The sequence below is a fragment of the Syngnathus typhle genome, linkage group LG3 (genome assembly GCF_033458585.1).
Source record: "Syngnathus typhle isolate RoL2023-S1 ecotype Sweden linkage group LG3, RoL_Styp_1.0, whole genome shotgun sequence".
Classification (NCBI taxonomy): Eukaryota; Metazoa; Chordata; class Actinopteri; order Syngnathiformes; family Syngnathidae; genus Syngnathus; species Syngnathus typhle.
Window position 1 is genome coordinate 7,463,682 of NC_083740.1, and position 500,621 is coordinate 7,964,302.

The window sequence follows — 500,621 nt, forward strand, 5'->3', positions numbered from 1 at the left end:
AGAATGTGCTCCAGACATCCCACAATGAGGGTCACCGTGTTCTGCAGATGACTTTTTCACTCATCTTTTCAGACTCGATATGAAAAGTGACACAATTAGCCGTTGAGATCAACACACAAGAATGTTGTGGAGTTAATGTTGAACTGCTGCTATTGACTTTAAGATGGCATACTATACTGAAAAGATGTGTTTTTTTTCCTACAGGGTTATCATTATTCCATGAAGAGCTGATGAATCACAATTACTGGTTGTCTGTATATATCTGTATACGCTGTGGCAGCAGTGAAAATTGTGAGATGGCTGTCGGCCTTTCATTTCAAGTTGGTAAATGATTTAACTAGCATGGACGAGCAAAGAGTAGTACAAACTTATATTTTATGTACGGCAGCAAACTATCAGTTTCTTTTCTAATGTCTACCCAGTACATCACATTGAAGCTAGATGTGCTGCACAGTTGTTATTGTCCTAGAATCCCCCCAAAAATGGAATTGAGCGATTGAGGGATTTAGTTAGCAACTGAAATTTCTTTCTTTTCACAGCTATAAATTATATGCTTACTCATTCACCACAGAGTACAGTAATTCATGTTAAAAGTTGTCTAAAGTGGAATTTTGGGCTTGCCATCAGACAGCTTTGATATTTAAGATAAATACAGAAAAATTAAAACACATTAACTTCAGTGAGATAAGTGTACCTGCATATGGTGTACAAAAAAAATAAGGTGTTGTTGTTAATTTCCAGTGAGAAATTAAATCTGGTAACGGGGTTTGTAAACAAGAGCAATGTCCAGAAAGCATGAATTTCTACTGTGACAGATGGAAAGAAAGTCATTCCAAAGCAAGTCCTCCAGGCTGTCAAAACAGTATACTTAAGCCTTAAAGGCTTTTCTTGCACTCCTTTCACAGATCAAGGACATGTAACATGTTTGACTGAACAAATTGCCGGTTGGGGGCAAGACCAGAAAAAAATGTTAAAAAATTGAATTGAAAATTCTCTCCTTCACTATCGTTCTATCGGTCTTTATCTGGGAATAAGGATAATAAATTAATCTATGAATAATATGAATACCGGGCGTACTGTTTCCTGAAAAAACTTTTACTCTTTTACTGTGCAAAGTTTTACATATAGTTTTTATTCTAAACTTTGTGAATCATTTCAGCGAAGGGTGCCCTTTTTTGTGCATGAGCACCAGCCCTGCAAAATATCTGTTTACCTGCTTGCAATTACTATTTAACAATGTGAAATAGAATTTTGTTTACGCTGCTAAACCTTCTATTGCTTTTTGTAATGTGATCCTTCACAGCCTCTTTGTTTATATCTCACCGCATAATCGTGTCAAAAGCAGTGAGTCCCAATCGAAGAACAGAAAAATACAGTGAGTGCATGCTGTTTATTGAAGATACCATTCAATGTTTTTTTACTGACGTTCAGCTACAAAACATTTCCAGAAACTAATTCTAATTTAGTCTGAGTCACACTGGACTGCTTAATAGCTATCAATGTGACATATGGAGTTCTAATTCACCTGAACTAAATGGGCAAAAGTCTTGGGACACACCTCAAGTACTTTCAACCTGTTTAATGTTGACCCACCGACGGTTTCACAAAAGTTATCACTATAGCAGTATGGATGATGGCTTGCAACAACTAAGACAATGCTTCTGTATCTGACTTTTAATATTGAGAGAGCTAAGTATCGTCCTATCATAGTAGAAAAAAATAAAATGGCGCTTGCTTCAGGTTCTTGCACAGACTCTGACTCAGTCTCAGTAGAAAGAAATAGAAACTAAATGCTGCTATAAAAGCACAACAAAGTGGAGAAAAAAAGAAAATAAATTTGATATTCCCGACTGTGCCCAGACTGGCCGTTTGAGAAATGACCACTGGTTTCACAATTCATGGATAGAGCATGTGTTTTTTGTCTTCACCAAAACTGTGTGCTTATGTTTTTTTTGTAGCGCTGCCAAACCTGCTGTGCTGAACGTATCATCAAGGTAGAAGAAGCAGCTATAAAACCCAACCAAAGAATAGTGCTGATGGACAAAATAAAATGTGAAAAAACATGCTTTTCTTTGTAAGCTCTATTTGAGTCAGCAAGGACCAGCGTGGGAGATAAATTGGGGTCATGAAAGAAAAGAGAATGTTGCAATTTGTTCCGTTACCAAGGTTACCTGAGGATTCTGAGCGATATGATGTGACTTCTCTCTCGTGGCTACCCTTTTGCCATCAGAAATGTTTGCAGCCCTTACCTTTTTTTGTGAATAATCAATTAGTAGCTAGCAAGTCCGTTTTATTGTAAATTTAATTGGTCTTTACATTTTGTTTTGTCCAATAAAAACAAGGAAAATGTCAGACAGTTTTTCAAAAATCAAACCTGCGCTTTGGGTAGTTAATGAACATTCAGAGGTGGGAACTTTACCAAATTTTGTCAGTCTGTCCTCTATCCTTCATCTGTATTAAGTGAGTCTAAACACACAAATATTGCAGCAGTCCAGTGGACTAGTAGTAAATTTAAAAAAAAAGAGAGAGAAACAAAGAGAGGTCACCAACTATGTTTTAAGCACAGCCTGCATTATGGGAAGCATGTGGCAGCGACACTAGGTTAAAATATGCTTTTCCATTTTTCTATCTTGTCATAAAAGCAGCGGGTTGTAAGATCGAGCACCGAGAGGCACATCCAGAGGAGTACTCTAAAGGCATAGAAAATGATAAGAGATTTGAGGCACTAGCAGGTCTCACATCACGTAAAAGGGAGACATTAACATAGATAGACGTGTTTTCAAAGCCAGCGTACCACACAGGGGCAAAAAAATAACGAACTCTACCAAGAATTATCTCCACTCAAACTACATCAGGATGATATCTATATAATCTTGAGAGGACAAAATAAAAAGTACTGGTAAAGTAATCCGAACCAATTAGAACCAACTCTGCCATGCAATCTGTGCACCATTGCAAACCACAACCAGCCATTTGTTTTTTAGACTGCTCTTCACAATGACAAGCGGCCTATGGGTTTCATACAAACAGTTTATAGATAAAACAAAGATGTATTCTCTGCAACTGGTCTTCATGAGAGATTGTCTCTCACCCAATGCACCAAGGTCAATTGGGTCTGTCAAGGATACCCGCTTTTCAAAAGAATGGATTGCTTTACAAGTGCTGGTTTTATACATTTTGATTTGTTATCTGCAACCAAGAGTCATCTGGACAAGGTGAGATCTGAAGAATATTTTGTCATCAATCAAAAATATAGATATAATTTCGATAATTGTACAGTGGTATTTTATAGACTGCTAATCTAGTCCCGAAAAATGATCACTGAGCATGTGTCGTATTCTGGAATATATTTCTATGAGGGGTGATAAAATAATAGAAATAATGGTACTATAATCATAAAATCCACATTAATTGACAGTAAAGTAACAAAAGAACAATTTTACCATCATGTGAGTTAATTAGAATGGCATTGGTTGTATTGAAGCTGCAGAAACATTCTGCTCATGAACAGTGTTTTATTTTATTCAACACCGTCTTTTTTTCTTGGTCAAATCAGACCTTTATTCACTCATCAATGCCTTTATTAAATGTTCAAGTTATGTTTATGAAGAAAAATCCTAGGCAGTTAGTCTGTTTCACATTCTGCGCACTGCCTTCACATAAAAGTTGTTGCTGTTGCTTAACATTTAAATAACCTTTACAAGATGTAATAGTTTAGTGCTGACTTTCCCCAAAAGTGCCATTGTAAAGTGGTAATGAAATTGCATCAAAATATAAAGTGAAATGTATCTTATCCTGGCCGGGAGCAATTGCCATGCTTTCATTATCCTCAGCACTGTGCATTATAGCATGTCAACGATTGAAAATGATCACTTTAAATTAAAAACAGAATGACTTATCAAGTCATGTCATTCATTTAATTCCGCGTGACAGACGCAGTGACCAATAGAATTCTAATTAAGATCTCTCAGTGTATGAGAAGAAAGTTTGTTTCAAACTTTCCAGTCTTGGTTTGTTATTCATTTTCAAAAGTAAATACCTCAGCTTGTGCTTTGGCTCAGTCACAAAGCTTTTAAAGAGTAGATGAGAATGCGGTGTGATATTTGTGTCAGGTGGGTGAGTTGCAGCAAGACCACCCACTGTAGTACAATCAGCTACCGAGTCAAGAGCGCAGCAGTCATTAGAAATGCTGTTTATTATTCATGTGAACTCACAGCATCTTCTCCAACACACATTGAATTGCAAACATGTCTGGCCACTAGATGCTTGGCATGAACTCTGATCTAAGGTGGCGCTGAGAGTTCATTTTACATTCACACTGGGACTCAAAGCATCATCCAGGAACACTTACTGTAGGATTAAATTATCATTTGGGCCTCCGTATGCACATTCGCTTAACAGGATTTGCATCGATAATACATTAGGGACTATAGATGACAAACGTGCTTCTGTTCCACTTAAGCCAACTTTAAGAAAATGTGGCTTAAGACCGTAAACCTTGTCCTGTGAGATCCAATTAAGTTTGCTTACGTCACATCCTCTTCGTGATGCAAGTTAACAATGTTGATCCACCAAAACACATTTGTTTGCATTATACAACATGTACTGCAATGTCTTGGGGTGGATGCTAAAACTATCTGAACGCTGGAAATTCCATTAGCAAATTAAATGTGAAGTGCTGCTTTGAATGTTTTATGATCATAATCATTTATAGTCACTGGTATAGTAAAAAAAAGACTTACAAAAAACTGTCCTGCGAATGACTGGCGGCCAGTTCAAAAACAAATAGTGTGAAATGAAAGTTGAAACCTGGTCAATAACTAATGAGTGACAATGAGCTGGTTAAGTCTCAACATATATGATATCGAGAAGGTGGTTCATACAGAATTTGGCGAGACTTTGATGGAAAATTCCAAATTGTACCTCCTCGCACAGCTCCTCTCACCTGACAGCATTTTAATTTAAAAGGTCTATTGTTATAGAGTGGGGCATCTGACATTTATACGTGCATATGAATATGGTCTCAATACAACCAAGAGCATTAAATCTGATCCAAGCAAGCTTCAATCACAGGAGAGCAAGCTGCAATATTCTCCACAGGATTAGGCTGCTTTTAAATTGGCTGCAGAGAACAAGATGAACTGTTCACCAGCAAAGTAAAATAAGCCAGTGGCTGGAGAACAAGCGAGAGAGACGAGTGTCTAATTAGCTTTGTTAGGGTGAGGGGGGGGGGGAGGGTTGTCCCATGTTTAACTCGAGAATGATGGCTCGGTTCTGTGAAATTAGTAAACCTTTAGGATATTATCCATTAGGTGGTAATTAAATTTACTATGAAACTTTTAATCAGCTAAATAAATTACTTTTCTCAATTAGCGTTGCTTGATTCTTCTTTGGAGAAAATGTTGTAATCATTTCTGCCTTACCTTGTTATTATGAATAGGATGGCAGCCCGATTTTATGTCATTTAGTTGAAAACCATTCTAGCTCGTTAAAATGAAGAAGAAGAATAGGAGGAACTAGCTCTTTTGCAAATTTTTGGCCACTTCTTTCATTTGGGTTCATGGCGAGGACTGTGTGAGATTATGTTTAATTCTTGGCCCGGGAAATGGTTCCATTGTAATGGCAAGAGCAAGACCCAAAAAAATAATCTTATTCAAGAATTGGTTAACATGCTACATTATGGTTCATGAGGAACGTAACAGGATTTTTGGATTCTGGGATGAAGGTAAAATACCAGCAAGAAATGTCATTTATTAAGTTTTTTTCTATTTTTATATGCTAATATAACCTATATATTATTTTCCTATATATAATCTATGAATCTATATACAATATATATATTTTTTCTGCTATCATAATCGTTCACTGGGAAGTTTGATACATTTGTATATCTTTTAAAAAAATAAAGGGAGATGGGGCATTTTATTTGCTTCCTCTTGTCCAACCAAGATAAATAAATAAACCGAACTGAAATGAACTGCAAATAAATTGTTTTATCTAAGTCTATCTAAGTCTACGCCACCCCAGGAGTGGAAGTCAGTTTGGTGTTTTTTACATAATCCTAAAATAATTCGAAACATCTTGCATTCAAGGTTTTGCGCTTGGCAAAGGGTAAATTGGAACTTTCTCGTTACAGCAACGGCAAGACAAATATGTTGTTTTGACCAAAAACTGAAAACATTTTTAACAAGATACTATTCAGACATAGCATTTGTACTTTTGAATTGTTACATCTTGTTCTAAGTCTCTCCTACCCAAAAATTCTGTCGATATCTGTAGAACTGCCAAGAAAACATGGAGGCAAATAAAAGATCACTTGAAAGTGTGCTTGACGAAGGATGCCACTGGATTTTCTGTTTCAAAAGTTCCTGCACATTAAGTTGTATCTATTCGAACATGAAAAAATATTTGTATGCAGCTTAGCCAAGCTCCAATGAACAAGTAAAAAGTTAATTATTGGCATGCTTGAAAGGCTGCAAACACTTTTTATTAGGTGACAGCGGCGTTAACACATTATGACTTGATGTCTGCTTTTTTCATTCAGTGAGTTGCCTGCAGTAAATTTAGAGCGCATATAAATCCATCTACACTATTATAGTTGCAGGAATTGAGGTCAGAGTGCCAAAATATTTATCAACAGAAACAAAAGGACTGGGTAGTCACTGCCCAAAAAGCTGCAAGGTGGACCTAGCGGTTATCTGTAAAGATGTCAGTAGGATCGCCTGCTTCCCAAGCTTATGTTTTATCACCATCAGCATCTATAAGAATAAGCTACATTATCTCTTGTTTAAAGTGTGCATCACTTAAGTCAGGACACTCCAGTAATTTAGCATGTTTGCCTTCCAAATGCAGTGACTGCTTGAAACTAAAAGGTCCTCTTTGATTTACTTGAAAGTGTCTTTGACCGTGGAAGGGAAGAAGAATCACTCATCAAAAGACCTAACATTGAGTCCTGTAACAGAAAGGCTTGGCACATCTGCTGCATAAAATATGGTATGCATCTCAAGCACTTTGCCATTGTAGATTCCTAAAACAAAAGAAGAGTGAGCCCAGGGCCGCCCTCACTCTTTATCACCTGGTGCCACATGCGGGCAGAGATGAAGGTTGAATGTCTTATCACAGACACACCATTAAGTCCCTCAGCTTCGTGTGGAAATGTGTTGAGCAATGTTTCCAGCCTCTGTGATCTCAGCAGAGGTGATTGATTCTATGATGTGCTAACCAACAACAACCTTGATAAATATTTCTCTGTGGACAGGGAACCTTTCAGGGAGTGCGTCCTTTGTTAAAGGGACAGTGTTACATCATGAATTAAATGTGGCAGCAAAGCAGTTTCGATAATGTTCTTTTTGAAAATATTCATTTCAATTTTAGGAGCCAGAATATACATCATGTTGTTCTTTAGGCCGATAAATCGTTGAGTTTGAAGAGTTGAATCGGTGAAGAGTTTGCATGGTTGGAGGAGGATCCCTATGCCACATGCACAGATCTGTACACTAATTGATAAGTGTAGCTTTGATACTTGTTGATTCAAATACAAAACTACTGATCCTAGCTTTTTGGGACCTGACATACACATACACTTTTCCCTCTTGGAACTCAACGAATAGCCACCCCATAGTCTTCATGGCAAGCTCTTTATCATTCGTTCATATAAACGAGACAGGATTCAAGCAATCAATCAATTCATCATAATAGCTTTAATGCTATTACGTTTTACCAGGCAACGAGATGTCCTCAAAAGAGGCTACTGCTAATTTTAGCCAGAATCAAAGTGGAGGTTGTTATTGTAAGAGCACAGACGTAATAAGTGCAAAGTGTTTTCACACAAAGTATGAATAGATGGATGGTAGCATTTGGGTTTTCTTTTCATTTAATTTGAATCTTGTGAATTCATGCTTACATTCGTAACTTGCAAAACTAGAATTGGTTTGCGTCAAGTTGCAATATTTTCACTCATTGCTCAAGCTGAAGCTGAATGAAGAGTTCTGATGAGTTTGAAACGTTCTCCTACATGGTGGTAGTAATAATCACTAATTAAGCCATGAGGGGGAAAATAACTTTGAACATTATCTGTTTTTTAAACATAAAAGTTTGTGCAGTTTGCCATGAGGAAATGCACATATAGAGGCACTTGATCAGTCAGCAAGACTCCTTATAAAGTCTGCCAGTAACTCCCTTTAGGCACAAGCTATCTCGCTTCCAAATGTTTGGCCAACGCAGTTCAATGAAAGCAAAGTTTAATTTTGGATAACACTAATCTAATGCTCGTATCTACAGAACATACAACAATGTTTTACTATCTGCATCTTTAGCTGCAGCTATACTGCTCTTCTTTTATTACTGATAAAAGGTCAAGGTTTGACAAAGACAAAAAAAAAAAAAAAACACCTTCATAGGTCTATTAACCATTCCGCACCTTGTCCTTCAGATTTCACCGTCTTGGTGAGCAGACTAATCAATAGTTTTCATCCCCTTGGCAAAGTATGGTCACATTTCTATTGTAACAAGATTTGAAGACAAAATGGTGCAAGTCTGTAAAACCCACAAACCGCTTCAACTGAGATGGATTTTTCACCCAGTCAAGGTGTTAAGCGTTGTGTGCAGATATTTACTCATTCACAAATCATGTTGACATTCCTACAAAGTCTTCACAGCTGATGGTCCTCCTGTTAACCTGTCATACAGTACCGTAATGATGTTTGCGCTATATGATTTATGTGGTTGTTAGTATTATGACTAAGAAAGCATTTAAAAATATATACATTTCAATATATACTTTGTTTTGTAGAAACATTATTTGCATAAATGTTTCCATTGTTATTTACATCCCAATGCATTCTGGGTAGTGACATGACGAAAATGTCAAATCCATAAAATTACAAAGATTTATGGGTGCTGTGAGCCAATCTGGAGCAACGTTGCCACAGGATGGCCATTTTGAGACAGGGCTGGTCGAACACAACCAATGGAGCACGGATTTTTAAACTGTTTGTGTTGTCAGGTAAACGTCAGAGATGTAATTATTGACACAACTACGACGCTTTTTTCTTTTTGAAAAACGAAAAGCAATTTAAACATTCAGTCTGAATCATAGCCATTTTTCTAAGGTTTATAATAAACCAATCCATTTTTTAATCCGTTTAGAAATCCACAAAGTACAAATACTTAACTGAATAAATCATCCAACTTACCGCAGTGCACCGGAGCAGTCCTTTGTTCAAAAATGGCCAAGCAGTGGCGACTGAAGTTTTATGTTGTTCTTTCCTCCATTGCATGATCGGTGTCCAGTGATCTGGGGTCATCCGTAGCTGCAACTCCAGAAGAAAAAGCATGGTTCAGGTGTTGTACACCTCCTGTCTTTCACGTCTTTTAGCTCAGTTTCCACTTACCCCTCGTGGGCGTTAAGGTTCCTTCTGAAGAAATATGGTAGGCACTGTATTTGGTTTTAACCATAGTTTTTAGCAGGATACATCGGAGAGCTGTCTCATGAGCAGAAGGCAATTAAAGGCCTCGAATGCATCTTGGCTAAAATAATGAGAGCACAACAGCCACAGGCCCTGGTCGGGGTTCCTTTTAAATGAAATGAAAGAGTAAAAACTTACAAGATACATAGGAGAAAAAAATGATTACATCACAATAAACTCAATATTTCACAGTGACTTTGGAAGCTGTACTTAAAAGGTGGGTTTAGTTCATTCATTCATCCATCCATCCATTCATATTTCCTATGTCCTGGTTGTTTGACAACAGACCACAGCTTCAGATTCTTCTGACAAAGTAAACCATAATTCAATATTCATGATTCATCAAACATAACAGCAGCAGCCGTTTATTGCAATTTTGCAATTACCTGTTGAGAATCTTGAAGGCACACACTCTCGACATACTCGTATGTGAATGCGACAGGAAGAAATACTCCCTTTGCTGAGAGTTTTAATTTCCATTGAAAATCTGGATTTAAATAAATGTGTTGAACCTTTAAACAATATCCTCCATGTTGCAGGTATCTCATGATACAGTGCGCGAGACAAATATTTGCTCTAGAGATAACAGCCAGGAGTTCAAGTCCCGCACCTTACTGGTTTGGAATTAATTTTTCATTTGTGTATGAATGTAGAATTTAGTGGACACATAGATTACTCATCTGTAACCCTAGCGCAACCACTAAAGCCCTGTATGTCAACAACACAGCAATTTATAAATTGCACTAGAAATATCCAGCAAGTGCTGGAGATATTCATGAGGCAAATGCATCATTCAAAACATCCACTTTATACTGGAACTAACACACCACTTTAAATCATTCGGAAGTTGGGCTTAAACTGGAAGGAAAAAAAAATACTAGAGGAAAAAAACAACAGATTGTCGTGTCTCTGCTTTCATCATAGTGACGCATTGGCAAGTTCATTTAATTTCATGTTTGGTAAACTCTCAAGTGAGTGGAAGAGATGACCTTGGATGCATACGTAACTGATGGCTCGAAAACACTTTAAAAGCGACTGACTCAATGCTTCCGTGATCTCCTCCACCCCATTCTAACATTTTCTCTTCTTTCATGCAAATGTAGGGAACGATTTGAAATGAGTTACCATGGAGATAATTACAGCAGTCTCTGCTAGAGGGAAAAATATAAACTTGCCTCCAAAGCTCATTGATAGACTACAAGCATTGAAGATGCAATGAGCAAAAGAAAAAAAAAACATGTCTTTTTATGGAGGTTCTCTAAGGCTACGACTATCAAAAACTATAAATAAATAAATAAATAAATAAAAAAAAGTCTATCCTTGGAATGAACTTCCAGTTAAATAAATCATCATGGTTTTGTTTGTGGTCTTTGGAAGAAAAGCACAAAGTCATGCCCTTAAGTCCTTTCAGGGCATGACAAATCTCTTGAAAATGTCATTTAACATGGACTGCTGCATTGTAACTGATCCATGAGTGATGGTTAACTGTGGCCATACCAAATTGTAATAATAATTCTAATAATAATAATAATAATGCACAGTAAATGGATCATGTTATGAAATTAATTTGAAATTTAAAACAGTTTGCAGGGGTGTTAGTAGAAGGTCTTTAGGTGGGTTGAGACAGGAAATAAAATACATATAACAGGCTAATTTCTGTATCAATAAGATTCATGATCCTTACATCATTTTGGTACATCTTTTTATTATTGTTATTATTTTGGAGAATGATATTTTAGATAGTTTTATGTTGTCTTGGGAACTGTTTTAAACTGTGCATAATATGTATTCTTTAAAAAAGGAAATGCAGCACAATACAATTTGTAACAATAAAAATTAACACAAATTATATCAGTAGTATAGTGAACATCTGGTTAAATAGACTCACATCCCATAGTTTGGAGCAAACACCGGGGTCATGTTTCAGTCTACCTGGTAAATCTAAATTCAATATTTATCCTCCTGTAAATCCTCCTTGTTTGCTGCTTTGGCTCAGAGTTGCAGTGTTTGGTGGTTGTTGTTTTTTTCCTGAAAACATCTGCCATTTTTGGCAGAAACCACATTGAGGGCAACAACAAAACAATGGACTGCAGGCATGAACCGTACAAAACGCGGAGGGGGAACACTGGGTCAGCAGATCATTTTCTAAAGGTTCATAATATGGAACCACATCCATTAATTTTATACAATTAAATTAGTGAGATATTGCACTTGTTTTTTTTTTATGAAGTGCATGTGCAAGCAGACTCAGCTACAGCACCAATAAGCGCTAAATATGACTCATTTAATTTAAGAAAGAATTGCCAATCATAAAATGTTACTCAACAGAGGTTTCCCTCGAATTAACCGCACTGATTTGAAACTTGTAAGGGAGATGGAGTAAACATGACGTTATAGCACCGTCAGCAGGGTGCTCTCAAAGGCCTTGGGTGAAATGTGCACCGACTAAAAGGATTCACTCCCACAACAAGAAGCCAGTGTATTAAAAAAAAAAATAATAATAATAAAAATAAAAGATAAAGTTGAAGGGTTTTTCATCAGAATGGCTCATGGTTCCCTAGTGGGCCGGGATGTTTAGTTTATCTCTTAATTTGAAAAATTAATGTGCTGTATAATGCGCCTCGTGTTTGACGGTATCTACAACAGCTGACGAGCTAAAGAGAATTCATACCGCAAAATATACCTCGGTTGGATTAGGACACACTGCTGACAACCCCAAAGAGGGGAATCTTGATGAGGAGTCTAGCAAAAGCTGGCGGATGTGATAACTGTGCATGGGAGCTTTACATCTACTGCAAATAGAGACGCGTGTAAACACATCTCTGTAGCTACAGAGAAGAAAAATGCACTGTCACTCCATAGGATCAATATTGAAATAGAGGATATAATCCCGGATTACTACTGCTAAATTTACATGGCACAAGATTTGAAAAGGCATTAAGATTGAAGAGCACAACTCGATAAAGGATAATACGAGGAACAAGAAACAGAATACATATGAGAGTCTATGGCAGGGGTGTGCAGAGACCTTTGGAGAGCCATTAAGTTCCAATTGAAATGGAACTTTATATATTTATTTATCTACCGCTTATTTGAGTCACTTTAAATGTCTTAATTGTTGAACATTAGCTCTGTTGACCATAATTATTCTGTGCCCTACATCCGAACACCTGCTGCTCCTGACCAGTTTTATTATTTTTAGGATATAAATATTTTTGGAGCAAAACCATCTAGCCATGCTTTCATGTGGACTCTTTCAATTTCATCACATTTTGCCATTTTGAACATGAATGAGTAATGTCAAAGTGAAGTCATATTGGTATGCCCAAATTTGATCCATCTCACTGGTCTGCTTTGAGAAACGAGAAATGATCAAGAATAATATTCAACCACTAATATATATATCCAACATTTCATATCTTAATCCAGAAATGATGTACGATATATTAATAGTTACAGTAGCCTATATGTATTTCAACATTTAAAACCCCATGATATTGATTAGCAAAGCATTTTAAAGAACAAATATATTTGTTCAACCTCTGAATATCCCAGTGGTATATATATATTTATTTATTTAACAAAATAGCATTAATAGAATAAAAGAGCTAATTAAATCATTAATTAGTCTGAGTCTCTGTTGTAGACATTACAAGGACTCCATTTGTTTCTCTGCAATCTCATGAAAATTCATTGCTAAATTGCCTCAGTACTTCTTTTAACACGACTTGTTAGAAAGCAGTGATGGAAAACAATGCAAATTATTGCATTCACTGGAGATTTTACAGAACAACACCACATAGTGGGCAACATGTTCCTCCTCTATTTATTTCATCAAGAAATATGCTAATGATTGGAGTCAACATATCAATTCCATTGATATTTGGTGTATCTTATCATCATACAGGATACAAAATCGGGGTTTTTAAGAAGAAACCAATCCCACAGAAGATTGAGAGCAAAAAAGAAGCCTATACATCGCCTTCACTGTCCTCATTCTTGCCCTCAATTCCCAAAGCAATCTCAAGTCAGTGGTTCTATTAAAACAACACAGCCTCATGCAAATTGCTACTGTCAAGCCTCTTGGTTTTATTTCTTGTCCTGAAAACAGCTCGATGCTTTAATGGAGACCGCGTCGTGCAAACTTTGCACCATCAGGTAAGATCAATGATATCTATAAAACAATTTGACAATGGTCGCTGGCCCACATCCATGTAAAATGAGTATGAGGTGACACTGAATGGATGAACACTTAATTGAGAGTGAGTGCAAACAAAGCATGTAATTACAGCCAAGGACAACAAATCTAAGATCACCTATGCAGCTTTTCAGTCGACGTGTTGCCGCCGGAAATTCATTATCCTAATTGGCAGGTGAAAGCATACGCTTTGGTTTGCTATTGCAGCTAGCAACTGTTAATGACCCCACCACACACATCAAATTAGCTGCTACTCATCCATGAACCTGCAGCTGAAAAAAAACACTTTTCTTAACCTTACATATATCTTGTCAATTTAACTGAAAACCTTTTAGCGCTGCATGACTCACTTACCGGTTGCCATCTTGTCATCTCAGCACATCACAACTCATCCTATTCATTAGGTCTTTGCATATATGCATGTTCCTCTCAACATTAACACCTGTCATTTGTGGAGCTTTGTTAGTTAACGCCATTACTGATGAGTAAAGATAGCAAAATGAAGCTTTAAATTTGCTTCATTAACCAGTTGGCAAGTTAGGGTGATTTGAGTCCAATGTTCAAGCAATACAACTGGTTCATGAAGCATCTTGAAGCTTTATTTTCCCACCAGTATTGATCAGAAAGAACATAATAATAATGATCTTGTCAAATACATTTGAAATGTTACATGTTGCAGCTTTTCATTATCAATCCCTTTGTTTGCATTATACACATTTACTTTACACTTTGTTCGATACAGTATCAGTGTGATATTGACACCTGGTATCGGTACTCACCCATCATTATAATGTAGAGAATGAAAGTCAATGTCAGGGCTCATTGTGTGCGTTCAATGGAACCCCTAACATTGAAACTATTGCACAATTCTAAATACCGTTTTACATTGTAGCAGTAATTTTGTCATTAACAAGCCAATATTATGTCAATCCCCACTATTCCGATGTTAGCTGACTGAAAGTTCATTTGACGTAAATATGCCGCAACATTCCAAGGTTTTTGTTTGCTATTAAATCCTGCAAAGTTGTATTAAACCATGTTTAAAGCAGCTTAACACCACCAAAGGTTAATATATGCTCTTTACAATACACAGTGGGAACCATTCCTCGCAGCCTCTCAACTTAAAAGTGAGAACTTCCAAGCTTCTATACAAAAACAGCAGGCCTGGAGCTCCAGTGTCAGTCATTATGTTAATTTGCTGTGGCAGATTAAAAAGGAAGCAAAAGAAACACATTGTAAACAGTTTCACACTGCATACACAGGCTAATCTGCCCTGGTGACGATAAATACAAAATATGGTGAAGATTGTTTGATACAAGGCATTGTATGCTACATTACATTTTTTTCATTCATTTGAAGACATTTGGTACGAGACAAACAGCAGTAACCTTATCTTACCTCTGTTTTCTCCACTTTGTTTAATTTAATGCCTATGTATAGTAATGATGATGTAGTTATCCTATAAACTAGCTCTGTGGATTTCTTCATTTTTCTTAATTAAGAGATAAACAGCGCTATTTGCAGTTTAGGTACATGCTTTTTTCCCTCATTACAATAGTAATGACATTTCAATAACACTGAAAAGTGATTAAGTCACACGTTCCCATGACAAAATGTATTTGGTGTTTAAACGGGCAACCTACGAAATTCAGCGTGGACTTAACATTGCTGTATCGGTTGAAAAACAAGTGTTATTCTAACATTCTAATCTAGAATATCATATATAATAACAAATTTGATAAAATTATTTTATTTACGGCAGTGTCAATCCAAAACTAAAGGTAATGTCTTTGTTCTGTGTTTTGAAGGGTGGTGCCCTTGAATGAGATGCGTGAACTTGGAAGGTTGCAATGGCTCACTCCCCCGCGCACGCACACACATTGAAGTGTTCTACCCCATTACGTTCTCACTAAAATTGGGTGATGTTTGCAGGCGGAATGTTAGCAAATCCTTAGTGACAATAGGCAAGATAACAGGGGAAAGACTTTCTGTAAAGGAGACTACTTTTACATAACTTCCTGACAATGTCAGTGTACTTTGCAGGACTTAAAAAAGTGCATGATGAATCTCAGATAATAAAGACTTTGCATTTGGTGGTTTCTTCCTCAATAATCTGGGTCACTTGTCATTTGATAATGGTCAAAATTTGTGAAATATAAGTTAAGAACAATTCCCCTAAATCTCAAACTGCAAAAAATCAATTTAGAGTTTAAGATTTTGAATTGACGTGTGAAAAGGCAGTAGAAGACTGTAGCATTAATTTTTCACATAAAAACAATGACGCAGCATGATGATGAGAACTAGATCTTATTCAGATGGGCAGCCATTTACAAATGATGGATACACTTCTTACAATAACAGATAAGGTCAACCTAAAGTTACAATGGCAGTCTTATCTCAGCTTTTAACATTAAGAGGATCAAGGTCAAATCTGCAAAGCTTTGACATGGTGTATAATGGACCTCTTTTAAATACCAGCAAGATACTTTATATCTTTCATTGTGTGCATGTTCCACAGAATTACAATATAAACACAGAATATGTGCTTATGGTGGCTAAGATAATCAGGGCTAGAGAATGGGGGCATATGCACATCCAGAATCAGGTTGTTCATCTTGGAAGTCACACGTCTGCTCAAACTGCTCACAGCATCTTCCTCTTCTCAAACTCCTAAAGACAGAGGAAGGAGAAAAGCAACAGAGAATAAAGTCAGACAGACAGACAGACAGACAGACAGAAGGGAATTATTTATTTGTGTTGATATCTTATAGCTCTTTTGAAAAGAGAGAAACTGGCTGTGACAGCAGGAGAGAGTCTGTTTCTATTTTCCCTAGAGTGGACCACACACGCATGGCGGTTCACGACCAAGTCGCTGCAGTCTATGAAAAGTATTGATTGATTGGAACAGCTCGCACCGCCGATAATCTGATGGACTTGCGCCTACGATTGGTTTGTTTACAAAATCAGACCATGTGACTTTTTTTCTTTAAACAAATATTTTAGAGATCTTGCACAAAAAGTAGACTAGTAGAAGATGCCCTTCCCTTGGAAACCTCTATTCCATGGGATCTGGGGCGTTAACTTAATGCAAATGCCATTTATCAGGTCCACAAAACACACAAGGACTGGCCCATTCCAATAAGGCTTAGAGATACCTAAAGGTATACTGCCACCCTGAGGAGGCATTGGGTGAACGTTTTCAAAGCCTTCAAAGCCTTTAAAGCCTCTTGTTGTTCTGGGAATGGGCAAATGAATTAAGAAACCTTTTGGTGGGTCAACATGGGAGTTGGGCAAGCAGCTGCTTTAACAGGGAGTCAGCAGGGCCAAGTCATTTGGGATGAGGCTATTCAGGAAATAACTGTATAATGGCATGAAAAAGGGGGAATGAGAGAAAAGTAAGAGATGGTTGTAATGCACAGACGCTTTCAAGGCGTATATCCACAGTGTGGGTGGCGGCTTTGACAGGAGAGCGGCACCTGACAAGTAAAGGTGTCAAAAATTGAGGGAATGGCGGATGCCACTCAAAAAGTGCCGCCAGACAATGCTTTTTATTGAAACAGCAACAAGAACAAGAAAACATGTCAGGAAATAAGTGGAACACATTTAAAGGAGAGCAACGGCGAGCTGGACCGACTGCGCCAGAAAGTGTGACGGCATCAGACTGAATTCCGTAAAGCGAAAATTGAATTGAGCAGGAACCCGTGTAGGAGTTTGTAAACAAAAGTTAAGAAGGTTGTAATTATTCTTGCATGTTAATGAAGTCGTCAGATGAACAACTTTCCAGATATCACCTTCCTGCACCAGAGGCATTACTAATTCCAGCGGCTATCACAGTAAATATTGCATATTTGAATTAGTTTCAAACCGTGACATCCCCAAACAGCTTGGGAAATATGCAAGTGACGTGTATAAATGTGGAGTTTTAGGCAAACGTCTAAATTACTGCTACTCCTGCACAAATTGAAATCTCACATGTAAACCTTTAATTAAATTTTGATTGAAGTCATGTATTTTTTTTTCTTGATGCTTTCATGAAAGTAGAGTGTGCAATAAAAAACGATGTTACACAAATCCATAATTTAAAGCTACACTATTCATGGTATGAAAGTTGCATTGAGGAATACGATCCTGCGGTCTTGAATATTAACAGAGACGTATGAAGGATGTGAATGGAGGTGGAGGGGGCAAAATGTGCAAGCACATTGCATATTTTTCACAATTACACTCAATGATTATGAATTAAACTAAGAGGAGGGGGTGCGTGTAAGTCAATATTCCCATTCAGAAGAGCCAGCAGTGGTAATGAAAGTACAAGATGACGAATGAGTAATACATGCATTCCACTTTTTATATAACCTTTTAACGATTCTGTTGAGATGTGCTGAAATAAAGACTCAGTAGTCTTAACTCACCCACTGTCAAACGTGCATATATTAGATTCTAAACTACTTTATGGCAGATTAAAAGTGCCAGCTCATACCGTCCACTATTAGATGATACTGTATATAGTCTGAGTCCCAAGTACTTGTAATGAAGAGAATTTTTGCATAATTTGGGTGCATCAATCTTTTGAGTTTTTTTTTTTTTTTTTTTAACTGTATTGGTCACCTTACTAAGATAACGGCCAAAGTCATTGGTAACATTTGTTTTACCTAAATCATCTCATTATACTCACTACTTTACATCCTTAGTTGAACAGATATACAATTCTACCCTTGAAATTAAATTAAAGGTGACACACGTAAATATAACCGCTACCCACAAGACCAGCTATGTCTCCTTTAATTACTTTTGAATGAATTTAAAGATGCACCCAAATGTGTGAGTCCTCTGACAAAAAGGAGAACTTCATGAGTATGTACCTAACAGGATTTAATTGCTCATGTAGTCCATGATGCTGGACTCACCTTGAACATAGTGCTGCCCAGCTGGGCGGGGGACATGCTGACGACAACTCCAGCCGACTGCAGGGCAGCGATTTTCTCTTTGGCGCCTCCTTTTCCGCCAGCGATGATAGCACCGGCGTGACCCATCCTACGCCCGGGAGGGGCAGTAAGCCCAGCGATGAAGGACACCACGGGCTTGGCGTTCGCACCCTGGAAACATCAGCCAAGTGAGAATTAAGGAAAACAAAAAGAGGTGAAAAGCGGATAGTCATCCCCTTTCCAAGTGCGAGGCCTTTTAGAAAAGCATCCTAATGGCGTACTCATAGGCAAGACAGAAAGAAATATAGGAGAGGGAGTGTGCATAAATCACGGCAATTCGTTTTCTGCACCTGCATTTTATTTATGCATTACAAATTAAACAACCCATGTCCTCTCATTACAGAGCCCTGGCGATAAGAGTCATATGCAAGCAGCCGTCTCTGTCTCAGCCTGTATTATTAAAACAAAGGGTCAATCAAGCAGTTTAATTGCATGGGTTGGTGGATGACCAGATAGGGCCCAAGGCGCCTGCCATCTCAAATCATCTCATTTCGGCGATGCTAATTAGTCATGCAGCCACTGATTAGCTCAGCGCCCGTCTGTCTACACTGTTTGCTCCTTGATGGATATGGCGCTCAACAGTTTAGATCATTTCCAAGGTGAGGAGCGCTAATATTTCATCCGTCACAATAACATCATAACTGGGAAGAGGGACAGAATACTAATATAGGGCTTCAAATTATCCTTAAAACAGAAATACAAATACGGAAATAAATTAATTAATTAAAATAAATTTGTAGGTCATATTTTGTATTTAATATTGAAAAGGTGGGGGCAACAATATAGACATAGAATTGATAAACACCAGATATCTCAATATTACATTATCAACACAATAAAAGGAAAACTAAACATTTTTTCAGAAAAATGAAAACATTGCAATACAAAAGGATGTGGAAAATTAGGGCAGATTAGAGTTTACTGTAACTCATTGACAAAAAAAATACATTATACTGCAGCTCTGTATTAGAGGGGCAATTAAGTCCAAAAGGTTCTTTATGTTCTAAGTGTCCCTACCAGTCAAAATATGGTATTCTGAATAATGTTGCGTTTGTGAAACATAAATTAGGCCATGGGCAGCCATTTTGCCTTTAAGTCCCACATGCTGTCGACTGAAAATGTCAGCAGTGTCAAAGGGCTCAGGCAATGACCATCGTGGCTCGCCTGTTTTCATCATGTGATGTGGGCAAGCTCTGATTTAGATCCTGTGTTTGTATCCAAAATACCACCAAATAATGTACGATGACTTGGTTTTTCTTTGCAATTAAATCCGCCCAATGTGTAGAATCTGCACTGGGCCTTCTCTTTCACACTCATGTTTGTCTTTATATGTCCCCTGCTGGGTATGTACAGTAGAGTATGTGGCCATCTTTTTTGCTCCCTCCCTCAAATGTCCATCATTGCTTGGCTTTAGTTGCAGATCCCCGGCAAACATAAGATGGCTTTTGCAACTAGCTGGCCTTTGTGGTACATTTTAGGACAAGGCTGAAAATAATATATGCGGCTGCCCGAGTTGTACGTGCAGTTGAGAGTGGAAAGAAAATTTTTAACGTTGCTTTTGCAATAAATATCTATGTTCTTATCGAGATAAGAATATTGTTCAGCTGTAGTATCAGAGTACAACTGCATCATTAGAGGCTCCTCCGGTTGTAATTCTTCCTACTTTTTTCTAGACATTCAAATTTGAACCATTTGTTTCGAGGATTGAGGCGGAGAGGAAGTACTACAATACATCGTCTAATGAACATGATGACACACAGATGGCAAATAATTCATGAATAGTCGGGAGTGAGAATATGGTGCATAGAGGCGAGCATCTTGTCACAAAAGACAAGGCTTGCATTTTCTGCCAAAGCCCATTGTGAACACGTATTTTATGTATGTCATGATTTATTTTCTCTATTAATGTGCCATCCCAGACACCAAGAGGTCATTCCTTTGGAAAGGAGTGGCATAGCAACAATACTGAAGTCAGCAAATCAGTTTAGCAGGGTGGTTTATTCAATAAACAAGATTAAAAAGTCAGGCTAATACCACAAATGTGACCTGATGAAATACTGACATGGTTGCATCCACATTGGGAGTCTGGCATTGAACTAGCTCAGCTCACATTACTATGCTGTGTTGTTTCCCCAAAATAACAAAAGGGTTTATGTAAGCTTGAGGGAGACAAGCTGGGCTAAAATTCATGAAGCTGAAATGGGATGGAAGAAGTATTACAAAATCTTCATGGAAGCTTGGACAAAAGATACTCAAGCAAATTATCCTGCGATTATCCTGTGTAAGACCTTATTTCTGGATTCAGGAATCCCACAAAACCAAAAGCAATGCTTAGCAGAACTTCGATACAAGTGACTTTTAATACCATATTATGATGGCAATCACGGCGGAAATTGATACCCAGTGAACCTTGAAATAAGCCCTGCATTATAAAATCTGACAGAACCAAGAGGGGGTTACAAGGTTTTCTTGGATTTTACACAATTACGGTAGTAACAGATTACCTCTGTCTCCAGCCATTCAAAACCGACGTAGTGTAACAAACCTTTGCTCCACCCAACGTGATACAAAACTATGAGTCACTAATATTGATAATTTGGTACATCATACAGTCTGCATTCTGTGGTGCTGGAGCAGAATTCTGAGATTTAAATGCTCTAAAAAATATTTTGTAATTCATCCTAAGAATATAAGCATTGTGAAAAATGAGTTCTAGATACACTTTGTTTGCTGTCAAGAGAAATTAGAAGTTATCTAAGTTGGTTATAAAAATGCTGTATTTTATTATTTACAGCATTACAAATAATATATTGGTTCATCTATTTAGGTCTGTGATTTGCAGTGACTGTAGACTAATTAAATGCTCATGAAGCATAACTTGGACATTTGTGGTGATAGTAGATGACTCATTAATTACGATGGGAGATGACGTTATCTTTAGTAGACGATGCCATTCGATGAGGAAGTCGAGGAGTGTCGCTTCCTATCTCCAAATTACTTCTACCTCCTAGCGACTCTGGCGATTCGAGATGATAAAATGAGCTCCGACACGCACGACCATATTGACTTCAATAAACACTGCACCGTGTGACATCCTAAATTGTGAGGTACAACACTTTCTCTGTCGTGTTCTACCTATTCGGCTTTCAGAGCAGGCCATGTTACCTAGTCTCTTTCTTGCTTCATTTGAACTGTGCCACACTGTCAACACTTTGGGTGACGGGGCTGTGGTGGTTGCTGTTTGCGCTTATTTGTAGAAAGCGAGCGAGAGAGAAGTTATTCTCCTGAGACGCTTGCAGGAGATTTGCATGCATTAGAGTTACTGAGGGTAAATCAAATCAATTTCTCAGCTTCAGCGCACCATAAACACACAAAGGGAAGACAGAAACAAAACACGCACACGAGGTAAGTAGCAAAAGTGCAGGTCTTGCCTGGATTGAAAAATGTTAATTACGGTTTCTTGCCGCACAAGCGAATCATCTCGCTGCATTGTATCGTCACAAAGGACGTGTTGCTCGCCAAGACGGTAGATTTACGGAACACGCCCCATGAGTAGAACGCTCATCCGTCATTCTTCATCATGCTAAACGCAAACTTTGCAGAGAAAAAGAGGGAGGCCTGAAGCAGTGATCAAGAAGAAAGACTCCCAGAGATTATTTTGTCTTCTTGAGTCAGGCTGTACTGAAATATTTGAAGATACCATATATCGAGACACTGAAAGGAGGGTTGGAGAGAGTTAAGTAAATAAGTAGGTGTTCCTTACCGAGTTGTGTTGTTTAAGATAGTCTGCTGCATTCTCCTCTGCGTTGCCTCCAATCTCCCCAATTAAGATAATGCCCTCTGTCTTGGGATCCTGCAGGAACACCTCCAGGCAATCTATGAAGTTTGTACCGTTGAACGGATCCCCGCCAATACCTTTGCAGGAGACAAAGCAAATGTGTGTTGTCTACCCACGACACTCTCAGGAGCATCCACGTGAATATTTGAGGACCACATAACAGCGCAGCCTGAGAAGGGAATGCAAATCAGGCGAAGCCAACTTTAAGCCTCTTACAGTCTGATCATCACAGCAGCGGCGGGCTCTTTCATGGCTCCTCATTGGGGATTTGTGAAAACAATTCAGCGCAACCGGAATTGCTTCTGGTGAGCAAACGAAATATTAATAGATGGATTTACTTTGGGAGTGATTTTTATGTATTCTACATCTCGAGTGTATTTCTTTATTCTGCTTCATCAGCCGGTGCCCTGACTCTTACGTTTAACAACTTCCCAAAGTAATGAGACCTCCTTACCTTTTGCACATGACAGTACTTTTCATTTCATTTCAATTTGGACAGAAGATGACAAACTCTAAAAAGGTTCCCTATATTGCACTTGGATTTCATAACATTTGCGCCACTGTTGCGTGGTTACTGTCTACAAGAACAAGAACCAATCAATAGGTTCTTTGACATATCACTGACGGAATCATCCGCCCTTTTCAGAGCTCAATGTTGAAAGTTGAAGACTTGGACTGGGTGCTTATCAAGTAGGGCAAACACTTTCAGCAAGACAACAATCTGAAATGCGGGGGCTCACTTGCATACTAATGAACTACAAAGGGATATGAAAAGAGAAACCCTGTAAGCAAACCCTGTAGTCCTCATAAATCCAAATCCATCCATTTTCCGTACCGCTTGTCCCCACGGCGGTCGCGGGCGTGCGGGAGGCTATCGCAGCAATTGGTTGCAAAAACAGATATTCAACTGCAGGTTTCCAGTGGCTCAGAGAAAAGTTAACAGGACTTTTGTTTTAATTTGTTCCACCACACTTTATCTTTAATGTTTCCTTTTGCCTCGAAAAAGATTGCCACGGACATTAGAGACATAAAGCACTTTCTAAATTCTATGTCCACTGCAAGATTACACCTTCAGAAGCCCTGCTTTCAGAGGCCAACATGAACAAAGATCTGTGGAACATTAAAAAATAAAATACCCACACATTTTAATAAGTTATGAATAATAATCAAAGAGAAACACATTCACAGCAAAACAGATGACGGTAATATTAGACATTGCACCAACGGTAATTTGCTGCAGCCCCGCAGGTCACAGTCGGACTTTAAAAGACTCTGTCGCAGTCCCCCCAATAAACCACTTTAATAAACTCTACGGCATTAAACTCCGTTGCAGCGGCGGCTTTTATGAAGTCAGACTGGAGGACACGCTATCATTAAAATGTCAAAATCTTAATGAACCCAAGTTGCTTTTGTGTTATTTTGGGGGTCAGACTTGACCTCCGTTATTGGTTGGGAGATAAATTGGCCAGGAGTTTGTTTGTGTGAAATAACAAATGTTCTTAATAGTTGTGTTGTCAAGAAGTGACCGCGCTTGCCATTATGAACAATTGACACTGACACACTCAAACGATCTACGAAATATTCAGAGCGCGCAAACATTAAAAACTGTCTCCTCAATGTGACAATATGGAATGGTTCATGACTGACTTAGTAATAATTAATTCCACAGCAGAGTGGGGTAATTTGGAAAAACACATCAGCATATTTCATCTTCGTGTAGACAGCAGAGTATTAAAAGAATATTTTGTTGCATAAATGATGGCCTTTTGGTTAAACATTAATGCAGCGTGGCAAACAACACTGAGCTTACCGATGCAGAGGGATTGGCCAAGGCCAACCTGTGTAGTTTGGTGCACGGCCTCATATGTCAGAGTGCCTGATCTAGAAACAATACCTGATAAAAAGGACAAAGATGTTAGGATGTTAAGAGGTTGTTTTCTGGGGGGGAGTGGGGCAGATGAATCATCAACAGAATCAACTTTGGTAATTATAGCCGATTAAGTATGAAACAGATATCTGATTAGGGTTGAATTTTAATGCAGGGATGGGTTCAATAACATTGGATTTCATTAGACTTGAATCAATTCGACTGTGGAAAACTCACCGATCCTTCCTTTTTTGTGAATGTGGCCAGGCATGATTCCTATCTTGCACTCTCCAGGCTAAAAATAAACAGTTGAAATCACAAACATTTGAAAGAAAAACAGAACAAAAGACCAAACACGCAGTTTTCGCTCAACCTTTTGGAGTGTCAAAGTCACTCCCTCGTGTAGCCCAAATCATGAAAGATTCGGCAAAGCATCCAATTAGGTGGTCTCTGTTGAGTTTGCACTGCATAAATCCATGCAAATAATCTACAAACTCTTTTGTGTTTCTTTTCATCCGGCAATGTATTTCATTTCGAGACTGTGTATGTGTGCATTCAGCCTTGTGAACAGTAACATAGAAAAGCCAATACCGTACATGTTCACGTGCTTACATTAATGACCCCCGGGCAGTTGGGCCCGATGAGGCGAGTGGTGCTCTGGCGCAGGAGTCTGTGTTTCACTTTCACCATGTCCTGTTGGGGGATGCCCTCAGTGATGCACACCACCAGGGGAATCTCAGCATCAATGGCCTCGATGATGGCAGCTGCAGCAAATGGAGGGGGCACATATATCACGGTGGCATCAGCTCCTGTGCCTTCCTTTGCCTGAGGTAAGAAATAAAAGTGGATTCAAATTGGCAACTGTGAAACTGTTAAACACTGCCATCTAATGTCTATTTTGAAAAATGAGTGCAAACGCGTATGTACAACACATGAACAAATTCACCTCCTTGACGGAGTTGAAGACAGGCAGGTTAAGATGAGTTTTGCCTCCCTTGCCAGGAGACACACCTCCGACTAACTGCGATCCATAGTCAAGAGACTGTTGACTGTGAAATGTCCCCTAGGTGAGACAGAGATAGAAAAGTCTGTGTGTGAATGAGTGTGAGATGAGGATAACTCACTGCAGGGAAATCAAGAGACAACATTTGTCATCCGGTATCATTTGGCAACTTTCACCAGGGCTACGTTAAAGGATACAAAACAGAGAATCAAAAAATGTTTTATGGCAGACATGATGGTACAAATGCTCAATAAGAAAGAAATAAAACTGCCTCAGCAGAAAAATAATGACATGGGTGCAGCCTTAAGCACTTCCTTGAATGGAAGGAAAGAATGATGGCAAAATGTACGAAATATAAAATGATTCACTTTCTGTTGTTATGATATCATCATCATCATCGGCGGTCACTCGTAGTCGAGTATGACGGTCCTCCTTCTTGGTCTTTGTGGGTCTTCAGGTGGTTGAAGAGGCCGATCCTGGACCCAATAACTCTGGTGCAGTGTGGACAGGGGAATGTAATGGTGGTGGGTTTGGGTTGGGCCTGCTTGGTGGGGGCTCTCTCCTTTCTGCGTCTGCGTTTGTCTTGAGCGGCATGGTGGAGGTCAACGTTATATTGTGCGGCGCCGTCACGGACAAGGATTCTCCACGTCGTCCTGTCTGCGGCCTTGTCTTCCCAAGTTTTAAGGTCTATGTGACACTTCTTCAGGTTTGCTTTTATGTTGTCCTTGAACCTCTTCTTCTGACCTCCCGGGGCCCGCTTTCCTTCAGCGAGCTGGGAATAAAGAACTTGTTTTGGGAGGCGAGAGTCAGGCATGCGGATTACATGGCCAATCCATCTCAGTTGGTTTTGGGCAATGGTGGCAGTGATGGTAGGCAAGCCAGCCTCCTCCAGGACGCTGGTGTTGGTGCGTCGGTCCTTCCAGCTGATCCTGAGGATTTTCCGGAGGCATCTCTGATGGTAGGTCTCCAGTGCCCTTAAGTGCCTGCTGTATGTGGTCCAGGCTTCTGACCCATACAGAAGGGTGGGGAGGACCACAGCTTTGTAGACCAGGATTTTGGTCTTTGCTTGGAGGTCACGATTCTCAAAGACTCGCTTCCGTAGCCTTGAGAAAGCCCCACTGGCACAGCTGAGGCGATGGTCAATTTCATCATCAATGGTGGCTTTCGATGACAGGAGGCTGCCAAGATAGGGGAAGTGGTCAACCTTTTCCAGTCGGATGTTATCAATAGAGATGTTTGGGGGGCGGACAAGCAAACTGCAGTTTGGTAGTGGTTGGTGGAGGATTTGGGTCTTTTTTATATTAATGGCCAGACCAAGCTGTTTGTATGCCTTCGTGAAGGCAGACAGAATACTCTGTAGGTCTACTTCTGACAGGGCCACAAGGGCATTGTCGTCCGCATACTGCAGCTCCATGATGGATATGGTGGTGGTTTGACCTTTAGCCCTGAGTCGGTTGATGTTGAGGAGTTGGCCGTCAGTTCACCGATCCTTCCTGCACTGTTATGATATACACTGTACATGAGCTTGGCTTTATGGTCTAAACCGAATTCCATTCCACAAAAAATATATATATTTTCAGCTTTCTATCTTTTAGAGAAAAAAAAACAAAAACAAATGAGCCTTTTTGTTTGTTAGTCACCATGCTGGTACTTGCAGCCCAGTCATCCGGAAAAAAGTGGGTAGCTTCAAACAAAAGGTCCCGAGTTGCTCAACACATTAAGGTGTGAATACCATAAAATAAAAGATGGACTTCTGAACTTTTGTCTCATTGTCTTCTTTTGATCTGAAGTCCAAATGTCTTTTACAAATAAAACTTGACTGGTTTTAATTGTGAAAATAAACATTAGAGGCTGCCCAATCACTTTTGAGATTTATTTTCCCGCCATTGTTAATTAGTTTGTCAAAGCAGACGAAACTGATTTTCAGCTCAACAAATCCCATCAATTAATTGCATGTTAATTAGCAAAGGGGATGCTGAGACAACGTAATGTGGCAAAGGGTCAGAGTGTGTAAGAGGATAAGTGAATGATTTTCGAGTACAGATTACAATTTACAACTGTTATTGAGAGGAATTAGAAACAATGAATTAGCAGTTCCATTCGAATGTAATACACCCCTCCTCTCTGCTAGCGTTGCTGTTTTTTTTCCCTTGCCATCATTATTACTGCAAATGAGACAATAAAATTGAAGAATGGCTTGCTTATCAAGCCAGAAGACAAAATGTATTCTCAATACCCCTGGCTTCATTTCTCATCCTTTTCTAATTACCTGAAGTGTTCACTGGAACCGTTTTATTATGTTGAGGGCAAAATGGTGGGGGGATAAATGGCATGTGGCCAAGCACAAAGGGGGATGTAAATCGGCAAAGATTCATGTTTCTGGGCTGTCATAAACATTTGTCAAGCTCTGTTATTCTCCTTGAGCACACATGTCCAGTATATCAATTGAGTTTTGTCCTAGATGTTTTTTATAGATTGGACCAAGGACTTGGACACTTGTGTCCTGCTTGGTAGCACATGTTCAATTTGGGGAGAAAAGGTGGAGGTTATCTAAAGCAAAAAAAAAAAAAGTTCAAGACAACTAGCTGTCAATTAAGCTCATTTCCAATGCACTGCAAAAGTTTAACTGGTTGAAAGTTGTTGTTTTCCCTCCACAGGAAATTACTAAAGAGATTATACTGACCTGAAATGCAGAGAGAACAGAAATGTACCATTTTATAGGTATTGCTGGAATAAGTGTGATTTAATAAATTGATCATGAGCATTATGTGCAAAGATTCTATTGCATGTTTAAGAAGATATTTGCTTAAAAATGTTCATTAGAACAAGTTATTGATATTTCATTTTACTACTGTACATTCAAAAGAGTTGCACTAAGTTCCATAAGCACAGCAATCATTAAAGATAAAGAACTGGTCAAATATAACAATGAGTAGTGCAAACACTGTTTGGATGGTAAAAACATTTGAAAAAGAAAACAAACCTGCTTTCCTGTGAAACCTTGACAGATGACCTTAGTGTTCTTTGTGATGTAGAGGTTCTGTCTGGATCCTGTATAGCAGTGCCTGACGCCACTTTGCTGCACTGAACCGAGGCAAAAGAAAAATCAAATTGCAATAGGTCATTTGTAATTTGCAACAACTTCACTGATTATTTTCAAAGCAAAAATTACCAATGTCTGCATATGTAAACAAGGACGATGTTGTGCGAGTGTGTCATGAGAGGATATTTGTAATATAAGGTGGGCTAACATCAGAGTCATGGAAACAATCCAACCGTTACTGACATTTGAGGCAGTCAGACGTGTAAAACCAGCAATCACGAGTGAACTTTGCTCTATTGCACCTCAGACACCCAACTTGTCATTGACAATGTGCAAAGTACAGTGTGCAAAGTACAGTTTGCAAACTCGAAAAGGTAATGAGGGCGTGATTGTAGCGGTCACAAATTCCGCAGGCTTCCAAAACTGATTGAATCAAAAAGCAATTGCATCCGCTTTAAGATCAGATGTGCTACACAGGTCACAGTTGAAAATCGAACCTGGCCTGTGAATTCACAACTGCAGCATAAAAGAGCTAGTTGGCGTCCAGTGGCCTTTACACTCAATTCAAGAAGCTAACTTGCCTGCTACCATGCTAACTGTCAGATCACTATGCGCCCCTGTAGCAAAAGTAAAATAGAACACCAAACTGAAAGATCTAAGACACAACACCCCAAACAGAGTTCTGCAGCAATAACAAAAACAATCTGAGGAATGCATAATGCTTAATACTTACAAAGCAGCCTGCCAAATAACCTGCAGTGGGACATTTTCGGTCATTCGCCAATGACACCAGAGGCTTAGGACCCAAAGCACGGATATTAGGTGCCCAGAAATATCCCAGTTTTAAATTACAATAAGTCGATTGATGTGAATAAATACCTTTGTTCTTGGGTTTATGTCTAAATTTATATATAAATGCTTAAGCATTATACTTGCACGGGCTTTGGGGTATTTTTCTGGGACTCCTTATGGACTAAGACGGCATCACATAAACAAACAAAATATATATTCAGGCATAGAATCGGGTTCTTCGTAGAGCTGGTGCACTGTGGATATTGTAGTGTTACATGACAAGCGACAATAATTAAGCTCTCATACTGGAGGTCGCGAATTGGGCTTGGCATCTTGTCACGCCACGCGTGGACAAGGCGCTGTAAAGCATAATGGGCAGCTTCATATTTTGGGTAAATAAGATTGCATAAGGGGTCCGCACGGCCAACACTACCACATATGTTGTTCTGTTTTGAAGTTAAAATTTCCGATGTTCATGGAGTAATCTTTTTGCACCGCCCTCAAACTCATATCCAATAAAAATCCACCAACTCCTCTGATGATGATTGGTTGCGCGAATCGTTCAAGGCATATTCTCGACGACCTTTACGTTCGTTTTCGCTTCCCACAAATATTGTAGCACAATAATTACGTACGGGTAAGTGATTCTACTGAGAAAATAACGCACAGTCATAAACGAAACCTGACTATTCAAGTCAAACTCGAAATCTGCTGCACTAAGAATTCCAAGATGGTTTTAGAAACTATTTCCAGGATAATAAAAGTTCAGCTCCCAGCATACCTGAAGAAGCTTCCTCTTCCGGAGACGATCGGCGGATTTGTAAGGTTGACAGGTGAATAAGCAATTGCTCCTGCTTGATGACTTTTTGACACTTTATAGCTCCAAGCACCTAACTGTTACTGTACATATAAACAAGTCTAACGAGTCGGTCACTGTAAATTACAATGTCAGTTTACAAGCCGACCAAATACTGGAGCACCGTGAAAGCCCCAAAAGTGTTACATACAACTTGGATTGTTCAATTCAATAGTAGTTTGCATTTGTAGAACGTACGGATGGATTGTGTGATGCGTTATGTATGCACATTGCATAATTTGCGTTACTTGCATTATTTTTAAGCACCCATAGTTGTTGTGCATTTTGGTGGCGGTTCGTTCATTCATTTACTCTACTGTAGATTGTAGAATGGTCACTCCCATCATTTCCATGCTCGGTGTGGTATTTGAATTGCTAGGTTTTTATACACAATGCAAAACAGGCGCAACCATCACGCTGGGAATGCAGGTCAGAGGAAGACAATTTCGATTGTAGGGCATTAAGAGCAGTGGACGCAATTGTTCCTTTGAAATTTTTCGTTTCGTATAGCAAAGAACACTAAAGTAAAGAAACTATTCTCTTGGGTGAATTCTCAACCCCCCAAAAAACATACTGTTCCAGAGTCTACATTTGTCAATGTCACTTTGACAAGTAACTGTCATCTGATTACTCCACTAAATAAAGTCATTTGTTAATTTGTTGTTTTTGCAAAAAATGCATGTTTAGAGTAACTCAGTTATTGCAATGTAGAAAAACAACAGTAATGGTTTGTGGAATCAACTTAAGACTTGAATGTATATCAATTGTGTACATCCCTGTGTCCGTAGTGTCCGAATGGCTGCGGTTGCTGCCTCTGCTGGGCATCTTGGCACTACTAGGCTACATGACCATTCGGCCCTTCTTTCCCAAGAAGAAGACGCAGAGAGACTCTCTGATCAACCTGAAGATTCAAAAGGAAAACCCCAAAGTGGTCAATGAAATAGACATTGAAGACCTTTACAGTGCAAATGTGTGCTACTGTCGCTGTTGGCGTTCCAAAACTGTAAGTCAATGTTGCAATCTTGTCAGGAAGTATCTCTACTTTTTTTTTTAATCATTTTAAATTAAATGTGTCATCATAGTAGTAACTGACAGTGCAGTAGGTTCTCAGCTCCCACTCAGTGATACTTTGTATGGACGTGAATGTTTTTCTGTCTCTGGTTGGATGTCTACAGTATATGTATCTAGGTTTTTAAGTGGCTGGGACGCTTGCTAATGACATGAATGCATTTCCTCTTTCTAGTTTCCTGTTTGTGACAAGTCACACTTAAAGCACAACGAGCTGACCGGGGACAACGTGGGACCACTTATACTCAAGAAGAAAATCCTATAATAGAGATTCCCCTCTCCTCCACTACTTGCATCGTTCATTTACACTCTGTAATTGTTTTGTTTTTATTTCCACGTACAGGTGAAAATGTAGTGTCTTGCAGTCATCATTTGAAGTCGTCCCTATGTGTTGACAAAGAAACGATAAGTTTTTCTGTTGTTTCAGCAGCTCGATATTGGTGAATTGGATTTTCAAAAAAAAAAAGTTTGGGACTCTTAACTTGTTTGAATGTATGACTGTGTGCATGTAGGTTACGCCTCTGTTTGTGCCCCACGATTGGCTAGTGACCAGTTTTGGGTGTAGCTCCTTTTTCTCCCTAAAACAGTTGGAATTTACTCCAGTACGCCCACATCCTTTGTGAGGAGACCAGTTCAGAAAATGGATAGATGGACAATATAACATACTCAAGCACAAGTTAATACATAATGTGTATTTCTTGCAACTTTTCTGATGCGCCCGGTGATTTTACCCAATCATTTCAAACCGATGCACAGTCGAGTTGTATCAGCATTGCTGTCGAATATTACGTATAAAGTCTTATTGAGGCTCATGTGAGTGACCGAAACGTTTTCAACCTGTTTTTTTTTCTTGCACTGCACAACAAAACAATGACTGTAAATACTTTACTTCCCTCTGGAGTAATTCCACCTGCCATTATTTTTGCAAATATTTTTATATATTCTCATGTATACGGAGCATGGCTATGTATTTGTACAGTAATGTTCTATGCTTAATGTTAGTATGTTAATACAGTACCAGTCAAAGGTTCGGACACACTTTCTACTGAATGAGAAAGTTTGTCAAAACTTTGTTAATGTTCATCTGTAAGGTCACTTGTTGGCCAACAATACTGATCAATGGTGCATAATAATTCATTGTAAAACTGAACAACGTAGCAAGAGATTCACCTTGGGAAAACATATTTATTTCATTATGTTCCATAAAAAACTAATTCTGAATTCCATATATAATTAATAAATATTCTAATACTGCACACAAAGTATCACACAATATAAATAAATGTAACCTCTTTAAATGCCTTAAATTACAATGCATACTTTTTTTAAGAAATGAAAGGAACAAAACATGATAAAAATAACTAATAAAAGCTGATTTTGTGATTATGATTCAGCCTCAATTTCAAAGCAAAGAGAAATATTTGAATTATTGTATACACATTTTGGTACCAAATGATACTTAATATTTAAGTGTAAAACAAACATGTTTTAAAAAATATACTAATTCACAATTTAGTAACTGCATTGGCGGCTTGTAATCATTAGTATTACTGTGAGCCAGATTCCCTTATTTTAACAAATAGGAACAACCGCAATCATTACAAAATGGAAAACATTCATAAAACTATTTCATTCAATTATTATGAACATTTTGACTCTCGTACGCTGCGTGACCATTCAAATGCTCAGATGTGGATCATTTGTTTGTGGCCTGGAAATCACCAGTGCCGATTAATAAATGTCATTCACGCGTGTGCTCCAGCTGAAGAGAGAACAGCAGGAGCTGTCCGGAGACAGCAAAACAAAAGCAAGCCACTCGGTGGCTAAAGGAGAGCTGACATAACCAACATGTCATTCCGGTTATTTAGTTTCAAATTAAAACTTGACTCGAATGTTCCATAAACAATTCAATACAGAAATAGATGTTAACATTGAGGAGTTCCCTAATAATGGACAATCTGATAGTGTTTCAGCAGTTGCAGACAAAATGCCCTCAAATTAAAACATTTTTGATTCAACATCCCATTGCTTGCATTGAGACTGAAGATGTCAGAGAGTACTTTCATACGTGACCGGCGTGTCATTGTCCTCATCGCCACCTGCCCCAGTGCCTGGAGAAGATACAGAGGCAGCACAGGCGTCGGTTGCAAACATTTTATTATGCCCTGACTACTTCTTCCCAAAGTGGGCTCCAGAAAACATCATGTGCTCTGTGAATTGTGTGTTTGTGTACTGAACAGGCAATGTTTTATGTAACACTTTTAACGTTTCAAAATTGTATTTGCCTACACATCACTGTACACTACACTATTCGATTTTCTGCATGAGGATTCACCTGTTCAGACTTTTTTTTTTTAACCTATCGTGTAGTCAGTAGGCAGGCCGACTTTTCCGATGGAATATTAGAGGAGTTATTGCGGGATTTATTTACTGGCTGATTGGTCTATTAAGGAAGGATAGCCAAGCTACATTCCTGTGACATCTACTCACTACTTCACAACTAGGAAGCATCTAAGCTGGGTTTAGTTGATACATTTCCAGATACGTTACCTACCTAAGAAAAAAGCTGATAAATTTGGTTTGACTCGCTCACCACAGGGTGAAATCTTTGGTTTCTGCAGCAGGCATGGTCCACACAGGCCTATGATAAGGGCTCCGACTGGCGCGGTGAGAAGGATGGAAAGCACAGCCACAGTGAGTACGTCCATGCCGTACTTCTGCATCTGCTTGTCCTGCCTTGTCCTGGCCATGTCCAAAGCTGTCGAGCCAATGGCTGCCTGGTGATTTGAAAATCATTTCAGCGTCATGTAACAACCAAGTCTGAATGAATGTTTTTTTTTTTCCCCCAAAGAGACAATACCTGCACTGTGGCTTTGGGCATCCAAGCCAGGGCAATGAAGAGCTTTTCTCGAATGTTAAAGCCGGCGAACAACACGCAAACGTAGGTGAAAAGTAGACGAACCAGCAGTGCAATGACCAGAGAAGCAATACCCAGACCTGCCCAAGAAATGACATACGACATTGTCAAATAACTTTCGATAACAGCTACCTCATTAACATAATGTAGTCAAATTGTACAGCTTTCAAGATCAATTGTCAAGCTTTACCAGCACATCAAAATTAGTACCGTATTTTCCGGCCTATAAGGCGCACCGGACTATAAGGCGCACCTTCAATGAATGGCCCATTTTAAAACTTTATCCTTATATAAGGCGCACCGGACTATAAGGCGCACCATTAATGCATCATGTCAGATTTCTAATCATTCTCCATTTTATCTTTTTTATTTCAACTTCAGACGGAACAAATTACTTTATAATCATAAAATAATGATCCATAGTCTTTTTGAGTCATGATTCATAGTCTTCTGCGGGCCACTTATGATTGATTTCATGACACAATACTTCGGGCCAGTTTGAATTTAGGAATTTGGTCCATATATAAGGCGCACCGGACTATAAGGCGCACTGTTGGTTTTTGAGAAAATTTTAGTTTTTTAGGTGCGCCTTATAGGGCGGAAAATACGGTAATAAATATAATCACATACAAAGAAATTATTATTATTTGTAGGTGATTCTTTAGGTGCGCTCACCAACTGTTTGTGCCTCCAACTCCGACACTCTAATCTCTGCTCCGATTAATCCAAAGAGAAGTGGCTGAAAAACGTCCCATGCCCAGCCCACCACTTCCTCCACGCGTGCCTGAACAGACACACAGAACTCGCCTCTGACATGCATGCAGCTGAGAGGGAAAAACTTTACTGGATAGCCCCTAATGAGTGTCCGTAAAAGGCTAAAAGCTTTAAACAAAGTTACCTTTTCTGAACCCCATCCGAGACCAGCAAGAAATGCCAACACTAGAGTGCAGAGGCCACCAGAACCAGGAAATCCAGCAACACCGCTGCCAAACACAGCAAAGACAGACAGGCCGAGCACCAGGAAGGATCGCTTCATCACCAAGTGTTTCTGCAAGGACAAATCACGGCCAGTGAATACATAGTTTTAAGGTTCGTTGGAGTGTTTCCAAAATTGCACAACACTGATGATTGTAGTTGATCCTATCAGCATGTTTTGAAAAAGGACAAATAGTAGGAAAGTAAAAGGAGGGAAACATGCATTAAATTTGATGGTTAGAATCATGTGTTTTATTGCCTCCCTATGTCCTCGTTTTCAAGCCTTTAATTAAAACTGAATTTTCAAGACTCAAGCACCAGTGGGGAGCTGTGCTCAGAAGCTCGGTCTTTGCAAGCCCTCAGCAACAGCCTTGGGTCAATACCATGTGGTTGAACCTTTAGACTCAACAATGGAGAGTGACCTACTAAGTGCAAGATGCTTAACGTCTACCTGGTCGAGACTGGGAAAGTACTGGATGAGGAAACCAAGAAGGATCCCAGCAAGCAAGCCACCGCCCACCTCCAGCACACCTCTCAAGATGTTGTACCATGTGGAACCTATAAGAAGGAGCAAGAATTCCACAAAAACAAAGATTATATTTTGGCAGAAAAATAGGTTGTTTTTATGTGTTTTAAGAATGATCAATTCTACTTTGGCAGTAAAGTATTAAAAACGGACAGTAAAAACTAATCCTATCAAAAAGAAATGTTATAAATATTGAAAAATTATTTAAATACCTTCACAGAGAATTTCAGTGTCCATTGCTTGTACTGTCAAAACGTTCTACATCAGTACAGAGGACTCCTTGCTGACTTTCATACATTCACGCAAATATTTTGTCTTAATTATACAAACTCTCCTGTAAGATTGGAAAGTTCTTATTTGTGACAGCTTGAAAATTCTACCTTTCAAAAGAATTGCAAGCACAACTGGGATATATTTACTATGTTTCTCAGTGGTGACCTGAGCTACATTAAAAGTTTGTAGCGTCCTTCACTCCCTTACCTGTAGCAAAAGCAACACCCAAGCATGTCGTGAATCCTGTTATGGCGAGAATGTCGTCAAAGCTGCCCGCTGCCATCAACAGAGTGGGGATGCCCTGCTCCACGCCGTAACCGTCCTTCTGCAGAAGCAACATGGAGGGCACCACCACTGCTGGCGACACAGCACCAAGCACAAAGCTGCAAAGGGATGACCCCATTGAATGGATGCATACATTATATCAGATTGAGTAGTTACAGACAGAGAGGGGGAATAAGTTTACCCAAGGATGAAGCCCCACACCCACGGTAAGCCCATGAGGAAGTGGGAGACCAGAGCTATAGTGCAGGTCTCAATAATGCACGGCCCCACTGCCACACGTAAACACACAGACTTGAGCTTCCTCAGAGCCTGGGGAAAAACACATTCCAAAGAGTTTTTTTTTAAGAATGACAAAAATTCATTATGATGATCAATGAGAAATCTATACCAGTACATTGAATATAGAATACTGGAGTAAAACATGAACAGTTTTTTTTCTGTATCTCTGAATCCTAATCAGTGTTACAATACTAAAATAATACAATTGCTTACCGAGGGATCCAAACCCAGACCGGCTCTGGCCAGGATGACCGCCAGCGCAATGTTCCTGAGAGAGGCGGACCACCTGAAGTTAATGTACACACCGTCTGTTATTATTGGGATATTTCTCAGCATGAAACCCATAAGCAGCATACCTGCAAAAAGAAAGAGATATTGTTGATCATTTGATCTTCCCACGGTGTTCAAGTTTTGTTTCAGTGTCAGATGGGACACATTCTCATTGAATTAAAAAAGTTTTGATTCTACTTAAAATTTGGACAAATAAGTAGGAACTATTACTTTACAATACCATACTGGAAAAAACAGAACTGGAGAATCATTGATTACCAAAATATATTCAACCAGTCGATTTCAAATCTGTTTATGCCATACAGTAGGTGCAATTGCTATAAAGTAAACCCAGCTTTGCAAAGCATCAGAAAACAAGATGAGACCGATTTACTTTTTGTTTTAAGGATGTTTGATGTCCTACCAAGAAGTGGAGGTAAAGGTGGAAGCCTAGGCAGGCGGATCAGAGCCACCAGTTTGCCACCAATGACCGCGCAGATGAAAAGCACCGTAATGCCAAACAGGTTACCACCTGGAAGACATTCATCCTCTGTGACGGACCACACCACTCCGAAGAGCACCGCAGCCAAGAGGACTGGGGAAAACACAAAACAATAAAGTTATGAACAATAAGAAATATTAGCCGTTATCCTTGACATGGGTGGGGCTAAAGGGATCCTCTTACATTTTGTAATGACAGAGGCCACAAGGCCTCTTGGAGGACAAGGGCAAAATCTGTGAAGCAAGGGGCAGCAAACAAGTGGTGGTTCTGTGTTGGTACCAGCATCCACCACAGGGGTACGAGGAAGAAAATAGGTGGTTTCCTCTGTGACATTTGGACTGGAACAACGTCGTACCACTACCTGGATCTGGTTCACATTAAGATGCTAGGAAGAGAGACACAAACGATAGATAGAACAAAGCTGATATTTTATTGAAGAAAATAGTAGCTCAATGATTTTTAACACATTGATTGTAAATGTCTAATTAGACTATCAAAATGCTTTTCTACATAGTACACAAGGCTCTCCTCTATCAAAGTTTCTATCACATGTTGCAAAAACACAAGCAGAAGAATAAGATGAGCACATTAGTGCTAACTCAATTAATTATCATTTGTTTATTGAATTACATATTGCAGTTAAGGATAAAGAATAAAAGTTGAGAATACCTCCACATGGTTTCCTGACGGCAATGGGATTCTGTCAAGAAGTGGACTTGGAGTGGGACTTGGTGCAGGACTTGGTGCGGGACTGGGTGCAGGACTTGGTGCGGGACTGGGTACGAGATTAGGCTCCGGAGTGGCAGGTTTGGACCGGGTGTCCATGGTAATCATCTCCAGAATATCTGCTCCACTCTTCTGTCAAAGAACATTCAACTGAGGGGTGGAGTTGCTGGCCATAGATGGGGCAGTTCCAGTAACTTGTATGTCTCCACCTCTGTCTTGGATTCCAACAACACAAAACATAACAAATCAATGTCTACTACTGGGCACCTTTTTGCATTTCTAAGTCTGATTTTAGCACTACTGGTAAATGAAAATATATATTTTTAAAAACACGTGCAGCAGAATGAGAATCCGCCCTCAAGCATCACATACTACAATGTTTTGTCAACCACTAGCTGATGGCACAGGCAACAGCATTTGGTTAATCCAATATTGTCAACAGACCACACTAATCGATGCTTACATGCTTGGCCATATGGCGCGACTAGCAGTGGAAGAACTAGGTGAACGTGGATGTTCCTTCCAAAGTGTGTTGGAACTCTTGTTTCTCGTTCCATCCAGCCTATGCTAGCAGCTAGCTAACTTTGTAAATTTCATGAATGGGTTACAACTACTACGTCATCGACATGGGCGTAGTAATTTCGCACAATTTGCGTGAATCCACGCCTCCTGGTTTACAATGTGCTTCGATCCTTGATGCCTTCGCTTTGTAATCGCTATAATAACACTTGTCTGTAACAGTACAGTCTTACAGCAGTACTGTCGTCATGATTTTAGTAACCTTAACAACGAATTAGCTGTTCACGAAACATTGAAGTATCGAGCAGGCTATTTGTGTATAATAACCGCATTGGGCTATACGAGCGCAGATTAAAAAATGAATGCACGATTAAAGCATATTTTTTAGCAAAATATCTGACTCTTGAAATCGGTACACTGTCCGATAATGGATGCTGACATTGAACAGAGATTCACCAAATGTTCCTAGATTATTATGAACGATTAAATGTGGAAGAAAACACTTACCTCACAGCGCAAACATTGTCAAAGCTTGAAAACTGGCATTGGCAGCCTTTCGAGCAGATTGGCCGGTAGGGAAATGGTAATAAAAGGGATTAGTGATGTCCAGTGTGTCTACTGTGTGGCGTTAGTGTAAGGTTGGGTGGGGGAGGTGAAATGCACACAGTTCGTACACAACATGTTGTTTGATTGTTATTATATTTTAATATTATACATCACATTTATACACACTGGACCATATTTTCGTGCCCGGCACAAGTCTTGCGCAAAGATCAGTCGAAATGGGTTGTTTTAATTGGGTTTATTCATCAGTCATTTGTCAAGGCACAGGTACAAATATTTCCCCACAGAATCAATCATTATAATCAAAATGGGATAACATAATTAATCCACCAATCTTCACAAAGCATCCCATCATTATAAGAGCAGCTTGCTTAATGCTCCTCAAAGTCTCCAACCTCCATCGATGATTTGCTCTGTGCCGGTCACATAGGCCGACTGTGGAGGAGCAAGCACGCACACATCATGGTGATAAAGTTTCTCAAACTGGCCCTGAACTTTTTTTTTTAATTACAAAGCAGTTTCAAGTCACCTACCAGGGCTGCAAACATCCATTTTAAACTCACCTCATCTGAGGCCAGGTAGACACACAGGTATGCCACCTCTTCGGCTGTGCACATCCTGCCTGTTTTCTGCCGTGCCATGAAATCCTTATAAGCCTATAAGGGGTTGACAGCATGTATCCACATCAGAATATTACCAAGACTACAAAAATAAATAAATACAACTAGAACCTTTTCTGGGTCAGGTTGAGCTTGGATCCGACCCCTCAGTGATGGAGTGTCAACAGTACCTGATGAAAAATTTAGCTCACAGAGCTTCAAAAAGCACATTTTCTCCCTGATTACTAATTCTATTTGCATATGATATAGAACTGAACGATTCTGAGAAATTACATCACTTTAATTAGACACGCTGTGAAAGCCTTATTCATGCAACAGACAAAAAGTACACCCAAAAACTTCACAGTGACACTCTGTATTACAGTACCTTTGCAATGTCCACTATAAATGGTATTACTATAGCCTAGGAACTGTCACAGGACACAGTGACATGTATTTTGTGTGATTTACTGAATGTTCTTGACTTACCAGGACAAACACAATTACAGCGAATGCCTTGCTCAATGAAATCGGCGGCTATGGATTTGGTGAGGCCAATCACGGCCGCCTTGGAGGTGCTATACACACATCGGTTGACCACACCTGTGTTAAGGAAACATATGTCACACGCTTGCTCGCCAGCCCGCAAAGCTGCTGTCAAGCATAAGAGGATTAACATGGTCATACAACAGTGCCTAATGTTCCTTTAAATAAGCATTTGAGACACAAGCGGATCTCAAAACTGCTTCACCTTTTATGCTTGATGCAACGGAAGCCATGTTTATGATGTTTCCAGACTTTTTCGCCAACATCTGCAATGATGAAATCAAACTTTATAATTAATGGAAATTAGAAATGGTTCGGTGTTGGTAGATTTTAATAGGAATCGAAAGTCCATTTCCAATTTCACTTTGCTCTATTAATACGGATTAGTGATTGACCAAACACTGCCCATCATTAAACAGGCTCAGAGTAAAGCTTATCTCAGCGGACAAAGGGGGGCTGCTAGGAGGGCAACTAAATAAATAAGCATATGTCAGCTGCAATGGAACAGGATCAAGTGGATTAGGCATTTAGTGAAGAGGGCAAGGGTCACCTTTGGCAAGAAAGCTCTAGACATTAGGTACATGCTCCGGACGTTCACATCCATGGTAAAATCCCAGTCGGCCTCTTCACAGTCCAAGATGGAGCCATGGTGCACAAACCTAAATTGACAACACATACATTTAAAAAAATAATAATAATAAAAATACTGTCTATATTCTAAGTATTAGATTTAAAAAAAAAAAAAGATTTACCCATTAAAAACTCATAACATAAAATGCTATATAAAAAAATATCCATCTGTCCAAATGATCTCCTTGCATCTTATACATCTTACTGTGCTTCTCACGTGACAGCATGACCTTTGCTAAGGAGATTTAGCAAAGGTTAAGGAAAGGTTAAACCTTGAGGTGGGAGATAGATACATAAGTAGACCAGGATGTTGGGTGCACAAACAAAGCCACAGTTATTTAGTGTCAATGAATTGACTCAAGATTGTCCTAAAGGTGTAAATTTGTATGTGCTGAGGATCATCGCCACTGGTCAAAATTGAAGAAGACTTAAAAAATCTTATGGCATAACTTGTTGATAGAATGACTTCACTCTTACATTCTTTATAAGCGCTACACTTAGACTTACATCATTTCACAAGTTGAGAAGGCAAGGGGGAAATATTAGAAACAAAACAGCTCATGCTACAATGTAGAGCAGTTTTACACAGCATACAACCTTGAACATAGATTTTCTGATAGTGTTCCTCATTCAAATATATTACTAAAGATGTTTTGTTTCCTTTTTGGGAAACTACAAAATAATGTTACTGTTGTTAGAAAAATATATATTACCCTGCGACATTGAACAGGACATCTATGTGTTCATGTTCCTTGGCCAGGGCCTCCACTTGGTCTTTCTTGGTCACATCCACCACCTTGGTCTTAATTCCTGCTCAGGAAGAGAAAATGCAGAAAAATTAATTAGCTCATAAAAAGTTTTTACAACCCAATAATTGCAATAATGATGTATGAATGATGAACTAACTATATATCCAAATCCTCAGTATGGATTACCACTACTGCTGAAATTGCAACACAGTACTTTATCAGCAGGTGGCGATATTAGCCAGTTCCTACCTTGAAGCCCATCCAGTTCCTTGAGCTTCTCCTCATTTATATCAGTTGCTGTGACTTGAGCACCCTCCTTTGCAAAGGCCTGGCAATTTCAAACAAATCCGTTACAATAGCTAAATAAAGGAAAAATATTGAAAATCAAAATATTCCGAATTGCATGTTTTCACAAGAGACAGAAGAGCGTTGAAAATGTCTCAACCTCCCTTTCGGAACGATATCAAGGCAGAGTGATTATTGAAATTCTTTGGCTGAGTTTCTAAATTCAGTGTGTCATTCACAGCAGCAGAGAGCCTTCTTGTATCAAAGCATCTTTCAAAGATGTAATTTTCAACAGATCCCTAATATGACCAATCAACATTTAATCATTTCACACAAAATACTGACTACTAATACTAGTATCGCAATAGAATTGACCGATTTTGATAAGAACAATTTCAAACTTTCCTCATGTGACGTGAAGAGACATCTACACGATCATAAGAGCACACATATTTAGTGCAAATGATACTTTCTTACAGCACTGCCATGTAATAAAACAGATGTCAGAAACAAAAATGGTTATTGTTATATCATAATAGCTTGATGTAATGTTGGGAAATATGTAAGCCACTTGCAGTTCAGTTATTTGTACAAACAAATCCACTGTTATTGCACAGACGTTTCATCATGCAAAATGGTTTACTTAATATGCCACATAATGGGACAACATTTATTTGTTGCTTGCACACAATTGCAATATGCGAGTCAAGTCAAGAAACAGTGATGACTGGCATACAGCAGCCTATTCAATAAACATTCTACACTGATAATGTGGAACATATCAGTGGGAAATACTTAATAAATCTCATTACTATTGCAGCAGCACGTCCAATCCCCTGCGCAGCGGCTGACAACACAATCACTTTCCCATCCAAGCGGCCCATGGCGCACTGATTCCAGCTGCTATATGAAAACAAGAGCACAGAACAACTCACAATAAATTTGTTTTTCTCTAAAAGGTACGAACGCAGACTGCTGAATTAATAAATAAAATGGAACCTGGAAATCCTTCTGAAGTGGCATAATGTAAGGCTACTGCTGAATTTCTAACTTCAGCTAAGCGAGGATTTTCTTTTTGGGGGGGGGGCTTTTCTGCGATGCAACAACAAAATGGTACCAGTCGAAGGGAAAATGTGTGATGGCAAGGCTTTAGCTTTATTTATATAGTGTACATCATACACAATGGAACTCAAGGCAGTTATAATGACCATGAATAACAAAGGATGGAATTTATTGTGACCCAAGAGGACAATAGCACAGTATGTTCTGCTGTTGCAAAACAAATTGCCCCTCAGGGGGATAATAAAGTTTCTGAAGTCTGAAGTGTATAAGGGAAAAATGACTAAGTCAAAAAAAAAAAAAAAAAATCACTGAGGCAACAGCAAATTCAGTTTTGTTTACGGTGCCATGGCAACACAATGCAGTTCAAATGCACTAAGGTTTGCTGGAGTTAATGTACTATATTATAGTATGGTGTAGTCCAATTGAGTGAATCTGAGCAAACCATGCAGATTTCATTTTTGCTCCGTTATTTAGTGTTCTCTCAGTATTAGGCGTTCAAATCCATATATGAATAAATGTACATGTGATTTGTTTGTCACCAAGACACAGTGAGTCAGAACTGCACGTTTAAAGTATGCAGTAAATTTATAGTGGTCAAACAAGGTATTCACTAGGTTGTGCACGTATGAATATAACACTACTTATATATATATATATATAAAGTAATTTGCATTGGATGTGACATGAAAACTTGCGTCCATTGACTCTACAGCCAACAAGACATTAAAGTGCAAAGTGCAGACCGGATGACATTCTGTGCTGCACGGCAATATACTTTCCTGCAAGCGCTAATATCAGTGTTATTTCCTCTTCACTGCAAAAAACTGTCAAATTAAACATACACAAAACATTAAACAACTTGAATGATGCAACATGATCGCACTTGTGGCAGTTCGTAACTTAAAATGGGCACATTGAGAGGAACGTATTTGCAAGGTTTACTAACATTTAAATCAAAGGTGGCCAACTTGGACACCAACTTTAGAAGTTATGGAGGTGAAAACTAACCTTGTCTGGTCCAACGATTTTGCAGCCGCTCGGTAGACACGTGATCCAGTTATAGCTTGCTGCTATTGGCCATTAACCCGGAAGTACTCCCACTGTCTGTACTGTACTGTACTGTACTGTCATCTAAAAAAAAAAGGAGCGTTAAATCTGTCTGTCTATCTATCTGTCTGTCTGTCTGTCTGTCTGTCTGTCTGTTTCTAGCGATCCATTTTCTGTAGTGTTTGTCATTATTACCGTATTGGCCTGAATATAAGACGACCCTGATTATAAGACGACCCCCTCTTTTTCAAGACTCAAGTTTGAAAAAAATACATACGAACTGCAAACGGCTATCAGTTTCATATTGTGTCTTTTAAGTCATATCTTACTGAGCAGTGAATATTTGCAAATGTTTTGAGTTTTGTAAGCATTTATAAAAGGTTGCAAACATGTTTGCAAATGCTTTTACGTGTCAATTTTTCTTGTCGCATTGTTTGCTAAAATTGGCAACCAAGCATTCGTAAAAGGTCTTAAGACATGGCTTTGTTATTTACCAACGCTGGACCATATGATCAAATTCATAAAGTGCAGCTCAGGAGAGTTTGAATCATTTCTCAAGGGGAAAAAATCAACAACACTGCAAAAGCCATTGCTGATGATCACGATGCTCACCAATCACTTTAGAGTTAGGAGTGTCAAATCTGACCTGAACAAGTCGGTCCAATGTGTTATGCATGAGCTATTTGCCCATTTGCAGTGACCAGCCCAGTAGCTTGTATTCGATTGAGTGAGAGACGGAGTCAAGTCACCTCATGATTGTCACAATATCACAGATGAGTCTCTGAGGAGCCTTTGTGCTGCACCTCTCTCTGTGAAAAACACTACAATCAGCAAAGCACAATAGAGGTAACGCTGAATTAATAACATTTTGGCAGTGAACAATAGCATACTTTGAAGTGTTTTATACTTCAATGGAAATCATTTGTCAGCTATGTGTTTGGGTGTGATGGATCGGTCTCCCATCTGATTTATTTTCAGTTTGCAATACAGTATGGCATTTTCCTTTTTGAAAGCAAAACATTAGAGAAGCTCAAGAGACTATGTGCATACAAAATATGAATAATTTAGCTTTCTGAACACAGAAAATGTAGCCTGCAGGTTCACCAGATTGTCAATTGCTTGTCACTTCCAGCAGCAGACAGTGTACAGCTTACAGTGGCAGGTAAAGTTCCAATTGTGTTCTAAGGTCAGCTTGCCCTGGCTTAACGAACTTCCTCATTTAAGACGTTTATGTTTATATTGCATTAGGTTGAGTGCACTGTGTTGATACCTTTGTTTAGATGGGAATGCTTTAATCTACTTCAAAGAGGTGCCCAAGTTAATGTATCAAGAAAAGGACCAAGTGGTGGTGGCTGTCGACTGCTTGACATGCACTACATCGGTCTCACCACCAACCCCCCAGATTTTCAAACTGAATATGTAACAACTTTGCAAGTCAATAAATATTAACTTAGTGTTTATTCTATCAAAAACTGTAATATCCATCCACTAATTATTCGAACCAAGAGGAAACTCAACAAAAACAAAAGTACTATAAGGCATTGACAGAATTTCTTGCAGATGGAGCAGTTTCCATGCAAGGCAGAAGACGTGATGCAATCGATTGAAATGCGTAATACAATTGTGGGCAGAATGGACAGTGGAAGAGAGACAGCCACATGTCAGTCATGGAACAAATGGAAAATAAATAAGAAATAAAATCAATGCTTCACCCTGTTGGGGAATGTTAGATTAATACTTTTATTTAACATGGCCTTGGAATGTTCCTCGTGATGTGATAGTGGTGTGTATGCACATCATATGTAACTTATTTTTTTGTCAAACATAATCAATCATGTGTGAGAACTGTGCTTCCTTTCTGCTGCATAGCTTTGTAATAAATTCACAAAAACATTTTGGGTGTCTTACACTTTATTTCCTTTTTTTGCTATCTATGACTGCAATAATGGATGTACAAAGATCAAATGTAGAATGTTGAAAAAATATGATTTTGGAGAAAGTCACATTTGGATGTAATGAACACAATAAAATGTATTCACACTGTCTGAATAACAACAACAATAAAACACTGTTAAATGGGATTACGTATCATTATTATGATTTAGTCTTGAATTTAAAAACTAATTTTAAAAAGCAATAGTGAAGGTTGAGCTTGTTGCAAATTTTTCAAATGCCATGATTTTTTTGCAGAATCCACAATCCACAAAACAACCTCCAAGATAAGGATAAAGATTTACCACAGAAAATCACACAGTATACATTAACGTTCATACAAAACATAGCAAATGACACCTTTTTGTAAAAATAACAGATATTTGACATACAGTAAATACACTAAACATTTTACTTCACATTCCGGTGCCTATACTTTCAAGAAGTCTCTAAACATTCAAAATTCTTTTTAAAGGGCTTGACAACAGTTAAAACTTTTTTTTTAAAACTCCCGTTAAAGTATATATTAAATGGCTTGACAAACCAAGAACAATAAATAACCTTTTATTTCTTGCATTACTGGTATTTTTTTCTTCCCTTTCTTTAACATGAAACGGTGTAAACACTGAGCAAAATGTGTAACAGATTGCATGGCACAGTTTTGATGTAAACCCTCAAAATGAAAATGTTAGAATTGCATCACAGGATACACACAGCACAGTAGACTAATATTTGTGTCAAGTTCACATTGTACTGCACATTTTTTTAAATGAAAACACTGCAACTGAAAAACTCACTTGCTCTATTTCTTTTCTTCTTGTGAGTCAAGATGGAATTCTGCTGAGAAGCACAAATAGTTTCACACAATAAATGAAGTTCACAGTTAATAGGGCTGGAAAACAAACTTTGACATACTTACAGTATTTACAATCGCCATGGTACGTACACTACCGTTCAAAAGTTTGGGGTCACAAAATTGTTTGGGTGACCCCAAACTTTTGAACGGTAGTGTATATATTTATTTAGATAATTATTTATAGATTATATATATAATTATCTGTGTAAAAAATCTTATAATATATATGTATACTTATATTCATAGATTATATATAATCTTATACAAATATAAAATATAATTTATAAAATTTAATTCATAATATTTTATTATAATAATATTTACACTACCGTTCAAAAGTTTGGGGTCACCCAGACAATTTTGTGACCCCAAACTTTTGAACGGTAGTGTATATTGTATAATTCAACCTGCTGAGAATACACTGTCAGTCAAGCATGCGTAAAGTTTTAATTGTGTAAACTTAAGCAAATAATTGGAACCACAGGGCTGAGACGTTCTTCCAAAATAACAGCACAATTAACACTTTGATGTTAATCGAGACGTTTCCAAAACAACACAATAAAGACTGATGTTAATTAGCGCTCAAGGTTTTTGCCGAGCAAGAGTTCACTGTTGCAGGAGACACTCAATTTGATAAAAGCGAAACTTTATGCAGTAATTGTGCAGTGTTTGATCTAAGAATTGTGCACATCATTAAAATGTAAGATGCAAACAATTTTGATTGTATTTATATTGTATCATGCAAATGTGTAAAAATTGCCACATGCCTCTTTCTTCATGTAACTGTTGATGCGTGACAGGAAAAATACTGTAATTTCTTGAGAATAACATACTAAAACTTTTACAAGAAAAAAAAAAATGAAGTTTACCACTACCTAGGGACCGTGGAAAAGAAGGTGTACTTTTCCTTCCACTAAATGGTGCCACCGCGAAGGGACCTTCGAGCGTACATACAACATAAAACACAAAATTCCAATCCAAATAAAATATTTTTTTGGGCATAAATACCATCAAATCAGGGGAGTGCAATTTTTGAGGGGCAATTTTGGGGGCTGTATAATACACTCGAATAAAAAAGAATACAAGTGCATTGTATTCTCAAGAAATTAAATTCACACTCAAAAAAATTGCTCAGCTTGAGGAGTCGGGATCCCACCATTTTGTGTTTTCATGCTTCCAGTGCTGGAAGCGGCAGGCGTGTGGCGTGACGTGACGTAGCTTCTCTTCCTGGAGGACAGGGACCACTTTCTTACGGAGCCGCAGCCATCACCATCGGCATGGTCGTAAGCCACAACCATGCTGGTGTCCATTCTGGAGAGCGTGTACATGCTGCTCTGCCGCATCGGGTGTTGCCGGGTCGAGCGAAGTTCCAACTCATCGCAGCTGGATACCTTGATAAAAGGGCACCAGCGAAAGGCCCGCTTGAAGCCAGCACGAAACCTGAAGTGGCATTGTAGAGGAGACAGAGCACAAGAACTGTCACAAGGAGGGAGATTGATCAGAGAGCATGGAGAAAATGACAGCGCCAAGATAAATCAAACTTCATGTGTGGCCGTTATATATGAAAATGTATTCTGCGGTCAATGACTATTGAGCGGGGCTGTGGCAAGATTTAAACTGAGATGCATTAGAGGCTTTGATTGTTTTATTGTGTCCCCTGAATAGGTTTGTTTATGTATTGATTTTTTTAATGTAAACACTTAAACATCATGATTGCGGTGAGCAGAGTCAATGTAAGACAAATCCAAGTAGGAACTTTAGGTCACATCCCATCGGTAGTCCATTAAGTTTCCAACCAGTCAGTCTTAAGAGTTAATCAGGCGTGTTTCAATTTTTTAGTTTTAATTGTGTCTACGAGATATTAAGAAATTCAGGACACCTCCTAAATGGCCCTGTAATGCCACACAAAGTTATATTTCATTGTATATTGCTTTGTAAAACATTGCACTTTTATTCATAGAGACATATTTTTTAAAGATCGGTAAATTCATTTGCTAAAACACATCGTCGATATCTGTATGTAAATTCATATTAATTTATACATCAAGACAAACACACCATCACATCTGTGGTGCAAATTACAGTACAGTACAGTACTGTATATGCATATATTAGGTATATATCTATATTTTATATATATACAATATATATTATATATTATTTTCAGACTACATCTGTCACCATAATAAAACCTTGAGATTCAATGAGACACGTTTTATCCACTTTTGCAGTGACGTTTCATATCTCAGAATGAATTTCAAGGACCTTTGTGCAAAAAACTAAAAAGAATCTGGCATGTTTACGATTCTTAAGTAAATATCTTCCGACATGAATGACAGTATGTATAAAAGGAAAAAGATGAATCATTGGCTTTGGCAGTAGTCTACGCTCTGCTGAGTGCCCTTCTATTTTCCAAGTCAATGCACCCAGACAATCGAAGTAGATATAATAGACTTAGGACTAGATTAAAACCCATAACATATTTATCTTCAAATGACATACGAAACCATACATAACATAATATTTTCGTGAAGCATGCAGTTTTTGCAGTATGTAACAGAATGCAGATGTTGTGGACAACAAGCTTACAGCTTGTACTTTGTCATACATTTCAATATACAAGTCGGTGACAGTTTTATAAGCTTTAGAATCCCGCGACACAATTGTTATAAATCTCCCAAAAGAAGACGGAACTACATTTTTGGTCTGTGTACAAAACTCTTATATAGAAAACAAAACAAATAATAAATCCCTCTGTACATGAATGTTTTGAAAATGTAGCTTTGCACTTTAACTCACCTGCTGTTCAGGCAGCAGTATATAATGGGATTGTACATAGTGGAGCTCATGGCCAGCCACAGCACAGACAGATAAACTTGCTGGATGGACTTCCACTTGATCAAATGCTTGTTGAGACCCGTTGCAATGAAGTAGATGTGATAAGGCAGCCAGCAGAGGGCAAAGGTCACCAAGACGATGATCATCATCTTCACCACCTGGTTTAAAAAAAAAAAAAAAGGTGGCAGATGAATGATATCCACAGGACAATTCACAGGTGTTGCAAGCACAGAAAAATCCATCCTGTAGTGTGAAACTAAACTAGAATGTTTGTTTTTTTGGAAGGATGGAGGGAAGAAGCTGGAGTAAAATGGAGGAATCCCATTGAATTGTAACTCTCACTTTGCTAAATAAAAACACTACTGTTTATACTCAACTCATTTTGTGTTTAGCATCACTACAACCTGCTGTTCTACAATCCATGCTGGATGCAGATCACCTCCCCTGATCTATGTATTAACAAGGCCATGTTTTCTGCTCCAACCTTCAATCACGGGGCCACTGTTCTGACACTTACTTTCAACAAGCCACTTTTGTGGATCGCAACTGGTAAAACAATCTTTGTGATTAACGTGGGCCTGCTCAGAAGCTAGCAACGGGAAACAAAACAGACACCACTGTGTCCCTCCTGAAATGTAAACCCGTGCAAAAACGTGTGCAGAAACTAACACACTGGCTGTTTTGACAAATGTTCATAGCATGAAATAAACTGTGAAGGATCAACAGCTCAAAAGAAGTCAGAAACTTTGTGAGAAAAATAGTGAAGACTTAAGAGTGATACAAAGGATACATTTGTCAAACGCTATTGAGAACTATTTCTTCTTTTCATTCCAAAGTGATGATACTCAAGCAGATACTGCTGAAAAAAAAAATCGCCCCACTCATTGCAACCCAGATAACTTGCCTATTAATATTATTCAAGTCATTTAATTCTCATGACATTGAATCGATCACAATGGGGCTGTTCTGGTTGTCTAAGAAGATGTTCCGCCTCTCATCTGGGCAGGCTTTAGCAGTTCATGGTTGACTGTGCACAATTAGTCTGGATAGCTCCCATCTTGTATTAGTGCTATTAGATGGTGCTAAAGTTGCTTATAGTGTTTTTGAAACCTCTGTCACTACCTGAAATAGTAGGTAATGTTAATTTCAAGTCAATATATGCAGTTGAAATACAGCATGTGAAACACTTGCAGTCATGAGCTAAGCTTCTTCAACTTTAATCATGTGCTTACTATTTTTCCCCCTTCAAGTTAGCACAGTAACTCCATATTTATGTTTTTTCCCACTCGCTCAAAATGTCTGTATAGTTGGATACACATAATTGTGCCCAATTTGAGCATTTTCCCTTTCTTATAATAAAGGAAGGCCAAATTGTCTAGTACTATCTGTAAAGATTATCCTGACCAATGTCTTTGTTGTGTGGTGTCCGTCATAGTTTATTTATTGTTAAAATATCAACAAATTTGTATATGTGTACCCCACTTAATACATCACATGACCAAAAGTCCCCATGTAATCTGTACTATGAGGTATGTCAAGGTTGGAAAATATATGGCCACATATTGACACATCCTAATCAAAGATACCCTCATCCGTGCAGTGGAAATAGTCTCATTTATTCAACAATCTAATAATTAATTCAACCTGTCAGTCAGCACAGAACATTATGAAAGGAGGGGAAAAAAATTGGTAATTGAAGGAGTTTCATTTCATTTTATTCAGTCTTGTTATATTATAATTCGGTACAATTGAGCACCATCTATTATGGTTTATGGAAATTAATAATTACCATACAAAATGTAAAAATCTATCTTTAGGACAGCATTTTTCTCATTCCCATGCCAGCAAAAATGTGCTGTCTTATCTGTCTATAATATTAATCCGAATGGTGCACCACTTTGTGGGACATTAAAATAATCACATATTTGTTTTTTAATTTATTATATATTCAGGTCTTATACAACCCAGTGGTGATTCATGATGTAAGACCAATGATCACATGAAGGTGGAACTTCATTTTGTTTGTTTGTCAGTACATACGCCACTGACTTGTTTCACCTTTAAAAAAGTAATGACAAAGCAAACAAACAAATAAACAAACAAACAAACAAAAAAAGCTAACAAAATTCCTGAATCTCAAACATTTTACATTTGGTCACCTTGCCATCAAGCGTGTCTTTTCACACACTGAAACATTGTATCTTTGTTATTTGTCCTTCAAATGTACATTGCGTGATGCACTACATGTTATACCAAGGGGCAATCAGCATTGTACATTGTCGCTGAGATAAAAATGATTGCAATAAAAATGACACACCATTCCAACAGACAATATCTTACGATGCCCTATATACTGTTGATCGCATCTACATTGAAATGAGCTGAGGGGGACGCATATTACAACGATACTGATTTGCTTTGCTTTGTTGAATAAAACTAATGAATCTCAAAGGCTAATGAGCTTTTTAATGCAGAAAAAGGATCCCGAGTTACAATGTAATTGACCAAAACAGTCTCGGGGTTTTCTCCAGCGCTAGATTTATGTTTGTTCATTATACCAATAAATGACCACCCATTAATTTGCTCACAGTCAAAATGAGTCCCGCCATCTACAGTCTATTTGCGGTGCGATACGGCAAGGAGAGACCGTTATAATGAGGCCTAAGTAGGCGGAGACAAACTGGGATAGTAGGAATAAAAGAGAATTTTTTTTTACATCATCCATAACATTTTAAAGTGTTGTACCGGCTCAATACGCAGATTTGAGTTGGGCTTAATGGTTGTATAAACTGCAGGTCAGGGTTATTCCTACATTTGTTTTTTACATCTTTTTGCACCTTTGTCCCCCTACTTGTACCTTCCTGTAAATCGAGCTGTTGTTACATGCAGTTTCTCACACGTGAGATTAATAAAGTTCCTCTTATCTTATCTTATCTTTCCTCTTTTTCCTCTTCAAGATTGAACAGGGCCTAGTTGACATTGTTGATCTTCTACGTCATTCCAATTGTATCTATTTATAGTCTAGACAGCCTTTGAACAAATATACCTCAAGTCCAGAGCATCCTTGTTAGTGCTTTACTGCTTGTAATTCTCAAGTGATTGTTCCTCCAGAGCTCTTCTGTTTGGTAACCAACAGAGGCTGGACAAGACAGTTGAGGTCAAATTTGGCATGGTCCTGGTTCCTGCTTGGAGTAAATACTGCTGTTTATTTTATTTATTTTTTTAAGAACACTGTTTATGACCAGGGGTTAGAGAGCTATCGCAAGCAAGACCACTGGTTGATTTGATGTGAATTCCAAATCAGTTTATGTCCTACTGAGACTGAGCAGAACAGAATGTGGTTGTAATTCACCCAGAGCTCATATGCATGAAAGACGAGTGAAACCATTCCCGTCCAATGCTCGAATTGAAATTTTACAATGACACTTCAGAAAAAATATTCCATTTGCAAAGGTTTAGCAAAGAAATTGTTTTTCTGTATGCCACCACAGCAGAGTAAATGTTAATGGAAAATGAAAATGATCGCCATGATAGAATAAAAAACATGCTGTGTGTAATTGACACAAAATCCTTGATGCATGTTCATCAACAACAACACACACAAAAACCTAGAAAGAATTTATGCTGTGGAACACAAAAGGCTCTATGTTCAAAGCACATCTGCGCCATGGGGCAAATTCTAGCAGATCCAGATGTTTGCATCAGCTCAAGGTAAGCCTTTTCTACTTACTGGTCTCCGCAAATTACCAACATTGAGTCTAACCTGACCAGGTCCAATTTTTGTGGGATTTCCACCTATTTTGTCCATATTTCTAATGGCATATTTATCATGAATTTGGTTGAAAAGTCTGTGGTCCAATGTGCCTCCCCAGTAGCACTGATGTAAAAAAATGCTGGCTCACTTCAGCATTTAAATGGCCCATTCCGGGTTTAAGGCAAAAGAATCACACCAGCGACGAGTGAGACAAACAATCAAGTGGACCACCGACTGACCCTTAAATTGCACAAAACGATTGCCCCACTCCCATAAATGCTCAGGGGGTGGAGACCATCGTCGCCACCGTCCAACACACCGACAACTCACAATCAAACTCTACCCAAGGAAATTGACCAAGTTGTCCTCTTACGCGCATACTCAAACATCCCAAGGGCAAAGATCCGTGCTGTGTTGCCAAGAACTAGCAGTCCTCGTCTGAAAGTGCTATGGCAGACTTATAACATCATTAGTGCTGAACTCTGGGTTGACATTTGAAATACCAACCCCTGGGCATAGGCTGAAAATAGAGTACTTGTTGTGTTAGGTCGATCTGTCAGTAAAGATGATGAGAAATCACAATAAGCAATGAATCCATGACCCGCCGCCTCACTGACCTGCTCAAGAAGTGTGTGATTAAGGCAAAATGCAGGAACTCTATTTTTATAGACGTCACTGAAACATTCTGCCACGATACGTTCCTCCATCTACCTCATCTAAGTGACCTTTGCTTCCGTAATCATCTTGTCAACTGTAGTGAGTGGCTTACAGATGTGATTGCCTTGGGTAAAATGATTAGCTCTCTGCACAATATAGCACAAATCCGTGGAATAGGTTCCTGCCAGGTTGTGCGAGAATGGAAAAATGTGTAAAGTGTGATTACTGACAATGTGCAATGACTGCGAGAAACGTAATGAAGTAAATTTAACATGGGGAATGTTGAAAGTGTCAGTGGGCGACACAAACCAGTTTCACTTCTTTTACCTTTTTAATAGGAATACTGAACTTCAAAATCAAAAAAGTGTAGAAGAAGCAATACTAATGATATAGTGGGGAAAAATTGGCGTGGGAACTTAAGTTGACTTAGATTTTAAGTAAGATGAATGAATGACTACAAGTAAGTTTACGTTTGGATTTAGATAGCCTTACTGAATGACTACAAGTTGCTTTACAGTACTTAGGTTTCAATTAAGATTAGTGAATGACTGCTGGTATGTTTACTCTAATATTTTAACCCAGATTAAATCAAATGGGTTTTCATTTGAACAGTGATTTTAGGGCAGACATTATTGGCGTCAGAACACAACCGACATGGGGTGGGGAAATTCGGTCACTGACATGAAAATAATGTGTCAATCAACCTGGATCAGAAAAATCTTTAGGATTATTGTAATGATTAATGTATTTTCTATAATTGATAAAAACTACCTTTAAGGACCTTTAAGGGTTTTATCCAACCACTTCTGGTATTTTACAATCAGTGCTCTTTTTAGCTTTTTTTTTTATGACCTGCAAGCTGCAGTCAGAGTTGGTTACAAAAGCAAAAGTGAGCAGCCCTGGGCAAGACTCAAGCATAACAAAAGCAGCTGACCTAAAGCAAATATATACCTGACTTTTGGCCAAAACAAAGCACGACACACACCACAAAACGCGCTGCTCAACATCAAGTTGAAAATGCCCACTCAGTGACCTGCACTGAAATCTCGAGTAGTGTTCTTGAAAACCAACATTGCAGCTGAACTATTGGTTTGCTATATATAATAATACGTGAATTTCTTCACTGTTTTGTTGCAGAAACGATTTGTGGTATATGTGATTAATCCTATCAAATCTCTTTTGACAGACTGTCTAAGAGGATTATGGACTACATGTTACACAATCTAACACTGCACAGGTTTCCCAGGTTTTGCTTGACACACGTATGTATGTACGTCTGTCTGTCTGTCCCTACGTATGCACATATGCATGTATAAGGCAAGCAAAAATCATTTTAGAAATTTGTGAGAAGATTAAAATCAGTAACTTTAAGAGGAATACAAGTGAATCGAGTCCCATGCCATCCATCTATTTCCAACACCGCTTATCTAATTCAGGGTCAGTGGGGATTTCCCGTGTGACTTTGGGCGAAAAGCAGAACTGGTCACCAGCCAGTCACAGGTCGCATTTAGAGATAAACAACCATTCGCACCCACATCTACATTGCCACTGAGTGGGAAGCAATCCCACACTGCTCACACACAAAGCAGGTGAGTTTATCCCTACACCATCAGCGACCCGACATTACAATGCAATATTATATAATATTTTGAGAGTCAGGTTTTCTAAACAATCCATGCATCCTTCAATGTTCTATCGTCTACCCTGTCCAGGGTCATGGGTGAGCTGGAGACTGGCTACGACACCAGCCAAACTCACATTTACAACTATGTAAGTAGTCATCAGGTTTAAAAGCGACAAAATGAATCCTATAGTGAGTCTTCATGTTCTTTCTGTAGGTTTTATGAGGGTAGTTCAGCTTCCTCCCATTTTCCGGAAACCTGCAAGTCAGGTTAATTGAAAACTCTGTCTTGTCTACAGGTTAGGATTTGAACGGGAATGATTGTTCATTCTATACAATACAATGTGAGCCCTGTGATTGCTGTCAAGTGGTGCAGGAGCTATTCCGCCGGTCTCTCTTGAGATAAGCTTCAGGTAACTCAATAGATAGAAGTGGCGTCGTAATTACCCCAACCGCTAAAAAAGTCACGCTTGTAAATTGAAGGTAGAGCCCAGGAGAAAATCAATTAGTGGCCACTTTGAAGATAGAAAGTTCCATAATACCTTTTGTGTTAAAATGTCATTGCTGCCTTAATATTTTAATTATGTTTTCTCTTTGCTTCAACACCAGGTTGTCAATCAGGAGATTTAAAATCAGTTATCTAAATACACATTGACGTGGCCCAAAGCTGACATCTCGTCGGAGTCTTCCCTCATGAGAAGATCAATATTTTACAAATTAACAAATTCAGTCAACAACAGAGGATTAAATTGATGCTCCGGGGGGGTGTATGATCCAAATCATGTGAATTGTCCCTGATTGCTACAGATTTATCCAAAATCTGAGTGGGAACAAAATGTAACAAATGGCAAACGTGCAAACGACCTTTTATGTAGAAAAACCTGCAGATGGCAGGATACAATTTTAAAAACGACTTACTAGCGCAATGAACTCCGTGACATTTTGACGTTTTGACATTTAAATTCTGATCCAGTTGAGTGATTAAGAGGTTGCTATTAGGAGTCCCGACAGACTGGTCGGCTTTACTTCTCCACAGTGGCTCTTAAGAGTGTGTTATCGCCTATTCTCTGTTCACACATTTTTGGCTTGAGGAGGAGCTGCTTGCTGCGAGCAAGTGTGTGCACTGAATAAAATAAGTCCACTAACTTAATTGATTTAAATTGTCTTCTCTTTTTGAATGCACGGCTTTGGGAAGTGTTGGCGACACAGTTGAGGGCAACAAATCCAAGATGGTGAGGAATTTTAAACACGCAAGTTGAAGTTGAAGGATTTTTCCACTGCACACAAAGATTAAAGATAGATTCTGTAATTACCTGGAAAATGCCCATCATGCAGGTTTTCCTATTTTGTTAAACTGTGCAAATGTTACGTTCTGATTAAATTGTGTGTATGAGCTGTCTATTATTGGCGAATACATTATTCTAAATCAGTCCCTCTTTCAGTTTATTTCTTTTCGTTTTGGGAGGTGAAATATCGTACACATCATCACATTAGTGTCGACTTAAAAAAAAACTTGTTGCTTTATAGTTGAATGCTACAGAGATTGGAAGGAAGGAAGCGCAACATGTGTTCCAATTTTGCATTTATGCCAATTGCTTTTTCTGCCTTCACAAGCTTGAGCATCTCAGATAATAAGAAACTAATTGTAAAGATTAAATCATCACTCATTTCCAGATGTTGTCATCCTAGTGAGTCATGATGTAAATCGGAATATATGAATTATAATACGTACTGTGCATTTCCCTTCAAGCATGCCTACCTTTCTTTTAGCTCGCAGTTGTCCGTGGTAGTTGTCGGATGAATCTCCGGGAATCTCCCCTCCCCACAGAGTGACTCCCACAATAGAGTAGGTAATGCCCATTACCACCAAAGGCAACACATAGACCAGCAGAGTCACTATGATGTGGAACCTTCAGCGACATTTTTAAGATAAAAAAAAAAACAGTATATTAACTTCTGACATTAACATCTGCATGTGTTAATAGTTAGTGGAAGAAGAAAAGACATCTTACGTCTTTAGAAAACGGACTGACTTTCTAAATGAATGTTTTCATTTTAATGTCTCTGAATAAAAGACTGCTCACATGACAGGGTCGTCTTTCATGCGAGGCCACGCGACATAGCACAAGGTCCTATGAGGCAGAACTCGAATTTTGGAGAAGTAGCAGAGGGGAAAGGCCAGAACCACGGCAAGACTCCAGATGCAGGCGATGACTCCAGTGGTGACCTTGGCTGACAGGCGAGGCTTCAGTGGGTGGATAATGGCCATGTACCTATGGGGTCAAGGGTCACAAGCTTTATTAACTAATTAATGCAGATCGTTTTCTCATAAAACTGTTTTTGTACATACATGTCCTATAGAAAACCATGCAGATGGGAAGTTTTGCATTCCGGTCATCGATTTACGAGAGGTCAATGAAGTGTAACCTCAGGTAGGGCAGGATGCCATCAGTCAGTTTCACTTCATCTGAAGGTGCTTGATGCCAGGGCCTCCAATCCAAATCAATCTTTTCAAACCAAACCAGTCCAAGCATGCCTTTACGGGCCCTTCTATGTAGCCACAGGGTCAGGCAAAATGTAATGAATGTTCCCAGTGACACCGGGGTCCCGGTCAGTAGAGTGCTTCGCTCACTTGAACTCAATGGAGGAATTGAAAGTTCATTTCACACTCACTGACGGGGTGAGTCTGAGTGTACGTCTACTCCTATATGTGCCATTTCATTCCCTGGCAACTAGTCCCAAAATTAGTCGCAAAGTTATCAGAGGTCCAGTTCACCGTGACCTTGAACAAGATAGGAAATTGAGTTCAAAAAATAGATGGATTAATGGATGGATGGACAGATGCTCATTGAGAATAACATTAAAACACAAAAAGATTGAAATATACTCACAAGATCTTCTGAAGCGGTGGAATATAGTAATACCAAAATACATCCCAGAGGCGGATTACAGACCTTAGTCATCTTGAAATCTCACCCTGACATCTTCACGTGCTCGAAGCGACAGAGGGTGCTTTTGGAAACCATCCCGTTGGAAAGCTTGTCACTACATCGTGACAATTCATAAGCACTTTATCATCGCCTGGTGTTTAACTAGCAGCACTTAACGTTGCCAGGAAAAAGTATCTGCGTGCATGCTAAATGGCAAGCTGTCAGTCCCATGACTGGAGAGGGAAGATGATTAGCTGGCAGTCAACCTTGTTTTACAACATCAGAGACATTTTTTCATACATAAGGTCAAGGATATACTAGACACCATTATCAACAGCTATCTTTATGCCTTTCACTCTTGGTTTCTTTTGATTACGAATGAATGTGATTACATTCAGTTTTAAAAATGTGCTTTTGAAAACGTTGGGGACCCCGTTTTCTCAATGCGTTTTAGTCACTCTGCCATTTTCTGTGAAATTTCACCGGGACAAACACAAGCTGTTTCTATTGACTAGATTTACCTTATCAAATATTGTTAGAAGTTCTTTCGTCTGAAAAACACTTGCCAACCACAAAGTGAAAGGCAGGACAAATTTATATCGGGTGATGAACTGTGGCCTTGTGGCATTTGAAGGGAGCATGGAACGAGGTAGAAAAATAAGCATAACCCGAGGTTACATCCGCATCACACAGGTCACGTCGGTGTTCTTTTTCTTTCTTTTTTTATTTTATTGATGGAATCAGAAGGACACAAAGACCATAAAAATGGAAGTTACAGAAACCTTAAGTGAGCTTGCCTGTTGGAAACAGATTGTTCCCCTCTATGTGAGAGGACAATGCCTCACGCCATATCCCAATAGTGACGCACACACACACAAGGATGACGACGATACTGCCATGACAAACGACGCTCCTGTGATGAGCGTAAACCCGATCTGATAATGATCACCGCATTACCTGAAGTCACATGGGCAGAAGACAGACAGATAATAATTCATGAATTGCTTGATTGATTCTTAAGGATTATATTCATTGTGTGCAACTGATAGCAAAATGAATTATACTTCTGGCCAACAACTACAGCTAAGGTGTTGTTGATTCAGTCTAATCTTCTTTGTGAGCTAAATAAATACCATCAGCTACGGGAAGTTGAACGACAATTAGTGGACCTTCATCAGGGCAACCACTGTGCGCAATGTCATGAAACAGAATATTTTATTAGTCCCCAAAATAAATGACCGCTGTATTTTGTATTTCCATCCATCCATCCATCCATCAATCCATCCATCCATCCATCCATCCATCCATCCATCCATCCATCCATCCATCCATCCATCCATCCATCCATCCATCCATCCAGCCATTATTGGCACAGTTTATCCACACCTCAATCTCATTTGTCCTGGAGAGGTGAGATTCGCATTGAACTGTTGGCCAGCCAATCACAGGGCACATGCAGACAAACCACAATTTACACCTACAGATAATTTAGATTAACCAGTCGTGCCCGATTTTGGAAAGTGGTAGCAAAATGGAATACTCGTGTTAGTCATGGAAATTCAGTAAAATGCCAATTTCTACATACACAGTCAGTGGCAACTTTGAATTGTGCCAGCAAAATGTAAAAATACCTGTGATGGACGGCTTCTTGTGGTGAATGAGGAGGCGGTCAGTCACACTTGAAACTGCCTGCCCTTCGTAAATATAGACGATCTAGCACTGTGGGCTAACATAGGCTGCAGTAGGCAAGAGCAACCCCACCCCATCAGTCAGTGGACTGCACACATGTAAGCATGAGAACAAATTGTGCAACACATGGAGCAGATGCCCTCCAAACATTCATGCAATTTGATTTCTTCTTTTAAGCTCAAGATTCCATTATATGCCTCTCCTGATGAAAAGCGGCACAGCCAAGAGAAAGAATGAGCAAAGATATCGAGAATTCACGCTGAGATTGAATTTGGAACAATATGCCCCCTCTCCCCTCTTTTGAGACACTCATTTTGGAGCTTTTAGTGTTCATATGCGGTTGGAGAACAGAATTCCTTCACTGTGGCATGGATGCTGAAATCCCTGACAGTACGCTGCCATAAAACTGGGTAAACATGCACAACTAAATGAGTATAGGAGGGCTCCAAACTCAATTCTACCATTAAACGCAATTGAGAGACGTTGCAGTTATTCTGGTTGTGGAACTGCAAAGTATATTATAGCCTACAAGGAAAGGTTTTTTTTTTTTTTATACTGAATATCTAATATGAAAATGAGAAATGTTGGGAAGAGCTCTCAGCATGATGAAGGGCTTTAAAAACAACCCAATTCGGATATTTTGCAATCATTCATCTACCAAAAAGGGGCAAACTATTAGAAACACCTGTAAGATGCAAATATGCAATCCCCAAATACACCAGTGGACATACTATTAATAGCTTCCATATATATTGTATATACACATCTTACATCTGTGCATGTTTGTTGGATCTCTTTTGATGGATATGAGCAATAGCCACAATCAATTGGGGATGTATAACGAATCAGGAACCCACCTATCAACGGCGATTGCAGTCATCGAGTAAATGCTGGCGAACACCGACGTTACCGGAAAGAAGTTGTGGAATTTGCAGTAAGCCTCCCCGAAGTACCAGTCCCCGTGCGTCGCGTAGACGAAGTTGATCAAAGTATTGAAGGCAGCCATGGAGGCGTCGGAGAAGGCCAAGTTGAGCAGAAAGTAGTTGGTCACTGTTCTCATGCGCTTGTGCGCCAAAATGATCCAAATGACGATGAGATTGCCAAACACGGCCACGGCCAGCACCGAGCTGTAGGCGACGGACCAGAGGGCGACGCGCCATGGAGGCTGCACAAACTGGTTTGTGTAGTTTGAGGTTAGGTTCGATCCATTATGCGAAGCTGCCATTCTTGTCCCACTTTCTTAAAGGAAAAAAAAGAACGGAAAAAAAAGCGGATGATGGAGCTACCAAGACAGACGCACAACGAAAGACTTAGGCGCCACAGTGCGCAACCAGACCACATCCATAATAAAACATTGTCCTCCCATTTGAATGCTGTCTGCCGGTTAATTTCTTGTCAAAACGTGGTCGGTCCGGATGTGTAAGTGTGCGTAAATGCCTGTTGAATGAGGCTGTGAGAGCAGCGCGGTGGCATACGCTTGACGCGCCGTGCGCACTCGCTGACGCACGAATAAAGCTGGCACACAAACTGGAGGAGGTTGATCGACGCTTAAGGTCGCTGTTTGAAACTTTATGAATAACAGGTGCAAGACGGGCTGTGCGTTATCACTGTGCGATGTGACACCGTTATTATGTTTTCATCCCACCTAATCTCCTGTGGGAGCAGAGATGTGCAGGAAATTGAAATATTCCGGCTGTATGTGTGTGCGTGTGTATATAGCTTCATCAGATACATCATATGGATCGGTAAGAAACTTGCCCATTCATTTTTAGAAGGCTGGTCATGTCCGCAAACACCCTATATATTTTTTTTGTACACAAACGACCCCACCCACCAGCACCACCAACAAATTACCGTTCTCATGCACGCGTTATAATAAATCAGAAGCGTGGGGAAAATCATTTTCCAAAGTTGCCATGTGAGAAACCGTAACTTTTTTGATGGCCATGTAGAATATGTCCATTCCAATTGGCTATTTGCCAAAGTGTCATTTATTGTTTTTAAGCATTATTCTGTACCTAGTGTTCATGGGACTTGGCCAAATTAACCATTACAGACGCAAGTAAGTCTTCCAGCAGCAATTTAGAGAAGCGCTAATGAGGGAGTAAATCTGTGTATTTCCTACAAAGTCTACATGTATCAATTTGCTAATAAACAATCCTGGTTACATTGTGTGTGTTGTGGTAATGTAAATAAAATAAATAAAATGTACTTATTGAAAATTGTAGTTTGACTGTCTCAGTATTTATGAGAATAATTCCAGCATTTCAGGGTAGTCTGAAGCATAGATCCTTGTATGCAGACTAGAATCAAACAGAATATAAATGCTCCATACAAACACCTTCACCAGAATAAAAATGCCAAATCCGATTTCATTTGGATTCACGTGGTTGGTACATTGCTTTTGATAGGGCCGGTCCTAGCCAATGTGGTGCCCTAGGCAAGCTTTTATTTTGCGCATGGATGATTTTCATTCGCTTAGAGGAGAAGCTGAATTTTGAACAATGACTACAGTAATATTAATAATAGTAAAGCATACAAAGAGTAAAACACAATTCACAGGCGTCTCTGAACAGTAATTGATTTTATCTAGCCCGTGCTGGTGTCCTTGAACTAGATGGATGAGAACCTACAGAGACAAATTGCCAATGCATCACAGTTTTTGAAATTCTTTGTAAGTAAAAAAAAAAAAATCCGTCATTCCCTTTCATAAAGGTAAAAGGCTGAAGATGTCAACCGTGCTGATTTGTGGGCTGAACAACTGGTGAATCACAACACTTTGTGCAAAAGAGTAGAATTATGCTCTGATGCCAAAGCTTGCTGGGCAACACTTTTGTTTGACTCAGCTGGCGATCTGAGGGGGAAAACAGCAGGCAGCAAATACATACGTCACCAACATGACCAAGAGCCATCAAAAATTGCTGCACAAAGTGTACAACCAACAGCATACCAACCGTTACTTGCACTCAAAAAGACAAATCGAGCATTGAGCGCCCACACTTAAAATTTAGGATGTCACATGCTGTGTACTAGTTATTTCCACGACCTCCATTGCACATTAATTCAGTTGGGGTGGGTCATTTGCATTCTAATGACTACATTTACATGCAGTCAATATTTAGCTTAAATCAAAACCAAATCATCTTCATAGAAAAAGTAGTCCAATCACTTCATCCATCAATTAAAACCCTCACCGAAAAAATGGAAACAGTTGCTAGAGAACAATGACGATTTGAGATTTATCCAACCAAAGTTGTGCATGACAATTTCTCCAGCATGAAATTGAATAGATCTTTTTTTGTTTTGGATGTTCGAAATAAAGATATCAATCAATCAATCAATGAGATAACCGAGAAAGAAAAATCAAGGACGTCATTAAGCGTACCTCAAATTCAGTAGTCAGTTTAGGAAAAAACATGGGCTACGTTTTAATGAGCAATACTCCCTCCCAATCAATAATACATACAGAAAAATACTATCAGCAACCATACTCCACTTTCTAATACGACAACATATGTGCAAAATTGTATCATAAGTCATGATATTTTGCCCATTTGATTAGAAAATAATTCACCCTGAACCACTCAACATCGATATATAGAATATCGGCAACCTCAATCAATAAAAAAAACTTGATTTACAAGACACTGGAGCCAGCAAATATTAATGACAATCCAAATGCCCATCAAATCATCCATTATTCAAAGAGCTTCTCCCTAGGAGGGTCGCCGGCATGATTTAATCTAACTAGTAATTGCAAACAGCATTATTGAACTCAGACCATTCCATTACAGACGCAATAACTTGACAGAAGCTGATACAAAGAAGACTCAAAACAAACCAACGGTGGCAAACAGACACTTGCTTGCAATGCATAATACATTGAAAGGATGATTACTTTACTTTGAGCCGCCAACCTGTCTACTCTTTTTGGAATTCAAACACTCTCCACCTGTTACGATTCTGGATGTGTGGAGGGCCAAATTGCAGAGAGTGAAGACAGATAAAATGCTTTGCAAGAATAACAGGAATGAAACACGTGATGCTTTAAAAATTCGATATGTTAAAAATACTTTGTGAGTATTAAAATAAGTTTGAATTATTTACCCCATGGGTGTATTGTGGAACCGGCTGTTCACGGGCTGTGCTTCCATGTTTCCCCGAGTACATAGAATGGCTTGATTGCCATCAGGTAATTATAGTTGTTTTCTCATTGAAATGTCACCACATACACCGCTGAATGAAATGGCAGAGCCGGGAGCTGTGGAACACTCATCAGCTATTTTCCCAGAAGCTTTTATGACGTCCTTCACAGCTCAGGGAACAATTGTCTTTGATGATTGCAAATGTACTAATGTCAGTGACTGATTACCCAACCAAAGAGAAATACCTTTCAATTATCTGCCAATTAGTCAGAACAGTGGACATTAACATAGGAAAATGATGTTCCTATTAAGGAGTAAAGGCATTTGGAAAGAGTTCAGTTCTTTGACTTCAGAGTGCAGTGGGAGGTTTTTATACTAAGACAAGATGTGTTTGTTTGAGGTGAAACTTAAATGAAAGACCACTTTGCAGGAGCAGGAAAGCGTCAGAAGGAACATTTAATTAAACAGATCATTTCATCGTTTAACCCGATGGTCAATGCATTTCCACTGATGTTTTATATTGTGGCGCCAGAAGAGCCATCATTTTCTATTTCTGGAGTTACAGATTGTAAGCAATGTCCAAATGAACAATCAGTTTGTTGCCACCACAAAGTGTTACGATTCAGGCTGGTGGAGTGGCGACAGAGTCATGAGAACGCAAGTGCAAGGCGAAAGGTGCCTGTGGAATATTAATTTAACAGCAAAAAGCCAAACCAGAGCACTGCACATGATCAAAACTGAAATGCTAAGAACATGAAACCCATTACATATGTGACTGACTTTCAACACTGACCAGACCCCCAAGGGAACAGAAAAGGGAACTAAACACACACAAAGTAATGATCAACGAGTGAGGTGCATGAGCCGAAGGAGCTGAGAAGGAAGAAAGGGATACATGAAACCAAAGAACAAACACATTGTGCCAAAAAATCCATTGGACACAACAGGAGAAATCCTTTGTACAAGTGTGACACCATCGCCATTGACTTGAAACAAAAACATAGATCACAACAACAAGTTCTGCTTGCCAATCTTGCAGCCCATTTGAATTACCACTATAAAGAAAGTTTGCCCCTTACCAGCCACAACAACAAAAACTTGTTGTTATTCTTGTGTTACCTCACTGTCTTGATAATTGAACTGTCCTGCAGGTCATTTTAATTTTGCAGATGGATGATTTGGAAGAGATAGCTGCGTTGGCCAAGAATCTCCCTTGCAAATTGCCTCTTGATTATATCTTAAGCCGAATTGCATGTTGCTTATCTAGTATTCAAATTTAACTACTGTTGCTAATGTGATGACAAGCACATCTTTGTTGGGATATGCTGTTGCCTGCTCTTACGCACATCGTATTGTCATGGCAACAGAATGTTTTAAAATGACCCATTCTGGATATATCATTTATAGCAGCTGGAGTTTGCCGCACGCTCCAGCAATTTGTCTTCAAGCCGCGCCATTAACAGTGACTTGTGAATCTTGCAAGCCATCATGGATGTGCTTTTTCAAACCATTAACAGAGAAAAGAGGACTTTTGAGCGTGCCAATCCAGAAAATGTGTGATTCGGGTTGAAGTGCTGCCGCTGATTCGTACGACATTGATTGCTTACGGTCAATGAGCTTGTTTTAGTTTTGTATTTATATCATTTCCTTGCAGCAGATTCTTTGCTTTAATAATAATACTTGCCATGTGTGAAATTGCTTATCTGTTATTGTTGTTCAGCTGACAACACGGGAAGAAATGCGATCAATGCCAATACATCAAATTCAATGATATTTCGACTGCAGTTAATTTGTAATATGGATGTAGTGATATTATCAATATTGTGGTATCTTGGTTTCAAAATTTTATGCATTAATGCTGTGGGAACCCACGATATCAGTCACTTTTTAAACATTCTTATTTGTCATGCATGTTTAAGAAGAGGCCAATTACTGTAAAAAAAAACATCCAAAACACTGAATGTTTTATCTTATTTACATTTTGATCTTCTTGTTTCTTTAACACCACTGTTGAGGCTGCTCCTTCTTTTACAATAAGTGTCACGACATAGTCCCAGAAAAAGCTAAACGCATGAACAGAATTAATCTTTGCTGGAATAGTTTTCCTTCAAAACTTTTGGTTACATTCCCAATGCACTCATCTTGCGCTCTCAGAATTATTTTTGTTGTTGTCACATTAATACATTTGGATGTAGCCTAGCAGGATTTGGTTGTTGGAATTGAACTAGATTGATCCTGTTTCTCTTCAACAAAGTAGACGTACTGCACAGTAAAAACTCACGGTCGCAAACACACACACACACACACGCACACACGCAACAGAGCGTATCCTACCCTAACAAGGAGTGGATGGTGCAGCTTTAATTTTCTTTTCGGAACAAAATAGCATTTGCTTACAGGTATGAATGCTGTGCCATTCTAATGGAATGTTACCAAAACGTGTACTTTAAATATGTCAGCCTAGTCTGATTTGCTCTTATTTCCTGATTATGTAATAATAGAGCCGGCATTCTTATATTAGCACTCCACATAATATTAGTGAGCAGGCTATTCTGCCAATCATTCAATATGCTTTTTTTTTTTAAACATACAGTTTTTACCTGTGGGGTTGTTATTATTATTATTATGATTTCTTTATTTTTATATCCAAAATGAATAAAAGTTTGAAAATGAATAAAATTTTGGCCTGGTGAAAAATCTGATATTTGAACGTAAACATATAAACACTACATACATAAACTGCGATCAAAATATGGCTCTTTCTCGTTTTGTTAGAGCCCTTTAGAGCTAGAAAGAGCAAATGCCATATAAACAATCATAAGAAGCTGCAATACATCCTTTTTTTTGTTCTTGTAAACAACCTATATGCCACTTTTGATGATTGTTGTTTTGTTAATAGTGCAACCGAGGCAAATCCCCTCGGGCAATGAATTCCCAAGCGTTACCTCTTCTGGGAAATCAGCAGCTAATGTCCCAGGATAAATGGCATGTACTCTATCACGCCACGTTTCCTGCTCTGCCAGAATATTCTCATAGGCTTCTTACAATTTAGTTCATGACAACATAGAGTACGTGACGTGAATGTTACCACGAAGCAGGGCATGTTGAACATTCATGGAATGTATGAACGTTTAGTCAAAGGACGGCAGCTGTTAATGGGAAAGGGCAGGAGACTTGTTCTCCGTACTCTTTCTGCTAATAATTTCATACACAGCCGCAATTTCTATACAGTACTGTATTTCCTCAAGTTGTGACTGGGCGCAATTATTTACATAACTCCAGAAAGTGTCTAGTAGGGGTAAGGCGCTAGAAAGGAGGCCTCGAGCGGGGAGGTCTCGGTTATGCTTTCTTAAAGAGACAATGAAAACACACAAGAGTGCTTGTTGATTCGTTAGGATGTGATGAAATAATGTGGCCTTACACAACTGCAAGGGCTGATACAGTACAAATCATAACCATTGTAGTAACTGTCTTTTGGAGCATGTTTGCGTCATTGTGAGAGTGAACACAATGGCTGTTTCCTTCCCGACTGATCAAATCCCCAGGAAATTTAGCACAGGTGAGATGTGCGGTCTGCATGGCGTACAGTGCATGCAAAGTACCTTCTTAAGGAACTGTAAGAGCTCCACTTGAGGATGTTGCAGTTGGCCTCTGCTGCAAAGCCCCCAGGCAGCCCCCCCATTGTAGCAAGTGTCTACAGTATGAACTGACATACTCATTACTAATTATAATTGTATGGTGGTTTAGTTATTACAGTTTTTCTCTCTGAGGGAAATCTATTTTCAGGATTTCAAATGGACGACAAGACCCGTTAATTAAGTCCCATCATTTATTTTCATACGTTTATTACTTTTGCGTTTGAGTTGATTTTATAATACATCAGAATTGATCCATTATATGTGGTATTGGAAGGAGAAATTGATATTTCAAGATTTCATCAGACAAAGTTCGTTTGTCATTTATAAATATACCAAAGTAAACAAACAAGAAGTCTTCTTTTGGTGTTTGATTAAATCAAACTTTATGTCTTATTGTGCTAAGGATTTCTTTTAGTTTTTGGTTGAAGTTTCCAAACATAACACAGCTATAAACAAAACAATATTATCATATTCTATATATTTCTGTGTTGTATGTGAGTTGAAACTGAAACATGAGGGACAACATTTTATACCTTACAGCATCACATGAAGACCCGCTATGAGGACCTGTGGTATACCAAATGATGACAATGATTTAAAAAAGCCATCCAGGAAAGAGTAGCTCTTATTTAAGATAATCACCAAGGCTAGTATATTTACGGGTGTGCTTGATAATGTCATTAATAACGATTAATGCGGCTAACTTGTTTCCCTGCAGATCTATATAGCTCCTTTATCCTTCAACCCAACGTTTGAGGTTTCCCATTAAAGTATGATTCTCTTTCGCGTCCAGCTCAGCAACATTGATTTTTTTCTTTTCTTCATTAAATCAGTGGTGTGTTTAGTATGCACATTTGTTAATGGTCAGTGAATAAAAATGCATTTTACCGAAACACCCCAACCAACACAATTTATTTGGTTTAACAACATGGGACATGAGTAATGGTGCAAAACAATTGTGCTATATTGTTTTAATACAAGTGCTCCACTGTGGAGTTAAAACATGTTGTTTATCTTCAAATAGCATTTTCTAAATGAGAATGATAGTACACTGTCATGTACAAAGGAGAAGAGTGTCATTGTTGTCTTGTTTTGTACCTGCAAAACCCAATTTAGCGGGTTAGAATAAAAATTGAAAATAAAAGGTTAGAATTATCTTCACTATGATTAATACCACCGTGTGTTGCAACTAAGAGGAATACAAATCTGTCTTTGGTATTCCTTTTTTCATTTAAGTGCTCGTCTATGACAGTGGCTAAAATAACACTTTGCATTTGAAGGGGAAGCCTAGAAACAATCACAACCCCAAAAGGCGAAACTATGTCTCATTTACATACTCCCTTAAATGCTCTATTGTTTTAATACAACATCTTAATTGAACACCTGCCCGCCACTATCTTTTGATGAATGGACATAGCCTGTTACAAAGTAGGACAAATGACTAGAATTAAAAAGATGGCACAAAGTTGCTCTGCGTGAAGCCACCAGATTAAAAGTTGTACTCATTCAGTTCTTGCCAGCTCTAAATTGCTTCAATTTTATTTCTTCTTGACTTTGTCCATCATTTGATTAGAGTTTGTGGAGAGAAGTGTTGATGGCATTTATAGTCATTAAAGCCCAGGGACAAACACAAAAGATGGTCGATAATCACACAAGGTTGTGTCACGACTTGTTGACATCCTTCAGGTTTCTCCTCAGAGAGTATTGTTGGTATGATTGTTTTTTGCTGTGACTTTTTGATTTAATGTCCATATAAAGTCCATGGTTGTCCAGTTGTCCGCAGCAAACTCTTCCCACTCATAGGTTAATAAATTCTTCATTCAGTAGCACATTTGTTGTTTTCGCAATACTATAATGACCATTTAAAAAACACTGTAAACCAATGAGGAATTCTCTCTGTTTTATTGAATTAAATTGTGTACACCCGTAGGCATTATACTGTATGCGGTTTCCATGGTAACGTCAGCATGTTCAGTTATTCTTTGTTGTTACATCTGATTACACAGAATATGCTTGCGTTCAAGGCTCTTTTCACAAAGAAAATTGTTTTGCGTTTATTTTTTTCTTCTTTGTGCTCTCTTCACGTCTTTGCCTTTTTATTCCTCATCCTTTGCTTCGGCCTTCTCTACCTCTTCTTTCTCATCTTCCCTTTTCTCTTTGTCTACTTCACCCACTCCACCTTTATCTTCAGTTTTCTCCTCGTCCACTTGAACTTCCTCTTTTTTCACATCCTCCTCCACCTCATCATCATCTTCTATCTCTTCTCCTGTCAGAAGCTCCAGGTCTTTGATACGATGCCATAGAGTCTTATCAGTGTTCTTGTATTTCTCCAGAATCTTCTTCAGTCTCATCTGCATCACATCCATGGTACCGTATAACCTGTTGACTTTCTCTTCCAGCTCCTTGGCCTCCGGCTTGATGTTAGCGGGATCTAAGTCAATCAGGCCATCTTTCATTAGGATCTGTCGGCCCTTCTCCTCCAGCATGCCTTTAGCATCCGGGTACTCCACCAGCGACTCCATGAGGTCATCCTTGGACAGACAGAAGAGGTCTGAGTAGCCGATGCTGCGAATGTTGGCTGTCCGCCTGTTGCCTGCTTTGCTGCCTTTGATATTAAGGATACTGATCTCACCAAAATAGCTACCGCTTCCCAGCACCACAAACTGAGTAACGCCATCGTCGGCAACCACTGCGAGCTTTCCGTCTTTGATAATATACATCTCACGACCAATATCGCCCTTCTTGCAGATGTAGTCGCCAGGGCTGAACACCTGAGGCCGGAGCTTGAGCACCAGCTCGATCAGCAAGCCAGCCTCACAGTCAGCAAATATGCGAACTTTCTTGAGCGTGTCCATGTGAACTTGGATGGCGATTTCAGCTTTCAACTTATCTGGAAGATACCGCAATACCTCGCGTTCATCCTGTGCCTTGCCATTGTTCCACAGGTAGTCGAACCATTTAATGACACGCAATTCCAGCTCCTTGCTGACCTTTCGGACCTGTAATTGACAGAATTACAGTTATAATCTAATGGCGGTACATTATAATCAATCTTACAGGGAAAACAAATAACAGTAGATTTTCTACCTGCATGTATTGTTTAATGTTGTCGATTCGAGCTTGAAACTGGGCTTGGGCGGCGTTCATGTTGGAGATCATGGTTGCAATATTTCCCACAATTGTGGCAAAGATGAGAACCCCAACTAAAAAGTCCACTACATGGAAGATAAACTCCGAATCGAGGGCTGGTGGTGGCGTTTCTCCGATTGTGGTCAGGGTTAATGTGGACCAGTAGAGGCTGAAGGCATACTTCCTCATGGGCTGGCCAAACTCAGGCTCATCCGGATCATCAAGAGCTGGGTAAACCCATTCATCTGACCCAAAACCAATCGACTTGGAGAATGAGAAGTAGAAGCAGGCGTTCCAGTGGATAATGATGAGGATGTACATGATCAAGTTTGAAATGCGGAAGATGTTGGGGTAGTTGGTTTTAGTCTCCGTCTTTGTGAAGAATTCCATCATGCGACCAATCCTTAGAAGCTTATTAACGCGAATCTCTGGGTAGTCCAGACCCAAATAGAAATACAGAACATCAGTGGGCAACATGGAGATGACATCCAGCCGAAACTGGAAGCTGTCGACGTAGCGATCGCGGAGCAGCTTCTCATCTTTGATCATCAAGCCTTGCTCAAGGTAACCTGCAAAGGTACAAAGTCGATCAATGAAGGATATTTGGGTTGTTCACTAGTAAACATTAACATGCACCACTCATGCGCCCAAATTACCGCTATTCAAATTTAAAAAAAAAAAAAAAAAACTTGAGATGGAAAATGTGACTGCTTAGTGTTCATTAGAGCGCAGATATGCCACACAGCTATAACTTTCCTTGCAGTGGAAATATACGTATGCTTTATCAATATCTTTTCACTCGTGTTTCCATCAACTCTTATGACTCTTTTGTTTCTTGAGTTTGTGCACTTGAAGAAAAATTGCTTTGTTTGATTCTGTAGCCAGAAGATTGATGTTGTGTGTGGTTATTGTATTATTCATATAACTAAACCCTCTCATTGCAAGTCTAAATCGACACACGTCAAATTCCCTCCATGCTGCGTGGGAAGAGAAGGAAATACATAGACGTGATCTATCAAATGTACTTTTGAGAACAAATATGTTGTAGATTTAAGTAAACAGCGGCAGATAAAAAATACACAATTAAATATAAGAAAGTTTTGACATCTTGGCTTTAGTTCCCTTTTAAAAACATCATCCATGTTAGATCACCTGTTCTCGTCCTGACAAGCATATCAGCCAGATAGATGAGGTCTGAGGTGTAGTCCAATAAAACCCAATAAAGGATGTAGTTGTGCTGCAGCTCCTCGAAGCACGCCCTGTTTACAGGTCAACACCACCAGAAACACAGCTGACAGATAGTTGTGCACATTCTTTCAATTAATATCCCATTACCAGCTCTTCATTACTGTGGAACCTTTGAGATAAAACAGTTGTGGAGGAATGGCTCCTATTATAAAAAAGATAAAGTTCCCCGTAGGAATAAAACAGCTCCCAGGTATAATAAATTACAACACAATCACTGACCCAACCTATACTGTTACCTTTTTTTAAACTCTACTGACTGAGAGTGAAGCTGTGACGTTGTCACAAGGAGCTACTTCTAGCTTAGGCGTTTTCAGAAATAGACATTCAATCAATCGGTTACTAGGTAGTATAGTTTCATACTTGATGACTGGGCGGGCTTTCCAGAGACCCACAAATATTTTCCCCCTAAAAAGTATACGTCCCCTTTATTGGCAAATATAAAATCCATCTGTGTAATTAAAAAAATCCACAAAAACATTCAAATGAAGACATTTTGCGATTGATTAGATTTGACATGAAATAATACAGTGCCATTGTGCCATGGTAATGTTTGGTGATGAATTTATGACACCCAATTTACATTTACAAAATGTGTTTAATAAAAGCTCTGAGCCAGCATGCGATTAAAAATGTTGGGAAAGTAGTCACCTAGCGATAATCATGGTCCAGTTGTACATGACTGGCAATGTTACGATGAAAAGCCAGTTGTAATAAATATTTCCAGCAGGGTTAATGACAAATATTTCTTTGGGCCTGTTAGAGAAGAACAAGAAGAAAAAGTAGAAGAGAGGACAGAATAACTTGAATAATTAATTGTCCATTTTGTCACTTCTGATGGAACCATCCATCTTACTTACTTGTCTACATCCTTTTCTTTTTCCTTTTCATTTGGTCCTTGTTCTTGTTTTTCCTTCTTTCTGTGTAGTAGAATAAAAATGAACAGAGTCAGCAGTTTACATGAAATGTAATCACTTTTTTCCAACTTGACTGCATGGATTATGTAAAGTATTATTTAGTCTTTAGAGGAATTTAAAAGTGAACAAGATTTGAACTAATATCTTCCTGACTCCAGAACTGTACTTACTCAGCATTGTTATTACTGTTGTTCATGTTGAGCAGGCAATTAGGGAAATGCTGTGGTGCAATCCTGCAGAAAATATAATTATTATTATTATTATTATAATTATTATTATATATTGCAAAAGGTCAATAAGTAAACTCAAATTAAAAAAAAAAAAAAAAATCTTTACTTTTTATCTTCCAACAAAGTTATACTTAAAGGTCTGCTCACATTTTGAGCCCCGCTGTTCAACTGAGCGCATCATGAGAGCCTTGTCTTTTCCATCAACCTGCAATATGAAAACAAATAGAAGAAAATCCTTTTTTGACAGATCTTGAGAAAAATATATTTTGACCTACCTTGGCCTCCATTTTGTTATCTGCGAGAACCACTGATGCGCATCGAACTGCGCAAGCAGGTTTTCCGAAGTTAAATGGACAAAATATCAAAATGTAGTTACACGCAACATTGACACATAACAAGCATTGGGACCAAATTAAGAGTGTCACACAGACTTAGTGACCCTGATAAGGATTAGAAGGATTAAAGCTGACTGAGAGGAGGGGAGCCAAAGTCCACCTTGTAGCCCCCATGCAGTGATAGATACCTTCATAAAGTGGAAACCCAAAGTACTGAAACCCATTTAGTGATAAAGCTTCTATTTTTCTCCTACTATTTTTTCTGTTCTGATGTTCCAAACATTTTGTCACTAACACTCCCCCCACACACACATGCTTCTGCTCTGTCAGCACTCTCAGCCATATCAACTCTGATCCGATTAGATGCTGCCGGCTAGAGGAGGTTTGTTTTCAGGTAGACCTTCATCCCCCGGTAAATAAAGCGTGGTGATGGAAATCCGAACCTCTGGCAGAGCAGAGCTTTTTTTTCACTTTTTTTATCCTCTCAGGGCAACAGCGTTCTCTTGGCTGAGTCGTTCTCCCTGTAGGCTCAGATAGGACACCTTTTCCCTTCAAGTTCTCAGCATCGATAATTAAACAAGGCATGATGCTGTGACTACTGCTTTTCAATCCCACATTTTCACAAACTATTGCTATATTCTTTGACTTTATAAAAATTCATGGGTAAACTTAATGGTCATGCAGGAAGTTAATACTTGCTCAGCTCTTGGGTCTTTGGTAGCTATAGTTTCTGACTTGTTATGAATATAAAAAGTGTTTGTAACTCATGATAGTCAGTCATACTTAACATTGTGGGCAACAACTAAAATTATGTGGTGGGCCTTAACTATATGTTTACTTCTGGAAGGAAGATGGAGTTTCTACAGAGAAGCCACACAAGCACAGGGGAATATGTAAACTTCACACTTGGATAAGATTCGAAGGCTTAAGGCATCTTGTAACTGCTCGGCATGCGCTGCCATTACAATAGCCCATTTTTCTAATTTCTCAATACATAATGCATGAAGCTTAATGATTAAAAGGAGCTGGTTATCTATAATCAGGTCTAATTATGTACTGATATGGATTGGCATTAACCTTGTCACATGCTTTTCTCCTTTGTCTTCTCTTTGTGTTCTCACAGGGCCAGTCTGAGTGAAATCTATAGAAACTTCAGTTTATGGTATTTGACTTTTATTGAATACGTAGTATGTGGTAAGACTGATGAGTTGCACTCAGTATAATAACTTCTCCACAATGTCAACATTGACCCACAAATTTTCTTCCCTCTATATTCATGCCATTCCACCTTTCTGAACATTATTAGCTGCTAGAAATCTGCAGGGCAGAATTACACTACAGCACTGTCGGCCTCCGCTGCTGGTGGAGCTGCAGCTTCTGCTGCAACTTCTCCAACTGTCGCTTCGGAGGGGGCATCCACAGCTGCCTGCGTATCAACTGCTGCAATTTCTGCGGCGGCATCAACCGCTGCTGGAACATGAGCAGGAGCTGCGGGGTTTGCTGCGGGCGCTTCTGCTGCCTCCTCGGCCTCTTCGGTGTCCTCGGCCTCTTCTGCCTCCTCAGAGTTCGAAGGGGCGGCAGCTTTTGAGGCAGGGTTTGTATCCTGTAATCCAGATAATTGAGAATATTCTAACACCTTTGGACAATTTAGAGTTTTCGACATTCATGTTTTTGGAATGTAGAAGGAACGTGGTTCAACCCACACAAGAACATACAAATCTCACACAGGAAGGCCAGAGCTTAGATTTGAACATCTAACTTCAGAACTGTGACACTGAATGTGAAGCATTGTCTTTAGTGTTTCTCTTTTGCACCAAGAAGAGGAAGTGCACACAGTGGTGATAATTTGATATTCTAAATGTCAAGCTTGCATGTCACCTCCTCTTCCTCTGATACATCGCCAACCGGCTGAGCCGCTGCAACAGCAGGCGGAGGAGGACTGGCAGTGGCCGTATGAACTGGTGCACTATCCACCTGCTGAAGAACCCTCCGTCAATGAGTTTTTGCATTTTGAATAAAAGAAAAGTTGCAATAATTGCAATGAGATATACCTTGGGTGCTGCCTCAGCTGGCTCAGCCTGGACAAAATAGTATTTGTATTAATCCACACCCAAATAATTAGTATTATCCTAGCAGAAGCATTATTCTAAACTTGTTTATAGATTATAGTTACAGAGCAATTAACTACAACTGTACTTGCTCATAATGTGGATTTTATTCATTCGACTATAGAGGGGAGCAGTTGTCTATTTGGAATGTCGAATATTTTTTTTCCACACTTGATGAAGTTGAAGACAGTAAAACTAATCTGAAGGCTCATAGATAATTAGAACAAAAACAACAACACTATATAGTGACCACAGACACAAGTTAAACACAAATAATAGGTCCGCCTGTTTTGGTTAGCATTGATGTTCAAGGCTAAGGAGTTAACTATTTAACTATTTGCCAACGCCCATGCCTTGGAACAACAACAAACCTTACGTAACCATCCCAACGGAAACCCTCGAGAGATAAATGGTGTTGAATTGAGGTTACCCAAAGAAGCCTTTTGAATTAATGGTGAAGCATAAGCATCAAGCAAGATGAGTTAATTTGCCTCAATCCCCCTTTTACGGATTTGGTAGTTTGGGGTCTTACTGGTGGAGCTTCACCAGCAGCTACTACTCCAGGAGTCTCGGATGCAGGAAGGAAAGGGTTTGCCACCATCCCCTGAAAAGAAAAACACAAATGGGCGAGTATTTTTTTTTTATCTTCTTTTGAATTCAAATAAACTGATCCCTTCTAACCTGCTGCTGGTACAGCCTGTACATCTCCATCAGCCTCAGGGCCTCATTGGCATGCGCCGCGATCTCCTGGAGAAATACAAGACATCTCCATACTCGCTAGTGCAATAGATACAATTACAAGGGCCATTTCCTACATCAATCAGCCCATGAAGTTCAATGGCCTGACCTACAAATATACAACATGATATTTTGTATGACAGAAAGCACAGCGATTAAACCCATTTACCTCGTTGTTTTCACTCTCCTGAACCTACAGGAGGAGAAGATTGGCAAATTTATGATATATATGTACACGCACACACACACACACACACACACACACACACACACACACACGTATATATACACACGCACACATAGGTGTTGGAGACAGACTTACAGGAGCAGTCGAGCAAGCGACAAACAGGCACATCATGATGACAGCTCGCTCCATTTGGACTGCAGATAAGAAATATAATACTCTTGGTTTTGTTGAAAAAAAAGTCACGTATTTAAAATCTCACCTTCTACCTGGAGTGGAGAATGTGAAGATGATATGGTGATATGTCGCTGGAGGGGTGGAAAGTTTCTGCTGTCTCACATGGAGACCGTTTATATACAGTACCTGTACGTGCTACCATAGCCAATCAAGTCCCACCGTGCGCAAAGAAGAATGTGTTTGAAGACATAGATATGCTTCAAATATCAAAAGAAGAAGTGCATGGGGTCAAGGCTCTTCTTATCTTTAATTACATACTATGTAAGGAGCACTCACGCACACGTCTTTTTCACTGACATAATAATTACGAATGCACAGTAATTAGATCAACTGTTACAAATGGGTAAGAGAAGATGTTTTGGTTGAGATTGTGCATCTCTAGGTGGGCAAGTGGGACAGAGAGTTTGCAGGATATGACTGCACACACTTCCAGGTTTCATGGGCTGGTGTTGGAAAGCCTGTCATGACTTCAGGGAATGAAGCCTGTTCCCTTAAAAATGTGAGAGCTCCTGTTGTGACAAGCATTTGTCCCTGGGGGGGGGAGCATCACATTGAAACTATCATTTTGCCATTCTTGGTATCTGTTTTTAGATTTGCATTCCATAGCGTCAGTGTGTGTCATTATGATGAACGGTAGCTCTGCCTCCCAAAGTGGCTGCACATATAAGCGGTTTTCCAAGTAGGCCAGGGTGACAACAAGTGTCATTAATTCCCTCTATGGTGATTGTACTTGAATACTTTTTTGCCCTAAATATTTTTTGGGAGATAAATCCCAGTCAAGTTTCTTGGTATGTCCATGCAACCAGGTAAATTGCACAGAGGGGATGGCAATCAATCAAAAGTGACATTATACTAGCCATATCTCTAAAAACAAAGACCGACCCAGTAATAATTTGAGTTTTTAAATTAGTTTTAGCACATTTCGGACCAAAAAATGGTGTCCAGTGTCCATTTTGAACCAGAAATTTTAGTGTACCCATTTTGGGCAATTAGTTATTAACAGATTGTTCCAAAATGGATTAATACGATTGTAAATGCTAGTCTCTCTATGCTACACTCTTCAGAGGAAATGACGGTAGTTATCCTGCTAACTGGCCTACTTTTGGTGCGTGGTACACCTACGCTTTTTTTCATGTGGAAAGGCCACCAATAAAAGGTCTCGTGTGCCTCAATTTACGCACCAGACCATCTTTAGTAAATGATAAAGGAAATACTTTTTCCTCTCTTCCGCTCTCTCTCAAATGGGAATTGGGCTGAGATAAAATTGCCACAGTACGCTTTGTCCCATAGTTATCCTGCATTGGAGAGCCGGAACGGAGGTAAGTAGACTTCCAATGTGTAAGGATAAGAAAAAAAATCAATAAAGCCATAAGAAGCATGGAGGTTTGGAGGGGTCAATGGAAACATGCAAGTTTGCTTTCTACCTCTGCTTTACTGTGTGTGAATTTAGGTGGAACAGTGAAGATCTTAGTGACAAAGAATTTGGTTTCCCACATTCTCCACATTAACGTACTTCAAGCACTTGAGGAAGGTTGTCATGGTTACAATCATAATTGGAAATAGAAGTAAAAAAGTGGTCTATAAATGAGTGGTCTCCACTAAAAGTAGCCTAATTGAAATGATAAAGTGCAACGGGTTCATTTTTTACTTTGACAGTTCTGCCGGCCATCAGCATAGTCCAAAAAAAGTGGATTACACTATATGCCCCAGTGTCCAGCACAGGTTGACCTCTCTCTAATTAGTTTTTCACCTAAATGGGGTGAAAACATATCATTAACGCTGATTCATTTCTGTGACTCTTTCTTTTTGTTGCACTAATTGTGTAGTTGGCATCTGTCGTCTAGCAAATGAGACAAGGATTGGAAGACAGACTAAAGAAACAAACAACAAAACGAATTAATTCACATAATGCAGGAGTGCTGCTTGAACATCAATGAGTGAAGACCACTTTAAAGTGTGTTGTAAAACATACAGATGCAGCTGAGGCAATGGTGGCTAGACAAAGACCCAATGGCAATGAGTCCCAATGCTACAGATGTCACCTTCACCAAAATACAAACACTTAAATACAACAAAATAAAAGAACCTTTTGGATGACTCAAGAATAAATAAGCATTTGTCACTCGTAAGTAATGACAATGACGCAAAATATCATGTCTTTTGAGGGACACGTAAAAAACAGCAAAGGGAGGACATCTGGATCTAGGCTTTACTTAATTTAAAGTTTGGTAGCACACTATTCTTGATTAAACTACCTTAATTATTGCAATTTTTATGGTGCTTGGCAATTGAATTTCCGCTAGGGGGTTTAAATATAACAAAGAAAGGCAAATGAGGAGGGGGATTATTATTATTATTATTATTAATATAATTATTATTATTATTATTGTCTAACCCTAAAATTGGCAGAAGCCAAAAGCAGTATTTCATTCTTTTTATTATGTTTAAATGTGGCAGACAGTTTCTGATGAGCCAATCATCATGATTTTTATTTGTTGTTTATGAGCCATCGTTTTTTCACCAAATAAGTGCTTGACGGTTACCTAAAATTGAACACATAAGCTCTGAAATACGTTTCAATTTGCAGCCATTCAAGTGGTTTTCAAGTCCATTAAATTTAGGAGATATACATTTTTAATATTGTAATTGTTGAACTATGCCAATTAAATGAGAGAGATCATATGTTTACAATTGCTCATTGTGAGGCAAAACTTATCCTATTTGAAAGAAAACAGCAACATGAGCAATGGGCACAAATGTGTATTTTTATGTCAACTGTTTATTATTGACACAACAATTATGGTGAACCTGCATGAAGCAACTTCAATGGAGTTTTAGTCCATACAATACGTCAGGGGTGTCCAACTCAATTTTTTCGCGGGCCGCATTGTAGTCATAGCTTCTTTCGGAGGGCCATTATGACTGTCAACCCAAATAAATGTTTGAGCACCTCACATTATATACAGTAAAGGCTACAAAACAAACTGACAAATAACAAAATTAGACGAGTAAAAACTGGTCAAATGTTTAAAAAATATATATTATTAAAAGTGAAGACAATTTGCAATTCTATTAATGACACACGAATTTGATGCATCATTTGTCTTTGTGGGCCACATAAAATGATGTGGCGGGCCGTGTCTGGCCGCTGGGCCATGAGTTTGACACCTGTGCAATACGTGGTGCAGCATGACTATCAAAAGCAAACGGGAATGGTGATAATGATGCCCTCTACTGTGGTGTGTCACCTTTGGTGTGCTTGCTATGCTCTCCCACCTGAGATGCATTCAATACAGACATCATGTGTGCATGTACAGTAAAAGACAAGAATAATAAATTCAATCTTTTTATGGTGGCTCACAAACAGTGTGCCCCTGTGTGGGGTGGCGTGGTCTTTGTTCTCTAATCCCTGGTCTCTGTTTTCTTGCCTAGGATAATTCAGCCCTGCAGTCTGGCTTACATACTGAACAGCTCCTGCGGGCAGGTAGGCAGACATTTGCATGGTTTGAGCCACCATCTGGAGCATAGATGCATTTGGAGCCAAGTGAGGATGAAAAATACACCATCACGGATTTCACTGAGCTGATTGAGTGAGCATGCAGAGAGAGAAAAAAAACAAATCTCACTTTGAGTTCCTCTCAATTGAGAGTGTCTGAGAGCGAGGGCTGCTTTATAAAGAAGTGACTAAATATAAACAAATCATATGAAATCATACACTATATCAAATGACAAGATCATTTTACAACACAAGGTTACAATTGGAGCATGAACACAATACGGTGATGCTGCAGAGCCAAAGATTCATGAAATACGTATGTACTTTTTTTTCTTACTTTGTTTCTACCCATTGATGCTAACTTGTCTGACATGCAACGTGTGATTAAAAAGTTTCTCTTGGCATCACCTGAGGGGTTGAGGGTGGACTTCCCAGTGGATGCAAAAAGTCCAAACGCCCTTGTTAATTGCTTTTTTTTCTTTTCTTTTCTTTTCTTTTTTTTTTTTTTATAAAACAGTACATCAATCTCAAATGTTTTCCCCTCAGTTAATAAAACCACATTTCTTCCCAATCTTTTGGAGAAAAGGAAGTAAAAATAAACAAATAAAGTCATGTGGTTGCACAAACGTGAGTTAGCTTGCAAATAATAATAATAACAATAATAGCGACTCCCTCGGGATGCACAACAGTGGTTTATATTAAAAATAAGATGATTAGTGTCTGTGAGCTGTTCTTGAATGTTGAAATTGTAAACAGAACTAGAACATGATGGTTTGAGTTACTGGCCTGACAACTTTACTGCAAAATAAATCAGGATTATAAGCATCATTGTGAGAAGCTGAGGAAACAATAACGATTAGTTCTCTCTGGATCGATGCTTGCTTTCAAGGGACGACTTCTTGGAGCACGTAAATTTAATAAAAGTAAAGGCAGGCGCATTTTGCATTGCTCATAGAGTGAAACAACCAATCAGGTATGACAAGACAAATTGCCGCTTATGTCTCCATTGGTGAAGCGATGATGTGAAAAATCCACTAAATAGCCCCATCTGCTTGTTTTCGACCATGATACGTCCGCAGTTCAATAGACATCACATCAGCACCTGTGAGTGAAGTTGATGTGTCATTGTCTCTCTACTGGTGTCAAAATATGCGAGCAGTCACTCGCTGGATGGGATGAAATGGCAAACTGTGCCCATCTCAGAGAATACTGTTAAACAAACTGCGACAGTGGTGTGTGCTTACTGTGATGTGATTTTCTCTTTGTATAATGTCTGTTTGTGTGTGTTTTGTGCACACTGAGCAGGGCTTTTATCTCTCCAAATGCTGCAATAAAAAAAATAATAATTCTTGTGCCTAGATAACCAAAATTCAATGTTGTAGAGCGAATATATAATTGATGTAAGACTTGGGGGCTAGTGTCAGTAGTAATGGAAAAATATCACTCAATATTAAAAACGCAAAAATGTTCTCTATGATGGACTCAAGCACTACAGCGAACAAAGACTGATGTTTCAAAGTTTGAACAGCAGTTAAGGGACTTTTGGAAAAAACACGACGACCATCAACCTCAGCTGCCTAAAGCACACTGCAGTGATGTCATTTTGACATGTAGAGTCTTGACTTCAGACTAGTACATCTCTTTGCACTTTTATTTATGAGATAGACTCTTCTTTCACCACTCCATATAAATGCCGTCAAACTTTGCTGTGGCTAAATGTCGTGCATGGTTTGCACGTGATGCTGAGTCATGATAAATGGAATGCGGAGTGCAGAGATGGGTGAAGCAACGATTATGCTGTTTAAAGGACCAGGTATGATTCAGAACCCATGTTGATCTTGTGCTTTTGTTCTCATGTTAAATATGGCACCATATTTACACCCTATGCAAACTATATTATTCAAACAGATTCTGCCCAGTTACAATAGACACAGCATTAGGTACCTCTTCATAATGACTAAGATTGCTGCATCAGAAATTATGTGTTAATGATTGACTGGGACCTTTTGGACAACTCCAAGCTAGAAGATATTAGAAACAGCTCTCTGGCCAATGACGAGTCCCCATTTTGTTAACATGGACAACAGTGATGGCATTTAAGAAGAAAACGACATTAGAACGACATATTAATCTATCAAGTCCCCAAACTCACTGTAGCGTGTGTAAAGCCATTACTGGCTAATTTATAAACCCACATACAAATATAAAAGCAAGCGCCAATAAAGAGTGAATTTCATATTACTTAATTGTGAAGGCAACATTTCACCAAGCAATTAAAATAATATTATAAAATGACTATCACTCCGTGTCGTTTGGAATATTCCAAAAGAATGTGTCGTTTGTTGTCTTCTCATGGGCCAGCGATGCTCTGTGGGGTCTGCAAAACCAATACTCGTAAAAGACCATTTTATTGCCATCTATGACCAGAATGGCAGCCTTAACTCATGTCTGTGAGACTCATTGCATTCAGACTCGCTGCTGCTTTGGTGATGACACCGCTGTGAGAGCATTTTATCAGCGACATTTAGAGTCAAACAACAAAAACGTTAGAGAAAAAGAAGGAATTCTGGACTCACGCTAACAGACGGATGGATCAAGCAAAGGAACAAAAGAAGAAACTTCATCTTGGCTCTTGAAACTTTCATTGACACTACCAGAGCTACCAAAAACTATTATAGCTATTCTAATAAAGATCTATTCTAAAAGGAGTTTGAAAAGTTTATAAAAAAAAGAATAACTTGTAACTGATTAGATTCAACCTTGAAGTAAGACCTTTGTTGGAGATCCCTGAGCTTTTTAATAGCTTCAAGTGGGTTGACGTTGAAAACAGGTTAAGAATACGTACACTCGACATTTTATCAGACATGAGGTTGGCTCAGCGGAAAAAAAAAAAAAAAAAGGCGAGATGCGATTTCATTCGCCTTTGGAATTCCACTTAAGAAAGACACACAGATTTGTGACATATTTTAAACCAAATATGGAGTTAATTACCATTTGGCTACAATACAAGTTTAGGGTCACTAAGTAGTAAGTCATTTAAAGGTTTCTTGTACGGTGTACAAAATTTGACCCTGGAATATAAATATTTTTATTACCATTATATCCAGTTAGCAACATATCATAATATCTGAAAAAAATTTAGGTTGATGGAATTTGTCCAATCTTTGAGAAAAAGATGAGGTAAAAAATGTAAACCCATTTCACAGTGAAGTTTTGGATTTTTCTGTGTGTTTGACAGTACTCTGTCTATTTATAACATTTCCAGACGTGCATTTGGTAATGGACTCAAATGATCACAATTTGGGCATTTGGAGGAGAGCATGATAATTTCTTTTCCATTAAGGAATTTATATTCCATCCAGGTGTTTGATGTAGAGCTTTCTGGCGAGCCACCTGGGAGAATCAAGCACAAGCTGTTCATTTCTAGTTTGTCTTGTTGCTATAAAACATGACGATTAACTTTGATTATCTACAGTCATGGTCCAGAGATAATACTGGCCGTTTCTTTTATGACACTGGAAATCCCAAACTTTGCAAAGACATCTGTCTTGGTTACAGTTTTTGTGTTTATGAGGAAAAAAACAACCATTTTTGTGTCCTTTGACACATGAGGCTCCATTTTTCCTTTTTGTTTACATTTCTCTTAATTCTCAGCTATAGAATACAAGAATGAATCGATAGCTTGCGTCTGCCTGCGTTTGTTGCCCTAGGTAATAATATTTCTCTAGATGCTAAATGAAACAAGTATGTACGAGTATCGAGCCTTTGGGATGAAAATACAGATGTTACGTTGGAGCCTGAATCATGCGACCTCTTTGGTTTTGTTTTTCTCCGTGAATAAAACCTTTTTGTCAGGTTGTTATGACATGACCATGAATCATTAAATTTTGCAATTTTTTTCTGAAGTCATCAGCTTTTTCTACTTTGTGGGCATGTGTATGTGTTCATACAAAGAGGTTTGGAGATGAAGACATGTACATGTTGGCCTTTATTCATATAAAAATGCAAAGTTAGTATGATGTTTTTTGATTGAGGGAATAGACTTTGGAGAAATTACTTTTTAATTGTTTATGTACAAATCGTTACATCTCTGCGATATTTTTCCAGTTATCCAGTAAAAAACTAAAAAAGGCAATGTAAATATTTTCTTACCTGCCTATTTCTAAGAAAAAATGTAAGCGAGCCATCCAAGGTTTTGCAGGATTATGGCATCACAAATCCGCTGATTTACATAAAGATGCCCAACACGTCAAGTTTCTCCTCACACGACCGAGCAGCTGTGGCCTGTGATTTTGTTAAAAGTGAATAAACTGTGTTGTTGCTCGCATATCACATGCCCAAGCTCTGCCCCCTGGTCACCATGGAAACAAAAGAGTGATTTCAACCGGTATGACAAGTGACTGTTAAATGTACTGAAATCCTCAATCCTTTGTGCATATTGACAAAACATTGTCATATTTTATTCAGACATCTGGGAACTGTTTTAAATTGTGAAAAATGTGCATCATATTAGCTTAGGAAAGTTAGCATTAAGTGTTAACTGGGCTTGAAAAGAAAATCATCTTGTAGGACTGTCTTCATCTTTATGTATTTGTTCCTTATTATTTGAAGTCGCTCACTCTTAAATATACCCTCGATCACAATATGATATTATGGTATACAATGTTTTTCATTTGAGCACATGAAGGTGGTGTCATTGGAAAGAAGTGATGAAAGGACACATTGTTTTCATTCTGAAGAGCAGCCGCTGAAAAGCCAGATTGGGCCGACAAGTGCTACAGGTGAGAACAAAGCCAGCATTGTATCAACAAATGCTGCATTATTATTTCGGAATATCTCACAAGTGGATACATAGAATTATGTGTTGTTTCTCTGCAGATATTTTGTGTGTGTGTGTGCACGTGTATCTTGAGAACACAGCTCACAGATGGGCTCTAACTGCAGTTTTATTTGGACGTTGAGATCTCAACATGAACCAAAATGTATCCCTCTTCAATTTCAATGAGGTAAGTCCATTTTGGGAAAAGGTGTGCTCTCCCAATAACACATGGATGATGTTCCCCATGGCATCAGTTCATATTGTTTACAACAGTAACACAATAGATTAGTGCACAAGGCATCTGGATTCAATGAGTGCTATGTGCCTGCCTCTAAAAATGATTGAAAACTTCCTGCAAGTCATCATGCTAAGTGAGCACTCTTTACTAATTCGTTTAGTATTTTAAGCTCTCGCTGTATAGAGTGTCGTAAATTTCTTTAAATGTATTTATGTCTGTAATTATGTGCTGCTGTTTTACAGAGCAGCCAAGCCTTTTCTGATGTGGGGAAAAAAAACAGGAAAATTTCTTTTTTGGGCTTCCTTTGATAGCACAAGACGAAGGTGATTTTTTGTTTGCTGATTCCTTGTCTAGTGGAGTATAGCTGTATGTTATTCCCATTCTGATTAAAATAGTTTTTTTTTTTTTTTTTAAGTATTCCTGTGCATATTTTTTTGCCAAATGATTTACTGAGTATGTGAGCTTACTTTCTCACGGAAATGGTCGCAACAAAACCTCGTAACATTTAAGAATGGTGGAGCAATTTGGACACGCTCTACTTAAGAGCATAATTTTGACACAGAAACAGGAAAAAGTGCTGCTCTTTCTTATGTCGGGAGAAAATGTTTTATCATGGAAGCAGTAATGAAGCTTTGATTGGAACAAATGACTGATACACACCATTCCAACTATTAGGACATTGCACTTAGATAATCCACTTTTCAATTCCAAGGACAATTACTTACCCCAATGATGTCATTCACCCACAATACAGTACATTACAGTACAATACGGGTGTCAAAGTCCTCGAGGGTTAAATTATGAAAAAATACAATTGCACAGTAGATTTTTCTGTGGTGTTTTTTATATGAACTTTAAAAATGTCCCTTTTTCAAACATGGTAGAAGATTAGTAACAAAGACACCTTTGGTAAAGAATATTTTTGGATGCTTTCTTGAGACGTAGATGGACATTTGCTTGCTTTTTGTCATTTGTACAAAACACAATTCAAGGAGCCAGTACGCTGCGTTTCTGTCAATGAGATCCAGAAATTGTTTAATCCAGTCTTTACATGATTTCATTGAGCAAAGATACTATTTTCTTGTCCGTTTAGAAATTGGATTCTGCTGAATTTGTTGACATTTTTCGCCCCCATAAATGTTCAAAAATTACTTTAGCAATCATATTGTGAGGCTAACATTTTCGTATTAGTCATCATCACAATGACTCACAAAGCATATTGTATTGAGAAAACGTAGAATGCTTCCTTTTGAGAGGAGTCATCTTTTCCTCAGTGCCCTGGAGCTTTCTTGCTTTTCATCTTCTGCCCTCATAGTCATCCTCGTGGCGAGTGATTGCATCCTCCTTTGGCGAGCTGCTATCCCCCACTGACTCCTGATTTTTAGTGTCCGCCTTCCCGCTACCAGCGAATACTGAGATCTCCATGTGTCCAGCAATTCACCTGTGGGCCTTCCCCAGCATGGGCTGCTGCAACCAGTTGCTTTGGCCCATCAGGTCCTGTTTGGCCCACTTGAGAGGTTCCATCCTGCTGGGGAATTCTACCAGAAAGTTTGTGCTGCCATCCTCTAAGTTGGGTCAATATTTGCGCAATATGGTTGTCACTGATTCCTGGAGCTGGTCTATTTCTGTTAAGATATGTCTCAGCACGTCCTGAGGACAAAGCAGATTCCAGCATTACCAAGACATTCTTTATCAATGCAGCAGCAGATGAAGAGCTGATTGCCTGTCTCTGCTTATATGAAGCGGGGTCACCATCGCAAACTTTTGCCATCGTGTTTTAGGTTTGCATGTTACTGCAATCAACTGGACACTGCTTAGAATTTTTAGGATTGATTCTGATGGCATTGCAGCCTCTTGAGACTTGAGCCACAAACAAAACCTGCAATTACCGCATTAATTTTTGATGTATGTACATGAGTCAATGTGGATTCACCAACATGATGTACCAACACAACGTGTGTTCCATTCAGCTTTTAATGATTGCAAAAATAAACAGCTTCTAAGGTAAGTTGCATAGTTGACAGAAATAATTTTCCATTCTTAGTGACACTGCAAAATCTATTCAATGACAATTACAGTAATTAAGAAGCCTACCATGTAATACATTGTCCACTAACAAAATACATGTAAAACAGAATAGAATGAAATGAAGAAAATAAAGGATGTTTTTCTCATAGGTAATAAGATGCTAGGTCATTACATACATAAAAAGTAAAGAAAGTAGCGACTGCTCTTTGCAGCGAAAAACAGATGTTGGAATTTGTGCTCATTTTGGTCTGTTCATACTTGTGAAGCTGGCGTGAGGGACTGCTTTGCAAAAAATATTCTGCAGTAAAGCTTAGTCATGCTAGAACAGAAAATGGTCTTCCCCACAGTTGAAAGCCTAGATTTGTTATTTCTTATAGATTATTTTAAATGAGTAAGACACAATATTAGTTAGAGGAAAGTTAAAAGGTCCAGCCCAACCCCTGATTAATCGATTACTGGGGTAAAATGCGTGCCATGCTCAAACAGTTGTATTTTGGAGCATCTGCCAACTTGTATCCATTAGTGAGCCACAAAGTGAACTTAGAAGAGAAGGTTGACATCAATGTCATCTGTGGAAAGACAAAATTATTGGCATTTGAAATTAACAAAAAATATGGATCAAGTCCTAAGCAGCCAATAAATCAATTACTTAGTGTGTAGCAAGCGCTCTCTCAATAATTTCATTAAAGTTTTTTTTTTTTTTTCTCTCTTCTCAAAGACCTTCTTTACTCGTTTCAAATTGGCATGTGTTGTGTGATCTTACTATTCTTGATGCCAAAACAAGAAGTCCACTCAGTAAGTGAGACCTGCTTGTCCTTGTCGGCATCACACTCTTGAAAGAAGCGAGAGGTGCAGTGCTCCATAGGTACCAGAGGGACTCTGAGCGGGGCCAGTTCTGAGTGGGACAAGATTCTGTACAAGAGAGACCGTTAAATATGTTCACAGTATGTAATCTCATTTTTGTGCTTTCCTTTGTTGAAGGGAATAAATGTTGATCATATACAGTAGTTCCTTAAAACGTATACCTGTCAGAGGGGTGTTGGTCCAGTTGAGCAAATTGCCAGTGCACTGGGTAAATGTACATGTTGTAGTTTTTCTCAAAGTCTTGAACCAATAGTTCGACCGAGTGATTACCAGCATGAAGACGTCGCTCGTTCTCATAGATTTTCTTCACCTACGTATGAAAAAGACCAAACAACTTCACATCTGTGTTTTATATATTGTTGTTTGTTTTTGCTATTGTGGTTTATGATGAAATATATGTTAAGTTCAGAGAACTAGAAGGATAGAAATTGCAGCAATGAAAGTTTTTGAAATAAAACAAAAAGTTAAACGCGCTTTGAATCGTTGCTTGGAAGTGAGGTAGCCGGGGGACACGTAGTCATGTTCATAAAGCTGCAGCAGCACATTTTTCAGCCAGTCCCTCATTCGCAACGGGAACTGGACCAGCTCTGTGTCTTCACATGGAGGTATCACTAAGCAAGACAAAAAAGAAAAAAAAAAGGTCATCCATCCATAAGTTTGATGTAAAATATTGACACTCTCTCACATTTGCATGGTCCTGTGTAGTCCAGATGAAGCCTGTGTCCCTTCTTAGTGCCTTCCAGCTTGCATTTAGTGGCGAAGAGTTCACACGAAGTGTTGTACGTCTTATTGTCCGTACCGCAAACCTTCAGAAATTAAATCACAATGAGCGATATAGACTGTTTATCTTGTCTGCTTCACAGTCCAGTTTACTTGTATTAAATAATGTGGTTGGACAAAAAACACAAATTGTGTGTTTCATACTTACATGATCAAACTCATTCAAACTAGAAGGACACTGAGAGGGTTCCTGACAGACACAATTTGGCTTTTTATCTTCATCAAGTATGCACATTTTTCCACGCTTGCAGCGGAAATTATCGCATAGATCTGAAACAAACAAAAAAAACATTAATTGCACTTGACTCAATGATGTCATTCAATGCTTTAATTCAGTGTCGATTGCTGAAAATCCAGTGAGCTATTACTCAAAAGCACCACTGTGCCATACCATCGCCTCTCAAGCTTGTACAGTGACTAAATTCAACCTGATGTGCCCGCATTCAGCTCTTAAGCTGCTAGAGCTGTGTTTTGCTTGCAATCATGAAGCAAGAATGGCTGCTAATGCTGAAGTTTTAGTTAAATGCGCCCGTCAGCAGATTGCGAGACTGTTGGTTTAGTGATTGGGTCAATGTAGACTGTAGAGAATGCCGCTGTTTTGGCAGAAACCAACCAGGAGGGGCTTCTGGGGCAGGAGCGGACCTGGCACTCGGGTAGAGATCCACCTTGGCCCTTATCTGCACTGGGTTCACACCTACTAAAGAGCCCTGTAGGATGAAATATGGGGAAATATTCAAATGTTTGCAAACATAGAGGGGTTTGTGAATCTTTACTCTACTTCTATTGCAACTAAACCACATTTAGTCACATTTTTACTTTAGGAGCTCCTCGATGGACACGTAATTACTTTTTGCGCCACTTGAGGGCAGCAATACTACCCTTCCAGAAATAATCATAAAAAAAACACTAGATGCCAGTATCACCCTACAAACATCTTTCTGTCTTCAAAAGGTGATTTTTTAAAATTGTGGTTAAAGCTTTTTACATTAAGTAGCTCCTAAAAACACTTAGCTTTCCAAATACCACCATGATGACTGAATTACAGTGAAGTAGTAGGCCTATGTGTTCGTTTCAAATTAGATGCATTTCGAGTGTATGCAATGATATTGTAAGCCACAATAACATAATGTAAATGTTGAACATTAAGGCTGTACTGAAATATGAGAGTGAAATCCCCTATTTGCGAAGACCAGATGGCCCATAAATTGAGAAAAGTCACAAATTGAAATGGAGAATTTCTCCATCATGAGTTTTCTGCGAAAAATGATTATCCGTTCCACCACGACCATTAACACAGTTGTAAGTATTTCAAAACTAGTAGTACTTGTACTACACCATCGAGAATTCTTGGTATAAAATAATGTTTATGAATGTTACAGAATAAATTAATTCACTTTTTAAAAAAGTCAGTTTTTGAATTTTCCACATGAAAGCTTCATCGAAATGATTGTGTTCAGCTTTGGAGGTTCCTCCATGTGTGCCATACCCATTGTCCTGCTCTTCTCCTTTTTGCCTTCTGAACTGTGTTGAGATTGTGAGTCTCATGAGGAGTCTCTTGGCTCTGTTCATGTTCATCTTGATTTTCCTCCCTTTGTGGTGAGTGCTTCCTTGTTCTTTGGTTCTTCTTTGGTCTGCTTGTTTTTTCACTGGCATCATCTCTACTCTCAACATTACTTTTCTCCTCATTCTTTCCAGCCATCTGCGTCTCCGAGTCTTTTGCCTTGTCTTGGATTTGAACCTGACTTGACGATACTTGAGATTCTGTTACATCGTCATCTATGACTCCAGCATATTTATCCTCTTTGATATCGGATTTAGAAACAGACGTTATTTCTCCTGTGTGGTCTTCCACTTTGGCTAGAGATGGCATAATTGCGCTATCACCAGCATAGTCAAGATTTGATATTATCTTGGACTCTGAGCTGCCTTCAGATTCTTCCAAAGAAGCAACATTGTCTTCTCCTAAAGATTCTTCGTCATTTTTCTTGCTTTGCATCTCCACTTCAGAGTCTTGGCTTTTTTTCATTAACATTTCACCACCTTCCCCAGTCTCATTTTTAACCCGCTCATCTTCCATCATTGCCAATTTCTCCTCTTGCACTTCTGTTTGTCTGAACTCCTTTTCATCTGGACCTGTGGTCACTTCTTTATCCATCTCTGTTTTTTCTGCTTCATCCTCTTCCTTGTTGAGAAGGTCCACCAGTTCCTCCTCACTCAAGAGGACCGCCTCACTTTTTGTCATCTCAGAGTGGCTGCTCTTTTTCTCGGCGGCAGAGTCATCTTCTGCGCTCGCTTCTCCTTCTTCCTGTTCGTGGTTGCCCTCTTCAACAGCCACTAAAGTGGGTAAGACTGGTGCCTCGTTGGCCTCCTCAATGGCAATGTCCTTATTTGAGCAAGACCAAAATAAATAAAATAATTTAGATTATATTCGGAAAAGGAAAATCATTAAAAGAGTACTTTACCTTTTCCTTGGCCTTGTGCGAAGTCCTATGTTTTCCATGACGATTATTTTCTACCTGTATAAAATTACAAATGTTAATAGTTCTGTATATTGTATATTGTGTATTTAAAAACTTCATTCAATTGTCTGCAAAATTACTTTCCTACTCACAGATAAAGGGAATACTGCAGCCACAAGGCAAATAAGTACTATGCAGGCCCTCATGCCTAAAACAATATAACAAAACAAACAAGAAAATACAAATTATATTTCCATCAATCACTATGGACAAAATGACAATGAAATGTTTTAAATGACAATTATTAGCAACAAACCACATAGACAGATTTCAAAACCGTCAAATACTTTTCATTCCACATATTTGATTTAATTTGTGTGCAAAGCCGTCCCCCATCATCATGGTAGCGGGCCTCACTTTTAAAGCTAAAGTAAACATGAAGTGACTACCAGACTGGAAAAAAGTAGACTAAGTCCACAGTCGTTTTTTGTTGTTGTTGCAGAGCAGAAGCAAAGCAGACATTAGCGGGTCTGTTCCCTGGGAACCAAGGGACTCTGGATTGGTCCAGTTAACCCATGCAGTTAAAGTCAATGCATGGCTACAATGTGTGCAAATATTGTATAAGAATTATTTTATTTGGTACTTTCATATATATAGATAGAGAAATTCACTTTTCTTCATACTTTTGTAATGCTTGCAATACAAGTTGTGTGGACACACTTTGTCATTTATCGTTTTGGCAACTGCGTTCAAAATGTTGATTAGTCCAAAAAAAATTAACTTCTTTTTCTTTAAACTTGGTCATACACGTTTCATCCTATTCATTCTTTAGACATGTAAAAAATACTTATGAAATGAGCTGTTGGTGTTGGTATATATTTGTGTTCATGGGCTGTTGTTGAATTGTTTATTTTTTTTAATTTAATGTTAAATTTTTAAGAAGGGTGGGAGGAGGTATATTTTACCAATATTGTTAGCCGTGGGCGGTCAAGAATTAAAAAAATAATAATAATTTGCAAAAATAACACACTTATGGGGACTAAACAATATTGTAGTATAAATCTGTGAAAAAAATATTTAATTGACCAAACTTTGACATAAGCGTTTTTAGTACGCCAGCAAAATGTAAAGTTATTTATTTTACTAATATTCTTTAGTATATTGTATTATTAAAGAAATAAATTATTTAATTAAATCTCAAATATATATGTAAAATAGTTTTTGCAAATTAGCCGGGTAAATTATTAGTATATACAAAATCATTTAAATTGGAAAATGAATACTGTAAATGTGCTTATTTGACCAATTTCATTGAGAAATTGTTTTATTGACTAAACAAATATTAGAAGCCTGTCGATAACGTAAAAAAATCAGCAAAATGGATTAAAAAAAAATGGTCCATAGCCGACCCCTGGCCTATTCCTTGCCAACCCCGAGTCTAGACAGTGTATTTTAAGCTTTCATTTGTGGCATTATTTAGTTGAGGGAATTTCTCAACCTAATTAACTCTGGTAATAAATGTCAATTCTTCAAGCCGCAATTACTGTAAAGTGTCTGCCTGCTAGAACATCTGCCACATTGATATATGGGTAAAATAAATGGTGTGAACTATGTACTGGTTTCGGTGGCTTCATTATATAACTAGTCCACACTTGAGTAATTCTCAGACACTGAATACCTTAACATGCACGTTTTCACAATTTTTGTCTAGACAACTGACTTGTAGTTTATATATAGCAGTAGTCATTACCTCGACACAGAAATCCCAAAGTATCTGAGTATAATAATCAACGCTCAACTTTGGCTATGAGAGGCACAAGCACACCAGCAAGACCTACAATAAATGTGTATTAATTAAAGAACATATTAATTCACAAATTAGCAATCAGAGTATAAAACATCAGTACGTGATGAAATAATACCTGAGATAAGTTGCTGGAAGAACGAGAATCCTGCACAAGCGCATTAGTGTATGTGCCTCTGCTCAACCTGGGAAAAGTCCTTTTGTATTCCACACGAGGATCAAACTCTACAAACACTACACACACACACACACACACACACACAATGGGTCAGTCACGCCAACATTTTGACAAATGGGTTGGGGTCCAGTGGCCCTCAGCTTGGCGCCAGTGGATCACAGGGCACAGATCTGTGAACATCATTCAAACTCTCGTTAAAACCAACTCTAGAATGGAGCTGGAATTCAAATCCAGACACATCTCAACTGGGAGAAGCAGACAAGGTGTCAACACAAGGCCAGCAATAAGTAAGTCAATCCACGCTGAATTTTCGAGACATGGCAGCAGGCCGAATGTTTGTTTCAATTCTAGTTTCCCAATTGCTCTTAAAAACTGAGTTTTGGTCTTTCAGTGTGACAATTCCATGTGCTAGCCTCTGTGGATGTTCTCGGCTTCCACATTCCAAACACATGAAAGTTCATTTCCGGCCAGTTCCTTTGACCAAGGTGCTGACACAAGGTCTGGATTTGGTTCCCCAGACAGTACTCAGTCGGCCACAGTTCTCTATGAATGGCTTCAAAGCAGAGAACACATTTTATTGGACATTCTAAGTACCATAAGCACAAAATGATACATATGCATGAAACCTGTCCAAGGAAGAAAAGCATGTTCCTCCTTTTATTTTGCCGTACTCACTCAGAAATGTTTGCCTCTTGGATCGCCCTAAAACATGAAATTCACCATTCTGTTAAAATGTTCACAAACAATATGGGCTTCAGTTGACATTTATCAAGTATCTTTAGTCATATATTTATAATTTATCAAATTTATTCTTTTGTTACCCACCACAGTGTCACGGAATTAGTCGAGCAGGGCGAACAAACGCAGCTTAGACCAGGGTTTATTGAGGGAAAAGGTAGTTGGAAGGGAGGATGAGGGGAACAAACCAACAGAACCGGCAAACGAACATAACTTAACGACATGACAAAACAATTACTGGACTAACCGGCCGACAGAAACAGACAGACAAACAAAGATGTGGGACGGAGACAGCAAACAAAAACGATCCGACAGGAAGTCACACGCAGACACGACTTAAATACGAGAAAGGTAACGAGAGGAAGGTGACTGTGATTAATACATGGATTGTGAGTAGACACAGGAAGGGAGGGGCGAGTACACAGAAACCATGACAACCTACGCATAATAAAACAACCGAGGACGAGTCGCGACACACAGATTGCTTAAAATCTTAAAATCAGTTCAAGTTCCTAAAATTTGGCCGTCACTGAAAATATTACCCCCTACTTTCTGGGTCAATTTGAGGTCCTTGAGGTTCAGATTCAATCTTTCTGCATAATCATGGCTCAAGAAAAGGGCACCACCAACCACGGCTTCAAAACGCCAAACAGGATGCGGTTGGGTCAAACAAAATGACATAAAAAGACCATTTTGGGGTCAAGCGAGGGCCCCCATGAAAGATCACACCTGATGTGACATTGATGCAGGAATTCAAGAGCCTGGATGTCATCATTCTCTTCACCTCACTCAAAAACGCATAACGTTGGTCACTGGACAGAACACAAACAGTCTCATGTCAAACAAGTGCAGGTTGTGAAACCCATGATAAATGGACCCTATTTAGACCTTGTTTACACATGATTGAAAATAGATGTTGGCAAAATTATCTTGATATGGCCGCTTGTTAGCGTGTCTGTCGACAGTTCGAAGGTCGAATCACAGCTCCAGACTTCCTGTGTGGAGTTTGTATGTTCTCTCTGTGCTTGCAGATGCTCAGTATTTATTCTAACTTCTCAATCAATGCAACAGTCTTTTATCCATATTGCATATTAGGATCAAGTGTTTTTCTTTTGCTGTTTAGAGTGCTGGCATTCATTATTCATATGATTTGTCTGCCTAATGCATTGAACCAACAGGTGATCGAAGAAGTCAAGTCCGTGGCAAATGTTCACTCGCCTCAAGTTATTTCCCTTGCGTAAATTCACAAATATATAAACTGACTGCCAAGGTCATCGCGTCACTCAACTTCATAGAACCACACGGGGAACACACAGACATAGTAAACCGCATGTCTGCGTGCCACAACAAGCATCAATCAACCTCGCCTCACTCCGCCCTTTTCTAAAGCAGGACACCGAGTGGCGGCTGTGGTTTGCAAAGCGCTCCAGACTTTTGTGAACATCCCCAACCTAATTACATGTTTCTTGTTCATAGCCAAACTCCAAGGAGGTTAAACAAGGAATTCTTTCGTTTTATTTAAAGCCAGACCATATATGGACAGCCGGGAAACTTTTACAAGCCTCAAGCAGGAAACGTTCACCTCTTTATTTCAGTAGCCGACATATCTTACTTCCACAGACCAATCCCATAGCTCCAAAAACAGGCTACGGTTATATCATGACAAACTATTTCTTATTTACAATGGGTTACATAATTAAATTATGATTTGGGCTCATGTTTAAAGAATAATGGTTAAAAAAAAAACTGAGATATAATACAGAATATTTTTTATGTGTTCCTGATGTCGAATTATCCTATAGCCCCAAATCTCATTTACTAATGTTTTTTGAGGAGAAAATAGTGAACAATTGAAAATTATGACCAAAAATGGAAACTAATGGTTCACTCATAATTAAGTGAATTGATTTGTTTTTTTCTTGTCTCATTTCTTTTCTTTAACAAAGCAATAATACGTGTTTTTCGTATGCAATACTCATTCAATACAATTTTCAAAAGGATATCAATATATTGAAATATTCAATGGCTGCAGCACTAATATTCATTGTTCCTGTAATTGCTTATGCAAATTAAGTCATAATGATGGTTAATTAACCATACTATAATAATCTGATGAGATCTGCAGGCTGGAATGTTGGGGGCAGATAAAGTTAAAGTACAATACACAATGATGTCGTAGAGACAAGGTAATACTGCAGCACGAAAATTAGACAAAAATAATTATAAAGGAATTAGACTGTCTACTGGACTCAATTATCATGGACAGACAGCAGTTTTGGTTCAAGTGGTGATGTAAGTCAACAGGAAACAAGTATTACCTCATCTAAGGAACTCTTCCGCTCTGAGTGGGAGAGTTTTTTTTTTTTTTTAACCACAAAGGGGCGAACACAAACCTTATAGTAATTATGACAAGGGAGGGGGCTGTGTAACTTAAAATTCAGTTTGCATCTATCCATCCGTTCGTCCGTCCATCCATCCATTCATCCATCCATCCGTCCATCTTCTACAGCGCACGTGTCAACCTCAAGGCCCGGGGGCCAGATACGGCCCGTCACATCATTTTATGTGGCCCGCAAAGACAACTCAAATTCATGTGACATTACTAAAATTGCAAATTGTCTTCACTTTTAAAAATAATATTTTTTTAATATATTTGAACAATTTTTAATAGTCTGATTTGAGAAAGATTTTGTTTTGTAGCTTAGACTATATATAATATGAAGCGTTCATGCATTTATTTGGGTTGACAATCATCGTGGCCCTCCAAAGGAAACTATGACTACAATGCGGCCCGCGACAAAAATAAATTTGACACCCCAGTTCTACAGTATCTAAAGTATCTGTATGTCTGTCTGTGGAACAATTTTTTGGTTTACACATCTGGACTTGTCAAGTCCCTTCATACTTTATGACACTTGGTTTGAAGTGTAAGAACTTTTTTTTTGGTTTCAAGGAAAATCTATGTGTGCGTGCATGTGAGTGTGTGTGCGTTTGTGGTGTCTGTTTTGTGGTTTGTGTGTGTAATCAGCACCGTCCCGCCAAAATGTGTTTTGAGCTTGATTGCTGACACAAATACATCTTGGCGTGTCCATAGAGGAGAAATCCGGAAGGAAGTGATGTAACAAAAGCATAATTTGGTTTGCATATATAGAGTAGCTCGGGGTTTCCTGCAGTACGTCCCAACTACAAGCTTGCCACTCACGCTTCTCCTGCTCGCTGTCACATATAAACTGAAGCTCTGACAGCTTTTCATCAAAGATTCTCCATTAAGCTTTGATTACTTCTACTCAGGTAATATTGAATATATTTACTTTGTGTCTTTTCAGTAAGTTAAATGTGTTTGCCTTTTTCTTTACACAGAATATGTAATGTCTTTTTAGCTATTTGCATGCAAACATCTGCTTTTAATTTGAGTTATCGCTAACAATGATTGTAAAAATGATGATTATGCTCACATCTGAACTATTTTGTCTCTCTGTATGAGTATGATCTAGCTTTATAGTAACGTGAAATACATGTGTTTTACAGAATGAAGGTCATCGGACTAGTAATTTGCCTTATCGGGGCTATATTTGCCAAACCTGTGAGTATATACAAGTACAATGATTACTTACAGTTTTACAATTATTGGCTATCATTGAACTAAAATGTTCTTTCTATGTGATGCTATACAGCTTTTAAAAAATCACATACAGTGAAAACAAATGTCATTTTCTTTTTTCTTTTGGACAGATTTCATTTAATGGCGTCACAGAGTCAAGTGAATCAAGTGAATCAGTGAGTGTTTTTTTTTTGTCTTTTCTTTTAATTCATTCCACACTGGAAACCCAGCACATCATTAAACTAATGGTGCAGTTATTATATCGTCTGCACTTCGAACTCTTCGTCTGCAGCTTATAGCAACAAATATTCAAAGAATGCACCAGCGTAATGATGTTGATGTTGATGTTGAAAAGTATCATTAAATGTCCCTCCCTGTTTATTCCTTTTAGTCTCAAACTGGTGGTTCACATGTTCCACAATCCATTCAACATTCCACTTACCCTCAGCAGGTAATTTACCTCACTTAAATATGATTTTATGTCATTTGCAAATCTTTGAGATTTGTTTTCTCTTATTGGGGGCGCTTTGAATAACAAAACCAAAAAATGTGCATTGTATGGGTCCCTCAGAAGAACACAGCAGTTATTATGTTGATGTTCAAAAATACCATTAAAGGTCTCCTGTTTTCTGTGTTCATTTCTCCCAGTCTCTGGATAATCCACAATCCCATCAACCTTCCCCCTACCAGAACCACCAGCAGGTATTTTACTCGACAAGTGACTAAATTATGATTTTCTGTTGCTAAAGGCATCATATTGAGATATTCTATTTTCTGTGGGTTTTAGAGCTCTGAAGAAAATCAGCAACATCAGGTGAGCGTTTTTGCCCATAGTTGACAGTGATGAACTTTTAAATTGTCGAAGAATATCATTAAATGTCCCTGTTAATTTCTTTCAGTCTCAAGCTGGAGGCTCATATGATCAACAGTCTTATCAGCAGTACTTATACCAATACTACCAGCAGGTAATGTACTGAATATAACTATGTTTTTTTGCATTGAAGGCACAATTTTGAGATGTTCCTCTAGCTTTTTTAATCAAAAGAACATGCCCAATAATGGAGATGGTTCAGAGTATTATTGAATGCCTCTCTGTTCATTTCTCTCAGGCTCAGAGTGAAGGTTCTTATGATCCACAATCCTATCAGTATTTTATGCAACAGTACCAACGGGTAATTTACTCTATATATGACTTAATGTAGTAAAGGCATAATTCCAAGATGTATTCTTTTCACTTGCTCTTTTGGAGTTTTGAAAAATTACCCTCACATTTTTTTTGCATTGGGGACTTTTTAAGCCTACAGACTACGCAAAACTTAAATGACATGGGGCATGGAAAATGGATGGATGCAGCTGACTCTGCGAGTGTGCATGCAAGCCACATGGTGGCACACTGAAATTAAGCTACTGGTGAAAAGAAATAGCTAAAGGCTTCTTTTTTTTGCTTCTTTTTTTTCTCAGAGTTTGAATCCAGCTTCTGTGAGTTCTGACAACCAAGTCGTAAGTCAGTCAGCGCAGCACGCAGCTGACATCAGCGACACCACCAGCAAGGACGGGGACACAGTCAGCATCGCTGGCGACGCGGCTGACACTGTTGACAGTGATGAGAGCAGCAGTAGCGAAAGCAATGAAGCCAGTGACGAGACTGACAGCAGTGACAGCGCCAGCAATGAATCCAATCAGAGCGTCCACGATTCAAAAAAAGATAGCACCGAGAGCAGTGAGGCCACCAGCAGTGACAGCAATGAAACCACCAAAAGTGACAATGATGGACCAAGTCAACCTGACAACAAAAGTTATACCATCAAGAGCCCACTGAAAGTTATTTACAGCAGTGAGAGCAACGATGAGGAACCTGGTCAGACCTTAACGGGTAATAACGGAACAAGCAGCGAGAGCAGCGAGAGCAGCGAGAGCAGTGAAAGCAGCGACAACATTAGTAGCGAAAGCAGTGAAAGCAACAGCAGCGAGAGTGCCAGTGATGAAAGCATCGAATCCGCCGAGGATAGCCCCAGCCCCAGAAGTGAAAGCCATCAGACAGTTAAGGTCAGTGAAGTAAGCTATGCCGTCAAGACCTCATTGGTAAGCGATGTGATTGACAGTAGTGAGAGCACCAGTCAAGAAACCATTCAGACCAAGGATATTACGAGTAATGACAACAACAAGAATGTGACTAGCGACATCAGTGATAGCAGCGAGTCCAATGAGAGCGCCAGTAATGGATCAAGTCAGACCAGTGACAAAAATTATACCATCAAGAGCTCATTGGTAAGTGAAGTTATTTACAAACGCGGGGGTATCATTGAGGAACTTGGTCAGACCGACAACGGGCCTAATGGACCCAGCAGTGAGGCCAGAAACGACACCAGTAGTGAAAGCAGTGAAGCAAGTCAGGAAAGCACTGAGACGGACAGCAGCGAAAGTGCTAGTGATGAAAGCACTGAGTCCATTAGTAGCTCTGACAGCAGTGACAGCAGCAGTGAAAGCAGCAGTGATGAGACCAGCATGACCAGTAACAGCACCAGTACTGATAGCAATCAAAGTGTGGCTAGTGACGTCAGGGAAACTAGTAAGGCCAGTGACAGCAGCGAGTCTACTGAGAGCACCAGCAATGGGTCAAGTCTAACCGATGACAAAAGTTACGCCGTCAAAGCCCCTTTGGTTCGTGGAGTTATTTACAAAAATGGAATCAATGGTGGGGAAGCTGGTCAGATCAGCAAGGGCAGTGATGAGACCAGTAGTGAAAGCAGTGATGACAGTACAAGTAATGAAAGCAAGGAGGCAGATAAGAGTAAAAACGCCAGTAATGTTCCTAGTAGTGAAACCAGTGATGCAGTCAAGATCAGTAAGGTCAACTATGATGTCAAGCCCTCGCTGGTAAGTGTGAATGACAGCAGTGAGAGCACCAGTGAAGAAACCACTCAGACCAGCATTACCAGTGATGTAAAAAATGACATCAGTGAATCCAGTGACACTAGCAGTCATGAAAGCAGTGAGTCCAGTGAAATCATCATTAGTAAGAACAGTAATGCCAGAGACATCATTGGGCATGAAAGCAGTGAATCCAGTGAGACCACCAGTCCGGAAAGCACCACTAAGGACAAGGAATCCACTAGTGATGAGAGCAGTGAGTCCAGTGATACTAGCAGTCATGAAAGCAGTGAATCCAGTGGAACCTCAAAGGCCAGCGACATCACCGGGCATAAAAGCAGCGAATCCACAGAGAGCAAAAGTCAGGAAAGTGGTGAATCCAGTGACACCAGTAGTCAGGAAAGCAGTGAAACCAGCAAGGACAGTGACAGCAGTGAAACTAGTAAGGCCAAAGACGACAGTCATGAAAGCAATGAGGTCCACCAAAGCAAAGCCACAGACTGTAATGATGGGGACGAAAGCTGTGAAAGTGAGGAGTATTTTTTCCAGGACATTGGCGACGATGCTCACTACTCAGTGGACAATCTCTTGGTGCCGGATGAAGACGTCATGGAGTTACAGCTGCGAAGAAGATGACCTCACATAAAGCAAGTCTCCCAAATCAACTGCAAGACTGTTGAAGATGCTGTTTGGTGGTGACAAGTGGAACATAAGCTATTTTTTCTACTCCTGAATCTTGATATTGGCATCATAATGTTATCATGTGTGTTTACTGAAATAATGTTTTGCTCCTCTCTTCACCTGGTGTCTCTACAGTTTACTGCATTTTGTAATTGTCTTATAAAAATAAATCTTTAATTTTTATTTACCTGTGTCATCCTTACAACAACGTGCAGCAGTTAACTAGTAAACTATGCCTCCACCTAAACAATGCATATTCCTGAATGCCGTTCCCCGGCATACAACACATGTAAAAAATAGACGTAACAAAAACTGCGCCCGAACCGTGGTGCCCGGCTGGTTTATCTGGTTCGAGCATGGTGCTAACGCCGTCAAAATCGCGTTCTTTTGCATTGTCTGGAATGGATTATTCCTTCGCGTCATCGGTCATAAATGTATACAAAGTAAAATTACGCGCAGAGGTTACCGTGGCCGGTTAGCTCAGTTGGTTAGAGCGTGGTGCTAATAACGCCAAGGTCGCGGGTTCGATCCCCGTACGGGCCATGTAGTCTTTTGCGTATTAGATTCTTTTTTTACTCGGTCAATGGTAATTGTTGTTACACATCAAGACTATAGCGGCCGGTTAGCTCAGTTGGTTAGAGCGTGGTGCTAATAACGCCAAGGTCGCGGGTTCGATCCCCGTACGGGCCAATTAGTCCTTTGCCGAGTATCGATTGCTTTTTAGGAATCGGTCAATGGTAATGACTATAGAAACCAATGTTACACATCAGCGATGCAGCGGCCGGTTAGCTCAGTTGGTTAGAGCGTGGTGCTAATAACGCCAAGGTCGCGGGTTCGACCCCCGTACGGGCCACTTAAACTTTTGGATTACTTTGTAAATTTTCCATCATAATTAAATGGATTTTGTACAGCTATTACATCATAACTGGAGTCCATTTCCAGGGGTATTTGGAGTCCAAATACAAGAATGCTGCCACTGTTTGGACACATTGAATATACTTTTATCTAGGGGTCACCAACTCCGGTCCCCTACACTAATCTACTCATTTTACTCCGCTTCGGTCACTACTAAAATAAATTGTTTTGCAATTACTAAAATAAATTCACAAGTATAGTTTCACACATTTTTTTGCACTAAAACTATTAACACAAAAAATATTACTTTAAAGTATTATCTAATATTTTTATGATGTTGCTCAGTAGGTTACTTATAGGAGCACATCCAAATTTGGAACTACTAAGTGTTGACGTTAACATTATTCAGTATATATTGAGTAATGTTAACAGTCACCATTATCTCCAAAAGACAAATACAAACAGTAACAATGACAAAAGTATTTCCTTTAATCTACATTGAATGTTTTACTAAGCAATTGAAAAGCCATTTAATGAGTGGGAAAAGAAGCAAGGTATGTAGACCGTTGTGTCATGATGCTTAAATCCACGAGAAGAGCATCTCATATTGCATCTACCTATTGTCCATATCACTCATCCTCACGAGACACAGGTAAGATGGTATCCATCATCTCAGTTGACTTTGGGCAAAAGGCGGGGTACACCCTGGACTGGTCGCGAGCTAATTACAGATGTCCCACAACGAATTTATGAACATGTAAGGTATTATCACGGACTCTCTGCAGGGAAATGAGACCTGAGATGCTGTTTCAGAGCTGGTATAGTGGCAAGTTCTTTGCGACACTTGTGGCAACGTAGAGGTAGTTTTAACAATTCGCTGGTGCCTTCTTTAACTGTTACCTTTCCATCCGTTTCAAGCATATGGATGACATCTGCAGAGAAATCACAACAAAGAGCACAAAGTAATCAATTTTAGAAAAAAAAAATCATTTATAATTGTCCTGATGCTTGGGATGTCCGAAACAGTAACTTTGGTTCCTGTAGCCTTCCATGAACGGAGACTGATTTGTAATTTTTCAAAATAAGACGTGCCAACATTGGCTTCTGTTTTGGAAAACAATGAGAGACATTTTCTGACATGTTTTGAACTAAACTGAGTCACAATTAATCAATTAGGTACATTTTCCGCACTGTCAATTGAAAATAATGTGCGGTTTTTTTAAGGATACATTGAAACATCTTTTTATATCCATTTGATCCAATAATAAAACAATTGACAGATTAATTGATTTTTAAAAAATAATCCTTAGTTGCAAGCCTGCTATGACCAATATATTGATTTCACCTTGAGATTCAATAAAGTAGGCTGTTGTGAACGAGTTCCAGTGCTTTTTGTTCTTTAAGCAAGGAGAATCAAAGTCTTGGCTGATCACGTGGAGGTGCACATGACTGCGGGAGGAAAAAGACAACATTTGACAAAAATGTATGTGTGTGAAAAAAAATTATAACAAGGTATACCAAAATTAAAATTGGTATTTTCATGGATTGGCAACAGAACTGGCTGTGGCTTGCACAGGTAAAATCCTAAAACTTATTTTCAGCATGTGTGAAAGAAAGCTTGTAATTTACAACATCATCACACTGCAACTGCGATTCAAATTTTGAATGGCTGTAAAACTAGTTGCCGACAAATCAGCCACTTATGAAAACAAACAGTTCAGTTGGGTTGGGCCACATTGATCATTGTGCAGTGAGCCCTTACTCAACAACTATCACTATAAGATCCAGTTACCTCATACTTGGGATGGCATGGTAGCCACAGCGAAAGTCCAAGGAACTAGCATGTGGGCACTGTTGAATCATTTGCTCGGCTACTTTCTGCATGTGCTTAACCAGGTTGGAGTGCTCATTGCGCAACGCCTTCAGGCTGGGAATGGATAGCCATGGAAGAACCAGCCAATGGTAACGTGCCTTGGGGTATTTGTCTTTGATTACAACTACTTGATCATCCTTGTACACCTACAAGAAAAAAATATGTATGATAACCATAAAACCATAGCTGTGATTTACTTACGAGCATATCTTTTTAAGAACCTGCATTTTGGAGTCTTGCATTGAAGCCTTCAGCCCTTGGCTCTAATGTCCCACGCTTTCCTGTAATAGATTACTTTTTACTTATGATTTTGGCTGCAGCTTGATGTTGCTCCCCAATGAATTACATGGTGCATTGTCCACTGGAATAAATAAAGGCCACACCTCCAATGGGTGTTTTTATCTATCTGTTTATCTACCACAACACAGCACATCACATTTGTAAAGCTTCAGGAGTTTAAAATGAAAGTTCTGCCGTATGCAGCATAGCACAAAAAATATTTCAAGAGTGAACAAGAAAGAGTTAAGGAATAGAATTTAAGATCTTATGTCAGGACAAGATTCCATCTCACTGTGGAGGCATAAGTACAATGAAAATTTGTTACGTTAATTCTGTAAAACACAAAGACCCTCCCCGAAAGAACAAACACTGACCCTAATGTATGTCCAAAAGTGGCGACTTCATGAGAAAACATGGTAACTAATCCATTACAAGATTTCATTTATTGTAAGTAACTGTTTGTCACAAGGTCATTGGGATATGTCAAAAATGGTAGCACTAGGCAATTGAAACAAAATTATTGTTAAAAAGTCCCGAAGAAAAGTTCATATATTAGCACAACATTTTCAGTTGTAAATGTCTTACATTGATCTTGCTTGAGTCTTCTGCTTGGCCAGCCCCAAGCAGTTCGGATTTTTTGGCTGATTTTCTACTGGGAGCCTCTGGACAGCCTTCTTGATCCATAGAAGACACTTTAAGTGGTCTCTTACAACTACCAGGATCTTCCTTGAATTGTATTGTATATGGGTACAACTCATTCACAATGTGGAGTAACTGGCCAGGCTTCATTTTGACCTCCTTCCCTTGACCAACCACCACAGAGTCGATGGAGGTGTGGTTTGCACCCAGCTATAGTATCAAATTGAGAAAGCAAATCAGTAATCATCTTTAAAATTAAATAATCAAAAAAAATCTTTTTCTCTTACCTGTTTAACGTGGACAAAACCTTTGTTGCAGTTAGCCTTCAACTCGACTGGTTTGAAAAGGATTGTTTGGGTAAAGTTGTAAATTAATCAATTTAGGATCATTGCATTTTAAAAGAACCTGAGAAAATAACTTAGATAAAGTTAGTAGGCTACCACAGTATTATATTGAGTATAATTTGAGTCATGCAGATAAAGGCACATTGAAAGTATGCAAAACAGAGCTGTAACATTTAAGAATACGAAACAAGACCTAGAGATTAAATCATTAGTAACAAACTGAAATTACATGAAATCTAATCTATCTGTCATAGTACAGTTTACCTTGTTCTCTGGAGCATTTTTTGTCTTTAATAGTAGTTTCTGGCCCACGACCCAGGACAACTGGCTGAAGGTGAGGCAAGAAAATAGGTTTATGCGTTTCCTCTTGACTAACAAGCCAGCAAATTGGCATTTTAGCATTTTATGTCGACTGAAAATATAAATAAGAGTCAGATTAACAACCCGCCCACGGTTGCTTTGTTGATTGCTATCGGCGCCTCGTGATGACGTCGACGCGGTGCCGCCTGCTCCGTGACAGAGAAAATTCTGGAATTTCAAGTCTTCGCTTGACTTTTCGGCGGCGTCAACGTGTTGCTTACAAAAAGGTTTGAACGCGTTGTTGCGAATGTGCGAATGGATATTAGTGTATGAATTCCGTTTAATGGGTCAATATAATAAATGAAACCATCGCATTTTAAACTAGCATTAGCTAGCGTTAGCAACAAGCAACAAGGCTCTCGAAAGCAGGGCCGGAGAAACGAAACCTTTTTAACACATGGGCAATGCTTTGCAATTACAAGTTGCTTCTATTTCATAGCCATTTCAAATTATTTGTTCACATTTTAGTCTGTGTATGTCTCTTTAAATGTATCTTAAAGTAAGCATGATTTTTTTTTTTACACGTGATAATGATGAAAGAGGGCAAATTCGTTTTAGTTGAGCGTGTTGTGTCATTTTCGTTTTGTAATGTAATCATAGACATAACAACCCGTGACAGTCACCACATGGTCCGACAAAAACATCAAACTTTGCGTTTCGTTATAATTGCTAAGTTGTTGGGTATAAATGTCAAATATTTCTGATTCGGCCACTCCCTTGAAGAACTAGGTGGCATCACGTGTTTCCATGCCCCTAAAAGATAATCTATTGATTCACTTGCAAATTACACAGACATAAAAGTCCAGTGTTGTATTGAAATAGTAAACGAGTTTTCATGATCTCCCTTTTCAAAGGCTATCATCTCAAGGAAAACATGTTGAAGGAGTGGGTTTCGATGATCCCTAAATATGAGTATTTCAATAGTATTTTCATGATGTCCCTTTTCAAAGGTTATCTTCTCAAGGGAAACATGGTGAAGGAAACGGGTTTCTATGATACGTTGGGGGTGAAACCCCATGCAACTCCCGATGAACTGAAAAGGGCCTATCGCAAACTTGCTTTGAAGTATCATCCTGACAAGAATCCCACAGAAGGAGAGAGGGTAATAAAAAGTGTTGAAATTGTGACCATTTGTATCTGTCATGTTTTAATGAGAGTTTTTGAATTATTTGTAGTTCAAGCAAATCTCACAGGCATATGAGGTGTTGTCAGATGCCAAGAAAAGAGAGATTTATGACCGGGGAGGAGAAGAGGCCATCAAAGAAGGAGGAGGTGGCGGTGGAGGAGGAAGCTTCGCCTCACCGATGGACATATTTGACTTGTTTTTTGGAGGCGTGAGGCGGATGCACAGAGAGAGAAAAGGTACGTATACACGTCACTTGATTTTCTATAAGCTGTATTGGTATTTCTTTTATTGACAAACTACAGGGTGTTAGGCAAGTCTGTTTCTCTTTGAGTTCCCTTATATCAGGGATGTCAAAGTCAAATTCACCAAGGGCCAAACAAGCTCTTTTTCAGGGACACAAAACCCATTGCATGTATGGTACATCTGTCTGGTGGCTGCTTTGAAAATGTTATCTGAAATCTGTGTTGAACACAAAACATCTTGATATGAGCTGTTATAAAGTGACACTCTGAATAGTATTGCATATATAAATTTCTATTTTTTTCCTCCCATGGCAGGGAAGAACATAGTGCACCAGATTTCAATAACACTGGAAGATCTTTATAATGGAGCCACAAGAAAACTTTCTGTCCAGAAAAATGCTCTATGTGAGAGATGTGAAGGTATGTCTAAAGATTCAAAACTATGGTAAATGGAGTGCATTGTTTTTCTTTTAGAGCTTTACATCATTTGTTGCCCAAATGGCTTCATGGAGCCTCACAAAAACTCATCCACACACACATTGACATATCAGCATCACATACCAGCGGTGTCTGAGCTTCTTCATTGTAGAATTTTACCAAACTTCGATTGGTCTTTTCTGACTGTATTTCTTGGATAAGCAAGACTAGGTCCTTTATCCTCTACTCAACTGAAAGCTAACAAAGCCTTGTGACATCATTTGTTTTTAATCTAGGTGATAAGGAAACATTCCAGTCGATTCTTTACTTTTTGATGTAATACCAGAGAATGTCTGAAAAAGAGACCTGATTTAAAAATACATGCAGAGAATGTCTGAAAAAGAGACCTAATTTAATATATATATTCATATATATATATATGAATATATATATATATATATATATATATAAGCCATATTGAAAGTTGAAATACCACCAACATTAAGATATTTTGGACTAATCAGAAGCCTAATGAAAGAGCTTCATAGAAAAGCACAGCAAAAGCAATCTAACGCATGTTATACATATTTTACGACAAAGACATTTTCCACCAATGTCTCAATGCCAGACTTCGATTCATCTTGGACAAAAGGCCAGAATATTTGAAAACCAGATAAAAATGGACTTTTTGTGTGAACAAGACCTTTGTTATTGTGAACAACTGCCATAGCCCAGAAATTGAACTCTGACAGCTTGTGAAATATTCCATCGACAGGTCGTGGCAGTCGTAAAGGGGCAGCCCAGATGTGCATGTCGTGCCATGGTACGGGCATGCAGGTTCGAGTACACCAACTAGTGCCGGGTATGGTACAGCAGGTGTCCACAGTGTGTCACGGCTGTCAGGGCCAAGGTCAGCGAATCAGTCAGAAGGACCGCTGCAAAGCGTGCGGTGGTCGGAAGATGCTGCGACAGAAGAAGATTCTGGAAGTCCACATTGACAAGGGTAAGAACGAAGGAAGATCCAACCATAATGTCGAATTGTCAATGAAGGATCAAGCTAACCCTTACATTGTACAGGGATGAAAGACGGCCAGAAGATCATGTTTCACGGGGAGGGAGACCAGGAGCCAGGTCTTGAGCCAGGTGACATCATCATTGTACTGGACCTGCAAGAACATCCCCGTTTCACAAGGTACCATTTTCACCTCTAAATGTTAGTTGTTTACACTGTGCGTAGGTTTGTAGGCTAGGAGTTTATCACATTCTCTATGGGCTGGATAAGTACACCACATTTGCACAGTGATATTCTCCCCGGGCGGCACGGTGATGCCAATTTTGCAATGCACTTCCAGGAGAGGAGAGAATTTGACCATGTCGATGGAGTTGCAACTGGTAGAAGCTTTGTGTGGGTTCCAGAAGCCTGTCCAGACACTTGACAATCGAACCCTCCTCATCACGTCCCATCCAGGTCACAAGCACACTGTGTCAACTTCTTGCAAAAAGGTCCCGACTAAAACCAGTTAATAGATGCAAGACTGTCTTTTGACCCACAGGGGAACTGATCAAACCCGGGGACACCAAGTGCGTCTCCAATGAGGGGATGCCAATGTATCGCCGGCCATTTGAAAAGGGCAAACTCATTATTCACTTTTCTGTAAGCGAGCCACGTTTACGCATACATGCAACCCATGTCACACATTGTCTCACAAGCTTGATGTTTCAGTTAACCCAAATTCCCTTCCTCTAGGTGGTGTTCCCCAAAGCCAACTTCCTCCCAAAGAACAGACTGAAGGAGCTCGAGCGCTACCTTCCGGTGAAGGTGGACGCAGAGCAGCCGGAGAGTATGGACGATGACCTCTACATCTACGCCGACCTTGAGGACTGTGACCTTGAGAGCCGCAAACGGCACAGGCATCAGCACTACTACATGGATGAAGATGACTATGCCAGCACCGGAGGTGTTCAGTGCCAGACGTCTTAAACATCCACTTTGCATTCCAAAACCTTCATCTTCTAAAGTTAAGCGCCTTTTTAAAAAAAAAAAAAAAAAATCTCATGCACTTTTTTTGGAGGGGGGGGGTGGGGTTTAACTTTTCTCAGTTGTCAAACTGAACCACAAAACTGTGTTTGTCGTCATTATTTTTGAAACTCTGAAGGACTTAATTAGTGTTGCTGCTGTAATGACACTAAGAAAATGAAATAAGTCCTCTTTTTGTCCCGATAACAGTTTTTTTTATGCGGGGCGTGGCATTCTGCTACAATGCCAATATAATACAGAATAACCTTTTATAGTATTACTGAATCACTTGCTGTTGTAAACATTTTTTCAATGACCTGTTCAATCCAATGTGTGTGTGTTAAAATAGAGTGTGCATGCTCACTTTTATTACATGTATGCTATTTTTTAAACATTTCTTAATTTTAAAAATGTGACTGACAAAGCTAAGCAGCTAAACAATGCTTGAAATGTTTCAGTTGAAAGTCTAATATTTAACTTGGGTTCAACAATTAATTCCCTACTGCCATAGTAAGTGTGGTCTTTGTTTTGCTTTTGTACCTGTCATGAAAGGAGACAAGTCGGCAAAAAAAAAAAAAAAATCCTAAATGAGCCAAACGGTTACGGTAGTGTTTAAGATTCAGAAACTTTGTAGGAACCGCAATTTATTTGGTTCTTACTTCAATGTTTACTTGGATACACCACTTAAAGCATTAGCATGTTAAAAATGTTAGGCAATGACATCTGGAAATATAAATGACATGTTTTAATCAACAGAAAGAGTTTAAGGCCTGCAAGTCATTCATTTTGTCTCATGTCATGGTGGTTGTCAAACTGGTTGTTGACTGTAAATGCCATGTTGGTAGGTGGCTCTGCAGCTGTGTTAATCTTACCTCAATAAATGATTGTCTTAAGAAATCTTGAAATTGTTTGATACACTAAGGTGCATCCATTCTCAACAAAATGCATATTTAGAAGCAAATATGTGTTTTTAATGTCCGACATATTTTTAAGGACTACCTAATTATTTATGTATCTGACCTACCCAATTTACAAAAGCATATAAATATGCTGACAGTCCAATTGAAATTCTAAACAGTTGTAAAACACATAGCTGCAATTAGAGAAAATATATTTCGCATACTCTTGAAGTCTAGCAGCTTGCAAAACCAATTGCAGCCAAGACAAAACAGCTTTAATTTAGCAAGAGCCAGATTGATAAAAGTGAATCCTCAAAGAAGTTGTCCACAGTATTCTCGTTTTTTTGTGTGAATTCTCAAATGTCGCGAGATTTCAGCGTGCAGGCAAGCGTCCAGCTTCTCGACACTGACAACAATCCATCCATTTGAAAACATTTTGAAGTCTTGAACGAAACTTCATTCCACAGCCCTACAACATCCTGATGAGTGCATCTTAAAAGCTGGTAGGTACTTTGCAGTACTCAATACTCGGGCAAAGAATAGGCTCAAGAGCGTTTATAATTCCAATATTAATCCGCAAATGTATAAACATAAATATATCATTAACTTCAAAGCAAGGTACAAGTAAGGAATGAGTCACATATTTCCAAAATTTTAACGTAATGGCAGCTGGTGTAGTTGCTTTTGAGAATATTCGTGAATATCAACATTTCAGGAAAATAAATAACAAATGTTTCAAAGACAGTAAAGCACCGTACGTAAATTGTTTACAACAGTGTCTAACCGATAGATGGCGCCAAAGCTACTGTGAAAGACAATGCACGCCTGCATGTGTTAATGGGACCCAAGAAAAAAAGCAATTATCCATATAAACACGAACAACTATAAGGAAGATTTTGGGAATTTTACTGATTCGCATTTCTGACAGTGGCAAGCAGAGATACATACGTTTATATTTACAATAGGAGATGACTGCCAGTACCATAGGAAAGAAATACAGTATGATTTGCACCTTTACATTACTGAGAGTTGTTTGTACTACAGAAGAGTAATACGTGACGTCACGTTAATTGTACGTACTGTACGATATTCATACAACGTGCGTCACTGGAGCTTCACGGAGACTTTAGTGTTGTTGTCATGCAAATGCTAAAATAGCTCGATTTGAGTAATAATTAGCACTGAGGTAGCATGCAGAAACAGACAATACTGAAAAAAACCAGATACAAAAACATTTACAAAAGTGCATTAGAAACAAGAAGTTACATATAATGCATTATTATACTCCTGATACTGTTTGTTTACGGCCAAACAAAGAACCGACATTGTTTTGTAAAAGTATTGTCACAGCAATTCACCATCATGCATTTTCATATCTAAATACAAAATAGATGAAAATGAGTGAGTTTACACTGTGCTGGCAAAATTGAAACCATGAGGAAGTAGGCACTAGTATTAAGGACCTACTTTGATTGATACAACCGTTAAATGTAAATACATGAATACATCATCTGTTTAGAAAAGAAGTCATCTGATCACTGTAGTAAAAAGAGTTCTCACAGAAATGCTGCATCCGTTTTCATGGTTTTGGTGTCAGATGAGCTTGGCAACCTACATCCACAATATTTCTCTTTTAGCTATGTCCGTTTTTCTTCTCTCACCTGCAGGGATGCTTTTTTTTTCTCTCTCAACTCATACAGGTGCCAATCAAGTTTCATTTAATGTGATATTGGTTATCTAGGGTTTAATTGTTGTCAATCCTTGCAAGCCCATGAAAAACCCCGTTCGACAAGGGTATTATTGTTTTAATGCTGAGAATATATGATCGCCTGAAGATCATAACTGCAGCTCCTGGGCCATATTTACATCTTCACAAGATTGCTACATATGTTAACCAGCACTATAATCCTAAAATATTATATTCCTTCCATTTTTATTTTACTTTTTTTCCATCCACCTGTCCATCTTAGGTACGCTGTGATGTTGAGGCAAAAGGACCAGTCAGTCCCAAGGTGAGCCCACTCCAGCATCAGCTATTCTACTTTAGTAGTATATCTGTCTGTCACAATGATTTGCTGTATGGTCTGATGCATAAAAGCACCTTTAGTAGACTCATTGTGATTAGTTGTTCGTCTGGTTTGTGTCGTGTCTCGATTCAGTATTCGTTGCACGTTGGGATGCAAACATCACGTGTGAGATTCTCCGTATCATCCAAGACCCTGAGTCATCAGTCTAAGGCTTCCACAGCCTCAGGAGGCCGTCCACGCTGTAAGTAGCAATCAGATTCTCATGTGGGTGGTGAGTGATGCCAATTACATCTTTCTCATGGACCTGCAGTGGGCACAAAAGCACATTCTCCTCTAGCCATATTTATTTTTCTGGTTAAGTCGTCCCAAATTCTTGCATAACGCTGGCAACCTGAATTTAAGTAAATTATAATGCTCATACATGTTCCCTGCGGGCTTTTGATAATGAACGAGTATTCTGCGCAGGGCCTACCGTCAGAGTTTTCTCCAGTCTTGCTGTCGCGTAGTTGAAGCAGTAGAGCACCAAGTCCTCTCCTACGCAGTAAATCCACTCACCTCGCGGGGACACTGCGCTGCACACAAACTTTGCTCCCGACTTTCTATCTGCACTAAACGTCTTGACAGTCTGAGAAGGAACCAAGCAAAGAAACTCATAATACCCTCCATGAAAAAAAAAAAAAAAAAAAAGACAAGTTTTGACTGAGACCAAAATGTTTATTACGTTGTGATCCCTCTTACCTGACCCTGCGTGTTCATGACAACAACCGTGCTGGAATGGTTGCAAACCACAAAGAGCTGTGGATTTTGGGGAAGAGTGATCACGTTGTTCACAGGGACATCCGAAGCCCGCGACAGAGACTTAAACGTGTGGATGCATTCACAAGTTTTGCTGTTCCAAATCTAAAATACACACACACAATAGTAATCATCCATTAAATAAAACAATCATCATTTTTTTTGCATTTATTTGTCTCTTTAAGTTATCCAATAATAATTGTGCAGTGTTTTTAATAAAAGCTTTCCATTCACGCAGCTTAGTGACTGGAATCGAGTTTTTTTAAATGGTGAAACTGCATGACACTGATTGCGTTATGCGTTCAAAAACTGCAAGGTGGCATCGTGTCTCATCTGATCGCCCACTGTACCTTAACAGTACCGTCCGATGATGCGCTGATGATATGAAATCCATCCTGTGTGAAAGATGCATCATTCACAAACGACAGATGTCCATTTAACTCCTTCAGTGTTTGGCCCGAACGCAGCTCATGGATCCTGAGCAAGACATAATAAGTAAACATGAATTATCTTCATCTCAAGAAGACATTTAGTTTTTTTTAAGAATGGACAAAATATGTTGCTGAGCTGGGAGTTTTGTTTAAATTTTTCAGTGCCAAGGGTCTGTGGAAAAAAAAAAGCGCCTGTCAATTCACTGCATTCAGTCTAGGTTTAAAGAAATGTGTGACTCATGGTGGAGCACGTGTTGTTCCTGAGCACATGGAGTCTCGACTGCCCCCACGCAAATTTATGTGCTGGCGACAGGGGAACGGCTCAGCCTACACACCCCTGGAGACAGAAATAGAAATATCCAACTTCTTCATTGTGATAGAGTTTGTTGTTGAGTGTGTGTGTGTTTTATTAAAACTGTCAGTAGAAAAATGCTCATCACTTGGTTGCCAACAATTAGCAAAGATGGTATTTGTGAATTTATGGAGAATTCCCTTTGTAAATAATCCCAGTCCAATTTGTATTTTGTTGTTAGGAAATAGCTTAAGAAACACACCTGATGGTGCGGTCAAAAGATGCACTGAGGATTTGGTTGCTGTCCTTGGAGAAACTCAGACAGGTCACACCTTGGTTGTGCGCATGCTCAAACCTGCGCAGGCACAGGCCACTCTGGATCTTCCACACCTTGCGCACAAAGACATACGCAGAAGGGTTTCATAAAATAAGTCCATAAAATAATAAGGAACCTTCTGCCTCTGTGGCGTTGATTTATTTTGACAGTGCGATACATATCTAGCAATGATACACAACAAATCAGTGATTCCCAACAGTTTCGCCATGAGAGATTATCATTATTGACACGGAAAATTATTACTACTTTTATTATTACGATTACAATACTTGATCGATGGCTGTACCTTTATTTTTCCATTCTGAGCGCCGGTGGCGAGTAGATCTGAATCCTGGCTGAAGCACACACACAACACTGCATCGTCCATCATCATAAAACTGTCTTGGGCCTGGTACTTTAAATCCTAAATCGAATACACGTAGAAAAGAGGATAGATTGTGTGAATGTCCTTCATAGACAAATAGATCAGCTGACCTCTAGTGCCACTTATGGCGTTTACCTTGCTTATGTTGCCAGTGTGAAAGTTCCACACTTCAATGAATCCATCCACCGAGCCAGAGATTAAGTATTTGCCATCAGGAGAGAAACGGGCACATTCCACATGTGACCGACGTCCAAACTGCACAACAAATCAACAAGCTTTCCAGATTTTCTATTATTATTATTATTATTATCAATACATACAGTGTTGTTTACCTTAATGTGGCGGTACAGTTGGGTTGGAAAAGTTTCTTTCTCTGCATATATGTCCTTTTTGCATGGGCTCTCGATGGTCATTTCAGGTGAGAGGCTCTCTGGTGAGTTCAGTCTCAACGACTCAAAAAAACAAAACAAATTTACATTATTGCTTCATCCAGAAAGTTCTCCCAAAAGTCGATTATGCTTAACTTTATGTGTGTGTATTCGCAATGTGTGTTCAATAATGATTTTGGATACTTACCCCGACTTGTTCCAGGAGCCCCATGAGGCGTGATGGCGGCACCACACTGACCTCCCTCACCAGCTCTTCTGCAATGGCCCTGCGCCGCTTCTCCTTGCTGCTACCTTTTATGTATCCCTGCAAAAGGAAGGAAGAGCAAGGTGTCCCTCTACCAAAATACCTGTGAGCTGTTTCACTGCGCTGCAGCAACCTGGATTGGACTCACCTCACGCGGGTCAAAATAGGAGAGTGTGAGCAGGTGTTCCAGGTGGCTGTACCTCTCGGGCTGGGTCTGCTTCAACATGATCATCGGGTCGGTTTGTCTGAGGAGTGAACGAGCAGCGCCCACCTCCCTCATCTCAATCAGCTCCATTACCACCTGTTGGAGTGAATTTAACAGGAAATTATACTGCACATTCAAAATGTACATTTTTAAAATTACTCGTTTCAAAATGACCCAAATTGAGTAAGAACAGCTCAGTATCCTTTTGTGAGCAAATAACCACAATCATATAAACATCATGCAATTAATTGGTCTAGGGTACAATGTCTATAAAAACTAAGCCACAATGAAATTTACCACTGTAAACCCAATATTTCGACATTCTTTCACCGAGTTAAAGAGTGAAGAGGTGATTTTAAATTTCTTCTTGTTTTGGAGAAAAATCAAAAGTCACCTGTTCATAAAGGTCAATTAGTGTGTTGTCAGGCAATTTGAGGGATTCAATTGCGAGCAAGACTGAGTCCCAGTGGCCTTTTTGGATGTCTGCGATGAAGCTGTCGATACTCTCCACGGTGTTGAGCGAGACTGTTGTCTCTTCCTGTAACGTGGTCAAGGTCCTGTAGAGGTTGTTCTCCTTCAGGTATTGCATTATAAGGCGAATGACACTACAGAGAGAAGGAAGAACTTGAGAAATCCATTGTTTGTGTTAAGTTTTGGGCCACATATTTTTGTCGTCTTAATATTTGTATGATGAATTGCACAAAGAGAGGAATGATAATAATTCAACACGTGGATCACATGTTGCCACCGAGTGGTGCTGATGTTCTTCTCTTAAGCCAACTGTGCTCATTAAACCTTTTTTAACACATTGTAAGAAAATCCGCTAAAACGCTTTTCCCCAAAGGAAGCAAATGTAATTATGGACCATCAAAAGCTTACAGGCTGGCGCTTTACGTCAACAGGCGCATGCATATGAAACCTTGTCTCCTCGCATCATAATCATTCTGCACGTATAATTACAGCACCAAATGAGGACTTTGGCATTCATCAAAAAGAATAAGTAGCTGCATTTCAAACTGAATAGTAAAAATAATATTGCAAATTTCAACGCATTTTAAAAAAGATCCAACGTGCAATTATCAAGGTGCCCTAATCGGCGAATGAGTTAAATGTATTCAATTAATTAATTAAAATGATTTCTTACTCCGAGGGCTCCATCTCCATAGCCATGCTGACGTTATCTTCTGCAGATGCTGCAACAGACTGAAGTGCGTGGTGACTGCGCGCTCGTCAAAGCCACGTGCAGCTGCTCCATCGAGGCCCCGCCCACTGCACGTGTTACTCGTGCGTGTCGTTCGGCTTGCAACAACAGTCTCGACCCCCCATCCCCGACACCCCCCACCCCCAAATGCTATACAAAAGACCGAGAGGCTGCACCCCGCCCTCCTCCCTGACGCATACCGACACATTCCGGCCAAGCACGTTTCGATGATGCTGCCCCATCAACATCCAGCATCAGCACCACGCGGGAACATCCCACGTGTTTTAAAGCGTACACGGGGCCCAATGTCGCGTTTCGGGCGTAAGGATTCAACCAACACTTTGTAGAGCAACTAGACGGTCTTTATTTGCGTCTCATATCTTCTAAACTCGCAGCCATTCCACCTCACCGGAACACCCCCAACCCCCTCTTCCTGTTTGGCCCTTCAGAATAAAACAGCAGTACAAACACTTAACACCACATCCCCCTTTCTTTGCAAACATGAAGACGTACTAATTTTGCATGAAGGAAAAACTTTTTCTTTTCTTATAACACCACTCTTAAACATTTCCTTTTTCTTTTCATGTAACACCACTCTTAAACATTTCCTTTTTCTTTTCATACATACATGCTTATAAATCCAGTTTTTGTGGCCTTGTGACAACACGGCCAAACCTTGTTCTGACAGGACTTGTTGCCTTTGGAGTTTGGACAGGGGACTCACTTATGTTTGGTGTTGGTAAGGTATCCTCTGTTGGACTGATAGGTGTACTTGGGATTGCCATCTTTGGTGTAGTTTCCGGCATTGGCAGTAGATGATGTCTATTTCTCCTGATGGCTCCGGAAGGACCTTCAACCAGGTAAGAGCGGGGTGCTGAGTGAGAAGAAATGACAGTCCCTTCACTCTTAGTGTCCGTGATCCATACCGGTTGTCCTGGTGACAGTTGAGGAAGATCTCTCACACGATGTCGCCTGTTGTACCCCTCACTGTATTTCAACTTCATCTCTCCTTCCCTTGACGCCACAAAGCCCTTGTTCGGTAGACTGGGAACAAGTAACGAAGGGAGCTGGGGCACTGGAGTGCGAAGTCTTCTTCCCATTAGAAGTTGAGCTGGGCTATATCCATTAGCCAAAGGGGTCGCTCTGTAAGCTAAAAGTGCAAGATACGGGTCTTTTGCCTTCTTGAGTAGTCCTTTAACAGTTTGGACATGACGCTCAGCCTCACCATTGCTCTGTGCAAACCTTGGACTGCTGGTTACATGTCTGAAACCGCAGGCTGCAGCAAAATCTTTGAACTGTTGGCTAGAGAACTGAGGTCCGTTGTCACTGTAGAAGAATTCCGGAATACCATGTCTGGAAAAAATTGACTTTAGGTGTACTATAACGTCTTCTGATCTAGTGGGTGTCAGTTTAGCTATCTCCACGAATCTGGAATAGTAGTCCACCAGAAGTACGTAGTTGCTGTTGTTGAGTGTAAAAAGATCTGCACCTACTTTTTGCCATGGTCTCTCTGGAAGCTCGCTGGGCATTAAAGGCTCCACTGGATTGACACGTTCTTTAATGCACGTGGTGCAGTTTTTCACAAGCTCATTTATTTGGCTACTCAAACCAGGCCACCACACTGCCTCTTTCGCTCTCTGTCTGCATCTTGACATGCCCTGATGTCCCTCATGGAGAGCTACCAGGACTTTGTCGCGCATAGTGGTAGGAATAACAAGTCTGGTGCCTTTCAATAACAGTTCGTCATGGACTGTTAATGTGTCTCTGTGTGGCCAATAAGCTTTGATTGGACCTATGAGACGGCTGTAGTCTGGCCAGCCTCTCTGGCAAAATGACATGAGTTCCGAACATACACTGTCATTTTTTTGCTCTTCTTTTAATTGTGTGATATATGTCGAGCTAGCAGGTAGGTTTTTGACTATTTCGTTCACATAGATGTTTGTATCATTTAGTAGTTCCTCCGTAGCTTTAGAGTCTGTCTCTTGATTGACAGGTGCGCGTGACAGTGTATCCGCAGTGAGAAGTGCTTTTCCTGGGGTGTGTGAGATAGAGTAACTGTACCTCATGAGCCGTAGTCTGAACCGTTGAATCCTGGGTGGAAGTTCTGTTAGTGCTTGTTGTCCCAACAGGCTGACAAGTGGCTTGTGGTCAGTCTCTAGGGAAAAATGTCTCCCGATGAGAAAGTCTTTGAATCTTTCGCATCCCCACGTTAATCCAAGCGCTTCTTTTTCCACCTGTGCATATCTCTGCTCAGTCTCTGTTAAGGAACGTGAAGCATATGCTACTGGTCTCCACTCCTCACTCTCCTTCTGGAATAGGACTGCTCCAAGTCCATAAGACGAGGCATCTGCCGACATTTTCAAGTCCTTGTTTGGGTCATAGAGCGTGAGAACGGGAGTGGATGCCAGCTCGTTTTTCAACTGATCAAAAGCGTTCTGCTGCGCATGGCTCCAAACCCACTGGTTTTTCTTTGACAGCAGGTCTCTCAGGGGCTTGTCTTTTTCAGCCAGACCAGAGATAAACTTTCCTAACTGGTTAACCATTCCAAGAAAGCTGCGCACTTCACTGACATTTGACGGCTCCTTCATTGCTATCACAGCTCTTATTTTGTCCGGGTCTGGTCTGACTCCCTCAGCAGACAAAATGTGTCCCAGGAACTTCACCTGTTGCGTGCTCAGTTCACACTTGTCCATGTTTAGCGTGACACCGGCCGCTTGAAGTTTGTTTAGCACTGTGTGAAGTCTGGCGTTGTGTTCTGGTTGGTCCTTCCCCCAGATGAGGATGTCATCCATGTGACAAACCACGCCAGGCAGCCCATTGAGAATCATTGACATTCTCCGCTGAAAATGCTCCGGGGCTGAGGCAATTCCAAACGGAAGTCTGTTAAAATGGAAGCGTCCGAATGGGGTAATGAATGTTGTGTAGTGTGCTGACTCTGGTGCCAATGGAACCTGCCAGAAGCCTCTGTTTGCATCGAGCTTGCTGAAGACTTTTGCTCCAGTCAGGGATCCAAGTGTCTGTTCAACTGAAGGCAGGATGTACTTTTCTCTGCACACTGCTTCGTTGAGGTGGGTGAGATCGACACATATGCGCACTGAGTCACTCTTAGTAGGCACTGGGACCATACCTGAGCACCATTCAGTTGGCTCTTCAACTCTGCTGATCACCCCTATTGACTCCATTCTTTCCAGTTCCTCTTTAACTTTTCCCAACAAAGGAATGGGAACGCGTCTTGGTGTGGAAAGGGAAAAAGGCACAGCATCAGGTTTCAACTTTATAGTATAAGGTTGCTGCATTAAACCCAACCCTTGACATAACTTAGGGTAGTTCTCATTCAACATTTTAATGTCTATGCTATCTGCTCTAGACACAAGGTTTAGTTTGACACTTGCTGGCCTACTTAACAGCGCCATGTGTAAGTCTCTGATAACATACACATTTTCCTGAATCTTTTGTTCACCTTTACACAGTGTTTCTTTGCACATACCTAAAACATTGAGTGGAGTGCCACCTGGTCCAATCAATGGTCTATCTGGTTTACACAGCTCTGTTTCATTTTGGTTTATACAAAAGTACATCTGGGCTGGGATAACAGAAACATCAGCTCCAGTGTCTATTTTAAACCTGACTTTGTGGTTTCTGATGGTTATGTCTGCATACCAAGGATCTGAACCTGCATGTACTGAACCAAGGAATATAGGTGTCTCGTTACATTTCTCTGTTTCAATCATATGTACATTTTTAACAGATTTGCATACTTTACTGTAATGTCCTCTTTTACCGCATGTATGACAGGTTACATCTTTCGCTGGGCACTGTCCTTTGCCATGTGCTGGGCTTCTACCACATCTGTAGCACTGACTCTCATTTGGTGATTTAGCCATTTTGTGTTTTGGTAGACTTGGGGCTTTGTACGTAGAATGCTTTTCTCTCTTGTATTTCACTGACACTGCATCTAGGTCCGCTTTCTTTTCCCCTCTTATATCGGTTTGCTGCCTCTTGATGACTTCTGACTGCCGGGCTTGGTTCACGGCTTTTTCCAGCGTCAAATCTTTGTCCATTTGGAGTCTCTCAGCTAAACTGGTGTCTCTCAGTCCCACGACGAGACGATCTCTTATTAACTCATCGTGCAAGGCTCCGTAGTTACAGTTTTCGGCCAACGCGTACAGGGCAGTGACAAATGAGTCTACAGTCTCATTAACTTGCTGTACTCTTTGGTTAAATCTAGCCCTCTCGTAAATTATGTTTTTTCTGGGCACAAAATATATGTCTAAAGTGTCTCTTACTGCTTGGTACTGATGCCTCTGCGCGTCCGATAAAGCTTGACCTCGAAGTATGTCGTCTGCTTCGTCCCCCATGCAGTAGATGAGCGTGTTCACTTGATTAGCTTCCGAACTCAGGTGCAGGTTGCTAGCAAGTCGGAATCTTTCAAACCTCCGTATCCACTTCTCCCATTGCTGTGGCCTTGAAAAATCAAATGCTTCAGGAGGCTGAATGGTGAATGTGGCATTCGGGGGCGGATTAGCCTGTTGCTGGTGCGGTGGAGTCGCCACGTTAGCTCCTGCGTTACCCTCCGACATCTTTCTGCGTGTGGCGAGGGCTACTTTTTCTTCCAGCACGACCTACTCTCAATCCCCGGCGAGTAAGCTCTTACAGTTGATCCCACTTCTGACACCATGTCGCGTTTCGGGCGTAAGGATTCAACCAACACTTTGTAGAGCAACTAGACGGTCTTTATTTGCGTCTCATATCTTCTAAACTCGCAGCCATTCCACCTCACCGGAACACCCCCAACCCCCTCTTCCTGTTTGGCCCTTCAGAATAAAACAGCAGTACAAACACTTAACACCACACCCAAAACATACATCTCTAAACAAAATGAATTCCTTAAATCTGAATGGATTCTTAGGTATGTATGCAGCGTACCCGAAATGCACTTTTCCATAGGCAATACTTATGTATGCATGTGATTTATTTTCCTTTTTAATCAATTAGGGGAAACAAGGCAGCACAGTGAAATAGTGGTTAGTACATCTGCCTCGAAGTTCTGGGGTTCAGTGTTTGAATCTGATGACAGATTTAAAATGAAATGATAGAAATTTGCAAAAGTGTCCAAAAACCACCGTTTTTATGTTGTCTTCGTGGTGTTCGTTAAGATTTATGTATGTATCTCGTTTAGGAGGCATTGCAACTGTTTACGCTCACCAGTCCTGCCAATCAACAATTTTATTCTATCGAAATCTACGATTTGTTGCATTGATTTAGCTGTTTTCCTTCAGATTGGTCATCTAAATTGTGTGTAAAATATCTGTCCACCATTTAAACCACACATTATTTTTCTTTAACTTATCTACAATGAAAGCGTACGTAAAATGACATCGTACCTATTAAAAAATATTTATCAACAAATATGGCCTTTGAACGCTAAAGTCTGTTCACTTTGACTGTCAATCGCGTTTATATGCAGGGTATTCTAACAGCGCAAATCGTGTGTTCATCTCGCGAGATCTACAACTTAACGAGACCCAAGTTGGCGTTAATTGGTCAGTCGCCGAAACGTGACGACAAAGTTTTCCCATAATTGGTGTTTAGGGGGAGGAAGTGGCTATTTCCGTTTGGCTAAATCTTTAAAACCCTAACGTCCTGTCATGTTCTTATGTTGTTCCTTCTGTGCTTTTAGGTAGCCAACATGTCGGTAGACAAACAGGTGAGCTCAATTCACTTTATTAACCCTTCGTTTGCTGCATGAAACATTTTCACTGGTATCCCGTTTAGGACCACGCTTTGCTTCGGATAGCTTCACTGCAGCACACGTTGACATTGTCGTGTAATGTCTTGTTCGTACGCCGCAGACCGCTGCTGCTCGAGTGGCCCAGCTGCCCCTGGTACGCTCTGCCTACGCCAGGCTGTCGGTGTTGTACACGGATACAAAAAGCAGCGACGCCAGACTGAAACGTGTTTGTGAGGGCCTGGAGAGCAGCGTGACCGTGTTGGGTTCGACGGCTATTCGCCGAGTGTCACCAGTCATCTCTAAGCTGAAACCGCAAGGTGTGTGAATCAAAAGAAAATGTTTTTTTTTTTCTCTCAACAAAAGAACAAAGTAAATCAAACGTTAAATAAATAAAATACGGACATAAACAAAGAAAACACAAACTGACTCATTTGCAAACGTACGTAGAAGAAAATAGAATTCAGCGTTATTGGAAGCAAATTTCAACAGCTCGTTTAATGGCCAAGACAACATCATTCAAAGCAATTCTGTTAGCTGCTAAATTTGTCTGATTTGGTTTATAGTGAGTCATAGGTTATTGTCGGTCTGGTTTAGTCCGTTTACATCTGGAGGAGAAATTAGAGATCTAGGCAAGTGGTTGATGCCCTCCTGCTGTCTATTTTCATAGTTTCCTTTGCCAATGATGTTGCTTGCAAAAGTCTGGATTGGTTAGAGGCAACCTTCCCTGTGCTGCACACACCCACTGACCAGGTTAGGCATTCAATATTTCTTTTTGATGAGATCTCTGATGAGCATTTGAACTAATACTGTCTTATTTACCCCCCTCTCCCCCCCCATTTAGAATTTGTTAAAATAACTGCCCTTCTTTGATGTTTGTGTCCCAGCTTGTGGATGATGTTAGGGGTAAGGTGCTGGAGGTCCAGGATGCGGTGACCATTGTGGCACATGGAACTGTGGACTGTGTGCAGCATGCAGTGTCAGGTATCATGGTGAGGGTGCAGCAATCAGATGAGACGCTGGTGGGAAGAGCTGTCACTGCGTCCAGCATGGGACTGACTTCTGCACTGAATGTATCTGAAGCTCTGGTGAATCGTATGCTACCACCGCCAGCGGAAGATAAAAGTAGGTGGCTGAGTGGGTAGGAATGAAAATATACTCTATTGGGGCTTGATACTAAACAGAAATGTCCTTTATGCTGAGTTTATAGAAGAAGAGGTCGTCTTAGTTGAAGGTTCTAATGCAGCTGCGTACGAGAGGAAGTACTCGGTGCGGCTGATGACACTTTCCATCACGCTGTGCAGGAGAACTATCCAGCTGGCCGGAGCCAAGATGCATTCTGCTCAGGTCTTTACTTTGGATTACCATCAAAAAATGTACAGGGTTTTATGGAGGCAACAGTGAATCAAACATTCTCCACAAACACAATAATGCTGTTGTATTGTAGTTGCGTAGAATAGCACTGCACTTTATGCACACATCACTCTATTTGCTATTTGTACTTATGAACAACTCAATTGGATTAGCATATAAATATGGTGTCCACAAAATGTCAAAAAAGCATGTTTCTTCTCCTAAGGAGAGAACTACCATATTTTCTTTAATTTGCAGATCATGGAGGCTCTTTCCACATCTTCAGGTCAGCGTCGTATCCTGCAGTCAAGCTGGCTGGCCCTGACGTGGAGTTTGGAGCAGCTCCCATTTAATCTACAGCAACAGATTGTGTCAGCATTCTTTTACTTCACAGAAATGTACAACTTAAGAGTCACCCAACAGAGCGGCTCCAACCAAGATAGTGTGCGCAACAGTGCAGCCGCACCACCAGAGGCAAGTCTAACTCCACTTAGGGGCAGCAGGAATAGTCTGCAGCCAAATTCTAACTGGCGAGCGAGGAGACCCGCCAGCATGTCTGTGATTGAGAGCCGACTGAGCTCATCAGGAAAAGAAGTGGGCATTGTTGACTGATTTCACTGAGTGGTTGGTGTACAAGTTTATGTAAATAAAGGCAATTTAAAATTGAGCAACTTAAGTTGTTTTCAAGAGTGGCAAAAAAAAAAACACTTTGACTTGCACTTGACAAAATCATTTTATAAGTTTGGTAGCCTCAACACTGGTGTTAATTAGGTTTATTAATGTAAGTCGAGAGCGGCCTCGCAAGTCACCCACACCAACAGATTCGGAACTGCTAAACCAGGGTTGTAAAACTCTAGATTCTATAGATTTCTTCTGAGGGCCATTTTGACCTGCAGGCCAGATCTTGACACCCCTGTGCCAAACCTAAATCCACAAACCCCTTTTAGAGCATTTCTGTGTCATGTAGTTTAAAGTATGTACTGTATTTTCCACATCATAAGGCACTTTGGGTTAAAAGAAGGTGCACCTTATTAAATGGCGTTCCTCTGGGGTTTTGATAAAATTAAAGGCTTTAAAGTGTGCCTTATGGTGTGGAAAATACAGTATTCAACAATTGAAATTATGCTCTGAAACAGTTGCCTTTAGACCAAACATTACTTTATTTGACTTTGAGTTCACTTTTGGCTAGACTCTGATTTGGATGTTGATGCCCTGAGAGAAGAAAGGCGGCGCCTCTTGGCGATCTGTTCCTGGCGCTTCTCTTTGGCCTCCTGGTGAGAAGAAAACAAGTCAATTAAAAGTTTCACAATATAGTTGGAACTTTTATACAGCATCAAAATGTGAAGCACTAAAACGGCTCCATCACAAGACAACTGTGCCAAAATGACATGTTTGCATACTGCATGTCTGAATATGAATGACTGGTTGTAAAAAGTATTTAATCACACTATTCTTATTGGTTATAATTAAAAGGCAAATAAGGTTGAAAAGAGAGCAGTTTAGTGAGTGATCCATTCTCTCCAACCGACCAGAAATGCCAAGTTTGGCCTGAGTGCCTAATGGGAGTAATGCATGAATATTTGAGTTTCAAAGAGATGAGGCATGCCCTGACGATTACCTTCATCCTCTTAGCCAGAAGCTTGGCATACTCTGATGCCTCCTCCTTGTTCTTCTGGGTGCGCTTCCTCTTAAGGGCAATGCGGCGGCGTTTGTGCTGCAACACACGAGGGGTCACTAGTCTCTGGATCCTGGGAGCCTTTGATCTTGGCTTCTTGCCTGAAAAGACAAGGTCAACTGCCACTGAGAATGCATGCACAGGAAAAGACGGACAACAGTCCATTCACACCAAAATCTCCACAAGGGTAAATTTCAGATTTTTCTGGAAATCAGTTGAAAATGGCTTGCTTGCTTGCTTGGAATATAAAATATTAAGGGCTCAATAAGCATGCTGCTTTTGGGATTTCCTGAAAAGTAATGCTTGGGGACACATGAGGATTCTGCATTCCATTAGTGATTTTACAACAGCTAAAGGAGGGGGGGGGGGGGGGGACCCTGCATAAGCAGTCACTTATCTCACACTATCATGCAGCAATAGCATTGTGCGGAATTAGATCACTTCACCACTAATTCAAATGTGTGCCTCTTATTGTCTCACTGAATGATCACAGCACAATTTACTGGCAACATTAAGAGACTGACCTTCTTTAGTCAGGGGTCTCCTCACAACATATTGTCTGACATCATCCTCCTTGGCCAGGTTGAAGAGCTTGCGGATCTTGCTGGCCCTTTTGGGACCAAGGCGACGGGGAACGGTGCTGTCGGTCAGCCCGGGGATGTCCTTCTCGCCTGTGGGGAGGACATAAAAAGGTCTCTTCAAGGTGAGCCGCGGTATTCAAGAATAAACAGTTCTCCATTTAGGATGAAGCACAGTCAAAGCTTTGACTAACATTTGTTAATGTGAGCGGACTGCAGTTTTAAACCAGCCATTGTTTGAGCTGGTCGTATTCTCTACAGTCCTCTACAGTTCCTTTGGCACACACTATCCCTCCTCAATGACTGGAGTAGTCAAAAAGGACCAACTGGTGTGCCACGAGAATCCCTCCAAAGAGCTTCCGTAATTTGACATTTACTTGACGAGCAGCACATTTTCCTCTATTTGACATTAATCAGTACAGAAAACAATTCTCCATAAAATAATCAGTTCAGATATTTTAACAACAATACATCATTCCAAACTTCCAACTTAACCGTTCAGTGCGTTCCGACTGTGCACTGGAATGAGGCACACTCCTTTCAACATTACCTTTCTTGACAATGACCAAGTTGAGAACACTGAGGTTAGCATCAACGATGCAGCCGCGGACAGACTTGCGTTTGCGCTCGCCAGTCCTGCGGGGACGGTAGCAAGAGTGGCCCTTGCTGAGCAGCAGGCGCACACGGCCTTGAGTCAGCACGCCCTGCTTCATTGGGAAGCCCTGCTTGTCATTGCCTCCGCTGATGCGCACCACATAACCCTGAGAATAAGGAAAGATGGGGTGGTAATGAAGTCATGAAGCAACCTCTGATGCATACAACATTATCAGTAAACTTTCACCAATCTTCAAAATAAACTCAAGATAAGTTTAATAGACAATGCAATGGGAGAGAACTGCAGTTTCAACCAGCCACTGCATAGGTCTGGCCGCATCTGGTGAGTTCTCTACGGCTTCTTTGGCTACACACTGTTTTACCTAAATGACTACTGGTCAGTCAGAAAGTAATCGCGGTGAGCCACATTTACAGTAACGACACACCTTTCCAATATTACAACGTACCTTCCACTCATCTCCAAGGGGGTCAGCAGCCACCTCGGTGGCCATGCGCTTCTCATAGAAGGTACGCAGTTTGCGTTCATCATCCACCTCGATAAGCTTTTGGCAGCCAGTGGCGGGGAACGAGATGTTGAGCTGCAAGACAACAGTGCATTAGTGGCCATTGACATCAAGCAAGACTTGACGAGTGCGCACGTCAGATTGTACTAGCTAAGATTCCAATATTAAGTCCTGTATTAATACTTCTGTGCCACTCAGCTAAGATGTGGATCTAAAATGTTCGATGAGGAAAGCTCCTGTAGCTGGCTAGTAATGGGCCCTTCCATTACTAACTTCACAGCAAGTAATTAAGGTGAAGTTGGCCGTACCTGAAAATACACTACCAGCAGCAATTTTAGCGTTTAACAGGGTTTAGCAACAGCCTAGAATTAGGACGGATAAATAGTGCGAATACGTCAAAGTGATCTCGAGTAGGTGCACATTTCTATTTGTGACTAGCCATGTTCCACACTACTCGACAACCCACAGTGCTAGCTGGCGCTACAATCAAAACGCATCCTCAGCGACGAGCCTATTATTGCTACAGTTTTTAGGACCACTTGTTTTCATATTAAGACTTCTTTACATTTACGGTATTATTTTGGGAAAATTTGTTTTACACAAAAGTATACGCTAGAATAAACGTTGTACCTTCATTTTGCAAACCGGCCCAACGACGGTCCGCCACGAAAAAGAGACCGGATATCCGCTCCAAGATCTCACATAGCGCTGAGATATTCTCGCGATATCTCACGTAAAATATTGTCATGCTGAACAACGCGACAAAATGAAGAACGTTAAAAATATGTTTTATGAATAAATATGCAGTGCATGCATATGGTCGAAAACAAGTCAAATGAATTCAATTTAATATTTGACGATTCAACCAGGCTCAATTCAACGTCGCCAAAGGTTAATTGTTCATTGGTATGCTAGGCCAAGACAGTTCCTCTCACGGTCACCAGCGTCCGTCTTTTGATAAATTCAAGCCTTGGTGTTAGACATTTGACAGTAAAGCAACATGAGGCATATATTATCAATCTGCAGTGTATTTGCACAGTTACCATGAATGATATTTGTATAGATCTGTATTTATATTCATTTTATTACTATATATATATATATATATATATATATATATATATATATATATATATATATATATATATATATATATATATATATATACACAATATAGTACGAACGATATAGAATGGTAATTTAGTTAGATGACGATGAGTTGATCTCCTGACAGACTGATTACTACTGATTGTAGGGAGTAGATAAATACGTTTTTGCTTCCAAAAAACAACTACTTGTTTGAACAGGACTGCACTCTCTAACCGAGAGCAAGTAATCTTTGTCCCCATACACAGTAAGTGTCAACGCGATGACGTCGAATGTTACGTTGTTACTTAGTCAAGTCACTGCACAGACGATAGAGATAAGGCAGTCTAGAAAAAAAATCGCATGTAATGTGCATGTGCTCGCCACGTACATAAATTTACTGGAGACCCAAGACGAGACATAACGGATTCATCTCGCGTGTTTTGTTTATGCGCGGCGGGACGACAACACTGTTGTCTCTGCCTTGAGCGCAACTAGTCCAGACATGAGTAACGTTGATCTGATTTTCTGGGACCACTTGCAGGCTGGCAGCTCAGATGTGGATTGGTGTGAAGGCAATTACCTTATTTATCCAGGCATCGCAGAGTTTTACAACACGGTCAGTGTGCGGTTTTTTTTTTTTTTTTGGTGTGTGTGTTTTTTTGTTTTGCATATTAACGCAGATCGGCTTTCCATCAACAGCTGTCACGTTTCTAGTTGAGTTTTTCTTTGTATTGAACTACCGCTTTTGGGACTTGATGTTTACCGTTTCGGCTGCAGCATCAAGTTACACATGTTAGTATAGAGGCCCTGCACGCTGGAAAACATCTGCCTGTGTGTTTCTTTTTTTCATGAGTTTCCCTTTGTTTGTCATTTCAGATCAGCAACATTTTGTTTTTTGTTTTGCCGCCCATATTAATGTGCTTATTTCGCCAATATGCCACACATTTCAACAGTGGGATATACCTCATTTGGACCCTCCTGGTCGTGGTGGGTAAGTTGGCTTGAGTGACATGATCTTTTACTGTGTGATAATGACCCATTTTCTGTGTCAGCATTTAGTCACCTCAGCAAAATAACATTTTTTATAATATGCATTTAAATGTGCAGTTTACATTGAAGCTTAAATTCATGACAGAAGATGACACGATAAGCAGATTAAACAAGTCAGGTTGCAATGGAGTTTCAGCAAATAAGAACAGTTTATCCTGAGTGAAAGGAAATTGTGTTGAAAGTTAAAGGTAGATATATAAGGAATTTAATGTATACGAGTAAACCCAAAATTATAAAGTTCTTAATACCGGTGTGAAAAGAAGTTAAAGATGCATAACAAACACATTGCTACTGTCTACTTGCTGCTGAAAGAGGAAGTCAACTCCATAATTTCTTTACAATTCTTTAAAACAATATATTCTGTGCAGTTAAACACAGTATTGTGATTAGTATTGCATTTGTGGAATATGAATCGCTGGCTATTATGCCACTTGCTGTCAATAAAAATGACATCACAGTGCAAATGGCTCAGCTTGGGTGAGCCATTTGCTCATTCCCTGAGCCCATAAGACCCTATCTCACTTAAAAAGTCAAGTGTTTTTGAAGGCGGTGAATGCATTCAAGCTCACAAATGTTTTTAATTCATTGCAACGAAAATTTGAGCATGTTCAGGACAAAAAGAAATACTGAAACGTTTGACGAACAGTTTAAGAACATTTGCGACCTTGAACAAACCCTGACAGACTGACCCCGAGTGTGCATTTTGCTATTTTTGCCAACATCCGCAGTTGATCGCCAGTGGGATAGGACTTAAAGCACTTTGATGTCATTAGCATTTGACAGCAAGTGACCCCTGAGATGGATTAAAAAAAAAAAAACGGCTGGATATTTCTGCTTAATTCAGACTCCATAGATGCAATATAAATCTGTATTCTATTTACAGTCCAGTGGCTGTGCATACAAGTCTCAAGAAAATGTTTGGCGTGACTTCTTTAAGAATATACCAAGCAACCTGTCAACAGACAGAATACCAATCACTATACCAATCAATAACGCACAAAAAAACAAGCTAAGGACAATGTTGGTGCTTACTTAGCCCTTTTTGTACTGAGTAGCCAGGACAGAGACATATGCACATTGGTCACGTTGTACTAGGAAAAAGTTACATAATAGTTCTATGGTCATGATATTATAGTCTCATTAGCTGCAGCTTTAAGCTATCTTCAATCATTCAACTCTATGTAATATAATCACAAGGATTAATCATTGGTTGGAAGAAGACTGGTCTGATTCCATTAGATTTCGCTCAATAGTCTTTAGTCTTAAATGGTGCCTCTCTGCATGTAACAACGTTCAAGAGGAATACAGTGCCTTGTTCCCTCAGTGTTGATTTTAACCGACAGTAACCCCCTCCTTCCATTCTGAGGTCAGTGTGGATTCCAGGGCGGGTTTTTATCTGAAATGGATTGTGTGCCAAGAATATTATATTTTTAATTATTTCCTTTGTGGAATTCATAAAGTGAATCGATATTGGTATATACTTTTGTCAAAAATAATTATTTTAAATACAATCTTTTTTTGTTCTGATCTTGACACATCAGATGGTCCGCATCTCAACTCTTATTTTAGGAAGAGACAATAGGGACTGTTTGGAAAAGTGGTGTCTTCTAATATACATCACATCCAATCTTTTTAGCACAGTTTGTTATTCTAATGAGAGTGTTTCTTTTTATACTTCCCACTGTAGGTATTGGATCGACATACTTTCACGCTACCCTCAGCTTCCTGGGCCAAATGCTGGATGAGTTGGCCATTTTGTGGGTGCTCATGTGTGCCATAGCCATGTGGTTCCCCAAAAGATACTTACCCAGGATGTTCAGGAGAGATCGGTATGGCCATCAGAATAGTTGATTCATAAACTAACTTTAGAACATTTAAACTGATATTAAAATCTGTTGTTACTCCTCGGTATCTGAGACCTGTTTTTTCTTGTGGACCATTTTTCTATTTAGACAGACTGAATTTCAGGTCTTAAATTAGTATTAAGCAGCAACCGGATTATGGCTTATGCTTGCCATTCTGTCACAAGACATATCCATTGCTGTCAAACCTTCAGTTTAATAATAGGTTGGCCTAAGATAGCTGACACCAGTAAAAGCTGGATCACATGTCCTTACTTCTCTTTCCATTGTCACACAGCCATTGTGGTTGCTGTTATTGCCCATGCAGATCTATTTTATAGACTGTCACTTTACTGTAAAAAGATTTTGAGGTACCCAACAGCCCTTAACAGTGATTTTGTCATGACAAAAAGCTTTTTTATCTAAGTTTGATTTGCTCTTTGCTCTAGGTCGAGGTTCAAAGTGGTTATCGCCATCCTGTCAGGAATCACTACCGGCTTGGCTTTTGTTAAACCAGTTGTGAACTCCTTGTCGCTCATGACTCTGGGCATCCCATGCACGGTGCTGCTTATCACCGAGCTTAAAAGGTCAGTTGTCCACTGGGATTTGTAACACTTGTGCTAAATGCATCTGAAGTCATGATTGATAAAGGCTCTACTTGCTCTTGACACTTTCCTAATGGCAGGAACAGATACTTTGTAGGATACATTTGTTGCTGTTCTTTATCGCTGGAGACTGAAGTATTCTCCACCACAATCGATTGCAGGGAGTCCATTTTCTTACTGCCCCAAGTCTCCTCTCAAATTGTCTCCTGTATTTTTATTGGTGTTGATAGGCAACCAGCAAATAGAGCTGTGTCAAACTAAGCTAAGGAAAATATTTGAGATAAAAAAAGCAGGATTACTGCCCTAGGGATCCCATGGGCGGTAATAACCAAGAACGATGTCATAAATATTACTGGGACAACTCAAGCACTGCTTGCCATCGCGTTTATAGAGCAGTGAGTACGGAAGGTTAACCAAAGGTCATGGAAGTGTTTCAAACTAAAATGAATTGCGAGGTTATGAGCTGGTGTTTTGTTTAATCAGATTTGCTTATTACAAATCCAATGAAATGTCCCAAAGAGCCTCTTAATGCAATAATGAGTGGGTGTGATAACTAAATGCTTTGACGGTGGTGTGAATTCCTAGCCTGCCAAAACAAGATGATAAAAACAAATACAGAACACAAGTGATGGCAAAAATACATCTTTTGAAACAGTCCGACTGTGCAGGACAAGCGAGTCCCAGTTTGATTAGAATCGAGGATTTTCTGGCAGTTTGTCATGGCCACTCTTGGGAAGCCTGAACAGAGATCATGCAGGGCTGTTCCTAGCGCAGCCACTGTGGAAAAGTCTCTTGAGTAAGGAACCTTTCTTCATGAGACCCAAGTTGGTAGGTCATTGACTGCTGTCACACTGTGATTGACTGAGCTGTCCAGGGAGAGTTTAATGTGGACGTGTTCGTTTACACACCCTCAACTCTCTTCAGACCGTACATTGACTTTACCAACCTTTGGTCTTGCGTGTATATCACAATGTTAGTATTGTTTGTCTATGAATAGGGTTTTTGACATTTTTTATATCCTCTGTCCACAAAATTTCCCTGTTACGTAAATTTCATGTCAACTAGGATAAAAAAGAAAAAAGAAAAAAACTCTTGGCTCATTAAAATGAGACCATCAGTTTGTAACTTGTAAACACTTGAACGGCAGCAGATACAACACATTTCCGCCGATGGCTGTTTTTCTTTGTGTATGTGGGTGGGTGTGTTTACTGTATGTTTGTGTACTGACAAGGGGCAAATGTCATCTTGCAGATAGCAGTACATTCACTCACCCCCATTTGACCTTCTGTACTTGTATTGTCGAGTGACCTGTTCTAAAGTCATTACAGAGGGGTATGATGTGAAAGAATGTTTCTGAAAACACATAACAAGCCAGGTTGCAGCCTTTCCCTCTGACTCTGCAATTTGGAGTTGTTTCCTTTTACTGTCGGACTCACTCACCATGACTACTCTTCCGACACCAAGTCTTCTATTGTTCAACGTGATAATAATTCTTGACATTATCTTTGGTGCCAGTCATTCACGGAGGCGGCTTGTTTTTGTTGGGTGAGAATTCCTCCTGCCCTATTCTGACTTTGGCCTTTGTTAAGTACGTGATATGTTGTTGTTTGTTTGCCTTTTACAGTGCGACTAAGTTCCCCTCATTTGCGTCACATCCACCAGGAATTGATGTAAATAACATTCCATTCCACCATGAAATGACTAATCGTAAGGGCAATAACCTGAATCAGAGGTTAATTAATCCAACAAAAAATAAAAATGACCTATGAAAAAAGGACTTTGGCATAGATATAGATCGTTGTGTCTCTGAATGAGATACCCTTAAGGGGGAAGTAAAGAGAAAAAATATCATATAAGATATATATTTGACCAAGTATGTGTGCGTATACATATGTATGTGTAATTCTGCATTTTTGGATTATAAATTAGGCAGGGAAAAATCTCAAGGGGTCTCCATCTTGCCTTGTACTCTCCACTTGCCCTTTGATTGGTGAAATTCATTATCCCTCGAAATAATCGAATTTAACACGGTTGTTGTTGCGTTGAGTACTGAGAAATAAATACGTCCCATGACTTTATGGAGATGAAAGTAATGCAAATAGCTTACTGCAATTTGGGTGTGAAAGCAATCCTCACGAATAATAATAATAATGAAGTTTTTGCTTCTCTGTGTTGTCAGTACAGCATTCTTTCATGACGTCTCCTTGTCACTTCCCATTTTTCCTCCCTCCAGATTTTCATTAAGCCTCCACCCAAGATAGACATGCCAGCCTTTTCACCACTTATCTCTACCTCCAACTGTCACACGTTCATGAATTTCACCAGCAGCCCCCTCCTCAAAACAAGTCCTGGTGCTGCTTCTTATCTTGCATGCTTCTGTCGTAGCTGATAGTCGCTGTATTAGGGACTTACTACTGAGAACTAATGGATCTGGCACATTTGCTCTGTTGGAAGGAAGTGCTTGTAGCGGTTGACATGTCCTAAAAGCCACGCTAGATGCTGCTGACTGGCTTTTGGCAGACGCTATCCGATGTGACATAACGGAAGACATTTCCCTTTGGGAGGAAGTATCACAACCCAGCTAATCTACAGTATTTCCTTTTGCCCGAGAGTAGCCTCTCCTATCTGCCAAAACTCTTCAACTAGTAGACTAATTCATAATTAACGTAAGAACATTACTGAAGTGTCCCTTCATGCTCTCATTATCAAAATGTTGCATCATTTTTTAGTGTGGCGCACCCGATATATTCCTCAGAATTTTGAATTACATTTAAAATCAAGATTCATTGGCATGTTTGTGCATACAGTAAATCTTTGTGCATCTCAGCCTACTTGGATAAAAAAAAAAGGAAGACATTCACAAAATACACAGTACAAAGTTAAAAAATACATGACCAGTTATAGATTGCCAGTTAGTGAATAAAGCACAATACATAGGCAGGTGTCAACTTTGAAATCCAAATAATCTAAATGGTTTGAATAGAAGAAAAAGGAACATGCATTGTTACTTAAAGGAAAACAAATTATACATAATTGTTTTCATAACTTTAAATAGGTATGCTTCAATTAACTTGCTCTAATGCACAGGTGTCAAACTCAAGGCCCGGGGGCCAGATACGGCCCACCACATCATTTTATGTGGCCCGCGAAGACAAATTGTGCATCAAATTCGCGTCATGATTTGAAAACGAGTTATTTGTCAGTTTGTTTTGTAGCTTTTACTGTATATAATATGAGGTGCTCATACATTTATTTGGGTTGACAGTCATAATGGCCCTCCAAAAGAAGCTATGACTACAATGCAGCCCGCGAAGAAAATGAGTTTGACATCCCTGCTCTAATGCAAGTGAGACGCCTCATCTCATGTCATGTTTGGCCAATGGCTATTACAAATTTGGATGCCATGGCAACTAAGAAGATCCCATGGTGGCCACCAATTTGAGTCCCTAGTGTAAAAAAGTGTGAATTGCAAAGTAAATGTGACCCCACCAAGGTAGTATGGATTTGAATTTTCTTCATCATTGAATTACATTTATCAATTAATGTGCAGATCTATGTATCTGGCACATTTGTACATACTAGTACTTATTTGAGGCTAACACCATTAGTTTTAGCGAATTTGTGAGTCCAACAAAACTCAATGACCAAACCAAATTCAGGAGGCTGGAAAAAGTGTGAGAATGACCTTGGCAAATTAGTAATGACATTAAGAGCAAGATATTGTGATATAACACCACAAAACAATGACCCGTCAAGAACCTAATGAAACCAGGAAATTGGTTGAACCAATTCACTTCATTTTAAAGAAGTAGTAAAAAACTTTGTCTCAACATTTTTTGGTGGGAGTGTCACCTCAATGTTAATTTCTCCTCAAAGCGAAGCTTGTCAGTGAGCATGAGTGCGTCACAGTGACTGCCATTCAGCCAGCAGCGGGCTTATGAGTGTATGCAATGTGCATGCTTAAGGACATAACTAAGAATAGTTTTGTATGAACAGCATTGTGGATTAGTCTCAGGGTCACTGACTTGGTGCAAGGACACATATGTATATACAGAGAACTAGATCAGAGGATCTAGTATGCTCTCGTCTAAATATGAAAATATAAAATATATATATTTTTAAATTTCTTTAGAAGAGAGCTGTTCATTTGTAGTTTAACACTCAAGAATGGACAGTATAAATGGAGCAGTTAACACAGCTGGGAGGTCTGAGAACCATCTGGGAGATTTGTCAAGCGGGAACACAAAGCTCAGTGTTGTCCGAAACACACCACCCATGTCTGTATGCTTGGAAAATTGTGAGGCCAGATGATTCAAAAGAGATTGTTTACAAAAAGATTGCTTTTAAAAATCAGCAACTCACTTGGGGGCAATAACCTAACAAGCCATATAGATTCTGCAGAAACACTGAGTCAATGTTGTTTTTTTTGTCGCAGGTGTGAAAACCCACGCGTGTTCAAGCTGGGTCTGATCTCAGGGATCTGGTGGGCTCTAGCTCTGCTCTGCTGGCTCAGCGACAGGATTTTCTGTGAAATGTGGTCATCTGTCAACTTTCCCTATCTGCACTGTTTTTGGTAAGTTCACATAACAGCACACAAGAAACCAAAACAACTATATGAGTTTGGGAGTTGCAGTTATAAGTATTTCTTGCAGCTTTGAAATGCATGATGTATTCTGTCATCATTTGTTAATTCTAAAATATTTGATTTACGCACAAAAACAGCAATTCTATGCGTAGCATATCCACATTGTCTGTTTGTAACTAGGGACTAGGTTGATTGCGTAGAAATAATTTTGGTTTGTGTATGCAAGCAGCAGCACAGTGTAGTTTTGTGTACATCATTTACTTACATACACACACACACACACACACACAATCACAAAGGTCAAATAGTCATGAAAATTGTAGTTTGCTTTACTTCATTGCACAATAATTACTCGACAAGTACAAATGTATTTAGAAAAAAAACTAATACTAAACCTCATCAAACATGAACTATACCGAAGCATTTGCGAAAAATGAAAACTAACAGAATTACTATAGAAACGAATTAAAACTGACTGATTTAAAAATAAAAGTCGAAACTACAGCAAAAAAAATCATGAAAAATCCAAAATTTTTATAAACCCTGCAATAGTTGTCTGTCTCTGTGCCTCAGCTCTGAGATGATCAGTTTGAGGTTGCTTTGTTCCCATAGCTACCCAGCTGTAACCCTAAATGGAATAAGATATAGATTTTTATATTTGATTATTTTATATTATTTTCTCTATTTTCTTGTAGTTGTCTGTGTTCTATTCACAATTGTCACTCTTGCAGGCACATCCTCATTTGTCTGGCTTCCTACTTGGGTTGCGTCTGCTTCGCCTACTTTGACGTTGCTAGCGAGGCCCCGGAGCGAGGTCCAGTCATTATGTTTTGGCCTAATGAAAAATGGGCCTTCATTGGCGTTCCCTACGTTTCATTCCTCTTTGTCCACAAGAAATCAGCTATCAAGGTGACGTAAGGTGATCCACGACTGCCCAGCTGGTTGCACTTTAACATTTCTCACCAGGCCGTGTCCCGAAAAGATTCATCGCCGGGACCAGTTGCCTCCATAAAGTATTTTGGATTGGATCACAGAAGTGGTATTTATTACCTGCAGTTTATTCTGAAGCACAGTCAAAAGAACAAACGTGCCACAAACAACGTAACTTGGGGACATTTCTGATGGCTTCCTACGATGAGCGTTTCAAACGTGCCATGGAGCTTGCCAGGAAGAGCATGTGATATGATATTATTATGTATGATGCATTTTCCGCTTTATTAAATGTGTTGCACATGGTGTGGTAACTCAAAATATGTTTAGGATTTGGTATTGCCTTGACAAACTCCCTGCATCTAATCGGTGCATTCCGGCCGTTAGGAAACCAGCATTGGTGACAAGAATGCTCTGGATACACCAACTGTGATTATTACATCATAGAAAACCAGCTGCTCAGAGTTCACTGCAACTCCTCCACTGATGTCTTTATTACCAGCATGATAATGTGGTTGACTGGAATCATACTCTTGTACTTTATTAACCAATGATGTCTTTGTATGTTAATGAATGAAGAGCCATAATAACCAAAATGTAAAAAAAAAAAAAGTGAATGTTGACATCAAAATGGATTGGATTTGGGAATGGACAAACAGAAAATCACTATCATAACATTTCAGGTCAAGCATCAGTATTTCATTGTAATTGTTAAGCTGTAGGTAACTTTCAAAATGCTTTTGTTACTGTTTTATATTATATTTGAAGTGTGTTTGTTTTTTTATTTAACAGCAGAAATCTCAACTCGTGTCTCATTTTCTGGAGTTTATTTATTCAGTCCAGATACACAATGTTTGACTATAAGCTAAGAAAATGTATGAGAATTGCCCGCAAAGCCTAAATCATACTGGATAGTGTGTTGCCGAAGAAAACCAAAGTGTAAAACTCTCTTGTAAACAGGGTACAGCATATAATTGTTTGCTGTGTTGGTATTTATTTTCACTTAAGGGAAGCAGAGTTGTCTTATTTCCCCTAAGTCACAAACGGATTTATTTATTAAATTACAGTTCATAAAAAATTTACATATTTTTTATGTCCAGTTTTTTTGCCAAAAATCATCTGTGTTGAATTTGAAAAGGGAACCGTGGGTGCTAAAAAAGCTTATGCTAAAAAGAAACAAATGCTTCACCTCAATTGATTGTATTCCATGTGAGAAAACTCACATGCGCACATGAGTGGTCAAATGAAGGTTTTCCACAGAAACTGTAGTTTTGACATTACGGTGATATTTAAACCCCCAAATAATTCAAATGACAGCATATTTACTATGAATGGTTTTGATATTGCATGTATACATTTGTATTGCCAAATACTATATTTTTATTGTATCCTCCAGAAATACAGTATTGCCAATGTGAACAATGTCTCATTGTGAAGCTGAAGAATACATGATTGTGTAGTTTTCAATGAACACAAAGCAGTAAATGGTGTATTTTCACTTATGTTGATCTTTTTTCTTCCCCCATTGTAACGCAGACCGCAGCACAGAATTATTTATTTTCATAATTTATGCTGTTTTGTAAACAAAGATTTGTAATAGGTTATGGTATTGGTACTTTATTATATGCAATAAATGGAGCCAATGATGACTATCACATCCTTTGCTTGGAGTTTAATCCATTTGTCGTTGAATAATACTTTTTGACCACTATGAGGCAGAGTTTTTCCACTTAATAAACCCAGACAAGGGATTGTTTCCTAGTGCCATTTTCTCGTCTGGATACAGGTACAGTATTGTTGTAATTAAAAAGATTTTTTAAAAAGACAATTTAGGTGACTCAATTCAAGCTGCATTAAAATACCATGAAAAATGAAATGTGAAAGCCGTTCAACATATTGCACATCATCTTTTTTTAATTTATTTATTGCATACATTTTGATTAATGGAGATACAATATATCTGAATGTGAATACTTTTATAATTCTATACTCCCTGAGTCAATTAATTATCCATGGAAAATTAATCGGAGACCCAGTTTAGGAAGTCCCGCCCCCTGCGAGCATTATGAGGCTTCATTTGTTTTCGCGTGCGTCAATCAAACAGCCATGTCACGATTGTAGCTCAAATAGAAAACCAGCAATTTTAATCTGCTCGAATTCTGTGGATTTATCTTGCAGTCAACCTTTAGGATAGTCGCGTATTTAGCAAAGTGATAAGTGTAAAGCAACGGACGTGTGAACGCTCCTCTGCGTGCGTTTCGTCATCGTGTAACGGGATGCTGTTTCGAACTAGACGCTGGTACAGTGTAAGGCAACGTTAAACCAAAATAATCGGGTGTTTTGTCAAGCGACTGATTTGTTTTTGCCGGAGAAACATCGATGTGATATTAAGAGAGGGCGGCGGGGACAAAGCATTCAAAATGATGTCAGGAAAGCATTTCAAGGCTCAGGAAGTGAGCTGCTGCATCAAGTATTTCATTTTTGGATTCAACATCATATTCTGGGTAAGTACTTCCCTTGCAGAAATTGTCTTCGAGGCCTGCAACAACATTCCTCGGGTTACATGTGCAGTCTGCCATTAATGGAATATTTCAATGACGTGAGATTCGTTTACCAGCCGCCTCTGGATAATCGTTCAAACAAAGCGTGCTGCTTGGATGTACTTGCTGCCTTCATCAGGCATCGAGTGGCTTTTTTGTTTTCGTGGACTGCTGTGATAGCTACACGGCCACCGCTTCTGTTTACATCCACCCACCAGAAGGTTTTAAGGGTACTTCCATGTTTGTGCGATGGTCTTCTTATTCTCATTAATTGACGCTCATCATGCTCCAGGACAATTAGGAGTGCTTGTTTCATTAAAGGGAATTCTGATTTCATCGTAGCTACTGGACTGCCCAAAAGCATCCTATCGAGGTTTAGTGTTAAGGGGACAATAACAGAGTTCAATCAAGCTTTTTAGAAAAGTGCACTTCTAAAAAGCAAGAACACAAATCCAGACTCGACCTTCTGCGTTTTGGGTAATGGGCTTGCTTTGTCATAAGTGTGTATGTGATGTCTTTGGAATGGAATTTTGAAGATTAAACATGCATCATCAAAGATCAAAGGAACATTGCAGATGAAGGTATGAGTCAAGTGTAAAGGTGGGTTTTGGCAGACAGGTAGGCTCTGTGTTGGGTGAGTGTGAGCTGTGATCGATAGCAGCTCCTGAATGATTGTGTATTCTGTTACTACTTGTGGGAATAAAGCAACTGAAGAGCATCGTCTACTTTGCCATCATTTAAATACAAACAAGGGCGTTATAATTATTCTTCTCTGTAAAGACTTTCATTTTTGAGGAACTAAAAGTCATTTGTAAACTCACCAAATTTTTCACAAACCTCTGGCTTGGCGAAAAATGTTGACATTATAATGTCTCCGTACACAAGTGCAAAGAAAAAAGGTCTGTAGCGCCCCCTTGTCCCGGTGCGTTTGACCGATGGCTACAAAACTGGGGCACCCTCAGATGTACAAAAAATACATTTGTAGCTATACCCTAACATGTACAGGAAGTGAGTTATGAGTATTTGAAAGTATAATTTTGGCCAATTTTTGCACTCTTACAGGGGTCATACTTTTGCTCCCTCCTTGTGGACATTTGACCCGATTGCCTTTGAACTTGGGCTGTACCATCTCAACAACTGGGACAACAGGGAAACACTAAATTGTTTTTTTGACATACTATATATACAACAGGGCCAGGGTATCCCAGTACCTATCACGGAAGAATAATGTTTTGTTTTTTCTTATCTCTCTTCCCAATCCAGTTACTCGGTATTGCATTCCTTGGCATCGGATTGTGGGCATGGAGTGAGAAGGTTGGTTTCCATGGATTACCCTCACATACTGTACACAGATTCAGTCTCATTGCTTAGTTGTGGCCTAAGGCCACCTAAAAACTTTTCTTATTATTGGTCTTCAGTCACTCTTTCATGCGTTATAATTTTATAAACTCAGTACAATAAGTGATGTTAGATTAGATTAATCCGTTAGATGATTTAATTTCAGTTATTTTTTTTCCCACAGATTTATTTAAAAAAATGTTCATTTTACAGCACAAAACAAAGATAATGATGTTGAAACGTTCCAGAAAAATTGTCCCAAAAACATTTTTGTCTGTTTTTGTTCCTGTAAAGTTAAACAAAGACCAAAGGATTGTAAAATAGCCAAATGTTCTTCCTTTAATTCGTACTATCTTTATTGTTGTAAGCATTAAAGGGTCAAAAAGAGGTTATTTTCTTCATTGTATAGTTTTTAAATCAGTCGATCAATTCATTAGTTATCTTTATGCCAAATAACTCCTTCTCACGATTGCTTTTATTTCCACACCAGGGTGTTCTAGCCAACATTTCATCCATCACAGACCTGGGGGGCTTCGATCCAGTGTGGCTCTTCTTGGTGGTTGGAGGAGTTATGTTCATTCTGGGATTTGCGGGTTGCATTGGAGCACTGCGAGAAAATTCTTTCCTGCTGAAATTTGTAGGTGTCTTCATCAAACTAATCGTGGCCAACGTTTGCTTGTCATTTTACACTAGCTCTGATTGTGATTGTTCAGTTCTCGGTGTTCCTGGGTATCATCTTCTTCCTGGAGCTGACGACGGGAATTCTCGCCTTCGTCTTCAAAGACTGGATAAAGGACCAGCTAAACTTTTTCATCAACAATAACATTCGGGCCTACAGGGATGATATTGATCTTCAGAACCTTATCGACTTCACCCAAGAATTTGTGAGCTTTAGAGTTTGTTTTGAATCCAATTCGTTTTTGCTTATCTGAACTGAAAATATGTTGCCCATTTGTCTTGTCGCAGTGGGAGTGTTGCGGTGCTTTTGGAGCTGACGACTGGAATCTGAACATCTACTTCAACTGCACTAATTCAAACCCGAGTCGAGAGAAATGTGGTGTGCCGTTTTCTTGCTGCACCAAAGACCCGGCGGTATGTATGTCTTGCCCGCTCAGTGTCTTTCTCCTTCCCACGCAGTTCCTGGCCATTCAGTGGAAAATAATCATGCAGCTGTACAGTCTTGCATAGGTCAAGGTCTGGCATGCAGAAATATTTCGACTGCTTGTAAACTACTTGTCGGGGGAAATTGAAAAGCTCCTCCCTGTTACAGATAGTTTGGTTATCTGCGTCCTCCAGAAGTTGGCTGCCGTTAACTATTCAGGCTGGCGTCCAACAGGACATCCAGGCCTCTCTATGTTTAGTCGTTTTGCTCTGTCAGGGCAGTTTGAATGGAATTTTCAAGGCATTTTCTTATGTGCTGCTGAGGGGGCCTTCAATTTCTGAACATACTGTGGCAGTACTTAAGCAGAACAAATTTGGCAACCATTGCTTTAAAAAAGAAATCATGGTTTTTACTTTTTGATGGGATTCATTTTCTTCTCCGGCTTGGTATTGTTGTTTTTCTGATTTATTTTTTATATTTCAGATGTGTAATAATGCAATATTCGCCCCAGCCTGTTTATTTTTTTAACAAGCAGACGCAAATATACTTTACTCTTAAACTGGTAGTTCATGAAACTTCTTTTTCTTCTTAGGAGGACGTCATCAACACTCAATGTGGATACGATATCCGAGAAAAACGTGTGAGTATCTCGGAGAAAGATCTTTAATTTCTCCGAAAAAAAAAAAAAGGTTCTGCTTACTGACATGAAAGCAGTATCAACTTAATTTGTGAACGCTGTTTCCCTTGGTTTGCTACTGATGTATGAGGTCATTCGGTTCTCCACCCATGAAACAATATCGTTCTTTCAGTAAATTTCTGTTCACTCCTCGAAATCTAGCAGCTGTGTCGCCATCAGTACCGATGTGGTATTACTCATGCTGCAGCAATGCGGTGGGATTTGAAACCCCTCCCCCATCATTAGTTTTGGCCTCACTCCCTCACTTGGATCACAATGTGAGGAAAGGCTGAGGTTTTCTTCCTTTATTTATTTGTTCTAACTTTAAATGTGAGGAAAAATCAAGCAGCTTTAAGCAGTCCTGAGAGGGAAACAGTATGCTAAATACACTGTGTGAGTAATTTAGTGACAATATTGCAACAAGCTTTCATTTGGAAAAGCTTCAGAAAGCCAAAGCTTCCACCGCAATGCCAAGTGTACATCAGAGAAACTGCAAAGCACACCGTGACCTGAATGTAAATGTAAACAGACAGTAAAGTGGTGTGTTTGCTGTGGCTCACTGGACATTTCAGGACTCAGAACAGAGGACATTCATCTACATTAAAGGGTGCGTCCCACAGTTTGAGAAGTGGCTTCAAGACAACCTGACAGTGGTGGCAGGCATATTTATTGGGATTGCATTGTTACAGGTGAGAATCAATGAGGCACTTTTTGGGGGGTGGAAAATGGTAACAAATTTTGATATGTTGTGTGCTTTTTTTTTTGAAGATATTTGGCATCTGTCTAGCACAGAATCTAGTGAGTGACATTGAAGCAGTAAGAGAAAGTTGGTACGTTTCTTTATTCTTTCTATCAAAACATGACATCACTGGGGATGTCATGAAAATGTGTCTCATTGTTCAGTATACTTATTACACACAAGAGCATAGAGTATGCTAGCATTTCCTTGTTTACTTTTAAATCCAGTAAAGGATGGAAGCTGAGGGTGTGGTCTTGTGCTTCCTTCCAGAAAATTGACAAATCAAAATACTGTCATGTCAGACTAAAGGAGAAAAGGCATTGGACTACTTGATGTCACACTAATAACACTAAAATGTAACCGTTCTAGTTTGTTGTATTTTGGGTGGGGCTGTACACAAGTACTTTTTTCTCAATGTATTTTGTAACTCATCTAAATCTGCTTCGTATTGTGCAGTTTGTTCACCTAAGGATGCCATATAATCTCCAGAGGCAAGAAGGATGTACCAGGTAAGCCTTGGGCCCGCCTAACACTGAGCAACACGGGTATGCATCTAATTTTTATGAGTAGCTGACAGTGATTTTTGTTGTGATTCAAAATTCGGTCTGCAGATAAATGGCTTTGCAACATTCAGGGAGAAAGAGCAATAAAAAATGCCATGTCTTAAACAGCCACCCGACCCCCCCCCCCGCCCACAATTCAATTTAAAAACACAATACAGTTCATAGGTGGTGCCTCACAATGCTTTATTTCTCCCCTCAGACTCTTCAGACTGTACACCAGCAATGAGACACTTCAATCAACTTTAATGTACAAAATGAAGAGACTAATTTCCGTGTAAATAGTACATGTAGAGTCAGTTTGTGGACCTATTTCTGGATGATGCACAACCTCTGAAATGTATTCGTTGCCTAGTACATTGCATCAAGCAGTTCAATGCAGTGGGCGTCCATTCTGTTGGTGAAGTACAGTCATTTTTAAAAGAAAAAAACTTCTCGAAGGGAAGCAGCAGAGAAGGCTGCCATGTTGCATTCTCAGAAAAAGTACTTTGTATTGGGAGAGGACTCAACGTTTTTTAATGCTTCTTGTATAAAGTTAAGTCTATTCTGAGCAAACACTGCATGCCTTTAGTCTACTGGTGGGGCATTGGTTCGCCTATCCGTAGTGCTTTTTAAGTATTAGAAAATATTTGCGAAATTAGTGGCTAGTTCATTTGTGCAATTGGCGGGTTAGCACTTTGTGAAATGATCAATGGGAATTCGAAGTCGCCAAGACTTGCGTAACTTGAGATTTAGTTATGGCGTCACCTTATCAGACTGTGACATTCAGCACCTCGTAGTCCTGAGATGGATAGTTTAAGCAGGTGTATATATAGAAGGGCAAGGTTTTACTATTTTCAACTTGTTTGAAACATCCATCTTGAAGAAACAACAATTTGTCATCGTCAAAAGTCTATCTTAAGCACTTTAATCCTCTTGGAGAAATAACAAGGCTTATTGGGCAAATCAAGCTACTATACTCTTTTAATTCTTCGTTCAATGGGGGACCAGTGGACCACCATAGGGGCACTTTTTTGTCATTTTGCAGCAATGTCTGCCGCTCTATTGTCAGTCAGCCAGTGGCGTCATTCATATATAATTTCTCTGTTCGCCCTCGCTATTTATTTGTTCTTTTAAATGTGTTTTTGTTTGTGGTCTAATGTGTCTGATAAGGGAAAAAATGTCCATTGGTTTTACTGTATGGGTTTTCATGGAAAATTGGGATTTTCTTTAAGGCTTGTGTTGTGTTATGTTGTGTAATCTGCTTATATTTGCACTTGAGAAAATAATTTAACGCTTACACGCAAATAGCATTTAAAAGTAAGGCACACACACACACCACCAGCAGCATTATTTAAAAACTGCAAGAGGCTTTTCAGGGTTTTGCGTTCACATCCTGATTTTTGTTGTTTTCAAATCACCAAAAACTTAAAATGATTGTTAATGTTGATTGATCACACACTTTCTCACCACTCAGTGCCAAATATGTAAATTCTGCATATTCCTGGTTATAAGTTAATATAGTCTTTCCTGAATTTTGTTCTGTATTCTTTCTTGTGAATAACTGGGTTGTGGCAAGATGTACATACATCTGAATAAATGTGGGTCTTTCTATTACTTCTGTATGCGCTCTTCCCTTTCATATCACAAATGCTCATTAATGCCCAATTTCAAATTCAAATTGTGCGTGAACACTGCAGAGCTGAAACTGAACGAAAAATGACGTGGCCAGTGGTGAAGAGGCTTTGAGCAGCCTAATACTGACATCTAGTGGTTGAAATTATTACACCCTACAAATAATTAGTATGAAATGTAACGTCAAACAATGGATAGCAAATGTCAGAGACTTGAACAAAGGCAATTGCACAAACCTTGCTTGAATTATCATCAAATAAATCAGTAACTAATGCGAAATCATGGATAATGTGTCCATAAATGTCTTTACGCAAATATGAAAGTTAGTTCTGCTATCTAGCAGTTAAAAATATATATATTTTTTCATATTCAAGGAAAAACTAATAATTTTCGTGGGTTAAAATGGTGACTAATATTTTGCAATAAAGTACTGTCACTTAAACTGAGGTGACTAATTTTACTCTCATAATCCGAGTCATCAAAAAATAATCTGAAAACCACAACGTTATGAGGTAAAAAGTCACATTGCCATGTCACCAAAGCACAGACGAATAACACTTCTACAACACGCCACAAGAGATAATTTGTTATTTAGATACACACGTTTGATAAGAATTGCTTTGTCTTGTAAACCACTCGTGACCTTTGGTCAGATGACAGAGCATAACTTTTAGGATTTTGTTTTTAGCAATTTAATTTTATTAACCATATATTTGAATAATTTGGTCCATTTTATGAGGTATGTTTAATTTAATTAATTAAAATACTGGTTAAACAACTACTGAACTACTTCATTGTTTTTGTGTTACAAACATATTTCACCCTTGTAATAATTCAGACTTGCACCCTGAAGGCAGAATAAGTTATGTATCTAAAAAAAAAAAAAAGTCCTTTGTATTACTTTCATTATACTATCCAGTCTTTTTTGTGACCGTTCGTTCGTTCATCATCCCATTGTACAAAAGTAGTGTCATAGGTCATGATATATTTCCTGAACCTTACGTGTACTAGATAACACGCATTGTAATACACCTTCTCTTCCTGCCAAAACAGAAGTCTTTATGTATTTCTGACGCAGTCAGCTTTCTACAATAACATAATAGTAATGTAATGCAGTACATTACTATTATTTATTGTTCACCAGTATTTGCATGATGTCATGAATCCTAAAAAAAAATCTGTGTTTAAAGTAACTTGTGTACGCTGTTATGGTTTATGATTTCAGTTTGCATAAATGCTGTGTGGTATGGCACATTCATTTTGGTCATTTACTTTAACAGAACAAGCTGTAGACTTGAAAAAAAATACACATTATGACATTTGACCAAATAGCAGTTAAAATGATTGCTGATTTAGAAGGTCCAGTCACAATTGTTTTCTTCAGTTCAGCATAACTCTGAACTCGCTAAGTGTTATAGGAAATGGATGGATCGAATTGAGAATCCTGTGTGAACTGTTCGTTCGGTGTATACAAAGTAATTAAGATTAATTGCGCCCTCACTCCCCACGCATCCATCAATGCATGTTGATGACCTCCCCCGTGATTTTGTGTTTATGTATCTTGTTTCAACACTTAAGCACGAACATAATCCTTTGCTAAATTCCCAAGCAACTTTTAATAAACTTTGCCATAAAACTGATGGCCATCTTAACTTTCTAAAGAGCTGTAATTTGAGTCAGCGGCTGGTTTCACTCAGCAGAGACCTCCTACCATTTTGCAGCAACAAAGTCACAATTGTTCCCCTGAGAAGGAAATAAGGAGCCCAACATGAGGACGTGTCCCCACATCTACTAGGTGAATGGATTCATTCATTATTATTTTTTTAATGTAAAGAGAACAATATTGCTTTCTTTATTTTCCAAACGTAAGGTTGATGATAATCAATCAGATAATGCCATTTCATTGATTGAGCAAATGATCACCTGGCCAGACGATCAACCACTGGTTCCTGAAAAGGGGGTCTTGGCTACACCAATCAATAGCACAAGTTCCTGTCAAATCTGTGCTCATCAGGTTAATGATTTGCTCGTTATCTCGTATACTTAGTACTTGAGCGTGGAGTTTGGAGTCTGCCCTCCCCTCTGATAAAACATAATAGGACAAGCTTTGACTTTCTTTACCTCTTTTTGGCCCTGTAGTGCCAACCCGCACACACAGACACTTTTGTGTGTCAGTTTCATCCATTTGGCTGCAGAGAGAACACACAATGTTAACTGTTGCCGTGTTCTTGCTTTGCGCAGCCTCCTGTGTCGCAACGCCAAATGCCACTGGTGAGTCCTCTGCTTTGTATTTCTGCTCTGCTCTGTTTTTATTTGCTAAAGGCTGATATTTCATTCTACAAACTGTCTTTTGTTTTATTTGACCCTATGTCACTCCCAATGTCATCTCAGTAGAGATGCTTGCTGCAAATAAAAAAATGTGTCTCAGTTTTGTAATGACATCAGAATAGTCTCGATTAGGTGATCTCGCTAGACCCTCCAATTACTTGGAGCTTTGATTTGTTGGAATCAGTACGTGGTGATGAAATCATATAGTGACACGTCAGTTCATCCTCGCTCATTACCGGACTCCTATCTGACAAAGAGCTTGTCATTCATAACGCAGAGGAGTTAATGTTATCTTCTATCAGGGTGAACACACCCGGTTAATGGCCACTGATTGAATCAGCTCAGCAGTGGCTCAAGACTTAAGTTGTGGGAAAGTGAAACAAATTTGTGAAAGGAAAGTTGCCTTGTGCTTTGCTGAGTTGTTATTTTGTGAGGAAGTTTTGTGACACAGGAAGAAAAGTTAAAGCATTCTTTGATTGGACCATCATTCATTTATTACATGAACTGACTGCATTGGATGTTCATAAGTCGTGGTGATTGTGTTTCTTCAGGTGGTGCTGTAGGACCCCAGCTGAATAACAACCAGCTGTACAAATTCAGCTACACCACCGAGGTCCTGTTGAACAGGGCTAAGGGGTCAAAAGTGGGCGGGGCCGGTTACAAGATCTCCAGTGATGTGGATGTCAATCTGGTGTGGAGAGATCCAAGCAACAAGGATGAGCAATTGATCCAGCTGAAGGTAACTTGGTAGTCTGTTCATATGAAACCTCAATATGCACAAACTCAATTTTCACCTGATTCCACATTTGTATGCTAGATCTCCAACGTGCGAGCGGACCCGTTGTCCCATCGATCGGAGAAGAAAAATGTCCTCCATGGAACCACCGTTGAAAGTCTAATGGGCAAAACCAAATTGGCAGCCCTGACAAAGCCTTTCTTTGTGCACTTGAGAAATGGAAAGGTAAAATCACGTCACATTAACATATTTGTAGACAGCATTTGTGCGTGAAAACTGGCTATCCTGATTTTTAAGCTGATTTTTATATTCGTTTTTCATGGTGGGTGTTTCAGCGTATCAAGGACGTTACCTTACCGATTCGTTGTGACGGGAGTGTGCATTGGACATCTAAATCACTGCAGAAATTAATATATTGAATGCATTATTTTTATAATCTTTAATAAATATTTTTAAAATCATCCCACTGGCTGTGGCACAGCTATGACACATTTCCGTGCCCACTTGATCTCCTTTATATCATCTTGGATGATGCACTGAACAAAGTGGGTGTCAACTGCCACAAGATTTGTTTCATCACCGCTTTAATTTTGGGGTTGTGGATTACGGTTTGGAAGAATGGGATTAAAAAAACTGAGCGCCGTTCTGCCCGTGGAGGTTATTTATGGATATTTAAGGGGCCAAGAACACACACACACAGCAAAAGACACAAGCTGATCTATTTCTGGTGGTCCTATCTGATGTTGTGGTGAATGCCAAATAAATGACATGCTTATAGGGGACACTGTAGGATGATGTCATTTGCTTAGCATGTTGAGAACTTGGAGCCTAAGCAGAAAACACGATATTAATATAATATACAATACAGTGCTCATTATGAATGAGTGCAAACCCTTTGAAAAGTAAGATTTACTTCAAATTTGCTGTCACACATGAACACTTTTCTAAAAATTGATATTTATATATTTGTGGGATTTTTTTTATTCAAGTAAAATATCGATTCTGATAGGCAATTTGAGATTTCCTAATAAACCCGTTGAGGTGAACTTTATTCTGTAAAATATAAATATGAATTCCCAAGTATGTTTGGCTTCAGCTCTAGACTTCAAATAATGCGATGCAAATAGTTGCTGATATCATGAGTGTGCAAAGGAATGCTGACACCGCCATGAAAGTGAATATGAGCTGTAGCTCGATCACCCTGTTGCTAAATCTGCAGGTTAAACTAACATTCATTTTTCAAAATCAAATAATTCCCCTTTCTTTCCGTTCTGCAGGTTAAAGCGTTCTATTCCTACTGGGCGGAGCCAGGCCTCATCAAAAACCTCAAACGAGGGGTGTCCAGTTTACTGCAACTGCAGCTCAATACAGGAAAGGTTATTGAGGTAAAGGTTATCATCAAACATGATATTTGATTAGATGTGATTTTAATAAATTAATAGGAGTAATTATGTGGAAACAGAATGATGTGTCTGGAAGGTGCACAGTTACATACAAGGTGGAAAACAACCAAGTGACAAGGACAAAGTTGCTGGAGTCATGTAAAACTGCAGAGACTGGATTCACCACACACAGCCAGGTCAGTTAGGCGGCAACCATCTGCCCCAGGATTGATTCTCCTGAACTGTTGCGGTCCGTGTCTCTCCCTCAGGTTATGGGTGTGACCCGAAAATCTAGCTCCGTCACGGTGTTCACCCTTGAGGATGGATTTATCCGCTCAGCCGTGGCTGAAGAAAATCACTGGATGATTGTCAACGCCCACCGATCTTCGGCTGCCAAAGTTGTGTCCAGGTAAAGAGTTTTTGGATAATCCATCATTAAAGCATGCAGATATTAAATTCTCTTTTGGCTTAACAGGCAAAGCTTCACACTAGTAGGGACAGAAGCTGGACCCCTAGAGACCGCTGGAAAAGATGCGGCCGCGGTTGTCAAGTCCATCGATGCCAAGATAGCAGCTGTTGGCATCAAAGCGGAGAAGCTCAAAGCTCAGTGCAAGACTTGTCCATCAGTCAGTGATTCTATTTTTAAATCACGCACTCTTCTACTTTGCTCCAATTGTTCAACTGATAGATATTTTGATGATTTTATTCAATTCGCTCATTAACTAACGTTGTCTTGCTCTTCTCAGCTCTTTGAACAGTGGCAGGTTCTACAAAAGAAACTGGAGCCGGGAACTTTATCCAAGGCCACGGCCCCTCGCAGCTTCCTGGCGCTTATTCAGAGCATCAGGAAGTCAAGCAAAGATGATATCCTCAAAGTGCTAAAGAGTTCCAGCAAGACCACTCTGTACGTAGCTGTTAATCCCCTCAAACTTTCATTTAGCTTTTCAGAGCAGAATATTTGCAGTTGACTATTCAGTCGCTTTAACCGTTTGTTTTTGTCAACTTATTAATTGTAGTCCTCAGTTGGTGGATGCTGTCACTTCCTCCCAAACGACAGCATCTTTGGATGCCATGCTTGAATTCCTCAACTTCACGGATGCCAAAGGTATGGTTCTGCAGGAGAGGTTCCTTTATGCCTGTGGATTCGCTTCACATCCTAATGAGAGGATGCTACAGACGCTGCTGGTGAGTGGGTGGGTGGGGTGGGGAAGAAACACCTTTGAAACACACCTGAAACTAAACTTTGTTGTACTGATGCCGGTGTTCTCACGCAGGACATTTCTAAAGGAAAGATTGCCAGCCCTGATATCAAGGAGTCCGTGGTGATTATTATGGGAGCCCTGGTCCACAAACTGTGTCAGAAAGGAGGATGTAACTTACCGGTGAGCTGCAAGGAAAAGTCTAGAAACTAAAGCAGTTAGTCTGTACAGAACCTGTTTATGATGAGATTTACTAGTCCTTCCATTCAGCTGATGATCTTCAAATTCTCAGACAGTCGTTGAGGTCAAGAAGATGATTCTGGAGGGGCCAGACAGCACTCAAGAAGAGTCCCAGGTCCAGATGTTTCTTCTGGCTCTAAAAAACTCTCTACTCCCTGAGGCCATTCCCATCTTTAGCAAATACACAGAGTCAGAAGTGGGTGCATACAGCACCATCGCACTCACCAGCCTGCAGAGATATGACATCGGCCTCATAACTGATGAGGTGAATGACCAGCTCAAACTGAGACCTGAGTCTGTATAAAATAAAAAAAAGACTCCACTATTCACAAAGAGCAAAAAACTGCGAGTATTTGACACTCACCAAAACATTTCTAGTTGCGTGCAGTATATTAATATTAAACACCTTATTATCATTGCAAAATCATCTCACAATGTTCCCCTTAAAAAATTACATCTATCATTTCAGGTCAAAAAGACAGTGAACAGAATTTACCACCAGAATCGCCGGATTTATGAGAAAAACGTGCGCGCTGCCGCTGCGGATGTCATCCTCAGTAGCAAGCCTTCGTACATGGAGATCAAGAATCTCCTATTGTCCATCGGACACCTGCCACACGAGATGAACAAATACATGTTGTCTAAGGTCCAGGACATCCTCCGCTTCCACATGCCTGCCAGGTGAGCAGCAAAACAATTAAGATGAAATGTTGCTCGGTGCAGATAAGTAATGTGGAACAAATGTATGTCCAATTATGATTTTCTTCAGCAATGTTTTGAGGGAAGTTATGCGGGATATGATTTCACACAACTATGACCGATTTTCAAAAGTCGGGTCATCATCTGCATTCTCGGGATTCATGGCACGTAAGTGGTCAACTTTATAAGGATTCATAACTTTTCTTATGACAGGATGTATGAAGGAAGTTCTACCTTTGTTAGATTTCTTTCTTCACATTCCTGCAAAATTACTTCTAAGATGGCTGACATGCTTTGCTTCCCATAGAATCTGCGGATGTCACCTCCACATACAGTTTGGACATTTTGTACTCCGGCTCTGGAATCCTGAGAAGAAGCAACATGAATATTTATGGTGCTAGTAAAGGAGCAGTGCTACATGGACTACAGGTTTGAAGAGTTTGAAGAATTTTGCTCAAAGTAAAACGTTGGGTTTGGCGATCAAAGTGGTTCATCTCTGCTGTGGTCCAGGTTGCGATTGAGGCGCAGGGTTTGGAGTCCCTTATCGCCGCCACGCCAGATGAGGGCGAGGGAAACTTGGAGTCATTCGCCGGGATGTCGGCTCTGCTGTTTGATGTCCAGCTAAGACCTGTCACCTTCTTCAAGGGTTATAGCGACCTCATGTCCAAAATGTTCTCCATGACTGGGGAACCAATGAATGTGGTGAAAGGTCTCATTCTGCTGACTGATCATTCTGAGGTATGCAAATAATTGGTCAGTGTAAGCTCAACGTTCAAATTATTTTATGGACCAAGAGCTGTTTGTTTCTAGAATTCTAGAATTAAATATGGACATCTTCATGTCAAGGCACATCAATGGCCATAATTACTACTTTGCTTATTGTCTTTCTTCATTCACAGGTCATTCAGTTGCAGTCAGGTCTGAAGGCAAGTGCAGAGTTCCAAGGAGGGTTAGCTATCGACATCTCTGGTGGCATGGAGATCAGTTTGTGGTACAGAGAGTCCAAAACCAGCGTAAATAACAGGTAAACTCCAGAAAGCACACAACGAAAGAGTCCAAAGTCAAAGTCATGCCTTTACATAACATACTGTAAATAGGTCCCAACCTTGCATATATTACATAATCTGCAGTATGTTTGTTAACAACCGTATGTACAAGTGTGATGGAACGCCTCTGGAGACCTCCACGGCAATTCTTAGAAAAATAACCTTTATGGTTGTTTCAGAAGTTCCAGCCATGTCACGGCACCTCAAATAGACACGTGTTGATGTTGGAATCATGTGAACTTTAAACGCTCTATAAGTGTTGTCTGATTCACTTGTTCCACTCCACATGTTGGAAGCCGTCCAGTATTGTGCTTCACACCTATCTCGCTTTGAGGGGTCGCATAAAACCTGACGTCAGTCCTGTCTGGCTCGCTATTTTAGAACATAGTACACGACAGCGGGCGCAGCTATCGGATGTCTTTGGTGGGATTCGGTGGTGTGTGGTGCTGGGCCCAATGACTATATTTTAACGAACCTATTAGTTGCATAAGTCGAGGGTTATTTATGATGCATTTACTGTAAGTGGCTGTGTAAAATATCAAACCGTGCAGTATGTCAGTGTGGGTGCTTCGAAAAAGAACAGTGGAAGCAGAGGGAAGTTTGTCTTCAGGTGCTAGTTTCAGTTCAATAGCCGAGCTCCTCAAAAGCAAAAGGAGTTTAAACCTGCGTGTGCAAGGGAATGGCAGAGGCAGGTGAATGGATCAACATAAGTGCCTCTTTCACCCTGATAATAGACTGACGGCCTATCTATAGACACAGAACAAACCACACACTTGCAACTTTGCCGGGCATGCCCCCATGGCCAAAGTTACAGACAGGTGGATTTTTCAATGGAGTCTTATGCATGTTGTTGCATGTAAGTTGCATAGAAGGGGAGAGAGATGACGCAAGAGGAGACGCGCACACGTCACGGGCAGCCATTTTGTTCATCAATCGTGGTGTGTTTTCTCTGTGCCACTCACCGTTGCAATGAAATCAAACACTGAACGAGACAAGGATTCACCAGACAGATGAATCCTGAACTACTGAGCGGTCAAGACAGTGCAAGCAGCTCGTGCCTTTAACTCAGTGACTTAGATTAGCAGGATTTGAAATTGCATTTATTCAAATAGCAGCCAAAAATAAATCTCAAAACGTCAAAGTGCAATTTCCAGTGGAAGTCAAGTCACAAAATGTCTTTACAATTATATTTCCTATACACCCTCAATTAGTCTAACCATAAGCCTTCCTCTGTGGTGCTTTGCAGGGGAGCATTAGTGGTCTCTGGTAATGTTACAGTAGACATGGACTTCATGAGTGCCGGTTTGGAGGTCAGCTTTGAAACAGAGGCCTCCCTCGACTTCATCACAACTGTCCAGTTCTCTGAGTATCCTTTCCTGGTGTGCATGCAGATGGACAAAAGCACCTTTCCAGTCAGGTACGAGACAATCCCCAATTAATGAACTCTATACCCCCTCGGAAAAGAGACCTAACATCCCAATTCTTACTACTTTTCAGCGAGCACGTAAAGAAATACGAGAGCCTGTCGTCAGGGAAAAGCGTAGTGTCACAAAAGAGCAAGAAGCTGCTTATCCCCGGCTCCGAATTCCCGCTCCACCAGGAAAACTCAAACATGTGCAAGAAGGTTTTTCAGTCCAGCTAGTAGAGGAGAAAGCAGTAACTCCCAGGAGAAAACTTGCATGTTTGGGGCCTTTTATATTTCTCCTCTGTGAGGCTTGGGTGCATTTCATCAAATATGTGTCGCATCACACCTCAGCATCATGCCGCGAAACACCTAAAGAGACAAACGTGGTGAATGTGTTTTTTGCGTATGCAATGTTTACATTCCTGTGAGTGAGTATTTAAATAATCTGATGTTTTGTTTGCAACTGGAACTTCTTTTGTTGTCATGTTATGGGCTTTATTTGAAAATATATTTATGTCGGGCACGTAACAATACAGTTTAAAAAGGGGTTGCAAATGTAATTTTTAGATCAATTCCCTTAAAAATCTTATTTTGGTAAATGTCTTTACTAAGAAGGGGCAACTTGTATCACCCTTTCACATTTAGATATAGTACGAACACGTTCACCGAAATATCACATTATTCACCATTAAGGTGTTTTACACGGTACATGCATGATCTGGGGTTTAAAAAAGTCTTTTAAATGTCTTTGTATAATTGTTTTGTAATTTTTTCTTTCAAGCTAAAACGACCTTCTTTGGAGATCACTTTCGGATCGGATGGGTAAAAGCATACACTGGCAACTCCATTTCTGTTGACATACTGCATATTTAGATTTGGAAAAAATTAATACAAATAAAAACACTCTACATGTTCTTACGTACTGTACCTCCATACTATTTGTACATCTTCAATTCAAAGTTAGACTCTTAGAAACTCCCCCCGTCTTTATTTTCTTGGTAGTACATTTAAAAAAAAAAAAAAAAAAGGTCATGACACATAAGTTTGTCCAGGTGAGGAAATATTTTTTTGCATTCTCACTGACATCAGAGTTTCAGTTGGCATCCAAAACCAACAGCTGGGCCTTGTTGCAGATTCTTTCAAAAGTACAGAGAGCAGCTGGGGGCAAAGCAGTGTCTGCCAGTCTCGTTGCTGCCATGGCCACCAAGTAAACACAGCCGCAAACGCTCAGGTTAAACTTAAGCCTCAGTCGGGTGATGTTTCAGTGTCACCACAAAGCTAAATTTGCATGCTGGCAAGACAGCACATGTGCTCTTTTGCCACTGCCATAAATCTGTATGATTGCATTTAACACTCAATATTATTCTTTTTTTATTCTTTCAAACATTCAATCACGTAAACACAGGCGTGTAAACGCAGATGAGGAACCAAGGACATGCATATATTAAAAACTTAATATTTGCTATTCTGTTGGTATTTTGAAAAGGGAATAAATAGTACCAGTATGTATGTAAAATTACGACACATTTCTTTCATTATATTTTATGGTCCTTTGATGCTTTTGCTTAAACTTTTTCCCTTGTTTTCCCAAATTTTTCAAATGTAGAATATCATCAAAATGTATTTGATATTAAAGGGACGATGGATAAAATGTTTTGTTCATTCATTTATAAATAAATAAATGAATAAATAACATAAAATTACAAACATAAAACATAAATAAAATTCTACACATTGACCCTATTCAATTAAATCTACTTTTAAACTTTTTTTTTTTTTTTTTTTTTACATAGACTTATTGTGCTCATTTTATTAAACTTATTGTAACAATTATGTAGTACAAACCGGCAACATCTAAATGCAAGTCAATTCTGGAATATTTTCAGTATTTTGTTCCTGTAAAAAATATTTATTAGCTCACCTTCTCTGTGGGGAAAGGTTAAACGTGAACATACACGTTATTGCTAAAACCCATGCAAATAATGCAAACACCAATAGCTTGCATTTTCAACTGTTCAACTTGAGAATGTTTTATTCATGTAACTCTGCCATTTTAGGGGAAAATAACCTCTGCAGTCGTTTGAATGTTGAACAGATCTAATCCAAGTGCATTAAGTACAATAATATTCATTCATACAAATTATACAACAGACAAAAGATGCACATGTAGGTATGATGGCCTTTATATTCATATCATAAATACAACAGTTTCCATTTAGAAGCATTCTTATCAGAGTCTAAATGATATACATATATTTAGTGTTTTACAATAAATAATCAAATAATAAACATTGGAGCCTCTTTTGCACAACTTGGCATTAAAAGGATACAAAGCAAAATGTTAGGGATATGCAATCATTTTCTTCCACATAGTATATCTTTAAAAGGGTTTTTATAAATGCTGTGTAGTTATCAATACAATTTGCACTAGTCCCGAATTAGAGATTCCACAAAGACAGATGGATTCAAAAATAGACGTTATGTGCAACCATGCATTTCAAAATTCATCCAGTCAAGTTGCAATGAAGCACAAATTAGCCATTCTGCGCAAACATCAAACATTCATCCAAATTACACACTCGTGCAAACTCTGAGATAAGGGCAATTTAAATAAATTTGTGTGTTTTACACAAAGAAGGCAAATAGACTGACCAGCAGATTCAATTACCTTTAATACAGTAGGTTGGTAACCTGCTAAAACAACCGTCTGGACAGGGTGGTTTTGATCATTTCTAATGGCTCATTGCATAGTCAAAATGTATTCCCAGAGTGTTTATGATTGAATTCATCCTAAATGTCATCCAATGACAAACATTTGATGGGTGTTAGGGATTGTTTGTACAAGTTGGCGAGAATAGTGTTTGGTATAAAAGCACACTAACAGGCCTGTTCTCACTAGAATGTTGTAGGACTACAAAAAGGTCATTCATTGTAAACATGCATGTTGAGCCTGTTCTTTGTAGGCACTGGCGGAGCTTGCGGGGGCAATGGCTCCCCCCTGAATTATGCATGGCCCCCTCCAAGGTGCCAGGCCAGAAGATTGACTTTTGAGTATCTTTTAGATTTTTCTGTGAAGCTGAAGAAGTTTTCTAGTTTGTAAAAAAAAAAAAAAAAAAGATGGCAGCTGAAATAGGCTCCAGCTCACTGATGCTCAATTGAATAAAAAATATTCACGTCAAGTCATTTTTGACAGTTTCCGACTTAATTCTCAGGAGAACACTAGCATGTTGTGTTAGCTGGCTCTTGTTCACAGTGAAGTAACATGACTCTCCTTTGTATGCTTGCAGAATGCTTATACCCCCTGCATGTGAAGCACACGCACACACACGCGCGCACACACATGCATGCAGCAGACACATTGACTCCAACCTCATTACACCCAAAAGTGTAAAAATAAATAAGCACAAATAGAGGAAGTCATCCCCTAAAAATCAAACAGGAGTCCCGGCTCCGCTTCGGCACACTTGGTGTGCTTTGTTCTCCTTGTGTCATTTAAGGTGCAAGCTTTCTTCCCTAATAAAACACAGCTGACTCATTCCGTACATTTCATTCCAGTGCTACAGTAGCTGGTGTAAACAGCATTGCGGCAGTCATGATACAGAGGATGCATGTACTTCAAGTACAACATGAGATTTCAACTTGTAAATAATTGACTATTCTCAACACTACATTCTTGTGACACAATGCACAAGCTGACTAAACTTGTAATGACTTGAAGGATGTCTTGAAGAACAGGTGCTGACTGGGCTTGAATGAAGGCGGATTTCTCCACGGAGATGTCTACAAATGAAAAGTAAGAAACCTTTAGTTTAATAACGATACTTGCGTACTCTATCGGTTCAAGATCAGGTGAATTTATTTTCCTCCATGTATTACAGATGACGAATGATGCCAAATTTCCATCTATTTCTGAGCGCCTTATAATTGAGGTAGCACCAAGCGTTCACTTTGAATGTGACAAGTGCCGTATTTCACTATACTGCAGGGATTCAAAACAGTTTATGCATTTTCTGTAAGAGTTAAGGGAGTACACTGCTCTCCACTTCCATCCGCCCGTTTCGGACTGGGCAGAGGGGGAGGGGGGCTATAAAAATTTGACCCTCGTTCCAGCCCGGCGGACTCGCTTCTACGGTGGAGCGAGTAGCAGCATCTGATCTCTTCCAGCAGCTGTCCTCTCCCTGCATCAGCACAACAAATACTTTACATTGACCTGACCTTTTCCTCCTGCTACACTCTCCCAGCCATGCCCCCTTCACACTCACTCACTCAATGATGCACACACACACACACACACGCACACACGCACACTCACACACACACTGTGCCACTTTACCCCTTTACTAAAGTCCAGACTGAGGAATCTTGCAAACTCACGCAGTTGTATTCTTATTCTGACACCTTAGTTGACAATAGACTGGAACAGATTACAAGTGTGAAAGAGTCAACCCTTTTAATTTTTTTAATGATCCTATTTATGGACTATACAGTTTTGGCTTTGCTATTTTATACTGAAACCATTTTCTACAGCATTTATTTTGGAATTATAACCCGGTAAAATATGGTGGCACATTTAGCCTGATTACACCAAAATTATAAAACCAATTTCTGCAAAACTTTGTTGAGGGTTGGTGACAAGGAGTAAAAAGATTGGATACAATAGGAATACTCAAATCATTCGATATGTGGGAGTCAGTAAGATTCTACGTTCCTGCATTTTTATCTAACACTCAACATCAAGCATGCAAACAAACGCTCACTATCCAAATAGTCCGACAGTGCCGTCATGCATATAACGGGGAACTTAAGCGGTGCGGTTGAAAATGCGACCAAGCCCGGCGACAGTTCCGAGGGCTCACGTTACCTGTCAAGAAGCTCCCGTATGTCTAATAACGCTGACATGCTACAGCTGAGCTAAAATTTTATGTGGTCACGAAGGCCTTTAAACAACCGAATACACACCGCTTGACCTCAAACTCCTTAACCTCACGAATAAAACAAGTCTAACATCGTTCTGACAAAACAAGGCCATTTATAAAATGATATCACTATAGCGCTAATGGTGGTCGGGCTCACTTGAGTGGGACTTGAAAGAATGCATCATATTGTCTTGCTTTGATCACTTGTTGGCAATCAGATGTCGCCGACCGGGACCTACCGCCCGCACCTCAGCGCATGCTCCCTGAGTCTGGCTCAAGCTGTAAGGACAGCTGCACGCCACAGTCAGGACCGGCCCGACTCAGCCGTCATGCCCACCCAGCCGGCGCCATCCGGGTCATACCGCCCACGTCTCAACATGTGCTGCCTGAGTAAGGCTTTCAGAGCCTTCAGGGCTGCACTAATGTGGCAGAAGTAAGGAACACGTCTTGATTCCAAGACTGACTTCCAACAAGTCAGACAAGAGATCAGAGCAACAAAGAACATACATTAAACCCTAACTCAATTCAAATTAATTTAGAAAACTATGGCAGAGTATCGAATGTGACTGAATGTGCGAACTTACGTGTGCGATGAGGGGTCTTCTTGGTCATCTGTGCTCCACCACAAAGCTCATCGTTGTTCCGTCGAAAGAAGGCGGGGCGATGATTCTTGGACCTTGTTGCGTTGTGATGCTGATAATCGGCTTCCTGTCCGAGCTGACCGCGCCTCCTATGAGCGAAGGGGGCTTCACGTGTTCCGGCGGGGCCTCGGCCGTGGCGCTGTAGTAGGGGCTCTCTGCCGACGGAACGTTCACTTCCTGCTTTGCACTTGTGCTGTTTTTCAACTTTTCTCTGTCTTCAGAGTGACCGGGCGACGGTGTCAGCAAGGCCTGAGCTTGCAGAGTTGGCGAGGGGATGAATCCCGGGTAAATCATGTAGGTGGGTGCGAACGCCCCCGGGCTCAGGGCCAGGGGCGGCATCGGGAGGGGCACAGGGGTGACGGGGGCGATGGGTGGCACGGGTGAATGCGGCACGTCCACATACTGGCCTGTTTCTGGGTCAAAAAGTCGCTTTGTGGAGGTCTGGATTGGCGTGTCCACTAGGTAATAAAGTCCCGTGGTGGGGTCAAGGAGCATTTTGCGCTGAAGGCCCGCCTCTCCGCTCGAAGGTGGAGGTGACAGAGTGGCAAAAGGGGGTGAGAAACATAACACTTGCTGTGTCTGCTGGCTTGCTGCAGGCTGGTGGTAGATAGATGAAGCAGGGCACTCAGCCATTAATAATCTTTTCTCTTCGGGTGTCTTGACGTCAACTTGTTGGCTGATGCTCGGCTTCATCTCCGTGTAAACTGTCTCCTTGTTGGCCACTTTGAGCTCATTGCCATGTGTCAGGCCCGGTATGGTTAAATAGTTCTCTGAATCGCTTTGTGGGACGCTGGGAATAGTGGGGCTGATTTGGAACTTTCTCTGTTCTACCTGTGAATGTTTGCCAGGTTTGATTTTCACGGAAAAAGGCATAGCTGGCATCTTGGAGCTTTTCTGTAGACTTTGTAGCCCAGGGCTCGCAAGCGAGCTAATACTGACGTGAGCTTTGTTGTTCTTGGCGACACGAAGGACACTTTTGTTGCTGAAGGTTTGGCAATGCGTTGACTCGTCACCACGAGGAACATGTATGACGTTCTCCGCACCTTCTTCGTTCCTTTCTGACGCTGCCGTGGTTTCTTCTTCTGCTCCTTGCTCCTCACGGGAGATGAGCGAAAGCACGTGACTGCCCGTGATTGGCTGCTGAGGTTGAGTTTTGCGTTTCCATTCGTTTCGGTCAAAAACATAAAGTTGCTCCATTGTTTTGACAGCAGCTTTGAGTTTCTCCAGTGCGGCCTGTTTGGGAATTCGAGGCTCGAATCGCTTGTCGGCCACCTCGCCTCCAAACTTCTCCTGCCTTTGTTTTAATAGTTTGTCAGCTTCCGACTGGTCAAGATTTGGTGGCTTTGTTACAACAAGTGGGACTTTGCTGGTGGCACACTGTGGCGGCGTGTCTGCTTCTGTTTCTTTTGGTGATTTATTTGTTTTTACTGAGTGGCATTTAATGACAATGGGAGAAGGCGACACCTGTTTTACTGGCTCCTTTTTGGCCTTCTCTTCAGGTTTTTCAGTAGGTTCAACCGCACTTTTACTGTCACTATTATCCAAAGAAACACAGCGATATGAACTTTTCACCAGTTTTCGCACATCTCGGACACGGTAGATTGGCGTTTGAAACTTGCACTTGGTGTCTCGGACGTCTCGAACTGTAAAATTTGGGATCTTATCCGAAGCAGACAAAATATGACATTTGGCATCGCCCCCTGCCCGAAATGTGTTGATGGAACTTATTTTAGGCGTTAACAAACTGGCAATATTCAGGGCCCCTCCTTTATTTTCCTTCACGCTTCTCAGACATATTTTGATTTCAGGTGTTTTTCCGCCTTTGTCGCTTTCTTCTTTACTAGCTGTGTTTGCTGTCTTGAGCATCGTGTCACATTCGGAACGTTCCTTGTCTTTGGGGAAACGCTGGCAGCTCGGCATGAAAAGGAGTTTTGTTAGCATGTTGCTTCTGTCCGATTCCTCCTTGGCGTCCTTGGCGGCTGCCGAGAGCTCAGCCTCCTTCAGGGCTTCGTCGTCCTTCCAGGAATTAAACGCACTGCTTTGACTGTGACTGAGGCCTGTTTTAGTTACCTTTTTTCCTGAATCCTCGACGGCATCGCTGCTCCTCTGCTCTTCTGCCAGCTCACAAGAACTCGGCCTGCTGCCCTGATCATCTCCAGAATTAGTGTAACCTGAGCCTGATTCAGAGCTTTGCCTTTGAAAGCCCCTCCTGCCATTCCACCCGTCCAGAAAGCAAGGGGAGAGCGCAGAGTGTGCGGCCGAGAGCTCGCCTCTCTCCATCATACGCTCCTGCTCAAACTGCATCTTTTTGGAGATGACATTTTTAAGCAGGCTTGATGCAAAGATGGCTCTCTTATGTGTGTTGCCTGTGCTGTCTGTGTGGTGATACTGCATTTCACAGCCTGACCTAGCCAACACTGCTCCACGCACCTCTCCGGACCTGCTCTTGGTACTTTTGGGTCGCCTGGTGGCCGCTTGTGCGTCTAAGTTGCACTGGACATTCAACGTGACCCCTCGCTGATCTTTCATCGCTGCACCTTTGCAGAAAGACTCTTCCTGATGAAATGTTAGTTTCTTATTACCCGGGGGGTCTCCTTGACTCTGCACCGTCTCATTCATTTCTAATGTAGCGCTGGAGGTCTTGTGCGCAATGACACTGTGCTCTCCCCCCCGCGGCACGTGTCCATAATTCCAATAAGCAGACCACTTGTTTAAATCATATTCCGACATGGACGACTCGCTCGAAGTGCTCAAATTTATCGTGTCAAAATAAGGACACGCCAAGCTTCGGAATGACCTGGCGGTTAAATTACGCACCTCCTTATCGGCGTCATCCAGCTCGCTGATGGAGCTGGAGGCGCCACTGGAATATTCATTAATGTCCTTCCGTCTTAGTTTGGTTGCAAGGTGCTGACGGCCCGGAGCGGGTATGAAATACTTGGCTCTGTTATCTCCCAGAGGTCCAGCGCTCACGAAAGAAAAGTGGCTCCTGTCTCCAAAGAGCTTGGCGCCCTCATCCGTAATGCCGACGACAGGCTCCTCGCTGGACGTTTTGATTGATAGGTGGATTTTGTCCCCGACGACATGGTTTTTGCACGCACTTTCATTCGAGCTGGCGCATTTCTCCGAGTCGCAAAGATCGCTGTCGTCCTCCTCTATGCTTGCACCGAGTGTGGCAACCTGACCCCTGCCCTCCAAGATCAGAGTCCCGGTTCGGGTGTCGTCGCTTTCAAACGAGGCGTAATCCACGAAGGAGTACACAACGTTGTCGTCCTCAAAGTCCCAGCTGGCACCACGGCCGAGGTCGTAATCAACGTCGTGGTCGAGTTCGGTCAACTGGATTTCATGCGTGGTAATATAGTGAGACTCGTCCTTAAGCGTGTCCGTGCCGCTGTGGTCGGACAGAACTGCACTGGCACCGTCGTCCGACTCGGTTCGGCTGTTCAGGTACTCGTCTCCCTCGCTGCAGTCACTCGGGTCCACTTCCACCTGGAGCTGCGTCTCATCTTCAGAGTCCTCCTCGTAGGAAAGTTCGGCAGGAGTTTTCAAAGTTGGATCAACACTGCTGCACATGTCCGCAGAGTCCACAGAGGCCTGTCCACGCAGCCCCTGCCTCGAACCGTCACTTTTGACAGACAGCTGGCTCCCCTCGCCGGTGAACGTTACTTTCACAGTCTTGGCGCCTTCTGGTCTCATGTCCAAATCCACGTAGTTGGACTCATTTTTATTCTCAAAATGTCCCCCAGCGTCCTTAGACTTGTCCCCGGGGAGCAGCGTCCTAAAAGATTCATCTCGGTAAGTGAGAATTTCCTCCGCTGCTTCCATGAGGTCTGCGATGTTGACCCAACACAGGACGGAAAATTCTGCCGGCTGCCAGAATGTGGGCACAGAGAGCCGCGAGTGAGATTGTGGGGAGGGGAGAGGGTAATGGGGGAGAGGGTGGGACCATTGGGGGAGGACCACCATCATATCACAGCTTTTTAACGTTACCCTCAAGGTTATTCATTCGTTTCTTTTTATGGAGTTAGTTTTTTAAACTGTACATTCAGCACCCCTAAGAGATGAACAGCTCCTCAATATACCTTTCATCATTCTTGATATTTTTAAAGCAAGAGGTGACAAAAGTAGTTCTTCTACCCCTTTGCACTTCTTGCCTTCAAAACCTTTTGGAAAATAACTTCTGCTCTGTATTGAAAACATAAACACGATGGAGCAATCCGCACATTCATAGCAGTGTAAACAGGTTTTAAAAGGCAATTGTTTGCTTTTAAATGAGTGCATTAAATCCGTTGCTAATCAAACGAGAAAAAAAGTAACGTAGTGTCTTAGCATTGGCTGATTGATGAGATGTCACAGTAAAACTGAATAATAACACAAGAGTCAACCACCACATATGGATCGAAAGATGAATTGAAAAACAAGAAAATGTAGTAATCATAACAGTTTAGTAGTCTAGCTAGAAACTATGTAGAAGCAGAGTGCATGCAGTGTGAGCTATTAAAGGTTCCTCCGTGCATGCCCATATGTGAGCAAGTACAGGTTGAAGCGGGCTCCGCGGAGAACATTCACAGTTGTAGCTATTTGAAATGAAGACTGGTGCAAATCGATTTCTTAGAAAGGATACATTAAAACAGCAGGTGGTCAATCGCAAGCACCATCTATCATCGTCTGAGATGTTTTTTTGCAAACATTAGATGCTGATTTGTACCAGGGTCACGGCCCAGAATCGATTTGCAACGTGTACCTGGGGTAAAAATAGTGGCCTGAAAAGCAAAGCAGCAAATCTCCCGGTGTGAACAAGCATGGCAGATGTGCAGAGCTGACAAGTGTTTGTCACACAGCTGTCTGTCTACTCAAAGAGCTGACAAATGTCTTCCAGAAGGTGACAAACCCTCAGGGATGAGCCATGCTAGGACACTTTAACTCCTAATTCTCTTTAACCCCTCTGTTTTTGCTAGCAACACTTATGAAAGGTGTAATTTCACTTCTCTAAACCTGACAGAAAAGGGGCGGAAATTCAAACTGCTATTCTATGAATGTCCGCCCTTTTGTTTCTGATCCTAACGTAATTGTTTCTGCTGCTCTTGCTCATGAACACAAGATGTTTGAGAACATTAAACACTTGTGCAGCACTCACTGACAGCATACTTGTCTAAGTTGCACCCGCCCCTGACGCCCAAGGGTCAAAAGAAGATTCGTGAGAAGTTTGCCCAACCAACTGAATGTGAAAATTGAGAAAACGTGAATATTATCAAGCAACCAAATATGCCAGTTTTTATTAGGGAAACTGGAGCTGGGTGGATAACAATTAACTGGATTGCATAGACATTTTAAGATATGGTTTGAAAATGTCTTGGACAAGAGCTTGATTTTTGCACTCGCCACAAAAAAAAAAACATCCCTCAGTAAAACACTGCCATTCCTTGAGTTGTATTTATTTATTGTATGTTGGTTCCTCTATCTTTGTGTTGAAAAAATCCCGGCTCAGCAGCTTTGCTATAGTCAGCATTCAAGACGAGACGACCACAAAGATAACACATAATGAATATGAGTAGAATATTCTATGAACAACTAATTTAGATACTGCAATCAAAGTATCCTGTCCATGTAAATATATGCATGTCTAATGTTCATTTTCCATGGCTGAGGGGCAATGGGGTCACTTTCATAACGTGCGCAGGTATTTGAGACATGAACAAAATTTAACATCTGTGGTGTCAGGGGTCACAAGCGGCAGTCGTCTCTGCGTGAGTGTGAAAGACAAATAATTCGACCGAGCAGGTGTTGTTAGCCTCTGACGCAAAACATGTTTGAAATGTCTGTCAGTTTCCACGTATCATCCAAAGCTATTTGACAACAACATAGCATATAGCAAAAGTCTTGGTTTCAGTTTGCACGTGCCCACATTTTGTGAAGGCCAGCACGCAGAGGCTAAAAACAGCAATGATTGATGCAGAGCTGTGATGAATTATGCCAGCCATGGCAGACATGTACGATTGCTTCCACTTGGCGATGAAGATTCAGTTTCATCATCCTCATCAACTTCTTGTCCTTCCGCAAATTTGCTACCTTGTTAGGATCTGCTGTGATCTATTAGCCCCCCTCAAAACAAGATGCATGTGTTTTGCATTGAAGCATCTCATTTCAGTAGATTAATATTAGGCTTGATTTTTTTTTTTCTGGCGGACTGGGCTACCACAGATCAGCAAATAAAATAAAATAAGTGGTGGTGAGCTGATTTTTGAATTAGGGCTGTTGGAAAAGGAAACCATATAAAACAGGCATGATAGAGGACCTCCCTTTGACAGGTACAAATGACCTGCCCCCTCTCAGTTTTAGAGAAATAAAATGCCCCTTAGGCATATCAAAATATTTTATAGTCATATTGCTATATTGTATAATAGGACGAATTGGATTTTTATTTTATTTTTTAAAAAGAGTACGTTTGAGCCAATTTGCATGTTCAAAAATGAGCAACTGGCTGCATCAACAATGTTGTTCTTGAGAGGGCGCAGCCGCGTGTCAGTCGGTGTCAGGGCAGGAGCGTCCTCGACTGCTGCATTCTGGATGTCGCCCCGACGGCTGGTAGAGCAAAACACGCTCATTTTCTACCTTCTTATTACAACGACGGGAGAGACAAAGTGACGTCCACAATGCTCCGTCTTCTGGTCTTCTTATTTGCGCTGCTGTGTATTTGCAGCGCCAACAAATGGAGAAAGAATTTTAAATGTCCTTCAGGATGTTCGTGCACGAAAGAGACTATCATGTGTGTCGGCACCTCGCATGTCCCGCGATCAGTCCCGAGTGACATCAACTCGCTGTAAGTAGCATCTCTCAGCACTATTCACGTAAACAGTATTAAAAATATTAAACGTAATTAAGCATAACATTTAAAAAAAAACATGTAATGAAATTCTTCATGCCCTTGGTTACATTGCAAAAAAATAAATTATAATAATTAAATTTACTCGAGTTCCGGTCATGGGTTCTGCTGCTAGAGGTCCAAATGTCCTAATGTGAGTTTTTTTATTTTTATTTTATATCACCAGGAGCATCGTAAACGGCTCCATTGCAGAAATCCCAGAGGGGATGTTTTCACTCATGCCTTCTCTGCAGCTATTGTAAGTGTAATTCTGAAATGACACTATTGAGCTACATTTGCATATACATTCGAACCATTGTTGTGCAATTCAATGATCCCATACAAAAGCTGTACAGCAAATCCATTAAAGGTAAAAGCTCAGTTTTTAAATTTTCACTGTGCACTGCATTACTGATAAAAAAAAAACATGACCTAAATAGACAAAATTCAACAAAAGTATAAGTGTACTCATTCCGACAAAAAGCAAAAAAAACATGATCTTATTCAGAGCTGAATTTACGAGGATTAGAGCATAGTCAATAATTGTGCAGTGTTCCCATTTTTTCTCCTTCTCTTCTGTTTTACAGGCTTCTAAATGCAAACTCTTTGACCACAATTAAAGATGATGCTTTCTATGGTCTTCCAAATCTGGAATATTTGTAAGTAATTAAAGCAGTGTTCAAAAAAGTGAATCATTTTGTTTCTAGTCTGCGTATTTATGCATCCCTATTTGTTTAACAGGTTCATTGAAGGGAATAAGATTGAAACTATCACCAAAAATGCCTTCCGTGGTCTGCGAGATCTAACTCATCTGTAAGACAAGTTACTCCGCATTTGTATCCAACCAATTAAATCACAGCCATCTAAATTACAACCATGAGTTTTAATTTTTGCTGATGTTCTCTCTTTGGGGTTTATGTTTAGATCCCTTGCCAATAACAAAATGAAATTCCTGCCAAGAGACCTGTTTTTTGACTTGGATTCATTGCTGGAACTGTGAGTAAGCACTTTGTGTATGCAGTGTGTGTGTGTGTGTGTGTGCGCGTGTGCGTGTGTGTCTTACTGCATTTCTACTTCAGCTGAGTCAGACTGCACTTTGTGTGGCGCAGCATTACTGTTACCCAAATGAATGTTAAACGCATATATCACGTCCAGTTTTTTACTGCACTTATAGCTTAATGTGTTTATTCCCCCGTGTGTGACGGTAGAGATCTACGAGGCAACGCCTTCCAGTGCAACTGTGAGAACAAGTGGCTGATGACGTGGCTAAAAAACACAAACGCCACAGTGTCCGACATCTTCTGTGCAGGTCCCACTGACATGAAGGGCAAGCGTCTCAATGACCTTCCCATTGCACAAGACCAGTGCATGTCTACAGGTAAACAGAAATGAAGCCAAAGCAATAACGGAACTGTCCCTCTATAATACAGAGGACACCGTGTGTGGAAAGAAAGAGAAGGAAATAATCAATGAAAATATTGAATAATTTAGCATGACCTTACCCTGTGGAGGTCATTATACCCCAGAATCCACATTTGACGTGTACATTTTTGGAGTGTAAAATTTGCTGTACATGATCAATTAATTGAAGAACTTTTTCACCTAATAAGCAAATAAGTAATTATCTGCACTTGTACGTGTTTTGTGTCTTCATCCCTCTGCAGACTTTGTACGTCGCCAGTCAATTCCGATTCAGTCCATGTCAGCGGACATCTTCTCCGTTAAGGAGGACATCTATGTGGCCATGGCTGCGCCCAACTCAAACAGCTGCGTGGTCATGGAGTGGGATCACATCGAAATGAATTTCCGAAAATTTGACAACATCACAGGTTGGAATGTACCCAGTTCACACAAGGATATGTCTGTGATGTATCGTCTCAATTTACTTTGTGTGGTCATTTCTGGGCATGTTTAGATCATGGAAAGCTGCTGTATGAATGGCCCGGTGATGTTTCATGACACACGAATGTGCCGCAGCACAGTGGTTAGGAATTATGCTCTGTTGTACTGCTGCTGACAGATCGTTTCTCTTTCCAGGTAAGTCTGTCGTTGGGTGCGCGTCAATCCTCGTCGACGAGCACGTCATGATTATCGTCACGCAGCTCTTCGGGGGCTCTCACCTTTACAAGTTTGATGATCAGCAGAACAAGTTCACCATGTTTCAATCCATTGAGGTCCTCAATATCTCCAAACCAAATGACATTGAGGTCTTCCGCATGGATGAAGAGTGGTACTTTGTAATCGTAGACAGCTCCAAAGCAGGCTTGTCTACTCTTTACAAGTGGACTGACCAACCAGATCAGAACCAAACCGGGTTCTATACTTATCAGTTCCTGCATGAATGGTTCCGTGATACAGATGCCGAGTATGTCGAAATGGAAGGAAAGTCCTACCTCATTTTAGCCAGCCGTTCTCAATCGCCTGTCGTCTATTTGTGGAACAAGAGCACCTTAAAGTTCATGCTTCACAGTGAATTCCCAAATGCGGAGGACGTGGTGGCGGTCAAAGCTTTCCGAGTGGAAAATGAATTGTATTTGGCTATGACCTGCTTCATTGGTGACTCCAAAATACTCAAATGGACCAGTAAGCAGTTCACAGAGATGCAGGCCCTTCCTTCTCGTGGGGCGATGGTTCTCCAGCCGTTCTCCTTCACGGACAGACACTACCTTGCTTTAGGCAGCGATTACTCCTTCACTCAAATCTACCTCTGGGACAGTGAGACCAAAACCTTCCAGAAGTTCAAGGACATCTATGTGCAGTCTCCACGGTCCTTTACTGCAGTCACCACTGACCGCAGGAATTTCATCTTCTCTTCAAGCTTTAAGGGCAAGTCAATGGTCTTTGAGCATATTGTGATAGATTTAAGCTTATAAGTCAAAATACCCACATTGTGTCTCAATCTGATAGTATATGTGAGACGAGAATACTCCATTAGAATTCCTGCACTAATGCAGGTTTCCAGAAGAATTCCGAAGTAAGAAAATGAACTTTTTCCGGAAATGGTTCAGTCGAGTTGGCTCCTTGCATCAGTGCCAATGCAATACGATAAAGTGCTCTGCATACATGCACTGTATGGCTATGCTCATTGTACAGTAATAGCTATAGATTTATGCTTTTAATGTAATTTTGTTGTACACAATTTTGCCAAAAATGAAAGACATTGATAAGAAATATTTGCACTCTGACAGATTATTTGGCTGTGTTGCAATTGTGTACTATGCTAGTATATGTATTTGTCCAGTAACTCTGGTGACATGATGTGCATGGTCCTCTTACTCTCCCTTGGATTAGTGGGGCTGTCTATATAAGGTGCTCAACACAAATATACATTGACTTATGCAAAATGCAAAACACAAGTCTAAGCTGTTATTGAAATGCTTCTTGTGGTGCCTCTTCCATATTTTTTCATTGCAAAATGCAGGACAGTAAATTGTTTGTTTTAGACAACCTCTTCACTTGACCAATAGAGGTGTGTACCTTGATGATTATAGTATCTGATGAATGTACTAGTAATGCTAATAATATGCATTTCATGAAAATCAAATCCTTTATTCGTGCATTAATAAACAAATGATGACCACAATTCACTTTGGGTATTTCTTGTTCCTCTTTAAATGTGCAATTATATCAACATTGCAAACATAAAGCTATTTTTCCCTGAACGTTTCAAATTGATACGACGTATCATAATCTGAAAATAAGAAATGTAACAAAAATGAAATATTTTACAATATATTTACAATTTTACTATATTACAATTGATCAATAAACATTTTCTATAAGAGACTATATAAATCATGTTACACTCAGAACGCTTGAAAATAAAAGATACGATTTTTCCAAGTGACCATAAATGCGTCATGACGCGACATTGACGTCCAAAGATCTTCGGTAATGCAAGAGATAACGTTTAGGTATGTCTTTAGCGAAATTTAGGTACACTCATGTCCAGTATAAAATCATCAAGTGTCATCTAGAAATTATTACAACTCACAACAAACGAAACAAATTTACTTGATTCATTAATTGAGGTTTATTTGGGTTAACATAACGGGGATGATCAACATTGGCCATATTTTAAAACCACGTGACTTAAAAGAAACCGTGCGATTGGCTCAAAGTGACACGTGTTCCAGGCTAACCCGAGCCACCAAGATTTTTTTTGAAAGGATTTAGCTGCTATAGCAGGGAACGGCAAAAAATGCGCTATTGCCACTGTTTACAAGAACATCTCTGATGACTCCTGCTAATTTGTGTCCAGCTCATCGGCGTTGATTATCCAAAAATGTAGCTGGAAGTATTTTGAGCAGAAAGGACACGTTTATTTCTGTCATATTTTGACGTCAGTAAGGTTTTTCTTGCACGTCACAGGGAGATGGATCTGTCAAGGAGGAGTGACGGCGACTGGCAGGGAATGATAAACGAGGTAAAAACAAAACCTGTGTGCTAAAAACCGAGCACTGGCTTGACCTCTCGAATCGCACGTCCTGACACCTAATAATAGTGCTATTTGTTACTAATGCCGCTTAAATGGTTTAGCTTGAAGCAGAGCTCTCTTTGCCTGCAGGGCACGATCACAAGGAAGTGATTTTTGCTGCAACTGCACAGTGTAAAAACACAAGTCTACATTAATTGTTTATTTATTTTTAGAAGATTGATTATCACGAAATATGGGTGCAATTGTGTTTGTTTGTTTGTTTGCTTGTTTGTTTGTTTTGGAGTGATGAAATGAGCAAATCATGTACTACAGAGGAACCCCATTGCTGTTTGTAGAAATCCTTACACGGGGTTCCTGGGTTCAAACAAGATATGCAATAGCTTGCTTTCCCAGAAAATACGAAATTGAACATCATCCACCCAGGCATTTCCTACAGTAGATAATATGGGGTCACAGGTGAGCTGGCCTCTGGCGGGCTAATAGTGGGATACAGCCTACACTGGTTGCCAGCCAATCGCAGCGCACTGAAAAAATATCTAAAATAACACTCCCATTCTTCAATGAACCTATCATGCATTTTCCTGGCATCATTGGCCCTCCAAAATGACTTTTTAGGAGACCCCCTAAAATGCATGTATGGTCAACCCTCAATCGCGATTACAAGTTTTATCGAAAATGGATGGATGAGACTGATCGGGTTAGAAAAAGTGATATATTCATGTCATATTTTATAACATTAATTTTCCTTGCATCTGAAAATGTCCTTTGTACTGACCAATATCTATTCCCTTCCCAGTTCCTAATTTGTAAGCGGAAGCTGGAGAGCAAGAAGGAAGCTCTGCTTATCCTTTCCAAAGAGCTGGATACATGCCAGCAGGAGAGGGATCAGTACAAGCTGATGGCCAACCAGCTTCGTGAGCGGCACCAAGGACTGAAAAAGAAATACAGGGAGCTCATTGTAAGATGTTTGCAGGCATTGTTGTGAAGACACACAAATTATTTTGCTGTAACGCATTGCATTCTATTAATTCCTTAAAAACAGGATGGAGATCTTTCTTTGCCTCCCGAAAAACGGCACCAAGTAAGTTTTCAAAGCCAGATATTACACTGTCACAATCCCATTATGAATTTGATTGCTCAGATCTGATGAATTTCATTTGCCGGCCTATGATGACCTTGTTCATTTAAAGACTTTTGATTTCCTTCTACCTTGGGTCCCATCCAAGAAAACTGATTTTCAACATTATTATGTTTGGTTCATAGTGTGCAGGCTAGCATGGGACCAATTTCACCTTAATGCCCCATTCAAAATGAAACTGCGATTGACAATCGACCTTCACCCTTTGAGTTGCATCGGGATAGGTGCCAGCGTCCTGAACAGAATTAACAGTATAGAAAGTGGAAGGATGTACAATCTATCAGTTTACTGCTCTAATTTGATCAATTGTATCAAAGGGTCACAAGAATGACTTACACTAAAGCTTATGGCAATTTCCACAGGTGAATTTAGCTCAGTTATTGAGGGACTCAAGAGAAAAAAGCAACCGTCTCTCTGATGAGGTGAAGGAGCTGAAGCAACGACTGGCCGAAGCTCAGGGAGACAACAAGGTCTGTGACATTACTCAATTTCCATGGATGGGACATTTGTACAGCAAATAGATCACATTGAACATCTGTAATTCCAATTTTTATCAAATGTGTATTTACCAAAATTACATCCGTATAATGCACCTCAATTTTGCACCCTGCTTCCTGGCATCCTGGCAAATCAACAACTAATAATGCCCAGGAAGTAAAAATAGATCATTAAAAAACAATCATTTATTAAAAGGTGGGAACGTGAATAAATGTTTGTGATCATCTTCAGATGGCTTTATTGTCTTCCAGCTCCTACGTATGACTATCACCAAACAACGGCTGGGAGACGACGAGGTAGGCGCTCGCCATTTCCCAGCGCATGAACGTGAGGACTTGGTCAAACAGTTGGAAAGAGCCAGAGAGCAGGTGAACATGACTGACCACTCGCGTTTTACCAACCCAGATGACCTCTGACTACATGGAGCTGTGTGCGTGTGTTCGTATTGGGGTGGTTGTAGAACGAATTGCTGGAGCACAGCACAAAGTCTCTCAGCGACGAGCTTCAGGACGTCCGAGCGGAGCGCGACGTGTTTCAGCAGAAGGCTCATCGCCTCAATGTGGAGATGAACCACATCGTTGGAAATGATGACATTCGGATTTTGGATATCGACGCTCTCTGCATGGAGAATAGGTTTGTTGGCGTGAAGAACTTAAAACAACAAAAGAAGTGTGGAAGAGTTCTTGAACATTTCTTAACATGTTTGGACTATTTCAGGTATTTGCATGATCGGCTCTGTCAGCTTACGGAGGAGGTCACCTTGCTCAAGACAAATCTGGGCAAGTACAAGGTACATGGATTTCACACATTATATTAGCTGCAACGTATTTTTTACCCACTGACTAAAATACTAAAATGTAAATTACACTACACGACTGTAGGGAGAGACAAAGAGTTAAAAAATGGTGAATTTTGTTTTTAATACCGTGTTTAAACTCATTTCAGAGTGCACTGGGATCCAGGAAGAATGTCAGAGTCTGCGGAAAGCCGAACAGCAGTGCACTCACTGGGGTGCTCTCAGCCAAACAAGGTGTCATCTCATTCGCAGCACACTCTCATCTCACCCTGACTTGAATTTTCCGTCTGTCACATGCATTTGTGTGATGGAAAGTTTGACGACTGTATCTGGGTGTGTATGCAGTGAAGGAGCTGCTGTCTGACGAAAGCGGGTGCACGCTGCCCGTCACCGCCCAGTCCATTTCGGACCTCAAGTCCCTGGCCACCGCTCTCCTGGAAACCATCCACGAGAAGAACATGTTGATTCAGCACCAGCGACAAATTAATAAGTGCTGACTGTTATTTGTCTTTCTCTGCTTCACCAGCATGTTTCTTACTGGGTCCATTATCTCCAGGGTTCTTGGAACTCGAGTTGCAGAACTGGAGAAGAAACTCAAAACATTGGAGACGTCCGGATTGTGGAGTCTGCCGGGTAGGCAAACGTGATCAGTGAGCGACATTTGTCTATACAGTCATAATATTTAGGAATCCTCAAGCCAACTTTTTTTCAGATCAATACCAGTAAGAGTACTTAATTCTTTAGTCACCTATACAGATGCCAATAATACTAGTACTTTTTGATACATAAAAATCCTCAACCTAAAAATGACCTAACAGTTCAAATATATCATTTCTTTGGCAGTTTCTCTTCCCATTTTCTCCATAACATCGCAAGTATCAATACCTTGAAATAAGGAAGTTATCGGCATCAAAACTGATATGCAGTGTCAGTATTTGGCATCCCTAATAATAGTTTAGAAATCCCCTCTATCTCTATGCCTTGATTGCAAAGCCCAAAACTTTTCCTCTCACTTGATGTGCTTGAAAAATAATAAAATGGTTGAAGCACTTCTAATCAGCATGCAAATGATTCTTTCCTCTGCTTTTTGTGTTTTGTCCCAAAGGCCTTACTTACCATATCTCAGTGGGCATATGCGGAAGTATGATTTTCCTCTCTTTTTTTTTCTGTTACTGTGAAACTATATCAAGATAATTAACACTATTTTCCTTCATAATAGAGGGAAAAGACAGCTGCAACACTCAGCCACCAGACACATCAGGTTTGCAATAGGAGCATTTTTCCCCCCCTTGTCTCATCATACTATCATACATTGTATGCGTGTTTTCACAGGGGAGTCAGAGCAATGTTCATCAGGACATCCAATACAAGCGAGTGAAACGCCAGCAGAACCTCCCAAATCGTCCCACTCGTCTTGCCCTCCATCTGAAGAGGAGCCGTTTAATCCTCCGACGAGAATCTTGCCAAACAGCCATGAGCTATGTGAAGGTCAACAATCCAAAGATGACAAGAGTGCAGGTGATGTTTTCCCCCCTCCAATAGATGTGAATACACCCTTTCTGTCAAACACCTCTGAGCGACCAACTGTCACATCCAACCTCACGAGAGAAAATAAAGATGAAGTGGGAGCAGAGAACGTTGAAACGGAATGTATCATAATAGAGGAACATCTCCATAATCCACCAACCTTTGAAAAAGAGCAGGAAATTCAGCAAGAACAAGATTTTTTTATTGGGACAGATAATATGGCATGTCCTGTTTGATACTGTCTACTTTCAAAGATATCCAAAAAACATTTCTTCCACATTAGCACTGTACATTCCAGAAGACTTCTAGAGGCTGCTACTTAATCTGCATTTTACAGGTTTTAACTCAATTGTGCTTAAAAAGCAGTGTTGTGTTGAACATTTTAGACAACTGAATACATTAGACTACCAAGCAAGCTAACAGGATATTCATTATTTCAGTGAAGTGTTATGAATGTATCTGTAGGGTGAACCACCAAAATGTGACAAATAGCCTCTAGGAAAGTATTCGTTCAATATGAATTACTTGTAGAACCAATGAAACTATCAGTTCTACTCAGAAAGCACTCCATCAAGGATCTAACAGTTACATAACATTTGAACAAGACAAATGAGAATGCCTTTTCCCCATAAGCCCAGTCTGGATCAGATGTAATTGTAATCAGATTAATATGATTTTTTTTTTTTCTTCATTGTGAAGGATGAATTTGGTGAAATGGATTTTCAATGTAATTGGAAAAGTATCCTTGGAGGACAGAAATTACTGAAAACAAGTCAAATAGTTGCAGCAGCTGTTTATTTATTCACAAGGTACACAAGCTACAGAGTGAAACAAATTGCGAACACACCATTTAAAGGCTGTGTGTAAGGGACACCAACGGCACTGTGGATGAACAGTTACGACAACTGCCTCAGGAGAGGCACGGTTACATATTCCGATTATAAGCACTGGTCATTGTGTAATGAAAGAACAAAAATGTATTAGTAAATAATTTCTTCAAAATAAACTACTTTTCATATGTTTGCACAGCAAAAAAAAAAAAAAAATATCTGTGTCTATCAGGCATATTGAGCGTAGGCAATGATTTAGGCTTGATATATTTAAGATCTGCAAGCGCATGTAGAATATATGTATGGCAAGTGTGGTATTAAATTTTCTGCAGGCGCCTAGTCATCGACCTGGAGTATGTATTCCAGGGATTGGGGGTGGAAATCCCAATAACACAGCAACCGAGCCTGCGTCCTGAATTTCCATGAAGCAGACTGCCAGCATTCCCCCCAAGGCCCAGGTCATCCTGGTGCTCGTGAATCACGACTGCTCTTCCAAGCACAGACAGATGACCAAATAGCATGGCCTCAGATTCAAATGCTGCGTTGATTTTGCCTTGTTGAGGCACAAAGTTTCCAAAATCTCCTGGGTGGTTGGGGTGATTGACACCTTCAGGGTTGTAGTGGCCTCCAGTGGAATCGCACCCCTGCTGCAGGTCTCCATACTGATGAATGTGCACCGCCCTGGGCTCTGGCCCACTCCCTGTGGGGAATCCATTGAAGCGGAGAATCACTCGGAGCTTCCCATGAGGATAATCTTGCTTGAAGAGCACTTGGCCATAGACTTTGGGCAAACCCTCAGCTAACGTGGAGCTTGGTCTCACTTTACAGGTGGCATACAGAGCCCCATTGTTTTGCCAGACCTCTGGTGGTGCCCAGGTGCTGGTGGAGGCTGAGGCACTCTGACAGATATACAGCACCAAAAGAAGGGACGCCACCATTATTGACTTTGGCCTGTAAGATGAAAAGATCTTCCATTACAATTCAAATGCTCAATTTCAACAAAATTGGTACATACATAGTTAACAGCTTAAATAGAAAGTCCTTACTTTAATAGTATTTAAGGTTCAAACTGACAAAAAAACAATCATTTTTATTTTGATTACAGCAACACATTCCAAAAAGCTCCAGCAGAGGCCTTTTAACCACTGCATCATCACCATGCCATTGCGCAACAATAAGTTTGGTAAATGATATAATTGTAAAGTTCCTCCCATTCTATGTCCTTCAGTTGCTTAACAGTCCGATTGGTGTTTGTAAAGCCTTACTGTTAACTAGTGACAATATTATTCTCTTGTTTAATAGGTAAACGTTGACATTGTTGTGGGCATCTTGGGAAAACATGCAACAGCTGGACAAGTGAACTAATGAAAACTGGTCTTATGCAGAATTCAATAAACTAAATAAGTTACACGAATCAAAGTGCGGCACAGGTTTATAGGACTGCCAAAGTTGGCAAGTAGGAAGTTTTAGCGTTTTCAGCATGCACAAACCATTTCAGTCGTACTTTTTGAGTCAGCTTGGTTAAATAAAGAAATATACTCACCAGTGTTGATGCATTGTTACTACAAACTGCAGAATCAAAGAACGTTTGAGCAACAGATTATTTTTCGTGTTGTAAGAGAATCAGGGACTTGAGGTCCGAGATCGACTGGGCACCCGCGTTCGTCAGACAACAGCTTCTTCACTGCACGTACCAGGGGTGGGCAATTGCAGTCCTCGACGAATGGTAACGGTAACGGTGTCCGGCATGTTTTATAGGTCTCCCTGCTGCAACACACGTGAAAATAATCAAAATTGTTATCTATTTTTGCTTATTGTCTGACCGTTTGAATTAGGTGTGTTACAACAGAGCGACATATAAAACACGCAAGACACGGGCCTTCGAGGACTTACACAGTCGTCAAAAGTTCCGTTACACAAAGGTATGTAACATTCAGAAAATTTAAGTTAAGGTGAGACGAGAGTGTGCCGTGAATGAGATCATACCTTGTTTGATTGAGTTGTTAGGCTTCCTGCAGACTGGCATTCCTTTTAAATTGCAGTGCACTCTGAAATGAGTTTTTTTATACAATACGTATTACAAGCAATTAAAAAAAAAAAAAAATCCCCATTTTGTTTTTAACTCTTCGTCTCCCCCTACAGTTGTGAAGTATAATTTACATTTTCGTATTTTAGTCAGTGGGTAAAAAAACAACAACTTTATTATGAGAAATAAAAGAAGAAACAATGAGATTGCAGATACCGTTCTAGATAATAGTGAATTAAAGCCAGATCAAAATGATGTGGTTGTGGGTTTCAACAGATTTTTTGCTGATTTAATACACTAGAAAAATACGGCGTAAAAGAGTGAATTGTATTTTTTGGGGGGTATTTTTTATTGAGGCACATGTTAGTGAGTTATTTTATTTCTATGTGGTTGTTCGAGTTTTTTGCTTCTTTGTTTCTTTATTCCTATGACTTAAATATAAGCATAAATAAGAGCACAAAAATACTGCAATCAATCACAAATGTGGACTATACTATTCGCTTGTGACTATTAACTTGGGAATGTACTGCTGTCGTCAAATTCAAAATAATATAATACTTAGGGGATTTCTTTTTATCAGTTTGAGCCTTGAACATCTGTCAAGTCAATCAAATTATTTTATTTTTATTTACGCTGTACAGTATGTATCAACCTCATTGGAATTGAGCATTTATAGTATAATGGCTGTTTTCCTTTCTTTCAGGCTAAAGTGTAGAGTGGGGGCATTGCTTCTGTTTGTGCTGTCCACCTGTCAGTGTGAACCAGACCACGACAGACAACGACCAGACGTCGGGCAAAACAATAGCATTCGTATGCAACCTGTGAAATGAGCCCAAACTTACCGCTGGTTAAGGGTTTGCCCCAAATCTATGGCCGACTGCTCTTTAGGCAGGATAATGCTAATGGAACGATGAGAGTCCTTCTCTGCTTTAATGGATTCCCCACAGGGAGCGGGCCAGAGCCCAGGGCGTTGCACATTCATCAGTACGGAAACCTGATGGACGAGTGCGGTTTAACTGGCAATCACTTCAACCCTGAAGATGTCGCTCACTCCAACCACCTGGGAGATTTGGCAAACTTTGTGCCTCAGCAAGGTGAAATCAGAGCAGTGTTTGAATCTGAGGTCACGCTATTTGGTCATCTGTCGGTGCTTGGAAGAGCAGTCTCGATTCACTAGGGGCGGGATGACCTTGGCCTTGGGGGGGGGGGGGGGGGGGGATGATGGCAGTCTGCTTAATGGAAATGCAGGAGTTGTACTCGGCTGCTGCGTTATTGGGGTTACCTCCCCCGATTTGTGGAGGACACACATTACGCACATACGGGGAATTTAATGCTACATTTTTGCTGATAGCCATACATGTAGTCAACATGCGCTTGCTGATCTTAAATATCATAACAATCATACAAATTTGCACAGGCTGATTAGCCTGATACACTGATTTTTCCTGCTTTGCTTAGAAAATGTGTGGAAAGTGTTTTGAAGAAATTTATAATAATTAATGATACATTTTACAGTTAGTTCTTTCATTACAAACAAACACAAGGACCAGTACGTAGTCCAAATGCAGTCTTTAAATGATGAACTATTTTTTGTTGTTGTTGTTGTTAATCAATGAATGCTCATAAATGACAGACATATACTTGGCTTCAGATGACACTAATGTGAATGAATAAATTACACCGCTGATGCAACTATTTGAATTGTTTGGACTTTAGAATGGTGATTTCTGTTCAAATGTTATGCAACTGTTGAATTCTGGGTGGAGTGGTGTCTACGTACAATTGAAAGAGTTTTGTTTTACTTCTACAGGGAGTCTATAAATTAAAAATGTTTCTTCATAGAGTCTATTGATATTTTCCACATTTTGGCGCTGGCCCGAACAGATAGATTCATAACAATTCACTGAAACAATGTGTCTTTATGAAAATACTGTAAGCTTGTACTGTAAGGCATGTTTAAGTTTGTTTATGCTTAAGTGTTCCTAATAATGTATGTTCCTTGTGGATTAAAAGAAACGACAATAAAATAATCAAAAATCATTACAACAAGAGTAATATGCGCTTTTATTACAGCGGGGAGATTTAATGTTTGTAAATTGGCATTTCGGACCCGAAGTTGCGAAATAGAAACATTCTTACTCCCGACCACCTAGCGGCGGTAATGCAACTACGACGCTTCTGAACAGAATACAAACAAGGAAGAACCCAATGAGGAAACACCGTTGCATTAAACCGGGTGAAGTAGTGGCCGCCGTTATTGATTTGTAAAAGGTACGCCGTTTTCTCACAAAGATGTCCAAAAGACATCGTTTGGATTTGGGTGATGACTATTCCAGCAAGAAGAGATCCGAAGGGTAGGTGTGACGCTAAACGAACGCGTCCATTGAAACATTTTAGGCGCTCGTGGGTTGTTGCGAGTTGGCTCGAAGCCTACGTTGTGATTTAATGGGAATAGAGATAAATAGCTAACCTTAGCGGTCTGTGCTGGTGGTGGTGACTCGGCGACATGCTGGTTAGGTCATCTTTATTGCGCCCAAGGTGATACGTGAACGTTTTGGAGTGTTTTGCATTAGCTCGCATCACGATACGAGTTTGAGGCACGTGTATGAAGTTAGCGGGATGCTAGCAGCCATACCTGCTAGCTAAGCTAACTAGCTAGCACGCTAGCCCAAGCGGAAAACGAGAGCATTTTGTTAAATTACGTCTTTAAAGCCGTTCATCCCATGGTCTACGTATATCAAAATTGTATAAATCACGCCCCGTTAAATATCTTTAATACAGTATCTTGTCAGGTAGTGTATTCAAAATATAATCCCTGTATTCCCCAACACAATTTAATGTTGGCTCAACTTTCATTGGAAAAAGGTCAGTTTACCGGTTAAATTTGTATTACATATAATAACATATAATTTCAGAGGTTTAAATTTCGGGCTCTAAACCAAAGTTTTCGAATTTTTTTGTCTTCTTCACTAAAATCCGATTCCACTCATTAGTAGAAAAGCAAGTGACCTTAGTCAACAACAGGTTATAGTTTATTTTAATAATTCTCGTGTTCTAGGTTTTTGTTTCTCTTCAGAAACAAGTTTTGAAACAGTAGTAATCGACCCAACGCCATTTCGAAGTATATTTAAACATCAGCAGACAATATGACTAATTTAACATTGCATTTAATTGACTCTGACAGGCGTGACAGAGACTCAGATCGAGACCGTGGGGATCATTCCAGAGACAGGGACAGAGACCGGGATCGTGACCGTGACAGAGACCGGGACCGTGAGAGAGATGTGAAGTCTTCAAGTGCACCACCTAAAAGCACACCGCCCATCATCACCATGCCTCAGCTGAAGCAGATGGCCATGCAGCAGCAGATCAATCCATTCACCAATCTGCCGCACACGCCTCGCTATTATGAGATCCTTAAGAAAAGGTTACAGCTTCCCGTTTGGGAATACAAGGAAAACTTCAGTGACATCATCACACGCCATCAGAGCTTTGTTCTTGTTGGAGAGACTGGCTCCGGCAAGACAACACAGGTGAGAAAACCCACATACAAAAATGTAATCCAACTGAAATTGCAATGGAATTCATGGGGATTTTGCTTTTACCTGTAGATTCCTCAGTGGTGTGTGGACATTATAAGGAGCATTCCTGGTCCGAAGAGGGCTGTCGCTTGTACTCAACCAAGGCGAGTGGCAGCCATGAGCGTGGCCCAAAGAGTGGCAGACGAAATGGACGTGATGCTTGGACAGGAAGTGGGCTACTCCATCCGATTTGAAGACTGCAGTTCTGCCAAAACAATTCTAAAGTAAGTCGCTGGCTCCATTCAATTATTTTCAACACAACACATATCCACCTGTCTGATTCCATCTCCTTTTTGTTTAGGTACATGACAGATGGTATGTTGCTAAGAGAGGCGATGAATGACCCTCTTCTGGAGAGATACGGTGTGATTATACTGGATGAGGCCCACGAACGAACACTAGCCACTGATATTCTGATGGGAGTGCTGAAGGAGGTGGTGCGTCAGCGAGCAGATCTGAAGGTTTGTATGTCCTTGCATATTTGGAACTTGAGGAGCCACTCACTTAAACTAATGTCCAATCCCGATGTTGTTTGCCATCACAGTTGGCGTGGAGCGATATGAAAGTTTTGTTTCAAAGTTAGCGTGAAAGAAGCAGCCAAATTAAATTTTCTTGCAAGACCCCCATGAAATATACTTACATGTGCAGAACCTTTTCAATCAGAGTTCATTTCTGTTTTCTAGTCTTCTGAGGCTCTTACCGATTGCATTAAAAAAAAGACTAAGTCAAAGTAAATGAGCAATTTTTTTTATATTCAAGAAAATTTGCAGGGGAAATATTTGCTATAAAAAAAGCGCATCAAGGATGTTCTCTTTTTGCTCAGGTGATAGTTATGAGTGCTACTCTGGATGCAGGGAAGTTCCAAGTGTACTTTGACAGTTGCCCCCTGTTGACGATTCCCGGCCGCACGCACCCGGTAGAGATCTTCTACACGCCTGAGCCGGAGCGAGACTACCTCGAGGCTGCCATTCGCACAGTCATCCAGATTCACATGTGCGAGGAAGAGGAGGGCGATTGTCTTCTCTTCCTCACTGGTCAAGAGGTGAGAGCATGCGTGACATTTAAACTCAAACATGTCATTGTCCTTAAAACCTCTTTCAACTGTACAGTCAATATCTCAGGAAGAATTCTTTGTAAGTATTGAAATTTACCGCCATTCAATAAAAGTCGAAAGAGTTACCTGTTGAAGATGACACCTAATGAGAGGGAACAGGAAAATATGATAGTCATGAAGAGATGTTTGACACACAGTTTTGTTCGATATCCAAATTATACCACTTGAATGGCATTCGACTTAGATTTCACCAGTGTTGTCAGTTTCTTTAATGCCCTTTAAAATAAATGTTTTCCTCTGTAGGAAATTGATGAAGCGTGCAAACGAATCAAGCGTGAGGTTGATGACCTCGGGCCTGAAGTTGGGGACATCAAAATTATTCCACTGTATTCCACATTACCACCACAGCAGCAGCAGAGGATCTTTGAGCCGCCACCCCCACGGAAACCCAATGGTGCTATAGGAAGAAAGGTATATTGGTTTAATAATTCAAGTTTGAGCTAAGGCTAGGTGCAAAGTGCATTCTCACTGATGTGGACTGCTCACACTATGTCGACGTACAAAAGCTACACATGAAGCTACAATATTGCACACATACCAGCAGCAATAGAAATTGGTGGTTTATAATTATACACCAAGTATTCTTTTCTCAAGTGCAGTGTGACTCCCTCACTTGCCAATTAACTTGAGCTAATTTTAAATTTAACTTTAAAACAAAAACTTGCCAGAAAAAAAATACTTCACAGCTTGTTCATCAATTCATATTGATTTAACCGTTTGTTTGTTTGTTTGTTTGTTTGTTTGTTTGTTTGTTTGTTTTAGGTTGTGGTATCGACAAATATTGCTGAAACCTCTCTAACGATTGACGGCGTAGTCTTTGTCATCGATCCTGGCTTTGCCAAACAGAAGGTGGGTTGTGCAGCAGAACTTAATGTGGAGCAGCCCAAATTTGTTTGAGATGGGCAAATCTCACTTGAATGTTATACACAGTATATTGGATATAATGTGATTACAAATTTGCCTGCAGGTGTACAACCCTCGTATCCGAGTGGAGTCGCTGCTTGTCACAGCCATCAGTAAGGCTTCTGCCCAGCAGAGGGCAGGACGAGCTGGCAGAACCCGTCCAGGGAAATGTTTCCGCCTTTATACAGAAAAAGCCTACAAAACAGAGATGCAGGTGACAGGCTAAAATGCTGTTCTTCCTTTTCAATAGCTCCTCTAAAGCTTATACTGATCATGCTTTCCTTTTCAGGATAACACGTATCCAGAAATCCTGCGTTCAAATTTGGGGTCTGTGGTGCTGCAACTCAAAAAGTTGGGCATCGACGACCTCGTGCACTTTGACTTCATGGATCCACCAGGTGAGACTGTGAGGTGGAAGGTGTCTCATCCCTGATTGTGTTGTCATACCTCTTTGACCTCCTTGCAGCTCCTGAGACACTGATGAGAGCCCTGGAGCTACTCAATTACTTGGCGGCTCTCAATGATGACGGTGACCTGACTGAGCTGGGTTCCATGATGGCAGAGTTCCCCCTCGACCCCCAGCTGGCTAAGATGGTCATCGCAAGTTGCGAGTTCAACTGCTCCAATGAGATCCTCTCCATCACCGCTATGTTGTCAGGTAATGGCCAGGACTGGGCCCGCTCAGAGTCCCTGATGAATCCACATCAATTCACATGGGTTCAAGGGGTCTCAATACTTGAGCAGAGAAGAACTGTTAATCCAAAAATAAAATACAAAATTAAGTTGAAGCGTGCTGTTTTTCGTTTGAGCATCAAGTAATAGAAATTCCAAGGCAACTCAGAATAAATGAATGCGTCTATTAAGGGTGGAATATGTTGAATATGTCGTATACTCAGACGTCACAGGCCAGCGCTTGGATTTCACGTCTGAAAATCGATGGTTCTGCTGTATCATTCTTGTGTACTACGGCACTATTGGTGTGCGTCATTTCAGCTTTCAAACTATTCGAACTTCCCCCACAAAAAAGTCCCAAATGTCTTTGAGAGGCTAAAGGATGGAAATGTCAATTGATGCATTTTAATAGTAACTAAACAGTTTCAGATCCTTGTGATGAGAAAATGTAAATGTCTTGTGAATTTTACACAGTGCGGAGAAGTGTTAACAAACTTGCCAAATTTAAATGAATAGTATATTGAATCAGACTTAGAAAAATCAAGACCTTCACTTGGCGATCAGGCGCTGTGGCCATGTTAGCTGAACCCTTCGCATGTGCACAAATTGTTTGATCCGCAAAAATGTATCCACTTAAAACTCGCCGGTGACTCGAAAACTCCTATGCAATGACTAGAAGCGCAAGAAAAGTTTTGCTTTCCAGATGTGCTTTAATGAACTTCCCCCAACCATCTCTGAGCTAAGGCTGCAGAACCCCCCACCCCCCTCGATAGAGCTTGTGGTTGTGCCACTCCCAGCTGTCACCGCTTAGGCTTTTCTCTATCGTGTTGTGAATTTTTGACTCATCCCTGTGGGCGGCTTTGTTGGGGCCCATACCAACCTTGTTTAGTCCCACAGTGTTTTGTTCGCCCCACGGAGGCTAAGAAGGCCGCCGACGAGTCCAAGATGAGGTTCGCCCACATCGACGGCGACCACTTGACACTGCTCAATGTCTACCACGCCTTCAAGCAAAGTGAGTGTCAGTCACTAAGCTGGTCCCAAACACAAGGCGTTGCGCATGCCTGTCACTGTCAATGACCTTTTTGTCCTCCTCTTCAGACCATGAGGCGAACCAGTGGTGCTATGACAACTTTGTCAACTACCGCTCGTTGATGTCAGCCGACAACGTGCGGCAGCAGCTGTCCAGGATCATGGATCGCTTCAATCTGCCCCGCCGGAGCACAGAGTTCACCAGTCGAGACTACTACATCAATATCCGCAGAGCGCTCTGCACCGGCTTCTTCATGCAGGTTGGTAATGGCGGTGCGCAACGTGGTGGTCAACGTTCGGACCGTCAGCCTTTTTCCCCAGCTCCAACAAATACTAGCTTCATTAAGTGTTTGTTTTCAAACCAAATCCACCAAACCATTTGGACTGGGACTCACTTCTGAAGTTTATTTTCTTAAATGTAGTGAATTCAGCCTGGATACTGTTTGGCTCAATTGACCGAATTCTACAATACATTGACTTGCTTTCTGTCTGTGCTGCAGGTGGCTCATCTGGAACGAACCGGTCATTACCTCACAGTCAAAGACAACCAAGTGGTCCAACTGCACCCATCAACAGTCTTGGACCACAAACCCGAATGGGTGCTCTACAACGAATTTGTCCTCACCACCAAGAACTACATTCGCACTTGCACAGACATTAAACCAGAGTGGTGAGCCAAATCAATTGATAGGGTCATGGTCGTCCGTCGGTTCAAGTGTGGTTTCTCATGCTGTCTCTTGTGTTTCAGGCTGGTCAAGATTGCCCCCCAGTACTACGAAATGAGTAACTTCCCACAATGTGAAGCTAAACGACAGCTGGAGCGAATCGTTGCCAAGCTAGAGAGCAAAGAGTATTCCCAGTACTAAACGTTAACCAATAACTGTCCTGAAAAAATGACAGCATACCATATAGTTTTAGATCTTTCTGTATCATCGTATCTTAAAACTGTTGACTCTTTAGCATTTGGATTTTTTTTTATATATATATTTTCTTTGTTAGCTTTCAGTTGTCTCCCACATTGTCCATTCTTCAACTGTAATGGCAGAAAGAAATATCAGCAAGCATTGGATCACTATAAATATTTTCAAAAGAAGCATTGTTTTGATGTAGGAAATTGTTGACTGCTGGCTTTGTTTCTTTATTAAAGGAGCTTTGACTTACTACACCTTGATGCTTTAAATACTAATGTGAATGTCATGACAGAAATGCACTTGATGTGTTACACATCAACTTCATTCTAAAGCATTCGTTTACCAGTTGAATCCACAAAAGATCAAGTTACCTGATAAAAGCTGCAAGGCTTCATGAGTGAGAATGTGTGAGAGAAACAGGATGACAAAGGTAGTGGTCCAACTTTACAAGCTATGATGAAATTCTTATCAGGTAACATTACAGGGAGAACCAAAGTTTGGGCTTATTTTTTCCCCTTCAACATCCTCAATTGTCTCTGGCAGGCAGTGGCCGCGTGTCTCTGACAGCTGCGATGCCAGGATTGCTGCCAGGACAGCTGAGGAGAACAAGACGAGTTGGGGCAGGTCCTTCCAGACGTCATCCAGTAAAAGGATCAGAGGAGCGAGGGCCACACCAATTCGGGCCATAGATGAGTTGAAGCCCATCCCGTTTTGTCTTGAACATAAAAAATACAGCACAGATCGTTTAGTATTGTGACTGGCACTGTGTGTAACTTTTAGATGCAGAAACAAAGGCAGTATAGAAACTTACAACCTGCTGATGAAAAAAGTAAGGTATGTAAGCGCACCTGACAACTGTGGGAAACAATTCAGAAGAGTAGAGCACTATGGTACAAAATGATGCTGAAGAAAAGCCTTTTCCTACGACTGCCACCATTGTTCTCAGGGTTGACATATCTAAGGGAATGTCACGGGAATCATTAAATATGACAACATCTTGATCAATCCTTGGAAATGCCATGACACCAACCTTTTGGTATCAAAATGTTGATTCCGAGAGTGACAGCAAGCATGGTCAACATTCCCAACAGCGTACGCTTCCGTCCAATCCTGTCCAGTAAGAAGAAACTGGACAATTTGCCCGGCACTTCCACTGATGAGTAGAGCAACTGAGTGAGGTAGACATTAAGGCCAAAGCCGCTGATATTGAAGGTGATGCCGTAGAATGCAATCGCTATGGTGAACCTAGGAACGACAAAGTGCGCTGTAACATTGGGTAACCCAAACCCACAATTGGATGTGGAGGAAAACAAAATTGTGCGCAGACCAAAGAGAACCAGTGCACAAGGACAGTCTTCTCATTTTAGGTGTTCTCATCAAGTCCAAGTAGGAATACACTCGACTTTTCTTCTCTGTCACCACGATGGAGGACAGAGTCTGGAAACAGTCAAAGGAATAATCTTGATGACTTTTGAAAATTAGAACATTACCATCATTATGAGAATAATGCGAGCCTCAGGTTGAAGTCCATGGCACAACGCCTCAGTGCCGTTTATTTTGGCACATTTGACGAGACACAAATGAGCTTCCTCCAGCTTTCCGTTGGCAATGAGCCATCGAGCCGACTCAGGCATCCACCTGGATGTCAAAGGCAAAAAATACTGCATTTAGTTTTGAGGGCCCGAAGATTGAAAATTGACTTCCTATGATTTGTATGCAAGTACTTTGATTTCTGGAACAATTGCTCACAGCTGCAGTGTGAAAATAAATTTTTCATTTGATACGACGTCCCGTGGTCTGCAAAAGTTGAATCAAGGAAATTGGACAGACTTTAGGATTAAAGGTTAACATCTTCAACCACCCAAAACACTCCAGTGTTCTTGATTGGACTTTTGCACACAACCATAATCTGGATGAATAAGTATTTACACGGTCACTAGGTCCACAATGTCTCATTTACTAAATAACAGAGGGGTTGTGCAAAACAACCCAGGTTTGTAGAGGATCAGACCTATTTGGACAGTTGATTTGAATGTTTTGCACAAAAAGTGGGGAAAAATTTAAAAAAAGAGAGAAAAAAGAAATTCTCCAAAAATATTTAAAGAAATCTGATGCATATACATACATTGTATAATTTGGTCTATTTTGTTATACCTCCATGTAAAGAGACCCAGGAGGACGGGCAAAGTGACGGCAACAGTCAACCACCTCCAGTCGTTCACAAGGTAAGCAATGGGTACAAAGCAAATGCTCCCAAAGGCCCAGGAAAGACTGTCAAGAATTCCAACCGTCTTTCTGTGCTCTATGTCCACCCACTCCACACCTGGTTGAAGAATACAAGGGCACACACACATGTAGGATGGATAAATGAAGCAACTCCTCAAATAATGGTTGAGTTGAACATAAAATGTCATCTGATGATCTAAAATGACTGTACAGAGAACCAAAGAGACGATGACTATGCCAGTCATGCAAAAGCCGGTCAGGAATCTCAGCACTGCAAACATCAGGAAGGATGTGGCGAAAGCACTGGCGAGACCAAACAGCATTCCAGAGAGATAAGATGTCAGCAGCATGATCCTCCGACCGAACCTGAGCAGGAGGACCAAGGAAGTCAACACATGGCAATCAAGAGGTCAGCTAACCCTTCCTGTACATTTATTGGTCAAAGTCAAATGATTCCTCGTGGTGCGGATGGAGGGTTGGACTTTGTACAAGCACCATTTATTGGCAGTCTGGACACACCTGCTCTTTTGTCAGTACAAAGAAAGGGTCGCTAGATGTGTTGCTCACTTGGCAGCATTAAGTAACCCTTGCTTTGTCCCGATGCTTTAGCGCTTCCCGTGGTCCTTATGGTAACAAAAGCCACACTAGATTTGCAGAAGTCAGTACCTCAGCCTGCATTCTTTGTGTGTTTTGAAAGACTTATTGATGTGAGAGACCGTTTATATAGGCACATGGGAACTGTTTGAAAATGTGAACAATCACATCATCTTTATTTTCAGTTGACAGTAAGTACAGGGCAAAATGGCCGTCCACTGAGAGGTGGATAGAACATGTTATTGCAATGTGAAAAAAAATGACTGTACTACCCTTTAATTTGTCCAGAGCCCCTCAAATGATGACATAATGACTTGTTTTTTGTTTGTTTTTATGATCTCACAAATTACGGTAAAATCAGATATTTGAATAAAATCTTCATGCACAGATTTGTGTGCTAGCATGAGCATAACTTTCTCAGGGAGACCATATAAGGAATCAAAATATAACCATGGAATGCCATCATCTCTGTGCAGTCAAGTCAACGTGAAAAGCAATGATTGCATTATGTTACCTGTCACTCAGACTTCCAAAAGTCACAGCTCCAAACATTACGCCAACAAAGAAGATTGTAGCCGTGGATTGGCTTCTGCTTCTTTGATCACACACCAGGTCCCACTAATACAAACACATTCACAGGTTTACAGGGGAAAAACAGTGACAAAATGTAAAACAATGTTATGTAGGTCACCTGGGTGGCCAGTGTGGATTTGAAGGTAGTGTTGTCATACACCCACCCATCCAGACAAGGCAAGGTGAGCACCTGAGTGACGTCAGACGTGTTGAAAAGCAGATGATACTGAGGTTCGGCGAACATCCGACAGGAGCTGCGAGTGCCGTCCTCCTCCAATGGGATGCTGACGGTGAGCCTGTCTGCCTGGGACAGATTCGGGAAGAGCCCTCCGGCAGCGACAAGGCAGTGGTGCGCAGGAACCGCCGCGATGAAGCTGTTGAGCAGAAAGTGGCAGGGCAGTGTGAAGCGACCTATGAAGCTGATGGCCACTATCATCTTCTGGAACCTCCCGAATCCGCCAACGTCAGAGATAATGTCCTCGAACTTCATGATGAGCGCCGGTGTGTGCTCCAGACATACACGCGCAAAGAGTGCACCAATCCCACGCAAGAAAGGAGTTAATTGAGACTCCTGGACCTCTTATCCAGTTTAGCAAGGAACAAAGGCCACTTCATACTTTCCACATCCACGTGTCTTCAAGAGTGGGCGTTACTTCATGTGATGTTACATCATCTTCCAGCCTTTGCACAAGGATCGCGCAGACCCCCTGTGGTCTTCCATGTGCGACTCAAGTTTTGCGAACAATTAAGTGATGCACGGATCGATTGTGATCCTTAAGATCAGGGGATGCTTTGAGAATAATTGTCAATTTGTTTGTCTATGTGAAGCCCTTTGAGACTGCTTGTGATTTAGGGCTATACAAATAAACTTGACTTGACTTGACTTGACTTGACTTGACTTGACTTGAGTTGACTTGACTTGATCCTAGTTGTCGATATCACTTAATAGTCACTTAACAGATAATAGTGACAGATTTCAAAATAACTTGTGTAGAGGTGAAAAACCACTTCGCTGGATTTAGTGTCATGTGTGTGTCAGGGTCCGGGAGGTTTTTCTCTTATCCACATGGGGGCAGCCGGGAGCAGAGTGGAGGAGGACCCACAGGTGTGGCTGATCTCCACAGGTATGGCTGATCAGGCTTGTTAGGGGAAGGCTTTTAAGGAGCGTGCCGCCAGCCGCTCATCGCCTGAGGGTCTGCCTATGCGATCTCCTTTACGGCCACGCCTTTAGCAATTATCCAAGTCAACCCTACTTGTCTATGCTGAGTCTCTGGTCTACCTGTTTGATCTTCGGCTTGTTTTCCACAAACTCTGACTCTTTGTTGTTCCCTTCCAGCTCTAGGATCCCCTGACTTGGACCTCCAACCGGCTCCACTCTGCTCAGACCAAACCACTCATGCTCCACCATCACAGCTCTAATTCCGTGCCCCTGGCTCGGACCCCCAGCGCTATTGCTTTCTCACTCCCTTCAATACAAACTCCACATCCATCTGGGACTCCTGATCGGTTTCTGCATGTGGGTCAAACAACTTGCTAAAACTATGACAGAGTGAGTCCGCACAACAGAGCTCCTCCCTTCCTCTTACACACACACTTCTGCTCAGCCAAATTTATTGTGACTTAATCATGTCACACACCAACATGACGGAAATTGACTCCTACAGTACTAAGACCACAGGCCAGTCATTTTCATCAATGCACGTTATTATTAACCGTGTTGTTTTTGATGTTTTCCTGTAGGGAATTGTTGACTGCTGGCTTTGTTTCTTTAATATAGGAGCTTTGACTTATTACATCTGAATGCTTTCAATACCAATGTAAATGTCATGACAGCAATGCACTTGATGTAATACAAATAAACTTCGTTCTAAAGCATTCATTTACCAGTTGAATCTAGAAAAGATCAAGATAAAAACGCTTCATGAGTGGCTTCATGAATGAGGATGTTAAGCTGATAATAGCACCTTGCAAATCACATTTGACCTCTTGTACTTGGTCTTGTACAGACGTTCTCCCTAAAAGTTAAATGAGATCACAAAGGTGTTGGTCCAGCTTCACAAGCTATGATGAAATTCTAATCAGGTAACAGTACAGGTAGAACCACAATTCAGCCTATTTTCTCCCCTCAACATCCTCAATTGTCTCTGGCAGGCAGCGGCCACGTGTCTCTGGCAACTGCGATGCCAGGATTGCTGCCAGGACAGCTGAGGAGAACAAGACGAGTTGGGGCAGGTCCTTCCAGACGTCCTGCAGTAAAAGGACGAGAGGAGTGAGGGCCACACCCATTCGTGACATAGATGAGTTGAAGCCCATCCCGTTTTGTCTTGAACATAAAAATGACAGCACAGATTGTTTAGTATTGTGACTGGCACTATGTGTGTAACTTTTAGATCCTGAAATAAAGGCAGTATAGAAACTTACAACCTGCTGATGAAAAAAGTAAGGTATGTAAGCGCACCTGACAACAGTGGGAAACAATTCAGAAGAGTAGAGCACTATGGTACAAGATGATGCTGAAGAAAAGCCTTGTCCTACGACTGCCACCATTGTTCTCAGGGTTGACATATCTAAGGGAATGTCACGGGAATCATTAAATATGACATCTTGATCAATCCTTGGAAATGCCATGACACCAACTTTTTGGTATCAAAATGTTGATTCCGAGAGTGACAGCAAGCATGGTCAACATTCCCAACAGCGTACGCTTCCGTCCAATCCTGTCCAGTAAGAAGAAACTGGACAATTTGCCCGGCACTTCAGCTGATGAGTAGAGCAATTGAGTGAGGTAGACATTGAGGCCAAAGCCGCTGATATTGAAGGTGATGCCGTAGAAAGCAATTGCTATGGTGAACCTAGGAAAGAGAGAGTGCCCTGTAACATTGGGTAACCCAAACCCACAATTGGATGTGGAGAAAAAAAAAAATTGTGCGCAGACCAAATAGAACTAGTGCACAAGGACAGTCTTCTCATTTTAGGTGTTTTCATCAGGTCCAAGTAGGAATACACTCGACTTCTCGTCTCTGTCACCACGATGGAGGACAGAGTCTGGAAACAGTCAAAGGAATAGTCTTGGTGACTTTTGAGAATTAGAACATTACCATCATTACGAGAATAATGCGAGCCTCAGGTTGAAGTTCATGGCACAACGCCTCAATGCCGTTTATTTTGGCACATTTGACGAGACACAAATGAGCTTCCTCCAGCTTTCCGTTGGCAATGAGCCATCGAGCTGACTCAGGCATCCACCTGGGGGTCGAAGGCAAAAAATACTGCATTTAGTTTTGAGGGCCAGAAGACTGAAAATTGACTTTCCATGATTTGTACACAAGTAAATGAAATTTTCATTTGATACGACGTCCTACGGTCTGCAAAAGTCGAATCAAGGAAATTGGACAAACTTTAAGATTAAAAGTTAACTTCTTCAAACACTCCGGTGTCCTTGATTGGACTTTTGCACACAACCATAATCTGGATGAATAAGTATTTACACAGTCACTATGTCCACAATGTCTCATTTACTAAATAACAGAGGGGTAGTGCAAAACAACCCAGGTTTGTAGAGGATCAGACCTATTTGGACAGTTGATGTGAATGTTTTGCACAAAAAGTGGGGAAACGTAGGGAAAAAATAATAAAAATTGAAAGAAAGAAATCTGATGCATATACATACATTGTCTATTTTGTTATACCTCCACGTGAAGACACCAAAGAGGACAGGCAAAGTGACGGCAACAGTCAACCACCGCCAGTCGTTCACAAGGTAAGCAATGGGTACGAAGCAAATGCTCCCAAATGTCCAGGAAAAGCTGTCAAGAATTCCAACCGCCTTTCTGTGCTCTATGTCCACCCACTCCACACCTGGTTGAAGAATACGAGGCCACACACACATACGTAGGATGGATAAATGAAGCAACTCCTCAAATAATGGTTGAGTTGAACATAAAATGTCATCTGATGATCTAAAATGACTGTACAGAGAACCAAAGAGACGATGACTATGCCAGTCATGCAAAAGCCGGTAAGGAATCTCAGCACTGCGAACATCAGGAAGGATGTGGCGAAAGCACTGGTGAGAGCAAACAGCATTCCAGAGAGATAAGATGTTAGCAGCATGATCCTCCGACCGAACCTGAGCAGGAGGACCAAGGAAGTCAACACATGGCAATCAAGACCAATTGATGTGAGAGAACTTTGATATAGGCACATGGGAACTGTTTGAAAATGTGAACAATCACATCTTAATTTTCAATTCACAGTAAGCGCAAGACAAATGGCCGCCCGCTGAGATGGCAAGAAACAGGTGGAATTTTTGCTTATTTCCTATTCTACAAGTCCAATATTTATCATCATAATATGTTTAGACTAGTAAGGGTTGATAGAACATGTTATTGCAATGTGAAAAAAAATGACTTGACGACCCTTTAATTTGTCCAGAGCCTCTCAAATGATGACATAATGACTTGTTTTTCTGTTTATTTTTATAACCTCACAAATTACGGTAAAATCAAATATTTAAAGAAAATACCCGTGGACAAATCTGTGTACAAGCATGATCATAACTTTCTCAGGGAGTCCTTATAGGGAATCAAAATCTAACCATAAAATGCCATCAATCTCTCAGCAATCAAGTCAACGTGAAAAGCAATGATTGCATAGTGTTACCTGTCACTCAGACTTCCAAAAGTCATAGATCCAAACATTACGCCAATAAAGAAGATAGTGGCGGTGGATTGGCTTCTGCTTTTTTTATCACACACCAGGTCCCACTAATACAAACACATTTATATGTTTACAGGGGAAAACCAACGGCAAAATGTAAAACAATGTAATGTAGGTCACCTGGGTGGCCAGAGTGGATTTGAAGGTAATGTTATCATACACCCACCCATCCAGACAGGGCAAGGTGAGCACCTGAGTGACGTCAGACGTGTTGAAAAGCAGATGATACTGAGGCTCGGCGAACATCCGACAGGAGCTGCGAGTGCCGTCCTCCTCCAATGGGATGCTGACGGTGAGCCTGTCTGCCTGGGACAGATTCGGGAAGAGCCCTCCGGCAGCGACAAGGCAGTGGTGCGCAGGAACCACCGCGATGAAGCTATTGAGCAGAAAGTGGCAGGCCAGTGTGAAGCGACTTATGAAGCTGATGATCACTATCATCTTCTGGAACCTCCCGAATCCGCCGACGTCAGAGATAATGTCCTCGAACTTCATGATGAGCGCCGGTGTGTGCTCCAGACATACACGCGCAGAGAGCGCAACATTCCCACGCAAGAAAGGAGTAATCGAGACCCTTGAACCTCTTACCCAGTTTTGCAAGGCACAAAGGCCACTTCATACTTTCTACATCCACGTGTCTTCAAGAGTGGGCGTTACTTCATGTGATGATGTCTTCCAGCCTTTGCAGAAGGATCGCGCAGACCCCCTGTGGTCTTCCACGTGCGACACAAGTTTTGCGTCCAATTAAGTGATGCACGGATCGATTGCGATCGTAGATGTCAAATATCAATTCGATGGGTAAATAAAAAAATATCAATAACAGTAAAAGTATGGTTGAGAATTTGGCTAGAAATGTCTGTGTACATACCTTGATATTGCAATAAGTAAATAATAATACATTGTTTGACCCAACGTATTGTATTTAAGGCAACACTGGGCCTAATTTTTATGTGGTATGATTAGCTGGCAAGCAGTTCCCCTGCCCATTGCCCAAGAACAGCTAGCTTGGCGTGACGGAAGTGAGGATTAGTCAGAAAATGAATGGATGGATGGATGGATGGAGGACAGGACAAACCATAGCAAAATATATGCAAAACTATTTTATTTCAAAAACAGGTGGAAAAGTTAAACGTTAACAAATAAAAACATTCCAAAGTGATCTAGGCTGTTCGGTATCGAAGGTTTAAAGAAGGGCAACTAAAACATGCCAACATTGAAAGGACAAACATTTTAAAGCTTTCACAAACAAATACGTAAAAAGTTATAAGGCTAAAATTTATCTTTTGCTGCTCGAGCTTGGCTGGCTGTCTTGAGTCTTGTGAGCTTCTGCGTACTGATGTTTCCAATTTTGAGGATCCTGGTCATGAAGCTGACAACAAGCAAACACATCAATGGCAAGTCAAAGTTTCACTCAGACACAAAAACACTTTTTTGCAGTTTTTATCTTATCACCTTAAATGTTGGCGTACCACCTAGCAACGAGTCTCCAGCATGGCTATACGCTATCACTCATTAACAAAGTAAAGATGAGCAATCCTATTGCTTTTAAAATTTAACTGTCATCACACTAGTTTGATACATACTTCTGCAACAAATTGAAGGATTTTGGCCTTGGAGACTTCCTTGTCAGCACGCGGACCCCAGAGAAAATTGTGTTCGGGTGGGTCACTGTGGGGGATGAGTACATACTCCAGATACCTGAGTACACACACACATAGGAGCTCTAAATGTATTTTTCTATAAAGAGAGACTCCCACATCTGCATTGCAGTGGTGACCAATTGGTTAAAAAAATGTGTGGAGTATGTGCAAATGCAGACACATGCTGACTTCAAGGCTGCATGCATGTATGCACTCCTCCATGTTGCTGTATGGTGTGGTATAAACCAGACTCTATGGTCTTACAGGATCTGGCTCTGAACACACCAGCGCTGAATCTCAGATGAACAGAAAATGTACGTATGAAAGATTTAAAAAAATAATCAAAATTGCCGTGCCATCGCAAGCGCCATCATTACCGTTGTCGCACAAACTCATCTGTGACCATCTTCTTGACGTCGCCGAAGTCCTCGTGTTTCTTCCTGCAAATACGGTTCGTGTCGTCACCGAGTCGAAGTCCAGCATCAGTGGATGAATGACAGAAATCTTACGTGGGGTTAATGCGGAGTTTTTCGAGCATGTTCCATATCAGGCCTGCGGGTGCAAATACATTTGTGAGCGTCACGGCAGGGACATGGCAGAGGCATTGTGGCGGCTTACTTTCTTTGGCCACGCCCTGTTTCATGAAGATGACACTCAGGATGAAAAAGAGCAGTCCCGTCTTCGGGTTGGCCAAGCTGTGGTGAGCATGTCAAACAAATGAGTCACTTTGAAGGCTTTCAAAAGGCACAACCATCTGTGGAGGATTTACCAGAAGGACGGTCCTCCAGCTGTTGCCTCAAACTTATTGATGAGGATGTACAATTGATTCTTTGTGTCTATATTGACCAATTTAAGGCCAAAAACCTGAACAGAGGATATTTCACAAGTGTCAGAAATAATAACTTTGGAACAAAGTAACTCTTACCTATTCTCCAAAAACAACAGTAATACACAGTCATTGTTGGTCTGTTTACATCAAAGTATCTATATTTTGCTCCAGACAAACCTGTTCAAAGGTGTGGGTCACTCTCTTCATGATTTCAGGGTAGACATTTCGGTATTCTTTGATCACATTTTTCACCAAGTCTGAAACCAAAACAAATCAGCCTGGTCAAATTGCATTGCTGTCCGAATAGAAAATGTTGTTGTGATGGACAGATCTGGAAGTGGTAGCATTGTGTGCTCAGCTCTGCCTCACAGTTGAGGTTCAGCATTAAAAATTTGGCTCCGGCCTTCCTATGTGCGTAGACATGTTTTCCTTTGCCAATGAGGCCTCCCATCACATTCATGAGTGTGAGTGGCTGCCTGTCTAGATGTAAAATCACCTCTCACCAGATGAGGAGGAATTGAGAAAATTGATGGATGGTATGCAAAAGTATAACAGGGGGGAAAAATCTACAGTATTATAAAGTGCAGAGCTGAACTTAAACATGTGGAGCACTTCTGTTGTGACTTCCATATACCTGCACGCCGTATGGGTATCTTCTTCTGATCTTTTACCAGGATGTACTGGACCACCTCAGTTATCTGGAGAAAACATCAAGCAATTTGCGTGAAACTGAAAATGGTCTAATATTGGTTATTAGTGTGCGTACCTTTTGGTCAATTTGTGAAGGCGAGAGCTTCTCGAGGTTTCTCTGGACCTGTGACACACTCGGCTGAGTGAACGTTGCATCTTCATCCTCACCCACAGCGCCCAGTGAGCTTTGTGGTCTCTGTGAGAGAGAACAAAGTTGGCACAATTGGTGTCAGAGAAAGGAAAGAAAGAAATTTTGCATTTTTTTCAGCTCATCATTTTCATTTTGTTCCACAACTTCAAGGGGCCACTATGATCGCTCATATTTAAAATGTAATGGATTTGATCAAGTACTAACTGCGCTATAACACGTCCCTTACAATGCATTTAGCTAATTTATAAATTCTTAATTTGTTTTTCTCTGTGCATGTTTGAATGCCAAATTAAACCAATCTTGCTGCCATGTTGTTGACTTTTGGTGCGTGTTTGTATAAAGTTACATACAAAACTAGAAAAGGAAATATTACAATGATGAGGGTAATTTCTCGTTTTATTGCAAAATAATTCATGTAAATTGAATGATCTCGCAAATATGAGACGACTTACTTTTCTCTGTGAGGAGCTCTGAGTATTGGACATTGGTCTCTTTCTCTGCGACATAGCGCCAAACTGGTTTTGCGGGGGTTGGAAAAGGACTTAAAAGATTACTCGTACGCAAAAAGCTGATGAGAAGCTGTTAGCCAACGTGCGCTTTCTCCGACAATAAAACTTCCCGCTGTTGTGATAAAGATACGCTTGCACACTACTGCAGCCAGGCGAACCGGCGCGCCTACGTGGCGGCCATATTGAAAGGGGCAACTTTCCAACCAGACCATTAATCCATGAACATCGAAATTCAGTAGTTTATTTTTACTATTATTATTACAACGCTATTATTATTGGCACAATGACAGGATGAGAACACAACAATAGGGCACTGATTAATAACAAAGATGATAAATTAAAAAGATAGACACGAAAGCAAAGGAAATAAATTTCCATTAACCCCAGTGGGCGTGTTTGCAGGGCAGGAGTTCGCTCCGATCCACTTAATTTCAAAAAGGACCAGTGTGAAGTGTACTTGCGGGTGCGCTGGCGCACGATCGGATCGCAGTGTTTGCGCGCACTGGCATTCCATTTTCGGTGCACTCAGAATTTCCAAACGGTAAAATCGAGCATCGTCGTGAGCACGCGGTTTAAAGGGAGCATGTATTTCATATGTCATATTTACCTATGAGCATTTCTTCTTCGTCTTCTTCTTGTTCTTCTTCGTCTTCTCCGTCTTCTTCTTCTTCTTCTTCTTCTTCTTCTTCTTGCAATTGGAAAACCCAAAATGTTTCGGTGTATTACCACCACCAAGTGGACTGGAGTGGGGAAGGGCAGGTTAGTTTTTTTTTTTTTGTGCCTCTTTTGAGCTGTAATTGTGTCGTAGTAGCTATGGAGGGCGTTGCATCTACACTGCCAGAAATCTAACTGACGAAAAGAATGTTGTTTTATGCAGTTCGAGGAAAATTGCTTATTTGAACCAACTCGGTTTTGCTCAGGAACTTATAAATGTATACTTTGTTTTTCCTGCTGATTTCCCCCATATTACTGTTAATGCAAATGTATTAAAGGCTACCTTCTCTCCTGACTTCATCTGGTAATAGTATTTCTGCATTTATGAATGGCTATTCTTTAATGTATAAATTGCTATGTTTTGACCCCTTATTATATTACCAATGTTCTGTCATCTCGCATATCCTGCAGCTGCCCTCCAACCATGCTTTGGCGGCGACCTCCCTGCGATCTTGCTTCGGCTGCACAAGCCCTGCGGCCGCCCTCGCCACCTGTCTGGCCTCCAGGACAGCCACTGGAGTGGCCCCACCAAGTACCTTTTGTTATTCTTGATTTTCACAAATATACAAAGATGTGAAGCAGGACCTTATTTCTCTGTTGGCCTAGCTGGGGGAAAGGGACATATAGATATATTTTTAAACAAAATTATACTGTAGAGGGCAGCAGAAGTATTTATGATTATGTAAGGCTAGTATGGGTTGTAATAGTTATCTCCAAATTCTGTTAAAGTTGAGTGACACATTATCTTTGTTCATTTTGTCCCTATGAATGTCAGAAAGAATAACAGCCTTTGAAAGCTGCAATTTTGTAATATGCTGTGACAGCTTCATCTCTCAGTTATTGGCTTAGTTTATCCTGTTGACTCCGACATGTCATCAGCAGCACCCTCCACCATTCCTCTCCTGCTCCTGTCGTGACATTTGATTGCAAAAATGACGGAGGGCAAATTTGTCTTTCTCACTGTGACTATGCCTAATTGAATGGAGGTAAATGTTTGACCTTTATTGCCACTTTGTTTCACCTCAATTTATTCCAAATGGCTCGCAAGTTGGATGACAACAAACTAACTCATAAATCATTTTCATGTAGTGTTAAGTCTTCCTTGGTAAAATGGTGATATGGGGGAAGGCAGACAAAGTGGTGTCCAAAAACGTACACAAACTGGATGTGGAAACTGTTCTACTAACCCGTGTGTAGGCTGCAAAGAACAAGCTGCAGGTTATCCACTTTTGTGCTCGATCATGAGAAGCATTGATTGTCGTATGCCAATCACATACTTTTCCACAGAAAAAAGAAAATTGGTGCCTAATCGATTGGAGCACCACTAATGAGAACTATTAAAAAGTTTAAACCATCACTGTACTGTGTAATGTACTTCAAGGATTTTATTGGCATTATATTTTTTAATTTACAGTTTTTTCAATGACTGCCTTGTCAGGGAGATGGAGAGATGCTTAAGCTCTCTCTCTCTCTCTCTCTCTCTCTCTCTCTCTCTCTCTCTCTCTCTCTCTCTCTCTCTCTCTCTCTCTCTCTCACTCACTCGCTCACTTGCTCACTTTCTCTTTTGCTGTGACCCGCTCTTTTATTCTCCCCCACCCTTCACTCATTCCATCAGGTTCCCTCACACATGCAGCCTGTGAGACGATGAGACAGACAGAAGACAAGCATGACATGGAGCAGCATCAGCACCACTGACAAGGATCTCCCATTCTGAGAGAGGACAAAAAGTATTAAGGAAGAGGAGGGGGAGTGAGAGAGAGAGCAAGAGAGCGAGAGAGAGAGAGAGAGCGAGAGAGCGAGAGGGCGAGAGAGCGAGAGAGAGAGAGAGAGAGAGAGAGAGAGAGAGAGAGAGAGAGAGAGAGAGAGAGAGAGAGAGAGAGAGAGAGAGAGAGAGAGAGAGAGAGAGAGAGAGAGAGAGAGAGAGAGAGAGAGAGAGAGAGAGAGAGAGAGAGAGAGAGAGAGAGAGAGAGAGAGAGAGAGAGAGAGAGAGGAGAAATAAGTTTCTTTGAAACGGAGGAAAGAATAACAAAGGACAGCTGGGGGACTTTTTTTACACTTTCTTTTTTCTTTTCGGGCCATTATTACTGTCTTTCCTCCCTTTCCTACCCCATCTCTCGGTGTCCCCCTTTCTCTTTCACTCCTCTTCTCATCCTGGGTCTTCTGCCAGCTCCCGCCGTGGGGTCTCAGCTCTCCGTCACCTTCCCCCCTTCCCTTGCTCCCTACCTCCCACGGGCCTTGCTTGGAGCCTCCAGGCTCCTGCGCCGCAGGAGGATGTCTCGCAGGGAGTCTCCCCCGCTGCCCTCACCGGAGCAACTCCTTGGAGTGAGGAGGCGGGAGGTGGATTGCGACGACCGTCCGGAGCGCACCGAGCCGCTGTCCGATTCCGAGAGGGAGATCATCCAGGACACTTGGGGGCATGTGTACCAGAACTGTGACGACGTGGGGGTGTCAGTGCTCATAAGGTGAGTCGAGTCAACAGGTGAAAGCCTCCAAAAATGCCTACTTATTTCATTCCTTGAGAGCACTTTGTTAACTTTAGTATGCTCAAATACAAAAAACGCAAGTTTGTGGGTGGTAAGAAATGGTTGAAGAAGTGGAGTAAATTTATTTTTAGTGGTCGTCAGTCTGTGATGAAGTTCCGTTCCTATAGCGGTGACAATTTTGAACACAAGTTGCAATGCCTTGTCGTCTGTCACTAACTGCAGTCGTAAAGGTAAAGACGGGGCACAGTCCTTGACATGGCTGAAGGAGAAAATGATTTCCTGGAGTCCGTTCAGGACCTTAAAGCAGGCAAAGTACATTTATAAGGAACTGGCAGCTGATGGAAAGTAAGCAAGGGGGATCACAGATCTGTAAAGTGAGCACTTGGAGACCGCCTTCCACCCTGATCCAGCTGCGCTGTCTACAAATATAGAGCCCTCAAGGCGTAGCGAGTGAGATGTTGTCACGCAGTTGCTGTTCTCTGTTGTACCGCATCAAGAGAAGTCATGATGGGAGGAAAACGCATATGCACATGGACACTCGTCTGTATTAAATGGTAACCACTGTGCATGCTAGGGAAGTGACCAGCCACCACCAGCTTCTAACTGCAGCTATAAACAAAGAAAGTAGATGATATTTATGCCGTTTTGAGAACTCTAAAAATGAAGATTCTTCCTCTCAGTAGGACTCTGGCCAAATCATCCAAGGCACCTAGTACTGAGCATTGCAATTTATCTCAGTGTCATTTTCATGGTTTTTACACCCTTTTCTTTAAGGTTGAATTTTTGATTTTGCAGTGCTAAACTGTCAATGTCGCACTAAGATTGTTAAAATGGATAGCAAACCGCAACCAAGGAGTGATCGGAGTGAGACAAACTGATTCCCGGTTTGGGGCGACAGAATCCCTGAGGGGGAAGAACAAAAGGGCAGGAAGCATACTTTGTGAGTTTGTGTGTGTGTGTGTGTGTGTGTGTGTGTGTGTGTGTGTGTGTGTGCGTGCGCGCGCATGTGTGCAGCGTGTCGTCTTATCAGAGGGTGACAGAAATATGTTTTGGCACTTCTCCCTTCACTTTCTAGTTTTCATTCTTTACTGTACAGAAAAAGACGCCTTTTAAACACATTTTGTCTTCTAAGAAAAGATAATAAAATGACAGTTATTCATCTTCTGTTTAAAATTTTAATTAGTCGTGAGGAACGTTAAAACCAATTAATTCAAAGCTGAAAAGTAGATTGCATGCTGTAGAAATGATTGCATGAAGGCTGATTTGCTATTTTATATCTGTTTCTTTATCATCAACTTAAAGCAACGGTATAAATTAAGTTGACCTTAAAAATGCAAGTCAAAATCAAGTCAAACTGCCTTACTGCCTTAAAATAAGGAGATTGAAATGGGCGTCTAATGTAAAGTACACCAGGGAGATCACAGATCTGTGAAGCAGGTACTTTTAACCCGATACAGATTGTTTTCGATGATACTTGGTTTAAAATGTTTTATAACATTGTCCTATGTTCTTCAATTGCTTCAATAGAAATTAAACAACTGTAGAACTCTTCATTTCTGCTGTGACAAGTCAAAATTCCCAAAGAGTAAGATTCCACATTTGATCTCGCATTTGATCAGCTAGAATTATTACCATTCTAAGGTTAGGGGTGCTAAACTTTGACATCAATTTCAGTCGATAGTAGGCGGTGGTGCGACATAAATTGTCAATCCCCTGAGTTGAATAAGAAACAGGTGGATTCATCTGTATAATTCCATTTATTACACAAATACAATTGGAGCTGTGTTTAGGTACTAACATCATAACAGTACAGCAAGGCAGCATATAGCTCCGTTTTGACAGCGCTGGTATGGGAGAGGTGGGAGGCAATGAGTGGGTGCTGTATTTTTCTTGTTAAAAGATCACGTTTCCACCAAAGACAAAATGATTATAGAGTTTTACTAATCTTGTTTGAAAGGGATTTAGAGAAAAAAAAAAAATCTTTGAAATTATAGTTGTGCTGAAATTCAATGTAGGCCATGTGATAGACAAAGAGTATAATTATCAACAGTTGACTGACAGTTCCTCGGTTGCCTAACAACCTGAAACTGACCCGGGGGTCAAAGCCTCGCATGGTTGACATGTTATTGTCGAGATGATGCGGGATCAGTGCGCAGAAGCCAGCGTGGGCATGAAGATTTTTTTTTTCACTTTGATGTCGCTCCATCTGCTGGGATGCTTGGAGCAGAGTGACAGTGGCAGCGGCTTCAGTTGATCCCAGCAATGCGTACAAATGCAATTGCACCACTGAATAAGATCTCCTTAGGCAAAAGTGCATACGGCACGTTCAAGTTGTATTGTTGAAGTGGCATTTTGGTCTACAGCACAGTTGAGTTACAACTGAAATTTGATCGTCATCGTCACACTACGGGATGTTAAAGAGATCTACCAACATCTGGGGCGTTCACGGTTAAGAAAAGGCAACTTTATCCATTTGAATTGTCCCAATATGTTCTCAATGTAAATAGTAAAAGAATTGCAGCTCTTTGTAACATGAACCTTCTGGTATATAATTTATTTGTCTATCATCATCTGTGTAAACTGTTTGGAAGAAAAACTATACAAACCAATACTTCCAGGAGCACTTCATTATCAGTATTTGTTTGCGATGAACTTCCTTGCACTCCAGACTCATTTATTTTTGCAAATGTGCTCTTGTTGTGCTGTGGGCTCATGTATATATGATGCACCCAGAAATAAAGAAATATTTCTGAAAAAAAGTAGCTTTAATGAATGATACAAATTAATCACCATTTTATCAAATCCATTGTAGGTAGTCTGAGTAAGGCGCGTTTGTTTTTGAATTCTTTTCTAACAGCATGCAGTTTTTAAATAGTGCAATGATGCATAAAAACACATCCTTGAAGGTTATTCACCCTCGTCTAAATAATCAGAAAAACTCTCCCAGTTTGATTCAAGTATGATTAACAAGTTATGCTAATGGTGCCCATTTAGCTTTAATGGATTCATTTGAATGCAGACACAGGTGCAAGAATGAGTTCAGAGCTCTCACGCACGGACAAAATGTTCCCCGGTTTGCTTCGGCAACACAAGATATTGAAAAAATGAAACATACATTAAATATGAAGTGCCTGTGACCGGCCATGAATTTGAATGTGTTTTGGAAATGTATTCATTTTATGAAATATCATTTGTTGACCTGTCTGTGGAGAGTGTTCATTGATTGATTCATTGCTTATGCCATCCATCCATCCATCCATCCATCCATCCATCCATCCATCCATCCATCCATCCATCCATCCATCCATCCATCCATCCATCCATCCATCCATCCATCCATCCATCCATCCATCCATCCATCCATCCATCCATCCATCCATCCATCCATCCATCCATCCAATCAGCAGTAGCTGATCTCATATATTTTATGCCTATTACACTGGTTTTACCGTTCCAGTGTATTCCAAGCTGTTCATTTTCTACATATTGTACCAAATAGCATTAAAACTTCATGTCAGTCCAAACAGAGCAAAGGCTTTCCTGTCACCCAGGAAAAAGTCTGTCTGTAGCGTGACAGCTGGTCAAGCCAAGATAAAAATGCTATAGGCGAGCAAAAGTGTTTCTTGGCCTGGCATGACAGAACCGGTGACGGTTAGATGCAGTTTATCAGAATTGCCCAGGGCCAAACTCTAACAGGGAAATAATTGTATCCCCAATTTTGGCCAGCATGAGCAATGACAAGATTTAAATGAGGTCAAAGTAGTAAGTTAATAGTGTGAAAACTGGTGATGTTAAAGCTCCTGTAAACATTTTACATAATTATGTGGCCATTTTGAAACTTTATTGAGGAAAATTAAATGCCTGAATCATTTACACATTAGCATTTGGCCGTAAGATTCAATTAGTTGGATACATCTAAACTCTCAAAGACTCGTAAGATCCGCAATATGCTGAGCACTTGTATTGGTGACGCACTACAAATTCTCCACTTTCCACATTCCACTTAAGGATTATGCCACACTATGCATTTAAATGCCATATTATTTGGATCCTAACCCGTCAATGAAGTCGAATTTTACTTTAGCTAAATTGACATTCTCAATTTAATTAGGTTCGATTGTATACTGTAGTTTTGTCTAAGTGGGTTAATGTGTCTTCAGCAGCTTGATGAAACTATTAAGTGATGTTCCGTTTAAATAGCCAAATGTAGCCATGCTAACGTACTTTAGCGCACAGCTCTCAACTCAGGAGTTAAATCTATCTCAATCCAGATTTGGATTGCGTTTGAAAAAAAAGTGGCGCTGTAATTTAAGGTAGTAGATATATACAGATAGGGTCAAAGAAAACATGGTGAATCAGCATTTAGGTGTTATGCTGCATGACAGTGGAATAAGCTGCCAAACAGAACTGAAGTCATCCCCAAGTCTAAATGCTTTTAATCCAAACTATGTGGGTAACCAAAAAGATAGACAGACCATCTTAATTTTCACATGAGTAAAGCAAATGACATAGTTTTGTGTTGAACAATTTTCCCCAGGTTCTTTGTCAACTTCCCATCTGCCAAACAGTATTTTAGCCAGTTCCAGGACATGGAGGACCCCGAAGAGATGGAGCGAAGTAGCCAGCTTCGACAACATGCTCGCAGGGTGATGAATGCCATCAATACTGTGGTGGAGAACCTAAATGACCCGGAGAAGGTGTCATCAGTGTTGGCCCTGGTGGGGAAGGCTCATGCTATCAAACACAAGGTGGAACCAATATATTTTAAGGTAGGAATAAGCTCATCTGTTGCACTTTTACAACATCTCTTTGCTGAGCAAACATTATTATAATGACGTTGTTAAATTTCAAGTCATTTTTTTAACAGTAATATGTTCTATGTGTCCCCCACTAGCCTAAGGATGGCTAATTCGTGATTAAGACTGTGTTTGTTAAATATGAGTCAAGCTATTAAAATAACGAGTCCTTCGTGATTGCTCTAAAATGCAAAAATCAAATTCGTGATCAAGTATAAGGCATGAAGGAAATTAGACCCAACTTGTGCCCATTACTTGTTGATTGCTAGGAAGACAAATCAGACAAACTACCAAGCAAAATACCCATAAAGTTGCATAATTAGCCATCAGAAAATCAACCACACATCTCTCTTCATATGATGGAAGACACTTCCTCTCTTCATGTCTTTTCAATGTCATCCTCTTAAATGCAGCTGCACAGAGAGCACATTAGCACCATTCAAGCCACTGGCATCCGATTGGCTACGGTGAATTAATTAAAGAAAAACTTCAGCATTGAATTCTTTTTTCCATCTACATTCTGCATGTATGAAATGTAATCATATTCCAGTTTAACCATAGAAAATACATAACTGACTGAAAAAAAAAATGGATATATATATGCCAGCATAACTCTTCCCATCTGAATACTATATGGAATATGGCATTAGAAATGGCTTTCAGACTTTCTGATCATACAGCAAGAGCATGCACTTGTACGTGAGATATGCATTTATTCTCTATTTCTTTTTTTCTAATGACCAGTAAGAAGAATCTATTTTCTACTTTTGTTGCATGAGTGTATTACATCATACAGTGTATTTCATGTCCCTTGGTGCACATATGGCCCACGTCTTTACTTCAGTTTTTTTGTCCTCTCTACCGTGAGACTCTCATTCCCTTTGTGATCCTCATCCACTCTGTTCTTTCATGTTTCATCATTGTGAACATTTTCAATTCTCACCTGTCTCGCCCACTTTTTTGCAGCAGTGAATTGGGCTGACGTCCCCCTCAGCTCTACTCCTACCTTACTTAATGACCTTATTATCGTGACAGATTCATTTGATTCACTTTCCATCTCACTTTTGCTCATATTTTAGCCATATTTTTTTAAAATTATTTTATTATTATTATTTTTATTATCTTATCTACGTTTGTAAATGGTGTGTCAGAAAAGGAAGAATCTTCCTAGGGATGTATGAAGGCATTGCAGGGAAGACTGGGAAGGTGTGTTCGACTTTGAGGGCAAAACGTTGTTTAGAGTTGGAATATATTATTCGTGATGCCACCCGTAGAACTTTTTTTTTTAACACACGTCATATATTGCAGATATTGAGTGGGGTGATGCTGGAGGTGCTGTCTGAAGACTTTCCGGAATCCTTCACGGCAGAAGTGCAGTTGGTGTGGACCAAACTCTTCGGTGCCGTGTACTGGCACGTGACTGGAGCCTACACAGATGCGGGCTGGCTCCAGGTCTCCAGCTCGGCTGTGTGAAGGGTCAGTGTAGAGCTGTGCGGTGGACTCAAAAAAATGAAAACAGAGAATGACATGTTGTTCCACAGTGTTTACTTTGCAAGTTTTGCAAGCAAGGTTTCGCAGAAGGTAGATGATGATGATGATAACTCCATTTGCTCAATTGCTCTCTGTATTTTTGCAACATTTTGGAGTTGGGGCTTTATTGCCGGGATTTTGTTGACTACATATCCTGGATAACCCCTATTAAAGTAGGCTGGCCAACATCTGCAAACACTAATGACAATTTAGCTCAAGTCAGTGATGGTTGGATATGTGCTTTTAGACCCCCATGGCTGATAGTAATTATCAAGTCAACTGTCAATTGTTGCCAACCCCACAAGAAAAGCATAAGTAATTTCCCAGTTTCTTGCCTGTATAATTTCCTCTTTGCTCTCAGACATGTCAAGCACTTTTCTCCGAGACAAAATGTTTCTGTAGACAGTTAAAAAATGCAATCTCGGGTCATTCTCATTATCTCTAAGACTACTTGCGGGTCGCTAACCTTTCTAGAGATTTACTGGAGATTCATTTTTCCTTTCAAAAAGCATGGTGCTCATTTTATTCTCTGAAATAATTTATCCCTCTGGTCAGCGAGCAAATTTATTCACAAGACAAACTATTGATTGTACATAAAAGGTCAAATAATACACACGTACAAAGCTATATATAATGCCAGCCGGAAAAAATGACGCATCGTATTGATTTGAGAACAAGAACAACATAAGACATTAACAATGATTTGTTCTGCCAAAAACGTTTCTACTGTTGAAAAAAAATAAAGAAAAAAATGTTACTGTTAAAAATGCATCACTGCCTATGGAATACAGCTTAGTCTTCTGTTGCTGTTGACTTCCCACATTTTGGTTTATTGTAGCCTAATCAGTGCCAAGGAATAAACAGGACCTTTTTTTTTTTTTTGTTACTTAGTATTATTATAAGAAGAAATAGCCTCAGTAGTGTGTGCACGAATCAAACACAGCCACCGCTGCTCCAGTTTCACTGCTCAACCAGGAGCCGTCAGCCAACTGGTAGTTTGCGTTTGGTCACTCTAGCACGAATAGCACACTCAAGATAATTCCAAAACTGTTCAACTGAGATGAGGTCAGGACTATTGGCAGGCTCTTACATTTTCTCTACTCCCAAAGGGATTGCCACCAGTTGCCATCTGTATCTCTCTGCAGTGAAGCTGCACTCAATGATGACAGCCTCATAGATCCAGTGATGAAGATGTACCTCCATCAAAAAGTTTTACAATGTGCGCCTGTAGGTTAACGACATGCAGTCTCAAGACATAGAACCTTGGGCTGCATCATAATCAAACTTGGCCATCAGTTTAGAGATTCTTTGTAGCTGGGCTCACTCCAAATTATTCAGCAACTTTCTTTTGCTGAAAATCAACTTGAAGTTGCCTGCCATGCAAATTCTTCCAGTAGACACCAAAGACACCAGCAGAATAGGCTGTGTGACATCGAAAAATAATTATTTATTCCAAAATTGCATGTTCCTTACAAATGAAAATAAACAGGCATTCCAGTGGTGAAAAAAAAGCATAATTGTGACAAAGAAATAATCTACAGAACACACTTGGGGAACATGTTTTATTAATGTAAATGTTTTTTTTAAATATCAAAAATTAAACTAAGCTCTAATGTTATGTGCTTTATTAACATTTGCAGCTGATCCAACTCATACAACAAAGCATGCGTTGAAATTCTGCCTTGCCTTGGCTGTCTGTGTACAGTAATTTAGGAATAGTGGTTAATGTTGTCATTTCTTTAATCCAAATGTCTATAAATGCAGCAAAAAAAAAAAATTATCTGTGAAAATTCAGTCATGTTATCACAAGAGATGCATCCCCAAGTCACACATGCTTATTATATGATATTTGAAAGTAATGTCAAATATGTTTAGACAGGGAAGGATTTAGAATAGGGTCAAATGTCAAATGTTGAAGCCCTAACTTTGGGACCATGGAACTGCTGACTGTTATTTGCTTTTTACTCTTTCTGTCCTGTAATCCTCAAATTTAACGGGGCCGAGCTCCTCTTTCGCTCTTCATCAACACATTGTGCGCTCTAAATATCTTGCTTGAACTCTGTCGTTTGTATAAGTGAACCGTGTGCAAGTGTACATGTACTCTTCTGCTTTCCCAATTCACTTCCACATGAATCCGTTTCGGCACCAAAGAGGGCTGTTCACTCGTTTTTTGTTTTTTCGGGCTTTACATTGGATTCACTCATGTCACATAAACACAATGACAATGAGATAAATGGAAAATGTCCGCAGGTGGGCACGATCAGCAGCCACGTATGTGCACGTTTCAAGGACGGTCCTCTCCTTTGCTAATATTTACAAGCCTGTCACTTAGTTTAGACAAGCAGATAGATATAACACATTAAAGGCTCCATTAAAGGCTTTAAAGACTCTTCCGGAGGTCTCGGAAACAGAGAGCAGAGTGCTGACAAGAATTCAGTCAGGTTTTCTAGTAAAGCTACAGCAAAGAAATGCCATTTCTCGGTCTTGATCAAATTACAAAACTCCCATGACCCACTCATGTAACCTCTCGAAATGATGACAATTTCAAGTCCCCATCCGTCAATTAAATTCCCAAGCATACACTGCAAATCTGTTTAGGATGGACATTTGATCCAATCTTGAGCTTGCATCTGCTTCACTGATGTCCTGTTTCTTCTATTCGACCTTTGTTGGCATCATCATCTGGCGTTTACAAGGAGGCAATGAGTCTCCGCTCCTCCTCATCTGCTCATTCATCTACTTAACGTTACATCCCATTGCCTCGGTAATGATTATTCTCCCTGAGCGCTAAAACACTTTTACGAATGCCGTATGCTGTCATTCACTGATAAATCTTTTATAAGCGTCCCTTCCAATCAATTACAAAGATTGCAATTAGTTTGGCTCCAATAATGACTTGGAAGATTAAAAGAAAGAACTGACCTTTAATTTTGGTTCTGACCCTGTTTTCATTCATGTGAAAATCTACAACATATGAAAATTCACAACTTGCCCAATGAAATTGAAATTGACATTTTACATCTTATTTTCCTTTTGTCTTGTTTTTTTTTTTGTCCAATTAGATCTCAGTCTTTCTGTGCCGTCGCGTTAATCTAATCTGGACCTTCAGAATTAGTAATGCTGGTTGATGTCACTTAAAATGTTTGTGATTTAGGAAGATTTAACGTTCATCCTCACAAGATCAGCAGATGTGTTCTTCTTGAAGACCCAAGTCATTTCCAAGTTTTAGCGAGAGGCTATAAAACCTAACGACTGCCGATGATAAATGATCCGTCAGTTTATGACTGGATTCCATGGTTGAATAGTAATAGTGTAGTTGTCATCTGCATGGCAAAAAAATCATATAAAAATCGTATACAAACGCACTGTGGCTTCCTGCTCTTGCCGACCTACAGGTTTTGTGACATTCAATTTGCATCACTTTTTCATCATTCTATTTACACACACAAACACATACAAGATGCACACATTCCTTCACACACACATACTTGTGATTGTGCATTAAATTAGCTGACATGTGCACACACACACACACACACACACACACACACACACACACACACACACACATACGTATATATACATACACACGTGTGCTCTTATCTGTTTTGTTGTGAAATTTTTCGATCAGTTATTAAAAGTGCAGACTTAATTATATTTTTCTAAGTATATCTCTGAAGATGGCCTGACATATCTGAATAATATATCATCATGTAATCGTATACTATGTTGTTGGTGGGAGCAAGTGCAGTGGCTTTGTCGTATTTCAAGCATGTTTGCACACCTTGCCACAAACTTGTACCTCTGTAGACGTGACGAACATGAAAACAGTTAATAAAATGCACTTGAACATCTATCTCTGTCCTCTTTCGAGCTCGGAAAACAAAAAATCACACTGCAGATTTTCTTGTATATTTTGACCTTAACTTCTTGCGATGTCGTTTAACAATGAAGTACATGAATTACTCGCTTTTACAGTATATTTATAGACACAATGATAAAGCTGGTTGTTCGGGGAGAAATATTATGTTTTAGTTATATTAAATAAAAAGAAGTATAAATATTCTTAATTAATGTTTGATGATTGCCTGTTTGTCGCTTGATGCTGCAAGCGACAGGACCAGTGGGAGGTTCATGCAAGGAGGATATATTTTTCATCCTTTAATCATTGGCCTCACATACCCTGAGGCATTTTAGAAATTGATTTTGTTTTTTTTACATGCAAGTGCCTAACAAAACTGTATGTCGGTGTTTGTTAGAAGTTGTGGCGCCACGATTTCGAGCAATGGAATATTCTTTTATAAACATTCTGTATTGCTCATTAATATATTATGTATAGAAATTAACGTCCTTTAGGGACATTAGATTTAGTTTTTGCTTTGTCTCATTGGAGCTGTATGAAGAGGGTGGCACGATTGAATGGCTGTTTTTATATATTTGCCCAACGATTGGCTGTTGACTAACCCAGAATGTACCCCGCCTCTCACAGAAGATCACGAGGGATAGGCATCAGCACAACCTCAAACCTAATGAGGATAAGCAGCATAGAAAATGGATGGCTTGATGGAGTCATATAAAGAGGTGAGGCTGGTAAACGATAACGCAGCAGCCAGAAAATAGAGCAATTTATCAATATAGGCTTCCATCAGGCGTGCCGCATAACCATACGCTAAACTGTTCCCATGGCAACATATTTCCCATCACCTGATTTTGTAATTTCAGGAGCGCTCTGCTAACGGGGTATCTCATACCGTGAGATTGATGCCCAAACGATGCGACAAAAACATGAAGGTATTCACACCAGAGTAGAATTTGGGTGTCACTTTTGAGATGTGAGACAGTGACTCAGCTGTAAAAACGGACTTTGTCAACAATTTTTTTTTTTATTTCACTGATTCTATTCTGTCCCAGCAAAGCTGAAGCCTTGATGAAACACTCCATTAACAATGACCTCTGCTTTGGAATCTCGTTAAAGGGAGCACATTAAGGAAAATTATCTTGTTAATTGTTTATATAGACACAGTCCCTGGAGCGCCTATCCAACCCCCAACTGCGAAATTAAATATCTTTTGTTAGCTGCCCATTTTTAAAAAAATGTGTATGTTAACTGCGCTTATTTTGTGTCAAGCCACAACCAGAAACAATCAAACTATTATAAGTCAAAAGAAAGTAAGATTGCGCCCTATTGAGGTTTTTTGAATGCACAGATTAGCATTAGCAAACTGTTAGTTTTGATAAGGTGCACGGAATTTGACATGGTGTGGTTTTGGTGTTTTGCATGCAATACTGTATTTGCATTGCATGTGCAACATACACAAATCCTTACTCTTTATAAGTGTAAGTGTAACTCGGTGGTTTGGTGATGAATGTGCTGACTCATGTCGCAAAATGATGGTATCCATACCATCTTCTGAGGCTCAAAAGGGAAACTCAGAATTACAAGTCCAATGGCTCCTGACTTCTGGCAACCATTGAAAGCAAATATACACTCATCCCCCTATAGAAAGAGATACTTCACATGTAGTTGTGGCTGTTTCAAAATTACAGATGTCATCATATAAAACCACCTGAATGAAAGCTGAAGGTCGACGCTATAATCACATGTAACGATCTCATTCGTGCGGTAGTGCTGAACAAAGACAGCTGTGCAAATGATGTAGGGTTGCAATAAAAAGTGACCAGTGGTGTTTGGAAGTGAATATTGTTTTATATGAACTGCATTTCAAAATCCACACCAGAATACTAACATCGCTGTGAGCATTTTGGAAGTGTCGGAGAGCACAACCCTCTGGTTTGTAAGCAATGGCAATATTCCATGCCACTCTCGCCGTCAACACTGCAGAAGCAGCCTGCCAAAATGACCAATTAGGTGCGTGTGAGCGTATATATCTCAGAGCGGAAGATTACATGCACAGCCACATCGCTGCAACTTGACATTCCCGACAACCACTTGTGTGAACTTCCATCTGTGTGCTGTCCACGCGCCAGAGGTTTAATGACATGAGTGCTGACGGCAGAGTCACACACGTCGTTGAGAGGAATGTCATCTCAGGATTTTCAAAATCCATGTCTTGCTCACTGACCACATATAAATTGAGCACAATGAGACATGGTGTTTCATTTGCAGCTGAGTGTGTCCATACTGGGTCTAGGTGAAATGAAACACTTATCCCGACATAGATTAACTGTGTACCGTAACCGAATGAAGGCTGTTGTCACCTTGTCTAATCTGGGATTGACTAATCCCACACCATTGCTGATCCAGACAGACGGGCAGGGTCAGTTAGAGACAGAGCCAACGCCTGGACTCCATTTGTGCATGTTGGGTAAGGTTGCCTTTGCTACGGATGCTTCATCTTCTGTCACTCATTGGCCAGACTGCGGTGGGCTGTCGGCACCATGTGCACCACTATCATGGTTCTCTCAACTTTGGCTCTCGTACTGCGTCAGCATTTCATCAACCGAGTCAAAACGTGAGTCCTTTCTCTTCCCTTTCACGTTAATCCAGTTTACTGGAGAATTGTACTTTTGTACTAAGCCACGGCGGATACTTCACGGGACAATAGTAGCAACGACTATTGATGGTGACTCCCAAAATTTGTTTAACAAATAAATCAAATAAATCAAATAAATCAAATAAATCAAATAAATCAAATAAATCAAATAAATAAATATTTAATAAAATCTCTCAGAGTGAGATAATCCTGACTCTTCCAATCTTCCTCGACTGCAGCACAAATACAAGCAAACTGAGAAAATGATGAACACCTGCACAAGACACAAGTAACTGAGGGAGCTGAGTTGAACACACAAGGGACTGGGATGACAAGAACAGGTGGACACAAAAAACAAATGAGGCAGACAAGAACCGACATGAAAAAAGGGGCTCGGGGAAAATATGACACAACAAAATCCAATCAAAACCAAATCAACAATGACAATAGTCAGCTAGGATAGTCTCCAGAGCCCTGTGAATTTGAGCAACAGAAAGGCTGATGGATAGACGAAAATAGGGAGACCGGGATAGACAATGCCCATTCACATAAATAAAAATATTGTAACAAAAATACATTTTTGAAACTTATACGTACATACAGTATTACAAGAAGTAATTGAAAACATTCAGGGAAAAGGCCAATTTGTACTTATTTCTACTGTATGTTTAAATAATTTGAAGTGTTTATGCTATCAAACGAGTGACCCAAAAAATAGGTGGGTTACAACCTGGATTGGTCACCGCTCAATCACATTGCACATACCGCATCAAAATCAAAATGGATCTGAGGAGGTACTACAGTCGCAAGGTGGAGTTTGACATAGTGTCCAGTCCATGAGTCAATTCCACATCACCATCTCGAAGTCAGGGTCTATCCAGGGTTCTTGAGCTCATTAGCACAGTAAACGTCTAAAGATCAATAAAGCAACATTGATTCTCAAAGAACTCTGACCACATTTGACATTTGTCGCCACAGAAATCAATGATGATAAAAAAGGATACAGACTTGAATTATAATTACTAATAAGGAAGTAAAAATTGATTGCTGAGTTTCTTCTGACGCCAAGGTGATACATTTTATTTTAATTACAGGGCAACCTTTGGTATCACAAGCCTTAGAGGTCTTTCAATTTGGAATTGGAGCCAAACTTTCTGTGGAGAATATATTTCCCAAGTAGCACAAATCACATTTATTTTTTAAATGAGAAAAGCTTTTCATATCATGTATATTTGATCTGCTGAGCTATCATAAAAGTAATTTTGCTATGCATCTGAATATGATGACTGGGAAGTTTCGGACTTAAAATTCCCGACAAGCAAGCAAGAATGGATCCTTATCAAATATCCAGATTGATAGATCAGTTGAAACTTCAGTCGGGAAACCAATGAAGAAACAAATGTGCCCATATGAGAACATATCCTCTTAAGTAGGGGTGAGGACATTTGCAGACATAAACGTAGGCAACATCATAATTTGTCACTTAAGGGAATCCAAAGCTTTATGGCAGGCTGTGACAGCCAAATATGACAAATACGCGATTGAAATGCCAAGATCATTATGTTATTGTGCAATGGCGGCACTGGCAGGTTGAAAAAGGCTGACACTCAGTTAGGATGCCCTTTTGAGGAAATGGATTGAGATTACTGCCAAAACAAACACTTTGCATCCAGGCAGGTGTTAGGTTTGCATTATTCCACACTATTATGTAAATATGTTGCATTTGCACATCTTTTCACTGTATAGGAAGTCATAATAACAAAACCCCATTGTGTAAATGATGAGCTATTTGCAAAAAAACATTACTGTTTCTCAATCCTAAATGTTGGCGGATCCGTATTGATATTCAGCCCATCACAACATTTTTTTTTAAGGGATGTCACAAACAAATGCAAGCTCACACCTCTGCTGGTACTTCTTCAGAATTGCAAGTCCCATCTCGCGGGTCACTTTCATCCCCTCCCAACCCTATTATGTCCTAAAAAAATAAAATGCAAAGTAATTCACAATTATACCCTGACCGGCTGACCTTTTCCCTCACCAGCTTGTGTTTCTCCTCATAGCGTTCCAAAAGACCCTGGAGAGAAGGCAACAACTGATATGCATATCAGCAAGGCTCAGATGTGAGGCCGTACAGGTAAACGATAAAATGCTTTAGCGTTTCGATTAATAAAGCCATGCCAATGAATAAATAATCTTTCTGGTAGATATAGCTAAACAGCAAGATTCACTTTTGCCATCTTTTATATAAACTTTTGTATGTAACATTTGTGGATGGTCATCTTCATTTTTTTTTATTTAATAATAAAAAGTACATGTGACCTTCAACTTGGAGTCTGGGGCGAGGGGTTGTCTGCAAATAAGCAGGGGATCAGTTCAAAAACTTAAATAAAAGGGAGTTTTTGTCAATAATCGAGATAGTTTACGAAAAACAAAATCTTCTGAATGGCTGAATTTGCGAATGCTGAAATTCAAACCAATTGAATATGCAAGCGCCAAGTGTGTATCTTATATTGGACACCACACGGAGAACTCATACACATACACATGCAGGTATGCAAGGAGAGATACAGATTGATTCCAGCTGGGAGGCGGAGATGGACGATGACTTGCTTAAGGGCAAATCGTCAGCAGCCATTGAGCAAACGAGCTCCTCTCCAACAACTAGTTGAGAATTTGACATTTTTTTTCACTTCACTGCTCTTATCTGTGCCCCTCCGGCTGCAAAACCCAAGTTCTCAAATGAGCTATTGCCGCCCCACTGAGTTTAGTCTGGATTGTTATCTATACCAAGCACAAACCTGCATTGGTGAACCTTGGAATATACGCTGCAGAGAGCCATCTTGCTTTACAATTATAGCAACAAAGTATTGCCCCCTTTAGTATGGAGAGGTCATCAGGCCTTGTTTTTTATTCATTTTGGTTGGACTGATGGTGGTGTAAGCTTACACCAAGAAGCTACATGGACGGATCCATTTCTAGAATCGAGTAACAGTCTGTGAGCAGCTCAGTGACAAAGAACGCCGTGCCGTGTATTTGCCTCATGGCAAAAAAGGTGGGCAGCCGATCCGCTGATGTATGTTTACCTCAACACTGGAGAGATGTGCGAGAGTGGAGCATCGAGAAGAGACAGGACCCCAGAGTAAGACCATCAGGACTAAATGTCACATCTTAGGATTCATTGTTTGTTTTTTAAAACAAAGGACGAATCACAAATGTAAACACAATATTCTGCTCTGTATTCTGTGTGAGAGACCCGCAGGTATTTTATTAATAATTGAGTTTTGTATCGAGTTTTTTTTTTTTTTGTGCTGGCAACACATCTTTGACGATGTAAACCATTGACACTTATATACATCCAGAAGAAGAAAGTGGCGGTTATTTCCATGTTAGATTTTACATGTCTGTAGGCTGCACTACGGTAAATATAGTCATTTTATTTAAAAAAGCACAAACTTGAAACTACACAATTAATTATCTCCTTTAACGAACTTATTTAAGAGACGCCTCCAGCAATGTGGGAGTTATTAACTCTCCATATTTTAGATGCTTTGCAAAATAACGACCCACTCTAGTACTTGATTGACAAGTTTAATTTGGCGTTTTATTCATTAAATAGAAGGCACTGGTGGTGTCGTAGTACGCCTGACTTCAATTCCCACTCAGTGACGGTGTGAATAATTTTCCGTCCCTATACGTGCGACTGACTATATGACTAGTTTAGGGTACGGTCTGCCTTTCACTTTTGTTGGACTGGCTCCAGGATCCCATGACTCTGAACAGGCTAAGCGGTAATGAAATGGATGGTTTATTAAACAGTCCAAAACTTTGATAGTGCCAATTTTAGTACTTTTGTTTTTTGCTCATCTTTATCTTATCTTCAAAAAGTTGATACCATCAGAAAGTCTGCTGAACACAGAAACTGACAATATATAATAATGATGTCAATAATTTTTAATTAATTTCTAATTTAATAAGACAGTGCTGCTCCCAAATCATCCATAGGGAAATGAATGAAGATAAGCAAGCACTGCACAGGTTGTTAAGCAAGATAGTAATGAATAAGTAGCGCGGCAAAGAGGCACTTGTGGCTGATAAAATTCATTGAATTAGCGCTGAAAATATATAGTACAAGGCCATGTCTTTGATCTTGTTGAGGATTCTTTCTCAGCTAATCAATATGAAAACTTTGAAGGCTTGGATTAACTAGGAAACGCGAGCTCGAATGTTAAATTTCATGTCCTTATGTATTCAAACGGATTGAAAAGGATTTGAAAATCATTGTATTCTGTTTTGATATACATTTTAAGCAACGGTCCGACTTAATTGGAATTAATTACAGTATTTGAATAAAAATAAAATGAAAATTGTTCATTTCTTCCAACCTACGCTTTGCCCCCCTGCCCTTACCTCCCTCTTCTGCTTGAAGATGTGGGTATTGGACATGCAAGCTGTCATCAGGTCCATGGAGAGAAAACTGGTGAACTCACTCAAGTTGCTTAAAAATATTCTATTCTTTGTTGAAGAAGACAAATGTTATCAGTCAGCGTGAAAACTAATCTCTTCTTTGGCCTTTGTAAATAGAACCGTGTAAAATAAGAATTCTGGTGCTTAGTGTTACTACTTTGCTCTTACAGATGACAGCAATATGAAAATTTCAAGTTAACCATGGGAAGTAAAGTTATACTAACGTCTATTCTCCATATTCCAGAACGCTTCACTGGAGAAATATCCTCACCGTGGAAACAGTCCGGATAATATGACAGCAACAGCCAAGACAAATGGCCTGTCCAGTCTTCGTCCTGGGCGGCCACTTGGAGGAGGCTGAATTCAGAATTGCTTTCATTAACCTTTAATGTTCTTTAGTACCGTGTGACCACCAAACAGGTGTATAACTGCAAACTTTGGGTGATAACTGTCAGGCATGAAATAAATGAATCAATTATACAAAGTAGCACAACAGCAATCTCGAACTGACATCAGCATTAATTTGCCATTTTCCTTAATTAATGTCAAGCTCAACACTACATTCAGTTGCATCCTGCTGAATCACAATGGTTATGTTCCAACATACAGAATCTTTTCAGCAAATGCGCTCTTTCATCTTTTGTAAGTCGAATCATTTTCTTAAATATTCTGGTTGTTTTTCTGCTCGCTCTCCCTGGTATTCCAGCGTGGACTCATTTCACATTCCCCTGGAACAAAAAGGCAGCAAAAGACAGAATGCACCTCTGTGATCTGTAAAAGGACTGAGTGTTAGGCATCTGCTCTATTGAAAACTCTATTATGGCAAATGTCTCTGCGCCATTGTGTGCCAAGTCCCAGTGCAATACTGCTCAAAGCCGAGGGAGCTAATGTGGCTAATGTTTCCCTAGGAACATCACCTCTGCCAAGCATGCACTCTAATCATCATGCACTGTGTAATCAAGGTGATTTGAAACATGAATATCTGCAGGTCCACGTCTCTCTGTCGCTCCCCACGCTGATGAGCCTGTTGGACTCAAATTACAAGGTGAAAGCAGGACTTTTGTTGTGCATTTGGTCCGGTGAAGGTAATGAGCATGGTCTTCCTGCGAACACTCGCAGAGCACAGGAGTTAATCTAATGATGGGAGAGACGCACAATGCCTCATGGCCTCAGAGAAGGCGACACGAGGTGATAGGGCGTCCTTTGGCTTGTATCTAACGCTTGTGTTGCAGATTTATTTTGTATTCTCGCTACCAGACTTGAAGACTCCCCGTGAGGACTGGAAGGCATCAAAGCGACATCAATGATTTTATTGTCTCGAGAAACTAAAGATAGTCAGAGCTGTTGACTGAGGAGGAAGGCTAAGCGTTTTGTCATTGATTCAACACTGTGACCCAGACTAATATTTCCTGTCATTAATCATTATTGCCAATTGGATGTGTTCATGCTGATGAGAAACCAAGTCAGGTATGGTGAACAGGGAATGGTTTTTGAAAAAAAGGATCACTTGGACTTTTTATCATAATAAAATTGGGATTTTAAATGAAAGATATTTGCGTTGGTTTGGACGGTCCACGCAGGTTTTCCTCCCAAATTGTTCCAAATCAAAATGGAGAATTAAAAATGATATATTTAATAATTTGACATTACTTGATAAATAATATTTTGATTGTTTTCAATTGTCATTGAAATTGGGAAAAAAGATCACTAAATCTGAGGTCTCTAACTCAACTTGTGTTGGCCTCTTCTTCTCTCCTTCATAATGCCAGATTTTTTTTTTTTTTCTTAGTGTCAATGTCCGTGACCTTTGTGTACTTTTTTATCAAGCCTGACACAGGTGATTTTTCTCTAGCTGGGCATTTGCTGGTGTTGCTTAGCAACTTGAGAAGGAGCAACACAGTCTCTTCTTGATAGTTGGAGATCAAGATGAATTCAAAGAGACTAAGGGCCTTATTTTTGTTTGTAGTGTAAGTCTAGTGCAAAATGCAGTCTTAAGTGTCCGCAAGGGTGGACTTTTCTTTCTTTTGGTATTTTCATAGATGTGTCGTTAAAAATTGAAGTTTGCGCCATTGTGGGAGTGAACACAGCCATCAAAGCGGCTTCCCTCATTCCGTTTAAGTTCAGTGTAGTCCATGCAAGACATGGGTGTGCGCCAAATCCGTTTACATGAAAGGAAGAGAATGAAGAGGAAGTGCTTATTAAATAAAGCCTAGTAGCTCTCTTTTATTAAAAATACAATAAGTCTTGTATGATTATCGTCAGACAGAAGTCCAGAGAGAGCCTCACAATGGCTTTAATGCCGTGAAAGTGAAAACTTCAAAAGGTTACACAAGACGCTTTCAAGGTATATGGAAATATGCAAATTGGAGAAAAAGCAAGTCATTGAGTGCTGAAAATTGTTACATATTGTGTCTGCACAAGATGGAGTACATCCATCCATCCATTTTCTATCAACACTGGAGAAAATTGAACTCGATAAGTAATCGAGACTGCCCTCCGCCGCAATAACTGCTCCGTGCAACAGCGATTCGCAATCTCGGTTGTGAGGACCTCTAAAATCAACCGTCACACAACATGGTGTCTTGAGACATACTCTAAATGCATGGTAGGACACAACCAAATGTATTTGGGATTTTTTTCATTTAAATTCCCATCTCAAGGCACCGATTGATAAACAACCACTTTTATTCACACACACCTTTGGAATCATTGGACTTTTCCTTAAACTAACATTCATACAAGCAAAGGGAGAACATCCAGACTCCACACCACAGAGATTTAAACACCGTATCGCAGCAGATGTGATAACCACATGACAATGGTTGTTTAAAGAAAATTCTGAAAATAAATCGAGATGAGGAGATGTTTTTAACTCCCCTGGTTTTAGAAAGCAATCCTCAGGATTGTCTTTTTGTGGCTCAAAATATTTTTATGTCTGGCATCCCTACAATGTTATTGCTGGATTTACTTGAGAAACATTTCATGCATAAAATCTTGTGTTTGTGTTTCCTTAAGAAAACGTCGGGAATAGAAACCAGTGGCAGTACTTTTGGCCTGTGGATAGTTTTATACTTATTACACATTTGATGAGAGTGTTTCTTCATCTTAATGAGCATCCACCCTGCTGAAGCAAGCGGCGGCCTCCTGCAGTGCAACCAAGTGTCTGATGAGACGCCATTCACGGCCGCTGGTTTGGAGCAGCAAAAATAGTCTTGCAAGGTATGTCCACATGTAACCGCCTACACACAGTCCCCTGGTTACAAGGGTACACTTTGCCAAGGTGGCTGTAGTGTGTTTGGAGAGGAGATGAGAATAGCAAGGTGTGCCTTCCAAAGACTTGAAATGTTTGTTTTCCTCTCTCAGGCCTACTTCAGGAAATGAGCAGATTCGAATAGGTCACACCTAGAATCATGAGAGCTGAAACTCTGGGTTGACACTGTCATGGTGGTAATGAGAGAATGGAGAACGCACAAACACAAGCCTGGTTGTTATTTTCATAAATAACCGATTCAATTGATTGATTTTCAGAAGATATTTATTCACATACTGCACATTACAGTTTTGGCATGATGGCAAACTATGTTGCTTCCGCTTGAATTTAAAACTGACACGAGGATGATGTCTCAGTAACTTGCGGCAAATACACTAAGAGCTGCCAATCCTGTGATGTGATTTTTGTTTTGCAAATTCTTTGGCTTTCGACTGTTTTCCATCTTTATATTATTTTGTGTTTCAATTGACTGTTTTTTACTGTCTTTGTGGTTGCCTTCCGGGATCTTTCAAGCCAGCGGTGCATTTCAAGTGTTATAATAACTCAATTTAATAGACTTATGCAAGAGTGCGCATTGCTTGTTTATGGCACATATCAATGCTGGCCCGCTAATACAGCTGCCACTGTTTGATTCCTCCATTTTATACTTCATCAACCTTGCTGTCAGAATGACCTAATAAACAAACCAATGTAATATGGAACAATAAGGGATAACCCCAAATCGTTTTACAGAGGCGACGCAAGGGTTTTCCTCCTGTCTACTCCTCTTGGCTTCATGTCAGTTTTAATGACTCTCGACCTGCTTGGAGAAGGCAAAAGAGTGGGATTGAAAGAAAGAAAGAAAGAAAGAAAGAAAGAAAGAAAGAAAGAAAGAAAGAAAGAAAGAAAGAAAGAAAGAAAGAAAGAAAGAAAGAAAGAAAGAAAGAAAGAAAGAAAGAAAGAAAGAAAGAAAGAAAGAAAGAAAGAAAGAAAGAAAGAAAGAAAGAAAGAAAGCCATTAGTGGGATTCACTGTACTACCAAAGTGACGGGACAAAACATGCCGTTCTTATTTATAAAAGTATTACAAATTAAATTCGGCATTCACTGTGACATTTTGTGGTCCGACTGATTGTTTATGAATAGATTCTCAAGAAGGTGTTATTGAAATTTACCATGGACAAAGTAAATGGGTTTAAAGGGCATACAAATTACAATTCCCAGCTTCCCTCCATCGCCAACAGTTTGTAATTGTATTAATTGCACCTATTATTCATGCGGGCAGCATGGTTCCTGTTGAGTGTTGTGTCGGAGCGAGGACAAAAAAAGGCAGGCACGAAGCGGGAAGAAGCAAAGTTGGAGGGGACTTAAACAACTTCACAGATGGCAAGCGGGGAAAGACAAAAAAACAACAACAACAGACTTTTAGTAAGGGAATGGAAAAGTAAGGGTGGATGTGAAACCAACTCAGAACATTTGGACTGAGTGCCTGTGCAAAAGGTAAGGAACACCAGGTCATTGACCAAGTTCAACATGTAATGCTCTTGTAACACCGTCTTCCAAATGATTCACTGAAAAAACTTTGTCCGTGAATTTGCGTAAATGTAATATGTCAATTGGATGCACGAAACAAAATAATCTAGATCCGGATAGATTTTTCAAGTGGACTTTAAATCTATTTAACAAAAATCGGGGCCCAGATGATATTATTTTATGCAACCGCTTATGAAAAAATAATGAGTTATATCAACACATTTTGGTTTTAGGATGACAACAGCAAACAACACTTGTTCTGCACTTTTTTTTATAGTTTCTCAGCTGAAACTGTCCCCAATGTTGATCATCATGTCAGAATCTTGAAATATTTTCTCACTAGAAGCATATTTGTAGCTAACACAGACTCATGTCATTTGAGAATACCGCCACAAGTTTTTCCAACCTCAATTTGAAGGTTCCCTCCTGCAAAAATCTGTCCAACTATTTCAAGTTAGGAAAGGAACATCGATAGATGATCTATTTCAGTCTTTCCAAAGACATTCAATTGGGTTTAAGGCTCTCGCATTGTCTCGGATGTGAACTTGAGGTGACGCATCAGGACATGTCTACGTTTTTTAAGAGCTCTTGACAAGATTTTCATTTCAGAATCATTTATGCTGCCATGTTCTTAGCTCTTTTACATCTTGTGGCCCTTTATTTAAAGCTCTTGGCAGGATTTCGGAAGTCTGCCATACATCCGTTATATGTGGAGGGTTGAGGTTACGCCACTTCTTGCTCTTATATAATGAAGTCAGCGCTGCAACAATGGGGGCGGGCATGCAAAGAAACAGAGCAGAATTAAGGGGCAAGTGAAGGAGGGCCGGGCAGACAGGCGAAATCTTTCTGCGAGCCTTCAATGCTAAGCGACCCAGATGGCCAGCGTGTCATGTCGGATGCCAATTTGATCTCAACATTGAGATCTAAACAACCCAACCCTTGGTAACCCGGTAGTGTGTGTGTGTGTGTGTGTGTGCGTGTGTGTGCGTGTGTCTGTGCGTGTGTGTGTGCGTGCGTGCGTGCGTGCGTGCGTGTGTGCGTGTGTGTGTGTGTGTGTGTGTGTGTGTGTGTGTGTGTGTGTGTGTCTGTGTTCGCACGGACATTTTTGAATTAGCTCTGAGTTGACATCTGTGCTGCATGACCCCTTCAGTAGATAATGACACTTCAACTATCATCAAGCTCGTGTCAGTCAACTTGTGTTCAGGAGATTCATTGTTGCGAATGCCTGCAATTAGTGGCAATTTTTGAAATCAAACCCCTCCAAACGATGAACGTTTGTAGTGGTGTTCCATGCCGCCACATGCAAGGACAGCCCTCTTCCCCCACTTTAAAGTCTTCAAGGCTACAATAGACTCCCAGCTGGAAAAGCGTGGAAGGGAAAATCGACATGTCTCCATTCATGACAGCTCCTCAGCTGTGCAATTTTTAATCAATCACTTTTAGGGAATCAGCATCTCCCCTGCAGTTTGAAATGAAAAGGCTCTTTTGTTGGGAATTCCATAGTGTACATAATGATCTGGCTCTGAAGACACATCCACGAGCATTTTGAGATGCTGCAAATGATGTGTTCATGAATGGCTTTTAAAGAGAAATGCAGCATCAAAGGAAGCAAGGTGCTGTCTACCTATGTTCTGTTGTCTTGGAAGTCTTTTTGCACTGATGTATTTTGAGACGCACGAGTAGCTTGTGAAGCTCATTTCCCCTCTGGCCCAGGTGGTTACTGGGACTATGAATTCCCATCTGCATATACATTGTACACCTCCTCCTTCTTTTTCCACTCCTCTTTTCTTTTCAGTGGATGATAGGCTAGTGCCTGGAGCATCACCACCACAACACACGAATGACTTTGATTTGACCACAGAAAATATGCAGAACAGAATTATTATGCAAAACATTGTGTTTCCTTCCCCCTCCTCAACGTGCACATCGGTACGAAAAGTAAAACCCATAGTGTTTAAGAAACAAAATAAATGTTTTTGCAAAATGACAGTACATTAGTATTGAACATTGTATATTCTCCATCACGTTCATTATCATAAAGGTCACAGGTGAGAATTGGATCATTTTGACTCAAAGTGCGTGATGTTTGAGAGTGAGTGGAGCTGTCCATGATTTCAGCTCATTCAGCAAACACATCCACAACAGTAAAAAGCAGAGAGAACAACTTGATTCTTCACCATTTTTAAAGCTTTATTTTATACTTGGCCATCTATGTAATCATTTAAATTTGGCAGCAACACACTCTTTGTTGTATCAAATATAGAAAACATTTGGTATTAAGGCACAGGCTCTTTAATTTATATATTTCAATTTACTTCTTTTTGAACAACCAGTAAATGCAATACAAACAATCAGTGGAATTTAAACAAATTATTTCCGCTATTTACTATCTCTTCGGAATAGTTTAAAGACATTGCATGCAATTTTGAATGAAAAGATTTAAAGTTTAATGCCGTACGTTTTCTAAACTCATCGTCATTGTTCTTTCTAACATTGCCATCTGTTGGCGTGATGAAGTAACTGCGCTTCAATAACTGTAACTTGACAGACCAGCAAGTCCCCCACACCCCAAAAAGGAATTTACAAAAATAAATAATAGCGCAAAAGATAGCAGTCTCTTTGCTGAAATTGAACTGATATTAAGAAATATGTTTCATTATATAAGTTAATTGTCATCATCCATCTATCCATCCATCCATTTTCTGTACCGCTTAGTCCCCACGGGGAATTTAAATGATAAAAAATAAAAATCTAAATACATTAACTCAAATAAATAAATAAATAAATAAATAAATAAATAAATAAATAAATAAATAAATAAATAAATAAATAAATAAATAAATAAATAAATAAATAAATAAATAAATAAATAAATCGTAGTGTTGATGAATTGTTTGGCCTAACACGTGTACTTTCACGTTTTAAAACCCGTTTGCATGTAACAACCGCTAGAGGGACCTAAAGCACATCTTTTTCGCACAACTCTACTATAAAGTTGCGAGTGAGGCATGGATAAGTTTACGTGTGAAGTTGACGAGAATTACCCCAGATACCTACAAATGTGTCTGTCAATCTCTTGAAAATAAAAGCTTCCCACTATTGTTGAAGTGGTTCACCGTTGTCTCTTACCAATGAAACATTTTTATATTTGATATAAAAAAAAGGTTAAAGTTGTGTTTACTGCAGCGTGACTCTTGTCTTCAAATTTCAGTATTGACAGACAAAATACTCTTGTTGTGAAATACAACCAGATGTAGTAACATTCACTCAATTGGTACTGACAATAGTCCGACCGGTGGCAGCTGTCAGATGTCCCCAAGTGTTCCCGAGTCTCGCTGCGATGTGATCGTGCGGCCGCCGCTGTGTCCCGGACCCCCGCCTCCAGGTCAGGATGGACCTGAGGAGAGCACAATATGACCACGACATGAACACTCTGTACGGGGAATTCACGGCCACAGGTAACCGAAAAGTCAGGTGCGTCGTGAGCCTGACTGACAAGGAGCTTGTCGTCCAGCGGCTCACCTCGGTACCGGCGGGCCGGAACCGAGTGGTCCTCAGCCTGAAGGACTGTGTCGGCTGCCGGGCGTACCGGGAAGATGACAACGCGGACCCGGGCGCCTGTCTGGCGGTCTATTTTTACCCGCTTAAGCGGCGATGGATGGGCTCCGGGCTCTCGCGGCAGAGAGTGGAGCAGTGCTTCCGTCTCGCTGCGCTCCAAGATCCGCGTGCCAATCTCGAAGAAGCGGAGAAGTGGGCTCGCGCCGTCCGGGAGCGCTCGAACCGGTGGCAGCACCTTCGAGATGGTAAGAGAGGCTCTCTGTTTGCTCACCTTTCCTCCACATGTCCATTGCATTTAAAAGATCTCAAGTTAAAGTAATTTTTAACTGTTTTTATTTCCTCGTCAGTTGTCAGTAACACGGGGCAGTTAAAATAGTTGGCATGTTTTGCATTCTTGAGGCTACTGGATCATCTTATGACTAGTCTGACATCATATAACTGGCACTAATTTTGTCTTTAATTGGTGCAACACTTGGCAGCACTAATTGTGCATAACACATTCGCCTCCCAGTCTTGAAAATGTCTTTTAACACAAAAACATACTGCAATAATAAAACTAGACTCTTGCGCAAGTGGAATCATTTTGCTGTGTCCAAATACAGGCTGCGTCTTTTTAAGGTCAAATTTGTCATCCACTTGACATAACTTCCGGCGTGTCTCGACCACACGCTGATATCCAAATCCACGCGACCTTCAAATCAAACCTTAAAATCTGGCCTTTGTAACTATGGCAACAGGCCTAAAGTGAAGATTGCTTTGAGCACAATTGCGAAGCCTACGTTGCTCCGTTTCTTCTTCCTCTACAACACCTCAATGTCTCTTTCAATGCTTGTATTGTTATGTATTTGTCTGCTCATCTTAAAAGTTAATTTTGACTATAAAAAGAACATGGAGGCAATAGGGCTGTTAAATTCCTGAAATATTAACAAGCACAATTACTCCTATGTAGAAAGCTCAAGACTGCCATAGATAAGCGATCAAGTATAATCTAAAGTATCTCACATTTAAAACAAGCTCTCTGAAAGAACATGGAGTATCACAGGCACACCGTGACCCAGATAGCATCTGCCAGTTTGCAGGGGTGTATTTTTTTTTTTCTTACAAAACATACTGCAACTTAATACATCTTGTCATTGTCTGAGGAGGAAATAGCAGATGTGAGAGAGAAATGTGAGAAACTCAAAAGACATGGCACAGTAGTGATCGGACAGGTTTTGTATCCTGAGAAACCCAATAGTCTTTGTTGTCGAGCAATGCACTCCACCCACTTCATTCACATTAGGCCTCTGAAACCGCAGCTTTAACCTTCTCTGCAGAATTTAGATGAGAGAGCCTGGATACTTGTGAGAATTGATTTTAACACTGACGTCTTTGTGATGCCTTAAGGTGTCAATCGCTAAGGACTTTTTTTTTCTTGCTGGGAAAACGATGAGACGAGAATACAAGAGTGAAGCCACAGTTGTGTGGAGTTGTGTTCGTTTACCTTTTAGACTCTGCTGTCAGCATTCCACCAACACATCTGAGGTGGAAACGCCAGCAAGATAATCATTCATCGTCAGAAGGCACACAGGTCTGATATGAATCACTTGGTGCGGACATACAGCAGCAGCTCCGTCTAACCAACCTGATCACTTTTTTTTTTTTAACGTTTATCAAAATAATGTTTTGCAATGAGTACTAACACAACCAGGATGTCCTTTGAAGTGTGAAACCACAGATGCAAAAATTCCAAGTTTATCTCACTGGTTGCGGTTATTAAATTATTAACTTAAACCAATATTTTCTCTTCCTGCTTTGTGTGCTCTGTTACGCACATACTTGCTGAGATGTTCTACCAGGAAGGGAACCACCACTAACCATGTTCGTCAAAACCCTTCTGATGGAGACAATAAAATGAAAAAAAAAGTGCAAGATCATAGCCGCTTCCCCCAAGTGCCTTTTCATATCTTTACCCACATAATAGATGGTTGCAATAAGTGATTGCACACATATGTGTCTGAGGCCATTCATACTGCTCTAAAAAGACCATAGAAAGATTTGGTACATTTACAAAAATTGATGATACACATAAAGTGCCTAAATCTGGGTGTGTAAATAAGAAATAGTAGAAGCTACTGAATGTAGCCTCACTCTCGCTTTCCTAGCGTCAGTCCCGTCTGTGGCGTATGCATCTCTTCAGAACAAACTAAACACGACTCGCATTGGGATACAAACCTCAATGTCGTCAACTCTCAGCCTCTCTTAAAATAGAGCCGCAGCCAGCTAACCACCAGCACCACCTCCTCGTCCTCTTCTTCCTCCGCCGCCTCCACTTCATCCACCCCCTCCACACCCTTTTGGTCTGGTTCAGCAAAAATGTGCCTCAAAGTCGCCACTTATTTTACGAGCAACATAATGGAAAAGGAATATCTATTTGCTGCTGTGGCAAGGCCAGTGGTGCAGTCTGCAATATACCTGTATATTAAAAGGCTCATTAAAAATTAAATGCTCTGGCAAGGATATTTAAAACATTTATAAAATTGTTTTTATAAATGTTGTTGATTTTGATGGAATATTGTTCATGTTATCAAGAAAAAAATAGTTGACAAACAGATCCGTTTGTATGTGAAGAGAAATTGAAATGTCCCCTTCAGAGACCAATATAATGTTTTCTTTCCCCTTCACACAACTTGCAAAAGTGTACAGTTAAAATTGGATAAATGTTCTGCAACGATTATTGTATAAGATCAACAGAAACTTGATTTTGGAAAGGCGGATTGAGCTTCAGATGGCTGGAAAACGGCACTATTTAGTTTTCAGCAGATTTACATTGGATCTATATGTCATATTACAGAAGGAATAGATTCGCAGCAGTTAAATTCAAGTTAATCCGTTAATCCCTTTAATGTGGAAACTGGATTCCCTCCTAATGGGTGTTTGTCAGGGCTTAAGCGGCCTCGTCACCAAAGAGCAACAGGCAGATAGAGGAAATCTCAACCTGTTGGTAGGTACAAAGAAACACATGGTTTTTTTTTTTTAATCCCAAATGATGTCTTGAACAATGTTGAGTTCAAGAAACGTTGCCGAATATGGTGAGTCTAACTTGTTTATTCTCAGACTTCCAGACAGCGTCTGCCCAGATAGCTATTATAAGATCGCTTTTCCTGCTCTTGGGCTTCCCCTCCCTTTTCAATTAGGACATAGGAAATACTATGGCGGATACCTCAATATAGTGATTACTCCTTTAAGATTTGGGCCGGTTCCCATGCTCTCGATCGGAAGAAAGCAGAGGAGACGCAAAACCCGCTGAAAGCTGGTGCACAAACCTTTCTGACAATGGGGACTGCCATAATTTTTAAACACAGTAGACAATCTAAGTTGATATTTAAGGTATATAAAAAAACGAACTAGATGGTGGAAAACGGCACATAATTAGCAATCAGGGCTCCACCCATTCCTATCCAAACAAACTAGACTCATTATCTTCTGTCATAAATCCATTGGTCCTCTTCTGATCTGGTCCTCTTGCGCATGATGGGAAAATAAATATACAACTTGTGTCACAGTTTGGGCCCGTGCCACAGTGTCACTGCAGTTAATGACGGAGGAGGAAACTGGGAGTAGACATAAGCAAGGAGATAATTCACTCCGGAATGCCTTGGGGAGGGAGGAGTGGCACACAGGAAGTGGACGGGGATTTGAATGTGGTCGACAAGGGCACACAAGCAGCAGGGTCACGGCCGGCGGCGCCAACAGTCACGCCTCCTCATTCACAAGGCCACCAAAGTGGCAGTATTACCGCTTGTCATGCTCCGAATTCCACAAGAACATTCTTTGACGCTCTCTCAGTTGTTCTAACTGCATGTGTGGCAGCATACATGGTCAGCCTTGTCATAATTTGCTTATTCAGATGTGTTTTAGCATCACAAACAGGAATTAAGAACGGAATTCAACTCTTTATACCTACGCTTAAGGTCACTAACAATAACTTCACATTTTCATCAATAAATAATCCTGGGCGTTGTGTTTGTAAAACACAAACATTGAATGTATAATGGATCCCTGGAGTTCATTCAGGGTCATGTGCATAGCACAGAGTCAAACTTTGATCTCACAATGTTTCACATTATTTTTGTCAATGAGTGTTATATTGTCAGTTAGACATACGTACATAGTATGTATGTTATTTGAATACTTGCAGGGGTACTGCTTAATGAACCGTCGCATCCGTGCCGGATGATGCTGCTGGTGAATCCACAGAGTGGGAAAGGACAGGCGCTCGCACTCTACAAAAACCACGTCCAGCGGATGCTCAATGAGGCTGGCGTCTTCCACACAGTGGTCATCACCGGTGAGTCTGAAACACATCGCAAAGAAAATTTAAATTTGACGGAGGAGCTCTTTGGTCCTGCTGTGTTCAAACCAATATGTGCTTGCTGTGACATAAACCTGGAGGGGGAAAAGCAGGCTTCTGCTAAATCATTAAAAAACATTTGTTACAGCCTTTTTTTCCCCAAAATGAAATCAATTAATTTTCCCATCCTAATTTTACACACAACAATAACCCAATAAGTTCTGTGTGGAATTTTTATTTCTTTTGTTGTTTTAATTTATTAACAATAAAAGAGTTTGAAGAATTAAATATTTTAAATAAACAAGCTCACCGCCAGACTTGACTGAATCGTTTCTTTTATTTTTGACCTCTCAATGATCATTTCTTTGGTGTCCCTCACAGCTCTAGAAAAAAAACTTGCCCCAAAACAGCTGCTCTGAACGAAATCCTCATGTTTTCATGCTGTCACAATGCTGGTAAACTGCCTTTGGCCCACGTGCGCACTCAGCTGTTATGTAACATGTGTGATGTACACGCGCACATGCATTCACATACTGTATGGATAAAGACAGAAAGATGATACACACAAAATCCCCTTTCATCATGATTTGATGTGGGGGGTTTTTATTCATCATAAGCCTCCATACGGGCTTGTAATGATTATGTAGCGCACAGATTTATGATGAACTAGTGTGACACTAATTTGACCAGTGAGGAAAAACAACAAAACTGTGTATTAATTGCTATGGGGAAATAACACATTCTTTTTTGGGGCTTGCACTTTTAGCCTCATTAATCCTGAAGGAGATGGTTTAGGAGGAAAGACTTTAGGATTTAATCCTAAAGTGTATGATTACAGATAAGAAAATTATTTTACAATCTATTCAAGTCCAATATTTTAAACCACTTTAATCTCAGGTTTTAATCTGAATGTTACCCTAGTCATGATTTGGTTAGTTCTGACGCATATTAGACAACTCATAACGGGCATGCGTGTGTGGTGGAGGGGTGAGTAAACATGTCTTGGTCAGTCCCAGCAGTATGTCAGTAAGGATGGCATGGCAATGTTTGGTCTCCGTTACTGCACAAGTACCCAAGGATATCTGTCCGACAGCATTAAGAAGAGAACAGCACCCTTTAAATCCAGTTTGCAGTTGCTGTAGATTCTTGTCCTTAGGACAATTGTATCTCTATGGTTAGCATGGCAACATCAGACTACCTACTGTAGTGATCTATCACAATATACCGACTGCTTAAGTTAGCGTTCCTGTCCAAAGTTATGTATGTACTGTGCTTCTGCATGTTCTGACTTGTATGAGAGCAACACAGTGAGAATTTGAATTCATATAAATTCAATTATATTTGCAGCAGTTGTCCCTGGGCATCTGATTAAGCTATCAGAGCGGTTGGTGTGGTATTCACACACACACACTCACAGACACACACACACAGTCATCACCTGCTGTTCCTGAGGTGGTAGAGCACTACATCTATTAAAGAGCTCCCTGCTGCAGCGTGCACATTCATCTGATGCCGCCTGCCTCTAATGAAGGATGCACAATCAGCACATTAGCGATGAAACTTTCCCGATGGCAATACTTTACATCCGCCGCTGTTGTCGTAAATAGAAGCCGATTAAGGGTTTCAGCATATGGTTGTCTTCAATTTAATTTGTCCTCAACTTGAGTCTTGTTTATCAATTAAAACGTCAGCCGTAGCACTCTTTCAATGAGTTTTCGCTCTAGAGTTTGTGAAATAAATTCTGATTATGTTAAGCTAAATATTTTGGCAAAAACTGTGTTTCAACAAGGAAAGCAAATGCTGCATCCTAAACGAAATGTGGGAGTTTACCTTTTTTATATTTATATTTAACAGTATTTCGACCCACTGAGACAGTATCAGCCAAAACGTAGACATTAATAAGCACTCAAAATAAAAAGGACTTTTGCTGCACAAATGGGCAGAAGGGGAGACATCACTTGCTCTACTTGTGTTTTTACAGAACGTCAGAATCATGCCCGCGAGCTAGTGAGGGAGGCTGACCTGTCCCAGTGGGACGCTCTTGTCATCATGTCAGGAGACGGTCTTCTGTTTGAGGTAAGAAAATATGTGCTGCGAAGCTAAAAGTAAGATCAACATGAAGGACATCATGACTCACTTACTATATGGACAAGTTGTTAAAACAAAGATGTTTTTAATCATATCTGAATTAAATGTGCAATTTGGTGCATAGATGTAACAATGTCGCCAAAAAAATAAAAAAATAAAATGAAAATTGAAAAAGCGTGTCAATGAAATAAAATAAAAATGTAGTTTACATTTCTTTATTATAAAATACTTAGTGACCTTTTTTTTCTTTTTACATGTGTGTGTATTAGGTGATAAACGGTCTCCTGGACAGATCAGACTGGGAGGAGGCAATACGCACCCCACTTGGTATCCTCCCTGGCGGCTCAGGCAACGCCTTGGCTGCATCCATACATCACTATGCAGGGTGAGTCACACAAATTGCAAAACTCACATTGACTGCTAAGCATACACCTAGCCAATGTACACTGAACTGCCCATCCGCCATAATGTGTCCATCACATCCACGGCCGAACGTCAACATTATATCATATTGGTGAAAAAGATCAGTCCCAGCGGAATTAGCATTGTGCTGTTTGAAAGTGGTGATAATGACATTGTGTTTTATATTTTGAACTTGTTGTTTTTATTTTATATGTATGTCCCGTAAAATAATAATATTATATATGTACAGCCAAAATCAAGTCAGAAAATTGCCATGCATTCATTTATTTGCAGTAATAGTCCCAACAATAGAAATCATGTTTTTTCTGTTTTCTCTCTCCCCATCAAGGCTCGCTCAACAGCAGCAGCTGTCCATCAATTCATTCAAATTCTATATGAACCGTCCAGTTCCATTATCTAGTGCTCTCTTCTTTCTCATAAATTCCTTGGCCTGTGCACGTCAATCCATTTTGCTAATGTCAGGGCTCCGGGGACAACAACAATCACGGAAGGGTCCAGAGTCTGTTTTGTTTACACACCTCACACTCCCCGTCTGCTTGCTGCAGGCTGCTCAGCGGCAGGCAGTTCGTTTTGGATTATTCCCTGATGAATAGGGGAAGCTTCGCTGAGGCTGCGTGCTGTGCTTCAAATGAGCACCGACTCAAAGTTAGCTGGTATTATGCTATACGGCGAAGAGCGCAATGTGTGCCCCCCAGGGACTGTGAGCTCGAACGAGACTCACGTTTGGTTATTTTTTGGGATTGAACATAAAAGTAACAGTGCCCTTTTGGAAATAGGATGTCATGTCACTCATAGAGTAGCTCGGGGTGTTTATTTAGTTAAATGTATATGCACGGTGTAAAGAAAATCACAGCCACCCAAGCTGACACACACGCACACACCCCACACGTACACATCATCCATCTGCCTTCATGGGTTTATCAAACTGCTGTGTCCCTACAGCCATTTTGGCCCAAAACAATAAAAATAACTCATGATTGATTTATAGAAAAAAAAAAAGAAAAGCACATTCAAACAGCAGCCTAGAATCATTTCCAAACCTCCGCAAATATTAAGGGCACCTTCATGTTTTCATCTTCGTCTGCATATTTATTTGGGGAACTTAAATATTAACGCACATCCAATTAGGAGGCTGGCATCGGTTAGAAAAACATTTCTTCTTACATTTATAATTTATTGAGGCAAAATGTGTTTCACTGATTTTCTAAGATGTGTGGATATCTTTTTGATTCTTTGCTTTGATTTTTCCCTCAGTGCTTCATTGGTGTCCAGTGAAGAGCTCCTGATCAGCTGCGGCTTCCTATTGTGTAAAGGTGTGGTGTCCCGCATGGATTTGGTCTCAGTCCACCTCTTCTCCGGGACCCGTCTCTTCTCCTTCCTCTCGCTGGCGTGGGGCTTTGTGGCTGACGTGGATGTTGAGAGCGAGAAGTACCGCCACGTCGGGGCGGCTCGCTTCACCCTGGGCACCCTGGTGAGGTTGGCCTCCCTTCGCGTTTACAAGGGCAAGTTGGCCTACCTACCTGTGGCGGAAGACCGCAACCTGGTGGGATCCAGACTGAGCAACCATCACAGTGCCCCCTTGCATCTCTCCAGAGACTTTCCCGCGTGGAACTCTTTACACAACTCCTGTCACTCCAACAACTCGCTCAAGGCGAGATTTGAGCATTCACAGAGCTCCAGCAGCACTCAGACGGGATTGTGGGATTCGGTACTCCCCCGGCTGGATGAGCCTCTCCCCGGGAGCTGGATGGTGGTACCCGAAGAAGACTTTGTACTGGTACTGGCCATGTACCAATCCCACCTGGCCGAGGACCTGCTGGCCGCACCAGATGCCACTTTGGACGATGGCGTCATTCATCTGTTTTACGTCAAAGCTGGAATATCCCGTGCCGCGCTGCTCAGACTCTTCCTGGCCATGGAGAAGGGCGCACATGTAGCCTCCAGCTGTGCTCATCTGGTGCACACCAAGGTGCGGGCCCTCAGGATGGAGCCGTATTCTCCCAAAGGGATTATAACGGTGGATGGAGAAGTGGTGGAATATGGGCCGGTGCAAGCAGAAGTGCACCGGGGCCTCGCAAGACTCATCAGTTGATGCCCACTTGAAACACACACAAAGACACACAAACACCCAGACACACACACACACACACACATCATATTAAGACATATTTTAATCCAACTTCCATCATGCTACTGTCACATTACAAAATATTTAAATCTGGTTAAGCAGGGTTATTCTTTTCTCTTTCTCAATTGAGATGCACATATCATGCTTGACAGCTGGATTGCATAATGCTTTTCTGTCATTACCCTGCCAATAGAGACTAATAAGGGAATGATGGCATCAAAATCACACGTAAACAATCTTCACCAAGTTGTCCTTAATAATGCGCTAATGATTGTAACATGGACTGTTAATTGTGGCTTTTGTCTGTTTTATTTCATTCCAAAGATCTCATGAGGACACAGTTGGGTTAGGGTTCTTTCCAATCATGAGCCTGATGCCTGCAGCAGGGTACAAATGGGCGTGGGGGGGGCTTTATATATGTATTGACTTGTTAAATGCTGCATGAATATAGCAGTGGTCTCCTCTTAAGAGACACACTATCTTGTTGCCGCAAGTGGTGCTTTAAGAGCTTTAGCAGTGTCCTGAAAGGAGGGGGAGGCGCATTCATTTCATTTCAACACATTAAAAAGGAAAGGTGGACTCATAAAACAATGTACTCATGAGGGTTGAGTAGAAAAAACTATATATATATAGGTATATAATTATTTTTTCTACTCAACCTATATATATATATATACACACACATATGTATATATATATATATATATATATATATATATATATACATATGTGTGTGTATATATATTTCAGATCTCACGTTTTGCTTAATATTGTATTTACTATTGAATCTAAAAAATAAACAATTTATCAGTATATTTCTAGAGAATATATATATTTTTAATATTTTCAAAAACAAACAAATCATCTACTATATAACAAGAGAAATGCAAACGAAAATACGTAGTTAATAAATACATTTTCATTAAGATATATGTCATCTAAAAACTACAAAGTCGTCAGAAATATGAATTCATGACTTAAACAATAAAATATACTTGAATAAACTCTACAAAGTATTTGTATATTTTGGTACATCCCAACCCTGCCCGCGGACCATTCTACATTGCAAAACAAGCACTTGTCTGACGTCTATCGACGAGAGATGGCACAACGCGATGACGCTCTCTCGTTACGCAAGTTACGCTATTTACGGAGCTTGCGTATCGCTACGTACTCTCGTGCCTTCTCGTGCTTCCAGGTTGCACTGTTTTCACCGCACAGTGTCGTCTGAGCGCTCCAGCATCACTCCCTGACAACAGCAGCGATGGCGGAGCCCGCAGCACACGATTCGACGGACACAGCCCAGCCTCCATCCCCGACCCCGGGCCTTTCCCCCGCGGCAAGTCCGTGCTCCGAGCCGCTATCCATGGCCCTGTCTCCCACGGCCGACGGGTCTCAGCGGCTTCTCTTCTCCCACGACTTGGTCTCCAGGAAGTATAGAGGGTCCCTCCGGTTTGGCCTCGTACGAATGATTCACGGCGAGGAGGAATTCAACTCCGACTCGGACCTTGATGATGGCGGAGGGAGAGATGGTGGTGGTGGTGATGGAGGAGGAGGAGGAAAAGGCGGCGGTGGAGGTGGACGAGCCCTGTGTGACAGTCGGCCTCTCGTTCGTGGTTTTGTCCGTGTCCAGTGGTACCCTGATGGAGGGAAGCAGGACATTGGGGAGTCACAGGTACCACATCATTGCTAAAGTGTAAACAATTGACCCTTGACGGCTTTCTTTGCCTGACACGCTTCCGCAAACTGTCCGTGTCAGTAGTGGACGAGATTGCGCGTGGACTTGTTTTTCACTCTGTGCATCTAATAATTCATTTGCTTGAACGCCTTAGCCTATATGGCTAGCTTGCTAGCGCTCGAAGCGTACATGCTAGCTAGCAGCATAGCTCTTAGCCGTAAGTTGCTGAGCTGGTGCACTGTCTTACATCTTGTATGGTATTTATCTCGTGTATGATGAGATGTGTGTTTTTTGTGGCGTAGGCGAGCTCATCCTTACGACAGGTGCATGAAGATGTCCCTCAGTGACAGGCTCATTCTAAACTTGTGCTAGCTCCTCAGCTGGGTGTAACCGATCTCCATGCATATTTTTAGGTGCATTCTGAATGATCTGGAAGGGAAAGGATGCTTCATGACATTTCCCTAACCTCAGCCACAGGGCACATATAGTAGAAACAAAGAGAGAATTTGTGAGGAAGCAGACATGCTTATCACAAGTGTTTCTCAGTAATATATAGACATTTCATTTTGTCCATAAAGAAAATGACAGCCAAGACAAAAGTGTGCTTAAACAAAGGGACTGTGAAAGGAAATGACATAATTGTCAAAAAAAAAAGAGGGAACCGCCTCAACTTGGCTTTGATAGATGCAACCAGTTTGTATCTTACTCAGCTTGTTCTTACAGCTGACCTGGTCCCAAACTTAGTTTTTTCAGTGATCACGGGGAACATTCCTTTCTGGATGTATGTCGCATTGCTGTCATGTAAACCTATTGTCAAAGGATACAGCCCTAAAACAAAGACTAATCTGGAAAGAGTGTACATAGGCTTGTTTCAAAGAGACGTACGTGACTGCCCTAGAAGAAGTCTATTTCAGTCATTGTCTCACTTTGTCCCCGTGTACCTTTTTTAGTTTGCACCGGGAGTCATGTGCTGTTGTTTATCAGCCTTTACCAAATCTCAGATCAAATCAGAATACAATATACACCGATTTTACCAAGAAAGAACATTTTGGCTGTGCTTGCTGTGACACCACTCAAAGAGACTGCTGTTATTTTACCGCTTATCCCTACGACGAGTGCCTCTCCCAGCAGTCATCGGGCAGCAGCCTACCGTGCATGTTTTTGGAATGTTCAAGGAAACCGGAGTTGCTGGAGAAATTCCACGCAGGCATGGGGAGAACATGCAAACGCCACACAGGATCATGCTCACAAATACTTCTGTCTTGAGTCTAGCTTCCACTACGCTGTGGACTTCATTGTGAGGCTCATCAGTTTGATTCTGATCAAGCCTAAAAGGCACTTTTTATGTTTACAATACAATGCAGCATTAGGTGTTGTAACTCTCACTGTGTTCAACGAACCTGCCATTTGCATTTATATGTCAGGGAGATATATAGCAGTTTATGTTCTGACACATGATGACCTTTCTTGATACTTTCTTAAAGCTCTCCTTCTCATCCTCATCTCATCATCTACCCTTCCAGTCATGTTTTCAAATCCCCCAGTTATCTCCCCACCTTTTCCCAGCTGGGAAATGTTGACCTAATATGCTGCTGACTGGATGCGGGCCCTGCCTTGGGATAATGGATCTCATTTGATCTCTTGCTTCCATTCTTATCCGCAGTCGGCCCTGCCCATTAGGAGACAGACGACTCTCCACCGCGCGCACGTACAAACACAAATGCATACTCACAACCACCATTTTCACCCCCCTGTTTTTTCTTGATTTGTCACTCTCTCTTTCTGTTCTTTCTGAATCTCCCACTTAATGGCCTGCCCAAATATCTGCTCCGTGCCGCATTTGCTGCTCATCTTCAGTTTCTTTGCCACCACACCCCTATCCTCCTCATGTCTCTGTCTGGTCGATGGACTACTTCCTCCCTTCTATGTATTTTTTTTTTATTTTTTTTATTTTTACATTGTTTTGCCTTACACAGAAAGGTGATGAATGGCCCGTATATTAGGCACTGGTTTATTTATTCCATTGTTTTGTCTAGGTGGTTTAGTAGTTCTTCTGTGTCAATCAATAGCCTGCCGCCACTCGGCCCTGTCTCGTGGCAGCTACAAGAAGCTATCAAGCTATCAGGGCGTCATTGTAATTGATTATGTACTTGTTTTTTGTTACACCAACAATCATTAGCTTTGATTCCTACAGGAATTGTGTCATTGCGAACCTTTTTGTGTGTGGCGAAAACAACATTGTGCATCAGTGGAAGAACAGCATACGTTCAACAATGCTTAGCCTGTGCACACCTATTCAACCATCTTATACTACGTTTTTAAAAGTGTTTATTTTAGTATGTACTGTTGTATAATATATTTGTTTGAAACCCCACCCCCTCAACGTAGTAATGCTATAGGTTATAGATTAAAATGTGTGCTTTATCAGATGAATCTCCTTATCCAAAGTATACCGTGCCATCTACTTATGAACTTTATTTTAAGTTGTTGTCAGTCTGCTATAGTATCTTCTTTGCTTCCACCCTATGTCAGTTCTCATAGAGTATTTTTTTTTTTTTTAGTAATAGGAAAATCATAACTGGCACAGCACAGCTGAAGATTTGTATGTAAAGGAACCTGATGACCTATTTTAGTCTAAGGAGTGTCAGAATGAAGCTTCTCTTTCACATTTAGTCACTCTTTTAGAATGATATTGCAGAATAATAATAAAAATGGCACAAAAATGTTTGAAAGATTCTGTATGTTAAATCTTTTTTTCTCACCACAGCTGTTGCTCGAAGATCGATCCATCGTGATCCGAGACATTGTTCGACGCAATAATTCAAATGTAAGACGAACACACAAATGCATCCGTTTTTTTATTTAAAGACGTACAAAGCTATGTTCTGGGGCTGCATTGCTAAAGGCTCAGAATTCCAATGAATCTAAAAATAGAATACAACGATTTTCAAATCCCACTACGACTAATTGATGAAGTTTTGAACATCCGAGAAAGTCTGGAGAAGACGTGCTTCAGACCTGAGACAGCTGGAGCAGTTTTCATCAATTACAAAAATTGAATTGAATCGAATACCTTTATCGTCACTATAAACGCAGTGTTAACTGTGAAAATCTTTTGATTTCAGTGATTGCCCCAAAAGGTTGTGTAATGTTAAATTGAGGTTAGCGTCATTTTTGTTTGTTCATTTTTGTTAAAAAAAAAAAGAAGTAATGAACCTTCATTACTTTTTTTTAATTGGAGGGAAAAATGTGTTCAGGCACAACAAAGTAACTTTTGTTGTCTCTCTCATCATGTGTAATTGCAGGACAGCCAGTGTGGCATTGTGACCAACGTGGACATTGAGTGTGCAGTGAAACTGGTGGGCACAAACTGTGTACTGTATTCTGTCAACAGCAAAGAACTACAGCATATTTGGGTAATCATCCACATTTATCATCAAGAAACTAGTATGCAATTAAATATGCTAATTGAACCAGTCAAGAGCCTCTTGCCCTCTCCTAGTAATCTCTACTTTTCTGACAAGTAAAATATGACAGTGTTAGGTGCTACAGAACTTGTAATAAGATTTGAAATAGTTTTTTTACTTTTGTTTAATTGTGCTAAATGGTACCAGTAGCATAACAAAATTCCATTGCTTCCATTTATTTAAATTATGTTTTGAGGTAATTTGTTTGTCATTTTATTTCCTCCCCAGTCTTTCATGTACGGTGACTACATAGCTTATGACTTTTGGCTTGGGAAAGTCTACGACTTTACCAATCATATTATTCTCAAGCTCTCCAATGGAGCCAGGTAAGCTAATTTGAGTTTCATTGAGTGTCCGATTGTGTCGATTGATATCGTCTCATTTCCTTCCAGATGTTCCATGAGCGTGGAGGATGGCGCCAAGCTGTACGATGTCAGTCCTCATGCTTGTGATCCGGTATGGAATTGATGCTCTAGTGATGTACTGTGAAATCTAAGCCACATGGGTGATTTATAATTTAAGAACATAATAGATATTCCTTTAATCTAATTTGGCTTTTGTGTCAATTTATGAGCAGCCCTGACAGTCTCTTGGTTGTTTAATTATTGAAAATATAATGTGCTGTTTTTGTCCGCTGCGGCAACATTGACTGTTGTTTTTCAGGGTCTGTTCTTAGATGAGGAATATGGGTTCTATCCAGGCCAGGTCCTGATTGGTCCTTCTAAAGTATTCTCTAATGTCCAGTGGCTGTCAGGTGTCAAACCTGTCCTCTGCAGGAATTGCAAGTTCAGGGCGGTGGTGGAGGAGGTAAAGGAACTCTTTGCTGTTTCATGCAGGTTTGATGGAAAATGAAGCTGCCATTAATTTTCAATAATATCAGTGTGTTTTGGAGCAAAATGTAAATGCAATTAGTTTCATACTGTGAGGCTACAGTTGGAATTATTAATGTGATCTATTCAGGTTAAGGTCTCTGAGCTGAAGGTTACGTGGATCACCAAAAGCTTCTCCCCAAAAGGTTCTGATAGCATCTATCCTCCTCCCTGCACCATCACACAGGAGAACCTCTGCAGGTTGGTTGCCCCCCCCCCCTCACTGGTGCAAATGAAGCCGAACTATCTTGTAATGGGGGGAAAATGAAGCTTCAAATTTTCTTCATAAACCAGTTTGGTTTTTGACTCCTCTCAATGGCACTCTCTCGTTAACACACACTGACTTGACATTCCTTAAACCCTGAATTCAAATCAAGAGTGCCAACTAGAGGAGGGGAAAAAAAATACAAATTTGATTTTCAGCAGTCATGTAGACACATTTGTTTTTTGAGCTCGTCCGTTAAGATCCGACCATTGTTGTACACTGTTCTGTGTGTAATGTTGCTCTTTTCACTGCGTTTAGGGTGAGGCGCCTGGGCTACTATGACCACACCCAGAGGCAGCTTGGAGACAGGGGGCTCTATGTGTTCCCTGCTATTGGGGATGCCACACGCATCACCTTTGAAGGACTTGAAGGGAATCCGGTTCCGCAAGAGGACCCTGTAGTCCGAAAGGTCTCGATTACATTAGGCATTTCTGATAATTAGCTTGAGATGACCTTGTTACCAAGTAATAAGTAAAACTGTCAGTTCACACAAAAGTCATCCCAGTGAGACTCATTTGTGCACATGTGTGTTGCAGTTGAAAAGATTTTTCAAGAAAGATTCTGGCAAGAAGACGGAGAACGCTGATACGCAAGGTGCCAAACAATGCTGTATTCTGATGAACAAACTGCAGTCCCGTTTTCGTTACGCATATAAAGTCCTTATTCGTTTGTCATGGGCAGAAAATGAAAGATGTTCTCACATCACCCCTCGCGTATCTGGGAAAGAAATGTATTGATGCCGTGTCGGAGAGTGTTAAATTCAAGTGAGAGCCGCAGTTTGTCAGAGCGACTCTCCACAAATGATGCCCTGAGCTGAGGGAATAGTTTGTTGATAAGTCATGCTGAAGTGCAGCACAGTCTGCCATATTCCAGGAAAACAAATGAAGATGCTAATTTATTCCCTCACTACACACAGAAAAGTAACCCATCGAATTGTTTTTGATATGATATGTTTTTTTTTTTTGTTCATTACTGTTATTTTTACTCCTATAAAAATTTTTGTTTCAAATCGCAAATGTATTGAAGTTTTCATTTGTCAACAGGCGACCACAAATTGGAACAGACAGATGCCTCCCATCACGACAATAACTGCCCTAACAATCCGAACCCGCCTGACCACCAGAAGACTCGCAACACTCCTGCTGAACACGGCGAGCACGATGCTGATGACGAGGCAGCAGAAGACACGGACGACACTAGGTATGGCAGTGAACATTTACCTGAGATGCACACGTACTCGTGTTGTGCGCCACATGAGTGAGTAAAAGCAAGCTTTACACACATTTCTGTGAATTATTTTTGTTGATTTGACTGATCTTTAGTTGCATTTGTGTGAATACAATTTAATTCTAAAAAAAAACCATCTGGAATTAATTGGTACATACTCCTGTTTGTAACAAAAACTGAATTTGTTAGGAAATAATATTCATATTTAATCACAAAACTTCTTTACCATTACTTACCTTATTTGTAATACCAACCACTATTGCATTTAGCCTTTTGTTTTTTCTAGTTCAGACAAAATATATAGGACAGTTTCGGCAGCAACTTCGTCAGAGATTGTATTGTATTTGTTAAATCTTTTACTAGATGGAGCAAATGAAAAAAAACTCACTCGTTCTACCTATTTTGTAGTTCTCTGACATCATCGGCCAGCTCCACAACGTCTTCAAAAAGCGGCGGTCTGGGAACCAACCGTAAGAAGAGCATCCCACTCTCGATACGTAATCTGAAGAGGAAACACAAGCGGAAGAGGACCAAGTTCTCTCGCGAGTTCAAACCAGGAGACAGGTGGGATGTCACATACCTCTATTGTTAATTGCTAATATGTAGTATTATCATATTTTTTCACAGTAATATAATTTGGGTTAACAAAATGTGTGTGTATGTATAGTGTGGCTGTGGAAATTGTATCTACCAAGACCACAGCTGATGTGATGTGGAAGGATGGACGTGTGGAGACAGGCATACGATCAAATGACCTCATCCCTATTCAGCACCTAGACGGCCATGAGTTTTGCCCTGGCGACTTTGTTGTGGACAAACGACGTAAGCCTCTTGCAAAGTCATATATTGAAGCTGTTTGTTTTTGGACACATGATTATTAACCAGATTTTTTTCTTCATTATTTAATTTACTTTTGTTTTACCTCTGTTTTCTATCATGTTTATTTAAGTCATTACAATTAGAGGTTTGTATTTTCTATGACAGTTAAGAGCTCTAAAATGTCAATGTTTAACCCCCCCACCCCTCCATAGCCCAAGCCCTCCAGGACTCGGGCGTGTATGGTGTGATCCAGTCTGGTGACCACAAGGGCAGGACATGTGTCGTTAAGTGGATCAAACTGAACGCCACCGGTGATGATGTAGAGGTCAGTCAGGAAGCCAGAGCACAGAGTTAAACAATTGAAATAATTTTACCCATCATGCATGTTGAGAAACAATGTTGAGTCTATTACCGGTAGCATAATTGATCTTTTTCTCCCTCTCTACTCTTGGCCTCCAGGTCATTGGTGTGGAGGAAGATGTCAGCGTGTACGACATAGCAGACCATCCAGATTTCCACTTCCGTACCACTGACATTGTCATAAGAATATGGAACTCGGAAGTCGGCGAGAATGACTGTGAAAATGAGGTACGGTGTGTTGAAATTCTGAAATTGTGTTTGTGGCGTGCTACTAAACATATGGCCATCAATGATGTTTGCTAACCAGAAGCTGAGCTAACTGTATTTGTGTACGCTTGTTAACCTCGTCTTGTCCTGTTTCACATAAAATGATGATGGCTTTGTCCCTCTTTCTGCATCTGAATGTTTCAGATTTGAAACTTGTGAATTAGCTATATAATCTTTGTTTTATTCCTTTGGTTGTACGAACAGCCTCCCATGCTTTTGTCATGATTTGGTTTGACATATCCCCACTCTCAGACATCAGTCGGCCAGGTGTCCAGAGTGGATGTGAGCAGCAAAGTAGAGGTGGTGTGGGCGGACAACTCCATCACTATCGTCCTCCCACAGGTGCCGTACAACCCATTCACTAAAATGACAATAATGAACGCTATTGCCATCATAGTTGCTGAAACGCTTTAAATCCCACACAGCATCTTTACTGCGTGGAGTCCGAGATCGAGGAGACGGACTACGACTCGGCCGACGAGACAAGCAGCCTCCTGTCTACCGAAGAGTGGGAGGACGAAAGCGACAGCTGGGAGACGGATAACGGCCTCACCACAGAGGACGACAGCCACGTCGACAGTATGGATGTCACAGAGACGGTGACCCCCACATCCTGCTACTCCACATTCATCATTCCGCCTCAAGAAGGGGACAAAGTCGGGGTCACCAGTCCCACCAAAGCAGTTGGTGGAAAGGAGGGCGAAGCGTTGGTAGTGGAGAGTTCAGCTTCTGGAGGAGGTGAGGGCTTATTTTGACTTTTGCTTCTTGACACAGAAGAAAAGGTTGCATTCATCTGAGAGTCATTCATCCATCCATTCATTCATTCTCCGACACGCTTGTCCTCATGAGGGTTGTGGGCGTGCTGGGTGAGGAGTCACAGTAGTACTATGCTGTGTTCTGATTTGTTGAATTGTGGAGTTGCAGATGTCTCCTTATTTATGTAATTGATGCACCTATTGTTGGCAACAACAAATGACACAGAATGCTACATCTGGGTGGAAATGTGAATTTTTAGGACATTTGAACAAAATGTGCTTTTTTTCGCACTCCAGCAGGCGCTGTCAACGGGGCCGAGAAGCCGGGTAAAGACTGCACCTCTCGGGGCTTCCGGGAGTTGAAGGAAGCCCTGAGGATCTTGGAGAGCCTCAAGAACATGACTGTGGAGCAGCTTTGGACCGGCCTCTCGCCGACATCCCCCACCTCGGTCGCACCGGCTTCGGCAACTAACGTTGCAAGCCCGGCGCCGCCCTCAGCCACCGAAAAACCTAACAAGGAGAAGCGCTTCCTTGATGACCTCAAGAAGCTGCAGGAGAACTTGAGAAAGACGCTGGATAATGTGGCTATTGTGGAGGAGGAGAAAATGGAGGCTGTCGTAGAAGCCGGCGGGGTTGCGGGTACAAAGGTATCTTCTGAGAATCCTTGAGTCAGTCATCTGTGTCAATTTGATTTCTCTTCCTCTTGGGAATTTTTTTGTGTCTTTCCTTCTGTTTACGTACTATTCAGGCTGAGAAACCCGCAGAGGACAAGACACACCAGGAACCACAGACCCCGGTGGCTGGTCAGGAATGGCCCAGTGACTTTCTGAGTGACACACCTGTACTGTGCCAACAGAGTGGCGGCAGACCTGGCGTCACCTTTACCAGTGCCAAGGGTGAAGTGTTCTCTGTGTTGGATTGGGCGCCAGGTACACCATTTTTATTTATTTTTTAGTTCTTTGTTATACATGTTGTGCTCCAGTGTAGTTGTGCTTGTCCTCGGGTTGTCTTATTGTAGTGCTATGGGAATACTTTAGTTTTCACTCAATGGTTTGATTCGCATCAGTTCAAAAAGCAAATGAAAACTGCTTTTTTCGTGAAGAGGAACATATTTAATTACATTTGAAGGGAAAAGTCAGCAGTTCAACTGACTTCTTTTTGTGAAATCTAATGCTATCGAAACATTAAAAATGGCATCCATTTGTAAAGCTTTCTTTGGTTCTGAGTGAATCAGTCAACCAAACCAGATATGACCATGCAGACTATCTCTCGGCCAGTTGTTTAAATTCTTTATGTTTGCGCAGAAACACACTCCTTTCACAAAATGGAATTTCAGCCAGCCGAGGCCAAGAAGTTCTTCAGCACCGTAAGAAAGGAAATGGCTCTGCTAGCGACATCACTGCCAGATGGCATCATGGTCAAAACCTTTGAAGATCGCATGGTGGGTTTGCAAGTCTGAAATACATACACATATATTTTGTGTTTAGTCTTTAATAAGCTAAATGATTCCATGTTTATTTAGCATTTTTTTGTCTTTCTCCCACACAGGACCTCTTTTCGGCTCTAATCAAGGGACCAAATCGCACGCCTTATGAGGACGGCTTGTTCCTGTTTGACATCCAGCTGCCTAACATTTATCCGTCCCTGCCGCCTCTTTTCCGTTACCTGTCTCAGTGCAGCGGCCGCCTCAATCCCAATCTCTACAACAACGGCAAAGTCTGTGTCAGTCTGCTTGGCACCTGGATCGGCAAGGTAAATGGCCGCTACGTGTTGGTCATTTCAATCTTTTAGGAATTTTTGACTCCTATTATGCAATGGAGATAAAATAGTCAGCCGTGTCCTTCATTTGTTTCATCAACAGGGCACAGAGAGATGGACCAGCAAGTCCAGCCTGCTGCAAGTCCTCATCTCCATACAAGGTGAGCGCATCCATCCATCCATCCTCAACCACTTGCCCCGTTCAGGGTCATGGTTGAGCTGGAAAAATATCCCAATGCACTTTGGGTAAGATGTACGAATGGGAAGCTCGAGCCACCTCATGATAGGATTATAATTCATAGAACCACATTTTGATTACCCATTAAAGATGCATTTCTATATTTCCAGTTGTGTGTCTGTGGAATTAATAACATTATATAGGTAATGAGTCGTATTGCTGTGATTAGAAATAGTTGAATATGCTTACTACAACTGTCTGAAACAAAAGAGATGATTTTTTTTTTTTTTTTTAATGTGTTTTTCCCCCACAGTGGAGCGATTTGAAAATTGCATTCTACTTTATCGCGATGTCGATTTGCATTTGATTAATTGTTCAGCCCTATTTAAAAATTGTATTAGGTGGCATGTGAGTGCCACGGTCTTATACTATTCCATCTTTCGCGTCACCCGGCAGGTCTGATCCTGGTCAATGAGCCTTACTACAACGAGGCGGGCTTTGACAGCGACCGCGGCCTCCAGGAAGGTTATGAAAACAGCCGTTGTTACAATGAGATGGCCCTGATCAAAATGGTTCAGTCCATGACGCAACTGCTGCAGAATCCCGTGGAGGTGTTCAAGCAGGAGATCCGGGAGCACTTTGTCTCCAACGGCTGGCGCCTGGTCCACCGCCTGGAAATATGGCTGGAGCTTCATGATGGGGCCGAAAGGGGCCACGCTTCACGCGCTGCCTCCAGGGCTCATCACGCCAAACCGTCTTGCACTGAGGCTGCAGAGGAGCAAGCAGCCGTGGCCCACGGCACCCCCAGGAAGGCGGGAGACAGTATTATAGAGGAGGAGCCAGAAGAAGCGGGACTCAGTCCGTCCACTACGTCCACCTTTCAGCAGGAGAGTGGCCAGATTTCAGACCGCGACGGCTCCCGAGGGTTTGCCGACCACAAGGATGCCGCTTCGGTCACGTCAGAACCGGTTTCCGCCGCCGGCGACGGAGGGTTCGGCCAGCCGGTGGTGCGACCCAAGAAACGGAGAAAGAGCTATCGTAGCTTCCTCCCCGAGGGCAGCGGCTATCCGGACATCGGCTTCCCTCTCTTCCCGCTCTCAAAAGGCTTCGTAAAGAGTGTCCGCTGCGTGCTGCTGCGGTATCGAGCCGCCCTGGAGGCCGCATCCATCCCTGACCGCGCTAAGGACGAGTAAGTGCCTCTTCACACCGCTGCACTATCTGCTCCTCTTGTCTCCATCTCTTTCCATCAAGCTGCAGAGGAGCTTTTTACCACTGCAGCTGCACCCTGAGATAGCAGCTGGTAACCCAAAAGCTTTTCTGCCAAGTTAAATTGATGTCAACATCAAAACAATTGATCAAGATGTCAACATTTCATGCACTTTATTCAGCAAACCCACATTACGTAAATCCCCGCATGTGGAACCGCAACTATCCAAGGGTTCATTGTAGTTCATCTTTCTTTTTTTCTCTCTCTCCAGTGAATCCAAGTGACTTGTGTACCCCTTAACGTCTCTGATCTGCTTGTGTTTCCTTTTGCGGGTGCCACCTAATCTCCTGTCTTTTTGTTCTCCGTCAGTGACACATAAAGATACAAAGGACCTCAACTGCAATGCGTTACAGAGACCCCCATCTGCACTCGAAGCAGATGAATGTTCCCCCAACCCCCTTTTGTCAGTGGTGGAGATTGAAAACAATGGAAAGAACAGTGCCAAGGCCCTGATGACCACCCCGGGTTTCAATTTTGCTTGAAAAGCTCACAACCTGTTGAGAAATACCACCGGGTTCCTGTTTAAAGCCCCGTTCTGCTGCCACTTTGTAGCACCGCTGATGCCATCAGTGGACCAACTTGCACTGATGTCTCCATCCAATTGTGTCAAGCAAGCATATGGGAAGGCTTTTTATTTCTCTCTCGCTCCCCCCCCCCCCCTCCTCAAACAAAACCACTTCTTTTCTGCCAAATTTTGCCAATACACAAATATTCTAAAATATACAGGATTTCATTAAACTTCCAACAGCTTGTTAGGTCATTCATAAGGCTTTTGTTTACTATATTACAGTGGTACCTTGACTTACAATATTGTATGACCTCACGATATCCATTCAGCGTCACAGTTTGTTGACATATGAATAAATTGACCAAATATCAGCTCAGTCACAGAATAAATTAAACTCGTAAACCAAGGTACCACTGGAATTTTGTGCTTTTGAAGTTCACTTTAAATCCACCCTTTATCACTTAAAGTCTACCTGAAATAACACATGCGCACACACATACTGTACAACTATCACGTCCATTCCATCGTCTCATCAAAATGTTGCCTTACTTGAAAAGAATCTTGTACAGAGCTGCTGGTTTGGTTGTTGCCGTGTTAATCTCAAAGTTCCCTCATCTCTCTCACTGCATGAATGGCACCAAACTACACTTCTGATTGCTCCTCCCTGGCCACATGCGACTGGTTTCAAATAAAATTCAAATAAAGTCAGTATAGCAATTTTCCACCAGCTCTCCTTTCTGGGTTTTATTTTGCCAGGTGACAGGTGATGCTGTACTTTACTGTGAATGAAAGTGACACACTTGTGCTTCCTGGGAGAGCAGAGCAGTCTTTGTTTACATCTTTTTGTTTTGTTAAAACAACTTAATACATATCTTTTTTTTTTTTTCTGACTAAGAAAATGCTTGTAAGTTTTACGTGTTATGCTTGTAAGCTTTCCGTGTGCTGCTGAACTAATTTGATGACTAGAGCTGGGAGTTTTTTTATGAAGGTGGGAATGACAATTTGTTGCACGCGCGCAGTTCTGTGCTGGATCAGGTTTCCTCGACATTCCTACATCATTATTTTGCTGCCTCTAATGCTACAGAGAAAGATTTTCTGTTCACTGTAGCGTCAAGCCTGATTGCTCTACTCTCTCCTCCTTACCTTCACACTGCTGTCTGTAAATGTCAGCCATCTTTTTACATCAAGTGCATACAAGCTCCTCAAATTGATGCCATTGCTTGTGAAGTTGTCAAAGATCTGATCAAGCACGTTGCTTTTTAGCAATATTCTTTGTATATCTTCTCCCACACAAGCCAAAGCATGTAATATTTTGCTTTATAATTTGCCTTTCTGGCAGGCAACACAGACTTGACTGTACTATGTCATCTCCATAGTGGCCTGTTTTATTTATAAATATATATACTATATATATATATATATATATAGATAGATAGATAGATGCATACATAAAGAGTTGAAGTTATGATTTGTAGCCTGATTCCCGGATGTCATACGGATGTCATGGATGTATAAACTCAGAGATGTGCTGATGCTTGGGCAATATGTACAAAATAATTTCATTGCTTTTTTTTTTTTTTAATTGCATTTGTTGAGACAGATGTATAACATTAAAATTTGCAAGCATTATCATAATGATGTTTCTATTGTTTATTTGGATCCCCACTGTGCTACCGGGAAGTCGAGGAGACAACCAAGAATTGTACATACATGTGATTCAGCACGATTGTGAGGACAAGACCTGAAAAATAAAAAGTTGAAAGGATGGCTATTCCAAAAGGAGTAGCCTCTATGAGAAATTACTCACCAAGACTTTCTGAAGTAGCCTTTTATTTGTCAATCATAGCACCAAACATTAAATTGCCAACTACAGACATTTGCCTCCTGGGAAAATAGAGCTTTCTAGATTGATAAAATGAGTCATCATCACTCACCAAAAATCAAACTAAATCGCCCTGAACAAGCAAGAAATGAAATCATGAGCCTATGATGACTTCAACCAGTAGGTGTCGGTAATGCGCATGGAAGCTAACTGATTGGCTGTTTGATCTGTCACTTGGACACTCTATTAGGTACACTGCTATTTTCAGCAATTACACGCAATTACACTTTATTCTAGTACTGCCAAAAAAAAAGCCTGTTCCCCAGGGTCACACGCGCCCCCCCAGGAATAGCACCGCGCCCCCAATTGCGCGTTTACTACAGCAGGGGGCAGTGGCGCTCTCATTGTTACTTCTGTCACGTTTGCGACAGTGCAACATTTTACGACTTACAAGACAAGTTAGGATAGTCACGGTGGGGAGGGGGGGCGCGAATAGTTTTCTTCTTGCTAGGGGAGGGGGGCGTAACAGAAAATAATTGAGAAGCACTGGGTTAAATAAAGGTTAACCTAAAAAAAAAAAAAAAAAAAAAAGTGAACCCTGAACTTTGAACCCGCGGTGACCCTGCGGTGACCCCGCGGTGACCCCGTGGTGACCCCTGGGTGACCTTTGAACCCTGAACTTTCAACTCTAGTTAAAAATTGAAAATGTGCACATGACCCCGTGAACTTTGAACCGACCTTTGACCCCTGGGTGAACTTTGAACCGACCTTTGACCCCTGGGTGAACTTTGAACCGTAAACTTTGACCTTTGAACCCTAGCTAATTACGTTTTTTTTTTTTTTTTAAACCGGCATAGCAGAACGATCCATGGTCTTCAGATGCCGCGCTGTCGCCATCTCCTGGTCAGTTAGTGAAATGCTTTTGCTGATGTTTTTTTTTCTCTCAATTAAAACAAATCAATTAGCCAGTTGGTTTTCTTTATTTAATATCTATTATCAGACAAAACCAAATTGTGAATCAGTCACCTAGGCTATAGCAGAACAAACAATCCATGGTCTTCAGATGCCACGCTGTCGCCATCTCCTGGTCAGCTAGTGAAATGCTTTTGCTGTTTTTTTTCCCTCTCAATTAAAACAAATCAATCAGCCAGTTGGTTTTCTTTATTTAATCTCTTAAAACAAATCAATCAGCCAGTTGGTTTTCTTTATTTAATCTCTGATATCAGACAAAACCAAATTGTGAATCAGTCACCTAGGCCAGTGCTTCTCAAATACTTCTGTCACGTTTGCGACAGTGCAACATTTTACGATTTACAAGACAAGTTAGGATAGTCACGGTGGGGAGGGGGGGCGCGAATAGTTTTCTTCTTGCTAGGGGGGGGCGTAACAGAAAACAATTGAGAAGCACTGGGTTAGTGACACAGACTCTTGCTCGGTAGGGACTTGGTTCGATCCCAGGTCTGAGAATAAACAATATTGTGCAATTAACCCTTTATTCTTTTTTACCTCGCGTAGTGTACCTATTGAAGTGTCCATGAGGTGTACCTACACAAATTGTCATATAGAGCAGTTAACCAAATGTTTGATTTTTGTTTTAATTGGCGAATATTGAAAACAAGGAATAAAACACCAGACAAGTTTTAACATAAATGTTTATTAAAAGTAATAATAATATTAAAAGTAAATTTCAAACCATCAATCCAATGTGAAATAGCAGTGGTTATATTGGATGACAATATTTAGGCGTATATATGCATACACGTTATTTAAAAACTATTAGTGTTATAAAATCGAGATTACCCAAAGAGAAGCATAATCTCCCCGTTGTTGCATAACGGCCCATCCCTTCATGCAATAAAATTAGCCGTTAGCTTGGAGAAAACGCGCATAAAAGAAGTGGTGTTTCATTGAGTGGTTCTTTCTTTCCTTGACAAATCGCAAATCTACATTCTGTCTTACATAGTTCACGCCAGGAGGGAGACGCAACACGTTCACTGACTGATCCGTTGATGCACAGGAACGAAGGCAGTTGACCCATTGGCTCTTTCGCGAACGGGAAAGTCACTGATTCGTTCGTTGGTGAACGGGAAATGCAATTCACGACTCGTTTGTAAACAGGAAGTTACGTCATTTTCTTCTTCGTTTAGTTTTACGGCGAGGTGGCACCAGCTTCAATGGGTATTACTGACACCTACTGGTTGAAGTCATATAAACTGAACAAAGAACGAATCACTTAAGGAAGATTCGTTCACTCTCGTTCACTGAAAGAAATCCGTTCTTTTGAACGAATCGTTCTCTCACGAGCCAACACTAGTGAGAGAGAGAGAGATTGTTGTATGAAAGCATCAACAAAAAGTGTAAGTGAGCTACAGTATAAAAGGGTTAAAATAAAGCAAGACAACAACTAACATGGGTCTGGATACTTTCATTCTGCGCTATAATTTGTCTTAAAGGTGTCTGACTACTGTACACAAAATAATGTTTTCAAATTAATCTAGGGAAGAGCCAATATAAACTTCGGGGGAAAGAAACTGACTGCATTAAAATTTGTATACCACAACTATTTTGGGCCATTGGCTTAGCATACCGTATCATTAGCTTGTTGTAGCTGGTTCATGTCTGTTTTTGGTGTTGGACTTTGTCAAGTAAATTTACCCCAAAAGGCGACCTATACTCCGGTGCGACTTATATATGTTGTTTTTTTCACTATTGTGCATTTTATGGCTGATACGACTTGTACTCCGGAGCGACTTTATACATGCATGGTGCTGAATCTGTATGCATCCATTCATTTTCATTCGCAGGGTACATATAGACCAAAACAAATCTTTTCTCGTACGCTGAACTGTCTCACTGGAAATCAAAGGGTATACCAGTACAGCCACCATAAAGCTGCACTAAAAGGATACACAAAATGCTCAAAGGGCTTTCGATCCAAATCCTTTCACGTTGTTGTTGACATGTGGCGCGCGGGTTGGTGGTATGACGAAGAGAACTTATATCCTCGTCATACCACCAAGTGATCCAGGATAAGTCACAACACGCAAAAACAAAAAACCCCTCCTTACCCCCTCTCAATATGATTATTGTTCAGCTTCAGCTCACTCACGTGTTGAAAAGGTTTGCTTATCCAGCTGGGAACTTAAGGATTACCACGCGGTCTAAGGTGCGCTGTGTGAAGGCTATAAAAGGTCCTGGTGCGCAAGGCTGGAGCTCAGTCTTCTTTACGCACGATACCGGCAGGATCGACAGAGCAGAAGGAAACGGGAGAAAAAGAAGGGGAAAAAACAATCAGGCAGTTAACTAATTTGCCGTTCCCACGTAGGTTTCTTTACTTTACACTTCTGAAAGTAGTTTTGAAAGCATGTCAGTGGTGAGCTCCATGACGTTCCCGAAGCCGCTCCACATGCGCTCTCCAGTCTCGCAGGGACGTCGACACACGCTGCCGGCCAGCGAGTTCCGCTCCCTCAGCCCTGAAGACGCCATCAGCGTATTTGAGATCGAGAGAGAAGGTAACCGAGCAATGTCTATCTTGGGTTGAACAGTGGTGTCCAAAGCGCAGCTTGTGGGCGACTTGTGGCCTGATGCATATTCTAATTGGCCCGGTAACGAGAAAACCTTGAGATATTGAAAGCTTGACAATTAGTTAGTGGAATTCAAAATAAACCTGTAACATAAGATGACTGTTATTAGATGACACATTTAAAATGTGATTTTTTTTTAAACATGTTTAAATGTGGGGCATTTCACTTCAATCTTTCTGTACATGACCCTGAGTTGTAAAAGATTGGACATCCCTGATCGACATCAACTATTAGTGAAAATTCATTTGTCCGCATATCCACTTACAGCATTCATCTCAGTGTCTGGTGAGTGCCCTCTCCTGCTGGATGAGGTACGTCATTTCCTGACGCTGTGTCCCGAGCTGTCACTGGGCTGGTTCGAGGAAGGACGTCTGGTGGCTTTCATTATCGGCTCACTGTGGGACCGAGAGAGACTTAACATGGTAAGAGTCAACACATATCCAAGTAACTTCTGTTTACTCGTCATGTGGTGCACGGGCATCTCAATAAATTAAGATATCTTAGAAAAGTTAATTAATTCCAGTGATTCATTTCAAAAAGTGAAAACAGATCAAGGGATTTATTATACACTATCAACTGAAAACACTTTTCAGAAGGTTAATTTCAGTATTTAAAAAAATATATATATTTCTTGAGTAGTATTCTAATTTCTTCAGATTGTTAATTTTCTTTTTGCAGCAAGCAAAATAAAATAAAACCATGACATATTTCACTCTGTGCACAGTGAATCTAGTAATGAATGGGCTTCACTTTGTGAACAACTGGGAAAAAAAATCAGTTTTGAGCTATTCTCAAATAGTCCAAAAATGTTTCCTGAAAAACAACATAGTCAGTGAATGTATTTTGATACTAGCTCAAAGTTGCAATGGCAGGTTGTGCATCTGCACACCCACACCTTCAGACGGATACCAAACCTCTTAATGCAGATTCAGACTGACCTGTAGTTGTCTTTCAGGATGCCCTGACCCTCCACAAGCCTCACGGCATGACGGTCCACATCCACGTCCTGGCTGTCCACCGCACCTTCCGCCAACAGGGCAAAGGTTCAATCCTGATGTGGCGCTACCTGCAGTACCTCCGCTGCTTGCCATACGTTCGGCGAGCTGTGCTCATGTGCGAGGACTTCCTGGTTCCCTTCTACCAGAAGTCCGGTTTCAAGGTGCAGGGCCCCAGTGAGATCACAGTCGGGCCACTCACCTTCACTGAAATGCTCTACCCGGTCAGGGGCCATGCCTTCATGCGTCGCAACAGTGGATATTGAGACTTGGGACTTTTTTTTTTCTCAGGATGGATACCAGTGGCAGGCCCCTGGTTGGAAAAGGAACAGTTTAAGAGACATTAGGCTCAGTGATCATCTCTTTAAAACATAGACATTTTTAAAAAACATTGCTTTAGAGAAAGGTCTAAAAGAATGCATCCATTAGGAAAAATATTAGGTTTTATATTTTCTTTTTTTTTTTATATCTTTATATTGCATTTGATAAATGCTGGACATTTACTATCAGTTTTCTATGTACAGTACAGTGGACATATGCCCCAATACTTCTGTCCATATAGTTTATCCAAGCCATGCAGCCACAAGTCTATAAAGAGGCTGGAATAATTCAGATCTATTAAACACTACCATTTAAAGAACATACAAAAGAGCACAATAGTCGATGATTTCTTAATGTCGCTTATCCTGATAAGCCATTCAAGCTTCTTGCCTTCTCTGTTTGTAAAGATACTCAGCCTCTGTGCCTGCTGAAGTCTTGAATCAAGACAAATGTGGTTGAAATAGTTTTGTAATGTTTTGTTCTGAAGATAATAAAGAATATATTTTCGAGTTTGTCAGTGTTTGTGTCCTTAAAAACTGCCTCGGTCGGCTATCTATATATTGTTAAAAATACAATTAACAGTATTTAACAGTTCTTCTGGAAATGCATCAGTTCATCATAGCATTAACAATATCACAAAGTATTACCCAATTCTAATTACAAAAATACAACATCAAATAACAAAATAGGTTGAGGTACATTTCAAGACACACATCATTAATAAAGTGTCATTTATTTTTTTACATGATTGCTTTAACATTACATTGATTTTCAAATTAGCTTAAAGTAGACCTTTGATGTCAAAAATTAATGTTCATGTTGCCCTTTTGCCCTTTTTCTAAAAAAGTCATTTGGTCCGAGTGCTAATAGGTGCTGTGAAATCATGATTATTTTGGGGGGTTCAATTGAAACACTCACATGCATTCAAGTTAAAAAAAAAAGAAAAAAAGGCACAGTGCAGAGGGTTCCTTTAAACAGGCAGTCCAAAGAGAAACAAAGGGCAATCTTGGTGCTTAAAAGAGAAGGAATTTGAAATCGTTACAGGCTAAAATGTGTTCAAAAGGGAAGTTGAATCGTTACAGGCTAACATTTGTTCAAAGGAAAAAAAAAAAAAAAAAGAGATGAACAATAAATTATTACATCTCATGTTTTACATAATGTCAAATGACCTGCAAGCCAACAGATAAATCTCATGGCTCCCTTCATTTCTTATTCCCTCAGCATTGATCACTCACAGCCGCTTCCTGAATGGCTGTGGTTAGTAACAAACTGAAGGTGGGTAGAATGGCAGCAACTCTAATCTCACCTCTGCCCACCACTTCTGTTGACCTAAACAATGTACACTTTTCAAAAACTACTGGCCTGCCAAGACAAGAGGATCTCTTCAAAACACAGAAATTCATTAAAACAACAGATTTGTCCAGTGTTTGACCCCAATGTTATTTATGTGGGGCATCCGGTTCACCCAAGTTGACAATGGTGGTATCTATTTCCGTTGGATCAGCCTTCGCCTGTATGCTTTTAAAAATGCTGAACAAAACCAGTGATGCTTCTTTGGTTTCATCCTGCTTTTTGCATTTGAGGTCCTGAGTAATTTTCCCATCCGCAGGGTCTAAAGATGCATTGGCCGAGCAGCAGGTAAATACTGGCAGAGTCCGACCTTTATGGAAGTGTGTTAATAATCAGACTCTGCTGATAAAACAACCTTTACCTTTGATAAAACAACAATAACAGAAGTCACAATTGCCAAAGATTTAAAGAGCACTTAGAAAACCTGGATTATCTCTGGTTATCTTGGTCACAGAGGTAATGACTAGTGCACCACATGGTTAATGTCGTGATCAATATCGTACTTCTCGCAGAACTTGTTCGTGAAGGGCAGGCATGTCAGATGCTCCAGCCAGTGCCAGTTAATGGGGTATATATAAAACCAAACAATGAGCGATGAGAACAGGCCAATGTAGGCCAGGAGCGAAACGCCAATGAGGATGCGTTTACGGTACTTGTCAAAAGTTCCAAATGTAACGTAGGGCAAAAAGGCAAACGAGAGCAGCATGCCGCTGAGGAAGCCAAAAATGTGGGCGATGTTGTCGATCCAGGGTAGAAGGCCGCACAAGAAGAGGAAAAAAACAATTCCCAAGAGTTTTAAAAAAGCTTTCCATGGTTTCTCCAACATCTGCCAACCTTGAAAGAGCTCAACAAATAGGCACGCTAGGAGGCCGAACTGAGAACCTGCCGGACCCACCTGGAGGGATAGAAAGACATAACGTGAAGTCATTCACGTCACAAGAAAACAACATCCGGAACACTCAATTATGGATCTCGTTCTGACCTTTCTGCGTGTACTTTGCATGTTCTTCCCCACACTTGTTTGTTTTCTATTTTTCTTTACATTATAGTTGGAACTTCCTCATTGCAAGACTTAAAAAGGAATACTTGAAAATATAGTTGACTAGAGCAAGAGCAATTAGCACAGAAAAGTCAGGGTCAAGGGAGGTATGTTTAGCCAGTCTATTGTCGGAAAGGCGAGAGGATTGGCGTAAATGACGTCAGGTCTGATTTTGGAGTCTTGCCTGGTTGTAAAATGGCAGATGGCTAATCTGTGAAGACAACCAAATTCCACAAACAGACAGAAGAACGATTCACAGCGCGTCTACCCACACGGCCCAGACGGCAAGGCTGACAAGTTTCAAACGCACAACATGGTCGCTTGTCATTGGCTGAGATCAAGCCTTTATCGGAGACGCTATCACGAGGCAGTAATGTTCTTTTTTTCCTAGAACTGCCCAAGAATCACCCGTTGGGATAAGCATGGCCTCACACTCCTACTTTCGCAACCTGAGGTCTGCGCAATCTTTCCAAAAATCTGCAACGTGTAGATATTGGCATCAAACACGAGTTATTCAAGTAATTTCACTAAATCTTCTTAACCCCACACTTAAAGGGTAATCCACTTACACCACCTTCTTAAGTGGCTTTACTGTCCTGTGCGACGCTTCCTGTAGGTATTCCTGGTGTGTGAAGACCTGTGAGCTGGTAAGTTTGTAGGCGAGTTGAACAGTGGGATTTCTGAGTCACAGGTCAAGGCGCGTCACAATCCAAACCACTTCACTTCGCAATAAGGTGGCGAGAAAACAAAAAAAACCTTTGCCTGGTTCTAATTCATTCCCATGGAACGTTTACAAAGTGGGACATTTCCCAAATTCCGGAGCTGTTTCTGTATTCCAGAATGAATTTTGAACGCGCAAGAAGGTGTGAGGATAAGAACAAGTTCCAGAACCGTCTCGGTGTAGAACAGTGAATAATCCCAGTTGGTAACAACCTTTGTTTGGCCACACAATGGTATTAGACTAATCCCAAAAAGGAAGAAAGTCGGCATTTGCAGACGCCCCCCCCTCACACACACACACGTGCAAAAGTCTTGCCAGTAAAAAGTAGGTCATCTTGAACATGTTTTTTCCCCACACTTAGTTTTCAGATAAACACGTTGCAACAGTTATCAGAACTGTTATTTATTATTTCGCAATGCTGGGTACATGATAGACACACGCATTCAATAAATGAATTCAATGTATTTATTACGTTTTCATTATAATTTGAAAGGTGTGCTGTTCATGCGCCAGGTTGGATACATATTGGGATCTTATCGTGTGAATTATTATTGGAGGCCGAAGGCACCTGGGTATTTACCAGTATGTCTCTCTCGAAGTCATTTGAGTAAATAGAAGGTTAAATCTGCTTTGATAATCCCCAGACTGGGGAAACCTTCTCCCGTAAGTGAACTAAGCCGCATTAAACCAGTGAGTGGGAACACTAGGAAAAACACAAGACAACAGCAGTGGATATGAGGCAGCGCCAGAACATCCAGTGATGTTGACTGTTATCAACAGGTAAACACAGTTTGTCTTATTTGGTAACAAATTTCTATTTTTGATTTTGAAGGAGGCACAGAACACATATCTGTCTCATGAGATTTTGTTTCTACTGTCCAAATACTCGCACTAGACCTTACGGTCTTCAATGAAGTAGAAGAGCAGAAAGTGTTTGAGATTACAAGTGTGCAAAGACTGCAAAATTGACACAGGGTGTGTGTGTTTGTCATTGACTTGCGCCACAGTGTTGGATTGCATCATTAAACACGGCAGCACCGGTTAATGTTTTGGCAGTTTTGCTGCTTAAAACGATTCTAAAACTTCAACAAAGTAGTAGTCAAGTAAAAACCCGGGCTCGGGTCTCCAGTGGATGACAGTTATGGCTCCTCCATTGCCCTATTTGCAGCCCCTGCACGATGTATGACGTATGTGGAGGTCGCTAATGTATGACAAATATAATGGGAGAGAGAAACCCACCTCAGCTCTGTAGGGCAGGAAAAGGGAAGATGCAAGGTTTCCAGTTATACCACTGAAGACGTAAATGATGGAAATGCGCACCCACCCAGCCAGCTTCTCCAGGTCTCTCAATATGGTCATCTGAAACACTACTGATACCACGCAGTGTAGTAACCTAAACACAAACAAACATACACATGAATTTCTGAAGCTTGATTAAATAATTTGGGCGCTACACAGCCGGCAATCCATTTTGAATTAAGCTCTATGACTCTTCTTTAAAGAAAAATTCAAGGGTTCTTCACATACTAGGAACAAAGAGTATTTTAGAATCACACGAGTGAACATTTTAAAGCAATGTGGGGGATTTACAAATATTGCAAGTTAATGGTATTTAAACAAGTTGTAAAACGTTTTATGTGGAGTATCGGATTTGGTAGCAACATGTAGATCACTTAAATTTATGTTTAGCAGACTCTCCCAAAAAAAAAAAAAAATCAAATAAGTTCAAGACTAAATATTTTGCATGAGGACGTGCATACCCAGCGTGGAGGAAAAGGGACAACCAGAAACGGTAGAACTGATCAGGTACATCAGGGTTTAGGAAGGGAAGCAGGCCACACACGTCATACAGACAATGGACCTGTAAAAAGTTGGCATGTGAATAAAAAAAATATATACTTTGAGACACATAAAAGTCAATTTTGCACACTCACACTACCTGTGAGCATAGTGTGGCATCCTCATGGAAGTAGCCGTGCATGAAAGAGCAATACTCCCTGGTTGTAATCTCACACCTACGGGAAGGGTAAATAATGGCACTTTGACACGATCATACTGAACATATCTTAATGAGCCACTGAGGTCCGTCAAAAGGTAGAGATAAACAACATCTCACCTGCCCTTAGTGCCTATACAGCAAGGTCGACCCTTGATGTTACAATCCATGTGTCTGTAGCCGGTATGGTTCCATTTTTGTGGATATGTACACACCTGGACACACACACGCACACATATCTATGCATGACCGCAAAACAGACAAAGAGTGTGCATGCTTTTGAACTGACAAAAAATTAATTCTCCACAATATTAGAATTTCCTCACCGGCCACAGGGTGATGTCATCTGGCCACGTGTGAGGCTCTGCAGAAGCAGGCTCTTCACATACTCTTCACAGCACGCCACATAGTGAGGCAGAGAGGAGATTTGTAAAGATGCAGTCCAAACTTCCAAGCCCAGTTATTCAATTAGAATAGCTTCTACTCATGCAATATGGGCATGTGCTCACCTGGGATCCTGGTGACATACAGACCCAGAGGACCGGCTGATATCCACAAGTTCATTGTCCCATTTGATGAAAGTGGCCAGTGTCTCCTGCGTGGACATTTTGTTTAAGGATCCAATATTTATCACAAGATAATTCCCATGTAGAGGACAGTAAAAAAAAAAAAAAAGAAACAAAACAATACTGCTGCATACTTTTGAATAAATCCTGTTAATAATTAGTATTATAAAGGGATTACATTGTCAAAGATTAAATGTGCACGTGCCGGAATGAGTTCAGCGCATGCTACCAAGTTGTGTTACAAAGATGCGTGCATGTGCCGAGCAACATACAGAGCAGTCGGAGCTGAGAGTCTGCACACATCCAGAGTTGTCATTCTGAACACAACACCCAGACTCTTTCTCCAGATCTTTGGCCTTCTGGATCAGATGGACTATTTGTCTGTCCTGACGGATACATGGAGAAAACTTGGCCCCCAAATGAATTAGGTCATCCTGAGGAGGAGAGGAAATAATATTCTTGTTTTCGAATGGGTCTGTATCAGTAAAATCCTGCACATGAAGTCACACTTACAGATCTCGGGCCGATCCAAAAGTTCTGTTGTTGGATGTATTTGACACTCTCATAGATGCCTTTGTTCTTCAGCACCTACAGAGGGCGACACAGGGCTGAATGAATTACAGCAGACATGATGACAACAGAGACTTGACTGTACACGAGTAAACGGGATCATAAAAATGTCACCTATTGTGCAACAACAACAAAAAAATACAAAGTAGAAATAACATGATTCTGTCAGGTATAGGGGGGGGGGGGAAGTCAATATTCACTTACTAGGTCTGTTTTAGAATGTTGTGCAAACCCCACAGGGGCAAAACCATAAGTACAGCAGGACAGCAACGTGATTACAATATGGACAAAGGTGATCCAGTAGGTAAAGTAAGGCCTGAAAATACAAATGATGACTTAAAAGCACAAAAAACATCTTCACTTACTCTCAGTGTGTAGTTTAAACACATTGCCCCACCCAACCCTACATTGACCTTGTTCAACTGTCATGTTTTTGCAGGTGGTGGTTCTGCAAGTCAACTATTATTATTTTAGACATAGTAAGCCTCCATCCCTAACCTATGGCTGTGGAAGTCATCCAACTGCTTCTGGACGGTACTGCTGAGGCTGCGTCGGTAGTGCCGGTTCAGCCACTTGCCCACGACGCCCATTCCATAGTGACGCTTTTTGGTGTCAAAAGCAAAGTGCTTCACTTGGGAAGCGATGCGACGGCCACGTCGCGAATGGCTTTTCTCCTGGGCCGCTGTTGGTGTGCGAGGTGTTCGAGATACATCCTTACTGGGGAGAGGGAAGACCAAATAGGATTTCAAGACATTCCTTTGACGCATATACTAGTCCATGGATATAACATGCCTGTAATTGTTCTAATGTTATGGTTGTTGTTGTTGTTTTACTCACAGGCTTGAGAATTTCTGGTCTGGTTGCTCACTGGGAGCAAAAGCAGCGGACATTGGTGGTGACTCAAATACATCATCAGCCATAGAGTACAACTCATCGTGGACATCGACCTGCAAAAAAGTTGGTAATGGCTATAGCTAACAAAATCCTGGAGATTTTCTTTTGTTCAGTGAGGAGGAAAGATAAGTATGGTGCATCAAAGAAAGAAATGGTTGTAATGACAGAGCATTTACTCTGCGATCTGTCTGACCTTGCTAAAAAAGAGTGACCCAGACATGTCTGCTGAGTCCACAGTGTCATCGTCCAGCCAGCTGGGCCTGACAAAGCTCCTCCTGGGAAAGTTGCGGCCGGTAAGGGACCCCGCTAAGCCGCTACGGCCCTGGTGGTAGTGGAGGGGGTGGGAAGAAGGAGACACACATAATTTGTCATAAATTTACTCATCAATGTCATCATGATCAAGACACTATTTTCTATCAGAAACCTTTCGTTTTCTAAAATTTAATGACAAAGTGGATGTCAACCATCGAATTAAGAAATTCCATAAGGCAACCCGGTATATTGTGATCATATTACATCACATTATATTATTCTAATGGCTGCCTCATTTTACACCAGTCTAACTGATTTGACTAAAGTGTTTCATTTGAATTAATTTCTTTTTTTCCCCACACATTTGGCTGCCTCTGAGTTTTTCCTTGCCTGAAAGCAGGATGTAGACTAAGTGATGTTGATTTTTGTGAACGGTGGGCTTCTAATGCACGGCAGTCAACTCTGTGACTACTAATACAGCTGTAACATATGCACGGACACACACACAGACATGCAGAATTTGCGGAGTCGGACCCACCCTGAGCAGGTTATTTGCTGCACGGATGCTCATGCGGGCAACAGACTCCCTCTTACGTTTGGGCAAGCGACTGTACCCGGAGCGCTGGCTAGTAAAGGAGCTGAGTGAGGTGACCCCAGGGGTGATGGGAGCCTTGGGGGAGCGAGTGTCTATGTCTTCTGGGTAACGGAACGCTCGTCCCCGCGCCAGGGGGTCCACAATCTAGCAAAGAGGAGGAGGAGATGAGAGATAGATGTTGCTATTAGTGGTGAGCTCAAGGGGGAGGATGAACAGAAGTCAAAATAATATGAGCATATTGAGTCTGGTTGAAGAGTGAGTTCTAGCCTTGATCAGTATGAAGTATATTTACATGTCTTATTGTCAACAGAGCACCTTAGGCATCTTGGGTGGGACCGGTGATTCCAGGCTCTGTTCGATGTTTGTGGCTGTGTCGGGATCTCTGAATTGTGGCTTCAGCTTGCCATAGCGTTGGCTGCAGTGGCGCAGACTTTTCCTCTGCCAAACCTGCTGCTTACTTTCACAGTCTTCTCCTATCCCAAACCACTGGGCTGTATTCCTGCGGGCACAAAGAAAAGATGGCGGACAGAGCTTTAGTCTGATAAGAGTCCATCAGTAAGGTCACAGGTTGCAATAGCTTTTTGCTCAGTGCTGAAGGAACAAACAATATGATCTTACTTGCGAATACTTTGTGAGAGCGAAGTCTGTCTTCCAAACTTTTCCCTTCTTTCTGAGGCTGACCGGCCTCCATCTTCGGCGACACTCTCGGACACAGAGCTGGTTGCTTGGCCACCGGTGTTTTTCTTCAAAGATGGCCGAAGGGGCTGACCAAACCAGAAAAAAAGGCAATACATTTTATACATTTGTTGGAGTAAAACAGACCGGAGAAGAAAGTTTCAAGTTGCTTGGGATGAATTACAAGCAAGTAGATTAAAAAAAAGCGATACTATCTTCAGAGAAGTTCAACTGTGCATTTATTATCCTCTGCAAAACATTTTAATTAAAGTGTATTTAAATTGGGGACAGTACAATAGATTCCGGAAAAATATTAGTCAACTAGTTTACGACCTTAAGAACACCATGGAGCAAGTCTTTCCAAATAAAATTTCCAACTGTTCTTTTTTTTGGGGGGTAATGAGAGTGCACGGTTGCTTGACTCTTGATAACAAATGTATGCATGTGACTGATCTTCACGAACACTTTAAGGGGGCAACATGTGCCATAAAACAGTTTGTCTTCTACTCAGTGGTACTGAAAAGACATGTTTGCATTCTGAGCAAGGGGCCTGCAGGGGAGAAAGTTTGGCTTCATGCCTACAAATGCAAAGGACAGCTGGCCAACATGATACTCTGCCCTGGCAAACAACGAGATTAACATAGTTGAACTTGAATGTCTTCCAACTTTAAAATAAATAAATAAATACACTACAGTCCTGATTCTTCGTCCTGGATCTCACTCCTGCACTATTGGCAGAGAAAGATTATTTTTGGCTGCTTGCCTTGTTGATCGCCATACTCCTAGAGAATGAATTCCTAAGAGGCCTGCTACAACACAAACCAAGTGAGAAAATAGTAAAGTACAGCGTTCTGGCGATAGGAAACATTATTGATCCAATGCATGATCAATATCTAAGTTGCTATGCCCCTGTTGTTCATTTTAGGTGTAGTATGAATAGAAAATTAAATATTACTCTTAACAGTCCATGAATGAACAGTAAGACTTAAATGTTTCACGTTGCAAGCAAAATCAATGAGCAATGAAAATAGATACATTGCTATTTTGTCAATTTCAGTGGAGAAGCAGCAGACGAATGAATGGATGGCTGGTTGGTTGGATTAACAAGACTGGGTCAATTTCCTTGAATGTTCTAGACTCCTGATTCCATGTGAATGTCATCTGGGTCAGAATAATGCTGCCCAAGGACTTGTGCTGTACTAAGCATCATGGATGTCACGCAACGAACAGATGCCAAGTTGTTCATCAGACTACTGGTTGAGATTGAAAATAAATCAACTGTAGCACTGCTGGCCGAAGCCCAGCCGAGCACTCCATTTAGCCTCAATTGCTTTCACAAGACCAACAATTAGACTATAACATTAAATATGAAAATCATGGAACCCCTTCAAACATTTTGGTGAGTGCTGAAAATAGTGACTGATGAGAAACCTAGGTACCTGTTTAGCGGGGTCATGAGGCATCATCTCTTCAGGGTTGGGTATTGCTATGACAAGACTGGGTGGTTTCTTGCTCTTTAGACGGCTATCCGACTGCTGGCCATAAGGAAGTGGCTCTTCCCCCTCTTGCATCTTGACGATGTTCTGTAGAAGAGAAAAATAAAGATATTCATTTGGTCAAGTCTTGGTAAAATAAATGAGTACAAAATAGACAGAATGACTTTATTGTCATTCTACAACAAAATTAAGATATTCTACCAGTGGGAGGCTGCTGGTGCCACTGGGAGCAATTCAGGGTTCAGTGTCTTGCTCAAGGACACTTCGACATGGTCACCAGGGATGAGGGTTGAACCCACAACCTGCAAATTAGGAGACAAACACTGTGCTAAACCACCCTTATAATTGACTGTAGGCCTAAAAATTCCTCAACAACCCTCATTTATTTTTGTGGACATCTAAAGGGACTTGTAAAAAATACATAAAAAAATAAAAATAACTACTTGTTTTCACAAAGAGAATAATAACATCCTAGGCATATGAAAAGTAGCATTATCATGGCTAAACTGCAATTTACTCAGATGTATCAGTGTTTATGCTTGACTTCTATTTTAAGAATGAAATTCAATTAAATATTTCATTTCACAATATCCTAACCCTACTGCCTGCCACCAACTGTGTTCCACTCCATCCATCACTGACTTATCGAATTAACTTTTAACAGGGGCTGGAAATAACTCCACATGTGTATGATTGATCTAATTTACCAGTGGAACAAATAAGCATTAGCTCAGTCGAGCAGTAATTACAAATCATTCATTTGTATCCAAAGAACAGAAAATGCAATGATAGAGCCTCAATCTATATTGACAAAGTCACAGCCAAGACGGGAACAAGCAGGTAGTGTAATTGAGTATGTTCAAAACATCACAAAGCAAGCCACTGAGTACTTCGCAGTAATCGGAGTAACTATTGAAGTCACCCTGATGTGGTCCGAGCTCATCCATAAATGTCATGATAGGTGGGACAGCTTTGTTGTCGAGTCGAAGGCCATAAAAGCAAAGCGGGGCTCGGGATGTGTGTGTGTGTGTGTGTCACAAATGCAGCAGGGAAACTTGACAGCAGCTCAATCAATAGACTAGTCTTCTTCTAGACAGACATTTTGCTGACTGTGCACATCCACCGGCCATTTTCATTTTTAATGACAATTGGTGGTTATGTTTGAATTGTATCCACTTCAAGTGTATAAACATTTTATGCTTGAATATCAAATCTTAATTCAGCTCCCTTGAGTAGAGCATTTATACGTCCACTCAACCACTTAGATGATGAAAGAGCTGTTCTAATGGACAGAGCACTCAAGTGGTGGAGAGTATTAATGTAGACCGCTGTCCATATCCTCGCTCTTCTCTAAAGATAGGCCTACGTTCTTATGACAATTAAGAGGAGAGTTTAGAAAAATATTGTTCTTACGAATTAGAAAATGTACAGACTGTGGTGTTTGAGGAGTGTGGATTTGCACAGGGAGTATAACAATAAAATTTGTTTTTTTCTGAAATGTTTTTCTAACGTGGCGAAAATGACAATAAATTGTTTGGTGAATTTTGACAGGTCATTTTTAAAACTGTGTATGACACCTGTTAAGCTTTTTACAGCACTCAGTGAAGTTGATTTCAATCTTTTAACTCCTAAACAAAATTGTAATGGTTTGTGTGTTTTTTGACGATGTTAATTGTTGAACCAACATGTCGTTTCTTAGGTCTCACGTATGCAGGTACAAGCACTCTACTCTAAATCTTTTTTAGGTAGATCTTATAAACTAGGTACATACAGTGTTTGGTGCACAACATCAATGGCGGGCTTGATCCTGTTACAAGTGTGGGAGAGAAGTCAGCCACCCACTAACCGACATCATAGATTCCAAAGAGTCACATGTCATTGGCGTCATCAATTTCTACTGTAATCACGTGACCTGGAAAGTAGCCTAGCCAACAAATGCCCAAATAGTTTGCCCAAACCGCTTCACAATGCGGCCTTTGCTGCGCTTATTCATCGGCAGCTGTTGCAAAGGCATACTTCATCATCCAGCCAGACGGTGTGTCTATTTGACCACAGGCGAGGCCGAACAAATGCGCATATTAAAAATTGGGAGGCAAAATTTGCTCTTATGATTTCATAACTAACAAGATTTTCCATGTGGGAAAACAGTGTCCGAAAACACCCGGCTGGCACAATAGGTGTTATTTTACGCAACTTTATAGGAAGAATATTTGGAGTTACATTACAAAATAGATAAGAAAAACAAAGCGATAGATAGAAGGCTTCACACATGGTTGCTTTGTAGATTTACACAATTTTCACCCATGGTGTATTTTTGGCATGTTTCACACTCTGACTCAAAGTGACACAAGGCGCCTCCACATCTTTGTGCATTTCTGCCCAGTTTCTGAGTTTGACAGCAGTACAACTTCCACAGTTGCCAGGATGCACGCCGGCCAAAATGCAATACCATTTGTAGCAGTACAGTAACAATCAGGAATGAACTGAAATCAGAGCGGTCCAATGTGCGTGACATGTAAAAGTTTCACAATCAAGTTGTTTTACAATGAATTATTGTAGCAATTATTTTATCAATTAATTTCGGGGGTATTTTAGATTGATGTTTATAGCATTTAGTTCTATATTGGGAGACTTGTGTCTGACGGAGGTTTCGCGGTGCGTTGTAACAACTATGACGATCACGCTGAGCATCATTTTCTATGCTACAAACAAGCACTTCTGATGTAAGTACTGTATACTGTTTGGTAATCAAGTAGATTGCAAATAGAACATCCTTCCTCCTGTTACACAGCATCATTCAGACTCTCTTCTGTATGGTGATCACAAACATGAATCAGAAATGACGGTCTCATATTCTGATGAACTCGGTTTCTTCAATAGAATCTGAGGTCTTTCATTTTATCCTCATTAATGTTTAAAGGTTAAAGTTTGCCCTGTGACAGCTCAATGAGGAAATGACCCTCATCACTTCTTCTTTTCTTAATAGTCATCACCTTCCCTCAGAGACCTTGTCAAGTAAGGAGAGTCTTAAAATAAAAGGTCCAACTCCGAACTGCGGATGATGATCCAGTTTGAGATACATCAATATTTTAAATGTCCCTATAGAATTTATTTCTAGACTGGATTGTTTCCAATATTGCTTATATGACGAAAAGATCAAATGAACAACCTTACTGATATTTAAGCTGTTGTTTTTGCGGGAATATATTTTGAGCCGAGAATTCTAGCTGCCAACTCTGTTACGGTGGTTTCATTTTGATCCCTCAAGGTACCTGCAACGATAAGAGTGAACCCATTCAAAATAATGAATTCAAAAATAATTTTGGACATGCCAGTTCTTGGTGTTCAATCTGTCCATGTAACAACCGTTCCAACACAGTAGACCACAACACATCAATCTCCTGCAAACAAAGGGCTGAGTGTCAACTACTATCTTGATTCATAGGTTTGATATAAAGCAGGTTTCGTTATGTTCAGTTTTGGGCTCACATGTCACACGTCTGGAGTATGTTTTCTGAAAACGACCCCTTTGTGCTTTGCTATGCTGAAGAATATTGTGATAGTACAGAGTACAATAGCGATCATTTTGGTCACTACAATCCTGACATGAAAACTTCCTACCAAATGATATTGTGCGAGAGGACACTGCAGTATGGGACCAGCTGGCAGAGTGTCTCAAAAAAGGGAATACTGTGCATGGAAAAATACCTTTTTTTAAGACAGTCACTTGTTAGGAAAACAACAGCCGGTCTTTTAAAATGTGGCTAAAATGTCAGCGCTGGTCAGTCGGCATCATGCGACCATGACAGAACAAGCAGTTTTCAGGCCAGCAGGAGCATAATGAGAATGCATCAAAATCTGTGGGTGTGTGTGAGTTTCTTTAGTACGTCAACAGTCAAACCTACCCAGTCATTCTTCACGTCCAAACTGAGAAATCTCCAGAGCTTAATGACTCAAAACCTTTGTCTTGTTCTTTGCCTGCATTAGCACACAATAATGTCGACAATTAGAAAAATACAGAAGCCACTGGTTGCCTTTCACTGCAAAAGAATGGTAAGACTGGATTCCATTTAAACACGCCAGAGGCTGTCTAAAACATTGCACCATCCCCACAAGAATTGGCATGCCCGAACCTGCACACAGGCAAGGGAGTTTGTTCAGCTAAGCAGCAGCCTGGCTTCTCATCATCTTGAAGATGCCTACTTGAAAACAAACTCTGCGTTATGCTTTATTGTTTAAGAATTCATGCGTTTCACTATGGAAACATCACTTCTTTGAGCGAAATGAGCACTGTTGTGCTCGACAGTCAACATTGCAACAGAAAAGCTAGCGGTGAGATTTTGAACTCTGGAATCGTTTCCCTACTAACAGCGGTAGAGCAACAGATCTCTTGCAGAGTTCATATTTTATGGCTTCTAAAGCCATTGAATGGCTGTGTTCCCACGACATAACTTCCTGTTTTAATTTGAGAATGATGGTGTGATTTACATCCCACTGAGCCTAATAGTGTGTCAAACTAGATAGCGATAGAGGTCATACAGTTCAATCTATGATCTAGGTGGCGAGCCTAACCCAATTTCACCAAAGTAAGGTAAAAAATATTAGATAAATTACACTTACAGGAATTTATGATACAACATTCTCAACTGAGTTAAAAAAACAAACAAAGAAAAAACATCCTGCGCAGATAACTTGCAGTACTAACAATGTAGGGAAAACTGCGATCTGTGGGCGCCAGGAGCTGTACAGCACAGTCCAAAAAGAAACGAGGTGGTGTGCCGTGAGAATTTTCAAATTCAAACGCTCAAAGGTTGGAAAACACCAAGCTACACAAACAAGATGAGCATAAATGGACACGAAAGTGTGCACGCGTTCCATCGTCACGTGACTGTTTGAATGGTTCCTCCCGCATAGTTTGGATAACAAATAAATGACATGTCCGAACACACGGCAGCTGCAATAGCGCAACAAAGAATAACACGAGACTAAATTGTGCGGAGTGCTCTGCTCAATTACTATGATTGGACATACAGCGGAAACTAAAATAATTATTTTACCAGATCAATTAGATTGAATAATTTTAATTTCCTAACAAAATGTGGATTTAGGCAGAGAAAAATTTACGGTGGCGATTTTGTGATGCCAGCCCTGACTACTTTTCCATTACCACGAGTAGGAGCCACCGCTGAGGACACGAAGTGGGCTAAAAAAGCTAACTTTTTCCAAGCTGTTACAAAATTATCGTAACGTCAACGCCTAAAGCTATATTCGACTCACCGGCAATAATGAATGGCCAACCTGTTCTTCATGAGCAGGTTGTATTTATCGGGATAAAAACGTCGCGGTCGGCAAGGCGTCCGCCGGTATGTCGGCACTTCCCTCTTTGTGTCTTCCAACATCCTTGGCTTGAATTGCAGCCGCACTAGACAGGAGCGGGAGGCGGAGTTTCAACTGACCTCATCCGGAGACCAGGCGAGCTGGACGGACGCCAGCTCCGTCAACACCGCCCCCAACCGAAAGTACAACTGCTCGGATATATTCCTACAATGCGTTGACAATACCAATACACTTTATTTTTTTAACCCCAAAAAAAAAAACATATAAGTGAACAGTCAGATATTCTCAGTGTAGTAAAACTGCTTGATATGCGGCCAAATGAAAAACTGTTAAAATGTCTGCTGATATGGTTATTTTTAGGCAGCAATAGTTCAAATGTATTCATTACGTAATTTGATTAATTTGCCTCGATTAATAATTGGTTGGTTTTATGTCAATAAAATTACGTTTATAGGGGAGTAGATTATAATCATAGAAACATTGAGACTTCATTAATTTGGGAATAAAAACCAATCTAAAATCAACAGGTTGTACTTGAAAAATATAACATTAATATATAAAGTTGAATAAAAGAAATCCCCAATGCAGTCTATTCCCCATTATATACGAACAATATTAATCAGAATACTGTCTTTAGACTATGGGGTCCACATATAATTTATTGTGAAGAAAATAAGTGACCTGACTTCCTTTTAAGGCACCTACACAGAATGACAGATGCACACTCTTTTATGAATATTTATTTTGACAACATGTCAAATTATCAATGCTAGTACAAACACAAACTAATATCCAACCAATTATGGTTAATAAACATCTTGGCTAATTGTTACCAGGAATTTACAGTATACAAGAGAGAGGACATGTTGTCCTGTGAAAATAATCTTAGTCTGAGAAGGAACATCCCTCAAACAGACAGGCACATAATCTGATAAAAATGTTTTCAATTGTCCATATGAAAAACTTAAAGTATTACAGTTCTTTTATATGAAACATTGAGTTTCCATGACATTAAAACACTTTGATTTGTAAGCAAGTATCTATCCACTTTTCTGTCTGTAAAATCCCAGAATCAACTTTATTTTATGATCATGATGCAATCTAGTGTGCAATTATTTTAAAAGGCCCACATTTGAGCCACAACACAAGAACTGCCAACCTCAGCCCATCGGAAATTACACAAACATTTTTGAAAGTAAAAGGCCAATCGTCCGCTCTATTTTGCTTCAGGTATAAAATGCCTACAAAACTTGTGACAAGAAGGCTGCACTTCTAAATATTTCTTTCTTCCAGAAGAGCAAGCAGCCCAGTCTACAGAAAACAAGCAAGAGATGTTGGTGTTGGCTTTGTTATGTAATTTTCATTGTTGCATTCTGTTCTTGTTGGGAAAGATTTAACTGGCAAACAAAAACCCACCATCAGGCTACAACAGAGAGGAGGACATGTTACATAATTAGATCAGATTAAAAATCTTGCGAATATATATTTTATTTACTTTCATTTTATTTAATGCGACAGCAATCTATGATTGCTAATCACATAATTCATGACCATTTGATATCAAATAATTTAAAAAAAAAAGTGTTTGAAAACCTTGCTTCCCCTGATTAATTTAGGGGCCTTCATGTTAAGGACACAGGTCAGTCTTGATGAGAATAAAGTCAAGAGACTTTTAGGGATTTGAAATGATGTACCATTTTCTATTTACATGCAGAAATGCTCACAGACAGAAATGTGTGTTTCCGTTCACAGTTTAGACCTCAGCGGCTTCAGATACTTATGATAGGACTCGTGGACCTGCAGAAGGAAGAATGCAACCGTTAATTGAAATGGTAAATATTTAAATATTTTACAATTATAATCTTTCCAGCGGCATTTGCTGACCTCCGTAGAATTCAGTGGGGAGCGACGGGCCCATTCAAACAAGTTTTCGTAGACATTGCCATCGTATCGCCCCAAGATTGAATTTAGCATCCTGTCATGGAAATCAAAGGCATCTACCAGCGCCACAGCATTTGGCCTCAGCTCAGAAAGAAGCTCCTTGATATGGGAAGTAACCTCTATCACCTGGGACCCCTCTAACAGTCCAGCCTGAGATAAAGTAGATGGAAATGTGGATGAGGGTTAGATAATTACAGATAGCAATTTACGCAATTTATTTTAGACATTTAGAAAATCTTGAATTAGAAGTGACACAACAAAAGAAAATCCTTGACTGGGCATCCAGTATTGCTATACACTGTTGAATTGATATTCAAGCGACTTGACATTATATATATGATTTTTTTTTTAGCAGCTGCACAAAAAAAAAATCCACTTTTTGGCTTGTATTGAATAATATTTTGTAAAAAAAATAATGAGTACTATTGTACCTCACTAAAATTTTTGCAGGAAATACTGGAACAGATTTCCATTCATTTCAATGGGACAAATTTGCGGTATGATTATTTAGAGTAACGAGTGTGGTCACACAAGTATTATGAGGCACCGAGATAGATTTGTACCTGAAGAAAATCTCCAGAGTTGTTCGACATGCCATGAAGTGCGTAGAGGCGAGCAAGCGTTAACAGCACTGAGTGTAGGGGGGCAGCATCAATCTCTCCCAACTTGTCAGCGAAGAGCTTCACTACCACATAGTGGCAGTGGGCCTGGAAGAGGTCAAACAGGAGGACATGGTGTTTAATTAATGTCAGACAATCAGATAAACAAACAAATAGTCACTATGCAAGAATATTTTATTTCATTAAATTTAGTAGAAAAGCAGCAGTGAATGAGAAGTTTGTTAGTGTTGCATGGGAATCTAAAACATACTGAAATTCACATAAAATGGTCTTACATCAGAAGCTCGGACCAGATCGATAGCGCTATTATTCCAGGCGTCCTCTTGGCTCTTCTTGTGTTGCAGCTCCTTCTGGATGCTCTTGGCTGCTAGTTCGACCAGACTAAACACACAGAAGGACCATTTGCATATATCAGAAACAAATTGGCTGCTGGCTCGTGATGATCTATCATTCTTGTCTCATACATGGCGGCCCGCAGTTTGTAGAGCTCCACCAGGCTGGACAGGTCATTAAAATCGATCCCAGTCGATTTTGCGGCGATGAGCTGTGGTTGGATTCTTTGATGCTCTGCCTCATTCAGGTATGACACAATGCCATGCAGCTGCTGACCAGCTCTAGCCTGCCTGTAGCTCTTCATCAAGTATCTGCACACACACACATTGTATGTGCTGTGAGGGTGGAAGGACAGAATGCTGATGGTGTGATGGTAGATGTTTTCTGACTCAAACCAAATAAGAAAATCAAGGGCAGTATGAAAAGGCCTTTCACAAAAATATGAACATCTAACTATGCAGCGCTAATCTCGGTCCACCTGTACATTTGTGTGGAATGACACACCTTGCAGTCTGCAGCATCATGACTGTGTTCTCTCCCTCGTAAGTGCAGGTTGGCGTGAAGTCAACATATATGTCTGGCAAGGCACTGCTGCGGGAGTAGCCGTGACCTCCGCACGACATGCGGCACACCTCAATGGCAGAGTTGGCTGCCCACGTGGTGAAAGCCTTCAAACCCGCAGACAGAGCGTGGAGCTACACATCGGAGAAAGGTGGGGACAAACACAAAGGGTGGAAATCTTTCTGAACTCATTGGGAGTCAGCAAACAAAACTATATGGAGACATTGTGAATCCCCAGACATCTATCAACGATGCATTGGTTAAGATTTTGCTGCACCGAGAGATCACGTGGACTACATGTGCTATTAGTACCTCTGGAAGCTCACTGAAATCCCCCTGATGGATGTCACCAGTGATGCGATGGTATGTTTGGTTCATATAATGACCAACAAAAGTGAAGGCATAAGCCATAGCAAGCACTGGGAACAGTTTGTATTGCTGCGTCTGGTAGTCGAGGATCTGCGGCTCGGGTTCTCTGCAGGACAAAAACAAATATATCTTTTGTTTCAATGGACAAATACACAAAAAGTTACTGTCTGAAGAAGCCAAATTAAATTGTTTGCTTGAGTGACGCCAAGAGGCCAGCGGTGACTGACCCTGGCCGGATTTCAGATTGGTGTCGGACAACGCTGTAGCGGATGGCGATGGTGCTGGATTTTGCGAGGGCCCGAGCGGACTCTCCTACAATCATGGAACGAATGAAAACCATTGTGCCATAAGTCAGTTTATCGCTGGGTGGCTTGAAGTAGGTGCCATCCGGGTCCACCTAGTGGACAGAAAAGAACAATTCAGCATGTGAACATGCCAATTGAAATAAAATACATAAACTGCTCCTCTCCTAAAATAACTAAATTCCCTTGCTGGTTATCTAACATGCTAATTTTTTTTGTGGAAGTGTTTTAGATATCTCTGGGAAAATCTATGCATTTTCTTCAGCATATTTAAATGTATAAATTTGGAAACTGGAAATTACTTGACTGTGCAATTTGCGAGGATTGCCTGACCTTGGCGTATTTCATAAGCATGTTATCCCGTGGTATCCGCACGTGGTCAAGTTTCAAAAAGCCGTTGTCAACCTCACTAAAGCCAAATTTGGGTCCAATATCGCCAACAACAATACCTATGAAAAAAGAGTTTCTGTTCAATGAGAAATATGAACAGATATGACCATTCAATTAAAAGAAATTCCAAATATTGTAGTTACCTGGCAGTGGTACATGTGTGTTCATGTCACGGATAGGCACAATGAAAGCATGCAGACCATGGCAGCTTCCCTGAGTATAAAGCTGAGCAAGTACGATTGCGTGGTTTGAGGTCTTCCCAACTAGAAAAGAGCAGCAGCAATTGTATGTATTTAGACTTTCAAACATTCGTATTTCGAAATGCACCAGTTAGTCCGATTCGGGAAAATGCAGAGAAATCTCAAAAATATCAATTGTTTTGCATTCCTGGAAAGTGTCTACTTGTACTTACGGCCTCCAGGCCACCATTTAATTGAGCTAACAGTGGGACTGTTTAAGACAAACTCTTCTGAAGTTGGGTCATATGTGGCGGTGGTCTCCAGTCCTCGGAGATGTGTTCCTGGAGGAAAGGGATAAAGCAACCATTCACCAGTCACACACAGTCACAGAAAACACAATTATCATTCATCTAAATAATGTTAACACCGCACTATAAACTAATTCACTCCAACATGGATAAAATAAAATGAAAAAAAACACAGGAAGCGTCATGGTAGAAAACAAGCCCATGAGAGTTGCCGTAAAGTCACTTGCTAAATCTTTGAGTAAATATACTGTATAGAATTACAGGACTACAAAATGCCCTCTGCTGAATGTTCCATTACGACAGAGTAAAGCAGTGCACCTTGTATATGTTTGACAGATCCAAAAACATGTTAATACTTATGTTCTATTAAATACTTTTTTCAAATGTATTTTTAGTCTGAATGACCCACCCAAACTGGAATTTGCAAGAGAATTACCTTAAGTCAATTTTTCTGGTTTTGGCTCTTAGGCAGACAAATCTGCTGACCCAGACATTTGGAATTAATAAGTGGCATTAAAAAGTGGACCACATTTTTTCACTCCTTAACACAGCTCTACTCAAATCAGTAGGTGGATTTTGAGCCATGCTTTTCAATATTTTACCGTGGCCCATCTCAGTCTGAGCGTAGGTGCCGATGATCTCTAGGTTCCAGGCAGGCATGAAGAAGCGGTCCATTTGTTCTGGAGTGGCCTGGTTAAGCAGCGTGGGCAGGAACATTCCGAGATGCAGATCTAAAGGTTCAGGCCTGCCTGGGTGCACGCAGCTAAACCACAGAAGACAGAGGCCCAGGAAACCAGGTGGTAATGCGAGGCAAAGACAAGCAGCGGACAACACAGAAGCATTTTGGAGGGAGCACAAATTATAGAAAGTGTAGGCCAAATTAAATACATGGAAAAATGAAAGTAAACATGCAAATGGAGTGTAAAAAAATGATGGATAGAGGACAAGCAAAGAAGAAGCCATGAAGAAAGGAGAGAGCAAATAATTAATTCAACTTATGAGCTTGAAAAACAACAACAATCATTTGTGCATAATTTGTTTTGTAGCTCCAGTTGTAACAGAGAGGAGGAATCAGCAATGCCAGGATAGGGGTGTGAAGTTTCACACTTCTCCCGTCCGGTTGTGTCAAATGTAAGTCCAAATAAGTACTGCATTGAATTCATCAGATGTGAGATCCTATTTGACTGGGTTCTATGAAAAAGCCAAAGGCAGATCAATTCCGGACCTTCTGTTACAGCCCCGATGCACACATTTTGCATGATCTCTGTGCAACAGAAATTACTCTAAACAGGATAGTAATAGCTTTAAAAACAAAGACTCAGCAATTAGTTCAATGCGTCGGTGGTTAGAAAATGGACATTCACTGGGCAGCAACAAACAATAACTTGCTTGACCTACTTTCTTCTTTGCATGTTTCTCAGCCTTACAAAGAGATAATGAGTTGGCAACAACAACTCAACCTCCGAGGTACTTAAACATTCGGACCAGTACCAAGCGGCGTAACATTTGGTTACACCTCAGAGGGGAATGAAAATGCATTAAAATATGTATGCACTTTTGATGACTATTTTATTTTTTTCAAATGGCAGTGCACTTTGCGAAACACTAAACATGGTTGATTTCATTTTGGAATGTAGCTAATCAAAAGATGAATAACTCGTGGCTGCCGGTATGTAAACCGACAAAATGAAATTATTGATATTAGTGGAGGCAAAAATAATATAAATATTGATCTGTCAAACACATACTGTACAAGTAAGCCTAATCATGTTTGCACTTGGAATGGGCCTGTTTTCACCGGTCAAAATTTTAATTGCGTTCAAAAAAAGAAAATCAGAGGCGTATTCATGAACTGACCGTGACCTAGCTCAGTTTGAGCATATGTGCCAATGGCCTGGTAGGACTCTGCTAGAGGTAACCATTTCTTGGACTGCTCAGGGTCACATTGGCCATACAGGGTTGGGACAAACATCGCAAAGTGTAGGCCCATTGCCTCGTGAACGTTGCCTCGAAACATACTGGATGAAAAAACAATGTATTCAATAATAATAATAATAATAATAATAATAATTCATTAAATTTGTATAGCGCTTTTCAAAATCCCAAAGACCCAATCATTAACTAATGTTTAAGTATTGAGTGTCACTGAAGTTGGAGAAGGTTGGGATTCTACTGTTGGCAGGGGACTCAACTCTGCTTCATGTGGGCTAAGCTTGCGTAATGAAGGCCTAGCTGTTTTACGATCCCTCAAACTCAACTGTAATGCGTCTTGGAGTCAAGGCTATGTATGACTTGAGTTTAACGAAATAGCTATAGTTCATAAATTAACTTTAGAATAATAAATACAAATACATACATCACATGGTTTGTGTCTGGTATTTAAGCACATGCAACAAGCTGAAAACCTCATACACCCTTTGACATAGTTTTAATCTGTACTTTGCTCCAACTTTATTTGTCCATACATAGTAACTAGAATGCCCGGGCAGAGTTGACATAAAGCTCTTTGAAACTTTTTCCGAACGACAAGTCAGTCTGGAGTTTTGCCTTGTCAGAGAAAAGAAGTGTTTTATAATGTGTCATTCCATGCACATGTTTAAATCTATAATCAAATTACCTCTTATAGCAGTAGATCTCCTCTGGGTCCGCAATGCCATACTCTCTCAACTTGAGGATCATTTGGGCACTCTTTCTAACAGCTTGGTCATAGCGCTCACTGCGAGACAAGAAGTTTGGGTCTTGTTCCTTAAAGTCTGGGTCGTTCAGAACCATGGACTCTGCAATGAATAAGGGTGAACGCAAAATAGTGAACCCTCATGTTTGAGTCTCAGCTATCGAGTGGATTTTAATTTTTTTTCATCAGTTTGAGCGCTTTTAATGGACGCATGGATAGGCTACAGCGGACGGGCAAGGCTAAATTGAGTTGCAGCATACAACGTGCTGCAACATGCCAATTTCCCTCAAATGTTCTACATGGCCTCTATGAAGTGATTTGCGAATAATGAGTTTGCTGACTAGCTGCTGTGATTCCAAACTAGTGTGCCATGACATTGCTGTGGCCTCCTGTGAGAGATCAGATGTCCCGTGGGGAGTGATTTTAATTGATCCAAAAATATTTTACTTCATCTTTGTTCATCAATCTATACCAGTGGTGTAGTGTGAGAAGCAGAACAATTAAATTCTTATAGCAGATGATGGCAGGAGGTATATAATTAACCTGTGTATCCACTTTATGTGGCATATTTGTTTGCTGATGACATTTTGTCTAATTTATTATCTTTGGCTGAAGAAATTGGAAACAGTGAACTAGTTTGTTGACACACTAGAACAGTACACAGATAAAAACAACCGCGAAAAATTAACTTAATAAAACCCATTATCGTGGGTGCACTGAAATATAGACACCATGAGCTACTAGCTAACGGTAACCCCTAGCTTCGTTTGACTTGACACTACGATCTAATATTCGACAATAATTAGGAACTATCAGATATAGACTACAGATTGAAAGTGGGTTAGCGGTTCACGGTGTTCAAAATGACCTGTTAGAGTACGCGTGCGACGTTACCAATTTCTCGCCTCCTCTTGGTCTTCTCGGGGCCTCCGTTCAGAATGTTGGTGAGTTTCTCAATGTCAAAAGTTGCCTTCTGCCTCTCGTTCAGTATGTCTGGATTCATGTTTGAGCCTGAAAATGAATTTAAAGGAGAAAAGTAGATTGAGAACGACGTGAGTTGAGGTACGGAAGCGGCCTGTTCTCTCCGTTTGGAGAGGTTGATGACGCTTGGTCACGTGAACAACCCCGGAAGTAAGAGTTTTTTTGTTTGTTTTTTAGACATGTCAACCTCCTCAACTCGTTTACACTATTTGGTATTTGTTTAGTTTACGACATAACTCGAATTTTGAACGCGTTGTTAGTTATCACTACAAGAAGCCATGCTTCCTGCTGCTGCGGTGTATTATTTCCCGTGGGAAGTGAAGTCCGGAGCTTTGCAGGACAGACAGTCTGTGCGAACATTTGGCAGGTGGGTTGTAGTAACTCACTTGAAATAGTTCTATTTCGTTCACAAAGGTAGGGGGGGATACTCAGTAGTATTTACTTATTAGATGTACACACACACAGAAAAGCACAAACTGTTAAATCTATTCAAGTACAAAAGGAAACAAAAACAGCTATTTGGCTCAATCAAAAATAAACCCTTTGCACACCAAATATTTCCCTCTTCTATTAGCTTGCATCGTGCTGTTTGTAGAATGAAAAAAAAGATAGGCACAACTTTGCTGAAAGCTAAATTCTGACAGGATGTTATGGACCGATATTTCCTGCATGAGCAAAACAATTATATCTAATAGCCATTGTATTCCTTTGTTCAGATCAATTAAATTAAAATATATATCATATAATAAAATATAATATATAAATGATATCTATTTTTTCTAGACTCACCCGCTATGAGCCCGAGAAGTCCCAGGCTTCATTAACAACTCAGCACGCTTCCAAAGAGCACCATGTTGTCATCAATACCTCATTTGTGGAACCATTTAATCCCATAATTGGAGCTCAATATATAGTTCTGGGTGAAATTGAAATAGCTGAAGGTAAGTGTTGTCTTTTTCAACATGTTCTTGTGTTGTTGGTTTTTGTTTTGTTAATCAAGCATCTTTTGTTTCACAGGGGTGGAGGGGCTGAGGATCTGCGCTCGTGTCCTCAACTGTGTGGATGGTGTAAACATTGCCCTACTGCAAAAAGTCATCAACGAGCAGAGGAGCTTCTTCAAGGAAAGACAGAGCCATGTGGAGGATGCTGCAGTACAACATGCAGATACAAATTGATCTTGAACATGCTCATGGACTGCTGATGCTTTGGATTTTGTCGTTTGTTTTTTAATAAGGATTTACAACATACTTATGGTGTATATCTCCAGTGCTTTATTAAATCAAAGAAAAAATGTGCCACTCAATTAATACTTGTGTTGACTTTTCTTAGTTCCAACTTTTGATTTCCTGCAATAGCTTTTATTACAGCATGGCCAGAAAAGCATTTACTATGTAGCCATGACGATATGGCATTACTCCCAATATCTGACGACGCTTGCGCTCTATAACATGATCTCATTTTCATAATTTATGAAGTACGTCAGAGGAATTGTCCATTCATGTGTGTTTTTTTAAAAGATGACACGAGACATTATAATTTAAATTTATTGACTGAGTTAAAAGTGAACAGTGTCAAGGAGAGCCCACAGTAATACATAATCATATGAATTAGCATTGCACCATGTCCCAGTATTCCACAGTAGTAATATTATCAGGTAGATACTTCCTTTGTAACATTCTTCTACTTAAATCATAATAACATCTGCCCGCATCTGACATGTTTGGTAAACAAAGACAATTTGGCAGCATTTTTGGGGGTTTGACAGAAAGCATGCCTGATTCAAAAAGGCACATTGTATGCACCGTTTATGTTCATACAATATGATCCCAAATATATTGGCAGATTTTTTTCTTCTCATCTATTACCTTACAGAGCAGACATCGCTAAGGTGTAAACACATTTAGAATCTTGCATATCTGTTGTACGTTGGAGTGTAGCCCGACTCTTTGGAGGAGGCCGGCAACATTAGAAGGCCAGAGTTGGGGTCTCTTTTACAGCGATCCAGGGCTTGTTTGTAGTTGATCTTCTGCTTGGTGAGGGGATCTGTGATATCCTTCTTGTAATTGATTTCAGACTGAATATCTCTCATCATGTTGCTGTTGATCATTTTGGATCCAATGGCATCCAAGATGCTTATTCTTCTGTTGCTATTGGGATCCACCAGACCTCCGGTCAGGTGCTGCGCTTCCATGTACCATGTTGCACTTTCCTTTGGCATCCAACCTTTCTGGATGGCTTCTCCCACAGACAAACGCTGTTTGGTCACTGGGTCTTCCACCCCGGTGTAGGCCTTTTGAGCGTTGAGGAGCCTCTGGAGCTGACTCTCATCAATGAGGCCTCTGGAAGCTGCCTTCTGAACCGAGTGTCTGTCTCTGGCGGTGATATCAATGATGCCGCCGGTTGCCGCCTGAGCCTCAAGCAGCTTTTGGGCAGTGGTGGCGTCGATAAGTTTACGCATGGCGGCGCTGCGTACTGTGAAGCAGGTGTTAGTGTGTGTATCCATGATTCCAGCAATTGGATACGTTTGTGTAGCCGCATAGTCAATTGAGGCCGAATTCAATGGTGTGTTGGCATTTGGGACAAATGAGTTGAACTGGGCCTTGGACTTGCCTTCGCTGGCAACCAGCAAGGCAAGTTCTGAGATGTGGAGTTGGCCTTGTTTGTACCTCTCCAAATCCATCTGTGTTAGTCGGCCATCCCTCAGGGCATCTTTAATTGGGTACTGATTGCCACTCTTTCGATCCAGCAGTACGGATGTCTCGCCATCAGGTCCCACGGAAGTAATCTCCTCCCAGTCGCACTCAAGCTCCTGCAAATGAATGTACTGTTGGCGATCGATTAGTCGCCGCTGGTAAGCATCGTAAGGAGACATATCTTTGCCGGTGTCTGGATCCAGAATGGTGATTTTGGTGGACACGTTGGTCTCCTTGGTCCTGGTTTCAGCATGTTCCTCTTTCTGCAGGCTCAGCATGAGCTCGCGAATGGTGCTGTCACGCATATGGATCTTATCTTTCTCGCTCATGATTTCCCTCTCCATTTGCTGTACGTCAGAACCCATCTTCATGCTTCTGTTCCTGCTCATCTGTGATCTCTCACTCATGAGTCTGCTCTGCTGCTCGAAAGACAAGTTGATGTCGTTTTTCTTTGTCTCCAGTGTCCTGAGTTCACGAGTCAGGTTGTCCTTCTCCCTCAGTAAGTTGTCTCTGTTCATTGTTAGGGTCGTTTCTTCTCTTGAGCTGCTAGACCTGGTAGACATCATATGGCTTGTTCTAGTACTGAGGCGTTTGATTTGACTCTCAATGTCCTGCCTTCCAAATTTCATCTTCGAGACCTGTTCCCTCAGGCGATCCCTCTCCGCTTCCACAGCTTGGTCTTTTTCAACACGGACAACTTCTTTGTACACTTTCTTTTCAACCGACTTTTCTTTCTGGAGGACCTCAAGCCTAAGAGTGATGTTACGGATGTCCCTCTGGAGACGCAGGATATCACTGGTTTCCTTATCCATATCTGAGCGCAGGCCACTTGTCAACCTCTCAAGTTTTGGGTCCCTCTCCACTTTCAGTACCTCCTCAACAACAATATTTTCTGAAACCGCAGGCGGCGCGTGTTCCAGCTGGTGGATCCGCATTCTGAGTTCCTTGAGTTCGGACTCTGCTATGATCCTCTTTTGATGCTCATCACTTGCTCTGAGGAGCCTCTCGTACTCTTCCACCTTTGTTCTTAGTTGCTGAAACTCTAAATCGATCTGACGTCGAGTCATCACTTCTTCATCCAGGGTCCTTCTCAGCCTCTCGTGCTCATGCACTTGGCGCGGGTCCTTCTGTAAACGTACAACCTCCTGCACAACCACTTTCTCCTCCGGTTTTTGTCTTTCCAACAAGATGTATTTGTTCTTCAGGTCAAACACCAACTCCTCAGTTGAACGTCGCCTTTGCGCTTCATCCCTCAATTCTCTTCTCAGACGGTCAGCTTCTTTCTCTAACAGAGGATCCGGTTCATACTTAATGACATCTCTGGTGAGGATTTTGGTCTCGATCTTGGACTTTTCAACCTTCCATTCATCTCTCTCTCTCCTGAGTTTCCTCAGCTGGTCTTGGAAGAAGTTGTAATTGTTGTGGATGATGTTAATCTGCTCATTTAACCTTTGAATCTCTCTCACGTTCTCAGGGCTTCTTTCTTCCTTCACCACCTCTTGAAGAACTTCTTTCGTTTCTACCCTGGGCTTCTGCGATCGAAGGAAATTCACCTCTGATCCGATCTTTGCGATATCCCTATCGATGACAGAGCGCTGCGCATTGGCATCTTGTATGTCTTTCCTCAGACGTAAAATTTCGACCTCTGTGTTTGGATCAATGCGGAATATCTCATTAACGATTTCCTTCATCTCAACTTTTGGTTTCAGAGCTTGAACTTCCCTGTAGCGACTGTGGAGGCTAAACAGCTCTTTGGACAAGGAGTTGTTTTCCATGATCTCATTCTCCACCGATACCCGAGTCCTCTTTGATTCTGCGATGAGTTCGGGGTCTTGCTCGACCTTTTTAACTTCCTTTGTAATGATCTTAGGCTGAATGTTTGGAATCATTCTTTCAAGGGCATTAATCTGGCTTCTCATTTGGAATACCTCATCATTAATCATTTTAACCCTGCTCGTCTCTTCCGAAATTTCGGTCTCAAATTTCCGCACGGATCTCATCATCTCTGGGTCTTTTTCGACTTTCAGTACCTCCTTCTTAACCACCCTCTCTTTAATAAGTGGTTTCTTCTGTTGGAGGAACTCAAACTCGGACTTTATCTGCATGTACTCCGAGCTTCTCAGTCGGATGTCTTCTCTCAATCTTGATATTTCATCTCTCAGCATGGCAGCATCGATATCCAGCTGAGGGTCTTTCTCAAACTCTGTCACTTCTCTCGTCAAGAGTTTTGGTGCAGAATTTTTCAGGTTGTCCTCAAAGAGGACAAATTTCTTGTTATAGATGTCAATCTCACTCTGGATCATGGTCCGTCTCCGATACTCTTCGTTAAGTACCTTCTGAAGTTCTAGTAAGTCTGTCTCCAGTTTGGGGTCACGGTAGTATTGAAGCACTTCTTTTTCCTCAACACGCTCGACTCCTCTGCGATTCCTCAGTGACATCAGCCTATCTCTGAAGGATTTTAGATTAGCCTCAACGTGAAGGCTCCTCTCCCTTTCTTCCTCCAGCTCTCTGGAAAGATTGTTTAGATCCATAGTATTCCTTTGCTGGCTTTCCAGTTGCACCTGATGTTGTGCCAACAATTGAACTTTCTCATCATTCTACAGCAAAGGAAATGACAATGAGTTCATAAATCATACAGTGATTTGTTTTGCGTACTGGGTCGCTTCTGGCCTGCCCTCTTACTTTCATCATGAGATTCTGGGCCAAGCCCATCTGTATTTGCCGTTGACCATTTTCAGCTGACGCCTCAGCATAGCGATTGACCAGATCCCTTTCCTGTCACAGAAAGAGAAAGGGTAACCTCTGCAAATTTCAAGAAAATGGTCAATATTAGCTACAGGTTGTAGATGATACCTCTTTCTGGACAGATTCAGCAAGTGTGAGCGTATACGGTCTCTTTACAATCGTGGCGCCGGCATCTTCTAGCGTACCGTTGAATTTGCCAATGTTGGCATCATACTCCTGCATGTCGAAAAGGTAGTCCAATAATATTAGTGTGCATTTATGTATGCTTCGACTCAGTGTTATGAATGCTGGATGTTATGTCTTACACCAAGCAGAAGCTGAAGGTCTTGAGACAGGTCGGACAGTCTGTCTACGTCATTGCCTTTCCGTTTCAGGTCGTCCATCACCCTCTGCAGTGAAGTGTCAGCGAGTGAGTGATAACATTCGATCATAGTGGTATAATCGCTGATACATAATTAGGGAAGGTACAATGATAGGACATAAAAACACAGACATAAAAAAGAATCTAAATAGGAAGGCCAGAATCAAGATTTGAACCCCACACTCCAGAACTGTGAGGCAGATGTGTTGTTGTTGTAGTTGTTATTCTCATGAAATCAAGGACTAAAAAGCAAAACCATCCAAATGATTCTCACCTCCTGCGAGTTGTAAAGAGCAGACACTGAAGACACATCATCCTTGTAGCTGATATTGTTTTTTGGCAGGTTGTTCAGGAAGAAATTGAGGGATTTGGCTGAACTTTGGAACTCCTGGTTTTTGGCGGCAGCTTCTTGTAAGATGTTCTCTCTGGGGGGGAAAATGGTCTATTGTTTAAAGCGCTGCATTGTTTGTATTGATACATATGCAATTGAGCTGCGTGTGTCTGAACGGAGCCTTACCTCTCCTTTAGCTGGTTGTCCAGGTTTGCATAGCGGTTGTGCAGGTGTTTGACCTCTGTTCTCTGACGTAGGATGTCGGGACAGAACTCCTGGTAGCCCTGCTGTAGTGAACTGCATAGCTGCTCAGTGGTCTCTAGGTCCTGACTTAGCTTCCTCATCTCGGGCTGAGCCGATGCCACAGCTTTCCGTTGTTGCTAAAAACGGCAAAAGGGAAATTGAGTTTTACGCGGGTGTTGTGGAATGTTTGAAAGGAAATAGTTATTTCCTTACATGAAGGCTGTCACTGGCAGTTTGAATGGAGTTTGTCACATCAAGTATTGGTCCATCTTCACTGAGCCTATTCTCAAACCCTGAGATGAGGCCATCCACCTTCTTTATCTGATTCTCGAGGTTGAGGGAAGCATTTGCTCTGAAAACAAGCGCACAAAGTTAGAAAGAAGCACGACAGAAAGTTATTTCCTCTATTTTGCACACATAAGAAAAGAAGGATGAATAACAGAGATTTTCCTTCTAGGTCATTTTCCAAAGAAAACACTACTTACTTCTTGTTATAGAGGTCAGCAAGTCCAGAGAGGCCATCATACTTGTTTTCGGCATTGTTGAGTTTGATTGGCAGCCCGAAGGCGGCATTAGGATCTTTGGACAGAAGAGGCTGCAAATCATCCCGAGCTGCAAGCTTCTCCTGCTCCAGACCTTTCAGTGTCCTGGCAGCATGCTAAAAAAATTAAGAAAATCATTTTCATTTGAACGAATACGTCACTTTGTGTCACTTCCGTAAGACACACCCACCAAATAAAAAAGCCACCTGAAATCATTTTCAGAATTCTGTGCTCGTCCTTGTGTGTATATGCTGTATTGTTTGATTTTACTATTGATTAATCAATCACAAATGTGCTGGGTAAATGTTAGCCCTCGGTTTATTTTTCTTACTTCCTGTTCTTTCAGCCTGTTGAGCAGATCTCCACTGGGGTTGGAGCGGCTCAGTGGGGATCGTATGCGGTTCAGCACGTCTTTATCAGAATCGTCCAGGTCGGCGTTCAGTTTGTCCAACCGGAGACCCAGCGCTGACAGGCTGGGGTCCAATGTGGGCGTCGACACTGGGGCTGAACCGGTAAATGGGAAGTGCATTTATTAGAAACGTGAGCAACATGTGAGGGGGTCTGGAGACAATATATGGTTTAACAATGACCTGATTGCAAGGACCTGGCCATCTCTGACTTGTGGTTCTTGAGGCTTTCTGCCAGCGAGGCTCTCCTCTTCTTAATGTCTCCCAGTTCACCACCCAAACTAGTCAACAAGTGTATGGTTACATTGTTGATTGACTACATCACTGACTGACATATTTGTTGTTACTTACATGTCCACTTTGTTGATGGCCTCTGGATCAGGCGGTGGGATCACAAAGCAAACCCCTGGGAAGGTGTTATTGACCCCTTTGTTGGTTATAACGTCCCAGTTCTCATTCTCGGGGTTCGACTTTAAGGTGCACTTCTCGCCTCTTGAAAGAGGTCCCTAGACGAGGACACAGAAATACAGTCATTTCAATATAAGGGGTACATTCAAGACTCATCCATCATGTAAAAATCCACACTGTAGAGAGAACATGTAGGTGGAATTCACACAAATAAAAAACTTCCCGCCCGCTAATATTTAAGAGTAAATGCTCTACCTTGCTAGACTCCCAGTCGCAGAGGGACTCCAATGTGACTGATCTGTTTGGGATGGTACGACGTTGCTTCAGCGGAGCAATGGTGGTGCTGCGCCTTCTCAGGTCCGCCAGCAGCTGCTCACTGTCCTGCACAGCTTTCTCTTCCGCCTGGTGGGAAACACACACATTTTACAAGTCATCTTGGAGTTACTGCAAGGTAGGTCTGTTCCAATATCCCTAAAAGAAGATTGACTGGTATCACACACTCAAAAGCACCATTTACAACTTCCATGAAATTGCATTTATCGGGATGTTTTCAACAGTTTTCATTTCATAGCACGTAGCTTGGCTGTGCAGCACCAAGGCGTTTGTGGGGTTTTTTTTGTTTTTTTTAAGTGTCCAGTCAGATCTCAGTGTCTGTGTTGCAACGTGTTGTGTTGTTACGTATATAGCCGTACATACAACCTTTCACATTCCCACTTATGGACAACTTTTCGAATGCAAAACGTGTGTGCCTTGGCTTATAATCAAGGTTGGGAAAAAAATACACTTGTCTACTGGGCTGTCGGCTTCCATATCGACATGGGGCTGTGACAAAACACCAAGAAAGCATTCTTTACATACCTCAAGCTGCAGCAGCATCTCTGAGTTGCTCATTCTGTTCATAAGTTTTGGGTCCAAGCTACTGTTGAGTTTGCCCAGATTCTCTGACAGTTGCTCTGTGTCCAGTTGGTACTGCAAGGTAACGCGTTAGACAGTAAATTTGTGTCAAACACACAGGAAGGCATGTTCAGGTACACAAGAAGTCTTCCGAGTCATTCCCCATCATTACCTTTTTATACTGCTCCAAATTGTCCAGGTGTGTCTCCTGACAAATGCACAAGTGAAGGAACTTCTGCCACTCGTTGCGTACGGCGTCTCTTTGAGTCTGGAAGTGGAAGGTTGTATAAAATGAAGTGGTGAGCCAAGTGGCCATGACTGACTGGAGTATCATCACATTTGACATTGGGCGATGAGGCCCATGCACTGGCGGGATAAAAGAATCGCTTGACATTGTAGCTCCTTGAAATCATTGCTAATTATGTACTTACGTATTCGCTTGTGTGGGCAAGTTAGAAAGACTCACTCTTTTTTTTTGCCTAGACTCTATAAGTGAACCATGCCCCACTATTTTTGAATCAGACATAGCCATGTGGAGAATGTCAATAGCAAAAAAAAAAAAGAAGTTCACTATGAATGCAACTGTGTATGTAAAATAAAAGTGTTTGGTAATATACCTGTACGGTAGCGCTGGCAGGGTGCTTGCTCTCGATAAGTCTGTCTCCTTCATCCTGGAGTTTGTTCACCTCGCTCTCGTGTAACAACAGACTGTTGTTCTTGAAGTTCTTGAAGACAAAACCACATTTACCCCAGGTTAGCGCACATAATCCCCATTAAGTCTCATCATTACGACTAGTAACTGGTCAATTCTGACCTCATACTGCCTGCGGACATCTGGCGGATCCACCATCCTGTCACTCCAGTCCTGCTTCTTGATCTTATCCTGCTCCTCTCCCAGGAAAGTCAGCTCCTTGTTGCAGCCCTGCATGTACTCATAAAGGCTGCCCAAGTAGTGGCCGCGCCACTTAGAGGTTTCCTTTAAGAGAGGGAAAAATATGTGAACAGCAGCGGAGGGACCATCGAAAGCACTGGCCTTCAGTTGTAGCATCAATTCTAAGACATCAGATTTCATCCAAGTCAATCTAACCAGCCAAATACTCGGACTATTCTCCTATGGGATTTGTCAAATCCTAACAAGACACTCACAAGAAGGTTGCCGTACTGTTTCTTGAGGACCACGTAGTTCTCCTGGAAGACAAGACGATCGACGTCATTTACTACAGTAAAATGTGTTACTACATCAATTCAAATAAAAAAACGGCACACAAGGTGTGAAGGTGGTGGTAGTGTTAGTTCACCTTGGTACCGGCAGAGCTGACGCCCAGTTGCGGATTGTAGGCCTCGATCTCCTGGTGCAGGAGTTTGTGAGAAGCAATTTGTTTCTCCAATTCTGCGATGGTAGGCCCATACTGGTTACTGCTCACTTGTGCCTGGAAACGCACACACAGGAGGAAGTGATTGAATGCTACTGTCATTGTAGTTTGGTGAAAGGCAGTCAAAGCCAATTGTGACACCAACCTGCTTTGTATTAAAAATAGGCGCCCAGTCAATCCTGGGCATGCGTGACACGTCATCAATCTGCTCATAGATGTCTCGATAGAAAGTGCAGTCCTTCAGCCAGCGTTCGTGAAGGTGGAGGACACTGGAAAGAAAAGGCAGACTTGATGATATTTCAAAGCAACAATATGTAGAAATGGTCTCTTAAAATAAGACCACAAAAATCATGGCATCCTAAAGCAAATAATACACCCCATCTGTAGGGGGAGCCGTAATATCATCTGACAATGGCAAATCTTCGGACGTGGATTTTCAGAGACATTGTATACTCACTCGCTCTCGATCTCTTTGGCCTGCGGATGTTTGAGCTTCTTGGCCTTGTCCACGTCCAAAAAGAGGTCTTTCAGAAGGCTCTCAGCTTCGCCCAGCGTGTCACAGAGCTGATTCTGATGCTTCAAAGGGAGCTCTTTCCGTTCATTTTCTGCATCCTGGTGAAAGAAGACGTTTTTTTTTAAAAAACCTATTGAGATAGGACTTTATGTAGCTTTATACCTCAGCCAAGAGTCCCTCAGACCGGAGGATGTCTTTCTCCACTATGTCTGCATTCTTTTGCATCTGGGTGACCAACGTGGCCAGATTAGTGGGCTGGGTCCTGCAAGATTGGGACAAAATGTCAAAGACCTGAGAACAAGCCATGTTAGTGGCTGCAATTCCCCCACACAGTTTATCCATCTCAGAATAACACTCATGGAAAGCACGCCTGTTTGTGAGTTGGCCTTTTGCCTTGCATATTTGCTGCAGCATGTCCAGATAATCACTGTGTTGTATCATCTCTTTAATTTAGATAGAAAACAGTGAGTATCAGTAGTAAAACATCCCATAATATTGCAAGACGAGAACAAACATCTAGTTTGTTTGCTCAGTCAAGCTTCAGTACCAGAAGACAGTGGGGTGCGTCGGCACAAGTTCAGATGCTTCCTCGGGCATGCAAGATTTTTGTCTGTGTGCTGAGCTTTACATTGTTTACTGTACTATACTTTTGAGGGTACAGCAATATTTAAAGATGTTTGTAAGCATTTAAAATGCTTTTGGAATTATAGTTAGTGGCATATCAATAGTCTGAACTATTTACTGTCACTTTTAAGGGAGCCTCAATTATTCACAGATCTGCAATTCATGCTGTATTCTCTTTTTGCCTTAGATAGCAGTGGTCAATTGTAATTAGATTTTTTTTTTTTTGCCATTGCAACATTTTTTTATTTAAAACAAACTTATCAGGGCCTCTGGAGGAATTTATGAAAACCAAAGTGGCGCCAGATGGAGAAAGCTTCCCTACGAGCCTACAAAAAACACCTCTATAAGTGACACGTGTCATTGAAACACCTCAAACTATTTCAAGAGGGTGGCGGCGTTTAGCATAAATCTTTTCAGCCACTCCCAAAGCGTTCTTCAAATTCACGCCATTCCACTGAGAGCCAGTGTCACTCATGTCTGCGTTGATGCTGCTTGTCATCCTTTCAGACAAATGTTGAAATCAAAAGTTTTTATTAGCTTAGTAGGGTTGTGCAAACATGTCATAATCTTTTCAGGTGGGCAGGAAATCTACAATTTCCTAATTGTCAGCACATTGCAGTGACAATAACCTCTTTTCCTCTTTATATCCCCCTGCACGCACATCAAAGTGACACATTGCATGTCTATTTGCTTCATCAATGTCATTTTAAGTCAAATGTGTTATGCTTTTATGAAACGTTGACTTGTTCACTTGTTGATTCCTTTGCGGTAGAGATGATTAAACAGCTCCTGGCACATAGCCACCATATATAACCAAGTCAGTAATTACTACGGCAGACAGGGAGCGATGATCGGATTAGCTGCCTTGACAAACTGGACTGGCTGCATAATTGAGCAGGGTTTGTCTACATTCTTTACCAAGATCACAGCACTGCAAACACTCCCACATTCAAATGTGAAAACGCCCGAAAGTAAGAATTTTGCTGCAATGTCGACATTGTAGCAAAGGAAGCGTAAGGGTGAAAGAATTGAGTGAACAAAAGGAATGAATATGTTGGTAAGTCATATTTCCCTCTTAAGATTCACAGAATGTGCCCAACAGCTGATAAACTCCTTGGTACCTTTTGCAGTTCGTGAATGTACTTTTGTAAGTCCATTTTAGGAAAAGGGTGTGGGAGACTAAGAAGAGTGGTTGGGTATGATTATAAAATCCAAATACTAATACAGAATATACCAAATTTTGAGAAACCCCAAATATAGTGATACTGTAGCTGATTCTGTTATAAATCACTGCAGCTTAAAAAATAAAATCATTACTTGACGATTCCAAAGTACTTTTGTGTGGAGCATAAGAAATGTTGGTCAGGAATGATGATAGTAAATACCTTACTAGGTCATGAATTTAATCATCTAAAAATCATCTCCAACTGTGGTTATCTGAAAAGATGATTTTGCCACTGGAACGTGTAACTGCCCGCAACACTTTACGTTGATGCGGGTTGTCAAGCGTCAAATATTTGTAAAAAGATGGATACGCTGCACAGTACAGAGGTGTTGGGTATGGCCTCCCTGTGTGGACTTGGCATGTTCTCCCCGTGCTCAATGGATGGATGGATACATTGCAAAAACATGAATTACCATTTAATTCTAAGCCTATTTCTGAAGGACAGAATTAAATACCGCCCTACCATTTCAACGCCCCAATTTGAAAATACGATACTGTTTCTTCTATTCGCTTCATGGGTCGCTAGAATCATTGCCAACTGACTTTTTAGCATCGCTGACGGTGTACGTGTGCAAGCACCAAGCATCTCGAAGTATTCATTGAAAAGACCTGTTAATCAGATACTTTCTATTAAAATGTACCACTGACTCGTACATGCTCATGAGTGGACTGTTGGGTATCGTTGCAGGCCAACGCCCGTACAGTGCAACAAAAGGACAGGAACCAGTTAAAGGGCCCAGCCCTCATTGTGCCACAGCTATTCTGACACACACAGTTGAGTGTAAGTCAATAGATTCTAATTTTCTCACGACTTCTCATTTTCTAACCTGAGAGCTAACATACAAGTTGGGAAAAGGAACCATCATTGTTGATGCGGGCTCGCATCAAAATTTAAACGGCAAGGAGGCACACACACGCAGACTATGCATACTGAGTCACATGACATACATATCAAAAAATGTATTTGTCAAAAAGCATACCTGGTGATGACCTTGACCGAAGCGTCTTTTTTCTTCGACATCCTGGCAGTGTATGGGGTCAACCGAGACTGACTGTAATTCTGTCCCTCTCTTACTCCTCCTTTGTGTCCGTCTCACTCGCCCCCGTGTCTCTCCACTTCCTCGGGGTCCCGCTGTCAAAGTCTAAACACAGCAAAAGACTCACTTACACGCGTTCATATCGGCACAGACGCACCTCCTCCCAGGTGTCGCCACCCAGACCTCCACCTTGCACACGGAGGACCGGACTGACCAGTTTTGCCTTCCTCCCATTTCGGGGCCCTGCCCATCTTTTTCATCAGGGGCCCATTCACCATTTCCGTCCTTGCATGCCATGTTTATTGCTTCTGTTCTAGTGAAAGCTACTTTACATTACTACATCAAGCATGGACCTTTATGGTACATTTCATGCTAATTGTCACCTTAAAGAAAACTACGTTACACACATACGAAAGTCATTTAAGAGCTGGACACACCTTTGAGTTTGTTCACTTTTGTCAGTTGAGCTGCACCCGTTTGGGCTCATTTCAAATGGAATTCAGCATAGACGACATGTCACTGATTGGAACAGCAACTTTGGGATAGTGTACTGCTTACATTAAATTATATTAAATCTGTAAGTTTTGAAGCTGAGATTTCAGTAGCTTACTCTTTGTCACATAAATCACCTGGAGCAAGTCACAATCAAGCCCAAGCAAGCTCTCTGAGGTCAATTTAATATCCTTTTGGTTAATTGCTGAATTTGGAATGGACCAACGCAATTTAACAGCCAAACATACTGGAAGAAGCGCAGCCACAAGAAACTCACAAAATACTTTTCTTTCACTTGGCCAACACTTGTGCCTTTCTCTTTTGGCAATGCAAGAATTGAAAGAAAAAGCAAAACATGCGGAGTTCATGCTTTAGGCACTTGCACATTTGTTGTCGTTTGACTTTCAAGGCATGTCATCATAATTTATTTGTATCTAGCCATCTCAATTTGTGTAACATGTAATGCAAGTAATACTTCTTCCTATGACGCTTCAATCCCAAAGAATTGAAAGTGTATGTAATTTGGCATGGCAGACGGTGAGTGGATTACATAACGCCTTATATGCGGGACAGTAGATGTTTCCAAGTAATCATTAAGGACGACTAATAGTTTGTAAAGTCCCGTCATAAGGAAATGTGAGTCATTGGTCTTGGATGGTGTAGACAAAAAAAATTGTGAAACAAGGGTAAAAGGAATGCAGTAGAGCAACTTTTCTTGCAGCTGAGCAATGGAAGACTTACATTTCCTGGGGTGCGTCCTGACATTGGTACTACAGGGTTTTATTCCAATTTGAGCTTCAGCTGTACTGTAGAACAGGGCTATACTGTGTCATAGTGGTGGAATTATTGATTTGATCCTCTTCTGCACTTAAAGGTTTGCTAACCTAAAAAGTAAAAACGAGCATCCATATTATTATTGATTGTGGGAATAGACAAAAGAGGAGCATAGCTGAAAGACGAGTGGAATATTCACCTGTGAGGCAGCACTCATGGACCAATAAATGGACCGAGGTGTAAGCCTGTATGACAATCAGATGTACAATTGGTTTTACTGTAATTCTAAATTGAAACTTCATCATTCATTCAAATATATGAATATAAAAAATATAATATAAATATATTTTCTGAATTCAACATGAGTTTGAATATTTAATTCTTAGTTCAGGGACATTTCCAGTTATGAGGGTGTACAGAAGTGCATTTTCAGATTTTCTCGACTTTTTTCTTTTTAAATGAGTTCTAAAGGTTCAATTAATAGTTTAATACCACAAACACCTGGCATCTTAATAGGAGCTTGTGTTTTTTTTTTTTTTTAATATCCATTTAAGTGACTTGAGATTAAGGCCTTTTTTTATTTAAATATCTGAAACTGCTTATTACAGTATACTACATTGTCACGTTTCAGAAACACAACGTGAAGTGCCCCCTTCCATACACTTGTGTGTGGATATGTCATCGCTATAAATACTTTGAAAGGGTGGTAGCCTTCCAGACAATGTCAGCATCTCAACCATAAAAGGATGTGGTAGAGTTGTAGGATTTAAGGGCTTTGAAATAAATCAAATGTAGTGCCACAGCTAAATCGGCACAACATTCATGAATCCTTCTCTCCACCTCATACGGCACATCATTCATTGCTCCATCCAGGTAGGGCACATTCTATGTGACGCTGGAATGTGTGAAGCGGATGAGACAAAGACTTGACATGCTTCCAAAAGAGAGCTCTGGTTAGTCCACTATGATGTTAAAAATGCAACAAAGAGCGACAAACACGCCTTTGAGGTTAATGCGAGCTATGATGTACACAAACCTACACACATCCACGCCCAGCTGAGGCATTCCAAGCACTGCACAAAGCCACACCAACACACACCACAACAACGCTGTGTGTAGTTCAGAGATCATGATGCTATTGAATATATGTAAATGAACTAAAGCAAACACTTGGTGCAAATCGATTTCAATTATGTGTTCAAGTTACCCAGTTTATTTCTTCCGCTTCAAAATAAATCAATTGGACCAATTTTTTTACAATGACAAAGGGGAATAAAATTAACTCGCGGGGTTACAAAAAAAAAAAAAAGGGGGAGAAAAAATAATACAGCGAGTCTTCGGTTTGGACTAGTTGATGAATGGCCAAGAATGTCATTGCATAGCACAAGGCATCCTGTTACCTGCGTGCATACTATTTCTCATTTGCTTGTTTAAATATATTGCCTAGAAGTGTTTTTGTACAAATATGCTATTTACTGTTATCCATGATACAACTTGGAATTCTGGTTGTGTTGAATGAAACCTGATTATGAGGCTGGGAACCTCTCATGTAGAGTGATCAGCGGTTAATTGATAAAATATCAAACAGTATATTTCGAAGGCCTGCGCAAAAGTCTTAGGAGTCTTTAGCTTTGTTGTTTGTTACAATAATCATGTATGACTACGATTCATAGAGTTCACTTGGTAGAGTCGAGTTTGTTTGTCTGTTTGCAAAAGGGTCTATAAAACAACAAAGCTAGTGCCAGCCTAAGACCTTTGTATAGTACAATATTTCCATACAGGGATGATATTTATGATTAAAGAAAAAAACATTTAAAAGACTCCAACATGGTCATCAGGTATGCTTAAAAAAAAAATAAAAATGAGTACACCTGTCACATTTTAGTAAATGTTTTGACTTTTCACAGGACCACCCCTAAGTGAAAATGTCAAAATGGGTCCCAACTGAATTTGGGAGCGTCCCCGGTATCACTTGGCTAGTTGGTGTTAGTCTCCGGTGTGTTTATATGACGTAATCGCTCCCGTTCTGGTCACTGGCAGTTCAACATGGCATGGAATTGGAACTCTACATAAGGACGGCTGAAAGTATAGATGACCAAATCCTTCAAACTAAGCAGCTGTGTGGTGCCATTTTGCGGTCATCCCATGAAAACAAAATTAGCAAATTGTGTGGGGTGTGCTCACTTATGAGAGAAAAGTGAGCCATTTGAAACCAATGAATCAGTTCATGTCAGTGTCCCAAAGGAAGTCACCAGCAAGATAGCAGAAGGTTGACTCACTTACTCTACAGCCTAAAATATGTAGAGCATTTCAGAGGGGGCATTTTGAACGCACCATACGCTTCAGTTTTCTTCCCTATGAGCTTGCCTAAATTCTGAGCACCACTGCTAAGCAACCGGTTGTCTTGTACTTTTGTACCGGTTACACCCAATCACCTAAACCGTTTGAAAATGCTGGCTTTAAAACAACCAAATTTGGGTTAAAAATTGCACAAAACAACCCAATTTTGTACAAAACAACCCATTTTTTTTTTCTTTCTAAACAATGGATCAGTTTTAAGGTTGCATGTGAACTCTGACAAATGAGAAAAAAATCAGGGTGGCACTGCAGGAAAGACAAGGGACAAAGCAAACAGACGAGGTGTTTAAGGTCACACCATTACGGCTGTTTCATTAAGTGTACTACTGTGCCGAAGAAAAAATCTGCAAATGCTCTGGGAACAAAACAACTTGGCTGCAATTATTAAGACATGGTAACCGGTTTAACCATGACAAGTCATTAAAAAGATGGCAGGTAGATTTCATGACATTCCTTTCTCCAAAACTCATCCGCTTGCCTCACACGGAGGCACTGAAAAGTAACCATTCAAGAAAGATGATTCTAATGAGTGACACCAGGGAGGCTTCTCTTCACGTTTTAGCTGCCAAATCCAAAGATTCCCTTGATGTAGCCGGTTAGGCCGCCCTTGACCTTCTGCTCCACCTTGTCGTCCAGGGCCGGGAAGGCTACGTGGTTGAGAGCCAGGTCAAAGAACAGAGGTTTGCAAGGGATCGGCTGGAAGTCGGGCGGGAAGTGGACAAGGTTGGGGTGCTTCCCCACAAGGGACGAGTCCAGGCGGAACGTCTCCAAGCGGTCACACAGAGGCTGGAGAATGACGAGGGGTATCGTTACCGTGACAAATGACTCAAGGAGTGAAAGAGCATTGTAGCACATGTCCACACAAATGTGGGGATTGTTTAAAACCCATAATATTCTACATGAGTGTTTCATTAACACATACAAGTCTTAAGTCATTTGGAGGTATTTAAGAACAAAAAAAAGTCTTAAATTTGTTCATTATGCAACGTTAAATATTAGAATCCTCTTAAAATAATGTTTGTGTTTGCTGAAAATAATATATGTACTTTTTTCTCTTTTAACTTGTCGTTTGTCATCCCATGTTTCAGATATGAACCAGATAACTCTTTTTGGTCTTTGACCACAGCCTCCAATGTCTACAGTCTTTTTTGTGCTGTATTTTCTTTCAAACTACTAAAATGTGAAATTACATTAAAACGGGAATTACGTAAATATAAATATATTTTCACCGCCCATTAATTGGATAATAGGATAATAGCAGCAAAATGTGCAGTAACAAGAATGTTCATCAAAATCCAGTAATTGTGTACGTACTGTACATACAGTAGTTACAAAATCAGACAATCGGGAAGATTAGCGTCATAATGTACACTCGTGGTGGTTACCTTTTAATCCGAAATGTTTTAAAAAGTTTCCTCTTACCGTATTGTCTTTGATGGGCTGTGGAGTAGGAACGTCAACAGTCTCTCCGGTATCTGAGGGAAAAAAAAGCTTATTGTAATTTTTGCTCCCATGGGTAAAAAAAATGAACAAAAATAAAAAAGTACCACTTTAAATCCTTCACCTAATATGGCTGCCGCTTGAAGAGAGTATTTTTCTGCATTGACTTTAGCAATGAGCTCCTGCACATCAGGGAGGTCCTGTCAACATCACAGACTACGTCAGTGATACAGAGGCTCCACGCAAAGCGGTAGTGGATGTACATGCAGTACTGGAGCTATATTAGCATCTCAGTGTTGCTCCCAACCTTAAGGCTGTTGTTGTTCATGCCCTTGGTCTTTGACTGCACCTCCTTGGCATACTTGAGCACCCTCTCATAGAGCACCAGAGCCTCGCTCCACTTCTTTACCAGAACGTAAGACTGGGCGATGTAGAAACACCTACAAGTAAGACAAACATTGTAAATATCATAGGCATGCCATGTATTTATCACACATGTGGTTGACCTGTAGGCTTTGTAGGCCAGTGTCTTGAGGGACACCTCTTTCTGGAACCCATGGTCGTCCTCCAGGCCCTGCAGGGAGGAGAGCTCAGCCAGACTCTGTGGGGACACCAAAGAGCGCGGTTGTTACGGCTGCCGTGTTTGGGGTACAGGCGTCCACACACTTGCCTGTAGGATGATGTCATAGAGGCGGATGAGGTCCTGTGGACGGGGCCCCCTCTTATTCTCGTCCCCCTCGGGCTCCTTCAGCTTCGCCTCCAGCGTGTGTGCCATGCTCTCGTTCCTCTTCACCAGCGTGCACAGCTTGATGTAGCTCAAATAGCTGGCAGACGACACCAGTGGCTTAAGCAAACATTCCGTCTATGCTAACAATTCAAACGTGACTATCAATACATTTGATTTGTCACCACAAAGTCCTTAAATCATGATTCATGAATCCAGATCTGACTTGAAACGGCCCACTGATGCCTCAACACCAAGTTGCACTGAACGAGGATTGTGTTCATACAGAAAATGTCAGCACACTGTTCCATTTATCCTTCTTTAATTGGTTAACAACCCACATATTGCGTCACGCTTTTATGTAGCTCTCACTATTCCATGTTAGACACTGTGGAAAACCACAATCAAGAAACTCCCTTTGCCCGACAATATATATATATTTATTTATTTATTTATTTAAGGCTTAAATAAATATGTAAATCACATCACAAAGACAAAATTAAAAACTACCTGTGCAGGAACTGCATGTTGGACACTTTTCCGTTCTCAGCATCCGAGCTTCTCTCGCGTTGCTTCTATAAGCAGAAGCGTTAACCAAACATGTTAATTATTGACTTTTCAGGAACACCTCCCACTCAAGCTATTAAAAAATCAGCTATTTTTCTAAAGGTGATATTATCGTACCGCCTCAGTCTTGAGTTCCTCTCGCACCGCTTGGATGGTGTCGCGGCACTCGGCCAGCAGGGTCTCATACAGATGCTCTTTGGTCTCCTCGTTGGCTGCCTTCTCGAGGGGAAACAAGAAGATCAGATTCATCAAATCTAATCATGTGGATGTGCGTTAAGATCTGCATTTCTGGAATGCGCACCATGTTCATACCGAACATAGAATGTAATGATTACCACTTGCCACCTTGGCGTATTTGCTTTTCCCTCATATTTAAATGCGTCATATGTGGTCGAGCAGATGGAATGAGTACAAATATCTTCACAAATGTTGAGCTGGAGCGCTGGTGTGTTGCGCAACACCAGAATTTCACGTTTGCATTCACGTTCGGCATGATTAAAGTCACAATTTTAGTACTCAATCACACAACCGCATCAAGGCGTCTTAAACTTAAGTAGTTTAAGTGGGACACTCCAAGCAAGAATGTATGTTCAGTGATGAAGGTGAAGACGACAGAGGCGGAGGAGAAGATATGTGGCCCAGCGGGCTCCTGATGGATTCCACTATTATCAATGACACATTGTTCTTCACCTTACAACCACAAACACTCGCACGTACCCTTATATTACACATCTACACACATTGCACAACTATGAAACAAAAAAGCAACACGTGATGGTCAGCATGGTGTATGCTTCAGTTTGATGTGCTTTCTAAAAAAAACACATTTACTTCTGAAAGCAGTCAAATTAACATCAATCTTTGCAATTATCACCACGTCGAGGCAGGGGTGATGGTATTTAAAGTGCCGCACTTACGTACCAACACCTTGCTACGCCCAGCAAAACCGGCTTTACCTGTTCTACATTCCCTGCGGTTGAGAAGGTGCATGCGTGCTGCACTGCAGGCTGACATATATAATGTGGCTCTTCGCTACACAGAGCACGTACGGGCGGACGATGATTGTGTGTAAAAGACAAAACATGAATTGATTTGACTCTTGCATCGACACCTAGCGCACTATGTTGGGTGGGGTCTTAAGTATTTAAAGGAAGCAGCAATTCTATTAGGCACACGCAAACTGGGTGTTGTCCTGCATTTATGTGTGTGCCGATATGCTCAGAATGTAGTTGTACCAAGAGCAGGGCTGAATGCCAGAGGGCGTGATGGGAGCGCCAACAGGAAGTGCTTGTGACAAAACCCGCAGGAATGGATTGGAGGTGGCTGCGATCGACCAAGGGCGGACAATGACACCCTTTGAATGTTTGGTAAACTACACCGACACTTTCGCAAAGGTGAGACAAGAAAATGTTGCAGTGTTGGTTGAGTTGTTCTAATTCCAAATAGTTTCTTCATATAAACTAATCGACTGTAATTTATTAGGGGATCAAACTGGCCCTACATAGAAAAAAAAAAAAGAAGACAGCAGCTGCCCAAGCATACTTTTATGACTTATCAAGGAGTTAACTTTAGTATTAGAAAATAAAATAGCTAAGTTAAACTCCGATACTTTAAACAGACGTGTCATGAGACAAAAAAAAGAAGGTTTTTCCAAAGTCATAATGTCGCTGAAAATTGTTGCTGGAGATGCCATAGCAACTGCTTAGTAGTCATGTAGTCAATGGTGTCAATCATTTTAATTTATTCTATTTCTCATCTGGTCCTGAGCATCTAGACATGTTTCTACATTGCAGTAAGTTCCACTTCATGGTCGTGAGCCATGTTTTTCCTAGAAAACATTCAGAACTACAATGGCTCAGGGTAATCATACCACTTAGGGGGTGTATTAACTTTGTCGGTACCACTGAACCACATTTGACATTCTGGTGACATCTACGAGTTTCCACACAATCTCTTGTTAGGTATTACTTGCTGACAATGAAGTTCTCTTCGGAAGTGTATTGGTTGTTGTTCAACTGCCACTCAATGATGATGTCAATGTGAGAAGTTTTCTTCATGTTTGAAAATACATGTTTTTAATTATTCTCATTTTCAAGCCCTCTAAGGCAAGTTGCACAGTGAAAGGCGGTCTCCTCCATAAAATCATGTAGCGGTACTGACCTGAGCAATGGCAGCCTCGTTGTCTGCCAAACCCAACAGGAAGATGCGGACCTTGTCGATCTTGACGGGCACGCTCCTCCCGCGCCACTCCACCTCGCTCATGGTGGCCGCCTGCTTGGTTCTCGCCTGAGTGATCAGGGTCTGGAAGAATAAAGACCTTTGGTCAATTTGGAAGTGGTGATTCTTTTGTGAGTGAGTGACATCATTGTTCTCACCTCTAGTTTCTCAGCCATCATGCCTCCTCCTCCTCCAGTCAGTCTCATTTGCATCAAGTCATTGATAGCATTCTGGTCACCTGTCAGACAAAAATCAAGAATGAGGGGAATAGACAAGAGGTGTGATGATTAAAAATACAACTGTGAGTTATTTTCACAATATCTTACCTATATTGTAAGCACAGTATCGGATGTTTGGTGATATTTCGTCTACACGCTGACGATAAAGAGCTTCCAGCTCCTCAGTGAATGCACTTGCAAGCTTCTCATAGATGGTCCTTGAGTCAAAATTAATATTTTATTTTATCCCTTGACTCTAATAAAAATTAATATATAAAAGAACTGAATGTTATGAGGAAAATAAATGGGGGGGAAATTGCTCACTTGCACTTGTTGAAGGCCTCCATGGCACTCTTCCACTTCTGCAATTCAAACTCCACCATGCCAGTCAGGTAGGATGTGTAGGCCTGCAAATAAAAACAAAATGTCAGTTCAGTGACTTTGGACAAAAAGGACAAACAATAAGCAGAACCACAGAGCACAAATAATTAGCAATTAGCCTATGTCGCCTTGGGTGCTACATCACAAGCTAGGTGGAACAATGATGTGAGAGTGGGGCTCTGGGATTTGGCAAAACAAATGATACATATACATATGTATATAATTAGTATTATATATTATAAAAATATAAAAAAATGCTGCAGAACAATTGAAAATAACAGATGAGTTGGGAGTCTTGGCACATTTGCAGGGTGAGCCCTTAGGCACTGTGGGTCATTTCAGTAAGACACTAAATGTCAGTATAAGGCAAAAAGGTCATACCCTCAGATGGATACAAACGTGTAAGTTTTTCATCTTCATTCATATTCAACAAATGTAGTATTAATAAAAATACCGTGTTTAAACTAGTGTGAATGCATGTAATTTATTTTTGCTCTATCATCATCATCACAATAAATGGCATAAAAAAAAAAAGCATCCTCCAATTTATTTTGAGAGTTTAAAAATTAAAGTAAAATATGAAGAACTGTGCTACACAAGGCGGCACTATTAGACCCGAGAATACCTGCGCTTCCAGTTTAGTCTTGGCATCAACAGAGGGACTCTCGCACAGCTTCTCCAGCTTCTGACTGTGCTTGGCAGCTTTGCGGAGGCGTGACAGCAAGTGAAAACGCTTACGCGGCTCCGTGTTGGCCTCCTGCTTCAACTGCATGGCGTAGCTCCATGCACGCTCCGCTTCCATCAAAACCAGCAGCAAGTACCTTAAAACAAGAAAAAACAAAAGCTGCATAAGCCCCTGGGTATAAATAAGCAATTTATGTCAGGTATTCCTAACCCAGAGTGCCATTTCATTTTCAACAAAATTACAATTTGTTTACCACAAATGCATCTTTGGTCATCTAACTAAGCCAGCAAATTGCAGCAACAGAAAATTAGATGCTCATCCACTATATGGTTAATGTAACCTGTGTATAGACCTTTTACCATTCACACAACAGATACAGTAATGTAACATTAAATACCTGCTGTCCAAAAGCATTTCAACTGTTATTTTTTTCCCAACAAACTTGTGCCGGTTTCCCATCTTGAATCCAAGAGTCTTGCGTAGACGACGTAGTCTACGAGAGCAGTAGCCCCTGCAAAAGGGCGGATAGTATTATGGCACAGTCACAAGATCATACAAGTTTAATCTTCTTACAGGAATAATTCCACTACTCCAGAACCTGACAGGGGCTTACCTGTATCTTTGGTAGTCTCCATGTCTGAGACCGTGCAACTGCTGGGACTCCTTAATAATTTGCAAGACTGCAAATCACAGTTAAGGAACCTTACACACACTCATGGGAATATTTCCTTCATTTTAACATACCACGTACAATACGATGCGCGTGTACTACACATCACGATCATCCCACGAAAAACACATATGTTATTACGTTTACATGGACAAGACGACCAGAATAATTTCAGGGTGAGTTAGGAAAAGACGTTGAACTGTTTAGCAGTGACTGTTTCAGTGACACGTAGCCTAACATCGCTGGCCTCGGACACACCAAGCTAATATGCTAAGGTTAGCTTCGGAGCTTAGTAGTCTTAATAAAACACGCAATAAATATAGAACGCTGCAAAAAAAGATACTTTCAAGTCCAACTCCTCCACCCGGTGAATTTTCTTTATTTTCCTCCAAGGCAGAAGCTTTCGCTTCGTTTTGCTTGACTGTGGTCATTTCTAAAAGCTAGCGAAACTAAGCACAGCACAGAAGCCACAGGGAGTAGACACGCTGAATTCTTCATGAACGGACCAATGACGTTGCAGGAAGAGGAACAGACTGTCGGGGAAATCTCGCGAGTTTTCTCGGTCTTTGTTGTCAGTCGGAACTCACGAAACGAAAAAAAGTCAAAACAAAAACCTCAGAATCATTGATAAAAATTAGACATCATAGCTTATTTTTCTTATATATTTATTTTGAAATGTACCTGATTTTTTCTGTACTTTACTTTGACAAAACCGATAGTGATTGTAGGCATTTTTTTTTCAATTGTAGAAAAAAAAGAAAATTGTGTTTGTAGGCATTTTTTCTTGTGTCAACGGTTTTTATAGATAATTTGCTATAGATATACTGTAAGGTGTTTTGTTTTGTTTTTTTACTTGTGAGAGGTTCCATTTTACAGTGGAAATGTAACCCAAACCTGCACATAGGTTGGAACATGCTGATTCTTTACTTGCGCTCATGCATTCAATGCCTTGAATGAAAAAATGTGCTCAAAAAACACCTTTATATTTATTTATTAGCATTTTACTTTCTTTGGCAATGGTTTTGTACCTACAAGATACAAAACTGTGGCAGTGAAGGCCCAATCGATTATTAGAGCATGAAATCAGCAAGTGGATACTAGTTTACATGTTGTCTGCAGCAGAGATATATCTGCAGAGGAAGTTTTTCAGTTCCGAAATATGCATGGTCTCCTTGATGGTGGTGTCTCTGCTGCGTATCTGTAGGAGGCCGCTCTCCAGAGTGTTCTCACTGATCACCGCAGTAAAAAGCACGCCCATCTCATCATATCTACAAGGCACCAAATACATACACGCAGTATTTAATAAATTGGTTATCATATATTGTATATATATATATATATACATTTGATTACTTACAAAAAGCTAAGATAGTGGATTTTCAGGTGAACCCTATGGATAAACCTAAAATGCACTACAACCTTTAAGTCAAAGTATTGTTTTTTTTGCCTTATTTTAGATAAAAAATATGGGATAAGGACACCACTATCTCAGATGGAAGTGGCTAGTGATGCAGTGCAATAGAAACTCGGAAGAGTCACAGAAAGACATAGAATTAGATATCCTTGAAAATCTATTATTAACAGACTAGCAAAATGATTGAAAAATTGAACATCCAAAAGTTTAGAAAGTGTTGAATTAAGTTCAACTGTCAAGCTCCATATAGTCCATTTTAGGTTGAGCCTGCAATTTAAACCAAAACCTGAACTAACCCTAATTTGTATTTATTTTTATTTGTACGTATATTAATTTCTTTTTGATGAACATTTTACTTGGAGTTGAGCTGATCCATTGGTGAGGGTGATGTTTCAAGATATCCGGGCCAAGCAGAGATTTTAGACTCTTTTAACTCCTGCAGCAGCCCTTCACAAACCTATAGCCCAGAAGCACAGTCAATTACAAATGACGCTCAGCAAAGGTAATGTAATTGCATACTGAAGTGTTTCTCTGACCTTCCTCAGCTCCATGGTGGCTCCCCTGCTAATACCTAAAGCCACTTTGACTGGAGCCAACAATGGATGTAATTTCAGAACCTGAAATTGATGACATGATGAAATAAGACATAAAAGAAATGTTTCATAAAAATACATTTGGAGGTAGCTTTACTTTTCTCTGCTGTAGCTTCTGTTTGGTGTCTTCTCTCTTGTGTAGCTGCAGCGAGTTGGACAGAAAAGCCAATAAACCGCGATTGACGTTCCCGGTAATTGAAACGACGTGAGGAATAGACTTGCGCCCATCTCGACTCTACAGGATATTTGGAAAGACAAACAATGAAAGCAAATGATTATATACTTGGATTGTCCCTGGGCCTCACGCATTGTGTTGCTTGGCAACCTGGTCCGCTTTCACTCGCTTTGCACTGCCTCCTAAGCATTCAGTCATGCTCACAGTATTTGAATGAAATCGCCTGTGTTGAATTTGTTAAAAAAAATGAAGAAAAAAAAACAACCCTCAAGCTCATTCAGAGTAGCTTGGAGATGAACCACACATGTCACTGGCGAGGATTAACTTCCAGATCAATGAGTTGATTCCATATTTGAAGTGTGACATATTTTCCAAATGTATGAATTCATGTCTTAGGAAAACGCCACGATCCGGAAAAGAGCATGTGAAGAAGCGGTAAAGCGGCATAGACCTGGAGTTTAGAGCGGGCTTCTTTGTGCATCTGGAGCAGTTCGCCGTCTCCTCGGCTCCATAGAACCTCCACGGGCTCCTGTCCCCACGGGAATTTGTAGAAAATCTTCAAACCGCGTGACGTTGGCCCCTCTAGTTCATCTAGAGCGACGTCACTGCTGCTGAAGTCCGATGGAGCGAGGGCAAACTGGTCCCAAAAAAATAAACATAAAAGTTATCAATTTGACCAAAAGCGTATTTTGAGCGTTATCCATCAAGAACTCACCTTTCTCCACCACTTGAGCCTCTGTCGAGCCCAGTGGTCCAACCATTGCGAGGAGGTTCGAGAGGAGCAGAACCAGACAAGAGATGCCTGTGTGACTTCTGCTGGGCTGACAGAAATATCATTCTTGGAATTACAGTGGCACAGTTAAGAATGATTACTTCCCAGCATGAAGTTGCTGCTGATTTTTTGTTTGCTGGTTGGTCAGATGGATTGCAAAAAAACGGCACATCAGTATTATGAAGGAGTAACTAAGGAGTGAACTAAAATGTAAATAATCACTCCAGTTTTAGCCTGGACTGGACCGGCTTCACCCAAAATTCCGATGGCCATCACACCCCTGCTTATGTCGTGTTTTCTGTTGCACCCGTTGTTAGAAGTAGAGATTCATGTTTGTGTGGTTGATTTTCAATAAGGCCAAGCTCACTTCACAGTGCTCTAAGCAGTTATTTCTCCTTTTCATTGTAAACTGGGGTAAGAAAGACATTAAAAATCACATTTCTGTCTGCTGTGGCCTTCTGGATTGCACACACAAGGGATGGTGGAGCGTCGATTAAGCCTCACCAGCCATCACCGTCTTTCGAGGACTGAAAACATCTACCAGTTTCAGCGATGCCAAATGGGAGCTTCCTGTTCACCATCTCAAATATGGGGACAAACTGCTCCAAAGACCCTTAGAAAATAAGCAGAGGGCACAATAAATGAATTCGAGAGTTGTCATTTGCACACAAAAAGAAAATGATTACATCAAGCGATTACTTTTCTAGTTTGTCTTCACTAATATAAAAATATTAAAAGGATAAAAAAGAAAACATTACAATCAAAAATAAAAGGATTGGATTGCTACCTGGAATGAGGCTGGTTCTCAACATGGGTGATGTCTGCAGAAACATGTGGACGTTCTGGGCGAGCTGCTCCCTGCTCACCTCGGTCTCCTCTAGTATATTTACGACGTTATTAGGATCTGGGACCGCCAGGTATCCCCATTGTCCCCTAGCTGCATCGTGGCTTCCTGTGCTGCAACTCGGCGTGTTGATCCCGAACACCTGATCTCTGGATCCAGTCATCGAACGCCACCACTGGTGCAGCACGTTCTCCTTGAGCTCAGTGCCCAGTGGGCCGTAGTTGCAACCTCTCCCACGTTTAAACAGCTCCATATTGGTGTCTCCAGGAGAGATGAAGTGTCTGTCCACAAAGAGCTGCAACAAAGTCCTGGTATGATCCAAATTGGTTGGTGGACAGCAGAGTCTTCTTACATGTTGCCAAACACGCGGCGTACATCGGAACGCACATTTTGGCAGGCCTTTTTTTACTAAATGAATGAACATGAGCAACGAGCTGGTAAAATGACAAATCTGTCAAATTTATGAATCCATCACGGGAACATAATCCAACCATCAATAACCCACCTCACCATCCATCTATGGTGGCGTAAAGCTGTTTAAAATGGAGTTGAGGAAAAAATCACGATGACACATGCCAAGCGTTATTGGCTAACTTGTTTTTTTGTCTGTCACTTCGAAACTTATTTTCAAATTCTTATCGTAAATGTGAGTACATGGACATAGTTACGTTGTTTTTAAAATTCGTATCGGCTTGTAACCCGGAAGCTTTTTTTTTAAGTCTTGCTTTTCTCTGCGTACCTCGTCCACAGCGCCATCTAGTGTGACCACCGGCAAGGTTGTGAACACATGATCTGTTTTACATCTACTTTGCCATAGTCTAACCCACTTATATGTATAACCCACTTATGATACATATAACCCAAATTAGATTTCCCCATAAAGAGACAAATCTCCCTTTTTCTTATTTTTATTTAAAAAAGGGACATTGCACCATTTTAATAATGATCACATCACTTTCACGAATTCATAACACCAATGCAATACAACGCATCACCTAGTTAAATAACTAAGGAATGTACGGTAACACAAAACCAAGAAAAAATACAGCACATGACCGTTGCACCGAAGGAGACGCTGTGGTATCACTCAATTAATCTCAAAACCTGCAGTAAGCAAAAAAACAAAGTTAAACATATATAATACTTTAATTATAACAACTTCAAATGCGACCAGCGTGTGAATTATCGACTAAACAAACAAAAAACAAGGGGTTTCAATATCCTGTATGGCGACTACTGTGGAAAGGGTGGTGGCATGGGGTAGGGCACCATTGGAGGTGGTGGCTGTTGAGCCTGTGGCGGTGGTGGGGGATGAGCGACGTAAGGAAACGGGTGGTTCATGCCGTTCTGGCCCTGTCTCTGCATTCCCCCAAACTGAGGTGGGCCCTGGAAGCTTTGGTTCCCAAAGGCTCCCGCCTGATTAGAAGGACCACCAAAATTACCTTGGCCATTGCTGTTGCCATAATGGTTGACATAACTACCACTAGAGTTACCTCCATAGTTGCCCCCATTTTGCACCTTACCCCCAAAGCCACCCCTAGGCCCATTTCCAAACCCTCTATCATTGTCCCTGTAGCCGCCGCCGCCGCCACCACCACCACCAAAGTTCTCACGCCGCCCACCTCCAGAATACCTATCTCGACGGTCATCTCTGAAGCCGCCTCGCCCCCCCCTTCCGCGACCTAAATGGAATGCAAACAAAGACATACTGCTGTCACGTCTCGCGTCACTCAATTGTCACCATTCAATTTGAGTGGTTCTCGTACCTCCTCTGTCCTCTGCCATTTGGAGGAGCTTGGGGTTAATGGCCTGGTTGGCCTCGCGTAGCACAGCGATCAGGTCACTTGCCTGTTTCATGTTGTTGGGGGTGAAGAAGGTGTAGGCTGTGCCCGTTTTTTGACTCCGGGCTGTGCGTCCAATGCGGTGGATATAATCCTCGGAGGAGTTAGGGTAGTCATAATTGATGACAAATTTCACATCCTCCACATCTGTGAGAAGTGTTGCAGTGTGGCAAAACGAAACATGGGGGCCACACGGGGATTTTGCACACCACAACAGCCAGACCAAAGCACACAATTAGCAACTGTGAAGGCTGAGGTGGAAGGTGTTGTTGAGGCTGTGGAGGGAATGGGTTAGAGCAGCATCATTTGACATCTACTCCATGGGAATACTACTGTGGGAAGAGAGAAACGATGCACACTCCCATTGCTTACCATGGTCCAAATGATCCAAAAAAGACTTTTCACTCCCTCGTTGGTTACCAGGGGAGAATACAAATGCTTAAAAGCTTACCATATAAGGAGTATGCATTCACTAGTCCTTTCCCAATGCAGCCAAATCCCCCACATGTTGTCAAGTGACATCCGGGAGCTTCTTCTACGCAGTTGGGCCAGGATATGCACTGGGGGCCTCCTCATATGCCAATATTATTCATTTTTGCAGGTCGTTTTTTTCCCAGTACACCCTCAAAAGAAGCCACACTGCACGTCTTGCCAAGACAAAATAGATCAGCTATTCAATTGACAGGGGCCCCTCCAAAAACAGTAAGCCTTGCGGGAGCCCCCTAGCAAAAACAAATCCCACGTCCCTTCATCTGTGTCATCAAGGCAAGATGTCCCAAGAAGCCAGTGTTCACTTGAGAAAATGTCTCTCATTGGCAGGTCTCGACATGACTTCTAGAATACAGGCGAGGGAGGAACTTTGGTTTGAGCTGTCGCTCACTCTTTCTCCTCACTAACCCCTATGCACATGTGCCAGGTCTCATCAATTTTCAGAGACTAATACAAGTTCTTAAACCGCTTTCTCCATTTCAAGGAATCCAGCACTTTGACGGGACCAAGCGAGAACCGAGAGCCGCGACAAGCACCTGCGCGTCGCCGATAACAATCGTCCCAAATCTCAATACCGTACAGCGCTTTCAAACACAGCGACATGCAGCAAGCACTTTTTGGGGGCGGTAACGGTTTGAGTCGGAAACAGCTGGATGGCAGTTGTCGGGCGAAATCCACGGACAGAGAACAGATGTGTGTGTATTTCAACATGTCGGAGGCAAAGGCTTAGCCACAGAGCCTTTTGAGAAAAAAAATCACTGGCACACAAGAGCTTTCACCTCTCTAGGCCCACTGGGTGGCAAGCCAGTTGAGCACTTCCAATATGTCATCCTTCTCCCTCTCCAGGCCTGGGACTGTCATGCCTAGTGCCTGCCACAAAGACTCCACCTTAAGGTGAGAAAAACTCAGAAAATGCATAGAGAAGTTAAAGAAAGCAAAAACACTTTCTTTAAATTACATAACAGAAAAAACCCGGTGCCGCTCAATGGCAAACTGACCTAAGCCGCGGGAGGCCACGTCTGTGGCGATGAGGATCGGTGCTTTGCCGTATCGGAACTCTAAAAAGGGCCAAAGTGCAATGGAATTAAAGAAAAACATACATGTCATAGTTGCTTTTCCACTGCATCAAACCGGCTTGTGCATGCAATGATGAAGCGGCACGACTACCGAGTGAAACGATGATCTAGTTTTGCAAATTTAGCGAGCGAGATCTGTGTTGTGCCCACTAGGTACCATGCAGTGGAAAAGGTGAGCTCATTTTGTTCTTACCATTAAGGACCCAGTCTCTCTCCTGTTGGCTCTTGTCTCCATGAATCCCCATTGCTGGCCACCTGTGTGAAACACACTCTGCATGATATATGCCGTTGTAGTGAATTGGTTTTCAAATCAGAATTGTTTTTAATTCAGATATGACAACATTAACTGAGTGAAATAAAATGACATTAGGGTAATACTTACCCATCTCTTCTCATGCTCCTGGTGATCTCATCACAGCGTCTTTTGGTCTCCACAAAAATAATTGTCTTGTTTTCCTTTTCACTCATTATCTCCTCCAGCAAGCGAAGCAGTCTGGAGACAAGATGAAAGCTTGTTTTTAACTACCAGTATGAAATCATTTTGAGTCACTTAACGTTCCTCTCCAAAGCATCTTACTTGTCCTCCTTCTCCATGTCATTGCAAACATCAACAATTTGCAGGATGTTATGGTTGGCGCTGAGCTGAAGCGCTCCAATGTTGATTTGTACATAATCTTTCAGAAAGTCTTCAGCAAGCTGCTGAACTTCTTTGGGCCATGTGGCACTCCACATCAGGGTCTGACGGTCGGGCTGGTAAGGAAACGGGCGACACTCAGTTTATTTTGCCTTACAATAATTTTTACTTCGGGTCACAAGGCACCCAAACGTCAGAGTGATAGGATATGATCTCACCCGTATTTGGTCGACAATCTTGCGGATCTGTGGCTCGAAACCCATGTCGAGCATGCGGTCGGCCTCATCGAGCACGAGGTAGGTGCAACGCTGCAAATTTGTTTTGCTGCACTCCAGGAAATCAATGAGACGACCCGGGGTGGCGATACAAATCTCAACTCCTTGAATAAAACCACAATTCTCACATTATTATTTACACGTCTCCCTTGTACGGGGCGGTCCCCTGGACCCCCCAAAAACTCCTGACGGAGTAACAGTCCAAAGCAGCGTACCTCTCTCGAGATCCCGAATTTGGGGTCCTTTGGGTGCACCACCGTAGATGCAGGTGCTTTTGAGATGGGAGGCCCTGCCGTATTCAGCAGCCACTTGTTGCACCTGCTGGGCCAGCTCACGTGTAGGCGCCAACACCAAGCACTGCAAAAAAGCATTAGTTTGCTTAAAAATGTGCATTCATCAATAGAGTTCAGAGTTCAACGTCTATTTGACGGTGCATTTCCTAACCATGCAAAACCAAACAAATACTTAATATAAATAAAAAAAACTTAAGAAATATTTGTTCAGTTCCAGAAACTCCCAAGTGCCATGTGCATTTTTGTTGCAGGTGCCGTCATCTCCATTTCAGTCAACCATGAGCTCATACAAATTGACGTCTTCACAAAAACATCATCATTTGCATCCTCGAGCATAGCTACGACCTTTGTTTCTTGATACCACGCTGAGTTACATTTGACTGATTTTTGTAGCACTCTGAGCGTGCATAACAAAAAAAATCCAATAATGTATATTTATAATGCACATTTAAACACATTTAGTTCAAGCCAATTTCAGCTTATGGAGAAGAATATATCGTAAAAAAATAGATAATAAGTAGTAGACATTTAAAGGATGGTTTACTTACAATAGGTCCATCACCATGCTCCAGGAAGGGTTGATGTTGGATGTGCACAATAGCAGGTAGAAGGTACTGAAGGATAACAGGGTGAGTACATATTAGTTTCTCTGAGCTCACCAAGCCTTCTGTTATGAATTGTAAATGCATCAAAAGCTTAGTTACCAGCAAAAAAAACCCCGACTTGTCTTTACATGCATTTATGTGTCCTTCATTGAAAAACCTCTGAAAACATCATACTTATGTTTTAATACGTACTGCAAGAGTTTTCCCAGAGCCAGTTTGAGCAATCCCAACCATATCTTTGCCACTGAGAGCAACTGGCCACCCCTGAGCTTGAATAGGGGTTGGTTCAATCCAGTTTTGTTTACTGACCATGTCCATAACATAGTCTACAAAACAGGACAGGCAAGATAAAAGGAAACGGACGTTATGCAACACTTTTGTTCCAGTTGTCAGCGTTGCAGACTTCTGCATTTTGATTTTCGAGGAAAAATCATTTCAACTCACTTGGAAATGCAGCTTCATTGAACCTTAAAATTGGTTTGGGGCATTCTCTTCCTTTGACTGTCACTTCTCTGCTTATTCTGTACTGCTCAACTTCTGGCTGAAACAGGAGGAAAGGAATCACACGTTAACAATGATGACTGCCCACACGAGCACAGGGGGGAAAGTGTTACTTCATGTTAAACCACATATGGAAATGTAAACAACAATAAATGCTTACAAGCAGCCTTCGGGTGACATCCGGGTGTTCCTGGTAGAAGTTCTTTTGAAACTTTGGAAGCTCATCAAGGTTCCAGTGTCTCTTTCTTAGTCTGTCACCAGGGTTTCCAAACTTTACCGGGGGAGGTCCACCCCTGCCGCCTCCACCGCCGCCTCCAAAACGAGGAGGTCCCCCACCATATCTAGAGAAGACACCATTTATATGAGGAAGTAGAATGTTTCATCTGGTTGAAGAAATGTAGTACATTTAAATGGAAGCTGGCCAAGGGAGTTTTTAGTATCTGAACACTTGTGCGTTGTGTGCATCCAAAGCATGCATGAAGTGACATTGAGAGGCGACAACGCGATCACAACACTGCAGACCATTGAAGACAAAACGAAGCAATCAAGTCTATGTGTTTTGTCAAGACGGGAAGTCGCTGCGTCATAAACCCATATCACGTTAAGGCTGTTCATATTTCTCCTCCTAGTGTTCGTGCCTATAAGGGCAGCTAATAATCACACAGCCCGGCCCGCAGTTAGCCAGCTTGAATCTAAAACCAATCGAGGGAGTTGTAGTACGTGACAGTATGTTCACTTTAAAGCAGAAATAAATTCAATCGATTGTGTGGATGTGCGGTCCAGAAAAAGGATGGAGGGATGAATTAAAACCGAGGCTTCTCTCGCAGCAATGTAGCAAAGGCGGCGTTTGACGTTAGCAGCCATTTGTAAACGGAAAGGAAAACAAAGCAAACTAATAAAAAAAACAGCGGGTGACTTACCCTCTATCACGGCCACGGTCTCTGTCTGAAAACCCTGGCATTATGCAGCAGAGTAGACTGAAAATAAAGGCGAACCTAAGGCAAATATGTTTAATGGATTAACAAGACCGGCTAACCACACACAGCTCGGCTAACTGAAAGGACGGAAATGACGCCACAGAATGCGGCGATAACGTTGTATCCGCCCTGCTTCGTACATTTGTTTCAGCAAAACTCCGTACACTTTGACAAAGTAGAAAAGCTGATATTTCTTTATCAAGAAGTAGCTAAATTACGCACTACTTGTAAATAAATTTAAAAAGTCAGTAAAAACTTATTCTTATCCATCCATCCATCCATCCATCCATCCAGGGGTCGCTGGTGTGCTGGTGCCAGTCCCAACAGTCATCAGGCAGTAGGCAAGGGACACCCTGAACCGGTTGCCAGCCAATCGCAGGGCACACAGAGAGAAACAACCATCCGCCCTCACAGTCACACCTTCGGGCAATTTTGGAGCGCTCAATCGGCCTACCATGCATGTTTTGGGGATGTGGAAGGAAACAAGGTGCCCGCAGAAAACCTACACAGGCACGGGGAGAACATGCAAACTCCACACAGGGAGGGCCGGAAGTGGAATCACACCCTTTGAACTGTGAGGTGGATGTGTTAACCTCAGCCCCATCGTGCCGCCACTGATTTCTATAATTAATAACTTGCAACTTTCTTTCTAGTTGTTGATAATGCAAAATAAGGTAATATAAGAGAAAAGCATTTTGACTGAATATATGCAAATTTGGACTAAATGGATGAGCACAGTTTTCGCAATACAGTATACAATTTAACTTTTTCTTGGAGTCTGCCGCTTCACCCAACAATTACACCATAAAGTATTGACTAACCGGTGTGATTGCATTCATCTACTTCTCTGATTACGGTCCTTATATGGTCGTCCCATATTTCTTCATCGTGAGAAAAATAGATATTTTTGGAAACGCAGAAACTTGCACAACATATGTCAGAAGGAATTTACGGGAAGATCTCATCACAAAGTATAAATTGGAAACAAACATCTTTCTCATTCAAGACACTGCTGTGTGACCGCACTACAAAAGAGCCAATTTCATTTATTTCCACCATAATCTTTTTTTACCTCTTATAAGGTGTGTTTTCAGCTAGCTGTGATACCTTGAAGAGGGAAGATCAGAATTTAGCGAAGAACAAGATCAGCGCTTCTGCATGTTTTTACATTATGGTAGCTGACTTGAAGTCTTAATTAAAGTTTTGAATCTATTTACTGTCATTTCCAGACTATAAGACGCACCTGAATAGAAGCCACACCAGGTAAAATTAGGGGAAAATTTTGTTCATATACATATAATACTATAAGCCGCAGGTAATTAAAATTAAATGTATTATCAAAACAAATCTTCTTACAATATCATCTAAATCATAAAAAAAATAATAGATAACCTGCATTGGACTATTAACCGGAAAGTTCAAAGGTTGTGCAAAAAGTAGTGATTTATAGTCTAGAAATTTCAGTATTTGATTTTAATTTAATTTATCTATTAGAATTGAAGAATTTTCTTGCTCACTATGTCTTTCAACAAATTAGAGGGATTGTGCAAGAACAAACACTATTTTAATAGACAGACAACAAAAATGAGAAATTGAGGAGAATTCATTTTGAGTACACGAGTGTTAAGGTCCAAAAACCTAATACCAACCACAAAAACCAACAATGACAACAACAACAAAAAAAAAACAAGCACGTAAATAACATTTTCCAACCCAGAAATGCACGTGTTATCAGAAAGACAGGGACTGGAAGGAGGTGGAAAAAAAGACTAAAACCATCTCACCGGAAAAGTGAGGTATTGCACTATTTACATAGGAGCAAGTTTCTCAATTGAGAGACGGTGTTTTGAAGCTCGTCTCTTTCTCTTGTTAAAGCATTGAGTCTTTCTTGTAATCTGTTGCACCGAAATCTTGAGTATCTGCCACAATCCGCGTAAGTCGGCGTCACAGGCCCTGGACTGGTTGGGCACGTTAGATTGCACTCCAAACAAAATTGTGAGGGCACTGAAGGAAAAAAGTATAAATGGATCATTATCACAAAATCAGATGAATAGCGGGAGCTCTTAAATTGAACATTATTCATTCCTTGACACTGCTTTAATTTTACAATTTGGAAGAATTTGGTCATTTCTGCCTCGTAGTTCTGAGTTTCTGAGTCGCTGGTCAGACCTTTCTGTAATGTTCAGGACATTTATGGCGTACTAAACAAACTATCAAAGCATTGAAATTACACAAGAATGTTGGAATTTCCACCTCTAGGTCAAGATTTAATCAAATTTCTGCTGAAATCCTTTCCATGTTCATGAGCTGAAGTCAGTAAGCAATGTTCAATTTCGTGATGATGTTTTGAACTCAGGTTTTGACTTTTAAAGGATATTTTCTCAAGAATTTTGGTTGAACTCCAAAACGTACGATTCTTGGAACGTCAAACTGGATTTTCCATTGCATCTATTCACAGCACTGTTTGACGTTACTTTCTTGATACAGCAGAAGTTGAAACATTCAAAAACAATAGTATGAGCAGTCTACTTACAGGCGAGGCGTAGAGAAACATTGAGCGTGGCTTGAAGGACACATCCAAGGCCGATGATTAGGAGAAATACATGACACATTCTTTCTTGTGCTAAATGGATGCATATATATAATATATAATGAACCAAATATTTTTCAGGGTGTAAATACTTGCAGAGATGCAATTGCTTGATTCCTAAAGTATAAATGAATATTTTCACCGTTATAAATTCCATAATATATATAGAAACAGTAAGCTCCACCAGGAATAGGAAGTCTATGACTTTACAGAAAACTTAAATCCAGATATTATTCTCAAGTATTCTCAGGTATGATGAGGACAAGTTTACCTTTTCGATTTGTATCCTCACTGGACATCTGCTGTGCCATTTCTACAGGAATCATGCATTCACCTTTCAGCTCAGTGACAATCGACAATGTGTCAATTCTGGAGTGCGAGGTAACTGACACTATTTATCAATCATATAAGTAAAAAGGGGAAGTAAGAAAAGCTGAAGCACATTTCTCACTCTTTTTTTCGCTCATGGACATCCTCTTCAAGAATTTCATAATCCAATCACATCCTGATAATAGGAGAACAACAACCTTGCCAGCTGACAGAAAGAAATGAAAAGGCAGAAACACAGAAGTGGTTTTCACACGACCGTGACACTAACTTCCATCGTTATTGTAACTCTATGGCGGCCGCGACATGGTGAGACTTCATCGTTCGGAGGCTCCACTGCAGATGGACTACTTGAACGTGCCTCAAGCTTCAAGCAAAGAAGGGACAGAGGCAGAGACCGGTGAATATAAGAATTTTTAAGCTATATTAATCTGTTTATTTTTCCACCTTTATGTCCATGCTATTAGATTCACGTGAACATTTTCAGAAGAAAGTTTGTCAGAAAGTGTACAATAATGGTGGTCGGATCCTTCGGAATGAAAGTTTAAACGACAACTGATCAATAATCAAATTAATCAATTAATATTTTGTTAATCGATTGGTCGTCACAAAAGCTTGTGTAATTTATAATTGTGGATATGGATGGACAACATTTCAGCTGCTATGGAAGTTTATCTGTGCCATCGGATTTTGAATTCGAATTTGTAGCACTGAATTTTTTTACATCCAATTTTTAACACTGAATTTTTTTTTGCATCTAAATCAGACTTTGAATTTTAAAAGCCATCGAATTTCTAGCACTGAATTTTTTTTTCCTAAGACTTTTTTTTCAATGTCTCAAAAAATTCAGTGTCAAAAAATTCAATGTCTTAAAAAATTCAGTGTAAAAAAATTCGACATCTCAAAAAATTCAATGTAAAAAAATTCAATGTCTAAAAAAATTCAGTGTAAAAAAATTCGATGTCTCCAAAAATTCAGTGTAAAAATATTCAGCGCGGACATCCGGGGTAACCAAGGGAGAAGTAATCGATCCCTGTATCAAATCATCCAACGTTCAGCCAATCAAGTTAAACTCCATTGGTCATGTGACGTCGAAACAGGAACGTCGTGAAGTTCAAAGGTAACAGTAACAGTTAATACTGTAATACTGTAATGAACTTGAACTTCACGACGTTCCTGTTTCGACGTCACATGACCAATGGAGCGTAACTTGATTGGCTGAACGTTGGATGATTTGATACAGGGATCGATTACTTCTCCCTTGGTTACCCCGGATGTCCGCGCTGAATATTTTTACACTGAATTTTTGGAGACATCGAATTTTTTTACACTGAATTTTTTTAGACATTGAATTTTTTTACATTGAATTTTTTGAGATGTCGAATTTTTTTACACTGAATTTTTTAAGACATTGAATTTTTTGACACTGGATTTTTTGAGACATTGAAAAAAAAGTCTTAGGAAAAAAAAATTCAGTGCTAGAAATTCGATGGCTTTTAAAATTCAAAGTCTGATTTAGATGCAAAAAAAAATTCAGTGTTAAAAATTGGATGTAAAAAAATTCAGTGCTACAAATTCGAATTCAAAATCCGATGGCACAGATAAACTTCCATAAACTGCTCAGCAGTAAATTAAATATACTGAAGGCCCTGAAGGCGGAAGAACCCGCCGAAACATGTCAGGTAATGCACCTAAAATAATTAGTTTGTTATAAATAACCAGTGAAGTGATTGTCTATGCTTTCTGTTCCTGGTCTGTATCACTCATATGATATTTCACTACACTGGAATTTTCTCGAAGACCATTTCCGCTTATTTAAAAAAATAAAAAATAAAAATAAAAAAAAGAGTACATGAAGCCTTCAAGCTTATTAACGTAATATTGTAGTTGTAGTGTTGTAGCATATATTTTGGTCACTATACTATCTGTGAGGGACAAATTACATAAATACAAAGATAATATTAAACACAATGTTGAATGATTAAATTCACCGCAATAACTTGAGTTCATTCATCATGTCTCTCTCTCATTGGTGCTCATGATAATGGTGTCGTCTCTTAGGCAGAAACGTGTACAGACTCGTCGCTGTGAGCCTCGGAATCCTGTGTGTCCTCCAAGCTGCTCTCAACATTTCACTACGTCTTACTTCTCGTGAGTTCCAACTCTTCTTCTCTTTTTTTTGTGCTGTTATACATATATGCATGTAGCCTTGATATGTCATTTGGAAAAAGTGTACAAATGAATAAGTGTTAAAAAAAACACAGCTAATAAAACCTGATATATATGAACAGGCATGTGTAGACTTTTTATATCCACTGGCTCATTTCCCTTTCAGTGTATTCTGTCAGTGAAATAGACAAATTTGCTGCGTGTGCAAACTCCACTCTTGAGAAAGAACTGAAAAGAAAAATCTATACTATTGGTAAGGATAACTGGGAACGTATAATTATTGCTATTATGAATGATTAATTCCGATCTGACTGGTTTTATTGACAGAAAATTGAATTTATTACTATCTACTTATTTGTTTGTGTGTTAAAAAATGTTGAGCAGATCAATATGGACAAGAAGGGTGGGTATATTTTCGCTCCAGTTTGTATTACGTCTCTTCCATGAGGAAAACGTGGCACAGCAGTCAACTCGACTGTATGAGGAAAGATGCACACCTGGTGGTTGTCGACAGCAGGGAAGAGCAGGTAGCGCTGGTTCTTGTGTCATTTCTATTATTTTCGCTATTTCTTGGAGTTGAATCTCAAAGAGAGCATGATGTGTTGCGTTGTCTCTTAACAAGGAGTTTCTCAGAAAATTCAACATTATGGTGTGGATCGGGCTGAGAGATCGCAGGGGCACGTGGTATTGGATCAACGGGTCTCAGCTGAAAACAAGGTTCACACTTTTTTTTATGCACACGCACGCCACATCATTGCTTCAAAATATGTTTGCGCTTCATGACTGAATCTGACTCGTGCACACGCGTGTGCGTGTGTGTATATGTGTCCGTGCGTGTGATAGAGCAGTGGTTCTTAACCTTGTTGGAGGTATCGAACCCCACCAATTTCATATGTGCATTCACCGAACCTCTCTTTAGTGAAAAATAAAATTATTTCTTTCAAATTCAAGACATTACGATTTTTTTACTGGTGCACAAAATGAGCCTTGCATTTCAACGTCACCTTGTTCAAAATCAACACAATGCATGAACTCACAAATTAGACACCCGCAAATCAGTGTGACTTTGCGAGACCAGTTCAGATACGCGGTATCACGAATTTGCACGATAAATCTGGTGTGTTCGGACCGTCGGAGTGGTGGCTCTGCCGAGCTCCTGAGACCGCCGACCCACCGAACCCCGAGGGTTCAATTGAACCCAGGTTAAGAACCACTGAGCTAGAGATACATAATTCATAGATAGACAGACAGACAGACAGACAGACAGACAGACAGACAGGCAGGCAGGCAGGCAGGCAGGCAGGCAGACAGACAGACAGACAGACAGACAGACAGACAGACAGACAGACAGACAGACAGAGCGAGAGATAGAGACAAAGCGAGAGAAAGAAGGCGGGGGTTAAAATGAAAATGAAAACTGTATGTGTTTTCTTGTGTTACAGCTTCTGGGCTCCAAATGAACCCAATAAATATGAAGGCAAAGAAGAAGAATGTGTACAAATACGGTACAATGACAATATAAACAACTGGAATGATGTCATATGTGATGAACAACATTTTTGGATTTGTGAAAAAAAGGTGTGATGCAACTGTTAGTAGATACAACTAACTCTGAAACAATCTCATTTCATACATATTGCAGTGCTTTGATAATTTTAAAATGGTCTGATCTGCTTTGTTTCCTATTACAAACATTGAGCCTTTGTGGAGAAACCACTGGGCTGAATAAAGAATACTTTTTTGTGCCATGTGACATCCATCTATTAACCTTCTAAAGCGCTTATTGTCATTAAGGTCGCACATGAGCTCATTCCAGCTAATTTGGGCGAAAGGCAGGCTACACCAGGTACCTGGATTGGTAACCAGTTAATCGCAGGGGAGACCAACAAACATTCAAACAACCATGTGCAGTTGCGGACAATTGTCCCTAATAAACATAGCATGGATGTTTTGGAACGTCAGGGGAAACTGGAGTGCTAAGGAAAACACACGCAAGCATGGAGGGAACATGCCAACATCAAAGAAGGCTAAATCCAAGATCCAAACACTGGGACAATTTATGATTTAATTCTTAAGAATGATGCAACCCAATCATGACTTTGTATAAAGCACAGGTGTCAAACTCAAGGCCCGGGGGCCAGATACGGCCCGCCACATCATTTTATGTGGCCCGCGAAGGCAAATTGTGCATCAAATTCGTGTGTCATTCCTAGAATTACAAATTGTCTTCATTATAATAATATCTTGACCAGTTTTTACTTGTCTGATCTGAAAACAAGTTATTTGTCAGTTTGTTTTGTAGATTTTACTGTATATAATGTGAGGTGCTCAAACATTTATTTGGGTTGACAGTCATAATGGCCCTCCGAAAGAAGCTATGATTACAATGCGGCCCGCGAAAAAAAAGAATTTGACACCCCTGGTATAAAGCGTACAAATCAGCAACAAACTGTAGAACGGAATTCTCTAAATTTAGGTTCACTGGCAAGACTTAAAGATTAGATACACAATTCTCATCAACTTAATGTCAACAATACAACAACAAAACAAACGTTACAATTTATTTATTTCATTTTTTAAATCGACATGAGTGAAATTCAAGACAATTTCTGGATATGGGTTTCTTCTTTTTTTTTTAATGATAACTCCAAAGAGTTTACCTGCACGACCTACACGAGCGTATACCTGCACTGACAAAGGATATCCAGCAGATGGCAGTAATCACAGATCAACGACACTTCCGGAAACTAGCAACAAGAACATCCAATCAAAAACAGTAACATTTTAAGTCAGGAAAGACGGTTGTTTCTTTCCTATGCTGAAAACTACTCTACCAATACACTAACGTACATGTAGTGTCCGCTCTGGATTTCAGTTCTTTCACCAAAAACATCTCCCCGGGAATTTCCTTGTTTTTGAGCCACATCTGCCTCTCTTCGACAGCTGTTTCATGGGCACTCCGGAGGAAGAGAAAGGTAAAAGCGGAAGGCAACGCTCGCTGTTGACGTACTATACGTAAGCTAACGCTAACTTTCCATAGCTAACTTTGTTGTTTCGCTCCATTTCTGTTATTGTTTTGGTACGTTCCCAGCCGAGTGAACGATCTCATATTGTATTAAATTCCCCCCAAATCGGTCTACAAAGTATACATTGTAAGATTCTTCGAAGTCGGCACGAAACAAAGTGACTTTAGCAGTCCTGGCTAGTTGAGTTGAGTTAAAGTTGCGACACTCGCCTTCGGCAATAGATAGCGACGTGACCTGCTGATTTTTATTGACCTCAAAACTTGCAATACTGTGAGAAATTGTATGTGTTATGCAACTCAGTGTATGTTTTCTTCCTTTAACAGACTGGTTAGATGTGGCAAATGAGCTGCTCGGCAAGTGTGGCATTCAACAGAAGCTGACTAAACTCACAGACTGTGACGCCCATGTGTTTCTGAGTCTCTATGAAAACATCCTGAGAGAGAAGGTTCCAGGTAAGATGACAGCAAACCGGGTGCAGCATCTATTTTGGAGTTCAGTTATGTTTAGAGAAATCCTTTCCATCATTACAACTCAAACTTTCTCATGCGGAATTTTGATCTCTTTGTATGTCTTGGCATGTGAAGAAATTGACAATAAAGCAGACTTTGAAATACAAAATTTACAGGGAGGGCCACAATTTATTTTGGGGGTTAGTCATAAATCCATTTATTGAGACTGTTCAGTCTGCAATTGTTCAAAACACAATGTAGTTGTAAGTCAAAACAACAAATATAAAGTGTATTTTTTATTCATTTAGACTTTAAAATAAATGATTGACAATCATCTATTATTAAATAACAATTATTGATGGGTTCTATACTTGCTTGTTTTCAATCTTTTCAGATTATATTGTACCACCACGCAGTCAAGAGGATGACATCCATAATGTTCAGTGTGTGATTGACTCGCTGTCACTGGATTATCTTCAGATTAGTCTCTCGCATATCACAGGCACCGTAATTTTTTTTTGTTTGAATTGCACCATGTTTTTTTTTTTTGTTTTTTTTTGCTGTTTAGAATAAAAGTCAAAATGTGTAATATCTATATTGCTAACAGGAGAAAATGTAATCAGGGGAGACAAAGAGTCAATCAAGAACCTTTTGGATATCTTTGACGGGCTCCTGGAATATCTCAGCGAGGCGATAAGTGAGGACTCACAGAATGATGGTGGGCACATCTAACAATACTCTCTCTTTCCTTTGACTGTTCTCAATATATTGACACCAGTTATTATGTGTGGTCTCTCTTTGTATGAACTGAAAATAATTTTTAAAACCAGCTATGGGAAAACAAAGACACATCTCATTTGGCAGAACTGAGCAGTGCTTTGTTAGTGTGGCTTGAACTTCGCCACAGACCACATTATGTAACTTCCTCTGCACCTCATGATTGTCATGTCCCAGATAGAAAATACAAGGGATTTCTTTTTTTTTTTTTAACAAAATCAGGGTCACAAAATGGTGGTCTCCGAGAGGAAGCTCCCAGTGAAAGCGAGGTGCCAACAACCAGCAATGCCATCAAGCAGATAGACACAAAGATGGAGGAAGTGCGTTTATATTCTGATGATGGAACGTAAGTAAATTTTTGTAGCTCTTTTCGCACTGCCTGTTAAACACGGGATGTTTCTGGGTTGCTCTGTGTTAACCGCATTGCCACGGACTAGAGGCTGTTTCTAAACAAGTTCCTAAGTTCTAAACCACAATACATGTATTCCTAACAGTCGAGTGAGTTAACTGAAATGTCCAGTAATTTGCATGCTCACATATCTTCCAATGCAGGTCCACTATGCAGTCGAGTAGGACTTCCCAACACTCGGGCAACAGTGAGCAGCCCGGCTCACCCGGCGAAGCCATCGGCCTTGGAGTTTCAGCACGCACGTTTGCAGATCAACAAGGTGAAGATGCAAAGATATGCATTAAAAAATACAAGGTGGCCCCTCTTTAGGGGGGAGGTTTTCTGTTGCTATGCCAGAAATAGTTGGAGGCAATCTTGCCCCCTGCATCTATTCTTTACCTTCTGACTCAACAGAACCAGCTGTCCAGATGTCAACCATGGATGCAGTCCCCACCACGGATGCAGTCGCTGCCACTAGTCCCTCAGAGGACCAGGACCTACCTTTGAGTGTACGGCCGCACGCTGCCATTGCACTCCAGCCACCCACCCAGAGTGATTCTCCCCACCCCGTCGTCACAGACACACACTGCATGGAGCAAGACGCCGGTGGTGCAGAGGAGCAACACGACCATGTTGTCGTTCAGGTATTAAAACCTTCTGTTTTTAAATATTAGATTTTGTAAGGTCTCACTTTCCTAGTAGCCTTTTTGACCTCAGTTAGTGCTTCTTTTTGGTCCTATGTTCAAATGTCCCATCATTCTCCAGGGACAGACCTGTGGCGTTGAAGCCCAGGGAGTTCTCTGCAATGGACTGCACTCTCCGGGTGGGTGAGAAAAACAAAACACAGTTGGTCCCCCGCTTACATCTTGAGACTAACAGTCTGGCACTTCTGTGCCTCTTTTCCAGCCTTGAGTGAAAGTGAGTCAACAAGCCAGCATAGAGCCAACGTTGCGTTCGAGGCACTGCAGGTAGGAAAGAAGCAGGTCGTCACATTTGAACTAAATGCCATATTTCCGGCATTTTGTACAAGTTTCAGCACCAAGTACAATATTTTCAGCCCACTAAGGGAGGCCCCAGGAGGGTTTTAGTCCACACGCAAGCAGATGTGCTCATCCTCACGCTGCGGGATGAGGCGTCGGCCACTACTCCGTCGCCACCAGACACGGAAGAGGAGCAAGAGGAAGAAGAGTCATGTCCTACGACGAGACTGCAGGCGGAGAGGCTCCACAATAGCAAGGCCCTCGGGTAAAACTATTTCATGCTAGCATAGTTGCCCTCGCTTAGAGGATGTCTCGCTCAAGCCGTCACTGTTTTGTCTGAGCAGCAGATGGTTGGAAAAAGATGAGGAGGAAGAAGACAAGGAGACACATTCTTGCCGAAGGAAGAGCAATAAGCGAGCGGAAAAAGAGTTGCATCATATTTCTGAGAAACTAACCCATCGAATTGATGAGCTGGATCAGGTGAGATCAGGTTCAGGTGCATGTTTGTAAACTTTTTCTTTCTGGATTTTTTTTTACCTTTTCGTTTAAAAATCCCGGAAATGCGCCATATAAGTAAAGTCCCCCTCTTGGAGCTCAACATTTCACTTCAAAAGCATCATATTTTCTTTTCTTAATTTTTGTACTTCCTGCAGATGCTAAAACGACTTATGGGCACCAGTGGAGAGTCTGGAGCTGTCGGAGATTCAGAAGAGGAGTCTGACCTCTGTGACGACTTAGTAACGCAACATAGGACTTCCAGACCACATGCGGGTGTGATGAAAATATGCATTTTCTCAGCTATATACTTACTCTGTCAGAGCACATCCACAAGAATTCTTTGGTATTTCAGGAACACCCAAATCCACCCATAAGACATCCTTATCCTTTTCCTCGCCAGCACGACATCACTCCGTGCTGGAGCGCTTGCAGGATGGCGAGCACGAAGCCCTGAGCCGACAAACGAACATCCCAAACCGTCCTCTGATGTGGCAAAGTGAGCCGCCGCGCCGTACTAAACACAGAAAGGTTGTTTTGATTTTTATCCATCTCCTATGTAGTGTTTGACTTCCAACGTTCAGATGGTATTTATTGAATTCACGTTCTTTGTCTAACCAGACTGTGGTGAACCAAGCCTACGAGACAGAACTGGCGAGATTAGAAGGCAAAAAACGAGCCGATCTGGACAAGGAACGACACAAAGCTCAAGAAGCTGTAAGTCGTCGCTGTGCTTGTCACCAACCACAGAGGTGTCGCCAAACAAGACTCAATTGCGTGTACACAGGAGCGAGAGTACAGAGAGGCCCTACTCGATGACTTCCCCAAGGCACCCAGAACGCTTCCTTCGACAAGCAAGTCCCAGCCCAAGGTCCACAAACAAAGCACATCGACACGGCTACGAATCCCCAAGAAAACGGCACCTCGTAAGATGCATTCCTTTCATTTACATATGAATGAATGGGCTTGGAAGAACACAAACAATCAAATTGTCCCCCAGAGCAAAGCATGATGTTTCGGCATGCAATTTCTCCTTTCAGTCAAAGTGAAGGAGAATGAGCTCCTGCCCTTGCTCCTGGAGGAGCTTCCGTTCCTGCATATTTCCCCGCATGAGCTGGGCCTCATGTGGCAGCAGCAGAAGCAACACGCAGAGCAACTCCATGCCCAAGCCTTCGCCCAGAAGCAGCGGCGCAGTCGATTCTCCCGAGAGGTTAGTGCTTGACCTGGTGTGGTCCTGAAGGTGGAGCGCAAGTGAGTAATGGACGCTTCCCCGTGTGTGGCAGTTGGAAGAAGCTCAGAGGAAGCACGACTTGCTGGTGGGGTTGGTCCACAAACAGCAGGAGCACAGCAGACGTCTGGTGGGTTCACTCACATTTCTTCCAGTGAGTTCCAAACAGCCAAAAAAAGAGCAGGATGTGACTCGCTATGGTCTCGATCCTCCAGAGGGACTTTAAAGAGCATAGTAAGCAGCAGAAGTTTTCCCAGACCCGACTGAGAGAACAGCGGCAGCAGATCGCTCGGGCCAGGAAGTACTATCAAGACTACCACGTCCAGCACCGGGCTCGCCTCATGAAGGCTCGCGTCAACGAGGAGAAGGTGGTTGCGTGACGCATTCCACTTCTCAGCACTAACAAGCTGATCTGATCATCCGGCATGTCGTTTGGTTTGTGTAGATGGTTCGGCAACTCTTTGAGGAAGGTTTGGAGGTACAGAAGGCTCGTCTGAGGGAGCAGAGAGCCTTCGCCACGGAGCAACGGCTGGAGTATCAGAAACAACACCAGGACCACATAGAGTCTATGGAGAACTACTACAAAGATCAAGTAGGACCACTTGCACAACAAGTGTATGAGACCTGCAAGAAGAGCTGAATGAAATATTTGCCTTCAAGATATAAACGCCACACCTTTATCCTTGAAGCCAATACTGCATCATGCGGACAGATGTTCTTAATCATTTGACTCTCCTATTCTAAATCACCTAACCCTTCTCTGTTTGCAGTTTTCACTTCTGGCTGAAAAACTTGAACAAGAGCAACAAGAGATCAAGAGTCGTAAAAAAGCTCAAGAGAAGGTTTAAAGAAAAAGTCATGTTAAAAATATTCTTAAAACACTCCTATCAGGTTGCCCCTTGTTGAAGCAGTGCCTTTTTGCAGGTGCTGCTCAAGATGAAGCGCGAGCTGCGTTCCAAGATGGAGCGCGAGATCCGCGAGCTGCAGAAAATCATCATCCAGACCGACCAGGACGACCACTTCCAGGATCTGGAGGTCCAGAGGTTACGCAATCGAGTGTGCATGGCTTCATTTCACTGCCACAAAAGCAGTCTGCACTGACCGTGACACGTCTGGGTCTCAACTAGAGGAATGAATCCGAGGTGCAACGTCCTGGTAACTGCTCAGATTTGCACAAGAAGAGCGCGCTTCCGCAAACCGTAGTTGGGTACAAGACGAACCTACAATTGAGTAACTGAAAGCAATCCGACAAATTGTAACCAACTGTACCTTCACTGTGACCTTAGTCTGTTGTAGCTGGTTGCCAGTACAACCGTTTGTTCCTATGCCAAATGACCAGAATACTGGGTTTTAACTTCCTTTTACCATGTGTGATTAAGTCTTCCTTCAACTTGTGTGTGGTTTATTTATTTTTTAAATTAAATCTGGCGGGTTTTTTTGTAAATACTAACTGGGTGTTGGTCCGCTCTAATCCATAAGACAATAACAATTAAGTCTTAAGAGAAGCTAAAGCTATTGGATTTCTATCTAACTGTAGCATTCTTAAGTGTGACTAAAGGTTTGTACATATTTAGGAGGGAAATTAACTTCTATGAAGCTTCCGATGATGTCTGAACCACCTTAAATGACATGAACAAGACTAATGCTGTTGTGGGTGATCTAGTCTGCACTTGAACCAATAAACCTCACGTTGCAAAGTTCTCACCACATTTACTGTTGCATCTATCCACACAAATACACATATGCCTCTAAGTGTGTGCACTAGAACACGATTGACAACAAACTTTTCGAAAAATTTGCTCCATGAAATGATCCGGTTGAGAGTTACCTGGTTGACTCCATAACTGTCAGCAACGTCTTGCTGATTGACTCCCTGGGCTAGGTAGTTCAGGAACATGAAGCACTTGCCATAGATGATAGAGCTGGTACAAATCAACGCCCAGAAGCACATCTTGATCATATGAAGCAAACCCTACAAAAAGAGAACAGATAAGACACAGTTGGTTTGGGAACAAAAAACATGCCTGATTATCACAGATTTTTGGGAGAGCAGAGGAAACAGGTAGGTTACACATAAATATGAAAGGCAGAAACTCAACAGTATGTATCCATTTTCGCTATACAGTAAAGCAACTCTTAAGTAACAAAATTAAATCTAGGCGTGTACGAGTTGTACATAGTATTGCCTTACTTGTCTTACCGGGTCTAACCAAGGTCGAGGAGGTCACTAAGCAGATTGTCTTAGTTGTGTCTGCAGACAGCATGCTCTACGGTAGGGGTCTCCAAACCTTTTGCAAGGAGGGCCATATTTAGTAATGTGGAGGGGGGGGGGGGGGGTAGTGGGCTGTCCAACGCTGCACATAGCAAATATGTCCTCACATGGGAGTAGAGAAAAAAATAATACACTTTTGCATTTTTCTTCAACCTAATATGAAGGTACACAATGTTTAGCCCTTCATTTTGTTGCGGGTGCTTGAATTTTTAGCGTTGCCCGAGTGGTGTCATGCCCACATTGCTCACGCTATGGCACAACAGTGACAGTGACCAGGAAGTAGTTGATCTGGACTGTTCATGGACCAGAAAACACACAGGCAGAGCACACACAGTGAAATCATCGGTATTTCAAAATACTGACAAATGGAAATAATGAGATACGCATACGTCTGTAAAACATATTGCTGTGACATTCAGACAGCAGTGTTTTATTGCTTTGCTTTCTGCAGATGTACAAGAATTACCTGTTCCCCACCCTTGCCATCATTTTAATATTTTTACTTTATTGTCCATTTGTCAGTTACAAGCTCACAGAACAGAGCAGCTGTGGAGAAAAAACATTTACTGTAACAATAAATACAAAAACCTGGGAAAATTGGATGCAGAATTATTGAAAAAGATGGTTGGTTTTATTGGGTACAATTCCAACCCCGCCGAAGTGTTTGTTTGCATGAGTGAGTCAGCCAGGAAATATGGCAAAGCGACACAGATGAGATATGGACAAACATATGTGCGGCAAAGCGGAAACATGTGCGTGTGCATATACGGATGCAGTCTACAAAATCAGTCCATTTTGTATTTGGTACATAAAGGGTAGTGTCCAAGATGTATACATGACATCTGCAAATAACACTTGCTATACATTTTTTTACTTGTGTGAAATATAACATCAATTAAATCCTCGGTAAATGTTCATAGAACAATTTGTAAGCTCTTCATGGTTGCAGCCAGTAAAGAAATAAGAAAAAGGATTCACAAATCCAAACAAATAGTTGTGGCTATGCAAAACGGACTTGTTGAGAAAACATGAAACTTTGCCCTCTAGTGGAAACATCCCCGGTAGCAAACGAAATTCCTATGAATGTATGTTAAAAGTCAGGTGTGTCTTATTTTGCGACAAGCCATCCTCATTTAAAAAATAATGTACATCCCACCCACGCTCCAATTGACAAAAAAAAAAAAACAACAACCTCAAAACACGTTCACCTGAGAATGCAAAGAGGTCTGGAACAGACATGCTGCAGTTGCACGGAACACAAACAAAAACAAATAATATATTTGTACATATATATATATATGTATATATAAAATACACACACATATATATATATATATACACACTCCATGTATAGAGATATGCGTTTCTCTAGTCTGTATGTGTAACATATAGTATAGCAAAGTAGACATGATACATTTCAAAACAGGGGTTCCCCCACTTAGGCAATTAAAATGCTGGAAGCGATTTCATCAATAGGCAATCACGCACATCACATCTTGGACAATACTTTTTTTTGGGGGTGTCAAGGTTGATGCGTTTCGGGGTGTGAGGGAGGAACACACGATTTCATTTGTCTCTCGTTTGGGAAACCCTGTTTTCATGTTGGGAGGCGGAAGTACTCCTGACATCATTGCTCACTTGCTAAAGTGCTTGACAGTGACGAGTGAAAATAAACATCTTGTCTGTCTGCAGCAGTGCACACTTTGCAACATGTCACAGTGAGCGCGCACGGTGGCCAGGGTGAAGAACACATCCATGCAAAATGGGGATGGATGAATGAAATCCTCAAAAAAAAAAAAAATAGGCTCAACACTTTATATTGAGCGGCTTTAAAGACCAGCAGTGGAACCTCCAAAACGGGGGTAAAAAGTGCCACAATATGAAATTGACAGTTCTTTGTGTTACCACTCCATTAACTGTTTTTTTTCTTCTCTAATGGGCTCCTAGGAAAAAAAAAACACAACTTGAAATTCTAATTAATTCTTGGAAGTTCCGCTCGCTGTAAGGTATCGTGAGAAGAAAAACTTAGAGCCCCACTTAGCTTTTCATACAAACGTGGATATAGACACATGCACACACAGATAGAACTTCTTCACCAGAGTCCGTTTCCTCAGCACTGACAAGATTGAATCGAGAAAAAAAAAAAAAAAAAAAGGAACAAAAAAGAAAATCAAGATTTATAGCGAGATCCTACAACAATATATTACCTTTTTAGGGCTGCTTTTGAAAGTGGACTTTTTTTCAATGAGGGGCTTGAGAATGAACTGAATCCCTCTTGCACGTACAGAGACACACACACACACACGCGCACACACACACACAAGTTTGGACTGAGGTAGGATGAAAGTGCGCCTCTCCACTACAATATCTGATTTCATGAACATGGAGAGCTTGGGCAAGAATTGGCTACCTGAAGAAGTCGCGGCAAGAAGTGGCAGGAGCGTGATGTGCACAGAGCAACGCCAACTCTCGTTCTGCGTAAAAAAAAAAAAAAAAAAAAAAACACCCAGAAGGAGTATTCAAATGAACGGCAGGAGCGTGGTGGTGGTCTCTAAGTCCGCCTGCTCGCTCCCAAACGTGCTACAACGTAAAGAAAAACAGAAGGAAGAGGCGCTCTGTATGATATGGGAAGAACGCGGATAGCAGCGTGAAAGAAAGAGGAAGACTGTGGGATGCTCAGTTATGCTGCATGGATGAGTCCTTGGAACAGTCGCATATTGACACACCCACAAACTCATTCCACGGCAAAGCCGCAGGTCTCCTCGATGGCGGTCAGCAGCTTGTCGTATAGTTTGTCGTAGCTCTCATAGGGCGGAATGTCGATACGGTTGAAGCTGAAACAATATGTGAGATTTTTTTTTTTTAAAAGAGAGAGAAGATATTCACAGAGAATAGCGCTACATGGGGGAGGGGTGGCTAAGTGAAGGAACGTTTGAAAATATTCAAATATTTCTCTAACAGTTGATGACTTGAAAATTATGCCATGATTTTAAATAAATCTGGAGAAAATGTTTTAAGTATACATTTATAGCATGTATAATCCATCCACCATTATCTAAATGACTTATGTGCATATCGACCTGACCAATTACTCAAAATTCAATCACGACTATAATACTATAGTATGGTATGTACTATATAATATAGTATATATATAGTGTTATACTAATACTATTCAAGTTTACAATTACAAGACTGGCAATTGTAACAAGAGCTTACATAATTATAGTGGTTCAAAGAAATTTGTCTTAACACATCCTTCTTTTTAAAAATATTTAAACATGTTCTTGTTTTGTACCCAAAAATAAATGATTACCAAAATAATTGTGATTATTATTATTTTTTTCCATAATTGAGCAGCCCTGCATATACACACATGCGTATGTGTGTGCGTGCGAGTATTTGGATTAGACAAACCAGGTGTGGGCTTTGGGCAAATTGTTGGCGTTGGCATCAATCTGATGAATGGTAAAAAGTCGAGGCCCTGCAGCACCTGCAGGCAAAAACGACAAGAAAGCAAACAGAACTCAGCAAACGTTTCACCTTTTGACGTGTTACTTTTACACGTTGAGAGAACAGTCAAGTCTCTGAAGCTTTAATGACAAGGTGACACAGACGAGAAGAGTTCTTATGAGACTGGACCTTGCAGCGCCTTGAAACCCTGCAGGGGCACCCTGGAGGAGCCGGTGACAAACTGCAGGAGGCGTGCCCTCCTCTCCTCATCAAAGGACTCGACCGCCTTCCAGAACCACTTGACGATGTTGCTGTCAGGCGTGCAGTGCTTCAGACGCGTGTTCGACTTCCAGTCGGAGACGTCGATCTTTCCCAGGCCGCACACGATCAGCTGGAAGAGCAGAGAGAACGCTAGAGAAGTGCCGACGCCGAAAAGGACGACGGCATTCTGACGTCTTCGCTCTCGTACCTCGAGCTCTTTCTCGTCAAAGGACTTGAGCAGATGTTGTGGGATGACCTCATTGAAGCCTTTTTGCAGTGCCAAAAATTGAGCCTCGATTCCGTGTAGGAAACGCCAGTTCACATATAACCTGCAAAGAGTAGCAAACGCTATTTCGGGTTCCGCGTGCTGACAGGAGATCAATCCAGTCAAACAGAGCGCTCTAATAGGCAAAACACATTTCTCAACTTCTGACGAACGCCTTCATACCTGACGTACTCCTTTTTGGTATCCTCGCTGACAGAGATGCTCTTTCCGTTAGGTTTGAGCTCATGCTGGATGATCTCTCCATAAGCATTGTGCTCAACGCAGAAGGTGTGGTCCAGGACGCCGGTGATGTCATTGTCCCTGGGGAGAAAAACACCAACGAGCCATCGTTACTATGGCGTGTATTTTAAAATATTCCCTCCATGTTGATCTACTGCATCAAATTCAATGTACGGGTGATTTTTTTTTCAGACTTGTATATATATAGACTTATATATATTTGATATACTCTGTACATTTGATTTCGCATTACCTCTTGTATGCAACTTCATTCTAGGTTTGCTTAGTACACAAATTTTGATTCTACTTAATCTAATGGCTAAATAAAAACACAACGTCTGCATGACCAAATAAAACCAGCAGAGGGCGCCGCACGCGTTTCAATTGGCTGCTTTAGTATACATACGTATGTAGTAGGTATGATTTACTGTGATTGTGTAAATGGTAACAACTGAAAAACATACAAAACGTGAAGGTAATGATTCTTTATATTATAACATTATTCTTTGAGGGAAGGGCATCTTACAGGATCCAAACGAGACTGTTGTGGAGGTCGGGGTCTACAGACTCCATGTCATCCAGTGTGATGGGTTTTCCCAGCAGTTGCTTGTAAAAAGGCAGAGTGAAGCCTCCGTCGATGTAGTGGCCATGAAACACTGCCATGCCCATGATGCGACCCACAAAGTGGAAATACGACAGGTGCTCCTGCAGACGAAACGTGACATGAAAATGTACGTTAGACATTTTATTGCAAAGGTCGTTGGTGGCCAGACGCGTTTAGCCATTCAATCCTTCTTTACAGGGTTGACGGCCGAGTCGGGGTTGATCTGTAAAGTGTAGATGTCGTCTCTGGAGTACTGGAACAGGCCGTAGTACGGATTGAGCATCTCATGGGACAACAAGTACAACCATTCCCTAAGACACACGCAACATTTATGAAAAGCATTATTTTCTATACACATTGATGTTCAGGAGGATATGCTCCAACAAAGTACCTTGCGACCCCGCCGTAGTCGAGTCCCTCTTCTCCTCTAAATTTGATCATCAGTCTTTTCCACAAATCCTTTGGTCGCATCTTCATCACCTGCCGGTACGACTCCTACGGTTGAACACATACCAGGCGGGAAATGACGATACAGAAATGGAGCACAAATGAAATAGAATGCCAAATAATAGTCCTGCAGGGGATGTGTGGGGTTCGAAATAATAGCAGTTAGCGTTCTCAAAACAGCATCATTCTTCATGTTATTTAACTGCACAAAACGTTTTTCCTTTCGACATGACGCAAGAGTGGACCTCTCGGGGGGAGTCCGGCCTCCAGAGGCCGAGTCTCAGTAAACATCTCTGCCCACCACAGCGAGCAACAGCTCTTGCTGTAAAGTCACAACAAGAGCTCGACCGCTTTCAACATTGAAACGCTTCGTCTGAGGCAGCATTGAGCTAAGTGCTGCCAGCAGCAGCTGTTCAACAGAACTTTGTGCAAACCAGCAACTCGTGCTCGTGAAAGCACTGCACCTCAACCGCATGCATCATTATCGATTTTTTACAATTTTCAAATGAATGTGTGCTACAGGACGCAGGTCAAGATAACTCTCCAGAAGCCGTTGTGCGTTTGCCACCTCAGTCTCTCTGCCCCGGCGGGCCCAGACAGTGAGACGAAAGCAGCTCTGCACACTTCAACATCTGTCATGTCCAACGAGGATGAAGTCATATTTTTCATTGCTCAACTTGAACTTGCGACGTTACGTCTGGCTCACCACCCTGGCCTTCATTGCCTCCGTAAGGCGCCCCGCCCCGCCCCCGTCCCCATCCCGAGCTTCTTAGCTGCTGAACTCATCCTGAAAGAATGCCTCGCCTGGGTCAAACAAATGATTGGGAGAAGGAAAAGGAACAGAATGACACTCTGAGCTTGCGTGAGCTTCTTTCTGGTCTGCTTTTCCCTGGAAATCATAAAGTGCTTCCAAGTACTGCTATGTTCTTGGGCTGCCCCGGGCCTTTTTCTGGGGCGCGTCATAAACACTTTGAAAGGAATTGCTAGTAAAATGCAAAGATGTTGAGAGCATTCCATTGTTTACAGGCATGTGTTGTCCAAAAAAGAAAGGCATGTAATCCATTTTATATGCATACGAGTTAGTTTGAGGTTTTGCGTGTGTTTGTCTTGCACACGCTCAATCGCAGCTGTATGGCACTTGGTGATTGGCTTCATTCTTCTCAGATATTCATTTTCTCTTACCTCAAAGATCTCCTCACGACACACCTCGATGCGGCAGTGGCCCGCTTGCGGTTGTTGCTGAGAGAGTTCCTGACGTAGAATCTTGAGCTTTTGCACCAGATCTCGCTTGTACTTGGGCACCGTCAAGCACTCGGCCTCCTCCGGCAACTGGGCTGGGGAGAGAGTCTGCTGGGGGCCACTGGAACCTCCTTGGCCCTTCATCTGAACTGAATGGCTAGAGAGAATAGAGTGTGGTGGTGGCATTAGGCTTTTTTTTTTTTAATTGGGTACCATCAACAATGAAGACAAAAACTGTGATGCTGACAATAAAACTGCAAATGGAACTCACTGAAATGCAGTCCGTGCATCTCTGCTCTGGCATATTTGAATTGTTTAAAAACTTTTTCATTTCTCTTTCCACTTATGTTGAAACGCAAAATAGGTACATCATATCCAGCACAAATAAGCACATCAACTCAGCTGGGTAGCTCTTTCCCTACCTTCCACCTCCTTTCCCATCTGTTGCATAAAGAAGTGGATGGACCGAGGTGTCCCTGCCCACCACAAGTGGAACTTCCATGACCCAGCCACAGGAGTGGCCACCCTTCTACTTTGAGGTCATGCTGGGAAAAGCAAAACATTTCTGCAAACTTAGCTTTTGTCTTTGTCACTCCAGACACTTCCTTGAATGCTGCCAGTGAGGTTGAGTTAATTTACCACTCCGCCTCGGGTTCATCTATGCATGGTCAGTACAGCGGCTGAGTCGCCCTCAAACCATCTCTGTGGTGTCGGCGGTGGGATGCCTGGGTGGCCCTCATCAAAACGTAATCCATCTCTCCCTTCAACAGGACAAGAGCCCACATTCTCCAGTGAGGAGATGCTGAGTCAGCAAAACGCTTCTTCACAAGAAGCTGTTGTCGTCTGCTGAGAGACGGGGGTGGGAGGGCCGGTCAAACAAAAGGCTTCTCACCGTGAGGTCTTCATTCACACATCAAGGAACGGGAAGCCTTCTAAGGTAGCAGTATATAAGCAGCCACTTATTCCAACACGGCTCGTACACTTGAGGACCCCGGTTCAGTGGCTTGAGCCTCGCAGCCGTTCCAAACTAAACGGGTGCAGTGTTTCACGGGTCTGTCCCTGTATAATCAAGTCCACTGTTATTTATTTTTCTGGCAAGCTCTGGGGCTTCTAGCATGTCAAAGTATTTTCCCCGAAGAAAAAAGGAAAAGAAAAGATGGCCTTTAAACATAATGGAATGTGCTTTTTTTGACCGTGAGGCTTAAGACGCCTCCTTTACAAAGCATATAATAGAGTCCAAATTCAGCACACTTCTTTGGACAGCACACTCTGTAATTAAAAATACATTTTGACAAAGTTAATGGGCTCTGGTTTACAAACAAGAAGAGCTCTGCATATTTGATGGTGAATACAGAAAATGCCAGCACGGCAAATCTGAAAATCCACCAAGCTCTTCACCGCCACAGCATGGATGAAAGATGCCGACTGGAAGACAATGCAAATTCAGCAAACATTTTTCTAAATGCTTGTGTGCACGTAGTCGAGAATGCAGGAGTGAATGTTTCGCAAAAATATATGGTTAGACCTGGTCCTCATTCTGTATTCAGATGTAGATGAATATAGTGAGGCGTGCCACCATCCACAAGAGCCATCAGAATGAAGCCACGTCTTCAAAACGGAGCCCCCTTGATGCCTGGTGTTCAAGCCGCACCCGTCGCCGCCAAACCCCCCCCCCCCCCCCCCCCCCCCCCCCACCCAGGAACGAGATTCAAAGGGGCCTTTATGAATCCATCTGCTGAGGGCATCAGCTGGGGCTCCTGCATTGTAAGAGAGAACTGGTCCAAACTACGGCACGGCAACCGACTCTGAAGTTGAACGCGTGCTGAAAAAATGATTTATCTGGACTTCACTTTCTAGCATGAAGATCAGAATTGATCCATTTGAAGCCTGATAAGAATATAATAACACCAACCAACAAAACTGTAGCATGCTGTGCCTACTTTTTTTTCTTTTCATTTCAGTGAAGAAATGATTAGGAAGCTATGTGGTGACTGGAGAAACACACTTGGGAACGCGGAACTTTCAAGCAGCTTGGGCACTTTACATTTATATATGGTAAATTATGGCTGTGGTATACGCAAACTGTGAAAAGTAAGCAATCCTCACAACTCAACACATTAAAGCAAATATTTATATACAAAATGATGTTGCTCTTGGGGCAATACCCGCTTTGGCCCACTAAATCGGAATCCACGAGTGACTAAAAATACCTTCAGCAAACAGTGACGCAACTTCTCAGATGTACACTATGTGCTGGTGCATGGGAGGAAGCAAACTATGGGAGAGACAGTGTGGCAGACCACAGTAATGTGGCCGTGTCTGACTGTCTGACAAGTGTCTGACAACAGCAGCCTTCCACGGCCTAAGACGGACGGACAGACGGACGCCATACCCGCTGCCAGAAATATGTTTGAAACAGGTCCGTGCCATGCCTATGTCGAGGAACACAGAGGTGTCAACAACAGACACAATTTTGCATCACATTTCTTCTGCTCTATTCTGGCACACAAAAACACCAAATGCTACTGGATGCAGAAGATAAAAACATTGACAAATACAAAGAAGCAGAAGCACTTAAGGGAAAACACTGGCTGATAAAAATGGCAAGGAAAAATCGCCCTACATGGAAATCATTCCATTCAACGGCCTTTTGTCTCTGGCAGCGATAGAGCAACACAGATGTCTGCACGTTTTGTTGTCAGATTGAGGTTGACACACAAAAAGCCAGTACATTTCATTCAAGAGCATTATCAAGTCAAATGTGTTTGTCCGTATGGTATGAATCCCCATGCACTCGTGCCCGGAATCTCTTTTCCTGGCAACTTGTGATGGATTTACACAAAACAGGTCAACTATGGCCTCCACCACGAGCATTAGCACAAGGCAGCGTGCAATAACTGATCCTGACATACAGGTACCACCTCCATCAAGGACATTCAAAAGTAATTGGGTAAAAGCCTTGCTAGATTTTAGCTGGGTCACGGTGTGTTCATGTGAACGACGTATAGCGTTGTTGGGTGAAATGTCCCCAAATCTGAGTGATAAAAGACAGATGTCCTGACAGTGAGCCAACGGAGAGGCTTATAACTTTAACAGTTTTTGGAACAGCGCAGAGGGTGGGGAGCAGCAGAGATTGAGGACAAGAGCTGATAGGGTAGTGGTGGTGGTAAGGAGAGGGGGGGGGGATAATAATAGAGATGCAACGATAAAAAGCCTCTTAAAGGCCTCTGCAGACCGTAAGAGAAGACTAGCATGCCCATGCAGGAACAATTACATTTTGTTTCCAAGGCATGTGCCTCATTCTGCTCATCTGCTGCTGTTAAACAAGCCGTTTTGAGGCACAATAAGCAACAAGCAAAGAGAGCAGCGCCAAGGTCTGCAAGAATAAGCCTACAGTTTAAGTTCGGGAAAGGGGGAAAACGCTGTAAGGACATTCAGGCACTTGGGAGCGGTAGCTGACAATGGATGAAGTCATATTGCAATGTACCCAGGGAAAAGCCAGCAAATCACCACGTGATGCATCTTTGTCACTGACAACATTCATATGGGAAGAATTTTTCATTTTCAAGGTAAAGCGCATTCAATAGCAACAGCAAGTGGTGCACAAATGACAGCGCTTCACAAATCCATCCATTTTGTCTGTTATGTCTGCAAACTGGAGAATCGGATGTTGTCACGCAACCTTGTCCATCCAGATAATGAACGAAGATAAAAGTCCAGCTGACAAGCTATGTCAAGGTGAGTTGAATTTACACCTGCTGTTTCTGAGATTCCTTATGTAGAGCATCCCAATCTTTTTTATTCTGACAGAGAGAGGCTCCATTAGAAAGTAGTTCCAGTTCATTTGGACTTTCTGCACCTTGTCTGGCCTCTGTTAGAACTCCCCGAATAAAGAGTTGAGACAAGCAGCTAATGATGCAGGCTGAAGAACATAGCTGAGCTCTGACTTGCATCCAGAGGCGGTTCTCTCACACACACACACACACACACGCACGCACGCACACATGGATACCATTTGACCAAAAGGCCAGATGCTGACTTCCCAAACATGCCTCACATACTAGTTTCTGTTATTACTGCAAGTGCTTTTGACTTTTAGTACAAATTTAAAATCTTTCAATAGCTCTGTTGCTTTTGTTTAAATTCTTCCTGCATGCAAATATGAGCAGACTAATAAAAGTACATTGCACAACTGGACAGGCCTTGATACTAAAGTCATAACTCAGGACTGAGGGTTAAATGATTTCCATAGATGATACATTTATGGCTCTAACACTTTTCTTTAGCACATTTGTACTTGGCCAAGAAAGGCAAGCTTGCAAATATAATGCCATCATTTGAGTTGTCCGATAGATGATAGATGGAGGAAATTGGCCACAGTATGTCAGCAAGTATGTGGTAGAGTGATTGTATGAAAACATCTGTCACCTGTGGATGTTCATCATAATTCTCTTCAAGTACGTCAGCAATGTACGAGTATGGTACAAGTGTGTGTGTGTGTGTGTGTGTTGTCTGGATGCAATTACTGTGTGTAGGCTGTGCACATTTCAGTGTGTGCGCACGTGTTACCTGTGGTTAGTGTTTTGGCTGTCTGTGACCACACGGGATCCATTTGGACTGGGGCTGCTGGAGAGAAGCAGGAGTGGAGAACATGGGGAGAAAAAGAGAACGGGAAGTGAGCCATAAAAGAGAAGGTGAATGACAGAACAGGGGGTTGAAGCACAGAAACAAGTGGGGACAAAAGTTAAGGAAAAGCGAGACAGGACAAAATAAAGACAGAGAGGGGTACAGAAGCAAGGCGCTCATTACAAGGTGTTTAAGCAATTCTATAATTACCACATAAATACAGTGTACATCACATTACAATTCTATTTCAATCATACTATGTTGACTCAAACAAATTTTTTTTGATTAACACAGATGCAATTGTAATTCTACAGTTTTTTTTTTTTCTTAGCATGATCTACAAGCCACGTACACTACGGGAAAGGGTCTGAGTAGGGTTAATGATTCCTTTGCTTACTTGAGAACCCGATGCAGGTTAGCAGACAGTCTCGGGTCTGTGAACTGGGTAGTTCGATTGTTGTGGTCCACAAAGTAGACGCGGCCGGTCGCAGTGTTTCTAATCTCCCAGCCTGGCGGCAGAGGGCCGAGTTCCTCGCAGTTCACGTTACTCAAGTCCCTGGATGACCATCAGAAACCATTAGCAGCAGTCATGCCAAATGAAATGTTTATTGGTATTATGTTTGATCTACGCTATGCAGGGTGCTTCATCTAGGTTGTGTAAAGAAAAGTGGCTGTATCCGAGTTGACATTTTTTACACAGGGCATGATGGTATTTATCACACAGGACCTTTTCAATAAGATCACATAGCCATGGCTTTTAACAGATTTATCCCTCAGGCAAACTCCTTGCTCCACTTTGTTAATTATTTTTCTCTCCTGTACATTGACCATTATGAGGACACCAAAGCCCTAATGTCCTGGTGTGTATGTGTGCATGCTGTCCTTGTACTGAGGCAGTACGCATTAGTCATGGACACAGTGAGAGGACATGCCTCGCTGCACCCATCAACATACTAGGTCATTTTAGAAACCTCGTCCAAAGGGAACAAACACAGAGGTGGCATCTATGGGTTTGGCGCTTTAGATGCATGCTTCATCTATGAGCTGCAGCTGCACAGAGCGATCCTCAGAAATGTACTCAGCAATCCAAAAGAACACATTGGAGCGCTTGTGGAATTGCGAGTGGAGATCTTCTTGCAGGTGGTGTGTTTGGTTATTCCAACAATTTTCTTCCAACTGAGGAAAGGTCATTCCTTTGAGTGATCCTGACTGAATGTAACATATGCCTAAAATACTTTCGATTTCTGAATGCATATATAAGTCTTCATGTAAGTCTAGAGAATCAATAGCAAGAAAGTAAATAGCAGGACGATGGCTACCTGGGAACGCGAGGGTCGTGCCAGGTGCTGACTCCAGTCTGTGTGTGCAGGAAGTACACTTGACCCTGTTGAGTTGTTCGTTGCTCTAAGAAAAGAGAGAAAAAGATTTTAATTAAAAATTGCCAAAGAGGTCTACTCATCTGGCCCTGAGAGAAGAAAGAATGAGTCAGTTGGTGTACTACGGAGAGGTCTGCTTATAATTAATGAGATGCGTAATCTGTCAGAATCGCAGTTGACCAAAGTCTTTTCTTAAGACAGCAATGTAACCCTTTAATTTCATTCAGAGACCTTCTCCAACAGGATAAGGCCATATAACAACTTACAAATGGTACTTATGTTTGGATCATGCCAAAACTGCTAATATAAAAATTGAGCCTAAAAAAAGAAGTGAGCCAAAGACACCAATAGGATGGGAGTGTGGAGGTATCCATGTGTAATTTTCTAACAGCTTGTAAAACCTCTGGTGTATCATTTTTCTGTCTCTGTAGTTCAGTTGGTTCAGTTTGAAAAGAAAGCTCACCGACTAGCAGTGGAGCATCAGTGACTCACTTTGTCCAAGTGAGGCCAGCGTCACACATAGTAGGGATACAACGGTGCCACCCTAAAATACTTGCATACACCATCGCCTTTTGAGGAACGATTCATTTTTAAAGACTCATAATTAAAGAGGAAGTCAACCCCAAAATTTCCTTGACAATAATATATTCTATATGCCCTCACTAGGCTCGACCTGGCGTTGTGATTATTATTGCGTTTGCGGAATATGTTTTTGCAGAAAAATTGACCTGTTTTTATCCATCTTAGGGGGCAGCCATTTTGCCACTTGCGGTCGACTGAAGATGACATCACAGTTGCTCAGTCACAACCAATCACGGCTCACCAGTTTCCAGAACTGAGCTGTGATTGGTTGCGACCTGAAAGTCATTTTCAGTCACCAGCGAGTGGCAAAACAGCTCCTCCCTAAGATGGATAAAAACAAGTGGATTTTGCCCATTTGATTCACATTCCACAAACAAAACAATAATCAGAACATTGTGTTTCAAAGGTTTGAAATATTCTAGCCATCACACAGCTAAATAAGGTAACAATTTAGTGGTCATAATGCTGTGGCTGGTTTATTCTTTGAATGAGGCATACCAGACCATTTAGTAATTACTAAAATGACACAATCACGTCCAGACATTTTGCTTCAACACTGTGCGCGTGCAAATGAATGTGTATCTATGCCATCTCTTACCATAACCCTCGGGCAGGTCAGGAGGCGTGTGCAAGTGCGTTCGACTCATGTAGTTGCGGTGTCGTTGTGATCGCACCCGTCTCTCTTGGAGTCGCTGTTCTCCGGGTGGGCCGCTGGCCTCTGCCCCGTTAACAGGGGTCATCACTGGTGTGTTCTCATCCACCACACAGCTCAAAGGACGCCCGGATGGGCTGGAGTACTCTGAAGCTGGCCTGGAAGGAACCAACATGCATTTTTACTGTTTTGAATATCACTTCTGCTTTCAACCACAACTTTGACTTACTCCTTCACATATCAATGTAGCCGAAGCACAAAAACAATATTCAATGTGGCTTTGAAGTCGGCTGACAAACAAAATGAGTTTTCAATTATTTGTAAAATGTTTAATTGGTTGCAATGTGGAAATAATGAAAAGTATGGTCAAATACTAGTTTTGATAAGTGTGGTTGCGTGATTATTTGGAAGGTTGGTCCAAAAATGGGCTAATGTGTGGTCGGAGGCTTTCTTTCTTGTCCTGGTGTCTAGACAAAACACATAAGAAGCGTGTAATTATGGTATCATCATCCCTCAAAAGGCGACATTCATTTGAAGGTTATGAATATTTATGCCGCATTAGTAGTGAACAGGAGGTTCCCAAAACACTGAATCTTTAGTATGTTTGTGAGCTACTTAAGAGCAGGATGTCGACAGCAGATATCTGATAAGCAAACATAAACACAGACTGTCTGGCTTGCTGACATTTGTGTGTGTAACAAGTCTGACCACTGTCTGGCTATCCACAGTAACTGACGCCTTGGTTATCAAAAACCTCGAACCCCTGTCTGTCAGCCCACCTCCTCCTGACTCCTTCCTTCTTCCATTTCCTCTTCCTTCTTTTCCACCACAGCTTAGCACTAACCACCAACAATTTGCTCACTAAATGGATTAAGAATGATATGAAGAGTTAACCCATGCGATCAAATAAAAAGCATGGAAGCAAAACTTGATTACAGAGTGTTTTTTCAACAATTCCTCAACGATTTCACTCGGCCACTAATAAAATCGAGCCAATTTCCTCAACTATGTTCACTATTCAGATTTTTCATTTCACTGCTTACCTTGCTTTGTGGCAGCCACTAAAACGGCAAAGAAAGTGCAGTTGAGGTAGGCGTTTTGTTTGCTTACTCCCTGACGGCTCCCCCTGATATGGGTCAAGAAGGAAGGCGACAGTCGTTCCGGCAGGAAAACGGGCCAAGTAAAACCTCGCTGTTCGACTGGCTGGCTTACTCGCAAACGTATTTGGGCATTGGTGTGCATGCGTGAGCTGAAGTAGGGTGGGGTGGAGTTAAAGGAAGTTCACATATTACCGACACTAGAAGGGGTCATTTGAAGCCAGTTAAATAAAGACCCTCCTATTGCTTCTTGCACAGTTGTTGTGTAAGTGCTAAATAAATGTGTTGTATTGTACCATATTGTATTTTTTATTTATTGTATTAGCGTGAATGACAGATGTCTGGTGTGAAACGTGCCATATTGTGTATTAATACTTCTTTGTTTAGAATCATATTACTTCACAAGGTTAATGATGTAAAGTACCTATATCAATTATCATTTCATTTCACATTTCTCAAAGTTAAGTGCAAAAGCAACGTACCTGGTAGGTCTCTCCCATTGTGTGGTGCGTGTGATGTGGTTCAGGTACTGTATTCTTCCAGAGGCTGTTCTTCTCTCTTCCCATCTGTTTAACACGTAAATTAAAACAAGAGTTTTTTTTCTTTGTTGCATCGTAAAATAAGAAAAACATTGTTGATGTTTTGCATTGTATTGCTTTTAAGAAAGCATAATAAAATATAAGAAAAAGAAATCAGGGAAGGTAAAAATGACACACTGATAGTGAAGTAAATAAAACAAATAGAAATCTAGGCGTGGAAAACATAAACAAGGAAAGGTAAAAAAAAAAAAGAAAATATGCATTCTTCAACTCATCAATAAATGAAAACGTGTGTCCTAAGAAAACAAGTATATGTGAAGGATGTTTTCTTACTAAAGTCGTGAAAGCACAGCGAACACAAACATCATACTGACCCATCAGGTAAGTCGTTGTCAAAGAGACGACTGCAATCCACCACTGGTCCTCCGGTACCTATGCGGTCTCTTGATTGAAGACTTACTATAAAAGACAAGAAAGATGGACTTTACCAAATCACTCAGTTTTATGACATATAACCACCGGTTTACATCTAATGCCACTGATGCAAATGCAAAATAATAGGAAAAGGAATAAGTCCATGTACTGATTGATCACAAAAGTGTTGCTTTACCTACGATCTGCCCTCTGACTGTATCATTATCGTTTGGGCCAAGCTTATTGAGGTCCAGTCTTTGATCTGCAAAGGGTAGAAGGATTCCCATTAATTCAGCACATATCCAAAGGTCACATCATGTCATACATATTAGTCGCAACAGAAAGGAAAGTAATTCACGCTAAATCGAGATGCAATACGCAAGAACTTGACAATTGTACTTAAAAGTCATTTTAAAAAAAAAACATTGAATACTATATTTTATATTTGTATGAATCTCATAACCAAGCAAAATGAGCGGGAATCCAAGTCTTGTGGTTCCTTAGTGACTCAAGAACCAGACCTACTGGGAACAGTACAGAATTTTACCTTCCCTTTGCATCCATGAATTTTGCTTGTGTGTGATATGAGCACTTGACGGCCTAAATAACTTTGCTCCAAGAAGCGTCTGAGCATCTGTTCCTTATACACGTCTAGACTAAACATACATTTTCTTTCTAAACAAAAGGCCACCATTGAGACAGTACATTTATAGTTCTCAACCACGAGCACTCACCACACCATTTAGCTCCTAAAGGCTATGAAAAATGTGCAAACCTGCACTGTGTGTGGCTGTAAATGAAAACTTCCATGGAAGGTGTGGCTATGTTTTTCTATCTGTCCATTAATGTTGTGTGCAATATGATTGAAAAAGTAATGATAATAACAAAAGAGTAACATCACAGGTATGTTTAAACAGCTATCTGATGGGTGTTTGTGAAGTGAGGCAGAGGATGTTGAGATTTGTGACCACATTATAACAGGAAGAGGAGCTCGGTATGCTGCCAGATAGATTTCTAGAAATCCAGGACAACCCCATTTGGGGTTTTGAAGCTTTGTTTGTGTAGAAACAAACTCTTTTGTACAACTTTGGCTTTAAGTTGAATGACAAGTCAGCTATGGCTAGGAATAAACCCTCTAGGAATCATGGAGATTCCAGTAATGTGTGTGTGAGCGCTTTTTTCGTATCCATGTATGTTTGCATCTTGGTCAGACCACAGAATGAGTGCGGTTCACATTTGCTGCACACTGGACAAGGACAAAGGATTTATGTGCAAATTGGTGTGCTGCAATTGCTCATGCTTCCTGTGGCTCCGATTAAGTATAGTGTCTAGAATGCTGGCTATACAATAACGTGGCCAGCCTGGAGCCGGACAGGAGGAAGTCGTGTCTGTTTTAGAAAACCGTGTGCAAATCTAAAGTGCATGCCCTTTGGCCCTGGATAGGTGACAGCATTGTACTTGACTGGCACCATCAGAAGACCTTTTTTTTTTGGCAAGATTGCTCCTGCTCTATAGTTGGGAGATTACAATCAGAATTTAAGAAAAATGTCACTAAGTATTTGGAGTTGACGCAAGAAGCTCTTAAACTCCACCACATTTGTTCAAGGAAGCCCACACAGTTCAGATAAAAGGACATTATTTATTAGCGTTATCCCGATTGCAGCAGTTACATGATCCTGATTGACTCCAGTGCTTTGCTGCTCTCCGTTAGAGATAAATGACTTATCGTCAATGTCCTCCTGAAAGGGTTATACTCTCCATTAAACTTCATTCAATATTCACAAGTCAATCACTTGGTCACATTAAGTAGCTCAACCATGACATCTACGCCCCTTTTTAATAGTTGTGATATAAGATAATGAAAATGGCGTGTCAATTTTCCAAAGGCGAACGAAAACTTACAGCCGGTGTCTTTAAGTCTGTTGATAGCATTTGAGAGAAGGCGGACGCAACCGAGAAAACCAGCTCCTTGCTTTTTGTGTATCTTCTTGTGGTTCCAAACACTGATAGTGATGGAATCTGCCTTTCCAATATACCTGGAGGGAAACAAACAAACGAACAAACAAACAAACACATAATGGTGTGAAAAAGTGTTTTATATATTTACATATTGTAGATGTTTTCCCCAATAAATCAAATCACCATTTAAAAGCTGCACTTCGCTCACGATTTCTTTGGTTCTTTCTATTTGTTTGATGACCCTAAAGTATTGAAATTATGCAACCAAAAAATAGATGGGGCAAATACTTTTTCCTGGCATTTTATTCTCAAGTCAGAAGTTAAAACTAAACATTATAGAGCACATTGCAAAGTTACAGTTTTAGCACTTAGGCATCCTTGTACTCAGCTTTGAAATGTTACCTAAGAGTCTTTCCTAAAAGTGAGAACATATGCTGGGATTGTGGTGTAGACGTTCAGGCTGAGCAATAAGAGAAGACACAGATTTGAAAGTAAGTGTGTGAAAATGTGGTTTTGCTGATTTAGTGCAAAGGAAGCCTGTCTAGTCAGTGTTAAAAAAAGAGAGGAAATGCAGATGACGTGCTTTACATCTGCGGTACAGACAGATGTTATGTTTTGAAAGGAGAGGAAACGTATCTTGCCTGAGTTCACACTCAAATACACAACAACAAATGGCTCGACCCACAAACACAGCATTGCAGCACGTCAGCCTCGTAATATGACATCTGGCAAGGTAAGGTGTTCCCAAATGAAAACCACTTCAAAATGTCAAAATGTTTATTATGACAACTAAATCTCGGCATTTAGAACTAGTCATATTAAAATTATAATTACAACCCCTGTGGCTTGTGATTCTGACCAGGATGCAGTGGCAGGGCTCGGCAGCCTTGCTCCGTCGTATACTATGAGCTCACTGACCATTTTCCACTTTTTTAATGAGAAATAGATGACAAGTTATTTTGCTTATCCAGGTGAGTTCATTAACAACGTCTATGCCAAGAATTAAATTTGGCGAGAGAAAAAGGGTGTGATTATTATTTAAAAGGATTACACTACTCAGGGCAATTTACAAATAGAGAAACGTGAACAAAGGTTGAAGGGCACACAATATAGTACCTATTTTATTATCTTTCTGTGAACAAAATATTTTAGTCTAACAACATGGTGCCCCCCGGCTAATGTTCCCAAAATATAGTTTTTAGGGTGTAGATGTCACATTACACAGAGATGGACGGGGGTTGTAAATAAACTAGGAGCCTGCTGCCGACGCACGTGGCCAGAAAAAAGGACACGATAGCGACACTCGTGAAACTGGAGTCTGCCTATTGGGGGGTGTGGCAGATTGGAAAGCCACCAAGCCCACAGTCCCATCTGCTTTCTGTGGAATGACAGCCATTTCCTGAAGCAGAGGAAGAGGCCAGGGGTCGCTGGCGGGGAGCACGCTTCACTGAACGCTCCAAAAGGGGGAAGAGCATTATGTAAAAGCGGAAGGAGATTTGATGTGGACAGATACTCTCAGTGACGAAGGAGCAATGGAAACAAGAATTAAATGTCCGATAGGGTTAACGGCGCCGAGCAGGAGACTTTTCTGATAAAGGTTAGGGTTAGTTCTCACGAGAACGAGTCAATTCAGTATCATTGGGATTGCCGAAATCGATGGAGAAAGTTAAATTGACAAAAAAAGACCCCTGTAAGACATTCAAATAAAATGGCACCTACAGGATTATGATCAAACTAAAGTCGAGAGTAGTTTTGTTCACAGAGGGCATTTTCAACCAAAAAGCTATTATTCTGTTTCCAAAATATAAGCAGAATTCACAGAAGGAACAAAAACATTCAAATTAGTCAGGGTTATTTTTCCTGGCCAGTTGACATGTAAAAACAGACATGCATATTCCAAAACCTTCAGGATGTTCTGTTCCTGTGCTTCACAGTTTTCGGCAGAGAGAACATGACTTAAACATCATTCCCCAAACACTTGCATGGCAACAACAATACAACAAGGCTGCATTCAAATTTTAAAGGGCCCCTGTAATTGGCGGAATATTGGCAATTATTTAATAGGTCTGGAATTACAAATGATTTCTGCAATAAAAATCCTGCCCCTAAAAGACTCTATAGTGATTTTAGGGTTATTTTCATCAGATGTCCAAGAATACAATGATGGATTTTTCCAACACTGATTGATATCATTGAAAATGAATGCCACTTGAACATGAGTACAAGCACGAGTAGTACTCGGGTCTACTTACAGATCATAATGCTGATTCCATTTTGGGTCCAATGTATTTCTCACAGTATCAGTAGAGTGGCACTGCCCGGAGCCATCCACCACCACTTTGGCAAAAGGATCAGGTAACCCTGTCGAGCACAAACAAAAGTCAGACATATAGTATGTGAAGTTTGTTTAGCAATAAACAATCAAACTAAAAAACATTACAAGTAATTTAAAGGTTTTTAGGTGATTCTTGCAGAGGCAATTGTGTTTTTAGTCTCATAGAGATACTCTGGTTAAACGAAGTGAATTGTAAAATAAAACACCAATTGTTAATCTTGATCCAATTAAGGAAATAGCATAGTAAGCTCCTGCCAAAGAAAGTCCTAGCTGAAACCCAGAAAGGTTGGAATTCAGTCAGAGTCAGCTTTGCACGTGTCCCAATACTTAGAGCTAGACTGGACAAAATAGGGTCTTACCAGACCATATGACATTTGAGTAATCTGATCAGGGATCCATTTATGACTGTGCAAGACAAGTCACTTGTCATTTCTTAAAGCTTAATCGTGAACAACTGTTGCAGGCCAAACCCGTTTGGTTGCTTTAGATGGGCTTTCCGCTCATACGTCGTGTTTGTGCAAGAAAAGAGGAAATTAACTCATTATGGTTTGAATGACCTGACATGTCAAAGGAAAAGTTCTGGATGCTGGCTGAATGAAATGTTACAGTTACTGGCAAATACCCAAAATGTTTTTTGTTTTTTTTAATATATATATCTTGCATGCCAACGGCACAGCAGAAAATAATCATTGCTGCTAATTTATCTAAAACCATAGCCTAAAGAAAAAATGTTGACAGAAGTAGCAGTACTGAGGAATAAAAGATCCTGTGTCTTCCTTACACAGGATTTTTTTTTTGTTTGACAGTTACCTAATTTAGAGAGAGACTTCAAACTATAGCCCCTTGCCTTCACTCAAATGCACAAGGGATCTGTTGGACGAGAATAGCAACACATCAAAATTGGTTTTACTTACGGAAGAAGTCTTTCTTTGCCAGGTTCTTTGCACAGAGGACTGGAAGAGAAGTAGAAAGAGAAAAAGATTTAAACGAATGGTAAAGATGAGTACAATACACATATCACACAAACGTCAGCTTATATTGGAGATTTAAAGACAAACGAGCAATTTCTCATGTGAGCGCATGCGCTAAATGCCTTTGTCGGAAAATAGCGCGGGCACAAAAGACACTGAGACTCATCTGAGCCGCTCTTCCCTTCTTTCCTATGTATTTGTAATAGGGAAAAACAAAATTCTGCTGTTTTATTCATTTCAGTCATGAAATTGGCAATAATGAATAGAGCAAGAAAATATGGAGCAAAGAACTACATTGGAAAATAATTGAATGTAATCATTAGTACAAAAGTAGCGGCTTGTAGTCCGAAATTTACGGTAGGTTTTTTTTTTTTTTTTACTTATCACATACAGAAAAGGGCACGGGGAGGCTCAGCTCCCAGCCCCCCTGCCGGCTCTGGCCGCACATCCCTATTTGGATCTCAGGGATTCCTTGTACATAAGCCCCTAATACACCATTGTCGAAGCACTACTGGCTTGTGACAGGTATCACGCAACACAACTGTGTGTAAATTAAACTGTTGATCCTCAATACGTGTAGGGCTGTGAGCAGGTGGTCTAACACGTGGTAGTGTTGACTGTTGACCTTCAGAAACGGTCATGATACAAGTTGGCCCAACAAGCACTCACCTTGTAATGACATACATGTAGGTATTTAAGACGTTACAGTTAAGTATTGTAAAAACTAAAGTATTACTTATTGTTGATCTAAACTCAAACAGGCAAGACCACAAAAACTGCCCCATGGTGGAGACAAGGCATACATAGACATTAGATTGAGGAAACAAAACAAAGATATTTCATTTTGGGACGCTAAGCCATGATTACACTGGTGAGATGCGGAAATCTTGACAGGGCCCAAAATGACAGTCAAAGAGAATCTGACAGAATCCCACCGCAAAAGATGTGGGACACAAGTGAACACGTCTCGACACAAATCAAATTACATGGGCTGGGCTGGGTGAACACTAACCATCAGCTCGTCAGAAAAAAAAAATGCCGACAGTATGGGGCGCAGGCCAAGTCCAAGGCCGCCAGGACTGCATCCTGTGGGACATGCAGACACCATGTTGTCGGCAGACGGGGCCCGCAGTCTTGGCGCGACATTTATGAACGACAAAAAGGATCACTTATGTTTAAATGGGTCATTATAGTCTAGAGTTAGGTTGCATGATTTTCCTACTGAATTCCTTTTCATCCAGGGTAATACCAGCAGACTTTACAGTATGTGTGTTGGTGGCACAACAGCCTTACTCAAATGCAATATTGATCAAACCATAAATTGACGTTCTAAATTTGATACTTGATGCAGCTTTGGTACTTGTCGGCAGAACAAAAGTTTTTGGAAGTCACAAAACAGCATTCAAAAGGAGAGTAAGTGCAAAAAGAGTATATTTAGTTCAACTGTGTGTACAAAACACAAACATTTAGCACGCTAGACGACACTAGGCTAATGAGGATTATGAGATTAAACTCCACACTGTTCCAACAAATGAGCCACAAAAACCACGAGCGAAAGCTGTCCTATTGTCATCAGTCGGTCTGGCGATTGTGCTGATATAAAAATTGCAAGATTTAAAAAAGAAAAATGTTTTATTTCCATTTTTTAGCACAAAAAAAACATTTTCACACAATAAACTAAGTAGAAACCAATTGCCATTTAATTATTTTATCAAGTTCATTACTAGTTTAGTGGAAATTTATTCTATATTTGTTAATTTAATAGCTTTATTCAAGCATCAAAGTTAAATAACAGGTTCCATTTAGGGTATCCTAAATGCTATGTGTGAGGTAAAGTCATCAAGTCGTGGGTCTGCATTATGAATGAACTAATGGATTTTTCATACCTAAAACAGGGAAGGTTTCCACCTCCCAACGTATTTTGTGTGTGTTACCTATTCAGCAGAAGTTGAAGACAAGAAAAAACCGCAAGTTAAAAAAAAGAAAAGAAAAGAAACGCACCAAAGGCACACACGGAAACACCATGTATAACATTTATTGATGTACTTTCTGGTTTTAATCAATCGTCTGACACATATTTATAACAGATGTAAGTCCAAATTTATATTAATTTAATTAATTACGATTATAAGCATGATAGTTGTGTATTTTGCGCACGGACAGTTGAGCACGTGATGGTGTAGGCCACACACCCAGTGAGTTTTGGACAGCTAGTCTCTGAGCATATTTTATAGTGGAAACTGAAATAGAATGACAGACTCAGCGTAGTGATATTTTCAGTGATACTTTTTCTGAGTGTAAATTAATGTAGTATGAGACATGTATTGTGTACGTATACGGTAAAAATGTTAAAAATGGTGAGCTATGTTTAATTGTTGCCGTATGAGCAGACCATGGTGAGCTAGGGCTGGCAGAGGACCAGAGTCATTCCGTCCAATTCTATCAGGAACGATAGGTCAGCTGGTACGGTGTTAATGACCGTGAAGACCCGCGGTGGGTGAAACCACATCTCTGTCCGTGGACCAAAGTCCTAAAAGATGCTTACATAACAACCTGGCTACTGGTAGTAATGACAAGAAATTTACAGAAGCTACATCAACCAGACTTCATTTTACTAGCTTTAATGGTCATTGTTTTCGCAAGTTGTATTGATAGTATTTCTTTAATAAATAAATAAAAAAAACTGTCTGTTTTACTGGCAAGTCTACACCATCTAGACCACAATAGACAGATTGAGAACAACTGTTTTTGAACGGCACATAAAATCCACAGTTCGGTTCCGTAGCTGCGTTTTGTGGTCATTGTTTCTTCGGTTCGGTTCAGTATATGTTGACTGTGTTGGGCATTTAAAATTCAAACAGCTGCACTTTTAGGGCCTCTTGTTGATGCATCCCTCTGTTCCCCATTCATCACATTTTCCTTCTAGTAAAATAAATTAATTAGCAAATGAGATCATACTTTCACTATTATCTGAAAGGTCAAACACAGACATTTGATACTACTACTTGGCAGCTTGTGCTATGCAAACGTTATTGCTACATTCTCTTCCCTGTTGTGGTATTATGTAAACTCTTATTCAATCCCCAAAACTGACATCCAATTGAGGACAATATTTAATGACCTTTGCATTTTCAATGAATAAACTGAACAACCAGCAGGGTATGGCAAATTGATGCCTCATTGAATATGATTATAACCATTGTATACCGCAAAAATCTTGGCTCTTATTCATCGGAAAAATGCGCGGGGTGCCCCTGACAACAAAGGGCTGCAGTTAGTGCGGCGGGAGGGTTGTAACGTCTCAGTCTGTCTGAACCCAAAGGTCAGATTGAAGGTTAGCATTTGCTATGGTCAAGGGATTTCCACTTGCTCTCTCAGGGGATTTTCCAATAAGTCAGCATGATCCGTCATTCATGCCATTTATTCAGAGTAGGGGGCAGTGAATTTACAATTCAAACCTTTAAAGCCCAGAGGGTTCTTGCTTTCGAAGCTGACCACAGACTGATAGATTGATCAAGTAATTGAGATCAATAGTGGGTTTTTTCCACATGTAGATTATAAAAAAAAAAGTATTTGAATAAGGAAGGAAGGAATGAAGGAAGGAAAAGTGTGTTATTTGCCAGGTTATGTGTTCAAGTCTACTGTATGGTTTTCATTGTATACTCTACTGAACTACCAGCATGCATGGAGCTTCTTGTACTGTGGTAACACTTGTCGCTAGCAGCTCTGTCCTAGACAAAGGGTTTGAGGTCACTAACTCCAGTGGACAATTGCGTGATCATCCAAAGCCAACTCCATGGTCAAATGCAGCCATTTGTTCAATTATTTCCCTGGCAGCACTACAAGGACATGGCGGGCTGACACGTACTGCATCGGAAACAAGTCGTTGGCTGGGTTTAATGCTCGGCCAAAAGACATGGTATTTAGTCTCTCGTTAGTCCTGCATCTGGCCAGAATAAGATTATGAAACAAAAGGCCTGCGTGTATTTTTGTACATGAGCAATCTTTTCTTGGTTGGCTGTGAATGGCCTTGGCATTACCGTGACAACATAATATGAATGGTTTTCTACAAGGAACTAAAACTATCTCTGTCATTTTGTTCACATTGTTTCGGGGAATGGCCGTCCTTTCAAAAAACCCAACTGCTAGTGAGACACAATAGTCAAGAGAACGAAACCACTAATCTAATGGGTACCACTTTGTCCCAGAACGCGTAATAAAAACCCGGCAGAGCTCAGTGAAATGTAACTCAACCAGGTGGTAAAATGCACTACGCACTTTTGGGTGTCAAGTTTGATCACTCACTCGATCTATCCCAAAAGAGTCTGGTGGTAGTTGGACATCTGAGAAGTTGATCTTGAACATTCATCTTTTCCTGAAGACAAATACTGGCCTGAAGCATGCAATGACCCAAGAGGGAGACTCAATCCACTTCTGGGGAGCCCCAGTGAACAGGAGCTGTGCCAAAACGCCATCCAAGTGGGGAAAGAGTAACGTTATGCTTGAAAGAAATAACTACTCCTAATTGTAGGTTACAGCTTACCTAAGAATACATCCTCATATCCCCGTCGGCTCTGTGTAAAAACCCGAGCTTCTCGACGCCAGCACAGCTAAAGCGAAGCTATAATAATACGTCCCAAGTAACATTTAGGAGATGTCAATGATTGTCAATTTACATTAATGTCTCAATGATGTTTTAACATCGACGAAGCTATACAAAAAGTACTTGGAAATAGCTAATGCCCAAGATCATTCTACGAACCAAAACTGTAGCCAAATTAAATAGAATTGTAAGCCAAGGCCATTGGCAATTGTACACTTTGTGAAAAATGCTGTTGTAAAGTCCCTCAAAGACACAAGTTCAAACCACTCTCCTTGCTTTACTCAAGAACTCTGCACATTCACTTTAGAAGTTCCACTGTATACAACATAGTCGGTGTGAAATGTGTAAAACCAAGCAAACGCTTGAGACTGGAGTTGCGAACTCACATGTGAGTCATTGGCGAAAAATGAAGGCACAGGTCCTTCACCCTTATTACTAGCCACAGCAATGCGCCGTCTCCTTCACAGCATTGTTCGACAGTTAAACAAAACACTTCCTCCTCCCTTCCCCACGTCTGCCTGGCGGGCCTGTTCACCTACTACAACACACGGGGAATACACGCTGGCAACGTGTCAAGAGCAGAAGGCCTACGTGACCGACTTGCCAAAGCTTACACCTGCAAAAAGTCCTGCTGTCGAGCGATGTAATTGAAATGTTGGGCAAATGCGTGCGCCTTAACCCGCAAGCTGAGCCTGACTGCATTTACCCAATAAATACTTGGGATTCCAATTATGTCATTACTTCAGAGGCCAACAGTCTACTGCTATCCCCGAGGAGATGACAACACTCTGGAGTCAGTAAATCTTGCTTGAGCAAACTTTAGTCATGACGCTAAGCAGGATAGCTACCAACAGATCATTGTTGTAATCTTTGTTTGAATCTCTATAATCAATAGCGAAATTTGTTGGAATGTGAACAAAAGACAGGGACGTCTATCGGGACCCGAATATGTGGAACACAGAACGTCTGGAAGAAGGCAGGAAGAAGCGTCAGGGGGAGGATCATTTGCACCAAGGAAATTTGATAGGGATAACATTCTAGCAGCATAACAAAATAGGATATAAGTCTGGATAGTTTTAGGGTGAGACAGTAGAACTTCAATTATTATGGGCTTTATTAAACCCGGAAAAAAAAAACTGAAAATGTTTACTCAGCTTTATTCAAAATGGCAGATCTACACAAATTAAATTTTTCCTAGATATACTTTCATGTTTTAAATCTGTTAGTGGCCATCTGGCACGACACGAGTCAGTGTATGTACATGTGTCCTCAAGGAAACAGAAGCAAAGTCAACCTTCTCTGCAGGGAATAGCATTACAAACAAAGCAAGGATGAGCCAAGACCAAAATAAGATGACTGCCATGGGTATGACGAGGAAAACAGTCATGTAACCTCTTAACGTGGGGAGTGGGTGGTCATGCTACACTGAGTAAGGATCACTGCAGTACAGAGGTATAATTGTATTAATGGGGGAGGTGGATGTCAATGAATAAAACAGATATAGTTCTTAAAAATAATTTAAAATGTGTCGAATGGAAGAGGAAAAACGATGTAGGCAATTTTGGAATGCGGATATATCATAAAAAATACAGTGGAACCATTCAGGTGGTACAAATGAGAAGTTGATCAGAATTTAGCATTAGTTAGTAAACGACACTGTTTGGGAATTATTATTATTATATCAGAATTATTCCCAAGACGGCTGGACATTGCACTGGACATTTTTCATGGCTAAAACAGTTGTGGTATCTGAAATAAACGACGTAGTGGTAATAATAGAAATAAATAACACAAATGTATTAGTTTTGTTGTATTAGTACTAGCACATAATAAAACAAGCAAAGAATAAGGGGGTGTGAATAAACTATTGATTAATAGTCAATCATTGTGATCAGGTGGTAGGAACATATATATGGAAGATTGCTGAAATGAGGCTTGTCATTTTAAGAAGTAAAAAAAAACCAAAAAAAAACCCAGCATGCCTCAATCTGTCTTCTTCCACACTGGAACTGGAAAAAGCCTCACGGTTAGGAGGATGCAATTTGAGTGTTTGTAAAGCAGTCGTGCTGAATAGTCTACCAGACACACGCAAGCATGCACACACCAGTAAGCTGTCTGACCACAGAAACAGTAGCAGAAGAACAGGAGGAGAGAGTGGTCCCTAAAGACCCTAATCTGCTTTATTGCAACCACGGAGTACCGTAATTTTCGGACTATAAGTCGTGTTTTATTTCATAGTTTGGGTGGGGGGGCGACTTATACTCAGGAGCGACTTATATACGTATATATGTTTTTTTTTTCTCCACTTTTTTGGGCATTTTATGGCTGGTGCGACTTGTACTCCGGTGCGACTTATAGTCCGAAAATTACGGTAATCAAAATATAAAGCAGATCTATTTTCAGTTATGTTAAAAAAAGACAAGAGTTCACAAGGCACGCACACACGCATTCGGTTAGTACAGTTCAGTTGAGTCATCTGTTAAGTGTCTGAACCAGATTCTTGTTTGAACGAGGACAAAAATGAAAGCGTGACAAAATCGCGGGGACGTGATGAGAGGCTGCGAAGCACAAGAGTGTGTTCAGACGACACCATAAACTGGCGATCATCGCATGTCATGGTTCCAGACTAGGCCACAACTTTTCATTAATCAACAGACGGATGTAGAGACGCAGTTTAAGATGTGCTGAGAGTTGCGGGGGGAGTCACATATCTAATTAATGAAGGGAACCTTCACTGCCAGTGTAACTCTACCTAAAATAAAAAGTAACAAGGGAGAGTTCTCTAACACGCTGCAGGAAAATCCTCCAGCTGTTCTTGGAAAGTTTAAGACATACAGCGCGCTAAAGCCCACCTCCTCTCTCCGGTTAGAATTTCTTACGCAACATGGAGGTGTTCAGTCTTTCCATTTTCCTGCTCAGAAGTACACGGATGCCACCAAGTTCAAAAGTAATCGGAAAAGCAGATAATACCAACGGTGGGCCGCAACAAGCAAATGGCTCAGACGTGAGCTTGTGAGGCGAAAATCAAACTGCCATATTTATGGTATAATGCTTATTTATAGATGCGAGTTTTAGCCACATCCATTCAGCAAGAAAATACAATTGAAGTGAGTTCAAATTGAAAACGTCCACAAAACGGTGCTAAATATAGTAGAAGAGAGAAAGGTGGCAAAAAGAGAGATAACGCTGTGTTTATATTTGACAAGTTTAAAAAAAAAAGTACCATCTCTGAGAATGATGTTCATTTGATCGTGAGTGAAAATGATCATGACTATCTTCAGGTAGCCTTCACACCTGCTTATAACACACTGAGCATCGGGCAGTTCCTGGGCGAGAACATAAATTGCTAGTCTGGAGCATCTTTTCTACTCACCCAACCTGGCTCTGTGTGATTTCTGTTTTTGGGGAGGGTTAGGGTTGTTTGTTTCTATCCCAAGTTCACATTTTGAAGATGTGGCCAACATCAAGATAGTAGCTGTAACAATGACGCTACACAGGATCCGGGAAGGATGCTTTCCGGTAGCGCATGAAAGCGTGGACGTGACAGCTGGGAAAGTGTTACACTCCGGTCCCGTAACTTTTCTGACACACCTTGCAACTGAGGAAGGAGACTGTGACTTCACGATTTGTCTCAAATCTTCCATTTTGCGGTCAGTACTGTTGAACTGGCAATCATTGTCTAGTTACGTGTTTCCTGTTTTAAACTGGACTTTTTTTGGGTGAAGATCAAATGGAAGGTGAAATTCCGAAATATGTGGCCAGGCCTATATTTGTCCTGTTTTGTGAGCACAAGCACACACGCGCAGAAGTGACGTAAAGCCGAGCTAAAACTGGTCTAGGAGCAGATGCCGAATCCTTATCTTAACCAGCAGCTTCTAATTCCTTCTGGTCCCATCAACACGCACACACCGAGCACCGTTTTCCCCCCAAATGTTTGAACACACGCAAACTTTGACAGCTGATGAAAAATGGAGCCGCGTGTTCCCTTGCCTGTCTGAGAGTTGCACGCTCACAGAGTACAGGAAGACGAGGCTTCTAGTGGTTGGCTGCTTGCTTGTTGCACGCCAACTGGAGGCTAATGGAAGCAATGGATCACACAGACGGACATACTCCCCTCCTTCCTGCAGTGTCGGCAAGAGAAGGGATTCATCCCCTAATACATCTCATGTCATTCTCCTTTGAGTGGATCCAGATTCCAACCAGTGCAAAAAAAAGAAAGAAATAAAACACCTCTTTCTGGACTGTGGGGAGCACATCTACTGTCTGGTGTCGACACACTAGGCAGCAAGCACTGTTGGGGTCATTATGGCCCAACAGTGCTTGCTGCCACGCCACTGTCTCATCAGGACACTATAAAGAGTTTTATTGTGTGTTTTTTTTTTTTTTTCATCCTGATTTGTAAAACTGTGAAATATCAAAACTGTTGCAGTTAAATACTTTAGATGGAAGCTGGAGTTGCATTGTGAAGTGATTTCAACATGTGGGATGCTCCAAGTTATAAACCTAAAGAACTTGATTTTTTAGATTATTTTCAGAGCTATATTCAAGGCCACATCAAATGATTATAATGGTGGAACATATTCAGTTTGAACCGAAATATCAAATAACTGCAATTTTGTTGACTTTTCTTGCGTTTCAGTAGCTGAGTTTGTAAACTGAAGATCTCTGGCCAACCGTTCAAATGTGACATAACCCAGTCAGAACAACCATTTTACAGCTTTACATCATTTTAGGCAACAAAGTTTATTTTACACCTCCACTAAGGAGAAACTAGTATTGAAAAAAGGTTGACGACAATCCATAGAGCATTATATTTGCGTTTGTTCTTTGACTACATCCAGAGGACTTCATCTACGTAGCCATGGACAAAGATTCAAAGTCAAAGTTGAATTTTTCGGGAAACTCCAGGCTGCTCATATGATCATGTTTTTCAGAGCTGCCATAGTTGCCCTGGAGACACAGTGCTCGATGTCACAAGTCTTTGGCTTGGCAGATTGCCCCGCTCTGTGACACAGACAAAAAAGAAAACGACGAGAACACTAAGCAGACAGTGAAAGCGGACGATGGTTGGGGTTCAACGTTGGGTCTAAATGGGCACAGTCTCAGACACATAGTAAGTCAAACATAGCCACGACTCAACACTGGCCATGCTGGCAACGACAGCACACGTAGAAATCAGCAGCGGTGATCCCCCTGTGTGTGCAAGTGAGAAGCAATTCTTCTTCTTGCTCACTGTCACACAGCCGGCTTTCCGCTAAAACAAACTCAGAAATCTCTTTTACCCTGCCTGTAAACGTCGCCATTTTCTGCTTATGCGTATGACGTGTCCAAACATTTCATACAACTCAAAGTGCTTCACAAAACCAAAAGCGCAACACCCGAAAGTATTTACAAACAAGGCAAGACGAACTCCATAGCACAAGTTTGCACTGTGTTTTTCAAACAGACTCTCAAATATCCACACAAACTATCTTTGTCACCTGTTTCTGTCTTTGTCAGAAAAAAGGTGACTTTTCCACATAGTGTCAGAGGGGCTACAATCATAAAAGGGTGCATATGTGTAAGGGTATTTCCGACCCCCGACCCCAGTTTTCGAGAAGTCTAGCGCAGACCTTGTCATGCATCTTATTATCTGTTAGCAGGATGCCATGTCACAGTGTGACCGCTGCAACACTTTGCCGGGTCCTGCTTAAAAGACCAAATCAGACGAACGGCATGTCTTCATTGAGGGATCAGCATTTTTGTATGATCTTGATGGAAAAAAAAAAGGGGTCAAGAGTCACAGAATCATTTTAATTGAAAGACAGACTGATGGTATGCCTATGATCGGCAAGACTCACATTTCCTCTCTGAGGTTTCACATTCCTGGGATTCCGTCTTAAGACCACTGCGACCCATTTAAAACCATTCCCCATATGGAGGAGGGAGGGGTGGGGGTGGGGGGTGGGGGGTAAAGGTCCGGCGTGCAGGAAGAACGGCTTTAAAGTGTGTAGATCTTATTACTGCACCTTGCTGTAATGCAGCGGCTGAGCTGCGATATATCATGGGGACGTGTCATTCATGTGGAGTACAGGCAACATTTATCATCACACATGCCAAGCTGAGGGATCCAATGGTCGACAGAACCACCGGGAGTCTAGATAGTATAAATGGCATCAGGAACTCCTCTATCCCACAGCCCAATGCGTTCTAATGCAAGATTTGATTCAAATATTTTTGAAGAGATAGCAGAACTTGATAAAGCTGCTCGGGAGAAGGAAGTCTGGTCTTCCTTGCTTAAGATGCTGCCCCTGCGACTCAAGAGTGAATGCATGGATGGATAATGGATGGATGGATAATGGATGGATGGATGGATGGATGGATGGATGGATGGATGGATGGATGGATGGATGGATGGATGGATGGATGGATGGATGGATGGATGGATGATGGGTGGATGGGTGGATGGATAAGAGTGATCAGTTGCTGAATACACATGTGCCGCATCTTTGTTCATCTATTCACCAAGCCAGTGACAAATATGGACAAGGCGCGACAATTAAATGTTCTTCAATATCAATCCGAGATTGATGTGAATGCCAATGTCTGTATGAAGTTTGCAAGAAGGGCAAACTGGAAAAGCATTCCTGCATCTCTGATTTGAAATGTAGTCAAAAATGGTTGACCACTGTAATTCTCAAACTTGATTTAAATACATTTATCGTGGAAGACCTTGAGTTGAGGTGAAATTACGACTTTAGTTAGGACTGACTAGTTTAGTACATGCATAGGGAGGACCCAGTCAGGAGTTTGTCTTGGACCGTAAAATGACTAAATACTTGCCTGCTAATTATACTTTTTCTGACATGATTATTGATTTGCATGTTGTTATTTACATTGTGTCTTCTGTTTTTTGCCCGAACCTCGTAAATAGAGAAAACTGATTGAATCATTAGATTGTTTTTAGGACAAAAACCTATGTGAACGTAGGTCATTATGTATAGAGTTCACAAGAAGACTTTTAATTGCTAAAATAGAAACCACGCACGCCACATCGCCAGCTGACCATCAGCAGATGTTAGCTCGGCTGGCTAGCATGCTAACGCTTCCGAGCGGTGCGGGAGGGGGAGAAGGGAGGGCAGGGGGTTTAAATTCGCTTACCTGTCAACCGCAGCTTTACTGGGCCATTCCTCCGAACTCCTTGGTTAGACATCCCCCCTGGTGTTCCGGCGTGTTGAAAATTAACAGATCGGTAGATTCATTGGCTGAGTTGTTCAAAAGGTGTCTCCCAAATCAGCCCCCCCTGCTAACGTCGTATTAGCTTGTATCACCATAGCACATCATTGGCCTGTGTACACTAAACAGAACGGCGTCGCCAACGAACGCATGGCTGAAAATGATAACCTTTAGTTGGAAAAATTTTAAGTCAGAACACTCCAAAATACCGTGCATGCCACAAACAAAATTAAAGGCGCAAAAAATATAAAATCAAGTGAAAGGGTCGCCCTCCATCCGGACAGGCGCCTATTCGGCTAGGGTGCTTCGTGATGAGTGAGTGGAGTAGTGCACGACACATACAGGCACGTAAAGTGCAACACGGTGAAACGATGTCCGGTGGATATTTTCAAAAGAAAACATTTAGGTTTGACATAAAAATAAAATTGCAATTTCGTGACAAAATAGGGATTTATATTGCCAGTTCAGCGATACCAATATTAGTATATTAAGAGTGGCTTACAACGGTAACAATTCTTTTTAGAACGTGATCTGTAAAAATGATCAAACAGCAAACTTCATTCACATCGGGTGACATGGAAAATGTAAATGTAGAAATTGTAGAATCAGATATGTTAAAAAAAAAGGGAGTTATACTTTCACAAATATACATAGCGTACATATAAATAAATACGTATTGTTTATGTGGGAGATGCTCAAATCGTGCTGACAAATTGGTTCGTAGCAACTGCTATGAATATTTCTAATTCTAACTTCCTTTCATTGAATGTTCATTTATTTACATTTTTGCGGGTGAAAATATAAACAACACTAATAGTCGAATGACATTTCATTCATTAACTTGTGATAACACAGGAAAACCAAAACATACCAAAAGCGCATGACGCCATCTAGCGGAGGAATTAAGTTATTTCCTTTATCTTATTCTAAATGAATCTGTGCCGCCGTCAACGTCACAAAAAAAATCCACGTTTTTTTTTGTTTGAAAATAATACGAAATATTCACCAGAATCTCAGCTCAGGTATCTAAGGATATTTGTTTATAAGCTAAAAATTTGTTATATGCGCAGTATGACGACCCAGTGGCCTAATGGATAAGGCATCAGCCTCCGGAGCTGGGGATTGTGGGTTCGAGTCCCATCTGGGTCGTTTTTATGAGACGCGTTTGTGATGCAGCTTGATAATGTTGGAAATATTGAGGTTTTTCCAACGATACCTAGAATGTGTGCGCTCTTTACGATCTTTTCTTTGAGTCGTTCAAGGTGACTTAATGGCGATTTGCCAAAACCAGTAACACGTTCCATAAATATTTTCCCAATTGAGCAACAAACATAACGCTAAAACAATTGAATAATTGTACAAAACAGATGAAATAATCTAATTAAGCAAGAGTAATTAATCCATCCATTAACTGAACCGATTTATCCTCACGAGGGCGCAAAAGCTTGAAACGCCCTAAACTTTAAACTGAAGTGTGAGATGTGCCTACTCTCGACTTTGTTTCTAATACTGTCCTTTCACAATCATCATCTTGAATTTAATTGATTGCTGCAGTTCACAACTGCTGCCTCTAGAAGGAAGTAAAGCTTCATTAACCTCATTTGAACAATTGTTGTAGGTGCACTGCTTACTCATGTGAACAGACGTGGACTAAAATCCACTACTAACACGTCAGTAATACGTCATCGGTCAATTGCTGATACCAGGCCCCTAATTTCCCCTCTTTTTGGGGGGGTTCAAAATTTTGTTTATGATTGGAACGAGTGTGATGACAGCTGTACAATGTATCTGTGTGTCCGTGTAGGACTGACGGCCCGCCTCGCCCTGCAGGCCCGTCCCAGTGTTGTATAAAAAGGCTCAGCTCTGCAGTAGAACCTGCTCTGTATGTCTCCTTCAACAACAGTCACCAACCATGATGAGGATTAATGTGTTTTCTTTTCTCTTAATGTTCCATCTTCACAAGGCACAGGAACATGTTGTTAATGGTAAGTCTTGTTTTTAAACTCACATCTATCTATCTATCTATCTATCTATCTATCTATCTATCTATCTATCTATCTATCTATCTATCTATCTATCTATCTATCTATCTATCTATCTATCTATCTATCTATCTATCTATCTATCTATCTATCTATCTATCTATCTATCTATCTATCTATCTATCTATCTATCTATCTATCTATCTATCTATCTATCTATCTATCTATCTATCTATCTATCTATCTATCTATCTATCTATCTATCTATCTATCTATCTATCTATCTATCTATCTATCTATCTATCTATCTATCTATCTATCTATCTATCTATCTATCTATCTATCTATCTACCTCAGTAGATGTTGTACAGTTTCGCTCTAAATCGACTTTGCTTCTTTATATAAGATGTATATGAAACTGAATACATTCTACTTCCAGAATTTTATCCTCTTGTTGAGAAAGCTCCAAGCAGTTTTGTGGACCACCCACAGAGCAATCAAACCAGGCTGATGGTGAAAGAACCGTCTTTGCCCATCAATGAACTTTTAGAGAAGAGTAGCAGGACCGGCGAGTCCAAATTCTCCCTCCTTCCTTTGCCTTCCGCCATCTGGCCAAAACACAGCGACCTGGCACCCGTCCCTCGCCACCATGGCCCCCACAACAAGAGCAAGCGCGGCCCCAAGAGCGAGCACCTGCTGGAGTTGAACACGGATAAAACCAGAGGAGAAACAGCCGGTCTCCTTCCCAAACCTTCTCTGACGGCGTCGACAGCTCCGGCCGCTAACCGCACCGCTCAGACCGTCATCAACCCGCCTCACCCCACCGAGCCGGAGGGCTATCCCAACTCCAGATCCAGGAGCGCCCCTCACCCACAGCCTGCTCCAGCACCTTCTCCTCGCAGGGAGCCCTCCAACAGACGCCTGGACCCAGAGGAGAACCGCCCGGGGAAAGCAGGTCTCTACCAAACGGGAATCGGCGCGGCGCCGCCTCGGAACAACAGCCGGCCGCCTGTCACCTTCAACCGGCGCTCCGCCAGCCTCCTCTACCAATTTGATCTCCTCAGACGAGGTCAGTGTTCTGTCCTGTTTTGGGAACGCGGCCAATTGACTCATCTTGGAATGAAATCATTCTCACTTGTTTTCGGAGCTTTCAAAATTTCAATCTCACAAGGGTGTAACATCCCTGTTCTGTTGACATCTGTTAAGCAAGAGCAAGCATTCAAAGGTGTCGTTTGCTCACCCCAGAATCCGAACTCCCCCATGATGCCTTCTGCATGAGCGAGTGCAGGAAGGAGAAGGATGAGAGGGATTATTACTGCTACAGCGAGTTTGGTAAGTCTTGCAGATTGGTCATCAGAAACCCTTGAATTCAATCACACAACAAAAATGAGGATAATACCACATTTTTCGGACTGATACCAGTACTTTTGATACGTTACATCCCAATATAGGAATTCTGCTCACAATTGTATGAAATGAATAGCAACTTTCTATTCTTCTAGTTTCATATTTCTAGTTTCTGATTGTAAAACAGTCAATATAGGGCATCTGAAACTATTATGCAAACGTCGCGAGTATCAATATCGTGAAATAAGGCTGGTACCGGCAACGATACCAACAATGAAATCGTCCATTCGTAATGAAAACAAAGTAAAAACAATATCAAAAAATTAAAAAATATATCAACAACTATGATTTACTGACTCCCATCTCCCCCGAAAACAGCTGTCAACGGGGTCGTCCATGACATTGACGTCCTTCGTAAAGGGATACGTCTCATTACTCTGATGGTGAGCAGCGACGGGTTCTACAAGATGAGTCGCCTCTATGCCACCCCTGACAGCTTCTTCTTCAAAGTGCGACTTCTGGTCTTGGACACTTACAAATGCAGCAAACCCTGTCCTGATATCAAACTTGGTAAGTGTTTGATGTTTTATTCATGAGTCTGACTCACACAATTCTAGTTGTACACAAAGTTGATAGTAAAAAGGGACGCCAGAAAATCACAAATATTTACAACCGGGCAAAATATGAACAGTCTACAATTCTGGTGGTTGTGGTAATAGAATAAAAACAATATGAATGTTATCAAACACCTTTGCCACAATTCTCCCACAGGGTCAAGCATATGTTAACTAATTTGTTGCCATTGACAACTATAGACGTCAAAGATTCATTCGAACTGAATGGCAGTATATGGGTGGAAAAACATTGTCCTTGATTCTCTTTATTTTTGTTCCCAAGGAACCAGATACATCGTAATGGGCCAAATCTACCACCGGAGACGACATCTTCCAAACGATCTCCTGAACCTGCTCGGGGCCCGACTAAAACCAGGCGACGGCATCCTCAGGAGCAGCAATTATGTAAAAAGGTTCAACAAACGGAAGCACCAGAAGGTCCTGGAAGCCACCCGCTCCAAGTGTCGGTGAACTCAAACGTGAGACTTTTGCCCCGCTTGCACACAGCATCTTATCTGAACCGCTTCCAAATAACCTTTGAGTATTATTACACCAGAAGACGGTTAAGAGGCAACACGAGTAGTGATTAGCAAGTTTGCATCGCAGTCGAGAGGTAGTGGGTTGAAATCTCGACTCTAGCCTTCCTGTGTGGAGTTTGCATGATCTCCCTGTGCTCGCGTGGGCTTTTTCCAAGTACCCCAGTTTCCTCCCACATTCCGAAAACATGCACATCTGGTTCCGAAAAGACTAATAATCCATAGGTGTGAATGGGCATCCATTGTACCTCCCCCCGCGTCTCACATAAAGTCAGTCAGTTGGGATTTGGGACTTCAAACCGTGAGGACAAAATTGACAAAAATGGATGGAGCAAAGATGGAAAAGAATAAAAGTGAATGGATTCACTTTAACATGGACCACCACAGTAACACAATTCATCATTCCGCTAACTACCAACATGTCTTCTCCTAAATGGTTTACCATTAAACTACTTACGACATTAATCAAAGAGTTCATCAGCCTTAAATAACTGTTATTCAAATACCACGTGACCTCTTCATTTATTCATGGCTGGTACATGAAGCTAAAAGGGGATACAATTGGCCCGCACCCAAAAGGGAACTTTCACACTTAACACATGTAATCCACATATTTGATCGCCCTGTACTGGTATTGGGCAGGTTCCGTAAATGTACTGTATGTAATGCCTTTAAATGACTATGGATGCAAACCGTGTCATGTCGTTGTTATTGCTGAGCCGGAAATGCACTTTTAACGTAACATGGATTACAAATGATGTGTGAGGAAAAAACTCCAAGTAACCACAATACATGTTAGGCATTAAAAGACAGCTGTTGTGTTCATTCAATTGACACATTTCGTGACATTCAAATATCATAGAAGATAAGGTCAAGAATTATTGACCCAATGTTGCCTCAGCTTTGGTGCTTTGCTCAAGGGCACCATGGCAGTCTTGACATCTCTCCAGCTAATTTGTCGCCAAAGTTCAAAATAAAAAATACAGTTTTGCACTGGGGGAAGTACATATGTTTATCCATTTCTATCCTTGGTTTCATGAAAGGGTGATCATTTGCACTGACTGTTGCATATAGACAAAGTAAATAAAATTTCGATGCCACAAGAAATGTTTTGTTACTTCGTGAGATGGTTCCAACATCCAAAAAAGTGGTCTCTCGGAACGTTTGTCAACGGGTCCGCTCGGTTCCCAGGATGCGGAAGAAGCATGTATCTGGGATCAGCGCTGGAGGGTTGTTGGTGGGGGGCAGGAAACTGGAGCCCGCTGCACATTTTGGCCACCATCGCAGTAGGAGGACATTCCTCATCAGAGGATGTAGTAGACAACAAGTGAGGGGGAGGTGCAATTGCACCAAAGCCACATGGAGGAAGTATGTGTTTGCTAGGGGGCTGAAACCATGCTGAGCTGGTGGTCATGTCTCAGCATACACTCCAGCCTTTATTTGGCACTTTGACGGATGGACGGAGGAGCAGAGTGCTGTGAAAATCAAAGGTCACCATGGGATGAAAGGATGGTGTGAGCAGATCAATGCTAATGATTGATAACGCCTAGCTGTGCTGTCTAGGTTCATGTTTTCATCCGAGAAAGGAGCATCTTGTTTAGGGCAAGGGGTTGGACTTTGCCCACCAAAATAAATAATTTAGTGTATTTTCACGTGTAGTGGTGTGCCCCAAGGTTATGTCCTAGGCCCACTCGGTTTACAGAAGATGCCAATGCTACTCTCAAAAAGTTAGAGCTTTCATGTGAAACTTCAGGATAGTCATGAAGTGACCATAATTGTTTTTTCCCCTCAACCTTTGAATGCACATGTCCAACTGGTCAATATTTAAGAAGTATCGGCACTCTTTGCTGTTCTCTAACAAGGAGCTGAATGGTAAAAAAAGATGTTTGTTTACAGAAAATGAAATGAGAGCTGAGAGAGCACCTTCATTACAGTCAAATAAGGCGGAATATGTATTTTATATTGCGTTATCTCCTAAATCCAACTGTGTTTGAATTACAAAGATATGTTGTAGCCATTTTGCAGTAGAAAAAAAAGAGGCATTTCATTGTAACATGGCCTAAAACCTGTATACATGTTTGGAAGAGTCAAGCAAACTAGTTTTCTTAGATGGTTCAATGAAACACCATATAAAGCAGGTGTCAGAAACAGTTCTTTATTATCTACATTGTATTTGTGTTAAGTAAAAAAAAAAAAAAAAACAGACTCGTTTTAGTAGTTAAAAACATAGAGTGCATTTTCCCTCTACAGTTACATTTCTTTAAACATTATTTCCCCCAAAAAATTCTGAATCATTTGTCGCTTTGAATAAATAATGAAATGCAATGTCAATACTAGATAAGTATTGTGCCGGATCGGTTGCTTCCTTACAAAAAATAATTCTTTACAAGAACGACCACTTTCATTCTACCACTTTCAACATGAAGGGCAACTCCACAAATAAACAGTCGAGTTTACTTCAATTAAAGAGGAAAAATATTTCAAATATGTAAGTGGGCTTATAGTTGCTGGTTCAAAGTGTGAAAAATGTAAAGTTTGTACTATAGTAAGTCCAAAAGTTTACACTCTACAGAACTGGACAACAGTAAAGAGTGGAAGATTGTTTTTTTTTTTTTCCTTCTTTGTCATACGACTGCTCGCCCAGTTCAGGTAAGACAAGCTTAAAATACCTTAGAAATGCAGCTAGACTATTTTGTGTAACAAACCCCTAAGCCTACTGAGTCCCAGCTCGTTGTTTTCTTCCCTCAAATGCAGCCACAGACCGCAGCGTAATTGAGCTGATGAGAGGAAATGTCAACCATCCAATTATTGGGAGTGCTTTGAGCGAGAGTTGAAAGACACATGCGAGCTGACCTCAGGGAAAGTATGTAACAGGAAGCAGATGATAGAAAGAATGGACACAACTTCCCTGGGATGCATTTACAGTACATGTACGTGGGGAACCGTCTCCCAAGGTTCGTATAGTTTCCCCCCAACTTCCTGGGAAGTTTTGGGGAAGTGATGGAGGCGGTGGGTGGAAAGGCATGACCTATGGGTTAGTCACAACAAATCGACTTGGGAGCCCCCCCCCCCCCCCCAAATTACTCAAGTGAGGAAGTTTGTTTTACTAAAACAGTTAAGTGCAATGATGCTAATCCTGCAGAGAAAATATTGACGGGAATGTCGGAGCATGTGACGACTCCAGGGAATTTCGTCAAGACACATTCACGGATGGGATTATCTGATGGACATGAAGACTGGGAGACAAAAATGTGAACTATTAACTCCCATATGCCCATTAAGATGCTGCTCAGGGGCATTCCAAAATTAGAAAACCAAACAATGGACTCCAGGCCACGTGGATTATGAAGCCTGCACTAAACGGGGATTTTGGTGTGCGGACCACACGGCAGGACAGTGAGTGTCAGAATGGTAACGCTCCTTCAAAAAGGATGCTACTTTAGCGAAATGCTACAGGTTGAGCTTTCTTTAATGAGAATTTAGAAGGATTTTGTACAAAAACTAATACACAGTAAACTGGTGAAAAATTCTTTGCTCGCTAGCAAAATTACCTGTTTTTTTTCATTTGTTGAACAAAAAACTTTTAGGTGGCAATCCCCTAATAGGATATTATAAAAAATATTTACTTAGAGAAATTTAGAATCTCATTACTTTTGACCCATTTTGATAAAATGTCACACCTAAAAGTGTTCACTGTATTCGATACCCAGTACTTTGTAGTTGATGAGAACTGTCATTTTATGCATCATCCTTTAGATTGGTGCAAAATGATTTTCCTTTTACACACACAATTTGGAGAAATCAGCGTCTCAACCAATGAGAATGAGTTCACGTCCATCAATCCTCCGATGCAAAAAAGTCAACTCAAATACATACACTTTTAACACCTCCCACCTAATTTATCAAGTCATTTTGTATATGTACGTAATTTAATTATTCAAAATTTGAAGTTTTCAAAAGCAATAAGCATCAAAATTATGAAAACTAATCTCGAAATATCTGTCATGAACAAACGTATATGCTTTTCACATTTTCAAATGGCCTGATATTCTAAACTGTTGAGGTACCTGTTCATGTTTTCCATTGGACAACGAGCATTTTTAATCAGTTTTATGAACGCTCATTTCAACTTTTTGTAAAAATACAATAATTTCCAAACGACATTTCATCTTAAGGTGAAGTGTGTCGCTTTGGATAACATTCATTATTTCTCTGACGACTATCCCAGTCGACTTAGGACGAAAAGTGGGGTACACTCCTGACTGGTTGCTAGTTAGTCATAGGGTAAGCATATCACATTTGACAATAGTCTGGAATAATGAACAAAGTGCTGCACATTTTGTACTATCCCCTTTGAGATTCTAATCAGAACACAATACCTGATAGAATTACCATTTCTGCAAGCAAAGAGAACCTAAACGGTACTGCTGGCTCACTTCTTTGGCATCTGGATGTTTCCGCTTGCCCACACTGGACTGAGGGGGGAAATCTCAGTCACCGAGTCCAGCTGTCACCTCAGATGGCTCAACTTCCTTTTCTCTTTTCATCTGGAAGTGACCTTGGGTCATGAGACGCAGCACAACTTGGAGCTGTCTTGGAAGGTTTAATCAATCAAACGGTCATCCGTATCCTACTTTTATTTTCGTAAGTTTTTTGTTTTTTTTAAGAGGGCACTAAGAGGCAGCTGATTGTAGTTTGTTGTTATGAGACCTACAGAGATGGCAAAGAGAAGGAAAAACAGTTGGCGCTTTCATTTTTTTTTTTTAATTATTAAAAGCTTTACAATATGACAAAAATATTTACGAGGGAAAATACAAAAAGATGTATTGGATGCCAGTGGGTCAGACATTTTGATGCAGACCGAGCAGCCATGTTGGTGAAACAGTGTGGGAAGCAACTACAATCGCCTTTGGAAGGACAAAACTACACACATTTTTCAAGCTACCTTTACAGGGCCTAGAATTATTTTATGGAAGAACAGAGCCAAAATGATCTGTTGGCTAAGAAATGAGGTCAAATGTCATATGGCAGTGTGTTGGGGGCCTGAACAAATTAAACATATAAATAACTTTGAAATTATGAAGAGAGACATTTGAAGTTTGTATCCAACTTAAAAATAGCCGTCATCTGTTTTATCATTAAATACAACTGCTCTTGCTTTGCGTTACCAACATGGCTGCCATTCCCCAAATGTAGGATCAGGTTATATGAAGGTTTTGTCTTTTTGTTGCTGTTTTACACCAGTGAAAAAAAAAAACAGCAACTGCAAATTTTGTCTTTTTTTTTTTTTTTTTTAAGAGTGACCCTGGCACCCAGGAGTTTGACATCACAATCTGCAAGAGAGACAGAGAGAGACAGAGACAATGGAAGGAGTAAATACATGCGGCTGAAGAACATTGCTGTTGAAAAGCAGTGTTTTCCAACCTTTACTGAGCCATGAGGATAACAAGGCCAGGCACAGATGGGTGACATTTTATTTCTTCTGTCTGGCAGAGTCGCTTGTTGCCTTCTTACCTGCTAGCTTTGAAGCCTTTGAGCTTCTGGACGAAGAAGCTCTCCAAAACCTCGGCACACTGGTAGAAGGGCGAGTCGCTGGGGTTGTAGTAGCGGCAGTTGTCAAAGATTTTGGTCATGTCTGCCACAAACTCCGTTAGCCTGACGTACTTGCGCTTCTGTAACCTCTCCTCCATGGTGGAAAGATCTGAGAAACCAGCATTGAAAAGACATGACCTCAGGGTATTTGCAACGTGATTTTTGGATGCTGAAAAGAGTTCGTGATGGGGATAGTTTATAAAAAGGAAGCGTGCTAATTGGCTTCATGTATAACATGGCGATGGGTGAAACAGCAGCGGGGCTGTGCCTCAAGTATTTCAGAGGGTAACCTCCTCAACCTCTTACCCACCCATCCAGGAATTCAGGCCTGTGCGACTTACAGCAAATATCAAAGGACCTACTTCTTCCCCATCATCAGATTTCACGAAAAAACCTCCTAAACTTCAGCCCCACCAGCCAAATGTTCTCCCCCCTCCCCAAAACCAACAGGGTCTTTTTCTTGTGGTGGGTGGACTTACAAGAGCAAAGTGTGTGTGGGAGGGCAGTCTCTTTTCCACCGGGAGCCTGGCAGAACCAGTTCAGCTCATTAACGGTTTGTTTGTGTAAACGTTCAAAAAGACCCCGTTGACGCAAGTCTACATTTACATGGCTGGTTTGATCTGAGATGGAGGGCTTCCTCTCTCTGTAGGCCTCCGGGCAGCTCGAGGTCTGAATGTTTGAGCTGGTCAGACTGTGTGTCATTTCCAAAAGGCTATAAAGCAGCTAGTGAATGAAAACAAGCGGACAGCCGTATCAGGCTGACAATTTCGACCTTGAGTAAAGAGTCGTTGGCTTTTAGCAAAGCCACCTCACGGTGGGATGCTAAAGACGAATACAACAAGGGGTCCTCAGTTAATCACAGTTCCAGTCCTACAGCGGCAACGCAATCCAAATTTATATGCAAGTTGGTACATCGTTAACCTAACCACTAACACAGCAGTAAAGTCGTAATTACAGTAAATATTTCTTTTTCATGAACCTCGGTTCCAGGCCATAAATAAAAGACAATTCTCCATCACATCACACTTTCTTCTGGGTGGCAAAAGCAAAAAACACGAAGCATTCTCTGGCATCACCATGTTATTTGACAAAATGATTTTTCTTCGTGCAGGGTGGTACTGGAAGTCTCTGGCTGGAACGCTTCGAAAAAAGTCAACATTTATAGAGATGGTCACTGATTTGTATTTTGGTTAATAAACAAACATTTCAAGTTTGAGGGAAAATCTTGAAAGCTGGTAGATGAACAAATAGGGATTACAATTTTCCAACGGTAAAGATCCTGACTCGCTTTTGCGCAAGACGCACGGACACAAACTTACCCATTGGTTCCTTGATAACTTTATAGTAGTCAGGGGCGTCGCTTGTGTCCACCGGCTCTAGGAATGGCCACGCCATTTTGTGTGCCTGCAGAGGCGGGAAGGCCCAGAGTTAAAGGGAAAGACATTCAAGAAATGTTAAATATGTCTGTGAACGTGACATCCAGAGCATAGAGGTCAACATTGATGTGCCCCTCGAGAGGACATGAGGACTGTTGGAGAGACAGGATGAGAGGAGGAAAGATGCAAGGAGGGGGGGGGGGAAAGGTCTGAGAGAAGGCAGTCATCCAACTCGTGGCGAGCTATAAGATAAGTTGGACACAGAAGGCTTTTGTTTGGTTGCTGTTCCACTCAGGAGGGGCAACGAGGGTGGGTGTTTGGGCTCTTAATGACAATGTGACTTTCTACAAACAGAGTTATGCTCCATGGACAATAACCAACCTCTGTATAATATCGTATGATGCTAGTTAACTTTTAGCCCAAAAGCTGATCGCTTTACTAAGTTCAGCCAAAAGATTTGGCAATGAGCGGCTACACAGCGGCATGTGGCTCTTTCATTCCACTGCTGTAACAATATGTGAAAACAAAGACTTAAAGGAGGGGTTTAATCTTTTTTTTTAGATTGTGTAATAATGTACTGTACACGCCTTAACCACCCCCAAATAAATCTCTTTCGGCTGCTCAGTACCATAAGGATAAAGGGACAATATGTTGAAATCATTAATAAAACAAAACTGTGATTTACACCACCACTTTAAGTCTGCAAGTGACGAGAGAGACATTTTCCAGGCACAAGCAATAACCTCCATGTAAACCCGTCTTCATTGCTAAGACATGAGCCTGTTAGGATTTTGGTGAAGTGTGGCTATTTCAGCTCGCGTCCCACTGACCGTTAAGGACCGCAGGACTCTCCGCAGTCCCTCATAGTCCTTATCAGTGAGCGGCGTGAGGACCGTCATGGCGTCCTCAGTCGACTGGCACTGCGGGCACACGTATTCGTCTATGTGGTTGGCTTCGCTCTGCAGGATGCCTACACAGCGACCGTGGTACCAGTTCTGACACCGGTCGCAACCAATGTAGAACCTGAGAGGGGGGAGGAAAACAGCAAGTCATTCTGATGTTTTTTTTTTTTTTTTTTCAACACAAAGGACACAACACTCTTTGAAACAGCGTACTCCGAGAGTCTCGCGCTTTGATGAACCGGGGACAGTACTCACTGCGATTCATCGTACGGTGTCTGACAGATGCAGTAGAGCTCCTCTTTGGTGCTCTTCCGGCCCTGCTTACACTCCAAACAGATGTAGTCGTCCATATCCTTGGCAACTGTCTCCGTTATTCCGACACAGTCGCCGTGATACCAGTTGGTACACAGGTCGCAGCCGATGTAGAACCTTCACAAGGATGAAGTTGATTATCACTGTATGAATACTCAAAACCGTTTTTTTGCACCGGACAAGGCTTATTTTTGTAATACAGTAATGCAAATCTGTAACTTCTGCACACATTAATAAGCGAGGCTCTCATACTTGCTCTCATCATAGGGCGTCTTGCAGATACAGTAGAGTTTGGTGTCCTTCTTGGTGTCCTTGGTGCTGCTGGTGGTGGAGATCATCTTCTTCTTCTTGGACTTAGCCGATGTGGCACTCTCCCTGTCCTCGTCACGTTTCCTTTTGTGTATGGCGGTGACGGTGGTGGCGTGGTGTGGTTGAGAGGTTATGTTGTGCGCACGGACTTGAGTGTGTTGTTGTTGGCCGTGAGAGGCGGCGGCAGCCTGGGCAGCTTTCTGTGCCGCCGCTCTCTCCTTCTCCTTCCGCATCCTCCACAGGTCTTTCTTTAGCTCATCCTGAGGAGCAAAAATATTACAAAATATAATCTATTAAGCAGGAAGTCTTTGATCAAACAGACACTTCCCAGGATCGCCGTATACCTGGGCTTCTAGATGGAGCTCTTGATCAAGAAGCGCTCGTTTCTTCAAGATATCATTCTTCAGCATCTCTTTGTGGCGGTAAAGAAGCGATGCGAGCTTGTTGGCATTTGCCAACCTCTTCTTGGACGCCATCATCTCTTCCTTCTTCTTCCTTTTGGCCTCTTGCCTTTCATCTTTGTCTATGCGATCCAGGAGTGACTTCATGACCTGATTGCATACAATCATTCTGTACAAAAACAGATTCAAAAGTTAAGTTTAAAAAAATATATCTTCAAAAATTCCTTAATGGAGTATTTCTACTAAAAACAGCAGACAGAAGAGGATAGGACTATAGCGTTGACTAGCATGACTGTTGCTCAGAATGAAATAACTGATGAAATAGCATATGCTCTTCTTCTTTGAACCACAAAAATTGGGAATATATCAACAGCACTTCTGCTGGCCGTAACCACAAAGTGCTAGCAATTTTTTTAATTCCCTCAATGTGATTTATTATTTCATTCGGTCATTATGCTCACCCTTATCAATGAAAACTACACATGGTAGAGGCATGACAACATTTTAAGTTTTGTCTCTGAGCTAAAATGATTAAATTCACACGGTTGTGGTTACCATTTCTTTAAAAAAATAAATAGTCCAAATAATACAGAATACTTCTAATGAGATGGACAACTTCTAGCTTTAAACAAAACCAAAGAAAAAAGAAGCTTGAATGCTTTAAAACGGTGCCGATCATCATATTGATGTCAAGTCAGTTGTCAGCTCTCCCTGTGTGTGTTTATTTGGATTTGACTAGTAGGGGAGTGGAGTTGAGGGACATACTGAGAAACAGACAGCTTCACTGCTTATGCAAACATAGAAGACAGGAATGGAAGGATGGGTCCTGCCCAAGGATAATTCAAGTTTTCAAGGTTCATTGATTTGTGTTGCCTTTCTTTCACGAAGAAAAAAAGATAAGCTCTCAAACTATTGCATTAAAAATGGATCGATTTTACAGTAAACGTGGATCACTTATGGCCGCGTCATTTGTACGTTCACTTGTGTCTGCCAACATTCGCGGCTAGGGGAGAAAATTGTTGGTTCAAGTGAGCAACACAGCGCCTTGTTGGCTGAGCATTTGTGTGAACGCCACACAAACGCAGCCGTGGCTGACAGGGTCAAAGACAGGCCAGGAATTGCAGACCATGTGCACGCTGCAAAGGTGGCTGGAACAAGGCCCGTCCGTGTAGGCAAGCGGGACACGAACATATCCATATGTTCCAAGAGAAATAAATTAGCTTTTGTCATCTCTTTACATCACTGACAGCAATTTCAGAGAAAGTTTCCCAGCTACAAGCCTCATTACAGCAAACTACTTAAACATGTTGTTCCACATTATTGAACAAATCCGTTTTATGTAGAATGGGGAAAAGGAAACATCTTTTGGCTAATGACGAGCTTGGGGCTAGTTCAGTGCTTCTCAATTATTTTCTGTTGAGAAAATATGTCATGCCCCCCACCTCTCCTCAGTCACTATGAATAATCATTTGTCTATAAAACTGTAATAAGTGCAGTGAAGGAAAACAAGTGAAAATTGTGTCTGATCCGCAATAGAACATTATTATCGGAGCTCCTAACATTAAAACATCTTATTTAGTGTAAAATGCATTTAAGATTTACGAAAATGAGTAAAAAAAACAGCCCAGCTCAAGAACTTGACAATAAAGTGTGCGTGTGACCTTCAAATGACAAAGTGATTAAAAATATGTTTTGCAGGAAAAGCAAAAGGAGGCGGCACGGCAAAATGGATGGAAAATAAGCAGAGACAGACTGCCAACGGAGCTGCCGGGTCAAAGTCACGCTAGTCTGGCTTTGGTGTTTCGGGTCTGTGTGAATGGGCACAGTGTTGACACAAACACGTGCGTGTCAGAGTCAGCGAACGGTCAGGGCATCATCTATCCGCAACGTCAACTTAGAAGACAGGAAGGTGTGGAGGATATCTTAACATTACTTGGCTCATTTTTAAGTCCTACCTGCTAATAGATTCGAAGGAAGAAAGATGAGTTAGCAATCTCATCCACGTGAAATATTTAGATCTGGAGGGGCCATGTGAGGTCTCCAACTGAAACTCATTATTGAACTGATTGTTGTGTCAACATTTATTGGGTTAAAGGGAGGCCATGCAGCTGTTCGTGGTTCCACACCTAAACTTTCCCATGTTCTGCAGTACCTCTCAACATGCTGTTGAGATCATGCATGCACACATACACATACACACAGCTAACCTCTGATTCTCTTCTCTCTCCTCAGGTGTCAGAGTCTTCTTCTGTTTCAGATATTCGATGAGAGCGTTCTGCTTCATCACAACCTAAGAAAGAAAGACAACCTGTGGCATCAATATGGAAGAACATAGCTATTCGGTGGCACCTTGATTTATGAGTTAAATTTCTTCCGGCCCCGGTTGTGATGCCTTCCTGAGCCCACACCTGTTTCTGAATGATGTCCTTCTGGCTGACAGAGTTGAGGGCTTGCTCTTTCTTGGCTTCTGCAGCTTGTTTCTTCTTTTGTTGTTGCTGCTCTCGGAGCTGCTGGATCCTCTGCAGCTGCTCCTGTACGGAAGCCGCCTGGATGGTCACAACGTTCCCAATCTGCAGGGGGCCAAAATTGCGAGATATGAAACTCAACAGCCTGAATTCAATACAACATAAGTAACAAGGGTTTTAATTATTGTGCCAGTACAACAGGCACAATTTTCCCATGCAAAATATTTCCCCCATATTCAACACGCAAAGATTTTTGATTTAGCAGGTTGCTTGCGCTACCTGTCCTCCTTGAGTAGAGGTGTGGCCGGCCTGCTGTATCTGAACAGGAAGCTGCAGTTTAAAGTGCTGTGGTAAAGATGTGCCACTTTGCTGACCTTGCAGCTGGGCCAACACCTAGAGCATCCACAGAAAAGAAACACAAATGTAACAAAATTGTGAGAAGGTAAGGGTCTGACCACACACAACCATGAAAGGAAAAGTTGAATTTCCCTTTGGGATTAATTAAGCATAACAATGTCACCGTCCATCTGTCTCTGTTGAACTCACGCATACTGTGAAAATCTCGAAGTTCTTGAATGGGAATGGCAGACGTTTGTAATAACAACCTGTTTGTAATCGTACCTGCACCTGCTGCTGCAGTCCAGACATGATGATTTGCGGGGTTTGCTGCAATTGCAGCTGGGCAGTTCCTCCCTGTGTCGTCACCTGCAGCGAGGTGGGCGATTGAATGGGCATGTGGGCCTGCGTCTGTGGGGGTAACTGGCCTTGTGGGGTGGACGCAGACGGGGTGCTAGTGGGAGCCAGAGGAGCCGCCCCTGGCTGCACTGGAGCAGCTGCCTGTTGAGCAGGCTGGGCTGGCGTTTTTGTGGAGTCGGAGTTAGACTGGCAAGACGGTGTGGTTCCTGTGAAGATTTTCGAGGAATGGATCAAAGAGAGTGTGAGAAACCAAAATGAGTGTGTTTCCGGTCATACCCGTGCTCGGCGCAGGTGTAGCCACTGCGGATGGGGGTGTGAATAAGAAGCGCTGCATTTGGCCGTTGGGCAGAGTCGCCTGCATGAGCTGTTGGCCGGGACCCGGAATGACCGTGACTCCGTGAGGTATGACCTGAAGCTGGCCGTTAGTCTGACCTTGACCTTGAATCATCACTGTGACACCCTGGTGGGAGCCACCAACACCTGAGCCAGCCTGCTGCTTCTGTAAGGAGGCAGAGCAGCGGCACAGGGTTAAGACTAAATCATATTTTAATCACACTGTCCGGATGATTAACGTCAGTTTGCAAGCTTTTGCAACCGCCATACAGCTGGCAATATGTAATCTTTAACATCAGAATTCTCAGTAACAGTGGTATTCAGGTGTATAATTTGAATGACTTTCGGATCATGTAATGAGCAACGCTCACTCACCTGTGTTAGTTGAGCTATCTGTGAGATGGTGAGTTTAACCTGGCCAGATGTCGTTCCAGTAGTAGCGGGGGAGGCTGGGCTCTGGCCAGTAACTGTGGCAACAGGGCTGGCTCCAGAAACTGGAGTTGACACTGTCTGGCCTTGTAAGATCTGACTTACCACTTGTTGGCCAGCCTGACCTAAAAACAAACAGGTGGCATGTTTAGTTTCTGCATTGCAAGTAAAACAATGTTAAGATACAGATAGTTTAACACATAGACAAATTTCAAACAGCCAATGACCTTGCTGGACCACAAGCGGTGTTCTGAGTATTGTTTTTCCCATAGGTCCGCCTTGCTGGATTGGTGTCCGAATTGTTGTCATTCCAGGCCGGATCTGCTCACCAGGAAGAAAATAAATATTCACTGACGAGCAAAACAATGACACAGACAGGTTTCACAAAAATGGAGGGAAAAATATCAGCATGAAATACCAATAAGCGGAAGCCATTGTTGCACTTTATAATGCACAGAAATAACGACACGATTAATTCTGAAAGTGAAGCATTGTGTACCGGTTGTTGGGTGCCTGGAATATTGGGCCTGATGTTCACAGGGGTAGTGCGAGGCAATTTGATAAACGTCTGAGCACCACCCGTCGTACCGGAAGGGATGATACCCAACACCTTCTGTTGCACAGCACCTGATTTTGGAGGCGTAGAAAAAGATAAGACACGAAAAATCAGAGGCTGTGCGACTCAAAAGAGAGCAGGAGATTACAGAAAGGCGACATGTAAAGAACAAATAAAGTGGAGGGAAAACATTTGTGACACGATGGCACTTAGGACATACTAATTGTCTTATTCAGCACGTGAGCCTATCAAATGCCACTGTGCTTATGAAAGAAATTAAATCAGGAACCCTTCAGTACTCCACGGCACCCCATTTTCTGCTACTTAGCACATGACTAGGAAATGTTCACAGTCTAAACATCCCCTTTGCAATACAATACTACGAAGCAGCGGCTGCATGCTACAAGTGACAAGTTGTGCATTGACATGGCTCAATGCATTATTTGTGGGCTTCTCTCTTTGCAGGATGGCCAACGTTTGATCACAGCAATGGTAAATATTGGTGGAGTAGGTCAACAAAATCTTCAAAGTCTTGCTGAAAGCTTACTTGGGTTTCCCCCAACATATCTTGAGCTCCTTCATAAATTATTCACAACTTTCGCCCGACAGAGGGAGCGTTTCATATTTGTGGTGCGAGCACACGTGATGCTGATGGCGCAAACAGAAATCATACGAGTAACATTCTCGCTTTTCCTCAGATCCTGCCGTGTGTGTGTGTTCGTGTGCACGTTTAACCACAACCAGTCAGGTAAACCTTTACATCAAGAGTTTCCCTCTTCAAACAGGGACCTTAAATCTGGTTGCACGTCGCAGACATCAAACACAGATTTCTATGGACTGGCTGTTTAAGGCGCTTGATGAGTCGGGGCTCAGAAGAGTGAAGCGGTAGACTTTTATTCGAAAAGTTGAAGAGGGGGGGGGGGGGGGGGGGGGAACAAGAAAACTGAAATCCCGCAATAGAGAGTTACCTGTCTGGGAACTAGGCCTCAGGGTAAACTTGTTTCCTTGCCTAACTTCCTTAAGCCATTCCAAAACAAACAGGGCGCTCCGCAGTCATGCTGGATAAATAGACATGTCCATTAAATGGTCACACGCCACCTGAAATTAAGGTTTCTCCAAAAAAGTAAGAAAATTACTTTCATTTTTTTGCATGAAGACTGAAGGGTTTTATCTACACTGGTTTCTAATGTAGTTGTTAAAATACATCCACTTTGAAGCTCTACAACTGGTCTTGCTTTGAGAGTGTGGACATTTGTCATTTGCATGTTTTACTTGGATAACATTGTGCAACAAATATGAGAATTGGATATTGCAACAATTAGTTGCTGCTCCTTTTTAATGAGCACAAATTCATCAATCTGCAAATAACCATTCAACAACACAACAGCCTGATACTACCAAAAGTTGAAAACAACAAAATAGTTGAGCCAAATTCTAATTTAGATTCAAAGACCCAGACTTAACGGGTGTTCCGTCCCTAAATAATCGAACAAAAAATCCATTATATCACTATTCTGCCAGGACCCAAACAGACAAGAAGATGAACCATACCAAAGTAAGTTGGTGGGGACACTACAATGGCGTTGGTGTGGAAAGGTGTATTATTAGAAACCTTTGGATTGTGCAATAAAAAAATAAAATAAAAAACTCCCCCATCTGCCTCTTAGGTGTGAGGTAATAAAAGCCGGTGTACCTCCTTGTGACGTTGCCATGTTGACTGTGATAAGCTTGCTGTTGGCTGGAAGAGGCAACTTGGTGGTCACTACTTTCCCACCCACTGTGGTTCCTGTAATCTGAAACGTGTGCCCACCAGTCGTGGTCACTGTGGTCTCTGTGCAAGCAGACATGAAAAAGAAAAAAACAACAACAACATGACATTGTAATGACTACACTCACGAGTGGTTAAAGCTACAAAGACCACATTATTAATGTCCATGATAACGTCAAGCTTTCTCACTTTAACAAGCACACTGGTCTGTCACTTTTGATAGAATTCAAAGTTTTGAATGGTTTAATTGCAGTACCTGGTGAGTTTTGACTCTGTTTAATCCACGAGGCAAATGACTGCTGGAAGTTCTTAGTCTGCTGGTATTTGACAGGCGTGCCCATCTTTGAGGACAGCACCACCTTGGCGCTGGGAGTTCCTTGGCCTGACAGTGAAGCTACCATGACCTTAGGCGTCACGGCAGGTGTCGCTGGAGTTCCTGCTGGAGTGACTGTGACCGAACCTGGTTTCTGCTCCTGCCGTTTCTGAAAGCACAACAATTAATATATGGTCACATATGACAAGAACAGCTCATTAAAATCAATGTGAAACTCCCCCAAAAATAAAAAACGGTGCCTATAATGAGGTTAGCTCAAGAGAATGAGTGAATGCAATAAATCTCTTGGGTCTGCTCAGTGGGATACAATATTGTTGATATTATCCCTCTCACCTTGGCTTGTTCAGCTGCCTGAGCTTTCTCTTTTTCAACCCTAAGTAAAAGAGAGGATCAACATTTGTGATGATTTGTTAATTTGACAGCATTTATCACACCACTGACACAATGGGATCAAAGCACTCCTTTTTATTCTGACCTCTCCGAGAAAGCTCTAATCTCCCAGAGGTCGAGCTCCTCCTCGGCAACCCAAGTCTCGATCACTACGGGGCCCGTCTGCTTGGGAGGCTCGGGTTTCTTGGGACGCAAGGCACTGGAGCGCAGCCCTTTCCTCTGTGGCGTGTGGGTTTCTATAATGGTGGACACCGCACAAGTTGTAATTCACTGATGATTAATTCTGTAAATCAACCATGTTTTTTTTCTCTATCTCAAAGTAGTCAACGACGACTGACTGATAAAAGTGCATACTGTATTAACCTTTTGGGGTCTCGGGTGCTCCCAGGGGGCAGATAATTTTGCGGATGCAGTACTCCGAGCGTATGCCATAGGGTCCCACGTCGCGCCGTTTGATGATCTCTGTGGTGGTGATTTCTGTGTCTGACGTCTCTGTGGTAATGAGTGGGGATAGGGCTGCGTTGGTATGACGATGAGGAGGAGAGCCCGAAAAATGGAGCAAATGTTCTCCAACATAACACCTGTGTCAGCCACAGGAGATGGATTTTTGTATTTCATTCGGTCTTATGTCTCAACGTAGGAACGCAGGATACATCACAACTTGACGCATACACACAAACAAACCTTATTTGTGGGTTTCCAGCAATGGTAAAAATCTAGATGAAAAACTCAAAATAAGAGTAATATCATAGAAACACATCATAATGTTTGAGTGCTCTGAGAAAGAATCCTTTATGGGTGGGGCTGGGGTCAGCGAGTCTACCTGTTCGTGTAGTACCGACGGCTGCGGACGGCTTGACGGCCATGTCGTCCCATCTCAAACAGGCCCAGAGCAGTCTGAGCATCAGACTCACACCAGCCAAAGTGTCCACTGTTTGCAAGCGATACCTGCGTATGTATGCAAAGTTGAGCATTAGAACAAAAAGATTGCACTTTAGTTAGAATCACTCTCCAATAATACAGCAAAATGTCAGTGCAAATGCATAGGTCAAAACTTGCACAAGTGACTCAGAAAAGTATGGAAACAAAATAAGAGTGGTACCATTTATTTTGTCCTCGAGGTGAAAGGGTAAAATGAAACGTTCCCAGTGTGAGAGAGAGAAGAGAGAAATGACTTACCTCCAAGTGATGCCAAATGTGGGTCTGGGGGAAGGATACGGCCAAATATCCTGAGCCGGCTTGGCGTTGTAGTTAAAGACGGCCACTTCGCGGAATCCGCCGCGCCTTGCCAGGACCTTCACGTTGTCATGCGGCAACACAAAAATGCTCTTGCGGTTGCTCTTGGTGACAAACTTGCGATAAGAAGGAAGCGCCGTGTCCGAGCGCACTTTCTTTGTGCGTGAGAATTTGCGGAGGCGTACTCGGCCTCTGGTCGAGTCTTCCTGGAATATGTCTGAAGTTACGCCACCGGCTGTTGATTTACTGCCCGTAATGGTTTTGTCCTTTTGCTGTGCCATTATGTCACTCTGGCTGTCTTCTGACGGACTGGAGGAAGAGATTTTGGTCACGGTCGTTTTGGTCATGGAAGTGAGGGTGGACACGGCACTTTCTGTTGTCATGGCTGCCGCTCTTGCAGCCTCTCTGGAAACCACTGCGGTGGTTGTTACCTCAGTCTTCAATGGCGTCGCCGTCTCTCGCTCACTGTTCTCTGCAAACTCATCGCTTAAACTCGACTCTTCTGCCGAAGGGATAGGTGAGGGTGCCATTCTGATGATCTTGACTACGGGGGTATATTTTAAGCTGTGCTGCAGAGAGCTTGGAGAACAAGCCTCAAATGGATCCATGCTGTTTCCCAGCTTTGATATCTTCAGAGGAGGATTGTAATCCTGATGCGGTGTCGTTACGTTGCGCTCAAATGTTTCTGCGGGGGTCGGCTCCTTTTCTACAGCATGTATGCTTTTGTTCATAGGAGTCAAATCGCCATTTACCAAAAGTTTTTGTTCGGTGTTAATTTTCTGTGAAATACCTTCGTCTTCTACTTGACCAATGCTGTTCACCTTGGTATTGTTAGTCAGCACGCCATTATTTGGACTTACCAGGGAGTTACTCAACCCGACATCCCTCCTTAAACCATCCTTACCATTTATAAGAGGGAGAGGATCAACTGAAACAGGAGAAGTGGGGTCTTCAGCAGCTTTGATATTTTCCTGGTTTTCCTCAGGCCCCATACCATTTGTCTCAGTGGCTAGCTCCACTGAGCTTATTGTCTCCGGAATTTGCTGTGATGTATTCTCACTATTTATTTTCTCGGCAGCTTTTATAAACGTCATTACCGAGTCCTTTTTACTACTTGAGTCCACGTTAGGTTCCTCAGACCCTATATTTTCGATAAGCCCGCCGTTGGTAGTGTCTAAACAAGCACTGTCTGTTTGTTGCTCTGAAGAGCAATCTTTTGGCCCCGTAGTCCTTTCAATGGACTCAACCTTCAATCCCTGGGACAACATGATGGCTTGGTTTTGTGGCGAAGACGAATCTCTTTCTGCACCTGAACAGCAACTGTCTTTGGGTGTTGAATTCGGAACAGGAGAAAGGCGACCACTTACGTCTTCTGTTGTTTTAGAGACGACAGCCTGACCGTCACCTTGAACTCTTCCAACATCTGCAGATCCACACGTTTGAAATGCGCATGATTTTCTCTCCTCTTTCGCAACTTTGCATACTTTGAGCTGTGCCTGAGCCAGCGCCTGGGGCTTAAGCGGCGACCGCGGTCGTACAGGAGTGCCCAGTGGTGGTGGTGTTGAGGAGGAGGGTGGTGAAAGAGGTGGGGTGGTCTTGGGTTTTGATGCAGACACATGTTGCTTCGATTTCTCTTCAATTGCGTGCTGCTTCACTCGTCGCTCTAGCAGGCTGTCAAGTTTGGAAGACTTGACCTTCTTCTTGTATGCGATGCGGGTGAGGAAGCCCTTACTGACATCCACCACGTCGTAGTTAAAAGGACGAAAAGGGTCATCTGCAAGCTCCTCCTTCACAGGCTCTTCCTTGATACTGGACACTAGAAGAAAAAAGAAGGGACTATCTTAGACCACTTCTAACAAACAATAGTGCCTATTGGTCCTACACGTTCTGTTACACCATCAGTTAAAAAAAAGCAATGGTATTGAAATATAGATGGCAAAAAGAAAATTTTCACAATACTTTAATTGTTACATCCTTACTTGTCTTATCGTCTGCTTTCAGTTTAGTAACCTCCAACTCCATCTTGGATTCTGAGTTGTCAACAGGCATTTTTTCAGATGTTTCTGTTTTACACACAGCTTCTTTTTGCTCCTCTTCCATCTTCTCAGTCGACTCCATGACTTCATCTAGCGGCTGAATATCCTGGGCGGGTTTCGAAGGTGGAGATGACTCTGTAGCTGCTGGATCACTGCTCAAGCTGGAGACTCCCTGATCTTCAGGTGGATGGACACTGGGTCGTCGACTCAAGTCCAAAAGAGTGCATTTTAAGCCAAGTTTAGCATCTTTGGAAGAGAAAAAAGACCATACATTGAAGCAAAATAAAACTGTTCTCAACCAAATTGACGATCTTACATTTTAATAAAATATGAATGCATGCGTGACTTCCCCCCCCAGACCTTCAAGTTCTTTTCGGTAGTTCGCATTGGTGTTGCCAGGAAGTCTTGGGAGAAACCTCTTGACATAGGTCTTGCTTATCCAACTCCAGCCACCGTAGCCAGTAACGCGATACTCCTCACCTTTCTGTTTCCACACCTTCAAGGAGGACAGAAAGAGCGGGAATGAAGAGGAGTACAAAGTGTCACAGAAGAGTCAACAGTGAGGTTATATGGGAGAAAGTCAAAAAATGTGTGGAATGTGTTTACAAAGACAGCGGGAGAGCGGGAAAAGGAATGTTTGGTTGCTGACCACCAACTGCTGAGGGCACGGCTCCTATTAGAGCTCAACTATCAGTGATGGTCACAAAGGACACAAGAATGTACATACGCCACCATTTAAAAAACAAGGGTCCACAGTTGAACAATTGGAGTAATTATATTGAGCATGCAAATCAAGTCCAAGACAAAATATTAGCTCCGACACAACAAATAAAACAAAATTGTAAAACATCCACTCAGGTTCCAATAAACGTTACCTACCTGGTGTTTAATTGGAAAAGTGTATTTGACCCAAGTAGCCTGTTGCATTGTCTCCTCTTCCTCCAGCTTCCTCTCCCTTTTCTTTATTTTCTCTTTTTCCTCACGCTCCATGGAAGTCATCCGGTTTAACCTAAAAAAAATAAAATAAATGTACATGTAATGACTATCTAAAAAGTCTTAAATATTATAACATGAATGTGTTTGAAGCCTTCCCAATCCAGTGATTAACAGAAGCCTTCAGACAATTTACTGAGATTAAAAATATACACGCAGGAGAGGAGACTTCAGTGGGTACACCTAAACAATGTCACGGCAAGCACATAAAGGGCTATTTACTGTTAATGACTGTGAACATGTGAGTCTATATACTAGGATGATTTTTTTTTATGGCTGTATATCAAAGAGTATTCTTCTAAATATTTTGAGTAACTGGGCAAAATATTAGAAACACCTTTCAGTAGTTGTGGCATTACCTATCTCAATTTGGTGCTGGATTGTTCAAACACACATTTTCCGATTCCAACTCTGAAATGTTGGCTTCTTTAAAAGGGGTGTTGTGTTCACGCAGTGGTCGCTGAGAGGCATAAGTGGGTGGTACTAGTCGTGGACCTGCAGTCTAAATATTATTTTTCTGCGGCTAGGGTGGGCCTTTTGATGTGATCTGGTCAGGATCACCGCTGCTTGCTGAAATGAATGTCCCCGACTGACTACACACTTCCTTTGTTCATGCACTGAATGCTTGGGTCAATATATCAATGCTTGTAACTGCAGGAAATCTTTGGTGTTTTGATTGTAATTGAAACTGTAAAGGGCTGCACTTTTTATGAAATGATATCAGTGCGCACAAAAGGTCCATTCATTACATTCCCCCTTAAGGTCTTCGCCCAATCAGATGTGCCGATAACGATACTTTTCTCAGAGAATAGTTCAATCTATTCTGTGCAAGACATGCACACATAACAAAATGGTGATAGTCTGTTATGAGTACCTGGTGTGACCAAGTGAGTCCTTCCAGACTGGCATGGTTGCCACAGGCTTAATGGCACACTCCATGATGGCAAGAGCCAGGGCGAACTCTCTGGCCTTACTGCACATTTGCACCGCTTTGATCCAGTTGGTCCTACGAAAGAAAACATTTCTAAACACTTTTCTTGACATTATTGATTTTTTCCCCTCAATAAACGTAAGATGGCATCAGCTTCAAGAGAACTATCTGAACATACTTAGGCAACATGCAGTATGGAGTAGGTTGCCATGATGGCCACATGATGTTTTGCTCGGATCCATACCTGTGTGAGGCCCAGTTATGGTGCATGAATGGAGACGGAACATTGTTCTCCAGCTGAATGATGGTGAGCCTTATTGTAGAGATGGTGATAAGCTTGGAACCGTGAATGGACCCGTTCCATTTGAACTCCCCTGCTGGAGTCATGCAGAACTTGTGGGAGAGATGCCGCCTTTTGTCGTGATCCTAGTGAAGGTGTATTGAAACCATCAGAAAAGCTATGGCAACGTCTAAGTTGTGTTCTGCGAGTACAGCCGTGTGCTACTTGCCTCTCTGTGCTGGTGCTTATTGAGGGCTAGGGTGTTTGTGCTGTACTGGTTATGATAGACTCGATATTTGCCCTCCTGACCGAGTTTGAAGTATTGGCAAAGCGTCCCCTTCATCACCACGTCCTTGCTGCGTGTACTGACACGGGTGACATCACCTTGTGCATTCACAACTAGAATCTATAGAAGGAGCAAGATGTATTTTCAGGTGGATAAAAAGTTTGACATATTAAAACAAACATCGACACAGCATGCTCAAAATCACATAGTTGCTTCGGCAGGCGTTTGAAAATGACATCACAGTGCCCGAGGGCTCTATTTGCTAATGTCAGATTACCAAACCAAGTCATGATTGGTTGTTGTTTCTTTGGTTTTGCTCAAGTATTAATGATTATGGGAGGAAGAAAAATAATTATGTAACATAATTTAATGCAAAATAAATTTGTATCAGATGATTGAAATAATCCATAGAATAATGAATTCTAAAAATATTCAATTCAGTATCATATATGCCTCACCTCTTTTCCCTCCTTGAAGCCCCTGTTGGCTTCATGCAGGGCAGCAGCAACCTGCTGGCTCTTCATCTGGCTCAACTTGCTCTCCGGGTTCCTCAGGCGGGTCACCATACGAGTTGCAGCTGATTTCTTACTACCAAGACATTCGCCGTTGGTGCAATCTTTACCATCTCCTACAAACACAACATGAGTTTTAGTCAAAGAAACAAAGGGCATGCAATTTACATCGAAACGCCCCCCCGAGTTTGTAAAAACTCTAATATACAACGACATTCTCCAGAGAGCATATTAGAAGAGCACTGAAATGTTATTTTGTCTGACCTGTGTCTTCGAAGCTTGACAGGGAGGACTGGGAGGACTTGTCAGCCAGATCCGGAGGTTCAGGGCCCCTGGGTGGGACCATGCTGCTATTACTGTTGTCCTCAATCACCTGGTTGGGATGGCTCAAACTTGGGACACCATCGCCACTAACAGCAACACAGTCTGATGATGGGTGTTCTGCTGTAAAAGAATAAAACACACACACGGAGTGAAGTAGTTGTTTTGGTAACGCTTGATTTGATTGAAGCAATCAAAAGCCGGCCTTGATTGCCATGACTGCACAGTAAAAGGACAGGTGGAGTGGCGGCCACAATACACTGAGTTAAGGTTGTGGCTCCCTCTGTCGGCCATTTAGAGCTCATGCAAGTAGTCCATATTTACAGACCAAAACAGAGGTGACGGTTATTACATAATCCTAAAAGGAATGTAGCATTTTTGTAATATGATTCCATACCATAATCCACATGCACACAGTATTTATTATTAAAACAGCTGAGATTTTAACATGTTAATGTTGATTTCTTCATTCCTGAAAAGAACACATTTATCTTATATATTTTTGTATTCCCGCACCGCACAAATTCTTTTCAGTCTAATTCCAGTGTTATACAATGTTAAGTCCTTTAAAGGATGCGTTTGTGAATGTTGCAGCTAAACAAGGAAAAAGTAGGATCCACAGAGAAAACCACAACAACAGTCTGTGTCTACTTATTCATGTCCCGCAGGGCAAACGGGGAATTGAGACCTGGATTACCAGGCAGAGCTCCGCTGCATTCAGACTACCATCTATTGGCTCGAGTCGGAAGAGCTAATCAGTGCTGCAACCAACGAATATTTTAGTAATTGATGAATCCGTCAGTTAATTGATGAAGTGAAAGTAGTTGAAATTGATGAAATTTGTTGAATGTCTTTGATGTTACTTTTAATTTACCATTTGGAAATGTTTTTCCACAGAACTCTGAGACATAATCCCTTGGGGGATAATTACCTTCATTTTTGACATTGGTTTTCTCTTCCACTGCCTCTTCATTGGTCTCCTTGTCCTCCTCTTTGGTGGTCTCATCACTGACGCTGACAAGCTGTTGTTCTTCAACGTCAATCAGCTTGCCGTCTTCGTTTTCATCTTTCTCCACATCGACATCGTCTTTCTCCTGCTCCAGAGCTTTAAGGGCCTCCTCGGCCGCCTGCCTTTTCACCTCTTCTAGCTTTTCCTCCTTCTTGGCTCGCAAACGCTCCAGGATCTCCTCTGGATCAAAGAGTGAAAAACTCAACAGTCATTGCGTGATATTGGCTGATCAGCAAAGCATCAACTCAGCTAATTGAACCAAATAAATAAAACAAAAAAAACTAATAAATCACAAGTCTGCTAAAGAAATAAAAAAGATGGAGCTCATTACCATTGGCAACATTGAGGAAAGACCTGTTGTTGCCTCGAGCTTTGTTGGTTAGTTCCTCCGTGATGTCCATGTGTGTGTGAACCTCGTCCCGAATTTTTTCAAGGGCAGCGTAGAGGTCGGCTTCCCAGTGATCCTTATCCAAGCGCTCGATGAGCTCACCTAGCTGGAGCTGGCGGGAACAGAGAGGGAGAAAGACACTTGAGATTTTTGAAGCACGCAAGGCAGCAACCATACTTTCATATGATTGAATAATTGAAGAGCAGACACTTGCAAGGAGAAATAGCTGTCTTTACCTTGGTGCTGTAATACCAGATTGATTGATTTTCCTGTTCGCCATCTTCCTCGCTAAAGGGGATAAAAAGGAGGACACACAGGGGATTATTTTTGGAATGACATGGGGAGATATGACACATTAGAAAGAGGTGTGGCCGGGTTCAATTGGGAGAAACGTGCAGAAACAAATAAGCTGTGTGCTTGCTGTATGTAATGGTTATTAATGAATCCGCCTGAGGGTAATGGGTGCAAACTGCAAACAGCAGTCAACATCAACTCTCTCTTTTAAAGTGTTCCAAATTCAGATCAACTGTAGCCTCGGCTGAAATACATCTGCCTCGACATGGGTATTCTTGTTGGTCTTCACCTTTACTGAATAAAGACGAGATGAAGATTACACAACACCCATTTCAGCAACTTTCTTCTTAACGTGATCCATAATGCCTTATGTCACAGTGGTAATCTCTACTCACACACTACGCCTGTGCCCAAAATGTTTCTGTGTAAGTTATATCTGCATGTGCACACAACCCCAGGCAATGCTGCACCTGCTGGAAGTCACTTTGCTGTGCAGCTCAGAGCAAAAGATGAGCGCGGGGAAAGCGAAAGAAACTATGGTAAAAAGTTAACCCGCCGGGCCGTTTAAATCTTGTATTACTCAGGTGATCCGTACCCAATCAGCCAATGATTTATGAATCAGGCCCTTGGCTGCTGTGGTGCCAACACACACACCATCTGTGTCTGTTTAATGTCAAGGTGCTATCCTGCTGGCTATAAGGATGGATGGATGAGCGCAGGATCTCCCTTGATATCAGAACCAGCCAACTATATCGACTATCATGCTATTGATACAATTTGTAGGCTGCAGTCATAATGCATTTTAGGTCCAACATCTTTGCTAGCCTCCTTGCCAAAAGAGCACAATTAGAAACTAGAAATGCATGCTTATAGCTTTCGATTGTTTTTATGTTGCAGTGATGCAATTTAAGAAAACAAGATAGAGGACTATATTTAAATTTAAACTCGGCCACTGTTACAAATACACAAATTGAACATGATCAAAATAACAATGTGACCCAAAAAAGTCTCTGGTCAATAAATCAATGTATGCGCTTTGGTGGGCTACAACAATATCGTAAGCGGTTGCAGAGCAAATTACATCAGCAGTCGCACAAAATTTGAAGATGTTCAACTCAAAAGTTACAAATTCCACTAATTTGTACAAGTAATCATTTTTCCAATTAATGCACATTGCACCAACACATGTAAAAACTACAATGGCGCGACACTTCTTTACATCAGCATGAATGCTAATTAAAAATCAACCCTCAGAACTGTGATAGAGACGTGCTAACCACTAACTCACTGTGCAGCCTGTTAGGCATGGACCTGTATCACTACCAGGTATTGGGCTAATACGAGTCTAATTTTAAGGTATCAGGTCATGTGGAGGTTGCTGATACCTGTCAGCGATACTTAAGGCCCAGAAAATTGACATTGACTAAGTCACCCTCAAAAGTAGTTGTTGTTATGGCAGATTGACACATTGGTGAATCATCATCTGGCTCCTTAAAGAAAGGTTTCCACATTTCTCCAGACAGATTGAAATTAATTTGTTGTGTGCTATCCTGCGAAGAAACACATTTCGACATTCGAGGTAATTATACGGACTTACACGACGATGCGGCGGTTCAAGAACCAGTATTTGCGACTGTGCCGGTCATATCCGACCGGCAGCTGGCGAAGGAAGGGTCTGCTTTTCTGTATTTCGGGTATGCAGTCAGCCACACCGGGCACCTTGTGCGCTACGCAAACCTCGCATTGCCACTCGTCCTCCGGCACTTCCTGCAGTGGCGGTTTCACACACTCCAGATGGTAAACGGCCGCACAGGTTTCGCAGCACAGCAGGTCGCCCAGGCGGTGGCAAACTCGGCAGTGGTCGTCGTAGGCTACCACACCTTCTGACATGAGCTCTTCCCTGGCGATGTTGGTCGCCAGGAACTGGTCCACTAGAAATTGAAGAACTTTGATTTTGCTCTCCAAGGGTTCAAACGGATAATCCTCTCCTTCCTGGAAAGGGAGAATGTGTCGATATTCCGGGTCACTCTCACAGTATGCCCGTAAAACCTCCGGCCAGGTCATACCGTCCACAAAATAAAGTGTGGAATTGACAGAATCCTTCACGTCGGCAGGCCCGAAGGTGGTGTTGGATGTGTCCTCCTCTCTGAGTATAGCCTTAAGCAGGGCAATGTGGGTCTCTGCCAGGAGCATGCACTGCTCCTGGCTGGCAACCGCCGCGCAAAAATCCTCAAAACGGAAAGGGGAGAGCCGCAGCACAGTGCCAAAGTTGCGGAGAACCTCGTACACGGCGGATACGTTGAGGAGCTGTGAGGTAGGAACCAAGAGGTCCTCGGAGGACTTGGGAAGCTCCAATGGGGGAATGTCTTGTGCCTCGAAGATGGGAGACTGCGGTTGCGCCACTCGACTCCTTTGTCGACCTGGAAAGCCAGCAATGAGAAGAAGAACATTTTTTTACTAAAAAAGATCAACATTCAAATTAGAGCACATCCGTTTTGAGAACTCCTTATCAGAGGAACTAAGGTCAGAAAACACAAATTACCAGTGGGATCAATGTTGAACTTTATATTATCTTGAATTGTTCCATACCATCGCATGGACAAAATGCTTACCTGAACAAAACCTCCATAGATTAAAGTTTGTTTACCTGATTGCTACTCGAGTGGTTGCTGTCGTAACGACGTAATAATGAATGGGCTGGCGTCTGCAACAAGTCGGGGAAAAAAGGGCGCCTCTCTTCAAAACAAAGAACTGTCAAACTAATTCGGGAGCTAGCTGCAGGACACGTATCTGAACTGCGTGCCTTCTTATGAGATTATCATTTTGAATTATTGCCGCAACGAATCCTTAACTGAGCTATAATTGAAGCATTTACTAGAGCTAAATATGAAAAAAAAAAAAGTTTGATAATTAATAAAAATTGAAGGTGCAAATATGTTTTCTCAAGTTGTATTACAGCTATGATTACGTGAGGGCGAGTGTAGAAACCTAATGAATGAAATATCATTTGTACGTAGAACTCGCTGCAAAATTACGGTAAAAACAAAATGTTTTACGGTGGGGAGAAAAACGTAATTGGACTCAGACAGGACGAATGTGCAGGATCAGACTAAAGTACCTAAACCACGCGAGTCGACTGTAGCGTGGGGCATTTCTTTGCAAAGTGGCGGACAGCAGAGCACACGGTAAACAAAGGCCCGTTTCTCCGTGCAAGCTCCATTTTGGACAATGCGCCTTGCTTTGTATTTAGAGCTCAAAATAAAATGCACTCAAGAGAGGCAAGTCTCATGCCGTGCATTTGCAGAAGGACGCGTACCTGGGGTGCTCCCGTGCGAGCCTTGGCTCCTTGCACTACTCTCCGTGCAGTAGCTGGCATTATCATCATCTGGTAGTTCCTCCAGATAGTCCGAGTCGTTTCCAAAGGCCTCTTCTTCTTCTTCAAGATCCGACGAAGGGTTGTCGTTTAAGAGTTCATCTTCCTCCGAGCGGTAGCTTAAATTGTCGTCCTCCTCGTCGCTGTTGTCGTCGTACACCACCTTGGTCGGAGGCCGCCTCACTCCGCCTCTACTCCCGCGGCCGCCTCTCGACCCCCTGCCTCTCCCTCTGCTTCCTCTGCCCCGCGATGCCGCGCTCACCTCAGAGGTGGCGGCTCCAACTTTCTTGCGGCCCCGGGACAAATTAAAGTTCTCTCGGCCTGATATTTCTGTGTCCACCTCAGCGGAACCGGTGACACAAGCGGTGTGGGTTAAGCCGCGTCCACGACCCCGTCCTCTGCCCCGTCCCCGTCCTCGCATCCCTCTGCCCCTTCCACTCCGAGAGCCGCGGGTCGGCCCGGGTGAGCCTTCCCGCATCCCCGCTGCTAGTTTGGGCGGCCTTCCTCTTCTACCCCTCATTGTAGGAGAGCGCCTCTTCTGTTCCGCTTCAATCGCGGAGCCGCGAGAGGCCACGCACGACAAAGAAAAACTAGGAAAGGAAACACGAACGGGTCATGCAAAAGTTGCCGCGAAGTTCCCACCAGCGCACGGACCCAATTTTGGGCGCAATGCTTAAAGTGAATAGCCGGTGTCCCGCTCCGGGTCGCCAATCGACGCCATTTTTCTTCTCGGTTCTTTCGTTGAAAACACAGAAGGCCTCAAACCAGCGTCAAGCCGAGTAGAGTTTCCGGGGATTCTACCGGAAGCAAATCTTCCAGACCATCAAAATAAAGCGAAGGCAACATCGTGACATGAACTACATTCACGCACAGAAAGTAGTCGACGCCATACAATTTAGTTAGACATAACACTTTGTATCGATTCCGCAGAGCCTGTACTCTAAGATTAATCACTCTGCAGTAAAATATAACATTGGACGCGTGACGTTTAGGAAGTGCTGTCTTTCTAACTTTCGTGTAACTTGACACCCACCACAAAGCGCTAATGATTTCGAATCACGTGACCCACTATTCTACAACAACGCAAATTGCATGCTACTTCATAAAAGCAGTCGCACTTGCGAACACTCTATGCTCCCGGTGCTTTTTAAGAGTTGTCCTATTGTTTTGGAGGACCAGATCAGCTTGGACAGTTAATGCAGTCGTTGCTTTTTTTTAACAGACATGGCGCCACTGTGGTGAAGGCGAGTGAGCAAGAAGATAATCGTAAATGCGTCGAGCAAGTCGTCATAAAGTTAACCGGACCTGGGAACTGCATACATGCATTCGCTGTCTCCGTTACTTTGATATCACATTTCAATGTGTATTGCCTGAATTGCTGAATTTTCAAGGCTATCGAATCGTATCACGTTGGAAGTATACAGAATTTTGATCGAAGTTCAAACATGTTGTCGTGGCCGAGTGGTTAAGGCGATGGACTAGAAATCCATTGGGGTCTCCCCGCGCAGGTTCGAATCCTGCCGACAACGAACAATATTTTTCTAATCGTACGGAAAGAACCAAGGACAAGTCAACCAATTGAATGAAACTGAATACAAATATACACGGTAAACACATCCACCCCAACACTCATTTTACACGCATATTTACAGATAACTGTTTCCAGTTGTCCAGGTAGCATGTTTACCTTTGCAATGCAATAAGTGTCGTGCAAAACAATAGGCCTTCAAACAGAGGTATGTTCATTTAATACATTTTGCTCAGTTTGAATAAAATGTAAGCTTAAATTTGAGTTCTTATTTGAATTAACGGTTATTTCATAGTTTAATGTAATTTTAGGTATGCACGTGAGTAACTTTTTGCCCCAATGTGGAAGCAGGATTCCTGTTCCTCACATCCATGCTTTTATGTCATCTTTAATATTAAAAAACACAAAAATTAAATACATTATACCAACTTCTGAAAATTATAACGCTTGTCATTCCATGCTTTTATGTAATAAGTAATACTTTAAAACAGAAACAATAAATACATTATACTGAGTCACTGACTTCTGAAAATTATAACATTTATATGTGTCTGGAAACATTGGAGATGCGCAGAGACAGAACAGGTGCTTGCAGATAGGCTTCTTGTTGTTGTGCAAAAGATTTACCAATAGATGGTGGTATTGCACTGTGTAATTATCACTGTTCATGAAGGTTTGCACAATGTTAAAATGAGGTTGACGATTTGCTAATGCACAAGAAGTCCATGTATTTCGATGAGGAAAAAGGAAAGTTCAGCATTTCTCACTACGAAATTTTTGGCACGTTTGGATTAAAAAACAAAGTCAATATAAAAGGACAGACCAGAGAACTAAAACAAAATAACTTTATAGAAGCCTATCATTAGTACTTTTTTCTCCAACTCTTCACATACAGACTGCCTCCCCTGACAGCTTAGGCCACGTACAAAAACATTTTAAGATAATATCCAGATTGATTCCATTAAAAAAATGCAAATAAAGATGACATGCAATACAACTTAATGGTCTACAATAAATGAAAACACAATTTAAATCCATCATCGACATTTTTCCCCCCCAAACAAATGCACTGAATCTTTATACAAATTGAGTTCTGGTGGCTAGCTTTTGGACATAAAACCGGCTTCAGGTTAAAATCTGGAGAGGCATGATAATTAGTTACTTAAAAAGCATTACACAGAAACCTAAAATAACTCAATAACCTCAATAGAATATTGTCTTTTATCTTGTTCTATCTTCAAGTCTTTGAGGTGTTTGAGACCTCCCTCAAGTTGTCCAAGTTCAGAATATAGTTTCACCTGAGGATACAACAGAAGGTCACAGGGTTAAAAATAAGACAACATAAAGTTGGTTTGATCTTGAAGAGTAAACCGTTTGCATTTCAAAAGTGATCTAAACTAAAATGTGGATTTGATTTACAGATATAAACCTTACTGCTTGCACTGACAGAACAAGCAGGACGTACCTGAGACTTAATTAAGTTGTAGAGGTTTACCAGAAGGCCTTTGGCCTCTGGGGTCATGACTAGAACTGTGAAATGAGCATCCAACAATAAACCAACCCAATCCATAATCTGTAAGAGAAGGAAAGAAAAACACACATCCCATTGAATCAGTTAACAATAATGGCATACTTTACCAGTTGCTAGTTACTGCAGTACAAAAACAATATTGGCACTCAAAGATGCAGCCGGTGTAATACAGAACAAGAGCAATGAGCAAAAACAAGTCATTACTGCTATCATGTTTTTATTCAATTTGCAACGCCTATTGCCCGAGTTGTGCTCAGTTTGTTGCATCAGTTTTAATGCAGCTGTATCATGACAATTATTCTCAATGTAATTATTATTACAAACCTGTGTCACACTGGGCGCTCGGAAGGTGTGATTCAGAAGAGACGTTTCTTTGTTATATTGCAGGTAGAGGAAGTGCAGATACTGGAGGAAGATCTTGATAGGACAAGAGAAAAAAGTAGATCAATGACATTAAACTGGGAAAGTATGCTTGATGCAGGAATGCTTGATTTGCCAGTACCTACACGACAAGATACAATCATTTTTCACATACGGTACACTGACAAATATAAAACCCCCTTAAAATACAATATAGTGCAACCAAGGAACTCACGAAAACATGTTGTGATGAAAGATCTTTCAAATGGGGGAGAAGGAGGTCATCGCTGAATGCCATCTGTAAGACCTCATTTCTTCACAGCTTCAGTCAAGAATCAAAATCACATTTTCACCATATACAATCTTCAAGATGTCACCGATAATACTGAACTTTTATTAAGTTAGGTTGAAGTCCCAATGATCGTCACACATCTAGGTGTGGTGAAATTTGTCCTCTGCATTTAACCCATCCCCATGTGATTTTGATCCATCCCCTGGGGGAGAGGGGAGCAGCAGCGGTGCCGCGCTCGGGAATCATTTGGTGATCTAACCCCCCAATTCCAACCCTTAATGCTGAGTGCCAAGCAGGGAGGCAATGGGTCCCATTTTTATAGTCTTTGGTATGACCCGGCCCGGGTTTGAACCCACCACCTTCCAGTCTCAGGGCGGACACTCTACCACTAGGCCACTGAGCTGGTCAACACCTAATAATTGGTGTTTGTCTGCCAGTAAAAGGATACAGTAAAACAGCTTTCTGTAAGACAACTGGACAGCTTAGTTCTTCCCACGTTGCGTTCCTATTTTCCGCTGTTGTCATTGTGACATTCGAGTGGTCCTCCAAAGACGACCTAGACCCATTCTGCAAGCCAACCTGACTGTGCTCCCTGGAGGTCAGAGTTTCCATGAAGGAGACACTGTCAGGCTCCGGCTCCACTTTTTCTGCATCACTGTCTGTCATACTGTAACAGAGCGTAAAATATATACATTTTAGCTTGTACTTAAAGGAAGACATTTTTGGAATTGATTCATTGGATTTGCCTCAATGGTTAACATTATCATTCTACCTAATGAAGGCCTTCAGGCAGGTGCAGGTGACAGCTTCTGGGATGTCAGGGAAAAAGTGTAAGCAGAGTTGACACAGGAAGTAATCCTTCTTTTTAAGGGCTAGCTGCACGAGGTCAGGGCACATGCTGTAAAGAGAATCAATCGCATTAAGTGTTTTGTTTCTGAAATTATTTCGCAAAAATACTAAATTCCTATGTGCGGGTAACAAAAGTAAATCTGACGGCATCTTGATTACTTAACGCTGACTCCCCTAAATGAAGAATGTACAAAATATTAATCTCATACATTAAATACAATCGTTTAACCCACCAAAAAGATTTGAGTCCAGAAATTTTAGATATTGCATTTCTTCGGGAACTTATGGAAGCAACTGCAGGCAAGCTTATATTAGAACTATTGTCATGAGTTGAGTCAGTTGGAGACTCTAAATTTATTTTAAATTGATCAGATTTGATCAATACTTCATTAATGCGTAGATTTAGTGCGAAATTACAGTACATCCAAAATCCTTCGGAAGGAAAAACAAAATTTACTAACCTGTGGCAGAGAAATTGGCTGTGTACTAGCTGCGCCAGCGTGGTCGGCGTGTAGAAGGTAGCATCTGCCAAGCTGCGGGACACCAGAGACGATGCCAGCTGGCCCAATGACTGATTCAGGTCTTGGATGGCTCTTCTGGACAAGAGGCGATGCAGAATTTTCTGCACTTCCTCGACTGATGCGGTCTATGTTATATAAAAACAAGCAAAGACTTATAATGCCATCTTGGAATTGTACTATGATGGAAATCAAACAATCGTATGCAAAGTATCCCACATACATATGTGAACATGTTGACCTCATAATCGACCGCACATAAATATGGAATTGAAGTGTAGTTGAAACAGAGAGAGGATGTTGCTCAATTATGTTACACATTAACCTTCATCAAACAACTTTAGCCCCAAAATCAGTAGCTTGCAAAATGGTACAAAACAAATCTGAATCTAAATCTCTTTCAGTAGTCTAGAATCAGAAAAGTATTACCTTGATGAGCTCAAGAACTTGCTCAACTGTTAAACTGCGGGATGACTGACTCCTACTTGAGGTTCTCTGGAATGACAGTAGACTAAAATTAAGGATTGGCTATGCGAAAGGAAGCCACAATAATCTACAGGTGGCATACAAAACACACAACAAAATGGTGCCGAGTTCGCACTTTGTTGGCCAATCGGTACCATCCCTTTTATGATTTGGGACTGAAAGCAACTAACCAAATCTTGTCCATTAGAGTCTTCCTTAGAATGTTACAATAATTCACATACCAAAGTCCTGGTCTCTACTGTTCTCGAGGACTGGGTTTCCTCTTCATGTAAAATGTTGTTCCATGAAGGCACTGACACCAGTGGTCTGGATTCTGTCAAATTTTAATAAAAATTAATCAATAGAGCGGCAAATGTATTTATGACAGCATTTCATTACTGAGTCAAAGACTGTATGCCTTAAATGTAAAGAAGATTGAGAAATACGTGTATACATTTCGTTGCGTATAATCCCAGCCAAACAACATACCAGTTAGTGTCCCCTGAAAAGACGCTCTAATAGATATAACACTATTTTTTTTCCCTTTCTGCTGCCACAAAGGGATTTATAACCAGTTCCAAATATCTGTCACTTTGCACATAAACAGTGAACACAATTCTTTTGGTGGAAACGTGCAGACATTTCATGAGCAAAATATGGAGTCTGCGCACTGAGACATAAAGGGTATTCTTGCTATTTATCCATCTTGTGGAATTGATCGAATGTTTTGGCTCACCTTCAGTCTTGGACTGCTTCAATTTGCCCAAAGCAGAAGCGAGTGAAGATTTGGTGCATCCGTATGGAATAACAGACAGGCATTTACCATGTGGAATGAAGATCTTGTTGGAATAACACCAGAGCTAAAAATAAGGAAAGGTAACTTAGTAACAGTAATGGGTTCGTGCAAATGATAAGCTTGTAAACTGCTCTAAAGTTGTGAGGTGGGAATGAATCCCAATCACAATTGAGAGCAGATGTGATGCTCTACCAAAGTCATACAGTCCTCCATCAGCACGCACCAGCTGAGAGGACAGGGAACATTGGCCTATGGTCCAAATTACGACAAAGGATGTCATTGGTCAAACTTTGATTTGCTCAATGACTCCTTGGTCATGATGCTACTTTAGCTAAACTTGCAAAGCCAAAGCCCCCAGCGCATTTTAAGAAACATCGATAATATAAAACATTTGGCTCTGTGGGTGATTTTTAAAGAAAACAATAAACGTGTTATGTACCTACCTGTCCAAAGATTTTACCCACAATTTCTTTCCCTGCTTGAAGTGTCTGGAAATTGATATTCCAAATGCAGAGGAAATCTGAAAAAGACATCAAGAAATTATTAGTGTTTTGTTTTTTCAAGATGGGGAGTAAAAAAACAGAATTCTCCAGAATGTTTCTTAAGAATTGAATGATGTCAAGTACCTTTACCAGTTCCGGCCGAGGGGTGCGGAACGCCAACCACAGCGACATGGGCTTCATCTAAGAAGACAGCATTAGCTGCAACCAGCCGGTCTTCATCAACCGAAAGAGCCAGGAGCAGATTACGGGGCAGTGAAATGGTTTGAGAGTCCTCATCACGCCCAGGGCCCCACACAGAGATCACACTCTGGTACATGTGTCCATTAGGATCTATATGACAGAGAGATGACAAGGCGTAGAGGAACTTGAAAATTGTGTCGCTCATATTTGGGCCATGTTTGCCATTAATTATGATTGCCATAATCACAAAAATTATGAAGCTAGAAGGCAATATTCAAACAGAAGAAATGGAGGCTTACAGAGGTAAAGCAGATGGATGAGTTCATCTCTGTAGGATGCAGAGAAGCTAAGAGGCGAAAGGCTGGCGTCTTCTCGCTCCAACTGGTACTTCTGCAGTATGTTTGGCTTCACTTTCAGCAGGTACAAAAAATGGTCCCCTTTCTAGAGAAATACATTCAATTTCAGTCAAGCCCATTTATGATGTAAGAATTACCGGGAGCAATCACAAAATAAACAACATTCCCATTCAAAAATATCTGCTGGACTAATATTAGCATTGTTTCCACTAAGTACCTCAATTCGGTTGACTATGAATGAGGTTTATTCTTCCGATATGTAGCAAGGAAGACGGTGCATTTGTAGCTATGCCAGAAAAAGGGGTTTTGGATTGGGTTGGTTTATCATGATGAAGACACAAAAGAATAAATTTGGTACCTTTTCTGTTGTGAAGATGACAAACTGCTGGGTTTCTGCCACTATGTTGGTGCTCCACCTGAAAACAAACAACAGAAAACAAAGACAGCAGCACAATTGAAGCAAATTAAAACTTTCAATCTTTAAACTCCAAATTGCAACAGTAGAATGTTACCTGATGGTTTCATCTGGAGCCAGGACTTCCTCGACTGTTTGCTGAGGAGTTGCGAGAAGAGAATCTAGGAGTCTCACAGCTCCTCTCTGAAACAAGACCACGGGATCTTCTCCAGCAACGCAGTGGACCCTCCAGATGTCAGACGACACCTGAGCAAAACACATAAATACTCCACTATTCAACACATAGCACATAAATACTCAACTATTCAACACATCTGAAGCTGTAAGTCAAGACAAGCGACTTCCCAAACACAGCTATTAATTCAAATGTGAAATACATAATAATGGACCAAATGGCCATGTGACATGTAGCCTACAATAAAGGAAACGCCAGTAGAGGGAACAATCACACTTACAGTAGCTTTAAATGTTTTGTCCAAGAGATCATCATCTTCCTTCCAGATTCTGATCACCTGAAAAGCATACAAAATGAGATTTTAAATTTTGATGGACTAAACCACTGTGTAGCCTCTTTTGCATTTTGAGATGCTGATTGTGATGAGCAACACTGAATGAGTTTACCTTATTGTCTGTTACTGCTACATATTCTTTAGTTTGAGTGTTATAAATTGCTGGAGAGGTCAAACAACTGCCTTGTTTGACAGTCCAGCTCCCCAGTGGCTTTTGGTCTGAAACCTGATACAAACACACGCAAAAAAAAACATTAACACGCCAGTGACAACAATTGGCTGTTATCAAATATGCAAACACTGATACTGGTAACATATCTGCTACACTAGCACCAAACTGATTTAAGTGGATGCCAGAAGTGTCAAAATGTGTACATTACCCTTAGTCAATGGGACAAGCCGTATATCAGTGAGCTTTGTTCAGTTTAACTTTGATCAAATAATGTTTGCAACTTAATTAGAGCACGTTTGGTAATTTTGGTTTAGAAACACTAATTGGAAAGAAGAACTTAGAAAACTATGTCCCATTGTGTATTAGATATATCTTTCATTGTCTGCATTTGTGTAAAAAATTAAGCTAGTAGCATTATTACTTTCTAAGATAATTGGAGTCAAATCTGCTACCAGAGGCTAGAACTTTTCAGAGTCCCACACTTAGGCGCATGATTAGTCAGTGACCTTTGTTGTAAGAGGTTTAACTAGTAATATAAATTAATAACATAATATAAAGTAGTAAAATAAAGTATCCCAGACGCTGGAATGAAAGTCAAAGGCACTTTCTGAGCGAGCCGATGCCTTATCGTGCAAGTCTCATTCTCCAGCTAACTAGCTAGCCTCGAAACGCTTGATGTCCCCAAAACACGTTAAACTTTACCTTATAAAGAGTAACTGATCTGAAGACGTCACTGACGATTACATGGTCGCTATCTCTCTCCGGTTCGATGCCCTGAATGCCGGACTTTGTTGAATTTTGGGATAGAACTAGTCCACACAACGTGTACCCCTCGTACAGCACGGCCATGCTGGAATAAGAGAGGTGGAACTTCGGACAAGCTCGCGAGACAATAGAAAATGCGCAACGAGACTTCCGACGCCACACTCAAAACAACGAGAATTTGATACCGCCTACTTCCTACTCGCAAAGGGAAATACCCTGGCGGCCATCTTGCGTTGCCACTAGCTAAGTGCTAAGTTTTTTAGACTTTTTTTCCTTGTACTTTCCTTTTCAACCCATTTTCAACTGAATATGCACACTACCAAGACTTACTTAACTTGTATTTTGTAGCTGTAGCAACAGTGTTGTCATTTTCATTCCACAAAATAGAATTAAACTTTTATTTCACAAAATCAAGTTCATTCTTAAATCTTACACTGTAGATATCAAACACAAATTGACCATCACACGCATCTTAAGACTCTAGATGTGCTTTATATTTAGAGCCCAGAACAATGCTGTTAATGCTGGTGACGTAATATTCTTAATCAGAGAAGGGATAGGCTTCCATCTCAGCACTGATTTATTTCGGAAGGAAGTGAACCAGAATGAAAGTTGTAGTCTATTCTGCTTGGCTCTGAAAAGAAACACAAATAATTGGTTAGAGTAAAGGTTTGGGTTGTTGTTCAAGAGTAAAGGTTTGGGTTGTTGTTCAAGTTTTCTTGATATAGTTTCTCAATGTACTTTTATAGCATTTGAACAACTGGGAAATTATTATTAATCAATCACTACCTTCATAGCATTCAGGGATTTTGAGATTTCCATCGACGCACTGAGTTGACACAGCATAGCCACATTTCCTGACCTTGTCCAAGCAATAGACTGACACAAGATCGCCGTGGAGGACTCTGTTTGGCTCGAAGTCTGCGATCCAAAAATTTTTTTCTTTGTATAATATTCTTCCTCTATTAATGCCAATACTGCAAGGAGCTGTTTGCCACAAAAATGATAATGTCAAAAAATTAGGTGAAATTGTTGGGATTGTTATGCATAAATAACAAAGCATCCTCATCACTCAAATATCAAAACGTTAGTGTGTGTACATTCATGGCCTACCTTTACAGGCTGGCTTTTCAGACCATTCTCCATTTTTCTGGCAAACCATCTGGAAGCTTCCATCCAGCATGTAGTTGCCATCACAGCCGTACTGCACCGTCTCCATGAAGTCATAACGTCTCTGGTCGTTGCTGGACATGTAACCATTGAAAATGTTCTCTGGTGGAGGGCAAGTTACCACTGGAAAGATTTTTTATTAGACTAGTTTGGTCACTGGAAAAAAATTGTATTTCATTGATTGTTTTTCGTTTTTTTCTACGATACCTCGACATTCGGGTGTCTTGGTCCAATTGCCACTGGCTGTGCACTCTGCATATAAGTTTCCAAAAAGGACGTAAGGAGGCAAGCACTTATATGTCCCATGGGTGCCAAAATATGTCGTGTTTCCCCTTATTTTCCTGTTATAACTGATAAGACCAAACTTTGGGATTGGAGCAAGACCACAAGACACAGCTGCAAGATAAGAGAACAAATACTGTGTTGTAAATGGTAAACGTATCAATTAATGAAAAAAACAAACCTTTGGAATAAATTTGAACTGTTGTGTGAAAGGATTGTTGCAAATTAGAAAAACATTAAGAGAAAAGGAAGGAAATGGCTGAATACATACGTTTACACTCTGGTACCAATGTGCTCCATGTTCCATCAGCCAGGCATGTAGCATTATGGGGTCCAGAAAGGATGTACCTATAGAAAGAAAACAGCCATTTTTTTATTCTATCGGATATAAATATATTTTAAGTTAACTTTGGAGGTTCCATTGAATTCACTCGAGTAATGTTTACTGGGTATGCACGACAACCTCGTAATGGCATAAGAGTGGGCATCACCATTTCTAATTTGACTACTACTTGCATCATTTCTTACATGTCATTCATTGGAATTTAACTAAATGTTCTCACTTTACCCCTCGTGACAGGTATAATTGATTATACTCTGGTACACCGTATCCTCATAGTACAGATCTCCATTGAGCAGTTGGTCAGGAGCAGGACAATGCTTTGCTAAAAGACAGAACAATATGTTAGTACTGTTGTGAGTCTACATATGGTTAGTAACATATTACCTGGCCTTTGCAATGAACAACTAAATTTTTTTTTTTTTTTTCCAAAATGATTGTTTCTTTTCAAAGTTTTGGTATTGTATGAATAATGCATAATTAATTAAAAATAATGATACTACAAAGATGAGGACACAACTTAGAATGATAAAAAAAAAACACATTAAGGAAGTGTGCAGTGACTTGAAATAATATTGAACTGGGACCCACCAATGCACTTCAGTTTGGTTTCAGTCCACCTTCCTTGGTCAGTACATACAATTTTCCGAGGCCCCAAAATGGATGTGTATCCCGGTTTACAAAACAGCAGTAATTCTTCACCAGGCCCAAAGTAGCGCTGGTGCTCCGCTGTTACAATGTTGCCATCCAGCTCAGGTATTGAACACCCTGCAAGGACAAACACATAATTAGTGACTTGATGATTGACAAATAAAGCAAGTGTTGATTAGCATTTAGGTTGTTACTCCATTCATTCTTTCTGTAGTGTTTGTCTTCAATAGGGTCTCGGGCTCGGGGGTCTTTGTTGACTTAGATTGAGAGGCACAGTAAACCCTGGACTGGTCCGGCAGTCATTTTCAAGACAAATCTAGACCTATAGATTTATATTTACAGCAATAGAAATTTTAACAGGGAATTTCTAGTCTTCGGTTAACATAGCATACATGTTTTAGAATGTGGGAAGATGATGAAGAACATGCAAACTCAGCACAAGATGGACTAAGCAGAGAGGAGAACACAGAACCTTGTAACACTGTGTGGGCAGGTTATTGCACAATGTTACCAGCTTGATTAGTTAGTTAGTTAGTTAGTTAGTTAGTTAGTTAGTTAGTTAGTTAGTTAGCTAGTTAGTTAGAGGGTTGGTCTACAATCAGTCATTAGACTACTAAATATAAAAATAGACAGCACTTGTGACAAGAAAAAGTATGAAAATATAAATACCGTTGTCTTCTTGTGCTTTGACAAAGTTAAGAAATGTGACGAATAGCCAAACATAGATAATATAGTCCAACCTGAGGGGAAAAGCACAGAAATTCATGGCGTCCTTCCTGTGGTGACCAAAACTGTTTCTGAAATGTATGTTGACTTTGTCACAACTATTTGTGCTTCTCCAAAAGTAAACAGATAAGAGAAGGACAGTACTTGCTCACATTTGCTTTTGATTCACTTGTCAACAGAAGCAACCTTCTAATAGTCACCTAATGATCACTTTACTGATGCTTCCAACTTTGTGGAAACCTGTTGAGGAAGGTGTGGTTCATGAGGGCATGCTTGAGGCTGTTTGCTGTGGAAGACCTTGATCGTACTTATACACGTTTGGGATGAACGGCATCAGTGATTTTGAGGCATTTTATGAAAACACATTAACACCCTACTGACACTGCAACATTTTGTCAGATGTATGTTTATTTTGACCGCCAGTGACCTTGGCAGAAAAAAAGAATCAATGCTTTGAAATCTCTGTTACTGGAAGCTCTGATGGTGGACTTCCCCTTCTGTTGCAACACTGTTACGTTGTTATAAAGTACATATAAAACCCACATTTGCGTTGTTGTGACTTATATGTATTTACAGTATACTGATGGGACTTGATGTAAATTATTTTAAGAGATTTGAGTGTTGTTTGTTGCTGTTGTTTTTGGTCCTTGGAGTATTCCAAGATTCCATGAGAGGAGGTGGTTAATGGTCATAATAACTGATACTGAAAAATGTAACGGTATTAAAAAGTAAAATAATGAACAAGACATAAATGATCTATAATCAATATTTTTGAAATTCCAACTTACTGCACATGTATCCCGTTGCTATGTGTTCTTGTAAAATTACACTCATCCATCTATCCGTCCATCCGTCCATCCATCCATCCGTCCGTCCGTCCGTCCATCCATCCATCCATCCATCCATCCATCCATCCATCCATCCATCCATCCATCCATCCATCCATCCATCCATCCATCCATCCATCCATCCATCCATCCATCCATCCATCCATCCATCCATCCATCCATCCATCCATCCATCCATCCATCCATCCATCCATCCATCCATCCATTTTCTTTTGTGCTTATCCTCATTCATCATTCCGGTTGCAGTATTTCACTTTTCTCCTTTTCTTCCTGGAAGCTGGTTTTCCCATGTCCTTTCCAACAAACAATGTACTTTTCTGGTTTTCCGCACGATGGCGGCATCATGCAGCATTTTCACGGCATGACCATGGATCGCGTCTCAGTGTTGAGAGGACCATTCAAGAATTAAAGGAAGTTTCCAAATCAGGATAAAGCAAATAATTTAAACTGCAATGACATGTAGCAAACAATTGTTGACCAGTTTCATATTAACAAATCAATGTGTCTGATGGAAGTCGCTGTACGCATGTAGAATCGATTCTAGCTCAGTGACAGTGTGCATGTGAGTGTGACTGGTCGTTTGTCTCTATGTGTGACTTGCAACTGGCTGGCGACCAGTAGTCTGCCTTTCGCCAATTTTCAGATGGGATAGGCTCCAGCACCTCCCGTGACACTGAACAGGACAAGCGGTGTTGAAAATGGACGCACAACACCTGTTTTGACTGACTGGCGTCCAGTCCAGGGTGTCATCATATTTTTTGCCGGGAGTCAGGATAAGGTCCCACTCTCCGACCACCCTGACACCGAACGAGATAAACGGAACAGGACATGTATGGCTTTAGAAATCACTTTTATTACAGTGACAAACACAGTTTGTCTCAGGAGAACTTTTATTTATACAAATAAGTGCATGTTTTGTGAATGATCAATTTTCATAGGGGTAAAAATGTCCTATTGTCCTTCAAATCTGGGATGACCCTACTCCAAAATCAAACAACAAAATAAAAATCCTAATCTGTATTGTGTTGACTGTTAATTGTAGTTAAAGGCCTTCTTCGTCGCGGGGCTCAGGAGAAATGTAGATGCCTTTATTTTGAAGGATACCGGACGTACAGTTTGTATCTGGCTAACTTGACGACGCTCTGAGTTGACAGCTCGGCGTCGTCCAGTGACAGCCACAGGCGGGGAAAGCCCTCACTCGTAGTCTCGCACTCACCAAGTCCCCAGCGTGTCTCTCTGCTTGGCTCCCGACTCAGCGCCGCGCAAGGCACAGGCACTCTCGCAAGACAGCAACACGGAGCTTGCTTGCGTTCAACATGGCCGATACAAGTTCGATCGAGTCGTCCAACGAGGACGTAGCGAATAGATTTGCTCGCAAAGGTGCTCTGAGGCAGAAAAATGTCCACGAAGTGAAGAACCACAAGTTTACTGCCAGGTTCTTCAAGCAGCCGACTTTCTGCAGCCACTGCACGGACTTCATCTGGTAAGCCATCCGTCTCCGCCTCCACCCAACCCGGCCACATCCACGCTTGCAGCCTGTTGCATATTGGATTGCAACTTTGCGCCCCCGAGCCTTCCTCCATGATGTTACGCAACTTTACTTTGCAACTTTCCCCCACCTGATTCTGCAAATCTCACTCTGTTGTCGACTGAGCTGTCAAGAAGCAGACTTCCTCAGGGATCCCGGTGCCAAATGGGGAGGGCCATGTTGTTTATTTTCCCGTATAAAGCACTTAACATGTGTAAACGTTGCGTGCATATGTAGTTTGTAAGTTCCGTTGCGATTCAAAGTCATAATAAGCAGACTTTAGGGCAAATTTAGGATTAGAGAGAAGATTTACTGCGATGTTTCCTGCTAAAGCCGATGCACATATTGGATGAGTCATGATTTTGTCCCTTACCGAGGCACACATCGAGGCATACCGCACTACTATACCCCCCCCCCCCCCAATCTTTTTCTTTAAGAGGAAAAGACTGCCACAGTGGAAACATATGGATTAGTTTTGGGGAAGAAAATTGATATGGAAAGCCCCGTGCCAACAGATTCCGACTATTTTCACAGCTCTTCTAAAGTTTTGTGACTTTTGTTGAGGCAATGATGAATGAGGAAAGGAAAATACAACTTATTGCATCACATTTGGCTAAATTGACAGCAAGTAGAGATCAAAATCAAATAAAATAAGGGATTTACATTGGAAGGTCAACTCCGTTGATGTAAAGAGATTCACATCCCAGAAAAAATAATCCTCTTTAGTTTTTCCATGTGTTTCTTCATGGTTTAATGCAGGGGTCTCCCCCCTTTTATCACCCCAGAGACACATTTATACATTAAAGATCTGGATAGCTACTCATGTTTAGTTAGATTTATTAACTGTTGCATCACTGAACAGAATGAGGTATAGAAAATGTACAGATGGCTGTTTCAACCGTTTTCACTTGTATATGTATTCAAAATCATGGAGTTAAAATGCAAACTTCTTTCTATAAATGCTACATATTAATGGGTCATCAAAGGGTCGGTTTTCATTTTTACACACATGACAAGAAGAATTACTTAAAGCGGCCATATGAAAATTTAATTAATTATTCCTGTCTCACACATCAAGTAATGGGAAATAAAAACACAGTTAATTGGATACATACATTTATTTTCATTGCTACTGGTCTGAAAAAAAAAAACGTAGCTATTTAATGATATGGTCCAATCTTCCCCAACAGGTTATTCTCAATCTCAGATTGTAGAGCTCCAGCCATATTCACAGTCATCCACTTTTGCAAGTGCTAGTATGATCTCATGTCCTTTACTACTTACAGTTTATGACCTAGACAGTTTTACAGCAAGGCATGTGCATTGCCTAATGGCACTCCTTAGTCCGTAGTCCAGAGAGCTAAACATGTCCTGCAGTTACAGGCAACAACTTGTTCCAATGCACCATTGTATCAAAAGAAGCAGGGAGGGTCCACTTTGCTTTCTGGGTGGGACTCACTGTCACAACATCATGCAGCTAAGCGGACTGGACCTCTCCTCTCGCGAGTCTGGCAGGAATCACACTGCACCAGCTCTTTCCATAAAAACCATTCCAGACTGAAAGAATGCTGAACATGTGCACAGTGGAATCCCTGGACTTTGTAGTCTTGTGGTGAATATAAGGCTAGGGTAGCTTTACTTTTAAAAGACTGCCAGCAAACGCCTCATGATTATTTGTTTTACGTCATGCAAAGTGCTGACCCTCGCATAATGCCTATTGTTGTTATTAAAAGCTAAGGGCTTTCTGATTATGTGAGTGGAAATGGTCAACTCATTTAATCCTGCTTTGTTTGCTTCCACAGGGGCTTTGGAAAACAAGGATTTCAGTGCCAAGGTAATCCAAATTGACTTCAGTTCTGGTTTGTTCAAACATGATGTGTTTATTTTTATGTGGACAGTAAGTGTGTGTGTTTGTGTGTGCGCACATACCGTGTGGATCATGTTCAGTGGTCGCTGTGGTTAAATAAGTGGTCATGCATGAAAGAAACTGAACAGAAACTTTGGCATCATATTCAGTCAAACATTTACACCCACCTCATATTTAGCTTTCGATTCTGCAGCCATGGAGCTATTGTTTTCCCACAACCTAGATAGTGTTTATTGTTTCTGCAACCACAAAACATGTGGTCAGAAGGATGTGGGCCTCAATCAACATTGTTTCCAATATGGCAAGAACTGAATTTGGCAGGAAGTGAAGCAGAACACACACAAACATACTGATGCAATTTGAGAAGTAATTAAATAGAGGAATATGCCAGTAATGCTTGTCTGAGATGCTCATCCAGCAGAATGGAGTTATATTTCTACTACTCCTCAAAGAGGCCTTCGTCGGATATAGGAAATTTCTCAAAGTCTGATTGGTTAGTGACGCTTTCACTGGTGTCCCCATTTCTCATGATTGCGCTATTAATCAGTCAATTGCCTTTTCCACAAATAAAACTAAATAAACCAACCATATTTGTTTCAGGAATGTTATCGAAATTCTTTTACAATTTGAGGGTAATTCTCTATATGTTTGTTTTTATTGATTCAAATGATTGAACATTCACCCATCTGCGCCCCCAAAATAAATCAAATCCGTTCTGGAATAAAACTGACAAGAAAATGTGAAGACAATGAAGTGTTAATACTTTCCGGATGCACTTGTCACAACATACATAACAGTTTACTTCGAAATCAAGGTTTAGTGTTTTTTATTTTCGAAGGTTATAAATGGCACTGCAGGAGTTTTTACCTGCGTCACATGTTAACTGTAATTCCCTTAAACGTGTCACTGAATGCATCACTAATGAAACATAAAATAAGCTGAAGGTATAAAGCCATTTGTGGATTATTTGTCACATATGTATACGTTGTTAACACTGCATTCCACTCAGAGCTCCCACTCACCCTCATTGTCAACGCCAGCATTTGTGGTATTTTTGCAACATTGCTAGATAAACACCTTGCTGGACAGTTGACCTTAGTAATTATGAGCTTTTCTTATGAGTGTCAGTGATAATGACACATTCACAAGTCTTGGCTCAACACATCTTTCTAATAAACATAGAGGGGAGTTTTATGGATTGAAGTGTCACATATAATAGAATGAGTTATCTTGACATCTGAGTTCCTTATTAGAGTCGCTGGTTAGTTGAAGCCAATCCCTGCTGACTTTGGGTCGACACACCCTCAGCTGGTTGGCAGTCATGTTGTGCAGACTCGCTAACCACCGCTAAACACTGTGTTGCCTCGACGTAGCCCAGGAGGGAAAAACGAATCTCAAGTGGCCATGTCGTCTTCACTTTTCATAAATTCCCTTTCCAGACATGTTGAATAAATAATGACCCCCTTATCAAGGAGTGATCGTTTCCGCTGCAACTTTTAAAAGTAGGAAAGGGCCTCACTTTGGAAGATCTGTTTGGCCATAAATTATTAACACTGAGGTGCTTTTATAAAATGGAGGTCAGGTGCTCCAGCAGAGCCGGGCGGTCTCTCAGTCACTCCTCGAAAAAAGACAAGGTGATAAACGGGAGGGTGACATTTCTGTAACTGGATTGACATTTCATTTTCATCCCCCTTAAATGTCTTTTGACTAAAAATAGGGATTGCGCCATATTACATCACACTTATGGGTACAGTGTCATAAGCAGGACATTTTGATGACTTGCCCCCCCCCAGTTTTGACGAAATAGTCATGAAAGAGAGATTTTCATCAGTTGACATTTTAGAGCATCCATTTACTCCTCAAAGTCAAAATGAGATGATATAAGATAATCTTCATTGCGAGCACAGTGGCAATGTTTGTACAGGATGGGCATTTCACTAAATTTATTTAAAAAAAGAAAATAGGTTGGATTGAAGACTGTACATCATTTTCTTCCCAGTTCAGCTCAGACCTTGGGAAAGGTACTCTGGACTGTAGCCTAGAATTGATGAAAATGTGCCAATCTTTAAAACGACGTGTAATCAAAAGAACCCAACCGACTTTAGAGTACAACGTTCCAATGGTGAGTGAGAAATTCGCAGTTAGTGATAAATCTCAGCGCGCCATGGTACACAGTGTCCGACATCTGCAGACTGAGGCATTCATACACAACACATTACTAGTCAGGAACTTTTGCAAAAATGTAGACTCAATCAGTCTTTCTCTCTCTTTTTGACACTACATGCCACTAGCAATGAAATGTTGTGTAAACAACACGTCTTGATGCTATCTGCCTCGGGAACAAACCTTTCCTGCCGAGTCATGTTTCAAAGCCTTGGCCTTGGCCTGTCGCCGTTCCTCAGCACAGTTTACCTTCAGCGGTTCTCTCCCTTGACCTGTTTTATTTAGATCCTGCTTAACATTCTTATCTCGATCTGAAGTAGTGCTACAGTAGCTGCCCTAACTGTAGTTGTCAAGTCCTTGCAGAAACTTTTGAGTCTTTATTCAAGATGTGATGTAATCTACCGTTTTTTTTCCATGTATAATGCGGCCCCATGTATAACACGACCCTTTTATAGTCATGTGTGTCATCTGTATTTAAAGCATCAATTTAACAAATGTCAAGAAAACAGTAACTGCTCAGTGTTTGAACAGTGCTCAGAATCGTGGACGACGGCCTTTGTTGACAGTTGAAAGGTAAACTTCACCAGTGTTCATGTGCTCAGAACACACATTCTGCCTTTACCTAATACTGTTGCACTGGTAACTTATTCAAACAGAATCTTGGTCTGTTTCCTCTGCTTCATCCCGAATCTACAATAGAGCTTGTCAACAGAGGAAACAATTTCGCTTGATAGTTTTCACAAGCACACATTTCCTTCCAAACACAAATTTACAGACAGATAAAGTTGGCGAGTTAGGGTTTGCTCACATCAGTCTGTTTTTAAATAAAAATAGAAACAATTGGTGTCTTTTTGGCTCCTGGTAAACCCGGCTGTGTTTTAGAAAGCAAAAGTACAAGTGAAAGAAAGGTTCTCAAAATGATTTTTTTTTTTTTAAAACTCTCTGTATTGTGTAAACACTAAAAGGCAGACCTGTCGTAAAGGCTATGTTGACTGTTAGCAGCAGAAACACATTCAAAATGCAAATTCTCAACCCTAAAATGTGATGAATCGCACATTAAAACTATAGTTTGGATTAAACCTGATGGCTGAGCAGTTTGGTACAAAAAATGACTGTATACTTTTGATTAAAAAAAAAAAATCAAGCGTGGTTCCGAAAATGGATGGACCGAATGGCATTTAATGGATGAAATATGAAATGAAAAGATGAACATGCATCTTGAACATACTTTTTACCCTCTCACAGTTCCTGTCAACAAAGCATAAATAATTCTTTGGCCCTTTGAATCCATGTTGCTTGTATGCTCTGTGACATCCACAGCAGCGTTGACACTTGTTATAAGCCATGAGCATCACTTTGTGCATTTTCACTGAGTGCCTATGGCGCTTCACTCCCCCTCTTGTCAGATCTCGTCATCGCTTGCCGTTTAAACAGCGTAAATTAGCACTTGTGGTCAATTCGACACTCGTATCTTGTCTTTTGGGCGTAATTTCATATGACGGGGTTCCTGGAGGTAAGATCTTTCAACTGCTTGGTTGGCCTTGGCAACACTCGCAAAGCCGAGTCGCCAAATATACACATGTATTGTGTTTACAAGGCGAAAATGTACAGAACATAGATTTAAAGCTCCTCTGTCCCTCAAAAAGTGACGCTGCTGTTTTTTTTTTTTTTATGGACTTTTTTGGTGATTATGTTCTTGCGACATGCAATACTTATTACTTAAGCTCTTCAACGTTGGCTTTCAGGCTTGTTCCTTCCTTCCTTCAAGAACTGCTTCCTCAAATAAACCTCATGTTGATACTTTAAAATGAAGTTTATGTTGCAGGTTGTAATTGTGAAAGATGGTCTGAACTGTCGCGTTGCTTCTAAAACCCTACGAGATCACTTTCCGACTCAAATTTTGCTTGCAACTTTCTCTCCTAACAGCATCATACAACATGTGCAAAAAAACCCAAACTCTGCAATTTGTCATGCAGTTTGGATTTCTCAGAAAGCCTCTCTCACATCTCTTCCTGTTCCCCCACTAATCAATTCAGCCGCATTAAGAAGAGACCAAGCCATCATGGCAGCTGCATTATTCATCCCCTCAATTCTCAATGTGCATTTGCGCTAAATTCACATCGTACACGTCGGGTAGTGTTCATGTCATATTCGTCAGCCTATTTAGGACCACGTGCTCATCGACTGAGTACACTGTATGTGAGTACACTTTCAAATGGCACGGTGATATTTGCTACAGCGCCACTCTTGCTGATTCTGTATTTGATCACCTCGTGAGTCTCTAGGGAAACCTGAACCACACTTTGATAAACACTCACTTGTCTTCAGGCGTTAGAAGACGCATCGTGTTGGCCGTGTCACTGTTTGATGAGAGGCTTTCAGTGCTGGGATGATGCCCATGTTCCTGCTGTCATATGAATATACTAATGAATGACTCGGTTTTTCATGAACGGGGCCACCTGTTTTTTCTTTTGCCTGTCATAAGTGGGCCCATTTGCACAGATGAATTTTTTAGTTTTATGTGGGCAAAAGGATGCAATCCCTGTCTGCACCGGTTAATCGGTGCTGTTGCATCAACGGCTTGCAAATTGTCACATTTGTCTGCAAGCAAACTAGGCCTCTGTCGGTCGGGCCTGCTCGGTCCCTAAACTGGATTGTTTGCATTGACATAGACTATTACACTGACCTTGTGTTGGCCTGTCAAATTAAACCCTGGGATGGTTTTACTTTTCTGTGTGTTTGGAAATCCTGTGAGGTTACAACTCTGCATCAGTTTTTTCAATTTATTCAAGACGCAGGATTTTTTTTTTTTTTTTGTCACAGCCTACTGATCGCTAAGAACTTGTACTGGTACTTGAACTGGTAATCAATAACCGATAACTTATAATATTTTTCTGACAATATCAGATGTGCAGGTTTGCTGGAATCATTTTCCAAAACCCACCAGAACCTATTCTCCATCAGCATCCCAGTTGAAGATTGACTGAATGCAAAACATCCCGTATTTTCCAATTACGATGATGACATGAAAAAAAATTGTTCAATGCTCATCTCTATGGCTCTAACACCTGAGCCACTTTGCGAAGAGACAGAGTAAAATGATAAATCTTGAGTTTACGTGGACTTAGAAGTCCATACTTTGGGAATTGCGTTAACCTCGAAAGCGCATAGTATAGAAAGTCTTGTTTTTTTTAGAAAGGGAAAGATTAGCAAACTTAGGTGAAATAGAAGACAACAGTTGTTTGATCATACTATATTATCAGCCCCATGACATCCTTAGTTCTCAAGAATAAATAAAACCTTTGACTGACAGTACAAAACACCATTGACCTGTGATTGACTGTTGATAAGTGGACTAAATCAGGTGGAATTGTCTCTCCGTGACCGAGCAGTAAATAAAAAAAATGTATCTTTGGATGGACACAAGCATTCTAAAGAAAAACAACCATATTGTCGCCATCAGTTACCCCAATTCACCCGTGGATTACTTTGACTATTAATGCTTAATGTTCCGGATGATATCAAGTTTTTATCTAGCTCCATCGTTGTCCGTCCGCTAAGTCGCTAAGCCTTTGTGCAGCGAATGTTGGCCATCCTCCTGTTATGCAGAAACAAATACAAGCATACACACACTTTAAGGGATGTCATTTCTAAAATTTGTTTTGCCTTTAAGTGCAACTGCATGCGGTGGTGTAATAGAATTCCAAAGACAATGCAAAGTCGATTATTCTCGTCGTAATTGAACAAAGACGGTGGCATACAAAAAGCAGTCCTTCAATATCTTGGATCATGATCGCCAACATAGTAGTGGAAGAGCTTGAAAGGACCCTTAATTGGATCATTAAGGGCCTAGCAGATGTCTAATAGCTTTGCAGTGAAAGAAATAGAATCATACTTTGTGTTGCTGGAAATTCCACATCTGCCCAGACAATTTATGTTTTCAACCCTGCTGTGTTCATAGAGTCCCTTGATATGCATTTTCCCCTTTTGCTGTTTTGAAGGCCACGTTAACTTAACGCAAAGGTGGTTTGTCAGAGGCCAGTGTATGCAGCAGATGTTAGCAGGCATGACAAACCTCTGTGGAAAAGATTTGACCTGGATTTGCATGTTGTTGTGAGGTTAATGCACGAGGGAAAAAAATATTTGCGCTCATGCTCTAAGTGGCACCTCTGAAAGGTGTACCTTTTAGAGGTGCACCCTGCTTTTGGTTAGGATCAGAATGCTTTTAAAAGTGAGAGGGCTCACTTAATCCCTGGCGAGGTGCAGCACTGAACATTACCAAGGATTAGTGTGGGATACTGTCTGAATGCATTAGAGTTGTATTAGATAGCTCTGTGATGGAGCAAAGACTAATGCACCAGACTCCGAATTACAGTGTAATCTACATTTAATTGCCCGCAGTTTTGATGTGATAATGGTATTATCTAACGCAGGAGCACGAAGAAAAACAACAGGCGGTGCAAATGGAACAGATACAGTCAGGTATAGATTCGGGCCATTATACAGACTGTTGACCTGAAGAGATGATTTCGACCTCCATCATTACAGCTTGAGAGGTTAGCAACAGTAAAATGTCAGCCTTGGGCTGTCTCTCTGTTCCTTTTTGTAGTCATTGCAAAACCTGAACAATGGTGAATGCGATGCCTTTTTTTTGTCCTCTATGGCCTTGCTGACTTTCTTATTCACTGTCCCCCACACAAAATGATAGAGCCAAGCACAGAAATCCCATTATTTAGAATGTTGACATTTTCAAGTTCATGGTGTCCCGATTTTGACTTCAATCCTTAAAACCATCATACAATGCTAAGGGAGTCTCCTAAATTCTTTCAGATTTGTTGTTTTTAATATACACAATTACAGTTGAACTGATATGAGGGCGGAAAAGTGAAAATGATAACAATAAAACACTCATACTTGCATAAATGAACATACTATCAGAACAGAAGAAGTGTCTGTGTGACTGCTCTTTGTTTTTCAATTATGTTCAGACAAAATTGAAAGGTTAACTTTGAGCCAGTTTATCCTGCCAGACTGTAGCAAAGCACACAAATACGCATAAAGTAAATAACTCCAAATGCCGATTTAATTCTGCTCTGGTTTGCAAAGTGCTTTTTAATCCAAGACAAAAGATTTAATTGACCTTAAACTCATAAAAAAAAAAAAAATATATATATATATATATATATATATATAATCCCACAATGTTATTACACAGCGGAAGAGTGTTTACATTGTTCTGTTCAGCTGCTCACAATTCTGAGGTTGAGGGTTTGGATCTCACCTCCTGCCTCCTGTGAAGTTTACATGATCTCCTTGCGCCTGGATTGGGTTTCTCTGGTTTCTCCGGCTTCCTTTCACATTGTGGACTCTGAAAATTAGTTGAACGTAAATGTTTGTAGAATTAAAACTGTATAATTATTGCAAAAGTGTCCTTTGTTTTCATTAAGCTTTTGGGTTTCATTTTAAATGTATTTATTTTTGTATTGCTAGGGTCAAGAAATTTCAAAAACACTTTTTTCTTTATCTTTCACTTGAAAAACTCCATATATAAGAACACTAATAAAAAAGGAACTCAAAGAAAGAATTTGCTCAAGATAAAAGCTAATCATAATGACCTAAGATACTATAAAAACTAATTAGAAAAAATAGATTTCAAGAAAAACAAGTCATAACAAATTAAAAACAAAGTCTAATGAAAATTTAAAGCTATTATAAACCCGTGGTATTTTGCCCCTCACAAAGACAAGCCCTAAAACGACTTTTGTTCAAACACTGTATGACTGTTTAATCCCTATATTAAATCCCCATTTACGAGGATTAAAACAAAATGAGTGGATTCTTGTGACCTAATAACATAGGTTATTTAGATGGCGCAGTAATATATTAAATGACAATACTTTGCTTGTTTCCTCACTTGCGCTCAACTGATAAATCTCATCTTTTAACATTATCCGCGGAGGAAATGAAACTAACTGCCAACACAATAGAATTTACAGCTCACATCTAACACCACCTTTCAAAACTATCTTTCGATCACAAGTGACAAGAATATGATAGTGTTCAACTTTTTGGGAGTGTAAAACCATAACTACTGTGAAAGCACTAAACATTGCTTTACAGAAGCAAAACATAATTTCATTTCTTCAACAGTGATTTCACATAGTTTGATGTCCAGTGTGTAAGTGTGTAGGGTACACAACATTTACGTATTGCACTTATCAAAGAATGTTAGGAAAGACATTTCTGGCAAAATGCTCAACTTTGGTGATTCTATTGTATTTGATATACTAACGGACTGGCGACAAGCCCAGGATGCATTTCAGTTCTTTCCCAAGGTCATCTGGGATTGGCTACAGTTTACCTGCAACTGGAATGAGGATAAGCAATATGGAAAATGCATGGATGGATAGATCACTATAAGGCCTAGATTATTAGAAATAAAATGCTAAAATTACATTCCCCCCCTTGATTTGGATCCACCCCAAAATGTAATGGCCCACTCTTGAGCTAAAAACTTGGCAGACACAAATCACTGACATCATATTACCTTTATTGAGCTCAAGCTTTATTGAGATTATCCTCCCATTGCCTCATCTGACAGGGAAATATTAAAAATACATATATTTTTGATAGAAAAAAAGTTGATTTTGTCACTATCAAGTAATTGTTTTATTATATTGATTAATTGAACAATTGTATAACATTTTGCATTAAAACGCACGACAAGACATATCACGAGAGGTAGTGATGTTGTACTAATTTTTTTTTAAAACTGGTTCAGATACTGGTTCTATAATTCCTTTCCAAAGTAAAAGCAGATGTGTGCAAATGTCTTATTTTTATTAAACACAAAAGATAATCAAAACTTTTTCTTTCACAAATTAATCATTACCCATGAGAGGTTGAAACAGACGAGTTGGACAATTTTAAGATAAACAATGGCTCCAAATAACTACTCATTTCTTAAAATAGTTTCCAATTAATTTTATAATCGATTAGTTCGATTAGTTGTCAATCATCCGATGCATTTAGACACCTCTAATACAAACACATTCGTAGTGTCTTTACAGTATTGTACATGCTGCCTCTTTTCCTCCAACACTCTTTCGTGCTCCAGCTTTGCTCAGATTTATTGTCTCAATAGTAAGGTTTGCTTTTATTGTATTTTCTTATTAAACTAGCTTGGGCACTAGCAGGCAAGAATTTTATTGCCCTTTTGTTCCATCTTGACTGTGCTCCAGTACATGAAGCAAAGTTTCATAAAGGGTGAGTTTTTTTTTTTTTTTTTTTTGTTAAAGGTCTTTGGGAATGTTTTGTGAAAGTTCATACTGTCTTCTTAAGTTGACTATTTAAACAGTTCTTTTAGTCAGACAGGGAAGATTATTTGACTTGCTTTATATGTTTTGGCTACTTCCTTGAGGTCCAACATTGCTTGTTTTCAGGGCAAAGCCAAAACCAAACACACTAAAATGTCATACAAAGTCTTCTTGGAGATATGGTAGCTGTCATATTTGAGATAGTTTTCCATTTTCACTTCCTGTAGTTATAATGCTCTACTGTTAATCAACAAATAAAACACATTATGAGAGTAAGCAGCAGTGTATATATTTTCAGGTTGTCAAATAAACATTTTTTTAATTTATTTTTTTTAAATGTGATTGCTAAGGACCAGCGACCGCAAAGCTTATTTGTCAAGACAAACATTTCGTCTGCTGCTCAGCCTGGAGGCAACATCTTGAGCAGGGGTGCTTGTGAATGTTCCTTCTGTTTATATCTAGTACTTGCTGATATGTTCATATGATACGGACATTTCCTTTCCTTTTCAGTTTCAGCAAGTAACAAATGAGTGAATTCTATTTGAATGCTCCATGAGAAACAAACAATTCGGAGTGTAAATTTTGTGTGCCTGCTCAGGTTTCCGATATGACCCATCGTGAAATTACATGTAACAAATTCCTTTCCTCTAACTACCTCTTTAATTTTCACAAACGTTTATTTCTTCGCCAGACTGGCCCTGTGTTACATTGAGCTGCAGCATCAGCGATTACACTCTACGTACAGTAAACACCAAACACACATTCATCTTAGTAGCTCCTGCAGCTAATGACTATCGATTTTGCAGTCACAAATGTGCTGGCCACAGTCTCCCTCTGACTCACTTGTGACCTTTGACGTACCGTTATTTTCGTTGCAGCTCATGAGATTGGCTTCTTTTTTTTCGTATCTGCCTTAGGGGACATACTATGTGATTGGCAGGTAATGTAAAAAAAACAAATAGAAAATAACTTCTGGATTGTGTGTGTCATTTAGGGTGTGAACTTTGCGTTGGGTGGTGGTTGGATAGCAATGGTGTCTACTTTGTGTGTTCTTTGATGTAGCTGGCATAAAGGTCACTTATACATTGCATTTGTTCAGTGCTGTACTTCTGCATTGTTTAATGATTGGAAAAGAAAGAAAATGGTTTGAGGGGAACATTAAAAGAAATAGAATCAATTGCAGCATATTGACTTGGTTCTTTTTGGATTTTCTGGCCCAGAGTTTCATTCGGTTTCATTCGACGTCTATTGAGATGCATTGGGGGAAAAAACACTATTTAAGAAAATAAAACAAACCAAATACTGATAAAAGCACAAAAAAAGAAAACACATGTATAAATATGTAAAGAAATATGTAAAAATACTGGGGCATAGAAATCAGACTGACCGAATTTGTTTTTACTCTACGTACCACTTTTAATAATAGTTAAAAAACAAGTTGCAAGCATCACGTGGTGTTGCTTAGTTCTTGCTCACATAATCAAGTGAAGATAACATATAGAAAACGGCAAATCACCGTCAGCAAGAAGCAGTAGACGTGAGAAAGTACTACGCCATTTCTAGCCAGTTCATCCGTCTCCTTCTCACTGAACTGTAATTTTAGCCACGTCACCCTCATCTAGCTGCTCCTTCCTCCATCTCCTGCTGCCCACTTTGACCACCATCACGGCACTTTTGTGTGACTTCTTAGAAGCTTGATAGGTGCGAAGTCATGGTTCCGGACAACAAACCTATCAATGCTTTTGTTAAATGTGCTTTGGGAACACTAAGTGGCTTTCTCCAAACAGCTCTCACAGTTAAATTGCATGTGGAATTGGAGCTCTGAATGTTACAATAAAAGGTGCACACATCATTAAAAAGGAAAAACTAGTTCTGTCGGCGGCCAGTGGTGTATTCGTTATATCGAAGGTGAAAATTTGCTTCATTCTGATATGTGCATTTTGCTTGTTCAATAGATCTAATTAGAGAAATTTCAGACATGGTTGAAAATAATAATAATAATAGCTTAAATTGATATAGGCACTAAATCAAGAATTAACCAATAGTGTAACTCCATTCTGAGAAGTGTGTCCCAATATTTATGTCCATGTAATATCTCACTGATGAGATCCCAATTACATTTCCAATGATTTGTTAATACCGTAGTTTTCCGACCATACGTGACACTTTTTTTTTTCAGTTTGTCTCATCTAGCAACTTAGAATATATTCAGGTGCGACTAGTATAAAATAAAATTTGAATTTAACCCTGAACCCAAAATCCTTATTCCTTTATTGTCAGTGAATGACAAGATTAAGTACAATGCGTAAAATGCAAACAGTCAAGAGGCCTTGTTTCTCAAACATGAGGTCATCAGTAGCAAACGTGCATACAGATCCAAACAACATACTATCTGTCCTGTCTGGTATATTGCACTGCAGTTTCAAACTAATGGAGATCACCAATGTCAAAGAAATCAAGATAGAAAACTGTTGCAAAACTTTCCATCCTTGTATTTTTTTTTTAACCAGTTGTATTGTTACAGATTAACTTGACATTTCACTATTGTACTTTTAATATCAGCCAAACACCACCCATTTCCTGATGTATAATCAGCCAACATCGTCTAAACAGCATTTTCCCCTTTCCTGCTCTTGCTGGATTGGTTGTTATTTTGTGAGACGGGAGGTTGTCAGACGATATTGCCATAGTAGCCAGCGCTACTTCCTAACAGATAAGGAGGAAAAACACGACACACCATCATGCACACGTACACTCATAGTTTTTCAGTGTGTTTTAAGTGGGCGAGTACTGATACCAAGTATCGGTAGTAGGCTGATACAGGCCCTATTTCAAGGTATCGAGGAGTTTTTAAAGCTCTGGTTGCGTGTTGACATGTAAACGTGCACTTGGTCAGTTGTGTTATTCAGAATTTGTGACAAATGTTCTGCCAGATTAGCAGAGGATTTAGACAGTGTGAAAAGCGCAAATGAGGGAGTTATATAAATAGTGGTGTAGAGATTTCATTTAGCATGCACACATCTACACAAATTTGACTTTGTAATCAAAGTTTTGGGCATAGCCTCCCTCCCACCTATCTCCTGCTCTTTTCACTGTCAGTGTACCTACCCACAGGGGGTTTTACATTTTTATCTCTTTTCCTCATTTGTCATGTCTTAGTTAATTCTCTTCTTTCTTCCTGTAATTTTGCACCATGCTTAATCTATGAAGTCTCCCATTCTAGTTTTTTTTCTTTCTTTTACCTCAATAAAAATGTAACTTGTGAATTTAGTTTTACATATGCTCAGCTCATTTACAAAAATGCGGACAAGCACAATATAAAAAAAAAAAACTATGGATGGATGTTTTCAAACACAGTTCAGCAATACTAACGACAATGACTTAACAATCAGCTAAAAATAATCGACATCATTTATCACAATCAATTAATTGACTATTGTGCCCATCCATCGCTACCAAACATTGTGTAGTGCTTCTTTGTTGTCGTTAGTTTTGGCGCGTTGCACTAATGGCATACTAGCCTGCCTAGTGAGAAAAAAAGTGTACCCCCCCTCCTTCCTCCATTCCCTTACTTCATCAACACCCACATTATCACAAGATTAGTGAGCACCTCATCGCTATTATTAGTCGGACATCTATGAGTAGACACTAATCACCACTGTCTGACTACCTTGAATTATATATTGCGTATTAATTTTTCACAAAGGCAGCCTGGCCCCCTTTTATTCAGAATTTGTTTTTTAACCTTTTTTTGGGGGGGGGGGGTTGTCATGTGAATGGCTGAATTCACACCTAGTGTGGCCTTTATGCTGTATGTGATGCAGGCTGTCTGCAAATAAAAGACAGTGTAAATAAGAATTCACAACTATGATTGGGCATTCCTCAATCAGCTTTATTTCTTTAAATATTATTTTGAATGGATTGGACGTTCTCTCTTTTTATGTTCAGAACTCCTGTTTTGATTCCAGTTGTGCATTGAGCAGAGTAATGCTTGTCAGCCAAGTACTGTTCTCCATTTTACCTCAGCTACTTCACCCATTATGACATTTCCATGCACAATTTCTCGACATCATGGATAAGAATGTTATTTGTCAAGGTCAAGGCTGTTCTTCTAACACACAAGTAAAATGGTCTCCGAGCTGCACGATCAGACGTATTGTAAGTCGAAAGAAATATCTACAATTCCTTCAAACGTGGAGAAAAAAAATATAATCCTTCCGTGTTAATCATGATAGTGAGGATTTAAATGAGCGCTCATTACATCCAGACCCTGAAGCTTATTCAGCACCCTGGCACCAGTAGACAGAAATAAAGCATTGCAGGCTTTCTGGAGGTGTCACAAGTAATAAAAAAACAGAATGCTGCCAATGAGCAAAGTATTTTTCTCCAAAATGGACCATCAGTTTTAGATTTATTAGGCCCTGTCATAGAATGTAATTCATAACATAAGTAATAGCCAGGGACATAATCAACACTAGGCATCTTTGGCTCCATTTGCAGCAATAACTCAATGGAAACGATCTACTGTACATACTTAGTGAGATGCTGGCCCTGTGACCTACAAAGATGTTAACTCATGGAAATTCATTTTTTAGTTTGCCTTATTTTGCAGTTTATGTGAGCTGTTGTTATGTTACAAGAGTGACACATTTTTTGGTCATGTGTTTCATAAGAAGAGCATATAAAAAGCTAGCGAGTTATGGCTTGGAAGAACTAATTTATTTATTGATTTATTGAGCAATGACAATGTGCATAAACATTTCTGCAAGTGCACCACAGTTTGCCAACAGCCTATTTTCCTTCTGTAGTCAAAGCATGTCGCCAAAGCATGTTCAGCTATTTAATGAATGGGACAAAGGAGTCAAACACAAATACAAAATGAAAACACTCACAAGGAGGATGACAAGGACACTCGCGCTGCAGGAACAATGTGCACGTGCCCTTCAAAGGCTCATCTCATCCATGAATACCTCAGTGTTTGCTTGACTTTTTGCACAATTATACTTTATATAAGGATTTTTTTTCTTTACATTCTCTTTGATTATATTCATGATTAAAAAGAACAGCGGGACATCAATATCACGACCTTTCACTCTCATTTCCAAAATCTGCACCACTGAGTGGTGTATGATCATCATGTGCATCATATTGTATGAATAATGAAATTTCATTGGTCCTACACCATTCCATTTATAGCATTATATCTAATGCAATAAGAATAATAATTCACAGGAGAAGGTCTCAATCAGTACCTCTTGGACATCCAAATCAAACATCTTATTATTAGAAATGGCTGCTCTCCCTCCACTACAAAAATAGATTAGTCATCAATGTTTTATTGAGACCTGTTGATGCAAAATCATTGGATGATTTATGTGACTCATTGATCCCATTTTGAGCACAAGTGTGACACAGAAAGGTCTGTTGATGGAGATGTCCCTCGGTGTCAGTCGATTATTGATGAGGATGACAATTGGTTCATTCATCAACATACGATGTGGCTCTGTTAATGGTTGAACTGCATGTCTTGGAGATGTCTGAAGAATGGCAAGCATGAAGAGCAACACATTATACTTAAATGATCTTGTGTAAATGTTACACACACACTGACCATAGCCAGCAACCCAGAGCAACAACTGCACATTCATTATGCAACTTTTTTGTCTGACTCCAAAGGGTTTTCAGAAATTGTCTTTGACAGGCAGTAAAATGGCCTAACACAGACGTAAACAAGAATAGATACCTCCACACAAAACAAATAGCAGCCAAGTTTTGGAAAACGGATTGGAAAATCTAAATTCTTGCCGCAAGGCACAATAAGTGTATCTTGCAAAGACTCTACTGGCCTTGCTCTGGATTATCTCTCCCTTCTTGGAATCCTATTAAATCTACCCCGGATCATTGACGCTCTGGCTAAACCAGATTGAACTTGCTTGGGTGCTCACCAATTAGAAATGAAATATTTTCTTAAATCTTCTAGCAGAAACTAGATTTCACTTTTGATAAAAACCGGTTCTACATCTTCACTTCAAATGTATGGTTAACAATTTAATGCTCTTCCAAACATGACCATTATTTGATTGGTCAAAGTCAAATAAAAGCATTGGTGCCATCTTGGCATTTAATTGCTGAGGTTCATCTGCTTTAGCTCTTGACTGAAAATGTTCATTGGCGTACGACAACTGAGTGGTTGTAAAACACAAATATCCTTCTAGGCTTTTGGAGCTTCCCTCTCGAGAGAACAAATGTTCTCACCAGTGTTCTCTTCAATGACCATCACGGGGCCTGTAACGAGACAAATCCATAGTGACTGCTATGTTTTTCTACTGCTGGGTTAGATGGTCCGTAATGATTTTTATCTCCTTACATCCAAGCTGCTTTCATTCTTTTAGATTGTAAACGCTCCTATCGACTGGTTTGAAAACGTCAACACAGATAATTGGTTAATGATTATCTTTTTCTCAAAGTATTCCATATATTTTATGCATGAACCCTTTTGGGCTTATTACACATAGATTCGTTATTTATTTACTTTTTGGCTAGAGTAAAGGTTGCATTCAAAACAATAGGTTTAATTGTTAGAACAGTTTAAGGCAATGTGTAATTGACTATAAGTGAAGGTATTTTGTACATAAAACAAACTTTGCTGAGTGAAATGATCTCATATCCTTTCCCCCCCAAGGTTTTCAACTTGCAATAACATTGGTGACTTGAATACTTTAGAAATATTATTGTCATATGAAACATCTAGTGTTCTCTTTTTGTTATTCATTGTAAATATTTAAACACAGCTTTAATTACTTTTTTTTTTACAACCCTGCTTCTCCTATTCGCCCAGAGCGCTACAAAATATGTACATATTATGTATGAGATGATCCTACATTATAAAATGGTGAGATTTTAACAGTAAAACAATCAAATGTGCTCATAATTAAGCAACTGCTAAAAGCACATTGAAAGGGTTACATTGTTTGTTTAGAGTCTGCATAGTTGGTTTTATACTAGCGATTACAGCTGCTTCAGGAATTTTGTTTATCTTTTCTATCTTTGGAAGAGGCAAGTTCCTGTTCATAAATCAGTTATATTATGCTTCCTTGGGCTATTAAATGAATGTTTATAGGGGTTATTGTATAAAAGTAAGGCTTTACAAGAACGCACAATTGAACTGTTGATACAATGGCAGCCAGCATAAAAATTGTTTGATGAATTAGTGCTAGTGTGTACACATGTTATAATATTTTCATTCCCATGGTATTAGTGTGTTTGTGATGCTTAAATATGGAGAACTAATATTTCCTGTTGCTCAAATGTGCACTAGATGAAGTCGAAAGCCAGAAAAATCTGGACTGCAAACAACCGAAAACATGGCCCGGAGCATATAATATTATTTTGTGTTTTTAAAGTCAATGGTGCTGTCATTCCCAGATCAGCAACCATGTTTCAGTGCAATAACATGGCCTTGGGTTCATTGTAAGGCAGCCTCCTTGGTTTCCTACAGTAATTTCATTATAAGACTTGTTGTCTTGGAAACTATGCTTGCTTTCTTCCAGTTTGCCTTTTTAGCATTTAGTTTTTCAAACATTGTTAAAGTTTGGTTCAAATACACTGTGGACTGTTATTCTTACTAAACCTTTTAGTTCATCACCGCCAAACTGTTCTCTCTGTGTTATTGAATCACTTGGTTGTTCTCAAGGTTTAATATAGCAGTAATTAAAATTTTAACATCACAAAGCTTATTTAATCCTCTCTCTCTCTCTCGTGCTTTCTCTCTTTCTCTTTCTCTCTCTCTCTCTCTCTCTGGCTTTTAATATGTCAATGTATAAATGTAAATATGGGCGTGTGTGTATGTATCCATATCAGTGGTGGCTCATGGAATTGTTGTTTTGGATCATTTTTATTTTTACTCCATGGCAAAGCTTCAGGAAATTGAACCCTTGACTTGTATAAGGAAGCAAGTGAATTGATTTAGTAGGAGTGGGGTGGAATTAGGTGATCTCAGAGGAGGGTGGTCTATTGTGTATTATAGTCAAAATCAATAACTATTGATTTTCAAACTGTCATTCAACTCTCACCCGCTTTATAATGAATTGTGCCTGGAGGAAAAAAATTTTTTTGTCACAGCCAACTACCTCAGGATCCCTGAACAAACCTGTTACTACAACTTCTGTAATACAGAAAATGTTCTCTTGCGAGTTGCAACCTTACATTTCAAAAGAATCGATATAATTTTTTAAATTTCCAATTGTAGTAATCTTGCCAACTTGCCCCTGTTTGTGAGCCACTGGCTGTTTTCATCAAATTCAGATGTCTGTGAAAAGCAAGTGGAACCTCTGGGGACAAAATCTTTTTAGATACTGGGATTGGCAACCCGTGGCTCCGAAGCCACATGAGGCTCTTTGATCCCTCTGACTCTCTGTGACTTTCGAAAGTAATAAACAATAAGTATTGAATTTCAAATGATTTTTATTTTACTTATTTGGCACGCCACTTAGTACACACGATAAAAGGATAATGGAACACTGATGCAGACTGCCTTTATTTTAAAGTACCAAGTCCGTTTTTTAGAGTTTAACATGTTTTCATTACAAAAATAAATACAAGGGGTATATCTCGATATAAATTTAACTGTAAAAATTATAATGACGTGTTTTTGAATGAGTTACTTACTATATAGTCCCTTGGCAAAGCTAAACTACAAATTAAAAACAGCAAAAACAAAAATATTGTCTAAATTCTAGACCATTTATTGATATGTAAAATATATATATATATATATATATATATGAACCAGGCCGGTCATCCTGTGTGGCCTGTTGTGATGTCACTGAGATGCATAATGTGTCTGGTTTGTGGCTTGGTGCTGGTGTGATTTATTACCCAATGCTTTTGTGTTAATAATTTAATTGACTGTGCTGACCAAGAGAGCTGAGGGGGCACCAGAGGGTAGTCTGGGTCAACTTGTGGTGGTGTAATACGCCTGTGTGGAACTGCATTGATTTCCTGTCATTGATGGCAACATTCATTTTCTTTAGTGACCATTGCCCTTTACATAGGGGTAACGTTGTCAACAACAGCACACTTTATTATTTGAAACTGCTCATTTATGACGGATGCTACTTGTGAAAGTTTTCATAAGCTCTGCACAGGCCAAGAATTACACATCCAAATGGCAAATATCTGCAAATGCTGGCATAAAGATGAGGAAAACAAAACTTGCAGTCAGAAGCGTTTCATGCAGTGCCAGCTTCTTGTGTCAAACGTTTGGATTTATCTTTTGCAAGGCCATATTGCATTCCAATTTTTATTCCGAAAACGAATACAAGTAAAAACCACCTGTTTGAAGTAGAAATATGTGCTGTGTGGGACACACTTTCACCCACACAGCTCTACTGTGAAAATATACCTTATGTAGAGTGTGTGCGACACACTGTGAAACATATGGCTGCATTTTCTAATATGCCTCCAAATTATGTTAAATGTACAGGACGTATTTATCACAGAATGGTAGCTGTGCAGCTCCGTGGTGATACAGTGTTTAGTCTTTTCTCCAAAGAAGACCTCAGTGGGAAGAGAAGAAGTACAGGTGAAGGTTTAATGGGCTCTAATGAAACAAAGAGACTTTTTTTCCCCAACACTTTGAACTGTGCAAGTGTGGAATAAAAAAACTGCCAAGCTTCTTTGAAAAGGCATTGGAGGACAAATGGAACAGAAACCACTAATGTAGTCTAATCTACTCAGGCGTACTCATTCCTAAGTGAAAACAGTAGAAACCACCAGTCCGATGATTTTATGCCATGAAGCAAGTGTCGATCTGGCAAACATCAAGTGAGAGTTTTGCCGTTTGGTGAGAAGCAAGGATGCTGTACAAAATGAAAACATAGACAGCCTGTTCTAACAAGGAGTCAGGATTATTATTTTTTTTTTTTACAAAAAGCTGTGATTTGTACAAAAATATAGTTGGTATATATATATTTTAGAATCGTTTTCACGTCATTAAAAAATGATAAGAATATGCTGAAATGCCATTACAGTAAATTCATGGTTAGCAAGTCTAACACTAACAGTCAAGAGGACCAGAGTTCAATTCTTAGCTCAGGCCTTCCCATGTGCAGTCAGGATTAGCATTTAAATAAATCCCTCTATTGATTGTAGGAGATGTTAACCACTATTAGTTAATTATTTATATTTGGAGGTTGAAAACTCTCTGAATTTCAGGATTCCTGCTTCCATGTTTCTGTCGTACTGAGTCCGAAAATGAGGTTGCCTCGCCTTGTTGCCGCCAAGAAGTGCACTCATAAGCATCAAGTCCTCAATTATATCCATCATTCCAATATTTTCGAGTTTGTTTTAAAACAGAAGACATTTCCAAATGACATTTTCTATAGTATTACACTAGCACATCTAGTGTTATTGCTTGGTCTCTTTGGAGGTTAACGCTGTACTGCTTGCTTTTCCTTCAGTCTGCTTTGCTGCTGCCTTTTTTTTTTTTTAGTTTGCACTGACCATGTGCAGGCCCAGTGACACCCGCGTTATCCTAATGTGTGTCCAACTGAGAATCTGCTGTCGACCGATTTCAGTGACCTCATCACTCTTTGACAGCCAGACTCTGAGCTCCAAGTGTACATATGTGGGTGCACATATGTCAATTTGTTCAAGGATATGAGTGTGGTCTGGATGCTATATAGTGTCTGCCCAAACAGTTGCACTGTAATGTGTGACAAGAACACAGAACCAGGACTCAATAACAAGCTGAGACCAGATTTCATTTGGTCTATCAATAACTGTCACGATGCTGTCAACATTGATGATGATACAATCTGTGTTAACCATCGTCTTATTTAGCTCCTTTGTGTTGTCGGTCAATGTACTTCTTTGACACCAATTTCACTCCATTCTGCTGTTGTCTTCTTTTCTTTTGCAGTTTGCTGTTTTGTGGTCCATAAGAGGTGCCATGAATTTGTCACATTTTCTTGCCCAGGAGCTGATAAGGGTCCAGACACAGATGTAAGTAACTCAGATTGTAAGTAACTAAGTTTACAGTCAAGCCTGGCTGAACTTTGAGCTAAAGTAACAGAATAAATACTTTTTTTTTGCTGGAACTGACAAATGAAGATGGTGAATAAATATTTAAAAAATATTTTTTGTAATTTTGTTCAACCTTTTTTATGCCAGCTATGTTTCTGACAGGCACAATTACATAAATGGTCTTCCACTATGTGGTAAAACATATAAAATAGCCAACCTAAATATTTCTATTTAGTGGTGTGCCTTGACAGTTTTGTAATGTTTTCATATCAATTTTTATACATAGAATTTCTTTGTTCTAATAAGAAAAACAATAAGAAATATCTCAGAAATATCTACTGAAAAAATAATAATTCAAGTCAGCATTATAAGAGCTACTGCATGTATAGATTTAGTCAAGATGCTGTGTGATTGACTCAAAGCAGATTTAGGTGGACAAGTCAATTCATTTAATATCGATGTTTCAATGGGGTCCCTGGGTGCTGCAATTAGGAAAATAGGATTCAAATAGTCTACTTGTTGCATCACTGCCTCCACACAGCCCAGGAAGAGAAGATTATTCTATGCCAATAATTTAGGTTGTGATTTCAAAACATGTTCAAACCCTTTTGAGCTTGCTCCCAGAACAGTGAGAGTTCAAGGTTTAATTGTAAATAATAACTAATCCGGCAGTGTTATTCTTGATAAATTATGGTATTTTAGGATAGTCCAGTGTTTCTATAGTTGTTATATTTTACATTATTTTTTTACTTTTTTCCCATCAAAATTATTTGAGCAACTAATCAACAATTAATTGGCAGTTCAATCAACCACTTCTTGCCAAATGGGAAAACTCCACATTGCGTGTGTCTGCTTGGTGGCCATGACGCGTTTATTGCCAGTTCACCTTTCAGTGTTACAGAGACCTAACTTGGCCTCTGTAACCAGAGACAAGCCAGACTTGTGCCGTTCAACATCATCGAAGCCTGAGCACCCAAAAATAGTTTAAGCCGGGCCACCTCATTACTTAAACAGAAACGAGGGTTCAAAGAGGTTACTACTTGTGTTGGTCCTAATAAAATGACAAGTTGTTCAAAATTAATTTAAAAATGTATTGTATTTCAACTCGCATGAAGTTTTTTTTTTGTACCACAAATCATCCATCAATGTTTCTCATTTTACTTTATCCTAATATGTTACTCTGAATGAACGATCCTAGCATAAATTATTTTCAGTATTTTTAAACCTTTGTAATTGCTTGGATTTACGTATGAATTGGGCATTAAATGCAGTCTTATCTTCATCAGTCAAAATAATAGACAAATACATTATACTAATATATAATACTATAGATACACTAATACCACACAATTTATAATCATTCACACTCCGGCTTATAAGTATGCTATTATCAAAAAGCATTGATCAACTACATCAATAATTAATGCAGAAATGCAGGTCATTTCAGAAGGAGTCAAATACTTTTTCTTACAAGTACATACGTGCTATAGTTGATGTTAGAATTCCTCGTTAATTTTTTTAATTAGCGCCTAAAAAGCCCCTTGGGTCACTTTGATAAGACTGTCATAACGATATTCTGGTCCGACGAACCTAGGCCCCTCTGGTCACACATTAATATTTATACTACCCATCTGCCTCATTAGGAAACTTACTGGATAGTGGATTTTTCTTTACAGTACAAGAACTCTTTCACTCATTTGCACTATGACAAAAGGTCCTCAATGTACAGTGCTTCCCCATTAGAATCTAATAGCTGTGGCCAACAGAGGGAGTGAATCTGCACAAGAGAAATATTTCAGGCGACCCTATGTGTTGGAGCAGCAGAGTGTTAAATGAGTCTCGCACATGACTTCACACTGGCCTTTTTGCTTCTCGTTATGTCTTTATAACTGTTCATTGGCCATGTGCCACATCTTTGTTTTCCACTGATGCAGAAACTCTTGCTCGATAGAAGTAACCATTATCTTTTTAATATACATTTATGTGTGCTAAGTAGTGTTGTTGCCGTGGGTAACCACACATATTACATGGCATTCTGCCTCCCGGGCAAGCAGTCCAAGAAGAAACTCCCCTGGCAAGTAAATATCCTTAAAATCTGCGGGTTCTTGGCTACCTGCATTGAATGACTCACAGTAATGTTTTATAACAGTCCTACTGGAAAAGAAAACTTTTGTTGAGAGGCAACCACAAGATATTTTGGGTAACTTCATCTTACACGGTTAGATTCCGCACATTGCATCATCTTCACATTTATGCGCATAATTGGCTCCTTTAATGTACTCATCGATGTTGCTTATTTTGGATTAAATCGGTTAAATTTGGTCAGGCTTGTATTTACGTATCAAATGTCTGTAGGTGGAATAGCTGTGTCATCTGCGTAGACAGTGTTACATCATAGCATTTCCCACTGCATGGCATCAATGCAGCGCTTCCATCCATCAATTTTCTATACCCCTCGTCCTCATTCTCGTTGCAGGCAAGCTTTGCCCTGTCCCAGCTGACTTTTGGTCAGAGGCAGGGTTGTCATTGGACGCCAAAGCCCTGCTAAAGTAGGCATTTGTCTCAAGGAAATGGAAGCGGTGATTTATATCATTATATAGTTTGATATTGACTCTGCTCGCTTGGAACTCCAACTAACCAGGCATTACGAGAAGGTAGCAAGCAGTGAAAATTGGAAATCGTAGTTGAACCGCTGTTTGGATCATACTGGGGTGACTCCAACCGAACAGGACTGCTTAGTGAAACTAAGACTTAATTGGTCCATCTAACCCTTTCAAACTGCGACTCAGGTGGCATTTCAAGACCACAGGTGGCTTAAGCTTGTTTTTGCTAAAGCCATTTATTTGACAAAATGCTGCTCTTGTTGACTGCCTGGTGTAACGCTAGGAGTAGCAGCACGCGCGACTTTAGTGTTTTACAGGATAGAGGCATCAATAATGCAGACGCTTCCCCTTTCACCACAAGGCTCAGCAGATGAAACTGAGAGCTTTACTGTGCTTGTGTTAGTGCGGGTGCGTGGCTGCTGCATCATTGATGTCCACTTAACCAGCAGTCTGCTGTATATGACCCGAGGAAATCCACACTGATTTGCCCTTTGCTCTGTCTGTCTGTCTGTCTCTCTGTCTGTCTGTCTCTCTCTCTCTCTCTCTCTTACTAAGCAACAGAATTGTCAATAGACAGAAATATCGTATTTATTGATGGCCTGCGTTTTGAAAGTCTCAGTTTAAATTTTTAATTTCAAAGTGAGCTCTAATATTTAAAAACTTAAATCACTCAGGAAGAGACAGTTACAGAAATGTCTGGAAAAACAAACACTGTGGTGAAAACCCTTGGAGCTCACCATCGTGGTAAGGAGTCTGCGTGGAAATGGGAAATCAGATTAGACAGTGGGGCTAAATGACATCATGTGCGCCACAGGCATGGTTGCATGTCACAGACAATAGATCCTGTCATCAGTTCTGCGCTTCCTTCAAGCAAAGAAAGGGTGTTGCTATCCTCTTAAAATAGACAAATGACACCCCACTGTGATGTTCAACATTTCACAAGGTACTTGGCAATGCAAAAAAGATGGCACACAGACTTGCAACTATCAAAATTGGAGACAAATTATCATGGGTATCTTCCTTCTTCTCCACAAACGGCTGGACCTCCAGGGCAACAGAAATTATACACAGTGGGAGATGAGGAACCCCATGCTGCAGACACGCCCCCTCTATGAGAGTCGCACAAGCACAAATCTGGCGCAGGTACATGCCGGAAGCAGAGACTGAGTGGAGGAAAGAGAGACCCAATACTAATGTCCTGGTTACAACAGATCATGCAAAATTGTAAGCTCAGCTCAGGTAGGCGTTGCTTTCCTTTGTATGACAGGAAGGGAGGAAGGGAGGAAGGAAGGAAGGAAGGAAGGAAGGAAGGAAGGAAGGAAGGAAGGAAGGAAGGAAGGAAGGAAGGAAGGAAGGAAGGAAGGAAGGAAGGAAGGAAGGAAGGAAGGAAGGAAGGAAGGAAGGAAGGAAGGAAGGAAGGAAGGAAGGAAGGAAGGAAGGAAGGAAGGAAGGAAGGAAGGAAGGAAGGAAGGAAGGAAGGAAGGAAGGAAGGAAACGGACCACCAAATTGGATGGAAACTTTCTATTTGATTTTTTTTTTTTTTTACTAGCTAGTTGACCCTAATAAGCCACCGTCAGGAAAGAAAAAGAAAGAAAAAAGGCCACATGCGAGCGCGTCGGCACCTCCTGCTTTCTCATCCGACACGACACCTACCCCGGGATCCACCCGGCGGGTAGACAACAACCGATTCTGATGAATTTGAGTCATTCTCGCAGTTTTCACGAATCAATACTGACGAAAGGACGTCACTGACTCTCTCTCGCCTTTTATTTTGTCCGAGGTTGGTTTGAGAAGAGTAAAAGAATTGAATCTGTCAGATGGCTCATTATGCTGAAAAAGGCTCCCCCAAATATTTTCCAACACATCTAGATTTACTCGTTATGCAGCTGACAGATGGTCGATGACTGCTGAGCCTCTTTATTCTGCCACTTGGCATCTGGATCATCATCAACTGGAAGCACAAGTCACTTTCTCAACTGTACTCAACTGTTTTTATTCTCAAGTACACTAACTAGTACTAGAGAAAAAAAAAAAACTGCCGCGTCAATAAACGTTCAGCTCTACTTTGCTTGAAAATGCAAATCGTTACAGCACGTTGATCCTGCTTGACCTGTTCAGCGACACACTGACACACAACATCATTACTCTCAGCCACACGGTACTTACACACTTCAACTTGCTTGTGGCTCAATTATTAATATGTTATTCAGAAAACTAAAGCAGTAAAAGAGTATTAGGCAGACTTGAGTATTCTTTTGAGAGCAGTGTCATTTTCTACCACTGCAAAGTATGATCACGACAATATACTGTAGTTAGATGAATACCTCGATGATGGTGTCAATCAAACATAATCTTTAATCACTTTTTATTATTATGCATTTGAATGTTAGGTTTGCTTAATACTCTACAGTGACGTGGCCCCTCTTTCAGTCTCCTGACCAGCTTCTTCGTCACCCTGACTGAACAGAACGAGCAGGATCGTAATGAATGAACTAAGGAGTTGGGCCAAACTATAGTTAAAATCTCACGTATCATGTAGTGCATTGCTTGCAGATAAATGTTAACAGCTAGCACACAGGAAGGAAAACCCCCTGCGAGCTGCAGTGGCAACCTGCCCACCCTCTCAGCACTCATCAGCTTAGTGAAAGGCCAAGAGGAATGAGGGTGGTGATTTATGGGCTAAAAATAGTAACCCCGTCTAGTTTAACACCTCCAGTCCAGATAGATGATAACTCCAGTTTGTTCTCTACTGACTAACCTTTTGAACTTTAGTTCCGCTTGCCTAAGTCGCTGAAAAGGGAGCATTAGCAACCAGCCAGTACTGCTCTTGGATCTTTTCCGTATGCACACGTGTCTTGATGTGCACTTGATGAGCGCTATGAAGTCGAATTGAAATGTGAAACTCCACAGCGGAATAATCACAGAGCTAAAGTGACACATATCGTTACAGTGTTATTACACTAAGTGCTGCATGAATTAGCGTATGCAATAACTGTTTCAACTGGCTGCAGAAGTGTCTCTCTCAGTCATCAAGCTATAAAATATACAGTGAGAACTGGAAAAATATGTAAATGGTTTATACAGAAAATCTGGATGATTATCACCAAACGTACCTTAAACCCTGCTTTGACTAAATTGGTCGAGTTTTATTTACGCAGTTGTTGACCATGCTTGATAACATACAGCAACTGGAGGTAATGACCATATTTCAAAGTGTTGTACATTACAATATGACATTTTGTGTAGCTCTTGTTTTCATCAAAGCTGGGAGTAAATTCTATCCTGGCTGACATTTGTGACAAATTGGGGACAGCCTGGACTGGTCAGTCACAGTGGCACATACAACATGCTAGTCGCGATTACTTTTACACCTTCATGCATAAATGTGAGCCTTAAATTTACTTAATTACTCTTAATGTATTCGCAGAATTCTATTGTCTGCCAATGTCACATAGTTATACAAACTTCTAAATGCAAGTTTGTCACGCTGAGTTTATCGCTATGACAGCGGTTTGAAGCAAATTCAATTTGATACAGCAAGTGAAGCCATGAAGCTTTTCCACTCAAGGGAGAACCTCCTGCCATCTCCTATTCAGATGTCACCTCTTGATGAACGATGACGCTAAAAACAAAAGGCAGTTTAAGGAGGGAAAGGAGAATCTGATGGGAATTTGAGGCTCATACGGATCAAAAGATACAAGGCAATAAAGAGACATAGTGACAATAAGGGCGGTTCGTGTTGCTCACACACAGGTTGCAAATGCCACACTAGGTGGGTCTCTTTTGACTCTGTGGTATGCCTCTTTGATTAGCATCCAGTTCATGGAGCTCATTTTTGCAGGAAATAGGAGATTTCCTGTAACTAACCCTTTAGCGACGCTCATGTTTAAGGTAAATGAGCGGGTTCATGAATTTTCAAGCCCTTTTGACATCATAAAAGTGTGAGTAATATGCAGTGATCTGACAGATAGATGCAGATAGATGTCCTTGGCAGCAGAACACCTGCTCATATTCACACATAAATGTCCACCCGAATAAATTGCTATACCATTTTTATCTACTCAACACTAAAATCTTGGACTGAGTTCTTGATATAAAAATGATGATGGTGAGATCCACTGAAGGACTGAATCATTGGTACACTTATTTGCAATTACAAGATGCCCGCTGATGGCTTCGATTGCTCTGACAAATTCCAAAAGAATGTTGTTTGAGACAAAAAAAAGTTTACTTGACATTATTTCCTCTGATGAAAAGCCCCTGCTCAGCATCACTCTGCCGAGCATTTCATTAACAAGCCTGCCTGATGTCCTGCTTGCTAATGAAGCTGGATCGGCGAGTGAGGCCAATTAGCCGACATCAGTGGGCTGACCCCTGTGTCTCCGATTCATTACTACCTTCAGCAAATTTTAGATGAGTGCTGTCCGTGACCTTTGGCTTTACATACTCACTTAGATGGGATTAACAGACAAAAATGGAATAAAGAGACGACTACGCAATACAAATGATAGTTGCCCCTCCCTCTTAAGAGTTACTCTTTGTACATTTTATTTAGTTCAGAGATTCTTCTGCCGAAACAATCACAACAATAATTTACAGGATGTTTTCTCATTAACATCTACACCATCAGCAGTTCATCAATTTGGATCATTTTGACAACTTTCACAGCACACACTTTTTTTTTCTAAACAATTTATTTTCTTACATAATATTAACTTAGAAACTATGACATTTGGGATATTTATTAAGAATATAAATAATACTCACGAACTTTAAGCATTAATTTCAAGAATAAACGCTTCACACAGTATAACTGGATTGAAACCCTCACAAGAGTTTTGTGTTCAAGTTTGCAACTAGAAAACGGGAAAAATATCTATAAATAATCAGATTTCTTATTTAAAAACATGAAACTTATAAAACAAATTGCAGAGTAACATCCAATGGTGATATAATAATAAAAAAAATACTATGATAGAATGTTGAAAGCATTATCATATCAAGCCCATTGGAAACAAATTCCCTTGATTGTAGATATGAGGACTGATGTGCTCCATATAACGAACTTGGCTGGCATTAGTTTGAATCCCCCCCCCCCCCTCCAACTGAGGTGGTGTGAATGAGAAAATGCTCTCAAGTGCCCAACTTGATGAAAAAAAGAAATTTAGAAATAAACTCTTTGCACTGCAGTATACTGCGTTTATTTCTATTATCTATCAGCAATTGAAATAAAAATAAAAAAAAGAACATGCTCCGTTGACTAGCACGTGCCAGTCAAATCTAATAAGCACTGCTTAAAGCAAGCATAGATGAATGTTTAATTCCATTGTGATGAACAACAAGCTGAAGGAACATGTGGGCACATTTTATCCACGATGGCCTTTATTGGCACTATTATTAAAGGTCAACCATCTTCTAGGCTGCCTTGTACCAGCCGCTGGGCTGCTTTGCTGTAACATTCTAATGTCCTTATGTTGAGCCAAGTGATTAGGTTGCTCCTTTCTCTCGGCACCACTTGCTGGGGTACGACGGTGCCACCCGGTCGCTCTTGAATTTCCGGTGAGGCTGAAATTGGTGAGAGGATCTGGAGGCGCTGAGACACTTATCTAGTAGCCGCCAGAGATGTGTTAATGGACAACCCCGTGTGCTCAGTGATGTGTCGTCACTTATCTTCATTTAGGCTACGGGTTTCATTTTGTGCGCATTACATCTTCCTCCTAGTCAATCTTTAAATAGATGCACACAAATTATTCAGGCTTTTCACACCTCCCATGTCACTTCATGTGAATTCATTTTAGCAATTACACCATGAAACTGATTCATTTACGACTATGATTAATAATGAATTGCTAATTTAAAAAATTGTCATTTAATAGTACTACATTTTACGGTGTGACCTCCAAAGTGGATCGTGCCAAAATGCTCTAATTAAGGGTTTGTCAGGAAAACATACCCCAGTCCAACAATACTTGGAATTGATCTGTTTCACTTAGATAATAAAAGATACCAGAAATTTGGGGTACGATATTTAAAACAAGTACAGAAAAAAAGCTTTTTCAGGGTTATTTATAAAGGGGTGTTTTATACGCTTGCTTATTATGAAATATTTAATACTTAACATTTTTGAAGCAATAAAAGCTAACAAAAACTAACAAACCATGTTGAAAACTATAATTTTAAAAAACAAGTCAAAATATAAAAACTATAGCATAACTATAAACTTAAAACTAATATACTTGTGGTATGTAGCCCTTCGCAATAATCAGCACCTAAGAAGCAGCTCACAGCTTGGTTAGTGATCCCTGCTCTAAGTTGCGCATAGGTGTGTGAAATATATATTTTTGTTTGAATGTGTGCTTAACCGGTGACTAGACACTACACCCTTTGCCATGACCCTAATGAGAACAAGCGCTATAGGCGAAAAATGGAAGGAGTGGACAGACTGCCAATTGGCCTCGTGTCGGTCAGATCTTTGAATCTTGCAGCATCGGGCACTTTCACAAACTGGAACATTGAAATTGTTTCCTTATCAAAGCTGCTGGGATTGTAGATCTTTTTTTTTTTTTTTAAAATGCACTCCATCTGTTGATCTGTCGCTATCACTTGTTTGCGCCTTAGTGGAAGGAACAAAGCAGAGAAGGGGTGAGGTGACAAGAGGATAGTCCTTCAAGATCAGCTGTGTGGAGGTGGGCATGACTAAGTGCAGCTGGCATGGCTCCCCTCTCCCCTTCTGCGCTGTCTGTCAACCCCAGCTTGTTGTTATCTGCGCACACTCTGGTCTGGCCCGCCTGCTAATTGGACAATGTGTAATGTTAACGGAGTGCGCAAAAAGATGGGCCTTGTGTGTCTGCCAGAATTTAAATAACTACTACAATATACATCATACTCGTCAGAACGTCCCGTTATTGAATTTAAATATTACGGCTTATGTTCTAATTTTCTCATCATTAAACGCTAAGCTCACACGCCAATAAAGAGACATGATAAAACCCGCTTAACAAAACATCAACAAGAAATACATTGCATTATATCAACAACAAAACTGTGACTCGAACATCACCACCAGGTCTTGTTGCCATGGTAGCTTTAGTGAATTTAAGCTAAGCATGTTACAAGCAGCTTTGCAGTATCTCTGATGTTTTTTTTCATTTCTGATATGTGTGCAAGTATAACGATTTGAGGAGAATTGAAATCCTGCTTTGGATGGTGGGACTCAATCTTAGAATTTAGGTGATGTCCGTACAGACACGGCTATTTTTTATACATTTTCGGTCATTGAAAACTGATGCTTTGGTTGTAAAGAAGACTTTCGAATCAAATCAACAAACTGGTGTAAAATTGGCATTCCCCTTTCTTTGTATGATGTTTCCATGTGTGCTATCAATTCCATTTTTTGAATTCTAAAAATGTACTTGATATATTTAATATTCAACGGGGTAACACCTCAAGCCCAAGAAGTCTTGGTTTTAAATATCGACTTTGTCCCACCACTCCTTTTGCTCATTCCTAATTCAAGGTGATACATTTGTGTTTGTACAGGAGCTAGAAAAAAACATCACCCGTGTTTTACTTCAGATTCAGCCATGAAAAGCGTACGATAGAAATGTTCCTCTACGCTGAAAACACTTTCAAAAGAAAAATAGGCAGACTTTATTGCATCAGTCCAGAGGCCAGTGTCAAAGTCCCCGAGTTGGCAAATGGCTTCATTGATCACAGCCACAATGATATACTGCCAGCTCCGACAGAGATTAATTACACTCTTCCATTTACTCTTGATTTCTATCTCTCTGTTGATATTCTCCTCATCCATTACGCATTGGACCGTGGAATTCAGATTCAGAAGAAAATGAAAGTATCTTTCTTAGCGCATTTGTAGTACATTTCTTCATGCACAGGATGGGTTTCCCTCAAAGTGGTGCTGTAAAGAAATTCACTTCGCAATAATTGAACTTATTGGGGTGGAAAGCAGGTGAACATTCAAACTTGTGTAGGTGCAAGTGTTGGTTCAGTACTGTTGCTCCGGCAGGCCTTGTGTTCTTCAAGTGAATAATTATAAAACAAAGGGACAATTCACCGTGGAAGGTACACAAGTGATCTTGTCTTTTTATTGTTTGAGCTACAGATAATGTTATTTCGATGAGATTCATCATGTCTTCGTAATACTATAAACCGATTCTTTTGTTCAGACAATTACACTTGTCTGAACAAAAGAATCTGTTTATAATACAGATAAAGTTGCTTTCAGTCTATACTTGAAGTTAATGTATATACTAGATCACTAACCTTTTTTTTTCCTGTTTATTTCTTCAGGATCCCAGAACAAAACATAAATTTAAGATCCACACGTTTGGGAGTCCGATCTTTTGTGACCACTGTGGCTCTCTGCTGTACGGCCTTGTGCACCAGGGAATGAAGTGTGACAGTAAGTGCTTCATATATTCATATATTTTAACCCAAAATAAAACAAAACAAGAGCTCTAATACAGAATTCACTCGGCGGCCACAATTAGGTACTAATGTACTAAACTGATTATTATTATTTTTATTTAAATTGTTCTCCAGCGTGCGATATGAACGTCCACAAGCAGTGTGTCATGAACGTGCCCAGCCTGTGTGGGATGGACTACACGGAACAGAGGGGGCGACTTTTCCTCAAGTGCGAGGTCAGCGGGGAGAAGCTGCAGGTCACAGGTAGGTCGACTTGTCATTTGCTTGATGAGTACACTGCCGCTTGAATACACTTGTCTGTGCGAGAACATCCCGGCTATTGGCCTGTTTCCGCTGTGACTTCAGATCAGAATTAACACCAAGGCCATCTCATTTCATACGTAAAAGTCACCCTCAGTCTTTTGATACCATTAACCTGAATTGAACCTCTTTGACCATTTATTCTGCCCGCTTATTATGCAGTCAATCTCACTGCTAACAACCTGGCTGACTCAGTTATCAGCATGGCACAACGGCAATACCCCATTTAGAAAACGGATCAATAATGCTCTTTGCTAGACTCTACTGTAAGAAAGGAAATACCAAAGTGAATAGTCCAGAAGCCGCTAGGCGCGTGGGTTACTATATTTTCAAACTGTCACGACTGCTGGCAAGAGATGCTGCTCAAACTCTGAATCTCAATTACTAACCTCGAATTAAACTGGTAACGATTAGTTGAACAAAACAACGAATCAACAATATTTTCCACTAAAAACTAGATCTAGTCATAGGTACTGAAAAGTACAGTAGTACTCCCATTCTGTACTTAAATAGAAGTACAGACATGTTTAAAAAAAGACTGATGAAACTACAAGTACTGCTTGATTTCTTAAGTAAAAGAAAAAGTACAGGCTCTGAAATGTAGTACAAAAATGAATGTTTGGTCCTTTCCACTTTGTCGCTCACTATTGTGGTGGCAGAGAATATATTCAATCTAGGGCTGTTACACATTGTTTGGTTGCTATTCAGACAGGATTGTACAATACAGTTCACAATGAAGGGTGCTTGCGGTCACTTGGCAATCATAGAAGAACATGTCCTAATGTGATGAATGAATTCTGAGGTAACATTTCCGAGGCCTACTTAATCTGTCCTAATCCTCTTGCTGCAATTTGTTAATTTTGAGCTCCGCAGCCAAAAGAAATATCCTGATTGTGGCTGCTAAGTTTAAACTGTCATTAAATAAATAGCTGTCAGTGTAACACTAAAAGCTTTTAGATAACTCAATAAGGGTAGCCTGATGGGCAAAACAAATAATCAAATTCAAATTGACGTTATAATGTAGTGGGTTAGCAGGCACCAACAGCACCACTCCAGCGGAGGTAGTAAAACTGTTTATATCTAATATTCTTGAAGTAGACATTGTGCGATCATTTTGCAGCAAAGCTTGTAAAGTTACACGAGTCTAATTAGTGAATAGTATTGACTGTTTAATGAGGAAGTCAACCTCCCAAATTTCTTTACGATAATATGTTCGATGTGCTCCCACTAGTCTAAACACGACATTCTGATTAATATTGTGTTTGTGCAATATGAGTCAAGCAGCAAAATGAAAATGACATTACAATTGCCAAGTCCAGGTCTCAACCAATTTCGGCTCAGCTTCAGAAAACTAAGAAACTTAAATCATATTCCTCAAACGAAACATTAATCAGAAGTCCGCATTCTGACTAGTTGGATTGCACAGAACATATTCTTCTTCTTTAAGTAGGAGTGCCATCAGAATGATTTTGTATTTTCAAATTACTCCTAATGTTTGCGTCAACAGTTTTTCACGTAGGTTTGTGGCTCAATTTGAACATGTAAGACAGTAATTAGGCCTTGAATAATAATAGATATACCGTAATTTTCGGACTATAAGTCGCACCGGAGTATAAGTCGCACCAGCCATAAAATGCCCAAAAAAGTGAAAAAAAAAAACATATATATGTATATAAGTCGCTCCTGAGTATAAGTCGCCCCCCCACCCAAACTATGAAAAAAAACCGCGACTTATAGTCCAAAAATTACGGTACTCTGTAAATTGATATGCTATGCTAAGAAACTGACTACAGCTTGTATAAATGATGCATAACAGTCTGAATTAAATAATGAAGCTGCTCCGTAAACAGCTCAAGTGTGTGTGTTTATTCGCACCAGCTTTTGCTTCTTATTTGGAGGCATGTTGTAAATCCTCGCTCCGTGATGACAGAGAATTAGCACATCGGCCAGAACAAAGATGACGGTGGGGCGCCGACAGCGGGCTCATGTAATCATTCAATTAGTTTGGCTCACTGAGGTCAGCGCGTCACGAGGCGCTAACTTCGTGACTCGTTCATTCATCAAATGAACAGCAGGTGGAGAAACGGGATAAATTATGGCTGGGAGTTAGGAAAACAAAACAAATCAAAGCTGCTTCAATATTGACATATCGCTAATCGGTGAAAATAATAGATTTCGAAAAGAGGCAAACAATAATACAACTGTGTGACACATACATACACACAAATTTAAAATTCAAAACATGCTCGTCAAGGATACAGAATTTTTATTCTTAGCTTGATTTAAACACATGATCTGAACAGGACCTGAGGACTTCTGAGTAATTGATCAGAAATTTGAAGTGCTGCAACATGGCAATGAGACTTTTTTTATTGAAGACATTTCACCTTGAATTCAAAAGGCTTCTTCAATTTTTTTAGGTCAATATTCATGCCTGGGTGGGTGTGTCCCCTGGGGGTTGTCAACAACACAGCACTGTTTTTTTTGCCGGGCGAGGTTAGTGTAATGTCAGCCCTGCATACCAATCGGTTGCTCACTGGCAACTCGTTTCAGCCACTCTTCCTGGGAAATGAGATGTTTGCATGGACGCGCATCAGGTTCTTGTTTGAGGCAGATGAGAGGTGATGCCTCGACCCACTCCTGTTTAGAAACGTCTTTTCTTTTTTTCACGTAGATGGCTTCATTTCCACCTCTTTCAAAATAGCAGCCCTCCCGATCCAGAATTTGTACGTGGCTGTCCTCGAAGCATTGCCACGTTTCTTTACGAGATGCATATGGACAGCTGACCGGACTCGACGAAGCCACTCACCGATATTATGTCATGCGGCTGTGCAATGGCGGCTTAGTCTCTCGAGTGTCATTGCATTCCTCACGCTACTGCAGTGCATGACTTTTCTTTTAGAGATTTTGTCTTTGGGATGAATCTGCTTTTTCTATGCATTTGAAATGCATTGGTATGCAGTTGGTATGAAGAACGTATGTTCTTCCCACATTCCATAACATTCACGTTGGACAAATTGAAATTGCCCAATGGTGTGATGGTGAGTGTGAATGGTTGTTTGTCTGTTCCACGCGATTGACAGTGTAGCCCGCCTCGTGATTAAAACTCAGCTGGGATAGGTTCAGCCGTTCCAGTTCACCTGCAACTCCAATGAGGACAAGTGCTGCAGAAAATGGATGGCTGGTGAGCCTGTCTGTGTCTGTATGTGTTCAGAACTGATGTACTAACCGCACAGCCCACTCATGCCATCTTGTATTACAGATTACATTAGCCGCTGTTGACGCCAAGCGGGCAGCCTTCCAAACAGTTTAAATAGCATGCCGGATGGCGCGAAGCAAGAATCTTTACATTTTTATCATATGTACAGCGCTGCTCTCAAAATAAACAGAATCCACTTCTGCCTAACATGAAGTACATGGAGTAAACTAACTAAAGTTCTACTTCTTCTTCTTCTTGCCATAAGTGAGCTCTACCGATGTGTCCATCCATCATTCTCTCGTGTCCAGAGCCAAAACATTGTGCAGGAAGTATTACGTCTGATGTTCTTTCAAGCACGTGTTAGACGCCGACAAATAACGCTTGCAAAATGAACAGATTTGTCACTGTGGCAGTTTCAATACAGAGATGGTGAAATGGTGTTGTTGTGGGGAAAGAGCGCTAGCAGGGAGGTGCTGAAGGAGACACAAGAGGTTTTGTTTGTGTGGTGGAGGACAACTGTGGTGCTTTAGTGGCGTCCTTCGCTTTGCCATAACTCAGGAACACAGTTCCTTTGTATTGGTCAGTGCTGAGCAAGCCACCCTCGCCTTGGTCTTTTGTTTCCTCGATGTGTGCTAGTATTCACTGTATTACTCAAGAGCATCTTTGTGCATGTACTGTGATTTACTTCCTTGTAGTTCACTATTTGTGGCCGTTACACAACTCTGCCACCTCTAGGTACTGTGGAGGAGTACATACTAGCGCTCGGTTGCACAGCTTTGTGGACAACCGCCTTCTGTATACGCAGTTTTACGATGAAAATTTCAAGAAATTCAAAACTCACACCTTGATTATGTAGCAGTTTCTTCTCATTTCCCAGTTTTCATCCCTACTACTGACCAACTGCCCCATCTTTGTCTGTTAATAGTTACCCTATTTGACTTGTTAAACTGTGCTTCAGCTGATGGTTCTGTGTAGGTGTGCACAGGTCACAGGAGTTAGTGTTCAAGGCACATTTACTGTAGATGTGGGTGGATCCGAGAAATCCCATTTTGTCTTTAACCTTCTTTTCTTGGTTTGTTTTTCTTTTATTGTCAAAGCTCAAATCTGCCCTGGACTTTTGCTTGCAGCGTTTGCTTGTGTGCACACTTGCAACAAGCCAGAAGTAGAAAATATCACAGTCTGATGAACTGGAAATAGTACTTCAGTGTGTTTAGTGGTGAATATTGTTATCTTAGTGTAGTTGTGTTTGAAATACATGTTACAAGAAATAACTTGTCACGCCTGTAACAGTGATTGGATTGTTGCCGATATGTAAAAAAAAAAAAGAATAAAAGGGTCACATGACTCAAACAGGTTAAAAGCGGGCAAATAACATGAATTAATTAAATCAGTCTAAAATTCTTGATGATCAGGATCATTGATTAATTTCCATGTTATAACCTGTCAGTATTGAAGGGAAAAATCCAAAGGTTTATCTAAATGTTGGCATCAACATTTTATCTTGTACATTTTGACTCCCTCTAGCCTGCTCTCTTTCTTTATTGTTTGCTTTTCATACTTTTTCAGGCTATTTTGAGATGCTGGCGGTAAGCAGAGGACAGTATCAGGTTTCTGCTCTCATTGCTTAATAGTGAGCATACATGGCAAACCAACGGTTGGTCTCGAATTTCGGATTAACGCGTTGCGATTTGGTTCGCTTGGCAATAGGCATACAAATGTTTATATAGCCGTGGAAGGTCAAATAGGTATAACCAGTTTCACTGTATATATATCACGCACGCGCGCACACACACACACATATATGTGGTTTAACCATATATACAGTCATTATTTTCATAGAGCTACACAGCATCATGCGGAGATTGTATCATATGAAGATTCCATGCATGTACATGAATCACTTTCCATCAGTAATGTTTGGTTTTTTCTAAGTCTCTCATATAAGCCCTTAATTCTTCATCACTGCTATTTTCCATACGGTCAAAATGCATTAGGTCTCCACATGTGGCCTCTCGCTCTGCCAGCTAATCAACCAGACAAAATAAATAAATAAATCACATTTTCCTCCCATTAGTGTCTCTGTTAGGAAAGAAGGCTTGCTGGAAGGTAGAGTTGAGTTTGCTTCAGCAGTTTTTCTGGGCTTTGCATGCAGCCTGGCAGTGGACAGCACAGCACAGCATGCATATACTACAATGATTTAGGCCCCGAGCTTCTTCCACTTTGAAGCCTTCGCTCTACAATTTCCTTCTTTGTAAAATACTCAATGGCACTGCACACACATGCCAAGTGATCATTGCCAGGAGGAAATCAACTTCAATATTGTTTTTGACTGCAGAAACCGAAGAGCCTTCATGTAACCATGCCAACTAGTTTTCAGCTATGAAAATGTTAATCAGAAAAATACTTGGTCTGTGAAAAATATCTTGAAATGCTGTACAGTCCATTCAAGGACACAGGCACACAATTTTCTACAAGAATGACACACTCCAAGGGGATGTATGGTGAAGTCATCTTCAAGCCTTTATTAACTGTCAACCACCCAAGCAGCTCTACAAGCTCACTACTCTCAAATCTTTTATACTTAATGTTCCCTTTTTCTCTTCTTTCATTATGCTGTTTAAATTAAGCATTGGGAGCTCTCTTTTTTTTCTGCAGAGAAGGGTGTTTTCAACAGTGTACACAGTGGGATATTTAGGTAATGAGACTAAAAACTTTATTCAACTTGTTTGCCAAAGAGTGCAAACGCGGCTGACCTCATTGTTTTGTGGACGGGGTCAACTCGTGTCAGTTGAAGTGGAGTAGAGTTGTCATGAGTGCAGAGAAGGTAACCATTGGAGATTGAACATACTCTGCCCCTCTGTTTTCTTTTTTTTACATCAATAATGTACATGTCCATGTGCGTCTGTGCCGTTCATACTTTTCTTTTTTTTTTAATTGAAAACCTTAATACTATTGATACCTTGATAGTATATTAAGGTTAGATTTGTATCCATTAATTCTACACATTTGTTTGACTAAAACTGCATTCCAATTAGTATGAGGACTGTATTTGGAAGGTTTCATACTGGTTTCTACTTTACATGAGCCTGCTGAACGACATTAGAATGGGCTTTTCGCCCTCTATCGTTTTAGTCTGGAAGTACATCTTAGAAAAATAACATTTTGAATTTTTTGTCAGTGCAAGATGCTAGGTTTGGAGGTGGAGGAAGTAATTAAAACTCTTGTTGGGGGGAAAGAATGTTTGCAGATGAGAAAGTTAGTTTACATGATTCCAAATCATCAGTTATTATTATGAAATCTGTAGTTGTGTAACGCAAAGACTGGTTGCCAGCCAATGGTAGTGGATATTTACACATGCAACTATTCACACTTTAATTCACACCTTTGGACAATTTTAGAGTCTTCAATTAACCTAATACGCATCTTTTTGCAATGTGGGAAGAAGCCAGAGGACCCAGTGGGAAAAACAACAACTTTGCACGGGAAGATAGATCTACACACCGAACCTCAGGACTGTGAGGCAGATGTGGTAATCCTGAGTACCCTGTGTTGACAGTTCCCTTTAAGTAATCGTCTGCCTCTTGTTGTTGATCTAATAAGCTTTAAAAACACATAGAAAATTGAAAATCTGTATAGGCCACTTTTCTTCCCATTTTTTTTCTTTTACTTTCCACTTGCTCTCAGTGAGATTAATTGTTTTCTCTGTCATTAGCACTAAAAGGTCTGTGAGTCTCTTCTTTAGTTCCCCTCACATAGTAATTCAGCTTTATTTTAATTTGAATAAAGCATACACCAATAAAAAACTGAATGTTTCGTAAATGCATTTTAATGTATGTCTATTCCTATGTGTGTGTTTTGTTTAGTTTAAGCCTGGTTAATGGAATTGTTGCCTTGTTGTTTACTGTCCGTCTCACAACGGGAGGATAAAAGAGCCTTCCCTCACTCCCTGCTTTTGCTCCATCTAAAGCTCAGGGTCACCGGACGCACGGATGCACGCACGCACATTTGATCTTGAACACCTGCAGTGTGTTCCACTGATGTTCAGTATCTGTTTTGCTTTTGTTTGTTTTTATCTGACCAAAAGGATTGATGCAGATGAAATGAAGTTGAATATTCATTGAGACTTCAGTGCAGAACAAATGCTCTAGCGGTCCCTTTTGAACAATTAGAGGCCCTATTAAAAAAAGAAAAAGAAAATTCGTTCATGGTTCTCATTTGATTTTCAAATTTGGGGTTATTTGAAGTTCACGATCGACCACAATGTGTTTATTCCAATGAGCTCACCTTTAACTCTTTATGATAAGACTAAAGTTGTTCATGATTTATTTAAATCATGTGGTTCTTGTATAAAAGTCTTCTTAAACAAACTTCTGGATAATCATTAATCATTTCATCCAAATTTTACAACGAGACAATATTTCTGTCTCGCATTGAAATTTCAACAGTTACAAAGATATTTTCTAAACTCAAAATGTGTATTGCCTGCAAAAAAGAAACAAATAATAATAATAGATTGGCTTCTGATTATGAATTCTATGAATGCAATAAACCTACACTTAATGTTCCCATTTTTTCTTTCAGTTGGTGAAGGGAGGAATCTGATACCGATGGACCCCAATGGCCTGTCTGATCCATACGTAAAACTCAAGCTCATACCTGATCCCAAAAATGAGACCAAGCAGAAGACCAAAACCATCCGCTCTAATCTGAACCCCAAATGGGGTGAGACTTTTACCTTGTAAGTAACTGCCTCTTTGTATTCAGTTATTGGGATAGTTTGTAATTCTCTGGATGGATCATTATGTAATTCTCTCATGTTCCAGTAAACTGAGACCTACAGACAAGGACCGCAGGTTATCCGTGGAAGTGTGGGATTGGGATCGGACAACCAGGAATGACTTCATGGGCGCCCTTTCATTTGGGGTGTCGGAGCTCATAATGTCTCCGGCGTGTGGCTGGTAAAGACCCATTTCTTGACCTTTTAAGACTTTGCCGATTGCACACTCATTTACTCACGCTGTCTCATGGTTTGTCAGGTATAAGTTGTTGTGCCAGGAGGAGGGAGAGTATTATAACGTTCCCATTTCAGAGGAGGATGATGGGAATGAAGAACTGAGACTGAAATTTGAGGTGAGGGTTGTCCTTTTCTGATCATTATTTTTTTCCCTGGCAGGGGAAGGAGGCGCAGGCAGAAGGAGTTGCAAAAGTACACGTTCGAGAATATCACGTCTTTTCAGTGACATAAAGTTGAGAAGTTGGCATTTTTTATTGATTTTAACTTTCCCTATAAATAAATAGTTTGTCAGATTTTGTTTTTACCACACCAACCAGAATCAATTATTCTGTTGGATGGGAAGTTTGAATTTTTTTTGGTAAGTGTAAGTCTACTTGAAAATTCAAAAGTGTTGCAATACATGACAATAAGTTTTAGTTGTGAGAGACTTATTTCTTTATCAGCATTGTATGTAAGCTAATTGTAAAGTTTTTTCTTTTATTGATATCAATTACCTTTAGGTACCTGTTAGGGTCAAACGTAGTGTGTTAGGCTTTTTTTGTGTGTGCATTCATCCCACAGAAAATAGTAGATATAAGAAAGATAAATGCTCGTCTTCCCTAATCTATTTTTACCATAACGTAGTGCTCTGCATTTGACCACTAGATGTCAGCAAATAACAAAATACCTAGTTTTATTATTGACCAGCGCTTTTAAATTTATTCAGCCTCACCACATATCGTATTTTACATGAGAGAAAGCGATTGGCACACTACCAAAGAGAAATGTCGACAATGATGATGCGATAGTAGAAGATCATTAGTTTGTTCTGGCTCTTGTATGTAATTTTAGCAACAGCTCTCACCATGTCTGAATGTGAATGGATCATGTTTATGAATTATTACAAAATATTGTTTCTGTGTGTGCCAGACTCTTCCTTGTCCCTCAACGTCTGAGCATAAAAGTGTCCCAGTGTAAAAGTATTGTTTGAGATGTTCAAAGTGAGTCAGGCCCTTTGGTTGCTTCTTCTTATGGTTCCAGGACCAAGCAATTCTGGAAGACTCTAAAAGGAAGAAAGTAAGGCTGCTCGCTCGCTCGCTCAGCTCGGACAGGCTCTTGTCTTTGGCTAAAGCTTCGAGGTGTGCTGTGGTTTGGTGTAGTCTGCTGCCCTTTGCACATTAGCTAGACTCTAGTTCACGCAATTAACCAAACTAAGGCTGCTCCTACTTTGTCACAAGCTTGTTTGAAATCAATGTTTCTTGATCTGGACAGAGGGGAAGCACGTCATTGAAATACTTAAGGTCTGTCAGTGAGTTGACACGGAATTTGCCAACTTGTCAAAAGTCAAAGCAATATTTGCTATAGTCTTGTGTTGATTATGGTTAAAGGTGTGAAAATGATGTTTGCTCGGCTTTTAATCCATTCGTGCTGGCTATAGTGAAAGTCAAAGTTCTCTGGATTGTGATTCTACCCACAATATCAGGTTCAGCATGAGGTTTGGATCTGTGTTTGTCCTGGCTGAGTGTGAACTGTGGACATGAAATGTGGTTGGGTTTTTAATGCATTGCCAATAGGATATTTGCCCATTTTGTTTGAATGACAAGAATAAAGATTGAAGAGTCACTTATAGAATGTTCTGAACTCCTGCTTTGTTGTATTTGAGACTATCGGGAAGGCTTGCGCCATAACTGAAGCTTGTGTGAAGCTTCTCATAGATCTTTCTCCTTAGACCACAAACTAGTTGAGAATGAATCAACAGCTCCTTTGCTGGCGACACCACTATTAATCAGCAGTCTTGAGAATCTCTATCGATCCGTTATCGATGCTCAGCATTTTTTTTGCACCATGAAACGCTTTTCATTCGTCGATAAAGATTAAGCATGAATTTGGCTTGAATGAGCTTCATGGTGAATTTGTCATGTTTTGGCTCTTGTTGACATGAAAGGCTTGTCTGGAGCAGGCATGAATGCACGTAGTAGTAGATTATGCCTCTCGACCTGAAATATCACCATGCCTGAGTGAAAGTTCCTCAAGTTTTTTTTTTCTTCCAAGTCTTGGGTCACTCAGAATAAATATTGATAGGGATCTCTTGAATGAAGGTCAAGCGTTGACATGTTTGTGTGCATTTTTAAATGGTCAAGTGTTTAAGGGCAGAAATGGATCATCATGTGGAATTTATGTGTAATAGTTTCAAGTTTGTGGAAAAAAGTCCACCCAACACTGTCCCAATCCTATCCCAACAAGGAAATATAACATTGGATTGTGGCTTGAGGTCCAACTCAGAAAGTATTGTTACATATTGCTCAAGGAAATGTCATTCAAAGCAGATTATTGTCTTTGAAAGGGAGCATTTAGATTTGGACATTATTCAAATGTTGTGCTCCTTGGACTGCATGTTGACGCACCCTGTCCTGTCATGTGAGCGCAGAAAGCCAAACTGGGCCCAACCAAGAAGGCCGCCACAGAGACAGATGGCAGTCCATCCAGCCAGCTGCCACTCAACAGCTTGGACCAAGTCAAACTCAGTGACTTCAACTTCTTGGCTGTACTTGGGAAAGGCAGCTTTGGCAAGGTAAACTGGAATGTTGTTTTCTTTCCTTGCGGTACGACACATGTTAAAAGTCACCTTTCGCAAGAAAGTCAGCTGCTCTTTGGTGAAAATGACTTTTTGTTGTGACTGAAGGTGATGCTGGCAGAAATGAAGGCCACAGAAGAACTGTATGCCATAAAGATCCTCAAAAAAGACGTGGTGATTCAGGACGACGACGTTGAATGTACCATGGTGGAGAAGAGGGTCCTTGCCCAGCAGGAGAAACCAGCCTTCCTCACACAGCTACACTCGTGCTTCCAGACTGTGGTGGGTACAATGCTCTTAGGTCAAGGTCGTTTCAAAGTATGTTGCTCTGAGCTAAACAGAGGACACGCATGACAAGTACAATGAAAGGGAGGGGGTTAAACAGGCAGTTTGTGTGGAAAACACGTAATTGCACATTTGAGTCCTTAGGGAAAAAAACAGACTGCGCAACCTGAGAGAACAAAGTGACGCTTGCACTATATAAAAAGAAAAAAAAAATACACTAAACCCTTAGAGGCCAAACACAGACTGAGGCTTAATAATAAAATGAGCAGCTCTGTGGCATTACAAAACATAAAATACATTTGGCCACTTAACCACGTATGCAATGAATGAATGCGGCGTACAACAATGACAAACCGTCTACGTGATTCATTGTGAAACTGCAAGCACAATAATAATAAGAAATCCAAATGATGTATTATTCTGTTCAATTACGCCTGGTTTTATTCCCATAATTTAGAGTGTGTGAGGCTCAGTTGTATAGGATATGTACAATGTGTTCCATTTCCGTGTTAGAATAGCAGTCAGAGGTCATGCTTTGTCACGGCCAAATAATCCCTCTGCAATTTTAAATTGTGCCATAAAGATTTATACTTGTTCATTGGGATATTGAGAAAAACACAAAAAATATCAAAACGTTAAGAAAATACATTTTTCCATGTAATGAGTCTTCTGTTCTTCTGTGGTCCATCGCCCACCCAATCCCTCAATTTAATAAAGTTTGCAGAAAATCAGCCAAATACTTTTAATTAATCCTTCTCACAATCAATGGAAAAAAAGATCATTTTGCAAAATAATACTTCCACCTATGGGTGGAGAAACCGTCAATGGAATTAACGGGAGTTTTCAAAATAGATTTAATGAAGAAAAAAAGAGACGTTCTGATTTTTCTATGTGCACTTTTATTCCCCATTTCTTTTGCACACAGGATCGTCTGTACTTTGTCATGGAGTACGTGACTGGAGGAGACCTCATGTATCACATTCAACAAGTGGGCAAGTTCAAGGAACCGCAAGCAGTGTAAGGAATTTAAAGCCGCCTTTTCCACAAATAATCGTTCGTGCATTGCTGTCGTATTTATTAAAGCACTCACACCGATGGCCGCTTTACAGTATGTCAAGTACGAATATTGGCAACAAATTGAGTGAGGTTAGTTTGCAAGAAGTGTTGACTCTTTTGCTTATTCGATTTTTGTGTGGGGCTCCACAGTGGTGTAGTGGTTAGGCCGCGGGTTTGAATCCTGGCTCAGGCTCTCCTCTGTGGAGTTTGCATGTTCTCCCCTTGCGTTAGGTTCATTGACTCGAAATTGTTCATGGGTGTGAGTGTGAATGATTGTTTGTCCATATGCGCTCTGCGATTGGCTGTGTTGTTGTAATTGCAGGTTCTATGCAGCAGAGATCGCTGTCGGTCTCTTCTTCCTTCACCGTAAAGGAGTCATCTACAGGTAAGCATTTATTTTAGCTAATGACAATTATATTGAAGTCTACTTTTCAGATAGATTAATTCTGAAGAGAAAGGCATTTTTGTAAGAGCAATAGTTTTAATGAAATCAGTTAGCCATGATTGACATTGCAAACCATGTTCTTGAAGGCCGTTCAAAAATGAATATGAATGCCCTTCAGGGATTTTCTTTAAAATATCAGTATTAACATGTATTTGTCTGCTTCTCCAGAGATCTCAAGTTGGACAACGTGATGCTCGACAGTGAGGGACATATTAAGATTGCTGACTTTGGCATGTGTAAAGAGAACATGTCAGATGGAGTGACCACTCGCACTTTCTGTGGTACTCCAGACTACATCGCCCCTGAGGTAAGGTTTGAACTTGGAAGATGTGTGCGTGCGTGTGCTTGTGTGTGTGTGCGTGTGTGAGAGTGAGCATGGCCTGATGCAAGAGGTCACTTGTGTCATCCTCACGGACCACATTAAGGCCACAGCCTCAGGACACACATGCATGCAGACACACACGCGCATGCACGCACGCACGCACACACACACACGTGTGCTTTCTAATGATGTAAGCACTGTAGTCAAGCAGACTCCCAGTGCGTCTGCTGCGAAGCACAGCGTGGGGTGTCTGCTTGTCCCCAGCAAAACGCTGATGCCAAAATGCTGCTTCGGTCCGCGCACAACCATCATCATCAAACACAGCGATGACAAAAAAATTGTTTTTTGACCTTAAGTGGCCTACATTCAGTATGGTGGCTTGGGTAGAAGAAACATGAGTGGAAATAGGGTTTTCGTCATCATCTGAAAAAAAAAAACCATGAGACGCGATTTGCATGGCAGATGTCACAATTATAGAAAAAGAGCTAGCACGAAAAGCAGTTTTAGTTATTATCCTGCTGTAAAACTGCACGTCGGGCTCGGGTTAATGTTGCTGCTGGTGCTGGGTTGTTGACTGACCCTCCACAGCGGATCAAACAAGCGACACTAATGGCATGCTGCGTGTCCAAATCATTTTGCATATTAGAGGTCTTTCCTCCCTTTGTTGAAATCTCAACATTGCAAGTATTGCACGTCGCTCTATTTTTGTTCTTCTTAGTGAAAAGTTTTGAACGCTTCTGCCTCACAGGTGCCATCATTGTTTATGTGCAAAGTGATGAAATTCATGCTGACTGGAATCGCTAAGGGAATTGTTAGCAAAATAGCAAACGATTCCAAGGAATTGGTAACGTGGGAACTCAATTCCCATCCCTAGCCTTGACTCAGATATGAACTTAAGTGACCATCCATCTTTGAGGCTTCAATAGGATGTCGATATAGGGAAGGCTGTCCACAAGGATTAGGATTCTGTAATGGAAATTTCTGATCATTCTTTGAGAAGAGCATTTATGAGGTCACACACTGATGTTGAACGAGAAGCTCTGGCTTGTAATTCATCCCTAAGGTGTTCAGTCGGTTCATCCATGCGAGACTCTGCCGTCCAAGTTTTTATGGACCTTGCTTTGTGCCCTCGTACCCAGTCATGTTAAAAATGAGATAAGGAGCCTGCTGCAGTTATTTCACCTATACATATACTGTAAGTTTGTCCAACTTTGTGGCCATTATCAGTTAGTTCCCTTCTGTCCACTGGGGACTTGTGTTATAGATTTTCTTCCCTGTCAGAATGAGATATTGTCTACATGGAGTCAAGGACAACATGCTGTGACTGCACACAGTCAGACTGACACTAATGCTCCAGTCACTGAAGGCACAGCGGGGATGGCATCGGCCGCTGCCTCCACCATTCTGTGAGTGAGTGGACAAACGTACAATAGCGCACACACGCTGTAGTTTTTTTACACACGTCGTTGGAAGTGTTACATACTTCTCAACGAATTAATCATTTGGAGAGACGACTGACTTCAAATGTGTCACAACATATTTTCACTCTCTTTGACAGATTTCAACTTTGTGGTCAAGAAACTTCTCAGTCCATCTATTTATTCCTTACAGTATACCGCCTATCCTCACAGCCATATTAGTAAGGGTCTACTTAAATAGTATACAGGTGGTGGGTTTTACTGAGCGACAAGTTGGGGTGGCTAACTCCCAAAGTAACCTCCTGCAAACATACCCCTTGCTTCTTTCAATATTTAACAAAATAATCCTGCCCCTTTTCAGAAGCTAAAGATTTTATCTAATGTAATTTCAGAAAACAGTCACACTAACATACACACACATGCAAGCTTGCATATACAGGCACACTCAAAAAGCTAAGGAATTGACTGTTTCTGATCTGTTTCTCATCTTAATTGTATTTATTTATTGTTGAGTTGCGATTTACATTATTTTTCCTGAGTCTCTGTGCTCCTCCATTCCCTGCATGGAATAAGCAGCTACTTAAAAAACAACAATGCAACTTATCTTGGCAGAAAAAAAAGCAACTTCAGTGTTAGTCAAACTGCAAGATTTGGTTTGATTTTACATTTGTGTCGCAGGTAAGGTGGAAAATGAAGGAGGAATCCATTTGAATTTAGTGCAGCTCCGGATAAAGTCGTAGCTGATTCTTCTTCTTTCTGTGCAAATAATAATGCATGAGCGAAACAAAAAGATCTTAAGATACACTTTTTGGTGCTGGAATTCCACGCTTTACCCATTGCCATTCAAATGTAAAAATTCATTTGTGTTAAAGTTGTAACCTGAGAAATATTCTCACTTTCGACTTTTCATCGGCGGCTGGAGAATCAAAATGTTTTCCCTTGCCTGTCAGTGCACACGTGAACACACACGTACACATGGAGTTATCGCTCTGTTTAGCCTGACCTATATAAGTAGTCTGTTATTGTGCCTGTCAGGGAGGAATGATTGCACTAATGTACATTTACACCTCAGTGACTTTGCTACAACGAGAAAGCAATAGAGACAAAAAGCTGATTCCGTCAGGAAAACAAGGAGATGTAAAAGCTATTAAATGTGCGTAAAAGAGCAGAAGAAGAAGCAGGACAATGAAGGCAGAAAGGAAGGCGTAGAATCAGTCTAAGGATGACTCAGTGACATTTCACAGGGCATTTGAGACTATTGAGCTGTCTGATGCGGCACATTTCCCTTTGTGGTTTTGTTGACCCAAGCACACGGCTTCGTCTCTGGAATAAAAAAAGAAAAAAATCTCAGAATGCCATCAAGGTAATGAAGTACAAATTTAGCTTCTTAACAACCTCTCTTTTCCTTTATTCTATTTTTACTCGATTTGCTGGCCACTAGGAACACCTGCATTATCTTTCAAGATCCAACATTGCAGCACTGTGCAAAGCACATCCGTCGCAGTTGTGATGCTCAGTTTTTGAATCCCTGTGACGATGCTCACTTTCCTTAAACAGTTGGTGTGAATGTTTGTCTATCAGTGCCATGTGCCCCAAAAGTCAGTCTCGCCCGCAGTCAGCTGGGATAGGCTCCAGCTTACCTCCGACCCTCATGAGCAATTGTATATAAGCATCCTCCAATATCAGCAAAGCATTCACCACAATGCAGTGAATTCTAAATAGTTTTCATATGGAGCACAAAGGTGGTCTGGGCTGCTCTGGTGCACGTACATGTACGTATAAGCATGTGTGTCTGAGTGTTTTTGTAAAGAGACTAGCCTGAAATAGCTAGCAGTCTGATCCAAAACTGTCATGTAGTATTAGGCCTAATGGAAGAGCAATGTCTATAGCAAAACACACATACATACACACATACACGCACAACAGAAACACCCCAACACTTGCGTAGAGCCATAAACAAGTATGTATATATAAATAAATAAATTCATATAGATGTATAGATATACTGTAAAGGAGTAACTCTATAGTAGATGGACATAAAGAATTATATATGTAGGTCTGCTGGTATGTACACACACACGCTCATATGCTGTAGTAGATCAGCAGAGTTGGCCAGAGGCTTTTATACAATAAAATAAATAAACAACTAGATAAAAGCATTGGATGTCAGACTGGTTTCACACATGTCTCTTCCAATTGCTATTTCTTCTTCTCACAACCTGCCTGATAGAAAGAACACTTACGTGACTTATTCATCACTTTCCTCCAACTCAATGTGAAACCCAAAACATCAACGCATTACATAAAGGTCAGCATGACCGAATTTCTTTTCTGCTGGTGGTGTTGCAGATAAGTTCAGGGTGACAAGTCACAGTTACTTCACATTAGCACTTTCATTGGGGAGTACTTTTTTGTACACTCTAAAAGGATGAAATTAATATGTTTGGCCTAAAAGCATGTTGATTATACAAACAATATACTACACATTATGTCCAATATTATTTTTTAATTTTCGGAGAACACCAAATATTGACGCTATTGAAGGGGAAATAAATATCGAGGGAAAATGGAATTTATACTGCAGGTGTTCACGTCGCAGTTCTATCATTTCTTTTTCTGTAGCTCCAGTGCAGCTCCACCCCTAGTTGTCATGGTAATGAAGTCCATATTTGCCATTGGCCTAACAGGATGCAGGCAGGGAACTAGCCATTTTTTTTTGTGGGGTGGTCAGGATGACACAACGGAATACACACCATTTGCATTGTTGTAATTTAAAAATAATGCACATTATGTCTCCTATAAAATCGGCTGTATGTTTCATAAGGGTGTTACAATGGTGATGGCCTGGAACAAATTAATTTGCATATATTAAATTTCAGTCTGGTTTCATTACTTACCACATCCTTCTCTCTCTCTCTCCTTTTTTTTAAAAATCCTAAACAGCAATGTGATGCACTGTTTTGTCTCTCCTGACCAAAATCTTCCTGAGTCTAAATTCGTTAATGTGGACAGTTTTTGCAAGAGACCGTAGGGGTCAATCCAGAGACAGAGTTGAACGCACGTGACATATTTCAGTGGCTCCTCAATGACACACTGTCTAGCGTTGGCTTTGTTCCGCCTGTCATACTGTCAGCTTGCAGCAGATCACCACAGGATTAAATAAACTTTCTCTCCTTATTAATCATCTGGCATGTAGCAGTGCCATATGTACTGTATTAGCATATGGCTATGTTTTTGGAGGGGCTATAATTGTAACCAGTTTGCTGTGTAGTTTTTTTTATATTGTAATAGTGTGTGACAACAGGTGGTGTTTTTGTTTGTAGCTGCAAGGTCACACACAAACTCAGCACTAGTCTGGCGGGAAACAGGATTAAACAGCCATGCTCAAGAATTTCATCATCAGGATTTCCCTCAGCTTGCAGTCTTTGACCTGCTCGCTAATTAAAAGCATGGAAGAAAGACAAAGAAAGTTTACCTCACGTCTTCTTCCTTGTCATTGTTCACCAAAGAGAAAATCCAGGATTAAGTTTGATCCATGGATGAGCATGTGTGTGCCGGTCTCCAAGTCTCAAGGCTCTTTGAATGCAGGGTGTTCACTAGGACGTTTTCACCAAGACAACCAGTCAAGTTCATCTTACCAATCTATCGTTGAAGTAAAACTTCATTTGGGGAAGATAGATGATCATGTTTCTTTTGCAATATTTGCAGAGTCCAGACATAGTGTTGTTTTCCCTTATTGGCATGTGGCTTCTCTACTATTTACATCTTGATGCTTCATAGGAGTAATGACAATGGTGGGCTTGTTTTAGGTTCATCCTTATTTAATGATAATAATATTTTTGATTTATTTAGTGGCTTTCACGGAAAAGTGCTGTCCTACGAATTGTTTGACAATGACCACAACAAATCTGGACACATTTTTCATGAATTCCTACATTGACAAATTTTGACAATTTGCACTGTTGGTAATTTTATTTCTAAACATTTTCAGGATTTAACATTGGTATTATGAATTGAAGGCTCTGTGACCTTTGATTTGTTTGGTTCTTGAAATAACACATATGAGACATAGAATCAAACAGAGTTCTCAAAAAAGCCGGTTCAGGTTTAGTACCGATCGATCCCTCTTGGTTGCCTCTGGATCTCATTTGTAGACTTTTCCCCGCGACTGACGCCAAGAGCAGGTATTATCTTTCCAACGACCTTTGAATACCAATGAGCCCCCACCAACAGCAAACACTCCAGTCAACTTCTGCCTGCATCGTCAGCTTTCAGAAATGACACTCGCTTCTCTTTTTTGTGTTGCACTTAATTTCTTAGCGAAGCAGTCTTCTGAAGCGGGTTCATCCTGAGTAGGTTTGATAGCACGGAGGCTCTTTTCCACAACTTTTGCATTCCGACATGCAGCATTTGAGTGTGATGAGTTACAAAAAGCTCATTTTCATGGTCTGCAGAGCGCAGACTGAGAATCTTTTGCACGTCTGGCCAAGAGTTATGCAAGGTTATTTACTTGTGGAAGAAACTTGCTGTCCAAGCTCAACTGTATTCTTATTAGTTTAGGAGAGGCAGTAAGAGGACTAATTAAATGTTGTGTGCATGTTTTTTTTCTCTACTCTTCTAGGGAATGATGACATTCAAAAATAGTGACTTGTTTTCATGCACGAATGTGCACGTTCTTGCGCTTGTGTGAAGGAGTTAACATGTGGAAGTCATGCAACCTTCGGGTGTGCAGAGCTGGAAGTGCATTTGTCAATCTTTGTGTGTGTCTGTGTGCACATGACCTGAAGGAATGTCCTTTAACTGAAAAGGTCAGATGTTACTCAGCAAGGATCTTTGAGAGATCCTAAAAACATTTAGATATATACCTTTTTTTAGGGCAGGGAGGAGGGATGGGGGAAAGGTCATCATTCAGAATTCTGTTTGTCTATGTCTATTTTGATGGATTTAAACAGATGAGCAGGATGAATTATTCATATATCTTTTAAAAATCAAATTTCATCAATCCATTCAATCGGGAACATAAGCAAACATGACATTGCTTCAGTCAGATTTCTCTTTTTTTGTTTGCTCCACAGATTATTGCATATCAGCCATATGCACGCTCTGTAGACTGGTGGGCATATGGAGTGCTTCTATATGAAATGTTAGCTGGACAGGTGAGTGTCTTACACACATACACACCTGCACACATCCACACACTTGCTCAGTTGTTGACTTACGAGTTCCATTTGTTCCATGACCATGCTCTCATTATTATATTCAGTATTATGTTGTTTGTCTACATGTGTTGCTGCACCATAGCTCACAATTTTCTCACAACTCAAGAACTCAAGTCAACAAACTGGTTAGTTGGGTCTCTCACAAGTGGTAATATAACTGTATTGTATTTTCAACACGTTCTTCGAAATCCATATTTGTTTTATTCAATGAAGATAACATTTTACCTGAGATGTCCCTATATTTTCTGAGTGTGTGAAGACCCTGATCAAGACGTCATGAAGAAGACGGGTTATCTCTAGCAAGCCTGGTGGAGTGTTAACAACAAATAATTCATTTCCTCAACTGTTGAGACACATTAGAGCTACTGATGATAACTACCCAGTGAAGAAGGCACAACGCTGCTCAGAGATGTCTCCTTACATTGCTTAAAGATGCATTTAATTAACAATCCATTCCATCAATTAATAATCCACTAGTTATTGCGATTCATACTCCAGATATTTTAAATTTGGCCAATTTAAATTTGTTTTACAGAAGAAAAAAAAAACAAATTAAAAATCCCCAATTCTGCCACTGTTGGATCCCTCTCCTACTGTTTGGTACCACTTGACAAAAAATTGTTTGTGGTCTCAAAATTGCAACCATCTATTCATCCATCTTGTGATAATGGATGAAACACTCTCTACATCACGCTCTATCTGTCCACAGCCTCCTTTTGATGGAGAGGATGAAGACGAATTGTTCCAGTCCATTATGGAGCACAATGTTTCCTACCCAAAGTCCTTGTCCAAAGAGGCTGTTTCCATCTGCAAAGGGGTGAGTAAAAGGTTTGATCAATCAATGGCATTTCAAACAAGCATGCGCACACGCGCACACGCACGCACACGCACGCACACGCACGCACACGCACGCACACACACACACACATTCATGCATAAAAATGCATTATTACTATCAGTCTGAGTAGAAACTCATGGAAATCAACAATCTAAGTCTAGTGGAACTCACTTTCACTAAATCCAACATAATCTACATTAATATAAGAGGAAGTCTGCTCGTTCTACATTTGTCATCTTTAGTCCTGAAAGGAACAGCTCCCGAGTTCTATGTCAGTGTGAATTAGAATAGATGTTCTTTAAATCTGCTTTGGCCATGTCTCACCTATTTTTTTTTAGCATGCACATATACATTATTAAAACACAATGCAGGAAAACCAACATTTTGTCCATTATAGTACCTAATGGTAGTTAAGATATTATGGAATCATGAATACATTATTTATCGCAAGATTTATTTAGACAACAGCGTGTGCATTTGGGGCTTCTGGTTCTCTAAGGGGAAACATAACACAATACAAATGTTGATTTCAGGATTTAAATTGCAGGAACTAAACCAAGCAAAACATTTTTGTTACAGTTAATCTACACAAGGAGGAGTAATTGGTTTGGGATGTTTATTTGTTGTGATGGTCCTCTTCATATTTAGTTAGGTACAAAAAGATGTGACCTCATTTATTGCAATTATCTTTTTAGGGCCCAAGTTATGGTTCCCCAGCGCTCACTCTTAGAATCCCTGATTGCAACTAAAGTATTGTTTTATTTCACTATCAAGCTGTACATGGGAAAGCACAAATATAAACAATGTTGTAATTATAGGTCACATATTGCACCAGTGTTAAAGGCTTTAACCTAAACTATTTATGAAACTGAATATCATAGAAACTCTTGTTCGTCGTACTAAGTTGTATTTTATTCTAGACGGTTCCATTTTGATACATATTTTATGTGCCATTTGGTTGGCCATGCAAAATTAAACACGGAGCTGACTTTTGTTGGTGTTGCTGCTCATATACCTGTGGGTACTTTTTAATTTGCTCTCTAAAAAAATATATATATACTTTCTGTGATATGACTAAGAGTGGCAGCAGTTCTCTAAAAGAAAAACAGAGAGGCTATAAATATAAAAAAAAAAAATCACAATTATGTCACTTATTTTCGAGCCCTTCTGTGACCTAGAAATGCAGTAAAATCCCATTAAGGAACACGTCAGTGTAAGAAGACTGGCGAGGGAGTAAAAAACACTTTCCTCCGTTTGAGTACAATTGTGATGTAAGATAGGCAGTGCGAGCCACTTGTTTTGACAACATATCCACTTTGTTGTTCTGTACATTAAACAGCTAATGACTAAGCATCCATCCAAGCGTCTGGGCTGCGGTCTTGAAGGCGAGCGGGATGTCAAAGAACATGCCTTCTTCCGACGTATTGACTGGGAGCGTCTTGGGAATAAGGAGATTCAGCCGCCCTTCAAGCCGAAACTGGTAAGTCATGTGCACATACACTTAAAAAAAAAAAGAAAGAAAATTATCCACCCTGTCATGGCCATATCTTATGCATCTGTGGATAGACCTTGGCATTCTGATCTCTTGATCCAAAAGCTGGCTAGCAATGTCACCTTTCGAGCAAGGATGAGGTTTCTACATCCAGTCGTCATGATGAAGAAGAAGCTCGGTGAAAAGTGTAGCTTTTGAATTGTCTATGGTCCCACCATCACCTAAGGTTCCAAGTCATGGAACATCATCACGGATACAAGTGACACAAATGAGTTTCCGCCGCAGAATATCCGGCCTTTCCTGCGAGTCCTATCAATCCAATGGCAACGAAGCAAGACGAATAAAAGAACAGTGATAAACATGACAGTCATTCATCATCATCATCCTCATGGTTACTGGCGATCATTGTTCCTGTCCATGCATGTTCTTGTCCTGCTGACCTTTTAGGAGAACAAAATAGGCAAAAGGTTAAACCTACGACGCTGGCTGAAATAAAATCTTGTGTTCTGACATTATGTAAACTGACTTTGGAAATTGTGAGACTAAAATTCTGGTCAGATCGTTTAACCTTCTGGGCATTCGAACTTCAAGTCAACACCAATTGAGATGTCTTGTGAAGAAAGGGCAATATTCCTTCAACAATGTTGTGATGTGAGACTACGTCAAAACAGAGCTGCAGGGACAGGGCATACTGTAGATTGCATTTGGCATACATATATGGCCCATAAATAATTCCATATCTCCTTATCCCAATGTATAATTAATACATTGTCAATTACTTATGAAGGATACAATGAGGCAAGTATTGTCAACCCAGACATGAAACAAATATAAGCATGGAAGACAGGCAGAACTACTTGTATGTAGAAGCGTGTGCGTGTTACATATTTGAATACAGTATTTATTTTCGTCTCTTAACCCTCAAGGGCTCCGGTTCATCTAAGGTGAATGCCGGCCGTCCCTCTTTGTGTGATGCAAATTGTGCGTGTGCGTGACTTTCAATTTGAACGATTATATGTATGTAGGAAGAATGTGAGTGCCATAGAAATAGAGACAAGCTAGGGATGCATGTCCTGTATTTAGTATTTACGCTTTGTGTTTGGTGCACAGAAGTCCAAATTTTCCCATGTAGAAAAAGAATAGAACTCCCATGGCCTTTGTGCCTATCTTTTTTTGTACTGGTCCAATTCTACAAAGGCATTGTCATAGCACAGCGGATGTTTGCATGGCTGTATTGTAGATGTGGAAAAAGACAAGCGATGGTCGTGTTAATGTTGTGATCTGATACGTAATGCTCTATCATGTCCATCTCACCCAACTATGTAATACAGCACTGGGGACTTGTCCATTATCAGCAAATAGCTGTTGTTATACTCCCTTCACACTCGACTACATCCAAGCGTTCCTCTCCATCCCATTCTCTCATCTTTCCTCTTTTTATGCACAGCCATCCTTGCTCACTATCATTTCATCTGCCCGCATGAGCTGCACAATTGCAATCAATGCCTTCACTGCATTTTAGATACAAAGGTGGATAAAGAAAAATGTATGTCAGTATAAGCATCGAGGCCTTTTTTTTAATGCGTCCATCTATCATGGGATGTTGTTACCAAGGCAACACTGACAACATCCATTGAGCAGTGTGTTAGCAAGAAACGCCCACATATGGATGGCCAACATGCTTTAAGGAGGAAGGAGGAAACTAGGTCGAGTGTAAAAGCTGTTGATTGATAGATGTGAGCTGGAGCTGGGAATGAACAGAGGATCAGAAAAGAAGAGTGGGAGGTCTTGGAACCAGACATCCTGGAACATTGGCCATGGACGGCATACCTAATGGCCCCTCGCATGAATTATGACTCACTGCAGCTGTAAGACAATGACGGGTACACACGCTTACAAGATGACATTGACACATAGCCTATTTTGGCCTGCTTTTAAAGGACTAAAATCTGATTTATTTACATTCTGCCGTGAACCTGGAGAAATACTAATAGTAGAAGTAGAAGCATCTTGTAGATTTTTAAAGGATGCCTAACAAAAGTGCTCTCATTGAAGGTTTCTTGTTAGTGTGCTGCAAGGCAAAATTTCAGACCTTCCTGAAGCAAAAGGGAATATTTACATTGACAACATGGCAAGATTTATGTTTGCTTTTGAATGACATTTGGTAAAAGATGACTGATATCTCGTCACCTCTCTATGGGGCGCAATTTGGCATTTGCAATTTGAGTCAAATAACACACTCACGCCTCTTTGGAAGGCAGTCGAACCATAAATCAACCATACATCCAAGACTGTGAAAGCAACTAAAGTAAACCAAGAGTTTTCGAGAGATATTTAAAAAGTCCTAGTACTTTGAACTCGTGTCTCCAAAAATGGACAGCATTTTTAATCCTTTGAGACCTAACAGATCACCAAGACTGAATTGATTGGTAAACAGATCCTGTGAATGTTGTTCTCTCAGTCCAAATTGCTTCTTCTACCATAGTGTGTTCTCATCTCTTGGAATTGTACACTGCAGTAATCTCTCATGCACGTTTTATTTTACACTAGGTGGGTGCTGATTCGTCACAGCTTTCCGACAAGTAATAAATATCAATAGTGATTGTTATATGCAGCTGGTCAAAGGTCAAGCATGTCTTTCCTAAGCACTCAATGTGATTTAGTGATGGATTTTACTCACTGCTAATCTGTGAAGGCTTTGCAAGGATGACTCATTTTTCATTGGTAATGACTTCATTCTTCCTTTTTAATGGGATTGAAATTTTTTAATTTATGTATTCAGTGTTCCAATGTTTAAAAGTTGCCCAAAATATTTTAGCGCTATGTTCATCACACTTATAACCAAAAAAAATGTTGTACACAACGAAGAACCTAAATCCAATCATTTCTTGCTCTCCTCATAAACTGCTTATCTCAGTGCAACATATGCTGAGTGCAAATGTCTTCACCGCTAATAAACAACTCAATTTTGCGGTGAGATGAGGTGAAAAGCGGAGGGCTTCTCACAGTTGTGGCTGTCGAGAAAGCGAGGTAGTTGTGGCGCGTGAGAGCAAGTGGGTTGGCACAACTCTTAATGGAGGCGAGCAAACAGTTATCATCCTAAGTAGCTGACTTCTTTTAATATGCTTGAGTGCAAAGGCGTGCATGGCAGTGTAGATGCGGAGAGAGAGAGAGAGAGAAGGACCGAGGCAAAGCGATTAAAGATGAGAAGAAAGTAGGTCAAAATCCCATGTTGGATACTTTATCAATTTATTTAATATCAATTTATCAACAGCTTGGGTCATCAATCCGTAAAATTTCATCGAATCATTCAATGAGAATGAATAGTCTAAAGACTTCTAGTAAAAGTGGGCAATGGTTTTTCTTTTGTTGTCAATCGTGGCATTCAGAAAAAAAAGCCAAGATGGCCATCAGACGTCAAAGTGCGAAATGCGCTGCCCCTCTTGAGTGAAGGGTAGTCAGTGATGGATGGAAGATGACAGTTGAAGGACGCCAGCGATACCCGTCAGGTATCTGCTGTGCATCAGTCACATACATAAACACAGGGAGTTGTTCTTCATGTCGAAGAGTGGCTTGGAGGGAAGTTCACCTGTCGGTAAAAATATTGTTTGAACAATTCTGACACACAAACACGTGTTTGTGCTTCTTTATATGAACCTGTTTGTTTTTGTCCAATAAAAAAAGAATGACAGGAAAATAAAACAATGCATGGCCAGACAAAATTATTTTTGTGCATGTTTGTGCATATTCATACACAATTGACGCTAGCATAAACACAAGGAATGTAGGTCAATGGAGGCCCGTTAGTGCCTGGTTAGTCATGACTTTGAAAACTGCTCACAGCTGCCAGTAACCATTTGAAGCGACCATGACAAAGGAAGGAAGCCACAGGGGAACAAAATATCAATATGATGGTAAACATCGATGCACCAGCATCGATCGATTTTTACTTTTTTGTGTGGTTGCTGTGTAATGATTTTGAGGGATTATGTTTTGTTCCAGTCCAGTCCTATGGGTGGTGAGACATACTAAAACTCAAGTTTGATAATCCTATACCAAACAAAAATAACTGGAAAAATTACCTTGAGTTTACCAAATTTCTGGAATTCAGGTGCTGCAGTTCTTGGGTCGATTCTATCCACTTCAATTGACTACAGTGTGATGGATGTTTTGTGGAAGCCTTTTTTCATTTGACTGATGCTTCATGTGAGGAGATGATGTTTGGGGTTGAAAGAGAAGTCATGAGCAGCCAAGAGGCTTCTGCTGCTCGCTGTGTGAGTTCAGGCCAAAATGTGGCAGAACAAAGTTAGAAGTTGCCCTACATGGCCAAGCACACGTGATGAATCTCTCTTGACCTAAATAAGCTGCTCAGTCTGAACAAAACTCAGATCTTAATTAATCGGAAAAGGAAGGGAAAACCCCGTTAGACACACAAGGGCAGCCGGGGACACCCCACGAGCAAGTTGAACTTATTTAGAGGAAGATTTAGACCACCAATTAGGTCAGGAGACACACTCATCCTAGTCTATCGTTATCAACATGTCTTTGTTATTGTTTAATTCTAATGGCTGTAGTTTTAGTCAGTTTATTAAACCCTTTTTTAAAATTCATACATTGGAATCTTATGTTTGAAAACAATATAAATAGCAATATATATATAGATATATATATCTATATATATATCCAATATGTATCTACTACATGAATTTATGAACCATGTAAATGCAATGTTAAATTAGTCAAGAATTCATGTAGAGTACATACTGTAATTTTTTTTTTTTTTTTTTTTTGCATGATGAATCGTAGCTGTAGATCACATGAGCGCATCATTAATACTACAAAGCTCACACTAAATGAACCTTGTTTGTTTGAAAGTGTTCTGCAGCTGCGCCAATGCTGATTTGGTCTTGTGAACGCTCCACTGCCATTGATTGTGAATGAGATCTGGAGCATGTAATGTGACGGTAATAGTCAGGTGTTGTTTTTTTCTTTCTTCATTTTTACGTGTCACTGCGCACAGAATATTCAGACGAAGAGATTGGTTCGACCAATTTCAGTCTGGTACGTTTCGTGATCCTTACCAACAGGTCGGCGTGGGAAATGCTTACCCTCGATATGCACAACAGTTTTTTTTAAACTATTTACAGGATGTTTATTTTTTTATGTGCCTTCCTTAAGATGTCACTCGTGATTTTATTTGTAAGGACAAAATAGATGCACAGATCTATATATCTGCATGCTCATAATATGAACAGCTTTTTTTTCTCTCTCACAAAAAGGTAAGACACAGTTTTGACCTCACCCACATGGAAATGATTTTAAGTGACTCTGCAAAGGTTTTAATGGTATTGTCCACACGCAAGCGTGAATATGATCATCTAAGAAATAGCCCCAAAATGAATTCATTTAAAAATGCTCACGTGTACCTCATCAATACGTGTATTTATTTTGTCACTACAGTGCGGCAAAGGAGCCGAAAACTTCGACAAGTTCTTCACTCGCACGCAGCCTCAGCTCACACCTCCTGACGAGCTGGTGATCGCCAACATTGACCAGGCCGAGTTTGCGGGCTTCTCCTTCATAAACCCGCAGTTTGTACACCCGTCGCTCAACAACAGAGCATGAGAAGGATGGTCAAACCTCTCGTAGTCACCCTTCAAGGAGCTCCTCTACTCACTGCCATCCACTAAAACTAAGCAACAACCTAATATACGACCACCACTTGACATTACAAAACTTGATGTATCATTTCTAATCACAAGCGGGAATTGTACGGCATGCTTATTTGTTTTCTATGGTATATTTTGCTATCTAGATTAGCTTTGATTTAGATTGTGCCGCCACAAGAAGTCATTTTGTTTAGTTTACTAATGAGCATGTATTGTGTTCAATGATGTCCTTTTTTTATTGAAAGTTTACTCCAGAACTGGACGCACTGAGACAAAACAGTGTTCATCGATGTAAGTAAAGGAATATATTCATTTGCGGCTGTCTGTTGTAGAAGCAAGATCATTTCAAAAGAGCATTCAGAGCATGGATTCATTCTGTAGATGCATGAACTGTATGACTTGAGAAGCATTGTTGTCCACACGCATCGAGTTGGTGGCTCAGTTTTGTTTTGAATGAAGAAATAAGAACAGCATGAAGGCACCTTCTGCCTTGGCTACCGTAGTCAAACATGAAGGAGAGGTGGTGCGGGCATTGAAAAAGCACCTCGTGAGAGAATGTTTCGGTGTCATGTTTACAGCTTTCTGCCCGTTTAACTTATTTATGTCTGTAAGGTTTTAGTGTCAATTGTCTCAATTGCCAGTGGTGGCGAAAATGAAGTCAGATTTGAATATACGGTAAGATGCAATGGAGCTTGAAAAAGAAAAAGCGGTTCATTTTTGCCAGGACTAGTTCCAAATTACAAAGCCCTACCAAATCTGCATTTCTCTGCAGATCGTCAAGGCTTTTCATTTTTTTTTTTTATGACCACGTTTATGAAACGTTTGACTCACAGGACACATCGATACTTTGTGTATACCCTTAAAATAATTAACAGTTAACAGGGGTCAACAAATTCTAGTTAACATAAGAAATTAACATCACTGTCATGTAGACATTTGATTTCTTGAATACAGCAGTAATCATGCAATGTTTTTTTGGGGGGGTGCATTATGTTGTGTGTAAAAAAAAAAAAAAAAAAAAAAAAAAAAATTCATTAGATTTATGTTAAAAGTAGAACAATGTTTGTTTTTGTTTTTTGCGAAACTATAAATACATCACCCTCATCATCTATGACATAAGAGCTTAGAACGCACCTAAATCTGTGTACAACGCCTTTGTAAATAATCATTATGGAGTATTTCAAAAGAGTCTAGCAGATTTTTATACCGACACCTAAATGTGCTTTTCTCATCATTGTTGAGACGATCTACAGTTTAGCGAGCGCGCTCATAATATTGCCAGTTGCTCATTTTGGTAGGCTTGGTGAACACTGTTTATCGTCGTTAGGACGAGCAAGCACGTGATCGAATCGCTCATGCATGTGAGTCATTAAATGCAGCATGCCACCTAAATGTAATCGTCAATTCAACTAGAAAGTGACACTCTCCTCAAAACTCAAACAATTTCAGTCAGTTAGATGCTCACTCTACGTCTTCATGGTCAGTATTTACAATATGTGTGTAGGATTTGAATCATAAGAGTTTTCGGGTCTGTTTGTGATTTTCAGCAAACTTCCTCATTGGCCAAGATTCCTTATCTTATACCAGCAGATGTTATCATGCGAATTGAAAAGGTTATTTTTTTCCCCAAATAAAGGTCACTGAAATACTTCCAGTGGAAATATATATTTTTTGTGGAATTTGAAAAGGAGGGCGTTTATTGACATTTTATCGATGAATACTGGTGGTTCCATTTTGTTAAATTAACATGGTTTATGTTTGACGATATAAATAATTTTCTTTTATGCAACAACGTGACAAAATTGATCAGTTTTAGGGTAAAAAAGAAAAGAAAATCATATTTGCTTATCTTAAATATTTTGAGTGCTTGGTTTGCATATTTGCAGAGCTTTGCAGATATTCAGCGTTCATGCGTGCTCTCCATTTGCTAATAATTTTTAGGACATCCCCTTTTAGGTCATTTTGTGGATTTATTATTTTTACCGAATCCATCATAGTGACAAACACATTCTTAGTGCTCCTTTAACACTGCTTGTTGTGTTGCTATAGACCAGCTATGTCTCATTAATGGGGTTTATAATCTTAAATGTTGTGTTTGTTATTTTCTTAGGTTTACTTTTGTGGCCATTGTCAGTTATCTTTCCAGCTTCCTCAGCCAATATGAGAATGTTATTTAAAAAAAAAAAAAAAAAAAAAAAAGACACACACACATTCGAACTTTCTTTCCTGCAGTACGTGACATATTTGATACCTATACACCAGATACAAAATCATCTTTCCCGTGCCAAACTGATAAGTAAAACCCTGTAGTTTTAAAAAATGAAGCTGCTCATGTGTGATTAACGAAACCAAAACACTGAGAAAAGATGCAAGGCCCAATTAATTGACAGCCTCCACACGCGAGCATAAATACAAACGCACATAATTTTCAACAACTCCGACTTCTCTATCATAAACCCCAGAAGGAAATTTTACGAGTCATGTTTATGTCTGTGCTTTATACGGTTTACACTTGAGTCATTTTTTTTAATTTAAATAATTATGGCCCGATACTAATGAATACATCTTAAGTTTAAAGTATGAGTGAAGGTTTTTTCTTTTTTCTTTCTTACACTACTGCTCCTTTACTGTACTAGGTACGCATGTGATAAGGCTTTCGATGAATCCTGTTGTCTTTTCATAGAAGTTAGTCTGTTGAGAGGTGAAGGACGTGTCATCCCTTAGAACGAGGGCAGAAATGCCTTATTGCCAAACTCATCACACAATCTCTTATTGTCCTTGTACATAAACTACTACTTCCAGTAGATGCCTATGTAGACAATAAATAGATGACCTTGTATTTTGCAAATGTTGGTTCTCCTTCCTCGTCAGCCTGAAACCTTTAAAACGACTGAGCAACCTACCTTGTAACTGATTGTGTCATTTGTACCTAATGTATGATAATGCAAATAAAAAAGAAACTTGAGTTTCATACTTTGAAATCTTTTTACTATGCAAGTACATTTAAAAAAACAAAGACCTTTAAAGTGGAGTGAACACATGAGTCAAACATGAACTTAACATGTATGTTTCTGGACTGAGGGAGGACGTCAGAGTAAAAAAAGAAAACATGCAAACTCCACCCAGGCAGGCCTCAGCCTCCAAATTTCAGAACTGCGAGGCCGGCGTGTTCACCATTACTCCACCAGCGGGAAAGTCATTGCTGGCAATTATTTAATTTTTGTATTTTGCATTCCTCTTCATGACCTTTCCTCAAATATTCAGACAGAAATGTCCAATGATTTGGAACAAAAAAAGTATTCGCTGCACAATTTGTCACGTTGACTGAATCTACTGCCATGAAATGAGACGACTATGAACTGTTCATTTTTATGACACACCCCAGCATTTGTAGATAGTTATTATGGCATATTCACACTAGTATGAAATCTCCATTTACAATATTTAATTGCATTACACATACCTTCGAAGGCAGGCTTCCAGAAGCACACGTTTCGGTCTGAGCCCTGAAAGCCCCCCAGTCCCCTGAGTCAAATTAGCCGCACTTCTAATAGCTAATAAACTGACATCTGTGTTTATGGTATGAACATTGCGTACATGCACCAGCAATTATATGGCTAATTTTGTTCACACTTGTTGGAAGGTAGAACAAGTCCAATGGCGCATTTAATGTTTCACTGAAACACATCAGTATTTTAGTATCTTAGTCTCACACCATCAGGACTGAAAATGTTAATGAGTTTTTAAGGATAATATCTGAGACCTTTAATTCTTCCTGCCGCTGCACCCACGTGTACGTATATCCACATTTGAATATGTGTCTGTCCAAAGTCTGAATGACATTGCATTCTCTTCTTTCCTGAAACCGAGCACTGAAGATGTTTCCATCAAAACCTTGCCTGTGCAGTTACTCATATTTTCTAATGCAATAAAATAACATTCCACCAGATTATTTTGATTTCCATTGATATTAAAAACAGAGCTAACTGTTATGATGGACAATTCTGTAACCACTGTGAAGTACAACCACAATGATAAGACAAATGATTGTCATTTTTCGATAGGTCGAATATTTGACCCATTTTTCTTTACAGATGATTACATCGTTGGTCAGTTTTTGATTTTTAAAAAAATAAATATGTGACTGTCCAGGATATGCTGAAAGAGTTCATATTTCATGTTAATTTCTGCCTGTGGTAATCCAGATGGTGTGACCGACTTTGATATTTGGCTTTCAGAAGAGAGGGTAAAATCAAAGATGAAATAAAAGGGAGTGCTACAAAATGTGTGCGAGTGGTGCCATTGCTGCGAGTGCAATGAGGGTTCATCTGAGCGATGACGTGCTCTTCAAGCATCCATCTTTCATCGTATCACCGAAGAACACAATGTGTTAGTCATTCTGCAAATGTCCAGATGCCCTTCAAAGACGGCCCATATGTTCTGAGACGCCATGTTCTAAATCAGAGTGACATATGCACAGGGTATGTTTGATTCCACGTGACATGCTGCAATGTAATCTTGTTTATGAATAATTAGCGTGGCTTGATACACATTAATTCCATACTGCATTATTTAATCACCCTTTACTAACATGGACATTAAGTAGGCTGCATTAACTCAGGCTAATCACTGTGTGTCTCGGTTATTATGTTGTGTTCTTACAAATAATTGCGTATGGGGTGAATAATGGCTTCTGAAAAGGTTGCAAAAACTTTCTAGTATGTTCACAGACAATTTTGACTTGCCGCAAAATTTCTTGGCGACAAGAAAAAAAAAAGAGTCCATATTCAAGCATTCCCTCTCACCAAATACAAGTCCACAAATATTTCTTTTAGCTTGTAATCATGGAAAGTGATGTTTCCAACTTGATTTTTTTTTCTTACAATATTTCCTTTTATACTATGTCAAAAAAAAAAAACCTTACTGATGTGACTTGGGTTTTTTTTTTGGGGGGGGGGGATCTTCTTGCAGGGATGAATACAGAAAGCCCTCAGATGTAAAGAAATGAGTATCTGACTGATTGATCGATTGATAAACACACGCAACATCCATCAGCTCCTCAACATCATATCATTTTCATGCGCGCTTGACGTGCGCGAAGAGTCGGGCTGGCACGTGCGACGCGCACTCCCTTTTGTGGAGCAAGTGGGCGTGCACGAGCCTGAGGTGCTCACAGCCGTGCTTGGCTCCAAAGTGGAGACTACGCGCAAGACCAACAAGGACACAACAAACAAAACACACCACAGCAACAAAGCAACGACTTTCCTTCGTGAAGGTAACCAATTTTGGATTGATCTCATCTTTCCGTGGCTTTGTTTTACTTATGTCTTATGTTACGCGCGTTCTTCGAGCTCTTCCCATGCGCACCTAGAAGCTTTCATATGTTTTAACAAGTAACACACAGTTTTCCAACTCGGAGTTCTAAACCAAGAGCTATTTTGCTCTCTAAATGCAATGATAGTGGCAGCTGTTATTATTCAGCCTGAAGCTTCACGTTTATTGCCATCGACATAATTTAGCCACGAGAGAGTGAGAGGATGCAAATTCGCCTTTTGCAACATTTGGAGAATAATATGAGGTTAAATCGTCGACCCGTTTTATAATCTTAACATCTGTTGTTGTCTTACTGTTTACACAGTTTTCATCTGAGACAAGTGGTGTATTAAAAATAACAGTTTTTACTAATATACGTTGTGTTCTGTTTTGATTGACATCATCAGATATACATTAATTTAGCAATAGTAGTTATGTTACAGCTGTACTAGTAAAGTTTGAGTTATTTGTTGAGGGTAGTAGTATACAATTAGTAGAATTCAAATCCATGCATCTTGATACAGCTCTTCGACTGGATGTCGTTGAATTGTGCAGGACTGACGCACTGTGTTGATTCATGTCAGGATGATAAAAATAGAAATCAAGCATTATACGTTTTGATTGGATAATAGATCTTCCAGTTTAAAAAAAAAAAAAGTGGCTAAAACTACTAAAGAATGGCTTCCAATACGTAGAGTGATATTTCAGCACCATGGACAGCACATACGAGCTGCTCTTCAGTAAGCAATAAGTACTCTGCTCATTTTAGTAGCTGTGAACCAACTGATATATCATCCAATATTACATAATTGTGTGCACCTAGACATATTGCATATAAGTCTTGATGTTTTTGTTATTCTGTAGGAGTGCACAGCCCACGGGTTTGCTTGGCTGCCAGCCATTCGTCAACATGCTGGCCAGACAAAAAGTGCTACAGCAGAAATACAGTCATGTGTGGGAGGCCATCGTAATGTGTGTTTGCAAAGGCAACGTAAACACTTTCGGGGAACTGTCAGGGCTTTTTGAGGCAGTCGCAACTGCTGTGATGGTGAATGACAGGCGACTTGTTGCAACGAGACAGGCATTGATGCATTTGCTCTGTGTAGTGTTGACGTCACAGTGCGGTATTTCCAACTGGGACTCCAATGAGGATAAAACCACGATTTTTCTTTTCTAGTTGTTGGTTTATTCTTCTGAAGGTAGCTTGTAAGTATTGGAGAATTGTAGTTCACTGTTCTAGAACAAATATTCACCCTAGCAACTAACTGCACCCATGCATTTAAGGACAGAGACTCCCCACACTTCTCTTTTTTTTTCTTTTTTTTTTAACTGCAGGCACATATGAACTTATTATTAAAGTTAAGTAAACCCTCCAGGTTGGGGTTTGGCATTTACAAATAATGTCTTGTCGTAGAAAGTAATGGAAAAATAATTATCACATTTACTTGGTAGAATTTTGTAAAATTGTTGTGAACACTTAAACGACTACATGTCAAAGTGTTTAAGTTAACAACTCGAATTGAAGTCAAACTGTCTTGAATATAAAGTTCAATCGCATATATTGTGATAAGACCCAGATTTTGTGTGTAATATAAAACAGATTAATTAATTAAAGCTTGTAAAAAAACAATGGGAAGAGGACCCTGAAAAAAATAATTGCAAATTGACTGCAAATCACAATATTAAGGGGGGGGGGGGGGTTAATTAGATCACTTTTCAATTGTTCAGGCTTAGTGGATACACAGTAACACATAAGCCTCACTTAATGTATGCATGCACAAGGGAATTTGGAGGGTGTGTGTATTTTTGGCAACACTGGAAGACAAAGTATGCTGCTCCTCAGCACGCATTTTGAAGTCAAACAGAGGAAGGATCACAGGGGCCGCATCCAGCTGTGCTCAGACCTTGTTCACTTACTAACTCTCTTTTCTTCTGTTGTGTATTCCCATGTGGCTCCTCATGCTCCTCTGTGCTGAGCTTGCTTTGTGTTTGTTCCCTGTCCACGCAGAGGTCACCCAGGGACTACATTTGTAAAAGGGCTCCCACAGATCTTCTAACTGGGTCAATATTCACCGCAAAAGCACATCCATGTTTGGATTCTGACTGTAGTTGGCCAAAAATCTCAATCAGAAGGGCCAACATGTGTTCTTGTAGCCAAGTGATGGTTTGGGCCTGGGTCAGATTCCAGCAACTAAGTTGTACATTAGGCAAGAATGGGAAGGAATTTCTTCTACAGAGCTTTGCAATATCACAAACGCTTAAAGAAAAGGTGGCACAACGCAGTGAAATACATCCCCCTGGCCCAGCTTTTTTGGAACGTGTTGCAGGCTCCAAATTTAAAGTCAGTGAAGTGACAAAAAACAATTAAAATGATCAATTTGACTCTTACATATTCTGTCTCTGTAATGTATTCAATTAAATGTAAGTGTCAAAATTAATCAAATCAAAAACAGATCGCTGATCAAATTAATAGCTTCATATTTTATTAAGTCTTTGAAAAGTACCAATTTTCTTTTTTCTCTAGTCCTGACTAGCAGACTCATTTAGCTTTTGTGCTCAATAAAAAAAAGACATTATCAATCCTTCTTGATATTGCATAACTGTTTAGTTGGTTTGTAATCACCCAAAAATACAAAATAACATTGGTTGGGGGAAAAAAGTAATACACTAACCAAAAGTGTATCCGATTATTTGATAAAGCAATAGAATGAATAATCAATAGAATTCACGGAATCATCTAGATAAAAGTTGTTTTTAAAAATATTTCATTATGACAGCCCTCTTTGTACTCTGTTGTTTAACTTTTACACATCATCCCAACTTTATTGGAACAGACCACCAAACTAAAAGTCACAAATGAGTAGCTATTGAAATAATGATTAATCTATTAATATCCTTAGTGCCAGGGGAGCGCAAAAAGAGAGGCGCCATGGGCATCCAATTGTGAAGATGGATTGATGAAAATGCTTAGATCGGCAGCAAAATTACTTTGTCACGACGCAAGGCATGCATGATGGATCCACGAGAAATAACTTCCGTCTGCCCCCCAAGTAAATGAATGGAAACAAGTGAATGCACAGGTAATTATACTTCCTGCCATTTAATGAAACAGCATTTAATTGGAATGCCTCAATCCACATAATAGCTTGCCCTTTACTCTAGCTGTCTGTCTGCCACATCTATTTCAGCCCATGACGCTCTAACCAAATAGCTACTTAGCAGAAAATCAAGTGGTTGTAGAATAAAAACACACTATATGTACGTGGGTGTTTAATAGTAAGCAACATCTGTGAAACTATATTTAGAGTGGAGTCGCAGTGTTGTGTGTGATGTGGGTGGAAGCATAATCAGAATACTACTTAGAGAATGTGGGTGGACTGGGCAGCTATGTGCCAGATGTTTTTTTTATACATATAAATAATCAATTTGAAATTTGCCGGAGGTGGAAATAGTTGAATAAGAACATTCTGCACCATATTAGTATGCAAAATGTAGGTATGAGTATCTCTTGGAACATCTCTCCAGGGACTTTGTGTTTTTCTCCCTCTACAGCTTCCACTCATATCCCCAAAACAGACATGTTAGTTTCATGTTAGTTTGCTCCATGTGTGCCATGTGATTGACTGGCAACAAGTCCAAAGTGTACCCCTTGATCCCTCTTGCACAAAGCCTCACATTACCTGAATCCTAATGAGGACAATTAACTATAAATAAAACATGGTAGGTTCCTCAATGACATACTTCTCTGCATACATGAGTTGAATGGAAACTGATTGCACTATGCTATGAGAGAAGGCTGAATGATGGTACTTATTTCGTCATTAATGCATGTCTCTGGAGGGAGGGGGGTTGAAATGCTTCCATTCATTCTCCAATCAGATTTTCTCCACAACCTGCTGACCTGTGGCTAACAGGTAAAGGACACAACTAAAAATAGCTCAGACTGTGTTTAACTCCCCTTTTACTGTGGTAGTTTACATTTCAACATTGTTAGTTACCCAATACATGTTGGTTATGTTTTAGAAAAGAAATGTAACTCCATTCTTACCTGATTTTCAACTTGAAGCCATTTTAGACCAGATTATTTGTTTTAGACCAGTACTGAGATGTAACAAGTTCCCATGTGGAACAGTTGCTCTCCGTCTTTTCTTTTCAGCTGGGGCTTTCGATTCACAGTAGGGAAAAAAGGAAGAGGCCGAGTAGAATTAATGAGTTAAAAATCCTTCCACATAATTACTTTGCATCGTTCCAGTCTCACAGTGAGTGCTTAATACTGCAGCACGCTGAGAGCTCATTATGTAAAATCAATTCCTTTCAACATGAAATCCTGTGCCAAGCTCCCCAGCGTTCAAGCTCCTGCCATATGTGGGAACGGCTATCATATGAAAAACCCATTGTTTTGAAGTTTGTTCGCTGACACGTTATGTACACCATCTGCAATGCTGATTTTCATTGTTGTATTCAAAGGAAGCACGAATTGTCGTTCTCGTTTTCAAGATATCTTATGATCACACGGCCACTTTCCTTACTCTTGATTTACCTCCTCTTATATGAAATCTTTTTTCCCCCCTCTCTTCTCCCAGCTTCCCTTTCTGCTGGCGGCGCCCCTTTGCTCTTCAGCCTGTGGTATGAGCCTATGTGGCAGGAAGGTGCTGACGTTGCTGAGCAGCGTGTTCGCTGTTTGCGGCCTGGGCCTGTTGGGCATCGCCGTAAGCACCGACTACTGGCTTTACCTGGAGGAAGGCGTCATCCTTCCACTCAACCAGAGCACCGAGATACGCATGTCCCTGCACTCTGGCCTGTGGAGGGTTTGTTTCCTGGCTGGTATGTTCAACACAGGTGCAATTACACTACCTACTACTAAGTTACGAGTAGAATTTTATCACAGGCTTGTTGTTTGTGTGTCACAAGATCTAGACCGTGGGTGCGTGACTGATGGGCCATATTTAAAGTGATTACAAGCAGCCATGATTAAAGTCAGCTCACTCCCGTCATTTACTTTATATGGTGTACCCGCACAAAAGTTTGCAGTGCTGAGGGGGGCGCGCCCCACTATTTGAGAAGCACTGTAAGTGAATAGCAGCATGCATTTTAAGAAATAATCTGATTTCATTCTATTTAAAGCTCTTTCACTCCACATCCAGTTGGTACTCACAGAGAAATGGAGCAAGTGTGAAAAACACACAAGAGCTGTGACTACCAATCTTGAGGTGTTGCTGAAACTTTTCCATTGTGATGATTGTGATCAAATGATTTTATCAGGTTTAAGAAGTGTCTTCTGCTCAGCTTAGATGTCAACACAATCTTGCGATGCTCTGCAGCCGACTGTATTAACTGTGGTCACATGACGCCTTCGATTGATGCTGTTGAAAGCTGCTGCATAGCGCGACAGTGTGCGCTGTTACTTTCACACCTAAGGTGGAAAAAAGAGACAGCAGTTATGTCTTTGTGAGTGTTGAAAATACTTTCCGCTCACTCTGCATTTTTTAAAGAAGTCTTGCCTCACACGCAAGTAAAGTGGCTTCCAATGTTTACTTTGCTATGCTGTCCATCTTGCGCAACTTTCTTTGGAGCAGAAATATTTGAGCTCTTCTTCTTCTAGTCCTCATATGACCGCCCAGGCTGTATCTAGGCAGGTCATGACGATGTGATGAGATAACAGATGTTTTCCTGACACGGCGGCAGCCCATCCCATTTAACAGGGACGGGCTATTTAATGGGACACAGTGTTTTAAAGCCAATTGAGTGGCCTTATTGCCCACTTAACTGCCACACTGTTTGACCTACAAATAATCACCGGCCATTATCACATGGCACAGTTACAACGGGGACCCTGAATGATGTTGCATGGACCTTTAGGCTTACATTGATGTCACGTTGTTGCTTTCGTTGCAATTTTGGGAGGTCAAAGAAAGATTGTTTACTCAAAAACATCATTTGGGAGTCATATTCAACGTGATACTTCATTGATACTTTTTGGGAGACTTTGAGACAAGATTATCACTGACCTACGTCCTCAACAACGGTAGTAAATGTAAAAGCATTGGCAAAACAAAAAAAAAACAATCTCAGTCCACAATAAAGTCAACAGGGAAATGGTTCTGCCCCCACATATATATTCCACATTTTAAAAATTGATTGACGTTTCATATGCTTTATATACTTTCTTATATCATTAGTGACAGAAATGTGTTCAATAAAAGCTGATTGCCTGCCGCGTCTTCTTTTTAGGGGAGGAGAAAGGTCGCTGTTTTACCATTGAATATGTGATGCCCACTAAAGTCCAGTTGACTTCGGAGTCCACTATTAGTGTGTTGAGTAAGTAAATCCACATACAACACGAGAATGAGTCTTCATGTAAATAAAACAACATATTTTCTTGACTGTTTAACATGAGTTGGCATACGCTCTTGACTGAGACTCAACTATTAGTATACAAGCACTTGAAAAGTGAAGTTCTCAAATATGACCCCTTTCACATTGTCCTCAATATTGTACATTTAACTTGACACAGTAGGAGGCTACAAAAAATAAAGAGCCTTTTGCTTTTAAGAGTTTGTGTGCCTCTCAGTAGGAAGGTCAGACTCCATCTTGATGTGTAACCTTAAACTATGGGATGCTAAGGAACACTCCTCGCCACAGGTTGCTGCTCTTTCTTTGTAAGTAATGTTGTAAGCAAAAGTCTTCATTTCTCTTTCATTGCAGAGATGATCCGTTCTGCCACACCTTTCCCACTAGTCAGCCTCTTCTTCATGTTCATCGGTTTTGTCCTGAGCAACATTGGCCACATTCGACCACATCGCACCATCCTAGCCTTTGTTTCAGGAATCTTTTTCATCTTATCAGGTACGTATTTGGGATTCTATTCACTGAGAGACATCATGGGCCCTATTTTTAAGTCAAGTACAAGGTGCAGTTGAACTGGTCGAATTGATGGCGTTAGTAGACAGAAAGGTGTGTTTGCGCCATTGTGGGAGTGAACACAGTCGTCTCTTTTCACGGCCGATAGATGCGACTTATTCATTCCCTTTAAATTCAGCAAAGGACTCGATGGAGTCATTCCACTGTCCCTGTGAGTGTTGTCTGCCTTTTGCTGCATATCAATTGGTAGAGGCTTCAGCTACCCATAGGCCTAATGCAGACAATTAAGTGCTACAGAAATGGATGGATCACTCGTGGCATTTTAAGCACAGTAGCATCGTGCTGTCTTTTTCATATTGAATTTGCTGCTGTTTTTGATGAATGATGCTTTCTCCTGTAGATTCAAAATGGATGGCAGTGGAACACTAATGTGTTCTTTCTGTGCTTACAGGTCTGTCTCTGGTAGTTGGTCTGGTGTTGTACATCTCAAATATCAATGATGAAATGTTGAATAGGACCAAAAGCAATGAGGCCTACTTCAGCTACAAGTATGGATGGTCGTTTGCTTTTGCCGCGATCTCCTTCCTTCTCACTGAGGTAATGCTAGCATCTCCCCTTGCAGCAAACCTTCAAAATGATTAATGCAATCACAGTGCACCCTAGCGGCGAAGCTGTACAATGACACAAAGGCAAAATAATAATCTGTATTGAAATCATTTAAGCATGGTAATATGCCAAAAGGATGATCTTCTCACTTGAATGTATTATGCTCCTTTTTCCAATACAACGATTTGGCATTGTAGACAGCCGGCGTGATGTCGGTGTACCTGTTCATGAAGCGCTACACGGCGGAGGACATGTACCGACCCCACCAGGGCTTCTACCGGCCTCGCCTCAGCAACTGCTCAGACTACTCGGGCCAGTTCCTCCATCCGGACGCATGGGCCGGACGCGGCCGCAGCCCCTCGTCCATCTCCTCCGAGGCTTCCCTGCAGATGAACTCCTCCAACTACCCAGCCCTCCTCAAGTGTCCTGAATATGAACAGATGTCCTCATCGCCTTGCTGAAGCAAAGAACCACCAAAGGTTATTACAGCAGCGGCCAAGTTGTAATACTGTGCTCTGTACAGTCATAGAATGTCATGACATTCAATACGAGAGCTGTGTATGGGGATTCATGTCAAAATACCAGATGGTGTCTAGAGGGATGCCTTGCGGTTGGTTGCCTGGCACCGTGGTTTTGTCTAGAACTGTATTTTGCAGTGGTGTAAAACTGAACTGCATCATCATGAGAAGGGTTAGAATTTTTTCCCCCGTTATCCATTTCTTAATCCATAGTGTCTGTCATCATCAAGATGATCATTTCATACACAAAGGTGACTCAATGTACCTCACATAAAATCCAAAGTACATCATTTAAATCAGAGAAGTAAATACATTTAAAAGTATGGAAATAAAAGTATGTTGACTGAAATTACAAACAAATTACAGTAACAAATGTTTGGATCATTTGGAGCAGAGTTAAAAACTCTTGAATACAAACATTTCATGCAGCTTTAAGCAAGTAAACATATTTTTGTGAAACATTTTGTCTTGTGCAATTATTTTTACTTTAGTTCACTGCGATAATGATAGCTGCTCATATTTACTGTTGTATAGTGTCAACTCTTATTATTAAAAGTATCCAGCATTTTCTGCAGTACATGTAAACTTGTTTATTCAGTATTTGTCTAACAGGATACAAGATCTAAACGAAAACAAGAGTATCCGTCGCAAGCATCTTTGTATATAGATCATTGTGATTATATTCCAAACGTGTGTAAATATGAAATTATTGATGTATATAGACTAAGATTTGTATAAAGGAGAGTTTAAAAATACATTTATGGATGTTATGTTATTTGATCGATAGCCAACGTGAACATTAATTGTTACAATGTGACTCTATACTCAGTGAAATAAAGGGATTTGCAAAACAATTTATGTTCTGTTTTGTTGCTCGTCTTTTAAAAGATACATGTATTAAACAACAGCCGTTCAGACAATGAAGGAACCGATTTGAACAAGTCATTTACTGCGTCATCCATCTTGCCCTGCGTTTCGTCAGCCTTGACTGCCAACAAAATGATAAAACTGTAAGTGGCATTAACCAACTTGTTCAATAACTGCCAAACTGCTGCTGTTGTCTTCAACCATACAGGCCCAGATATCCCAATAAGAACATTTGTAAATTAATTGATCTTTTTTTTCCTATTCAATTTTTGTGTCAAGTGCTTTCTATGTATGCCTTGGCTCAGTAAAGGCGGGCAAACTTGAACTGGAATGGAGGCTGCGAGCCATTCACTCTCTCTTCTAGGTGACTAGTCATGAATGGCACACGTCCAGCATGTTGAATGGGACGTAATGATGCTGTGAATCAGATGGAAGTTGATGGTCTACAGCATGAACTGATTGCTTGAAAATCGTCCAACTGAGCAGTTTCAGCTTTTGACGTGATGAACTGACTGAACGTGATTGCTCCCATCAATAGGCTGCAAGCCTGAAAGGGGGTCTTCCTAAAGGCTGATTGGCTTTCGTGTGAGCTGTCTAGTCTCACAATCTTACTGGACTACAATCACTACATTGGTATAGACAGGAAAAATCACCCCAGTCCAGCTGTTGTGTTCCTTGGTGTCATGTCAGTTGTTTTCACAGCCATTAACTGACATTAAAAATGAAATTAAAAGAACAAGGGAACCATTTGCTTCTCTTTATAATGTCTTTGGACATTTCTCGTTTTTTATAAATATGCAACCAACACGATTTGATATGTAGTATTAACGTTTTAAGGAATTCTTAGTATTTAAGGTGAAATAATGAATGTACTGCATGAGAAGGGCTGGTAACCTCTACTTTTGTCCATAGGAGGGAGCTAAGAAGTCAAGAAAGCAATGCTTGCCTCATATTGAGTTAGTGCTGGTTAGTTACTGTCAACTCAAGATAATGTAAGGAAATATTTATTGAATTCAACACTTCATGCTAATTTATGACATTTCTGTGCTTGAGGCAAAAGCAAAAAACATTCACACTAAGATTGCACTTCACAATGAACTTTACAAGCCAAATGATGTTTATGAATACACAAGTTGTCTCCGATAGTTAAAGAGTTGCTACTACAATAAACAAGCCATGACAATTATTTAGAACATAAACACATACAGTCATGGGGGGGATTATGCCCAGTACGGTGTACCTAGAAGTAAATTTGTTTGGACCAATATATCAATGACAATAAAAATAACTCAAGAGCTGAATTTAAGAGCTGATCAAGACATCCAAAGGTTTTCTTAATAACTAAAATCACAATAATAATAATAATAATATCAACAACACCAATAATAATAATAATAATAATAATAATAATAATAATAATAATAATAATAATAATAATAATAATAATAATAATGTTAATAATAATAATAATAATAATATTAATAATAACAATAATAATAATAAATAAGGGAGTCCTCAAGCACAGGAGTTTGGAATACTGATCGCAAACTTTGTGACTAATGTTACTAGTGCTACATAAGAGATGTGGAAAAATGCAAAACAAAATGGTATTTTGAAGTCATTTTGCACATGTTATATTGCAATACATTTTGAGCTCCAAAATCTCCAGGGTCCATTCATTTGATAAAATAAAATATGGTCAGAACCACGAATTATTTTGGAAAGAATCCTGGATAAATAGAGAGATAAAAAAGAGGGAAAGGGCGCAAGGTACAATATTTGCTCTCTCGAACACATGAATAATAAACCAAGGCCAGACAAGCTTTCCTCAAAGGGATGTTGCTAACAAGCAATAGAATTGAGGTCCAACATGTTCTTATTTGAATGGATTACCAGTGCAAATTGTACTCTGGGGAGTTTGCTGCTTTGATTTGTATTTTCAAATGGAACTGCCTCATGTGTTCAGTTTAATGTATCTAAGAAAACAATCTTACAGCGTTTTATGACAAATTGAAAACACACAAATGTGAGTGTTCTTCACAAAAGACATTGCTCATTAGGCCACGGGAACAATAAGTAGTATGAAATGGTTCCCTCTGTCTTTTACTGTAAATGAAACTCAATGATTCTAAAATCATCTGGAATACACAATCATCCATCCATTCATTCATCCATCCATCCATCCATCCATCCATCCATCCATCCATCCATCCATCCATCCATCCATCCATCCATCCATCCATCCATCCATCCATCCATCCATCCATCCATCCATCCATTCATTCATTCATTTGTATTCCAAGTGGATTGAATTTAAGAACAGGTTTGAAATCTCCAGCCTTCCTAACTGGAATTTGCTTGTCCTCATGCTTGCGTGGGATTTGCAGGACACACCCACTTCCTGCCACATTCCAAGAACATGCACGCAAGGTTAATTTAAGACCCTAAAATGTCAATTATGAATGTCAGTATGAATGTCTATAAATGTCTTGGGATTGGCTGGCGAACAGTCCAAGGCTTCGGTCAGTCAGCTGAGTAACTGCAGCTCACCAGCAACACTAATGAGGTGAAAAAGAAAATGTATAGAAAATGTATGCATTGACATTTTGGTGTGTGGACAAGTTTATTTATACTAGCATGCAGGTTTTACGCAATACATTGCTTCAACTACACATACAATATTATTTCACACATTATATGGGTATGATTTATGTTCAGAACATGGCAAAAGCATCCTTCAGGCTGTGATAGTCTACAACAGCTTGTCTGTGACAGCCTGAAGCCAGAGTCTGTGTTTGCTTTCCTTCACTCCAATTTCTCTCAATTTCCCTCTAAATCTCTCGGTTCTGCTGCAGGCTTCGTCTGCGTAGACGTCACAGACGCAGTTAATCCCCCACCCAGTGAACTGGGATATGATAGTATACTACTGTATATCTATGCACATAAAGGCAAACGTTTAAGATACTGGTGCCCCGCGATTAGCTGGCAACCAATTCATGGTGTATATATACTAAACCAACTACACGAGCGCGAGGCCTCCATCCTAGCTGTACATTTCATAAAATTATGATAGCGATCAAGCTACGGGAGGTGCATATAAAAAAAAGAATCAATTTCCTGTTTATTTTCTCATTTCTTTATACTCTACAACAACTAATAAGATGACCTTATCATCTTATTGCGCACAACAATATGATATTTACTGGTGCATCAGGGCCTTCTGCAAAATCTTTGAAAAGTGCTCTCTCTGACGAATTAATTCAGTGCTTCTCAATTATTTTCTGTTACGGCCCCCCCTAGCAAGAAGAAATCCATTCGCGCCCCCCCTCCCCACCGTGACTATCCTAACTTGTCTTGTAAGTCGTAAAATGTTGCACTGTCGCAAACGTGACAGAAGTAACAATGAGAGCGCCACTGCCCCCTGCTGTAGTAAACGCGCAATTACACTTTATTCTAGTACTGCCAAAAAAAAGGCCTGTTCCCCAGGGTCACACGCGCCCCCCCAGGCGCCCCACTATTTGAGAAGCACTGAATTAATTCATTTGTAAGGTAAAAAAAAAAAAAAAAAAAAACACAATGGCAACAAACTATTCTTGAGAATACAGAGCGTTTATTTGTTCGTTTGATAAAACAAACAAAACAAAAGATCATTTTTGGTAAATTAAATTTGTTTTTTAGAAAAGAAGTTTGGCTTGTCTGGCAACTATATTACAATTGCAAAAACTCTTATTTGAATGAATGATTTGGGAGACACAATATGCAAACACTCAGCACACCCATTTGCTCCTTTGTGTGGCCATAGTGCAAGATTTAGGTTACATCGTTCAGTAACGATTTTCCAATTAAAATGAATGAAATTAACATTTACAATTGTCACCCTTACAATTTCAGAGATGACAATTTCTCTTAGCACACGCCACACCACAAGTTACACACAACGACGTGACTGTGACAGAGCTGGGATCGAACCGCCAACCCTCCGGTTACTAACCGACCCGCACTACTGCCTGAGCCACAGCCGCCAAATTTTGGAAATTTTAAGTAGCACAGGAAAAGCATTACCTTGTAAGTGAATGTACTTTGGATGCTCGTAAGGATAGCCTCAAAGCACCCTGCGGCATCAGTGTCAATACTGTTATGTACTTTTATAGTGCTTTTTCTTTCGTGCGGTGCACAGAGGGTGTCAGGAAGCACCCTACCAGGCAGATTGAATCATCAATTGCTCTTTCTAGGAGCATGTCAAAGAAGGGGAAGACTTACCACTGGTTCCTCCACACAATCCAAACTCAAACCTTTATCTACTTGTTTAAAATCAACCTATCCAAAGTTTTGATTTCCCTTCATCTAGTGTGGCATAAATTGCCCTCTTCCTCATCTGCTCTGCAATTTAGCTAAACGATCCTGAATTTTCACGGAATCCTTTTAACGCAAATAACCAGTCACTTTATTGACAGGGTCTTTCATTTTTCTTTTGAACAGCCTGAGCTTCTTGGTCCATTCTGTACACCAGGAAGCCTTGGAGCAATTATTACACTGACTCAGCACAAAAGTGGTTCTAAAGAAAGTATTTTGGGCTGCGACGGGTCACATAGGTCAGTCACACATGCTAACCTCTTTACTGTTGTTTTCCATCCTCCAATCCTGTTGTCCCTTAAAAGCTGTGAGTTTGTATCAAACCCACCACGGCCACACTGTAACTTCATTTCATTGTATGAGGATATGGTCAATAATGTGGTGTGGTATGTTTCGGAAGAGTCACCATGGATCAAGCACAGTCAGTGGAGATGGTGAAAAGACCCGAGTGCTGCTTTTGACACAGTCAACCATGTGAACATATGACAAAACTATTTCTGGAATGCTCTAAATAGGTTCTAGTCTTTTTGTTTTGCTTTGGCCATTTAGATTGTTATATACAGTAGGCCTGATTAACTCTGGAATCTTGGGCCTTCCATATAAGTCTACTATTTAAATCTCCTAATCTGCTCTCACTCGACAATGATTTAAGCACTGACGTCTTCATTCTCAAAATGATGTGTTACATTTTGGACTATGCAAATGGGAACTATTTGCATATCCTGCCTCTCATACATCTCCATAGGCTTTACCGGAAACATTTTTTTTTTTCTAATCTTACCTTCCTTCTTGATTAAATATCCACCAGTCCTCCTAAAAGCACACTTTTTAACAAGGTGCACGGAGGGAGGGAGGGGCTCACCGGATATTCCCCCCTGTTGCGACAGTCGCCACTCAGACTGCAGGATATTTTTGACTTCATTTTATCTGTAAGAAGAAGAAAAAATATATATATATATATATATATATGAAAAAGAAAAAGGCACTCACAGTGCAGCTAAAACTAGTCATCCCACCTAAGCAGTGCAAAAAAAAGATCAGGAATCAAATATGAAAGTGAGTCTTATACTTAAATATGGTTTTTCATCTTGCTTTGCCTTTGGTCTGCTTTGAAGCAACACAGCTTTACACATAAATGTCTCTAATTTTCTTTCTAGATGTCTTTTATTTGTCTTTCCTCTTCATTTTATTTCAATCAGGCATGCAGTTGTTGTGATGACAGTCTTTCATTTTGTAGTTGCACGCCAAACAGGTTGAAGCGTGACTTTTTCCATCTCTTAATTCGGAGTCTCTTCTCCCATTGGCTGCATCTCATTGATGGTAGGTGTGGTCTGGATCTCGGTTCTTGCACTTTCAAAAAGGCAGCTGTGGTCTTCAGGATTCTTCTGACGGGTTCTTCTAGTGTTCCGCCTGTAGGTCCCGCAAAATACAAAATGAAAAGAAATGATGGACCTCCTGAGTCGACCTTCAACTTTTGCTGAAGTTTGGATGGACGTGGAGCACAAATCAGACACCTGACCAGACAAATTGGCGATGATGGTGGGGTACCTTTGTTGATTTATTTTACACGCACGATGCGCGGTCATGGCTTGGTGTGACCGTGGGCTCCAGACGCTCCTGGCTGTCGTGGGCGCCTTCGCCGCATTTAGTCTCATGAGCATCGCCATCGGCACAGACTACTGGCTCTACTCGCGGGCGTATATCTGCAACGCTACCAACGCGAGCATGGAGGACAGCCAAGCTCAGAGCAAGAAAGTCAAAGGCGACCTGACGCACTCTGGACTTTGGAGGATCTGCTGCATAGAAGGTAGAAATAAAACAAACTTTCGGGGTGTTTGTTTTAGCGCCGGTTTGGTCTTATTCCGTTTAAGAACTGGGATTACGCATGCAAATCAGACTGTGTGCATGCAATATGGGCGTGATGTGATGCGCACTGGAGGCAACATCCTGCTGGTTACGCTAAAAGCATCCTTGCGTAATCAGACGCGTGTCCAACTTGTCTCAAAGACACGACGTGGTTACTTGCGAACTGCCTCCATGTAGTTCATGTTAAAACGGAGAAAGAAAACGTCATCTAAAGGTAGAAAAAAGGTAGAACATTTGCGAGAGTGATTTAATTGGATCGGTTTTGATGTTGGTTTATGCACTCTACTGTATATAAATGATAACGTAACGATCAAATATATAGAGTGAGCTATAATTCCAAATGAAATATAACGGTTATATAATTACTAAATCACAGAATTTCAACGATCGCCTTTAAGTCTTTATTAAAAAAAATAATTTAAAAAAAAAAGGGCAACCATGCGTCTTTTTAGGATGCAAGTACTGTTGGCCAATAAATCCATGACCATAGAAATGCGTGTGAGAAGGTTTACATTTTTTCCTACTGAATATCAGATTGTTAAAGGAGCAGTATTGATACCAACAAACTCACACAAAACACAGAACAAGTGATGACTAAACCAATTATGGGAGTGATCGGAAGTAACCATGGTAACATCATATGTTCATCTTCAAACCATAAAATAATGTGTTATATCACTGTAAAACAATTATATTAATTTCCTCATGACTGTGGTTAGTGATAATATTTCATAACTAAAAAAACAACACAAAAAGCGGGCAAAATTAGATTATTGTTTGCCGTTCGTTGTATTTGCCCCCCACTCTTACTGGAATTAGATTAAATCTTCAAACTCAAACTGCCATTTCCTCTCTCGTGCTTCAAAGCACTGAGCCTAATATAAGCGGCATCACCGCCAAGTGCACGCGACACTTAAAGCATCAGTCGGACTTTTTTTTTTGGAATATGTTTTCTGTTTTCCAAGTCCCATCTGTGAAGAGGTGTCACATCTCCACACAAACACACACACATTGATTACAGTTGCAGGGAAGTGAAAACGGCAGCTTCGATGCTACTGAGTGGAGGAGGCCCTGAGCGTGACACTCTTCACTTCAACTGAAATAGCCTAGCAAGAAAATCTGCCTTGAACATTTGTGGTGTATTTGTTGTCTCTCGAAGGGATTTACACTCAGCATAGTTTGCACCATTTTTTTTCAATCTATGACAAAGTAAAGGAAAGATGGCTTGCACTGCAACAGTTGTATTGAGTTGGGAGGAATGAAGAACATAAATAAAGCCTCAGTCTGAGGGCACCCTGGCTAACCATGTAGAAGCAATAAAGTTTGTCCCCATGTGACAAACACACCTTTATGAAGGGGCAGGATGTTCATCATGCTCATGTTGTGAGTGATGACAGTGTTGCACTGCAAACATTTACTCAGACTAGACTGAAACTAGAAGCCTCTTTTTGCCTCTCCAGGGATGATAATGACCCCATATGGTTAGGTGTCAATACTTTGGCATTAAGCTGATTTTCACCATTTCAGTATTGCTCATTTGTGGGCGTGGCTAAGATAGAACCTGGGAGTCTTGCATGAGTTGCTCCTCCCCGACGATGTAGAATAACTGATGGCATTAGCGCTTACGTGGCACAAAGCTAGATACCTAATGTATCATCCCTTCAGATAGGCCACTTTAGTAGCTGCTTTAGAGCATCTCACTGTCAGCAATAAGTGCCGTGTCACTGCATGCATGTCACAAAGAGTAAGGCAGAAGTGTTGAGGGGGTGGTAGGGGCATTTTTAGAGTGGCCTGTTGATTACCATGAGACAGATGGAAGGGCAATTGTGTGTGTGTGTGTGGGGGGGGGGGGGGGGGGGGGTGATCAATACAGTTTTGATTTTGAGTTTTGTTTTATTCAATTGAATCACAATGAATATTTTCTATTTATATATTGATTAGTTGGTTGGTTGGTTAATCATTAGGAAATTCAGAGTACATATGATGATTGATTAGTTGGTTGGTTAATCATTAGGAAATTAGGAATTAATTTTTTACTCATCTTGAAGTGATTGAGGCACAAAGTACGAGGTGTTCTGTGTGACTGCAATTGGCAAACGGGCTCTTGAGTCTGTCTCTCTTGTCAAAAGAATTTAATGAAGCCATTTGCTTTTTAGAATTAATCATGGATTTTCATTTCTAAAAGCTTGTGCAATGGACAGTGCTAGTGTACCTAATGAGGTGTCCACACAGGTAGTATTAAATAATTGTGGATACTTGCCTTTCTTCCTGCAAAGCCAGTTGTGGCTGTGGCCATGGTGTGTCTGCAGGAAATGAATATAAGCTAGCATGATGTGTGTGTGTGTGTGTGTGTGTGTGTGTGTGCGTGTGTGTGCATGTGTGCGTATGTGTTGAATACATTAGTTAAGATGTCAAAGAAATTCTGTGAGAGGTCGAGCAAGAAATCTGATTGTGGTTTGCCGAGGGGAGGATGTTACCACGGTGACGTTATGCTGACTAATAAAAGATGGGCTTGCTCTAGGGAGAGATCATTCTCCAGTTCCTCCCCCTTACCATTTTCTTCCTTTCGTCCCACCGTTATTATTAACGCTTATGTTTTTCTTTCTGTCTCGTCCATCTCCATTTCTTTCTTTTTCTACTTTATTGCGATTATCAGTGGACAGTGTTTGCTTCGTCCTGGACCTTTTCAGATGGCTCAGTTGGGAGAAAGATCCAATTATCTGAAACGCTATACGTTATAAATTTAGATGCACTCATAAATCAAAGTGTATTTAAAATCTAACACAAGACACCAATCCAACGGGGCTGTTTGGTACATGAAAGAACAACACTTTGTTACAGCAAGACAAAAGTTTTGAGTCATTTAGCAGCTGTTTAACAGAACGGTTGGATCGGTTATCTGGCGTACAGGGCAGAAACCCGTTGGGCCGGCATCTTTTGGGGCCTGTGCAATGTGGTGAGGTGCTCCAAAACTTCTCAGTGTAGGTGAAATAAATGGAATATTCTTCAACAGAAAAGCCATTCACATAATTTCAAAATAACAAATTGTATGATTGCTTTTGTGCATTGCATCATTTAAAGCCACCTAAGCAAGAACAACAGAATTATTTTGACTGCCATCTAACATATTGTTCCAAATCTGACTTGAGTTGAATGAGGACAAACGTGAAGTTGTTTGCTTTAGCCCTCATGTACGCTAAACTCCCAGAGAAGTCAAATGGAATTCCTTTGCGCTCTCTTTCCTTGGAGAGCCTACATGAAATTATTCAGGCAGCCTCTGAAAAACATCATAAGGATCAGAGACTTAATGTCAAGACATCATCAAGAGACACATGTGTGCTTTTATCTCATGCAGGCTGCTCACAGGTCTGTTTAAGAAGGCCTCAGATGTTCATTCTACTGGTGAGATTAGCCCATTTTTCTTTCAACTAAAATATATATGAATGGATGATGTGTTGCAGAAAATTATGGCTATTAAAGTTACGATGGTAAATACATGATTTCAGTGAATTTAGTCAAAATACACGGTTGTAGGCTCCTTTCCATTGAATTCTACGATTGACAAAAAGAACAAATACCCCAAAAGGAGCGTTATCCATATACTTCAGTTTCCACCACTGTTATGTAAGAATTATAGAAATCAATACTACCCAAAAATGCAATATCACAGCACCAAACCGTTAAGATTCAATTAATTACTTACTAATATGACCTAAGTATGCAACAATGTAAATTACACTCACTAAAGATTCTTCAAAAATATTCAATAGTAACAATATGAATATCAAATGCTGTTCAAAATGTCGTTTTTTTTCTCTCAAAATACTCTTTCGACCTTAAGGTCAACCTTGTGCCATCATCCGGGTGGTGCTGAAAGTGGGCGGAATCGTCCGTTTGACATTTTATTTAAAGTCGAGAATTCGATATTCATAATTGACCCATGTTTTATTCTGTTAAAAGTAGAAAATATACTTTGTGTGCCAAGTCTTGGAATAGAAAGGGCCTGGGGGCTCCGCATCATTTTGAAACACACAAATCCTGGGTTGTCCTCAAAATGTAGCAAGAGAGACGCTATTTTTATTTTACGTGTTTGTCATTGTTTCATGCAGGTATCAACAAAGGAAGCTGTTTTCGAATCAATCACTTCCCGGACGATAATGACTATGACACAGACAGCTCGGAGTACATTCTACGTGAGTGTTTTTGGCGTTGTCATCCTCACACTCTTCAATTCGTAATCCTCTGGCCTTTGTCAAGTGCTGATGCCTTCATCACAAAGGGGGGCTTAATGAGTCATGACGTTGCCATCCCGCCGGCCCCATTAAATCCGGATGTCAGGACGCTAACTGGCTCAAAAGCAATGACGGAGGCTGTGCCCATGACTAATTGGCCTTCCTCAAATCTTGTCACCCAAGAGACACCCACTTAATGTTGTAGTTCAATCAATGTCAATGTAATTAATATAAATACAATAAAAAAATGATACTACTACATTGATATAATATTACCAGTGAGAAATAATACATTTTCCCCCCTCTATCAATAAAATTTGATTTCTACCTACCATATTTTCTGCTCTATAAGACGCACCTAATAACCTCCAATTTTCTCAAAAGCCGACAGTGATATTGAGCCACTACAGCAGGCGTGTCTAAATATATGGATATATATATGGACAAAGTTTTAAAAATAGGCCATTTATTGACGGTGCGCTTTATAATCCGGTGCGCCTTATAGTGCGGAAAATACGGTAATAATTTGGATCAGTTGAGGATAATGGTCATATTCATGGTGTAAAAAGTGTAAAAAGTATTTGTAATATATATATACCAACATATATATATATATTTTTTTTACATGAAAGGCCCTGTATCTATGACTACCTATGTAGCTATGACTCACTCGCACGCCACTTTCTATTATAGTAACCGCCGCTTTTCTTTTTCTTTTCGATCATGTCAGGTATCGTGCGAGCCTCCAGCCTCTTCCCCATTCTCAGCACCATCCTCCTGATGCTGGGTGGCCTGTGTGTTGGTGTCGGGCGCATCTACACCAGGAAGAACAACATCCTGCTCAGTGCTGGGATTCTCTTTGTGGCTGCAGGTAACGCCATACTCACGAGAAGACATCCACAGTCATCTCTGCTTCACCAATTTATTATTCTCTTCCAATAGCAATGTTAAAAATTACATAGATCCTCCTATGGGTTCATACATATATCTGAAATAACTTAAGGTGCTGATTAATGATTTTTTCATTTTCCCTCCAGTCAATCAAGGTGATGTCATCACGTCTCCACCCAGATTGCAATAAAGCTTTCTAATCCATTTTTCCTCCGTCTCCTCAGGTTTGAGCAACATCATCGGCATCATCGTCTACATCTCCAGTAACGCCGGCGATCCCAGTGACAAGAAAGACGAAGACAAGAAAAACCAATATAACTACGGCTGGTCCTTCTATTTTGGCGCCCTCTCCTTCATTGTGGCAGAGTCAGTCGGAGTACTCGCCGTCAACATATACATTGAGAAAAACAAAGAGACGCGCTGCCGAGCCAGGCGTGACTTTATCAAATCCATGACTTCCTCTTCGCCATACGCGCGCATCCCGAGCTACCACCGCAGACGGAGGAGCTCCAGGTCGTCGGAGCGCTCCCCGGGGGGGATGAAGCGGGGGGGAGGATTTGGCGGGGAGATGAGCATGCAGGTGGAAGACATATCCCTATACACCTTCCGCACTGACCCTTTGAAGGCAGGCAGGCAATACAGTCCTGAGAGTGACTCTGGCTTCTTGCAGGTGCACAACTGCTTCCAGGAAGATGTGAAAGATGGAAGCAACAGGAGGACCACACCCGTATGAGCGCTGTTGTCTGACTTTACAATACGAGAGATATTACTTGACTGTACGTGTCTGTGCAGTGACATCAACAAGTATTTGCCCTCTTCCCAAATTATTTTTTTTTTCATTGTTTCCCCACTTGTCATCAAATAAATTGAAATATAAGACACAATTAACCCAGATAAACAAAGGGCAGTTTTAAAATGGTGATTTGATTCATGAAGGGGGAAAAAAATATTCAACGCTACCTGGCCTGGTGTGACAAATTGCAATGAGTCTTCGACGACTCTGTGGGATATTTTTGCTCAGTTCTCCAACCAGAACATCACAGGGCCAGGTAGCTGAAGTGAATGTTTCTTTTCTCTTGATGAATTAAATCATTTAAAATTTGCATTTTGTTTAATTAGGCTATCTTTGTTAAATAAACTAGTTGAGGGGATGTTCACACATTTGATGATCTTCAACATTAATGTGGAAAAACTCTGGGGGGTGGGGGGGGGAATAAATGAATATTATATTAATGGCAATATGGCAATTAGACTAGCCAAAGCCGCAATCAGCTTTTGCACGGATGTATGGAGACTGCGCTGCTTTGTTGGCTGGAATGAGTCCATTATAGTCCAGGAATGACAATAGACGGTGTCATCCAAAGCGAAGACTTGCAAACTGGCGCATGAGATCCCAAGACCATGTGAGTAGTCTACTTCAAGCCTTAAATGTCAAGGTAGGCGAGACCTAATAGTCGACTAATTACTTGAAGTCCTTGTATATATGTACAATAAATACAGAAGTATCCTCACTTATAGATGGACATACCCAAAAAGAATTCAGCGATCCATTCACAGTGCTTATCCTGATGAGGGCTGCAAGTACTTCGGATGAAAGGAGAGATTTGTCCTGGACTGGTCGCCAGCCAATTGCTGGGCACATAAAGACAGACAATCATGCACACTAAGACTTAGCGACAATGTTGAGTCTTTGAGTTTTGAGTTCACCTAACGTGCTTGATTTTTTGGAATGTGTGATGAAGTACCCGAACTTCAGAACAGTGAGGCAGTTGTACTAACTGCTCGTTCACCAGGCTGACCGCATACACAATTTAGACTGATGGTGACTTGCGATTTAAGTTGTCACTTATATTTCTGCTGTTCCACTGACGCCCTGTGGGTAGCGGTAAAATACATGTTTCAACCTGATTTTAATCGTCAATGGAATCAAAGAAGAGGACTATGCATCATATCATAGCCTGACTGTGGACTAAAAGTAAAACAAAGACATAAGCTTCATTTATTATTTGTGCCTTATTCTAAAATGAAAAATTACAGCAAAACCACAAAATATTTTTGCTGTCTTGTGACAAATCGTATGAAAAAACAAGAGCTCCTAAAAATTTGTTCGCTCTAGTTTTTGTGTTCACAATATGTGAAATGTGCTAAACAGCTCTGAAACATTGCCACACGCTTTTAACGTGCTTTTTGTAAATATGGACATGTCTTGCAAATTATGAACGACGAAACATATTCCAGGGTACATCCGAAGCATGCGTGTTAATTTAAATTGCTCAGGGACGGTATCAAGGACAAATGATAATTTGTTGGAGTTCAGGAAAAAGCAAGCAGCTCCTACTTCTTTTGTTTACAAGAAAAGAAAATAGTGTATTTCATTTGGTATAAAAAGAAAAAACTCCATGTCCTAGCTTGGTTGCATGGCCAACTTGAAAAAGAAAGCCCCACACAAACATTACATTTCATAGGCTGTTGAATGATTCCAGCCACATTATGAGAAAATACAGTATGTAGTATGTTTGCTTTTTGTACCTAAACGGGACTGTGACAACAAGGTGTATGATATTTACATGTTTCTGTTATGAACTAGTTGCCTTTGCGCTCAGATAATTTGGGTGTTACAGAAAATGACGTATTTTCTGGCATCCTGAGCATTTGTTCTTTGAATTGGCTATTTCATAGTAATGGTGTCACTGTTGCATGTTGGTTGCTTTGTTTGCATACTTGCAGAACCTGTTGGCTTATTTCAGTACAATTTAAAATAAATTTTATAAAGTGATGTCATGGGATTTTTTTTTTCTTTTAAAAAAAGAGCAATGTTGTTATTTAGAGTTGAATTGGGGTTCAATCAAAATGAGGGGGAGATGTGCTCGTTGACCGGAGAGGTTATATTTGTCCACTGATGCAGGCGTGCTGTGCCGTAACGCTGGAAGGCAGACAGTCAGCCAATGCGAGGTGTTAAAGTGAAAATGCTCGATCAAACATAATGCTCGACTGAGCTAACAAGCTGCTGAACGCTTCCTCTCCAGTCTAGTAACAGAAGATCAAGCAAAGCGGCTGTTGTCTGTGGCACGGCCATCTAGAATAGCACACACATTCTTGTTATTTTACACACTTACTGACTTGAGTTGCATCAAAGATTTTCAATATGTTTCCCAGTTTGGAATCGGTCAAACTCATCCTCGTGTGCTTGGCGAGTGTCGTTGGAGAGTCTCTGCAAATTCTCAAGTCACAGAGCCTTGATTTAGAATGGACTTATTTTGAGTCCACTTGCGTGCGTAAATGTAGCTTGCTGTTGCCAAACAGGTCGTATGACCTTTCTTCCTCTGCGGTCCTGAATTAGGGTGTTTGCTCAGCCAATACTGTTTACTTGACACCCGTGGATCTGCTCTGACATTTTTATCCACAGTGAAGCTTGTGCCCTAATCCTTCTGGTTAAATCCAGTGATATATAGTGCCTCCTCCACTAATTGACAAGAGATTGGCATGGGTCACCTTTCCGTGCACTCACATAGTCGCCATTAGGTCGAGGTGCAAGAATGACACATGCTGGACTGATGTGACAAATAGAAGATGACACTACAGTTCATATATCAGTCTTTGAGATTCCCAAAAACAATCAAATGACACATACTAAACAAAACATTTACATCCAATGGGTGTTTATTTTAAGAGTAGCGTCCTTGTTTACGTGAAACATTCCTACGCGTCAAGAAATTTGCTTCACGTGCATTTAGACTTTCTTTTCCTTTTTTGGAGAAGCATATCACAAAAAGGTGACTATTTTTTTCCTGACCATGTCACATGTTTGTTCAGACAATGCTTGTGAGTGAGAGAGCGACATTTGAGTCTTTGAGTTCATCTTTTACGAGCGGGATGGCGATTGTTATTAATAATCGTTGAGAGTTTATGGTGCGTTTGCTCATGCATGAACAATCATTTCAAGCCCAAGCACACCATAGTGTCTTCAAACTACTCAAACATTCCAAAATGTCCCATGTAGAAAATCAATCGTCAGTTCAAAAGGATGAGAACCTCATTCAGCTTTAACCCGTGAAGAAGTGTCTAAGTCAGATGGAGCTTCAGCCCCCTGCCAAGATTGCCTCTCCA

The 500,621-nt window shown here is 40.7% G+C and overlaps 46 protein-coding genes, 6 long non-coding RNA genes, 6 other non-coding genes and 1 pseudogene across 92 annotated transcripts; 31 read left to right on the forward strand and 28 right to left on the reverse strand.

Annotated features, from left to right (window-relative positions):
- Positions 1-15,953: 15,953 nt before the first annotated feature.
- suclg1 (succinate-CoA ligase GDP/ADP-forming subunit alph) lies at positions 15,954-29,288 on the reverse strand. Its single transcript, XM_061274141.1, has 9 exons — positions 29,135-29,288; positions 28,342-28,442; positions 25,302-25,418; positions 24,968-25,180; positions 24,593-24,650; positions 24,299-24,382; positions 22,414-22,565; positions 18,573-18,761; positions 15,954-16,335 (listed from the first exon to the last, which is right to left on the reverse strand). Exons 1-9 carry the CDS (start codon positions 29,166-29,168, stop codon positions 16,309-16,311), a joined length of 975 nt encoding a protein of 324 aa, XP_061130125.1. The 5' UTR covers positions 29,169-29,288; the 3' UTR covers positions 15,954-16,308.
- Positions 29,289-29,778: 490 nt separating this feature from the next.
- cisd2 (CDGSH iron sulfur domain 2) lies at positions 29,779-31,944 on the forward strand. Its single transcript, XM_061274142.1, has 3 exons — positions 29,779-30,026; positions 30,838-31,052; positions 31,293-31,944. Exons 1-3 carry the CDS (start codon positions 29,924-29,926, stop codon positions 31,380-31,382), a joined length of 408 nt encoding a protein of 135 aa, XP_061130126.1. The 5' UTR covers positions 29,779-29,923; the 3' UTR covers positions 31,383-31,944.
- Positions 31,945-32,282: 338 nt separating this feature from the next.
- On the reverse strand, positions 32,283-39,020 carry si:dkey-162b23.4 (sodium/hydrogen exchanger 9B2). 4 transcript variants are annotated; one of them, XM_061274138.1, is made up of 13 exons: positions 38,897-39,020; positions 37,814-38,085; positions 37,328-37,529; positions 37,037-37,237; positions 36,586-36,728; positions 36,275-36,402; positions 36,016-36,191; positions 35,461-35,567; positions 34,933-35,082; positions 34,710-34,818; positions 33,978-34,114; positions 33,711-33,894; positions 32,283-33,228 (listed from the first exon to the last, which is right to left on the reverse strand). In XM_061274138.1, the coding sequence occupies exons 2-13, from the start codon at positions 37,976-37,978 to the stop codon at positions 33,167-33,169; spliced, it is 1,764 nt and encodes a 587-aa protein (XP_061130122.1). In that variant the 5' UTR covers positions 37,979-38,085; positions 38,897-39,020; the 3' UTR covers positions 32,283-33,166. The 4 variants fall into 4 exon arrangements, with proteins under 4 accessions (XP_061130122.1, XP_061130124.1, XP_061130120.1 ...); XM_061274140.1 differs by lacking the exon at positions 38,897-39,020 and adding an exon at positions 38,334-38,494 and having other exon boundaries at positions 37,067-37,237; XM_061274136.1 differs by lacking the exon at positions 38,897-39,020 and adding an exon at positions 38,334-38,494.
- Positions 39,021-39,176: 156 nt separating this feature from the next.
- Positions 39,177-43,980, reverse strand: bdh2 (3-hydroxybutyrate dehydrogenase, type 2). Its single transcript, XM_061274455.1, has 10 exons — positions 43,833-43,980; positions 42,575-42,665; positions 41,727-41,805; positions 41,442-41,538; positions 40,649-40,757; positions 40,304-40,364; positions 40,042-40,155; positions 39,685-39,743; positions 39,517-39,609; positions 39,177-39,388 (listed from the first exon to the last, which is right to left on the reverse strand). The coding sequence occupies exons 2-10, from the start codon at positions 42,644-42,646 to the stop codon at positions 39,335-39,337; spliced, it is 738 nt and encodes a 245-aa protein (XP_061130439.1). The 5' UTR covers positions 42,647-42,665; positions 43,833-43,980; the 3' UTR covers positions 39,177-39,334.
- A 3,091-nt stretch (positions 43,981-47,071) lies between these two features.
- tacr3a (tachykinin receptor 3a) lies at positions 47,072-61,619 on the reverse strand. The gene is made up of 5 exons (XM_061274740.1): positions 61,006-61,619; positions 57,614-57,802; positions 57,289-57,439; positions 49,459-49,655; positions 47,072-48,099 (listed from the first exon to the last, which is right to left on the reverse strand). Exons 1-5 carry the CDS (start codon positions 61,371-61,373, stop codon positions 47,778-47,780), a joined length of 1,227 nt encoding a protein of 408 aa, XP_061130724.1. The 5' UTR covers positions 61,374-61,619; the 3' UTR covers positions 47,072-47,777.
- LOC133151581 (uncharacterized) lies at positions 55,421-56,728 on the forward strand. Its single transcript, XR_009713936.1, has 3 exons — positions 55,421-55,497; positions 55,621-55,678; positions 56,139-56,728. It is a non-coding gene; the product is annotated as an uncharacterized LOC133151581 (long non-coding RNA).
- Positions 61,620-69,985: 8,366 nt separating the features above from the next.
- On the reverse strand, positions 69,986-73,739 carry cnga1a (cyclic nucleotide gated channel subunit alpha 1a). Its single transcript, XM_061273795.1, is given in 7 exon segments — positions 69,986-70,930; positions 71,019-71,629; positions 72,213-72,319; positions 72,957-73,061; positions 73,166-73,295; positions 73,600-73,657; positions 73,728-73,739. Coding segments are annotated over 7 exon segments (1,968 nt in total).
- A 1,218-nt stretch (positions 73,740-74,957) lies between these two features.
- On the reverse strand, positions 74,958-77,212 carry enam (enamelin). Of its 3 annotated transcripts, none has more exons than XM_061274914.1 (8): positions 77,087-77,212; positions 76,956-77,014; positions 76,803-76,826; positions 76,577-76,642; positions 76,428-76,499; positions 75,839-75,865; positions 75,666-75,764; positions 74,958-75,390 (listed from the first exon to the last, which is right to left on the reverse strand). In XM_061274914.1, exons 2-8 carry the CDS (start codon positions 77,007-77,009, stop codon positions 75,118-75,120), a joined length of 615 nt encoding a protein of 204 aa, XP_061130898.1. In that variant the 5' UTR covers positions 77,010-77,014; positions 77,087-77,212; the 3' UTR covers positions 74,958-75,117. The 3 variants fall into 3 exon arrangements, with proteins under 3 accessions (XP_061130898.1, XP_061130899.1, XP_061130897.1); XM_061274915.1 differs by having other exon boundaries at positions 75,666-75,761; positions 77,080-77,211; XM_061274913.1 differs by having other exon boundaries at positions 77,080-77,211.
- Positions 77,213-87,360: 10,148 nt separating this feature from the next.
- LOC133151846 (SPARC-like protein 1) lies at positions 87,361-97,648 on the reverse strand. The gene is made up of 11 exons (XM_061275227.1): positions 93,661-97,648; positions 91,891-91,946; positions 91,742-91,795; positions 90,766-91,662; positions 89,893-89,986; positions 89,428-89,549; positions 89,185-89,305; positions 88,974-89,110; positions 88,661-88,809; positions 88,399-88,547; positions 87,361-88,204 (listed from the first exon to the last, which is right to left on the reverse strand). The coding sequence occupies exons 2-11, from the start codon at positions 91,942-91,944 to the stop codon at positions 88,176-88,178; spliced, it is 1,806 nt and encodes a 601-aa protein (XP_061131211.1). The 5' UTR covers positions 91,945-91,946; positions 93,661-97,648; the 3' UTR covers positions 87,361-88,175.
- LOC133151845 (dentin sialophosphoprotein-like) lies at positions 97,635-101,794 on the forward strand. 2 transcript variants are annotated; one of them, XM_061275225.1, is made up of 9 exons: positions 97,635-97,749; positions 97,987-98,041; positions 98,191-98,235; positions 98,451-98,510; positions 98,708-98,761; positions 98,847-98,873; positions 98,959-99,024; positions 99,169-99,231; positions 99,521-101,794. In XM_061275225.1, exons 2-9 carry the CDS (start codon positions 97,988-97,990, stop codon positions 101,564-101,566), a joined length of 2,415 nt encoding a protein of 804 aa, XP_061131209.1. In that variant the 5' UTR covers positions 97,635-97,749; position 97,987; the 3' UTR covers positions 101,567-101,794. The 2 variants fall into 2 exon arrangements, with proteins under 2 accessions (XP_061131209.1, XP_061131210.1); XM_061275226.1 differs by lacking the exon at positions 99,169-99,231.
- A 286-nt stretch (positions 101,795-102,080) lies between these two features.
- On the forward strand, positions 102,081-102,154 carry trnai-aau (transfer RNA isoleucine (anticodon AAU)). Its single transcript has one exon. It is a non-coding gene; the product is annotated as a tRNA-Ile (tRNA).
- A 73-nt stretch (positions 102,155-102,227) lies between these two features.
- trnai-aau (transfer RNA isoleucine (anticodon AAU)) lies at positions 102,228-102,301 on the forward strand. Its single transcript has one exon. It is a non-coding gene; the product is annotated as a tRNA-Ile (tRNA).
- An 89-nt stretch (positions 102,302-102,390) lies between these two features.
- trnai-aau (transfer RNA isoleucine (anticodon AAU)) lies at positions 102,391-102,464 on the forward strand. Its single transcript has one exon. It is a non-coding gene; the product is annotated as a tRNA-Ile (tRNA).
- A 467-nt stretch (positions 102,465-102,931) lies between these two features.
- aptx (aprataxin) lies at positions 102,932-106,002 on the reverse strand. The gene is given in 7 exon segments (XM_061274790.1): positions 102,932-103,398; positions 103,812-103,915; positions 104,259-104,485; positions 104,561-104,620; positions 105,204-105,467; positions 105,545-105,591; positions 105,866-106,002. Coding segments are annotated over 7 exon segments (996 nt in total). The 5' UTR covers positions 105,996-106,002; the 3' UTR covers positions 102,932-103,234.
- Positions 106,003-106,050: 48 nt separating this feature from the next.
- dnaja1 (DnaJ heat shock protein family (Hsp40) member A1) lies at positions 106,051-110,660 on the forward strand. The gene is made up of 9 exons (XM_061274789.1): positions 106,051-106,188; positions 106,912-107,063; positions 107,137-107,323; positions 107,645-107,749; positions 108,522-108,749; positions 108,824-108,938; positions 109,099-109,214; positions 109,300-109,400; positions 109,494-110,660. The coding sequence occupies exons 2-9, from the start codon at positions 106,932-106,934 to the stop codon at positions 109,725-109,727; spliced, it is 1,218 nt and encodes a 405-aa protein (XP_061130773.1). The 5' UTR covers positions 106,051-106,188; positions 106,912-106,931; the 3' UTR covers positions 109,728-110,660.
- Positions 110,661-111,045: 385 nt separating this feature from the next.
- LOC133151281 (uncharacterized) lies at positions 111,046-115,704 on the forward strand. Of its 2 annotated transcripts, none has more exons than XR_009713882.1 (4): positions 111,046-111,165; positions 112,633-112,674; positions 112,822-112,930; positions 115,500-115,704. It is a non-coding gene; the product is annotated as an uncharacterized LOC133151281 (long non-coding RNA). The 2 variants fall into 2 exon arrangements; XR_009713883.1 differs by lacking the exon at positions 115,500-115,704 and adding an exon at positions 113,155-113,485.
- LOC133151280 (WD40 repeat-containing protein SMU1-like) lies at positions 111,616-117,014 on the reverse strand. Its single transcript, XM_061274167.1, has 12 exons — positions 116,891-117,014; positions 116,141-116,351; positions 115,690-115,842; positions 115,485-115,601; positions 115,241-115,360; positions 115,044-115,163; positions 114,831-114,947; positions 114,470-114,597; positions 113,835-113,961; positions 113,428-113,589; positions 113,162-113,314; positions 111,616-112,993 (listed from the first exon to the last, which is right to left on the reverse strand). Exons 1-12 carry the CDS (start codon positions 116,914-116,916, stop codon positions 112,895-112,897), a joined length of 1,533 nt encoding a protein of 510 aa, XP_061130151.1. The 5' UTR covers positions 116,917-117,014; the 3' UTR covers positions 111,616-112,894.
- A 4,792-nt stretch (positions 117,015-121,806) lies between these two features.
- Positions 121,807-124,695, forward strand: LOC133151278 (perilipin-2-like). Its single transcript, XM_061274165.1, has 6 exons — positions 121,807-122,654; positions 122,800-122,995; positions 123,346-123,428; positions 123,563-123,800; positions 123,886-124,022; positions 124,287-124,695. Exons 1-6 carry the CDS (start codon positions 122,637-122,639, stop codon positions 124,638-124,640), a joined length of 1,026 nt encoding a protein of 341 aa, XP_061130149.1. The 5' UTR covers positions 121,807-122,636; the 3' UTR covers positions 124,641-124,695.
- Positions 124,696-125,169: 474 nt separating this feature from the next.
- On the reverse strand, positions 125,170-128,106 carry rps6 (ribosomal protein S6). The gene is made up of 6 exons (XM_061274166.1): positions 128,030-128,106; positions 127,343-127,474; positions 126,832-127,042; positions 126,228-126,374; positions 125,647-125,804; positions 125,170-125,299 (listed from the first exon to the last, which is right to left on the reverse strand). Exons 1-6 carry the CDS (start codon positions 128,033-128,035, stop codon positions 125,204-125,206), a joined length of 750 nt encoding a protein of 249 aa, XP_061130150.1. The 5' UTR covers positions 128,036-128,106; the 3' UTR covers positions 125,170-125,203.
- A 662-nt stretch (positions 128,107-128,768) lies between these two features.
- acer2 (alkaline ceramidase 2) lies at positions 128,769-139,154 on the forward strand. Its single transcript, XM_061274119.1, has 6 exons — positions 128,769-129,104; positions 129,365-129,479; positions 131,226-131,367; positions 131,829-131,966; positions 136,420-136,557; positions 137,301-139,154. Exons 1-6 carry the CDS (start codon positions 128,991-128,993, stop codon positions 137,485-137,487), a joined length of 834 nt encoding a protein of 277 aa, XP_061130103.1. The 5' UTR covers positions 128,769-128,990; the 3' UTR covers positions 137,488-139,154.
- Positions 139,155-139,576: 422 nt separating this feature from the next.
- Positions 139,577-146,050, forward strand: LOC133151254 (tetraspanin-5). Its single transcript, XM_061274121.1, has 10 exons — positions 139,577-140,003; positions 141,303-141,353; positions 141,868-142,014; positions 142,091-142,261; positions 142,344-142,469; positions 143,072-143,119; positions 143,728-143,844; positions 143,924-143,985; positions 144,351-144,403; positions 144,657-146,050. The coding sequence occupies exons 1-9, from the start codon at positions 139,920-139,922 to the stop codon at positions 144,361-144,363; spliced, it is 819 nt and encodes a 272-aa protein (XP_061130105.1). The 5' UTR covers positions 139,577-139,919; the 3' UTR covers positions 144,364-144,403; positions 144,657-146,050.
- Positions 146,051-147,810: 1,760 nt separating this feature from the next.
- On the forward strand, positions 147,811-156,754 carry mttp (microsomal triglyceride transfer protein). 2 transcript variants are annotated; one of them, XM_061275446.1, is made up of 19 exons: positions 147,811-147,863; positions 148,310-148,339; positions 148,948-149,135; positions 149,214-149,357; positions 150,410-150,517; positions 150,595-150,711; positions 150,784-150,923; positions 150,990-151,140; positions 151,261-151,418; positions 151,531-151,699; positions 151,789-151,896; positions 152,006-152,218; positions 152,423-152,634; positions 152,723-152,820; positions 152,960-153,081; positions 153,163-153,390; positions 153,552-153,676; positions 154,945-155,115; positions 155,196-156,754. In XM_061275446.1, the coding sequence occupies exons 4-19, from the start codon at positions 149,295-149,297 to the stop codon at positions 155,338-155,340; spliced, it is 2,328 nt and encodes a 775-aa protein (XP_061131430.1). In that variant the 5' UTR covers positions 147,811-147,863; positions 148,310-148,339; positions 148,948-149,135; positions 149,214-149,294; the 3' UTR covers positions 155,341-156,754. The 2 variants fall into 2 exon arrangements, with proteins under 2 accessions (XP_061131430.1, XP_061131429.1); XM_061275445.1 differs by having other exon boundaries at positions 147,813-147,863; positions 148,208-148,339.
- A 1,004-nt stretch (positions 156,755-157,758) lies between these two features.
- Positions 157,759-164,626, reverse strand: LOC133151072 (uncharacterized protein C4orf54 homolog). Its single transcript, XM_061273819.1, has 2 exons — positions 160,604-164,626; positions 157,759-158,883 (listed from the first exon to the last, which is right to left on the reverse strand). Exon 1 carries the CDS (start codon positions 164,624-164,626, stop codon positions 160,628-160,630), a length of 3,999 nt encoding a protein of 1,332 aa, XP_061129803.1. The 3' UTR covers positions 157,759-158,883; positions 160,604-160,627.
- Positions 164,316-171,105, forward strand: LOC133151736 (leucine-rich repeat LGI family member 2-like). Of its 3 annotated transcripts, none has more exons than XM_061275017.1 (9): positions 164,316-164,455; positions 167,399-167,480; positions 167,710-167,781; positions 168,110-168,181; positions 168,264-168,335; positions 168,447-168,518; positions 168,731-168,900; positions 169,187-169,351; positions 169,560-171,105. In XM_061275017.1, the coding sequence occupies exons 2-9, from the start codon at positions 167,425-167,427 to the stop codon at positions 170,393-170,395; spliced, it is 1,515 nt and encodes a 504-aa protein (XP_061131001.1). In that variant the 5' UTR covers positions 164,316-164,455; positions 167,399-167,424; the 3' UTR covers positions 170,396-171,105. The 3 variants fall into 3 exon arrangements, with proteins under 3 accessions (XP_061131001.1, XP_061131000.1, XP_061130999.1); XM_061275016.1 differs by having other exon boundaries at positions 164,327-164,455; positions 167,361-167,480; XM_061275015.1 differs by lacking the exon at positions 164,316-164,455 and having other exon boundaries at positions 164,629-167,480.
- Positions 171,106-171,665: 560 nt separating this feature from the next.
- Positions 171,666-176,334, forward strand: LOC133150989 (coiled-coil domain-containing protein 149-like). Of its 5 annotated transcripts, XM_061273675.1 has the most exons (13): positions 171,666-171,948; positions 172,757-172,918; positions 173,003-173,041; positions 173,461-173,568; positions 173,848-173,964; positions 174,057-174,229; positions 174,314-174,386; positions 174,542-174,626; positions 174,738-174,882; positions 174,949-175,025; positions 175,498-175,533; positions 175,612-175,653; positions 175,725-176,334. In XM_061273675.1, the coding sequence occupies exons 1-13, from the start codon at positions 171,898-171,900 to the stop codon at positions 176,153-176,155; spliced, it is 1,539 nt and encodes a 512-aa protein (XP_061129659.1). In that variant the 5' UTR covers positions 171,666-171,897; the 3' UTR covers positions 176,156-176,334. The 5 variants fall into 5 exon arrangements, with proteins under 5 accessions (XP_061129659.1, XP_061129660.1, XP_061129663.1 ...); XM_061273676.1 differs by lacking the exon at positions 175,498-175,533; XM_061273679.1 differs by lacking the exon at positions 175,498-175,533 and having other exon boundaries at positions 174,949-175,042; positions 175,725-175,816.
- Positions 176,335-176,697: 363 nt separating this feature from the next.
- LOC133150990 (extracellular superoxide dismutase [Cu-Zn]-like) lies at positions 176,698-178,869 on the reverse strand. Of its 2 annotated transcripts, XM_061273680.1 has the most exons (3): positions 178,736-178,869; positions 178,293-178,516; positions 176,698-177,700 (listed from the first exon to the last, which is right to left on the reverse strand). In XM_061273680.1, exons 2-3 carry the CDS (start codon positions 178,304-178,306, stop codon positions 177,067-177,069), a joined length of 648 nt encoding a protein of 215 aa, XP_061129664.1. In that variant the 5' UTR covers positions 178,307-178,516; positions 178,736-178,869; the 3' UTR covers positions 176,698-177,066. The 2 variants fall into 2 exon arrangements, with proteins under 2 accessions (XP_061129664.1, XP_061129665.1); XM_061273681.1 differs by lacking the exon at positions 178,293-178,516 and having other exon boundaries at positions 178,736-178,866.
- A 586-nt stretch (positions 178,870-179,455) lies between these two features.
- On the forward strand, positions 179,456-180,476 carry LOC133151073 (extracellular superoxide dismutase [Cu-Zn]-like; annotated as a pseudogene).
- A 487-nt stretch (positions 180,477-180,963) lies between these two features.
- Positions 180,964-187,237, forward strand: LOC133150988 (ATP-dependent RNA helicase DHX15). The gene is made up of 14 exons (XM_061273674.1): positions 180,964-181,129; positions 181,960-182,308; positions 182,387-182,580; positions 182,658-182,817; positions 183,180-183,398; positions 183,714-183,881; positions 184,233-184,319; positions 184,438-184,587; positions 184,663-184,771; positions 184,840-185,031; positions 185,935-186,057; positions 186,144-186,334; positions 186,575-186,744; positions 186,823-187,237. The coding sequence occupies exons 1-14, from the start codon at positions 181,068-181,070 to the stop codon at positions 186,938-186,940; spliced, it is 2,292 nt and encodes a 763-aa protein (XP_061129658.1). The 5' UTR covers positions 180,964-181,067; the 3' UTR covers positions 186,941-187,237.
- LOC133150992 (solute carrier family 22 member 7-like) lies at positions 187,202-190,885 on the reverse strand. The gene is made up of 9 exons (XM_061273684.1): positions 190,497-190,885; positions 190,320-190,423; positions 189,423-189,577; positions 189,140-189,308; positions 188,500-188,623; positions 188,313-188,422; positions 188,016-188,230; positions 187,834-187,942; positions 187,202-187,700 (listed from the first exon to the last, which is right to left on the reverse strand). Exons 1-9 carry the CDS (start codon positions 190,866-190,868, stop codon positions 187,454-187,456), a joined length of 1,605 nt encoding a protein of 534 aa, XP_061129668.1. The 5' UTR covers positions 190,869-190,885; the 3' UTR covers positions 187,202-187,453.
- LOC133150993 (uncharacterized) lies at positions 189,522-195,410 on the forward strand. Of its 2 annotated transcripts, XR_009713845.1 has the most exons (7): positions 189,522-189,620; positions 191,715-191,927; positions 192,530-192,822; positions 194,080-194,138; positions 194,355-194,558; positions 194,635-194,678; positions 195,272-195,410. It is a non-coding gene; the product is annotated as an uncharacterized LOC133150993 (long non-coding RNA). The 2 variants fall into 2 exon arrangements; XR_009713844.1 differs by having other exon boundaries at positions 192,530-194,558.
- Positions 192,488-195,589, reverse strand: LOC133150991 (solute carrier family 22 member 7-like). Its single transcript, XM_061273683.1, has 9 exons — positions 195,218-195,589; positions 195,041-195,144; positions 194,353-194,507; positions 194,068-194,236; positions 193,501-193,624; positions 193,314-193,423; positions 193,016-193,230; positions 192,837-192,945; positions 192,488-192,701 (listed from the first exon to the last, which is right to left on the reverse strand). The coding sequence occupies exons 1-9, from the start codon at positions 195,587-195,589 to the stop codon at positions 192,491-192,493; spliced, it is 1,569 nt and encodes a 522-aa protein (XP_061129667.1). The 3' UTR covers positions 192,488-192,490.
- A 590-nt stretch (positions 195,590-196,179) lies between these two features.
- On the reverse strand, positions 196,180-199,514 carry ndnl2 (necdin-like 2). Its single transcript, XM_061273685.1, has 10 exons — positions 198,857-199,514; positions 198,330-198,449; positions 198,198-198,261; positions 197,741-197,820; positions 197,504-197,598; positions 197,353-197,429; positions 197,244-197,286; positions 197,112-197,174; positions 196,678-196,792; positions 196,180-196,463 (listed from the first exon to the last, which is right to left on the reverse strand). The coding sequence occupies exons 1-10, from the start codon at positions 198,908-198,910 to the stop codon at positions 196,371-196,373; spliced, it is 804 nt and encodes a 267-aa protein (XP_061129669.1). The 5' UTR covers positions 198,911-199,514; the 3' UTR covers positions 196,180-196,370.
- On the reverse strand, positions 196,887-197,022 carry LOC133152116 (small nucleolar RNA SNORA11). Its single transcript, XR_009714080.1, has one exon. It is a non-coding gene; the product is annotated as a small nucleolar RNA SNORA11 (small nucleolar RNA).
- Positions 199,515-201,275: 1,761 nt separating the features above from the next.
- cygb2 (cytoglobin 2) lies at positions 201,276-212,273 on the forward strand. The gene is made up of 3 exons (XM_061275576.1): positions 201,276-202,089; positions 206,648-206,879; positions 208,215-212,273. Exons 1-3 carry the CDS (start codon positions 201,899-201,901, stop codon positions 208,377-208,379), a joined length of 588 nt encoding a protein of 195 aa, XP_061131560.1. The 5' UTR covers positions 201,276-201,898; the 3' UTR covers positions 208,380-212,273.
- A 15,214-nt stretch (positions 212,274-227,487) lies between these two features.
- On the forward strand, positions 227,488-237,003 carry LOC133151276 (sphingosine kinase 1-like). The gene is given in 6 exon segments (XM_061274164.1): positions 227,488-227,544; positions 227,546-227,981; positions 231,917-232,066; positions 234,051-234,145; positions 234,427-234,542; positions 235,835-237,003. Coding segments are annotated over 6 exon segments (1,692 nt in total). The 3' UTR covers positions 236,673-237,003.
- A 926-nt stretch (positions 237,004-237,929) lies between these two features.
- LOC133151277 (uncharacterized) lies at positions 237,930-238,773 on the reverse strand. The gene is made up of 2 exons (XR_009713880.1): positions 238,634-238,773; positions 237,930-238,348 (listed from the first exon to the last, which is right to left on the reverse strand). It is a non-coding gene; the product is annotated as an uncharacterized LOC133151277 (long non-coding RNA).
- Positions 237,973-251,761, forward strand: ube2o (ubiquitin-conjugating enzyme E2O). Of its 2 annotated transcripts, none has more exons than XM_061274162.1 (23): positions 237,973-238,383; positions 241,154-241,213; positions 241,692-241,802; positions 242,082-242,179; positions 242,246-242,309; positions 242,517-242,660; positions 242,814-242,923; positions 243,246-243,396; positions 243,524-243,581; positions 244,031-244,187; positions 244,623-244,778; positions 244,882-245,036; positions 245,246-245,358; positions 245,493-245,621; positions 245,913-246,002; positions 246,086-246,398; positions 246,713-247,062; positions 247,164-247,344; positions 247,720-247,856; positions 247,964-248,167; positions 248,277-248,334; positions 248,808-249,540; positions 249,928-251,761. In XM_061274162.1, the coding sequence occupies exons 1-23, from the start codon at positions 237,973-237,975 to the stop codon at positions 249,935-249,937; spliced, it is 3,993 nt and encodes a 1,330-aa protein (XP_061130146.1). In that variant the 3' UTR covers positions 249,938-251,761. The 2 variants fall into 2 exon arrangements, with proteins under 2 accessions (XP_061130146.1, XP_061130147.1); XM_061274163.1 differs by having other exon boundaries at positions 246,716-247,062.
- A 1,821-nt stretch (positions 251,762-253,582) lies between these two features.
- Positions 253,583-272,440, reverse strand: LOC133151470 (inactive rhomboid protein 2-like). Of its 7 annotated transcripts, none has more exons than XR_009713913.1 (21): positions 272,280-272,440; positions 266,946-267,089; positions 265,450-265,595; positions 265,147-265,330; positions 264,775-264,975; positions 264,178-264,306; positions 263,928-264,037; positions 263,589-263,807; positions 263,295-263,406; positions 263,034-263,108; positions 262,793-262,954; positions 262,464-262,549; positions 262,281-262,344; positions 262,075-262,169; positions 261,898-261,973; positions 261,719-261,819; positions 261,198-261,351; positions 256,730-256,840; positions 256,471-256,555; positions 255,798-255,927; positions 253,583-255,421 (listed from the first exon to the last, which is right to left on the reverse strand). XR_009713913.1 is itself a non-coding variant. In XM_061274537.1 (21 exons), exons 5-21 carry the CDS (start codon positions 267,075-267,077, stop codon positions 258,662-258,664), a joined length of 2,478 nt encoding a protein of 825 aa, XP_061130521.1. In that variant the 5' UTR covers positions 267,078-267,089; positions 267,204-267,304; positions 270,177-270,274; positions 270,908-270,980; positions 272,280-272,438; the 3' UTR covers positions 257,565-258,661. The 7 variants fall into 7 exon arrangements, 5 of the variants coding, with proteins under 5 accessions (XP_061130521.1, XP_061130519.1, XP_061130520.1 ...); XM_061274537.1 differs by lacking the exons at positions 253,583-255,421; positions 255,798-255,927; positions 256,471-256,555; positions 256,730-256,840 and adding exons at positions 257,565-259,093; positions 267,204-267,304; positions 270,177-270,274; positions 270,908-270,980 and having other exon boundaries at positions 272,280-272,438; XR_009713912.1 differs by having other exon boundaries at positions 253,583-255,927.
- aanat1 (arylalkylamine N-acetyltransferase 1) lies at positions 255,313-257,360 on the forward strand. Its single transcript, XM_061274539.1, has 3 exons — positions 255,313-255,460; positions 255,800-255,954; positions 256,488-257,360. The coding sequence occupies exons 1-3, from the start codon at positions 255,313-255,315 to the stop codon at positions 256,791-256,793; spliced, it is 609 nt and encodes a 202-aa protein (XP_061130523.1). The 3' UTR covers positions 256,794-257,360.
- Positions 272,441-273,063: 623 nt separating the features above from the next.
- acox1 (acyl-CoA oxidase 1, palmitoyl) lies at positions 273,064-281,144 on the reverse strand. 3 transcript variants are annotated; one of them, XM_061275268.1, is made up of 14 exons: positions 280,911-281,144; positions 279,960-280,119; positions 279,200-279,360; positions 277,268-277,375; positions 276,999-277,118; positions 276,799-276,914; positions 276,391-276,560; positions 276,107-276,269; positions 275,738-275,928; positions 275,365-275,544; positions 275,176-275,281; positions 274,844-274,987; positions 274,224-274,430; positions 273,064-274,136 (listed from the first exon to the last, which is right to left on the reverse strand). In XM_061275268.1, exons 1-14 carry the CDS (start codon positions 281,017-281,019, stop codon positions 274,086-274,088), a joined length of 1,986 nt encoding a protein of 661 aa, XP_061131252.1. In that variant the 5' UTR covers positions 281,020-281,144; the 3' UTR covers positions 273,064-274,085. The 3 variants fall into 3 exon arrangements, with proteins under 3 accessions (XP_061131252.1, XP_061131251.1, XP_061131253.1); XM_061275267.1 differs by lacking the exon at positions 279,200-279,360 and adding an exon at positions 277,945-278,105 and having other exon boundaries at positions 280,911-281,143; XM_061275269.1 differs by lacking the exon at positions 279,200-279,360 and adding an exon at positions 277,945-278,105 and having other exon boundaries at positions 280,885-281,020.
- Positions 281,137-282,300, forward strand: ten1 (TEN1 subunit of CST complex). Its single transcript, XM_061275270.1, has 3 exons — positions 281,137-281,364; positions 281,781-281,938; positions 282,015-282,300. The coding sequence occupies exons 1-3, from the start codon at positions 281,276-281,278 to the stop codon at positions 282,170-282,172; spliced, it is 405 nt and encodes a 134-aa protein (XP_061131254.1). The 5' UTR covers positions 281,137-281,275; the 3' UTR covers positions 282,173-282,300.
- Positions 282,301-282,527: 227 nt separating this feature from the next.
- evpla (envoplakin a) lies at positions 282,528-294,554 on the reverse strand. Its single transcript, XM_061275266.1, has 22 exons — positions 294,338-294,554; positions 291,671-291,770; positions 291,452-291,606; positions 291,140-291,263; positions 290,920-291,051; positions 290,768-290,809; positions 290,436-290,597; positions 290,239-290,346; positions 289,794-289,889; positions 289,586-289,696; positions 288,983-289,129; positions 288,671-288,825; positions 288,503-288,600; positions 288,244-288,416; positions 287,856-288,028; positions 287,584-287,722; positions 287,314-287,507; positions 287,071-287,221; positions 286,741-286,824; positions 286,544-286,651; positions 286,373-286,465; positions 282,528-286,287 (listed from the first exon to the last, which is right to left on the reverse strand). The coding sequence occupies exons 1-22, from the start codon at positions 294,376-294,378 to the stop codon at positions 282,898-282,900; spliced, it is 5,976 nt and encodes a 1,991-aa protein (XP_061131250.1). The 5' UTR covers positions 294,379-294,554; the 3' UTR covers positions 282,528-282,897.
- A 2,290-nt stretch (positions 294,555-296,844) lies between these two features.
- srp68 (signal recognition particle 68) lies at positions 296,845-305,432 on the reverse strand. Its single transcript, XM_061275628.1, has 16 exons — positions 305,264-305,432; positions 304,864-304,930; positions 304,648-304,761; positions 304,191-304,386; positions 303,509-303,591; positions 303,293-303,402; positions 303,125-303,204; positions 302,910-303,050; positions 300,867-300,965; positions 300,693-300,757; positions 300,129-300,282; positions 299,965-300,059; positions 299,766-299,898; positions 299,583-299,658; positions 299,441-299,493; positions 296,845-298,804 (listed from the first exon to the last, which is right to left on the reverse strand). Exons 1-16 carry the CDS (start codon positions 305,349-305,351, stop codon positions 298,577-298,579), a joined length of 1,782 nt encoding a protein of 593 aa, XP_061131612.1. The 5' UTR covers positions 305,352-305,432; the 3' UTR covers positions 296,845-298,576.
- LOC133152092 (uncharacterized) lies at positions 300,279-303,083 on the forward strand. The gene is made up of 2 exons (XR_009714059.1): positions 300,279-302,143; positions 302,846-303,083. It is a non-coding gene; the product is annotated as an uncharacterized LOC133152092 (long non-coding RNA).
- Positions 305,433-305,887: 455 nt separating the features above from the next.
- On the reverse strand, positions 305,888-309,460 carry polg2 (polymerase (DNA directed), gamma 2, accessory subunit). The gene is made up of 8 exons (XM_061275629.1): positions 308,662-309,460; positions 308,379-308,487; positions 307,818-307,923; positions 307,554-307,739; positions 307,025-307,162; positions 306,871-306,951; positions 306,691-306,791; positions 305,888-306,188 (listed from the first exon to the last, which is right to left on the reverse strand). Exons 1-8 carry the CDS (start codon positions 309,140-309,142, stop codon positions 306,023-306,025), a joined length of 1,368 nt encoding a protein of 455 aa, XP_061131613.1. The 5' UTR covers positions 309,143-309,460; the 3' UTR covers positions 305,888-306,022.
- A 150-nt stretch (positions 309,461-309,610) lies between these two features.
- On the reverse strand, positions 309,611-315,516 carry LOC133152088 (probable ATP-dependent RNA helicase DDX5). Of its 2 annotated transcripts, XM_061275625.1 has the most exons (13): positions 315,353-315,516; positions 314,593-314,773; positions 314,376-314,472; positions 314,124-314,257; positions 313,875-313,940; positions 313,249-313,390; positions 312,977-313,137; positions 312,702-312,874; positions 312,507-312,617; positions 312,318-312,379; positions 312,047-312,106; positions 310,485-310,706; positions 309,611-310,400 (listed from the first exon to the last, which is right to left on the reverse strand). In XM_061275625.1, the coding sequence occupies exons 1-13, from the start codon at positions 315,391-315,393 to the stop codon at positions 309,952-309,954; spliced, it is 1,899 nt and encodes a 632-aa protein (XP_061131609.1). In that variant the 5' UTR covers positions 315,394-315,516; the 3' UTR covers positions 309,611-309,951. The 2 variants fall into 2 exon arrangements, with proteins under 2 accessions (XP_061131609.1, XP_061131611.1); XM_061275627.1 differs by lacking the exon at positions 315,353-315,516 and having other exon boundaries at positions 314,376-314,468; positions 314,593-314,734.
- Positions 315,517-318,491: 2,975 nt separating this feature from the next.
- On the forward strand, positions 318,492-322,248 carry LOC133152091 (CD209 antigen-like protein E). Of its 2 annotated transcripts, XM_061275630.1 has the most exons (6): positions 318,494-318,726; positions 320,388-320,477; positions 320,662-320,748; positions 320,880-321,022; positions 321,118-321,212; positions 321,938-322,248. In XM_061275630.1, the coding sequence occupies exons 1-6, from the start codon at positions 318,633-318,635 to the stop codon at positions 322,077-322,079; spliced, it is 651 nt and encodes a 216-aa protein (XP_061131614.1). In that variant the 5' UTR covers positions 318,494-318,632; the 3' UTR covers positions 322,080-322,248. The 2 variants fall into 2 exon arrangements, with proteins under 2 accessions (XP_061131615.1, XP_061131614.1); XM_061275631.1 differs by lacking the exon at positions 320,662-320,748 and having other exon boundaries at positions 318,492-318,726.
- A 976-nt stretch (positions 322,249-323,224) lies between these two features.
- On the forward strand, positions 323,225-329,538 carry LOC133151681 (centrosomal protein of 95 kDa-like). 3 transcript variants are annotated; one of them, XM_061274918.1, is made up of 21 exons: positions 323,225-323,510; positions 323,845-323,973; positions 324,365-324,477; positions 324,578-324,688; positions 324,970-325,093; positions 325,300-325,415; positions 325,550-325,779; positions 325,901-325,958; positions 326,042-326,103; positions 326,193-326,380; positions 326,460-326,595; positions 326,769-326,886; positions 326,966-327,141; positions 327,232-327,327; positions 327,398-327,536; positions 327,651-327,820; positions 327,894-327,968; positions 328,054-328,206; positions 328,284-328,430; positions 328,609-328,680; positions 328,763-329,538. In XM_061274918.1, exons 5-21 carry the CDS (start codon positions 325,059-325,061, stop codon positions 328,937-328,939), a joined length of 2,148 nt encoding a protein of 715 aa, XP_061130902.1. In that variant the 5' UTR covers positions 323,225-323,510; positions 323,845-323,973; positions 324,365-324,477; positions 324,578-324,688; positions 324,970-325,058; the 3' UTR covers positions 328,940-329,538. The 3 variants fall into 3 exon arrangements, with proteins under 3 accessions (XP_061130902.1, XP_061130900.1, XP_061130901.1); XM_061274916.1 differs by having other exon boundaries at positions 323,226-323,470; positions 324,365-324,472; XM_061274917.1 differs by having other exon boundaries at positions 323,226-323,470; positions 324,365-324,472; positions 327,014-327,141.
- LOC133151682 (uncharacterized) lies at positions 328,770-330,139 on the reverse strand. The gene is made up of 2 exons (XR_009713968.1): positions 330,039-330,139; positions 328,770-329,810 (listed from the first exon to the last, which is right to left on the reverse strand). It is a non-coding gene; the product is annotated as an uncharacterized LOC133151682 (long non-coding RNA).
- Positions 330,140-330,500: 361 nt separating this feature from the next.
- LOC133151460 (E3 ubiquitin-protein ligase SMURF2-like) lies at positions 330,501-363,320 on the reverse strand. 2 transcript variants are annotated; one of them, XM_061274521.1, is made up of 20 exons: positions 362,914-363,320; positions 351,114-351,152; positions 350,117-350,225; positions 347,808-347,941; positions 346,102-346,167; positions 345,866-345,950; positions 345,435-345,518; positions 343,802-344,013; positions 342,565-342,649; positions 341,643-341,801; positions 341,189-341,242; positions 336,563-336,776; positions 335,325-335,428; positions 335,130-335,244; positions 334,856-335,034; positions 334,273-334,410; positions 334,033-334,153; positions 333,753-333,954; positions 333,528-333,603; positions 330,501-332,944 (listed from the first exon to the last, which is right to left on the reverse strand). In XM_061274521.1, the coding sequence occupies exons 1-20, from the start codon at positions 362,963-362,965 to the stop codon at positions 332,845-332,847; spliced, it is 2,328 nt and encodes a 775-aa protein (XP_061130505.1). In that variant the 5' UTR covers positions 362,966-363,320; the 3' UTR covers positions 330,501-332,844. The 2 variants fall into 2 exon arrangements, with proteins under 2 accessions (XP_061130505.1, XP_061130504.1); XM_061274520.1 differs by having other exon boundaries at positions 341,189-341,245.
- Positions 340,227-368,164, forward strand: LOC133151461 (UPF0450 protein C17orf58 homolog). The gene is made up of 6 exons (XM_061274522.1): positions 340,227-340,357; positions 364,793-364,973; positions 365,410-366,039; positions 366,216-366,302; positions 366,696-366,887; positions 367,215-368,164. The coding sequence occupies exons 2-6, from the start codon at positions 364,901-364,903 to the stop codon at positions 367,400-367,402; spliced, it is 1,170 nt and encodes a 389-aa protein (XP_061130506.1). The 5' UTR covers positions 340,227-340,357; positions 364,793-364,900; the 3' UTR covers positions 367,403-368,164.
- Positions 364,065-364,137, forward strand: trnar-ccg (transfer RNA arginine (anticodon CCG)). Its single transcript has one exon. It is a non-coding gene; the product is annotated as a tRNA-Arg (tRNA).
- A 1,442-nt stretch (positions 368,165-369,606) lies between the features above and the next one.
- On the reverse strand, positions 369,607-395,774 carry LOC133151162 (nucleosome-remodeling factor subunit BPTF-like). 2 transcript variants are annotated; one of them, XM_061273948.1, is made up of 35 exons: positions 394,933-395,774; positions 393,214-394,036; positions 391,559-391,610; positions 391,266-391,434; positions 390,857-391,114; positions 389,869-390,048; positions 389,551-389,720; positions 389,036-389,212; positions 388,771-388,952; positions 388,470-388,601; positions 387,482-387,611; positions 386,963-387,098; positions 386,546-386,848; positions 384,510-386,382; positions 384,154-384,278; positions 383,694-383,822; positions 383,416-383,566; positions 383,274-383,313; positions 382,863-383,088; positions 382,532-382,669; positions 380,782-380,909; positions 380,510-380,603; positions 380,229-380,407; positions 379,797-380,019; positions 379,446-379,726; positions 379,104-379,217; positions 378,768-378,929; positions 378,567-378,649; positions 376,303-376,528; positions 375,902-376,218; positions 375,593-375,766; positions 375,266-375,458; positions 374,379-374,463; positions 372,982-373,168; positions 369,607-372,177 (listed from the first exon to the last, which is right to left on the reverse strand). In XM_061273948.1, the coding sequence occupies exons 1-35, from the start codon at positions 395,507-395,509 to the stop codon at positions 372,141-372,143; spliced, it is 8,454 nt and encodes a 2,817-aa protein (XP_061129932.1). In that variant the 5' UTR covers positions 395,510-395,774; the 3' UTR covers positions 369,607-372,140. The 2 variants fall into 2 exon arrangements, with proteins under 2 accessions (XP_061129932.1, XP_061129933.1); XM_061273949.1 differs by lacking the exon at positions 369,607-372,177 and adding an exon at positions 372,209-372,800.
- Positions 395,775-396,436: 662 nt separating this feature from the next.
- Positions 396,437-396,518, forward strand: trnas-aga (transfer RNA serine (anticodon AGA)). The gene has a single exon. It is a non-coding gene; the product is annotated as a tRNA-Ser (tRNA).
- Positions 396,519-397,040: 522 nt separating this feature from the next.
- Positions 397,041-404,358, reverse strand: nol11 (nucleolar protein 11). The gene is made up of 18 exons (XM_061274990.1): positions 404,166-404,358; positions 403,404-403,517; positions 403,238-403,294; positions 402,880-403,028; positions 402,726-402,783; positions 402,311-402,452; positions 401,955-402,161; positions 401,772-401,848; positions 401,269-401,392; positions 400,775-400,866; positions 400,497-400,562; positions 400,011-400,195; positions 399,473-399,598; positions 399,149-399,367; positions 398,644-398,722; positions 398,373-398,465; positions 397,983-398,090; positions 397,041-397,815 (listed from the first exon to the last, which is right to left on the reverse strand). The coding sequence occupies exons 1-18, from the start codon at positions 404,310-404,312 to the stop codon at positions 397,702-397,704; spliced, it is 2,157 nt and encodes a 718-aa protein (XP_061130974.1). The 5' UTR covers positions 404,313-404,358; the 3' UTR covers positions 397,041-397,701.
- Positions 404,359-404,612: 254 nt separating this feature from the next.
- Positions 404,613-407,469, reverse strand: LOC133151722 (beta-2-glycoprotein 1-like). The gene is made up of 8 exons (XM_061274991.1): positions 407,341-407,469; positions 406,612-406,788; positions 406,249-406,345; positions 405,952-406,028; positions 405,606-405,794; positions 405,342-405,521; positions 405,018-405,215; positions 404,613-404,862 (listed from the first exon to the last, which is right to left on the reverse strand). Exons 1-8 carry the CDS (start codon positions 407,435-407,437, stop codon positions 404,798-404,800), a joined length of 1,080 nt encoding a protein of 359 aa, XP_061130975.1. The 5' UTR covers positions 407,438-407,469; the 3' UTR covers positions 404,613-404,797.
- A 1,908-nt stretch (positions 407,470-409,377) lies between these two features.
- prkcaa (protein kinase C, alpha, a) lies at positions 409,378-473,978 on the forward strand. Of its 3 annotated transcripts, XM_061273908.1 has the most exons (18): positions 409,378-409,728; positions 411,576-411,607; positions 432,041-432,123; positions 443,059-443,170; positions 443,311-443,439; positions 451,277-451,433; positions 451,519-451,653; positions 451,732-451,825; positions 452,730-452,765; positions 454,117-454,260; positions 454,372-454,545; positions 455,474-455,565; positions 455,927-455,989; positions 456,218-456,356; positions 462,865-462,945; positions 463,718-463,825; positions 465,186-465,326; positions 470,799-473,978. In XM_061273908.1, the coding sequence occupies exons 1-18, from the start codon at positions 409,562-409,564 to the stop codon at positions 470,961-470,963; spliced, it is 2,052 nt and encodes a 683-aa protein (XP_061129892.1). In that variant the 5' UTR covers positions 409,378-409,561; the 3' UTR covers positions 470,964-473,978. The 3 variants fall into 3 exon arrangements, with proteins under 3 accessions (XP_061129892.1, XP_061129893.1, XP_061129894.1); XM_061273909.1 differs by lacking the exon at positions 452,730-452,765 and having other exon boundaries at positions 409,380-409,728; XM_061273910.1 differs by lacking the exon at positions 409,378-409,728 and having other exon boundaries at positions 411,593-411,607; positions 432,041-432,139.
- A 6,970-nt stretch (positions 473,979-480,948) lies between these two features.
- LOC133151641 (voltage-dependent calcium channel gamma-5 subunit) lies at positions 480,949-484,248 on the forward strand. Of its 2 annotated transcripts, none has more exons than XM_061274840.1 (5): positions 480,949-481,185; positions 482,548-482,638; positions 483,026-483,166; positions 483,633-483,778; positions 483,985-484,248. In XM_061274840.1, the coding sequence occupies exons 1-5, from the start codon at positions 480,949-480,951 to the stop codon at positions 484,246-484,248; spliced, it is 879 nt and encodes a 292-aa protein (XP_061130824.1). The 2 variants fall into 2 exon arrangements, with proteins under 2 accessions (XP_061130824.1, XP_061130825.1); XM_061274841.1 differs by having other exon boundaries at positions 480,949-481,144; positions 482,552-482,638.
- Positions 484,249-490,880: 6,632 nt separating this feature from the next.
- Positions 490,881-497,657, forward strand: LOC133150975 (voltage-dependent calcium channel gamma-4 subunit-like). The gene is made up of 4 exons (XM_061273643.1): positions 490,881-491,332; positions 495,501-495,584; positions 496,354-496,494; positions 496,739-497,657. Exons 1-4 carry the CDS (start codon positions 491,110-491,112, stop codon positions 497,245-497,247), a joined length of 957 nt encoding a protein of 318 aa, XP_061129627.1. The 5' UTR covers positions 490,881-491,109; the 3' UTR covers positions 497,248-497,657.
- The last annotated feature ends 2,964 nt before the right edge of the window (positions 497,658-500,621 follow it).

Coding starts and splice junctions, on each gene's coding strand:
- ube2o (XM_061274162.1), top strand. CDS start 237,973: ATGGCGGAGCCCGCAGCACACGATTCGACGGACACAGCCCAGCCTCCA. Junction 238,384..241,153: donor AGGACATTGGGGAGTCACAG/GTACCACATCAT, acceptor TTCTCACCACAG/CTGTTGCTCGAAGATCGATC. Junction 246,003..246,085: donor TCACTATCGTCCTCCCACAG/GTGCCGTACAAC, acceptor AATCCCACACAG/CATCTTTACTGCGTGGAGTC.
- LOC133151641 (XM_061274840.1), top strand. CDS start 480,949: ATGAGCCTATGTGGCAGGAAGGTGCTGACGTTGCTGAGCAGCGTGTTC. Junction 483,167..483,632: donor AATCTTTTTCATCTTATCAG/GTACGTATTTGG, acceptor CTGTGCTTACAG/GTCTGTCTCTGGTAGTTGGT. Junction 483,779..483,984: donor TCTCCTTCCTTCTCACTGAG/GTAATGCTAGCA, acceptor TTGGCATTGTAG/ACAGCCGGCGTGATGTCGGT.
- prkcaa (XM_061273908.1), top strand. CDS start 409,562: ATGGCCGATACAAGTTCGATCGAGTCGTCCAACGAGGACGTAGCGAAT. Junction 454,261..454,371: donor GGAAAGGCAGCTTTGGCAAG/GTAAACTGGAAT, acceptor TTGTGACTGAAG/GTGATGCTGGCAGAAATGAA. Junction 456,357..462,864: donor CAGACTACATCGCCCCTGAG/GTAAGGTTTGAA, acceptor TTTGCTCCACAG/ATTATTGCATATCAGCCATA.
- LOC133151736 (XM_061275015.1), top strand. CDS start 167,314: ATGCTCCGTCTTCTGGTCTTCTTATTTGCGCTGCTGTGTATTTGCAGC. Junction 168,336..168,446: donor CTGCGAGATCTAACTCATCT/GTAAGACAAGTT, acceptor GTTTATGTTTAG/ATCCCTTGCCAATAACAAAA. Junction 168,901..169,186: donor AGACCAGTGCATGTCTACAG/GTAAACAGAAAT, acceptor ATCCCTCTGCAG/ACTTTGTACGTCGCCAGTCA.
- polg2 (XM_061275629.1), bottom strand. CDS start 309,142: ATGTTCATTCATTTAGTAAAAAAAGGCCTGCCAAAATGTGCGTTCCGA. Junction 307,740..307,817: donor GGCTCAAGTGGTGGAGAAAG/GTGAGTTCTTGA, acceptor TTTTGGGACCAG/TTTGCCCTCGCTCCATCGGA. Junction 306,792..306,870: donor CCACCATGGAGCTGAGGAAG/GTCAGAGAAACA, acceptor TCTGGGCTATAG/GTTTGTGAAGGGCTGCTGCA.
- LOC133151722 (XM_061274991.1), bottom strand. CDS start 407,437: ATGAATTTCTGTGCTTTTCCCCTCAGGTTGGACTATATTATCTATGTT. Junction 406,789..407,340: donor CAAAGCACAAGAAGACAACG/GTATTTATATTT, acceptor TTGTCCTTGCAG/GGTGTTCAATACCTGAGCTG. Junction 405,795..405,951: donor ATTGGTACCAGAGTGTAAAC/GTATGTATTCAG, acceptor CTTATCTTGCAG/CTGTGTCTTGTGGTCTTGCT.
- rps6 (XM_061274166.1), bottom strand. Junction 127,043..127,342: donor CCCTTGGAGATGAGTGGAAG/GTACGTTGTAAT, acceptor CCTTATTCTCAG/GGTTATGTGGTGCGCATCAG. Junction 125,805..126,227: donor GAGACCCCTGACTAAAGAAG/GTCAGTCTCTTA, acceptor TTGTCTTTTCAG/GCAAGAAGCCAAGATCAAAG.
- enam (XM_061274914.1), bottom strand. CDS start 77,009: ATGGAGCGAGCTGTCATCATGATGTGCCTGTTTGTCGCTTGCTCGACT. Junction 76,827..76,955: donor TCGCTTGCTCGACTGCTCCT/GTAAGTCTGTCT, acceptor CTCCTCCTGTAG/GTTCAGGAGAGTGAAAACAA. Junction 75,866..76,427: donor CTGCTGGTGAAGCTCCACCA/GTAAGACCCCAA, acceptor TATTTTGTCCAG/GCTGAGCCAGCTGAGGCAGC.
- LOC133150988 (XM_061273674.1), top strand. CDS start 181,068: ATGTCCAAAAGACATCGTTTGGATTTGGGTGATGACTATTCCAGCAAG. Junction 184,320..184,437: donor CTGGCTTTGCCAAACAGAAG/GTGGGTTGTGCA, acceptor ATTTGCCTGCAG/GTGTACAACCCTCGTATCCG. Junction 185,032..185,934: donor CATCACCGCTATGTTGTCAG/GTAATGGCCAGG, acceptor AACCTTGTTTAG/TCCCACAGTGTTTTGTTCGC.
- dnaja1 (XM_061274789.1), top strand. CDS start 106,932: ATGGTGAAGGAAACGGGTTTCTATGATACGTTGGGGGTGAAACCCCAT. Junction 107,750..108,521: donor TCTATGTGAGAGATGTGAAG/GTATGTCTAAAG, acceptor TTCCATCGACAG/GTCGTGGCAGTCGTAAAGGG. Junction 108,939..109,098: donor GAACATCCCCGTTTCACAAG/GTACCATTTTCA, acceptor ATGCACTTCCAG/GAGAGGAGAGAATTTGACCA.
- LOC133151845 (XM_061275225.1), top strand. CDS start 97,988: ATGAAGGTCATCGGACTAGTAATTTGCCTTATCGGGGCTATATTTGCC. Junction 98,762..98,846: donor CCTACCAGAACCACCAGCAG/GTATTTTACTCG, acceptor TGTGGGTTTTAG/AGCTCTGAAGAAAATCAGCA. Junction 99,232..99,520: donor TTATGCAACAGTACCAACGG/GTAATTTACTCT, acceptor TTTTTTTCTCAG/AGTTTGAATCCAGCTTCTGT.
- LOC133150989 (XM_061273675.1), top strand. CDS start 171,898: ATGGATCTGTCAAGGAGGAGTGACGGCGACTGGCAGGGAATGATAAAC. Junction 173,569..173,847: donor AAGCTCAGGGAGACAACAAG/GTCTGTGACATT, acceptor ATTGTCTTCCAG/CTCCTACGTATGACTATCAC. Junction 175,026..175,497: donor CGGATTGTGGAGTCTGCCGG/GTAGGCAAACGT, acceptor TTTGTCCCAAAG/GCCTTACTTACCATATCTCA.
- LOC133151460 (XM_061274520.1), bottom strand. CDS start 362,965: ATGTCTAACCAAGGAGTTCGGAGGAATGGCCCAGTAAAGCTGCGGTTG. Junction 350,226..351,113: donor GGCAAAGAAAGACTTCTTCC/GTAAGTAAAACC, acceptor TGTGCTCGACAG/GGTTACCTGATCCTTTTGCC. Junction 333,604..333,752: donor GGGTTTCAAGGCGCTGCAAG/GTCCAGTCTCAT, acceptor TTTTGCCTGCAG/GTGCTGCAGGGCCTCGACTT.
- nol11 (XM_061274990.1), bottom strand. CDS start 404,312: ATGGCCGTGCTGTACGAGGGGTACACGTTGTGTGGACTAGTTCTATCC. Junction 399,599..400,010: donor AGCCAATTTCTCTGCCACAG/GTTAGTAAATTT, acceptor TTCTCTTTACAG/CATGTGCCCTGACCTCGTGC. Junction 398,466..398,643: donor TTTCATCACAACATGTTTTC/GTGAGTTCCTTG, acceptor TGTCCTATCAAG/ATCTTCCTCCAGTATCTGCA.
- LOC133151846 (XM_061275227.1), bottom strand. CDS start 91,944: ATGAGGGCCTGCATAGTACTTATTTGCCTTGTGGCTGCAGTATTCCCT. Junction 89,306..89,427: donor GTTTGAATGAGTTTGATCAT/GTAAGTATGAAA, acceptor TAATTTCTGAAG/GTTTGCGGTACGGACAATAA. Junction 88,205..88,398: donor TTGTTTTGGCATCAAGAATA/GTAAGATCACAC, acceptor GTCTTTCCACAG/ATGACATTGATGTCAACCTT.
- LOC133152088 (XM_061275625.1), bottom strand. CDS start 315,393: ATGCCAGGGTTTTCAGACAGAGACCGTGGCCGTGATAGAGG. Junction 313,138..313,248: donor AATTCGGGATCTCGAGAGAG/GTACGCTGCTTT, acceptor GTTTTATTCAAG/GAGTTGAGATTTGTATCGCC. Junction 312,380..312,506: donor AGGAGCATGAGAAGAGATGG/GTAAGTATTACC, acceptor TGTTTCACACAG/GTGGCCAGCAATGGGGATTC.
- LOC133152091 (XM_061275630.1), top strand. CDS start 318,633: ATGGTGAGACTTCATCGTTCGGAGGCTCCACTGCAGATGGACTACTTG. Junction 320,478..320,661: donor TTCACTACGTCTTACTTCTC/GTGAGTTCCAAC, acceptor TTTCCCTTTCAG/TGTATTCTGTCAGTGAAATA. Junction 321,023..321,117: donor TCGACAGCAGGGAAGAGCAG/GTAGCGCTGGTT, acceptor TCTCTTAACAAG/GAGTTTCTCAGAAAATTCAA.
- LOC133151280 (XM_061274167.1), bottom strand. CDS start 116,916: ATGGCTATGGAGATGGAGCCCTCGGA. Junction 113,315..113,427: donor TCATGAACACGCAGGGTCAG/GTAAGAGGGATC, acceptor GTTCCTTCTCAG/ACTGTCAAGACGTTTAGTGC. Junction 112,994..113,161: donor GACTGGAGAAAACTCTGACG/GTAGGCCCTGCG, acceptor TGCCCACTGCAG/GTCCATGAGAAAGATGTAAT.
- LOC133151470 (XM_061274534.1), bottom strand. CDS start 267,077: ATGCAAGAGGGGGAAGAGCCACTTCCTTATGGCCAGCAGTCGGATAGC. Junction 263,407..263,588: donor GATGACTTCCACAGCCATAG/GTTAGGGATGGA, acceptor TTGTATTTTCAG/GCCTTACTTTACCTACTGGA. Junction 262,550..262,792: donor CTCTCAGCTCCGACTGCTCT/GTATGTTGCTCG, acceptor ATGTCCACGCAG/GAGACACTGGCCACTTTCAT.
- acox1 (XM_061275268.1), bottom strand. CDS start 281,019: ATGAATCCAGACATACTGAACGAGAGGCAGAAGGCAACTTTTGACATT. Junction 276,915..276,998: donor CACACATGTACCACTGCCAG/GTAACTACAATA, acceptor CTTTTTTCATAG/GTATTGTTGTTGGCGATATT. Junction 275,929..276,106: donor ATTTCAGTGAGCTTCCAGAG/GTACTAATAGCA, acceptor TCCGATGTGTAG/CTCCACGCTCTGTCTGCGGG.
- LOC133151278 (XM_061274165.1), top strand. Junction 122,996..123,345: donor CTCTAAGCTGAAACCGCAAG/GTGTGTGAATCA, acceptor CTATTTTCATAG/TTTCCTTTGCCAATGATGTT. Junction 123,429..123,562: donor TGCACACACCCACTGACCAG/GTTAGGCATTCA, acceptor TTTGTGTCCCAG/CTTGTGGATGATGTTAGGGG.
- LOC133151681 (XM_061274916.1), top strand. CDS start 323,446: ATGGGCACTCCGGAGGAAGAGAAAG. Junction 325,780..325,900: donor ACGACCATGTTGTCGTTCAG/GTATTAAAACCT, acceptor ATCATTCTCCAG/GGACAGACCTGTGGCGTTGA. Junction 325,959..326,041: donor CAATGGACTGCACTCTCCGG/GTGGGTGAGAAA, acceptor CCTCTTTTCCAG/CCTTGAGTGAAAGTGAGTCA.
- LOC133151254 (XM_061274121.1), top strand. CDS start 139,920: ATGATGTCAGGAAAGCATTTCAAGGCTCAGGAAGTGAGCTGCTGCATC. Junction 141,354..141,867: donor TGTGGGCATGGAGTGAGAAG/GTTGGTTTCCAT, acceptor TTTCCACACCAG/GGTGTTCTAGCCAACATTTC. Junction 143,120..143,727: donor ACGATATCCGAGAAAAACGT/GTGAGTATCTCG, acceptor TGGACATTTCAG/GACTCAGAACAGAGGACATT.
- acer2 (XM_061274119.1), top strand. CDS start 128,991: ATGAGTAACGTTGATCTGATTTTCTGGGACCACTTGCAGGCTGGCAGC. Junction 129,480..131,225: donor GACCCTCCTGGTCGTGGTGG/GTAAGTTGGCTT, acceptor TTCCCACTGTAG/GTATTGGATCGACATACTTT. Junction 131,368..131,828: donor AGGATGTTCAGGAGAGATCG/GTATGGCCATCA, acceptor TCTTTGCTCTAG/GTCGAGGTTCAAAGTGGTTA.
- aanat1 (XM_061274539.1), top strand. CDS start 255,313: ATGTCAGTGGTGAGCTCCATGACGTTCCCGAAGCCGCTCCACATGCGC. Junction 255,461..255,799: donor ATTTGAGATCGAGAGAGAAG/GTAACCGAGCAA, acceptor ATCCACTTACAG/CATTCATCTCAGTGTCTGGT. Junction 255,955..256,487: donor ACCGAGAGAGACTTAACATG/GTAAGAGTCAAC, acceptor GTTGTCTTTCAG/GATGCCCTGACCCTCCACAA.
- cygb2 (XM_061275576.1), top strand. CDS start 201,899: ATGTCTCGCAGGGAGTCTCCCCCGCTGCCCTCACCGGAGCAACTCCTT. Junction 202,090..206,647: donor GGGGTGTCAGTGCTCATAAG/GTGAGTCGAGTC, acceptor AATTTTCCCCAG/GTTCTTTGTCAACTTCCCAT. Junction 206,880..208,214: donor TGGAACCAATATATTTTAAG/GTAGGAATAAGC, acceptor CATATATTGCAG/ATATTGAGTGGGGTGATGCT.
- LOC133150991 (XM_061273683.1), bottom strand. CDS start 195,589: ATGAAGTTCGAGGACATTATCTCTGACGTCGGCGGATTCGGGAGGTTC. Junction 194,508..195,040: donor TTTGGAAGTCTGAGTGACAG/GTAACACTATGC, acceptor CCTCCTGCTCAG/GTTCGGTCGGAGGATCATGC. Junction 193,424..193,500: donor GCCATGAACTTCAACCTGAG/GCTCGCATTATT, acceptor GACTGTTTCCAG/ACTCTGTCCTCCATCGTGGT.
- LOC133151072 (XM_061273819.1), bottom strand. CDS start 164,626: ATGGTGGTCCTCCCCCAATGGTCCCACCCTCTCCCCCATTACCCTCTC.
- LOC133150992 (XM_061273684.1), bottom strand. CDS start 190,868: ATGAAGTTCGAGGACATTATCTCTGACGTTGGCGGATTCGGGAGGTTC. Junction 190,424..190,496: donor AATCCACACTGGCCACCCAG/GTGACCTACATA, acceptor TGTTTGTATTAG/TGGGACCTGGTGTGTGATCA. Junction 188,423..188,499: donor GCCATGGACTTCAACCTGAG/GCTCGCATTATT, acceptor GACTGTTTCCAG/ACTCTGTCCTCCATCGTGGT.
- evpla (XM_061275266.1), bottom strand. CDS start 294,378: ATGTCGAAGAAAAAAGACGCTTCGGTCAAGGTCATCACCAG. Junction 290,810..290,919: donor TCAGCTCTGCCGGTACCAAG/GTGAACTAACAC, acceptor CTTGTCTTCCAG/GAGAACTACGTGGTCCTCAA. Junction 288,417..288,502: donor GGCCAGGTCCTTGCAATCAG/GTCATTGTTAAA, acceptor TTACCGGTTCAG/CCCCAGTGTCGACGCCCACA.
- ndnl2 (XM_061273685.1), bottom strand. CDS start 198,910: ATGTCGCAGAGAAAGAGACCAATGTCCAATACTCAGAGCTCCTCACAG. Junction 197,821..198,197: donor GATACCCATACGGCGTGCAG/GTATATGGAAGT, acceptor TTTTGGTTTCAG/ACTTGGTGAAAAATGTGATC. Junction 197,287..197,352: donor ACAGGGCGTGGCCAAAGAAA/GTAAGCCGCCAC, acceptor TTGCACCCGCAG/GCCTGATATGGAACATGCTC.
- LOC133150975 (XM_061273643.1), top strand. CDS start 491,110: ATGGCTTGGTGTGACCGTGGGCTCCAGACGCTCCTGGCTGTCGTGGGC. Junction 491,333..495,500: donor GAGGATCTGCTGCATAGAAG/GTAGAAATAAAA, acceptor TGTTTCATGCAG/GTATCAACAAAGGAAGCTGT. Junction 496,495..496,738: donor GATTCTCTTTGTGGCTGCAG/GTAACGCCATAC, acceptor CCGTCTCCTCAG/GTTTGAGCAACATCATCGGC.
- LOC133151162 (XM_061273948.1), bottom strand. CDS start 395,509: ATGAGGGGTAGAAGAGGAAGGCCGCCCAAACTAGCAGCGGGGATGCGG. Junction 389,721..389,868: donor GTCAAGCTTCGAAGACACAG/GTCAGACAAAAT, acceptor TTGTGTTTGTAG/GAGATGGTAAAGATTGCACC. Junction 373,169..374,378: donor AGTTATCAAGGAACCAATGG/GTAAGTTTGTGT, acceptor CTGGTTTCTCAG/ATCTTTCCACCATGGAGGAG.
- LOC133151461 (XM_061274522.1), top strand. CDS start 364,901: ATGATGAGGATTAATGTGTTTTCTTTTCTCTTAATGTTCCATCTTCAC. Junction 364,974..365,409: donor ACAGGAACATGTTGTTAATG/GTAAGTCTTGTT, acceptor TTCTACTTCCAG/AATTTTATCCTCTTGTTGAG. Junction 366,040..366,215: donor ATTTGATCTCCTCAGACGAG/GTCAGTGTTCTG, acceptor TGCTCACCCCAG/AATCCGAACTCCCCCATGAT.
- tacr3a (XM_061274740.1), bottom strand. CDS start 61,373: ATGGCAGCTTCGCATAATGGATCGAACCTAACCTCAAACTACACAAAC. Junction 57,440..57,613: donor ATGAAAGACGACCCTGTCAT/GTGAGCAGTCTT, acceptor ATGTCGCTGAAG/GTTCCACATCATAGTGACTC. Junction 49,656..57,288: donor AACTGCGAGCTAAAAGAAAG/GTAGGCATGCTT, acceptor TTTTTAAACCAG/GTGGTGAAGATGATGATCAT.
- srp68 (XM_061275628.1), bottom strand. CDS start 305,351: ATGACCACAGTCAAGCAAAACGAAGCGAAAGCTTCTGCCTTGGAGGAA. Junction 303,205..303,292: donor ATACTGTGCTTACAATATAG/GTAAGATATTGT, acceptor TTTGTCTGACAG/GTGACCAGAATGCTATCAAT. Junction 299,899..299,964: donor CTGGCCTACAAAGCCTACAG/GTCAACCACATG, acceptor TCTTACTTGTAG/GTGTTTCTACATCGCCCAGT.
- cisd2 (XM_061274142.1), top strand. CDS start 29,924: ATGGTTTTAGAAACTATTTCCAGGATAATAAAAGTTCAGCTCCCAGCA. Junction 30,027..30,837: donor CGGATTTGTAAGGTTGACAG/GTGAATAAGCAA, acceptor CTGTGTCCGTAG/TGTCCGAATGGCTGCGGTTG. Junction 31,053..31,292: donor GCTGTTGGCGTTCCAAAACT/GTAAGTCAATGT, acceptor TCCTCTTTCTAG/TTTCCTGTTTGTGACAAGTC.
- suclg1 (XM_061274141.1), bottom strand. CDS start 29,168: ATGTCCCACTGCAGGTTATTTGGCAGGCTGCTTT. Junction 24,383..24,592: donor TCACAAAAAAGGAAGGATCG/GTGAGTTTTCCA, acceptor CCTTTTTATCAG/GTATTGTTTCTAGATCAGGC. Junction 16,336..18,572: donor TGGGCAGCACTATGTTCAAG/GTGAGTCCAGCA, acceptor CTCTGTCTTTAG/GAGTTTGAGAAGAGGAAGAT.
- mttp (XM_061275445.1), top strand. CDS start 148,276: ATGTTAACTGTTGCCGTGTTCTTGCTTTGCGCAGCCTCCTGTGTCGCA. Junction 150,924..150,989: donor GCTGCCAAAGTTGTGTCCAG/GTAAAGAGTTTT, acceptor TTGGCTTAACAG/GCAAAGCTTCACACTAGTAG. Junction 152,635..152,722: donor CGCTTCCACATGCCTGCCAG/GTGAGCAGCAAA, acceptor GATTTTCTTCAG/CAATGTTTTGAGGGAAGTTA.
- bdh2 (XM_061274455.1), bottom strand. CDS start 42,646: ATGGGCCGCTTGGATGGGAAAGTGATTGTGTTGTCAGCCGCTGCGCAG. Junction 40,758..41,441: donor GTCCTGTTCAATGTCGCAGG/GTAATATATATT, acceptor TTGTCAATTTAG/GTTTGTGCACCATGGCTCCA. Junction 40,365..40,648: donor CTAGAGCTTTCTTGCCAAAG/GTGACCCTTGCC, acceptor TCATCATTGCAG/ATGTTGGCGAAAAAGTCTGG.
- si:dkey-162b23.4 (XM_061274138.1), bottom strand. CDS start 37,978: ATGATTACCATGGACACCCGGTCCAAACCTGCCACTCCGGAGCCTAAT. Junction 35,083..35,460: donor ACTTTCCCAGTCTCGACCAG/GTAGACGTTAAG, acceptor TTGTCCTTGCAG/AAACACTTGGTGATGAAGCG. Junction 34,819..34,932: donor TCGGATGGGGTTCAGAAAAG/GTAACTTTGTTT, acceptor GTGTCTGTTCAG/GCACGCGTGGAGGAAGTGGT.
- ten1 (XM_061275270.1), top strand. CDS start 281,276: ATGCTTCCTGCTGCTGCGGTGTATTATTTCCCGTGGGAAGTGAAGTCC. Junction 281,365..281,780: donor TCTGTGCGAACATTTGGCAG/GTGGGTTGTAGT, acceptor TATTTTTTCTAG/ACTCACCCGCTATGAGCCCG. Junction 281,939..282,014: donor TGAAATTGAAATAGCTGAAG/GTAAGTGTTGTC, acceptor TTTGTTTCACAG/GGGTGGAGGGGCTGAGGATC.